Source organism: Amblyomma maculatum, chromosome 11, assembly GCF_055883805.1.
Source record: "Amblyomma maculatum isolate TAMU_Amacu chromosome 11, ASM5588380v1, whole genome shotgun sequence".
In the NCBI taxonomy this organism is placed as follows: domain Eukaryota; kingdom Metazoa; phylum Arthropoda; class Arachnida; order Ixodida; family Ixodidae; genus Amblyomma; species Amblyomma maculatum.
Genome location: NC_139354.1, coordinates 155607958 through 156116449, shown reverse-complemented (window position 1 = coordinate 156116449; position 508492 = coordinate 155607958). Strand labels below are relative to the sequence as shown.

Sequence of the window (508492 nt, the reverse complement as noted above, 5' to 3'; positions counted from 1 at the left end):
AGCTACAGAACGGGAACTGCGTCGACTAGAAAAGCAGTGGAGGGTGGAAGGCGCTAAGAAAGGCAAGTTAGCCTTATCGCAAACCGCGTTGGGTTCAGACTGAAGAAGTGAGCCTTTAGTAATTGTTTGTAGCTGGGTTTAGAGTATGGCTTATTGGAAAAAACCGCTAAAAGTGTGCACTCTAAACGTCCGAGGGCTCGCCTCGAGACGGAAGCAAGTGCAGTTGAACCGTTTGTTCAGCGAACTAGATTTAGACATCGTAGCCATACAAGAAACAAAGGTTGAGGATGAGCAGCAAACAGATAATATGGTGTTTAGTTTTCGGTCATGCTTCAATGTTTGCGTAAGCCATGCAGTCGGTTTTTCGGCAGGTTGCTGCCTTTCCTTAGGAAAAGTGTAGGCATAGCAGTGGAGCAAGTAATAACTTGTGCAAGGGGGCGTTTTGTCGTGTGCGACATCAAGTACGAAACCTGTGCGGTGAGGGTGGTGGTCCTGTATGCACCAACGACAGAAAAAGAACGGCGCGACTTTTTTTAGCAGTTGGGGCCTTTCCTTGAATGCAGTCGTGCGCTTATAATTTTAGGAGATTTCAACTGTGTTGTAGACTCTAAGGATCGTTCGAATAGAAATGTTGGAAAAGACCAAAGTGCCGAATTCCTGAAGTGTGTCCTCAATGAGTGCAGCTTAGAGGACGTATCAGTCCTGGTGAATGGTGAAAAACGTGTGCATTTCACACATTTTCAAGGTAGTAGTCACGCGCGACTTGACAGAATATATGTGTCGCCAGAGTTTTCGCCTACCTGTGAACAGTATGAAGTGAAGCAAGTGTCGTTTAGCGACCATTGCTTAGTTACGGTCACGCTGGGCGGAACGAAGCAGTGTAAATCAAAAATGAACTGGGACTTCTGGAAAATAAACTCGAGGCTTACAGAAGATGAACTATTTGTAAGAAAAGTTAAGGAAAGCATGGATATTTTTTATGAGAGCGAAACAGGCTGTATTGAATCCTGGGAACGATTTAAACAGGAGGTTAAAATGAATGCAATTGACCGCTCTTCAATTATTAAATATGAGGAAAAGAAAGAAGAAAAGCAACTGCAAAAGCTCTTAAAATATTTAAGGCATGAAGAAGAACGAACGCCGGGTATGTTCATGCATGATATAAAAGGCATCAAAGTTAGGCTAGAAGCTTTGGATGCCCAGAAGTTCAGAGGTGCTGCGATAAGAGCGCGCACGGAAAAATGGCTCGGTGGCGAGACGCCAACAAAACGCGCCCTCGCTGATGAAAAGCGATATGCGCGCACGAACGAGATAACGAGGCATGATGAGCAAGACGGAATTACGAGCGCCTTCGTGGAACATTACCGTAAGCTGTTTTCGAGCAAAGCACCAAGTGAAGAAGGGTTTAGAGATAACTTTTTGCCTCTGATGCCAATATTAGGCAAAGAAGTTACTGAAGAGTTAGAGAACGAAATAAGTGTGGAGGAAATAGAAAAGGCCATTGATGAATTGGATGTCGGAAAGTCCCCGGGTCCAGATGGTTTGAGTGCTGCCTTTTACAAGAGCCTTAAAAGTGATTTAGCTATCATGCTCCATAGGCTTTTCAAGGAGTGCTTTGATGTGGGTTATCTGCCACCGTCGTTTAGCAACGCGCATACGGTCTTGGTTCCCAAGACTGATGAGCCAGCCATGCTTTTAGAAGTTACAAGCTATAGACCGATCACGTTAACAAATGTTGGTTATAAAATTCTGATGAAGGTGTTAGCTAATAGATTGCAATACATTATAAAAGATATTATTGGACCTCATCAAACATGTGGAATAAAGAACAGAAGCATATTTAATAATATTCATGTAGCGCGTAGTGTGTTCGAGTGCTGCGATGCTCTAAACAGGAGAGTGGCCATGATTCAAGTGGATTTCGAAAAAGCATTTGATCGTGTGTCTCATGAAATATTGTACTGTTTGTTGGAACATATTGATGTTGGTGCCGTTGTATTGAAATGAGTTAAAATGGCTTATGTAAGTTGTTCAACACGCCTTATGATTAACAAAGTGTTATCTGAAAGAATTGATGTAAGAGCATCTGTGCAGCAGGGATGTCCACTGTCTCCTCTCCTCTTTGCTATATATTTGGAACCATTGTGTGGAATGGTAATTGCTAACGAATACATCCATGGTTGTAAGCTGGGAGTATGTGAAGTGAAAATATTGGCATATGCTAATGATGTGGCGCTTTTTTGTGAAGATCATGAAAGCGTTTCGGAAGCTTTGAAAGTAACACAAAGGTATTGCAGGCAGACTGGTAGTGCTGTTAATTTAAAGAAAAGTCTCGGAGTCTGGCACGGGGAATGGAAAGAGGAGCCGGAAATTTTCTGTGAAGTAAGATGGGCTACAAAGCCCGGAGTTTATTTGGGAGTCCCATTGGACAAATACGGGAAATATACGAATTACTGGAATGAAAAAGCGGAAGAAATACGGGAAAGGACGAAAGGATGGATGGGACGTAACCTCTCTATTTTCGCCCGTGCGACTGTATGCAATACCTTTTTGGTGGCAAGAATAATGTATTTACTTCAAGTATTGTATTGTGCTCGAAGCAATATACAAAGGTTCCATCATGTATTTGCGGTCTTCATTTGGTCGTCCAACTGGGAACGAATTAGCAGAGATAATCTCTTTCGGCGAGTTAAAGACGGAGGGTTGTCTCTAATGCATCTATATGTGCAGCAGATGGTTTTAAGGTTTTGTTTCCTACGTGACCAAAAAGATGCATTCCTGAGAGCCTTTATGCAAATCATGCTATCCAGTGAAATTACAGAGTTTATAGTCTCATTATGCTCTGCTCGGGGATACGCTGTGTCACGCTTCCTGCGAGAAGTGGTGTGGTCGTTCAAGTTTTTGCGCTTGAGGTACTCTGTAGAGTATTTAGCGACGGTACCACCTAAGCGACTGTACAAGGATCTTATTTCACAATTGTTCCCAGCTCCATTGTACAGGACTTTATACTGTGAAGGCCCAGGGAAAGATGTGCTCAAACGAGTTAAAAACATGACTGTTGCACCGGGCGTAAAAACATTATTTTTTAAATTGCATACAGGAACCCTCCCAGTCAAAACATGGATGGAAGAAAAGGGCCTTTTTGTACCTTGGGGCTCAAACTGTCTACTATGTAGGAAACCTGAAACAGTTGAGCACGTGTTCCTGGATTGTTGGGATGCGGTGTTTTACTGGGATGTGTTACAAAGGACACTTAAAAAAGACCTGCCATTTACGCCACATGTAATTCGGTGCTTTACAACAATTAATGATGATTTTCAGTATGACCTCATCATGCTACTGGGCCTTCACAGTATTTGAAGGAGTAGGATGGCTTATAGACACTGTGATGTCGATGCACGATCTGTATGTGATTCTTTTGTTGAACAAGTGTATAAACTCAATACATTTTGAAGCAGCAAGACGCTGCGGAAGAGGTCTTGAGTCTGATGGGCGAACTTGTGGTAATGAAAATCCATTAGACACGGTTGTCAGCCAAGGGGCATCGCAATCACGATCTTTTACTGATGTATTTGTACCAATTCATGCAATAAAGAAAAAAAAGTAGCGGTGGCCTTGTGGTAGAGCATCCGCCTCGTGTTCGATCCCTGGTGCCGCCGGCTACCCACCGGCTTTTCAATGGGCACAAGCTTTCCCCCCGTTTGGTGCTTGGCTCTTTGTGGTGAAATGTTTGGGAAAGGGGTCATAGGTCCCAAATAGTTGCTCCGATGTGGCAGTGATCAGTTCCGCCATCGGACAACAATAAGTCCGCCTTGTGCGGCAAAAGCCCATTATGTGGCCCTTTTTTTTCTTCTTGAACCAACATTCTGGTTCATGGCCCCTTTTTCCAAGCATTTCAACCCAGAAGAGCCGAGCACCATGCCGGGGGAAATCTTGTACCCATTGGAAACCGGTGGGTACCCGGCGGTACTGGGGATCGAACCCCGTACCTCCCAAATGCGATGCGGATGCTCTACCACAAGGCCACCACACAAGGCCGCTCCTGAGTAGTACTGGCACATCGCCTGCAGTCCGGAGAGGAGAAGCCAATAACCTTTGCTTCTTGGCGACTAAGAACTGCTGAGAAGAACTTTCAGTTGGATAAAGAGGCACTGGCAGTTGTTTCTGGCGTGTTAATGTTCTATCAGTTTGAGCGGGGAAGCCCATTTGAAATTTGCACGGACCACAAGCCGTTATTTGGACTGTTCGGGCATGAGAATCACATGCCACTTCAATGTTCATCGAGAGTGCTGCGTTGGGCCCTGTCGCTGAGTTGTATAATTACCGGTTCTGCTTCAGCCCAGGGGCGAGCTTGGAAAACGCTGATGCTTTTAGTTGCCTGCCACTCGATAAGGTGCCACCAGAGGAACCCAGGCTAGATGCATACCCACAGGAATTCTCAGCCTCGGCAGTGGAGGCAGCAACTGATCATGACCCTGTATTAGCCCCCCTGTGTAGTGTGTTGTGGTTGGGAGCGCACGTGCCACCCGGACAGGAGTTTCGGCCATTTGCAAACCGAATGGAGGCGTTCTGTGTGATGCAAGACTGTATATTAGATTGAAATCGGGTGGTAGTATCTGAGTCGCTACGGGCAGCTGTGCAGGATCTGCTGCACAAGTGCCATCCGGCTGCTGACAAAATACATATAGTTGCCCACAGTCACGTGTGGTAGGCCAGGGATTGATGCGGACATCACTATGGAAATGGTCTGGCGCACAGTTTGTCAGGTGTATTGTAAGGCTCTCAAGGCAATGCAACTGGCACCTTGGCCATTCCAGGAGAGGGCGTAGTCCCGGTTACGCGTAGATTTTGGGGACCTTTTTAAGGCGTGTACTTCTTATTACTTGTGGATGCATACTCGAAGTGGGTAGAGGTGGTTCGGGTACCGTCGTCATCAGTGGAGGCAACAATTACATGCCCGCGCACTATCTTTGCCAGCCATGGATAGCCCGATATTGTGGTGAGCGACAATGGTCCAGTATTTGCAAGCGCACAGTATAAAGCATTCTTGGCTCGGAATGGTGTCCAGCCTGTCCTGATTCTACCATGCTATCCTGCGTCAAATGTGGCTGCATAGTGGTTTCTGTGAGTCATAAAGGACAAGCTGAAGAAGGTGCAACGAGGGCATTTTGAGTGCCGAGTCGCGAGAGTCGTGCTGACATACCGAACGACACATCATGCCCTCACTGGTCATTCATTCCCCTGCTGAACCGCTCATAGGTCGCCGTTTGAAGACTGCAACAGACCTGCTGAAGCCAGTCTTGGGTGCCAAAGTGGGCCTGCGGCATCTGCAGAAAAGATGCATGGCGATGCTGAAGCTAGGAAAGAGCCAGGAGGGAGCCAGTGCCCGTGGCTGGGAATACACTCTGGGTCAGGAATTTTAGACCGTTGCCTCGATGGGTACCAGCAATCACCAGAGCATCGACCAGTTCGTCATCAGCGGAAGTAGTACTGGAGGATGACATGGTGTGGCACCGCACATTTTAAAGGTATACTGCGCACACAAAAACAAGGACGAGAAAGGTACACCCCCCCCCCCCCCCCCCCCCCAAACAAGCGCAGACTCGCGACTGAAATTCATATGGAATGGAACACACATCTTATATGCCTTCAAGCGTCATATCTAATCCCATGCGCAGTTCAGAAATCTGCCTTCTTTTTCATAAATGTTGAATGAACGGTCACTTACGCAATCATCCCCACGCTTACCAATGAAAAACGCTTAGGCGAGTTCTCGTGCGACCTGGTCTCTGCTTCTCTTTACACTTTTTTGTTTTCTTCAGCAAAGGTAGGCATGGCTTGTCACATGTAGCTCCCAGACAAGCGCCGCAATGCAAGGCCAAATTAGACCCGGTCTTAGTCCTCATAGAAAGCTGGTGTTCCCTTAAGCGGTCATTTAACCATCTGCCCGTCTGACCGATGTATGCCTTTCCACAGGTTAGGGGGACCTCGTAAACAACGCCCGTCCAACAACTAACATATGGGTCGGCATGACGCTTCACGCAGTCTTGCGTACTTTTTTCTTCGGACATGATAAGCGGGCAAAACGAGGCCAATGTGCATGGTGCAGAAAGCACCACCGGCACGTCGTATCTTTTCGCCACATTCTTCAAGTTGTGGGAAACCCTGTGGAGGTAGGGCAGCACCGCAGGCCTTCTTTCCTCTGACCTGCCACCTTCCTGGCACGGTCTGGCTTTCAGCTTCCGTAGGAGCTTCTCTGCCACAGTGGCAATGACAGAAATCGGGAACCCAGCTTTCAAAAACCTATTGGCCTGATTACTGAGACTCGCATCTATCATCATCATCATCATAATCATCATCAGCAGCAGCAGCCTGATCGTGCCCACTGCAGGGCGAAGGCCTCTCCCATATTTCTCCAATTAACCCTGTTCTGTGCTAGCTGCATCCACTTGACCCCTGCGAACTTCTTAATCTCATCAGCCCACCTAACTTTCTGCCGCCCCCTGCTACGCTTTCCTTCCCTTGGACTCCAGTTTGTTACCCTCAGCGACCATCGGTTATCCTCTCTTCGCACTACATGTCCTGCCCATGTCCATTTCTTCTTCTTAATTTCTACTAGAATGTCGGTAACTTGAGTTATTTCTCTGACCCACTCTGCACGTTTTCTATCTCTTAATGTTACCCCTGCCATTTTTCGTTCCATAGCCCTCTGGGTTGTCCTCAACTTAAGTAGAACTCTCTTGGTTAGCCTACACGTTTCAGCCCCATAGGTGAGTACAGGCAAGATGCAACTGTTGTACACTTTCCTCTTGAGCGATACCGGTAAGCTGCTAGTCATAATCTGCGAGTGCTTGCCAAATGCGCTCCATCCCAATCGTATTCTTCTTGTTATTTTTTTTTTCGTGGTCCTGATCTGCGGTTACTACCTGTCCTAAGTAGACATATTCGCCTACTACTTCCAGTTGTTCGCTACCTAACGTAAACTGCTGTTCCTTCCCGAGGCTGTTGAACATTACCTTAGTCTTCTGCATATTAATTTTCAAGCCTACCTTTCTACTTTTCCTGTCTAGGTCATCAATCATTATTTCCAGTTCATCCCCCGATTTGCTTAGCAAGGCAATGTCATCAGCAAATCGCTGATTACTGAGGTATTCTCCATCTACCCTTATCCTTAACTACTACCATTCCAAGTCTCTGAATACTTCCTCTAAACAAGCTGTGAATAGTGCTGGGGAGATTGTGTCTCCTTGCCTAACACCTTTCTTTATGGGAATTTTGTTACTTCCTTTATGCAGAACTATGGTTGCTGTGCAGCCGCTATATATATCTTCCAGCACTTTCACGTACGACTCGTCTACCCCCTGATTTCGCAATGCCTGCCTCACCGCCGAGGTTTCAACTGAGCCAAATGCTTTTTCGTAATCAATGAATGCTATGTATAAGTGCTGGTTATATTCCGAGCATTTTTCTATCACCTGATTGATGGTATGGATATGATCGATAGTAGAGTACTCTTTCCGAAACCCTGCTTGATCCCTTGCTTGATTGCAGTCTAAGGTTGTCCTGATTCTATTAGCGATTACCTTAGTAAATACCTTACATGTAACAGACAGTAAGCTGATTGGTCTGTAATTTTTAAGGTCCTTAGAGTCCCCTTTCTTGTGAATGAGGATAATGTTTGCATTCTTCCATGGTTCCGGTACCGTCGATGACACCAGGCACTGCGTATACAGGGTGGCCAGTTTTTCTAGTATGATATCCCCCCCGTCCTTCAGCAAATCGTTATCTGATCCTCTCCAGCTGATTTCCCCCTTTTCATAATTTCTAGTGCTTTCTTGACCTCGACCTTCGTCACTGGTGGAACGTCTGGCTGTTTTTCCCTACCGCCAATCTCATTACGGTCCTGACTACTTTGGCTACTGTAGAGATTGTATAGATCGCCTCGGCTACTTTGACTATCTTTTCCATATTAGTGATGACGTTGCCCGCCTTGTCTCTTATCGCATAATTCTGGTTTCTGCCTATGCCCAATTTCTTCTTTACCGCTTTAAGGCTTCCCCCGTTCTTTACAGCATGCTCAATTTTCTCCATGTTATACTTCCTTATATCGGCCACCTTGCGCCTATTTATTAGCTTTGATATCTCGGCCAATTCGATCTGGTCTGTTGGATTGAAAGCTTTCATACTCTGGCGTTTCTTAATCAAATCTTTCGTCTCCTTAGACAGCTTGCCGGTATCCTCTCTAAATATCCTACCGCCCACTTCTACCGCGCACTCAGTAATGATTTCTCTGAAATTATTGTTCCTTGCCTCTAGGGTAATGTCGCCATCCTCAGTTAGAGCTGAAAACCTATTCTGTAGCGAGATCCTGAACTCTTCTGCACTCCCCCTGACCGCTAATTCGTTGATGGGTTTCTTTCTTACTAATCTGTTGCGTTCCTTCTTCAGATTTAGGCTAATTCGTGACCTCATCATCCTGTGGTCACTGCATTGCACTTTCCCGATTACCTCTACATCTTGCATAATGGCGGGGGTTGAACACATTATGAAGTCGATTTCATTTTTAGTCTCTCCGTTAGGACTTTTCCATGTCCATTTCCGGTTATTCCGTTTGCTGAAGAAGGTATTCATGATTCATAAGTTATTGCGCTCTGCAAACTCAACCAGTAACTCCCCCCTGCTATTCTTAGAACCAATGCCATAGTCACCTACTGCCTTGTCTCCTGCCTGTTTTTTCCCTACCTTGGCATTTAAGTCGCCCATTAGTACAGTATACTGCGTCTTTACTTTTCGCATTGCCGATTCTACATCTTCATAGAAGCTTTCAACTGCCTGGCCATCATGACTACATGTAGGTGCATAGGCTTGTACAACCTTCAGTTTATACCTCTTATTAAGCCTAATTACGATGCCTGCAACCCTGTCATTAATACTATAGAATTCATCTATATTACCCGCTATATACTTATTGGCAAGGAAATCTACTCGTAGTTGTCGCCTCTCTGGTAAGCCTCGATAACAAAGTACACGCCCATCCTTCAGTACAGCATATGCCTCATTCGGCCTCCTAACCTCACTAAGCCCTATGACATCCCATTTCATGCCTTCTAGTTGCTCTAACAGCACTGCTAACCTAGATTCACTAGCTAGGGTTCTAGCATTAAACGTTGCCAGGGTCAGTTTCCAATGGCGGCCTGTCCACCGGAGCCAGGCTTTCTTAGCACCCCCTGCTGCGTCACAGGTCTGACCGCCGCCGTGGTAAGTTGTTCAGCAGCCGCTGATGACTGAGGGCCGGAGTTTTATGAGCTTATCACAGGAGGTTGCGGCCAATTACTGCACCAGGGTGGCCAACTCCTGTTCTGGTGAGGGAGTGCATTACCGGAGGTGTTCACCGCCATGAGGTCGCACCCCAAGCCTGTTTATGCAATTCCATCAACACGCGGATTTTTTTTTTGTTCATCCAGTGGAGAATTGCGCGGCACCGGGATTTGAACCCCGGTCCTCTTGCATGCGAGGCGAATGTTCTACCGCTACGCCACCGCTGCACATTTCTCGCATCTATCAGGTGGACGCAAGACTTATCCAAGGCGCCTTGCATACAATAAAAAGCGATGACTCGTCTCACAGTCTTCGAATGTGCCGATTCAAACGGCAACAGGTCTTTTTGGGCTCGTGGTGAGTACATCCAACATACGTGATCTGGCGTTAAAGTGAGGTTAATATCTAAAAACTGTAATTTCTCATGCTCCGGAAATTCGTGGGTAAAGGTTAAACCCTTCCCATGTCGTCTAAAATAGGATAAAATCTCTTCCACAGTCACAGTGCGGGGCACATTAGGTTGATGTTTAACAACAACCAACTAGTCATCAACATATCTAAAAACTTTCAGAATTACTCCGTCGTCAAAAAGGCGCTCTAGATCACAGTAAATGACAGATAAAAAGATGTTAGCTAGTACTGGCTAACGTCTACAGTCCCAGTACGAGCCGCTTCTTCGTCTACCTCATCTTCTCTTGCCTCCAGTTCTGGGCGTCACACTTTCCCCGATGCAGCTGAAGCCACCTGGGCGACTTGTCGCGTGATCGATAAGGCTTTAAATGAACGACGTAGGTGACCACACTTTTTGCGGAGCGACGGCCGCTTCTGGTGAGGCGAGCGATGAGATAATTGAGCTCGCTAATTTGGGAAAGAACGACAAACGGTTCATCGTAGTGGCACAGCAGCTTTTGTGACAGACCCCGCTCTCTGATAGGCCGCCACAGCAACACCAAATCTCCAGGCTGGTAAATGACGTGTCGTTGGTGGGCATCGTATCGTGCTTTCGAGCAATCCTGGGACGCTAAGATGCGAAGGCGGGCAAGCCGGCTTCTTCAGCAAAGCAGATTGTCTCGGCTACCGAGGTATCTCAATCACTGGTAACTGAAAACGGGAGGATGGTGTCTAGGGTATATCGTGGGTGGCGAGCAAAGAGCAGGAAGAAAGGATGGACTAAAGCCAGTGATCTCATGACGGGCGGTGTGTAAAGCGTAGGTAATGAACGGTAGTAAAGTGTCCCAGTTTTTATGATCTGCGTCGACGTACATGGACAGCATGCTATGATGGAAAATAGCGCGAAAGTACATGAAGGACGGAAGGAAGTAAGACACAGACAAGCGCTTCCTTCCTTTTACTTCCTTCCGTCCTTCCGTCCTTCGTGTACTTTCGCGCTATTTTCCATCATGAATGTTAACCAACTCGCTCAACTTTCGGCATTACTTGACAGCATGTTAGTTATCGTATGGTTTGTGCCATCAGTAAGACCGTTGGTTTGGGGATGATAAGGCGATGTATGGCGAAGATGACAGGCAAATAAACGGAGCATCTCCTTCACGACATCGGCGGTAAATTAGGGACTACGGTCGCTGATAACAACTCGTGGTGATCAGTGACGAAGAACTATCGCCCGCAACATAAAGCAGGAGACTTGATTCGCATTGGCCGTGGGTATGGCTGCCGTCTCACAGTATCGAATGTGGTAGTCCACGCAAACAATGCTCCAGCGGTTTCCATTATGGCATAGCGGAGAGGGACCAAGGAGATCAACGCCCACTTGCTCAAATGGTGAACGGGGTGGTGTGATGGGGTGAAGTTGCTCCGCTGCCACGCTTTTGGGGTGGGACGTTTGTAGCGCTGACACTGGGTGCAGCTGGCGACGTACCACTCAGTAGTTCGCATTTTTGGCCAATTATCGATGTATTTCGTACACATTTCCCCAGGAAGCTAAGATCTTTGATAAAGCACTTGTTCAGCTCGCTTCTTCTTCGCGTCAGAATTTCCAAAGCATTTTTTTATCTCTTACTCAAAGCGGACTAAGGTAGTGAAAGTGCCCTCGTGGTTGGCGTACCACGTTAGGGCTGTTTCATTAAACGCGAAGAGTACGCTAGCTAGCTGGGCGGAAGAGCCCCGCTTATTGTAACGGCTCGTCCGCTGGTAGTGAGTGAGCCACTCATCCACGTCTTCGCTGGATGAGCCCGTGAGCGAACGCGGCTCCCAGTGATGCTGCCATGAGCTGCTAGGCACTAACCTCGGAGCGTCGCTGGTAACAGACATCGTGGGCTCAGATGGCGGCAGGCCAGCAAGACGGCGACTTCGGCGCGGTTAAAGCTGGGAATGCGTCTTCGGGATTTCTGCTGACCGTCTACCCAGCGCCTCTTAATAAGATGTTACAAGCGAGGTTTCAATTGACGCAGGACAAGAGTCAAAGACCCGGCTGTGTCCGCTTGCGAGTCCCAGCAAAAGCCGCTTCTTCGTCGACCTCATCTTTTCTTGTCTCCATTTCTGGGCGTCAGAACATCTCTCTGCGGCCTTTGTAGCTCGTGGGTCACCATGTCTTGCAGAACAAAAGCTACTGGCCGTGGCCTGAAGAACCCTGGCTGTGCATACTAGGGTACTTTTCGCTTTCACTCCTGAAAACTGTCCGAGACCTGCGAACACGTTAGGGAACCTACCTATTCAGGCCTGTATATTTTCGACTGCGTTAATGTTGAGCAGGTTCTTAAGCGGCATACCAAAATTGTTTCCTCATTTTCTGCCTAATAGGGCCCTTGAACTACCTGTGACGATGAACAATGGCAGTTGTGCAACCTCTCCTCCAAACTTGGTAAGCACTGAAACTTTGCCCGCGACCACAGATTGGTGTCCAAAGTAGGCTCTTAACTTGAAATCAGACACCTCCAGAGCCATCCTCGGAAAACGTCTCGTGAATTCCACTTCATCCGTCACTAAGTAGACTGCTCCTGTGTCAACTTCCATGCGTATCGACTGGCCATTGACGCCATCATCATCATCATCATCATCATCATCAACCTGACTATGCCCACTGCAGGGCGAAGGCCTCTCCCATTTTTCTCCAATTACCCGGTTCTGTGCTAGCTGCATCCACTTGACCCCTGCGAACTTCTTAACCTCATCCGCCCACCTAATTTTTTGCCGCCCCCTGCTACGCTTTCCTTCCCTTGGAATCTAGTTTGTTACCCTAAGCAACCATCGACTATCCTCTCTTCGCACTACATGTCCTGCACATGCCCATTTCTTCTTGACGCCATTGAAGCCAACCATAGCGCAAATAGGCGGGGCTCTCGGCTCCTAGACGTTCACGATGTCTGGCTGTGGGCTGATGGCGGTGTTCGCTGGTGTGCTCCCCAGTAACCACGGATCACCGACGGGCGTCTGTCCGTTCTTTTCTTCGGGTGGCGCATCTAACCGGACTACGGCCATCACATCGCGGCAAGTCGATATCTGGCCGATCCTGTTCCTTGCTGCCTGTTCTGTTCCGCACTTCGAAGAATTTTCCCAGATTCCTGTCTGCCAGTCCATTTTTTTTTTTGCTTCTTGACTTTTCTGTTGGCAAGCAGAACGCCGTACAAATGAAAATGATAGAGTTGTACGATTAGTGGCTGTTTAGCTACATAATGGTTGGTCAGCAGCTGGATTCTCTCGGTGAGGGGAACGTCACATGGCCATCGGAGTGTCAGTAGGCGACAAATCAGTGAACACGTCGGCTTTCCGCACGAGCTAAGAAACGCAGCACGCTACTTATACTACGGGACGCTGTAGGAAATGAAGGGCTGTTCACGAATCTCCACGTACGCCCTCCATTCATGCCCTTCGCCGCAAAGGGCTCCAACATCGACATCACGGTCGAAATTATTCCCGTTAACCATCGTCGCCAGTTGTTACAAATGTTACAGCACGTTTATTAGCCTCAAATACATACGGTAAGCATGGCGGTCGTCCTGCCAGCTCTTAGCCCTAATGCCAAAAACAAGCAGCCAGCGTCCAGTCCAAGTTCTGCACGCCACCTGGATGTCCACCCAGTCACCTCAGAGCCGTTAGTTACCGACACAACACTTCGGCGGCGTTAGTTACCACCACAAAAGAGGGTCGATTTAAATGACGCTGTTGCTGCCTTCTCGCGGCCGTGTGTCAGATGCACACTCGTTTCCCCGTTTTTCATTCTATTATTAACTCCTCTTGCCGGACTACTTCAAATGATTACCTCATTCTCGCGATGCCATCTTATACAAGAAATCATCACAGCCTATAAACTTAAAGCCTTATTTTGCCCGCAAAGATACTTTTAAATGCAGTTCCTTCCCGCGTGTAATCGAATGCTGGAATTCCTTTGCTGGTCATACTTGTTCTCTTTCTTTAAAGTCGTTTTAGAGGCTAGAGAATCGTTTTTCCAATTTTAACTGCGTTTTCTTCGTTTTGCTCATATTCTCTCTGCTACCTGGCTTTGTTTTAGTCATTGTTGCTGTTGTTTGTTTTACCCACCCCTGCAATAGCCCAATATTGCAGCAGTATGAACAAATAAAATGTCGAACCATGCCGGATGCAAAACACGGAAACCGTTTGTGAATGATTCGCTTCTTTTTCCACTCCAGATATTGTCTTTCGCTTGCAGAAGTTCAGCTGGAGAAAGAGAGAGCAGAGAACAATCAGTTCAAACACGTCAAGGTTGTCACAGAGGAAGCAGCAGTGATCACGTACAAAACAGTGGCTGTGGCAGATAATTACATCAAATCTAACCATCAATTTAACAGAGCTAAACTGGCAGTTATAGAGAGCTCCTTGTCCATAGTTTCGTTTCATCGCCTAAGTTCAAAAGAGAATCACCAACTCTAACCCCTTTTAATAAATACGGCCCTATAAAGAAGGCGTTTACTTCTCAATCACCGAACCGTTCTTAGTTTCAGTAAAAACGTGCGCAGACAGGAACGTAAGAGGTAGAAATACGCCCCTGTGTGCCTACGTTCAACCTGTCTGCTAAAAATACTTCAAATTACAATGAAGAGCGGGTGAGAACTATCGCTTAGGGCAAACCATGCAATTAGTTCGCAAGCACTCTGTGCTAGGCAATTTACATCTCCAAAACGCGTTGAGTATTTGGTCGCTAAAATACAGCATATAAAAAACACATTAAGGGTATCTAGTGCAAATAATTTCGGTCCAGTGTACTGGACTGAACGCGTTCTTAGTGGTAGTAAACTTACTTTTATTCCCAAGTTATAAAATCCAAAGGAAGCAGCATTTCATCGGCAACGACCGAAGAGAGCTGAGCAGAACAAAACCAGCGCCCTCCGAAGGCGGACTGTGATTTTCTCCACATGCGCACAACCGAACAAACACTGCATTGTAATGACCGTGCGCAGTCATTCGGCATACAATCGCCATAAAGAAAAGTGTTGCGATGGCGCGTGAGGAAAAAAAAAAGGAGGGCTCATTGGAGGTGCACGTGAAGCCCTCGAGCAGTTTTCCAAACAACCTGTTACGAACGGTCTCCGCCACTGAGTCATCGCCAGACTTCCGGCTACAGTTCGGCGAAGAAGGGACATTCTTCGAGGGAGAAGGTTGCCGGGTGCGTCGTACGGTGGGAATGCCGCATTGTACGGTTTGTGCATGGCTTTTGCTGACCCGCCCGTATCGCGCCGCAGTACTCTTTCACCGCGGCACCTCCCTATGACAGGACGGAACTCAGTACGCGTCGTTTAGTGCGTGTAAAAAATTCAGCAAACCCAGTGACGTTCTGGAGAATCCAGCTCATGGAGCTTTGTAGTCAGCTAAAGAGTCCAATTGCATACAAACTCTATTTATTAGCCGAACACAATGGCTACTGAGAGGATACTTCACAACCTCCTAACAAGAAAAGGAAGACGGCGTCGTTACGGCAAAACGCTTCACATCCAGACCGCGTAATAAATTATTAAAAAAAGCTACACACAAAGCTACAATAAATTTATCGTAAAACCAAACACTGTTTCTCTTGAAGAAACCCGCTGCTACAATAGCCATATAAAATGTTTCTCGCGCGCGTTGCACTCATTACGGACAATCGTTTCATTCTGTGTTTACAAAAGGACATATAAACATACCAGAACAAGCACCGCACTTTGAGGACATTTGTCTACGCCGCATGTATAGCCAATTTGGTTTAATTTCAACTTTTCTCCACATTCGCAGCACGCGACGCATAGTTCGCAAGTGTGGTGGAGTACACGTTATGCATGCCATTTATCTGCGTGCCTTTACCTTGTTGAATGTTTTATCAGGAACACAATTGTGGAAAATTTACACTTACACTTATCATTTCCCGATCGCAAGATACTCCATATCCTTATTTTCTTGCACACATTCAACACCTGTTTTCCTGCGCCAGGTTGGCTCCCTTATGCTAACACTTAACGCACACCATGAAAATGCGCCAGATTAGTTTTTTTCATGGTAGGCGGCAGGCTCTCAAATGCGTCTTTTCTGAATGGAGATTAGGGCTTATGTCATTGAGCAACTTTGTTACAAAGAGAACCCAGCTTAAGTAGGGCCCCAAAGGCCCGAATGATCACGTAGCGGCATGGCGCATTACACAGCGAGCTGGGTGTCACGCTTAGTCTGCGCTAGTTACAAAGGAATAAATGACCGAATAGCCACCCTCCCTAGCGCCTTTAATGGAAATTTTAAAATTTGAAAATAGCAGAGCTTTGACCCGACATCTTTACTATACATGAACTGCCGGTGTAGCGTCATCGGCAAATGGCGCTGGAAATATTTATAAGGTTGTTCAGGCCAACGGATACGGCTTGTTGGTGTTTTAAACTTAAATAACAACGTGAATGATACTAAGGAAGAGCGAGAAAAACACAACAAACGCAAGAGATTTTCTGAATTTAATCACTCCATACAGATATATTTTGTAGACAAACAACACGTGCCGTGTTCTTTTTTTTAAGCCAACCCAGTCGAAAAAAACTACAGAACTGTGTCAAAAATACGACAAAATATCCTGTAGTTCTGTCGTAACCATCAGATATTTCTGTAGGTCTGTAGTACTTTTCTGTAGTTCTGTAGTTTTTCTGTAGTATATTTCTGTTGTCTGCAGTTCTGTAGCACTTTTCTGTTGTAACTACAGAAATTTGTAATGTTACTACAGAATGTTAGTTGTCACAACAGGTTTCCCGTTAAAAACCACACAGAAATTCTGTCGTAACATCAGAAAATGTTCTGTAGTTCTTTCCGACTGGGAAATCACATCAGCGTACAGTTTCTTGTTAGAAGGTTCTGCTTAATAACACGCGATAGATTTTTAATATGGTTGAGTATAGCTTCAAGGATCTGTCGGCAACGCGGGCACTTGTACAGTAAGTGTTTGTAAATGAACGGAAAAATGTCTTCGTCCTCGTGTGTACATCGGTTATAATATGTCGCCAAGTGTCCTGATCATATGATATTCATACGATGGTTTCGTGCTCGACAGAAGTGGCCAATATCATGAGGCTTCGACCTAACCTTACGAGGTTTCCCTCATTTCATGTCGTTCACTCCACCCAGTAGAAAAAACTTCAGAACCATGTCAGAAACCGGAATAAATATTCTTTACTTCTGTCGTAAATGTCGGATTTTTCTGCTGTTCTATAGTACTTTTCTCTAGTTCTGTTATTATTTTATGTTGTCTGTAGTTCTATTACAGGTTTTCGTTGTAGCTACAAACAATTGTGATGTTACTACAGGAAATTTTGTAGTCACAACAGGTTTCCTGTCAAAACCCGCGCAGCCATTTTGTCATAACAACAAAAAATGTCTGCAATTCTTTCCGACTGGACAGCAAAACAACAACCGAGTTCAAGTTCGTCAACTTGGTGCACAAAGCGTAGCCTTCATCATCATCATCATTATTATCATCCCCCTACAATACCCACTGCAGGGAGAAGGCCTCTCCCATATTCCTCCAATTGCCCCGGTACTGAGCTAGCTGATAACAGTTGAACCCTGCGAACATCTTGACCTCATCAGCAAACCTGACTTTCTGCCGCCCCCTGCTACGCTTCCCTTCCCTCAGATCTAAGTTTTTTTTAACCTAGCCTTCAATCGCTTATAAAAAGATATTCTTAAAGCTGCTTTAAAGATGCACAATATTAGGTGACGTTATGGAGCCATGAGCAGAAGTGAGCGATACGATGAGGTTACCCACCTCTGGTGCGCGATTAGCCGAAACTTTATACATGCGACATTTACTTTTTATTTATGCTTAATCCCACAGAACCTTTAGTCATTAAATAGAGGGAGAGGGGGGGATATATCGGATATATCCAAGCAAAATAAAATCATTCATGCAGGAAATTTCACATTTCCTCCGGACAATAGATGACAATAGCGCACATTTTTCACCTCAATATCGCGGCAAACAGGACAGCTAAGCTTTACGACACTGCATTAAAGTAAATAACAAGATAGGGGACTGAAAAGCAAAAAAAAAAACCTTAAATCATCATTACACAAAATAGAAGCCTCTGAAACTGGCAAATTATTTCACTCTCCCACCGTTGTGGGAAGGAAAGGTTGTTTAAAATAATTACTCTTGCATTCGAATGGTTGGATCTTTTTCGGGTGGTCACTTATTGGGGGCTGAATGTAATTTAATTTTCTGATACCAGTATAATCGTGATATATATTATGGAATAACTTAAGGCGGAGACATTTTCTTCTGTGACTCAACTCTTGCCACCCCAAGATTTGCTTAGCACTTGTAATGCTTAGATTCCTACTATTATTACCTAAAACAAAGCGGGCAGCTCGGTTCAGGACAAGTTGAAGTTTCGTTTTTTAACGTTGCGATGTCAGGATTCCACACCGTGCACGTACACTCGAAAATGGAGCGAGAATTCGAGAAATGAAGTCCTTCATTCAGAGAACGGGGAACGGTTTTGAAGTGGCGATAAAGAAACATAAGCATTTTTGCACATTTGGGAACTGTGTGGTCAACGTGTATGTTTCAAGATAAATCCGATGTAAGGAATACACCCAGATATTTAAATTTATACACAGTTTTCATTAACGCTCCATCAATGGAGTAAAGAAAGTCAGGCATTTGGACGCGTCTTGAAAAAGCGTGTCTACGGTTTTCTTCAAGTTAATATCCATTTTCCACATCCTTCGCTAACCGACAATTGAATCAACATCGTTTTGTAGAATCCTGGAGCCATCACTGTTTCGCACTGTTCTAGACAAGACACAATCATCCGCAAAAAGACGCACAGTGCCGACCATTTTGTCAATAATATCATTCACGTAAAGTAAATACAACAACGGACCAAGCAGGGAGCCTTTAGGGACTCCGGACGGGACATCAGCACATGCGGATTGGTAGCCGTTGAGGAAACGTACTGTTTTTTTCGAAAGGACAGGTATTCCCATATCCAGCATATAACCTTGTTATCCAGTTTGTAACCATGCAGTTTTTCTATCAACAAAGAGTGGGAGACAACATTAAACGTCTTACGAAAAACAAGAACACAATGAATGCTGTTTCGGTCATCACGAGCTGCCGCTATCTCAATAACAAACTCTGTTAATTGAGTGACGCATGAAAGACCATGATGGAATCCATGTTGAGAGTTATCCAAAATAATTAGCTATGACGTTAGTACATAATATGTGTTCAAGTGTTTTACATGCAACACTTGCCAATAAGATCGGCGTATAGCAGAAACGATATTCCCCGGACTGTTTTTATGTATTGGAACGACCCGGCCAGTTTCCACAGGCAAAGAAGAGGTACTTAATGCAATATTCAGAGTGCATAAAAATACAGGCAAATTATACTGGTATATGACTTCGGTATAAAGGCAGATATATCATTGGGACCGACTGGCGTATTAACGTTTAGTTCACATATTAATTTTAAGGTACCTTGAACTTCAAAACTTATGGGAGGCGCTACCTCGTTAACAGATGGTCTGTCGAAAGATATGACAGTGGGATGGTGGATGGAAAAGAGAAAGAGTTCAGTAATTAGGCTTTTTTTTTTTTTCCATCGTCGTGTACGACTGTGCCCCTTCATGGATCACTGCCTTGTCTCGGCGGAGGGGCTTGCGAAACTCGATGAAGTCGTGAGCTCTGCTGTGTAGGGCCACCCAAGATAGACAGGTCACGGCAGAGAGTTCTGACAAAATGTGATTCACTGGAGAAGGTAATGGCAACCCACTCAAGTATTTCCTGCAAAGAAAACCCTATGGCCACTCACAATACCATTAATGATATGGCGCCGGAAGATGAGCCCCGCCGGTTGGAAGGCGTCCCACATGTTACTGGGGATGAACAAAGGGCGATTCCTAGTAGCTCCAGGACGAATAAAACGGCAGGGCTAAAGCCAAAAGGACGCTGAGTTCTGGATGCGTCGGGAAGCGACCGGAAAGTCCGATGTTGCAAGGAGATATATCACATAGCAACATGGAATGTAAGATCTATGACGAAAGGTAAACTGGATGTCGTCAAGCGAGAAATGGACAGATTGAGCATTGATATCTCGGGTATCAGCGACCTCAAGTGGACCGGAATGGGAGAATTTAACTCCGGCGACAATTACGTATTTTATTGTGGGCACGAATCTACGATAAGGAATGGGGTCGCTCTCATAGTAAACAGAAGAATGGGCAAAGCAGTGCTAGGGTACAACCCCAAAAACGACCGAATGATTTAACTTCGGATCCAACGTCACCCTTTCAACATAACAGTTATCCAAGTCTATGCACCGACCCCTACTGCTGAAGAAGCTGACGTTGAGAGATTTTATGCGGACCTACAATGCCTTTTAGACCGCACCCCATCATCACACGTCGTTTTTTTCATAGGAGACTGGAATACTAAGGTCGGGAGTGAAGAAATATCCGGAATTATAGGCAAGTTCGGTCTTGGCGAGCCAAATGAAGCTAGGCAGAGGCTAGTAGAGTTTTGTCAAGAAAACAACCTGACAATAGCGAATACTCATTTTCAACAGCACAAGAGGCGCCTGTACACATGGACTTCGCCGGACGGTCTGTACAGGAATCAGATCGATTATATTCTTTGCCGGCAGAGGTGGAGAAGCGCTACACAAGCAGTAAAAACAAGGCCTGGGGCCGATTGTGGCACCAATCATCAGCTTCTTGTTGCCAAAACTAAGCTTTGATTGAAGAAAACGCAGAAAACTAGAAGGCCTTTCAGGTATGATCTGGATCAAATTCCATTAGAAATTCACTGTGGAAGTGAGGAATCGATTTCAAGAATTAGATCTAGAAGACAGAGAGCCCGAAGAAATGTGGACTGATGTTCGTGAAATAATAATAGAAGTTGCTACTAAGGTAGTTAAAAGCAAAAGAAATGCAAGAAAGCAAACTGGTTATCTGAAGAGGCTTTGCAAATAGCTGAGGAAAGGAGGATAGCAAAAGTTATGGGGGAAAGAGAAAGATAGAAGGTTCGCAATGCGGATTTTCAGAAAATAGCAAGGAGAGATAAGATTGCCTTCCTGAACATACAGTGCCAAGCAGTTGAGGAACACAGCCAATTAAGGAACACAAGAGCTCTGTATAAGACAATCAAAGATATCAAAGGAAACTTCTGTGCTAAGCTGGGCGTGATAAAGGACAAACGAGGCAAGGACCTCACTGAAGCCTCATAGATAAATAAGAGGTGGCAGGAATACACAGAATAACTGTACAAGAAGGACCCAATTGTGCAAACCCAACATAAGACTGTTGTGATTACTGATCTCGAGCCGAGCATCCTGAAGAGTGAAGTTAAATGGGCCTTAGCCAGCCTTGCTAAGAACAAAGCTAGCGGAATTGATGGCATTCCAGCTGAGCTGCTTCAAAACCTCAACCATGACGCTGTTAACATTCTGCATAAATTATGTGAGAAGATTTGGACAACCCTGCAGTGACCACAGGATTGGAGGAGGTCAGTTTTATCCCCATTCCAAAGAAAGGCAGTGCCAAAGATTGTTCCAACTACCGCACGATCGCGCTTATTTCGCATGCTAGCAAGGTGATGTTGAAAATCCTCCAAGGTAGGCTGCGGCAGTATGTGGATCGGGAGCTTCCGGACGTGCAAGCTGGGTTTCGCAAGGGCAGAGAAACTAGAGACCAAATTTCTAACCTTCGCTGGATCATGGAAAAAGCAAGAGAGTTCCAGAAACCCATCTACCTCTGCTTTATTGATTATGCAAAAGCGTTTGACTGCATAGATAACAGCAGATTGTGGCAAGCTCTCCAAGAGATGGAAGTTTCAATTCACCTCTTCTGTCTCCTCAGGAACCTGTATGAAGGACAAGAGGCCACAGTCAGAACTGGGCATGGTCTTACTGATTGGTTTCCGATTGAGAAAGGAGTGAGGCAAGGCTGCATACTGTCGCCCTGCCCATTTAACCTATATGCAGAGTGCTTCATGAGGAAGGCCGGTGTGGACGAGTCTTCAGCTGGAGTGAAGATTGCTGGAAAACGTATCAACAACCTTAGATATGCGGATGATACCACTTTAATGGCAGAAAGTTAAGTGGAACTCAATAGACTTCTGAGGCGCGTACAAGAAGAGACTGAGAAGTTTGGGCTTAAACTGAACATTAAAAAGACAAAGATCATGGCGTCTTGCCATAACAAGTCCTGGAGCATCGATGGACAAGAAGTGGAAGCTGTGACAGATTTTCTCTTCTTGGGCTCCAAGATTACCTCGGAAGGAGACTGCAGCCATGAAATTAGGAGACGCCTGCTTCTGGGAAAGAGAGCAATGGTTAGCCTTGACCGCCTCGTAAAGAGCAGAGACGTTAGTCTGCCTCGTGCTATGGTCTTTCCAGTTGTGATGTATGGAGGCGAGAGTTGGACTGTGAAAAAGGCTGACCGCCGAAGAATTGACGCGTTTGAATTGTGGTGCTGGCGAAGACTCTTGAGAGTTCCTTGGACTGCCAGAAGATCAAATCAGTTGATATTGTCGACCATAAACCCTGACTGCTCATTGGAGGGTCAAATTCTAAAGTTGAAGCTCAGCTACTTTGGTCATCTGATGAGAAGAGAGGAGTCGGTGGAGAAAGATTTGGTGTTGGGAAAGGTTGAGGGTCGCCTAGAAGGGGTAGGCGCGAACGCGATGGTTAGATGGCATCCTCGAGGCACTGCAGGTGAAGTTGTGTGATGTTAGGAAGATAGTGAGAGACCAGAAAGTGTGGCGTGACATGGTCCATAGGGTCACAAAGAGTCGGACACGACTGAACGACTGAACTGATCTGTACGACTCTATTATAATATTTTAAAGGGATTACTGTTAGCATATACTGCGCATATACTTCCGAAATTCCTTTGGTATGCGTTTTACCCTTTCCACAAGAGCTTCAAGAAACTGATCTTTAGCCTGTATAATTTTAGCTTTTACACACACTGCTAAGTCACACAGTCTGGCATTATGTGCTGGCAATCTTGTAGAGGGATATTTTTGGTAAGCTTGTCGCTTCTTTTGCATCCATGGCTTATCACGAGCAAGCTTGGGGGGAAAGAACACGCAAAGGAACAAATCTATTGATCGATTCGGTGATTTCCTGCTTTAAAATGCGCCAAAGGTATTAACGCTTGAATCGTCAGCTACGGTTTTAAAGGTTGGAAAATATAATTCAAAGGGGTGGTCATAGTGGAGTAATCTGCTTTGCTGTAGAAGAAACCTCCCGTGGTTTATGCCGACTTGAATTTTCAGTTGATAAGTTGACATCGGCAACGACTACGCCATGGAAGCTGATACAGGGGATGGCATGCGCATCCGCAATGATGTCGGGTGAATTCGACAGAAGTAAAGTGTGTGCTTACAACGTGTAGCTTTAATACATGCTGGTCAAATGCGGTCAAGTTGGTAAGGTTATAAAATTTGGTATATAATTGACCACCCATTGCAGACGTGAAATTCTTGCCGCTTGAACTGTTGTACCATTTTGTACATGACCATGTATTACGGTACAACACATTGGTCTTGCAGGCCTTAAATGGATTGCCATGTTTTGCTGCCAGTTTTCTGTTGGCTCAATAGTGATGCCTATAAAGACCTTTCTCAATTTTTAGAGGCAGTACGGATAATAGTGATGTTGGCTTTTTCGGCCGCCTTTTTAGGCGTTACACGCACCTGGCCCGCTGTTGAGCCATCATCTTCATCAGGAAAAGTGTAAAAACAGCCCTAGGTTTACCGGCGTGCACATCTACCGAGGATGAGAAGGTCGCAGCGGTCACGTGGATGGAGCTAGCACAGAACAGGGTTAATTGGAGAGATATGGAGAGGGCCTTCGCCCTGCAGTGGGTATAGTCAGGCTGTTGATGATGATGATGACATCAACCGAGACGATCCTCAACGTAGGAGTGTCAAACATCCTGGAGGAAATGTGCGAGGCTAACTAGAAGCAAAACAAGCAGATCTATCCTTAAAAAGCTGGGCTACAAAAACCAAGAATCGCAGCTGGTGATAACCGCTACCCCCAAAGAAATTATCAAGTTAAGAATCCCAAGAAACATGCACCCCATACAAAATAAGGTACGAAGGAGAAGCCAAGTTCAAAGACTCCAAAGCTCCCTCCTCCAAAAACAAAGGGTAGTGTACACTGATGCTGCAGAGTACACAGAAGGACACTACACTGCAGCAGTAGTCAGCGACAAAGGCGAGCTAATCTTCACCAGAGGAAGAAAAGAAGCCAACAGTCAGCGAGGCCAAGGAAAGCATTGGGGATTGTAATTTATGCTTTTTTTTTACTTCGATAATCCCATAAATTAGTAATGTAATCTGTTGAAGGGAAAGATAATTAAACGCAAAGTAGAAGAAAAAGAACGTGCCGATTGGGGAACCGAATCCGCGACCTGCGAATATCGTGTCCGGTGCTCTTCCAACTGAGCTATATCGGCCGCTGTCCCCCTGCTACTTTCTTGGTTATTAATGTTGTGTGTGCATACGAACCTTGAGAGTGTTCACCAGCGCCACCCTCAATCATAGCGGCGGACGTGGAACGTCTTGTGTTACCGCCAGTGTCACGTAGAACGTGATCAAGAGCGAAGGCGAAAGCTGTGTTAGAACCATCTTACGCTACCTATGGCCTCAAGACTTCCAGAACTGATATCCCCGTAAGCTACAAGCAGGTAAATGAAGGGGAAATGAGGGTGCTCGTTCTAATACATGAAGCAAAGAAGCGAACAGTCGGCGAGGCCAAGGAAAGCATTGGGAATTGTAATTTGTTTTTTTTTTTTTTTTTTTACTTTGATAATCTCTAAACTAGTAATGTAATCTGTTCAGAGGAAATATAATTAATTGCAAAGTAGAAGGGAAAAAACGTACCGATGGTGGGAACGGAACCCACGACCACCGAATATCGCGTCCGGTGCTCTTCCAACTGAGCTATTTCGGCCGCTGTCGCCCCTGCTACTTTCTTGTTTAGCCTAATTCGGGACATCACCATCCTGTGCTCACTACAGCGCACTTTCCCGATTACCTCTAAATCTCGCATAATGGCGGGGGTTGAACACAGTATAAAGTCAATTTCATATTTAGTCTCCCCGTTAGGACTTGTCCATGTCCATTTCCGGTTCTTCCGTTTGCTGAAGAAGGTATTCATGATTCTTAAGTTAATGCGCTCCGCAAACTCAACTAGTAACTCCCCCCTGCTACTCCTGGAACCAATGCCATAGTCACCTACTGCCTGGTCTCCTGCCTGCTTTTATCCTACCTTGGCATTAAGTCACCCATTAGTAAAGTTGGTTGGTTTGTGGGGTGTAACGTGCCAAAGCGACTAAGGCTATGAGAGACGCTGTAGTGGAGTATAGAATTGTTCTGTAATACCCGCTATATAATTATTGACAAGCAAACCTACTCCTAGTTGTCGCCTCTCCCGTAAACCTCGATAACACAGTACATGCCCATCCTTCAGTACAGTATATGCCTCATTCGACCTCCTAACCTCACTAAGCCCTATGACATCCCATTTGATAGCCTCTAGTTCCTCTAACAGCACTGCTAAACTAGCTTCACTAGCTAGGGTTCTAGAGTGAAATGTTGCTATGGTCATAAACTTGCTCTAACCAAACGGTGTTGTGAAAATAGTTTTGGCAATTTTCTTTACCGTCCGAAGACTAGCTAAACAACTAGCTAAACGCGGCTGCCGTGCAGCCGCGGCGCGGCGATACCGCGGCCCCGCAGTCCCCAAGGAAGAGCCGGCGCGACGGCGCGCTGGTCGGCAGAAAATGGCCACGACGACCGGGAGCGGCTAAAACACCTGGTCTATACAGCTCTTTCGATCGAAAAGCCGTCGCCGTACCGAAGTTTCGGCTCGGGTTTTGTTGGATATGTTTCGGACGTTGTAGGAAGAAGCGGGTGTGTATTTAGGGCTGTGTCGCTTTACTTGCGATGCGTTTCATATGTCCTACCGCGAACCGTGGCAGTTACTCTGCCTATCCTATAAACCAATTTCAAATTAAGTGTACGTGTCCACTGAAAAGTAAGATGGCTAGTGCTGTACGTTTCCCAAAATGCCTTCTTTTTTTATTTCTATATTTTTTATTCACTTAACTCTCAGGGCGGAGGGCATTAGAGAGGGGAGCGGTTACAAACAAAAAATCACAAAAACAAGAACAGTGAGTGTTACAGGGACTATTTTCCGATTTATACAATGGTAGCCAATGCGTTCCGGAAATACTGGTTATCGTTGATGTCGGCGGTTTCACCGGAAGGTAGTTTCCATTCAAGTGAAGTCCGAGGCAGGACTGAAATGTTGATACTGTGTTCAATGCTTGAATTCCAACCATGTGGCAACAATTGGAGCAGTTTGACACATAGCGGGGGAAAGAAATTAGAGCGTTTAATAGACCGTAATAGTGATATACTGTTTATGAAAGATACCGATATGAATAGCGTTTCAGACCCGCTGAGGTGGCGTAGTGGCTAGGGCTGTGCTCACGGATGCTATGCCCAAGGATGCGGAATCGAATCTCGGCCGCGGTGGGCGCTCTTCGATAGAGGAGAAAAACAAGGCGCCCATTTCCTGCTCGATGTCAGCGTACGTTAAGGAATCCCAAGATAGTCGAAATATCCTCAGCCTCACACTACGGCGCCTATCATAGGCTGAAACATTTTGGGACGTTAAACCCCATAAACCATTTTTTTTTTGGCGGCTAGCTGAGGGTTCTAAAGAGAGGTAGGTTTACATGGTGGTTACGCTTGCAGCACGTTTAAAGTTAGACAAAATAAAACGCATGGAATTATTTCGGACCAGCTCCTGTGAAGTAATTAGTTTTACGTGATTTAGAGTATGGAACCTGCGCATTCCAGTTCACAGCAAATTACTGTTTTGCAAAGATGACGCAGTTTTCTTGAAGTTTCGTCGCACATATCCAAATCCAAACATGTGGTTAGCATTGCTACTAATGCACTCGATGTGCTGGGGAGGTCTGCAAAAATTTGGATGCCGAAGATTTTTATATTGCCTTCATCGGCACTGTGTACAATTGTGCATAATAAATGTGGCGCCGCTCTGCGCTTCAGCCATTTCTCTAGATTTGCTGAGAATCAGCGCTCGTACTAAAATCTGCCTTCTGAACAGACTACTCGCGCCATATGCTGCATGCGCCTCTAAGCAGAAGCGCAAGCAAACACTAAAGATAGATTCGTCCAGGCTCCCCCTGCTATAGACCTGCACGTGAGAGCATTGCGATTTTTTTTTTTAGGTGAATCCTGTCGTGAGAGAAATTGTGTTCATATCAGCTTGACGCTTACGGTTGTGGCGTTCTGCAAGAGAAGCTTTTGTGCTTTTAGTTAACTATGGCTCTCTGTCCTGCAATGAAAAATGCACGTGTAGAATTTGCACATGGCGCTTCAAGGCTGCCTCAAATGAGCATGGTAGCTACTGCTACCACCCCGTTTCAAAGGGGACGCTGCTATATTCCATCCATCCATCCAACGGAACGTTGCTTTTTTTCATTTCATATCGAAACGGTACTGCACAACTTATACATATATTTAATGCATTGTAGGTGTTAGAGAGCCGCCAGAAGGCATCGACTTCATCGGCTACGGCGTGTTTGGCCACAACTGCTGACAGGGACATCGAAGATTAGGACTACTCAAACAGTGAATTTGAAGAACATACCAAAATTGCAGTTAGTAAGGCTCTCCATCGTACAACAGCAATGTTAAACGTTTAATTTTATTTACTTCTTTGAGGCTTTATTACAATCTTGGGTGCTTAAAATGAATATTCCTTGCAAATAGGCCCCATCGTTAGCAGAAACGATGGTGAAGAAAACATTTAGCCTCCACCAACCAAAAGAAACAGTCCCAGGTGAGGGGAATTAGGAAGAATTTCTCTCGAGAGAGGGTCTGCATGCAGCTGCACCTTTAACAGTAAACAATCTACTCTTGAGCTGCTCGACTATTTTATGATGTACTCCTCAGATAAATATTTTAGGGCCTTGCGCGTTTCAGCAAGGTTGGTTTGCTGCAAATAGATGGAAGCGTGCCTATTCCGAAGAGGCCAGCTTTCATTTTTGTTATCATGCGTATGGCAGTCTGGAATTTTCGAGCATTCCAACGTTTTGGCAAGACACAAGAATACCGTGTATTGTAGATGCCATGACAACAGTAATAATAATAATAATAATAATAATAACAACAACAATACATACCAGGGTGACACGTACCCGGCATCACATTGACACAGTCTACTCGCACCTAATTTGACAGAAGCCGTACAGAATGTCGCCAACAGAATGTCAGGGCATCAGTGAGCAGGTTCGGGGTATGCTGGAAAAGGGTGTTATTCAAGAGTCATGCAATCCCTGGGCTGCCCCTGTAATTCTGGTCAAGAAGAAAGATAGTACATAACGCTTTTGCGTTGACTATCGCCGGCTGAATGCTGCAACAAAGAAAGACGTGTATCTCCTTCCCCGGATCGATTACGCCATAGATTGTCTGTTCTCCCCATCATACATTTCATCCGTCGATCTGCGATTGGGATCGGTATATTGGCAGATGCCTATGCACCCTGACGACACGGAGAAAACGGTTTTTATCCCACCCGATGGCCTGTTGGAATTTAATGTAATGTCTTTCGAGCTCTGCAATGCTCCTGCAACTTTCGAGAGATTTATGGACGTGATCGTACGTGGCCTAAAATAGCAAATATGTATGTGCTACCTCGATGATGCAATTTTTGGCCCGACATACGATGAGCACAATGAACGCCTCGCTCTCGTGTTGGACTGCTTCAAAAACGCCGGTCTTAATTTGAAGAAGTGTCGCGTCGGTGAGCGTCAGATTTGGGCACTAGGACACCTCGTCGATCGTGAAGGCTTCAGACCTGACCCTAGAAAGACCGCGGATGTTGCATCTTTTCCAATACCTCACAAATAAAGGATGACTTCAAAGTTTCCTAGGACTGTGCTCATAATTTCGCCGCTTCATTCCCCGTTTTGCTGACATCGCTAACCCGCTCACGTGCCATCTCCACAAAGGCGCTCCCTTCGAGTAGACATCAGAGTGTGATTATTCTTTTCGCCAGCTCAAGTTTTTACTCATATCGCGTCCCATTCTCCGGCATTCCAACTCTTCTTCTCCAACGGAACTGCATACGGACGGCAGTGGTGCTGGCATTGGTGCTGTGCTGATTCAGCGTTACGACGACAAGGAACATGTTATTGCTTACGCCAGTTGTTCCTTGAGCTAACCTGAACGCAATTACACAATCACTGAGCAGGAATGTCTCGCTGTAGTTATCGCCGTTCAGCGGTTTCGCCCTTATCTCTACGGGCGACCCTTTACAGTGGTTAGTGATCATCATTCCCTGTGCCGGTTGATAAACCTCTGTGACCCATCTGGCCATCTTGCACAGTGGGCAGTCCGCTTACAAGAGGTTGATTACACAGTTTCGTACAAGAGTGGACGGTGGCACGCCGACGCTGACTGTCTCTCACGTGTACCGCTTCCCACGACGGAATGTGACGCTGACAATTTTGATCTTTACATCGCTGAGGTTTTACCTCCATTCCTCGATACCTGTACGTTCTGCACTGAGCAGAGGAAGGACGAGAATCTCCAACTATTCTTTGCCGCTGCAGGGGACACTACAGCTTACAGTCCCTATTGTATACGCGGTGGTATTTTGTACAAAAACGACAATTCAGCCACTGGTCTCCGCTACCTTCTGGTGGCTCCCGTCAGTCTGCTTTGCGCGTTATGCACGACGACCCCATTTCGGGACACCTGGGATCTTCGCGGACGCTCTATCGCATCCAAGAACGTTTCTACTGGCCACGGATGCGTGAAACCACTGAGAAGTTTGTGGATAGCTGTGCTCAGTGTGCGAGTCACAAACGCCCCACCAGCACTTTTCCTGGTCTCCTTCATCCTATAACGCCTCCAAAATCCCCTTTTGAGAAGGACGGGGTAGACGTCCTGGGACCCTTTCCCAAGTCTAATTCTTGTAACCGCTGGATCGTCATCTGCACTGATTACCACACTCGTATACTGTGAGACGGCAGCTCTTTCTTCGGCTACTGCACACCAAGTCTCCCTCTTCCTGCTGCACTCTGTTATACTGCGCCATGGGCCTCTCTGAGTGTGTATCAGCAACTGAGGTCGCCAGTTCATCGCTGATGTTGTCGAAGAACTCCTTCCTTTGGGCCAAACGTATTTCCGACATTCCACCCCTTATCATCCGCAAACAAACGGGTTGACCGAGCGAACCAGCCGGCCACTCACCAACATGCTTTCAATGTAAGTCGCCGCCGACCACAAGGACTGGGACTGAGCTACCGTTTATAAAGTACGCATACAATACCGCCCAACAGGAAACAAGTTACTGTCCATTCTTTCTCCTCTATGCCCGGTCTCCTCAACATATCCTCGACACCATCCTCCCGTTCTCCACAGACGACGATCCTGGAATTGCTGAGATCCCCTACCGGGCTGATGAAACCCGCCGGATAGCCCGCTTGAGAACTCTTGCCTCACAAAAGCGCTCGAAATCCGGCTATGACAACCACCATCAACACGTCACCTACCTCCCTGGCGAGATTGTCTGGCTTTGCCATCCACTAAGGAAGCGGGGCTTAAGTCAGAAAACTTCACGCGCACTATATCGGTCCCTGTGTTATCTTCGAGAAAATTAGTAACCTCAGCTATCGAATTGCGCGCCGCATCGAACGTGGCCGACATTCTTCACGAACTGAGCTTGCTCACGTCACGCGTCTGGAACCCTGTCATTCTCGGGCTGAAGATTGACTCGCCCGAAGGGCTTTGCCTGCGAGGGAAAGTGTTACGGACTTGGTCTCAAGCAGAGCACGGAGGAGGAAGAAGGATGAGGAAGAAGTGTGCGCGCCCGTTCGACCTTTGCCATGTGGCACTTGTGTTGCTTCCCTGTACCTGGCGTACCCTGTGTACCTGGCGTACTGAACCGGCTAGAACGTCTCGGTCGCGACGCTAAGGGCGTAACAACATTAATAATATTATATATTAATCTTATCATAATAATATTTAACCCTTAAATACCCCGTTAGGGACTTTAAACTAGGCAGGGATACAGAGCTATTAAGCAGCCATACATGAATATGAAATAGAAAGGAAGGAAGAAAAAGAAAAGTAACAAATTTATATAGTAAACTCGCGACCAAATGTGATAAGATATAAAACAAAGCAGATTGCAGAAATAGAACAGGCTGATCGATTTGTAGGTCTTGGTAGCTCAAACAGGGTATAGGAAAAATATATTTCGTTGAGATGGTCATTTAAGATCGGTCTGAATCTCGAAGGATTAGCCTCAGTGACAATGCATATTATTGCAGCTTTCTATCGCGCTTAGAAGAAAATATTTATCAAAATATTTAGTGGAACAGTGCAAACGCTGTATGCTTAAGGAGTTTAATAAACAACGAGATGATCTTACAGGAGCTCGCGGAAGGTTTTCTCGAAGTGGTAGAAATTACACAACAATTTGTGAAAAAGGCAAAGAGTTGAAATTGCTCGGGGGCGAGACGAGTTTGATTGTGACGCTGAGCCGTGGTTTATACTGCCAGGTGATGAAGCGGACTGCCCGATTGTGGATGGCTTCAAGCGAATTTACTAATTAGGGCTGGTGACGATTATAGTTAGTGGCATTCGCGGGTCATGCTGAGGATGAAGTGCGACACCAGAAGACGACGCTGAGGGTGATGAGATCTGTGATGTGGTCAAAGTTAGTTGTGCGGACAGCTATCGGACTGTGGATCTACTCGTAACATCTCTTGGTGGAGGTTAATCCTTCGATACCCTGTCATAAGCTGGATCTCCGCGACGGCCGCCACGTCGTTACCACCAGATGCCGCTGCCTTTACGGCCGCCGCACCTGCTGTCCTCATGGCCCATCCCCGTGACCCCAGAACCTTTTGTGGGAGCGACGACCTTGATGAAGATGACTGGCTGGTCCTATGCGAATGCGTAAGCAAGCCCAACAGGTGGGATCTCACACTTATGCTCGCGAATGTCATCTTTTACTTGACATGAACCTTGCTGGTGTGGTTTGAAACTTATGAAGATGACTTGACATCTTGGGATATCTGCAAGCAGAAGCTCAGGGACCTGTTTGGAAAGCCTATTGGCCGCCACCTCGCCGCCAAAAAGCACTCGGCTTGCGCGCCCAAGCGTCTATAGAGTCTTATCTCACTTATATTCAGGACTTCTTACCTCTGTCCTGCAAAGTTGATCAAGCCATGCCAGAGGAGAATAAAGTCGGCCACACAGTAAAAGGCATTGCCGACGATGCCTTCAACCTCCTGTTGTGCAGGTATTGTTTCACCGTGGTCTCTATGCTGCAGGAGTGCCGACTTTTCTAGCTAGCGAAACAGAGGCGCATATTTGGCAGCGGCGGCAGCATCTGGAGCCACGTCTAATTCTTGTACTGTACTTTTGCAGTTGCCGCACTGAAGCCGTGCTGCTTACGATCCTACAGGACCATCGTCAGAACTACCATTTCCCGGCGGCCATCCTTATCGTCCGTGTTCCTGTGACAAAGTGCGGACGCTATAGGCTGTACTTTGCTTCTGGATTCAGGACTGCAAGGATATCATCTGCGCAAGCGCCGTTCGACGCATCGCATCTTGATATTGTGGGGCGTTTCCCGGTTGGCGGTCATTTGGCAGCGGCGGCAGCATCTGGAGCCACGTCTAATTCTTGTACTCTACTGTTGCAGGTTAGTAACCCAGAGCATTCTTTTGCACTTCAATGCTTCCTTTACGCTGTCGCTGCTGCCACCACTGCCACTGCCAAAAAAATATGCAAAAGAACTAGGTAACAGTTGCCTTGGGGAACTTTCTGGCTAGTTGATATATTTCTGTCTGTTTCTTGATTCTTTCGCGCTATGTCTGATATTTGTTTATCATGCCCGCTGCCTGTATAGGATGAAGAGGCTGTGAAATGTACTGAGTGTTCATATATGTAAGACTTCGGGAAATGTGCTGGTTTGCAAGAAAAGTCCTACAAATCCAAAAATGAGGCGGCTAAGAAGGCGTGGAAATGTGTAACATGTAAGAGCGCAGGCTCGCGGGCCAGTCGTAGTGAGAACGACATTGATGTAAACATGGTTCTTGCGTCAATAAACGAGAAACTTGAGGGCCTACCGACAAAGTAGACAGCATGGAACAGGCAGTGCAGTTTCTGTCGCAGAAATTTGACGAATTTCAAGAAAAGATTGCTAATCAAGGCACTGAAATTAAAGGGTTAAGAAAAAGAGTTGCGGAACGGGTGGAAAGAGATACAGTGCATGCAGCTGTAGAATCCGAACTCCAACGCCAGGTGAATGACCTTGAGTTCCGATGTAGGAGACTGAATCTTGAAGTCCATGGAATCCCTGTTGTGGTGGGCTAAAAACTGATATGCTCTCTAAATGAAGTCGCTGATAAGATCCGGATACCTCAGCTCGAAGAGGCTGACGTTGCAGCCGTGCATCGGCTGCCCGCTAGGCAAGACAATGTGCCAGGAATTCTTGTCCGTTTCACAAAGCAGGGAACCAGAGACACGTGGCTTAAGAAAAAAGACGCCCTGAGGGATGAGACCCTTCAAATTTTCTTTCAAGAAAACTTGACTCGGCATAACAGGGAGCTTCTGCGGTCAGCAAAGTAGCTGCAAAACAAAAAGGTTATAAGTTTGCTTGGTACGTGAACGGTAAGGTGCTTGTTCGAAAGACCGATGGAGCTACTGCAATTCACATCAGGGAGAAGGGGGAGCTTGACGACCTTTAAAGGGTAGTTTCTTTTTGCAACAAAAGAGAATGCATAATGAAATGGAATTTTACTTACCTAATGATGTAGATAAAATTGTTACAGCATTTCTTGCAGCTCCCATAAAATGTATCCACCTGAATACGCGTTCGGTCAGAAATAAGGTGTCATCCCTGGAAGAGTTGTTCACTGGATTCTCTTTTCAGTTTTCGGTTATCATGCTAACCGAGACATGGAGCACTAATGAATGTGATGTTTTTAGGTTGCCTGATTACGATACCTACTATTTAAAGAGATCGCACTCTCGAGGGGGTGGAGTATCACTGCTGATTACAAATGATGTAGAATGTCAAATCATTGATTCTTATACAGTTCTTTCATCTTACTATGAAATGTTAACCCTGTGTACTGCAAGACATGTATTTTCTGTGTGTTATCGACCACCGAATGGTAATTTGTCTGCGTTTCTGCAGTTTTATGATCAGTTTGCTTATGTCTTTCAAAACCACAACTCTAAACCTCAGATAGCGGGTGGAGATTTCAACTTCGTCATGAGTGTGAACAGTCCGTCATCAGATGCTTTCAATATGGTCATATTATCGAATGGTTTGCCAATTTAATTAACACACCAACCAGAATTACCCCCGAAGGCCAGTCTACTCTAGATTTGTTTATTTCTAATTCCTTTCAGTCGAACGCTAAATGTGGAGTTTTATCTCGTTCTATCAGCGATCATTTGCCGGTGTTCTTGTGTTTGGAAACAAGTAGGTCAATAAGGAAAGAAAAATTTACACCATTAATGTACCAACTAATAACAGACACAACACTGAATTCCTTTCGTGACGCTCTGTTGTCAGCAGAATGGAACATGATCGCTGATCTTACAGATGCCAGTGAAGCGTACAATAAATTTGTGGATATACTGACACAGTTCTACCACAAAAGTTTCCCTTTAAGAACACGCAAAAAAAGTAAAACACGCAAACCATGGATTACACCTGAATTGCGAGATGAAATGAAAACGAGAGACAAGTTATATCAGCATTTTCTTCATACACGATCAGCAAATGATCTTGTCAAATTTAAAAAGCATCGTAATCAGCTTACGAAAAAATTGCGAAATGCACGCACAGCGTATTACTAATCTTTTCTTGATATGGGGTGCCGTCAAGACAGTCTGTTATGGTCGAGGTTGAACACTCTCCTTAATCGTGGTCACTCGCATAAGCCTTTATTGAAACTACAAATTGATGGCAAAGAATTATCCGGTGCTGAACTAGCAGATACTTTTAACAATGTTTTCACAAGTATCGCTACTGCTCGTTCTACGTCATCTAATGCTAGCAAATATGTTTCCACTCATCTTAACAACACAATATACCTCCAGCCCGTAACACTGGATGAAATCGTGTCATTTATTCGAGCCTTAAACAACAGTAGCAGTTGTGACATTGATGGTCTGCAAGCACGCTCAATCAAACATGTAGTCAACATTATTGCCCCAATAATCACTTCTATTTTTAACATATGCTTGAAATCGGGAATTTTTCCAGCTAAAATGCAATGTGCAAAAGTTACTGTTCTAAAGAAGATCGTAATGAGCTGGGAAAATACAGACCGGTAGCTATTTTGCCGATCTTTTCAAATCTGTTTCAAAAGGTCTGGCATTCGAGGATGGCAAATTTAATTGAAAAACATAATCAGTTAACACCACACCAGTTCGGCTTCCGTAAAAACAAATCAGCAGAGTTAGCGTTGCTAGAGCAGAAAGATATATACTGACGGCATTTTAAAACAAGACATTAGCTGTTGGCATTTTTGTGGACTTTTCTAAAGCCTTCGATTTAGTGGATTATAATATTTTGCTGGAAAAATGAAGTTATTGAGGACAGGCACTAGCTCTTATAAAATCTTACCTATCCAATAGAACTCAAGTTGTGAAAATAGGTACCTATACATCGAATGCTAAAACTGTCCATTGTGGAGTGCCGCAGGAAAGCATTTTAGGGCCTCTACTTTTTATTCTCTATCTGAATGATATCGTCAATATTAACTCCAAATCAAAATTTATCATCTATGCAGACGACACTAGTAGTTTTTTCGCCGGCAATGATATTAATCTCCTTGTTGAACAATGTAACAGTGCGTTGAAATCCTTAGATCATTGGTCGAGAGTAAATGCAATGAAGATAAATGAAAGCAAAACGAAAGCGATTATATTCAGGCCAGAAAACAAGCTCATACCTACGCATCAAGATATAATAAACTCACGATGCATCGATTTAGTCGAGAATTTCAAATGCCTTGGTGTCACCTTTTCCGCTAATCTGTCCTGGGATAATCATGTCAAGCATGTTCTTGGCAAAATAAGTCAAATATCTGGAGTAATAGGTCGTTTAAAATATATCCTTCCCACACGCATCAAACTTTTGCTTTATAATTCACTCTTTCAATCACACTTGAACTATTGTCAGTTAGTATGGGGAAACACAACATCCACTAATATAGAACACATCCACCTCTTACAGAAAAAGTATCTCCGACACACATATAATGCTTCTTATACTGCTTCAACATCCACTTTCTTTAAGAACTCCGGTGTAATTCCAGCTTGCAATTTATATAAATATCGCTTATGTCATATGTATAAAAAGGAAACCCATAGGAATGTAAACAATCTACGTAACCTATCTCAATTACAGGACAACACTCAAAGCTACGTCACGGGACATTTTGAAAACTGGTCAGTACCCACGTCACGTTCGAATTACGGGAAACAGAGTCTTAAGTACATAATACCATCACTTTTAAATTACTATAATTCAATTCGTTTTGATCTTTTCACGGCATCCTGCAAAGACGTCTGGGAGATGTTTTCGATTTCTATGTAATATTGTCTAACCCTGCTGATGTTTTTGTTTGCTTTTGTAACAATGCGTTTCTATGTTGTTTTCATTTAAATATTAACTAATGATTACTATGTTTACATAATAATAAATATGTACCTCTATACTTGTTTTAATGAAGAATATGTGTGCATATGTGATGCTGCCATGCTGCCGAAAGAAAAGAAGGGATTGTGAACTCGTCAAGCTGTCCATGGACAGCTTTTTTTCTACAATCCCGCCATCTGTATTTGATGGCGAATAAAAGATTTCATCATCATCTCCCAGCTTCGACCGGCTGCCGAACACCTCTTGCTAGCTCCTCTTGGTTGATCTTCTAACTCCTCGACCGCCTGCTAACGACAGTACTTTGATCCGAATCGTCCGCCAAGAGCTTGAGGCAATGACTCCCGAAGCCTCACTATCAGATACGCCCGACAAATCCCTGGCTACTATATCTCTCATTCACACAGCCGTTCGCCGAGAAGTTGAGGTTATGGGCTTCCTTTCTGCCAGCGCCGCCGACACGGTGGATTCCGGACCTGCCCCTCAAGTAAGTGCTGCTGTCTCATCCAACGCCGATTTCTAGCCCCGATATCGGTACCGTAATCCGAATGAGTGGCATACCCATGACAATCGCCCCCATCTGCTTTACTTGTTCACACGTTGGCCATATTTCTCGTCGATTCCGCATCCCTTTGTTCAAACCATCTCGCCAGTAAAACCATGTCCCTTGATATTCCTCACCTCACCCCGACCAGCCCGTGCTTGGTTGTGGGTTGCACAACTTTTAATTCCATCGGAAACGGCGAGTTGTGCGCCCGCGGATTACAGGCAAGTAAGTGCTGCTGTCTCATCCAACGCCAATTTCTAGCCCCGATATCGGTACCGTAATCCGAATGAGTGGCATACCCATGACAATCGCCCCCATCTGCTTTACTTGTTCACACGTTGGCCATATTTCTCGTCGATTCCGTATCTCTTTGTTCAAACCATCTCGCCAGTAAAACCATGTCCCTTGATATTCCTCACCTCACCCCGACCAGCCCGTGCTTGGTTGTGGGTTGCACAACTTTTAATTCCATCGGAAACTGCGAGTTGTGCGCCCGCGGATTACAGGCAAGTAAGTGCTGCTGTCTCATCCAACGCCAATTTCTAGCCCCGATATCGGTACCGTAATCCGAATGAGTGGCATACCCATGACAATCGCCCCCATCTGCTTTACTTGTTCACTCGTTGGCCATATTTCTCGTCGATTCCGTATTCCTTTGTTCAAACTATCTCGCCAGTAAAACCATGTCCCTTGATATTCCTCACCTCGCCCCGACCAGCCCGTGCTTGGTTGTTGGTTGCACAACTTTTAATTCCATCGGAAACCGCGAGTTGTGCGCCCGCGGACCTCAACCGCCTGCTAACGACAGTACTTTGATCCGAATTGTCCGCCAAGAGCTTGAGGCAATGACTCCCGAAGCCTCTCTATCGTATACGCCCGACAAATCCCTGGCTACTATATCTCTCATTCAGACAGCCGTTCGCCGAGAAGTTGAGGTTATGGGCTTCCCTTCTGCCAGCCTATGCTTGGCTTGTTGAGGCCTCTTCCGCCAGATGGACGGTGCGGTGCTGGATCGCAGGGTCCGCGCTTCGCAGCAGGGTATCCCAGGCTTCTCTACTTGTAATATTTTGCCCTATCCCTGGAGATAGTGGGCACTCCCAAATTATGTGGTTGAGGGTACCTCTCGCCCCACAGTGTTTGCTGAGATCGTTGTCCCTAAAGTCTGGTAGCGCGTGAAACGCCCAGACCGGGTTCATGTACGTATTACTTTGTAGCCGCCTCCACGCGACAGCTTCTCTATTGTTTAATCTAACATCTGGCGGGGGTACCAGTCTACGTCCCAATTTATAATGGTCGATGATTTCCCCGTAATTTTGCAGACGCTCGTCGTATGCCCAGTGTTCGGGGGGCTCGACGGCTACCCGGAAGTAGAGAGCTCGGGCTAGCTCGTGAGCCGCCCCGTTACCAGGGACGGCAGCGTGAGCGAGTGTCTAAATTAACTAATTTTTTCTATTTATCGTTCTTTGGGTGAGGATTTTGGCCGCCTCCGGCGATATCCTCCCCTTCACAAAATTTTGAATGGCAGTTTTGCTGTCGCTAATTATGAACTTGGCTTCTGTTCCTACGCAAGCTAGCGCTATCGCAACTTCCTCCGCAGTCGCTATGTTGCGGCCTCTGATGGCTGCCGCGGATACCGGTGCCCCTCGGCCATCGACTACCGAAGCTACCGCCGCACCTGTTCTGCCACTTGCCGCATCAACATAGACTACTTCCTTTGCTCACATGTTCTTGAACCGTCGCTCTAAGCTTCGGCTCGTTTGGCCCTTCTTTCGACTTGAAATTCTAAATGCATATTCCTAGGGAAGGGGGGGACTACCAAGGCATTCCTGATTTCACTATTGATTGTGACTTTTTTTTGAACTCCCCTGTCTGGGTTGAGGCCTACTTTTGCAAGGATTACCCTGCCCGTCTCGGTCATGCTTAGTCTCTCTAATTGGGAGACTCGCACTGCCTGCGCCAATTCTGCCACGTGTTATGCACCCCGAGTTCGAGCAGTCGTTCACTCGAGGTACCCATGGGCAGTCCTAGTGCCTTCTTAACGCATCTTCGAATCAGGCAGTCTAACTTCTCTTTTTCGCCGGCCTTGATGTCCAGGTAGGGCGTGGCGTAACTGATTCTGATCATTACGTATGCCTGGATTAGTTTTAGTAAATTTCTCGCCTTGAGGCCTCTTCCTTTAGTGGCGACCCTCCTCAAGAGCCCGAGGGTTTGCATCGCGTAACTTTCTAATTTTTTCAGGACCTCTCCGTTATGGCCTTGGGATTGAATGACCATCCCCAAAATCTTGATCTGATCTACTTTTGGCACCGGTTTGCCCTCCACCTGAATATGAAACTCCCCGCTTGAAAAACTGGTATTCCTGTGGTCCTCTTGATGCGTTCCGTCGATTCGACACAAAATTTCAAAAACGCCGAGCCAATGAATTGCCCAAAGTAACCGAAATTGGCGGAGCCCATGAAATGCACGTCCGCTCGATTCAGAGGAACAGACGCATCTCCACCAGCCCGTGCTGACCTCGGTGTCACTGTCCGTGCTGCCAACCGTTTACCATCCCCGCAAAGACGACGCTCGTGTTCTCTTCTTCCTCGCCACAGTTCGTTACCACCCTATTTCGGCCACGTACCGGAAAGCTAGCCAATTAATGCTGTCCCCGGAGGTGATACTAATTTGTGACTCGAACCGAAAACCCCAGGTCCAGATACCCCCCACCTGCCTGCCTTACAAAATAATACCTGCTCTAAGAAAATAACTGTATTGACGTCCTTGTCGATGGAGTTCCCGTTATAGCTCTCATTGATACCGGCACCCAACTATCGTTCTCAGCTCCTCATTTCGCCGTCGCCTCAAAAGAGTCCTTACGCCAGCCGTCTCGTCCACAGTTCGCGTCGCCAATGGCAGCCCTGCTGCCGTGGTTGCAATGTGTAATCACCGTCCTACACGAATGCCCCCACGACGTATCTTTGGCATTGACTTTTTAAGAGCCCACTCTGCCCTCATTGACTGCTCTACCGGCCTACCTCGCTTGGACCTTTCGCTCTGCTCTGAAGACACCTCCTGCTCACCCCGCCTTCGATCAGCACAGTTCTACCGCCTTCTTCCCGACGCTGCCATTTACACCGCTATGTCGCCATTCCCACCCGTACCAGATGGTGACTATCTCGCGTCTCCTATTACTGATATAATCCTGCAGCGGCATGTCCCCCTTCTCCATCTAATTGTGCATATCTCGTGATAACCACACCACTCTCCTGGTTCTAAATTTCAGCTTGTCAACTCAAATTCAGCCCGAGGGAATATCACTAGCTTCTCTGTCCCCGGTGACCGAATGTGCCATTTCACTCTGACTGCAGGTCATAAACTGCCGTCCCTGCAACCCCTCCTCGTTCTCAGCATCGCGCCTTGATTCTGTTCACAGCATGATTCCAGCTGATCTGCAACCTTAATTCGCCGCGAAGTTTTACAAGCTTTTGTTCACCCACACTGACCATTTTTGACTTCGGTACCCGCCCACCTGGTCAAACTACTGTTGTCAGCCAGTGCATTGACACCGGTGATGCCAGTCTTATTCACAGGCGGCCCTGTCGTGTTTCGTTTGCCGAGCGACGCGTCATTCAGAGGTTGAGATGTTGGCAAACGACATAATCGAGCCTTGCAGTAGTCTCTGGGCATCCCCTGTCGTGTTGGTCAAGAAGAAACAGCAGTTGGAGATTCTGCGTAGAATAACGACATTTTAATAAAATATGAAAAAAAGATTTCTATCCACTTCCCGGTATCGACGACGCATTTGATAGTTTGCACGGAGCCAGCTACGTTTCGTCCATTGAACTTCGTTTCGGCTACTGGCAGATCTCTTTCGACATTAGAGACCGTGAGAAAACAACGTTCATCACCCGTGATTTTGCAATGCCCCAGCAAACTTCGATCGCATGATTGACTTTTCGCTCAGAGGCTTCAAGTGGACCACTTGTTTGTGTAATCTTGACGGCGTAATTGTTTTCTTCTCTACATTGACTGCCATCGTCACGTTTTTACAATCCCTGCGCTTTTTCGCCAGACTGGACTTCAAATAAGCTCCAAGTGCAGCTTCAGACACCGAGCAATCAATGTCCTTGGGCGATGCTGCCGGCGTTCAGCCTGACCCTGGCAAGATTCGTGCCGTCAGAGATTTTCCGACTCCGCGTTCATCCAGTGATGTTCGAAGATGTATTGGCCTGTGTTCCTATTTCTGACGATTGGTCCCGAACTTTGCAGTCCTTGCTGGTCCTATTACCCACCTCCTAGAGAAGACGTTTCATTCTCTTGGGGGCCTGAGCAAGTTGCAGGTTTCTCAGAACTTAATTGCTGTTTTCACTACTCCACCCGTTTTCGGCCCATTTCAATCCATCCGCCAATACTGAACTGCGCACCGACGCAAATGGCCTTGACATTGGCGGTACACTCGCTCAGGGACAACACGGACGCACAGGGGTGATTGCGCATTGTTGCCGCCTCCTATCTAAGCCTGAAAAAAATTTTTCTATCGCAGAGCGAGAGTGCCTGGCACTTGTTAGGGCTATTACAAAATTCACCCCTCATTTGCTTGGCCGCCTTTTTGCTGTTATAACAGATTGTCATGCCTTGTGTTGGCTTTCCTCCCTCAAAGATCCTACTGGCCATTTTGGACGCTGGGTGCTATGATTGGACGACTATACCTTTACAGTCATTTACAAGTTCGGCCGACTTCACCAAGATGCAGACTGCTTGTTCCGTCATTCCGTCAACTCTCCTAGTCCTACCGGCTCTGACGATGACGCATGTGTCTTGTCTGTCTCGGTCTTTTCTAACATTGCCAACGAACAGCACTCAGATCTTTCGCTGCATTTCCTTATCCTTAATCTTACCTCCGACCGTCCCGATCCATCTCTCGCCTTATTTGTACTCCACGAAAACGCCATATACCGACATAATATGCGACGAGATGGCGCAGAGCTTTTGTTCGTCGTTCTGCGACATCTGCGTTCCATCATCCTTGAAGAGTTCTATGATTCTCCCACGGTTGGCCACCTGGATGTCTTTCGAACATACGGCAGCCTGCGCCGACGTTTCTACTGGCCGGGGATCTAACAGTACATTGCTGCATCTGAACTGTGTCAGCGTCGGAAGAAGCCAACAATTTCGCCTTCAGGTCATTTGCAGCTGATACTCATACCGACTGACCCGTTTTCCCGTATAGGCGTTTTTCTTCTTAGGCCTTTCCCAGCTTCCGCCTCGGGGAACAAAAGGATCGCCGTCTGTATCGGGCATGCGCTGTCTGCCTTATTGTGTCAGTGCATTGTCTTATCATTGCTACCACAAACTGTACGCTTGGCCCTGCTACTGCCCTGCCCCCCTCCATCGCCTATAAAAGGGCGTGCTAATAAACCCTTCTTCTTCTTCTTGTTCCTGACTCCATGTAGTTGCCTCTATCCTTAGTGCTACACACATCGCGATACATGGTGTTAGAAGTGGGATCCTGCGACAGCTATGGAACTTCTAAAAGCCCCGCCACCTTTGCAACTGACCGATACATCCTCCGAGGAGCAATGAAAACGGCAACCTCTCTGAGAATTGGAAACACTTTAAGCAGAAATTCGACCTGTTCCTGCAGGCGACCGCAACGAAGGAGCAACCTCGCAGCGATTCTGTAAAAGCGGCACTCCTGCTGAGCATAGCCGGCTATGAAGCGTTCGACGTGTTTAAAACGTTCAAGTTCGAGGCAGCCAAAAGCAAGGACGATTACGCAACGCTGGTTTTAAAATTTGAGACCTACTGTGCTGAGGTGAGCAGCAAAGTTCACGAACGTTATGTGTTTTACTCCAGGAAGCAGGCAGATGGAGAACCTTTTGAGAAGTTTGTCCGGGACCTCAAAAAGCAAGCCGCGCAATGCAATTTCGAAGATTAGCGTGATTCGCTGATCAGGGATCAGATCGTGTTTGGCACGAATAACTCAAAGCTGCGCGGGAAAATGCTTCGAGAGAAGTCTTTAATGTTGCTGAAAGCTGAAGAATTCTGCAAGGTAGCAGTGTCTCTCGCACAACGAAACGAGGTCTGGAAAGCCACGGACGACCTAGTCGATGCTGTGTCAAGGCACGCGCCACTATCGCGAAGCAAAAGTGATGATGACTGCAGGAAGCAGTACCTTTGCAAAAAGGGCAACCGACGGCACAGACCAAAACAGTGCCCAGCCTACGCGAAAAAGTGCCATGAATGTCGAAAACTTCACCACTTCGCGATTTGCTGTGAAGGAATGTCTAAAGTTGTACAAGTTAGTAAAGACAGCAGCGATGACGACTTTGACATTCTAGAAGTAGGAACTGAAAAAGGAAGCAGCAAAGACTGGGTAGTGGAAGCACAAGTTGCCGGAAGAAATATTTGCTTCAAAGTAGACACCGGGTCCCAGGCCAGTCTGTTACCATTCTCTATGTACCGCAAGACTCGGGAGTCGCAGCAGTTAACGCCCACAAGTGCGGTGCTGAGAGCTTACACCGGGGGTGTCATAACTCACTTCGGAACAACGACACAGGAAGTAACTATCGGTAACGCTTCCGCCACCGTGAAGTTCTTTGTTGTAAAGAATGGCCGTCAAGCCATTCTGGGACTAGATGCAAGCGAAGCACTGGGACTTGTCCATCGCACGGTGGCTACTGTAAATGCTTCGGAGTACCAAGCTCTCAAGGATTTCAAAAATGTCTTTCAGGGGCTAGGCTGCCTGAAGCAACCGTACAGCATGGTCATGCAACCATCTGCGATTCCAGTAGTTCAACCAGCCCGACGGGTTCCCCTGTCCATGCGACAACTACTTCGGGAGGAGCTGCGTAGAATGGAGCGTGCAGGCGTCATCGTCGAACAGGATGGCCCGACAGACTGGGTAAGCCCATTGGTTTTGGTTAAGAAAATGGATGGCAAACTTAGGGTTAGCATGGACCCAAGGAAAATAAACGAGCACGTAAAAAGGCAGCACTACCAGCTGCCAAAGCGCGAGGACATGGAAGGGGAATTGGCCGGCGCAGGCTATTTGAGCTGTTTGGACGCGAATTCTGGTTTTCGCCAGATACCACTTGACGAAAAAACGTCCAAAATATGCACGTTTTCTACACCCTTTGGAAGATACCGTTATCTCCTCCTGCCTTTCGATATCTCATCTGCTCCCGAAGTTTTTCAAAAGCGGAGGAGTGAAGTCTTCGATGGCCTTCCCGGTGTACACGTTTACATCGATGATATTTTGGTGCTGGGCAAAACCAAACAAGAGTATGACCTTAGACTAGTTGCAGTAACGAAAGCAGCTGAAAAAGCCGGCCTAAAGTTCAACGCAGAAAATTGCAAGTTTTGCGTCACCGAAGTGCAGTTCCTAGGCGATATCATCACACGCAATGGCATCTCGCCAAACCCAAAGCTAGTGCAAAGTTTGCTGCAAACGCCAGTGCCCAAGAACAAATCCGATGTTCAGCGCATGCTCGGTGGGTTGAACTATTTTGGCAAATACGTTCCGCGCCTGTCTGAGCGAACCGCGCTGTTGCGAGCACTTATCAAGTCGCACTCAGAGTTCGAGTGGACTGAAAACCACATAAGGGAGTGGAAAAGTGTCGTACAGATTTTAAGCACGACTCCCTTGTTAGCCATCTTTGATCCCCGAAAAGAATCTAAGATAACTTGCGACGCAACGAAAGACGGCGCTGGCTCAGCCTTTTTGTAGTGCCACAACGGCCAATGGCGGCCAGTGGCTTATGCATCTCGTGTGCGCACGCAAGCTGAGCAGCGTTATGATCAGATCGAAAGGGAGGCGCTTAGCATTTCTTTTGGCTGCGACAAGTTTTACCAGTTCATCTACGGATAGAAGATTTTCATTGAGACAGATCATCAACCTTGTGGGCGATTCCTCTGCCCGAGGCATGCGCACGACAAAACACACAATGGGCTGTGTAACAAACATTCTTTATCTCACGTTAAGCGCGGGCGTCGTCGAGGCCGTCCGGGGTCGTCGTCCGGGTGTCTGCGGGTCGTTCTCGTGGAGAGAGCCAGGGGAGAAGCAGGAGCGACGAGCCAGGAACCAAGAAGGCCAGACGGCGGCACGAGCCTTCCTTTATAGACTCCTCGCGCGGGACCGGTTATCCCCGAACGAGCGGGGAGAGGGAAACCGGCAGCGCGCAAGGAGCCTTGGGAAGGTGGCGCGGCCGTTGAAAGCGCGGCGCGCCACGGGCGCTAGAGATATGTGGCGTGGGCCCCCACATCTTCCCCCCCCCCCCTCAGCGTCCGACCCGGAGTCTGCCAGCAGGCGATCCAATTCGTCCGGGTCCGGGCTGACGCCCGTGGAGACCGAAGGGGGCGCTGGGGACGCTGCCCGCGCCTGGGCGATGATCGCCTCCGCCGCCGGAGACAGCAGCTCAGGCCGGCTCGATTGAAGGAGGCGCGCTGCCGGTTTCCCTCTCCCCGCTCGTTCGGGGATAACCGGTCCCGCGCGAGGGGTCTATAAAGGAAGGCTCGTGCCGCCGTCTGGCCTTCTTGGTTCCTGGCTCGTCGCTCCTGCTTCTCCACGACACCTCCTCCGGGCTGCCCCTCTGGACGGGCCGTCCGGCTGCCAAAGCGGTCGCTGCGACCACTGCCCGGTGCAGCCGCTCCGCCGACTCTGCACGGCTCCTATGCAGCGCCCCGGCCTCGTGGACGGCGCGGCACACAAGCAGGGTGCCGCGGAGACCGCACAGTCCTGCGCGCTCCTCTTCTGTATAGTGGGCCGGGGGCTCGTTGTCCCGGTCCTCTAAGGTAAGGCCCCGGAACGGCAGGGGCACCGACTGCGCGGCCTCTCCGCGGAGAGGCCGGGCCTGGTCTCGCCACCTGGACCCCGCGCAGTAGGAGACCGCCGCCCCGTCGGCGACCGTGGTCCAGGTGGCGGTGTGCCGCACAGTCCTGTCTGGTTTCTCTGTGAAACAATCCGAAAACGGGAGTAAAGTTTCTACGAGCCTTCGGCGCTGACTACCGGTTCCCGAGAAGGACGCGATAATTGCTTCTAATGGGCTACCATTCAGTGTCGCGGGGGAGCCCTCTGCCGCGAAAGCGTGAACGCTCGCTTGCTCAGCGACGCATTCCTGTTTGGGCACGCTAACAAAGGGAATGAGAGGGGTGAAGGGGCTGTAGCGATAGCCGTTCTCCCCCATGTCAAGCACAATGCCTTCGCTCGAAAGAAAATCTCTTCCCAGAATAACTGGTATGGCTAAGCCGGGCAGATAGACGAAGCGATGCCTCCGCTTCCTGCCGTCAAAACGCAGGACCAGACGCACCGCTCCTTCTGCTTTTGTTGTCCCTGCTGCTAAGCTCAAAGGGGTTTCTGCTGGCCTGACACGGATGTTACATCTACGGCAGGCCTCGAAAACATCATCACCGACCAATGACAGAGTTGAGCCCGTGTCAACGAGTGCCGAGTAGCTTTGACCAACTAACCGCACTAGCATAAAAGGGCTCGAGCGCGACAACATTCCTTGCGCTCTACAGGCAAGGGCGACAAAAGCCTCTGCGCCCCCGGGGCGGTCGCCCGGTGACGCGGCGTGGGAGTACATTTCCCATTTTCCGCCGTGGTTACCACGAAATTCTCCCGCCGACGGCGACAGGCTGGTGTCACCAATTATGGCCGCCGGCGGTCCGCGTTTCCCTGCGTACGCCTTGCTTGACACTCTCGTGCCACGTGGCCCGGCTGGTTGCAATTCCAGCAAAGCCGATCGTTCACCTGCCGCGCGGTCGAGGGATGCCGCGTTGCACGAAGCGGTTGGGGACGTATTTCCCCGCTCTCCGCGCCTATGCGGACGTCGCTGGCGAGCCCAGCTCGACGCCGCTGCTCGAACGCGTACGGGTCAAGAGCGCGAGGAATATCGGAGCCTTCCGCTGGCCTTTCCTGCCCAACCGTCATTACGTCTGCGCCCCTGGCGCGCGGCGCGTAGTCTTGGCCTCCGGCCCAGGCGCATCGCGGCTCTAGCGATTAGGCTGGCCTGGGGGGTGGCTGGTAGCGCAATTCAGCGAGTAAATCTGCCTGTACTACCTTCGCTTCCTGTGCTAGGGCCTCGAGGTTTGCAAAACCACGTCCCCGCAAATACGGCTTGAAGCACGGATGGCATTGCCTCATCACGCGCGTGACCTGTTCTAGATCGGTTGCCGTGAGATCTGCCCTCTTGTAGAGCTCCTGCATTGCGCGTACATACTCGAGGAGGCTCTCCTCTGGGTGCTGTGTGCGCAACGCTAGCTCCTCAAGCATCCGACGTTCGTAATCGGGCGGCAAGAACTCGGCGCGGAAGCGATCTGTGAAGTCTGCCATCGACTGGAAGGCCGGCTGGCAGCGTCTCCACCGCACCGCGCTCTCAAGTGCCACGGGGATTACCTGCGCTAGCACCACGTCGTCTGGGGAACCCAGTGCCGTCTGATAATCCTCGAGTTCTTGCAGGAACTCGTGGACTGACTTTACGTCCATGTAACCGGAAAAGGAGGGGACCTCTACATTTATCCGCGGACGCGAGACTGCCGCCGCAGCTGTGGCTTGGTTGGCGCTAGCCACCGAACCGAGCTGAAGGGTGAACACCGACAACACTTCGTTCATCTGCCTCATCAGTGCGGCCGCATCGGTAACCTCCGCAGACTCTACCGCGTCCTTTACCTCACTTGCGGACGCACTGGCGTCCGAAGCGGCGGCCCTATCTGGCACGTCTTTTCTCGGAGGCATTGCACTCAACAACTAAGGCCGGCCGGGAGTCTACACGCGCACGACTACCGCCTAGCCCGCATCAAGAGGCTAGTCACAAAGGCTAAACACTTCATAAAACTAACATATGCACAAAAAAAATTAAAACACAAACCGCCCGATACTAACAAACACACACATAACCCAAAACAAAATTAAAACACTGTACAAACACTACTATACTACACTCCGCGTCATCTGCACACACGATAGCCCTAAACTCAAAATGGCGTCGCGCCTAACATACAAAGGACCGGCCCGTCGTGTTGCCGTGCGCTGCCACGTTGGCAGAAAAATCGTCCACATGGGTGCTAATTCAGCCCCAGTTGGGTGCCAGTTGTGGGCGATTCCTCTGCCCGAGGCATGCGCACGACAAAACACACAGTGGGCCGTGTAACAAACATTCTTTATCTCACGTTAAGCGCGGGCGTCGTCGAGGCCGTCCGGGGTCGTCGTCCGGGTGTCTGCGGGTCGTTCTCGTGGAGAGAGCCAGGGGAGAAGCAGGAGCGACGAGCCAGGAACCAAGAAGGCCAGACGGCGGCACGAGCCTTCCTTTATAGACCCCTCGCGCGGGACCGGTTATCCCCGAACGAGCGGGGAGAGGGAAACCGGCAACGCGCAAGGAGCCTTGGGAAGGTGGCGCGGCCGTTGAAAGCGCAGCGCGCCACGGGCGCTAGAGATATGTGGCGTGGGCCCCCACAACCTCTACTATCTATAACTGCAAAGGGAATTTGGGACATGCCCCCCCCGCCTCCAAAGTTCTTTTTAAACTTCTGAAATACGAGTTTGTATTGCAGTATGTCCCAGGAAAGCACCTCATCTTGGTAGACATGCTCTCACGATCATCTCCGCCTGCTCAAGACGACACCACTGGCGCCACTGACGACGTGGAGGTACATGCAGTTGCCGTCTTAGGCTACATGGTCACGGATGCAACATGTGAACAGCTGGTAAATGAAACTGTCCGCGATGACTACCTCCAGGCAGTCATTTCTTGCCTGGCAACTGGCAAGAATGTCGACGGGGAACTTGAACCACTTTCGTCTGAGCTTTCCGTCGTAAATGGTATATTGCTAAAAGGCAAGAAAGTTGTGATACCAAAGTGGATGCGGCGGAGCATTTTAGCAAGAATTCATGCCGGGCATTTGGGACTACAGAAATGCAAAGAAAGAGCCCGTCGTCTTGTTTTTTGGCCCGGTCTCAGCAGTGACATCAGTGTATTGATCAAGGGTTGCCCGACTTGTCGCGAATTTGCTTACAAGCAACCGCAAGAACCACTGCTGATACGCCCAGTCCCTCAATGTGCGTGGTATCGCGTTGGTGTTGATATTTTTTCTTGTGGGGGAAGCTCGTACATCCTGGCGTTTGACACGTTTTCTAACTTTCCAGAAGTCGAGAAACTTGTGGACACCACTGCGAGGACAGCAATCGCTGCACTCAGTGCCATGTTCGCGAGGTGCGGCGTACCGCTTGAAGTGTGCACGGATAACGGGCCGCAATTTGCCAGTCACGAGTTCACAGCCTTTGCAAGAACATACGATTTCGCTCACGTCACATCCAGCCCTCACTGCCCGCAATCCAACGAACTTGCAGAGAAAGGTGTCCAGGTGGTGAAGCAGATCATGAAGAAATGTGAACATTCACAGGAACACTTCTGGCTAGGTCTCCTGGCCTACCGCTGTACGCCACTGGAGGACAGCCGATCACCTGGGGAACTTCTTCAAGGCAGGTCAGTTCAGTTCAGGCGTTCAGTCGTGTCCGACTCTTCGTGACCCTATGGACCATGTCACGCCACGCTTTCCGGTCTCTCACTATCTTCTTAACATCACATAGCTTCATCTGCAATGCCTCGAGAATGCCATCTAACCATCGCGTTCGCTGCCTACCCCTTCTCCGGCGACCCTCAACCTTTCCCAACATCAAATCTTTCTCCAGCGACTACTCTCTTCTCATCAGATGACCAAAGTAGCTGAGCTTTAACTTTAGAATTTGACCCTCCACTGAGCAGTCAGGGTTTATGGTCGACAATATCGACTGATTTGATCTTCTGGCAGTCCAAGGAACTCTTAAGAGTCTTCGCCAGCACCACAATTCAAACGCGTCAATTCTTCGGCGGTCAGCCTTTTTCACAGTCCAACTCTCGCATCCATACATCACGACTGGAAAGACCATAACACGGGTTATACGGATCTTGGTTGGTAGACTAATGTCTCTGCTCTTTACTAGGCGGTCAAGGCTAACCATTGCTCTCTTTCCCAGAAGCAGGCGTCTCCTAATTTCATGGCTGCAGTCTCTTTCCGAGGTTCTCTTGGCGCCCAAGAACAGAAAATCTGTCACAGCTTCCACTTCTTGTCCATTGATGCTCCAGGACTTGATAGGGCAAGACGCCATGATCTTCGTCTTTTTAATGTTCAGTTTAAGCCCAAACTTCTCACTCTCTTCTTGTACGCGCATCAGAAGTCTCTTGAGTTCCACTTCACTTTCTGCCATTAAAGTGGTATCATCCGCATATCTAAGGTTGTTGATACGTTTTTCAGCAATCTTCACTCCAGCTGAAGACTCGTCCAGACCGGCCTTCCTCATGATGCACTCTGCATATAGGTTAAATAGGCAGGGCGACAGTATGCAGCCTTGCCTCACCCCTTTCTCAATCGGAAACCAATCAGTAAGACCATGCCCACTTCTGACTGTGGCCTCTTGCCCTTCATAAAGGTTCCTGAGGAGACAGATGAGGTGAATTGGAACTCCCATCTCTTGGAGAGCTTGCCACAATCTGCTGTGATCTACGCAGTCAAACGCTTTCGCATAATCTATAAAGCCGATGTAAATGGGTTTCTGGAACTCTCTTGCTTTTTCCATGATCCAGCGAAGGTTGGCAATTTGGTCTCTAGTTCCTCTGCCCTTGCGAAACCCAGCTTGCACGTCCGGAAGCTCCCGATCCACATACTGCTGCAGCCTACCTTGCAGGATTTTTAACATCACCTTGCTAGCATGCGAAATAAGCGCGATCGTGCGGTAGTTGGAACAATCTTTGGCACTGCCTTTCTTTGGAATGGGGATGTAAACTGACCTCCTCCAATCCTGTGGCCACGGCAGGGTTGTCCAAATCTTTTGACATAATGTATGCAGTGTGTTAACAGCGTCGTGCTTGAGGTTTTGAAGCAACTCAGCTGGAATACCATCAATTCCGCTAGCTTTGTTCTTAGCAAGGCTGGCTAAGGCCCATTCAACTTCACTCTTCAGGATGCCCGGCTCGAGATCAGTAATCACAACCGTCCTATGTTGGGTTTGCACATCCGGGTCCTTCTTGTACTGTTCTTCTGTGTATTCCTGCCACCTCTTCTTTATCTCTGAGGCTTCAGTGAGGTCCTTGCCTTGTTTGTCTTTTATCACGCCCAGCTTAGCACAGAAGCTTCCTTTGATATCTTTGATTGTCTTGTACAGAGCTCTTGTGTTCCTTAATTGGCTGTTGTCCTCAACTGCTTGACACTGTATGTTCAGGAAGGCATTCTTATCTCTCCTTGCTATTTTCTGAAAATCCGCATTGAGAACCGTGTATCTTTCTCTTTCCCCCATACCTTTTGCCATCCTCCTTTCCTCAGCTATTTGCAAAGCCTCTTCAGATAACCAGTTTGCTTTTTTGCATTTCTTTTGCTTTGGAACTACCTTAGTAGCAACTTCTTGTATTATATCACGAACACCAGTCCACATCTCTTCGGGCTCTTTGTCTTCTAGATCTAATTCTTGAAATCGATTCCTCACTTCCACAGCATATTCTAATGGAATCTGATCCAGATCATACCTGACAGGCCTTCTAGTTTTCTGCGTTTTCCTCAATCGAAGCTTAATTTTGGCAACAAGAAGCTGATGATCGGTGCCACAATCGGCCCCAGGCCTTGTTTTTACTGCTTGTATAGCGCTTCTCCATCTCTGCCGGCAAATAATATAATCGATCTGATTCCTGTACAGACCGTCCGGTGAAATCCATGTGTACAGGCGCCTCTTGTGCTGTTGAAAATGAGTATTCGCTATGGTCAGGTTGTTTTCCTGACAGAACTCTACTAGCCTCTGCCCAGCTTCATTTGGCTCACCAAGACCGAACTTGCCTGTAATTCCGGATATTTCTTCGCTCCCGACCTTAGCATTCCAGTCTGCTATGAGAAAAACGACGTCTGATGATGGGTTGCGGTCTAAAAGGCATTGTAGGTCCGCATAAAATCTCTCAACGTCAGCTTCTTCAGCAGCAGTGGTCGGTGCATGAGAGCTTGAGAGCTAATCTTCCAGATTTTGGCGCTGTGCAGACAACTGTGGTCAAAAGCATCATCAGAAGAGTGGCAGAAAGCCTCTGACACCTTTAGCTGAAGGTTCTGTCGTGAGGATCCGGGACAAAACATGGTCAAAGAAAGGTACTGTCGTTGGCACTGCGGCTCCTAGGTCCTACAAAGTGCAAACAGAGAATCATCGGGTGTTTAGGCACAGCAGGCGGCATCTTTGCAAACCCGTGAGAAGTGTGCAGCAGACATTAGTGACGACGACAGCGGTTCGTCCGAGCGTAAACCCGATAACTCCGGACAATCTGCTTGAAATATCTCGCCTGGTGCTACAATACGAACATCTGCTGACTCTCCTCGGCAACAGTCCGCCACCGACAGCTCGGCGCTCGGAGGCTCTGGAAACCATATGCCACTAACTTTGCCTGGCCGACACCGGTTCCAAGAAGGTCGGAACGTACAGTGAAGCGACCGCAACGTCTTAAGTACGACGCTGCTTTTAATCAAATAGCTTGAACATTTGTCGTTTTCATTGCCCCTCGGAGGATGTATCGGGCATGCGCTGTCTGCCTTATCGTGTCAGCGCATTGTCTTATCAGTGCTACCGCAAACTGTACGCTTGGCACTGCTACTGCCCCGCCTATAAAAGGGCGTGCTAATAAACCCTTCTTGTTTCTGCCACCATGTAGTTGCCTGTATCCTAAGTGCGACACACATCGCGATACAAGTCATCACCGACTGCGCTACGCGTTACGTTATTAGCCCAGACCAGCTGCGCCACAGACGTCGCTGACTTCCTTCTAGAAAACATAATTCTTTATCCATCATGCCCCTCGTTAATTACTAACTGATCGTGGCCGCTGCTTCCTGTCGCGAGCGGTTGACGAAATTATCGGTTCGTGCTCCGTTCGCCACACATTCACCACCATCTATCACCCCCAGATCAGCGGCCTCACGAAACGTCTAAACCGTACCCTCCCAGATATGCTGGCCTGTATGTATCTGACGACCACCGGAATCGGGAAATTCGTCAAACATTTGCGACAATCGTCTACAATTCATCTGTTCATTCTACCCATGGATATTCTCCATTTTATCTGCTGTTTGGCCTGTACCCTTTACCGCCCTTCGACAGCACACTACCCACCGCAGACGCCAACTGTACTCACGCCAGGAATGCCGTCGCCCGTGCTCATGATGCCCGCCAAATAACCCGTGCCAGGGTCTCTGCATCCCAGGACTCCCAAATATTCTGGTACAATTAACGGTCGCCACCATGATGTCCACTAAACTCCTGGATTTCGCTTGCTGTGGCTCCCATGGCACCGAGTGGGCTTGTGCAAAACATTTTCGCCCCTTTACACAGGTTCTTAATGTGTTTTGCGCCCCGTGACCGACGGCACACGAAGTGGAATCTGTGTATCCGAAGTCCTCGTCAGCAGCGTCACCCTCCGAAATAGCCCATGTGTCCTGCAAGGAACCCTATTATGCACGTTCTAATTCGCTAACGTACAGCGCACCGGGTCTGTGCTCTTCCCGAGGGGGGGGAGGGGTAGTACTAGTGGTATTAGCAGGTTGTGCTGATCATGATGAAGTGCGACAGACACCCAGAAGATATGAGGCTGAGGGTGGCGAGATCTGTGCTGTCATCAACGTTAGTAGTGTGGACTGCTATTGGATTGTGGATCTTCCCCGTAACAATATATTGTTGAGGCACTGTAGCACCGCATAGAAAAGCGACTCGGGCGTGGAATCGAGCTGGTCGTTGAACCTCCGCTTGCCGAGGGCAACGAAGCCAGCGCTGTTTGTTCTCATTCTTCTCTCCCCTCTGCTCGGGTGCTAGCCGCGCCGCGGGGGGCGCACAGGAGGCTTGCTTTGTTTCGTCCCTTTGCCCCCCATGCGTCACGAGGAAGCGACAGCAGACGCACCCTTATCGGCCGGGAACAACAGCAGCATGCTTCTGCGAAACACTTTACGCAAGAAGGTTTCGGTTATGCCATATGTTCATGCCTTATCTCACAGGTTAAAGAAAGTGGGAGCTAAGGACGGAGTGTATGTATTGTTCTCAGCCCCTAACAGACTAGAAAAAGGGGGGACTGCCGTTCAAAGCAGGAGTAAAGGACGCAAAGGAAATACGTGTAACAATAAGCATGTAAGTAGGTACGTTCCGTGTCGTGTCACAAGGGTGCAGTGTACCAAATTCCGCTGTCTTGTGGCCGCGCGTACATCGATCCACGTCAGGCTAATGTAGCATTGTAATGCATTAGACAAACAAACCACAAACCTAGCCAAACTTTGCTTTTCATGTAATTGTGCTCCATGTTTTGTAGATACAGAAGTGTTGGTCGTGCATAATGACCGGCGCAAAAGAGATCTGGAGGATAAAGACACCATCCCTGTCTTTATCCGCCAGTGAAATGAGCCTACTTCGCAAAGGTTAGATGCTCCAGATGTTTGGTTTGGGCTAGTTGGTAGCAGTTTCTTGAAGACATAACGCAAAAAAGAGACGGGGACAACACAGATGTAGACAGGACAGGCGCTAAATGCTCATTGCACACACATGTGGTTTGTAATTGATTTTATTCTGATAAGTACATCAGAGCTTGACGCATGTTTTTGACGTTGCGCATGTGCGTTGGTTGAGTACAGTATAAATTGATATGTATTTTTTCTAATAAATACAACTGTAACTTCAGCGCCGTCGTTGTGCACCTCCTTCCACTGTTGCGCTCTTGCTGAAACATCAATGATAACCAGCTAGCCCACACCTCCATCCTTCTATGTGCCTCATGTGTGGCAAATTTTAGGGCACACTGCTGTGCGCTATTCATGTATTTGCATACTATCATGAAGAACTTTCGTGTTTTCAGTGCCGTTGTTTTGTATTGTTTTTATTTTCAATCTTCGAGTATACGGTTTACCTCACTAGGGATGGATTTAGGTGCGCTGTAGCCTGGCGAAATGGTCGCATGAATAATGTGGCGGCCTGTTTGTGTGTTTAAATGACCGGATTCCAAGCTCATTTACCCTTTTAGGAGAGACGTATAAGGCCGCGTTCATAAGCGAATAGCGCGTGGTGTCGAGCTGGTGGTCCAAACCCCGCGAGCCGAGGCCAAGAAGCCAGAACTGTTCCTTTTGCTCTCGATTCTCCCCTCTGCTCGGGCGCTATTCGCGCCGCGTGGGGCGCACAGGAGGCCTAGTTGGTTTCGTCCCTTCGCCCCCATACGTCGCGAAGAAGCGATGGCAGACGCACCCTTATCGGCCGGGAACGCTTCTGCGAAACACTTCACGGCCGGCTCGCCCAGCGATCCCCCACTGTAGGGCCAACCATTGGTGCAGGGAGACGCCGCTAATGAAGCCGTTTGCACTGCTACAAGGGCTCACTAAATGTCCTGCAGAAAGTGACATAGGCGTGACCTTTAGCCCCCCCCCAGGCAGCCACTCAGCCCAGTGGTCTCCCTCTGTGTCGCCAGACATCGGTGCAGAGGGAGCCCGCTAACGACGCCGTTTGTCCTGACCGAAGCGGTCACTAAATGTCCTGCAGAACGCGACAATAGGCGCGACCCTTAGCCCCCGAAGCAGCGACTCAGCCCAGTGGCCTCCTGCTGTGTCGCCAGACATCAGTGCAGAGGGAGCCCGCTAACGAAGCCTCTTGCCCCGCTCCAAGCGCTCACTAAATATCCTGCAGAAGGCGACAATAGGCGCGCCCCTTAGCCCCCAAGCAGCGACTCAGCCCAGTGGCCTCCCACTGTGTCGCCAGACATCGGTGCAGAGGGAGCCCGCTAACGAAGCCGTTTGCCCTGCCCCAAGCGTTCACTAATGTCCTGCAGAAGGCCACAATAGGCGCGATCTTTAGGCCCTTAAGCAGCGACTCAGCCCAGTGGCCTCCCGCTTTGTCGCCAGACATCGGTGCATAGGGAGCTCGCTAACGAAGCCGTTTGGCCTACCCCAAGCGTTCACTAAATGTCGTGCAGAAGGCGACCATAGGTGCGGCCCTTAGCCCCCGCCCCCCGCAGCAACTCCTCGGGTGCGAGCAGCGGCGACGGTACACTTCTCTGTTGCGGTGCCGCCACCCCCCTCCCCCATTTTCTCGAATGGGATGACTGGTTGACCTAGTCCCCGACTCCCTGTGGCGTTCCTGCCAGCTGCAAGGTCGTGTCACAAACACGCCGGGAAGGAAAAGGGAGGACAGGAGCTGCGTGAGAGGGTTTGGGGGCCGGCGAGTGGAGAGTGTGTGTGTTTTGAATGTTGTATTTTTATTTGATGTAATTAGGGACCTGGGTCTAAGATTATTCCCAATCCACCGGGGTGTGGCATGTTTTTCAATATGTTGATTGACTGCTTCATTTTCGGGGGGGATCACATAAGGTGACCGCCCTCGGGTCTTTGTTGATATTTGTCATCAAAAAGCGGTCCTCCGACCAGGTTGGGCAGTCAAGAGTGAGACGCCGCACTTAGCACGTATTTACAGGCCCTAGGCCTTTAACCGAAACGCTTGGTGGGAAAGTAAGGGCTTGTAGAGTGACTTCCCTGTGTGAGAGTCTACTTTCTTTTTAGTTCCAGTGGTCTGGGTGACCCTTGTTGCTGTAACTTGCAGTTACTTACTTTCTTTTATGTTACGGTGGTCTGAGTGACACTTGTTGCTGCAATTTGCAGTTTGCTAATGTATACTATTTTTCTTGTGTAAATATAATTCTGCTCTTGACCATGATCTGATCATCGTGTACTGCTTCTTCACTGCCGAATGATCACGTTTGGAGAAGCTTCAGCCCCTCCGAAGATTGGCAACGAACGAGTTATTCATTACTGGCACCTTCTAGTTTAGTCAGAATATACGTTTTATGTACCAATGCAAGATGTCTGGTAGCTGAGGAAGACATGGAAAGTGATATCCTGATTAATGCGAGTAATCTCTATACCACACGCATTCACCTCTACCACAATAGTAAATCGGTTGCTTTTACTGGTTAACCTCCCTGCCTTTCCTCCTGATCTTCCTCCTCCTCCTCTACCACATAGTTTAGTGAGGTCTTTAGCCCAAGTTAGGCAGTATGAATTTGTTTGAGGCACCGTTATTGAATTGAATGAGTACGTAAAATGAGTTGTGGAATGTTTGCATGAGATGTGCATGAATTTACATTTTGAAACATTGAGCTACATAAGCCACTTGGAACACCACCTCTGAATATGATTTAGGTCATCCTGTAATATCTCCTGATCTCTGATATAGTTGACACGTCGATAAAGGACGCACTCATCCGCAAAAAGACGGACAGAGGATAAATTACCAGATGATAAATTGTTGATGGAGCAAGAACCAATTTTGGGGGGACCCCGGAGATTACTCTAGTAGTTACAGGTGCCTGATGTATGCATTGGAGCCATTTCGTGCCATTAGGAAAATGTGCGAGCTGCTGTTACTGTGTGTAAGTTCTGAAATTTCTTGATGTAATGATAGGCTATCAGTTGTCGATATCATTGTAACTGCCCATTTTATGAAAAGCACCATCGCATTTATTCTTGGAGATTTACATATATTGTATATGACTCCATTAATACTTTTACATTATTGAAATTTAATTCATAATGCCAATAATGTCATTTGATGATGTTACAAATTGTTTACACAAATTAGTACTAAAGATGATTGTTTATAAGGGCACCTTGGTACCAGCAAGAGGCCGCTGTAGCCAAGCCCAATATGAGAAAGTCAGCTTTTTTGCTAGAGTCAAACCTCGTTTTCAACTTTCTTTCAAATTTCATATTTTATTGCACACCATAACATCACCCCATAATTATATTCTATTCATGAAAAACAGTCTTTTTCTCTGGATCTTTAGCGCCTGTTTTTGACGAATAGTGACTCATAATTCGATCCCCTTTCACCTAACACCACAGAGTCAACAAGCATGGTTTTTGCGCTCTTTGTCGTTAGTCGCCCAACTTCCAAATAATAAGAACCATAATAACACTAATATATTAATAATAATAATAATATTGTAACGGATGAAATGATTTTATTACTGGTGAACGACGTATGAAGGACGGACGCACACGGCTCAGAAAACCCAGATCAGACTGCGCGCGGCTTGCTTCCCCTTTTTCTTCTTCTTCTTCTCTTTCTGCTGCTTCTCATGCGCCGCTACATGGCGTAACAATTCCCTCCGGGCAAACGATTCTCGTTCTCGAGAAAATTAGGCAGATCGAAGATGGCAGCGCTTCAGGCGAGCCACGTGAACAACTTGTGTCTTGCGGGATCGGCGGCTATCCGTCGTGACTTTGGCGATGATGTAATTCACGTCATTCAGTTGGTCCAACACGACGAAGGGGCCATCGAACTTGCAGAGAAACTTCTCATATAGTCCTCGCTTGCGAATGGGAGTCCAAAGTCAGACGTAGTCTCCAGGGGAGTAAGAAACTGTACGATGATGCAGATCGTATTGTTCTTTCGAACGGCTCTGAGAAGTCAGTGTGCGTAAACGGGCTATACGACGAGCTTCTTCGGCACGGCATAATATTTGGGAAACAGACGCATCTTCGTTGGGGGAAAATGGGAAGATGGTGTCAAGGAAAACGTGGGGAGTTCTTGCATAGAGTAAATAGAAAGGAGAATAGCCGGTAACCTCATGATTTGCAGTGTTATAAGCGTACGTCACATACGGTAGCACTGCATCCCAGTTGCGATGGTCAGACGAGACGTACATGGCCAGCATGGTTGTCAAGGTGCGGTTGGTGCGCTCGGTGAGACCGTTGGTCTGCGGATTATACGGTGTCGAGTGTCGTTAGTGTGAATCACAAAGTCGGAGCATTTCTTCCACGACATCAGCAGTGAATTGCCGACCACGATCACTTATAATAACACGGGGTGCGCCATGGCGAAGAATAACGAAATGCAAAAGAAACGACGAAACATCAGCAGCCTTTGCGGTAGCGAGAGCAGCGGTCTCCGCGTATCTGGTAGGATAGTCAACGCAAACGATAACCCAGCGGCAGCCCTCTACAGTCTTTGGAAATGGACCGAGCAGGTCAATTCCAATCTTTTCCAAAGGTGAGGTAGGTGGCTTGACGCGTTGTAAAGGTCCGGCCAGCGTGGTGGTGCGTGCCTCAAGTCGCTGGCATTGTTGACATGTGGCAACGTATTGCTTGGTTGTCTTATAAATTTGTGGCCAATTAAAACGCTGACGAATTCGGTGCAGGGTACGACCGAAGCCTAGATGTTCAGAGGTAATGTCATCGTGCATGGCATGCAAAACTTGTGCACGGAGACCGTTTGGGACAACCAAAAGGAGGGCAGCACCGTCAACTGAGTAGTTCTTCTTGAACAAAACACCGTCTTCAATAGTAAACTGCGTTGACACTGCTCTTCCTTCTGCCTTTTGTATAAGAGGCTGTAGTGACCGGTCGTTGCGTTGCTCTCGCCTGAAGGTCGCCATACTAGGAAACGTCGACGCGATTGAGGCTAAACACCCGCCGAAGCCGTCTTCATCGTTAACGGAAGTCGGCAATGGCGGCCGTGACAAGCAGTCTGCATCACTGTGACGCCGTCCACTCTTGTACGCGACACCAAAGTTGTATTCTTGTAGGCGCACACACAGATTGCGAATCTTGTGCAGTAGAGAAGTAAGGGGGTGGGCAAGTTGCGCAAAATCAGCAATGAAGCGACGAAAATAAGAGAGGCCAAGAAAGCTCCGAAGACTCTTCAGGGTGCAAGGAGTTACGGAGTCGCGTACTGCAGCAAACTTCTGTGGATCCGGTCTGATACCACCCTTTTTGAGGAGGAACTCAAGATCTAAAGTTTGTCGCTCTCCAAAATGGCACTACTTCGAATTCAAAATGAGGCCCGCTTTGCCAAGCATTCAAGAACATTATGGAGCCTCTTATTGTTCTCTTGGAAGGTCTTTCCAAAATGATGACATCATCAAGGTAATACATGCACATTTCCCATTTGAGGCCACTAACGATAGTGTCCATAAATCGCTCGAACGTCTCTGGAGCGTTGCATAATCCAAAGGAAACTACATTAAATTCGTATAAACCATCTGGTGTTACAAAAGCAGTCTTCTCACGGTCGGATGGATGTAGAGGAATTTGCCAATAGCCAGATCGCAAATCAACAGAGGAGAAATATGACGCCGAATGCAGACAATCTATAGCGTCATCAATGCGAGGTAATCGGTATACGTCTTTGCTACCGCATTCAAACGACGGTAGTCTACACAAAATCGCCACGAATTGTCTTTTTTTCGCACTAGGATCACAGGTGCGGCCCATGGACTGCAAGATTCTCGGATGATTCCTTTCTGCGGCATTTCGTCCACCTGTTCTTGAATTATCTTGCGCTCTGTAAGGTTTTTGGCGAATAGGGGGTGCGTTTCCTGTGTTAATTTTGTGCTGTAGCCGAGAAGCTGGGAAATGGCTACCCGATCCGTTTGAGGCAAAGTCGAACACTTGGGCATGCGTTGTCAAAATCTCTTGCAGAATACGACGTTCACTAGATGGGAGCGATTTGTTGACCATGCCCTCAAACTCAGCAGAATATTCAGTCTTATCTTTCGCGGCTCCTGTGCAATCGGAAATAATTCCAACGGTATGAGTCACATAATTCTCAAATCTCGCGAGTGTCAAACTAGAAGGAAGACGGAAAGGCTCTTCTGACACGTTCCACAGCCCAGAGGCATGCCCGACCATCCTCCGCTTCCACGACCCCCCCCCCCCCTCCCCCCACCTTCAGAGCGTGGCACCAAAATATTTTTTTCGCTTGTCACCCGTTAATAATTAGGGGGTATTATTAACGATACGCCCTTAACGGTGCGCACACTCCCAGACACCCTTTGAGTGAGTGGGGGTTGCTGTTCCGGTCGCAAAAGAGATGCCCTCGACCTGCGTGGCAAGCTCAGCCGGAATTCAACTACCGTGTAGTGACAGAAGGGGGTGGCCGTTTGGTGCGCAACGGTCGCCTGTTCAAGCAAGAGTAAGGTTCGGAGTCAGAAGTAACAAATAAAACACAGTTTATGAACAGCAAGAGCAAGAGACGATGCAAAGGAATACACAAGAACACTTCAAATGCACAGACGAGCAGTTCACAGAAAAACAATCGTTAAGCTTACAACTAGAGAGGCATTCAATAACACAGAGGCTTTACAACACAGATCAAACACGAGAGAAACACATAAACAAGCACCAAATTGTTCCCCGGGCACTGTTGCAGTCCGACGCCTCGAGAGTCACGATGTGGCCGCCATACAAGACGAGCGCCGCTCCATCGCAGGTCCGTGGGCTTGCCAGCAGCAGCTGATCCCCGGGAGTCCAGTCGATGCACTGGCAAACACGCCGCAACCACTGACTGACTGACTGACTACACAAGCGGCGCGGTCTCTTTAAATAGGGCGCGCCGCGTCTGTCTGTTAACCCGCGCCAAAGCTAGCGCGCACACACACTTAGTTTCGCTGGTTAGAGTGCTCCCTTCTCCTCTCGTCGAGCCGCGCGTTGTCATTGGCTAGGTCCCATAGAAGGCTCTCGATTTTTCTGGCATATTCCAGCTTGATGAGTCCGCGTGATCGCCAGGTGATGGGAAAGAAGGCGGCGGCGACGCGTACAAAGCTACGCGCTCTTTCGCGCGGGGAAGGAGGCTTTTCTCGAGCTTTCCAAGCGACGACGCGCAGGCCTCGTGCCGTGCCGGCTTAATAAAAATGCGCGCCGATTTCGTGACACTGCCCCTCCCTTAAGGAATATTGTCCTACAATATTTACACCAACCACGAACATCGCGCGCACATGCATGTGCTCGCAAATATATAGGGCAAATGTCCACATCACACACATTGCACAAATTTCACAAGCTGCAATACACATTACAAAATTCATACATCAATGCCATGATGTTCACAAACAGCAACACACTGTCGTCGGATACACATAGGAATCAACAACACACAGAAACACACAGTTATTCAAATGCGGAGCGCACAGCCCTAAGGCATGCTTTCGCCTTTATTTCCAAACTCGTGTTGCACTTCCTCCTTGGAACGTATCAGTTCCTCCCCATCTTTCAGACATGCCAGTTTTCTTTCTCTCAAAGCACTGGATTTTCTTTCGTTCGCGCGTCCTGCTCCCTTTTCTACTCTCTGAGTTTCTCTTACGGGCGCGGTTCCCAATTTCTCTGCTCCTAGGTGTGATTTCCGACTGGAGGTTTGACATTAATCTCTCATAACGACTTGGGGTTGTCGATCTCGGTCAGCGCAGGTCGTTTTGCGCTTACGTTTCCAATCCTTCAGGAACTTTTTCCTTGTTTTTCTTTGGGACCCTTCCAGCTCGACTTTGCCTACATCAGCAGTGTTGAGTTTTCTTTTCTTTCCTACTTTCGCCCGCACAGCTGACAGAGGCGCATTTGTTCCTGTTTTATTGGAATAATCAGAACATTGTTGTCTTGAAGGAGCGTCTTTTTAAGAACTTTGTTCTCCCTCAATCCTTTTAATTTTCATTCTTTTCCTTACGACCTTCAGTCGTACTTTCTTAAAGCAGGATTCATTTTCAACTACAGACTCATTCTCCTCACTTTTGGTTACATCCTGTTCCTTAAAATTTTTGGTAAACTCTTTTCTTGCAGTGCAGTCATCTCTTTCTGGCGGTTTCCGTTTCTTATCTGCACCGTCATTGCCAACGGAGGGAAATATTTCGTCCTCCTCAATGAGTAGAGCCTCTTCGTCAGTCGAACCATTCCTTAAAACCGGTTCTTGCATTCGTGGAAGATTGCTGTCTTCAGTTTCAGCTCCGTCCGAGCTTTCGGGATCGCTGTTATTCGACAGCTTATCCTTTCCGTCAGTCATGCAACCAGACGGGGAGCTAGAATCCTGCCCGTTCTCTTCAGGCGAAGATTACATGAATAAGCATTCTGGCCCAACAACCTCTGCAGCATCTGTGCAGCGTGTCGTTACGGAGGGCACCATTCTCAATTTCCTGAGAAATTTTAGTTCCAGTAAAGTCTTGTTCTGAAATTTCTGTTGCAGGAACATGCTGCTCCAGAACCTCATCCTGGCTGCTGGAGCTAGTTTCTACAGCACCTGTGGCTGTCAATGAATCGGTTGTTTCACTGTAAAACCTCATATGCGGAAGGGTAACCTCCGGAGGCTCGGTAATACCTTTCAAACGCCGAACCTCAGCCAGCTTCTTCACAACAATATCTCTCTCTTTTAAGAATTCGTTTTCTTTTTCTGCCTGCTTCCTGAGCCATTCTTTGTCTCTTTCTGCAAGTTTCCTGAGCCATTCTTTTTCTTGTTCAGCTCTCTTCCCGAGCCATTCCTTTTCTCTCTCTTCTTCTTGTCTCTTTGCCTCTGCTTGTTTCCTTTGCCATTTTCTTTCTTTCTCAAGCCTACGCTTGTTCCATTCTCTCTCTCGTTCTTCTCTTTGCCTCTCTTTTTCTTTCTCGGCCTCTTCTCTTTCCTTCTTAGCCTGTTCTAGAACCTCCCTTTCTTTTCGGTCCACCCATTCCCGCAGTTCAGCTCCTTTAAGACCTTTCTCTAGGCCCAACGCAATAATCTCCTTCAGATTCATCTTTAATCTGAACTGCCTAATGCTAACATATAGCACTGCTCAATGGACCTTCACAGGCGCTTCAGCGCGGTATCTCTCGCTATCGCTCTGCTGTTACACAGTTTACGACCTCTTCGTAAACTCTTCCCACTCGTTCTCCGTCCTCTGAGCTTGAGTGCACCAAACGTCCTGTCTCGGACGCCAGAATAATTGTCACCCGTTAATAATTATAGAGTATTATTAACGATGCGCCCTTAACGGTGTGCACACTTCAAGACACCCTTAGAGTGAGTGGGGGTAGCTGTTCCGGTCGCAACGGAGATGCCCTCGACCTGCGTGGCAAGCTCAGCCGGAATTCAACTACCTTGTAGTGACAGAAGGGGGTGGTCGTTCGGTACCCAGCGGTCGCCGGTTCAAGCCAGAGTAAGGGTCGGAGCTAGAAGAAACAAACAAAACAAACTTTATACACAGCAAGAAACGATACAGAGGAATACACAAACACTAAAATTGCACAGATGAGAGGTTCACAGAACTAATCAACGCTAAGCATGCAACTACAGAGGTATTCAATAACATAGGGGCTCTACACGAGAGAGTTACATAAACGGACACCAAATTGTTCACCGGGCACTGCTGCAGTCCGACGCCTCAAGAGTCACGATGTGGCCGCCATACGAGACGAGTGCCGCTCTCTTGCAGGTCCGTGGGCTTGCCAGCAGCGGGTGATCCACGGGAGTCCAGTCGGAGCACTGGCAAACACGCCGCAACCACTGACTGACTGACTGACTGACTAACTGACTGACTGGACTCCACAAGCGATACGGTCTCCTTAAATTGGGCGCGCCGCGTCTCTCTGTTAACCCGCGCCAAAGCTAGCGCGCTCACTCAGTTTCGCTGGTTAGAGCGCTCCCTTCTCCTCTCGTCGAGCCGCGCGTCGTCATTGGCTAGATCCCATAGAAGGTTCTGGATTTTTCTGGCATATTCCAGCTTGATGAGTCCGCGGGATCGCCGGATGATGAGAAAGAGGGCGGCGGCGACGCGTACAAAGCTACGCGCTCTCTCGCGCGGGGAAGGAGGCTTTTCTCGAGCTTTCCAAGCGACGCCGCGCGGGCCTCGCGCCGTGCCGGCTTAATAAAAATGTGCGCCGATTTCGTGACATCGCTCCATTCGAGACATCTGGCTCGACGAATATTGAATGTTTACCCATGAAAGATTCAGATGATTCAGATAACTTCACGGAGAGAAACGTCGCCGTCATCTCAGGCAGCAGCACATCTTTATTCAGGGTGAGAACTCCTTGATGACTGTTAGACATGAACATGCTATCTACTAGTGCGGGGATAATGTTCGGCTGGAAATAAATTTCACCGGCACTAAAGTCTAAACATGATGGAAAAACAGCGCTACAGACGTGGACGGAGGTGAAGAACAAACAGGACGAGCGCTGAACTCGCAACTGAAGTTTATTGAAAAAACACAGTATATATAACCCAGCCAAGCCGCACCAAACCGCACATTCAACAAAAAAAAAAAAAAAAAAATCATGATGACCCCCCACACACACCACGTTCAAGAAACTCAACCTCATTATCTGTTAAAGCGATTGACGGTTCACTAACACACGTTTCACCCAATCAACTGATATGCCTGGCCTCAATGATTTCCCGGTTAATCTGTGCCGGATGGGCATCCGAAATAACTGTCTGTGTTAGAGAAGGATGGCAGCCGTCACATCCCTTACAGTGTACAACCAGATTAGATCCTCTACCATTCTCTAATGTTCTCTCGTGCTCTCGTAACCGGACTTTGATACACCTGCCTGTTTGACCAACATACACTTTATCACAAGATAACGGAATCTTATATATCACTCCTACTTTACATGGAACATAGGAAAAGTCATGCTTCACCCGACACGTGTTATTTTCCAGGACTTTTTTCACTGCTTGGTTCTTAACTATGCTACATATTTTTGACAGTTTATTTGATGCCGAGAAAACCACATTAACAATAAACCTTCTGGCTACATTTCTCAAATTGTGTGTTAGACGATGCACATACGGCAGGGCCACAAATCTTTTTGTATCCCTCTGTCCAGCCCCCTCCTGCTCCCGTGAACCTGCGCACGACTCTTTTATTTTTGTGATTAGTTTATCATAAACTCTTAATATGACGTGAACAGGAAATCCTGCATTCGCTAGCCTAGACAGTTGTTCATTAAAACTAATTCGCATATTATGAAAGCATGATTTTGACAAGACTGCCCCCAGGCTGGACAGAGTGATGCCATCTTTTACGCGCTTAGAATGTTGCGATCCATAATCTAGGAGAGGCTTTGAACTCAAAATCATGCTTTCATAATATGCGAATAAGTTTTATTGAACAACTTTCTAGGCTGGCGAATGCAGGATTTCCTGTTCACGTCATCTTAAGAGTTTGTGATAAACTAACCACAAAAGTAAAACAGTCGTGCGCAGGTTCACGGGAGCAGGAGGGGGCTAGATAGAGGGATACAAAAAGATTTGTGGCCCTGCCATATGTGCATGGTCTATCACACAATTTGAAAAATGCAGCCAGAAAGTTTATTGTTAATGTGGTTTTCTCGGCACCAAATAAACTGTCAAAAATATGCAGCATAGTTAGGAACAAAGCAGCGAAAAAAGTCCGGGAAAGAAACACGTGTCGGGTAAAGCATGACTTTTCCTATGTTCCATGTAAAGTAGGAGTGATATATAAGATTCCGTTATCTTGTGATAAATTGTATGTGGGTCAAACAGGCAGATGTATCAATGTCCGGTTACGGGAGCACGAGAGATCATTAGAGATTGGTAGAGGATCTAATCTGGTTGTACACTGTAAGGGATGTGACGGCTGCCATCCTTCTCTAACACAGACAGTTATTTAGGATGCCCATCCGGCACAGATTAACCGGGAAATCATTGAGGCCAGGCATATCAGTCGATTAGGTGAAAAATGTGTTAGTGAACCGTCAATCGCTTTAACAGATAATGAGGTTGAGTTTCTTGAACGTGGTGTGTGTGTGTGGGGTCATCATGATTTGTTTTTTTTTTTTGTTTAATGTGCGTTTTGTTGCTGTTTGGCTGAGTTATATATACTGTGTTTTTTGAATAAACTTCAGTTGCGAGTTCAGCGCCCGCCCTGTTTGTTCTTCACCTCCGTCCACGTCTGTAGCGCGGTTTTTCCATCATGTCACCATACCAACTCACTCAGATGTCTCTTCTATTAAAGTCTAAAGTCGCACCACACTCACGCAAAAAGTCAACACCCAAGATAACGTCATGCGTGGCACGTCTCAATACAACGAATTCTGTCCTATAGCACTCGTCACCAATGACCACTGAAACAGTGCACCGGCCAACCGGAACTAACTTTTCACCCTCAAATCCACAAAACGTAGTGTTTTTGTCCCACTCAAACATAACTTTCTGTCGAAGGCAGTTCTTAAAAGAAAGGCTCATAACTGACACAGCGGCACCAGTGTCAACCAAAGCATCCGTTTTAACATTGTCTACACACACTGACACTTTGTTTTTTAGCATGACGATAGGCAGAGGTATGCGTGAAATTGACGGTCCGGCGACCTTATCTCCATCGATCGCTCCACCTAGTTTCTCTGCGGTGCAGAAAGAAAGCGGCGACGTGGGGATGGCGAACGTGGTTGTCGCTGCGGCGGGGGAGTGATGCTACGATGGGACACAGGGGAGTCAATCTGTGCATGGCGTTGAGGCGAAGAGGGCCGATAGAATGTAGCGGGTGTGTACTGCTCCCACTGGGCACCATTCGTGAAGCGTGGTGCTCGTTGAGCAGGGGTCGGGTAATTTGACGACATGGGCAAAAGCGGAAGATATGTCCGCTGATCCCACAGCCGTAACATACAGGTGGCTGGCGGCTCTGGTAGTTCACTTCAGGATCTCTTGGAGGCCGAGATGGGGCGACAGAAGCGCGACGAGGAGCACCACGCGGCACTTCACCCGGATGGGCTGGACGCTGCTGGAAATAAGGGTGTGAGGATGGTTGCAGGACCTGTAAGCTGGTTCGCAGTTATTTTGTGCAGCCCATGGCGTGCGCTGTTCCCATGATACGAATCTCGATGTCGGGTGGTCAGGTACATTGAAATTTATATGTTGCCGCTGAATATCCAGCTCCTCGCACGAGACGCGAGCATCAGTCGTTCGATCCAGCGCCTACCTTACAAGCGCCTACCAACAAGCCTCGACCTAGCCCTAGCAAACGAGCTCGCCTTGCAATAAAGCTCGTTACAATCTTTGTGGAGTCTGCAAGGACTGATCCTGGAGTTACTCAGCCGTACCCTCACTACCGCGATGCCAGGTGACGCCATCCAACCAACCGCTTCACCACCCGCAACCTGTCCCGGTGCGCTTCGTCAACGGGATCCAGCCATTTTCACTGGCACGGACGACCAGGATATGGAGGACTGGCTGTCCTCCTACAAACGGGTGAGCGTTCACAACCGGTGGGACGACGGCATGAACTGACAAATGTTGTTTTATACATGACGGATGTGACGAACCTTTGATTCAAAAACCAAGAATCGGACTTCGCCACTTGGTCCGCTTTCAAGATATCTTTTATCGACATCTTCGGACGTCCAGCCACGCGCAAACTTCTCGCTGAACAGCGTCTTTCCTCTCGCACCCAACAGATCAGTGAAAGCTTCACCAGTTATATTGAAGACGTCCTCGATCTATGCAAGCGCATCAGTGCATCAATCACAGAGACTGAGCGCATCAAGCATGTTCTTAAGGGAATTGAGCTAGACGCCTTTCACAATCTTGCAGCGAAGTCATCACTATCTGCCAGAGTTATTACGAACTGCACCAAGGGCGAGTCTCCACTCGGCTGCCCTCAACAAAGGCCGCGACTCTTAATAACATCGACGCAATGAGAGAAGTCCGCAGTTCTCTCCTACTCCAGATCCAACAGTTCGTCCGTGAAGAGGTCACCCGGCAGCTGTCGCTGCTTCCCTCTGTTCCGAACCCGCCATCAAATCTTGCACCGACACTTCAACATCTGATCCGGGAGCAAGTGTCCGAGGACATGCTGTCAGTTTGTCATCCGCCTCCCGTTGCAGTCCCTGCAGTTGCAGCGTCTACAGCTGCAGCGTCTCGTGCTGCTGCGCATCTTGTTACAGTGTTGTTTACTTACGCTGAAATAACCCGACAGCCGCCGTCAGTGGTTCCTTCTTTTCGATATCCCCATCGAGTTATCCCCGCTCCTGCTGTTCGCCCGCGGCCCCAACGTTTCCAACCATGGCGAACACCAGACAACTTGTCAAATTGCTACGCCGGTGGCATCGCTGGACACGTGATGCGTTACCACCGCCGCCATGTCATGACCTCTTTTGACGAAGCCGACCACCGAGCATATGCTTACGACCCGCCTCCACGGCATTTTACCAGAAACCATACTTCCGAGCCCAACGACCCCCAACACCATCCACCTGTTCGCCGCCGATCTCCATCTCCGCGTCGCCGCTCGGTGTATCCCATGCACCGTCGTTCAACTCCACCGCAGAACTAGTGATGGCAGTTCCGGAGGCAAGAACTGCGTTTTCAACGGAAGATCTAAGCCCTCGTTTATCCCGGCCTAATTTGATAACTGTTTCGGGGGAGGGCATCGATATTCTTGCCCTTGTTGACACCGGAGCTGCTCTGTCCGTGCTAAGCGAAATATTGTGCCGCCAGATGCGCAAAGTGATGACGCCGCTTTATGGTTTTTCGCTTCGTGCCTCCGATTCTCAGCTCATATACCCTGCGGCAGCCTGTACAGCGACAGTTCTTATTCAGGGCGCTCTCTACATGAGTGAATTTATCGCTCTTTCATCATGCTCACACGACGTCATCTTGGGTTGGGACTGTCTATCCCAACATCAGGCCGTTATCGACTGCACTCATTAGCGCTGTTTCCTCCCTGCATTGCTACGACGACCGACACCGTTCGTACCTGCGCCAAACTCACTATGGCTGGCGATGTTTCAATCCCGCCATATTCTGCAGTTCTTATGCCTGTTTTATCCGACTCTCTTTCCGACGGATCTGTCATCTTCATGCCTTCCGACGCTTTAAGCGTCGCCACTGTCTACCCCTGCCGTTCGCCGTGTTTACTGTTGAAGCTGGTTCTAGCGCCACGGCGTTCATCAATCCATTCAACTGCTTGTTCTTATTTCTTCGTGGTGAGTGTCTGGGACACGTCCAATATTTTGCCTTGATGCTCGAATGTGACAACTGCGATGATACCCCTTGCTATATACCGGTTGTTGTGCTTACTGTTACTTCTGCTGATTCATCTCCAGTAGACATCTTGGCCAGCTCTATTGACAATAAGCTCTCGCCGACTCAAAATACTCAGCTTCTTGCCCCGCTTGACCAGTTGCGTGCCTCCTTTGATTTGTCACATCATCATTTTGGCAGCACATTGGTTGTTACACATCGGATCGACACCGGTGCTCATTCGCCCCCGCGCCAACGACCTTGCCGCGTTTCTGCGACCGAACGTCAAATCATCGACGAAGAAGTTGCCGACGTGCTTAAGCATAGCATCATTCAACCTTCGCACGGTCCTTGGGCCTCTCCCGTCGTTCTTATCACGAAAAAAAAAACGGCTCTATCCGTTTTTGCTTTGACTATCAGCGCTTGAAGAAAATCACCCCTAAGGACGTCTATCCTTTGCCGCATATCGATGCTCTTGACTGTTTACAAGGCGCAGAATTTTCCTCATCTTTGGACCTTCGTTCTGGATACTACCAAGTCCCGCTGACCGATGCAGACCGTGCCAAGGCAACTTTCATGACGCCAGACGAATTCAACGTCATGTCGTTTGGACTGTGTAATGCCCCTGCCACGTTCGAGCGCATGGTGGAAGCATATTGTGCGGCCGAAAGTGGAATACTTGCTTGTGCTATTTGGATGACATTGTCGTTTTCTCGCCGGCTTTTCAGACGCATCTCGCACGTTTGAAACATGTTTTGGAATTCATTACTGCAGGTGGCCTTCAACTAAATTTAAAGAAATGTCACTTTGCTGCACGCCAATTGACAATTTTGGGTCATGTAGTTTCTAAGGACGATGAGCTCCCCGATCCAACTGAACTCCGTCATTGCGTTCTCAAAACCATCCACGATGAAGGAACTCCGATGTTTCAGTGGCCTCTGCTCTTATTTCCGACGGTTCATAAGCAATTTTGATTCCATCATCATGCCTTTGACAACCCTCCTTCGTGGAAGCAACGACCTCTCCGGCTGGTGTTCTGCTCGTGACGAGGCGTTTAGCACACTGCGCCGATTGCTTACCTCGCCGCTCATATTGCGGCATTTTGACCCTGATGCTCCTACTGAAATCCACCCTTATTCAAGCGGCACAGGTATCGGTGCAATTCTAGCGGAACGCAAACCCGGGTGTGCTGACTACGTTGTGGCCTAAGCGACCCGCACCTTGACGAAACCAGAGCTAAACTACTTCGTTATGGAGAAGGAGTGCCTAGCCATAAGTCTGGGCGATAGGGAAATTCTGCCCTTATGTGTACGGCCGACCCTTCGAAGCCGTTACGGGCCACCATTATCTGTGCTGGCTGTCGTCTCATAAGAATCCAACTGGCCGACTCGCTCGCTGTGCATTACGGCTTCAAGAATATGACATTCGTGTTGTGTATCGACCTTGAAGGAAGCATAACGACGCCGTCGACGCACTGTCTCGCGCTTCTCTACCCCCGGAAAGCGTTTCCGATTCTTCCATTGACTGCAGTTCCTTGTCTGTGACCAAAATGGCAATCGAGCAGCCCAGGGATCCATGGATCGCCTCCCCTCTCGCTTTCCTTTCAGCCCCTTTGTCCACTTCGATGCCTCGTGCAATTCGCCGCCAAGCTGCTGATTTTACAATTCGCGAAGGCCTGTTATACCACCAAAATTAATGTATCTTCCGGCCGCAAATGGCTGCTCGTCATTCCTCGACACTTGCGTTCCGAAATGTGCGCTTCATTTCATACTGACCCGCAAGCCGCTCACGCTAGAGCATTCAAGACTTATACTCGGCTTCGCTTGCGTTTCTACTGGCGCAGAATGTCTACAAGTTCGTTCGCTCCTGCCTTGATTGCCAAAGCCGGAAGGTCGCCCATCGCCATTCCACCGGCCCCATGCAGCCTCTTACTTACCCATCAAGACCATTCGACCGACTAGGTATTGACCTCTACGGCCCGCTTCCCTACACTGCAACCGGAAACCGCTGGGTCATTGTGGCGGTAGATCATCTCACCCGTTATGCCGAAACTGGCGCTCTACCTGCTGCTACGGCACGCGATGTTGCCACCTTCATCTTACACCACTTCATCCTTCATCACGGAGCGCACGGGAACTGTTGAGCGACCGTGGTCATGTATACTTACCTGAAGTGGCTTCGTCCCTCCTGCAGCAATGTAATATCACCCATCCCACAACTACGGCCTAGCACCCGCAGGCAAATGGTCTGATTGAAAGATTCAACCGAACCCTAGGCAACATGTTGTCGATGTACGTAGCTGACGAGCATTCCAACTGGGACACATTGCTAGCCTTCGTCACGTATGCATATACCACCACTACGCAGATCACTACAGGATTCTCGCCTTTCTATTATACGGACGTGAGCCATCCTCGTCACTCGACGCCATACTTCCTTACCTGCCCGATTCTTCTGAAGCCACCACTGTGTCTGAAGCCTCGAGATACGCTGAGGAGTGCAGGAAGCTCGCCCGTTCGCTCACGTCTTTCGACCAGGGCTGACAGAAAAATCGTTTTGACTCAGCTCACGCCACCGATAGCTTTCTTTCGCAAGACCGTGTTTGGCTACGTGTGCCTTGTGCGTCACCTGGCCTCTCCTCCAAGCTACTACCAACATACCAAGGACCCTCCCGCGTTCTTGAGCGCCCCTCACCAGTCAATTATTTTGTTGAGCCCGTCATGCCTTCGCCAGACCTTCGACGACGTGGGCGTGAGACCGTCCATGTTTCTCGGCTCAAACCGTACTACTACTCAAACGTGTTGTCCCCGTAAGTCACCAGGAAGGCTTCCTCTTCTCCTTGGGGGGGGGGGGGGGGGGGGGGGGGCGTTATTGGAAAGAAGAAGAACTGGCGCCAGCGCACTGGCACGAGACGAGAGCACCAGTCGTTCGAGCCAGCGCCTACCTTACAATCGCCTACCTGCCAGCCTCGACCTAGCCCCAGAAAACGAGCCCGCCTTGCAATAAAGCTCGTTAGAATAATATTAATTAAACAACGAACAACGCTTTCCTCCTTGTGGCATGCTCTTAAACTCAGAAAAATCTGTCTTGCTTCGCTTAACCCGGAAAAAAAGACCCGCTTCAGTATACTTACTCTGTCCAGGGCCGCAGTTTAACCGAAGTGAAGGAATATAAATATCTCGGCGTTACACTAAATAACCGCCTCAGCTGGAACACATATATTCGTAACATCTCCTCGTCCGCCTTTAGCAAACTTTGCCTGCTCAGACACAAGCTTAAGGATGCTCCGCTCATGTTTAACTTCTCGCATACACAACACTTATAAGGCCTAGTCTTGAAATGCTGGCACAGTGTGGGATCCCCAGACGAAGTGCATTATAAATGCTCTTGAAAAAAATCCAGAGACGGGCAGTGCGTTTTATTTATTCCAAATATGGTCGCACCGATTCGCTATCTGAATTAATGGCAGAAAATGGTATTATCACTCTGCAAGCAAGAAGAAAATTCCTCCGTCTTGAAGTTTTATTTCTTTCACTTAATAACAAACTTGCACTTGATCCTAGCTCTTAGGTTTACCCTCTTACCACTAGGCAGAGACGTCACTCTCATGCCGTCTCTTTAGCACCTCACTTTGCTAGGACTAACTTATACAAATTCTTTTTCCCTAATACAATTGCAGATTGGAATAGTTTGCCTGCTTCTTCCCTCCAGTCTTTAGATATGCTTGAAATAAGTACATTGACTTATCAACTATTGCCTCCTGTCAGTTCTTGGGTGTCGGCTTTGATTGTGTCAGTTTGTTTTTTTACTGTTGTTGCGCTTATATTTTATGTGCAGTAATAACCGCTTCAACTGGTCTACTCGATGTGTTGGGGTGTTTTGTATCTTGTGCATTCATGCTTTTTTGAATTTTATGTAAATGTATGCCACTCCTACTTGGGCGCTCAGCCTGCAGTATGTTCAAAATAAAATAAATAAATAAATAAAATAATGGGAACTGACCTTGACTGATGTAGTAAAGTTCGACTGCTTGTTTGAGTTTGTGCGTAGAGGAGTGGCACTGAAGTATTGTAAACGTGAGGATACTGACGTTTTGGTAAGCACAGAGTAGATGTCCTGTATTAAATAAATTTATTTCGGTCATCTTATAGGGAATGCTATACTTCTCTGAGAAAAGTATATGGTTAATGAATTCTGATCTATTGTAGTAAAGCAGTCTTTGTATGAACATGAGTCGGCTGTTAATCCGGCTTAAAAAGAAAGTTGCTTCCACTGAGAATACAGAAAAGTTTCAAAGCGCTTCACGTGCGCGATATACTCAATTGCAACATAAATTAAGGTATTTTCTTGCGCCCCGCTGGTGTGAAAGTTTAGGCGCCAAAAAGAAGTACCAGCACTCCGAGATGTTTTTTTTTTAAGTGAGAGAACGCTTTAAAAACCGTGTTCGCAGGCATTTTTTACACAGTGAAAGTTCCCATCTCTCTTGATATGCAGTAGAAAATGACAGCTCTAATTTGGACGAACATTCTTTATCAATTTGTGTTGTTTCGATTGCTTCCGAGAGGGAGGCTATTCACTGAAAGGTCCTGTTATTTTAGGGCGTCTTTGCGTTATCAAGTCTCTTTATGCATTGCTAATAACGCGCTCAACTACATAGATAAGCTCAGGCAAAGAAGGCTGGCATCATGTGAGACATTTCATTGGCTCCCTTTGCATTACTTTATTACGGAGCAAAATATGCATTTTTGCTCAACTGGTTCAACAAAGTAATTAAGGAGTGTGTTCTGTTTACAGACTTGATTGTCTCACATATTTTGGTGGTGGTAAAAACTTTTACTGCCAAAAACATTTTGAGAGGGCAAGCCCCACTCCTTTACATGGCACGAAGCAACCCTAGGGGGGCGCCGTTACAGAGAAAAAGACAGCCCTTGGAGGGCTATTCGGTTCAGGGCTTTGTTGATAACCCAGCGCTGCTATGTAGAAGTGGAGCTGGCCAGGAGAGCCTCCGAGTATGACTCCGCTGTGGTTGGGGATGGAGGATGTGAGAAGGTAGGGCTTGTAAAGAGGGTGTGAAGAAAGTCTCCCGGTTTTCCATAGAGCTTAAGGAGGACAGGGACTGATCTGGCTATCGGGCATGAAGGAGAATTGGATAGGGAGCCGAGAATTCTGTAGGGAGCGGTCTCGTCATTTTGCTTTAAAGCGAGATAGGGGAATGCGTACGCCGTGCGGCTCGTGATGTAGGCTTGTGTGAGGTGAAGTGTGTTTCGTTCTCTCAGACCCGCGCCCCGGTTCGCCACGCACCGGATGAGACGAGTGGCTTGCTGGGTTTGGGTCTGGAGAGCTTGTATGGTGTCTCCGTACGCGCCGTGGGAGTGAATGATGAAGCCCGAGAGGCGAATTTTGTAGACTAGGGGAGTGGGATGATGGCCTAACGTGACTGAGATAGGTGATTTGGCGGGGTGGTGAGGTCTGGGGCGGTAAATGAAGAGTTCTGAGTTGGAAGGGGAGCAGGCTAAGTCGCGCGCGCAAACGTAACAGTCGATTGTTTGAATGCCGATTTTAAGTTATGTTCCATGTCTCTATCACTGCCTCGGTCAGCCAAGACAGTGATGTCTTCTGCGCATAAGCTGAAATGTATGTCGGGGACACGGGCGAGTTGGCGGGGCAGTTGCAGAAGGGCTATATTGAAGACGATGGGAGATAGAGCAGCACCTTGAGGCGTTCCCCGCGCTCCTATTGTGACACCGGAAAGCTGGTGGTCGCTCAGTGTGAGTGTGACTGCGCGTTCAGAGGAAGTCGCAGATGTAGTTGTGCATTCGCGGGTCTACGTCAAGGGCGTGGAGGCCTTCTAGGATGGCTGGTGAGTAACGTTGTCAAAATGCTTTGGTTAGGTCGACGCCGAGGGTAACCTTGGTGTCGTCCGTAGGGGAGTCAAGAATGCGATGTTTGAGTTATAGAAAGTCGTCCTGAGTGGGCAAGTCCGGACGGAAACAAAACATGCACGAAGGCATGGGGTTGCTGTTCTCCAGGTACCGGCTGAGCCTGGTCTGGTGAACATGAACTTATGGGAAATGGGACGCAGGTTAGTAAGGTGAAGAGTTTGCCGGATTTCCACTGAGGTGGGAGGGCGCCGCGCAGCCAGTATTCGTTGAAATAGTTGGTTAGGGCTGTGATGGAAGGGGAACCAAGGTTGCGGAGTGCCTTGTTATGCACGCCGTAGGGGCCGGGAGCTGAGGACGTGTTGAGGCGCTGAAGTTATGCCCTGATTTCCGCCTTGGTGATGGCTTGGTCTAGGAGGTCGTTAGGTGAGCCTGCAAAGTCGGGGTGTTATGCGGAGGGATATGCGGGAAAGTAGAGTTAACGAACCTCCTCGATGAGTTCCTGCGGGGAGGCCACAGATGTGTATAAATTTGACGAGGTTGTGTCTCTGGTGTGTCTTGGACTGAGTCGAATTATTGAGATGACCTCCGCTCGAGACCCGCGTTGGCTTCCTAGAGGGCAGAAGATAGGAATCCATCGCCTCTGCAGAACAGTCCACTGGAAGGGGGCGTGTCACGGCCCGGACGTCGCGCTGAAGTTCGTCGGACCAAGCAGCTATGTCTGAGATGAAGTCTGGAGTGCGGGCTGATCTGAAAGTGCGGAAAGAGTCGTAATGGTAGCTCCGCGAGGGGGTCTGCGTGTTGCGCCTGCTTGCAGCAGAATCTCGATAATGTAGTGATCACTAATGAGTTCTCTTTGGAGTTGCACCATGCAGCATGAGCGAGGCGATGGGTTATTGTGAGGTTGGGAGTAGTGTCTGAGCAGACACTGTTCCCTGTACGGGTAGGGGTGGTAGGGTTTGTGAGAAGGGAAAAACCGGCCAATTGTGCGACAAGCCATACCTCAGCCCCTTGGGGGTATCGGTTGTGTAGCCCCAGGCTGTGTGCAGGGCGTTGAAGTCTCCTACAATTGGGAGGGTGCAATTGCGTGCAGTGCGCTTCGCGAGCGTGAATAGTCGGTCGAAGTCCTGCCGAAAGCATTGCGGATCGCTATATATGTTGAGGATGAAGAGAGTACTATCGCGTGTGCACTGCGGCACGAGTTCAATCAGGACTTCTATGTCCGGAACGTCTAATTGGTTGTAATAGCATGGCGCACTAGAAATGAGACCTGACGGGGTGTAGTAGAAATAGGGGCGATGGGCAGGTAGTTAGGTAGGGTGAGGGAATTGGAGGGCTCTTGCTGTGCGAACACATCGGGGCCGTCCACCCTAGCTAGGAAATGATGATTCAGACCTTGTTTGGAGCAAAAGCCTCGATGGTCCCATTGCCAGATGGTTAGTGTAGTGCGTGGAATCGCCATCACTGAAGGTATCGTATGCCATGGACGGGTTAGAGGGGCTATGAAACTAAGTTCTTTCTTTTTTTACCGCACGATAGCACCGACTGTTACTTGGCGGGCTTCTTGCGCTTTAAATCGACGACCGAATTCGTCGAGACAGGTAGTGAGTTCAGAGAATTCTCGACTGAAGGCCTCAATGGCCATCTGGACCGCGGCTTGAATTCTGGCCTCTACGAGTTGTTCGAATTAAGGGGGTAGGGCTGGGGTTCCCTCGGGCGAGGTTAGTAAAGTCGAGGAGTTAGTGCGAGCTGTGGCCCGCTTCTTGGCCGGCGGTTCAGTATAGTAGTGGTAGGCGCCAGTGGGACAGTAGACGTAGTAGCGACCGGGGCAGCTGGCGCCGGGTTAGAGGTGGGGTTTTTGTCTGGTGAAAAGCATGCAGCTGTGCCTGAAGGCGGATTTTACCAGTTTGGAGGGAGGCGAAGTGTGCGCGAACACGCAAAAGTCCTTCATATTGTCACGTAGTGGTGACGAGGTGGACGACACAAATGAAGGGGTCGATAATTGCGCTAAAGAAACTCTTTATTTGGGCTGACTTGCGCCCGCAAAAGAACTAAGTACCTCGGCGGCGGCGATAGAAACAAACCTGATCGTCGATCGTCGAACAAAGAATGCCCGTCACACTCGTCAATGCTCAATTTAAAGGCTGCACAGAACAATCCAGCTAACGTCGCAAACAGCTACCAGCACGGGCTGGAACATTGTGGAGAGACACAAGACACGCGAGTGGCCGGAACCTTCGAGACAGATCTCGGTGCATCTTGCGCTACAACAAAACTGATAAAGGTGTGACTCGCGACATCGAGCATTAACAAACAAAGATTGCGGAACTGATACGCGGTCCAGAATCATAGTGATAAGCCTGTATGCCGGCGGCTGTTAAAAAAACAACAAATACTGTTTTGAAGGTTTCGCGGCATTACTCCTCTCTTAAAAAAACATCGCCTCGATGCTCCAAAACAAAGAAACTTAAACATAAACACTGCAAAGTTTAAACACCACATATTCTTTAACGCGCGTAATATGGCTTCACTCGTACAGCATGTACAATTTCTGGACGTGCGCGTCGCCGTTGTGATGCTGACGTTCCGTCGGGAATGACTTCATAGTCCAGTGGTCCGACGCGGCGAATGATTTTGTACGGCCCAAAGTATCGACGCAACAACTTTTCACTTATTCCGCGAGGGCGAATTGGTGTCCAAACCCACACTTGGTCTCCTGGATTGTACTCTGCGTGGCGTCGTCGTAAATTGTATCGTCGGCTGTCGGTGCGCTGTTGGTCTTTAATACGCAGCCGTGCGAGTCGTCGGGCTTCCTCTGCACGCTGCAGGTAGGCGGCGACGTCAAGGTTGTCTTCGCTGGTTACGTGCGGCAGCATTGCGTCGAGCGTCGTCGTGGGCTCCCTGCCGTACACAAGCTTAAACGGGGTCGCTCTGGTCGTCTCCTGGACTCCCGTGTTATAAGCGAAGATCACGTACGGCAAGATGGCGTCCCAGGTCTTGTGTTCAGCGTCGACGTACATAGCGATCATGTCCGCGATCGTCTGTCTTTCGAATCAGCGGGCCAACCCAAGCGGTTGTAACTTTCCTGAGATTGGAGGCTAACGGTCCACTGATGACTGAATAGTCAGCTGCGGTGTCTACAAGGGAAGTGAGTCTGCTACCGTCGATATCAACTTGAAGGTCACTTGTTCGCGTCCTCGAATTGCATGTGGGCCTTAGTGCCCGATCTCGGCTCCGTCGTTTCTTCAGGCCATGGCCGGAGCATTCCGTTATTATTTCGCTGGGCGGCGGTGTCGGCTTGCACTCTGGTAGTGTTATCGTCGATGTCGTCATGTGGAGCGGCAATGGAATAGCTAAGTCGTCGTTAGTGGTCGTCGGCGGCGGAGGATCTTCGTCGTTTCGCCGTTGAGCAACCTCACCTCTAAAAGTTGCCGCCTTTAGTTTCCCCTACGGGGGCTAGGAGACCGTCTTTGCACGTAACTGTGGCCTGGCGACGCAAATCGGGCATTGTACGGCGATGGGGAGCGTGACAGACGCCTTGGCGACAAGGGCTCTCCGCTGCGCAGGAAGTCACTGATTTCCTGTGGGCGCTCGCCAGGACGGGGTCGTGGGGCGTCGACAGCGAAACCACGGAGGCCCATCCGCCTGTACGGGCAGAGATGGAGGATGGGTCCTGCCTCACCACAATGGAAGCAGAGCGATCGGTTGTTTGCTGTCCTCCACGCATCGCACTTACTAGGGCTTGGGGGCCGTTGGTAGGCTTGGCGGGCGGGGACCAAGGGGCGGCTTTCGGAAGCAGGATGGTAGCGAAGAGGGCTTGGGAGGTCGCGTCGGGGTGCAGGACGACATAATGCAGCTGCATAGTCCATCGCTGCTGATTCATGCTCTGGAGCCGTCGGAGTCGTCGCTTTAGGAACGCCCAGCGCCTGCTGAACTTCTGCACGGACGACGTCCGCCAGCGTCGCCACCTGGGGTTGTTGCGATGATGGCAACAATCGGCGGAGCTCCTCTCGCACGATCTCCCGGATGAGGTCCCGAAGGTTCTCTCCGCTTGCAGATGCGCTGTAGTAGTGGCTTGAGTAGTCTGGCTGAAGTGGTCGCTCGTAGTGGCTCATCCGGGTGTCCAACGTCTTCTCGATGGTCGATGCTTCACTTTCAAATTCTTCCGCAGTTCTCGGTGGGTTCCGGAAAAGCCCCGCAAAAAGCGACTCTTTAATGCCTCGCATTAGGAATTTCACTCTCTCACCTTCGGTCATGTTAGGGTCGGCGCGGCGAAACAGGCGTTTCATCTCCTCTACGTAGACCAGGACGGGCTCGTTTGGTAGTTGAATCCTTGATTGGAGGAGGGCCTGAGCTCTTTCTTTTCGGACAGAACTTGAAAAGGCCATCGAGAACTGTGCTTTGAATATCTCCCAATCCTTGAAAGAAGTCTCGTTATTTTCAAACCAAATTCGGGCATATCGTTGAAGAACAAATTAGACTTGCCTGAGTTTCGCAGCGTCGTTCCAACCGTTGAATTCTGCCACACGGTCGAAAAGGTCCATCCAGTCTTCCGCATCTTCATCCGGTCGTCCATGGAAACAGGGGGCTCACGGGGTTGGACGAAAACAACTGATGCTGTTGGCTGGGCCATTGTTAGCGTCGATGCCTTCCGAGATCGAATGGGGTCAGGCAGCAGACCGCGTTCGGGTTGTAGGCATTGGAGTCGGCGGCTGGCTCGGTGACTTCTAGGCTGGTTTTCCAGGGCGACAGGAACAAGGCTGGGGTCAGCTTGAAGGATCAAAGGCAGCACCTCCACCGGATGTCACGTAGTTATGACGAGGTCGACTGCACAAATGAAGGGGTCGATAATTGCACTAAAGAAACTCTTTATTTGGGCTGACTTGCGCCCGCAAAAGAACTGAGTAACTCGGCGGCGGCGATAGAAACAAACGTGCTCGTCGATCGTCGAACAAAGAATGCTCGTCACACTCGTCAATGCTCAATTTAAAGGCTGCACAGAACAATCTAGATAACGTCGCAAACAGGTACCAGCACGGGCTGGAACATTGTGGAAAGACACCCGAGTGGCCGGAACCTTCGAGACAGATCTCGGTGCATCTTGCGCTACAACAAAGCTGATAAAGGTGTGACTCGCGACATCGAGCATTAAACAAAGATTACGAAACTGATACGCGGTCCAGAATCAGAGTGATAAGCCTGTATGCCGGCGGCTGTTAAAAAAAACAACGAATACTGTTTTGAAGGTTTCGCGGCAATATAGAGGGTTGGCGGGCTTGTGTCGAAATTCAGTTCTTGAAAATTGAGCCACACTTTAATAACTTTTTCCGCCAATGTTACGTTTAGCTTACCACCGGGCGTGTCCTTTTTAAGTGGGTATGCATGTGACAGCCTATATACAACATTAAAAATTCATCTGGCAATTACTACACGGCCTCTATTCAATGTATTTATAGTAGACATTAGCAAGAACGACCTTATGGTGGGCCAAACATTTTTCTTGACTTTAGGGGATGGTTGGGCGATTCATTTAAAACATGTATAAATAGTTGTTAGGAAGTTTCAAAAAGGCACAGTGAGCTAGACGAGTCCCACTAATACTGATGTACTTGGTGCAGAAGCATAGCGTATGATTTATGTACAAAGGAATTTGACATGCGAAATTGGCAGAACCAAATATTACTTTTCTAAAGTTTAACATAGCCTTTAGTATCTAGAATAAAGTATAAAAAGCATTCGTAAGTAAAAACGAACAATTCAAACAAACAAAAAAGATGATCAAGGCTGAATAAAGAGATTTTATGTCACAAGTGAGCAGATCGGGAGCAAAAACTATGATGACTTCTTTCTCACCTGATAAATAAAAACACCTTTAAACACATTCTGCACAAAAACGATCAAAAGAAAGAGCCATTGAATTAGAGAATTTGCCTTTCCATCTGGGCAATCAGCGACAGTGAACAGCCCTTTCACGTGTTTCCAAGCAGCTCAAATTGGGCGATGTAGCGCGGCAGGTATTGCCGCTCCTAAACAGGAGTGCGCTTATGCAAGCAAATATGTGAGCACGCTTATGCACTTCCCATTTTTCTTAGCGGATTATGATTGCCAAACCATTACTTCGATATGTTCACAAATTTCTGCGCGCAGAACGTGTCCGCAAAACCGTGTCCGCAGCATTTGTGAGTGATTGAGAAGTGGTGGAGGTTAATGAGTGGTTTCACGATAAAGGGTGACGTAGTGCTATGGCCGAAAGAATAAATAGGCCAATAAGTTATTTACGGTAATAATTAGAATAACTGGTTCACCGGACAGAAAAGGCGCAGCATCTGCCCCTCTTGTTCGGTGGCCACCTGAACCGCACCGTGAGGGAAGAGAGGAAGGTGGGAGTGACAGTGGAAAGAAGGAAAGAGCTGTCGTAGAAATTGTGACGTCAAGGATGTGACGTCATACAACCGGAAGTAGAGCCGAAAAAGGAAGGAATTGGCGCGCAATTCAAAATTACCAAGGACGAAAAATGGGTAAACAAGAAGTTAATTAAGTAACTACAAGCAACCAGAAGCAACCAACATCAGCATCCATGCTTTCACATTACTGCAATGTTTATTCCGCAGTGGTCTTTAATTGTTTATTTATTGCTCCAGGAAATATGAAAATTTCAGGAATTCCTCACAGAACTGCACTTGTCAGAGCCTGCTGCTTCCGTAATCAGATGGGTGGACAAGGTCTGACAGTGCGGTCGATTTATTAAAATTTGTTAGGCGTGTGCACTGAGTGTATCCGATTTGCGCTCCGTCTGAGAAAGAACACAATACAAGAAAAATTGGCTCGATCGTTTTGATGAGGGCATTATTTTTTTTATCGTCGGGATTCTCTCTTCTACACTTTTCGCGTTGCGTGTTTGCAGATTTATTTTTCGAACATTGTGAAAATGTCGAATTTCTAGGCGGGAAGGAGGCAATCCATGCGCCTAAACGGGGCATATAAAGCTGTAATTTTTCCGCAGTTCTATAACTGAGCTCTGCTAAGGTAGAACGGGGGAAACAAGATGGCTACACAGCATGAAAGAGCAGGGAGTTTTGCTATGTTGCAGCGGAAGTTCGAATAAGCGTGAGTCCACAAGTGCGGTAAATGTAAAAACAAATGTACAGATGATGGCGGTTGTGTGTACGTTTATACTTGAATACGCATGCTGTTAGCATGTCCTGCGTACAGCCTGAGCTACTGGGAAACCCGTATGGATTATTAATGCTGCTTTCCCCGTTAATTACGGCTGCGACGAGTAGCCTGGAGGTGTCCGGAACTGCGGTACGTGGATCCCTGTTGTGGTCATATTGGCCGAAAGTGAGAGACTCCTTTGGATAGCGGAACGTAAACAGCTCGGCACAGGTGACTAATAGGTTCAGTATGCGGCAAGCATTTTTAGCGGAGAAAGGTAGTGCATTTTATTTGATACTGATAGCGCGCAAAAGGTCTTGTGTGAGTAAGCCTTGACATGGGCACCTTAGTGGACGTATGTCAGTGTGATTGAACTTCGTGTAATGCGGCATGACCAATATTTGGCATTTAGAATATTCATTGAACAAACCCTCAAGCATATAGTATGCAGCCCCATCTTTGCTGCGCAATTCGCAAACCACCCATATCTCCAAAAACAGACGCAAGCCTCAACTCCATCACAACCATGTCCCAGCCCCAAGCTACAATAGGATCGCTACCGGGCCTTACGGTCTGGCAGTGGAACTGCCACAGTTACAAGAGAGCAGTGCTGCAACATCACCACGGTAACCAAGAAACCTGACATCATTCTGCTGCAAGAAACGGTGACGGCGAACCCAACGCTCGCTGGATATCGCGCTCACGTTAGCCCAGCGGAGGGACGAGGCGTCTTCACATTCGTCCGCAAAGGGGTCACGTTCATTGAACATCAGCTCAGACACGGCCGCAGCAGGGTGGAATACACCTTCACCGAAATCATTCCAAGCAAACAACGGAAAAACAGCCTGTTCATAGCTAACATATACAGTGACCCCAAGCACCAAACACAGAAATTCAAGACCCTGCTACACACAGCCAGCACCCAAGCCAAAGGCAACACTTTGCTGATTGGAGGAGACTTCAACGCCTCCCATCGAGCGTGGGGTTACGTGAAAGACACGGCAAAGGGACGGAACCTACTACAGTATACCCTTGACCACGACTGTACCCTGATCACGGATCCCAATCATCCTACCCGAATCGGCAATTCCGTAGCACGAGACACCACAACAGACGTTACATTCATCAAGAACGACCACACTGGCTGAGTAACATGGCGCAACACCGGCGTTGATCTGGGCAGTGACCACTACATCCGCGAAATTACGATTCCCAATCAATTCCGGGGCAACACCATTGCACACAAATGGACGGATTGGGACGGTTTCCGTAAGGGACGACCAACGACACCGCAATTCATCACAGACATTGAAACCTGGTCGGTAGAGCTCCGCGATGCAGTGCACTGGGCCACCAAGACCATTGAAATGGACGAGGACATCATAGCTATGGACAGTAGTATGGCCCATCTCATCGAGGCCAAACGTTCGATACAGGCGCGCTGGAAGCGGCAACGGCTGAGTCGCAAGTTGAGAAAGAAGGTGGCCGACTTAAACAGGGCCATTCAACATCACTGCAAGATCCTGTGCCGCCAGCAGTGGAACGAAGTCTGCAACCGAGCTGACGGGCAACTACATGGTGGTTGCACATGGAATCTATTTCGGCACCTCCTAAACGAAACTAAGACCAAGTCACACCAGCGCGGTCGCCTGGCCTGCCTCATATACACCGCCACACAACAACAAGGAAATGACGTCGTTATCAAGGCTCTGGAAGCCAAGTATCTGCCACACACGTCAACGGAAACCCACCCGCCATACGGGGGGCTGCCGAACGCGTCATTACCATGTCAGAGGCACGGGCAGCGCTGCACGAGCTCAACACCCGCTCAACAGCCGGCCCCGATCTTATTACTAACAAGACGCTACGCAACCTCGACTATGCATCGATCGAGGCCCTAACCCGCTACTATAACGAATGCTGGCGTTCGGGCAAGCTCTCCCGACAGTGGAAAACGGCAAGAACAATCCTAATCCCGAAACCGGGCAAGCCATCGGATATCGGCAACTTGCGTCCCATCTCGCTCACGTCCTGCGTGGGCAAGGTGCTTGAGCGCGTGCTTGCCAACCGGTGGCAGGAGTACCTGGAAAAGGAAAACCTATATCCGGATACGATGATCGGCTTCAGGCGCAGACTGAGCACAGAAGACTCCATGCTACAACTCAAACAAGAAATAATCGACAAGACACAAGACAGCAAAGTAATTCTGGGACTTGATTTACAAAGCGCATTCGACAAAGTCAAACACTCAGCCATATTAGCACAAGTATCGAGACTCAACATGGGGGTAGCGAGCTACAATTACATCCGAGACTTCTTGACCAACCGCACGGTGGAACTGCATGTCGGAGACCTTAAGTTCCCCGAACATAAGCTCGGAAGCACGGGTACCCCGCAAGGTTCAGTCATCTCGCCATTGCTCTTCAACCTTGTCATGATCGAGGTAGCGAGGGCAGTAGAGGGGACCGGCGTCCGGCATACGATCTACGCCGACAACATTACCCTGTGGGCGGCAGGCGGCACCGACGCCAGCATTGAGCAGCGGCTCCAAGAGGCTGTTACTGCCATCGAGCAACACCTTAACGGCACAGGCCTAGTGTGCTCACCCGCCAAATCCGAGCTGTTCGTCCTCACACCATTACAGCGGGGACGGAAAAGCGCTCCCCCTCGGGAGTGCGATCACATAAAGATCGTGGCTGCATCGGGGCAGCGCATGCCCGAAGTTCCCAAGATCAGGGTCCTGGGCCTGCTACTAAACAAGAACGGCCACAACGACGAGACCATCAACAAGATTACCACCAAGGCAATGGATGCTATCCGGCTCATACACCGAGTCTCGACACGATGGGCAGGCATGCGTGAAGACATTCTTCTGCGCCTCGTCCAGTCGTTCGTGATCAGTCATATCGCCTACGTTGAGGCCTACCTCAACTGGCAGGCCACTGACCGGACAAAGATAAACACGCTGATCAGACAGGTTTACAAGACGGCGCTGGGATTAATGGGGACCACGAGTACGGCTCGGCTCCTGCAGCTCGGCGTCCGTAACACCTTAGAAGAAATAGCCGAGGCGCAGCTCACGGCGCAAATGGAGCGCCTCTCTACTACCAAGACAGGCCGCAGTATATTGACGTCCCTGTGTTACAATCCCCGAGCTCCCAGTCGGCAATCGTGCGAGATCAGCGATGAGGCGTGGGCCCAAATCCACGTGGACCCCATCCCGAAAAACATGCACCCCGAGTACAACCAAGAACGGCGGCAGGCGCGGGCCAAAGCCCTCGTCGAGAAACACGCCCAGGACCCGCACGCCCGACTCGTGAACGCTGCGGAATACAACCGAGAAGGATTCGTGGCAGTGGCCGTTGCGGCGGCTACCGGCATCAAAACAACGGCAGCGAGCGTGCGGTGCTCGGACGCCACAGACGCCGAGGAGGTTGTCATCGCTCTGTCGATCTCGGAGGCCGAGTTTCGTACCGTGCTCAGCTACTCGAGGAACGCTGTGCGCAACTTTGCCAAGGGGCGAGTTTGCGCGCCGGCGGCCGCCATCATCAGTAAGCTCCAGCTTCAGGACCGCGGCAACACTATCCGCATCAAGGGGTTCCCGGCGCACGCGGGAGATTGTGCATCCTCACCGAATCACAACGAGACGGCCCATTCGGCGGCGCGAGCGCTTACCTTGCGCGCCCCCGAGAAGAACCGTTCTGAATGGTGGTTCGAAACAAAAGACCGAATGACCAGTTACGAGGAAGTGACAAAATTTTACCGTCTAGCTCGACGAACAATGGCGCCGCCTCACCCGGCACTTAGTCGGGAGGAGGCGGTCATCCTAAGGCAAATGCAAACCGGGTCACTCCTAGCCCCGGCAGTGCTACACGTCCTCCACTCAGACATCTACACGAGTGATATGTGCAGTGTATGTCAAGTTTGTCCGGCGGACCAATGGCACATCACGTGGGACTGTGCCAGGTTCCCGACCAAAGCTGCATCCAGGACATACCCGCCGGAACTTCAAAGTGCCGTGCAGAATACAGACAAGGACATGCAACTATGGGCCGTCCAGCAAGCCCGGGGTGCGCTCGAACAGCACAAGCCTCACAACCAACCACAAACGGGCCAATTGAGGTAGTGCAGAGTAGGGCTTAACCCCGGGTAGACGCTTGGCCAGCGTCACGACGCTTTAACCCGTCGTTTTCCGGCTCCCTAATAAATCATACATACATACATACATACATACATACATACATACATACATACATACATACATACATACATACATACATACATACATACACACATACATACATACATACATACATACATACATACATACATACATACATACATACATACATACATACATACATACATACATACATACATACATACATACATCCATACATACATACATACATACATACATACATACATACATACATACATACATACATACATACATACATACATGCATGCATGCATGCATACATACATACATACATACATACATACATACATACATACATACATACATACATACATACATACATACATACATACATACATACGTGTTTCTTTTGTGCGGCGAGATTACAACGAGTAATGGAACGAATGAGACTTGTATTAGAGCTAAGGCCCCTTCTCTGAAAAAGAAAGCAGCCGCGAACTAATATACTAGCCGCTAACTGCGAAGCTATGAGCAAAAAAACATATTGCTGCCAAAACGCGTCGATCAATGTTGACGAGTGCTGTATAGAGACTTGCATTTTTTAAACCCACACCTTATGCAACACCCCCCGCGGGGTATTTAATTAAAATAAAGTGATGTGTTGTGACCCAAAAATCTCCTTTTACAAAAGCGAAATTAAAGGGAAATGGTTTTGAAGTTATGCCCATCGTAACAAATTGCAAAACCTAGCGCTACTTTTCCCCACAGCTATGCCGCCAGGTTCTGTCATGAATCAAACATGCAGCAAAGAAGTGCGAAAAAAGTGTAACCAATCATTTTTATTTTGAGAGTATAGGCTGGTGTAGAAAAACGCAGCCACTATGCGGCCATTGCCCTGTCCTGAGGCAATGTTCGCTTCTCCGTAAGTGCAATAGAAGCTGTGGGCACGGTGGACCCGGCGCTGCAACGATGCTGACCAGGCAACTGTTCTTCGTTGTGCAGGCTGTGCTGGGAACCGCCGCAGTATCAACGGCTTCGAACTTCAACTGCGCAGATCACCATATCAGCATCGACAAGAGCGAACTCGTGCGAACCATCGAACACTTTGCAGTATCAGCTCCTCGTGGCCCTGATCTTCTGGCGACACCTTTTGGTCAGTGCCGCGTGACGTCATGGATAGCCATACCTATAAAAGAGACCCTCTGTTGCTTCAGCTTCAGTGGGCACGGTGGACCCGGCGCTGCAACGATGCTGACCAGGCAACTGTTCTTCGTTGTGCAGGCTGTGCTGGGAACCGCCGCAGTATCAACGGCTTCGAACTTCAACTTGCGCAGATCACCATATCAGCATCGACAAGAGCGAGCTCGTGCGAACCATCGAACACTTTGCAGTATCAGCTCCTCGTGGCCCTGATCTTCTGGCGACACCTTTTGGTCAGTGCCGCGTGACGTCATGGATAGCCATACCTATAAAAGAGACCCTCTGTTGCTTCAGCTTCAGTGGGCACGGTGGACCCGGCGCTGCAACGATGCTGACCAGGCAACTGTTCTTCGTTGTGCAGGCTGTGCTGGGAACCGCCGCAGTATCAACGGCTTCGAACTTCAACTGCGCATATCACCATATCAGCATCGACAAGAGCGAACTCGTGCGAACCATCGAACACTTTGCAGTATCAGCTCCTCGTGGCCCTGATCTTCTGGCGACACCTTTTGGTCAGTGCCGCGTGACGTCATGGATAGCCATACCTATAAAAGAGACCCTCTGTTGCTTCAGCTTCAGTGGGCATGGTGGACCCGGCGCTGCAGCGATGCTGACCAGGCAACTGTTCTTCGTTGTGCAGGCTGTGCTGGGAACCGCCGCAGTATCAACGGCTTCGAACTTCAACTTGCGCAGATCACCATATCAGCATCGACAAGAGCGAACTCGTGCGAACCATCGAACACTTTGCAGTATCAGCTCCTCGTGGCCCTGATCTTCTGGCGACACCTTTTGGTCAGTGCCGCGTGACGTCATGGATAGCCATACCTATAAAAGAGACCCTCTGTTGCTTCAGCTTCAGTGGGCACGGTGGACCCGGCGCTGCAACGATGCTGACCAGGCAACTGTTCTTCGTTGTGCAGGCTGTGCTGGGAACCGCCGCAGTATCAACGGCTTCGAACTTCAACTGCGCATATCACCATATCAGCATCGACAAGAGCGAACTCGTGCGAACCATCGAACACTTTGCAGTATCAGCTCCTCATGGCCCTGATCTTCTGGCTACACCTTTTGGTCAGCGCCGAGTGACCTCATGGGTAGCCATACCTATAAAAGAGACCCTCTGTTACTTCAGCTTCAGTGGGCACGGTGGAACCGGCGCTGCAACGATGCTGACCGGGCAACTGTTCTTCGTTGTGCAGGTTGGTCCTTCTGTGACATTTAGCAGCGTTCGTAGTGACAACCGTTGCATTGTGGTCCTGCAGTGCCCACAGCAGTGTGCTAGTCTTGCTTACGAGTGTTTTCTGGTGTGTAAATTAGTTCTATGCGGAGATGTAGAAACAAATCCAGGACGAACGCAAAAGGAATTGTGCGAACAAATATTTGAGGGCCAAAAACTATTCTTGAAGAAGTAAATGAAATTAAAACACAGCTATGCAGCCTTAACAATGTACTTGCCACCCTGCAAAGTACAGTAAAAGAAATGCATACTAAATTACATCAGTCTTCTACAACCGAGTTCCAAGCTTGTCAAGTAGAAACGACGCTGAAAGCTTTAGAACAAGTGATGTCCTTTCAGAAAAAGAAGCTAACTAATTTGGAGGACTATAGCAGGTGTTCCAATCTGATCATATATGGAATTAAGGAGTCGGATGATGAAACAGAATCTATGATAAAAGAAAAAGTAGTCAATGAGGTATTTCAGGACAAGCTGGACGTGAAGTGTGAGTCAATTGGCCGAATACACAGAGCAGGAAAAAACAAGGAAAACCGACCAATAATTATCTACCTTCAAGATTACAACGAAAAGAAGGCGATTTTTGCAAACTGCAAGAACTAAAGGGTCTAATATTTATGTCCAGAATGATTATTCTCCATCCACATTAAAAAAACGAAAACTTCTCTGGGATAGTTGTAAACGGGAAAGAGATCTTAAAATAAAAGCTTCACTAATCCATGATAAGTTTAAAGTTAGTAAAAACACTTTTTATTGGGATGAAAATTTAAACAATCGTGTACAAATATCCCTAACAACCTCTCCCGGAACGGACATGTCTAGCGATTCCTCAAACATACAGGATTAACGGGACTCTGAAGGACCTCTTAAGCAGCTCAGGCTTATAAATGTCAATGCCCGCAGTGTAAGAAATAAAACTGATGAATTAGAAATGTTATTACTGAAGCATGATCCTCATACTACAGTATTAGCGGAGACTTGGCTAAATGAAGAAATAGGTGACGATGTATTTCCTTCACGCTATACTGTTTTCCGAAAAGATTGAGGCACCAGAGGTGGCGGTGTAGCCGTCCTTATCAAAAATAGCATATCTGCCTATCAGCTGGAAGATATCCCTGACCTTGAATGGTTGCGTGTCAAGATAAAGTGTTGGGGACACATCTTTATTGTTTATGCTATCTACAGGCCACCCGATGCCCCTGTTGAATATTTGCAGAAATTGGAAGAAGGAATGGTCAGACATGCGAACAATAATATTGTATTAATGGGAGACTTTATTTGCCAAATATTTATTGGGAGTGCCTTAATGCGGGGAATGTGCAGAACAAGAACATTAGCCTTACTTTCAACATTATGCTGCGTTACAACCTAGTGCAGGTGGTACATGAACCAACACGTGTGCAGGGAACATGCAGCTCAATTCTGGATTTGGTTTTTGTAAGCCGGAATCGCCCAGAATATTTCGTTTCTACAGAACAAGGACTGTCTGATCACTGCATGGTGAGCATTACCCTTCCACTTATGCAAATAGCGGAAAACTATTCTTCAGTGCTTTCTTACAAAGATTATTCTCATGCTGATGACGTTTCTATTATAAATTACATGGAACATTGTCTTGCCGATTTTAACAGCGCCAGTGTCTGTTCCCTTTGGAACACTTTCAAAAGTACGTGTCTTCACTGCGTAGAAAAATTCATACCTACTAAGAGAAAGAAAGTTTACAAGCGTACAGCCTGGATGACACGCGACGTGATTCATGCTAAACGAAAGTTAAAAAGGTTAAAGAAAAAGCATATCAATCCGAATAAAATAAAAGAAGCTCAGGATGTGCTTGAACAGAAGGTGAACGCAGCTAAACATTATTACTATAATAATTCACTGCCTAACTTCATTAAAAATGGTCCTGATAAATTCTGGAAGCATATGAAGGAGAAAAAGAAATCAATTCCGCAATTAACAGTAGATGACATACTGATAACTGATGACATCGACATAGCGCAGCACTTTAATGAATATTTTCAAGGTGTCTTTTCAGTATCAAATGTTATTACCGGGTTTTCCAAGAAGCGTGAATTTGATGCCAGTTTTGCATCTAGTGCTGATATTGTCCATATGCTGGTAAATCTCAAGGCCAAAACTACATGGAGCCCTGACGAAATACCGAATATCTTCCTAAAGCGGTATCATGAACATGTCACGAAATGTCTTGTTAAAATTGTTTCTGTTTCATGTTCGTCGGGGGGAGCTCCCGGCTGACTAGAGGGTGGCCCGAGTTGTTCCGGTATTCAAAAAGGGAGATCGAAAAATACTCCAAAATTATCGCCCCATCTGTTTAACATCTCAATGTTGCAAGCTTTTGGAGCACATTGTGGCAAATTGCATCAATGAATTCTTGGCTGAAAACAATGTGATTACAGAGTTTCAGCATGGTTTCAGAAAGGATTATTCGACTGTAACACAACTGGTACCCGTAATTCATGATTTTGCGCTATCTCTCGAAAATAATGGGCAGATAGATGTAATATTTTTAGATTTCACCAAAGCGTTTGATAAGGTGCCGCACGACAAATTAATATTTAAACTAAGAGTGATTGGCATAACTTACATTTTTGTACACTGGATTGTTGCTTACCTCACTAAACGAACGCAGTACGTTAAAATTGGCGAATGCAGCTCGGCCATTCTTCCAGTCACGTCAGGGGTGCCCCAAGGTAGTGTTCTGGGTGCCCTGTTATTCCTGATATGTATTAATGGCATCGTGAATGTTGTGAGTCCAGGTGTTCAAATCAGACTGTTTGCTGATGATTGTATTTTGTATAAAGATGTAACAACTCCACATGATGATATTGTCCTTCAAGATGATTTAAGCAACATATTAAATTGGTGCAGTGAATGGGGGATGTTGATAAACGCTGACAAATCAGTATTCCTCCGTGTTACTCGTAAGAAAGCCCCGCTTGTTTTCTGTTACTCCCTTGGTTCTTCACCACTGCGCAGTACTAACAGCTACAAATACTTGGGTGTTACCTTAACTTCTACTCTGTCCTGGAACTTACATATTAACACTATCTGCTCCTCTGCTTTCCGCAAACTCCGCTTCTTGAGACACAAACTAAAAAATGCACCCTCTTCCGTAACGTTACTCTCTTACATCTCTTTCATTAGACCTAAGCTAGAGTATGCATGCATAGCTTAGGATCCTCACACTGTCAGATATCAAGCACCTTGAGGAAATACAAAGAAAATAAGTTCGGTTTATATTTAATAAATTCGGTAGGTTTGACTAACCCTCTCAAGTAATGACAGATAATTCTATTCCCACACTTGAATCCCGCAGAAAATAGCTGAGGCTAGAATTCCTTTCTCTCCTGATAAATAACAAGCTTGCAATAAACCAGTCCCCTTATATATCTCCCGCATCAACACGCTATAGGAGGCATCATCATCCTGACTCTCTGACACCCTATTATGCTCGAACTAACACGTTTATGTTTTCCTTTTTCCGTCGCACAATATCAGATTGAAACACTAATTTACAGATGGCTATGCATTGCGATTAATATTGTATAACTTCTTATTACTTTTTGTTGTTGTTCTTTGCTCTTTTTTGTACTCAACTATGCCCCTCTGCTTGGACCCAAAGGTCTGCAGTATGTAATAAATAAATAAATAAATAAATAAATAAATAAATAAATAAAATGGCTTCAAAAAAAGAGAACAATCTACAGAATAGTTTCTATGAAGGAACCAACGCCAACAAATGAGGTAGGTACTTAAAAGCAATAGAATATTAAAATAAAAAAAGCGAAAGTAAGAATAAAAGGCACGAAGCAAGAAATAATGAAAAGAGGGGAATCAATGACGAGATTTTCCGCCGCATTCATGTCTTCACATTTATATTTCTAACTTCACGCTTAATGTTCCTCTAAAGGCGTTTCAAATACTAAAGGATATCTGTATAGTTAACATAGGTGAAATTTGCAATTGCGATCGGACAGTAGCGTAATAATTCACATAATACAACGATGAAGAATAGTGTGCTCCCTCATTAATCTGTATAGACTTCCAAAGCACCGTCGAGCGGCGCTGTTGGATGGATGGATGGAATATAGCAGCGTCCCCTTTGAAACGGGGTGGTAGCAGTAGCTATCATGCTCATTTTTCTCCATATATCTTAATTATTGATTTAGAATGGTTAACTAAACCATCATTCTATTTATTAAATTTTTGTCCCTACATTACTAACATTATGCCACTTTCTGCGTTTAAGCCCCCAATCTTCCAGTCGCTTTTTGCTAGTTTCCACCGCCGGTTTATTCACCCGGCCACTGTTATCTCTAAACCCCGGAGCTTCAGGAACAGTGATTGCGCCTGCATCAACTTCCGGATGGATACCATTACATTCGAGTATAATATGGTCAATTGTTTCACTGGAGTTTCCACATACAGCACATGTGTCATCTCCATTGTTAAATTTCTTTTTGTAGCTGCGTGTTCTAAGGCCCCCTGATCTAGCTTCGAAAAGTAGGGCACTGCCTCTTGAGTTATCAAAGAAATCTTCCTTCCTGATCTGCATTTTCCACTTACGGTATAATTCCACACTCTGTTTCTTTTCCATCGAATTTATCCAATTTTTACCTTCTGTGTTTTTCACTTGTTGCTTAATGCTCTTTATTTCTCCGTTCTTGTTACTAGCATACTTACTAGTTAGTGTCCTACTTCTTTTCTCCATTGTGAGTCCACGCTTTTTAAGTACAGGTATTTAAATACTTTAGCTGCCCATCTGTTACTCTCCAATTTCCTTAGGCGTTCCTCATATAATATTTTACTCTGAGCTTCCCGTTCTTCGAAAGATGCCCAGCCCATATCTCCCTGTACCGCCTCATTTGTAGTTTTGCCGTGGGCACCTAGTGCTAATCGTCCAACGGATCTCTGATTTGTTTCTAATGTCGACTGTACCTCTGATTTTAGGCAGAAAACCGCATTTCCGAAAGTAAGTCCGGGCACCACAATTCCTTTTCAAATATCCCTCAAAACCTCATACCTATTGTATCCCCAGAATTCCTTATGCTTCATTATCCCGGCATTCCTTCGCCCTTTGGCCTTAAGTGATTGCTCATGCTTTCCAATGTATGCCAATCCTTCGTTTACCCATAACCCCAGAGATTTATATTCAGCTACTCTAGGTATTTCATGGCCTTGTATTTTAAGACCCTGATCAGTTGAGCCGTTGAAAATCATCAGTCCCGACTTAACTGCGCTGAAACTGAAGCCTAGAGCGTCCCCTTCGTCTCCGCAATACTTAACTATGTTTGCAATTCTTCCAGACTCTCAGCTAGCAGCACAATATCGTCTGCATACATAAAACCGAGGAGGCGCTGCTCTACCGCCTTTCCACCTAATCTATATGACAGGTTAAAACCTAGGTTACTGTCTTGTATCCTCCGTTCCAGGTTTATCATATAAAGCATGAACAGCACCGGTGATAGAGTATAGCCTTGTCTTAATCCTTTGCATACTTTGACATCCTCCGTACTTCTTATCCCTTCCCACGTAATTTGTACTTGGTTATCCCGGTATATTTCCTGTAGGAACTCTATTATCTCATAACCGATACCTTCTTCTTTTATTATGCTCCACAGGAGTTCCCTGCTTACGTTGTCGTACGCCCCGTTTATGTCCAGGAAGGCCAAATACAAAGGTCTATTTTCCACTCTAGATATTTCGATGCACTGGGTAAGCACGAACAGGCTATCATCTAAGCGCCTACCATTTCTGAAGCCGTTCTGAAGTTCTCCGAGTATCTTGTTACTTTCTACCCATGCTTGCACCTTTAATTCCAGCGCCTGCATGGCTAACCTGTACATAACAGATGCTATGGTAAGCGGCCTGTCGGATTTTATGTTCATCCTGCTCCTTTCCCTTTATAAATCAAATTCATTTTACTCTGCCGCCAGCTGTCCGGAATTTGATTATTCGTTATGACTGTTTCCAGAGCTTTTAACAACGTTTCCTTACTTTTTGGACCGAGTTCATTAATCAACTTGATCGGAATTCCATCTATTCCTGTAGATGTGTTTTTAGGAATTTTTTCTGCCTTTTTCCAGTTTAGATTGGTGAGTTCTAAGCTGCTTTGTATTCTGCTACCTTGTGTTGCTTCCTAATCTGCGGAGATTGCCCTGCAGTCGCTCTTAAATGACTCGGCTATAACTGATGTAATGTAGTTCACCGCGTTGTCTCCCTTTAAACAATTTCCCTCATTATCTTGAATTCGATCCTGCTTTCTTTGATTCTTCTTCCCTAGCCAGCTTATATGGTTCCAGAATTTTCTTGCTCCGCCTCTAGAGGCATCGTGTATGTCAGCCATCCAGCGATCGGTGGACTGCTTTATTTTACTTTGGACGAGGGCCTGTACATCAAGTTTCTTTTGCCGATATGATTCCCATTTTTGGCCGATTTTCTCCTGAGATACCCGTGCTTTCTTTGCCATTCGGTGTTCCCTTGAAGCAGCCCGTCATTGTTCAATATCGTCCCTGATTTCCTTATTCCACCAGCTCCGTGGCTTCCTCTTTCCATTCCAGCGGTTTGCTACTTTAACCTCCTGAATTTTCCTCCTTATGCGTAGTTCTACCTGTTCATAATTCCAGTCTTCCATGGGACTTTTCTCTATTGCTTCCTCTATGTCTGCTGCTATCTGCGCTATTTGATCGTCGTTTAATTTTGCGCTTACGTTTTGTCTAAGTTCCATTTCTCTTTTCATAATGGGCCCCATCTGCAGACTAATACGTTTGTGATCACTTCCCAGACTACACTCCCCTTCTTCGTCTATTTCCATTTTTGTGACCATGCTATAAATTTCCTGCGACATTAGATAATAGTCAGTGGTCGTCTGCCTGTTGCGGAATTCCCACGTGATTTGGCCTTCACATTTTGTTTCTCTATTTACTATAACCAGATCGTGTCGCTCACAGAAATCTAGCATTAGCTTCCCGTTACAATCCGTGTATCCATCCAGATCGTCGATGTGGCCGTTCATGTCCCCCAGCAGAATAATATTGGCCCCGTTTCCAAACTGGCTTATATCATTACTGAGACATTCAACAAGATCCTTGTTTTCTTGGCTGCATTGATGTCCTGATCCTAAATAAACTACCCCTAGCCATGTCCTTATGCCGGCAATTGTTCCTGAAACCCATATATGTTCTTTACAAGATGATTTAATTATTTGCCAATTTGTTCCCTGGTGTATCAACATACCTACCCCTCCACCCTTTTTTTCCGTTCTCGTTCTGTTGCACCCTTCCCAGGCGTAGCCTTCTATAAACGGCGGATCTTCTAGATCCCTGAGATGAGCCTCGCAAAGAGCGTACACACCTATTTTGTCATCCTTCAACTGCTGTTCTATCTCTAGCCATTTCGCTCTTTTTCTACCTCCTTGCATGTTTATGTAGCTGATCCTAGTGCTAAATTTCTTTTTTGTTCTTTTCTTTCTCGACCTCAGTTCAGTTCAGTTCAGGCGTTCAGTCGTGTCCGACTCTTCGTGACCCTGTGGACCATGTCACGCGACACTTTCCGGTCTCTCACTATCTTCTTAACATCACATAACTTCATCTGCAGTGCCTCGAGGATGCCATCTAACCATCGCGTTCGCTGCCTACCCCTTCTCCGGCGACCCTCAACCTTTCCCAACATCAAATCTTTCTCCAGCGACTCCTCTCTTCTCATCAGATGACCAAAGTAGCTGAGCTTTAACTTTAGAATTTGACCCTCCAATGAGCAGTCAGGGTTTATGGTCGACAATATTGACTGATTTGATCTTCTGGCAGTCCAAGGAACTCTCAAGATTCTTCGCCAGCACCACAATTCAAACGCGTCAATTCTTCGGCGGTCAGCCTTTTTCACAGTCCAACTCTCGCATCCATACATCACAACTGGAAAGACCATAGCACGAGTTATACGGATCTTGGTTGGCAGACTAATGTCTCTGCTCTTTACTAGGCGGTCAAGGCTAACCATTGCTCTCTTTCCCAGAAGCAGGCGTGTCTTAATTTCATGGCTGCAGTCTCTTTCCGAGGTAATCTTGGAGCCCAAGAACAGAAAAACTGTTACAGCTTCCACTTCTTGTCCATTGATGCTCCAGGACTTGATAGGGCAAGACGCCGTGATCTTTGTCTTTTTAATGTTCAGTTTAAGCCCGAACTTCTCACTCTGTTCTTGTACGCGCATCAGAAGTCTCTTGAGTTCCACTTCACTTTCTTTCTCTTTCTCGACCTACTCTTTGCCATTTTGGGTGGCTCAGCCTCCATTATTACACTTTCTTCTGCTTCACTTCTAACTACCTCTGTGCACGGAGTCCTCGCGGACCCCCTAAAAAAGCTACAGCCCTGCCTGCCAGGCGCCAGCCGATCTCTGCTCCCACCCTTCTGTTAAAATGAATGCCATCTCGCTGAAAAGCCCTACCAAAACCTGGTTTATGTACCTCCCTGTTTACCTCAACCACTTCGAAACGCTTCTCCAGGCTTAACTTTCTTATGTCCTGCTTAACTGTCATCACGTCCTTTTCCAGCTTTCCGTTCAATCCTAGCACATCTGGTACTGTGTATACAACTATCTGCGTTTGCTGTGATATCTCCCTGATCTCGTCAACTCCCTTAGCTAAACTTTCCACCACTCCTGCAGCGTCACCATTTTGGACATCGTTTATCCCCGCGGCTACTATTACCATACTGCGCTCTGCGGAATTCTTCAACAGCCTATTTTTACTCTCTTTCAGTACTGCCCTCATTGTTCTCCCTGGGAAGGCTCCAACCAACACTCTCTCATCACCCTTTACACGTTCCAAGATATCTCGCTTGCACCTTTTCACCTGCTGCTGCTGACAGGGAGCGCCATCTCTGACAGAAAAATAGAAACTGGGGATACACGCGGCGGCACCACCTAGGCATCCCGTGCACGTTTTCTACTTTCGCTTGCTTGCTTCCGCGCACGTGCAGACGTCTCGCGCTGCTTTGTCGCGCGGACAGAAAAGCACACACTGACACCGCCGGCTCAGCTCGCTGCCTTCACGGCATGCGCCGTGCGCTTTCTCTCGAACGAACACGCGCCTTGACGCACCTCCGCTGGCGCACTGCGACATGTCACCTGCATTCCGTCTTGATTGGGCAACCTGTCGCTTGTTTCCATGCAGGATACTTAAATATAGGCGGGAAACATTTTATTCACGTCTGCACTGTAGAGCAGACGGGGATGAGTAAATATTGATTGTGAATGCGTCCCACATTAGCAAAACAAAAACGAGGGAAGTGCATCTCAAGGTAAGTCCGCTATGTAATTATATTGTCGTATATAATATGTTTAAAAACTGCTAAAGTATCATTAGTAGTGTGAAATAAAGTGGCCCGCTCGTTTACCATCGTTTGGGCCTGTAGCATGTGATCTATATACGGATTTGTTTCTTATTATTACGGCTTTACCAAAGGAAATCTTGCAGTAGAAGAATAAGTATATATTCCGAAGGAGGTGTTTCTTCAAAGACAAGAACTCTAGCAATATCTCACAAGCACATGCATGCTCCGTGCGCTGCACGCGACATAACCGGCTCGTTGGCTCGGAAAGCAGGTGATATCCAAGCTTGTACTACACTGTGTTTTATTTCGGTTCTTATTAAATGGTTGTACTTCAGTTATGATATTTGGTTTGCACTCACGAACCCTGTGACGCGAATGAGTTGCTCCGTGCCAGTAGCGTCAGTCGAGTCATAGCCAGGATCACTTTTTTACTGCACTTCCGACATATCTTCGTTAATAATAATAATAATAATAATAATAATAATAATACACAATAATAATAATAATAATAATTGGTTCACTTATTGGCAAATTTGCGAAAATCTGTAAAAGCGTCCCAGAAGGCATGTTTTTCAACGCCGCTCCCACCCCCGAAAAAAAAAAAAGGCCTCGTTCCTAGATATTTTCTTGGTTAATCTAAAAATGAAAAGGCAGCTGTGGACACTTGGACACATTCACACATCAGTATCGATCGCGGACGTCGCAGGTGTTGATTTTGTTGCTTTCAGAGCACCCACAAAGCAGGGAGAGAGCACAAAAAATCGGCAAAACTAGACACGCGGGGAGAGAAGAGCAGGATAATCTTCTATCCTCTTCACTTTTTATGCATGGTCTTAAACCATTTTACTTTTTTGATGCCTCTCCAAGCCGTCTTTGCTAACTGTCAAGATTTCTGAGTTTACGAAGAAAGGGGAAATTGGCTCTTTTCGTTTCCACAAAGAACGCGAGACTTCTCAGAACGCTGTCATGTCGTTGGAAAACAGGTCTTGCGGACACGCTTCCAAAGGAATCTGTAAAGTTTCACACGTGAGCCTCGTCTTTTGATGCTTCGCCTACTATTGTGGGTTCCCATGACACATGCTACCTAGTACCTCCGTTTCGCACCAGCGGAAGTGTTTTGGAATCGCCAAATAACCGCCAGGCGCAACGCAATCGCCGCGCGTGCACAGGAAGCTAGCGGAGCGTCTGCTCCGGCGAAACCCCATCGTTGCACATTTCGCCACCACGCCAGGAATGCGGCGCTGCCGTCGCGCGGCGAAACTTGAGCTTGGGTTCCCTTATAGGGAACCCAATAGGGAACCCGGCGCGACAAAGCAGCGCGAGACGTCTGCACGTGCGCGGAAGCGAGCAAGCGAAAGGAGAAAACGTGCACGGAATGCCTAGGTGGTGCCGCCACGTGTATCCCCAGTTTGTATTTTTCTGTCAGAGATGGCGCTCCCTGTCAGCAGCAGCAGCGCCGCTCGACGGTGCTTTGAAAGCCTACATAGCATTTGGATGTAGAGGCAAACATGAATAATTTGGAGCGGGTTACGTTTTTTATGAATCGATAACCATGTATAATCAGCAGACATCTGCATCTCTTTGTGCCAACCTTTGGTTCACTGTAAAAGCCAGTAGAAATCAGATTGTTGTGAAGAAGATCGGCAGTGGCGCGAGAGGAGCTCACGCGCTAGGCCAGCCATTAGTTCATCCTTTACCATGTCACCATGTTGTGCCGTTCCCTTGCTTGTCGCCACGTAACATTTTGGTTGGAGGTGCGGCGTACGTCATCCCCATCCTTGCCTTGGAGCATCGACGCCATCCTTACGCCGGTACCATCGGCCGAAAGCCCTGGGATATCGCCCCAGCCCTTCCTGTCCAGACCCGACCAACTACCACCGCCCAGTCCTCAGCTTGGATCTGAAGCGAAGGCGCACACATAGAGTGAGCAGATAACATATCAGAGCAAATACCCGACGGATCCAAGAACACGCAACCACGCCCCGCACTGCCCAGCTGCCCGATGCGACCTCGAACCATCGATCCCATGGATGATTTTCTGGATTACCCAAGCATCATCATGGTCATTGTCATTGGAGCGAAGCGATGAAACCGCGGCAAATGACGACGCCTGCCAGGCATTGTAGGGTACTTGCGGTAGGGCTAGTTGGTTCATTGGAATGGCGCAAGGCATGATCGCAGCGAACGAGAGTGATAGGAAGAGCGCCTACTACCTACTCAGTTTATTGCATAACACAACACCTTTTATATGCCGGTGTGCATCAGAGACAGAACGTAGCAATAATAAGAAAAAAAAAAAGAAACAGAAACATAATGTTTTTAAAAGAAGGGCATATCACATATAACAAGACACCAAGAAAACAGTATGAGGAAATGCACATGCCCGTCAAAGCCAGAGCAAGGCATAAAAAATATGGAAAAAGGATAATAATAATAATAATAATAATAATAATAATAATAATAATAATAATAATAATAATAATAATAATAATAATAATAATAATAATAATAATAATAATAATAATAATAATAATAATAATAATAGTAATAATAACAATAATAATAATAATAATAATAGTAGTAATAATAATAATAATAATTTGTTCACAGGAAGAGAAAGTCGCAGTATCTGTCACACTTGTAGTTGTGGACACCTGAACCACACGGTAAGGGAAGGGACGACGGCGGGTGTGAAAGTGGAAAGAGAGAAAGGGGAGCTGTAGTAGAGGCCTACGAAGTAATTTCGACTACCTGGGGATCTTTAACGTGCGGTGACATCGAACAGCACATGGACGCCTCTACGTTTCGCCTCCATCGAAACGCACCGCCGCGCTTTTGAACATGTACTCCAGCACAGTAGTGAAAAAAGGATAAAGTAACATTCTCAGTATCTACGCATGACTGCCTAAACACCCCGTTCCTGGTCGCTCAGCTTTCCACGTTCTAATGCACGTGGTTTCAGTTTCTGTGTGTTGTAAGCCTCAATTAATTCCCTTTCAACTCGCTCTCTGCGTTTGCCGATAAAGTTTGCCCTTTTCCAGCACGGGTTTCCAGTCTTTCATTCGCTACAGTGATCTGGGAGGGTCCCCATTTTATTGTTCTTTATTGACCGTTCGTGCTCAATCGCCGCCTCGTTGAAACAACGGTCAGTCTGACCAATCTAGATACTCCCCGCATTTGAGCGATATCTCCTACATGAGCTCAGACTGGCACTCAGTAAAGAGAAGCTAACGCTTGACACCGCATTTCATAGGTCTTCTGGCCCTCATGCTGCAAAGTTTTGCCAGCTTACATGGCGCTGAAAACACCACGTTCCCTCCATATCGTCCGCATATCTTCTTCATAGTGCATGTAGGAAATACCTCCGCAGGCAATAATTTCAGTTGCTAGTCGGCGCTCTTTCTACCCGCCTTCTTTCCTGTGATCGTGCCGTGCGCTGGTCTGACGAATAGCTGGAATTCAGCTAGAATGTCGCCTAAGGACAGACGTGTAGCGCAGAAAAAGAGTCCAAGAGATCGAAGGAGGCGTCCATTCCTCGTGCACCTTGTGACTATGTTTTAATTGCTTGAAGAGTGACTTGTCGCTCATTACATACACTGCTACGCAGCAGACGAGTACGATAAAAGCAAACAACACTTTTAATGCAACTGCACATCAGACGTGTTTATTATCCAAGTCCTGCTGTTAATGCGAAAAGCGGACAAACGAAAATCTGCGAACGCTTTTGCGACAAACATTTGACAAATTATATTCTCCTAATTTTCATCAGAAATCGCAGAATCTGGAGCAAAAGTGGGTTTATGAAAATGAACCAGCGCTACTTTTGCAATTCGGCGAGTCCATTCTCTCAAGCTTTCCCATCTGCTCACGCAGGAGACGCCTTTTAATCTTGCCGAACCCGCTCCTTGGGATGGCATCGGTGAAGAATATGCCGGCCTCCACTTGAGAGACGCTGGGCAAGTTTTCTGCGATGTAATTTAGAAAAAGAACTGACTTACATCTTTGCCCCGATGAGAATGGAGCAATTCTTAAAAAGCAATGTACCTACATAACGCGGATTACAAAGTGCTGCTAAACTACTTTAATGTGAAAGCCTTTGCGGTAGCGTCAGCAGAGCAGGATGCTTCTGCAAAAAGTGATTGGTGCCACTTGCTACGTGCTTTGCTATCAAAATTGTCACGGAGCGTTCCGTGCAGTGGCTGCCATTTCGATTCCCATTAAGCATCTAATCAAGTTGGGCGCTAGTTTACGAGAGGGATTCGAAACGACGACCTACGTATGCCGTCAGTTTTAGGTGCATGCGTAGATTTTTACTCAAACCGAATAAATAGTAATTTTGGGGATGGCAATTTTTGCCAAACTGCCTGTCCCTTATACCAAAACGCACAGAAAAACCATGCGAAACGCTGCCAAACGATGATGCTCCCGCAAGTCTTAATCGCTTTCAGCGGAGTTAAACCATGGCTAATAGTTATTCTGGGCATAATGGCATCATATCTTGCAGCGTACATTCAACAACAAAAAAAACCCTCTGGTGTCAAGCTGACGTACAGGTACAAGTTTAATCAACTCAATAGTGCTTATACCGCAGCAAGCAGATTGCAAGTCCGTGGTCGCTGCCGAAAAATGGACCCGCGCTTCATCACGTTTGCGTCTACTCAGCTTTGAAAAGCGAGCCGACAGTGAGTGCCCGTCTATCAGCACTGCCCTGTTTAACTTTAATGTCTTTTTGAAAGCCTTCTTTAGAAATTTTCCTAGCGCACAGTCGATTTTCAACAGCAGAAACGCTGTGACCTAAAAGCCAGAGGCCAGCCTTATCGGTGCTTAAGCATGTGCTCCCTCAAGTACCGTCTTTGCCAAGAGTAACCAGGCTGCGTGTTCTGCCTCCCCAGCAGGGTCATAAAGAATTTGTACCATTTCTGAAGTTGTAAATCTGTAAAAAGTAAAGGCGACCTCCTGTTCTAACATCTTATCAAGTTGGGATGCTCTGCATAATTGTTGGCTTTAGATTGCAAGCGAGAAGCAAAAAATACAAGTGGTTATTTTTGGTAAAGACAATGCACCCCCTTGCACACTGCTTTAACTTGGTCACGGCAGCTGTCCTGATTATTTAACGACATAAAATACAAAGCTTCTATTCACACGCTTATTGCGCAGAGCCGCCGGCCTATACAGGACACTGGTGACAAGTACTCACCGTGTGAGGTCGCTGGCTGCCACTCTTATCATCATGCAGGACACATCTCCTAATCAGTATTGCATAAGCATGCTACTAGCGTTTGAGCCAGGTTCACCTATGAACGTTAGGGCCGCGGTTATCCTTCGTCACTATTCAAGTTGCCCCTGCTTTCTTCTCGTTTGTATTTCTTCTACATGCATGTTGTTTCATTAACTGTTTAGCTTATGTCAGCACCAGTCCTCCGCCATCTTGCTTTTGCCGCCGCCGCACAGTCTGTTGATCCCTCTGTCGATTTTCCTCTTGCTTTGTTACCCGCGACGAAATCACCACTTTAACAAATAAGCAGCAAAAATTTCCATGCCTGACGTTCTTTCCTGACTCGCGGATTGAAGTGTCCCGGGATTGACTCCGATCTCATCCTTCCATCTCAAAGTAACTCGGCAATATTGGCCGCGTCACGTGGTCCGAAAACGCCAAACAACCCGTGGACCAATCAGCATCCGGTCGTATCACCTGGCAACTAACACCTGCCAGAGGCATGCCCGTGATTCTCTGTTCATAAAAACGGCGATGCAGAACGATTTTCTATTGAACGAGGCCTCTAACGCTGCCAGCTAGTTAACGCCGCAGAGAAGACGAATACTTGCTTTACTAAAACGTCACAAAGTTGCCTCAACAACCATCAAAACAAACGAACATATCGCCGCTGACAATGTCGGGCTTTTGGGTACTTACTCGTCTTGTACCAGCCTGTAGGGCAGGCTGCTTATCCCCACAAAAACTGTATCCACAGGCAATAACAGTTTCTCTCTAGTACCAGATAGAGCACGCAACCACCGATGTTTGTTTACACCTTAAAGTAATAGACCATTGTACATTACCCCTTGACCTAAAAGCGAGATTAACAAGAAAACTGCAAGGAAATGTTTACAGTCTGCCCAACAACCTTATTATCACAACTCTCACGATAACATTGCAAAACTCAATTGGCCCCTACACAACTCTAGCTGCGGGAACTTTTATGTTCGTCACATAAGTAATAATTATGGTCAGCAATTGTTCTGCCAAGGGTAAACAGTTCACTAAATGATCGCGCCAGCTGTAATATTGACGTGCTGACTACTTCTGCAAGAAATCTTTATCAAGTGTTTTGTGCTCATGACTGTGTATGGTTGTACTTTATTTCCTTCTCTTTCCTTCCTTAATTCTTTTTTTCGTTTCCTGTTGTGCATTTCCGCTTTCAAATTTTAAAATGTTTGTCCGAATTCGTATTTGGTATGGTTTTTTGCTTGATTGGCAACATTTACATTTTGCACTGCTCCTGTCATTGGAAACGGAGCTTAAGTCAATTTCCTTTCCGTGCAGCATCCCCTCTTGTCCCCCCCCCCCATCAATATAAATAAAATCAGATCAGTCAATGTGAATAATAAAATTCACCGAAGGGTGAGGTCACTTTTTACAAACGGGCGCGGTTACGCAGGTCAAATTCGTGGATGAACTGGTCACACTTCGATTCTGGAGGACAGAAAAATTCTCGATTTCTTGCGTAGACGAGCAGAAACCAATACTAATGAAACAACATGCCTTGGAAGGCGAAGACACGCACTCGAAGACAACGGGAATGTGGCTGCCTGTCTACCAGCGTTTATAACCAGGTTTAAAATGCCCAGGTGGGTACATTAACACAAAATCGGAAAAATGCAGTGTTCCTATCGGTGGATCCTCCAGCTTGTGCCCACTAATAGTCGAAACAGATCTTAAACGGTGATCTATCTTTTATATCGAAACACACTCGTGGAGATGAGTAACCCACTGTAGAGGTTTTTCCTTAGTAGCTACCATAGTGACCTTCTGCTTGGTCTTGGGTCAATAAGGATACTGTATCATCATCATCATCATCAGCATCATCATCATCATCAGCCTGATTATACCCACTGCAGGGCGAAGGCCTCTCCCATATTTCTCCACTTAACCCGGTTCTGTGCTAGCTGCATCCACTTGACCCCTGCGAACTTCTTAATCCCATCCGCCCACCTAACTTTCTGCCGCCGCCTGCTACGCTTTCCTTCCCTTGGAATCCAGTTTGTTACCCTCAGCGACCATCGGTTATCCTCTCTTCGCACTACATGTCCTGCCCATGTCCATTTCTTCTTCTTAATTTCCACTAGAATGTCGGTAACTTGAGTTATTTCTCTGACCCACTCTGCACGCTTTCTATCTCTTAATGTTACCCCTACCATTTTTCGTTCCATAGCCCTCTGGGTTGTCCTCAACTTAAGTAGAACTCTCTTGGTTAGCCTCCACGTTTCAGCCCCATCGGTGAGTACAGGCAAGATGCAACTGTTGTATACTTTCCTCTTGAGCGATACCGGTAAGCTGCTAGACATAATCTGCGAGTGCTTGCCAAATGCGCTCCATCCCAATCTTATTCTTCTTGTTATTTCCTTTTCATGGTCCGGATCTGCGGTTACTACCTGTCCTAAGTAGACATATTCGCCTACTACTTCCAGTATTTGGCGACCTAATGTAAACTGCTGTTCCTTCCCGAGGCTAATGAACATTACCTTAGTCTTCTGCATATTAATTTTCAGCCTACCTTTCTACTTTTTCTGTCTAGGTCATCAATCATTATTTGCAGTTCATCCCCCGAGTTGCTTAGCAAGTCAATGTCATCAGCAAATCGCAGATTACTGAGGTATTCTCCATCTACCCTTATCCCTAACTGCTCCCATTCCAAGTCTCTGAATACTTCCTCTAAACAAGCTGTGAATAGTACTGGGGAGATTGTGTCTCCTAGCCTAACACCTTTCTTTATGGGAATTTTGTAACTTTCTTTATGCAGAACTATGGTTGCTGTGCGGCCACTATATATAAATTCCAGCACATTCACGTACGGCTCGTCTACCCCCTGATTTCGCAATGCCTGCATCACCGCCGAGGTTTCAACTGAGTCAAATGCTTTTTCGTAATCAATGAATGCTATGTATAAGGGCTGGTTATATTCCGAGCATTTTTCTATCACCTGATTGATGGTATGGATATGATCGATAGTAGAGTACCCTTTCCGAAACCCTGCTTGATCCTTTGCTTGATTGCAGTCTAAGGTTGTCCTGATTCTATTAGTGATTACCTTAGTAAATACCTTATACGTAACAGACAGTAAGCTGATTGGTCTGTAATTTTTAAGGTCCTTAGAGTCCCCTTTCTTGTGAATGAGGATAATGTTTGCGTTCTTCCATGGTTCCGGTACCGTCGATGACACCAGGCACTGCGTATACAGGGTGGCTAGTTTTTCTAGCACGATATCCCCCCCGTCCTTCAGCAAATCTGTAGTTATCTGATCCCCTCCAGCTGATTTCCCCCTTTTCACAGTTTCTAGTGCTTTCTTGACCTCGTCCTTCGTCACTGGTGGAACGTCTGACTGTTTTTCCCTACCGCCAATCTCATAACGATCCTGACTACTTTGGCTACTGTAGAGATCTGTATAGAACTCCTCGGCTACTTTGACTATCTTGTCCATATTAGTGATGACGTTGCCCGCCTTGTCCCTTATCGCATACATCTGGTTTTTGCCTATTCCCAATTTCTTCTTTGCCGCTTTAAGGCTTCCCCCGTTTTTTACAGCATGCTCAATTTTGTCCATGTTATACTTCCTTATGTCGGCCACCTTGCGCTTATTGACTAGCTTTGATATCTCGGAAATTCGATCTGGTCTGTTGGATTGGAAGCTTTCATACTCTGGCGTTTCATAATCAAATCTTTCGTCTCCTTAGACATCTTACCGGTATCCTCTCTAACTATCCTACCGCCTACTTCTACCGCGCACTCAGTAATGATATTTCTGAAATTATTGTGCCTTGCCTCTACGGTAGTGTCGCCATCCTCAGTTAGAGCTGAATACCTATTCTGTAGCGAGATCCTGAACTCCTCTGCCCTCCCCCTCACCGCTAATTCGTTGATGGGTTTCTTTTTTACTAGTCTATTGCGTTCCTTCTTCAGATTTAGGCTAATTCGGGACCTCACCATCCTGTGGTCACTGCATCGCACTTTCCCGATTACCTCTACATCCTGCACAATGGCGGGGGTTGAACACATTATGAAGTCGATTTCATTTTTAGTCTCTCCGTTAGGACTTTTCCATGTCCATTTCCGGTTCTTCCGTTTGCTGAAGAAGGTATTCATGATTCGTAAGTTATTGCGCTCTGCAAACTGAACTAGTAACTCCCCCCTGCTATTCCTAGAACAAATGCCATAGTCACCTACTGCCTTGTCTCCTGCCTGGTTTTTCCCTACCTTGGCATTGAAGTCGCCCATTAGTACAGTATACTGCGTTTTTACTTTTCGCATTGCCGATTCTACATCTTCATAGAAGCTTCCAACTACCTGGTCATCATAACTACATGTAGGTGCATAGGCCTGTACAACCTTCAGTTTATACCGCTTATTAAGCCTAATTATGATGCCTTCAACCCTCTCATTAATACTATAAAATTCATCTATATTACCCGCTATGTACTTATTGACAAGGAAACCTACTCCTAATTGTCGCCTCTCCGGTAAACCTCGATAACACAGTACATGCCCATCCTTCAGTACAGTATATGCCTCATTCGGCCTCCTAACCTCACTAAGCCCTATGACATCCCATTTCATGCCCTCCAGTTCCTCTAACAGCACTGCTAAACTAGCTTCACTAGCTAGGGTTCTATACCGTATACAAACTTTACCGTATACCGTATACAAACTTTTAATCCGCTTAAAGCATCAAGGCATGGACGCCTTCCATTTCCTTGGACACTGGACTTTGAGTGATGCTGTGGAATCATCATCATCATCATCAGCCTGATTATACCCACTGCAGGGCGAAGGCCTCTCCCATATTTCTCCACTTAACCAGTTTCTGTGCTAGCTGCATCCACTTGACCCCTGCGAACTTCTTAACCTCATCCGCCCACCTAACTTTCTGCCGCCCCCTGTTACGCTTTCCTTCCCTTGGAATACAGTTTGTTACCCTAAGCGACCATCGGTTATCCTCTCTTCGCACTACATGTTCTGCCCATGCCCATTTCTTCTTCTTAATTTCCGCTAGAATATCGGTAACCTGAGTTATTTCTCTGACCCACTCTGCACGCTTCCTATCTCTTAATGTTACCCCTACCATTTTTCGTTCCATAGCCCTCTGGGTTGTCCTCAACATAAGTAGAACTCTTTTGATTAGCCTCCACGTTTCAGCCCCATAAGTGAGTACAGGTAAGATGCAACTGTTGTATCCTTTCCTGTTCAGCGATACCGGTAAGCTGCTAGGCATAATCTGCGAGTGCTTGCCAAATGCGTTCCATCCCAATCTTATTCTTCTTGTTATTTTCTTTTCATTGTCCGGATCAGCGGTTACTACCTGTCCTAAGTAAACATATTCGCCTACTACTTCCAGTACTTCGCTACCTAATATAAGCTGCTGTTCCTTCCCGAGGCTGTTGAACATTACTTTAGTCTTCTGCATATTGATTTTTAAGCCTACCTTCCTACTTTTCCTGTCTAAGTCATCAATCATTATTTGCAGTTCATCCCCCGAGTTACTTAGCAAGGCAATGTCATTAGACAGCTTGCCGGTATCCTCTCTAACTATCCTACCGCCCACTTCTACCGCACTCTCAGTATTGATATCCCTGAAATTATTGTGCATTGCTTCTAGGGTAATATCGCCATTCTCGATTAGAGCTGAATATCTTTTCTGTAGTGAGATACTGAACTCTTCTGCCCCCTCCCCCCCACCTTCACAGCTAATTCATTGATGGGTTTCTTCCTTCCTAATCTGTTGCGTTCCTTCTTCAGATTTAGGCTAATTCGGGACCTCACCTCCTGTGGTCACTGCATCGCACTTTCCCGATTACCTCTACATCTTGCATAATGCCTGAGGTTAAACACATTATGAAGTCAATTTCATTTTTAGTCTGTCGTTAGGACTTTTCCATGTCCATTTCCGGTTCTTCCGTTTGCTGAAGAAGGTATTTATGATTCTTAATTTATTGCGCTCTGCAAACTCATCTAGTAACTCCCCCCTGCTATTGCTAGAGCGAATGCCATGGTCACCTACTGCCTGGTTTCCTGCCTGCTTTTTCCCTGCCTTGGCATTGGAGTCGCCCATTTGTACAGTATATAATATAGTATAGTATAGTATAGTATAGTATAGTATAGTATAGTATAGTATAGTATAGTATAGTATAGTATATAGTATAGTATAGTATAGTAGAGAATAGTATAGTACAGTATAGTATAGTATTTAGTATTAGTACCTCTCATGACAAGGTACATAAAACCACGGCCCTCAGTCACCATGCGGCTGCGGAACAACTGACCACGGCGGCGGTCAGACCTGTTCGCAGCGGGGGGTGCTAAGAATTTCTGGCTCCGCTGGACAGGCCGCCATTGGAAACTGACCATGGCATCGTTTAATGCTAGAACCCTAGCTAGTGAAGCTAGTTTAGCAGTGCTGTTATAGGAACTAGAGGGTATGAAATGGGACGTCATAGGGCTTAGTGAGGTTAGGAGGCCGAATGAGGCATATACTGTACTGAAGGATGGGCATGTACTGTGTTATCGAGGTTTACCAGAGAGGCGACAACTAGGAGTATGTTTCCCTGTCAATAAGTATATAGCGGGCAATATAGATGAATTTTACAGTATTAATGAGAGGGTGGCAGGCATCGTAATTAGGCTTAATAAGCGGTATAAACTAAAGGTTGTACAGGCCTATGCACCTACATTTTGTTATGATGACCAGGCAGTTGAAAGCTTCTACGAAGATGTAGAATCGGCAATGCGAAAAGTAAAGACGCAGTATACTGTACTAATGCTGTGGAAAATTAGTGTGCAAATGAAGGAATTAAGCAGTATAAATTAGGCGCTCTTCAAAAAGATGTTAATATAGTAGTATTGCTTAATGTCAGAGACATTATGGCCAGGAGAGAAAAAAAGAAAAAGGAAAGATTGTGCGTAATTTTTCTCCCTCAAAACACGCAATTATAGCCTAGATAAAAAATATGTAAGTATGGTGCATTTTTTTCCCACAGCAGACACAGTTACCATGTTTAACCGTTCTGGTAAAGGAACCCAAGTGTACCTACAATTGAAACGGATTAAAAGAGACACATGCCTTCAACGTACAGGTGCGACCTGCTAGTCCCTCAGCTTCTATAGCAAGCCAACCCTAATCTCGAACCTTCGAGCCGAGCCCCAGCCAAGGCCTTTCATAACAAACCACGTGGGCCGGGTCAGGACTAGCCTTTCGGGCTGCCCTCAGCTCTCGAGTAGTACCCTAAATGCTAAGTTACTTAAAACTTTATATATGTAACATACCCGTCCATGTTGAATATTTGAATTGTTTTAGTAAGCGACAGATCATGTGTGGACAGACTTACGTGCGAGAAAAAAGGCAGATGTTACGCAAAGTATGTTTTCTGATAAGCGGAGCAGACAAGCCCATATGCCAAGCACGTAGAGGATATCGTGGCCGTACCTTTGACGAAGCTTTTGATGTGCTCGGCAAGCTCGAGGCTGGGCTTTTGCTCTGGTCTAGGGACGACAACGGCTGCCAAGTGACCTTCACCTTGGGCCCCAACTATGGGCACCACAGCAGCCTCAGCGATGCTCGGGTGAAAGTGAAGGCATTCCTCCACTTCAGGAAGGCCGATCCTGAGCACGGCAGGTAGAGTAGCAGCCTTCACTCGCCCGGTGATGAAGAGCCTACCGTCTTCGTTGTAATGGCCCAGGTCGCCTGATGCATAAACCAAGAATAATGATTTTCACGGCTTTTTTCTTATCGAAAGCAAGCAGTTACCTCCCAAGCCTTTATTTTTTGCAGTTATGAAAATTGTTTTGAAGATCATTTTTATTGCAATCAAGATTACTAAGGAAGGTGTCGAAAAGTGTTTGAACGCCCGTTACCACAGAAAGAAACGAATTATATTTTTCGTGCGCGATTTGAACTGCGTTTGAAAGCAACGATAACAATTTTACGTAAATCGCTGACATCATAAATCACCCATTATTCTTGTCCTGCGCAATTCCTTGATTCGCTAAACACCTCAATTATTGTTCCCAACTTTTGAAATCTGTATTCGCTGTGTATTTCTTCGTTTCTGCTTTGGTTACTGCGGCTTGAACAGCATAACAAAGAAGGATGTCTGCCGCTCACCTGCATCAACGACACAATGGATCGGCTCTGCAACGCTAAGTACATATCGCCAGTGGATATGAAGATGCTTTAGTAAAACTTGTCGGGCTAGTTGGTTCATAGATCAATGCAATAAAAAGCTGCGCTAAGAAAACACGGACGAAGGAAAGGCAGGACGCACACAAACGCACACTGACAACTTTATTTCGTGAAGAAAACCAAGGCATATATACGCATCTCCGCTACTATCTAATCCCAATTAAACTTAAAAAGAAATCAGCCCGCGAAGAAGGGGCGTACACTACATCACGATGAAATAGCAAATTCTGCTGCAAAGATAATAAACTTAACTAGGGCCAGCCCACTAAGTAAACCAAAACCAAAAGGCTAACGGATGACCAGAACCAACCACCAAATGGTAATCCACGAATACAAAACAGTGAAGCAAGACCATAGCACTTCAGAACACCATGTTCAGGCTGCGACAAGGAAAAATGGTGTAAAAAACCAGGTCACACAAGCAGCTTATACAAGCCTCGTCAGAAACAATAAATACAGTGAAAAAAGGCACCAAGACAGGCTAAAACCAATAGTCCAACAATATTACCACCACAACAAGAAACAACAACAAAAAAGGAAGAAAACTCGCGAAGCTATGACATTGGACCTTATTTAAAAAAAAAAAAAAAAAACGTAACGCACAACGCAGACACATGAAAGAAGGCCAAATCAGAGCTTATACATGACCTTCGAAAAACTTAAATTGTTTATCCAACAAAGATATAGAGGGCTTGCTGACGCAAAAGCTTGTGGTGCCAATGTAGAAGGTTTCAATTACTAGGCGCTCCCATTTGTCTTTCGACCTGGCCAGAAACTTCATCCTCTCAAAGTAAGGCACGCATTCCCGTTCGTTTTCTTTCTTGCAGTCAGCAGAGTGCTCGGCCAAAAACCCTCTTTCATTTTTCTCCACATTGAACCTGTGCTCTCTTGCTCTTTCATTAAAGCATCTGCCGATTTGGCCTATGTAAACTTTTCCACAACGTAGGGCAATGCAGTACACTACTCCAGAAACACATTCTGTGAATTTCCTTTCATGTTTGATGGTTCAGTGAGGCTTCCTATTCTCTTTCATCATCGCACACACCTTCGAGAGTTTGCAAGATGCAGGGAAAACGATGTTGACGCCGCCTTTCTTTGCAATTCTCTTGACATTGAGCGAAATTTTATTAAAATATGCGATTACGTGGATCTTCACTGATCCACGTAAAAGTCCACTATGAGAAAATGTTTTTTCGTAATCAATGAATGCTATGTATAAGGGCTGATTATATTCCGAGCATTTTTCTATCACCTGGATGATGGTAAGGATATGATCGATTGTAGAGTATCGGTTCCGAAAACCTGCTTGATCCTTTGCTTGATTGCAGTCTAAGGTTGTCCTGATTCAATTAGCGATTACCATAGTAAATACCTTATAAGCAACAGACAGTAAGCTTATTGGTCTGTAATTTTTAAGGTCCTTAGAGTCTCCTTTCTTATCAATAGGGATAATGTTTGCATTCATCCATGGTTCCGGTACCGTCATATGACATCATGCACTGCGTATACAGGGTGGCCAGTTTTTCTAGCCCGATATCCTCCCCGTCCTTCAACAAATCTGTAGTTATCTGATCTTCTCTAGCTGATTTCCCCCTTTTCATAGTTTCTAATGCTTTCTTGACCTCGTCTTTTGTCACTGGTGGAAAGTATGACTGTTTTCCCCTACCGCCAATCTGATTACTGTCCTCACTACTTTGGCTGCTGTAGAGATCTCTATAGAGCTCCTCGGCTACTTTGACTATCTTGTCCATATTCGTGATGACGTTGCCCGCCTTGTCCTTTATCACATCTGGTTTTTGCCTGTGCTCGATTTCTGCTTTACCGCTTTAAGGCTTCCTCTGTTCTTTACAGCATGCTAAATTTTCTCCATATTATACATCCTTATATCGGCCACCTTGCGCTTATTGATTACATTCGATATCTCGGCCAATTCTATCTGGTCTGTTAGATTGGTAGCTTTCATACTCTGGCGTTTGTTAATCAAATCTTTCGTCTCCTTAGACAGCTTACCGGTATCCTCTCTAGCTATCCTCCCGCCTACTTCTACCGCGCACTCAGTAATGATATCTCTGAAATTATTGTTCCTTGTCTCTAGGGTAATGTCGCCATCCTCAGTTAGAGCTGAATACCTATTCTGTAGCGAGATCCTGAACTCTTCTGCCTTTCTCCTCACCGCTAATTCGTTGATGGGTTTCTTTCTTACTAATCTGTTGCGTTCCTTCATGAGATTTAGGCTCATGCGGGACCTCGCTATCCTGTGGTCACTGCATCGCACTTTTCCGATTACCTCTACATCTTGTTTATTGGCGGAGTTTGAACACAGTATGAAGACAATTTCATTTTTATACTCCCCGTTAGGAGTTTTCCATGTCCACTTCCGGTTCTCCCGTTTGCTGAAGAAGGTATTCATGATTCTTAAGTTATTGCGCTCTGCAAACTCAACTTGTAACTCCCCCCTGCTATTCCTAGAGTCAATGCCATAGTCACCTGGTACCTGGTATCCTGCCTGCTTTTTCCCTACCTTGGTACTGAAGTCGCCCATTAGTACAGTATACTGCGTCTTTACTTTTCGCATTGCCGATTCTACATCTTCGTAGAAGCTTTCAACTGCCTGGTCATCATAACTACATGTGGGTGCATAGGCCTGTAAACATAGCGCTTATTAGGCCTAATTACGATGCCTGCCACCCTCTCATTTATACTATAGAGTTCATCTATATTACCTGCTATATACTTATTGACAAGGAAACCTAGTCTTAGTTCTCGCCTCTCCGGTAAACCTCGATAACACAGTACATGCCCATCCTTTAGTACAGTATATGCCTCGTGCGGCCTCCTTTCCTCACTAAGCCCTATGACATCCCATTTCATACCCTCTAGCTCCTCTAACAGCACTGCTAAACTAGCTTCACTAGCTAGGGTTCTAGCGTTAAACGTTGCCAGGCTCAGTTTCCAATGGCGGCATGTCCAGCGAAGCCAGAAATTCCTAGCATCCCCCGCTGTGTCACAGGTATGACCTCCGCCGTGGTCAGTTGTTCCACAGCCGCTGGTGACTGAGGGCCGGGGGTTTATGGAGCTTATCATGAGAGGTTGCGGCCAATTACTACACCAGGGTGGCCAACTCCTGTTCTGGTGAGGGAGTGCGTTGGCGGAGGTGTTCACCGGCATCAGGGCGCACCCCAAACCTGCTTATGCAATTTCATCTACACGCGGATTTTTTATTTTGTTTTCCGGTGGAGAATTGCGTGGCACCGGGATTTGAGCCCCGGTCCTCTTGCATGCGAGGCGGATGTTCTACCGCTAGCCTCAATTTGCCAGCGGGTACTGGCAAATTGAGGTCGGCAGAAGAAGCCGCGAGAAGACCGCGTACGTTGCGGCTGACGGTCTGTTCGGGTTCAAAGTCATTCGGCCCCGGGGACATTCCAGCGAGTAATGGAGACCGTGTTTTCTGGCTTGAAGGGCAAGTTTTGTTTGGTGTACTTATACGACGTCGTTGTGTTCTCCTTAAGGTTTGAAGAACAGCTGAAAAGTCTCACATATCTTTTGAATGGAAAGCGCCACAAGCGCAATGCTTCACCGAACGTAAGCTCTGCCTACAGTCCCCTAATGTCCTAGGCCACTTTGATGAAAACGCCGAAACTGAAATTCACACCGACGCAAGTAATGTGGGTTGAGGTGGCGTTCTCTTTCAGAAGAGTGCTTGATATGAGAACGTTATCACGCACACCAGGAGGTGCCTCTCAAAAGCCGAAGCCAATTACTCGATGACCAAGAAGGATTGCCTCGCAATCATCTAGGCTACTTCGAGAGAGAGAGAGGGAGAGAAAACTTTATATAATGCAAAAAAAGAAAAATAATCTAGAGCTCCCGTGGTTGGGTCCTCAGTCCAGAACTCCCGCGGCCTTTGCTGCCCTGCTGGCCCGTGCAATCAGCCAAAGCTGGTCTTTCGACTCCGAACTGGACAGCGCAGCCTCCTACTGCTCCGGCGTGGCGTTGTGAATTATCGGCACTGCATCTATTTTCTGACAAGCCATGTGTTGTGATAAATTGTCGGTTTTTGTCCACACCAGGGACACGTGCCCCTGTATACGGTCGGATGTATCTTGCTGTATAAAGACAGGCATGGGTAAGAATTTGTTTGTTGCTGCCGACAAGACACTGACTGCTCCCTGTTTAACAACATGTGGGGCGGAGAATACCGTCTTCTGGTCCCCCGGTAGTGCACTAAAATGTCTGCGTAGGTACGAGTCACTTCCTCTGTTTCTTCGGCCTCTGACCTTCCTCGGTTTGCATAACCTCGAGCTATGAGATCGGCCTGGATGTTCCCGGGAATGTCACCGTGCCCCGGAGCCCAAAGTAGGAATTTTTTATGTCGCTTTTCCCGCCGGCCTTTAAGATGGCGGCCGCTTTTTTGCTGATCCTGCCGTTGGTATATCCTCCGCAAGCGGCTTGCGAATCGGTCATTACTACCAGCGAACGCCCCGACCTATTGCCCTCTGCGACCACTAGAGCAATAGCGGCCTCCTTGGCGTCAGGGCTACTTCGAAGTTCCGCTCGTACCTATACAGTAAACTGTTCAAATTCCTAAGCGATCATCACGTGCTCGGCTGGAGGCGATTTGAAAGACCCCTCCGGCCTCCTTGCATGATGGAGCCTACGTCTTCAGTCTTCAAGAATTTGGCATTTCTGTATTCTACACGCCCGGCCGCAAGCATTCCAACGCAGACTGCTTATCCTGAGTCTCGGTCGAACTCCCGAAGAAGACGACGACGAGAGCTTCTCGGGACCGGTAAGCGCCAGAATTTTCGTACAACCGCCGCAATCAGATCCTGAGCTGAAAGGCAAGAGCGCGTCCCCTCCTGCTGTGTTCAGGCGTCATTTGCTGTCGTTCACGTTAAGCAATGACGTCCTCGCGAAGAACTTCGCAACCAGCAGGACCGCACAGCTCCTTGTGGTTCTGAAAAGCCAAAGGCTGAAATGTTCGCAGGCGTTGCACGATGAACAGACAGCAGGGCATCTCGGGTTTATGCGCAGGTCAGCTAATTCAGGATAACTATTACTGGCCGCGGTTGCTTGCCGACGTTGCTCATTCGTGAAAACATGCCATGAGTTTCAGCGACGCAAGACATCCCCAATTAGACCTGCTGGGATACTGAACCCTATACCTCCCAAGAATAGGCCATTTCTGAAAATTGGGATGGATCTTCTCGGCACCTTTCCAACGTCATCTGCGGGTAACAAGTACATCATCGTGGCCACTGACTACCCTACCCGCTAAGCAGGAGCGAAAGCCCTGCTTAATGACACCGTTGCAGAAGTCGCCAAGTTCTTCGTCTAACGCATTCTCTTGAGACACGGCGCTCCCGAATTGCTCATTACGGACAGAGGCGATATGAAGGCGATGATTTTAACGAAGGAGTAACGCCGGGATTCTTTCAAATCTCATTTTTTTCTCTTTTAAAGCCTCCGGAATGCGGCCTTATCACTGTGATTGTAGCTTTCTTCATGGTCGTTGCCGCGAGACGCGGCTTTATTACCAGAAGCTGCTTCCAGATTTATCTCGAAAGATTCCAGACCCGTATTTGTGCCTCTACAATGTTCCAGGGCACGGTAGTCAGCGTTTGCCGTTTTATCTAAATAATTTTTCGCCACCTTTAAATTGACCGCTGATGAGTGAAACGAGCATTCGTAGAAGGATGACTACCGAGGCCACTTGTTGCTATTGCTGCCTCTAATTGCTTAGTTCTTTTGCGGGCTAAAACCGGCCCAATAAAGAGCTTATTCGAGTGAATTTGAAGCCTCCTCATGTCTTCCAAACCGCAATGTCCCCACTTCGTGACAATATGATTGAACATCCACATCTTACGCTAGGAGGTCCAATACCACTAGAGATTCGCTAACTTTTCAATGAAGAGGAGGAAGCGGCCTTCAGAGTAGCAACAGCTATCAAAAATAACCACGTACTACAAAAGGTTTGGGCACTGCTTGCGGTGAAAACTCAATAAAAGCAAAAGACAAATATGCCCATCACATCTCTAGACGGTAAACGTAAAGCAGACTGAAGCTTCTTTCAATAAATACCTTCCGTCAATCTAAACTCTTCACAATTGTCATGTTAGCCAGTTTGTGCCACAACACTATGACCCCGACGAACTGGTCGATACCACAGCAATTTAGAGGCCGGTGAACTTTACTAGGTACTAAATCTAATGAAGAGGAAAGTGATCATATGGTGACGCAGTGTTAACAAGCCGGCAGCCAAAAATGTAAACACTGGCATTTCACATAATTCATCTCTTTATTGGGCTGACTCGCTCCCGCAAAGGAACTACATAATTGGGCGGCGGCGATGGTAACAAACTTGCTCGTGGATCGTCGTACTAAAAATAGTCGCAGAATTCGGCAGGGTGCAATATGAAGTCGGCAAATAATCATCTAGATAACCAGTCACAGGAACCTGGAAAAGTCTAGAACGATGCGGAATTGTTGCGCTTCGCTTCGATCACACGGAAATATCTCTGCTCATCCCACGCTAGTAAGAAATTGATAAATTCGTGTATCGTGACAACGAGCATCAAGGTCGTTCCGTGGGCTATAATTACAGTGATAAGGCTGGGCAGTGGCGGCTGTTTAAATCAACAACAAATAAAGATTTCAATGGTTCGCACCATTACTCCCCGTTTGAAAAAGCATCGCCTGAATATTTCACAATAAGCAGAGAAAAGCCAACATAAACATTACGAATTAAACTTCAAGGTCCTTTAGCGCGCGTAATATGGGTTAAGGTGTACATCATGCACAATTTCTGGGTTCGCGGGGCCGCTGGGATACTGCGCGTTGTCACAAATAACCTCGTAGTCCAATTGTCCGCCTTGGCGAAGGAACTTGTACGGGCCCAAATATCCGCCTAAAAGACTTTCACTGAGTCCGCGGCGGCGAACCACCGTCCAAACCCCGAGTGAGTCTCCCGGCTTGTATTCAGCATCGCGTCACCGTATTGTTGCACGATCATCATCAGCCTGACAATACCCACTGCAGGGCGAAGGCTTCTTCCATATGCCTTCAATTAACTCGATCCTGTGCTTGCTGTACCCACTTGACCCCTACGAACTTCTTATTCTCATCCGCCCGCCTAACTTTCTGCCACCCCCTGCTACGCTTACTTTCACTTGGAATCCAGCTTGTTGCCCTAAGCCACCATCGGTTATCCTTTCTTCGCGCTACATGTCCTGCCCATGCCCATTTCGTCTTCTTGATTTCCACTAGAATATCAGTGACATAAGATATTTCTGTGACCCACTCTGCAAGAATTATATCTGTTAACGTTATCCCTACAATTTTTCTTTCCATAGCCCTCTGCGTTGTCCTCAGCTTAAGTAGAACCCTTTATGTTAGCCTCCACGTTTCTGTTCCATAGAAAAGTACAGGAAAGATGCAAGTGTTGTATACTTTCCTCTTGAGCGATAACGGTCAGCTGCTATTCATGATCTGGGAGTGCTCGAAACATGAGCTCCATCTTGTTATTTTCTTGTTATTTTCCTTTCATGGTCCGAATCTACGATTAGTACCTGTCCTAAGTAGACATATTCGCCTACTACTTCCAGTGCTTCGCTACGTAACGTAAACTCCTGTTCCTTCCCTAGGCTATTGAACATTAACTTAGTCTTTTGCATATTGATTTTCAAGCCTACCTTTCTGCTTTTCCTGTATAGGTCATCAGTTATTCTTTACAGTTCATTCCCAGAGTTAATTAGCAAGGCAGTGCCATCAGCGAACCGCAGATTACAGAGGTATTCACCAACTACACTTACCCCTAACTGCACCCATTCCAAGTCTGGGAATACTTCCTCTAAGAAAGCTGTCAATAGTACTAGGGAGATAGGGTCTCCTTGTCGAACACCTTTGTTTGTAGAAATTTGGTTACTTTCCTTATGAAGAATTATGGTTGCTGTATACTTTCTTCCAGTATATTCACATACGGCTCGCCTACACACTGATTTCGCAATACCTGAATGCCCGCCGTGGCTTCTACTGAGTCAAATTCTTTTTCCTATTCAATGAATGCTATCTATAAGGGCTTCTTATATACCGAAAAAATTTTTCAGCGCTCGGACCCTTCGATGTCCGAGGTCAAAAAGCTGCACTACCTCATGCGTGGCGTCAAAGAGCAGCTTTTTTCTGGCCTGGTCCGCACCCCTCAGAAACCTGTTGCATAATTTCTCGTGGAAACATTCACTATAAAGAAAGTGCTTCAGCAGAGAGCTTCGGCTCAGGATCGTACCGTCCACGCCGCCTCCCGTGATCCAGTATGTAACAGATTCCCGACCGCCTACACGGAAAGCAGATGAGTGGCGTACCCCCGACAAACGGCCGTTATGCTTTCACTGCGTCGAACCGGGTCATGTCTGTCGGCGCTGTCTCTACCGTCGACTGGTCCAGAAAGTTTTTCCGCCGATCCTCCGCGGCCTCGCTACGGCGAACTGCCCGAGCCGTTGAAGATTTCGTCAATGACCAGCACCGTGGCGTTCTATCTCATCTGCGGCAATCTCGATCACCGTCGCCCAGGGCTCGCCCTTCGCCATCTGCTGTAAGTTCTTCATGGACAGGGCAAGGCCGATCGCCCAGTCCCCGGCGGGAAAACTGAAACCAGCGACCGTCGGGGGTAGGCTCGCAGGATATCGCTGCGCGGGTGACCACCCCATCGACGCGGACACGGAAGGACTACGCATCGACGTTGGAAACGTCCACGGTTACCGATCATAACGCCACCTCGACGCCGCCACAACGAACCAGCAACGACAATGAATTGCCGGTGGATCCGATGACACAAAAACGCACCCGCAGCGACGACGAATTGCCGGTGGAACGAACGCCGCAACAACGCACCCGCGATGACGACGAACTGCAGATGAAGAAGACCGCGTACGTCGACGACGAGCAGCCAACGACTCAGAAGCTTGGCATTCGCGAGCAGCTGTCGTTGGTTATACCCGTAATACTGGATGGTCGCCATGTTCGAGCTTCGTTGGATACTGGCTCTGATTATTCTATTTTGAGCAGCAAGTTTGCCGCAGTTCTCACGAAGGTTTTGACTCCGTGGGCTGGCACACACGTTCGCACTGCGGGTTGTCATCTGGTTACTCCTCTAGGCATGTGCACGGCCAGAGTTCAAATTCAAGATTCAGAGTTTGTGGTAAGCTGCCTTGTTCTGAAAAGCTGTTCACATGACCTGATTATGGGTGTATAGTTTCTTCGTGAATATGAAGCAAGTATTGAGCTCCGGAATTTTAAGGTCTCGTTTCGTACTGAGAGAGCGTTGGCCCTCATCAGTGCTAAGCGACCACTCAATGTGCTTTAAGACAGTATCACGCTACCATCCCGAACCAACATCTTCGTTAATGTCAAATGCAAAGCTCTTCACGATGGTGACGCAATAGCCGAAACTAACATCTCGTTACTGTTGACACAAGCAGCATGCATGGCCCGTAGTTTGATCCATCTTTCCTGTGCTCAATCACACGTACTTGCTACCAATTTTACGCACAGGGATCAGCACCTTTTTTGTGACACTTCCGTAGCTTTAGAACGCATCTCTGATGTCTCCGAGTACTTGTCCTCAGAAGTCGTGCCAACGCCCACATCCTTTCACAATCTCAATGTCAACTCAGATATAACGGTGGGCCAGCGTGAACAGCTGTTTTCGTTGTTATTCAATTGGCAGCAGCGGGTGGCGACGGGCAGCAGCTATGCGCATTTCACTTATTACTCCAGATAAGTCCTGCAATCAACACAGCCTGACAACTCCCTGCCTTTCTACACGTGTATGTGAAACCGGCGCTGGCAGAACTACGAAGCGGGTCTGCAAGACAGCGCCCCCCGGAACCGTCTACCACCAGGATGATCTGGACGCTATAAAAGCACAGCACAGTTTCTGACTAGAACCACTTGGCAGCAGAAGGCGGCAACGGGCAGCAGCTATGCGCATTTCACTTTTTACTCCAGGTTAGAATCTTGGACTGCTAGTATTCTTTCTGCTTTCCTTTACTGCCTTGCTGCTGCCAACAGTGCATTTCCTGTGTTTATTATTGTTTTCGTTGAACTGCTACGTTATGTCTAACAAAGCGTGGGATGATTTTAGGGAAGAAATGAAAAGGGAAATGAAAGAGTTCAGTTGCAAGATTGAACGCGATTTAAGGTATGAACTGAGGGAACTCAAGGATAGCCTAGAGTTTATTAACCAAGAGTATGAGACAGCGAAAAGTAAAAACGAGCAGCTTGAGAAAGAAAACGAAGCACTAATGAAAGCAAATGAAACACTTGCAGATGAGTATGAGAAAGCAAAAAAGCAACTTGAAGAGCATGAAACTAGAATCGCAGCTAGTGAGCAATACGCAAGGAATCGAAACAATGAAATGAAAGGCTTTGAAAAGGTGGACAGTGAAGACCTGATAAAGATTGTCAGTGAAATTGTAAATTTTCTGAATGAACCTGTGGCACAAGAAGACATTGAACTATGTCACAAAGTGAGAACTCGCAATGTGTCATCTGAGAACATAATTGTACAATTTAGAAACATCTAAAAGACATGCCTTGCTTCCTGAAGCAAATACGTAGCTAAACGATTCTTCGAGAGCGAAAGTAAACGCCATAGCAAAAGCAGCATAATAAAAATGCAACTTCACACTTCATGCAACCGCACAATATGGTCCCCGTAAAATGAAAAATGCTCCCATTGTGATTACAAACGCAAATCCTGACGCAGGGAAGGTAACATAGGCGTAATGAAGCGACTTTTGGAACTGACTGTGGAAAGGAAGAAGGAATGCAAGTGGAAGTTCGCGTGGACCAGGGATGGCAAAATGTTTGCTCGAAAAGATGAATGTACAATGCGAGCGTGACGTACAGTTATTTGTCTAAACTCACACTGAACTTGCACCCAGTTTTCATTTTTGTCCAGAATGGCATTACATCCGTGGGACATCAATAACATTTTTTCTGAAAAGATATTTGCTCTTAAGTGCTTCCATATAAATATAATATCCGCAGTAAATAAAGAAGATCAGTTGCATATTCTTCTAGAAAGTTTTACTTTTACTTTTGATGTCATAATGTTGACGGAGACTTGGTATTCCAGCGATAGTGATGTCATGACGGATAAAAGATATTGTTACGGGGATTTACTGCCTACGGGGACGTACTACGGGGATAATACCTATTTTTTAAACAGAGCTAATAAGCGTGGTGGTTGTTTATTGCTTAATGTGAACAAAAATCTAAATTGCGATTTACTTGAAGAGTTCTGTTTTATCACTGAACACATTGAATGTCTTGCTGCTATCAGCTCCATGAAACCTTTTTGCTGTTGTCTATCGTCCTCCTGATGGCAATATAGAAACCTTTATTGCTAGCTTGGAAAGACTGCTATGGTACACAAATGAAAATGGCCTGACGCTATATTTAGGAGGTGATTTGAATATTGATATTTTGAGACACTCAACAGCTAAACGTAAATTTCAAACTACACTCTCCTCAAATGCGTTTAGCAATTTAATACAAACAGCAACCCGTATTACAATAAACACGAATACTTTAATAGACCTGTTCATTACAAATTTACCTACCCACGAGATTTCCGCAGGCGTATGCGCTGCAACAATAAGTGACCATCTACCCATCTACATGTTTACAAAATTGCAATTACCCCATTCTGATACAAAAGCTGAAGACCGGTGCGAAAAGCAAAACATCAATGAACGAACGTTAAATCTTTTTCGGAGGAACAAGCTGGGATAACGTTTATGAACTAAACTCTGTAAATGACGCGTATAACGAATTTCTCAATCTCTTCACATCTGCATATTCTCAACCTTTTCCTTTGACTCTAATTAAATAAGATGAAAAATCTCGCAAGCCTTGGATCACGAAAGAATGCATTAACATGATAAAAAAGAAAGAAAAAATATTTAAGCATTTCCTAACCACACGTGATCCAAATGACTGGAACAAGTTTAAGAAACATAGAAACAGAACAAATTCTTTCCTAAGAAATCAAAAGCGTAATTATTTATACAATGTTTTTGAACTCGGCTGCAACAAAAAACCACTAAATAATGTGGAACAAAATAAATACATTATTAAATCCTTTCCCTGCCAACAGGACCCTCACTGAAAGAACAGTGAACAACGAAATACTGCGTAATAAAGATTTAGCCGAAGCATTTAACAACTTCTTTTGTAATTTGGTATCAGGGTCTGACAATCCTGAAACACAAAGCCGTGTGAGTAGAAATTCAAACGCACTTTTTTTGGAACCAACGAGCGAAAGCGAAATCTACACAGTGCCTATATCGCTCAGAAACAGCCATATTACCGACATTGACAATATTCAAATAATTCCTGTTAAATATGTTCTTGACCTAATTTTACCACACCTTACGATATATACAATCTCGCCCTCTCAATTGGTATCTTTCCGGACAGAATGCAAATATCCAAAGTTATAGCAGTAGTTAAATCAGGTGACAAAAATTTATTTTTCAATTACCGCCTCATTTCGATTTTGCCGGTATTCTCAAAAGGCTCAGAAAAGATAATATACTTGAGAATAACAAATTTTGCAAATAAGTATAATCTTATCAGTGCATCTCAATTTGGATTTCGTAAAAGCAGGTCGACAGAGCTTGCTCTTTTAACGTAAAAAGAAATAATCCTGAAAGCATTTGAAGACAAGAAAATTGCAGCGGGCCTTTACACTGATTTTTCTAAAGCGTTCAACAGTCTCAGTCACCTAACACTATTAAGAAAGTTAGAATTATATGGCATGCGGGGCATTCTATTAGAATTAATGGCATCATACTTGCAAAATCGTAAGCAATGTGTAGCAATAGGTAAATAGTTATCGAACTATAAAGCAGTTACGACAGCAGTACCTCAAGGAAGCATCATGGGACCTTTACTATTTAATTTTTATATCAATGATATAACGAGCATCACATCGGTTGCAAAGTTTGTATTATATGCCGATGACGCCACCTTGTTGTTTTGTAGTCACAGTTACGATTGCCTAGAAAATGACATAAACAAAACTCTCAGCGATTTATATTTATGGAGCACATCAAATTTCCTGCAACTAAACAGCAAAAAATCTAAGGCAGTAAAGAAGGAAACGCATGTGAGCGAAAAAGTGAGCGAAGCGACAAGGCGGCGCGACGAAAGCGATCATGGTTCGCTCCGTCGCCTACTGGGGTAGACGCATGCACGCGACAGCGCGAACCGAGCGAAACGGCGACGACGCGCTTTGTAGGTTGTGTGGCTGGCATAGTGGCTTAGTACTACTGCCAAATACAGCAGCAGTCATAACGATTGCAAGTTATTTTGCGCCAACATGGCAAAGCAAAATGTATTTACAACAAACCGCATCGAATGTGCGTTAACTTGCACTGTAGTCTGTACGAGTAGTCACGTGACCCCTTGTTTCTTTTGTTTCGCTTGCGATTAGACGTTCTTTGAATCCTTCGCTATTCACCATTTTTCGTACAAAGCGAAATGATTACGCGGTAATGCACAATCACAATGCAACACAGCAAAATAAAGAAAGCATGCGAAATGAGTGGCAGTGACGTAAAGTTACTTCCGGGTGAACGAGCGAAATTTTCTATTTCGGCAGATCCGAGCGACGAGCCAAGCGACACATGCATTTCTGTTCACGCGAAGGCTTCGCGCGACGCATGCCGCCGTCGCGTTCGCGTTCGCGTGAGTTTTCGCGTGCATGCGATTCAGCCCTAATTTTCACCCCAAGACTGTCTACATCGACAAAGGGTATAAACCTATCTATTCGTCACTCAACAATAGAGGTAGTTGATACAATTAAAACACTTGGTGTAAATTTCCATAAACATATGTTCTGGGATGTCCATGTTAATAACGTGATTTCTCGAATTTAAAAAACCGTGGGTATACTAGCTAAATTCAAATATTTCTTACCGCCTACTGTTAAACTTCATTTGTTTAATTCGTTATTTATGTCCAATGTAAATTACTTTTTTTCTTGTTTGGGGTAACACTACATTCACAAATTTAAATCAAAGTCTCATTCTACAAAAGAAAGCCGTTCGACTCTTTGCAAGTGCAGAACCAAATACACACACCAGAAGCCTTATGACGGAGTTTAAAATACTTCCCATACATAATCTTTACCCTTTCACCTAGGCCAGAAGGTACAAGCAAGGTCTACATAGCAATGAGGCTCTTATCACATTCATTGCAAATTTAAGTTTAAGGGAGGGTAGGTCTACATCCAGGTCGCCAGAAATTTGGAAAGTTCCTTTTTTACGCACAACCTTTAGCCGTCAAATGTTGGAATTTTCACTTTCATTGTTACTTAATTATCTCCACACTCACAATACAATTGTAGAAAATGTTAGTATGTCAAAGTTGAAGACCTTTTTTGCATCGTAAGAGAGATGGTACCTTCGTTAAGAATTGTATAATGATGAAGATTTATTTTTCTTTTTTTTTGTCCATACTGTACATATGTATTGTGTTCATTACACTGATCGAGCAATTTTTTAACATGCAAATGAAGCTTTTTTATTTTATTATGTTTGCTGCTGTTCATGCAATGTCCTTGCACAGTTATTTTTTCTACAAAAGGTTGTCCTGCAGATTATGCACTGCTTATGTAAACATTTGCGACCGCTGTATGCTGTATTGTACGACCGCTGTATGCCTTGTACAGAGGGGCTTGAACTTCGTCAAGTGAAGTGTTTTTCAATTTTGTTCGAGCCCCTGCTGCTTTGACGGAAATAAACTGAATGGAATTCAGAGAGTGTTTTACATCGCCGTCAAAAGTGCATCAAACTACCATCGCCAAGCATCAAATTGTGACGTTCGATCATGTGCGTCCAATCTGCCAGCATCCCTACTGCTTCTCTTTGACTAAGCGTAAAGGTATTAAGTCACAAGTTAAGGAGATGCTCGAAGATGACATTATCCATCCTCCCCGGTCGTTCTAGGTAAAAAGACGGCACGTTACGTTTTTGCGTCGCTTACCGCAAGCTAAACGCCGTAACCAAGAAGAATGTTTTACCCTTGCCGCGGATAGACGACTCTCTCGACCGCCTTCGGCATGCAAGGTATTTTTCGTCCATCGATCTAAAAAGTGGCTGCTGGAAGTCTGAGGTAGATGAGCGAGATCATGAGAAGACAGCCTTTGCCACACCCGATGGCCTTTACGAGCGTAAAGTTCTACCTTTCGGACTTTGTTCCGCGCCGGCCACATTTCAGCGGATGATGGACACTGTCCTCGCCAGCCTTAAACGGCGGTGTTGCTTAGTCTCCCTAGAAGACGTGCTTGTCTTACGTTAATCGTTTGCAGAACATCTTCAGCTCCGGCTGTCAGTACTCGAAGGCATTCGATCCACTAACCTAACAATTAAGCCACAGAAGTGCCACTTTGGCTACCGAGAGCTCTAATTCCTAGGCCATGTCGTCAGAGCCGCCGGCGAGAAGCCTGACCCTGATAAGCTTGCTGCTGTTGCGGAATATCAGATTCCAGGTGGCAAGAAAGCTGTTCGCAGATTCCTCGGCTTGTACAGTTACTACCGGCGTTTTATTGATATCTTCGCTAATCTCGCTCAACCGCTGACTCGGCTCACTCGTGGAGACACCCTTTTTAAAGTAGTCACTTACCACCATTCCTCGCGTTGGCTGGCCAATCTGCTTGACCCATGCGGCCGCCTGGCGCGAAAGAGCCTTCGCCTACAGGAGGTTGACCTCAATATAGTCTATATGTCCGACCACAAGCATGAAGACGCTGACACGTTCTCTCGTGCGCCTGTCGAGCTCGTTTCGACAAACACGCATGACGCTGGCAGCTTCCTCGGAGCTGTTGATTCTTCCGATATGTCTAACCAGCAGCGTGCCGATCCATAGTTGCGAGCTCTGATCGATTATTTAGCAGGTCGGCCAGCCTCCATACCTAAATACGTTTTTCGGAGCCTCTCAACTTTCTGCCTGAGAAGTGGTGTGCTCTATAAGCACAACTCTAGACTTGAGTCGGGAACCTACCTCGTCGTGGTACCCACAGCTCTGCAAGAGGAAATGCTTTCGGCGTGCCACGATGAACGAGCTTCTAGCCACTTGGACTATTCTCGCGCACTTGCTACAATACGACAGACATTCTACTGGCCCAACCTTGCCACTATTGTGAAGCGCTATGTCCAAAGCTGTCGACAATGCCAGCGTCGGAAGGTTCCGCAATCAAATCCTGCAGGCTTCCGCATCTCCACAATACCACGCGCACCGTTTCTTCAAGTCGGCATGGACCTTCTCGGTCGTTTCCCCTCGGTCCGCCGGTAGCAACCGTTGGATGATCATCGCCACATATTATCTGACTCGCTATGCCTAGGCCTAAGCGCTACCTAGTGGTACAGCATCTGAATTTGCCCCTTTCTTTGTACACCAGATCATAGTGCGGCACGGTGCTCCTACCTGTGTTATTACCGATAGAGGGACAGCCTTTACTTCGCAAATGATGGCCGACGTTTTTTATCTCAGCGGTACAGCGCATCGAAAAGCTACTGCTTACCATCCGCAGGCAACGGGCTGACGGAAAGGCTTAATAAGACCATGGCGGACATGCTCGCGATGTATGTCGACGCCTGGCATAAGACTTGGGATGCTATCCTACCATACGCGACATTCGCGTACAATACAGCAATCCAAAATATGACACGTTTCACGCCGTTTCGCCTTGTTTACCGCAGGCAGGTTTGGACCTTGCTTGCGAAACAGACAGCGAGCTTTCTACTGACACAGAGCAGTTTGCCCAAGATGCTGAGCAAGCATGCCAACTAGCACGCGTCCACATCGCCCAGCAACAGGACAATGATTCACGCCGGTACAACCGCCGCCACAGACAAGCTTCCTACAACACCTGGGACCAGGTGTGGGTGTGGACTCCTGTTCGACATCGTGGCATATGAGAAAAGCTAATTTGCCGCTATTTCGGACCATATAAAATCTCGCGGCGCCTCAGCGACGTCAACTACGATGTGCTCCCGGATAGCCAAGAGCAAAGAGGCCTTCGGCTACCTCGTACAGAGATAGTTCATGTCTTGTGAATGAAGCCGCAGTTTCCACAGTAAATAAAAAACGGCATCTACTCATTTTATTTTCATTCGCTTTTGTTCGCTTGTATGCACGTCTGCCTGTGTGTGTCACGCTTAAGGAGGGAAGAATGCAAGGGGGTGCTCGGAGCGAAAGACGTTGAGGTGGCGCTTGGTGGTGATAAATATTTATTTGTACAAGGAGATGTTTGGACCGAGGCCCTATTGGCCCAGACCCTCGCAGATCTAGGTGGAACTCCTATTCCGGAGCCCCAATGGCGTCTAACGCCGCTCGCGCCCTGGCGACCAAGGTCCGCTGGGACTGTAGGTCATGGCAGCTGAGCAGCGCCGCCTCCCAGGCCTCCCTAGAAGGATGGGTAATGAAGGATTGGGAACGGTGGGGATAGGATGGACAGGCCCAGATCATGTGGAAAACGTCCGAGAAGATCGCTCCACACAGGCTGCAGCCCCCATCAAAGTCTGTATTGAAATGCTTCAAGACTTCCGGGCGCAGCATTGTGTTTGTAAAAATTTTGAGAAGGAGCCTTTCGTCCGCTCTCCGGAGACCTTTACAAGGTTCCGGAAAGCGGCGACGGCTGTCTTTATAATATGTGGTAATATGTATAATATGTGGTATGTGTAATATGTATAATATGTGGTAATATGTGGTAATATGTGGGCCGGGAACCCAGATGAGATTGCAATTTTGAGGGTCGCTGGACCGACAGCAATTTTGTAGGATGCGCTTGGCTAGAGGAGGTATCCAACCCAGCCCATAATTCCGACAGGCCCCTTTGGAGTCGGTAATGATGTGTTTTACTTATGGGAGGGCGAGGGCGAGCGCAAGCGCGATTTCCTCCGCGTATTTCATTTCATTTCATTTCATTTATTTTTCCCTTAAAGGCCCGAGGGCATTACATAAGGGGGGAGCAAACTCAATATACAATGCGAACAAGAACAGGAAAACATAAAAATAATAAGAAAAGAAAAGAAAACAGAAACAAGAGAAATAATGCAAGGGTTAGACGAAGTAATTTTTAAAAAACAAAAAGAACAAAATACCGTAAGTAAATGGCGCCGAATATGTTATACAAGAGAAAAACGCTTTCACGAAACTGGTGAAACTTGAGCCGGTTGGTACGTCATAGATGGCAACGTCAGCACAACTACACACACACGTAAAAAAAAAAGTCAAGACAAGGTAAGCGCTGCCTCCCCCGCGCGCCCACAATTCAGCCGACGTCATCAGCGATTTCTTTACGAAAGATGGTGGTTTAATTTTATCCTGAATGATTTGCGATCAGTGCATGATACGATGTTGTTTGGCAGGGCGTTCCACAGTACTATTGCGTCCGGAAAAAAATGAAGAATTTAATGCTAAGGTGCGACAGTTGATACGTGCAATGCTATGATTATGGTTTAGGCGGCTAGATGTCCTGTGGGGGGGCTGTAGCTTTGCATGTCTCGTACGGGGATGATAATAGAAGTGATGTAGAAGACATAGGCGAGATATGATACGGCGTGACATGAGCGATGGAATGGCGATGGATTGTTTCAGTGCTGTGATACTGCTTTTCTTTGAATAGCAAGATGTTATAAATCGGATGGCGCGATTCTGTACGGCTTCAAGGTCGGTGGCGAGATACGCTTGTGATGGATGCCAAATGGAGGACGCTTATTCTAGTTTGGGGCGAATGAAAGTTATATAGGCTAGTTGCTTTATTTCCGGGGATGCGGCCTTCAAGTTACGTCGCAGATAACCGAGTGTGCGTGAGGCTTCTGCGCAAATGTTTTGAATGTGGGTTACCCATGATAGTGATGGTGTTAGGTGGAGGCCAAGATATCTGTAGGATAATGCGGGGGTAATTAAAAGCGAGCCAATACTATATTGATGCTGATTCACAGTGTGTTTCCTCGTGAAAGTCATGGATTTACACTTGCTAATGTTTAAAGGAAGGAGGAATTTATTAGACCAAGAGGCGAGTGTATTAAGATCAGATTGAAGCAAACATGAGTCGTTGGTCGTCCTAATCTCTCTGTATATGACGCAGTCATCCGCAAAAAGACGTAATTTTGATTTTATATTACAAGGGAGATCGTTAATGTAAATTAGGAATAGTAGCGGTGACAGTCCGGCGCCTTGTGGGACTCCCGATGTTACATTGGTGAGAGGTGAGTGGCTATCATTTGCGGAAGTGAACTGCTTGCGTCCTGAAAGAAAATTTTTAATCCAGCGGATTAGGTTGGCGGGAATTCCTAGGGATGAGAGTTTCTGAAGTAAATGACTGTGGGGAACGCGATCAAATGCTTTGGAGTAATCGAGGAATATAGCATCTATTTGAAGGTTATTGTCCATGGATTCTAGTAAGTCATGTATGAACTCAGCAAGCTGTGTTTCACATGAGAGATGTTTTCTAAAACCATGCTGTTGAGGATAAAAGAAGCCGTTAGATTCGAGGTGTGCCATTAGGTTCGTGGATATAATGTGTTCGAGAAGTTTGGATGGGACACTGGTTAGAGAGATAGGACGGTAGTCGGATGCTGATTTGCGGTCACCTGTTTTGAAGACTGGAATGATTTGAGCGATTTTCCAATCGTCCGGTATTTCCTCCGATTGGAAAGACTGGGTGAAGATTAATTGTAATATCTGTGACGAGGTTTCCGATGTGTTTTTCAGTAGTTTGCTATTGATATGGTCAGAGCCTGCCGATGAAGACAATTTTAGAGAATCAATGAGGTTACTGATACCGTTTGCATTAATCTGTATCTCAGGCATTGTGACTGGTGGCGACTCTGATGGAGGCTGGGTCGAACAGTTCTGTGCAGGGGTGAAAACCGAAACGAAATAATGGTTCAAGATGGCGGCACACTGTTCTGATTCCACTGGTTCACCATCAGTTCCCATGAGGGCTATTTGGTTCGGCCGAGACCTGGGGGACAGAATACGCCAGAATTTGTTGGGGTTCGATTGCAAGATTCCAAGTAGATCGACTGAAAAGAATTTATGCTTTGCGGCAGCTACGCTTTCAATGTATGTTTTTGCAGACTGGTGATATCTGTCCCACGTAGCACGGCAGTTAGATGACTTTGCTGATCGATAAAGGCGTTTTTTCCTGTTTAGGAGACGTTTCAGACTTACGGTAAACCACTCATTGGTATGATCGGATTTTATATTTATTTTGGGGATGTATTTGTTTCTTAGGTTTATTAATGTTGTTTTATATAATTCCCAGTTGTGATTGACCGTTCTCGACAAGTAGGACTCGAGAAAGTACGCGTGAAACTGTGCAAGTTCGTTATTCATAGCTTCAAAGTTCCCCTTTTTATAGTTGAAGATTATCTTTTGAGATGCTGATCTTACTTTTAGTAGCAGTGATATGGAAATGTGTAGGAGAGCGTGGTCACTGATTCCAGGGAGAATCGTTACGTTTTTAATGTCGTCAGGACTGCTCGTCAGTAAAACATCAAGAGTATTATTCCCTCTCGTTGGAAGTGATATGGACTGATGAAGATTGAAATCAAGAGTTAGATCGAGAAATTGCTTGGGCTCACTGGATTGTGAATTGCCAGGTACGCTGAGTAGAGGCCAGTTAATCTGGGGAAAATTAAAGTCGCCAAATAGAAAAATAGGTGAGTTGGGGAAGTTGTCCCTGATATATGTTAGGCTATTGTACAGTGAGTTGCCAAAAGATGGACCATGATCGGGTGGCCTGTAACAAATGCCAAATACAGCTTTCGCAGTTGAAGTATGGACACAAATCCACGATAGTTCGAGTACGTCGTCGTGGCAAACTAAGGATGATGATAGTGTATTTCTTACAGCTATGAGTACGCCACCCCCACGACGGCCACTGCGATCTCGACGATAAATGGTGAAGTTCAGATTAGTGGGAAGCAATTCGTTATCAAGGACTTCTTCAGTTAACCACGTTTCGGTTAGGATGATAATGTGAGCTTCAATGTCGTCAACAAAGCTAAGGAGCTGGTCACGCTTTGGAATGAGGCTTCTTATGTTGGTGAATGCGATTTGGATGTCGAGGTATGATGAAGGACGTCTGTTGGGAGCATGGTTTGTTGCGCGTCATTCGCTAACATCGGCGTTGGAAACACGTACAGTGCATTCGATAACCGAGTCAGTAACATGGTTGTAAGTATAACACTTTTTTCCAACGTACAATTTATCAAGTCGCAGTTTGAAGGCGCATTTTTGAGGGCGAATAAACTTCAGAAGTTTGGAGCGAGCAAGACGTGTTTCAGGGGCAAAATCTTCTCTGATTGCGTATGGCGTGTCTTTCAGTTTAGGCCCACACGCCAGGATGTTTTCCTTGGTCTTGAAATGCGCTAGCCTAATGATGATTGGCCGCTGTTTGTCTGAGCAGAATGATCCTAGTCGATGTGCGCGTTCTATACATCCTGCGTCCAGATGAACATCGAGCTCAGTGGAGCACAGGTCTCGAACTTTTGTTTCCGACTCTTCCCAAGTTTCCTTTTCGACGTCTTTAAGGCCGAAAAAAAGTAAGTTGTTCCTACGCATGCGATTGCTTGCATCGATATTGGCGGCATGAAGAACTGCAAGCTCGCGTTTTATTATGTTGGTTTCGTCTATTTTCACATCGTTTGGGTCATTTTTGTGAGCGAATTCCAACAAAGAAATGCGGTTGTTTAGCTCCGATATTAGCTTTCCGTGGTTGTCTTGCGTAGCCTTAAGTTCTTTTAGTTCAGCAGATATGACGGATTGCGCGTCCTCGAGGCGTTTGAGTGCGTTTAGAACAGACGGATCGCCGAGTGATGTTGGCGGGCCTGGGTTGAGCTCAACGTCCCCTGATAGATACAGCAATATTTGGGAAAACAGGTGGAAGGATATACAGTCGCAGCACATTCGCACAGCGCTACGCCACTTGATCACATAGGGGCAAGACACCGCTACAAGACAACGGTTGCTAGTTTTACATTCACTGCAATTGTTCATATAACCAACCTGTAATGTCAGCAGAGGGTTGAGCATGTTGCAGCGTGCGGTGTCGAGCCCCAGATGACCGGCGGCAGATCGCGGTATATATGCTGCGTGGGTGGGTCCGGTGACCGATGACGTCGATGAAGGGCTATGTTGCCAGGAGAGCAACAGTATCCGGGCTAAGTTCGGAGTGTCATCCACAACGGCGCTGAGCACACGGTCATTGACCACGCACTCCCCGCCGCGAGCGGGTGACGGGGCTTGAGAAAAGGGGCGTTCAGCAGCAGGCATCCAGAGTAGCAGAACCTGTAATGTCAGCAGAGGGTTGAGCATGTTGCAGCGTGCGGTGTCGAGCCCCAGATGACCGGCGGCAGATCGCGGTATATATGCTGCGTGGGTGGGTCCGGTGACCGATGACGTCGATGAAGGGCTATGTTGCCAGGGGAGCAACAGTATCCGGGCTAAGTTCGGAGTGTCATCCACAACGGCGCTGAGCACACGGTCATTGACCACGCACTCCCCGCCGCGAGCGGGTGACGGGGCTTGAGAAAAGGGGCGTTCAGCAGCAGGCATCCAGAGTAGCAGAACCTGTAATGTCAGCAGAGGGTTGAGCATGTTGTGCTGTGGGCCTGGAACGTGAGTCCTGCCACAGTGTTGGTGTTGTGGACCACTGCCGCGGTGAACCACCTCTCACGGTAGGCACCGGCAATATCCACGTAGTATACATGTTGTTGTCCACCATAATGCCGCTCCAGTGCTTCCGCACGCGCCTGGCGACGGCCATTATGATCAGAGTGGAGCTTGGAGTGAAAGACGTTGAAGTGAATGAGCTCCGCCTTCGCAGTATCTATCTAAAACTGTATCCGTGGACTTTCACGTGAAGCGGCTCTCTTATTCTAGCGCAGTCACCAACGCCGTGACAATATGATTATGATTGATAGTAGTGTATCCTTTCTGAATACCTAATTGACCTTTTACACGATTACAGGTTGTCCTAATTCTCTTAGCGATGACGTTAGTGAATACTTTATACGTAACAGACAGTAGGCCGATCGTTCTGTACTTTTGCAGGTCTTTAGCGTTCCCTTTCTTATGAATTAAGATAATGTTTCTGTTCTTCCGCGGTTCCGGTACCGAATATGATACTAGGCACGGCGTATACAGGGGGGCCAGTTTTTCTAGCCTGATATCCCCCCCGTCCGTCAACAAATCTACATTCGATTCGTTGCTGTTCTTTTGAGTGGCCGGAGGAGGTGCCGCGCTTCCTCTACGTGGTGAAGGTAGGTGGCCACGTTGAAGCTGTTCTCTTCGGTCAAGTGCGGTAGCATTGAGCCATGTGGTCGTAGGCTGCCTGTCACACACACTATTCGGAACGGGGTCGACGAGGTAGCAACTTCGACGGCAGTGTTGTAGGCAAAAGTTTTCTGTCCCGTTGAAGCTGTTCTCCTTGGTCCCGTGCGGTATCATCGCGTCGTGTGGTCGTTGGCTGCCTGCCATACACAAGTAGGAATGTGGTCGACGAGATAGCCTTCTGGAAGGCTACCTCGTAGGCAATGATTTCGTTGTAGGCAATGATTTCATAGGGCAGGACGGTGTCCCAGGTTTTGAGTTCAGCATCAACCTACATGGCCATCATATCTGCTGTTGTCTTGATCGATCGTTCTGTAAGCCAGTTCGTTTGCGGTTGTACGACAGTGGCTTGTATACCGTACCTCAAGATGGCTTGCGTCAGCTCTGCCGTAATTGTCTTTACCCTGCCCGTGAAAACTAATTCCGAAGCACAATGTCACTGGAGAATTTGTTCGATGAAGTTGGCGACTTCTAGGAAAGCAATAGGCAGGACTTTCGCTATCGGAGTAGCAGGTAGTAATCAGTGCCAATGGTGGTCCACTTGCTGTTTATTGATAAATTGTAGAGTAGTGCACGCCTTGAGAAGTAGAGTAGAGTAGTCCACGCCGCAGAGTGAAGGACAGGAGCCCACGGAGAACGAAACCAGGTGCACTAACATTAACACCCTCCAGGTACTCAATGAGTGCGCCAACTCAGAGTCGGTTCGTTGAAGCTGCGCCATACTGGAGACGATAATGGCACAAAGAACAGGACAATCTTCGGTGATGTCTTGCGTAGCCGGTTCCATTGGCGCTCGTGATAAACAGTCCACGATTTGGTGCTGTCGGCCCGACTTAGAGACGACTGCTACGTCTACTCCTGTTAGACGTTATTCATGTTGCATATATACTACTGTCTCCTTGTATGGCGAGCAACCACTCAAAAGAACTCACACAAGATATATATTCTTCAAAAGAAGGCCATATGTTACATAGGTGATGCGGAGTACCTTGCACACACGGGGGAACTGTTCAAGCGATTCAATATTATGCCAATTCATAATTTATACAAATTTTCTGTAGCCACCAGATATAAAAGATCTGTTCTTACTATGACCACATCTTTCCACAAATCTCATCCCTCAAACCAAACGTAGCACCGTACCCATTTCGAAAACAGCAATATTGGTACATCCCTTTTGCCGCACAGAGCACGGTCACCAGCTGATGCGTCATGCTGTCCCAAGATTGTTAAACAAACTTCTTTCAAGAAATGTGTCCGTTGAGACGTATGGTTCACGGGCTCTAAGACGTCATTTTTCGTGAGCTTCTCTATTCATTGTCTTAAAGCTTGCACATAATGAATTTGTGTTTGCATCTTCGGCTTATTAATGAACATGTAAGAGCCATTTTTATTGATGGCTTTGTGTTCCTTATATGTCACTTTCGTTATGCAATTTGTAAGCTTGCCCTTTCCGTTTGCCTTGTAAGGGGCTCCGCCTCTTCCAAGCGAAAATTTTTCGCTCAGAGCCCAGATGACGGCAAGACACTCTTTTTCTGCCGTCCAATACTTCCTTTCCGATCGAGAAAGTGCACGGCTCACGTAGACGATGACACGTTCAGCACCATCCTGCCACTCTATGAGGATCGCTTCGAGGCCGACATTGCTGGCGTCAGTGTGGATATAAGTGTCTGCTTTCTGGTCAAAATGAACTAGTATTGGTTGACTTTGGAAGCGGCGGCGAAGTTCCTTGAAGGGTTCGTATTGGGACCCCCCCCCCCCCCAAAAAAAAAAAAAAAACAAAACAAAGGGTGTGTGTGATCTCGCGTCAAGGCTATCAATGGCTTATTTAGGCCAGAACAATATTTAACAAAGCGGCGGTAATACGGGCAGAGGCCCAAAAAGCATCGAAGGGCCTTCTTGTCGGTCGGGCGTGGGAAGCTGGAGTTGGTGGGAGCCTTGTCTGGTTCTGGGAGAACACCTTCTGCGCTGACATGTCCCAAGAAACGAAGCTCCTAAAAGGCGAAACAACATTTTCTTTGCTTAATAGTTAATTGCGCAGACTGGACAGTTTGAACGACAATGCGCAATAACTGCAAATGTTGTTCGAAGCCAGACGAAAAAATGACCACGTCGTCCAGGTACACAAGGCAAGACTGCCACTTCAGACCACGTAAAACAGTGTCCCTCACGCTTTTAAACGTGGCTGGCGCGGAGCAAAGCCCAAACGGGAGCACCGTACATTCGTACAGACCGTCCGGTGTCACGAAAGCCGTTTTCTCGCGGTCTCGCTCGTCCCCCTCGATCTACCAATACCCGCTTTTCAGATCTAAGGAAGAGAGGAACCTGTTGTCTCAGAGTCGGTCAAGCGCATCATCAATCCTGGGGAGTGGGTATACGTCTTTTTTAGTAACATTATTCAGTTTTCTGCATATCCGGACCATGAAAAGAAAATAACAAGAAGAATAAGGTTTTGATTTGGCGCATTTGGCAAGCACTCGCAGACTATGACTAGCAGCTTACCGGTATCGCTGAAGAGGAAAGTATACAACAGTTGCATCTTACCTGTACTCACCTATGGGTCTGAAACGTGGAGGCTAACCAAGAGGGTTCTACTTAAGTTGAGGACAACTCAGAGGGCTACGGAACGAAAAATGGTAGGGGTAACATTAAGAGAGAGGAAGCGTGCAGAGTGGGTCACAAAAATAACTCGAGTTACCGATATTCTAGCGCAAATTAAGAGGAAGAAATGGACATGGGCAGGACATGTAGTGCGAAGAGAAGACAACCGATGGTTGCTTAGGGTAACAAACTGGATTCCAAAGGAAGGAAAACTTAGCAGGGGGTGGCAGGAAGTTAGGTGGGCGGATGAGGTTAAGAAGTTCACAGGGGTGAAGTCAATGCAGCTAGCACAGAAACGGGTTAAGTGGAGAAATATGGGAGAGGCCTTCGCCCTGCAGTGGGTATAGTCAGGCTGCTGCTGCTGCTGCTGCTGCTGATGATGATGATGATGATGATTCAGTTTTTTGTAATCAACGCACAATCGTAATATGTTTTCTTTATTTTTCACCATGACCTCCGGCAAAGCTCCACGGACTTGTTGACGGCTGAATAACATTATCTGCAATCATTTCCTCTATTTGCGTTCTAAAAGCCTCCCGCTGTTTAGAGGAAACATGGTATGGATGCTACAAACTGGTGGCGCGGCTTAATCGGTGGCGATGCGATGCTTGGCTACTGGCGTACGTCCGACCTAGGAGCTCGGTGAGGCAATCTTTGAAATCAAGTAGCAGGGAACCCAGAAGGTTCTTCTGATGAGGTGACAGCCCCGGGTTCGTTTTAATCGTCGCGAGCATTCATGTCCGCGGGACACAGAATCAACAACCCATCGACGTCGTGGAGGAGGACGACAGCCGTTTCCTTGTCGTGGTGCTGAATTTCATTAGTGAAATTCGTCAGGAAAACTTCCGAACAGCCGTCTTCAGGTTCGACAAGAGCGCATGCGGTAGCCACTCCCTACTCGAGCAAGAGCGAAGATAACTGTCCGCCAAACCTTCGTAGTCGTGAAACCAGTCGTTCCTCACTAACACCAGTACATTGGACCGTGGTGGCAGCATAATGTCGTTTTCGACAATGCGCAGAGCTGATTGAGCAGGCACACGGGCAAAACGGATGCTGCACTGTTTGAGTCGCGGTGTTGACGTCGCAACCTGTAGCTGGCGGCCGGCAGATGACAAATGCATAGGTAGGTCTGACGTAAGTCTTGATAGGACCCTCAGAGAGTTGTTGCTGCACTGCTAGGCACATCTCTTCCCGGACAACTTCCGACAGCGATGTAATAGATGGAAGGCAGTTGGAGGGTCTGCAGTTCCTCCCTGACGATCGACTTGATTAGGACACGTAAAATGGCCACACCGCTCCCTACCGACATCGAAGAAACATCGAGTCAAGTGTGCTGCCATCTCGATTGTATTGCCGGGCTCGTTGTAGTAGCGTTGTCTTTATAGTGGTCACCTCAGTGAGGAATTCAGCAACAGTACGCGGTGGACCTCGCACAAGACCGGCAGAAAGCTTCTGCTTGACCCCAAGCTTGAGGCGGCGAAGTTTCTTCTCCTCCGCCATGGAGGGGTCGGCACGCTTGAAAAGGAGTATCATGTCCTCCAGATGCATTCAGACGCTTTCGTTAGTCCTCAAGTAGCGGGAATGAAGCGCAGCTTCCGCTTTCTCCCGGCGGTCTGCGTTGGGGTATGTAGATAAGTGTCGACGAAATGTCTCCCAGGTGGACAGATTATACTTGTTGTTCTCAAACAGTGTCCTAGTGGAGTCCTCAAGCGCAAAAAACACGTTATGGAGCTTACGGTCATCGCTCCAGCCGTTGTAGTGGGCGACCCACGCAAAGATGTCCAGCCAATCTTCTGCATCTTTGAACACGTCGCCGTGAAAAAAATGCCGGTGTTCGTGGCGTGTGGTAGATGATGGGCGCCGGGGCCTACTATCCGTGGCCATTTCCGTTGGGACCGTCGGTCGAGGCTGCGCCGTCCTCGTCGGGGGGGGGGGGGGGTGGCAAGAGATCCGAATTGGGGTGACTGGTCGTGGAGGCGGCGGCTTGGGCGCTGTTAGACCGATGTGAGCGGCGTACGCAGGTCGGGAAGCATACCCAGCACGACTTCACCAGATATGTAACAGTTGTCACACAGAAGGACTATTGTAACCGACGAACAGGGCATCGAGAGAGCTGAACCAGGGAACGAGGACAACAGGAACGGGCCTACACTTCAACGGCATCTACTTCTTTTTATTGCACCCCTTCTTCTACCTCTAATGTCCTTGTCAATATATCGGGTGGTAGCTTACGCTCTCGCGTCATACCCTAAAAGGATGAGCTTAAGTGTCTCCAATAATGTCGTATCTTATCCTGATAGGGCGTGATAAGGGAATGTAGCAGGCAAAAGAAGCTACCGCAGTTGCTTTCGCTATTCGACTAGGGTTAATCAGAGCTAAACCACAGCGAACTTTTTTGCCCTGTATCCCGATGGTGGCTCAAATGTTTGCATTGATCTGGTGAAGGCTGATGAGTTATGCGCTTGTCGCTTCCTCATCCGGTTTTGTTTGATTACAGCATGACACGGTGCCCTTTCAATCTGATGTCCCTCTTAGTGTATGACTGGTATTGAAGTGACATGTTTTGTGTATATTCGTTCAAAGGAATTCTTTTTGAAAATCTTTTTAATTTCACTTATCTGACTTACAATGGAAGACAAAATGCACCCATTAGATGCATTCCTGCATACAGAGCCTTCTTAATTTCACTTGTGGCTATGACAACGGATAATTGATATCTGGGCATCCTACCCACATGCGACCCGAACTGAGCAACACATATCCTGTACCTTGCACAAAAATGCAAATGAAAAAGCTGTTCTTCCTCAAACGTTCCCTGAGAATTTTGCCTCCTCAAATAAAGCAAGTAGCGTTCGTTGCGCTTATACAATCGATATTTGAATACGCAGACATTTGATGCTTTGATACAGCTATCGATATTGCCCCAACAGAAAGTGTGCAGCATAAAACAAAACGATATATCTGTAAGCGGTACAGACCCACAAATTCACCCACTGATCTTTTGCATTGCGCTGGACTACACTCATTACCTGTGCAGTCTAAGATGTATCGCTTGGAATTCCTGAACTTACTTCAAGGTTACTCATCTAGGACTAAAGAGGAAGGCTTCATCAATACAAGCCACTCCAGAATCACCTGTTACAACACCCTTTCGCGCTTGAAGAATTTCACAGAAGTAATGACACTTATCAATTTTTCCGTTTTTTCGCAAGCAGTGAGAAAATGGAATGCACATTATATTTCAGTTGTAATGTAGCTGACAGCCAAGCAATTTGAGCAGTTTGCCGAATTGACTATATTACCACCAACTGCTCTGTGTTAAAGCGTTGGTGATACATCCTTCCTATGTATTAATCGTATCCTCAAAATTATCATTGCCTTTGTTGATCTAGACCCACTCTGTGCATTGTCTATCTGCTCACAATGGAGTGCTTTGCATTATGTATATCTGTTTACCTTTCCAAAACTGTTATTCCGGAATCTATAGTCCGCCCTCCAACCCCCCTAAAAATCGTCGTGTGGGTTGACAGTATGTCGAAATAAATAAACAGTCTAATAACTATTAATTATTTATTCGAAAAACAGATGAGCGCTCACCTGTACGCACCCAGCCTTCACTGTTGGTAAAGCTTGCAGTCTCTGCTGGGTCCTTGTAGTAGCCGACCATAAAGTGCGGAGTGTAAAAAAACACCTCGCCGCTTTGGTTTGGTCCCAGCACAGTTCCTGTAGTAGAGTCTAAAATCTGAAAGTGAAAGAGCGTTTGTTAGTCCTCGTGTAAATGCTGTGTACCAAGGACTTCGCACATACGTCATGTAGAATCAATCGCCAAACCAAGAAAGATGGCGACTGCCTAACACAGAGGTCAGTGTCTTCTTCAAAAGAAGTGACATGACTCTCTGATAGGACTTGCAACCATTCCAGCATAGTGCTCGCAATCAAGAGTGATTATAACCATGAATGGCTTATCATCAATAATTTGATCATTAAGAAACACCATGCGCTGCAAACATAATCACAAGAAAAACTAAGAGAGCGGTCAGAAATGCAACTTCCTTCTTTTGACAACACAAAAGGCTGGTACAGGTGCACTTATATATCCGCTGACACCCACGTGAAGTCTGTATGTGTATGAGTGAACCATACCACAAAGCAAAAACAGCAGAACAGAACGTATAAACACGTGTCAGCGAACGTTGAAAAGAACGTATACGCAGCGGCTGAAAAATAATAAAAACAGCATGAAAAAAGATTTACAACAGGTGAAAATTACCTTAACAGTCTAAGGGGTGGCAAATAACATAGATACATACAACAGAGAAAAGATCGTTAATCAAAATATCAGTCACGTAACAATGATAAAGGCGTTCTTAAGTAAATGCCACTGACATCGACGTACGCTATATTTAACCACCTAAAAAGGGCAACTCTTTTTTATATAATGTGAATAAAAGGCATGCTAAAGTAGTTTCCTTTGTTTTTAGCTGTTAAAAATCCCTCCATTACCTCTCTCTCCGTTTTATTTCTACCTTTTGCCAGGACAATTTTTCTGTGAAATACGAGAAGGAAGCTTTCGCAATGGCTAAAGCGTAATGGCAGGTTACATCCTGACTTGCACTTCAGTTTCGCATCGGGCTTACGGGACATTGAAGATATACTTCTGGCTACTTGAAGCGGACGATCGGACATCTCGGTCATATCATCGTTATAAGCTCAAAATGTTCTTGAGAGCGGCGGTTTGCTTCCCTGCAATAGTGCACGAACCCATGCAGCATTCGTAAAACGCTCACCTTCATTCGTGTGCTGGACACAGGAAAGCCGACGTCGCCCACGGCGAATTCTCCACACGGTGGTGCAGAAAGGTATCCGCTAACTTCCGTCATGCCGTAGCAACTTCGGATCTCGAGAGGAGAGAAAGCTGATAGGATCTCAGATTTTATTTTCTCTGACAGAGACGTTCCCAGGGTGGTCAACTTCTTCACATGGGGAAATGATCCTCCAATCTTCTTCATTTCGAAAACAATTTGAAGAAGTTTCATAGGCGTAGCGTGCACGACATTGACCTTAAAGATGGAAAAGAATGACGATAGACATATATTCATTCATTTATTGATACTACGGCCAGGGGCAGGAAATACTCATTAGTTTCGGTTTCAACTACTTCGGTGTACATTATGCCAGGAAGAAAAGTGATGCTTTATAGAGATACGCTTTTCTTTCGATGCTAGCAGCGCCATAAAATTCCGCGCTGAGTGAGCTGCCTAAACAAGACCTGTTAGACTATACCAGCTTGAAAACTCCGCTTTAAATGTTGTCTAGTCTTTGTATGCATATTTCTGGTGTCTGTCAATTGGCACGCCATCTAGAAGCGGTCAATAAAGGCTCTATGCTATTAGATCACTGGTTTTCCTTCTTCGTTTTTACTTAAATTACCTGTACGGCTGTTTTATCTAAGAATTTTTGCTACTGCAAGTTTTGACCATATTGTACTTTCCCTGTGATTGTGCGTTTATCAGCAACTTTTGACCAATCAGAACCACTTTTTGTTTTTATACATGAGCCCTATTGGGAAATTTTGCAACTGGGAATATTAAAGAGCTCTGGTCTGAACAGCTGGCATCCAGACGTACATCGCTTATTGGCGGGGGTGGCGGAGGTTTTTTTTCTGCTTGATATCATTGCCAGGGAAACGGCACTACGCTTCAGTAGCCTGCCCTCCAGCCGCTATGGAAGGAATTGGTGCTTGCGTCTAAAATGAGGGACACCAGCTTCAATGGAAGACTCCTACCCCTGAATTGGCCTTGTTTCTAATATCTTAATAGCGTGGATATAAAATGAAATTAAAATCGAAAGGCACTATGTACAACAGAGCTTAACTTATCCTTCGCTATATATTCAGACGCAAGGCTTGGCTTAAGTTAGACACAAATAAATTAAAAGGCTACAATGAGATTATCACCTACATCCCTCGCTATATAAAGTCAAATGCAACTCAAATAAGCGAAATGAACCTTGGGCTACGATATCCTCATAGGATTATTCAGTTCTTTATTACTGCTGCGAAAAATTAAGTCTTGTAGCAAACTTTTGTCGTAAATAATATTGTTATTCTGCGTGAATGTCACGTAGAAAAAATTAGTTGTGGTTTAGCTCTGGTTAAGCTTATAGTTCGAATGATTTCACTTCGGATCCAGGGTCACCCTTTCAACATAACAGTTATCCAAGTCTATGCACCGACCACTACTGCTGAAGAAGGTGACGTTGAGAGATTTTATGCGGACCTACAATGCCTTTTAGACCGCACCCCATCATCAGACGTCGTTTTTCTCATAGGAGACTGGAATGCTAAGGTAGGGAGTGAAGAAATACCCGGAATTACAGGCAAGTTCGGTCTTGGTGAGCCAAATGAAGCTGGGCAGAGGCTAGTAGAGTTTTGTCAAGAAAACAACCTGACCATAGCGAATACTCATTTTCAACAGCACAAGAGGCGCCTGTACACATGGACTTCGCCGGACGGTCTGTACAGGAATCAGATCGATTATATTATTTGCCGACAGAGATTGAAAAGAGCTATACAAGCAGTAAAAACAAGGCCTGGGGCCGATTGTGGCACCGATCATCAGCTTCTTGTTGCCAAGATTAAGCTTCGATTGAGAAAAACGCAGAAAACTAGAAGGCCTTTCAGGTATAATCTGGATCAAGTTCCATTAGAAGATGCTCTGGAAGTGAGGAATCGATTTCAAGAATTAGAATAGAAGACAAAGAGCCCGAAGAGATGTGGACTGATGTTCGTGATATAATACAAGAAGTTGCTACTAAGGTAGTTCCAAAGCAAAAGAAATGCAAGAAAGCAAAATGGTTATCTGAAGAGGCTTTGCAAATAGCTGAGGAAAGGAGGATGGCAAAAGTTATGGGGGAAAGAGAAAGATACAAGATTCTCAATGTGGATTTTCAGAAAATAGCAAGGAGAAATAAGAATGCCTTCCTGAACATACAGTTCCAAGCAGTTGAGGACAACAGCCAATTAAGAAACACAAGAGCTCTGTATAAGACAATCAAAGATATCAAAGGAAGCTTCTGTGCTAAGATGGGCGTGATAAAGGACAAACGAGGGAAGGACCTCACTGAAGCCGCAGAGATAAAGAAGAGGTGGCAGGAATACACAGAAGAACTGTACAAGAAGGACCCGAATGTGCAAACCCAACATAAGACGGTTGTGGACACTGATCTCGACCCGGGCATCCTGAAGAGTGAAGTTGAATAGGCCTTAGCCAGCCTTGCTAAGAACAAAGCTAGCGGAATTGATACAATTCCAGCTGAGTTGCTTCAAAACGTCAACCATGACGCTGTTAACATTCTGCATACATTATGTCAGAAGATTTGGACAACCCTGCAGTGGCCACAGGATTGGAGGAGGTCAGTTTACATCCCCATTCCAAAGAAAGGCAGTGCCAAAGATTGTTCCACCTACCGCACGATCGCGCTTATTTCGCATGCTAGCAAGGTGATGTTGAAAATCCTCCAAGCTAGGCTGCAGCAGTATGTGGATCGGGAGCTTCCGGACGTGCAAGCTGGATTTCGCAAGGGCAGAGGAACTAGAGACCAAGTTGCCAACCTTCGCTGGATCATGGAAAAAGCAAGAGAGTTCCAGAAACCCATCTACTTCTGCTTTATTGACTATGCGAAAGCGTTTGACTGCGTAGATCACAGCAGATTGTGGCAAGCTCTCCAAGAGATGGGAGTTCCAATTCACCTCATCTGTCTCCTCACGAACCTGTATGAAGGGCAAGAGGCCACAGTCAGAACTGGGCATGGTCTTACTGATTGGTTTCCGATTGAGAAAGGAGTGAGGCAAGGCTGCATACTGTCGCCCTGCCTATTTAACCTATATGCAGAGTGCATCATGAGGAAGGCTGGTCTGGACGAGTCTTCAGCTGGAGTGAAGATTGCTGGAAAACGTATCAACAACCTTAGATATGCGGATGATACCACTTTAATGGCAGAAAGTGAAGCGGAACTCAAGAGACTTCTGATGCGCGTACAAGAAGAGAGTGAGAAGTTTGGGCTTAAACTGAACATTAAAAAGACAAAGATTATGGCGTCTTGCCCTATGAAGTCTTGTAGCGTCAAGGGACAAGAAGTGGAAGCTGTGACAGATTTTCTCTTCCTGGGCTCCAAGATTACCTCGGAAGGAGACTGCAGCCATGAAATTAGGAGATGCCTGCTTCTGGGAAAGAGCAATGGTTAGCCTTGACCACCTAGTAAAGAGCAGAGACATTAGTCTGCCAACCAAGATCCGTATAACTCGTGCTATGGTCTTTCCAGTTGTGATGTATGGATGCGAGAGTTGGACTGTGAAAAAGGCTGACCGCCGAAGAATTGACGCGTTTGAATTGTGGTGCTGGCGAAGACTCTTGAGAGTTCCTTGGACTGCCAGAAGATCAAATCAGTCAATATTGTCGACCATAAACCCTGACTGCTCATTGGAGGGTCAAATTCTAAAGTTAAAGCTCAGCTACTTTGGTCATCTGATGAGAAGAGAGGAGTCGCTGGAGAAAGATTTGATGTTGGGAAAGGTTTAGGGTCGCCGGAGAAGAGGTAGGCAGCGAACGCGATGGTTAGATGGCATCCTCGAGGCACTGCAGATGAAATTATGTGATGTTAGGAAGATAGTGAGAGACCGGAAAGCGTGGCGTGACATGGTCAATAGGGTCACGAAGAGTCGGACACGACTGAACGACTGAACTGAACTGAAGCCTATAGTTAAATGGTGAAAGCGACTGCGGACGCTTCTTTTGCCTGCTACAATCTTCCGCTATCACGTCCTATCAGTGTAAGGAGCTATATTATTGGGGACACTTAAGCTCATCCTTTAAAGGTGTGACGTGAGAGAATAAGCTACCAGCCCAGATATAAAGTGACGCTTCAACCATGCCTGTGTATCGTAGGGGTAACAAGAATGCAAACGGTTCCGGTAGGCCGAGTTTGATATCACACTCCTATATGAAAGGAGCGGCCCGAGTTGGCAGCTCCTGGCTGTGGCATAAGGATAACGGGAATTCAAATGATGATGCAGGCTGATTTGTATTGTGAAAGCAATACTACAACAGCCAAAACGAGATCTCGCATAGCCACTGCTACGCCGTGAAGTGGCATAGCTACGGTTTCCTGATAAAAAAAATCAGCCTGCCATGACATTTGAATTCACGTTATCCCTATACCACGGGCAGGAGCGGCCAACTCCGGTCGCGCCTTTCAAATGGGAGGGTGATATCAGAATCAGCCTGCCAGAACTGTGTGCACTGTCGTTACCCCTACGACACGCAGGCACGTCCATGTGGCTTGGTTGAAGCGTCACTTTATATGTGGGCTGGCAGCTTACGCTCTCGCGTCATAACTTTAAAGGATCACCTTAGGTGTCACCAGTCATGTAGCAGCTTACATTAATAGGGCGTGATAGGGGAATAATGTAGCAGAAGAAGCTTCCGCCGTTGCTTTAGCAATTCAACTAGGGTCAAAGAGAACTAACCCACAACTAATTCTTTTATGAGGACACCGTAGCTACGCCTCTTCACGGGCAAGCTGCGGCCAACCGAGGTCCCGCTTTGGCTGTCGTAGTGCTGCTTTCGAAACAAATTGTAGATGTGCGATGTGTCAGTGCTATAATGTCAGCGTTAGAGGTTATTGAACAAATAGGGTAAGCAGACTGTTTTGAGCGGGAACCCTAAACGTGAAGCAAAAATCAAACACAACAATAATTTAGCTCTTCGGGTAAGAAAGGGGTCATGGTACTGAAGCGGAAAGCAGTACATTCGAAGCGAGATTGGTTTATTTGAGGAAAACGTGCTGCGGTTTGACCCTGATAAACCTAGATGAATTAGCAAAGCTTCGTTAGAATTGGCTGTTTCTGGCTATTCAGCATCATCATCACTATCGGCACTATCAGCATTACAAACTTATTGCATCGTCATTGTCACCATCGCAGCTATCATTATCATTGTCACTAACTCCAGCGCCAATATTATCATCATTATCACTAACTGCGTCGTCATCGACGTCGCCACTATCATGCACAGGCTAGACAAGGAGTCTAATTACGTTTCTCACAAGCTGGGCGTGGAGTACAGGTGACAGATACAGGAGACAGATAGTTTTCTTTTGATCTTTGCTGAGCTTTGAGCTTTTTTGATCTTTGCTCGTATGATCTTTGCTGAGCTGATGTTAGCTCAAATGCACAGACTGTATATAAGAGCCGTGCGTATCGTCACGCATCGCGCCACTACATACCGGGCGACTCCGTATGGGGGGTGCTCAGTATTTTCTTATAGCCACACGTAGTCCTCTCGCTCGTTGAAAGGGACACGTGAGCTGTCGCTTAGCGTAGCCTGATGGTGTAGTGGAGTTTTCGATTCAAAAACGCGTAACGTGGAGTAGATTTCTTATCACGGAGCAATAACTCCTTAGCGCTCACATTAGTTCCAACCGCGAAGCTTCGGGTATAATTCTGCCTCCCTCCTTTCATATCCGCAGGGATGCATTCGTTTTCCACTGCGATTAGTAGAGATTGTGTCGAATAATTCATAAAAAAAACCTGGCCCTCGAGATTTCAAGAATAGATGAACGCAAGAAAACAGCTTTAATACCGGCGATGCCAGTTGCTTGTATACGGCATTAGCTGCATCCTTTAGATGGTGGAAATGTAGGTCTTCTGCGTACTGCTGCATAGCGATGCAGCTCTGGACACATTCTTGACAGTGTTTGGAACCGCTATCTTCCTTGCTCCTCTGACATCTGGTTCCATGGCAAGGCATTTGCGCATTTGCGACGGCGAGCTGATTGAAATGCAAAACAATGCCGAAGCGCGCGCAGCCACAAATGGACAAAGTCCTGAAAGCTTACTAATCCCAAATGAACCTTACTCACCTGCCCCGCCAGCGGGCACACCAAAGGAGCAACGCTTCAGTCAATAACAGATAGGGATAACAAATTGGAAATGATTCATGGTTGGGCTGATGAATGGCCCATGGGATATGAGCCTGGCATTCCCTTATCCCACTTTGAATACGGTCGTGTCCTCCTCCTCTTCCCATTTGTTGCCCTCAGGCTAGCGCATCAATTAACTTCGGCAAAGCGCGCAGTACAGTCAAAGATACCAGGGGCCTTATTCCCGACACACAGCCGCTCTTCGGTGCCATATTGCTTTGTAGCGACAGATATATTGGTAACACTCTCGCCATTTCGCCGTGCCTGTCCGGTTCGGGTTCGTGCGTGTCGGAAGAGCGAAGAAAGAAGACATTGTGGGAGGCGGTAGCTGGCAGCTGACATGGTCGAGCATTAACTGGACGTAGGACTTCCTGAAGTTACGTTTGGCAGGAGCCGCCAACTCGGGCCTCTCCATTCATATGGGAGAGTGATATCACAATTAGCCAGCCAAATCTGCATTCACGGTATTCCTAGGCGAGGCAGGCACGTTTATACGCCTCGATTAAAGCGGGGCTTTATATGTTGGCTGAAAGCTAACGAAGGTGGGAGAGAGTACAGAGAGAAACAGGTGCCGTAGTGGAGGGCTTCGGACCACCACGCGATAGACTTTGGCCTCATCGAACGTTAGTAGACAGAAGTGCCCACTATTGGCATAAATAAAGCTGAAACCATAGAGAAAACTAATATGTGACAAAGTCAAGTCCTTGGTTTCAAGCCGAATATGAGCGTAGCCATGCAAATAGCTCCCGCGTAACGGCAGGTTAACCCAATAGCTAAACCATAGCTAATTTGTTTCTGATTGGTGCTCAGAATAGTCTTAGGAATGAAATTTGTGTTAGAAAATTTTCAGCTTTCGAAATGGCGTTTTGCGGTTATGTAAAAAAAATGTGACCAAGCAGATGAATTTTGTGGCGAGAGCTAAATTGTCTACATTCTCATCATTTTGCCGTGCCTGTCCGGTACCTGTCCGTGCCTGTCCGAAAAGCGAAGAAAGAAGAAGTGGAAGGCGGTAGCTGGCAGCTGACATGGCCGAGCACTAACGACGTGGGGTTTCCTAACATTACGTTTGGCAGGAGTTACCAACTCGGGTGTCTTCTTTCATAAGGGAGGGTGATATCACAATCATGCTGCTGAAACACTTGATTTAGCGGGGCTTTATATGTTAGCTGGTAGAGTACGCTATCGCGTAATCGCGAAGGTAGGAGTGAAAACAGAAAGAGTTGCCATAGCGAAAGGCTTCAGACTACCGTGCGATAGAGGATTTCGCGTCATCGCACTTTAGTAGCCAAACGTGCCTCCTATGGCATAAATAAAGCTGAAACCATAGAGCAAACTACACTGTGCAAAATTCATGCCTTTGCTTTCAAGCCAAACCTAAGCGTAGCCATGCAGATAGCTCTCGCGTAACCTCAGATTTAACCACAAGCTAAACTACAGCTAAGGTTTTTAGCAAAGCTGTTCGTGTCGCCTGGTTTAGAATTATAAGTAATTGTATAGGAGTAAAGATGGTATATATAGTAAGGAGGAAAGTACGTGTGCTTCTATTACGAGAGGGGTGAAATGTACTGCTTTCTGTCAAGGGGTGCTACCTGAAATCTGATTGGCGGACGTTGTGTAGCGGGAAATACACATCATAGGGTATCGCCGAAGTCCTGCCGCCTAGTGTTCCCATTGCTTCTATGCATTGCTTCTGTGCAATGGACCGCGCTAGGACGCGCGGTCCGCTTCCGACTCCGTCCTACCAGACCAGCCGTACATTCTATGCTCCACCTCGTTTCATAGCGCCCCCATCTCCTTCAATTCCTCAACCGTGACGTCGCATTGCGAAGCCATGGCGAACCGCCGACATTCGACCCATTTGCTATGCTTGCGGGCTCCCGGGCTACGTTGCTCGCTTTTGCCGTCAGCGTCCGCCTCATCCTGTGAATGGTATACGTAAATACCACTACTATCCCGAGCCGCCCTTGTCCAGTGTCTCTTCTAGATTGTCTCCACCTTGTGCTCAGTACTCGACGCGACGTTTGCCTTCGCCTCGCCAACGTTCCATTTCGTCGATGCACCGGCGACAGGGCCCTACCCAAGAGGAAAACTAAATGTGCGCAATTCCGGAGACAAGAACTACGCGTTTGATGAACTCCTTAAGTCATCTGTCTTCTCCCGAAAATGTAATCGAAGTATTAGTAGAAGGCTTTCCTGTTCTCGAGCTGGTAGATACAGGTGCTACAGTTTCCGGTATCAGTGATGCCCTTCGCCGCAAAATTCGCCACGTCAAGACGCCTCTTTCTGCTTTTTCGCTTCCTACAGCCAGTTCACAGCGCATCAGCCCAGTGGGAGCTTGAACGGTAAGAGTTTGGATAAAAGACATTACGTATCTAGTCGGAGGGTGATTTTTTACGACTGCTCGCACGACATCATCCTCGGCTACGACTTTCGCTCCACACACAGTGCTGTGATTGATTGTGCCAATGCAGAAGTTGAGCTTCCACCTGTGTGTAATGTTTCCCTGTGCCTGTCCGCCCTCCTAAACCCCTTGTAGCTGCAGACACTGACATTCGCCTTTTCTGTTCTGTTCTCCTCCTCCTTATTTCGACCTCTGTCCTCCGTAGCCCTGTCCTCTTTACACCCAAACTCCTCTCCGCCCACCATAACCGCCTCCTTCTTCCTTTCGCCGTTTTAACGATTTCTGATGGCAGCTGAACCATCTATGCCTCAAACCTTTTTCCTGCCCGACCATTGTTCTTCGCGGCGAGTGCCCCGGCTATATTGAGGAGCTGGACACTACTCCCACTTACCTGTTCTCCGAACCTAATGTTTTTTCCCATGTCGCTGCCCTGATGTCCTGTGCGGCTACGAGTGATAAGCTTCCTGCCGAGACCCTTCATCGAGCCATCGCTATGACCTTTCATCAGCTCAACTTGGCCACATAGTTGCCCTCGTTACCGCTTCGGTGCATCCTTTCACATGTCCCAGCCTTCCTTGGGCTGTGCTTTGATCGTCTCTCACAAAATTGACACTGGTACGCACGCTCCCTTGCTGCAGCGACCATATCGCGTGTCACCCACAGAGCGCCGCGCATTTGTGACAATGTCGCCGATATACTGCAACGGGGCATCATACGACCATCTCACAGCTCTTCGCCCCCCCCCCCCCCACCCTGTTGTCTTGGTGATGAAAAACGATGGCACGATTTGCTGCTGTGTGAACTACTGGCATCTGAATAAAATAACCCGCAAGGATCTTTAGAGCTGGTCAGACGGTGGTGCTTTACAACTGCTCCCACGACATCATCCACGGCTACGGCTTTTTCTTTTCTTTCTTTTCTCGAAAGATTTCCCTTCCCACTTCCTGCACCTTCAGCGCGTACTTGCGTGCCTTACGGATCTACAACTCAACTTCCTCCACACAAATTAACTTGAAAAAATGTTACATTGCCGCTACCAAGCTCCCAAAACTTGGTCATGTCATTTCCAAGGGTGGCTTTCTACTAAATCCTACCGAAATTTGCACCGTAGCAGACTTCCTATGCCCACAACCTTGAAAGAACTTCACAAGTTCGTCGGTCTATGCTCATATTTCGCCGTTTTACTCGCAACTTTGCCAGTATCATCGCCCCTTTAACGCGGCTTCTCGCCGGCAGTCCGAACCTTTCCTCTTGGTCACCAGCCTGTAATGCTGCGTTCAATACATTACACCGACCACTGGTCTTTCCCCATTTACTCCGCCAAGTTGACCCTGCCTACTCCACCGAAATACACACTGATGCAAGCGGCGTGGGTCTGGGCGCTGTTCTTGCCCAACAGAAATCTGGATATACCGAGTATGCCGTCGCGTACGCAAGTCGCACCCTCACCAAAGTGGCATTGAACTATTCTGTGACCGAAACGGAGTGTGTGGCCATCGTATGCGTAAATGCATAGTTTTATCCTTATATTTACGGTCGCCCAGTCTACGTCGTTATAGACCACCACGCACTCTGCTCGCTGCCCTCCCTGAAAAAACCTTCTAGCCGCCTCGCCCGCTGGGCGTTACGCCTTTAGGAGTACGACATCTACGTCATCTATCAATCTGGACTCAAGCACATCGACGCTGATGCCCTTTCCCCTTCACCGCTTCCTGACGATTCGATGGATGGCTTCGTCTGTGCCTACGATGTGTCGCCGTTCAACAATACCAACATCCCATACTAGCAGCAGAAGGATGATATGGATATACTGACTCTTAGCCCTCCTGTTTACGCCCGCAGATACGTCTGTGGTCCGTGCACGTTGTCGTCAGGCTCACTATTTCGTCATTTGTCATGCACTTTTATTTCGCCGCAAAAACCATCCTACAAGGCGAAAGTGGCTGCTCTTTATTCCCCGACATCTCAGTGGTGCAGTCTGCGCCTTTTTCCACGCCGATCGCAAAAGCTGTCCTACAGGAGTCCTTAAAACGTATGCTCGACTGTGTATGTCATATTACTGGCGCGGTATGTACCGTTTCATTCGACAATACATCCGATCGCCTGCCAACGTCAAACCCCCCCCCCCCACCCACCCACCCAGCCAGCCGCTCCGTTGAAGCCATTGCCTTGCCACAGCCCCCTTTTGACCGTGTCGGCTTCGGTCTATATGGCCCGCCTCCGAACACTTCGGCTTACAACCACTGGGTCATCGTAGCCGTTCACCGCCTAACACTTTGCGTGGAAAGATCGGCCTTGCAATCCGCTACCGCACGGGATGTTGCTTCGTTCATCCTGTATCGCCTGGTTCTTCGTTATGGCGCACCGAAAGGATTTCTCAGTGATCGCGGACGTGGGTTTCCTTCCGACACCGTCAAAGCCCTTCGTAAGCACTTAAGCAGTGCCAGATCGTTCATCCGAGAACCACAGGTTACCAATCCAAACGAACGGCATGACTGAGCGACTTATTCACATTCTTAGTAGCATGCTAGCCGTGTACGTTGATAGCGCGCTCACTCTTATTGGGACCAGGCGCTGCTTTTCGTAACATACGCTTACAATACGGCTACGCAGACCATGACAGGGTTCTACTCGTTCTTTTATTTATACGGTCGTGAACCGACGTCCACCATAAATACCATCCTACCCTACCACCCTGACGCTTCAAAAACCACTCTAAGTCAAGTGCAGACATTTGTTGATGAATGCCGACAAGTGGCGCTCTCCTTCGTAACGGAGAGCCAGGCTCACCAAACGCATAATAAGGACCCTACAAATATAACGCCTTCATATCTCTCTGGTGCACTCGTTTGGCTCTGGGTGCCTTCATTCTCTCCCGGCCTCTCATCTGAACTCCTTCCGCGTTATCACGGACGTTACCGCATTATCGAACAATCTTCCCCCATGAGTTACACAGTTCAGATCTGGACCAATCTGCAGACCATTGCTGCCACGGCCGAGAAATTGTACACGTCGACCGCCTGAAGCCCTATCATGACCCGCCTACCCTTTCCTCACCATGATTCGCCAGAATGACGCCTTTTTCGCCTTGGGAGTATTGTAATAATTCCGACCGACAGCAGCTCTCGCAGAAACTTCAAGAGGTCGACGAAGTAGAGCCGGAGCCTTGTCGCCGCAGAACTGGTTCGAGAGATACCCAGTCGCTTGGTTCTCGGACATTTCCTACCGTCCTGGTGTTCCACTAAACAGCTTACTGCGCTAACAATTATAATTGAGTTTTCAGTGATGTTTGTTTGGGCGTGCCTCAATGCTCAGTCATTGCACTGCTTGTTTTTCTCATTTACATTAACGATCTTCTTTCCAAAGTAGCATTAACATCCTTCTGTTCGCTGATGCTTGTGTTGGTTTTCGTGAAATAAAATCCCCTGACGATTCCACCTTCTTGGTGCAACAATTGGCGCATGGACCTAAACATAGGCAAATATAAAGTTAGGAGAGTATCCCGACACGCTAACACCTCCTCCAGATACTGCCTAAATAACGTACCGCTAGAATCTGCCCCTACATACAAATACTTGGGTGTCCACATTTCTGCGGTCCTCTGGTTAAACCATATCGAGCACACTATTAACAATTCCAACCTTATGTTGTGCTACGTACGCCAAACGTCGTGAAAACTCCGTCATCTCCAAAGTGATTACTTTACAAAACACTAATTCGTTCTAAAATGGAATACGCAGCTGCTATATGGGGTCCCCAACACGATAAATTAATTACTTCGTTTGACGTGGTCCAAAAGAAGGCCTCGCAGTTTATTTCGCCTAACTTTAACCGTAGTACAAGCGTAACCAATATGAAAAGTTTCCTCTCTTTACAACCCATAGCATGCCTCCGAAAAAGTATTCGTCCATCTTTTTCATAAACAGTACCATAATTCCACTCTTCGGAACACGTCCATTCTTTTGCCCGACTACGTACCGCACCGCAATGATTATCGTCAATTCAGTTCAGTCGTTCAGTCGTGTCCGACTGTTCGTGAACCTATGAACCATATCACGCCACGCTTTCCGGTCTCTCACTATCATCCTAACATCGCATAACACCAGCTCCTCGAGGATGCCATCTAACCATCGCGTTCGCTGCCTACACCTTCTCCTGTGACCGTCAACCTTTCCCAAAATCAAATCTTTTTCCAGCGACTCCTCTCTTCTCATCAGATGACCAAAGTAGCTGAGCTTTAACTTTAGAATTTGACCCTCCAATGAGCAGTCAGGGTTTATAGTCAACAATATCGACTGATTTGATCTTCTCGCAGTCCAAGGAACTCTCAAGAGTCTCCGCCAGCACCACAATTCAAACACGTCAATTCTTCGGCGGTCAGCCTTCTTCACATCCCACTCTCGCATCCATACATCACAACTGGAAAGACCATAGCACGAGTTATACGGATTTTGGTTGACAGTCTAATGTCTGTGCTCTTTATTAGGCGGACAAGGCTAGCCATGGCTCTCTTTCCCACAAGCAGGCGTCTGCTAATTTCAAGGCTGCAGTCTCCTTCCGGGGTAACCTTGGAACCCAAGACAAGAAAATCTGTCACAGCTCCCACTTCTTGTCCATTGATGCTCCAGGACTTAATAGGGCAAGACGCCATGATCTTTGTCTTTTTATTATTCAGTTTAAGCCCCAACTTGTCACTCTCTTCTCACTCTCTTCAGAAGTCTCTTGAGTTCCACTTCACTTTCTGCCATTAAAGTGGTATCATCCTCATATCTAAGGTTGTTGACACGTTTTCCAGCAATTTTCACTCCAGCTGAAGACTCGACCAGACAGGCCTTCCTCATGATCCACTCAGTATATAGGTTAAATAGGCAGGGCGACAGTATGCAGCCATGTCTCACTCCTTTCTCAATCGGAAACCAAACAGTAAGACCATGCCCAGTTCTGACTGTGGCCTCTTGCCCTTCATATAGGTTCCTGAGGAGACAGATGAGGTGAATTGGAATTCCATCCCTTGGAAAGCTTGCCACAATCTGCTGTGATCTACGCAGTCAAATGATTTCGCATAATGAATAAAGCAGAAGTAGATGGGTTTATGGAACTCTCTTGCTTTCTTCATGATCCAACGGACGTTGGTAATCTGGTCTCTAGTTCCTCTGCCCTTGCGAAACCAACCTTGCACGTACGGAAGCTCCTGATCCACATACTGCTGCAGTCTACCTTGGAGAATTTTCTACATCACCTTGCTAGCATGCGAAATAAGCGCGATCGTGCGGTGTCTTTCCTTGGAATGGGGATGTAAACTGACCTCTTCCAGTCCTATGGCCACTGCAGAGTTAACAGCGTCATGGTGGAGGTTTTGAAGCAACTCACCTGGAATGCCATCAATTCTTCTAACTTTGTTCTTAGCAAGGCTGGCTAAGGCCCATTCAACTTCCCTATTCAGGATGCCCGGCTCGAGATCAGTAATCACAACAGTCTTATGTTGGGTTCGCACATCACATCCAGGTCCTTCTTGTACAGACCTTCTGTGTATTCCTGCCACCTCTCCTTTATCTCTGAGGCTTCAGTGCGGTCCCTGCCTCGGTTGTCCTATATCACACACTGCTTAGCAGAGAAGCTTCTTTTGATATATTTGATTGTCTTATACAGAGCTCGTGTGTTCCTCAATTGGCTGTTGTCCTCAACTGCTTGGCACTGTATGCTCGGGAAGGTATTGTTATCTCTCCTTGCTATTTTCTGAAAATCCGCATTAAGAACTTTGTATCTTTCTCTTTCCCCCATAACTTTTGCCATCCTCCTTTCCTCAGCTATTTGCGAAGCCTCTTCAGATAACCAGTTAGGTTTTTTGCATTTCTTTTGCTTTGGAACTACCTTAGTAGCAACTTCTTGTATTATATCACGAACATCGGTCCACATCTCTTCAGGCTCTGTCTTCTAGATCTAATTCTTGAAATCGATTCCTCACTTCCACAGAATGTTCTGATAGAATGTGATCCAGATCATACCTGAAAGGCATTCTAGCTTCCTGCGTTTTCCTTAATCGAAGCTTAAATTTGGCAACAAGAAGCTGATGATCGGTGCCACAATCGGCCCCAGGCCTTGTTTTTACTGCTTGTACAGCGCTTCTCCATCTCTGCCGGCAAAGAACATATTCAATCTGATTCCTGTACAGACCGTCCGGTGAAGTCGATGTGTACAGGCACCTCCTGTGCTTTTGAAAATAAGTATTGGCTATGGTCAGGTTGTTTCTTGACAAAACCCTACTAGGCTCTGCCCAGATGACCATCGTTACACGGTAGGAATTCAAACAATTAACACTGTGTCAGCATTTCAGTCTTTCGTGCCTCGTACTTGAGACGAAAGGAACCACCTTCCGACTGAAATTGTCGACATTTATGAAGAGCAACATTTCTGCAACGTATTAGCTGACATTGTATGGATAGCAGAATTATTTTTGTAGCACTCACTGTTCTTGCTACTGTATTTTTCTGCATTATTGTTTGTAACCACTACCCTCTTTAATGCTTTCGGCTCTGAAGGTTCATTAAATATTGTTACGAAGCGGTGAGCCGATGAAGACAGGAGACAGAACATGACCGATGGCGATGGTAGATGACATTTAATCAATGTTCGCGGGTCTAGCGCGAGCGCTCCTGCTCACGCCACTGCCCGCTTCTTCTTCATTGTCGTCCGTAACATGACCCGGGGCCACCGAGCGTTCGTCCCGATAGTGGGCGAGGAAGTTTAGCGATGTTAAGGATTTTATGGCATGATGATGGGCGTGTCTGGATGCTTCAAGAAGAAGAGGAAGAAGGAAGAATAGAACGGCTTGCCGGTACGATGTCTGATGCGTGGGTGATCCGCCTCCCTTGGATCTGTCAACCATCCGTCACCAGAGTCCATGGGACCTATGGCTCGAGGTCACGTCGGGCAGCTTGGGCGGGGGTTGCGTGTTCGTGTCCATCGGTTCCTTCGGGTCATTCGGGTCTTTCGGGTCCTTCGTCTCGGTTCTGCTTGGTATGTCTGTTCTCCTTGTCTTCAGCTCCGGGCTGGGGGCTGGGCGGTGGTAGTTGTTCACGTCTGGGCTTGAAGGGCTGGGGCGAAGCTGCTCGGCGATGTCCCTGGGCCCTCGGTGATGGTCCTGGCTTGAAGATGGCGTCGATGCTCCAAGGCGAGTATGGGGATGCCGTACGCCGCACCTCCAACCAAATGTTACGAAGCGGTAAGCCGATGAAGACGGGAGGCAGAACATGACCGATGGTGATAGTAGATGACGTTTAATCAATGTTCGCGGGCCTAGCGCGAGCGCTCCTGCCCGCGCCACTGCCCGCTTCTTCTTCCTTGTCGTCCGTAACAATATAAAGCTGTTATACCGTCAACCATGCGTCTGAGGTGCTTGCAGGTATTCACGGATGCCAAAAGGGAATAAATAGATGTCAAGAACACGCAAGTTGCTTTTGGTCTGGTATTAATGCTGACATGAAAGCCCTCATCAAGAGATGGCAGTTTGTGAGTATTACGCTTAACAAAAAGAAAGCGGACCGCTATTGAACCACTGAGTGCGTGGAAATTCATGGCACGGAGTCGATAGTTTTCAGCTGGCTGGAAAATGGTATCTTTGTTTTTTGATGCAGTGTCCAACTTTCTAGGTGACAGCACAACGGCTACAGTCGCGATGGATCCGTGCAGTGTTGTTATGGTATGGAATATACATGGCCCCATCCACAGTTTGCGAATCATGAGTTTGCATTGCCTTAGAAAAAGTACGAATTTCTCGCCTCGAATTGCCTCGCGGGGAAAGGCGTCCAATATCTCAGGAGAATTTTAAAGAAGACGTTTGAGGGGAGTGGTGCCTTCTGGTTAGAACCGCTCATTTACAGGAGTTCTCCGGAAGCAGGCACGTCAGTGGCATGGCGAGTTACTCCAGGCCCGACCACTTCGGACACCTCTCCCAGTCTTCGGCAAATCTCCACTGAAATTCCTGAGGAAACAAGCTGCCGGCCCCCAAGGCGCAGTCTTTCATCGCGACAAAAATGCGAGATTGTCAAAGCACATGTATAATCTTGGTCACCGAAAGCCAAGGCTCTTATTGCAGAAGCTCTACATAGGTCGTCCCAGTTGTCCACCGAAGGCGGCTGAATTCCGCGACACAACCAACGACACATCGTGGCGATGGCTTAGCCTTTCAGAATTTCGTACAGTGATGAAGACATGCCTGATGCCACCAAAGTGAACGAATCTTCCTGCCAGGTCCAACCAAACAATGACAACTTACCCATCACTAGTCCTCCCCACTTACACCGCCACCAAGAAGATAACAGTGCGTGATGGGGCAGTTACCTCGACTAGGATATGGCGACAAATTTATGCAGGTTCTGGGAGGGACCTCTGAATATTAGAAACTATGTATGCATGCTTTGGGATCGGTGATCAGTACTGTAATGCACCCAGAGGTGAATATTTCTCCGTCAGAATTGCAAAATCGTTCAGTTGCTTTTTGTTTAAGTCTAAGGAAAGGAAGGTGTATGGTGTAGTTAAGCCGAATGTGATGCGCACCTGCGTTCAGCGTCTTCGGCGCATGCGTGCCACTTGGGCGCACTTCTCAGAAAGGGTAATAAACGAGCGCCAATAAAGGCTGAGGCAACTTCGTTTGCTCGAGAGTGGTCACTGCTGCAATTAAACCCCAACAAACGCGACTATTTCACTAAATATTTGTAGTGTTAGCTACAGTCTGCGAGCGGTAATTACGTCAATGGAGCGTTGTTCGCGGAGGAATAATAACATCAACGTTTATTTCAACTACTTTATACAAATACGGGCTTGCTGAAGCCACAAAAGGCTTGAGGGGCAGATCCCGGTAGCGGCTAACACCTGGCATACAGCGTTGAAAGGACGGATACAGCAGAAACGTGGAAACATTCTCAGCTCAAGGGAAAAAGAATAGGAAAAGTCAACATGCGCCTGATCAGTTAAAATATTTAACAACCTAATTTAATTAGGAAAGATTTCATTTCATTACGAGTGTTAAGCGAAAACTGTTGTTTGATATTTGGCTAAAGACTTCTGACATAATATTTCCCAATCTGTCTGCCATGACCTGTGAACGCTTTAGGTAGCGCAAAGCGATCCCGTGCACGAAGATTTCGAACAGGAGCATAATTCATTAAAAACTCTCGCCCTGATGTAACTAGAAATAACATAGTTAATGAGCTGATGGCTGGCCAGGCATACGTGAAATATAAAAACACTGCAAGGTATTAACGTCTTTTACATCGGCTTAACATATTGTCACGAACAAATAAAACCCACCGTGGTGGTGCAGCGGTCAGAGCTCTCGATATCTTTGCCAAGGGATGAGGGATAGACTACTGGCCATTGCGGCAGCTCTTCAGTGGAGTTAAAGATCTCCACTGAGTGCGATGTCAGCGGAACTCCGGGTGGTCGAAATTTTGCACATCCGCCCACTGCGGCGTATCTCATAACCTTATCGCTTTGGGACTTGAACCTCATGAAGCTAAATCTAAATCTTAATTTTCCAAAAGGCTGAGCAAGATGAAAGCAAACATATACCCTTATCCGACACTTTGTACGATAAGGCGTACATAATTTGCTTGCAAATATAAAGAGGGCAAAGGGTCTCAACAGAATGCAGCAAAGCGACTTTCCGGAGCTGATAACACGCACATACCAACTGAGTTTTGCAGAACTTGCCTGGGTCAAAGTACACGCCTAGCATTTCACTGCTTAAACAGGCATAATCGGCAAACATTTATAATGCACACAGTTTGCTTCTTTTGGAAAATGTCTAGCATAATGTATATCTATAGTGTGAAAATATACTCCAGGCCTCAAAAGCAATACTCTGCTCCTATAGTGTGCTGAGGACGTATTACTCTATTTCTGCTCCGTCATTGAGTAACTCGTTTTTAGAGTGCAGGCCGAGAAAAACAAATCAACTTCGCTGACCGCGCCACATTAAACCACCTCGCCCCCTCGGCTGACAGTTTCTTCACGTGATAGACTGACTAGTCTCTCGTGCTGCGCTTGGGGTGTAATTGTTTTCAACTCCTCTCAAGAAGTTGCACTAAAAATAAAATGGGTGCCATTCATTTCGAGTGTGTACCTGTATTTTAACACCTGGCTTCCAGAAGGCACAACGGGAGTGCGCTACTGGTATCTCACGATAGAGTTCACTCCAGAAATCCCGGTTTTGCTACCCTACTGATTGCTGTCATGAGAAAATCAGCACCTTAGAGCCCTCCACATGTCTGCACAGGCTCTGGCTTCTTTACTGGGTAAGGCCGGAGGCGGTATTTTCACTCCTCAGGAAAGCCTTTAGACGTACAGGAAGCCTACACCAGTCGTTTCAAATCCAAAGCAGAGTGTCAACTGCAAGCGGCGACGACACTTGTACCGAGAGCGAGCTCCAATGGTAGCCAGTGACTTCGGCTTCGGTGCTAGGCTGCTGGATGACACAGGATAATATAATCAGGGCATGTTCAGTTGGACGCAAGTGCGAACACTGTTGGCAACGGCTCGACGCACAAAGCACTAAAGCTCGTTCGAAGGATTCTATAGGCCTACTGCAAAATGTTCAAGGCTAACCTGTGCTAAACTGTCGGTCAAGCGACTCAGACTATTCAAGGCGACTTAGTCAAGGGCTCCAGAAATTGCGACCTCCGGGGGTTCTTTAACGTGCTCTGACATAGCAAAGCACACGGGTGTCTTGCTTATGACTTCCATCGAAAATCGGCCGCCGCGGCCGGTATTCATCCCTCATTCTTGCTCAGGTAGCACAGAATGTAGGGCCCCAGTAGGTCCGATGTAGGCAAGTGGGACCGGGGCAACGATTATAAAACCTGCGTCGGTCCCCGATGGGGCAAAAGTGGGCAAGCCCCATTTGGGCTTGCCCCTGCTCCTCCTGCATGGGTCCCATAGCGGCGTTTCTTGGGCTAATGCAGAGCACATTCCTGCATCCAGACCACAAGGGTTCCTTGCCGAATATTTGAGGGCAATCCAACCTAAATGTCTGCTTTTTATGGGAAAGCCCTCATAGATCCGAAATGAGGCCGCCCCCATTAAATCTTTGTGGGATCAACATCGGCCGTAGTGGGGTAAGAAAACGGACATACCCACATGCTGCCCTAATCGGCCCCTTGTAGGTTACTTGAGGGCAGGTGAAATATGAATAAGGGCTCTATTTGGGCAAGCCCTCGTGAAGCCCAAATGAGGCAGCCTTAGCTAAACCGCTTTAGGTCCCACATAGGCTGTAATGGGGCTGGAAGGCGGGCGTGCCCGCATGGTACCAAAATCGGTCCTTTGTGGGGACTTTGAAGGCCCGTGCAACAGCAGGTGGGCTCTAGGTTCAAAAACAACGTCCAGCCCAATCGGGGCTGCCCACATAAACTGCTTTATATCCCACGTGGGCCATAATGGTGCTGGAAGGCGGGAGGGCCCGCATGATACCAAAATTGGTCCCTTGTGGGGAATTTGAAGGCACGTGCAACAGCAAGTGAGCTTTAGGTTCAAAACCAACACCCAGCCCCAATTGGGGCTGCCCACACCAAACCGCTGTAGTCCCACATCGGCCGTAATGGGGCTTGAAGGCGTGCGTGAAATTGCGTAATTATTGTTTCCAACCTTTATTTGCATTAGATGTTTCCCTAAAGTACTATTATATATGATTTGTATAACAGTTGTTGCCATGTTTAGTGAATTAGAAATTTACATGGCTTTAGTTCTCGCGCTCATGCAAATTGCGCTACAAATACTAAAACAAACTGATTGCTAACTGTTGCCTCTTATGTGGTTGCTTTAGACAGCCTGCAACTCCCAGCACAATATTACTGTTCAGAACACACATCTCCATAGCCTGAACAAGATGTACATGAAGTCATTTCGGCTAGATGAATGTTATGAATTATTGTAAAATTTAATATTGTGGCCGTTTAGAAAGTGCAGTCATGTATAAAATAATTACTTATGTGCATAAATATTGATTGGGAAAACTTGGACTAGGGCTTTCCATCAATTTCCTGCGTCGGACCCCTATGAGAATAATGTGGGCAAGCCCAAGTGAGGCTAGCGCTATAGAACCCGCATTGGTCCTATGTCATTATCTGAGGGGTTAACTGAAATAAAAAAAAATAATGTTCCTCCAAAGCGGCTGCCCAAATCGGTCCAAAGTAGGACCATCGGGGGGAGTTGGCGGGATGTGCCCTTTTAACAATGCCGGAAAAATGTGGGCAGCCCCGCAATGGCTGCCTGCATCGGCCCCTAGTGGAGCTCATTGGGGCTTTGTCGACAGCCCCCTTCGGGCCTACGTCGGCCCCTCTTGCAGCACCCACATTGAGCCCACCGGGGCTGTCCTGCATTGCCTACATCGGGCCCACCGGGGCCCACCCTTCATAGCCCACTTTGTGCTACCTGGGTGGGTACAGCAGCCGAGAGCCCTGATACATTTTGGGCGAGTTGGTTACATACATTCGTTATTACAGCGCAAGGACGGCACGAAACAAGAGGAGGACACAACAGCGCTGTTGTTTCGTGCCGTCCTTGCGCTGTAATAATGAACGAGAGCCCTAACCGCTATACCACCGCAGCGGGTGACTAATGACTAAGAACGACGTCGCTAGGTTGGGCTGAAAACGATTATTGAGGTAAAGAATATATGGCAAAACATTCGAAAAGTATGAGACGATAAGAAGTAAAAGACGAGTATTTAACAGTAAAGAGAAGTTCTGATTAATTTTGATCGCTACTATCGGCTGCGAACTCGACGTTCAAGGCCACACCTTTAATTCTAGGCCCTCTCTCACAAAGCTGAAAGCTGCTTCTGTGCACTTCGTTAGCAAATGTAAAGATATTCATTCTTTACATCTTGGTATTTCGCATTCTAACAATTATTTTTGTTTTATCAGTATACGCTTACCTTGTGATCTCGGAGCGCTGTGAAGACATCCGGAATTGGGTTATAGCTGTCAAGGAGTACGAGGGTTGCTCCGATTGACACGACGAAAAAAGAGTAGGTGAAGCAAACGTAGAACGATATGTTGCCGCCACCTAGGCATACGTCATCCGTAGTCGCAAGCCTAAAATATCTGTAAGAACATCAGCAGTTTCATGAGCAGGCAGCGTAATTCTGGAGATCAGGAGTGAGTTTAGCTTTTAAAGAGAAAGCTATATTTCTGCAATAATAGCGAGTAAGTTTGAGAATTTCATGACGCTTGTAGAATTTTTTCTTTCCTCTAGAACTGTTTCCTTTCGTAAGCAACTGTGTGCATAAAAGAAGGGAATATGCATTAGATTATATGTTGCTCCAGTTTTGTGCAATATTTTTCCTGCAGAGATAGATAGTGCTTTATCCGAATTTTTAAACCGTGAAAAGGTCCTTCACGTTTTTAGATATGTAGACAATTTCTTCATATCCAAAAACAGCCTGATTTGACCTGCCCAGACTCATTGGCGGAAATTTTAACTCTCTTTAAACACAGTCATTTGAATTTACACATGAAGCTCCCATTGATAACAGTGTACAGTATTTAGGTATACGATTCACTGTTACGGAAGAAAAGTATGCTCGATGCCCGCGTGCCAGGAAGGAAATTTTACTGTTCGCTTCCGCGCATTGTAAACAGTAAAACGAGCGATAGCATCTCTCTTCTTGCGCTCCAACCTCAATAAGTAATGCTGTCATAAGCAAAGAACTAGCTTTGATAAACAGATCACAAAATTTAAACCTGCTGGGTTTCCCACTACTTTACTATTGGCTGTTTCTGAAACACTAGTGCAAAGACTGAAGTCAGGAAGAGTGCAAAGGGATAATTTGGCAAAACCGAATAAACCTGTGGTGGTCCCATACACACACTGTCGCCCCTTAACTTGAAGAAGTTAGCCACAAATTACGAAGTTCACTGGTATTTTCTGCTCTGTGGAAGACTGCGCAAGATGGTCTAGCGCATCGTTGTACTCACGTCAGCTGAGCTGCCCATCACCTGTGAGGCAATGCTACCGGCGGCATGATTACATGACGCTGCTTTTTTTGGCCACATGAAGCAGAAGTCCGTTAGAAGCGTGTTCAAAGCGCTGTCGGAGGCGGCGAGCGCACGGCGCCATCTGCCCGAGCAGACGACGCGTCTCTCTCCTCCCTCAAAAAATGTATTTGATCAACAAGCCGTAAGAACGCTTCTACCTGCTCAGAAATTGACGTGTAAATTACGCAAATAGAAATGGCTTGAGGATGTGATCTTTTAGTGCGGGCTGAAGTTGAAAATTCTTAACGCATGCGCCGCTGCTCCATAGGGAGGCTAGCACGATCGGCGGGGAGAACGACCCCTAGAACATGCGCTGCCTCTGGCATTGGCCCTCTCCTTCGGTCACACTAAGCGGCCGATCTGCTGCTACAGCACCCGGCAAGAGGCTTGATCTAAGCAATTGAGGACCTATATTTCTCACGTCATAGACTGAGGATAGTTATCCTTATCAAAACCTAAGAAGGCCCACCAAAGCCACAAGAGGACTGTTTACAGAAATAAATCTAAAAAAAACATTCATTTCACCCTATAGTGCATTGCTTTCTACTCACCACTAGCACAGTGTAGTGGCCATAGCGCCAGTCGCTTAGTATGACAGCCACTTTTAGCGCGGTGGAGGCGTGGAAGGGTGGCTAAACTTCATCGAAACGTGCTTCTGGATTTAAAAGTGCTCGGCTAAGTCGTGATATTGTTAGCGGAATAACATTTGCGTTCTTTAAATGTAAAACAAGGGGGCTTCGTAGTGGTTCCTGCAGGCCTATACGAAGAGAAGGCGACATAGGTATTCGAGGAGGATATTGTGCTTGTGAAGAAAAAAGTCATCGTGGCGTGTAATTAACTACAGCTGGCCAGATTGTCCAAGGCGATCAGTGTTTTTCCGTTGAAATCTCAAGAACTGGAGTTGTAGTTTAGAGCTATTGGGAGTGAACGGGAACGTGATTTGTTGCAGCTGCAGGTGTGAGGGGTTTTTTCTAGTTTGTGTCTATGTGGCGGAAGTTGTGGCTATAATGTTTGGACGATGTGAGTGATGGACTTGGATGTGAGCGCTTATAACATTTATGGTTGGCCAAACATCTGCTTGGTACATACGAGGTGTGCGAGTGTGTTGTAGTTGGGAGTAGAGGAGGAAGTTGTGGCTGAGTGTGAAAGAGGAAGTTTGGGTTCCGTTTTGTATTACAGTTGGTAGCGTGCGCCTGTGTTGTGTTTCTATCTCTGTATTTCTTTACGTTTCGCCGCAGTTCTGGATGAGATGAAAACGTTCATCCGTATATGATTCAACCGTAGCTGTACAAAAAAGAAGACGGCGCTTATTACCGTACAGCTACCTTGTCGGCAGAACTTAAATCATGCAGCTGGGCGGGTACGTAGATGGTTCTTTTCTTTGTGCTTTGCTTTATCATGCTCCACAATGCAGTTTCGCCTGCCGCTACATGTGAACAGTAGGTTTTCTTTATTTGCGCTTAGTTTCTACGTAGTTTGAGAACACTGTGTGAAGAGCGCCTATTATAACAGTGCTGAGCTCCAGCTTCGCACTGGAGCACTAGACCGAGTGATAGTGGAGCATTGCGTGATAAATGGGAAGTTGCAGTCAAGAACAGGAAAGTGAGGGCTAAAGTTGCTTTCTATAGTGTCTATAATGCTACCATCTACATGAGAAATCGAGACCGTCAGTGACCTATCTAGTACACAATATCTGGTCGGAAGTGTCAAGAGTGTGGTAATGCGCCATTTGGCATGCGTTGAAAATGCTTTCTGCAATAAGCTATCGCAGCTCATCTAGTGACCTCATCATAATTTTAAAAGGCAGAGTAAGTAACCCGTTTTTGAAAAGAAGTTTCCCGACTAGAGAATTCGCTCCCTGTTTGCTTCGAAAAAAATAAAACGCTTTAGCAGAGCTGAAACGCTTCTGTCCGCAACCTGTTCTCTTATAAGCCTACTCGACCAGAGCTCGCCGTGCTGGAGCTCGGTTTGAACTTCAGCATGAGAGCAGCGCCGGAGGTAAGGAAAGTGATTTGCGCGGTCGAACAGGCTATAGGAAGCGTGGAAAACAATCGCCGAGAAGAGACTCGAACTCGCGCGATCAGCATTCTTGCTAAGCTTTCACGGCGGGCTTCCACTCCCCTCCTAGCTGAGGAGTGTGATGATACCAAGAGCCTGCGAAGAAATACGAATAACGTAATCCTTCCCGCAGATAAAGGAAACGCCACCGTCGTCTTGAATAGCTGTGTCTACGTTTGAAAAATAGCGGAGCTTCTCGAGGATGGCAGCACGTACGTGCGACTCAAGCGGAAGCCCACACTCAAGGTAGAAAGGCATTTGCAAAAGCCTGTTACGCACATTTTCCAATTTGTTCCCGCACAGCTCAAGTCGTTGTACTTCACGCTCTTTTGCCACAATGGATCAGCACCTGCTTCATATGGCCTCCAAACATCCACAAGCCTAACTTGCCGATGAGACCAATTGTAGATTTTACGCGCTCACCCTTCTCCCATCTTTCGGGCTACCCGCACAAAGTGTTTGTGCCACTCGTCTGTAAGGGGCCGGCGTTTCTACGGAACGCTACCGATTTTATTGAAAAGGTGTGTGAAGTCCCGGTGGACAGCGATGAAAGTATGGTGTCCTTCGATGTCAAGTCACTGTTCGCTAGTGTCTCAGTGGATTTGGCATTGGAGGTGTGCCGATCGGCGCTGAAGGATGACGACGGGTTGTGTGAAAGAACGCCGGTCCGGATCTTTTGAAGCTGCTGCAGTTTTGCCTATGGAATACCTATTTCATCTGCCGAGGAACGTTCAACAAACAGGTTCGTGGCACTGCCATGGGTGCATCACTTTCGGTCACTACTGCTAACCTGACAATAGAGGCATTGGAAAGCCACGCATTGGCATCGTTTGAGCCGCGTCCAAAGGTTTTCCTGCGGTACATTGACGATTGTTTTGTATTATTAAGAAGAGTGCTTTGACTGCTTTCCCTGATCATTTGGACAGCATGGAAGATTCCATTCATTTCACCGTTGAGGAGGTGGTTTCTGGCTGTCTTGCTTTTCAGCACGCTTTGCTTGAGCGACGTGGTGACCGGCTTTCTTTCAAGGTGTACAGAAAGGACACACGCAGGCCAGCACCTTCATTTTATTTCAGTGCATCCGGCTTGCCACAAGCGCTCTGTCGTTGCTGCCTGCGTTCGACGCGCAGAAATAATTTGCTCGAAACCTCCAGATAAGGCCTGTGACCTTCGCCAAGTGCGCCGCGAGCTCCACGAGTGCGGCTACCCCAAGCACTTCGTGGACGCCGTGACCCGGCAGTCATCGAGCCCATCTGAATTCGTTGTTCCTTCTTGCCGTGCCAGAGATGCCATCCCTTATGTTCCTGGTGTGAGTGAGTCTTTGGCGCGGATTTTTCGCACATATGATGTGCGAGTGTCTTACGTTCCCGCGTGCAAACGTCGTCGCTAGTTGGTGTCCGTCAAAGACAGAATCGATAGAGAAAAGTCATCTGTGAAATCCCCTACGCAGACTGCGATTACTCATATATAGGGGAGAGCGGGAACTTCGCACAGCGATTAAGGGACCACAAGAACGGCGTCAGAAACAAGAAGATCAGTTCTAACGCACTTGCGGAGCACGTGGAAGTAACGCAGCATAAGATCGCTTGGAACGATGCCTCAATCATCGGAAAAGAAAAGAACTGGTCATCACGCCAATATCTGGAATCCCTTGTGATTCGAACGCCGAAGCATAGACTTTTATTTATTTACCCTCAGGGTCCGGGGGCATTACAGAGGGGAGTGGAATACATAAAAGTATATGAAAGTACAGCAAAGTTACAGAAAAAATACAGTACAAGTACACAAAAAACATGCGCAAAAAGAAAAAGGAAAACAAAACTTCAGAATGCAGTGTGGATAAGCAAAACTATGTTCAGGCAGTAAAGGGCAAATATTAACATAGTAACAAGCATAGATATATTCAAAGAAAACCAATGGCTTTTCGAAATGCTTCGTTATGTGGTGTACATGCGATATCATGGGGAAGGTGATTCCAACTAACACACAAGTTCTAGGTATGAATGAATCATGGAAACATTTTGTGTGACTAGATGGAACCCCAGCTTTATGGCGGTGATCAATGCGCACTGATATGTAAGATGGTCTTGTTAGTAATCTTTCTTTCAGGTAGTTGTTGTAAATTTTATGAAAAAGGAATAATGATGCTACTGATCTGCGATGAGATAGAAGTGGAAGGGACAAACCTGATTTCATGGCAGTTACACTACTTGTTCTATGAGAGTTTGGCAGTATAAAGCAACAGGCGTGGTTCTGCACAGCTTCCAAATCGGAAACGAGTGAATCAATGCCAGGACTCCAGACAGATGCAGAATATTCTAATTTAGAGCGTACCAGAGTTTTATAAAGCTATAATTCTAAAGAACTGGATGAACAAGAGAAATCTTGCCGAAGGTACCCTAGCATGCGGTTTGCGTTATTTATGATATACTCAACGTGGTGTTTCCAAGATAGGTTAGAAGAAACGTAAGCACCTAGATACATGTAAGAATACACAGTCTCAAGAGAAACATTGTTAATGTGATAAGTAGTGGGTATGCTGGAACTAGGAAAAATGTGCACCATGCTTACACTTATTAATATTTAATTTCATATTCTATTCCTTACACCAATCAAGAACCTTGTTAATATCAGAGTGAAGGCAACAGGCATCATTATCATCATTATTTACACGGTAAATAACGCAGGCATCAGCAAAAAGGTTAATTGAAGAAGAAATGCTAGCCGGTAAGTCATTTATATAGATGAGAAAAAGGAGGGACCCGAGAACGGACCCCTGAGGCACGCAAGAACCGACAGGTATAGAATGTGAATCAACGTTATTTGCTGTAACGTATTGTGAACGGTTTAAAAATAAAACTCTTCAGCCATGCAAGCACCTTAGGGTCAATGTTCAGGTTGTTTAATTTAAGGAAGAGAAGCTCATGAGAGACCTTTTCAAATGCTTTAGAAAAGTCAATAAATATGCAATCTGCCTGAAGCCCGCGATCAATGATGCAATGAGCAAAATAACTCACTCTCTGCAGCATATCTGTGACAGAAAGTTCCGCTGAGTTATCTCGATAATTTTTGAGACACCTGTGGTTCCGGTAGAGTGGGCGACAAACAGGACGTTGTCGTCGCAGCCGAGCGCTTCTTTGTATTCAGCTGCTTGATTGCAGGGGTATGTCCCGACTGTAGTGCATCCGGGTATATCAGTAAGAGAAAAATATTTCTGAAACAAACAAGACAAGTGCGCGAAAAATATAAGCGGCTGTCAGCCAGAACTGATTTTGTTTATGTCGTGAGTGGTACTGCTGCAAACTTTAACTATTTGTAACTTTAAAAACTTTTACGTTCTTAATGGAACAATACGGTTAGTAGGGCACAGTTAATCAGATTAGCGCGTGATGTTTCGACCTACTACGAAACATCGAGTAAACGGGAGAAAGCATCAGTTTTCTGGAGGTTTTTGAGACTTGTCACAACATTAAGTGCAATATAGTGGCTACTCTCCTTAGCGGCAGTTTCTTGGCGCAAAAATGCAGTGTTTGCGGCTGATATCTTCTGCTCAGATTGCATATTTCACAACACCGCTTCCTATTTCCGTTATTCGCGACATTATTATGAATCTGAAAGGATTTCGTAAAAACGTCTGGATGAGGCACAAGATGGCATACCCTTGAGTGTAAGATTTGCATGAATGCACATATCCTAACATGTTAGCGCCGGTGCCCTAGGTAAGAATGGAACAGACACTCATTATTGGGCTGATTGTCTTGCGCCGCCAAAAAAGTGAAGTAAAACTGTGGCAAGAAAACCATCAATATATTCCCAAGTCGTTGAAGTGCAAATGAATGTCGCATACGGCAGTACGGAACTTACCATCGGCGCAAAACACTACAGATGCCAGCCAACGGATACTGTCAGGAATGGTTGGTTGGTTGGTTCACAGGAAGGGAAAGGCGCAGTAACTGTCACACTTGCTCTGTGGACACCTGAACCGCGCCGTAAAGGAAGGGAGGAAGGTGGGAGTGAAAGTGGAAAGAGAGAAAGGGGAGCCGTAGTGGAGGGCTACGGAGTAATTTCGACCACCTGGGGATCTTTAACGTTAAAGTTAAATTGGTTCACAGGAAGGGAAAGGCGCAGTAACTGTCACACTTGCTCTGTGGACACCCGAACCGCGCCGTAGGGGAAGGGAGGAAGGTGGGAATGAAAGTGGAAAGAGAGAAAGAGGAGCCGTAGTGGAGGGCTACGGAGTAATTTCGACCACCTGGGGATCTTTAACGTGCGCTGACATCGCACAGCACACGACGCCTCTTCGTTTCGCCTCCATCGAAACGCAGCCGCCGCGGTCGGGTTCGAACCCGGGAACTCCGGCACAGTAGTCGGGCGTCTTATATCGAAACGCAGCCGCCGAGGTCGGGTTCGAGTCCGGGAAGAGAACGTCTCTTGATCGTGGAGCGAGCGGACGCATCTCACATGAGCTCCGTGATTTCACAGAAAAATTTCGTATTTCTTGCCACTTGCGTTCACCAACTTTGCCCTGGATCTTTAACGTGCACCGACATCGCACAGCACACGGACGCCACTTCGTTTCGCCTCCATCGAAACGCAGCCGCCGAGGTCGGGTTCGAACCCGGGAACTCCGGCACAGTAGTCGGGCGTCTTACCACTGCGCCACCCCGGCGGGGCTGTCAGGAATAATACGGAGAAAGTTGTGGTTGTCTGCGATCATTCAAGAGTAATCTCGGCGCATCTTACGCTACGAAGACAGACATAAATGCCGTTTTGCAGCACCGAGCATGAACAAACTAATAGCAGAAGACCTGTCCGTGCTATACAGTCTAAGTGATCAGGTTATGTCGGTTATTGGTTATTGGGTGACGGTGTTATGACGGCGAATGTTGAAGACAATAAAATGAAGATTTCAAAGGATCAAGACATTACTCCTCCTATAAACGGCATCGCATCGATGCTGCCCAATACAAACAGAGGAAGGTAAACATAAAGATTATCAAAATAAACAAGTGCCTTTAACGCGCGTAATACAGCTTGAGGCGCACTACATGCAAAATTTCTGGGGCACGCCCGATGCGGTCGCGCCGTCCGGGATAACTTGCCAGTCTAGTTGCCCGATGCGTCGAAGGACTTTAAGGCCCGAGGTACTGCTCTGAGAGCTATTCATTGAGTTCCAGACGGCGAATCGCGTTCAAATTCGGACATGGTCTCTAGGCTTATATACTCCGCGGCGCGTCTTCGTAAATTTTATACCATCGGGCGCCGGTTCGTTGTTGATCAATAATGAGCTGTCGGGAGAGTCGGCTGCCTTCCTCTGCTGGCTGAAGATAGACGGCGACGTCGAGATTGTCCTCGTTTGTGACGAACGGAAGAGAATGGAAAACACAAACATTAGAAAATTTAAACATTAAGGGTTCTTCAGCGCGCATAGCATCACTTAAGTCGTACAATGCACAATTTCCGGGCGCAAGCGTCGCCCCTGCAATACTGTCACGTACTGTCGTGCCATCGGGCATGACTTCATAGTGCAGACGTGTTAACGTAGAAAGACGGGCTAGTTGGTCTTGATAAGCAGAATGCATATTTTCTCTGCTCAAAAATATATCCAGGACGAAAGAAAGAGACAGACAGAGGGGGGGGACGAATGCTGAACTTCAACTTTAGTCCAGTGTTCGTCCACTCCCCCCCCCCTCTGCCCCGCCTCCTTTTGCCTGTCTCCTTCTTTCGTACTGTCTATAATTTTGCGCTCAGAAAATGTGCATTCCATTCATAGTTCAGTTGTCCCACGCGGTGAATGACTTTGTATGGCCTAAAGTACCGGCGTATAACTTTACACTTAATTCATGATGGCGAACTGCTATCTATACCCAGACACGGCTTTCCTGGCTTGTAGTTTGCATCGCGTCCTCGTAGGTTGTAAAGATGGGCGTCGATGCGCTGCTGGTCTCTAAAGCGCAGCCTTGGGTGTTGTCGGGCTTCTGCAGGCTGCAGGTGGACGGCAACGTCGATGTTGCCTTCTGCCCAGTGCGGAAGCATCGCATCGAGCGTTGTTGTGGGTTCCCTCCCATACACAAGTGGGAGCGAGGGCCACCTGGTAGTCTCTCGGAAGGCGGTGTTATCAACGAAAATCACGTAGGGCAGGATAGGGTCCCATGTTTTTTATTCGGTGTCGGCGTACATAGCAACCATGTCCACAATTGTTTCGACGCTCCGTTAGTCTATTCGCCTGGGGCTGATGTACGTCGGTAGCTTTTATGACTGTATGTTAAGGTTACTTGTATAAGCTCCGCCGTAAAGAACGTTTCCCTGTCCGTCATAAGCACTTCGGGGGCGCAGTGTCGGAAATTAATTTGGTCGACGCGAAATATTATTTTTAGCTGTAAAAAACAAATACAGTCTTGTTGAACGATTGTGCAGGCGCGGACGAAGAAGCCCTAGAAACTTATAGGCCTGCCGCTGAACAGGGCTGTCGAGCCAAGCCAAGGCCGCAATTGTGTTCTCTGGCCATCTCATTTTTGTATTTTTGGTGTTTTTTACTGTATCTGGGAAAAAATGCAGACGTGAGGTTTTTTTTTTTTTGCAAATAATGAAACGAGGTTTATGCCAGTTCTCTTCTAAGCAGCAAACACCATTTATTTTGCAAGTCATTAATTAGTAATATAGGTAAATAATGTCAATTAAGGATTGCAAACAATTCTGTGGCGCTCAAGGTAGCATCCAGCAATTTGTATCTGGTTTCCTTCGACTGCCTCTGAAATGTCTTTTTTAGCCCTTGGATCAAATTTGCTTGGGCGTGCAGTATATGTGTAAAAATAGATGCCAGTCTGATGAAGACAAAGAAGACAAGCAGAAGACGACGAAGTTCCCTGTCGCGCTCCAACCGTACGTCCCTGGACTTCGCCAACACCGGGCTTTTTGTGTTACCGGCTCTGCGGCCTTCATATGCCTTTTTACCAACGTTACATCTGGTGAAGGTGTGGGGTAGATCTTTAGTGTACCGGGCGCCCCTTTCAAGCTGCGACTGCAGCCAAGGACGCACTCCCAGGGTAGAAACTCCTGCTCACCAGGGCAGCCTGCGACTACGTGGCCTATCTCCCGAATTCGGTCCGCTTCCTGATCTACGGTCTACAAGCACACAGACTGTCACTATGAACACTCAAGACATAACTGCTAATGTCCTGCTTCTCCAGCGAGACCCCCCCCGCTTTCATAGTCTCCCCCAAGAAGACGCCGTGGACTGGCTGGACCAGTTCGACCCGGCGTCCACCTTTATTGCCTGGGACGCGAACGAGAAGATGCGCCATGTCAACCTTGCCATGGAGGACTCGGCGAGGACCTGGTACGTCAATCATGAATCTCGCCTGCAAACGTTGGATACGTTCAAAGCAGAATTTCTGCAGGCATTTATTAGCATATTCCGTCAAGAAAAGGCCGATATGCTACTTCCGAATCGCATCCAGATCCGAGCGAAAGCGTGATGACGTACGCTGAGGGGAATAAGCTCTTGTTCCGTCGTGCAGATCCAAACATGTCGGAAGAGCGGAATGTGCGATTATCGATGAGAGGTGTGAAAAACCAGCTCTTAGCCGGTCTTTTTCGCAGTACGCCAGTAACTGTAGATGCTTTTATCACGGAAGCTACTTCCATCGAAAGAGCGTTTGACATGCGGGCGCGGCAGTATGAGCACACGACTGTCTCGATGCTGTCCACATGTACTGAGAGATCCACCGTGTCATCAGGAGACTCTGCGGGAGACTCTTCGATCCATTGGGCGCGAAGAGCTGGCGAAACTCTTGCCTACGTCGGTGCAGCCGCAAGTTGCATCAGTCACCGATGTTGTTCGCGATGAAGTGCAACAAGCTTTGGGCGCCACGCCGCTTCTTGCAAGCCCTCCACAGCCACCTTCCGTCTTCAGCACCACGCTACGGAGCGCCTGTACCGGCCGCTCCCCAATTGCCATCTTCCCAGTCCACTTTGCTCCAGCGACCCAGGCGCCGCCGAACTGACATCTGGTGAACGGCGGACTACCAGCCGTTGTGCTACCATTGTGGCGAATCCGGGCATGTCTGGCGTCGCTGTCCGTACAAAGGGATGGCTCTTCGCGGGTTCCCCTTCGGTGCTCGCTGCCCGCAGCCACGAAAGCACCCACGAGAGATTGCCGACAACCTTTATAACCCGGAATCAGTCCAGCGCCGCCGATCACCTTAGCCCCGCCGCTACGATTCCTCTGAGCCGCGGGACCAGTCTAGCAATTCCCGTAGGAGAAACTAGATGCAGCAGCCTCTAGAGGGGTGGCTGCTCGACGACGAAAACTACAAGATCCTCCAACGACGCAGACCATTTCGCCGATGCCGAACAACCCAGACATGACGAAGATTACCAAGGCGCCCAAGTTAACGACAAGCCGACAACCCGACCAACTGCGTAGCTCGACTGCTTCTCTACGAAACCGCACCTCTTCGACGCACCGAAGCCGAGACTGGACACCTCGACATTACCGCAGCGAGGCGTCACCGACAGCCGATTTAGACATTTCAGTTGACGGCATCGCCGCAACAGCTTTGCTGGATACTGGGGCAGATTATTTCATACTTAGTGGATCATTCGCCTTGGTACTCAAGAAGGTTACGACAGATTGGGACGGCCCACAGGTACGTACCGCTGGAGGATATTTGATTACACCTAGAGGAACGTGCACAGCGCGAGTCACAGTTCAAGGGCGAACCTTCCCGGCAACGTTTGTTGTGCTAGCGGATTGCTCCAGAGACGCCATACTGGGTATGAACTTCCTGACGGAAAACGGCCCCATCATCGACCTGCAATCTCAGTCGGTTCAGTTTTCGACTGAGAACGCCCTCGAAGGTAACCGCGTACTGCGGCGCCACTCCATATTATCGACGAGCATGTGGCTGCTCCTCCCCGCTCCAGTGTAATGGTGACCGTCGGTGGCCACACCCTCCGGGGATTTGAAGGTGTAGTCGAAAGTAAACCACCTTTGCTGCTCGACCGCGGCATTGCTGTTGCTCGGGCTGTCGTCATCCTCGAAGATGGCAAAGTCCACTTACTTCTCACCAATTTCACTAATGAACACCGGTATCTCAATAGGGGAACAACGGTCGCTCATACTGATGCCATCGTTGAAACTAGGTGCGTGCCGCGTTTAACTTGTGATTCTCGACCGGAACAAGAGGAAGTCGCCGACTTGAAGTACGCCATCAATCCGGCACTACCGCAGGCGGAACAAGATATCCTGAGAAACCTCCTCAATCACTACAGAACTGCGTTCGCGTCGCTGCCGCTCGTCGGTCGAACACACCTTGTAAAACATCGTAATATTACTGAAGATACATTACAACCACTCCGAAAGTCACCCTATCGTGTATCAACTAAAGAACGTGCCGCAATTTCCACTCAAGTTAAGGAAATGCTTGATCACGATGTTATTCGACTATCTCAGAGCCCCTGGGCGGCACCTGTCGTCCTTGTGAAGAAGAAAGACGGCACATTATGGTTCTGTGTTGACTACCGACGATTGAACAATGTAACTAAAAAAGATGTTTACTCCCTGCCAAGAATCAATGACGGTTTAGATCACCTATACAACACCAAGTATTTCTCTTCCATGGACCTCAAATCTGGGTACCGACATATCGAGGTAGACGAGAGGGACCGCGAGAAAACTGCATTTATCACTCCAGACGGGCTGTACGAGTTTCAGGTTATGCCGTTCGCTCTTTGCTCCGCGCCACCGACTTTTCAAAGGCTTATGAACAACGTCCTCGCGGACCTGAAATGGCAGACGTGTCTCGTATACCTGGACGATGTGATCGTCTTCGCCCCAAGTTTTGCAGAGCACATTCGTCGCCTCGAGGCGGTGCTGCAAGCTATAAAGTCCTCCGGCCTTACATTAAAGGCAGAAAAATGCCACTTTGCATATGAAGAATTAAAGTTTTTAGGCCACGTGGTCAACAAGGAAGGGGTCCTTCCTGAAATCGAGAAAGCTACTGCCATCGCGAATTTCCCGCCGCCACGAGACCAGAAGGAACTTCGGTGCTTTCTCGGGTTATGTGCGCACTACCGCCGCTTTGTGAGAAATTTCTCAAAATTCGCAGCACCCCTTACGTATCGCACCAAGGCAGATGTACAGTTCCAATGGGAAACACCGCAGAAGCAGGCATTTCAGAATCTTCAAAGCCGCCTTCAGTCACTACCCGTGCTGGCGCACTTTGATGAATATGCTGATATAGAGATACACACCGATGCGAGTAATTTTGGTTTTGGCACTATCTAGCTAGTTCAGGTCCAAAAGGGTCAACAACGTGTACTTGCTTACGCAAGTCGTTTTTAGTCGAAGACCGAGGACAATTATTCTGCAACTAAAAAAGAGTGTCTCGCCATTATGTGGGCGATTATAAACTTCAGGCCGTACCTGTAAGGGAGACCTTTCAAATTAGTAACGGGTCACCGCTCACTTTGTTAGCCAGTATCAAGGATCCATCAGGGTGTCTTGCACGATGGAGTCTGCGCCTACAAAAATATGAAATAACAGTGACCTACACATCCGGTCGTAGACATTTGCAAGCAGATTGTTATTCCCAGGCTCCCGTGGAGCCTGCCCTAACTGACGCAGGCGAAGACGACGAAGTATTCGTTAAGTTAAATTGGTTCACAGGAAGGGAAAGGCGCAGTAACTGTCACACTTGCTCTGTGGACACCCGAACCGCGCCGTAAGAGAAGGGAGGAGGGTGGGAATGAAAGTGGAAAGAGAGAAAGAGGAGCCGTAGTGGAGGGCTACGGAGTCATCTCGACCACCTGGGGATCTTTAACGTGCGCTGACATCGCACAGCACACGACGCCTCTTCGTTTCGCCTCCATCAAAACGCAGCCGCCGCGGTCGGGTTCGAACCCGGGAACTCCGGCACAGTAGTCGGGCGTCTTACCACTGCACCACCCCGGCGGGGCACGAAGTATTCGTCAATGCACTGAGGTTACAGACTTCGGCGTGCAACAACGCATCGATCCTGATCTCCAGGCAATAACTGATTATCTGCAAAGTGCTAGCGGCAGAGTTCCCGTACAGACTTCGGCGTGCAACAACGCATCGATCCTGATCTCCAGGCAATAACTGATTATCTGCAAAGTGCTAGCGGCAGAGTTCCCGTAGCTTACCGGCGCGCTTTATCCTCTCCTGCCTACGCGACGGCGTGCTTTTGAAGAATTTTTCCTCCAACAGTCGACATTAATTGCTTGTTGTACCTACGAACCTCCGCAATGATATTTTGCATGCCTTCCACGAAGAACCAGCTTCCGGCCACTTTGGAATCAGTAGAACACAAGCCAGAATCTGAGAAAAATACTACTGGCCTCGTCTGGGACATGATGTTACGAATTACGTTCGCACTTGCCTTGACTGTCAGCGCCGACAAATTCCTCCTGTCAAGCCAGCCGCCTTCCTAAAACCTATAGAGCCTCCCTCCCAGCCGTTTCAACAAATCGAGATGTATTTATTAGGACCATTTCCTACCTCAAGCTCCGGACAAAAGTGGATAATAGTCGCCACCGACTACCTGACACGTTACGCGGAGACAGCGGTTCTTCTGAGGGGAACTGCTATTGAAGTTGAAAACGTTTTTGTACTGCAAATCATCCCTGCGCCACGGTGCTCCTCGGATTGTGATCACGGACCGAGGTGCTGCCTTTTCTGCCAAGTTATGCAGCATATTTTTGAGTTGAGTTGCACAAGTCAACGCAGGACTACTTCCTACCATCCCCAGAAGAACGGATTAACCGAACGTTTAAACAGTCACAGCAGGACTACTTCCACCGCGCAACTTCAATGGGTGGCGCGGTGGCGTAGCGGCAAAACATCCACCTCGCATGCAAGAGGACCGGGGATCAAATCGCGGTGCCACGCAATTCTCCATCGGAGGAAAGAAAAAAAATCCGCGTGTCGATGGAATTCCATAAACAAGTTTGGGGTGCGACTTGATGCCGGTGAACACCTCCGGCAACGCACTCCCCCACCAGAACAGGAGTTGGCCACCCTGGTGCTTTAATTGCCCGCAACCTCTCATGATTCGTTCCATAAAACCCCTGCCCTCAGTCACCAGCGGCTGTGGAACAACTGACAAAGGCGGCGGTCAGACCTGTGACGCAGCAGGGGGTGCTAAGAATTTCTGGCTCCGCTGGACAGGCCGCCATTGGAAACTGACTCTGGCAGCGTTTAACACTAGAACCCTAGCTAGTGAAGCTAGTTTAGCAGTGCTGTTAGAGGAGCTAGAGAATATGAAATGGGATGTCAGAGGGCTTAGTGAGGAAAGGAGGCCGCACGAGGCACATACTGTACTGAAGGATGGGCATGTACTGTGTTATCCAGGTTTACCGGAGAGGCGAGAACTAGAAGTAGGTTTCCTTGTCAATACGTATAGAGCAGGCAATACAGATGAATTTTAATGCATAAATAATAGGGTGGCAGGCATCGTAATTAGGCATAATAAGCGGTATAAACCTACCGCTGTAGAAGCCTATGCACCCACATGTAGTTATGATGACCAGGCAGTTGAAAGCTTCTACGAAGGTGTAGAATCGGCAATGCGAAAAGTAAAGACGCAGTCATCATCACCATCATCAGCCTGACTATACCCACTGCAGGGCGAAGGCCTCTCCCATATTTCTCCACTTAACGCGGTGCTGTGCTAGCTGCATCCACTTGACACCTGCGAACATCTTAACCTCATCCGCCAACCTAACTTCCTGCCGCCCCCTGCTACGCTTTCCTTCCCTTGGAATCCAGTTTGTTACCCTAAGCGGGGAGGCTACCCAAGAGGGTTCTACTAAAGTTGAGGACAACTCAGAGGGCTATGGAACGAAAAATGGTAGGGATAGCATTAAGAGATAGGAAGCGTGCAGAGTGGGTCCGAGAAATAATTCAATTTACTGACATTCTAATAGAAATTAAGAAGAAGAAATGGGCATGGGCAGGACATGTAGTGCGAAGAGAAGATAACCGAAAGACGCAGTATATTGTACTAATGGGCGACTTCAACGCCAAGGTAGGGAAAAAGCAGGCAGGAGACCAGGCAGTAGGTGAATATGGCATTGGTTCTAGGAATAGTAGGGTGGAGTTCCTTGATGAGTCTGCAGAGCGCAATAACTTAAGAATCATGGATACCTTCTTCAGCAAACGGAAGAACCGGAAATGGACATGAAAAAGTCCTAACGGGGAGACTAAAAATTAAATTGACTTCATACTGTGTTCAACCCCGCCGTTATGCAAGATGTAGAAGTAATCGGGAAAGTGCGCTGCAGTAACCACATCATGGTTAGGTCCCGAATGAGCTTAAATCTGAAGAAGGAATGCAACAGATTAGTATGAAAGATGCCCATCAACGAATTAGCGGTTAGGGCGAGGGCAGAAGAGTTCAAGATCTCGGTACAGAATAGATATTCAGCTCTAACCGAGGATGGCAACATTACCCTAGCAGCAATAAACAATAATATCAGCCAAAATAGAAGCCTGGGCGAGTTGGTATGTATACATTCTAAAACAGCGCAAAAGAACAGGGACGAGAGAGCGAAACGTACAGTTGTAAGTCAGCGCTCGTGTTGTACGTTTTGTTCTCTCGTCCCTGTTCTTTTGCGCTGTTTTAGAATGAATAATTTCAGAGTTATCATTACTGAGTGCGCTGCAGAAGTAGGCGGTAGGATAGTTAGAGAAGATACCGGTAAGTTCTCTAATTAGAGGAAAGATTTAATTAAGAAACGCCACAGCTTCCAATCCAACAGACCAGATGGAATTTGCTGAGATATCAAAGCTGATCAATAAGCGCAAGGTGGCAGATATAAGAAAGTATAACATGGAGAAAATTGATAAATTAAGGGCAAATGAGGGTACTCATTATAATACATGAAGGAAAGGAGGCAAAAGTCGGCGAGGCCAAGGAAAGCATTGAGGATTGTACTTTGTCTTTATTTTTAATTTTTACTTCGGTAAACACATAAACTAGTAATGTAATCTGTTTAGGGGACAGATAAACACAAAGTAGAAGGAAACACAACGTGCCGATGGTGGGAACCGAACCCACGACCTCCAATATCGCGTCCGGTGCTCTTCCAACTGAACTACATCGGCCGCTGTCCCACCTGCTACTTTCTTGGGCAATAATGTTGTCTGTTGTCTGTTGAGGGCAGGTGAAATATGAATAAGAGCTCAATTTGGCAAGCCCTCGTGAAGACAAAATGAGGCAGCCTTAGGTCCCACACAGGCTGTAATGGGGCTGGAAGGCGGGCATGCCCTCATGGTACCAAAATTGGTACTTTGTGGGAAATCTGAAGCCACGTGCAACCGCAGGTGGACTCTAGGTTCAAAAACAACACCAGCCCAATTGGGGCTGCACGCACAAACCTGCTTTATATCCCAAATTGGCCGTAATGGGGCTGGAAGTCGGGCAGGCCTGCATGATACCAAAATCTGTCCCTTGTGGGGAATTGGAAGGCACGTGCAACAGCAAGTGGGCTTTAGGTTCAAAAACAACACCCAGCCCAACTGGGGCTGCCCATACAATACCGCTGAAGGTCCCACATGGGCCGCAATGGGGCTAGAAGACGTGCGTGCAATTGTGTAATGATGCTTTCCAACCTTTATTTGTATTAGATGCTGCCCTATGTTCTTGCTGCGCCTGGAAGAAGAGGACACTGAAGTTGACTCGCGTGCTGTGCGCCGACCTTTGCCTGCTGGTACAACTTCGTCTCGTCGTTTTAGTCAAGTCTAGCCTTGTTTTCCGTGACATATTTTGGTGTCGGCGCAGGGTATCGATCCCAGTATATGTCCTGCACTCCTCCGCATACCCAGGATTCAGGTCCTGTGCCAATCGACACTGCCGTTCACCGCGCTAGCCGGAGGAACCTAGGCCTACCACCTGAGCACGGGCCGTTGGAATTCACCACCACAGCCGCCCCTCGACCTGTTATGCAAACTCCAACGTATTACACTCTACAGAACCCACGACTGCCTAAGGCTTTCCACGGCTGTCAGACGGAAGACGTCGAAGACTGGCTCGCCCAGTTTGAACGGGTCGCCACATTTAATCAGTGGGACGACGCCGCAAAGCTCAGGAACGTCTTCTTTAGCCTTGAAGATGGCGCTCGTACTTGGTACGAGAATCGCGAAGGCGCCCTAGCATCTTGGCGCGAGTTCTGCCGCTGCATCCTGGACACCTACACCAGCCAGGATCGCCGAGAACGAGCGGAAAGGGCTTTACGCTTTCGCATACGGATGCCGAACGAGACCATAACGATGTACGTGGAGGACATGACTAGGCTGTGCCGACGATGTGACGACCCGGCTATGCACGAAGAGAAAAAGGTGCGCCATCTTATGCATGGCGTCAAGGAACAACTGTTCGCTGAGCTCGTGCGCAATCCGCCGAGCACAGTTGCCGAGTTTCTTTCGGAAGCAATCACGATGGAAAGGATGCTCCAGCAGTGGTCTACGACCTACGACAGGCCGGTACTCGCCGCTTCGCTCACGGAGCCGCATTCGGCCTTCGGGGCTAGTCCGGATCTTCTTCGCGACATCATCCGCTCCATTTTGCGCGAAGAGCTCCAGAAGCTTTTCGGTGCTCCCCAGCCGACGGTCGGCTCTGTCGCTAGTATTGTCCGAGAGGAACTCCAGCAAGCACTTCGGCCTTCGGTACCATCTGCTAACCCGCCATCCTTTTCCACCGAGTCCTGTCGGCCAACGTACGCGGACATCTTGCAACGTCCCCCAACTGATTCCACACAATTACTGCCACCCGACCAAGGCTTACTGTATTCAGCCCACCCCGAGCCGTACATCGACAACCGCCGACCACCCCAGCGAAAGGCAGACCTGTGGCGTGCCCCATATCGGCAGCGCCTGTGTTTCCACTGCGAAGAACCTGATCACCAGGTTGGACACTAGGTGGCACTATTATACGTGATATGAGATAGATGATAGCCGTGTCGATAGCCGTGTGGTGCGGACGCGTGTTCCATCGCTCCTCCGATTGCACGTGGCTACCGGAAACGGACGGACTGGCGAGAGCGGGAGCTTCCGAAGCGTCAGATAGATGAGTTCTTTCTTTTATTTATTTCGTTTTCAGCTAGTTAGTTTAGGTGCAGCCAAAAGAATAGATTTTAGCTCTTGGTCCTAGCGGCCTGGTTTTTCGTGCCGGCAGCTAGGTTTTCTTGGCGTTCATTATTTAGCTATCTTGTTTAGATAAATATTTTTTTCTAGGCTATTGGCATTCGCAGAATTGGTTTTTGACGCGTGTTTGCTAGTCGCTTCTTGTGTCTTCTTTTGGCAATTTGTATATTCTGAGAATTCGTAATAGATATAGTTCAGTCGATGAGCGCTTAAGATGTGCAATCAAAAGAAGGTAAAGTGTACTCAGTGTGAGGCGCAGGTTAATCTCAAGGAAACGCGTTTTGACTCTGTAGGTGAAGCGGAAGGCATCGGCTTTTTGTGTCGGTGTTGCGTACTGAGTGCGCGTCTAGATAGATTTGATCAAGAAAGGGGCAGTTTAGTGTCTCGTGTGGATGATTTAGAAAATGAAGTAAGTTTGTTAAGAGCGGAAAATCAGAAACTGCTTGGACAGCTTACTCAAATTGAAAAAGAAAAGGGGCCGACTTTATCCTTGGAACCAACGAGGACGAACATTCCAATGCGGGCCACGTGGCAGGAGCCAGCATTGGCATGGAAGGTTGGTTTGGTTGGTTTGTGGGGTTTAACGTCCCAAAGCGACTGAGGCTATGAGAGATGCCGTAGTGGAGGGCTACGGAGTAATTTCGACCACCTGGGGATCTTTAACATAAGCATAAGCAAAGTAGGTCAGGCGGATCCGAATGGTCAGAGTTATTTAGAAGCAGCTAAGACGCCGGAAAAAAAGGAAGAAGAAAGAAAGAATGAAAATCTCAGAGATAAGAAAACAGATAACCGAAAGCAGGAGATAACAGTTGGGAAAGGGAGAGAGAAGGCCCAGGTGCTTATCGCCGGAGATTCTAACATGAACAGGTGCAAGCGAGAGATCTTGGAATGTGTAAGGGTTGATAAGAGAGTGTTGGTTGAAACCTTCCCAGGGAGAACAATGAGGGCAGTGCTAAAAGAGAGTAAAAATAGGCTGTTGAAGAATTCTGCACAGCGCACTATGGTAATAGTAGCCGCGGGGCTAAACGAAGTCCTAAATGGTGACGCTGCAGGAGTGGTGGAAAGTTTAGCTAAGGGAGTTGACGAGATCAGGGAGATAGCACAGCTGACGCAGATAGTTGTATGCACAGTACCAGAGGTGCTAGGACTGAACGGAAAGATGGAAAAGGACGTGGTGACAGTTAAGCAGGACATAAGAAAATTAAGCCTGGAGAAGCGTTTCGAAGTGGTTGAGGTAAACAGGGAGGTGCATAAAGCATTTTTTGGTAGGGCGTTTCAGCGAGATGGCATTCATTTTAAAAGAAGGGTGGGAGCAGAGATCGGCTGGAGCCTGGCAGGCAGGGCTGTAGCTTTTTTAGGGGGTCCGCGAGGAATCCGTGCACAGAGGTAGTTAGAAGTGAAGCAGAAGAAAGTGCAATAATGGAGGCTGAGCCCCCAAAAATGGCAAAGAGTAGGTCGAGAAAGAAAAGTACAAAAAAAAAATTAACACTGGGATCCGCTACATAAACATGCAAGGAGGTAGAAAAAGAGCGAAATGGCTAGAGATAGAACAGCAGTAAAAGGATGACAAAATAGGTGTGTACGCTCTTTGCGAGACTCATCTCAGGGATCTAGAAGATCCGCCGTTTATAGAAGGCTACGTCTGGGAAGGGTGCAACAGAACGAGAACGGAAAAAAAGGGTGGAGGGGTAGGTATGTTGATACACCAGGGAACAAATTGGCAAAGGATTAAATCATCTTGTAAAGAACATATCTTGGTTTCAGGAACAATTGCCGGCATAAGGACATGGCTAGGGTAGTTTATTTAGGAACAGGACATCAATGCAGGCAAGAAAACAGGGATCTTGTTGAATGTCTCAGTGACGATATAAGCCAGTTTGGAAACGGGCCAATATTATTTTACTGGAGGACATGAACGGTCACATCGACGATCTGGATGGATACACGGATTGTAACGGCAAGCTAATGCTAGATTTCTGTGAGCGACACGATCTAGTTATAGTAAATAGAGAAACAAAATTTGAAGGCCAAATCACGTGGGAATTCCGCAACAGGCAGACGACCATTGACTATTGTCTAATGTCGCAGGAAATTTATAGCAAGGTCACAAAAATGGAAATAGACGAAGAAGGGGAGTGTAGTCTGGGAAGTGATCATAAACCTATTAGTCTGCAGATGGGGCCCTTGATGAAAAGAGAAATGGAACTTAGACAAAACGTAAACGCAAAATTAAACGACGATCAAATAGCGCAGATAGCAGCAGACATAGAGGAAGCAATAAAGAAAAGCCCCATGGAAGACTGGGATTATGAACAGGTAGAACTACTCATAAGGAGGAAAATTCAGGAGGTTAAAGTAGCAAACCGCTGGAATGGAAAGAGGAAGCCACGGAGCTGGTTCAATAAGGAAATCAGGGAAGCTATTGAACAACGACGGGCTGCTTCAAGGGAACACCGAACGGCAAAGAAAGCACTGGTATCTCAGGAGGAAATCGACCAAAAATGGGAATCATATCGACAACAGAAACTTCAAGTGCAGGCCCTCGTCCAAAGTAAAATAAGACAGTCCACCGATCGCTGGATGGCTGATATACACGATGCCTCTAGAGGCGGAGCAAGAAAATTCTGGAACCATATAAGGTGGCTAGGGAAGAAGAATCAAAGAAAGCAGGATCGGATTCAAGATAACGAGGGAGATTGTTTAAAGGGAGATAACGCAGTGAACTACATTACATCAGTTATAGCCGAGTCATTTAAGAGCGACGATAGGGTAATCTCCGCAAATCAGGAAGCAACACATGGTAGCAGAATACAAAGCAGCTTAGCACTGACCAATCTAAACTGGAAAAAGGCAGAAAAAAAAACATATTCCTAAAAACACATCTACCGGAATAGATGGAACTCCGATCAAGCTGATTAATGAACTTGGTCCAAAAAGTAAGGAAACCTTGTTAAAAGCTCTGGAAGCAATATAACGAATAAGCAAATTCCGGACAGCTGGCGGCAGAGTAAAATCAATTTGATTTATAAAGGAAAAGGAGAAAGGATGCACATAAAATCCTACAGGCCGATTACCATAACATCTGTTATGTACAGGTTAGCCATGCAGGCGGTGAAATTAAAGGTGCAAGCATGGGTTGAAAGTAACAAGATGCTCGGAGAACTTCAGAATGGATTTAGAAATGGTAGGCGCTTAGATGATAGCCTGTTCGTGCTTACCCAATGCATCGAAATATCTAGAGTGGAAAATAGACCTTTGTATTTGGCCTTTCTGGACATAAACGGGGCGTACGACAACGTAATAGGGAACTCCTGTGGAACATATTAAAAGAAGAAGGTATCGGTTATGAGACAATAGAGTTCCTACAGGAAATATACTGGGATAACAAAGTAGAAATTACGTGGGAAGGGATAAGAAGTGCGGAGGATGTCAAATTATGCAAAGGATTAAGACAAGGCTGTCCTCTATCACCGGTGCTGTTCATGCTTTATATGTTAAACCTGGAATGGAGGATACATAACAGTAACCTAGGTTTTAACCTGTCATATAGATTAAGTGGAAAGGCGGTAGAGCAGCGCCTTCCCGGTTTGATGTATGCAGACGATATTGTGCTGCTAGCTGAGAGTCTGGAAGAGTTGCAAACTCTAGTTAAGTATTGCGGAGACGAAGGGGACGCTCTAGGCTTCAGTTTCAGCGCAGTTAACTCGGGTCTGATGATTTTCAACGGCTCAACTGATCAGGGTCTTAAAATACAAGGCCTTGAAATACCTAGAGTAGCAGAATATATATATATATATCTGGGGGTATGGGTAAACGAAGGATTGGCATACATTGGAAAGCATGAGCAATCACTTAAGGCCAAAGGGCGAAGGAATGCCGGGATAATGCAGCATAAGGCATTGTGGGGATACAATAGGTATGAGGTTTTGAGGGGTATTTGGAAAGGAATTACGGTGCCCGGACTTACTTTCGGAAATGCGGTTTTGTGCCTAAAATCACAGGTACAGTCGACATTAGAAACAAATCAGTGATCCGTCGGACGATTAGCACTAGGTGCCCACGGCAAAACTACAAATGAGGCGGTACAGATAGATATGGGCTGGGCATCTTTCGAAGTACGGGAAGCTCAGAGTAAAATATTATATGAGGAACGCCTGAGGAAATTGGACAGTAACAGATGGGCAGCTAAAGTATTTAAATACCTGTACCTAAAAAGCGTTGGCTCACAATGGAGGAAAAGATAGGAAACTAACTAGTAAGTACGCTAGTAACAAGGATGGAGAAATAAAGAGCATTAAGCAATAGGTGAAAAACACAGAAGGTAAAAATTGGATAAATTCCTTGGAAAAGAAACAGACTGTGGAATTATACCGAAAGTGGAAAATGCAGATCAGGAAGGATGATTTCTTTGATAACTCAAGAGGCAGTGCCCTACTTTTTGAAGCTAGATCAGGGTGCCTTAGAACACGCAGCTACAAAATGAAATTTAACAATGGAGATGACGCATGTGCTGTATGTGGAAACTTCAGTGAAACAATTGACCATATTATACTCGAATGTAATGGTATCCATCCGGAAGTTGGTTCACGCGCGATCACTGTTCCTGAAGCTCTGGGGTTTAGAGATAACAGTGGCCGGGTGAATAAACCGGCGGTGGAAAGTAGCAAAAAACGACTGGAAGATTGGTGGCTTAAAAGCAGAGAAGTGACATAATGTTAGTAATGTGGGAAGAAAATTTAATAAATAGAATGATGGTTTAGTTAACTATTCTAAATCAATAATTAAGATATAGGGAGAAAAATGAGCATGATAGCTACTGCTACCACCCCGTTTCAAAGGGGACGCTCCTATATTCCATCCATCCATCCATCCATCCATCCATCCATCCATCCATCCATCCATCCATTCATCCATTCAACCATCCGTCCGTCCGTCCGTCCGTCCGTCCGTCCGTCCGTCCGTCCGTCCGTCCGTCCGTCCGTCCGTCCGTCCGTCCATCCATCCATCCATCCATCCATCCATCCATCCATCCATCCATCCATCCATCCATCCATCCATCCATCCATCCATCCATCCATCCATCCATCCATCCATCCATCCATCCATGTATAACAGTTGTTGCAATGTTTAGTCGGTTAGAAATATCATGGAAATTAGGCTAAGCGTACTAAAACATACTAATTGCTAACTGTTGCTCCTAATGTGGTAGCTGTGGATAGCCTGCAACTCCCAGCACAATATTACTGTTCAGAAGACACATCTCCATAGCCTGAATAAGATGTACACGAAGTCATTTAGGCTAGTATAATGTTAAAAATTATTGTAAAATTTATTATTTTGGCTGTTTAAAAAGGGCAGACATGCATAAAATATTTACATAATTATGTGCATAAATAACGATTGGGAAAACTTGGACAAGGGCTTCCCATATATTTCCTACGCCGGACCCCTATGAGAATAATGTGGGTAAGCTCAAGTGCGGCTTGCGCTATTGTACCCGCATCGGTCTTATGTCATTATCTGAGGGGCTATCCGAAATAAAGAAAAAATAAATGTTTATTCAGAGCGGCTACCGGAATCTGTCCAAAATAGGACCACCGTGAGAAGTTGGCGGGATGTGCCCTTTTGACAATGCGGGAAAAATGTGAGCAGACCCGCAAGGGCTGCCTGCATCGGTCGCTAATGGGACTTATGGATGGATGGATGGAATATAGGAGCGTCCCCTTTGAAACGGGGTGGTAGCCGTAGCTATCATGCTCATTTTTCTCCCTATACCTTAATTATTGATTTATAATGGTTAACTAAACCATCATTTTTTTTTTATAAATTTTGTTCCTACATTACGAACATTATCTCACCTCCCTGCTTTTAAGCCACCAATCTTCCAGTCGTTTTTTGCTAGTTTCCACCGCCGGTTTATTCACCCGGCCACTGTTATCTCTAAACCCCAGAGGTTCAGGAACAGTAATTGCGCCTGCACCAACTTCCGGAAGGATACCATTACATTCGAGTATAATATGGTCAATTGTTTCACTGGAGTTTGCCCATACACCACATGCGTCATCTCCATTGTTCAAATTCTTTTTGTAGCTGTGTGTTCTAAGGCACCCTGATCTAGCTTCAAAAAGTAGGGCACTGCCTCTTGAGTTATCAAAGAAATCTTCCTTCCTGATCTGCATTTTCAACTTTCGGTATAATTCCACACTCGGTTTCTTTTCCTTCGAATTTATGCAATTTTTACCTTCTGTGATTTTCACCTGTTGTTTAATGCTCTTTATTTCTCCATCTTTGTTACTAGCGTACTTACTAGTTAGTTTCCTATCTTTTCCTCCATTGTGAGAAAACGCTTTTTAGGTACAGGTATTTAAATACTTTAGCTGCCCATCTGTGACTGTCCAATTTCCTCAGGCATTCCTCATATAATATTTTACTCTGAGCTTCCCGTACTTCGAAAGATGCCCAGCCCATATCTCCCTGTACCGCCTCATTTGTAGTTTTGCCGTGGGCACCTAGTGCTAATCGTCCAACGGATATCTGATTTGTTTCTAATGTCGACTGTACCTCTGATTTTAGGCACAAAACCGCATTTCCGAAAGTAAGTCCGAGCACCATAATTCCTTTCCAAATACCCCTCAAAACCTCATACCTATTGTATCCCCACAATGTCTTATGCTTCAATATCCCGGCATTCCTTCGCCCTTTGACCTTAAGTGATTGCTCATGCTTTACATCATCATCATCATCAGCAGCAGCCTGATTATACCCACTGCAGGGCGAAGGCCTCTCCCATATTTCTCCACTTAACCCGGTTCTGTGCTAGCTGCATCCACTTGACCCCTGCGAACTTCTTAATCCCATCCGCCCACCTAACTTTCTGCCGCCGCCTGCTACGCTTTCCTTCCCTTGGAATCCAGTTTGTTACCCTCAGCGACCATCGGTTATCCTCTCTTCGCACTACATGTGCTGTCCATGTCCATTTCTTCTTCTTAATTGCTACTAGAATGTCGGTAACTTGAGTTATTTCTCTCACACACTCTGCACGCTTTCTATCTCTTAATGTTACCGTTACCATTTTTCGTTCCATAGCCCTCTGGGTTGTTCTCAACTTAAGTAGGACTCTCTTGGTTAGCCTCCACGTTTCAGCACCATAGGTGAATACAGGTAAGATGCAACTGTTGTATACTTTCCTCTTGAGCGATACCGGTAAGCTGCTTGTCATAATCTGAGAGTACTTGCCAAATGCGCTCCATCCCAATCTTATTCTTCTTGTTATTTCCTTTTCATGGTCCGGATCTGCGGTTACTACCTGTCCTAAGTAGACATATTCGCCTACTATTTCCAGTATTTCGCTACCTAATGTAAACTGCTGTTTCTTCCCGAGGCTGTTGAACATTACCTTAGTCTTCTGCATATTGATTTTCAAGCCTACCTTTCTACTTTTCCTGTCTAGGTCATCAATCATTATTTGCAGTTCATCCCCCGAATTGCTTAGCAAGGCAATGTCATCAGCAAATCGCAGATTACTGAGGTATTCTCCATCTACCCTTATCCCTAACTGCTCCCGTTCCAAGTCTCTGAATACATCTTCTAAACAAGCTGTGAATAGTACTGTTGGAGATTGTGTCTCCTTGCCTAACACCTTTCTTTATGGGAATTTCGTTACATGACTTATGTAGAACTATGGTTACTGTGCAGCCACTATATATATCTTCCAGCACTTTCACGTACGGCTCGTCTACCCCCTGATTTCGCAATGCCTGCATCACCGCCGAGGTTTCAACTGAGTCAAATGCTTTTTCGTAATCAATGAATGCTATGTATAAGGGCTGGTTATATTCCGAGCATTTTTCTATCACCTCATTGATGGTATGGATATGATCAAAAGTAGAGTACCGTTTCCGAAACCCTGCTTGATCCTTTGCTTGATTGCAGTCTAAGGTTGTCCTGATACTATTAGCGATTACCTTAGTAAATACCTTATACGTAACAGACAGTAAGCTGATTGGTCTGTAATTTTTAAGGTCCTTAGAGTCCCCTTTCTAGTGAATGAGGATAATGTTTGCATTCTTCCATGGTTCCGGTACCGTGGATAACACCAGGCACTGCGTATACAGGGTTGCCAGTTTTGCTAGCACGATATCCCCCCCCCCCCCCCCGTCCTTCAGCAAATCTGTAGTTATCTGATCCTCTCCAGCTGATTTCCCCCTTTTCATAGTTTCTAGTGCTTTCTTGACCTCGTCCTTCGTCACTGGTGGAACGTCTGACTGTTTTTCCCTACCGCCAATCTCATTACGGTCCTGACTACTTTGGCTACTGTAGAGATCTGTGTAGAACTCCTCGGCTACTTTGACTATCTTTTCCATATTAGTGATGACATTGCCCGCCCTGTCCCTTATCGCATACATCTGGTTTTTGCCTATGCCCAATTGCTTCTTTACCGCTTTAAGGCTTCCCCCGTTCTTTACAGAATGCTCAATTTTCTCCATGTTATACTTCCTTATGTCGGCCACCTTGCGCTTATTGATTAGCTTTGATATCTCGGCCAATTCGATCTGGTCTGCTGGATTGGAGGCTTTCATACTCTGGCGTTTCTTAATCAAATCTTTCGTCTCCTTAGACAGCTTACCGGTATCCTCTCTAACTATCCTACCGCCTACTTCTACCGCGCACTCAGTAATGATATCTCTGAAATTATTGTTCCTTGCATCTACGGTAATGTCGCCATCCTCAGTTAGAGCTGAATACCTATTCTGCAGCGAGATCCTGAACTCTTCTGCCCTTCCCCTAACCGCTAATTCGTTGATGGGTTCCTTTCTTTCTAATCTGTTGCGTTCCTTCTTTAGATTTAAGCTTATTCGGGACCCCACCCTCCTGTGGTCACTGCATCGCACTTTGCCGATTACCTCTACATCTTGCATAATGGCGGGGGTTGAACACATTATGTAGTCGATTTCATTTTTAGTCCCTCCGTTAGGACTTTTCCATGTCCATTTCCGGTTCTTCCGTTTGTTGAAGAAGGTATTCATGATTCGTAAGTTATTGCGCTCTGCAAACTCAACTAATAACTCTCCCCCTGCTATTCCTAGAACCAATGCCATAGTCACCTACTGCCTTGTCTCCTGCCTGTTTTTTCCCTACCTTGGCATTGAAGTCGCCCATTGGTACAGTATACTGCGTCTTTACTTTTCGCATTGCCGATTCTACGTCTTCATAGAAGCTTTCAACTGCCTGGTCATCATAGCTACATGTAGGTGCATAGGCCGGTCCAACCTTCAGTTTATACCGCTTATTAAGCTTAATTACGATGCCTGCAACCCTCTCATTAATACTATAGAATTCATCTATATTACCCGCTATATACTTATTGGCAAGGAAACCTACTCCTAGTTGTCGCCTCTCTGGTAAACCTCGATAACACAGTACATGCCCATCCTAAAGGATGGTATATGCCTCATTCGGCCTCCTAACCTCACTAAGCCCTGTGACATCCCATTTCATGCCCTCTAGTTCCTCTAACAGCACTGCTAAACTAGCTTCACTAGCTAGGGTTCTAGCATTAAACGTTGCCAGGGTCAGTTTCCAATGGCGGCCTGTCCAGCGGAGCCAGGCTTTCTTACACCCGCTGCTGTGTCACAGGTCTGACCGCCGCCGTGGTCAGTTGTTGCGCAGCCGCTGGGGACTGAGGGCCGGGGTTTTATGGAGCTTATCATAGGAGGTTGCGACCAAATACTGTACCAGGGTGGCCAACTCCTGTTTTGGTGAGGGAGTGCGTTGCCGGAGGTGTTCACCGGCATCAGGTCGCACCCCAAACCTGTGTATGCAATTCCATCGAAACGTGGATTTTTTTTTTTTTTTTCATCCGGTGGAGAATTGCGCGGCACCGGGATTTGAACCCCGGTCCTCTTCCATGCAAGGCGGATGTTCTACCGCTACGCCCCCGCTGCACCTTTGGTTTACAATGTATGCCAATCCTTCGTTTACCCATACCCCCAGATATTGATATTCTGCTACTCTAGGTATTTCAATGCCTTGTATTTTAAGACCCTGATCAGTTGAGCCGTAGAAAATCACCGGACCCGACTTAACTGCGCTGAAACTGAAGCCTAGAGCGTCCCCTTCGTCTCCGCACTACTTAACTAGAATTTCAAATTCTTTCAGACCATCAGCTAGCAGCACAATATCGTCTGCATACATCAAACCGGGGAGCACTGCTCTACCGCCTTTCCACCTAACCTATATGACAGGTTAAAACCTAGGTTACTGTCTTGTATCCTCCGTTCCAGGTTTATCATATAAAGCATGAACAGCACCGGTGATAGAGGACAGCCTTGTCTTAATCCTTTGCATCGGGGCTTTGTCGACAGCCCCCTTCAGGCCTACGTCGGCCCCTCTTGCAGCGCCCACATTGAGCCCACCGGGGCTGTCCTGCATTGCCTACATCGGACCCACCAAGGGCCCCCCTTCATAGCCCACTTTGTGCTACCTGGGTAGTAGGCGAATATGTCCACTAAGGACAGGTAGTAACCGCAGATCCGGACCATGAAAAGCAAATAATAAGAATAATAAAATTGGGATGAAGGGCCTTTGGCAATCACTCGCAGATTAGGACTAGCAGCTTACCGGTATCGCTCAAGAGGAAAGTATAAAACAGTTGCATCTTATCTACACTCACCTATGGGGTTGAAACCTGGAGGCTAGCCAAGAGGGTTCTACTTAAGTTGGGGACAACTTAGAGGGCTATGGAACGAAAAATGGTAGGGGTAACATTAAGAGATAGGAAGCGTGCAAATTGGATCAGAGAAATAACTCAAGCTACTGACATTCTAGTGGAAATTAAGAAGAAGAAATGGGCATGCGCAGGACATGTAGTGCGAAGAGAGGATAACCGATGGTGGCTTAGGGTAACAAACTGGATTCCAAGGGTTGGAAAGCGTAGCAGGGGACGGCAGAAAGTTAGGTGGGCGGATGAGTAAAGAAGTTCGCAGGGGTCAAGTGGATGCAGCTAGCACAGAACCGGGTTAATTGGAGAAATATCGCAGAGGCCTTCGGCAGTGGGTATAGTCAGGCTGATGATGACGAAACAGAACGCTTGCCGACATGCTTTCAATGTATGTCGACGTTCAGCACAAAACGTGGGATGCAGTCCTACCTTACGTAACGTTCGCGTATAACACAGTCATCCAGAAACGACCATTATGACGCCGTTTAACCTTGTTTATGGCCGCCAAGTCACCACAACACTCGATGCCATGCTACCCCATGTCGATTACCCCAATGATGACGTTGCGTACTTTTTGCAACGTGCTGAAGAAGCTCGCCAGCTCGCTAATCTACGCATCCTTGCGCAGCAGGTGCAGGATGCGCGACGCTACAACCTGCGGTACCGTAAGGTTGAATATCAGACGGGTGACCTTGTCTGGGTTTGATCGCCAGTTCGAGGACGCGGAATTAGCGAAAAGCTTTTGCGTCGCTACTTCGGTCCTTACCGAGTTCTGCGTCGCCTTGGCGCTATCAGCCATCAAGTTTTTCCTCACGATGCCCCACGATCAAGTCGTGCCGCGCGCCCAGAGTTGGTCCACGTAGTTCGACTCAAACCGTATCATGCCAGGACGTCCTCATGTGAGTCGGTGAACTGCCTCGAGCACCTGGTCGATGCTTCCTCAGTGGGGGAGCTAATGATGCCAGTCTGATGAAAACAAGGAAAACAAGCAGAAGACGACGCAGTCCCCTCTCGTGCTCGGACCGTACGTCTCTGGACTTCACCAGCACCGGGCTCTTTATGTTACCATCTCTGCGGCCTTCACACGCCTTTTTGCCAACCTTACAGTATTTCAATTGTTTTCGGATGCCATCCGCTGACTGTATCACCGAAACTCACCACTGATCCTACGGAAGCTCCTTATAAATGCTTGATTGAAAGCCTTTTATTACTTTAACTTGCTAGAAAAGTATTCATATGAATACGGAATGGAGACTGATACTTTCTTTCGTATATTTTCTAGGATGCCTGAGGAGAGACAGCGTGTACTTGAGTGATGTCCTCTCCACGAAGGCCACGTCAGCAGTCAAGCGGTGGCTCGTAACAGTGAAGTAATGGGACGCCGGGCACAACGTGCAGGGAAACGTGACATCTTCAACTCAGCCTAGAAGCTGAAAGCCAGAATAAATTTAGAACAAAACAGCGCGAAACCACGGGATTGTAGGAAAGACGCACAGACACGAGCGCTGACTTGCAAATGAGTATCAGCGCTCGTGTCTGTGCTTCTGTCTTGCCGTCCTGTGGTTTCGCGCTGTTTTGTTCTACGTCATAAGCCAACTAGCCAATTTATATGCCCTTTTGCCGAAATAAATTGCTGTGAAGCCTCTCAAACTTGGTAAGCCATAAGTGCCACTTTTTTATTAGGCTGGCTTTGAGCCTGTTTCAATTATTTAGGGAAAAATAATTAAAAGTGCTGCTTAAACCTACATTTGTCGATATGCGCAGGCTTTTTTAAGCTACCTACGCGAGGGTTGCTTTAAACCTGCCTGAAGAACACCATTGCTGATGCCAAAAATTAAGATCCCGCTTGGAGGAGAAGATGCGCATTTACAAATACTGCCGAAGTGCTAATTTCCATGCCCAATTGAACTGCAGACGTTTTCATGGGTAAACCATAGGCCATGGATGAGTAGACCACTAATTATACTTGGATAAACCACCGGGCAGCGAGTACCGTCGAAGTGGTTGGGCCATGTGTGGGTAGGCCATGGCGATGCACGACCCTAGCGCGGCAGTAGGCTGGCCAAGTTGGCCATACTCGTCGGCCTGAGGTAGATTGCCGATGATCGGCCGTTCTTAAGCCATTGTCTTTCCCGACCTCGGGCCGAGGTGGGTGGCCTAGGTCGGCCCTATGAGTTTTAGTCAGCCATATTTACAAGGGCCGAGCGCAGGCCGACCATAGACTTGCCGCTTGGGCAGATGCCTAAATGCACCTCTAGGGTAATAAGAGTCAAGGCACTATCAAAGACTATGCATCTAGAAAGCACCTGCGTCATCTACTCTTTCTTCTTTATTTTGTATAGTTCGCTCTATTTCACAAAATGAAGCAAAATGTGCCACACGCGGTCGAAAGCTTTTGATATCTCAAGAACTATAGCGTCAACCTGCTACCCACCATCGACGGCTGAAGGAAAGTCATGAACTACCGATAAAAGTAACGTGCCGGTCAGTGGCGTAGCCAGAAATGTTTTTTGAGGGGGGCAGACGTTTCTGCCCAGCCTCCTTCATATCGAGATACCTGCCACCAACCTGTCACCTCTCAACTGTGCCATAAATTCTGCATGCCGGGATGCAAAGAATACACGAAAGAATACTACCGTCCGGGGCTTTCGTTCCATCAAGTATCATGAGCATGTATTGCTTCAGAAAAAAATTATTTGTTTAATTTAGCAAATTCACAACTGAAAATTCATCATAGCCAGTTTTCCAGCTATACAATTACAATAGTTCGACTATGTAGTCTGCCTGACGGACCCGCAGATGAAATAGTTACCTGCACTCTCTCCAGAGTGCTTATAACTTTCATTATAATGCAGTATCTGCACTCTCAAAACTGAGGTGTTACGAACAGACGAGGACTCTCAGTAGGCCACATCGACAGACTTTCTACCGATGCATACATAGTGGCTAAAAACATAGATTCAGCGCGAACAAGAAGCCCGAGAGGAAGAACACGGCGTCAGAAGATCGAGTTTGGCCTGCGCAGGCTGCGCATATGTGGTGTTACGCTCCTTCCAAGTTTTATTTTATTTCTTCATGGATTCTATCTCTGCGTGCTTTGTCAGCTTGTCTGATAGTATGGCTTGTCTCCTTTGTATGGTGTGATGAACGATTCTAGAAAACTGAATGCACCTTTCGCTTTTTTGATTCCCATTGAAATCTCTTTCTGAGATTGAAAAAGACATACTGGATACGAAGTTCAGATTGATTTCCAGTTCTGGTGGTTCTTTTGATCTGCGGTATATGACAGTACGAAAACATTTCGTGGGGGGCTGAAGCCCCATAAGCCCTCCCCCTGGCTACGCCCCTGGTGCCGGTTGATATCTTTTTTTGAAAGCGGTGTTGATAGAAGAAAAAAGCTTTTAGATTCTAGTTAATAAAACATGTAATGGGTCATTACGTGTTCTAATGTCCAACAGCAAGTACATAATAAAGATATGGGTCTATAATTAGTAGCAATAAATATATTATTCATAAACCGTTACTTAGCATCAGCAAATATTAACAATATTCTGACCGTTCTGACCCCTTGGAACCCCCTTTTTTCTAATATCCATACTTTAAATTATTTCAATTGCTTACTTTTAGATTGCACACCTAATATTTTTCTAATTAGGATCATCAGGCATTGGCTTTACAAACTGGGCGTTTTGAAACTTTCAATCCCGTCTATAATTTTTTTCTTTTCTATAATTCCTCATATATTTATTCCTATTGACTCGTCATCGTCTATCACACACCAAGAACCAAATTCCAACTACCAAATTCAATGATACCACTTTTCATGTTGCCCAAGATATTTTCGCCACGCAGTACGGACTACTATTACGCCGATGGCGTTTCTGCCGAACTAGCGGTATAAGCTAGAACTTAATATTGCCGAGAAACATTAAAATCTGTATGTGTTTTTTAGCAGCCGCCGACATGCGGCTGCTAAAACACACGCGGCATGATTCAGGAACGCTTATCAATTCTGTATTCTTTGTTTCTTATTGCACGATGTCGTGAGACGCCCCTTTATTAGTTTCTTTGTCGCGCGAGCTGCGCCGAGATCTCTCGAGAAAATTCCGGCCACTCGCGTATGTTTTTGCAATGCTCCAGGTCGTGCTAGTGACAGTTTGCGACGTTATCTAGATGGTTCTGAGCCACCTTTAAATATAGCATTGACGTGTGCGACAAGCATTTTTAGTTCGACGATCGATGAGTAGGTTTGCTGCTATCGCCGCCATCGAGTTTCTTAGTTACTTTGCGGGCGCAAGTTAGCTCAATAAAGTGCTTCTTCAGTGAACTCAAGACTCTTCACTTCTGTCATCGAGCTTGCCACCGCCATGTGACATCTGGCGGAGGTGCTTAAGTCCGTCACCGTGACGTACCACTGAAGATGGCACTCGTCGAGCAGAAAGTGGCCTTAGTTTTTGTCCAACCCCGTGACTCCCCGACTTCCAAGGACGACCGGAAGAGGATGCGGAAGTCTGGCTCGACCTGTTCGAACGCGTGGCACGTTTCAACGCCTGGAACAACGCAACGGAGCTCAGGCAAGTCTATTTCTCTCTTGAAGTATCTGCCCGAATATGGTTCAAAAATCATGAGACAGCTTTGAAGGATTCGAAGATTTTCAAGAAAGAGTTTATGACTGCCTTTGTAGTGTAGTCCGAAATAGAACAGCCTAGGCCATATTCAGTCAAGACTTCAACTTCCTAACGAACCTGTCTTGGCTTACGTTGAGGGGATGAAGCACGTCTTTCGCCGCATCGACCCTGTCATGATCGAAGGTGAGCGAGTGAAATTTTTAATGCGAGGCCTTGAGTCTCTTTTTGCAGGGCTTGGTAGCAATAAGCCAACAACCGCGGCGGAATTTGAAATCGAAGCGTCTACCACCGAGAAAACGATGGACACCCGGACGCGCCACTACGAACGATCACTCCAACCGTACTACTGAAGCCACTACCTCAGCGCATCCGCGAGCGGAAAGAGCCTTCGAGATCTCATAAGGGAAATCATGTGAGAGGAGCTCTGCCGATTGCCGCCATCATCGCAACAACCCCAGGTGGCGACGCTCGCGGACGTCTCCCTTGAAGAAGTGCAGCAGACGCTGGGCATTTTCCAAGTGGCGGCTGCGACGGTTTTAGCACAAGAGGCTACAGCAATGAACTACGCTGCTGCATTACGTCACCCTGCGCCCCGACGTGATGACTTTGCAAGCCCTCGTCGCTACCATCCTGTTACTGAAAGCCGCCCCTTGGCCCCCGCACATGAAGCCGACTAACGACCGCCAAGCCTCAGGAAGGGCAACGCATGAAGGACTGAAAACAACCGGCCATTAAGCTTCCACGGCGGTGAGGCCAGCCAAATTCTGCGCCACTGCCCGTACCGACAAATCTGTCTCCGCGGATTTGCGGTCGACGCTCCACGACCACGCCCAGGTGAACGACAAGAAATCGAAAACTATCTGAGTAGCGGTTACATTGCGCCACAAAGCCGTCGGTTGAGGTCACAATCACGGTAGAGGGCCCGCTTTGCCTTTCCAGACCGTAACTACGATGACAGTGTGCGCAGAAGGTCCCTAAGCCCCGTGGGGGAAACTAAACGCAACAATCTTTGGAGGTTAGGTTTCTAGCGGCGAAAACATGAAGTACCTCCGTCGTCGACGACGACTGACAATACCGCAGCCATTAAAACGCCGCTCCACAAGACAGCGTAAACGAGATCACGACCAGACTTCAAGTTCACATCGTCGCCCAGCGAAGTGACGAGGGTATGATCCGGCCGCGACCTCAGCACGAAACGAAGCAGAGATCGAACACCGAAGCCAACGTGTGATATGATTACGCGAATAAGCGACCTTGAGGTTGCTGTCGATGGTCGCACAGTCACTGCCCTAGTAGACACCGGAGGTGACTATTCACTCATCAGTGGACCAATTACCTCCCAGCTCAGGCAAGTGACGACCGCTGGTGATGGCCCGCTAATCTGCACTGCTGGTGGTAACCTTATTACGCCGTCCGCGCAATGCATCGCAAGAGTGAAAGGAATGGACGCATTTACCCTATGAGCTTCGTGGTCTTGCAGCAGTGCTCTTGTGATGTGATTTTTTGATATGAACTTTCTGAATGAGCAAAGGGTGATCATCGACCTCCGCTCAAAGCTCAAGCTGTCCGAGGACAAAGCAATATCTTGCACAATGACGTCGACCCGACACTTCGCTTTAAACGACCTCGTCGTCAGTATCAATATACCGGCCTGGTCAAGAATCGTCGTCTCCGGGGTTACAGGCAACGTCGAAACTGCTGAAGGTGTCATCGAAAGAAACGCTCATGGTTGCTTTTGGAGCGCGGACTAGGAGTCGCAAGAGGCGTCGCCTGTCTCCGTCATTGACAAGTTCAAGTGCTCATCACAAACTTCACCAAAAATTACCGGCACCTGATCAAGGGCGCGGCGATTGCTTTCCTTGACGAGCTAATGGACCCCTGAGAAGTTGTCACCCTAACCAGCCAACTTGAAGACAATGCACCCAACCGAGCCAAGAAGCCCAATTTCGACATCAACCTAGCAATCCCCGAGACCATCAAGACCGGATTTGCACTCTTCTTGAAAGCTACAGCGAGTGATTTTTTTCTCCATTGGCAAAGTATCGCATCAACACGGACGAACATGCTCGACCACTACTTCAAAGCCAATACCGTGTATCGCCGCGAAAACGCCATGCCATGCGCGGTCAAGGTGAGGAAAGGCTTCGTGAGAACGTGATCCAGCCGTCAAAACAGCCCCTTGGAGGCATCAGGCGTTTTGGTGAAGAAGAAAGACGGCACACTTGGCTTCTACGTTGATTACCTCCGCTTGAATAGCATAACAAAGAAGAATGTCTACCTGCTTCCCCACATCGACGACACACTGGACTTGGTCTTTAACGCTAAGTACTTCTCATCAATAGACTTGAACAGCTGGTACTGGCAAATTACGGTCAACGAAAGAGACCGCGAGAAGACCGCTTGAATCACACCAGACTGCCTCTTCGTGTTCAAGGTAATGCCGTTCAGCCTCTGCTCTGCACCAGCGACATTCCGGTGAGTAATGGATACCGTACTGTCTGGCTTGAAATGGCACAATTGTCTGCTATAACCCGATAACGTTGTTGTCATCTATGCGAACTTTGAAGACCATCTGGGAAGGCTTTGAACAGCGCTTGACTCAGTCAAGTTGGTTTAACGTTGAAATCGAAGAAGTGTCACTTCGCCTCCGAAGATATGTTGCTTCTAGGTCATATAGTTAGCCAGAATGGAGTTCAACATCCCCCAACAGAAAGCAGCTACAATCGCAAGGTTTCCATAGCTCAGTCACAAGAGAGCTGTACGCCGATTCCGCGGGTTGTGCGCGCATTACCGACGATTAGTCTAGAACGTTTCGCGCCTCGCCAAACCTTTGACGCAGCTTACGAAGGCAGACGTGGCATTTCAGTGGAAAGCACCGCAAGTGGAAGCCTTCGAGGAACTTAAGCTCCACCTACAGTCTCCTCCTCTGCTAAGCCACTTTGATGAGAACGTCGAGACTGAGATACATACAGACGCGAGCAGTCTGGCCTTAGGCGTCATTCTCATTCAGAAGGATGCCGGACAGGAGAAAGTAATCACCTACGCTAGCAGGTCCCTCTCGAAAGACGAAGTCAATTACTCGAAAACTGAGAAGAGTGCCTCGCGATCATCTGGGCTACTTCAACGTTCCGCCCGTACTTATACGCCCGACCATTCAAGTGGTAGTGATCACACCAGTTCCTGCTGGCTGGGAAATTTCTAAGACCCTTCCAGACGCATTGCCCATTGGAGCAATGCGATATCACAGTCATCTACAAATCCGGCCGGAAGCACTTCAATGCAGACTGCTTGTAACGAGCCCCCGTTGATGCGCAGGAAAGAAGACGTACGCCTTTTTGGGACCGGTAAGTGATAGCAGTTTCGCAGAACAACTGTGATCAGACCCCCAGCGGACGGCGCTAGCCGATTACTTGGAAGGAATGACTGATTCCCCTCCTGCTGTGATCAGGCGTCAATTACCATTGTTCGCGTTAAGCAATGACGTGCTCGTGAAGAACAACTTTGCCCCCAACAAGACCGCGCACCTTCTTGTTGTGCCGAAAAGCCTCCGGCTTGAAATTCGGCTGGCGTTGCACAATGAGCCCTCAGCAGGCCATCTCGGGTTTGCGCGCACGTTGCATCGAATCTAGCAGATGTACTACTGGCCGCAGCTGCATGCTAAAGTTACCCACAGCGTGAATGCATGTCGTGAATGCTAACGACACAAGATACCGCCACCGCCGATAAGCCAGCAGGACTACTGAACCCGATTCTGCCTGCAACCGTGCCCTTTCAACAAATTGTGATCGCTGTCCTTGGTCCGTTTCAATCTTCATCTATAGGTAACAAGTGGATCGCCGTTGCCACTGACTACCTTACCTGTTACGCCGAACCAAAAGCACTACCCAATGGCACCGCAGCAGAAGTCGTCCAATATTTTTCGAACATATTCTCTTCCTACATGGCATCCCAGAAGTGCTCATCATGGAAAATAGAACGGCGTTTACTGCAGTGTTGACACAAGGCATCCTGGAATACAGTCATAGAAGCCATCTACGAACAATTGCGTACCATCTCCAGACCAATGAACTTACGGAGTGCCTGAACAAAAGAATCGCGGACATGATCGCCAAGTACGTCGACGCTGAACACAAGACTTGGGACATCATCTTGCCGTACGCGATCTTCGCGTATAACACGGTGGTCAAGGAGACCACCAGAGCGACCCCGTTCAAGCTTGTGCACGGCAGGAAGCCCACGACGACGCTCGCCGCAATCCTTCCGCACGTAACCAACGAGGACAACTTTGACGTCGCCGCCTACTTAAGTGTGAAGAGGAAGCCCGGCGACTCGCACGGCTGCGTATTAAAGACCAACAGCCCACCGACATCCGACGATACAACTTACGACGACCCCACGTAGACGCAGGAGACCAAGTGTTGGTTTGCACTCGCAGCCGTGGACTAAGTGAAAAGTTGCTGTGTCGATACTTTGGGCCATGCGAAATCCTTCGCCGCGTCGGACGACTGGCATATGAAGTCATTCCCGACTTTACGACAGCATCACAACGGCGAAGCGAGCGCCCAGAATTCGTACATGTTGTTCGTCTGAAGCTTTAATATGCGCGTGAGAAAATTTGTGGTCTAAACTTTTTAATGTTTATGTTTAAGTTGTTTCGTTTAATTTGGAACGTTGAGGTGATGCTTTTTTAAGAGGAGAGAAATTCCGCGAAACATTCGAAACTGTTGTTGAGCTTTTTCGCAGCCGCCGGCATGCGGCCTTATCACTGTGATTCTGGCGCGCATATCAGTTCTGTATTCTTTGTTTGTTAATGCTGGATGTCGCGAGACACACCTTTATCAGTTCCTTTCGCAAGGTGCACCGAGATCTGTCTGGAAGATTCCAGCCACTCGCATATGTTTCTACAGTGTTCCTCGTTGTGCTAGTGACAATTTTTGACGTTATCTAGATGTTTATAAGCCGCTTTTAAATTGAGCGTTGACGTGTGCTTCAGGCATTCTTAGTTCGACGATCGATGAGCACGTTTGTTGCTATCGCTGCCGCCGAATCGCTTAGTTCTTTTGCAGGCTGAAGTCAGCCCGATAAAGTGTTTCTTGACTGTACTCCAACAATCTCAATTTGTGTCACCGACCTTTTCGCCACAACGTGACAATATTAACCTTAGCCTGCAACTATATTCGCACACATTGGGCAGTGAAGAATAAATATTTACCGCCGCTAAGCCTATGTAACCAAAGCAAAAGCTTTAAAGTTAAGCCTGGCAGTAAACGTCACGGTTCTTCTTGTCTATTCAAATCTTCCGCACCTCTCCAAGGTGCTCCTCGATTCGGCAGGCGACGTGTAGTTCAAGCAAAACACACTGAGACGAAGGCCGACGAGCTTGTCGTAACAAAACGAAAATTAACTTTGTTTATCAAGAGCACGAAGCACAGGGTAGAGAAAACTTATTCTCACGAGGCAGTGAGACATCACACTTTACAAAAGAGACTGGGCGAAAGACTTAACTGCAAACTTAGCGCATTGCTGTTTTTATGACTTCTCAGTCGTGGCCTGCCTGCTACGCTGTCTTCTCCGAGCGAGAATGACACCAAACTCAGAATCAGAACCGTCGATGGCTGCGCGGCGCGCTCTTAAATAGCCAGCGCAGAAGCTTCTAGGCACGTAGGAGAAGTGGAAAAGAGCTTAGCGCTACCAAACCTATGCCTTCCCCCCTCGGCCCTCTGGAGAGGCCTCAAATTTACTCGAACATAGCACGCGCAGCCCTCCCGCGCGAAGCGAGGAGGAGGGCCGGGACCGTGCGGGGGAATGCACGCGTGACTCCGCGCATGACGACGAGGGCGAGGAAGCGCAGCGCGGTGGCCGATATTACGTAATCGATCTCGTCGCGTTCTCGGATCTTGGAGAACATTCCATTGCCGTTTTCTGCGGCGCGCGCACCGAAACATTAAATAAAGGGCCACCGCGGCCTAACACCGATGAAGCCTAAGATTTGGGGGTTCCTTGATAGTAATGTGTTAGGCAAGGAGACACAATCTCCCCAGTACTATTCGCAGCTTGTTTAGAGGAAGTATTCAGAGACTTGGAATCGAAGCAGTTAGGGATAAGGGTAGATGGCGAATACCTCAGTAATCTGCGATTTGCTGATGACATTGCCTTGCTAAGAAACTCAGGAGATGAACTGCAAATAAAGACTGATGACCTAGACAGGAAAAGAAAAAAGGGAGGCTTGAAAATCAATATGCAGAAGACTAAGGTAATGTTTAACAGCCTCGGGAAGGAACAGCAGTTCACATTAGGTAGCGAAATACTGAAAGTAGTAGGCGAATGTGTCTACTTATGATATGTAGTAACCGCAGATCCGGACCATGAAAAGGAAATAACACGAAGAATAACATTGGCATGGAGCGTATTTGGCAAGCACTCGCAGATTATGACTAGCAGCTTACCGGTATCGCGCAAGAGGAAAGTATACAATAGTTGCATCTTGCCTGTACTCACTTATGGGGCTGAAACGCGGAGGCTAATAAAGAGAGTTCTACTTAAGTTGAGGACAACCCAGAGGGCTATGAAATGAAAAATGGTAGGGGTAACATTAAGAGATAGAAAGCGTGCAGAGTGGGTCAGAGAAATAACTCAAGTTACCGACATTCTAGTGGAAATTCAGAAAGAAGAAATGGACATGGACAGGACATGTAGTGCGGAGAGGATAACCGATGGTCGCTGAGGGTAACAAACTGGATTCCAAGGGAAGGAAAGCGTAGCAGGGGGCGACAGAAAGTTAGGTGGGCGGATGAGATTAAGAAGTTCGCAGGGGTCAAGTGGATGCAGCTGGCACAGTGCCGGGTTAAGTGGTAAAATATGGGAGGCCTTCGCCCTGCAGTGGGTATAATCAGGCTGCTGATGAGGATGCTGATGATGATGGTAATGCAGCCTCTCGGATACATATATGCGCTGTATGATCGGATGCCGCTGATGATGAAGCATCTGATTCGGCTCGCATTCGGCATCGGAATCGTCATGACGGGCTTCACGTTCTTCCGCTGCTTTGGCGGTAAGTCTCGCTCGACATGCCTCTCATCTTCTCAGTACCGCAAGCCTCTCGGCGACCTACGTCCAGTGAATATTCGGATTCGGCTTCTCATCTTCGCAACCTCTGAAACGCAGGCAGTTCACGACGCAGCTCGGTCGTGAAGTTCGTGAGGAGAAGCTGAGAGTGACCATTGCTGAAAATAATTAAGCTTCGAGCTGCACAGATGCCATGAGAAAATAAAAGCGAATGGTTGCCTTCAGCAATTATCGGCCCGTCACGTAGCCCGTCGTACACAACACTCACATAGATGCTGGAGCGGGGAGGCACTGAAATACACACGGCTGAAACTCGTAGGGCGCACGTAAGTTGGCCGTCGGTGGGGCTGGCAGCCGCTTTCTCCGTTGAGAACGAGACCGTTTACTGTCGGAGATCGATGATGGTGCTATATTCCCGCACGAAATCCACACCAATCATCAAATCACGAGAATATCCCGGAGAATGACACAGCTGACAACAAAAGTCGACGTACAAATCTGAATTCTAGCCGTGCGCTGTCCAATAGGAGGAATTACATGCCCCCCAGCTCTGCGTGTCTGCGTGCTACACAATGGTGTCATAACCTTCCTAAGATGCGCTGCCAGTTTCCCACTCAAAATCGAAAAGTCTGCTCCGGTGTCCACTAAAGCGCTGAAGTAATGGCCATCGATGCGCACAGGGATGTCCAGCGATAGCCGGTTTCGTGAACCGAATGCTGTTGTTTCTGCTCCAAAATCTATATCTGTTCTAATTAGGGGACTTATTTGTGCTGACGTTTCGCGGCCCTGCCCCCGGAGGTCGCACTAGTCATTTTTCTTGCGGGGGCTTGGCGAACGACGAGGCGGTGCTCGCGGGAAGTCACTAGTTGTTGAAGGAGATGGCCGACGTGGGGATGGAGACCTGGATTGTCGGCGTGCCATCCACGAGGTCGTTGACCGAACGTGCGTCTAGGTGCGTTGGCGTAAAATTCCTCCCATCCGAGTTCCCAATAAGGGCACCACAGGAAAATGTGACCAGGTTCCCCACAGTGGTAGCAAAAGCGGCGGCTCCCAGGGGCTCGCCAGACGTCCGTTCGTCGTATGTGTGACCGCGGTGGCCGCACGTACCGCGTTGCTTGCTGTAAAGAAATGTATTGCGTTGGCTGCTGGACGGGCATACACTGTGTTGGTGGTAATGTAGGCAACGGAGCTGGGACTGGAACTGGAGGTCGGAGAATGTCAGCGTAAGTCGGACGAGGATAGTCAGGAACAGGGGTATTTTGAGCTTCAGCAACATGCAGAGATGCCTTGTGAATTGCTGAATCTCTTCGAGGATTATATGGGCGAGCGAATCACTCCTGGGTTAGAACGTGTCACAAACCTTCTCCAGTTCTTCGCGTACGATTGCACAAATAAGATCTCGGAGGTGGTCAGCATTGCTTACAGCAGCTGTAAGAGACTCAGCAGCAGTCGTAGCGAGGATTGGGCTGTCGTAGACAGCCGAACGCTGGTGTAGGATCTTTTCCATCGTGACCGCCTCTGTTAAAAATGAGGTAACTACAGTTGGTGAGCTAGGCACAAAACCAGAAAAAAGCTGTTCTTTAACCCCACACATCAGGTGGCGCAGCGTTCTGTCTTCAGACATGTTGGGATCCGCACGTCGAAGTAGTTTCGTTATGTCCTCAATATACATCATGACGGACTCGTTGGCATCTGTATCCGAGATTGTAGAGCGCGTTCTGCTAGTTCGCGCCTATCCAGGCTAATTTGCGCCCCTATGATAAGACGGCGGAACTGAGGCCATGGTGTTAATGTGCTTTCTCGGTTCGCATACCATGTCAAAGCATGGTCTTCCAGGCAGAAAATGGCTTTCCGTAGCTTTAAGTTGTCGTCCCACTAATTAAAAGATGCGACTCGCTCGCACTAAGTTAGCCAGTCCTCAACATCTTCATGCGCAGTGCCATAGAATGACTTCGGCACTCCGGGGTTTTGAAGGTAAACAGGAGTACCTTGCATGACAGACGTAGCGCTTTGCGTGGCTGGCCGGAGGCTCGTGATTGAAGTGAACTGTAAGGGCCCGTGTTCCGGAGAAAGGCCGATGTTTCTACGGCTGACTCGATGAACTGGCGTGTCCACAGGCAAAAGTTCATGTCGTTATTCGTGGAGGAGTGGGCGACATTGAGAGGACAATTACCCAGCACTGCCGCCAAAACTGTCACGAAGACAGGGATTTATGGGAAACGGCAACAGGGGCAGAGACACACAGTCAAGACAGGGGTTCACGGGAAACTGTAACACAGAGACACTGGCTCAAGAGTCCACAGTCCTAGCTAGCCGAAGCACGCGAGAGTCTACAGCTTCTTCGTCTTTCAAGCGCTACCTCAAATTGCCAGGTGGCAATATTTATCTTTTCGTAGCAGCTACGAAGGGCAGCGTTCACAGCGAGAGTCCGAGCTTGACCGCTTTGTCGTCTTCTCAATTTCATCGTCGTCGGTACACGACGTCTCTGTTTTTGTGCTGATAGCGCCTGTGCCGCGTTTGAAACGTTGTCTGTCCGTGACGTCACTGGTCACATGTGTGCTTGCTATATAAAGATGCTGTTCGCGTGAAGTAAAGGGTTGTTGTTATCGTGCCGGGATCGAGGTAAGTCGCAGTTCCTTCCTGCCCGCTGCCCGGCCGCGCTAGGCGTCCGGCCAGGGACCGAACGCGACATGGTGTCAGAAGTGGGATCCTCTGGCGTTTGAGAGGCGTTGCCTTAACTTCGTCAACGGGCGCCATGTCAGAGGACAACGCAGCCAAGCCCTCCCACGGCATGTTCGCGGTTCCAGCTCTGCCAAGGTTTGACTTCGACCGGACGTCCGAATGGCCTTCTTGGATCCAACTCTTTGATGACTACCGCTTCGCCTGGGGCCTAAATGAGCGGAATGAAGAAGCGCAGGTCCGGACGCTACTGTATACGATGGGCAGGCAAGCAAGAGAAATCTTCTCTACATTTTCATTACCCGAAGAAAAGAAGCAATACGAAATCGTCGAAAAGAAGTTCGACGAGCGCTTCGTCGCCGCAAGGAACCTTGTTTATGAAAGCGCGTGCTTTCACCATCGCACTCAAGAACCTGGAGAGTCAGTCGACCAATTCGTTTCCGCTTTGCACACGATGGCGGACCGGTGCGACTACCAGGAAAAGGAACGCATGATTCGCGACAGGTTTGTGGTCGGCCTCAGGGACGCTAAGCTCTCTGAGTCGCTTCAAATGGATGCGAATTTCACTCTCGCCAGCGCTTTGGCAATAGCCCGTTTAAAGAAGACCGTCCAACGACAGCAACTGCAACTGCGAGAAACCTGCGACGAATCCTTGGTAACGGCGACCGGCAATCTTTACGCGGTCAGCAACCAAGGGCAGCCCAGAAAGTATTTGTCAGGACAGCACTCGGACAGCTCGTCAAAGAACTGTACATCTGGAATACAAGGTCCGCGTCCCAGAGTCCAGTCCTACCGACCGGGCACCCCCGGGTCATGCCCCAACTGCGGTCAAGGAACGCACCCCAGAGCCTCGTGCCCGGCAAAAGCAGCCACCTGCAACTACTGCGGTTGTTCCGGACACTTCGCAGCTGTATGTCAAAAAAAGGCTGCACGTGATGGAAAGAAGGTACAGCTTTCTTCTCTCCAAATGGACACAGGGGCGTACTTCGTTGGCGTGGTGAACGGGGAGTACTCTAATTCTCGGTATGTACAGGTCGTCATTAACGGACTCCGGCGTTCGCTAAAGTTGATTTCGGTGCCGAAGTTTCTGTTGTGCCCTCGACGTTTCCCGATTTACCTACGAGGCTAGAAATGTGCGACCTAATGCTAACAGGCCCGTCGAATGAGCCACTGAATGTTTTGGGAAAGTTTCATGCCACTATCCAGTGGAAACAAAACACTGTACAGAAAATTGTGTACGTGGTCTCACCATTACGCTCCGTACTTTTGGGTCTCCCAGCGCTTGAGGCTCTGGAAGTTATTAAATTTGCGGACTCTGTCAGTAGCGCAACAGCCGTCGAAGCTTCCTACCCGCAGCTTTTCAGTGGTCTAGGAGCGATAAAAGGAGAATACAAAATTAGACTAAAGCCGAACTCGACACCTTTTGCAATTCATGTTGCGCGGCGCATAGCCTTACCCTTGCGTGACCGAGTTGAGCAAGAGCTCGAGCGTATGGAGCGAGATGGCGTGATTCGCAAAGTAGAAGAACCAACTGAATGGTGTGCAGGAATTGTGCCAGTACTCAAACCATCTGGAGCGGTTCGTATTTGCGTTGACTTGACTCAATTACACAAAAGTGTACTTCGCGAACGCTATGTCATGCCGACTGTGGATGATAGCCTCGGTCTTTTGGGTGGTGCCTTAGTGTTTTCGAAGTTGGACGCCAACTCTGGCTTGTTTCAGATTAAGTTGTCGCCCGAATGCCAGTTGTTAACTACGTTCATAACACCAGTTGGGCGATACTGTTCTCAAAGACTGCCTTTTGGAATAACGTCGGCACCCGAGATCTTTCAGAAGAAATTGTCGCAGATACTTGAAGGAATCCCAGGCGTGATAAACCTTATGGTGCTCATATTTGGTAACGACAAGGCTCAACATGACGAACGCCTGCGTCTAACTTTAGATAATCTCGCCAGTGCCGGTGTTACGCTAAACAAAGAAAAGTGTTCCTTTGGGGTAACTGAGATAAACTTTCTTGGCTGTGTTCTTAGTAAAAATGGCATCAAGCCGGATCCTGAAAAAGTTCGTGCTATCAAAGAACTGGCGACGCCAGCTAACGTGTCTGACGTTCGACGGCTGCTCGGTATGGCTAATCATCTGACAAGATTCATACCAAATTTGGCTTCGAAAACGGCGCCTTTACGTCACTTGCTTTTGAAGCGTTCCGAATGGACGTGGGGACCAGCCCAAGAGCAAGCGCTGTCGTACGTCAAAGACGTTATCTCTTCGAAGCGCGTCATGGCTAACTATGATGTAAAGTACCCTACGATTCTTTCCCCTGAAGCGTCATCATTCGGTTAAGGGGCCGTATTGATACAAGTTCAACCAAACAATGAAAACAGACCTGTTGCATTTGCGTCACGCTCGTTGACGCCTGCCGAAACCAGATAATCTCAGATTGAGAAGGAAGCGTTGGCAATGACTTGGGCGGCAGAACGATTCGAAGGGTACATCAAAGTTCTTGAAATTTTGTTTTAAACCGACCACAAACCACTTGTAACCTTGTTGGGAAAATCCCCTTTAGATGTTTTGCCTCCTCGTATTCAGCGCTTGCGCATGAGACTTATGCAGTTCAACTTTGCGGTTGTGCATGTGCCGGGTAAGAGCCTCGTTACTGCAGATGTATTGTCTAGAGCCCCGATTCAGGGAAACCAAATTGATGCTCATGCGCTGAGTATTGGCGAAGTCGCCAAATTTGTTTTGGACTGTTTGACAAATTCCGTCGAGGCTAGCCTTTTTCAACGAGTCAAAGCCGAACAAGCAGCCGATGAAGTCTGTCACGCTCTCGTAAAATTCAGCCTGGAAGGCTGGCCCAAGTTCTCATCGCTGTCGATGGTCTTTCGTCCATACTGGCAGGAAAGAGAACGCTGACAGTTGTTGAAGACGTGCTACTCAAAGGTGTGCGGTTGGTGATTCCACAAAAATTACGCGCGGAGGTCTTGACGCGCTTGCACGAGAGACATTAAGGAATCGAGAAATGCAGAGCTCGAGCCAAAGAGTTCGTATGGTGGCCTTGGTTGAGTTTACAGCTGAGAAATTTGGTGACTGATTGCCCAGTGTGCGCGGAACACAGGCAACAAAAGCCGGAACCAATGATTCCGACAACCACTCCACAGCGTCCTTGGCAAAAGCTAGGTGTTGATCTCTGCCATATTGAGGGAAAATGGTATTTGGTGGTAGTAGATTATTTTTCTAGATATCCAGAGGTAGCCTTGCTATCTTCGACAAAAAGTGTCACTGTCATTATGCACCTCAAAAGTTTCTTTGCCAGACATGGCATACCAGAGGTTGTCATCTCGGATAATGCAACACAATTTGTATCGCAGGAATTCTAGTCTTTTGCTCGCGACTATGGCTTCCGCACTGGGACGACGAGCCCCAGATACCCTCAGGCTAATGGGGAAGTAGAAAGGATGGTCCAAACAATTAAACGACTGATTATAAAAGCTAAGGACCCCTATCTTTCGCTGCTAGCGTAAAGAGACACCCCAGGGCGACTGGGAAAAAGCCCTGCAGAGCTTCTGATGGGCGGGCGGCTACGCACAACAGTCCCTGTCCCTCCCAAGAGCCTTGTGCCCCAGAAGGTGAGCCTGAAAAAATTCAGAGATCGCGATGTAACCATCCGACAGCGGCAGCATAGGTACTTCAATAGTCGTCATAGGGCTCTTCCGCTGCCAGTTCTCAAACCAGGATCGGAAGTATGGGTGACAGACTGCAAAGCGAAAGCGCGAGTCTTAGGTCCTGCGCAACGTCCGCGGTCGTATGTAGTTAGAACTTCTACGGGTGTAGTTCTAGAAAGAAACAGGAAATTCCTGGTTCGCTTTGTTTCCGAGCAGAATGACTGCGAGGAAGAAGGAGATAGCTATGAGGTTCCGCAGGCATATGATATTCGGGTAGAAATGGAACAGGAAACTAATCCATCTAACCGAAGGCGCCTGCCGATCCATCTAATACCCCCTTGCCACAAACTAGCCCACCTGGATATAGATCACGATTTGGCCGTCATGTCCGACCGCCAGACCGATATGGGTTCAGTAACTGACTGTTATTTTGTTTTGAGCATTGGTTGTATCCATTAAGAAGTGTTCATCCTTTGTTGGTTGCAGTGCTTAGTTTGTTACAAATGCCGGTGTATATTTTCAGAGAAAAGGGGAGATGTGCTGATAGCGCCTGTGCCGCGTCTGCAACATTGTCCGTGACGTCACTGGTCACATGTGTGCTTGCTATATAAAGATGCTGTTCGCGTGAAATAAAGGGTTGTTTTTATCGTGCCGGGATCGAGACAAGTCTCAGTTCCTTCCTGCCCCTCTGCCCGGCCGCGCTCGGCGTCCAGCAAGGGACTAAACGCTACACGGCCGCGCTCGGCGTCCGGTCAGGGACCGAACGCGACAGTTTTCCTCTTCTTTCTCCTCTTTCACAGGTCAGGCATCTCTTTTCATCATCCTCATCAACCGGACTATACCCACTGCAGGGCGAAGCCCTCTCCCATATTTCTCCACTTAACCCGGTTCTGTGCTAGCAGCATCCACTTGACAACCGCAAACTTCTTAACCTCATCCGCCCACCTAACTTTCTGCCACCCCCTGCTACGCTTTCCTTCTCTTCGAATCCAGTTTGTTACCCTAAGCGACCATCGGCTATCCTCTCTTCGCACTACATGTCCTGCCCATGCCCATTTCTTCTTAATTTTCACTAGGATGTCAGATATCTATTTTACAATATATATATTAGGGATATGAAACGTTTTGAAGGCAACTGCGCAAAAGTGGTATCTTCAGAGATGAGTCGAAATGAAAACCTAAAACAAGAATCTTTATTATTCTAAATTCTTGAGAAAGGCCGTACTAAGACCGAAACGTCAAAATTACGTATTTGAATGTGACTACTTAAACACACACATATGTATATATATATAAGAAGGTTAGCTCAGGAAACGCAACAGCTGATGACTTGTGGGAATGTTCTAGCAAGCGCTAAGCCTCTCTTAGCACCAATTACCGTCGCTACAGCTTCGTATTTCTTTTGTATCTCTGTTGTAAATCATCGGCTTCATCAACGGTCTGCGACAGAGGGAATACATCTAACATAACCCCGCCCCCCCCCCCCCCCCCGAAAACCACCGTTCCGGTGCGTACTAGGTTGGTGAACTACTACAGGTGTAGTTTGGCTTTATTCGGACGACATGAACGATCTCGGTACGTGGCATAGCGGTCTGTCGTGGCGGATGCACAGGGGTGATCTCGTATGTCAAGGAAGTGGCTGGCCGTAAAACATGGTAGGGTAGCCGAGCTCTACGAGCGGGAGTCCAGAGCAAAACGAGGGAGCCCGGAGAGTAGTGGACATCCCGATTACGAGAATCATTGTGGCGTTTTCGAGAAGTTTGGGAGGAAGCCAGTAGGCGGCGAGCAATAACACGCGCGGTGTCAGCTCGAGATATGGAATCCCGAATATAAGAACTTCCATTCGCGGTGGGAGGCAGTATGCTGTCAAACCGAAGTGCAGGTTCCCAGTCGAATAGAGAATATAACGTCGAGTAGCCCATTGTATCGCGACGGGATGAATTATATGCGAATGTTACAAACCACAATGTAACGAAAATCCTCCGATGTATACATTTACAACATGTCCCTGAGCGTGTGCTTGAGGCGTTGGGTGAGGCGTTCGTTTGTGAAAAGTAAGCGGTGCTGAAATAGTACTTAATGGAGCAGTACCGAAAACATTCGTCGACTACTCCACTAAGAAAGCAACGACCACGGTCAGTGAGCAGCTGGCACTGAGCACCACGGAGGAGCATGACATCGAGGAGAAGGAACGCAGCCACGGCAGTGTCCCAGCTGGTGGGTATCGCTCGTGTGACTGCGTAGCGCGTAGTATAATCCGTGGCCACCATAATTCGTTTATTCCCCGATGCAGAGAGTGGGAAAGGCCCGAGGAGATCAAGGTCAACTCCGAGAAACGGGTCTACTGGCATGTCCATCGGCTGCAGAGATCCAGCAGGCACAACCGAGGGCTTCTTTCATTGCTGACACCGGTCACAAGAAGCCAGGTAACGACGGAGTGGTAGAGGCCTGGCCAAAAAAGCGGCGGACGCTGTCGTACGTACGAGATACGCCAAGATGGCCGAGAGTGGGCGTGTCGTGCAGGTGCTGAATAACTTTTGCACGCAGGTGTTCGTGGGCTACGAGCAGAAGCTCGGCGCCATCTGGTCGCATATTTGGCCGGTATAATGTGCCGTTGTGGAGCACAAACAAAGTAAGGGTAGCGTCAAGGTGAACAGTACTGAGGCAATTGATAATGGTGCAAAGCTTGGGATCTAAGCGCGGCTCATGGCGAATCTCTAAAATTTCTTAGATATCCAACACACATGTGTCGTCTTCGCACTCGCTCGCAGGTGGCGGATCCACTGGGTTGCCGGGCAAGCAGTCGGCCTCAGCATGCAGGCGGCCACACTTGGGGACGACAGAAAATGTTTATTCTTGAAACCGCAGGACCCAACGCTGCATGCGACCAGTAGGGTCCTTCAGCGTAGAAAACCAACATACGGCATGGTGGTCGGTGACGACGGAGAACGGGCGGCCAAAAAAGTAAGTACGAAACTTTGTAATGGCCCACACGAGGGCTAAGCACTCACGTTCTGTGATAGAGTAATTCCGTTCAACCGCACAACAGAGGCGACTGTCATAAGCAAAGACGCGAGTGCGACCCACCTGCTGTTGGGCGAGAAAGTCACCAATACCGTGACCACTGGCGTTGGTGCGTACCTCCGTTGGTGCCGAGGGATTGAAGTGTGCCAGGACGGTTGGGTTGGTGAAGGCAGCAATGAGCGCAGGAAAGGCTTCAGATTGTTCTTGCTCCCAGCAAAAGGGAAGGTTGTTCTCCAGAAGAATGGTGAGTGGATGAGCTGCCTCCGCAAAGTTGGGGAAACACAGCCGAAAATAAGAGCAATGGCCAAGAACACTACACAGGTAACTGGCACAGCGGTGTGTAGGAAATGTACTTGCAGCACCAGTTTTGTCTGGGTCGGGTTGAACGACATCAGCGTCAACCACGTGACCGAGCACCTTGAGTTACACTTGTTTGTGTTCAGCTGAAGGCCAGCTGTTGGGAAAACTCCAAAAGGGGCGTCAAGGTGATGGAGATGGCTCTCAAAGGTCGAAGAAAATGCAATAACGTCATCGAGATGACGAAAGCACGTCGTCCATTTTAAGCCGCATAAAGGAGAGTCCTTCATGCGCTCGGATGTTGCGGGCGCCTTACACAGGACAAAAGGCATCACCTTGAATAGCTACACGCCACTGCAGTTACGAAGGCGGTCTTCTCTCTTTTCTGTTCCTCTACAGCGATCTGCCAATAACCGAAATTAAGATCATTCGAAGAAAAATAGCTGACGCTGTGCAAGGAGTCGAGGGCAACATCTATTCTGGGGAATGGGAAACGTCCTTCTTAGTAATTTGGTTAAAGTGTCGGCAATCAACGCAAAACCTCCAGTTATTGTCCTTCGTTTTTAAGCACGGCAGGGGACGCTCAGGAGCTGCTAGAAGGCTCTATATTGTTCCTTGCTAACATCTTGTCTATTTCTTCTTGTATGACGCCGCGTTCAGAAATGGCGACTCGGTAAGGTCGTCTGTGAATTGGGCTGGCGTCTTCTGTATCGATGCGATCAGTAACGAGGTACGTTTGACCAAAGGGTCGGTCACCAAAATAAAAAATGCCACAGCACGAAGTCATAAGGCTCGTAAGTGCTTTAGCACGATCAGGGCGTAAGTCTGTAGCAACCATTCCTGATGTGCAGACCTCTGGAGGTAGGGACGGTTTAGGTCGTGTCGACACTCCAGCAATAGGGCCAGGTAAAAGAGCAGCCACTATAAACTCAATGGGGTCTGTTAGGCGAGAGAAATAGCTTCAGGAAGAACGTTCGAAAAAAGCTGAAGTTTAGGACTAACATACGTGTTGATATTCGCTACGTGCACTATATTTGTGAGGGAGAGTGATTCTATGCTGAAGAGTTGCGTCGGTGACGGGGCAAAAAACGAAGTCGCCATCTGGCAAGGAGGGCAAAGGCGACATAAGCACATACACTGTGGCTTCGGGTGGCAGGCGACTAAATTTAGCGGTGCGCTGAAGTGTCAGGAGCTGGATGGATGGAAAGAATTTTATTTAATAAAAAAAAGTCTTCCAGGGTGCTCCCCTACTAGTCCAAGAGTCCACAGGCTTTTGCTTCACATAGAGCCCGATCTACCAGCCATTTCTGACCGGCGGGTTGAGCGGTCCGCACGGCAGCCTCTTGTTGTCAGGACAGAGCGGCATATCTAAATGAAGCAGTCCAGAATGACTGTCAATGAGAGCGGAGTGTGCAGTTAAAAAGTCGAGTCCTAATATAACGTCTAGAGGGCAATTGGTGAGAACTGTAAATAACACAGGGATGTGGTGGTTGGCCATGGTGATTCTTGCAGTCCACATACCAATAACAGTAGCTGTGTTGCCATCAGCAACACGAACGGTAAATCAGGTAGCGGGTGTGAGGATTTTCTTGGGACTTCGGTGGAGAAGGAACTTTGAAAAGAAATGTGGGCGCCAGAGTCAATAAGGGCAGATATTGGGACTCCGTCCACAAGAATATCAATGAGCCCTATTGCAAAAACCAGCGTTTTCCAGTGTGAAACCAGCACGATTTTCGCGCTGCTTTTACACTGGATCTGCTGCGCACGCTGGAAGGTCTGCGATATTCAATGAAGCAGTAACGGGAAGACACTGGTTGCACTTGTACAATGGGAGAAAAACGCTAGGATTAGCTTTTTGACGATGGGTGTGGCGCTGGCATCCGCGATGCACTGGGAGAAGCGCTGTATGTGCTCTGGGGCTGCGGCCTGCGGCGTCGACCGGTGTAGCATCCCTCAGGGGCCAACATAGCAACAGCGCACTCGCAATCGATCATCGGGGCGCATATGAAACATATGGTTTAAGCAAGCGCTTTTTGCAGCGAAGTCTTTGCGCACCTGTAATAAAACGAGGCCGTATCTTTTTTCTAGAGCTTCATTGTTCCGATAGGTCGTTTCAAGCCTTTCGAGAGAGACAACGAGCGCCGCGCCTCTGGTATCTCATGACACACTGACGATTAACGCACAACTAAAACTGGAATTGAATAATGTGGGTTACCATTCATATAAAAGTTCACAGCTGATATCTAACACAATGATTACTGCCAAAATGTTCAATGAAGACAACGGCCCAGTATAAACAGCAGAAAGAAAAAATAAAACGAGGAAGACAGTAGTTTACCGAGAGATGGGCCCATGAGAGAAAAACAACAACATACAGCGCTTGTAATGCATAATATGTTCCTTGTTTCTCGTGCTTTTGCGCTCCTTCATACTCTACGCGCATAAAGCAGCCGAGCCCTCGGTCATCGCAACGCTTCCCGAACTGTTTACTTACAAATAAGGTTTAATTATAAACAAAATAGTGTCGTCGCTGCTAGGTTTGCCGGTATTGAAGCTTGGTCACACTTTTTTCTTTGAAGGTTTGTACTAAAGCTCCGTGTTCAGCGAAAATACGCCCACGGTAACAGAGCACCACCGAAGAGCCGGCGTTGGTAAATTTCACAGCCATCTCAAACTCCACATGTTAAAATGATTCCAGTGCACGAAATAGTGCGCATAGGCATCCAGAACATTAGTTGCAAGTCGTTAGAACAGGCAGCAAGCTTCAATGATCAAGAAGTTGTAATTGTTCAAGCGGCAGCAATGGCCTGCAGACTGCGAAACATGAAGTCCCAACCTTATAAATGTGGTCACGAAAAAAAATCAGAAATGTTTCGAAACGTTCCAGCTGCGGAATACGACCTGGTTAAAGTGCTCGAAGTGCTTCCATGCAATAAAGAAGAAAAAAGTATCGGCGTGGCCGTGTGGTTAGCGCGGAGAGCTGTTTATTGAATAGGTGCCTAGGTACCGAGTTCGAAGCGCGCGGGGGGCCATTCTTTTTCTTTTCGTTTACTTTTTAGGGTATTTTTATTGTACCTAACTTACTTCGTTACTTCTTACCTTTTGATTTGTACCCCAGGCTTTTTTTCTCCGGGCGAACAGTGCCGCCAGTTCGGAGCGTGCCAGTATGCCGCGTCCCAGTGCGCCCAGCTTCCAGTGCCATACTGGGACCATAACCAGGTATGGCACTGGGGCGCTGGGACCCAGTGGCACTGGTTTTTGCAGTAGGGATGTCATGTCTTGGTGCGGGGGTTAATACCGACTTGACAGTCCGGGTAGGTAATGCAGCGCCACCCCCGGTCGCTACACATGCTAGTTTGCCAAGTAGGTGCTGGTTTATACGACGGGGAGGAACTCGACGAGGTATCGGTGAACGGGATCGCCGAGCCAGTTGGAACGGAGATTGGCTGGAGCGACGAGAACTGTGGACGGTTTCGTTGAGAGGCTCGTCTGATTGAGGAAGAAAGTGTCCAGGTCTATCATAGGCGGGGCGGGACTCCTCTTGTTGGGCAGTGAAGCGTCGAGGTCCATAGTGGTATTGACAATCGGCGTTGTAATAGGATCGAGCGAAGGGTGAGGAAGTTACGGAAATGGCAGAAGTGTGGCCGGCTCGGCAGCAAATGAACAAATTGGCCTGCCGTCTTAGATGCGCCACTCTGCATGATTGCAACTAAGGTAGCGACGTGGAGAAGCCTGGCTGGCGGCAGCACCAGCCACTAGAGGAACAGGGTGCGATGGTGGCGTGGCTGCACGGAGCTTGAGTAGAGGCCGATGTTGGCAGGTTCCTGGCGAACAGCCTGCATCATGGCCACAGTGTCGAGCAGTGTAGACATGATTGGTGTAGGCGCTAAGGCCTCGAGTTTTCTCCAGACGATCCGAGTCATATTAGTGGGATGCGAAGGCTGTTGCAAATGGTCCAGATCATCGCAGGATGATGTAGCTGCCGTGTTCGAAAGGCGCTCAAAGCGATGTACGAGGCGTTGTTGTTTAGCCTGCTCGAAGTTTCGGCAGCCTTGAAGCACCGAGTCGACGGTAGAGCAATCTGTGCAGAACAGGATGCTGAACGCATCATCCGCGATAACCTTGAGGACATGCCCTACGTTGTCACTGTCCGTCATGGAGCTCTACCCCTTCCGGCACAACGCAAGCACGTCTTGAATGAAGGCAAGGTAGAACTCCGCGGGGGTTCGGGCGCGAGAGGAAAGTTCTGTTTGGCTGCGAAAGCCCGACCAATGGGATTTCACAACAAGTACTGAAGCTTTTGCTTACAAGTTAGCATGTCACCAGGTTTTGTTCGTGATTCTGTAACCACGTGCGAGCGGTTCCCGCCATAAAAAAAGCGATGTTGGCCAGCATAATGGTCGCGTCTCTGTGAGTGTTCCTGCTGAAGCGCTCGCACTCATCCAGCCAATAGTGGTCTGTCTTGTCTTCGCCATTAAAAATGGGAAGGTTGCGAATTTTCGTGAATACGACTGGCTTAGCCGAAGTTGCCGCGGTGGAAGGGGCCACCTCGGAGGTCATAGCGGCCATAGTTGTCAGCCCAGGTAGGTGGCGGCCGCTGCGCAAATCCAGCTTTTGGCTGTGCAAGCAGTAATCTGTACGCGCGGAGATCTTTTGTCACCTATACCAAGATGATAGGCGGCAAGAAGGTTAGCTCAGAAACACAATTACTGGCAAGCACCAACCTACACTTAGCACCAACCACCGTTGCTATAGCTTCGCCTATCTTCTTTATCTCTTTTGTAGATCGTCTTCTTCAAATTTTAGCGACGCAGGGCGTATATGGTCCACAAAATTATATATATATATATATATATATATATATATATATATATATATATATATATATATATATATATATATATATATATATATATATATATATATATATATATATATATATATATGTCGCCACCAATAATAAAGAAGTAGTAATCAAAGGGTAAGAAATAAAACAAAGTATAATGTTAATGTCGCAATCTCGTAACATTGATGCGGTACGCCAGAGTTATCGCTTTCTAAATATTGCAATGATGATGAATCAACATTTATTAAGCCCGAAATAAATCGGTGGTGCACGCAGGCACCAGACGGGATGGTTCCCTAGTGGCGGGACCCATATGTTCCCAGCAGCTCCTGGCCCCTGTACGTCAGTGCGAGCTGAATCGACAGAGCGGGGCTGGATAAAAAGACCTCCCATCGCTCAAAGGTTTGGGGATTGGGAGAATTGGCGGGAAGGGGAGGAGGGAGGTATTGAGTTCTGTGCATTATGCAACAACGTGCGAAAGGGTGTTCTTTTCTCTTTTACAAAGAGGACAGTGCATATCGCATTCCGCAGGGTAAACGCTGTTTATGAGTACGGGATGCGCAAGAGATCCCGCCTGCGCTCGATGCAGGATCGTCTGTTGTTTCCTGGTTGTGGTGCAATGAAGAAGCAATAAACCAGAACAGCAAAAACGTGCTGCATAGCGACAATGAAGTAAGTTAAAATGAAAATCAGAAACTGAAAATCCATGGATTTCTATTCTAACAGCAATCACCTACACTGAAGTAGGATTAGAAAATCAACATTTTTTCCAGTGGTAGCTATATATCGCTTTGTTTATTTGCTCAAAGATCGCAAGCAGCCTACCTACCGACTGGCTACCTACCTTGAATTTCAGTCGCGGGGCTATGCGTTTGAAGAGCTCGAAGTATGTCTCATCTGTGACAACCAGAGTAGCGTCCGTCTTCATCGCATGGTCGAGAAGCTCGTCTGTAAGATTGCATAAATGACATAAAAAGTAATTTCCATGCTCTTAAAATCCACTCAGTTTCAAATAAAAACATTTTGATCAAAACTGGCACTTGGTAAAAATTTATCAATGTAATGGGGAACGGTGATTTTAGTCGTTTTTTTTTTTTTGCCAGCTGGGAAGCATAACGGCTTTCCTTATTTCTCCGCCAAAACGTGCATGTGCTGAGCAGAAACGCCTTCCTATGCTTTCATTACATTGAATAATGGGGTCCTCTATTTTCTGTCTTCTTTTGCTTAGTAGCTAATGAGGGCGTTGGTTTTGCAGTTTTTATAAGAGTGCTCGATCGCTTCCCGCTTGACATGCGTCGTATAGAGAACAATGTACTTTTTTTATTTTTACTTCGGTGAACACAATTTAATCTGCTTAGGGGAAAGATAAACACATAGTAGAAGGAAAAACAACGTGCCGACTCGTAAACAACGGTACTCGTTATAATACATGAAGGAAAGAAGCCAACAGTCGGCGAGGCCAAGGAAAGCATTGGGAATTTTACTTTGGTAATCACATAAATTAGTAATGTAATCTGTTTAGGGGAAAGATAAACAAACACAAAGTAGAAAGAAAAACAGCGTGCTGATGGTGGGAACCGAACCCACGACCTCCGAATATGTTATACTTCTGCCGCTCTAATTGGGGTGGTGCTGGTGAACATCTCAAGCACTGCCCCTTCATCCTAAAATTAACAACACTCTTCTACTAACGCCGGACAGCGTGGCGCAGACGAGCGGCATTTTTACTGCCTGCCGGCAAATTGTCCTGCGCAGACGACAAAAGCTAGCGACCTGCTTCCGATCCTGTAGATAAGCACCAGAAATGCTAGTCAGATTAGGGGTAGACGGGAGAGGATTAACAGCGACGATAGGCAGCAAATCTGGCAGAATACCTCTACTATCCAGATCAAGGGGAATTAAAAGATTTGGTTGCACGCAATTCAACCAGCACGAGTGCAGAAGAATGAGCACAAGTTCCCGTATGTAGGGCACTGGACACAAATTTAGGAGGTCATTAATTCAGAAGCCATAGTCGCTGTTCTGCTTTTTAATAAGTTGCTTCGAGATAACAAAAAATGCGCAAATACTTTTCCACTGATCAAAAACTTTATAAAAACATAAATATTCTTTCATAAATAGTTGCTTGTTATGCTAGTTCATTTGTGGTGTCTTTTATAGCAGGAAGAACAACGCAGGGAAGGCAATAAGACACAGAAAAGATCGCTCTTTTTTGCGGGTCTTCGTCCTTCCACTGCACTGTTCGCGCTGCAATATAAGATTTCTTTATGCTTTACTTGGTTTTGCCGACTGCAGCACCTTTCACACGCACGGCACAAAGAGTCAATTATTTTCTCACCTGTTCTCCTCGCATTAGCCGCGTAATTCTTTTGTATAATAATTGTAGATTCAACCAATGCTTAACATTATGAACCATTATTGCAGTGAATAAACCCGACCACCTAAAGAATTCCGCGATATTCAAGGATTCAAATTTATATAGGCTGTAGGTAATGCATGCTGCATGGTAATGCTGTAGTTAATGCAAAGGGTTTTCTCGCTAGCATTCAAATTGACAACGTAGTCGAAGATTAAAACTCGAGCTTCTCCTCGCAGCACTCAAGGTCTGCAGAGAAGCTCTGTGTTGATGTTTAATATTTCGGTGAGGGTGGATGGTAAATTTTTTTCATTTTACTTGCCTTCAGCGAATTTCTGCGCGGCCTTTTGTGAGGCCGCCAAACAACATTTCTAAGGTTTTACTTCCGTTAGCGTTGTTTTTAATCCTTCAAATTAAGCGTTTCTATACGGGAAATGTACTGGTACCGTCAATGACATCATCGTGCACCCCCCCCCCCCCACCCCCCCGGTCGCTCTGCAGTGCAGAAAAGCCTGATAACAGTCGCGGTGTTACTTGCTAATAGGAACCTCACACAGGCTTAACAACTGCCGGGGAGAATGGCCAATTAAATATTTCCGCGTGATGAGGGTGAATAATATAATAATATACTGTAAAATAGGAAGGAACAAAAATTTCAAAGCAATACGGGAGTTCATAGAATAATGCCTCCTCTTCCCTTTTCCTATGTAGATCTAATTTATGTAACTGAACTGTTCAGCGAAAAGTCAGGACCAGTGTTTGTGACCGATGCCGTTCTGTGTTCACATACCAGAAACACAATAACGATGGAGGGTTTAGCAATGTACGTTGATGGCCGAAGGGTTAGAGCATAACGGAAAACATCGCTAGCAGACGAAAAAAAGAAAACGCAGGCAACTGCGCTGACTCAACAGCCGAACCGCGCCTTATGTACAGCCAGACGAATGAGGGATTGATGCGTATGCGCCCATCTTAAAAAAAAAGAGAAAAAAAAAAACATCGCAGTTGTGTGTCCTCCTTTTTCTTGCCATTCGCCGGCTAGAGCTGGTTTTCGTTATGGCGGTTTTAAAATCTCGCTAGTTTTAATAAAAGAGAGCTGTAGTAACCTACACGCAACGTGAGGAAGTCTTTGGGCCAGCTAATGAAATAGTGAAGTAGAGACGAACAAGTGCGTTCGATTCTCTGCAGCATGCAGCTCTGATTAAAGGTGCTGTGACGACCTCGCGTATAATGTAGCTACATTTTGGGACAAGGAAGGTTTCCTGAATAAAACAAAGGCGCACCAAGTCAAGTCATTTTTATTTTTCAACATCGCAGAGATGTTAGGGGCGTAGCCAAAAAGCCTAACAAAGGCTTGACGAGGGGCTACGCCCTGTGGGGGTTAGAGGGGGAACGGTCTTCCGCCCCGCGCCTACTCCGCAGGTGCTGCGTCCTCGCTAGCGACCCGCGGAGGGGAACAAAGGGGACAAAGGACGGGGAAGACACAGAGTTAATACTCGAATGCTATTTATTGCACTTGCAAATAATACAGATCATGCCGGCTAGCTATACATCAACAAGGTTTTCCTTGGAAGGGCAAGGCTACGTAAGAAGGACTTTTGACTCACCGCCTGGCGAATGGGGGTGCGATTTCGGCGGCAGACATTTGAACGCGCCGTGAATATGGCGGCCGGGATCTCCCGTGCGCGCCGCATTCTTCGTACTACTTCGGACGAAGCCATACCACGGCGTTTGCCGCGGGAGGCGGCGAGAGCGTGCGGTATTTACCGGTCGCTTCGCCGTTGGGAATCAGAAGATGGGCGGTCGTGCACGACGGGTCCTCCCGTGTGCGCAGCGTACTCCGTGCCCGCTATCCCCCGGCATTTGCCGGGAGAGGCGGCGGGAGATGACCGCTCTCGTTGCCGGCTGGATCCAGAAGCTCCCTCTCGTCTTCTCGCGGGAACCCGCGTAGACGTCTTGGTGGCGCACCCATTGCTGGTCTCCTTCCCCCAAGGGGAGGTATTTACCTCCTCTCCCAGACGGCGCTGCCATGAAGCTCGTTGGGGTGGTGGTGGTCGGTCGCGGCTAAGGGGGAGGAAACTGGTTTTCCACATCCCTCATAAAAACCCTTGGCAACTTTGGTGCGACAGATAGCAATATAGATATACATTTCTTTGTCTTATTTTCTTTTTTTACAGAAACAGCAACACGGCAAAATGACACTTCCAAATTTTGCTGAAACAAGGACATACACGCAAAAGAGAAGGCATTTTTAAAGAAAAACAGTTGCAGTCAGTTTAAAAGGAGTATGAAATCTGCATAGTGTAATCAATCTATTGTGTTTAACAGGAGTGGCAAATATAAATTAGTGCTTTGTCGTCCGCAATTTGTTCGGGTTTCCGGAAGGATGAAATTATTTTTAGTGCGCGTTTGATAGTTATGAGTTTTGTGCTCCTTTTATTCACATTTCTGTGAATAAAAGGACTGGATTTGTTGCTGCAGTCCTATAGCGACCTAAGGTTTGCTTGTATTACTGCGGCAGAGGAATTATATTCAGTTTGTAAAACATCGGTGCCGTAGGTGTGTCTCCGCAAACGTCCACGATTATTCTAAGGGCACGTTATTGCAGTTTGAAAAGCTTGGTCATGTTAGAAAATGTGGTGGTTCCCCAAGCCAAAAAGCAGTAACCTATAACGTAGGAGAATAGGGACTGAAATATGATTTTTTAAAACACTGTGGTAAAAATATTGGATCCTTGAAAGATTACCTACTGCCTTAGCTGTTTTGTTTATCGTGGCATCAGTATGTGTCATCATCAGCCTGACTATGCCCACTGCAGGGCGAAGGCCTCTCCGATATTTCTCCAATTACCCAGTTCTGTGCTAGCTGCATCCACGTGACCCCTGCGAACTTCTTTACCTCATCCGCCCACCTAACTTTCTGCTGCCCCCTGCTACGCTTTCCTTCCCCTAACCAGTTTGTTACCCTAAGCGACCAACGGTTATCCTCTCTTTGCACTATATGTCCTGCCCATGCCCATTTCTTCTTCTTAAGTTCCACTAAAATGTCAGTAACTTGAGTTATTTCTCTGTAACACTCTGCACGCTTCCTATCTCTTAATGTTACCCTTATCATTTTTCGTTCCATAGCCCTTTGAGTTGTCCTCAACTTAAGTAGAACCCTCTTGGTTAGCCTCCACGTTTTAGCCCTATAGGTGAGTACAGGTAAGATGCAACTGTTGTATACTTTCCTCTTGAGCGATACGGGTAAGCTGCTAGTCATAATCTGCATGTGCTTACCAAATGCGCTCCATCCCAATCTTATTCATCTTGTTATTTCATTTTCATGGTCCGGATCAGCGGTTACAACCTGTCCTAAGTAGACATATTCGCCTACTACGCTTCGCTACCTAACGTAAACTGCTGTTCCTTCCAGAGACTGTTGAACATTACATTAGTATTCTGCATATTGATTTTCAAGCCTACCTTTCTACGTTTCCTGTCTAGGTCATCAATCATTATTTGCAGTTCATGCCCCGAGTTGCTTAGCAAGGCAATGTCATCAGCAAATCGCAGATTACTGAGGTGTTCTCCATCTACCCTTATCCCTAACTCCTCCCACTCCAAGTCTCTGAATACTTCCTCTAAGCAAGCTGCGATTAGTAGTGGTGAGATCGTGCCTCCCTGCCTAACACCTTTCTTTATGGGAATTTTGTTACTTTCTTTATGTAGAACTATGGTTGCTGTGCAGCCACTATATACCGGGTGTCCCAGCTAACTTGAACCAAGGGTTACAAAATAATGTATTTGAGGTAGGTCAGTGAAACCAATTGCATTCAACTGCCAGCCTCCTTGGGCACTACAGGCAATTTTTTGTTTTGCAATTACTTAATTACCTAATTATGTCAATTTATCTAATTTATTAAATATTGACTTTAGACCAAACATGTAAATTGGAAAGTTGTAGAGCACCTTCAGAAACCCCCATTTCATTAATTGCGATAAAGAAAGTCTCACTTGTATCGTTTTTTCCGGGCTCAGAAGAAAGCCCGCGAAATACAAATAATACCACGTGACTAGTGCATTTGTGCGCCGCGATTGTGGTGCTCTCAGTCGTGGTTTGAGCGAACGAAATCAGCTGCGGCCGTGTCTTCTTGGCCCCGTTAAAGTGGCAGGCCGATATGCCTGCGATGGCTTCTTCGCCCGCGTCAGACAGCTGGCCCACGTGACGGTGCAGTAGCAGCGAGAACGGCGAGCCGACACCACCGACATTCTAACAAGGCCTCCTTCTCTCCCATCAGCGAACGTCGCGACAAACGAATGAGCGATAAGGTATCAGCCACTGAATCTGCGCATACAGGCTTGGGTAAAGGGGCGAGATGACATGTGATTCGACTAAAATTTGCGATGCACATTCATTTGCCGGTTTTTTATCGCCATCCGCCTGTCGTGATGTAGGCTGCTGCGGTGCGCAGGCGTGGCCAAAATCGCGGTGGCGACGGGCGAGCTCGAGCTCGCTCGAACCATCGCCAACATTTCTGCCTGCCGCTGCAACGGGACCATCGGGTCACAGACGCAGCTTATGTCGTTCGCTCAAACCACGACTGAGAGCACCACAATCGCGGCGCACAAATGCGCTAGTCACGTGGTATTATTTGTATTTCGCGCGCTTTCTTCTGAGCCCGGAAAAAAAGATACACGTGAGACTTTCTTTATCGAAGTTAATGGAATGGGGGTTTCTGAAGGTGCTCTACAACTTTCCAATTTACATGTTTGGTCTAAAGTCGATATTTAAAAAAATAGAGAAATTAACATAATTAGCTAATTAGGTAAATGCAAAACAAAAAAATTGCCTGTAGTGCGCGAACAGGCTGGCAGTTGTATGCATTTGGTTTCACTGACCTACCTCAAATACATTATTTTGTAACCCTTGGTTCAAGTTAGCTGGGACACCCGGTATATCTTCCAGCACTTTCACGTACGTGTCGTCTACCCCCTGATTTCGCAATGCCTGCATCACCGCCGAGGTTTCAACTAAGTCAAGTGCTTTTTCGTAATCAATGAATGCTATGTATAAGGGCTGGTTGTATTCCGAGCATTTTTCTATCACCTGGTTGATGGTATGGATATGATCGATAGTAGAGTACTATTTCCGAAAACCTGCTTGATCCTTTGCTTGATTGCCGTCTGAGGTTGTCCTGCTGCTATTAGCGATTACCTTAGTAAATACCTTATACGTAACAGACAGTAAGCTGATTGGTCTGTAATTTTTAAGGTCCCTAGTGTTTAAGGATAATGTTTGCATTCTTCCATGGTTCCGGCACCGTCGATGACACCAGGCACTGCGTATACAGGGTGGCCAGTTTTTCTAGCACGATATCCCCCCGTCCTTCAGCAAATCTGTAGTTATCTGATCCTCTCCAGCTGATTTCCACCTTTTCATAGTTTCTAATGCTTTCTTGACCTCGTCCTTCGTCACTGGTGGAACATCTGACTGTTTTTCCATACCGCCAATCTCATTACGGTGCTGACTGCTTTCGCTACAGTAGAGATCTCTATAGAACTCCTCGGCTACTTCCACTGTTTTGTCCATATTCGTGATGAAGTTGCCCGCCTTGTCCCTAATCGCACACATCTAGTTTTTGCCTATGCCCAATTTCTTTTTTACCACTTTAAGGCTTCCCCCGTTCTTTAAGCATGCTCAATTTTATCCATGTTATACTTACCTATATCGCCCATCTTGCGCTTATTGATTAGCTTTGAGATCTCGGTCATTTCTATTTGACCTGTTGGATTGGAAGCTTTCATACTCTGGCGTTTCTTAATCAAATATATTGTCTCCTTAGACAGTTTACCGGTATCCTCTCAAACTACCCTACCGCCTACGTCTCAGAGCACTCAGTAATGATACCTCTGAAATTATTGTTCATTGCTTCTAGGGTAATGTCGCCATCCTCTGTTAGTGCAGAATATCTATTCTGTAGCGAGATCCTAAACTCTTCTGCCCTCCCCCTCACCGCTAATTCGTTGATGGGTTTCTTTGTTACTAATCTGTTGCGTTCCTTCTTCAGATGTAGGCTAATTCGGGGCCTCACCATTCTGTGGTCACTGCATCGCACTTTCCCGATTACCTCTACATTTTGCATAATGGGCGGGGGGGGGGGGGGGGGTTGACCACAGTATGAAGTTAATTTCATTTTTAGTCTCCCCGTTAGAACGTTTCCATGTCCATTTCCGGTTCTTCCGTTTGCTAAAGAAGGTATTCATGATTCTTAACTTATTGCGCTCTGCAAACTGAACTAGTAGCTCCCTCCTGCTATTCTTAGAGCCAATGCCATAGTCACCTACTGTCTGGTCTCCTGCCTGCTTTTTCCCTACCTTGGCATTGAAGTCGCCCATTAGTACATATACTGCGTCTTTACTTTTCGCATTGCCGATTCTACATCTTCGTGAAAGCTTTCAACTGCCTGGTCATCATAACTACATGTGGGTGTATAGGCCTGTACAACCTTCAGTTTATAGCGCTTATTAAACCTAATTACGATGCCTGCCACCCTCTCATTAATAATTTAAAATTCATCTATATCACGCGCTATAAACTTATTGACAACGAAACCTACTCCTAGTTCTCGCCTCTCCGGTAAACCTCGATTACACAGTACATGGGCCTCCTAACCTCACTAAGCCCTGTGCCATCCCATTTCATACCCTCTAGTTCCTCTAGCACCACTGCTAAGTTAGCTTCACTGACTAGGGTTCTAGCGTTAAACGTTGCCATGGTCAGTTTCCAATGGCGGCCTGTCCAGCGGAGCCAGATATTGTTGGCACCCCCTGCTGCGTCGCAGGTCCGACCGCCGCCGTGGTCAGTTGTTCCGCAGCCGCTGGTGACTGAGGGCCGGGGTTTTATGGAGCTAATCATGAGAGGTTGCGGCCAATTACTGTACCAGGGTGGTCAACTCCTGCTCTGGTGAGGGAGTGCGTTGCCGCAGGTGTTCACCGGCATCAGGTCGCACCCCAAACCTGTTTATGCAATTCCATCGACATGCGGAATATTTTTTTTTATCCTGTGGAGAATTGCGCGGAACCGGAATTTGAACCCCGGTCCTATTGCATGCGAGGCGGATGTTCTACCACTAGTATGTGTATTCCCTGATGACCTTTGATTGAAATATACTCCAAGGCGTATGAAATCCGAGATGAGTTCGATTTCAGCTGACACTGGCCACAGTGAGAAGCCCGAGAAGTCAACGATCCTGTTTCTCGGCCGGAAAATGACAGCTTTTGTTTTTTTAGTATTTATGTCTAAGAAAATAATGTTTGTCTATTCATGAAGTGAACTCAAACACCTATTTGCTTGCCCAAACAGGTCATATACATCTGTTGATTTAAAGAAAAGGCTTGTATCATCAGCGTACATTATAAATGTGCATTTGCTATCTATGTCCTTTATGTATAAGTTAAATAAGAGTGGACCCAATATACAGTCTTGAGGGACGCCATTTCGCACGGTCTTTATGTCAGAAAAGTGATTGTCTATTTTAACTTGCTTGCAACGGAAAGTTATGTAAGATCGGATCAATTAGAGCAAAACTCCCCGAAAACCGTATTTGTCTAGCTTGCCTAATAAAGTCTAATAATTGATCTGATCAAAAGCTTTTGAAAAATCTACAAATATGGCCAGGATAAGCTGTATGTTTTTAAATTATTCTAGAAGGGCGCTCTCTGTTGACCGACCCTTTCGAAAACCATGCTGGCATGTACTTATCAAATTATGTTTTCCATTAAACCCAGCAATGCGCTGAAACGTAACCTTTTCCACACATTTTGAGAAGACTGGAAGAATCGATATCGGACGCTATTTGAGAGGTCATTTCTATAGCCATTTGCATTCGCTTTGGGAATACTCCTTTTTCTAGACAGGTATTCAATATGGGCTCCATAACGTTGCTGATAATATCAGTGGCGTATTTAAAGGGTTGTACCTGGAAACCATCTACATCACGGGACCGGCTGTTGCGAAGGGTTGTAAAGTGACTTTCAATTTCATGTTTATCTGTCGGTGACAGAAATGTAGTATGAGGGTTGCAAAAGTTTAAGAGTTTAAGAACTCTGCAGAGCGGCGATCATAAGCGCTTCTCACAACTGTAACAAAGTAATCGTTAAAGCGATCAGCCAACTGTTTTCCAGATTGTGTGGGGTTTTCAATCGTTATCCAAGTACAAGTCTGTAGCTGCCTTTGAGGGTTTAAGATGTTATTAATTTCCTTCCACATAAGGTCACTTCGTTTTACTGTATTGCAGTTGAACAGTTTATTCATATAGTCCTTCTCTGCTTGGCGAATTAACAACGTTTCCTAATTTTTAAACGCATTAAAAGCTACGAGGTCATTGGAAGCTCTAGAAGAAAGAAATTGGTTGTATGGCTTATGTTTCCTTTCTGTCAGTTTAAGACTGTCTCTGTTTATCCAACGTTTGCGAACTTTTCTTAGTTTTTTGGATGTTGTTTTGGGAAGGCACTCTATATACATATTTTTATTATTTTATTAAAGATATCGTACGCATCATCTGGGCCCCTGATTTTGTACACGCACTCCCAGGACACGTCACTGAGTTTGGCTCTGAAAGCTTTTAAGGTATTTGTATTTATTGTTTGGCACGTTTGAACTACTGGCTTCTTCCGGTGACGCTGTTTCACACAATCAGCAAACAGAAAAATCGGTAGGTGGTCACTCAGTTGGGCACAGATTACACCAGATTGTGTATCCTGAATATTGCTGATAAAAATATCAATTGATGAGCCTGTATGCATTCGTGTTGCTTCCAAGATCACATTTTGGAAACCATTACAGTTCGAAATCATGCTTAATTCATGCTGTTCCAGCGGAGCCAGACATTGTTGGCACCCCCTCCTGCGTCACAGGTCTGACCGCCGCCGTGGTCAGTTGTATTTGATGAAGTTAGGGAATCTATATTGATGTCTTCTCCTAATATTAGGTTCAGCTTATTTTCAGTTGTCCACGATAAAAAATAATCCAGGAACAACAGAAACAAAGACACATTTCCACCAGAAGGACGAAATATAACTGCAAACACATTTGAACCACAACTGTAGGACAGTATTTCGTAGTCATCGACCACTACTGAGAACCGAGGAATGACAGAGCCATTAAAAGATTTGTTTAACATTAGCATCACACCACCTCCTCTTTTATTGATTCGATGCTGACTGAGCGTATTGTGATCTTCGAAAGTAAATACGTCCTCATCGGACCTATACCAAGTTTCAGTTATCATAATTACATCATATGAGAGCTCTAGAGACTTGAGAAAAGCAAACGCCTTGTCTTCTTTATTACGTCAGGACAGAGCGTTCAAATGAAAAAAAAAATAAGTGGCTTTTTTGTTACCCAAATATATATTTGAAACATCAGTGGGCAAGAAAAACTGCTGGGCCATGGTGAAGTTGTAAAAGCACTACGAAAACGTGCTTTCATTATGCTATTTTATCTAGGTCGCTTACACAGGCAACGCGGATTGCATTGGACAATTCATGCTTTCTTGCGAAAATGCGTCTTTTTCTCGTCCAGACGAATTTTAATTTTTTTTCTTTCTTTCGAGTGATGGCGCATCCCAGCAGCTTTTCAACTTGGGGCGAAGGTTCTCGATAAGATAAATTGCTGCTGAAGTCCGGCGCATGATGTCATTTAGATCAGCTTTACAGTTTGAATTTGCTGTGGGGACGCTAGTTTGTTCACTTGTTCTGAGTTCAAGGCTGTCAGTGATAACATTTACATATCGAATTTATCAAGTACAGCATCACGTTTTGACCGATACCGCAATTGCACAATTATGCTTGGACATGGGTTATTCTTTGCCGGGACACGGTGACCGACATCTATGTCATCCATTGTTATTGACTCTTGGATAGCTTCGCCAAGTTTCGAAAGGATCTCAGGCAAACGTTCGTTCTGTTCGAAAGGAAGACCCTTGATTTCGACATTTTTTTTGCCTTGAATACTGCTCAAGCTCAGTCAGGCGCGGTTCGTAGGTTTGCAGTAGCTTTTTCAGAGAATTCTGTTCAGTTGCCAGTGCTGTTCATTTGCCAGTGCTGCAGAACTGAGATTTCAGCCTTATTAAACTTGTAGCTGCGATACTCAACGCTAGTGGTCAGTTCTCGGTGGTCTTTATGAAAGTTTCTATGGCGCTTGCAATGCAGCAATGCCCTTCTGAAATTCCGCTCCTAAATATTAATAACAAGTGAAGGTAAAGCCCGCGAAGTATTGTCTGGTAGCATCAGCGGATACATGACAAGATATAGACGAAGGCAGCGTAGATCTAAGGTCTCAGGAATAACAACATTAGTGTCTAGTCTCTCTACGAATTTACAACTAAGTGAGAAGTATAAAGATGATTGCGACTTGAATCGGTGATTATATCAGCATTTCAAAAATATTAATAACATTGCATCTCGCGTTACTACTGTCAGTGTCTGTGTTCCACAGGGTAGTATCTTAGGCCCTCTTCTATTCAACATATTGTAAAACAGGTATTCGGCTCTGATATGTTCAGCGCCTGATGCTCTCAAGAGAACGACAACCATGTTCACCGCGCATGACGGTCAGGAAAGAAAACGACGACGAAGCTCTCTCTCCGACGCTCGGGTGTGCGCTTACAGAAGTGCAAAGACTGATCTCAGAACGTTCCATTCACTGTTGATGGTGTAGCGCCCTGTTCAAGGACTCCTATAACAAGTGGTGGAAGTGACAGCAAACCCCTCAACCTGGAGCTTCGCAGCCGAGCATTGCCTACCACTTCCGCGATGCCTGAGACCGCCAACCAACCGCCAACCCCATCGCCTGTCATCTGTCCCGGTGCAGCGCGTCAGCGCGACCCAGCCATCTTCAGCGGCACCGATGACACGGGTGTAGAAGACTGGTTGGCGTCGTATGAAAGCGTAAGTGCGTACAAGTGGGACGACAACGTGAAGCTCACAAACATCGTGTTTTATTTGAGCGACGTGGCCAATCTATGGTTTCGCAACCATGCGAGTGACATCCCTACCTGGGCGGCTCTCAAGACCAGCCTGACTGAAGTTTTTGGCCGTCAAGCTATACGTAAGCTTCGCGCCGAGCAACGCTTGCAAAGTCGAGCACAACAAACCGGCGAGAACTTCACCAGTTTCATAGATGTCGTCGACCTCTGCAAGCGCGTCAACCCTACCATGAGCGACGCCGAGAAGATCGGGAACAATATGCAAGGCATTGAAGATGACGCTTTCCAGATGCTCGTCGCCAAAAATCCCCAAACTGTGTCCGATGTTATCAGCTTCTGCCAAAGCTTCGATGAACTGCGAAAAAGGCGGCTTTCCACACGACGTGCTGGCCTTCCGCAGGCCACCCTTTTCAGCTTGCCTCTCTCCGGGGACGGTGCCCTGGACGAGCAGTCGCTCATTCAGCAGATTCAACAGTTTGTTCGTGAGGAAGTCGCACGCCAGCTTTATTTGTCTACCTGCCCCCCCCCCCCCCCCCCGCACCTGCGCCTGCGCCGCCGCTCAATCCCACCCTTCAGCGTGTTATACAAGAGCAAGTCGCTGAGGTTCTGCCTTCACCTCCTCAGCAGCCCCTGGTGGCGGCTCCTCTCACGTACGCTGATGTTTTGGTGCGGCCACCACCCCCTGTCGCCCCTGTGTACAGCCGGCCTCCCCTCCTATACGAGCCTCAGGGACGTCAGCAAACTCAGCAACCTACAATCCCCCCTTATCGTCCGGTTCTCCGTCGTCGATCACAGCCACAGCCTTCCAACCCCTGGCGCACACAAGACAACCGACCCATTTGCTACGCCTGTGGAGTCGCCGGCCATGTGTCTCGTTTGTGCCGCAATCGTGGCCCTCATCCCTATGACTATACACATGAGCCGATGTAAAATCTCCCCCCGTCCCCCTCACCCGTGTTCCCTGAGCCTCCTCCGCAGTCCTCTTCAAGTTACGATCGCCGATCCCACCGCTCGCCCTCTCTTGGCCGTCGCTCCCGTTCTCCGATGCCCCGCCGCCAATCAGCCGTTCACACGGAAAACTAACGGCCGCAGTTCCGGAGGCAAGAACTGCGCCATCAGCGACTAACACGGGACCTGTTTCCGTACCAGCCAGCATTATTACCGTATTTATTGAGGGAGTTCCTGTCGAAGCACTTGTAGAAACTGGCGCAGCCGTATCAGTTCTTAATTACACCCTCTGCCGCAAACTCAAAAAGGTAATGACACCGCTTCCTGCCGTTTCTCTTCGCACCGCCAGCGCTCAGGACATTCGACCATTAGCCGCCTGCACCGCCCGCCTTGGCATCTACGACGTTCAATACACAACAGAATTCCTCGTCCTAGCCCGCGCATCACACGACGTCATCCTTGGTTGGGACTTTCTCTCTAATCATAACGCCATAATACACTGCGCCCGTGCTCAACTTGAGTTATCACCCCTCAGTGACACTTTTTTCGACACACCTGCTGCTGCTGCCGTTACCGTGCACGTTGTAGAGGACACCGACGTTCCGCCTTTCTCCTCAGTGCTAGTGCCTCTTTATTGTGCTGCTCTTTCCGACGCCACTGTTACCTACACACCCTCGTTACGATGCGCTGACCAAAAATCCGTGTTGCTGCTCCATGTTGTGCTAACAATTTTTCGCAGCTCAAGTGCTAGTTTTGTTTGTCACCCGTGCCCTGCCCAACCACTTTGATCCGTGGCCAGTCACTGGGTAGCGTTGCTTTGCTCGATTCCACTCCGACCTATCCCTTAGTCGATAACACCGCCATCCTTCACATCAGCGCCCTAACGCCTCTTCCTGTCGCCATTCCATCTGTCGCCACGCCACGGTCAGGAAAGAAAACGACGATGAAGCTCTCTCTCCGACGCTCGGGCGTGCGCTTACAGAAGTGCAACGACTGATCGCAGAACGTTCCATTGACTGTTGACGGCGTAGCGTCCTGTTCAAGGACTCCTATTACAATATTTATAAAGGACATTGTTAACCTTGTAGACGATTTACAAGTTATAACATGCTAGCGTTTTCATCTTTTCTACCAATCCGGACGAGTTGGCTATGACCGCCGCCAATAACTTTGAAAGATACGTATGTAGTCTGTTGATAGTATATTACTAATTTACTCTGCAAAAAAAAAAAAAAAGCATACAGCTGTTTTATTTCAGCCCATGAATAAGTATGTTCTACAAAACGCTATTTTACTCGGATGTTCTGAAATCGAAGTAGTGGGTTCGATGAAAGCACCAGGAGTATTCTGTGAGCAGGATATGTCCTGGAATCATTATATAAACTATTTGAAAGGAAAGCTTTCGCAGGTTGTCGGCCTTTTGTTCACAGAGAAATACTACTTCGAAAAGTCAAACTGCTGATTTACACTTCCTTGTCCCTTAGCAACCTAAATTATAATTCTGCCTCGTCAGGGGTGCAACTTCAGCCACTAATACTGTCTGCAATACACCTTTTTGTTCCTATATCGGTACACTGTTTAGTGTTCTGCAATTCATTCAAACTGGCCGGGCCGAATATGACGTCCTTCGCGGTATGCCAGGCCTGCGCCGGCGGTGTTGCTACGTGCGCATTAGTTCAGGTGACGACACGTCGATAGCTAAAATCCTATTGATTATTCCAAAAAGATAAAACACCTGGATATTTACCGTACGCGTTCGAGCAACCAACAGTTACAAAAAAAAAAAAGAAAAGAAAGACACTACGAAAGATGGAGTCAAAAAATTGGAGGACGCTTAAGCTTCGCCTTTAAGAATGGAACGCGATAGCATTATGAGCAACTTGCTATACTCATTTTTAATTATTAATCCTTCCGGGACGTAGAAGCGCTGCCAGCCACCTTGCCGAAACGCGCGGTCCTCAAGTTGCAGTCGTAGTTCGTCGGCAACATCGTTGCCGATCCGAGCCGGCGCGATGAAGATCGCGCCCTGCCCTGCCATGCCCTGACAGGCCATGCACTGTCTATCTTATTCCGTGCGCCACACGCATGATGGCGCTTGGTGCTCGCCAAACGAAGAGGAAGTACAGCGGAAAAGTAATTTGCCACTCGCTTGACTGCGTGTTCTGTAATTTACAGGCTCATAATTACTATTATACGCCAGAATACACTTCTCTAAGGAACATTTCTGAGACAACACCGCAATCAATAGACGCGCCTTTGTCCATTTCAAACCGTCTAGCTGGCGTGGTGGACTGGCTTTGGGGCATTTATTTCTACGACAGATTGTCAGCAGATTTCTTTTTGTTCGCGATGTAAAAGATCCATGTTTGCGTACTGTGGGCCAATTAAGGCTCGGAAATGCACAGCCGGACTTTGTTGTCTCGACCGAAAGTGTATCGGGACGCATTTTTGGTTATTTTAGAGAAGTTGTCGCTAGTGTGCGATTCCTGTCTGTTAGAATTTCTTATGAATATTTATCTTGTGTTAGAAGGAAGAAACTGTACAAGGATTTGTGTGACGTAGTTCTTCCCATACCAATGTACAGGGCCTTATACAGTGGAGGACCAGGACGCGACGTACTTAAGCGGGTGAAGGCGATGCAGGTGCCGTGAAATGCAAAAACTTTTTTCTTTAAGTTACACACGGAAACACTGCCAGTAAAGTAGTTCTTGTAAGGGAAGAATTTATTTTTACCTTGGGGTTCGCATTGCTTAATTTGTAAACAGCCAGAAACTATAGACCACGTTTTCCTACATTGTTGGAAAGGGGTATACTTTTGTGATATTTTACAAAGGACTTTAAAAAAGAAATTGCCATTAGACTCGCATGGTATTAGGTACTTTTGGTATTAGGTACTTTTGACCTTATTATGCTAATGGCCCTCCACTGTATTTGGCGCTAGAGAATGGCAGGATGCCATTGCGATCCTGACGCACGGCCAGCACGGATCCATTTTCGGGAAGACATGAATAGATATTGTCACGCTACTGACCACGATGAAGGATGTTGATGGTGTGACAGAAGAGGAAGAAGAAGCGTTGGTTTCTGGGCGCTAGTAGGCTTCACCCTACCTACCTGAGACGTTATTAGAGCTAGTAAATTATTCCATCAAACATGCTTGAATACACCCAGAATGGAAACTTGCCAAAATAATTCCTTTACTTAAGAATAAACGCGGTGCCTTGTCCATTGATAATATTAGACCAATTGCATTAACATCAAACATTGTAAAATTAATTGAAAGAGTCATACTTATGCGTGTTTCGGAATTCATGAATAAAGAAAATATCCTCAGCCCATGCCAAATTGGTTTCCGTCAAAAGTGTTCCATCTGGAATGCGCATGCTGATCTCGAGAGTCGAGTTCTTTTAGCGCGGCGCCAAAAAATGCACGCTGCCTTGATAATGCTTGATATAGGCAAGGCCTATGATAGCGTTGAGCATAGCATTCTATTGCAAAAAATAAAATCTCTTCAGTTTCCACATTATTTAGTAGCCTGGATATCTGAATTCCCCCAAAACCGAGAGTTTTACTGTGCATTAAATGGCTTTCATTCTGGCAGATATAAGCAAGCCAGGGGAGTGCCGCAAGGAGCAGTCCTTTCACCAGTCCTTTTCAACATACTACTCAGCTCAATACCAGTTAATTATGACGTTCGCACTTACGTATATGCGGATGATATTGCGTTTTTTGCAACTGCATCGGATATTCAATCCCTTTATCTCCACTTGCAAACGTACCTAAACTCTATTGAGAATTGGTTGTGTGGCTTGCGTCTCACATTAAATGTGAACAAAAGCGCGGTCCTCGTATTCAATATAAAAGATTGTGTAAGTCTGTCTGCAATGTATCAGCAGCAAATTATAGCACAGGTTAAATCATTAAAGTATTTAGGGGTCACTTATGATGATAATCTTCCATGGCAGCCCCACATTAACCATATTACAACGAAAGGGGCTCGGGCCGTGGGCATGTTGCGCCGAATTAGTCGTCCCAGGTCTGGCATGCGGAGAGATGTCCTTTTAATGATTTATGTTATGTATGTGCGTCCAATTTTAGAGTTCGGCTTTTCTGGATCAGCAGCTTATAAAATTCGACCGCTTGTTCTCTTGGAGCGAGAAGCGCTTCGGTTGTGTCTTGGACTTCCAAAATTTGTTGCCAACAATGTGCTCTACCTTGAAGCCCGTATTCCACCCTTGATATATAGATTACGAATTCTAACCGTTCAGACGTACTTAAGGATATATGAATCAGAGTTTCACCGATCTATGTCTATTTTTTTTATTGTCAACCGACCTCCTTTTTCGGTGTCCATTGGTCTAAATTTCACACCCCGCAGGTTGTTATGGTAAAAAATTTGCTGGACCCTTTAAATGTTTCCCTTCCTAGTATTCTACCCATACAAACCATCGGTTCATCTATTGAAATTGTCTTTGACGACATATTCCCGAATAATGCTAAAAACTTATCATCCGTTATTCTAAACGGATTATTAGAAGATCATTTAAGAAGCCTTTCTGCTAGTTTAGTTGTAGCTACTGACGCATCTCAAAGTAATGAAAAGGCGGGTGTGGGTATATATTGTCCACATTTAGACTTGTCTTTTTCTGTCCGGCTTCCGCACTTCACCCCAATTTTTGAGGCGGAGTTTCTGGCGGTGGCACTCGCTTTAAGGAAATTAGACTCCTCTTTTTCTAAAGTGGCTGTAATTTCCGACTCTCTATCCTTGTGTTCATCTCTCTCTTCATCGGTGGATTCTGCAATAGTAAAAACCTTTGTCTCCCTGATCCCTAGACATTTTAAAATTGTACACATGGTATGGGTACCAGGCCACAGCAATGTGACTTTAAATGAATATGCTGACAATTTGGCAAAAGAGTCCCTTAATGGCCCCGTATTATCTATCCTTCCGGCGACCGCGTACATCACCGCAGCGAGGTTTCAAAGAAACGTTCTATTAAATATGAAAAATGCACATCTTTTAAGATCTGATGACTACCTGCATCTAAATTATTCTTAGAGTAGAAAATTATGTCATTCACGGCAACTTGAGATTTCACTAACAAGGCTGCGATGCCGTATCCCACCTTTAAATTTCTATCTTTACAGGTCTGGTTTGGCACTGTGTCCCGTCTGCACATTTTGCGGTGAACAAGAAACATTAGATCACTTTTTATTGTTTTGCCGCCGCTTTACTACGTTGAGAAAACAGTTGATGGAAAGGCCATTGCAACAGCTTGGCCTTAGTTTAAGCAGCCCGAAATTGTTATCATTTGGCGCCACCATCCTTGGGTACAGTCACAGGTCTGTTTTTACCGCCATGCAAAATTTTTTACTGGACTCAAATCGTTTGCCTTGCTAAATATTTAAACATCACTTGTTTTACAATTATAGTGTCAATCTCCCGTGAGTGTTACCACTTTTCATTTTATATTTCACTTATTTCCCGTTTTGTTTCCTTTCCTCTACCCCTCAAATCATTTTTTTTGCAAGTATATCTAAAAAAAAAATTTCTTTGCTACCCAATTCTTGGCCGATCCCCCTCTGTGGGTATGTGCCATAAGTTATTTGGACAACAACAACAACAATAACAAAATCTTGTTCCGCTACATCAGCACTGTAAATAAACACCCCTTCTTATTTCATCGTAACAACTTGGTGGAAGGTGCTCCGTACGATCCCTCGATCCCTACCTACAGCGCTGCAAGACCAACTGGAGCTTCGACGTAGTCGCCGCATCGCTGGACTGCCACCGCTCACGACCATTATGGACCACACCGACTCAAACCATGCAAGCCGCGACGCTGCAAGCCAGGCTGGCGGCATGCCTGCCCACTCCAGCCCAATTCCGTCCCAGCCTTACCGGGAACCACGACCTTTTGCCGGAGAAGGTGAGGACGTTGAGAAGTGGTTACTTGATTATCAACGAGTTAGTTGGTACAACCGGTGGGACCCTCTTACCATCCTAACAAACGTCGTTTTCTTTCTCACTCACACGGCTATGACCTGGTTTGAGAATAACAAATTTAACTTAACGACTTGGGAATGGTTCGCCACCGAGTTAAAACTGCGTTTTGGCGACTCTGTTCCCAGCAAGAAGCGGGCTGAGCAGATCCTTGCTCAAAGAGCTCAATTTCTCGAAGAAACTTGTACAACTTACACAGAAGAGATCCTCAAGTTATGCAAATGTGTCAATTCCAACATGCCCGAGGAAGATAGAGTCGGTCACATTTTGAAGGGTATCGCGGCGGACGTGTACAACTTCTTAATCGCCGAAGACAGCCTTGACACTGTCTCCGATGTCATTAGACACATCCGCGCGTTTCAAGCTTTTAAAACACGTCGTATTGCGCCGAAATTTGGGCGACTGGCCAACGTGCCTACCGTGGCCAGTCTTGATGACCATGCCCAACTAGATCTTCCGTCAACTATCCGGCAAATCGTGCGCGAAGAACTTCTACGGATCAACACGCTTCCCCTGCATGAATCTGCTGAGGTTTCTGTCCAGAGGGCCTCTAGACGGCCGGCTTCACCACCACAAGCGATTCAAGTGCAGCCTTTCTGACAAGCTCCTGAAATTGCAGCTTCTATTGACTACCCGCCAATGCATCTTGCCAACCCGACTGCGTCGATGCTTGAAGCCCCAAGGTATGACGTCACCTCAAGTGCACCTAGATCTTCTATTCGATCTACAAGGATTCCTGTGCAGTGTGAGCATGCAGCCAGACCTACGATGCGCCCTGCTGTGCCTGGCTCCTATCCACAACAGCATTTTATCCTTTCTCCACCGATATGCTACCGCTGCGGCGTCGAAGGTCACATCGCCAGGTACTGCCGCAGTAGGTTCCCGCCACGCTATAACCGTCCGGTGCCTCCAGCAGTACCCAACAATCGGCAATACAGCCCCGTTTTCCAGCAATCCAATACTCCCCGTGGGTACTTCAACAACATCCAAAACGGGAATCTCCGCGACCATTCGCCAGCATCTGAGCGAAGTGTTACTCCTCCACCCGCCTTCCGTGCACGTCGTTCTCCATCCCCGCGGCGGCGCTCCATGACGCCCCAGCAGGAAAACTAACCAGCGCGACCGATGGGGGTGAGGCCGCTGGAAATGTGCTGTGTGCCAACATCCCTCCAACTGCAATGCTCAAAAAGCAAAATTCGTGTTCATTGATAGTGTGTGTACATTAGCTTTGGTAGATACGGGTGCGACTGTGTCTGTGATGAGTAATCAGTTTAGGCGCTTGTTGGGACGCAAAGTGATGTTTGAATATGACCGTGCTTCAACGTTTTGTGGTGTGAGTGGAGAGGCGTAGCGACCACTGGGTGTATGTAGCGCGAAAGTGTCTGTGGGTGGTGCAATTTTTCAAGCCGAATTCGTAGTCTTACCCCACTCTACGCATGACATCATTTTAGGAATGGATTTCTTGAAGTTTTGTGGCGCTACCGTGAACTGCCGAAGTCAAGAGGTTCATTTTGATGGCTTGCATCTGCCGACACTTTTTGAAAGTGGCCGTGATGAAGAAACAGTTTTTAGTATTACCGAAGACACAGCAGTTCCACCCTTGTCTGCCATGTTCGTCCCCGTGTCCGTTCCACTTCTTGAGAAGGTTTCATTTCATGCCATGGTGCACCCAGTTCACTCAGCATGCCTGAGGAAAAGTGTAATTATCCCTCACTGTATGATATCCGTGCATCACGGTAGTGCCTCGTTATGGACCATCAATATATCGTCCGAGCCCGCAGTTTTACCAACGGGATTGAAGCTTGCCTCCTGTGGACCCGATGCGCCCCACGTCGTTGCTTTGGTCACGGAGGCTACGAGTGCCACCATGAAATTGATGAAACTTCGATCTTCCGCATGATCAGCGCCGACCTCAGCTCACCTCAACGCCGTACTCTTGCGGATATTCTTCTACCTCTTTCGCCTATGTTTGACTTTTCTCAAACAGATAGACCAACCTCTCGCCCTGCACATCGGACCCATCATAGCATCGACACTGGTTCGGCTCGTCCCATTCGTCAAAAGCCATATCGCGTCTCCCCATCTGAGCGCAAAGTCATTCATGAGCAAGTGGAGGACATGCTACGGAAGAAGGTGATACAGGAGTTATCTAGCCCCTGGGGTGCCCCTGGTATTCTTGTACGCAAGAAAGACGGTTCGTGGTGATTCTGCGTCGATTATCGGCGTCTAAATTCTGCTACAAAAAAGTACGTCTATCCTCTTCCTCGCATAGACGGTGCCCTCGACTGCCTCTCTGGTGCGTTCAATTTTTCTTGTCTTGATCTCAGATCTGGCTACTGGCAAATTCCATGGACCCTGTGAATAAAAAAAAAACAACCTTCGTAACGCCAGATGGCCTTTATGAGTTTAATGTTATGCCATTCGGGCTGTGTAATGCGCCAGCCACATTTGAACGCTTTATGGACACAGTTTTGCGCGGCTTAAAATGGGACATTTGTCTTTGCTATCTGGACGATGTCGTCAAATTTGGGAAATCCTTCCAAGAACACAATGACCGTCTAGTACGTGTCTTGAATTGTCTGCACAACTCCGCCCTAATTCTGAACTCCAAAAAGTGCCGCTTTGGAGAGCGCCAAGCGCTGGTGCTAGGACACCTTGTCAATGGTGATGGTGTAATGCCGGATCCCCAGAAAACTGCCGCTGTTGAGTCTTTTAAACCCCCGCAGACAGTGAAGGAGTTGCGCAGTTTTCTAGGGTTGTGTTCGTATTTTAGACGCTTTATACATCGCTTTGCTGACGTTGCTTACCCATTGACGTGCCTTCTCCACAAAAACTCTACTTTTGAATGGACACCAGACTGCGACATGTCATTCCGTCAACTGAAGTTTCTTTTAATATCGAAACCCATCCTACGTCACTTCGATCCTACTGCAATGACAGAAGTACACACGGACGCTAGTGGAATCGGTCTTGGTGCAGTCCTTGTCCAACGGGACGATGAACGAGAGCATGTTATCGCGTACGCAAGTCGTACCCTGAGCAAGCCGGAGCGAAACTACACAGTCACCGAAGAAGAATGCCTAGCTGTAGTTTTCGCTGTGCAGCGTTTCCGTTCATATTTGTACGGACGTTCGTTTACTACCGTAACTGACCATCATTCACTCTGTTGGTTGCGGAACCTTCGAGACCCATGTGGTCGCCTCGCACGCTGGGCCCTCCGGTTACAGGAATATGACTTTGCCGTGGTGTACGAAAGCGGGAGGCGTCATGCAGACGCAGATTGTCTTTCTAGGATGCCAATGGCCCCGACTGGACCTGAAAGCGACGATTTCGACAATTATATATCGACCCTCGAGCCAGCGTTTCCCGACACGAATGTTTTCAAAACGGAGCAGCTAAATGATACCAGTCTGCAGCCTCTCTTTACCCATGCCAACGTACCTACAAGCCGTTTTTGTGTGCACGATGGCCTCCTATGGAAAAATAGTTATTCGCCTGTCAGCCAGCGATACCTACTCGTAGTTCCCAAGATGTTGTGCACGGACGTATTGCTTGTTATGCATGATAATCCAACTTCTGGGCATTTGGGATCGGTTCGAACACTCCACCGTGCTCAAGAAAGATTTTACTGGCCCAGAATGCGCTCGAAGATTGAACAATACGTTGCCAGTTGCAAACAATGTCAACGCCACAAACGTCCAACTGCAACTCCGTATGGCTTGCTGCACCCTGTGAAGACCCCGACAGCACCGTTTGATCAAGTAGGCATTGACCTCGCAGGTCCGTTTCCGAAGTCCGTGGATGGAAATCGCTGGATTGTAATCTGCGTGGACTATCTCACACGTTACTGTGAAACCGCCGCTCTTCCATCTGCTACGGCGCATCAGGTGTCCCTTTTCTTGCTGCACTCAGTCATCTTACGAAACGGGCCGCAACGAATTGTCATCACTGACCGGGGCCGACAATTCACTGCTGATGTTGTTGAAGAGCTCATGTGTTTATGCGCTGAAACTTTCCGACACTCGACGCCATACCATCCCCAGACAAATGGCTTGACTAAGCGCGTCAACAGAACGCTTATCAACATGCTAGCCAAGTATGTGGACGCAGGGCATAAGAACTGGGACACCATACTGTCCTTCATCACGTATGCGTTTAATACCGCCACGCATGAGACGACTGGGTACAGTCCATTTTTTCTGCTCTATGCCAGACCGCCACGCTACTCTCTGGATACTATCCTGCCCTTCACAAGCCGCGAAGACCCCTGCCTGGCTGAGACCCTCTGTCTCGCCGAAGAAGATCGGGGAATCGCCCGATTACGGTCTGGTGCTTCACAGGAACGTTCTAAAGTGCGATACGATACCAGTCACCGGCGGGTCACGTACTCTGTAGGTGATTTAGTCTGGCTATGGCGTCCAGTTCGGCGCCGTGGCCTACATCAAAAACTCTTGGCCCATTATGACGGCCCATATGTGGTTATCAAACGCATTAGTGATTTAACTTATGGAATAGCCCGCCTGACAGCATCGGGTCGCCGGTCTGCCAAAACCGAACTATGTCATGTTGCCCGCTTGAAGCCGTGTTAGCCTCGCACGACTCACGAACACGCCCAGAGGGCTTCGTCACGCTAATGACGACGATGAAGGATGGTGATGGTGTCACAGAAGAGGAAGAAGAAGCGTTGGTTTCTGGGCGCTAGTAGGCTTCATCTTGTTCCTCTACATCAGCACTGTAAATAAACACCCCTTCTTATTTCATCGTAACAATATATTGAAATTCAGACACTTGCTCCTGAAGCTCCCGAGTGGCTCGGAAGATTGGAGCCATTAGTTACCCTAAGAGAATTTTAGCATGACGACGCCACAACCCACCTGGATGATTGTTGTATTATTGAATGCTCATTGTGTCCTGTAAGTGGTTTTGTATATTGTGCCGAAGTCAGGCAATAAAAAAAAAAGCTGGCGTGGTGGAGTGGTTAGCGGGCTCGTCTCGCGCCCCGGAGGCCCACGTTCGAGTCCTCAAGTCGGCGGTTTTTCCTACTCGTTTTTTTAATAATGTTTCTGGGATTTTTCGCTCACGGCCAACGCCGGACGATGCGGGACGGCGGATGCCGACGACGACACCGACTTTTCTGCGACACGGAGCCCTTAACGCTGCCGCGTTAAAAGCTCAAGAGCTGGCCTGCTTTAACAACCACCATTTACACACTTAGCTCGTTTCAGTAGCAACAAAAGGAATAGGCATTGAATATGATGCAATCCCAGTCCACAGCGCGTTTACACAACTTTCGAGTGTCGCCCAACGGCGCAACGACAAACGCACACGTACCGCAGCTGCAGCCTATTATCCCGTCTGTGGCGCTGACTTGGCGTGGTGCGCTGTTCAACGCAACGCCTAAAATTGTCCGGCTTCAGCCACATTATGAAATCAGACAGGTTCGCAGCACCTGCAGCGCCAGATCCGGAACGGTGCCGGCAGTGGACGGGCGCTGTAACTGAGCGCACTCCCTAGTCGTCGCTATAGAACTATATTATTACGCATCAACGCAACAGTAGACGACGCATGGGGATTGAGAAAGGGTGTAGTAAACGGTGTACTCATAGACCTGCATACTGTATATCACCTTTTTCCACAATGAAATTAAGATATTGCCAGGGGGTGTGGGTTTGTGTGCGTAGTTGAATTTGTTGCCGTCAAATGCCAGTTTCCCTGCTGACATCAAGGTTTCTTTTAATATTAAACCGATGGTGTTGCTTCCGAAATGGAGAAGCTGTACGATAGATTCACTGATGACGTCGACAACGCTGTGGTGAAGACAGTTGATCTTGACAAGCGATTACGAAAAATTTTGAAAAAAGCTAAACGAAAGCAAGAGGAGGCTCGCCATTCGGCGCAAGATTGTTTGCAAGTGGGCCATGCAGAAGTCGTGCATGAAAGTATCCTGTGTGATGACAAGAAAAGAAAAATTGGCGACAGAGAATGCGCGCTCGACCAAGATAGCGATGTGGCGCCGGTTGGAAAGAAAGCTATATCGGTATCGAAGGATCAGGGCACTGTTTCGCCGCATGCACTTCCAGCGCCTTCATCTAATGTTGCCACGGTGGAAGCTCCTGCAGCGAAGAAGAAAACACGAAGAAAGAGAAGCCAACAGATTCGCGTGCGGCGAGATAGACGCAAGAACATCACGGCGGAGCTACAAGTTGCGAACGGTGATCTGCCGCCAGATGCAGAGCGCGCCGAAGACCAAGAGCATAAGCCAATCGCACTGAGCGACTATGTAGGTACTCTGCAGCTATCGGACACAGAAAACGGTGTTCCTGACAACCTGCGCGAGCCCGCCGAGGTTATTTCTAGAGAGTATTATCCTGTGTTGGGCGATGTACAGGTTAAAAAAACAGAGACAGTTCACGGGGATTCACGCCGGTACCACCTCCACCACAGACAAGCTTCTTACAACACCGGGTACCAGGTGTGGATGTGGACTCCTGTTCAACGCCGCGGCCTTTCAGACAAGTTAATTTGCCGCTAATTCGGACCGTATAAAATCGTGGGACGCATCAGTAACGTCAATTACGAGGTGCTCCCGGATGGATCAGAGCACACAGGCCGTCGGCTACCTCGTCCAGAGACAGTTCATATCTTGCGATTGAAGCCGTACTTTGCACGGTGACTGACAAACTGCATCGACAAACTTTTTTTTTGAGGGGTGAGAGGTTGCTTTTGTACGCTTGTGTGCACGTGTAACTGTGTGCGTTACGCTTAAGGAGGGAGGAATGCCAGGGGTGGCGTAGCAGTAGAACATCCGCCTCGCATGCAAGAGGACCGGGGTTCAAATCCCGTGCAGCGGTGGCGTAGCGGTAGAACATCCGCCTCGCATGCAAGAGGACCGGGGTTCAAATCTCGGTGCCGCGCAATTCTCCACCGGATGAAAGAAAAAAAAAAGAAAAAATCCGCGTGTTGATGGAATTGCACAAACAGGTTTGGGGTGCGACCTGATGCCGGTGAACACCTCCGGCAACGCACTCCCTCACCAGAACAGGAGTTGGCCACCCTGGTGCAGTAATTGGCCGCTACCTCCTATGATAAGCTCCATAAAACCTCGGCCCTGAGTCACCAGCGGCTGCGGAACAACTGACCACGGCGGCGGTCAGACCTGTGACGCAGCAGGGGGTGCTAAGAAAGCCTGGCTCCGCTGGACAGGCCGCCATTGGAAACTGACCCTGGCAACGTTTAATGCTAGAACCCTAGCTAGTGAAGCTAGCTTAGCAGTGGTGTTAGAGGAACTAGAGGGCATGAAATGGGATGTCATAGGGCTTTGTGAGGTTAGGAGGCCGAATGAGGCATATACTGTACTGAAGGATGGATATGTACTGTGTTATCGAGGCTTACCAGAACGGCGACAACTAGGGGTATGTTTCCTTGTCAATAAGTATATGGCGGGTAATATAGATGAATTCTATAGTATTAATGAGAGGGTTGCAGGCATCGTAATTAGGCTTAATAAGCGGTATAAACTGAAGGTTGTACAGGCCTACTATGCACCTACATTAAGTATGATGACCAGGCAGTTGAAAGCTTTTATGAAGATTTAAAATCGGCAATGCGAAAAGTAAGGACGCAGTATACTGTACTAATGGGCGATTTCAATGCCAAGGTAGGGAAAAAACAGGCAGGAGACAAGGCAGTAGGTGACTATGGCATTCGTTCTAGGAATAGCAGGGGGGAGTTACTAGTTGAGTTTGCAGAGCGCAATAACTTACGAATCATGAATACCTTCTTTAGCAAACGGAAGAACCGGAAATGGACATAAAAAAGTCCTAACGGAGAGACTAAAAATGAAATCGACTTCATAATGTGTTCAACCCTCGCCATTATGCAAGATGTAGAGGTAATCGGGAAAGTGCGATGCAGTGACCACAGGATGGTGAGGTCCCGAATTAGCCTAAATCTGAAGAAGGAACGCAACAGATTAGTAAGAAAGAAACCCATCAACGAATTAGCGGTAATAGCTAGAATAGCAGCTTAGGCATGTTGGTTATGCATCTTGAGGATAACAGCGCGGAACACAGGACGGGAGCACAAGACTAGAGGATGACACAACGAGCGCTGTTGTGTCATCCTCTAGTCTTGTGCTCCCGTCCTGTGTTCCGCGCTGTTATCCTCAAGAATTAGCGGTGAGGGGGAGGGCAGAAGAGTTCAGGATCTCGCTATAGAATAGGTTTTCAGCTCTAACTGAGGATGGCGACATTACCCTAGAGGCAAGGAACAATAATTTCAGAGATATCATTACTGAGTGCGCGGTAGAGGTAAGCGGTAGGATAGTTAGAGAGGATACCGGTAAGCTGTCTAAGGAGACTAAAGATTTGATTAAGAAACGCCAGAGTATGAAAGCTTCCAATCCAACAGACTAGATCGAATTGGCCGAGATATCAAAGCTAATCAATAAGCGCAAGGTGGCCGATATAAGGAAGTATAACATGGAGAAAATTGAGCATGCTGTAAAGAACGGGGGAAGCCTTAAAGCGGTAAAGAAGAAATTGGGCATAGGCAAAAACCAGATGTATGCGATAAGGGACAAGGCGGGCAACGTCATCACTAATATGGAAAGGATAGTCAAAGTAGCCGAGGAGTTCTATACAGATCTCTACAGTAGCCAATGTAGTCAGGACCGTAATGAGATTGGCGGTAGGGAAAAACAGCCAGACGTTCCACCAGGGACGAAGGACGAGGTCAAGAAAGCACTAGAAACTATGAAAATGGGGAAATCAGCTGGAGAGGATCAGATAACTACAGATTTGCTGAAGGACGGGGGGGATATCGTGCTAGAAAACCTGGCCACCCTGTATACGCAGTGCCTGGTGTCATCCACGGTACCGGAACCATGGAAGAATGCAAACATTATCCTCATTCACAAGAAAGGGGACTCTAAGGACCTTAAAAATTACAGACCAATCAGCTTACTGTCTGTTACGTATAAGGTATTTACTAAGGTAATCGCTAATAGAATCAGGACAACCTTAGACTGCAATCAAGCAAAGGATGAAGCAGGGTTTCGGAAACGGTACTCTACGATCGATCATATCCATACCATCAATAAGGTGTTAGAAAAATGCTCGGAATATAACCAGCCCTTATACATAGCATTCATTGATTACGAAAAAGCATTTGACTCAGTTGAAACCTCGGCGGTGATGCAGGCATTGCGAAATCAGGGGGTAGACGAGCCGTACGTGACAGTGCTGGAAGATATAAATAGTGGCTGCACAGCAACCATAGTTCTGCATAAAGAAAGTAACAAAATTCCCATAAAGAAAGGTGTTAGGCAAGCAGACACAATATCCCCAATACTATTCACAGCTTGTTTAGAGGAAGTATTCAGAGACTTGGAGTGGGAGCAGTTAGGGATAAGGGTAGATGGCGAATACCTCAGTAATCTGCGATTTGCTGATGACATTGTCTTGCTAAGCAACTCGGGGGATGAACTGCAAATAACGATTGATGACCTAGACAGGAAAAGTAGAAAGGTAGGCTTGAAAATCAATATGCAGAAGACTAAGGTAATGTTCAACAGCCTCAGGAAGGAACAGCAGTTTACATTAGGTACCGAAATACTGGAAGTAGTATGCGAATATGTCTACTTAGGACAGGTAGTAACTGCAGACCCGGACCACGAAAAGGAAATAACAAGAAGAATACGATTGGGATGGAGCTCATTTGGCAAGCACTCGCAGATTATGACTAGCAGCTTACCGGTATCGCTCAAGAGGAAAGTATACAACAGTTGCATCTTGCCTGTACTCACCTATGGGGCTGAAACGTGTAGGCTAACCAAGAGAGGTCTACTTAAGTTGAGGACAACCCAGAGGGCTATGGAACGAAAAATGGTAGGGGTAACATTAAGAAATAGGAAGCGTGCAGAGTGGGTCAGAGAAATAACTCAAGTTACCGACATTCTAGTGGAAATTAAGAAGAAGAAATGGACATGGGCAGGACATGTAGTGCGAAGAGAGGATAACCGATGGTCGCTGAGGGTAACAAATAGGATTCTAAGGGAAGTAATGCGTAGCAGAGGGCGCCAGAAATTTAGGTGGGCGGATGAGATTAAGAAGTTCGCAGGGGTCAAGTGGATGCAGCTAGCACAGAACCGGGTTAAGTGGAGAAATATGGGAGAGGCCTTCGCCCTGATGTGGCCATAATCAGGCTGATGATGATGATGATGATGATGAATGCTAGGGGGCGCTCGGAGTGAAAAACGACGTTGAAGTGAAGTCACGGCCTCAGCTCCACAGCAACGTTCGATGCGAAGAGGCTTAGTATTAGGGCACCGCTACGAGCAGAAGGCGTGAATCGGCTAAGTATTGGGCGGCTAGTCCTCTTTTTTCTGTTTTCCCCTGCGCATTTGCGCTTTTCACCGTGTTGATAACGCTCGCAGAGAGATTGTAACTGTAAAGTGATGTCTACGCAGTCTCCCGGCCAGGGGCGCTCCCCCTGGTCGGCTTTCATTACTCGTCACGATCGACCTCTGGAAACGTTCCAACGATCTGGCGTTCCAAACATTCCTGTGGCGCTGGTGCCCAAGGATGGCGGATTTATTAAAATGAACAACCCTGGGACTGTTCGAGCTGCTCTCCAGGCAGCCTCTACCCTGTATGACTCGATCACAGAAGTGAGGCAGTTTGGGCGTGGCGGGATACTGTGCCGATCTCCAGACCTCAATTGCGTGAAGGATCTGCTTAAATGCAATTCATTTCGATCACTTCAGGTGAGCAGCTTTATCCCTACTCATCTTGCATGCACAAAGGGATTAGTCCGAGGAGTAGACTCTTCTTTAACTCCAGCTGAGACCCTCGACCTTCTTTCGGCGGCTGGTGTGGTAGCGGTGTACCGTTGCAGCCGGGAGGTTAATAATACGCGGGTACCAACAGAGTCGGTGATTGCCACATTTGCGGGAACTTCATGCCCGTCAGAGATAAAAGCATGGCCATTGATCTTCCGTGCGGATCCTCTTGATTCTAAGCCACTGCAGTGCACTAATTGCTGGCGATATGGTCACAGTGCTCGTGGTTGTAAGTCCTCCGTGCGGTGTTCCAAATGTGGCGATGGTCATCATTCGTCATCATGTTCACAACAACACGACAAATGCTGCCTTTGCGGTGGAGCCCACGCTGCAAACTTTTTGGAGTGTCCATCTCGAAAACAGGAGCTGCAAATTCTAGAGGTAATAGAAAACGCTGTTCGCGTCGTAACGCTGTAATAGAAGTTAAGGACCGATTACACGGTTATGCAGGTGTGTCAGCCCGATCAGGTGTGCCTCTGGATGCATCAATCTCAAAGGCGAAAATGACTGCAGTGGAAGCATCAATGAATAAAATGGTCGACCGAATAGTTGCTACTGTCACAGAGTGTTTTTCTAACGTTCTGGCAGTTCAGCTAACGCAAGCCCTGCAATCAGGAACAGCCCCTTTCATAGCAAATATGCCCTCTGAAAGCTCTCATCTGCTTGAAAGCACTACTGTTGCTTCGCCTAACAGGGCTGCTCTCCCAGATGACGATGAAAACATTGATGACGCAGAGATGGTAGAATCAGATGTAAGAATTCTAAAACGGTGTGGGTCTCCCATGTCCAATCATTCTTCTCCGCGGTCCCAACCAAAATCAAAGAAACATCAGCATACATTAAAGCCAAAGGATAATATTTTGGGGCAGGCAGTTGCGGCTGCCAAGATTTCACAATCATAGGGGCACTAAGAGTTATCCAGTGGAACTGTCGTTCAATTCTAACAGCTTCAACAGATTTAGTTTACATTTCTTCTCAATATAATCCACACATAATTATTTTGCAAGAAACTTGGCTAACAGCCGAAAAGCATTTCTATTTACAAAATTATCATTCATTCCGACAAGATCGCGAATCAAAAGGAGGAGGTTTAATTATATTTGTCTGTACAAAATTCTGTCACAGGGCTAAGATTTCTTTCCAGTTATCTTCTATAGATTGTGAGTTATTGGCCCTAGACTTTGAAATTCCAGGGCACTGTCCGTTCTCCTTAGTGAATGCTTATTTCCCTAGCGGTGTACAAGATACAAAACCTCTAGATCTGCTATTAGTTAATTGTCGAAACTCAGTTCTTCTGGCTGGTGATTTTTAATTCGCATCATGTGTCATGGGGCTACAAGACAGATAGTTGTGGCAAGCGTCTTTGGGATTGGATAACAAATAATAACTTTTCCTGTAGAAATTCGGGTTCGGCCACATTTATAAGAAAACACAGTCAATCTGTGCGAGATTTAACTTTTACCTCTCCCAGTCTCTTCGTTAATAATTGGTCGACACTTGATTGTGGCACCTCTAGTGACCACATACCGATTGCGTTTGAGGTTAATCACCATGTAACTCCAGCGACTTCTCAGTTGAAGTCATTTATCAACTATAATAACTTTCAGTCAACGTTACGCTCTAATCTTGAGTCATTGACTAACACGGATGAAGAAGAAAAATCAAAACGCTTATGCTCGGTGATTGAGGATTGCCGTAAGAAGTCTGAGATCTTGGTACGGAGCTCCAAGGGGAATACTTCAGCTGTTTGGTGGAATGCTGATTGTTCCCGAGATTACAGACGTAGAAAGGCGGAATGGAAAAAGCTTCTCCACAACCAGTGCCCGAAAAACTGGCAGGATTACAAGTTCATTGCAGCTACTTTTAAACGTACAGTTGCAAAAGCGAAGGACGAGTATGATGCTAAGCATTTTGATTTCCTCTCTAAATCTGGCAATCGAACTGCTCTTTTTGGTTTTTTACGCTCGCGGAAAAAGATTCCGCAAGCACAAAATCTACATTCCTTTATTTTGACTCCACATGAAGCAACAGACACAATTGAAACAATTGCCAAAGGACTGGAGAAGCGTTTCTCGTCTGCACTTCCTTCGGGCTCGATACCTGTAATGCCAATGGAACCAGTTAATCATGATCCCAAAATTTCCGTTTCTGAGCTTTCTCCTATAGTTATGAGATTACCAGCCGCTGCTCCCGGTCCTGATAAAGTAACTTCAAAAATGCTAAAAATTCTTTTTGACGAGTCACCTCAGACGTTATTAGAGCTAGTAAATTATTCCATCAAACATGCTTGGATACACCCAGATTGGAAACTTGCCAAAATAATTCCTTTACTTAAGGAAAAAGGCGGTGCCTTGTCCATTGATAATATTAGACCAATTGCATTAACATCAAACATTGTAAAATTAATTGAAAGAGTCATACTTATACGTGTTTCGGAATTCATGAATAAAGAAAATATCCTCAGCCCTTGCCAAATTGGTTTCCGCCAAAAGTGTTCCATCTGGAATGCGCATGCTGATCTCGAAAGTCGAGTTCTTTTAGCACGGCGCCAAAAAATGTACGCTGCCTTGATAACGCTAGATATAGCCAAGGCCTATGATAGCGTTGAGCATAGCTATCTATTGCAAAAATTGAAATCTCTTCAGTTTCCACATTATTTAGTAGCCTGGATATCTGAATTCCTCCAAAACCGAGAGTTTTACTGTGCACTAAATGGCGTCCATTCTGGCAGATATAAGCAAGCCAGGGGAGTGCCGCAAGGAGCAGTCCTTTCACCAGTCCTTTTCAACATACTACTCAGCTCAATACCAGTTAATTATGACGTTCGCACTTACGTATATGCGGATGATATTGCGTTTTTTGCAACTGCATCGGATATTCAATCCCTTTATCTCCACTTGCAAACGTACCTAAACTCTATTGAGAATTGGTTGTGTGGCTTGCGTCTCACATTAAATGTCAACAAAAGCGCAGTCCTCGTATTTAACATAAAAGATTCTGTAAGTCTGTCTGTAATGTATCAGCAGCAAATAACACCACAGGTTAAATCATTAAAGTATTTAGGGGTCACTTATGATGATAATCTTTCATGGCAGCCCCACATTAACCATATTGCTACGAAAGGGGCTCGGGCCGTGGGAATGTTGCGCCGAATTAGTCGTCCCAGGTCTGGAATGCGGAGAGATGTCCTTTTAATGATTTATATTATGTATGTGCGTCCAATTTTAGAGTTTGGTTCAGTCTTGTTTTCTGGATCAGCAACTTATAAAATTCGACCGCTGGTTCTGTTGGAGCGAGAAGCACTTCGGTTGTGTCTGGGACTTCCAAAATTTGTCGCCAACAATGTGCTCTACCTTGAAGCCCGGATTCCACCCTTGATATATAGATTACAAATTCTACCCGTTCAGACGTACTTAAGGATATATGAATCAGAGTTTCACCGATCTATGTCTATTTTTTGCTGTCAACCGACCTCCTTTTTCGGTGTCCATTGGTCTAAGTTTCACACCCCGCAGGTTGTTATGGTCAAAAATTTGCTGGACCCTTTAAATGTTTCCCTTCCTAGTATTCTACCCATACAAACCATCGGTTCATCTATTAAAATTGTCTTTGACGACATATTCCCCAATAATGCTAAAAACTTATCATCCGTTATTCTAAACGGATTATTAGAAGACCATTTAAGAAGTCTTTCTGCTAGTTTAGTTGTAGCTACTGACGCATCTCAATGTAATGAAAAGGCGGGTGTGGGTATATATTGTCCACATTTAGACTGGTCTTTTTCTGTCCGGCTTCCGGACTTCACCCCAATTTTTGAGGCAGAGTTTCTGGCGGTGGTACTCGCTTTAAGAAAATTAGACTCCTCTTTTTCTAAAGTGGCAGTAATTTCCGACTCTCTATCCTTGTGTTCATCTCTCTCTTCGTCGGTGGATTCTGCAATAGTAAAAACCTTTGTCTCCCTAATCCCTAGACATTTGATAATTGTACATATGGTATGGGTTCCCGGCCACAGCAATGTGACTTTAAAGGAATATGCTGACAATTTGGCAAAAGAGTCCCTTAATGGCCCCGTATTATCTATCCTTCCGGCGACCGCGTACATCACCGCAGCGAGGTTTCGAAGAAACCTCCTATTAAATATGAAAAATGGACATCTTTTAAGATCTGATGACTACCTGCATCTAAATTATTCTTGGAATAGAAAATTATGTCATTCACGGCAACTTGAGATTTCACTAACAAGGCTGCGATGCCGTATCCCACCTTAAAATTTTTATCTTTACAGGTCTGGTTTGGCACTGTCTCCCGTCTGCGCATTTTGCGGTGAACAAGAAACATTAGATCACTTTTTATTGTTTTGCCGCCGCTTTACTACGCTGAGAAAGCAGTTGATGGAAAGGCCATTGCAACAGCTTGGCCTTAGTTTAAGCAGCCCGACATTGTCATCATTTGGCGCCACAATCCTTGGGCACAGTCACAGGTCTGTGTTTACCGCCATGCAAAATTTTTTACTGGACTCAAATTGTTTGCCTTGCTAAATATTTAAACATCACTTGTTCTAAAATTGTAGTGTCAATCTCCCGTGAGTGTTACCACTTTTCATTTTATATTTCACTTATTTCCCGTTTTGTTTCCTTTGCTCTACCCCTCAAATCTATTTTTTTTTATGCAAGTATATTAAAAAAAAATCTTTGCTACCCAATTCTTGGCCGATCCCCCTCTGTGGGTATGTGCCATAAGTTATTTGGACAACAACAACAACAACAACATACCTAAACCTTGGACCGCGTAATTCTACCTGTACCGGCTCTGTTAACCTAGCCCCAGTCGCCAACACCGTGACAATATTGTTACCAAGCGGCAAGCCGATGAAGGCAGGAGACAGAACATGACCGATGACGATGGTAGATGACGTTTAATGAATATTCGCGGGCCTAGCGTGAGCGCTCCTGCCCGCGTCACTGCCCGCTTCTTCTTCCTTGTCGTCCGTAACATGACCCGGGGCCACCGAGCGATCGTCCCGATCGTAGACGAGGAAGTTTAGCGATGTTAATGATTTTATGGCATGATGATTGGCGTGTGTGGATGCTTGAAGAAGAAGAGGAAGAAGGAAGAATAGAACGGCTTGCCGGTACGATGTCTGATGCGTGGGTGATCCGCCTCCCTTGGAGCTGTCAACCATCCGTCACCAGAGTTCATGGGACCTATGGCTCGAGGTCACGTCGGGCAGCTTGGGCGGGGGTTGCGTGTTCGTGTCCATCGGTTCCTTCGGGTCATTCTGGTCTTTCGGGCCCTTCATCTCGGTTCTGATCGGTATGTCTGTTCTCCTTGTCTTCAGGTCCGGGCTGGGGGCTGGGCGGTGGTAGTTGTTCAGGTCTGGGCTTGAAGGGCTGGGGCGAAGCTGCTCGGCGATGTCCCTGGGCCCTCGGTGATGGTCCCGGCTTGAAGATGGCGTCGATGCTCCAAGGCGAGGATGGGGATGCCGTACGCAGCACCTCCACCAAATGTTACGAAGCGGCAAGCCGATGAAGACAGGAGACAGAACATGATCAATGACGATGTTAGATGACGTTTAATGAATGTTCGCGGGCCTAGCGTGAGCGCTCCTGCCCGCGTCACTGCCCGCTTCTTCTTCCTTGTCGTCCGTAACAATATAATTAATTACGGCGCCGCCTTCGCAGAGGAGCTAATGATTACAGGAAGATCGCACGAACCGCGACGCACCGCGGCGTCTGCCCCTACACAGCTGTGAAGAGAAACTTGCTTGTAATAATCACAGTTATCACTCCTACCAGCCTCTCGGTACGGGTCAGCGACCCTCAATGAGGGTTATTTTTAACATTCCGTTATCTCCGTGCTCATTATCTAAAACAAAAATAAATTTGAGCACGCTTTAGAGACGCAAAAGATCTACTGACAGCTTGCGGAAGGCGCGGCCGGCATGGCACATGAAGCCAGTGCTGTCTTCGGACAATTCTTGGGCGCGCTGTTGCCACACGAGCAGCCCGAAATTCCACACACTGAATTATAAATGACTATTGCAAATGTAACTTCGTTCTACCGATCATGCATTTCATTTGCTTTACCTAATTGGTAGTTGTTGACGTAGTCGAGAACGGCGGCGAGCTGTGTAACAAGTGAGCCACGAATTTAGTTTTAAGTTCGGTAACCTCGTTAAGCGTAACGACGGTGAAGATAGCCGTGCAACAATGGCGTAAACCTAATTAGGTGCTGGAACAATGAGAGAACGGCACCTGGCTTCAGTTTCGCGGATTTAATTGGGATCCAAAGTGGCCGCAATTGCTGCCATGATTCGATGATCGCCGTAGGCACGAAAATTATCAGGACAACACACAGCTGATTGTGAACGCAAGAAATGTTTCCTTTTCATGACAGAGACCCACTGCGCTGAAAGTTTCTTATCCTCTGGGAAACTATAAAGCCCCACGTCGCCTGGAATGTTCACACAGCGGAAAACCGTGCTAATAGCCACTGGTCAGTTCGCGCACTCACAAGAAGTTTTGTTTTTAATGACACGAGGAAAATACTTTTCGAACGTTTATTTTACAAATGTACAAAGGAAGCTTACAGTCGGAGGGCACCGCAGGGCGCGATGCGCCACTCCGCAACAGCTGCGTATCTGCTGTTGACCTCGTGTAATCGTTTAACACGTGGAACGTTCAGCACAGACCTATAGAACTGGAGAAAACAAACGACAGCAACAGCAGATTGTGCTAATCCTTCGATCATTAAAGCGCGGGATAGAGTGAAATAAGTGTACATAGCGCGCAGCCCGCCTGCATTCTACGATAGACGTCCCATCCGCCTGTTCTGCAGTTTCCTCTCTCCGCCGCTTGCGGCGAAGAGGACTTGCCATCGGAGCGTTTTTAACAAGCGATTTCATCTTTTTATATATACAGAATTAGGAAACAAATTCACACACATGAATAATGCAGCCCCTACTTTTCAGCCAGCGAATTTTATAAAATTCGGAAACCGTTTCAGCTTCCCTTTAGCCCTGAGGTATGGCAAAGAATGCAAAAATAACCTAAAAAACATAAGTTCCATTGCCACCCTGAACGGAAATCTGATTTATTACAACACGAGATTTCCTTAATATCTGTTCGTTCCACACCCGCGTACAAACTATGGAATGCAAATGTCTCGTTACACACTACTTAAACTAATAAATAGCCTAATCCTCGATAATTCTAATATCAATTTCCGTTCTAAATACAGTTGATTACAGTTTTGCAAGTATTTTTAAACATAGGCTTTCTTCCATCGGTTTTCTTAATTAAAACATTGTATAAGCATGCTTTATTTTTCTTTCAATTGTATTCTTTGTTTCAGAACATGCAAATTACATGTTTTGTTTGCTTCTTTCCTCTTCTATCATAGCGTTATGCCTTTTGCGATAAGATATATTTGTATTGGCGCCTCTGCCACAGAATAAATTGAGGGCTTGTCATGTTGCTGCGTGCAACTTTATTCCTTAATTCTACAATAAGACTATATATTTTAGGGAAATAAATCTTCATCATCATCATTTTGTTCTTCCTTATCAATTTTGACGCTAAGCAAAACTACCTGACATCTCAGCTTTACCTGGAAGAATCTTATATCCAGATGATTTTATCGAGGCAGATTGCCAAAAAAGCGAGTTAGGAATATCTTCCAGAATAAAAGTTGTGAGGATACGTCAGGATAACCATAATCAGCCCAACGTAAGTACTGGTAATTGTTATATCCAGAAGCCAGGCCAGGGAACAAGAAGCTTTATTACGAGATGCATGCTCGCGCCCTCAAACCAACAACCCCGGCCTGTACATGGAGAATGCACGCGGTATTATACCTTCGTGAGCTGGTGGCGCATGCACAGAGAGACATGATGAACGTGATCAGCCGTGACAATACATAGCAAAAATCCGTCTCGCAATACAACATGACGCTATAACGCTTCCTTTCTTTTAAAGTTCTAAACGATCCCGCGGCCGTTGCTGTCTTGTGCTCCTTCGCAGTGACGCCGGTTGGTCGCCGCTTATTTGCTGTGCTGGAAATGGTGACGCGGTTGATTCAGCGGATTTTTCTATGGCCGGTGAATGAAGCCCTACGTCTGACGCATGAGGCAGTTCCACCTCAGGAACTGATCTTGCACTCGACGTGATGCAGGATCATCGCAGGTGCTCAGCGTGCACAAACCGCACTTTGTTTCTCACACACACAAAATATGTTCCCGGCAATCTCACTCGCGTAATTTGTCCAGGCCACCAAACGGCTATAGGCAAAATGGCCTACGTCACGCTCCGGAGCTTCCTGCTGCCACATGGGCCGGCGAAGTCTTCATTCAAGGAAGTAGTAAGTGCGCTTAAGAAGCCCTACACTCCCAGACACTCTCTTGACATCGAACGATATCGGTTCAACCAGCGCAATCAGGAAACCTATGAGAACATCGCGGATTTTATAGACGAATTAAAGAGGCTAGCGGCAAACTGCGAAATCGGCACGTTTCTGAGGGAGGTTCGGCGGGACGGGCTCGTCGCGGGATTGCGTTTCGAAGCAATACGATGCCTACTGCTCGCTATTCTTGAAATTGAAATAGCATGGGACCGAGCGTGCGGTGTGGCCATAGCCATGGAAGCCGCGAGCCAGGACACTAACGAAATGTTGCAATCGTCGAGCAACCAAGCAGCAGTGTCGGACAGCACCGATGTCTTTTGGGAGCAGGCGACAATGAAACAACAGAAAGCGCATACTGGAGAAATGGCTATCAAGAAAGGAGCCCTAAGCATTGTGCTTGCTGTAAAAACAAAAATTCACAAGTGCTTGTACGGACGAGTGTTTAACATCAGGACTGGCAATCAGCCACTCACTATTCTGTTTGATCCTAAAAGGCAGGGCAGCGCTGTAGCCACTGCAAGAGTGCATCGGTGGCTCCCATGTTTGGCTAACTATCGCTACCAGATAAAGCATAACCTGGGATCTGCTATCAGTCATGCAGATGCATTGTCTCGCTTGCCACTACCCGACTCGGGGAAGCAGTGCGAGGAAATCTCATTTTTCGTCTCTGAATGAGTTGCCTGTACCTGCAAAGAATGAGGAACGCGAAACGAGATAAACTGCTGAGCCCGGTTCGGGACATGGCATGATATGGCATGGCTGGCCGTGAGCAGTGTCCGATCAGTTAAAAACATTTTTTATTCGGCGATTTGAGCTCAGTATGGACAGAGTGGTCATTCCCGAATCTCTCCAGAATCAGGAAAACACTGTTCCGCCTTGCAAGGTTGCAAAAATATATTCAGGCAGCGGCAAGAGATAATGTTGAGCCTCAATTACCGGGTTTAAGGTGACACGGTTTAAGGTGAGCAGCTCTTTGCTGTTCTTTTTAGGAACTATGACCATGGGCGTTGCCCAACTCCTATGCTTGATCCGACAGACGACATCAACTTTCTCTAAATTCGCCAATTCATGCTCGACTTGCTCGCGTAAAGCGTACGGAATTGGTCTTGCTTTAACAAACACAGGGCGCGCATTTTTTTTAAGACAATGCTGGCTTTGAAACCTTTCATAACACCAAAATCCGAGTCAAACATGGCGATATTTTGTGTGAGGGACGTGTCACTCTCCACTGTTTGCGCAGTTATTATCTCGTGTCATTTCAGCTTAATTTTTGAAAGCCAGTCTCGACCTAACAACGTGGGCATTCTCGCACCTTTCGTTAGTCTTGTTATATCAAGCGGGAGATCAAAAAATTTATCTTGATACTGAACTTTGACGTCCATGACTCCAGCAATGGGCACAGGCGTTCAGCTGTAGGTCACCAATTTCACATTAGCTTGTCTTGGACAGGCATGAGGAAAGTGTTTCGTCTACCATGTATCGTAACTACAATAACAATGGCAGACGCGCCAGCCTTCTGGTTAGTGTGACACAGAATCAGCAGCTCATTACTGTTATCACCCGACTCTACAGAGTGCACTACTTTAGATCTGCACACTTTTGCAACATGACCTCTTTTTTTACGTTGGTAGCAGCGTCTCTTTACAAAAGGGGAACTCACAGGTGGGGTTTCGCCTCCGCATCGGTGACAGGGCGCGTTCGTCCCTTGCGACGGATTCGGATTCTTACGAGAGCATGCTTTGGCTCCCTGCTTAATAGCCGGTATGCGCTATCATTTGTTTCACTGTTGCCTGCTTCCAGTAGACTTCAGTGCTGTCCGACGCTGCTGCTTGGTTGCGCGACAATTGCAGGATGTCCTTAGTGTCCTGGCAAGCAGCTTCCATGACTATGGCCACACTACACGCTCGATATCATGTTATTTCATTGTCAGGAAGAGCGAGCAGTAGGCATCGTATTCCTTCGGAACGCAATCCCGCGACGAGCCGGACCCGCAGAGCCTCGGTCAGAAACGTGGCATCGGTAGTTCTACCCCTGTTTCTGACTGCGGTGCACCATCACGATTGTGGCGCAGGAGATATGGTGTGCAACCCTATCTAGTGGTCATGTCTCTATGTGCCCTGTCCTTTTCGTGCCCTAGCTCTGCTCAGCAGCATACGGCAAGGATCAACAAAATATCAGATAAGTTAGGTCCAGCAAGAGAAGTTGGTGACGGTGCGGGGTAAGATGAGGGAAGGGGTGCGGGGGGGGGGGGGTAGAGTTCTACCGCCACAGTCGTCTAATTGTCTGACATATAATTGGAATGAACTTATTAATGGAGATGTTGCTCACTGAAAAGAACAGCGGCGAAAGACTCAAAACCATCATCTTGAAGCGATTGCAAAAGCTTCGTCTTGAGCGCACACCAGCTTGCTGTAGCTTGCTTCTGGGTATATAACGTTGTAATAGATGCGTTGTTGAGCTTGAGATAAAACACGCCGCTACATTTTTCCAGTTTTCAATGACATTTATTCTACAACACCCTATCGATCTATCCTCCTTTAATGTCTTTGAAAAGTCCAGGAAGTACAAAGAGATTCGATAATTGCGACTAGGACACACCAACAATCTCCCAGCTTTCCTCTACATAAGATAGGAATGTCTCGATGTACATCCCGGCCAAGACACAGCCAACGGCTGGTAGCTGGTAAACGCATAACTAAGCGGAGAAAAATGCCTCTCATGTGCTACTATGTACCGTCTTGGCCAAAAGTAACCTGGCTGGACGGTTTCTTTCTCAGTGTGATAGCGCGTGTGCATGACGCGCCACTTGCGAACTGATAGCAGCAGCGGATAAGTAACCGCGCTGGCTATATAAGCGCGTCGAGGAACGAATAAACGTCATTCCTTATCCTGCACCTGGTCTGGGCTGTTTCTTCGAGTACGGCCAGCTTGGCTGCCGCCGCTACTACATTTACTGGCGATGAGGATGGGATCTGCGCGGCTGTCTACTTGTTTCGGCAATTGCTACTGAAGACTGCGATTTCCTGGCCGGTGCTGCAATGTCGAAGGTGGGAAAAATTGATTTCTTTGACGAAGGAAGCGAAAGTTTCGAGTCCTACCTGGAACGATTTGAGCTTTACGTGCCGGCAAACGATGTGGCTGAAGGCAAGAAACTAGCTGTGTTTCTGACGGTCGTGGGCCCTCGAGTGTATGAAGTTTTGAAGAACCTTTTGATACCCCACTCTCCAGCCAGCAAAACGTATGGCGAGGTCACTACCCTGCTAAAGAGCCACTACAGTCCCCGAAAGGCCGTGATCGCGGAAACGTGCAGATTTAACCGTAGAGTACAACTCGAGCAGGAGACGGTAGCTGGATTTTTGATTCAGCTCAGAAACCTGGCCACAAGCTGTGAGTTCGGCGAATTCCTAGACGAAGCGCTTCGAGATAGGCTAGTCGCCGGGCTACGCTGCGGGGACACTCAGCGTGAGTTGTTTGCAGCTGAAAAACTGACATTCGAAGAGGCGTGTAAAATCGCTCTAAATCGTGAGCTGGCCTCCACCCAGACTTAACAAATAAAGTTGGAACAGCACCAAAGTATATGGCAAACGCAGCCGAGACTAGAAGTTGATCAGCTGGACCAAGGGCGCCGGGTAAAGAAACACGGTAGAAACAAGGCGGAACCCTTAGAATGCTTCCGTTGTTGGAAAAGGCATGCAGCCGAAAGGTGCCGGTATCGCAAGTACAAGTGCCATATCTGCGACGAGCAAGGTCACTTGAAAATAATGTGCAGACAGCAGGCGGCCAAAACGAAGGCACTGGACGCAATCGATAGTCCCGCAGATGAGTCTGAGGACGAGCAACAAATCTACAGTATGACAACGAGTACTTCTGCATACTACGTCACTCTTAAGATGGAAGGACGGGCCGTAAGAATGCAAATTGACACAGGGGCGTCAGTCACCGTCATGCCAAAATCTGTTTTTCGGCGCGAGTTTCCGCATTTGGCAGTGGAGGAAGCTACCGTTCCTTTAAGGACGTACACAGGGGAACTGGTGGCAGTAGTAGGATCGGCAAACGTGCAAGTCGAGTACGGTAATCAAACTGAGCTTATGCCGGTGCTGGTAGTAGATGATGGTGGAAAAGAGTTGCCGTGTCTTCTGGGTAATTGGCTGAGTAAGCTTAAATTGAACTGGCAAGTATGACCGTACGCCCAGCAAGGTATACCGATATACACTGGAAGGATGGCCAGCACAAGTGCAAGATGGCGAACTTGTGCCGTACTATAGCAAACGCTCGGAGTTCTCTCGAAGTAGGTTTCATCACGTGGGGGAACAGAGTTATTGTGCCCACAAAGTTGCAGGACTCTGTGTTAGGACTGTTGCACGAGGAACACCCTGGGGCGTCGCGCATGAAGATGCTCGCACGCAGCCTGCTATGGTGGCCAGGGTTAGACTCATACATCGAAAAAACTGTAAAACGCTGCAGCATTCGCCACGCAATGCAAAATACTGCTGCCCGTGCTCCACTCGAGCCATGGCCGTTTACCACCCGCTGCTGGCAGCGAGTACATGTAGGTTTTTTTTAGTTTGCAAAAACGACATTTCTCCTGTGTGTCGACTCGTTTTCAAAGTGGCTCAAGTGTTCCCTATGTCCTCAACTACTGCCGCAAAGACCATCGAGTGCTTGCGAAGTCTGCTGCTTACGGATTCCCTGAAAAACTGGTTTCTGATAATGGCCCACAGTTTTCATCGCAGGAATTCCAGGACTTCCTCGATACATGTGGCATCCGACGCACGTACAGCCCACCATACCATCCGGAGTCCAACGGGGCAGCCGAAAGTGCAGTTCAAACGGTCAAGAAGAGCCTTCGCAAGCAGCTCCTCCACGACAGCAAGGGAGTTAACAGCAGATCGCTGCGGGAGAGACTGGATCACTTCTTGCTGGCGTATCGGACAACACCTAACACGGTCACAGGCAAGTCTCCCGCAGAACTATTCCTGAAGCGAACGCCGCGCACAAAGCTTTCATTACTAAAGCCGTCGTTTCGAGATGACACGGAGAAAAAGCAAGAAGTAGTAAAAAGGCAGCTTGATCAAAGAAAATCTACTTTCCGTTCATTTAGGGAGGGCGACTTCGTATACGTGAAAACCGTCAGGAAAGAGGTGTCATGGACGGAAGGGCGTATAGTACGGCAAATAAGCCCTGTGACCTACCTTGTAGAAACGCAGAACGTCGTCCGCCATGTTCATATTGATCATTTGCGTTCTCGAAGTTGTTTCCGACATGCAGGGTTGGAGACCGAGGCGATGGGTCCTAGATTACCCAGGACCAAGGACTCCGCACGCCATCAGGAGGCCTTCGCTGAACCCCAACAGGCGCATCATGAGGTGGACATGCCTGCCCTGGGGATACCCAGCACGAATGAAGATGGCTTCACCGCACGCCAGCAGGTGCATCCTGAGGTGGGCACGCCTGCACCTCCCCTTCTCGAAGATGCTACAAATCGGAACCCACCACCACTGGAAGAGCAGGAAGCGCTACCTCCATCTGCCGACATCGGGGATCCTCGGGCGCAAGCCTACACTCATTCAGACTCTCAAACACCTCTGCGCAGAATTCAGCGCACCCGAAAACCACCTGACCGGTACACTTCTCATGATTTGCGTCATTGAAACCAAGGAGTAAAGACAATGATCTTGGGGGGAAGGAAGAATGTGATAGCGCGTGTGCATGACGCGCCACTTGCGAACTGATAGCAGCAGCGGATAAGTAACCGCGCTGGCTATATAAGCGCGTCGAAGAACGAATAAACGTCATTCCTTATCCTGCACCTGGTCTGGGCTGTTTCTTCGAGTACGGCCAGCTTGGCTGCCGCCGCTACTACACTCAGCACTGTAAAAGCGCAATCTTAGCACCTATCATACTTTAACCACTTCATTAGTAATAAATAACAGGCGTTGAATTTGCTTTTAAGACCTTTAGGGTGCCTTAAACTCTCCATTACTCGACTGAAAAGCAGACTGCGAAGCCTGACAACGTTTGGCAACGACGCTACCAAGTGCGTCTTAAAGAGTCCAATATGAACAGTTTTATGTCGCCGATAATGCATTTAGCGTCACGCCGTCAGGCAATGTAAAAAGTTTTACCCAGCGTCACTAGAAGTTGCACTAGGTTGCAGCCCATTAGCCTCGCACAGCAAAGGAGGGAGTATTCTCTGAGTAAGTCGGGTATACACCATCGGCCTCAACAGTGGCACCCACGGACGGGGTCCAGGTGTGGATAGAAGTAAACAGAGCGCCCAGCCCAAGAACAAACTGAGGATAAGCGCCGCTTAGACAAGCCAGCCGAAAGCAAAATATCGTCACTGCACGCCCTCTGCCGGGGCGACTTTTCGCTCTTTGGTCTCTTGTGTTCTGCCCTCGTCAGTTTCCTACTTATTTCGCGCTAAACGTATCCCTTTTCAAAGACCCTCTCTTTGCTCCGCATGCCTTGTCACTGTCCCGACGTCACTGCCGTGGTAATGATGCTCATGATCCCGATTCACCCGATTCAAAGCGAGCGGGCATTTTAGATGCACGGACCGCTGCCTTTATATATCATAGTCCCCTGGGGCGGCGCTAAATCAACTGCTTCGTTTAGACAATGGTAGATGCATTTTCACTGCAAATGACCCGCGTCTTTTGTACATTTCTTGACGTCGCCACTCATTTGTATCTCGCTGTCGACCTGCTTGAAATACTTGAGGTGCCGCCACAAATTGAGTTCGTTCAATTTGGAGAACCATTGGTCCATATTTGCTGACAGCGCCCTTAAACCTCGAGGGCACCACTGATCTGGGCATTGTCAAATAAGGTTGGATACCAAATTTGAAGTTCGGATGATGTGAAACTTTTAGGCCCCAGTTGTCAAATTTTTGAGGTGGCGACATCAATTTGGTAGTGATCACTGAGTTTACTATAGCTAAGAATTATTATACCAATAAGTAGTGGTCGGTTAACTCCCTATCGATATTATTTTTATGGGGACACTTCCGGCGGAAATATTCTGTATACAGTTACTTTCCGCCTCTGGTTGTATTAATATCGAAGCATTAACAGTAATTGTAGTAAACTAACCCGAATCTTCCCCGACAGGTCGAGTTTGAGCACATTTCGTCGACAGCGAGATAAAATGAATTCCGGCAGCAACACAAGTTCAGAACAATAAACATGCTGCCACTGCGGCGTAAATTCCTTCACTGCTGTCTAAATGAAGAAGCCTAAATGTAGCGCAGCCGACGCGGGCTCTGTTGTCAAGGCAGCGGGCATTTAGGGTGTGCAAAATACCCACTGGCTTTGAAGAGGGTGACCATCCGATCGCGATTTTCATTATTGCGACAGTGACGCCATGACAGTTACAAGACATGCGGAGCAAAGGAAGGGTCACACCGGCGGGAATTTGCAGATGCGCGCCGAGATTTTCTGCATTCGCCCGGCTCGGCTAAGCGGCGCTGACCCTCCGTTTTTCCTCAGTGGGAAGGGATAACAAGTACGGAACCTGTCAAGGTATGCAAAGGATCAAGACAAGGCTGTCCTCTATCACCGCTGCTGTTCATGCTTTAAATAATAAACCTGGAACGGAGGATACAAGAAAGTAACGTAGAATTTAACCTGTCATATAGAATAGGTGGAAAGACGGTAGAGCAGTGCCTCCCCGGTTTAATGTATGCAGACGATATTGTGATGCTAGCTGAGAGTCAGGAAGAATTGCAAACTCTAGTTAAGTATCGCGGAACGAAGGTCCCGGGATGCTCTAGGCTTCAGGTTTAGCGCAGTTAAGTCGAGTCTGGTGATTTTCAACAGCTTAACTAATCAGCGCCTTAAATACAAGGCCATAAAATACCCAGAGTAGCAGAATATAAATATCTCGTGGTATGGGCAAACAAAGGATTGGCATACATTGAAAAGCCTAATCACTTAAGGCAAAAGGACGCATAAATTCCGGGATAATGAAGTATAGAACATGAGGATAGACAGGTATGACGTTTTGAATGGCTTTTGGAAAAGAAGTATGGTGACCGGGCTTACTTTCGGAAATTTGGTTTTGTGCCTAAAATCAGAGGTACAGTGGACATTAGAAATAAATCAGAGAGCCGTCGGACGCTTAGCACTAGGGGCTTTAGTAAGACACTTAGCGGGGCAGATTGGTGCATAGCTGTCAAAAAATTTAAGCGCCACAGAGACAACGCACAGACAAGATAGGACAGGACTTGCGCTACTTGAAACACTTTATTGGCGTGAACAAACAGCAGTATATATAGCACTGGGAGGGGAGAGGGTATGAACAATATACGACTGCTCATACGCGAGATCTCAGAAGTAGCATAAAGAGGTACACAGGTGATTCGGCTGAAACTAAAACATATCTAAAAACTTGCATTCTTTTTGGAACATCACGATCGAAGGGATGCTAACACATGCACTCCCATTCTTAATTTTATGGTGGGCTTCTATCTGTTCACGAGCGATAGCGTCGTTACTTTCACAGGCTATTCTGGAGTCCTGAAGCCTTCCCTTACAAGCCTTCTTTTCTGTCCCGCAATCCTTGCAGTGGAACGGCAGATTCGAACCTGCACCATTCTTCATTGACAATTTGTGTTCTCATAAACGATTGTTAATGCACCCTCCCGTTCGTCCGATATAAACTTTTCCACATGTCAGGGGGACGCTATACACGACCCTAACCGCGCAATTCACAAACGGGTTAACATGTTTCGTTTGACACCCTTTTTTTACACCATTTTCAGGATCAGTCATTCGGCACAAGGAAGCGAGTTTCTTAGGGGCAGAAAAAGCAACGGGAACTTTGTACTTGGCAGCAACATGATTTAGATTATGTGCAACTTTATGGGAATACGGAATTACCACTGGTCTGATTCTCTTTTCTGGAGTTACATCTTCGTCTCTTGTTAAGTTTTGTTCTTTTTTCACCTCCTTTACTAGTACTTTGCTCACAGAGCTCAAAACCGACGAAGGAAAGCCTGCCTGTGTCAGCTTGCGGATCTGATCGTCAAACCACAAAGCGCAAGAAAGATGAAAAGAGGGATCAGAAGCGCATTACGGAAAGCGATAGCTTTGCCAATTATGCGACACAGCACAAGACTGCTCGCCCCAGTGGAGATTGATATTATGCAACCCCGACGAATGCTATAAGGCCGCCAGGGAGCCAATAACCATGTTTTTTTTGTTTTTTATTTATTTGTGCATAATCCCACAGCGCCGTTAGGTGGGGGGGGGGGGGGGGGTAAGGGGAGGAGATATATCCAAGCGAAATGAAATCGTACATGCAGAAAAGTTCACAATTCCTCTTGACAATACATGACAATAGTGCACACATTTCACCCCAATATCGCGGTACACAAGAAACCTAAGCTTTAAGACACTGACTTAAACAAATAACAAGAAAGGTGACTGCAAAGCAAATAACACCTTAAGCGTTCAGAGCTAAAATGAAATCGTCAAAAATAAACAGAAGCCACAGAAACTGGCAAATTATTCCACTCCTCCACCGTTCTGGTAAAGAAAGAATGTTTAAAATAATTAGTTTGCATTCAAATGATGGAATCTTTTTCGGGTGGTCTCTTCTTTACGATACATATTTTGGGGGCTGAACGTATTATAATTTTCTGATACAAGTGCAATCGTTAAATATATTGTGACATATATGCCCTGTATCACTGGGCGTTAAAAAAGACAACGATCAGCAACAGTGACACAGAAGAAGAAAAAGTGGTAGTAACGTTTGGTGTTTGAACACTGAACCCTGGCGAATCCCCCTTCGTGGGTATGTGCCAAATATCAAGGAAGAAGAAGAAGAAGAAGAAGGTTGACGCTGCTGTGCTTCTGTGCTTTGTGTGCTGCGTCATCCTGGACTAACCTTCGTAGACTAACCTTGCCACGTATTATCTTGTTGGAGGGGACTAAAGAACCCCGTGCCCACACATAAATACATTTAGGCAGCCGAAATCTGGATTTGCGCAGTGGCCGCCACCTACCTGGGATCACAACGTCAACAACGGCCACAATGACCTCTGAGGCAGCTCCTACCACCGCAACAACATAGGCGCAGCCACTCGTCCTCACAAACATCCGCCACCCTCCTATCTTCAATGGCGCAAGACAAAACAGATGTTGACGACTGGCTGGACGAATACGAGCGGTGCAGCAGGAACAATCACTGGGACGCGACCATCACGCTGGCCAATCGGATTTTCTATTTGGCGGGAACCGCTCGCACGTGGTTCCAAGATCACGAGCACGAGCTGGTGAAATGGAAAATTTGCAAGGAAAAGCTTCACGACTTGTTCGGGAAGCACATTGGACGGGCCCTCGCAGCCAAGACCGAACTTTTCTTTCGCGCCCAATCCACCACGGAGTCCTACCTTGCCTACATACAAGACGTGCTCGTGTTGTGTCGCAAGGCGAACAGCTCCATGCTGAAAAGTGAGGAGGTAGGGCACATTCTAAAGGGCATCGCAGATGACGCGTTCAACATTCTCTTCTGCATGGATTGCTCTACCGTCGAGTCGGTGCTTCAAGTTTGCCGAAGATTCGAGCAGGCTAAACAACGACGCCTGGTACATTGCTTTTAGCGCCTTCCGAACACGGCAGCTACATCATCCTGCGATGATCAGGCTACTCTGCAACAGCCTGCTCAGTCCACTACCATGACTCGGATCGTCAGGCGAGAACTCCAGGCCTAAGCTCCTGCACCACTCCCATCTTCACTGCCCGACACCGTGGCTATGATACAGGCTGTTGTCCGCCAGGAACTTGCCAACGTCGGTCTTTCCTCCAACCCCGTACCGCCCTCTTCACCATCGCATCCTGTTTTTGTAGTGGCTGCTGCAACCACTAGCCAAGCTCCCCCAAGTCACTACGTTAGTCGAAATCCTGCAGAGTGGCACACCTCAGATGACAGTCCAATTTGTTTTATTTGCTGTCGAGCCGGCCACACTTCACGTTATTGCCGCACTCGTACCTTCCCCACACGTCGTTCTTATTACAACGATGACCGTCGGTACTACTACGGACCTCGACGCTTCCCTGCCCAACCTGAACAACTCCGCCCCGCATATGATGGGCCTGGACACTTTCCTTCTCATCCCGATGAACCTCACACCGAAGCCGTGTCAATGGTCCATCACTCCAGCCTATCTCCATCTCCACGGTCTCGTCGATCCCGTTCACCGGTGCCTCCTCGCACTCCTCCCCATCATACGCCGGCACCTAGTCGCGAAAATAGCGAGTGCAGCGCCCGGGAGTGACGCTGCATTACCGACCCGGACTGTCACCTCGGAACAGACCCTCGCACCCAGACGTAACCTCGTTGACATTTTTGTGGACGGAGTGTCAGTTTCTGCCCTTATTGACACTGGCACCCACATTTCCCTCCTCAGTGCCTCGCTCTGTCAACGCCTCAACAAATTCCTCACACCCGCTCCCACATCTAGCGTTCGTGTTGCTGATGGCAGCACAGTTACTGTGGTTGGTATGTGTACTGCCAGAATTACCATTGCCGACCGCCATATCCCTGTGCTATTTACAGACCTCACCAGTTGCCTTCACGACGTTATATTAGGACTCGACTTTTTAACTGCGCATTCCGCGCTCATTGACTGTTTTTCTGGACTGCTCCATCTAGACCTCCTACTCTGTCCTGACAAACAGGCCTCTGATACTTCAACGCGCCGTCTCCGCTTCTCTAGATTTACTCGTCTGCCAGCAGAAGCTGCAGTGTACGTACTCAGGTCGCCTTTCCCCTCCGTTCCTGATGGCGACTACGTTGTTTGCCCCATAACCGACATGACACTTCAGCGTAGGATCGCTCTCCCTCATAACATCGTGCTCGTAGAAAATAACAAGGCTTAAATTCCAGTCCTGAACTTCGACCTTTTTGTGCACGTTCTTCCTGAGGGCATTACTCTCACCGAACTGAACCCACTGTCTGACGTCACAGTTGCCGCTCTTTTACCTGACCCTACTGCTAAAGTCCCCATCATAGATCACTGCCTTGTCGTGGCGAAGGGGCTTTCGAAACTCAATGAAGTCGTGAGCTCTGCTGTGTAGGGCCACCCAAGATAGACAGGTCACGGCAGAGAGTTCTGACAAAATGTGATTCATTGGAGAAGGTAATGGCAACCCACCCCAGTATTTCCTGCCAAGAAAACCCTCTGACCAGTCACAATAGCATTAATAATATGGCGCCGGAAGATTAGCCCCCCAGGTTGGAAGGCGTCCCACATGTTAGTGGGGATGAACAAAGGGCGATTCCTAGTAGCTCCACGACGAATGAAACGGCTGGGCTAAAGCCAAAAGGACGCTCAGTTGTGGATGTGTCAGGAAGCGACCGAAAAGTGCGATGTTGCAAAGAGATATATCACATAGCAACATGGAATGTAAGATCTATGACGCAAGGTAAACTGGATGTCGTCAAGCGAGAAATGGACAGATTGAACATTAATATCTTGGGTATCAGCGAGCTCAAGTGGACCGGAATGGGAGAATTTAATTACGGCGACCATTATGTCTTTTATTGTGGGCACGAATCCAGGAGAAGGAATGGGGTCGCTCTCATAGTAAACATGAATGGGCGAAGCAGTGCGAGGGTACAACCCCAAAAACGACCGAATGATTTCACTTCGGATCCAAGGTCAGCCTTTCAACAAAACAGTTATCCAAGTCTATGCACCAACCACTACTGCTGAAGAAGCTGACGTTGAGAGATTTTATGCTGACCTGCAATGCCTTTTAGACCGCACTCTCTCATCAGACGTCCTTTTTCTCATTGGAGACTGGAATGCAAAGGTGGGGAGCGAAGAAATATTCGGAATTACAGGCAAGCTTGGTCTCGGTGAGGCAAATGAAGCAGGGCAGAGGCTAGTAGAGTTTTGTGAAGAAAATAACCTGACCATAGCGAATACTCATTTTCAACAGCACAAGAGGCGCCTGTACACATGGACTTGACCGGACGGTCTGTACAGGAATCAGATTGATTACAATATTTGCCGGCAGAGATGAAGAAACGCTATACAAGCAGTAAAAACAAGGCCTGGGGCCGATTGTGGCACTGATCATCAGCTTCTTGTTGCCAAATTTAGGCTCCGATTGAGGAAAACGCAGAAACCTAGAAGGCCTTTCAGGCATGATCTGGATCAAATTCCATCAGAATATGCTGTTGAAGTGAGGAATCGATTTCAAGATTTACATCTAGAAGACAGAGAGCCTGAAGAGATGTGGACTGATGTGCATGGTATAATAGAAGAAGTTGCTCCTAAGATAATTCCAAAGCAAACGAAATGCAAGAAAGCAAACTGGTTATCTGTAGAGGCTGTGCAAATAGCTGAGTAAAGGAGGATGGCAAAAGTTATGAGGGAAAATGAAAGATACAAGGCTCTCAATGCGGATTTTAAAAAAATCACAAGAAGATATAAAAATGCCTTCCTGAACATACAGTGCAAAGCAGTTGAGGACAAAAGCCAATTGAGGAACACAAGAGCTCTGCATAAGACAATCAAAGATATCAAAGGAAGCTTCTGTGCTAAGCTGGGCGTGATAAAGGACAAACGAGGCAGTGACCTCACGGAAGCCTCAGAGATAAAGAAGAGGTGGCACGAATACACAGAAGAACTGTACAAGACGGACCCGGATGTGCAAACCCAACATAAGACGGCGGTGATTACTGATCTCGAGCCGGGCATCCTGAAGAGAGAAGTTGAGTGGGCCTTAGCCAGCCTTGCTAAGAACAAAGCTAGAGGAATTGATGGCATTCCAGCTTAGTCGCTTCAAAACCTCAACCATGACGCTGTTAACATTCTGCATACATTATGTCAGCACATTTGGACAACCCTGCAGTGGCCACAGGATTGGAGGAGGTCAGTTTACATCCCTATTCCAAAGAAAGGCAGTTCCAAATATTGTTCCAAATACCGCAAGATCGCGCTTATTTCGCATGCTAGCAAGGTGATGTTGAAAATCCTCCTAGGTAGGCTGCAGCAGTATGTGGATCGGGAGCTTACGGACATGCAAGCTGGGTTTTGCAAGGGCAGAGGAACTAGAGACCAGATTACCAACCTTCGCTGGATCATGGAAAAAGTAAGAGTTCCAAAAACCCATCTACTTCTGCTTTATTGATTATGCGAAAGCGTTTGACTGCATAGATCACAGCAGATTGTGGCAAGCTCTCCAAGAGATGGGAGTTCCAAATCACCTCATCTATCTCCTCACTAACCTGTATGAAGGGCAAGAGGCCACAGTCAGAACTGGGCATGGTCTTACTGATTGGTTTCCAATTGAGAAAGGAGTGCGACAAGGCTGCATACTGTCGTCTTGCCTATTTAACCTATATGCTGAGTGCATCATGAGGATGGCCGGTCTGGACGAGTCTTCAGCTGGAGTGAAGATTGCTGGGAAACGTATCAACAACCTTAGATATGCGGATGATACCACTTTAATGGCAGGAAGTGAAGCGGAACTCAAGACTTCTGATACGCGTACAAGAAGAGAGTGAGAAGTTTGGACTTAAACTGAACATTAAAAAGACAAAGATCATTGCGTCTTGCCCCATCAAGTCCTGGAGCATCAAGGGACAAGAATTGGAAGCTGTGACAGATTTTCTCTTCTCGGGCTCCGAGATAACCCCGGAAGGAGACTGCAGCCATGAAATTAGGAGACACCTACTTCTGGGAAAGAGAGCCATGGCTAGCCTTGACCACCTAGTAAAGAGCAGTGACTTTAGTCTGCCAACCAAGATCCGTATAACTCGTGCTATGGTATTTCCAGTTGTGATATATGGATGCGAGAGTTGGACTGTGAAGAAGGCTGACCGCCGAAGAATTGACGCGTCTGAATTGTGGTGCTGGCGGAGACTCTTGAGTCGATATTGTCGACCATAAACCCTGACTGCTCATTGGAGGGTCAAATTCTAAAGTTAAAGCTCAATTACTGTGGTCATCTGATGAGAAGAGAGGAGTCGCTGGAGAAAGATTTGATGTTGGGAAAGGTTGAGCGTCACCGAAGAAGGGGTAGGCAGCGAACGCGATGGTTAGATGGCATCCTCGAGGCGCTGCAGATGAAGTTATGTAATGTTAGGAAGTTAGTGAGGGACCGGAGAGCGTGGCGTGATATGGTTCATAGGGTCACGAAGAGTCGGACACGAGTGAACGACTGAACTTAGCTGTACTGCTGTTGTGTCTACACGACCTGCACCATCCCCGCCTCCGGAGGCACGCATATCAGGAATGGTTGCATCTAACTTGCGCCCTGACCGAGCTACAGCACTTACGAGTCTTCTGACTTCGTACAGCGATATTTTCGATTTTAGTGACCGCCCCTTAGGACATGAGTCCCTCGTTACACATCTTATCGATATCAGAGACGCCCGCCCGATTCACAGAACACCTTATCGATTCGCCGTTTCTGAACGACGCGTCATACAAGGTGATGTGGACAAAATGTTAAAAAAAAACATTATAGAGCCTTCGAGCAGTTCCTGCGCGTCGTCTGTCGTGCTTGTTAAAAAGAAGGACAATACCTGGGGATTTTGCATTGATTACCGACACCTCAAAAAAAAAAATAACAAAGAAAGACGTTTACCCGCTTTTGTGTCTGTGTTCATCACCTCGTAATGCATTGGATTTCTTGCAATCGATCGGGACGATCGCTCGGTGGCCCCGGGTAATGCTACGAAGATGACGAAGCGGGCAGTGGCGCGGGGTGGAGCGCTCGCGCCAGCCCGCTGGCCATTAAAAGAGCATATTTCGTCGTCATGTTATCGCGTCGTTCTGTTTCTGTTGGGTCGCCGTGTTCCATCGCTTGTCATTCCACCACGCAGCAATATTATGTGATAACTTAAGGCGGAGAAAGTTTCTTCTATGACTCAACTCTTGCTTAGCACTTATAATGCTCAGATTCCTTTTATAATTACCTAAAAAAATTCAAGCAGCTCGGTTCAGGACAAGTTCAAGTTTTATTCTTAATGTAGCGGTGTAAGAATCCCACACTGTGCACGCATACTCTAAAATGGAGCAAACATTCGCGAAATAGTCTTTCACGGTTTTGAAGTTGCTAACACCCATAGGCTTCCAAAGCACCGTCGAGCGGCGCTGCTGCTCCTGACAGGGAGCGCCATCTCTGACAGAAAAATAGAAACTGGGGATAAACGTGGCGGCACCACCTAGGCATCCCGTGCAAGTTTTCTCCTTTCGCTCGCTCGCTTCTGCGCAAGTGCCGACGTCTTGCGCTGCTTTGTCGCGCGGGCACTCACTGGACCAACACCTACTGGACGCCGCCGGCTCGCTCGCTGCCTTCACGGCGTGCGCCGTGCGCTTTCTCTCGCACGAGCACGCGCATTGACGTGCCCCCGCAGGCGCACCGCGACATGCAAACCGCATTCCGTCTTGATTGGGCAACCTGACGCGTACTTCTATGAAGGATACTTTAATATAAGCGGGAAACTTTTTATTCACGTCTGCACTGTAGAGCAGACGACAGACGGGGATGAGTCAATATTGATTGTGAATGCGTCCCACGTTAGCAAAAGGGTAGGAATGCATCTCGAGGTAAGTCCGCTATGTAATTATATTGTCGTACATAATATCTTTAAAAACTGCTAAAGTATCATCAGTACTGTGGAATAAAGTGGCCCGCTCGTTGACCATCGTTTTGGCCTGTAGCATGCGATCTATATACGGATTTGTTTTTTTATTATTACGACGTTAGCAAAGAAAATTTCGCAGTAGAAGAATAACTATATAGTTCGAAGGAGGTGTTTCATCAAAGACAAGAACGCTAGCATTCTCATAAGCACATGCGTGCTCCGTGCGCTACACGCGATATAACCGGCTTGCTGGCTCGGAAGGCAGGTGAAATCCAAGCTTGTACTACACAGTGTTTTATTTCGGTTCTTATTAAATGGTTGCGCTTCGTTTATGATAATATTTGGTTTCCACTCACGAACTTTGTGACGCGAATGGGATGCTCCGTGCGAGTAGTGTTAGTCGAGCCATAGCTAGGATCACTTTTGTACTGCACTTCCGACATATCTTCGTTAATAATAATAATAATAATAATAATATTAATAATAATAATAATAATAATAATAATAATAATAATAATAATAATAATAATAATAATAATAATAATAATAATAACTGGTTCACTTACTGGCCAATTTGCAAAAATCTGTAAAAGCGTCTCAGCAAGGCATGTTTTCCAACGCCGCTCCCACCCCCGAAAAAAAAAAGGCCTCGTTCCTAGATATTTTCTTGGTCAATCTAAAAATGAAAAGGCAGCTGTGGACACTTAGGGCACATTCACACATCAGTCTCGGTTGTGGACGTCACATCTGTTGATTTGGTTGCTCTCAGAGCACTCACAAAGCAGGGAGAGAGCACAAAAAATCGGCAAAACTAGACACGCGGGGAGCGACGAGCAGGATAATCTTCCATCCTCTTCACTTTTTATGCGTGGTGTTTAACCACTGTACTTTTTTGATGGCTCTCCAAGCCGTCTTTGTCAACTGTCAACATTTTTGAGGTTACGAAGGGGAAATTGGCTCTTTTCATTTCCACAAAGAACGCGAGACTTCTCAGAGCGCTGTCATGGTGTTGGAAAACAGGCCTTGCGGACACGCTACCGCAGGAATCTGCAAAGTTTCACACGTGAGCCCCGAATTTTGGTGCTTCGCCTACTATTGTGGCTTCCCATGACACAATGCTAGCTAGTACATCCGTTCCGCATCAGCGGAAGCGTTTTTGTATCGCCAAATAACCGCCAGACGCAACGCGATCGCCGCGCGTGCACAGGAATCTAGCGGAGTGTCTGCTCCGGCGAAGCCCCATCGTTTCACATTTCGCCACCATGCCGGGAATGCGGCGCTGCCGTCGCGCGGCGAAACTTGAGCTTGGGCTCCCTATACGCGATTATAGGGAAAAGCGGTGATATTGTCACGTTGTGGTAACAAGGACGATGACGACATGGAGAGTCTGGGACTGCACTGAAGAAACTCTTTATTGGGCTGACTTGCGCCGCAAAAGAACTAATCAAAAGGTATCGCGCACGTACCAGTCTTGTCTTGTGTTGGTGAATTGTCTACAGAGAAAGTTCAGCGCGCCTACATGATGAAAGAAAAAGGTAGCGGCGAGATCAAGAATAGTGCTCTAACTGGTCAGCGCTCAATATAAATGCATCGAAGAAAGATGTAGATATAACCGCGAACAGTGACTAGCATACCCTGGAACATTGTAGAAGCACACGTGCGTAGCTGGAGTCTTTCGAGATACTTCTCGAATCATCTGCCGCCACAAAGGAACTGATAAAACCGCGTCTTGCGACAACGAACATGAACAATCAAAGAATACAGAATTGATTTGTGCGAATGATAAGGCCCCACGCCGGAGGCTGCCGAAAAAGAACAGAACGACATTTGATAGTTTGAAGCAACACTTTTTAGGTTACTACAAAGCATAAATAGTGCCATTTTGCGTCCATATAAAGATAATTTAAGAAATTCGTTTCCACGCAACACAGCAAGTCATGCCGATATCTTTACTTTTTGTTTGGTTTCTTCATTTCTTCTTTTCACTGCCTTTTTCCTTCTCGTTCTTTCTTTTTCTAGTTGTTCTTTTCTGACCTCTTTTCATTTTCTGTTTTGCTTCACCTAATTCCAGTCTTCCTTGCTTACTATTATCCTCTTCCTACAGCCTCTCGTTTTGGTCTCATTTTCTTCATTTACCCTTTACTTTACAACCCTTTTTTAGTCGTTTTTCTACGGTACTTCGTTCCTTTCTTCCCTCCTATGATGTCCGCCACATCTTTTCTCTGCGTTGTAGAACCCAGTGACCATTTCTCTAAGTTTCAGCCAGGCCCAGCCTTCAGATCAGCCCTTTCATTTATCGGTGAAATTACCTACTACATATTATAGTATAGTATAGTATAGTATAGTATAGTATAGTATAGTATAGTATAGTACATGGACAGATGTCGCTCGACCGAATCCTTACACCGGTCTGCTCACCTTGTGGGCTGCTCGCCGACAAGTTAAGCTGGCAGCTTCACGAGACCCTACATCAGCTCAGGCACGTACAAGGGTGAACCATATTACAGCTAAGGCTCGCAAGTATGAACTGGATCTAGCACGATGGCAGTGGTATACTTGGCGTGAGCAGTTTAATACCGATTCATCAAATGCATCTCTCTGGCGAACTTTCCGGGCAATGCAACAAGGCCGCCGTCGTCCCGATGCAGCGAATACCGCATGCTTCACAGCTAACTTGTCTCCGGAGCATTTTGCCAGAGAAGCGACACGGAAGTTTTTTTCCAAAATATGATGTGTTGCCTCTCTCAACTACAATTTCTAACGTTGTAGGGATTCCAGCACACATAGCCAGACTGCCAACAGCAGACGACACCGATAGTATTGCCAGTCCTTTCTTCATTCCTGAGTTGCTTGCGACAATAGATGAGGCCAAACGGAAGACATCACCCGGTCCGGATGCCATTCCATATGAAGGGTACAAGAACCTGAGTAACGCTGCACTACCTCTGCTTCTGGACACTATTAACAAGGTATGACTAGACGGCTCTGTACCCGAGAACTGGAAATCAGCTATTGTGATCGCAATTCCAAAACAATGGATGCCACTGACGGATCTTCAACGTTTGGCCGATTTCTCTAACATCAACACTGTGCAAGCTGAGAGAAAAAATGTTAGCCACACGACTGTCCTGGTGGCTGGAGCAGCACGGTTTCTACCACCCCGCACAAATTGGCTTCCGTTCATCACTGAAGATTGGCAGGCTGTTTTGGCCTCACAAGTTCTGTCGTCAACCCGCAGCCGCAATGTGCGCACCATTCTCGCGATGTATGTCGAAAAGGCGTATGATAACATCAGCCGCGACGCCATTTTGAATTGTATTGACACGCTGCATTTTCCTCTTAGGATACGCAGTTTCGTAAAATGCTTCCTTGAAAACCGAATATTTGCAATACAACTTAATGGCGATTCCATTGGATCATTTGTCCCTGTTCGCGGCATACCCCGGGGCTCGGTACTGTCACCAATGCTGTTTAATATTGCCTTCATTACCCTTACTTGGCGCTTACAGAATGTGCCTGAGGTAAACTTTTTGATCTATGCTGATGATATTACGGTGTGGAGTACACACCATGACATGTTTACTCAAGCGGCAGCTTTGTTAAATCTGTCGGCCTTGAGCTTTCCACGAGCAAAACTATGTTCACGTCGGTCGCCAACCGCGGGGGTCGCCATAAACTAGCGGCGACGCCGATCCTTCTCCAACTGTCTGGAATCCCCCTTCATGAAAGTGAGACTTTAAAAATTTTTGGATTATCGATTCAGCAGTCGGGAAAAGGAACCGCCTGGCTTTCTCAGGTTAAAAAGCAGGCGATGCAGACCTTGGGCCTAATAAGACGTAATCCGGTGGCGCTCGCTCCCATGTCGCACGGCATTTGGTGACAGCGGTTCTGCAGCCACGCCTCATTTATTAAGTACAGTTTGAGCACCTGACAGGAGCTCAATGGGGTCGTCTAGAAGCAGTAAATAGAGAGGCTATGAGAACCATTACTTGTCTCCCCGCATCACACCGGTCATAGGACTAAAGAGAATGCTCAGCTCAACATATTAGATGAACTAGTGCAGCAACGCCGTGATGCTCGTAGCCTTAAGCCGACCCTTTTGTACTCACCGCGAGCACTCCGGGTCTATGCTACATCACACACCATATTTCCGCCGGCATCGCCAGTTCTTCCCCCTTGGAATTTTGTACAGCTGAGCGAAAACAAACCTACTGACCTTCAGAGACCAACGACATCTTATGCGGCAGCATCCCTTCGTGAAAGGATCGCAGATCAAGACACCAAGCTGCCCAAAGGCTCAATAATTGCATACATACATGCCATCATTGACGGATGTGAAACGACAGCTGCAATTCATTGTCCTTGCAAGCCGGCGCTTAATAGCACATCCAGATATCAATTTTCAGAACCTTCCCCTGGTAGTACATGCGACCGGCCCGATATTGAAAATTGATTGGTGACGTCTGGTCCACTGGTGGCCCAGCACTACCAATGCGCTACCAATAATGGTACAACCATGCGATAGAATCGACCACACTTGGGCCATTGATTTACATGTTCCCCCCATTATTGGCATTCATTGGCTATCAACGGGCAATAATGACCTCGTGGATAGAATTGCTTGCTAGCGTTGTATACACAATGATATATGATGGCCAATATTACCCAGCCATCAGCAATTGCTTGCCCATAATCCGCGAATCATGGCATACATTGCTAAATATTTTCCTGCCAGCATATATGGCTTGTCGACATTGAATATAGCCTGGCATTCATTGGTCAATATCATCCCGCCAGTCTTAGTGGCTTACCAATATTGTATGCATCTTCAGTTCCAGTGGCCGATATTGCACAATCAGTGGTGGCCACTGGCCTACATTGAACTTATCATGGCATACATTGGTAAATATTGTCCAGCCAGTATTAGCGGCTTGTTAACATTGAATATATCTTGGCATGCATTGGTCAATATCCCCCTGCCAATCGTGACGCCTTCCCAACATTGTGTATATCTGCAGATAAATTGGTCGATGATGGCATACAATGGTAAATATTGTCCTGCCAGTATAGCTGGCTTGTTGACATTGAATATGTATTAAATTGGTTAATGTTATCCCACTGGTCTTAGTGGCTTCCCAACAATGTATACTTGTTGGTTCTAGTGGTCAATATTGCTCAATGAGCTGTGGCGACTGGCCAGCATTGCACCTATCATGGCATACATTGGTGAATATTGCAATGCCAGTATTGATTGCTTGTCAGCATCGAATGTATCTTGGCATACATTGGTCAATGTCCTCTCGCCAGTCGTCTTGGCTTCTCAGCATTGTATATCTGCAATTACAGAGGTCGATGCAGTTGCCTGACGAAGTGTAATGGCTTGTCAAAATACCCTACATCTTTACATAGGTTAATCAATATTCTCTTGCCACCATTGATGGCCTGTCAGCTCGAAATATTTACTGTCATAAGATGGTCAATATTTTATTACTAGTTGCGATGGTTTCCCAATATTGTATCCATCATGGGGTATATGGTTGATATTTTATGGGCAGCTGCGATGGCTCGCCAACATTGCACGCATCACTGTATGCATTGATTGACATGATCCTGTTAGTATAGCTGGCTTATCTACATTGAATACATTTTGGCATACAGTGAACGATGTGGCAAGAATGAATACAACTGGGTTATAGTGGTCGATATTGTCCACTGAGTTTTGATGGCTGGAAAAACATTGCACATAACATGACATGAGTTAGCCGGAATAGGCTTGCACATATTAACGATCAATTCTCAGCCTGTATATCCTGATATATTTTTAATGTCCCGAACAATACTGTCGTGTCCTTCGCGATGGCTTTCAAGAATGTTTGATACATCGTCAACCATATAATAACAGTAGTCGAAAACATTCAAGAAAAATGGCTTAGGCGGTAAGGGCACAGTTGGTATAGGGTCCTCCCCCATTGCTGCAGTGGCGTAAGCCCTGCCGGCGTCAGGCATTATTTTCTAGACCAACCCATTCCTTGAGAGCCAAAACATTTAGAAAGCCTCGCAATGAATTATTGGGTGTAACTACGCTTGCATGCAGCGCATGCTTCGTGCAATATTGCCGTTGAGTCGGACGCGTGGCTGATGCCGTCTTCGAAGAGCTTAGAAATGCCCGACTGTTGCACTGTTCTCTACTGTGAAGAAGTTTAGTACAGAGGTGGAACTCGCAGCAGTTACAGACCCTACCATTCCTTCTATACGTCTTCTGCGTGATGCGTGAGGCCCCTCATGCGTCAAAATTTTAAAAATACTTCCTTGCCGTCCTCGATAAAATCGGAACAAAACAGAAGCACAATTTTTTTCAAGCTGACAACGGTCGCGGCCCATGTATAGAATCACAGAACGGTGCAGTATACAAGCGTATCATCATCATCCGCCTGACTGTACCCACTGCAGGGCGAAGGCCTCTCTCATATTTCTCCACTAACCCGGTTCTGTGCTAGCTGCATCCACTTGACCCCTGCGAACGTCTTAATCTTATCCGCCCACCGAACTTTCTGCCGCCCCTTGCTACGCTTTGTATATAGTTGAAGTGAAGTGATTATACAAGCATATACACTTCTTCAATCTGCAGTAGGCCAGTAAGACATAGCACCTTCTAAACCATATATACTATATACTCTGCCAGGCCGGCTTAATTCGTAGCGATGAGGTTTTACATACACACCCTGAAACCTTTTATCCATGATTGAAAATATACACATAAATGCTTTATTTATGCAATATTTCATTTCTGTGGTGAAAGAAAAGATCAAATGCTGGAAACAGAGGTCAGAGAGATTGTGCTAGTGAAGTAAAATGCTGCACCGTTTCGTCAAGTACGCTAGCTGACTCCTCAAGGAGGCGCCAGCACCGACTGTATTCCGCCGTAGGTGGTCTTGTAAGCCCAGAAGCCTGATCCCTGAGCACGGGCCATTCAAGTTCAGCACCGCAACTGCCCCTCGACATGCCATGCAAGCTCCAGTTTACTATACTTTGCACAACTCACGACAGCCTTAGCCCTTCCATGGCAGTCAAACCGAAGACGTTGAAGACTGGCTCGTCCTCATTCAATCAGTGGGACGACGCCGCCAAGCTTAGAAACGTCTTCTTCAGCCTGGAAGATGGCGCTCGTACCTTGTACGATTACCGAGAAGCTGCCCTAACATCATGGCGCGAGTTCTGCCGACGCATCCTAGAGACCTCTACCAGCGCGGATCAGCGAGACCGCGCAGAGAGGGCGTTACAGTCTCGTATGCAGACGCCAAATGAGACTGTAAGCTCATATGTGAAGGACATGACCTGGCTCCTCCGACGATCAGACCTGGCCATGCCCGAAGACAAAAAGGTGCGCCAACTCATCCACGGCGTTAAAGAACAACTATTTGCTGGCCTCGTGCGTAATCCGCCGAGCACGGTTGCCGGCTTTCTTGCGGAATCTGTCACAATGGAGCGGATTCTCCAGCAGCGGTCTGCCACCTACGGCAGACCGGTACTATCGGAGCCGCTTTTGGCCTTTGGGGCCACCCAGAGTCATCGGAACATCATCCGCGCTGTTTTATGCGAAGACCTGCAGATGCTTTTCGGAGCTCCCCAGCTGATGGTATGCTTTATAGCTGGCATTGTCCGCGATGAGCTTCAAGAATTGAGGCCTTCGGTACCATCTGCTGATGCGTCACCTTTTCCAGCGAAGTACCATCATCCAACGTATGCAGATATGTTGCTACGCCCTGTGCCTACTACGACGCCATGCTCACTTTATTCTGCACAAAATGAGTCGTACATCGACAACCGACGAGCACACCAGTGGCGCACCCCAAATCGCCAGCGTCTGTGCTTCCACAGCGGGGAACCAGATCATCTGTATCGCCAGTGCCCCTATCGATACCTGCCTGGGACTGCACGGATTTCCCATCAACATGCTTCGCCCTCCACTCGGCCAAGGCCCTCGTGAGATTGAGGACTACCTATCCAGCAACGCATGGCGCCAGCTTCCCAGCGACAGTCACTCTCCGTCTCCACGTCGACCATCGTGGCCGCCGAGCTCCTCCTGGATGACGCAGCGATGGTCACCTAGTCTGCGTCGGGAAAACTAAAGACAGTGACCTCCGGTGGCGAAGCCGCTTGCAATCGACGCGAAGAAGGACCCCCGACAACCCGACCTGTGAGCGAACACGGCTTGACGGCCCCGACGACAGTTCGTACACATAAAGATAGATTCTCGCTCGATATACCTGTGGTCCTCGACGGCTATAAGGTTAGCGCACTGGTAGACAGTAGCGCTAATGTTTCAACTTTAAATGATAAGCTAGCGACGCATCTTAAAAACGTAATGACGCCATGGTCTGGCAAGCAGATTCGCACCACTGGCGGACAAGTCGTTACTCCGAGCGGTCAGTGCACGGTGAGAGTCCAAATTCGCAACTCCAGGTTTGTTGTCAGCTGCCTCGTGATACTTCACGGCTCTCGCGACTGCATCCTTGGTGTAGATTTTCTCTCGGAGTATGGAGGCATTATCGATCTCCGGAAGCATACCGTGAGATTTTCGACCGAGAAAGCTGCTGATACTGACACCGAGAATCGGCAGCACTGCCGCGCCGCCCTTCGAATTGCCACCGAGAGCGTTTCTATTCCGCCACAAACTACGTGAAGGGACGGCGGTCGCTGAGGGCAATCAGTCCCTTTTGCTCACCCACGGTATCACCTCGGCGCGGAGTCTTAACCACCTCCGTTTCTGGCCGATCTGAGCTCCTGGTGACTAACCTTACAAATGAACCCTGTCACCTTTTCCGCGCTACTACAATCGCATTCGCCGACTCCTTAGCGGACGTTTTTGGATGTTTTGCGTTCGGTGCAGTTCAAAATGTGCGCCCATCCTTTGACCGTCTTGATATTAGTACAGACCGCTTAGCAACTCGGCAGCGCGAACTCCATTCTCTGCTCCTAGAATACAGCGCTTGTTTCGCGACCTCATCGAAAATTCGGCAAACGCCTCTTGTGAAGCACCGCGTAATTACGTCCGACGATGCCCGCCCTATACGTCAGCAGCCGTACCGCATCTCAATGACGGAACGTGAAGAGATTCAGACAGAGGTTCAGGAGATGCTTTGCGATGGTGTCATCCAACCCTCCAACAGGCCATGGTCGTCCCCTGTCGTGCTGGTAAAGAAAAAGGATGGACCCTTCGCTTCTGCGTTGATTATAGAAAATTGAACGACATCACTAAAAAACACGTTTACCCGCTACCTCGTATTGACGACTCGCTCGACAGACTACGTTGCGCCCAGTACTTCTCCTCAAACGACCTGAAGACCGGGTACTGGTAGACTGAGGTCGATGAGCGAGACCGCGAAAAAACGTATTTTGTCACCCTAGATTGTCTGTATGAGTTTAATGTGCCGCCTTTCGGCCTATGTCTAGCGCCGCCAACTTTTCAGCGCACGATGGGCACGGTCCGCAATGGCCTCAAATGGCAAATTTGTTTAGTTTACCTCGATGATGTCGTGATGTTCTCTGAAACCTTTGCCGAACACCTTCAACGCCTGCGCACTGTGTTAGATGCCCTTCGGTCAGCTGACTGGACACTCAAGCCAGAGAAATGTCACTTTGGCTATAAAGAGTTGAAGTTTCTCGGTAATCTCGTGAGCGCCGCCGGCGTGAGGCCAGACTCATACAAGACTTCTGCTGTCGCCAAGCTTACCGTTCCTGCAAGCAAGAGAAGTTCCTGGGTCTGTGCGCCTACTACCGCCGCTTTATCGCCGATTTGTCCAAGGTTGACCCCCCCCCCCCCTGATTCGCCTCACGCGCGAGGATATAGTTTGTGTGGGGCGCCGAACAAGAGGCTTTTGCGGAGCTGCGCCGACGACTGCAAACGAGCCCTGTTCTTGCTCACTTTCATGAAGACGCTGACACCGAAGTCCACACCAACGCCAGCAATATCGGCCTCGGCGCTGTATTCGTTCAATACCAAGCAGGCGTCGAAAAGGTCATCGCGTATGCCAGCCGCACGCTCTCCCTCGCCGAGACAAACTATTCCACTATGGAAAAGGAATGACTTGCGGTTGTGCGGGCAACCATGAAATTTAGGCCTTACCTGTATGGCCGCCCTTTTAAAGTGGTCACCGACCATCATTCTTTGTGCCGGCTGGCCAGCCTCCACGACCCATCGGGGCGCCTAGCACGATGGAGCCTTCGCCTCCAAGAATTTGAGTACACCTATGTGTATAAATCTGGCCAGAAGCACAAAGATGCTGACGCGCTGTAGCGCGCACCCGTCGGTTTAGTCAATGAGAACACGGGGGCCGAGAGCTGTTTTCTTGGACTGGTGAGTGCACCAGACGCAATGACCCGAGAGCGAGCTGACCCGGAAATTCGAACTGTCATTGATCACTTGGAGGGTCGAGCTCCTGATATCCCTCGCCAATTTGCTCAGAACTTGTCTGATGTCTGTCTCCGGAATGGCGTTCTATTTAAGCAAACCTCCAGCACTGTTAACCGACCCTACCTACTCGTAGTGCCAATCGTCCTCCGTGCCGATATCCTTTTTGCTTGTCATGATGAGCCCACCTCTGGCCACATGGGTTTTGCACGCACTCTCGCAGAGTTCGTCGGCCTAAACTTGCTGACGCAGTTCAATAATACGTCAGAGGCTTTCCCCTAGTGCCAACGTCGAAAAGCGTCGCCTCTCAAGCCAGCGGGTTTGCTCCAACCTATTGCGCCTCCCCGGACGCCGTTTGATCAAATCGGCATCGACCTTCTTTGACCTTTTCCGCTGACATCAGTCGGTAACAATTGGATTATAGTCGCGATCGACTATCTCACACGGTATGAGGAAACCAAGCCGGTGAAGCTTAGCACGTCATCTGAGATCGCCCATTTTTTTGTGCAGCAAATCGTGTTGCGTTGTGGCGCACCGTCCCAACTCCTCACCGATCGAGGCACGGCGTTTACGGCACAACTTATACACGACGTATCTGAGCTCAGTCACACGAGCCATCGCAATACCACTGCCTATCATCCACAGACGAATGGCCTCACGGAGAGGCTCAATAAAACGATCGCAGACATGATTGCAATGTACATAGACTCCCAGCACAAGACCTGGGACGAGATTCTGCCGTACGTCACATATGCCTATAGCACTGCCATCTAGGAGATGACGCGTTTTACGCATTTCGCCTGCTCTACGGACGTGACGTTCCGACGATGTTAGATGTCATGCTTCCATGCTGCACTGATGATCATCTTCGCACGCCAGACACCGAACAGTTTGCTCAGCGCGCCGAGGAAGCACGTCAACTTGCCCGCATTCACATTCAGCAACAGCAGTGCAAGGATACGCGTCGCTACAACCTCCGTCATCGACAAGTAACATACGAACCTGGAGATCAAGTTTGGATGTGGACACCGGTGCGCCGGCCCGGCTTGTCTGGAAAACTAATGTCGCATTACTTTGGACCTTACGAAGTTATGCGCCGTGTCACGCAAGTGACATAAGATGTTCTGCCAACGGGTACTGTGCAGCCCTCGCGTCGGCAACCACGCTCCGAAGTGGTGCACGTTGTCCGCATGAAGCCGTATTTCACGCGGTAATGCGCAGTGTACTATGCTCTTGTTTCGTTGTCGTGTAAGGCACCTTACCCCGCTTCCGAATTCTATTTGGTTTCTGTGCTGATACTTTGTTTTCTCTGGCCTCGCCCATCGCTCGCACTGAGCCTCTGCTTTCGTTTTTTCTTTTTTTTTTTTTTTTTAGAGGAGAGGGAGTAATGCCACCTAGTGTTCCCGAGATTTGTAGGTGGCGCCTGGGAGAAAAAGACGCTGAAGTATGCTCGCGCTCTGTGCGGAAGGCTGGCTGCTGGTACAGCTTCTTCCTGTCGTTTTAGGCACATCTAGCCCTATTGTCCATGGCAATATGGTCAATTGTTTCACTGGAGTTACCACAAACAGCACTTGCGCCAACTTTATTATTAAATTCATTTTTTTTGGCGGCGTGTTCTGAGGCACCCTGATCTAGCTTCAAAATGTAGGGCACTGCCTCTTGTGGTATTAAAGAAAGCTTCCTTACTGATCTGCCTTTTCCACTTTCGGTATAATTCCACACTCTGTCTCTTTTCCATCAAAGTTATCCACCTGTTGTTTAACGCGCTTTATTTCTTCGTCCTTGTGACCAGCATACTTATGGTTTAGTTTCCTAGTTCTTTTCCTTCATTGTGAGTAAACGGTTTTTAGGTATAGGTATATAAATACTTTAGCTGCCCATCTGTTACTGTCCAATTTCCTCAGGCATTCCTCATTTAGTATTTTATTCTGAGCTTCCCGTGTTTCGAAAGATGCCCAGCGCATATCTACCTGTACCGCATCATTTGTGGTTCTGCCGTGGGCACCTAGTCCTTATCGTACGACGGCTCTCTGATTTATTTAATTCCAATGTCGACTTACCTCTGATTTTACGCACAAAAGAACATTTCTGAAAGTAAGCCCGGGCATCATAATTCGAAGGGAACAAAATGTAGCGCACCAAGACAAGGACAGAGAAAGAAGACACACAAAGCGCTTTCAAAATTCCTTTCCAATTACCCCTCAAAACCTCATACCTCTTGTATCTCCACAATAGCCTATGCTCCATTATCCCGGCATTTTTCCTTACGTGATAGCTCATGCTTTCCAATGTGTTCCAATCCTTCGTTTACCCATACCCTGAGATATTTATATTCTGCTACTCTGGATATTTCATGGCCTTGTATTTTAAGACCCTGATCAGTTGAGCTGTCGAAAATCATCAGACCCGACTTAACTGCGCTGCAACAGAAGCCTTCGTCTCTGCAATATTTAACTAGAGTTTGCAATTCTTCCTGACTCTCAGCTAGCAGCACAATATCGTCTGCATGCATCAAATCAGGGAGGCGCTGCTCAATCGCCTTTTCACCTAATCGATATTACAGGTTACAACCTAGGTTACTTTCTTGTATCCACCGTTCCGGGTTTATCATATAAAGCATGAACAGCAGCGGTGATAGAGGACAACCTTGTCGTGATCATTTGCATACCTTGACAGCTTTCGCACTTGTTATTTTTTCCCTTGTAATTTCTACTTTCTAATCCCGATATACTTCCTGTATGAACTCGGTTATCTCATAACCGATACGTTCTTCTTTTAATATGTTGCACAGGAGTTCCCTCTTTACGTTGTCGTACGCTCCGTTTATGTCCAGGAAGGCCAAATACAAAGGTCTATTTTCCACTCTAGATATTTCGATGCATTGGGTAAGCACGAGCAGTCTAAGACCCTACCATTTCTAAAGCCGTTCTGAAGTTCTCCGAGTATCGTGTTAATATCTAACCATGCTTGCACCTGTAACTTCACCGCCTGCATGGGCAACCTGCACATCAAAGATGTTATGGTAATCAGCCTGTAGCATTTTATAAATCCTTTATAAATGCAATTCATTTTACGCTGCCGCCAGCTGTCCGGAATTTGCTTATTCGTTATGACTGTTTCCAGAGATTTTAACACCGTTTCCTTACTGTTTGGACCATGTTCATTATTCAGCTTGATCGGTATTTTATCTATTCCTGTAGATGTGCTTTTATTAATATTTTTTCTGCCTTTTTCTAGTTTAGATTGGTCAGTTCTAAGCGGTTTTTATTATGCTACCTTGTGTTGCTGCTTGATTTGCGGAGATTACCCTATCGTCGCTCTTAAATGACTCGGCTGTAACTTATGTAATGTAGTTCGCTGCGTTGTCTCCCTTTACACAATTTCCGTCGTTATCTGGAATCTTTGATTATTTTTACCTAGCCAGCTTATATGGTTCCAGAATTTTCTCGGTCCACCTCTAGAGGCATCGTGTATGTCAGCCATCCAGCGATCGGTGGATTGCTTTATTTTACTTTGGACGAGGGCCTGTACCTCAAGTTTCTTTTGTCGATATGATTCACATTTTTGGTCGATTTCCTCCTGAGATACCTGTGCTTTGTTTGCCTCTTGGTGTTCCCTTGAAGCAGCCCGTTGTTGTTCAATAGCTTCCCTGATTTCCTTATTCCACCAGCTCCGTGGCTTCTTCTTTCCATTCCAGCGGTTTGCTTCTTTACCCACTTTAATTTTCCTCCTTATGACTAATTCTACCCTTTCATAATCCCAGTATTCCATGGGATAATAAGAGCGAGTTGGCGGGCTAGTTGGTTTTCAATATTTAAGGAGCAGAGCAAAGGACGGAACACAGAGACACAAGAAAGCACAAACACAAGGCGCTGACTATCAACTGAGCTTTATTGCAAAAAGGCAGAGATTATGTAGCGAAGAGAACTGGGGTGGAACATCGATAAAGATAGTGCTCATCACCGGCCGTCAGACGGTAGTCTCGTCACTAAGGTAAATGGGGCTTCCATAGGGCCTTTCTCTATTGCTTCCTCTATGTCTGCTGCTATCGGTGCTATTTGATTGTCGTTTAATTTTGCGTTCATTTTTTTGTCTAAGTTCCATTTCTCTTTTCATCAAGTGCCCCATCTGCAGACTAATACGTTTATGATCACTTCCAAGACTACACTCTCCTTCTTCGTCTATTTTCATTTTTGTGACCTTGCTATAAATTTCCTGCCACATTAGACAGTAGTTATTGGTCATCTGCCTGTTGCGGAATTCCCACGTGATTTGTCCTTCGCATTTTGTTTCTCTATCTACTATAACTAAGTCGTGTCGCTCACAGAAATCTAACATTAGCTTGCCGTTACAATCCGTGTATCCATCCAGATCGACGATGTGGCCGTTCTTGTCCCACAGTAGAATAATATTGGCCCCGTTTCCAAACTGGCTTATATCGTCACTGAGACATTCAACAAGGTCCTTGTTTTCTTGCTGCATTGGTGTCCTGTTCCTAAATAAACTACGCTAGCCATCTCCTTATTCCGGCAATTGTTCGTGATACCCAGATATGGTCTTTACAAGATGACTTTACTCATTGCCAATTTGTTCCTGGTGTATCAACATAACTACCCCTCCACCCTTTTTTTCCGTTCTCGTTCTGTTGCACTACTCCCAGACGTAGCCTTCTATAAACGGCGGATCTTCTAGATCCCTGAGATGAGCCTCGCATAGAGCGTACACACTTATTTTGTCATCCTTCAACTGCTGTTCTATCTCTAGCCATTTCGCTCTTTTTCTACCTCCTTGCATGTTTATATAGCTGATACTAGTGTTAAAAATTTTTTTTTGTACTTTTCTTTCTCGACCTGCTCCGTGCCATTTTTGGGGCTCAGGCTCCGTTATTACACTTTCTTCTACTTCACTTCTAACTACCTCTGTGTACGGAGTCCTAGCGGACCCCCTAAAAAAGCTACAGCCCTGCCTGCCAGGCGCCAGCTGATCTCTGCTTCCACCCTTCTGTTAAAATGAATGCCATCTAGGTGAAAAGCCCTGCGAAAACCTGGTTTATGCACCTCCCTGCTTACCTCAACCACTTTGAAACGCTTCTCCAGGCTTAACTTTCTTATGCCCTGGTTAACTGTCACCACGTCCTTTTCCAGCTTTCCGTTCGATCCTAGCACCTCCGGTACAGTGCATACAACCATCTGCGCTTGATGTGTTGTCTCCCTGATATCGTCTTAGCTAAACTTTCCACTACTCCAGCAGCGCCACCATTTAGGGCATCATTTGGTCCTGAGACTGCTATCACCATATTGCGCTGTGCAGAATTGTTCAACAGCCTATTTTTACTTTCTTACAGCACTGCCCTCATTGTCATGCTTGGGAAAGCTCCAACTAACCCTCGCTTATCACCCTTTACACGTTCCATGATATTTCGCTTGCACCTGCTCATGTTAGAATCTCTGGCGATAAGCACCTGGGCCTTCTCTCTCCCTCTCCCAACCGTTGGCTCCTGCTTTCGGTTATCTGTGTCCTTGTCTCTGGGAGTTTCATTCTTCCTTACTTCCTTTTTTCCGACTTCTTAGTAGCTGCTTCTAAATAACTGTCGGTTCGGATCCGCTTGACCTACTTTGCTTATGTCTTCCATGCCAGTGCTGGTCCCAGCCACGTGACCCTCACTGGAATGTCCATTCCCGTTGTTTCCAATGACAAAGTCGGCCAGTTTTCTTTTCATTTGAAGGAACTGTCAGCAGTTTCTGATTTCCTGCCCATTATAAGCCTACTTCATTTTTTAAATCATCCACACGAAACGCTAAATCACCCTTTTCTCGTTCAAATCAATCTAGGCGCGCACTAAGCATGCAACACCGACACAAAAAGTCACTGCCTTCCGCTTCACCTACAGAATCAAAACGCGTTTCCTTGAGATTACCCTGCGCCTCACACATAGTACACTTGGGCTTATTTTGATTGCCCATAGTAAGCATGTAGAAACTGAACTATTTCTATTACGAATTCTAAAAATATACAAACTGCAAAAGGAAGACACAAAAAGGACTAGCGAACACGCGTTAAAATGAATTCTGCGAAAGCCAATAGCCTAGTAAAAAAGTATTTATCTAAACAAAATAGTTAAAGAATGAACGACGAGAAAACCTGGCTGCTGGCACGAAAAACCAGGCCGCTATGACAAAGAGCTAGAATCTATTTTTTATGCCGCACATAACCTAACTAGCTAAAAACAAGCTGAATTTAATAAAAAAAGGAACTCTTCGATTTGACGCTTTCGGAAGCTCCCACTGTCTCCAGTCCATCCGTTTCCGGTAGCCACGTGCAGTCGGAGGAGCGATGGAACACGCGTCCGCACCACACGACAGCCAACTGTCAACAGCGCTGGATTGATGGATGGGATGGAATATAGGAGCGTCCCCTTTGAAACGGGGTGGTAGCAGTAGCTATCATGCTCATTTTTCTCCCTGTACCCTTATTAGCGTTTTAGATTGGTTAACGAAACCATCATTCTATTTATAAAATTTTTGTTTCTACCATTACTAACATTAGGTCACTTCTCTACTTTTAAGCCACCAATCTTCCAGTCGTTTTTTGCTAGTTTCCACCGCCGGTTTATTAACCCGGCCACGGGTATCTCTAAACCCCAGAGCTTCGGGAACAGTGATTGCGCCTGCATCAACTTCCGGATGGATATCATTACATTCGAGTATGATATGGTCAATTGTTTCACTGGAGTTACCACATACAGCACATGCGTCATCTTCATTGTTAAATTTCTTTTTGTAGCTGCGTGTTGTAAGGCACCCTGATCTTTGGAATAATTGCAGCGCCACCTAGGCACTGCAGGTTCCCTATTTTTGTTTGTTCATGTTGTCGCGAGACGATAGTTTATCATTTTCTTTGTCGTGAAAAATGCGTCGCGATGTATCTCGAAGATTCCAGCCGCTCGCGTGTTTCTGCAATGTGTCAGGTTATGCTAGTCCCCATTTGTGGCTTCATCAAGAAGTTTCTTCCAAACTGAGCGTTAACGTGCGCGACTGGTATTCGTAGATCGACTACCGCCTAGCACTACTGTTGCAATCACCGCCACCGATTGCTTAGTTCTTTTGCAGGCTTAAGTCAGCCCAATAAAGAATTTATTCAAATGAAGTTCGAGCCTCCTCATTTGTTGCCAACGGCATTGTCACTACTATGTGAAAATATGAAGTTCTTATAAGAAACAATGAAATTTGGTTTTCCCAAAGCTGGGGTGGGCTTTAAGCACGATGTCTTACTACAGTGTATCCAGTGTCCGAAAATAGAGAATCGAGTATTATATTTGATCTGTTATCCTGCACGATGTGATTGCGATTGAAGGAAAAGAATAACTATTTCTTTTTACGGACTCGTGAATTTAGTTGCAATCTCCCGTAGGATGAGTAAAGTTGTGTGGTTGATGGGTAATTAAAATTCCTTGCTCAAGAGCACTACTCTACGTGCTCTGATTTTTCTCCAGCAAGCGGACAGGTAGACACATATGCATTCTGGACGGTTTACGAGTTTGTTGTTTTAAGGCGTCATTTGTCGTAATATTTTGTTTTGCTGGCACAGTGTATTGTCTAAGGTTTCCATAACTTCTTGTCATTCGCGAACCTATCCGCCTTTTCCAGAGAGCTGAGTTTGGTTAATTTGTGTTACATGCTCATTAAAAGACTTGCAGATGCACAGTTGATTAGTTCCCTGCAAATTAAATAGCGCTCCACGTGGAAGAAGTAAAAAAGCAGGGGACAAGGCGTCAACCCATTTATTCTAGTCAGCGCATGGCTCCTTGCCGCCGTGTCAAAGCGGTGCAGGAGTTTCAGTGACGATAGTGCCGCTACGGGGGTGTCTGCGGGATCTGATTTTCAGTGCACTCTAGCCACACGCAGTGGTTAGTTAACACGCCAACGAAAAAACATTTCGTCATGTTCAATGCGCTGCTGTGCAATGTTCGTGCTCTATGCGCTTAAAGTATGTCCCCTTGGCGACAACGCATAAAAAATTGTATCGATACCTGTTCTGAAGGACAACTCACATGGAGCGAACTTTCTCTGCGAACATCATGCGGCGCGACGCAGGGCCGGCACACCGTCGCGCGGGCTGTACCGCATGCAGCAAAAAGCTGGCGGTAGCCGGCGTCGGCGCTCAAGTGAGAAAGCGCCCGAGCTAGTCCGCCTCAACGATGTATTTTTCCTAAAAAATCACATTTCAAGAGCCAAGACCAAATAGGCAGTGTCTAAAATGGCCCTCGACCGCACTTGTATTAAGCTTTGGATTACGTCCGACACCGCCGCAACAGCGTAGTGCATGCATGTCTCCTCTTTTCAGCAGGGATTTCAGCAAGTGTTGTTGGGCGGAATGTCGAAAAAGGTCCCGTTTCAGCTTATCGTCAAACTAGGAAAAATCGCAACGTATACGCAGTGCGTAAGCATGTGTATGACGCGTATCGCATTGCGTATAACGCCACCTAACATTTTCTTGAACGCGCCTATTCCCAACGATAGCGGGCTATCGATAGTTTCACGACTCGAATTTTCGCGTTTTCGAAGCATTTTTTGACACGTAGCATCATGCAATAGGAAATGGAGAAGCTCTTCTTTCAGTTTTGATTTTCGTTTTATTCTTTCCGCCGTGCCGCGCCCGTCCAGATGGTCTCCGGAGTCAAGTGATCGGCTCTCTTGTTTATGTCATGGCATCGGTGTCGCGCGCTCCTGCTGTGAGGAAACGGCCGTTTCCGCGGAAATTGACGCATCGTAAAGCTCGTTTTTGGACGCGAACAGCAGCAGTGATGACTCAGAAAATGAATTCAGCTTTTTAGGCTTTAGCACTGACAGCGAAATTTCGTTAAAACCGACCCGGAACGTCGACAGCCATGCCTCCATAAGCTTCGCGTTCGCTCCCCAAAAATGTCCAGTTTTCCTGCGCGCTGATCTGCAGGTATCACTTCTGAAGGTCACAACTGTTATCTGCAGGGTGATAACGTCTTTTGAATAGTATTACTTGCCGCAAGCTGCGCAGGGAGTAGTAACTTTCGCTAGAGGACAGCCAGGGGTCCACCTGAGCATAGTCGACCTGGACTACTGTTTTCTTTCCTAAATCAGTGAACACTATACACAGAAAGCTGGAATGTGCTGCAATGTTGCAGTGGTCCCTGTTGTAAAAAACTTATATTTTGAAAGTTCTGTTTTTTGTATCAAAATACTGATGGTTTTGTGTGTTTGTTTTAACTACAATTTGTTGCAGATAGATCTTTTTTCATCATTTATTCAATAAGCATGTTAATTGTCACTAATAGCATCGTGAAAAGCAATTCCACCTCTACAATTTGCTACTATACAAAGCAAGTTTTGTTAACGAATAAAAAATATTGACACCACCCAAGAAGCACCCCTTTTCTCGCGTACAGGGAAGTGCTAAAGCGGTGCGCCCGCTAGCGCGGATGACGACAGCGCTCAAGCCATGTGCTGCTTTTGCTCTACGCTTATTTCGTTTCATCATTATCATCATTATTTATTATCCTCTTAAAGCTCCCTATTAAGGACATTACCTAAGGGGGGGGGGGGGGGGGGGAGACAACGGTGAGAAAGGGCCATACATTATCATATCTCGTCAATGAGACCATGAAACGGCGCTTCGAAATTCATCAGTGCTACAGCAAATGGTCAACGGATTGAATTTTCTAACTTTCTATCTCATTCTGTAATAATGAAAGCAAAATATGATTAATTTCAGCTCCACTTTTTAGCGGACTGGAGGAGCCGCGCCGCAACGGCGGCAGCTGGCTGTGAGCTAGCTTTGCATGAATCGCAGCTGTCGCTTCTACCAGCAACCCAGTACGGCTCAGCGATCCTGAAGATGGATCGCCCTTATTAATGTTCGCTGACTAGTTGCATTGGCCGGCTCTGGGGAGCGGCCGATGGCCCGGCCGCCGGCGAAAATATTTGGCCTGATTGATCGGCGGCGAACGGCCGCCGGTGGCCGGCGACACGCCACCTAGCGGCTGCTCGCAAGGTTTGCCACGTAAAAATCGCTCCATGTGGATCTGAGCCTTATGAGTTCAAGTTCCTAAACCAACGGTAACCAGTCATTTCTCAAGTGAAAAGAAATCAATTGCCTCGCCAACCCAGCCTTCATGCGTTATTAATAATGAAAGCCCGAATGGTATTTTATGTTGCTTGGCCATGTATTTACACAGTTCTTGTAACTGCAAATGCCGGACGTCGTAACGGGAAAAGCTGTGGACAAGATGGGCGCTCCTCTCGACCCATTTCCCGTTTTCGGTTTCCTCACTCGACCTCTGTCATATTTACCGTGCGACGAAGGGCTGTTTTTCTTCAGTGATAATTTACCAAACAAATAGTCGAGGAGGGGGCGAAACCAACCTTCGCTGAACGTGACGTCCGAGGTGACAAGTGTGGCTCCTGTGAGCGGAATGCTGCAGGCTGCAACGAAGCCATCGATGCCGTTCTTCACGTGCACGAGAACTCTGTCGCCCTTGCATACGCCATGCGAGTGGAAACAGGCAGCCGTGGCTCGTAGTCTTTCCAGCAGTTGCGAGTAGCTGATGCTGTCTTTTCCGTGTATCTGCGTGGTTCGTATATTGATAAAGATTGGCGCTGCTTGTCACATATGGCTGGATTACTCTAAATGAAATGACAGCATTGAACATGTGAGAATAAAAATTATCATTACTAAACGAGTGCTGTAAAGAGGATAGTTTGTATAACTATTGAAGATGCAAAACAAAGACTGCCATGCAAATGCAGCATGGACAAAAAAAAAAGCGCGGAAATGCTATAAAACGATTAATATCTAATTCGTCCGGTTACAGTTGACCGAGAAACTGATCTAGCTTTTTTGGTGGTTCGAATGATTGCCGCCATCTTCAAAGGGGCCACGACAATGGCAATGCTCAATATATTGCGGTATTGTATTCTGGTATATATGACCGGAATTTTATTTCTTTATTTCTGAAGTCCGAGCTCCCTCGAACGCATTCTTGGTTTCGAAATAAGGGGCTGAAGTTGAGAGCGCGAAGCTTCTTCCATAGACAGTGGCAGCCATGTAGAAATGCTTGGTGACGTCACAAAACCGGCATCGGTTGCCGCGTCTTCTACTGCTGTGCCGGCTACGATAAGCTGGCGATTAACTGCACTAGCTGTGTTTGCACTAAATTACAGACCAGCATGACGCATCAATACTTCATTGAACATATTTATGAATTAAGCACGGAGTATAATCAAGAGGGATCTGGTTCTTGCCCACACATTTACCTTCAGCGAGACAGCCTCGATCGTTCGATGGGCTCACTGCCCTAAACACCACCGCGTGGACACCGATGCCTTCCTTCCGCATGTCGTCTGTGTCCCGTAGTACGGGGATTACCATGCGCCAGGATTAGCAAACCATGCTAAAAATTATTCTCCTAATAATGACAGGCGCTGGGAAAAGCAATTTCCAAAATAGATGACCCATACAGTGGGAGTTTCTTCCCACCGCACAGCAGCTGCTTCAGCACATGTTAATCGGGTTTTCTTGTATGCTGGCTTGAGTCGGCGAAAATAATCATGTTTTTGTTTTACTACGAGAAAGTGGGCATGTGAGAGTAAGAAAGTTTCATGAGCAGTCCATTCGATTACATAACGCCTCGATATCGTTGGACCTTTTAAGAGTAGCGGACTCAACTTGCGGCTACCAGGCAAAGTATGTTTAAGGCGACGGGTTACCGAGGCTCCTCCGCATTATTTACACTGGGACGGGCTTGTTTTTCAAGCTGTAGCCGAGGGCAGGGCTGATATCACCTCAACTCTCCAAAGACGCGTGAGTCATCTGTGACAAACCTTCCCCGTACATTTGCTCTGCTCAACCCATTACAACAAGATGCCAACGAACCCGAGTTCGGAGGAGAAGGTAAAGGTGTCTAAAAAGAGCTAAAAAGATGCCAGTATGGTTGTAAGCAAAAAGGTTCTTCCTCCTTTCATACAGTGGTACATCATCTGCTTAACCGTGGTTGGAGGGAAAAGGCTTCTCTGCCTCTTGGTCGATGAAGTGCCTGATTTCCCTGCCCACTCGGAATGCGGACCAAGTGGGCAGAATCGATTCTTGGTTACGTTACCTCTGGAGGGAAACATTGTCTAGGTAAACGACGGTAGAAAGTTTCACGTTATCTTCTGGTTTTATGTAACGGCTCCCGTGGTCATACATCGAAGTGCAGCCGTCGACGTCTTGTTCAGAGTTACCTCGGACGATACGGGGTCATGCTGCCGAGTGTAGCCAAAACAGACGACAGTAGCGGGCACTGAAGAACTAATTGCAATCGTTTAATCAGTCGTAATGAACGCTGAAGGTGAGGTTCTGCTCCGGAATTTCAGGTTGAGAATCAGGAAGCACCTCCTCCAAATGTAACAAATCTGGACAGTTCTGGTTTCACACGAGAAGGCAGCGGGGAGGTGACGTTAGATGTAGCGACCACAGGAAGGTTAAATAGATTCGGCAGCGGTTTAACCGAGAATTATTGTTCATCATCCAAAAAGGGCTCTGATGTATTAGGACGAAATGGCTTTTTCCTCTTCTTCGGATGCCTGCACAGGGTCCGCGCGCTAGCCTGCACTACTACATACCAAATTTACTTTGGGTGTTGGCATTTTTCTATCTGGAGGAGTCGGGTATTCGCATCGTCTGTGGTAACAGCGAAGCAAAATGAGCCGCTATGCCATAATGGCGCCGATTGCGTCAGCTCGATACCTTCCTGGATATAAAATATTTGTTGCGTTAGAAAGAGAAAACTTTTGAAATATTTGTAGTTTTAGACAAATAAGAGTCGGTCATTATTACTGATAAAACAGTTGATTGAGCTCTTCGAATCTTCTACTAAAAGGACGCAGCCATATACCCTAATTTGCGCAATTTCTGTGACAGTGCTGTTTTAAACAAAATGATTGGCGCCACCGGCGTCATTGCTGGAACGCAGGCTTGCTTTGCGTCGCCTTCGCCTCCGACCATCTGGATATCAGACTTCTGATCGAATCAAGGAAGCACCCCAAATAACTTTATAATTTTAAAATATTGCCGACAAGACGCCATTTGTTTGCAAAATTTCAGCTCTAAGGACTCAACGGATAAGCAAGGAAAGTCACTTTACGTAACGAGTACGCTTTTGCAAGGCGCAATATGAATAGGACAAAGCGATTATGAGATGTCCCCTTACTTGCTTACACCGTTTTTGCAAGCGTATGTATCAAGAACTGTGTCGTTAAAAATTCTATTTTACATTTCGTAACATTTCGTACATTTCGCACTATATTTATTCGGTAAGTATGCCGGAGACTGCAATACAGATCGTTAAAAAATCGCCTAAAATATTCAATTATATTGGAAAGTATTAAAGCGTAGGCTCTACGACGCAGGGTGTACTTTAAGATTTCGCTTCAGTTTGTCGAAATCAACTTGGTCTTTTACATTATACCTCCAACCTGTCTGACAGATATTGCCCCTGTGATAGGCCCCGTGGCATTCCTTTCCTATAAGATTATCTACATACAAAGGGTATTTGTCAAAAAACAAAAATGCGTCCTCTCTTCCCCAAAACCTACCTAAACAAAATTTAAAAAAAATCGCGGAATGAAAAGACGGGGCCTCCAAATCTACTCCTAAGGCGGGTTTTAGCGCCCCTTTATTTCAAGCCGTCAAACCGTGTACAGCCTTCATAAACGCACAAATTCACGCTTAACAAAGATTTCGCTCGTATAACCATGCTCAAGCATAATACCTCCCTCACTTTTTAATAGGGATTTCGGCCTTAGACTTAACAGTTGCTTCAGATTTAGCCTTTCGTGTCATATCCCGACAGATAAAATTTGCTTAAAAGGCTGCAAGATTCAAATAGCAGTGATAAATAATTACGCCTATTAGCGTCGTCAGGTTATATGTGAGATAGGTGCACTAGAGCATCGCTTTTCACACCGCTCGGGGGTTCATGCTCCGCATCAGAACAGGCAGTCGAATCGATCGAATATTTTGCGGAATCCCGCATGGTTGAATATATTTCTAAAAAGTCAGTAATTACTCATTGGCATCAATGAAAGCGCAGCCGTACGACTACATAGTTAAGAAATATTGCGCTTTTGGAGATGTCAGTAATTATTCCGTTTCTACCACAGTATGTGAAAGACTTCCCTACAAGGATATGAATCCTTGGTTTCACCAAGGCGTGCATCACGACAAAGTATTGACATGGAATCCGAGAATCCTAGTGCTTGATTCGCATTCGAAAAACTTTGGTCGAAATTGGCAGCTCCTGTCCATTTCGATGACTTGTCACACACTGTGACGTGTCACAGACTGTCGCCCATTCAGTGGCAGGGCGCGTCAACTGCCAGAGCATGTCGAATAGGAGGCCCGGACAAAAACAGCGAGCAAACATATATTGAAAAATCATGTTGACATTCAGTGTCAGTACGCAGACATAAGTCCTAATGGCGTGTACAACCGTTTCACTTCTCTGTCCTCGTTAATTTGAAAGGCTACAGAATCACGCCTCCAAAATCTATCTGCAAGGATCCATCGACATGTAATGCTTTGAAAGAGCGTTACAACAGATTTTCTTGAAAAATATATTTACAGATAAAAAGCTGTTTTTCGACCGGATTCAGCACATAATAATGAAACAAAACAAAACAAAAGCCAGTATTGCAGACCACATAGCAGCTAGCATGTCTTTTATGGAAGCTGCAGTGAGAAAGGCATCCCGAGGTGAGTGCACGCCTACATTTCCCTTCACGGGCAGATCTATCAAGTGTAGCGTCACCTGGGTCAATCACGATGACTCTCACAACATAACTGTGCTGCTGCCGAATTCACCGCGGTTGACAGGGGGCAAAGCAATTCTTTAGTGTCATAAGATAGGCCCAGGTCACTTGTAGCTTTCGTAATGCTAGAAATAACTTGCGAAATCGGCTTCTAAGTGCTCAACCAATAAAATCAATCGAAATCTTCAAGTATTTCCTATATTTAGAGGACGGGGCTTTTGTCTTTCCGGCGGCACCCGATGACCTATATGTGCGCGAATATCGGCATCTACCTTAACTATCATGTTCTTTTCTTGTGTATAGCATGGGAGTCCAGACCAGTGTGTTCAGCTTTATATTGTGCGGTGAACAGTCAGGAGCTGTAGCCTGTTCAACAATAAAATGTTTACTCAACTCTTATGTTTCCGCAATGCTGCTTCGGAATGTAAAATAATAAAGCACTCGCTGTCTGGTCGTGCTCTAACAGCCTGATTTCATGAGGAGGTAAGCACTTAGATGCAATAGTCGAAAACAAAACCCGCCAGTTGCTTGTAAAAAGAAACATCAAGTGCCTTTTGTAGATTGCAAAGAAGGAGTCGTTTATCAGATTCCACTCTCGTGCGAACAACAGTATGCAGGCCAAACGGGTCACTGCTTGAATGATCGCCTTCGTGAACATAATCGCAATGGTAAAAATAAAGATGATAGGGATGAACAACTAGTGGCACATTGTAACACCTGAGAAGATTGTATGCCGCTCCTTGACAAATGTTTTGTTCTCGGGAAAAGTAAGGATAGGTTCACCCGAGAAATAATCGAAGCGGAAAAGATAGCCAGATTAGGAAGTGCATGCGCGAGTACCCCCTCTGTTAATCTTTCAAAAAAAATGATTGCCTTCCTTCCTGCTGATTTCGCGCGTGACTTGTGCGACCACGACGATGTACTGTGCAACTTTTTATTGAAACACTCGTAATTGCCAACTTCCAATATGGTTTCACAAAACAAAGATCAGCTGAGCACGCATTACTGGATCAAAAAGAATACATACTAAATAACTTCGAAGATCAGCTTCTCACCTTGGGTATCTTCGTTGACTTTCGCAAAGCATTTGACACGCTTAACCACGAAACTATGTTTAAGAAACTCGACGATTATGGCATACGTGGGCACGCCCTTTGTTTCATTAAATAATATTTCAGCGCTCGCTATCAATATGTGCTTATAAATCAGTTCCCTTCTGATATGGTTCCAATTAGAAATGGAGTACCCCAGGGCAGCCTTCTGGGACCTCTTTTATTCAACATATATATCAATGACATATCCAACATAAGCAGTTTAGTTAAATACATCATATATGTAGATGACACAAGCTTGTTCTTCTCTTCGCGGGACATTAAAGAACTAACCTACAACGCAAATACAACTTTGACGCAATTATCAGACTGGTCGTCGCTAAACTCATTAAAGATAAACAAGGAAAAAACTAAGGCTTTATTATTCCATCCAAAGGGGCAACACATAATCAATGTGCCAATCCTCTATTTAGTCAACGCTCCCATTGAGTATGTACAAACATATACCTCACTTGGTGTCGTGTTTTCAGAAACTATGTCCTGGGATGCCCATGTGAGCAAAGTCTGCACAGCTCTCTCTAAATATGTCGGGATTATTGCACTGAATAAGTATATTCTTCCTGTCAAGACAAAGCTGCACCTTTACTACGCGTTCTTTAATTGGTATGCATCGTATTGCTTCCTTGTTTGGGGAAAAATTACAGCTTCTGACATCCAGAGGATCCTAATTCTGCAGAAAAGAGTACTTCATGTAATTGCCAACGTGCAATATGCCGCACATACAAGTCCGATCTACCTGCAATACAAAATAATACCGATCAACAACACATTCTTTTCTAACATGGTGGCACACGACACCAAACGCCGTATACGACACGAAAAAGCCCTACCTACTCTTTACCGCGATGCCGAACAAATTACGGTTTTCCTACACTAAAATATATACTCCCCAAGTATTTAAACACACCGTTTTATGACCAGTTGCAGAGTATGTCCTCCGCAGCTATTCGGAACACATTCCTTGAATAAATTGATTGTACTGTGCTTCTGCAAACATGTATTGAATTGTAACGTTATGTAACCACTATGTTTCTTTTCCCTTTCTTTTTCTTTTTCTGTCTTTTTATTCCTGAACGTCCGATGTACCCTGATAATTTTGTGTATATGCGTCAGATGTACCCAGATAATTTTGAGTGAACGCGTCTTTTACCTTCTATTTCTTCCGTGTGTAACAAGTGTATATCAATCTCTCCCTTTCAGTCGCTACAAAACTGCCTCTTTGTAGGGGTGGCGAGGCTTGTCAAGCGGTCGTAATGACTGATTTTATCTTGCCGCCCTCAGGTTTTTCTAAAGAAAACTGGAAATAAAATGATTGATTGATTGATTGATATATAGAGGTATCGTTTTTTCAAAATAAAGTTGTTGGAAGTTACCGCTGTGTGTGTCCACTCGTTCTCAGTCCCTCGTCTTGTGTGCGCTACAGAGTGGAAGAGCAAAGCTCTGTCTTTGTCCCTTTTTGTCTCTCTGTGTCGGTTAATTCTTCTCGAGAGTCAGACCCCAATTGAACCAACATCTCTGGCTTGAATGTATAGCAGAATTAACTTTATTGCACATTTAGGGAAAAAATAATGGCGTATTTGTCGGTTGGCGCAAGATGGATGAACTTTCTGCTTGGCCGAAAATATATATGTACACAATTGAGATGTCTTGAGCGGAAATATTTTTATCATAGCTGGAAACGACTTAGGTCTGCAGCTGCTCATTGGATGCATTAGGGGCTGCCAGACAGCTGCCTCCGCAAGAGAGATATGGCCAGTTTTGAGGATTATCTTTCGTAAGAACAGCATTTGAGAAGGCACAACCAGAGCTTGAATGCTTGCAGACTAAGGCGTCTCCCATACCTTTGTTTGCTTTTCTTCGAATTGCAGAGCGGAATAATAGCAGCCCTGGGCAATCTCTATCAATCGCTTTCAAGCTGTGCTATACTCTATGAATGCTTAGGACTTACGAGCGCTGTTTTGTCGCCATGTTTTCTAAGCCTTCTCTCCAGGAAAGCGAAGATAGAAGAATCGGTCAGCTCTTCCAGGTCCGGGTATGGAGAATACACAATACCATCTTGAATTCTTGCTCGCATCTGAAACAAATTAACAGGGGTGCAGGTTGTGACAGTGGAAACATGACGACGGCTGTGGTGCTGCACTCACACTGTTCAACAGCCGACCCCATACTCATGATCGCTTTCTATGGGTTAATGGAATGAAGGTTGGCTTTCAGTCAAACTTAGTCCAAATTGAAGAAAGCTGTAAATAATTTAAGTTTTTTTTTTCTTAGACATTCAAGTCATCCGCAAAGCAACAACAGTTAGCGCCATCTTCTTAAGGAAGGGGACTTCCATGAGAAAAAACAAGGCATTTGGTTTCATATTAAAACGGCACTGCACCTTGTAGTAAGGTGCAGCGGGAACACGCGAACAGCAATTACCATACCTTAAATGGCTTAAATCCGGCAAGTCAAATGATTCCTTCACCGGCGATCGCTGCTACAGTCTTGACATATAACTATGTTCTACTGAACATTTAAAATTTCAGCACTGAGCATGAAACTCCAAGAGCATGTGTCACACTGGGGAAGAAAGGCAAATCCACTGCACAAACATTGCCGCATGGCATTATCTCTTCGGCGCTAAGAGTGCTTTGAGAAGGGCTATATTTTCTCTATATAAATTTATCCCCCTGTACACGGCTCCAGAAAGGTAAGCATGCGCTATGCTTTGTGAAGGAATTTAATAAAAGCAGCGGTGTGCTCTTTGCCACTTCATTATAAAGCTAACGACGACGCGAGCGACTCTGGAACGATGGTCGTAGAGCTTACGTTGATGGCAAATTTACTTTCTTAGGTCCACAGGTTTCAGCAATACACTCTGTATACAGCCAAATCAATTCCAAAGTCATTTAAGCTACGGCAAATTACACACAGCCTGCGAGGTACAGTGGGTACATAGGCAGAAGGATATCGCGTAGCATATCACCCCCCCCCCCCCCCCCCCCCCCCACACACACACATTCGGTTAGAAAACTGCAAGGAAACATTACGATTGATTTTGCTTGCATGAAAATCAATTTATGAGCTGTAAATAAAGTATAGGATGACCAAAATAAAAAGAATCTTCAAAGTTGACGCTCATACAGTGAATATTTTTGTAAACATTTTTTCTATAGACACAGTTAAACCTATGAACAGCGCAACTTCCTCTTACTGTAGCCGGAGGAATTTGCAACTACAGGATGTTTCGCATTAATTGAAACAGACATCATGTTTGAAGCGGAATTAGGACACAGGGTAGGATGCGAGGCTGATGTGTGTGAAGGAAGCAGGCAGTGATCCTATGTTTCCGGCTCATTGCTCACAAAAAAGTGGCGAAAGAGGTACCACCGGAAATGTTTGTTGTGAGTCATGGACTGAAAAATCGTCGGCCGCCTGGCATTGATGAGAATATCACTGGCTCACATTCGACGTGCGTTTCAAAGCTTGCGCTCATAGCACAAAGTAATAAAGACCTCGCGTGGTTCCACAAAAGGAAATGCCGGAGGCAGGCGGCAGCGATAAAGAAAAAAGAAGGAAATATATGCGTAAAAGGCCACTTAGCCAGACCAACGCGAGCGAACCCGCTGTCTCATTCATAGGTATTTGGTGGAGAAGCTACACCTTTCCGAAGAGAATGAAATGGAATCGCGCAAGACCCCCCCCCCCCACCCCCCCCCCCCCCAAGACACAGAAACTGAAATCCAACGTCAACCGTTAGGTATCCGAGAAGCTTGCGCTGTCCAAAAAGAAATGGTATCAGTCACACGTTTGCTACTCCTGCCCTGATGACAACTTTCAGCCGACAAGAACCACCACCGTCTATTCTGCGAAGAGATACAGCCATAAAGGTCTATTGAGACCGTCCAGTAAAGTTGAGAGCAATACATGCCTTAGAAAGGTCCTTTTACCTTCCTTAACAGCTACCTTTATGCTTTGATGTAATAAACAGTTGCATAAAAAACAAAGGGTTCAGAGGTATAATTACCCTGGTTGCAGCTAAACCAGTTAGATAATTATCGCTGTATAGCTGCGCGCCCTAGTTTCAAACCAGGCATTTTCTGGTGTCCGATATAGTGATTTGCCTATGTATATACATCAGGCATTTGTGAAGACGCAAATAAGCGCAATTAAAATCCAGCGTTTATGCTTTTCATGTGGCAATATCAATCAGAATGGGATATTTTGAACGCGTTAGACAGTGGTTCGAATCCGCCTTTCCGTGATATGTTTGCAACGCAGCTCTTATGCGCATCTTCGCGTCTTCGGTGGGTGGGTCGCGTCGCAGTTGTCAGCGCAAGGAAGAGTCACGAGCCAAACAGACTTTCCCAGAAGAGAAAGAAGAGCTGCGAGCTCTGAGCCGCTGCCTCGAAATTCTTTTTTTTTTCTGCTGGGAAGTTCTGTTTGGCTCGTGAGAGAAATTAAATGCCATTTGGCCCCGCTATTGTCGGTGTGAGTTAAAAGAGAAAAGAGACTATCTCAAAATGGAAACAACAAGCTCAGCGGCGTTGACTCTTCTTCAAAGCAATTCTCTTTTGCTCGTGAAGAAAATAAAAGATGCTTGCAACTGTACATACAAGCATGTCACAAATTCCTTTCCTCAGTATATCGCAAAAACGATTAAACCACTGCACTCTAATTTCGCATTCGGGCATTTGGGAACCATCCTTACGTCTTCTTTATCAGGAGAAAGGAAATAAATAAAGCATATATTCATTATTTGCCTCGGCGGGAGAGATATTGCTTTGCTTGGATTCTGAGAAGCTTTTGAGACAAGACCGCCGGTTAAATTGTTTGGTTAGCAAAAAAACAGACAACTGAGCTATTTGGTACATCTTCGAAAACTTTACCACTGCTGCGACAGGGGACAAAGCAGAGTGCGAAGGACAAGCGCTACAACGATGGCTGAAGCTTTTGAAAAATACGCAGGCAATATACTCACAAAAGAAAAACAGAAGCACATGTCTACCCCCCTCCCCCCTCCCCTACAAAAACAAAGAAACGCAATAATACAGTTAGGAATATAATCACAAATGTTCATGGATTTCAGTCATGGATGTTCCCTGAAAGCGTGCTTACGCACGTGGTGCTGTTTTTGTGAATGTAATAGGCTTTTGTGCAGTGGTGGCGTAGCGGTAGAACATCCGCCTCGCATGCAAGAGGACCGGGGTTCAAATCCCGGTGCCGCGCAATTCTCCACCGGATGAAAAAAAGAAAGAAAAAAAAATCGCGTGTCGATGGAATTGCATAAACAGGTTTGGGGTGCGACCTGATGCCGGTGCACACCTCCGGCAACGCACTCCCTCACAAGAACAGGAGTTGGCCACCCTGGTGCAGTAATTGGCGGCAACCTCTCATGATAAGCTCCATACAGCCCGGCCCTCAGTCACCAGCGGCTGCGGAACAATTGACCACGGCGGCGGTCAGACCTGAGCCTGGCTCCGCTGAACAGGCCGCCATTGGAAACTGACCCTGGCAACGTTTAATGCTAGAACACTAGCTAGTGAAGCTAGTTTAGCAGTGCTGTTAGAGGAACTAGAGGGCATGAAATGGGATGTCATAGGGCTTAGTGAGGTTAGGAGGCCGAATGAGGCATATACTGTACTGAAGGATGGGCATGTACTGTGTTATCGAGGCTTACCAGGGAGGCGACAACTAGGAGTAGGTTTCCTCGTCAATAATATATAGCGGGTAATATAGATGAATTCTACAGTATTAATGAGAGGGATCGTAATTAGGCTTAATAAGCGGTATAAACTGAAGGTTATACAGGCCTATGCACCTACATGTAGTTATGATGACCAGGCAGTTGAAAGCTTCTATGAAGATGTAGAATCGGCAATGCGAAAAGTAAAGACGCAGTATACTGTACTAATGGGCGACTTCAATGCCAAGGTAGGGAAATAACAGGCAGGAGACAAGGCAGTAGGTGACTATGGCATTGGTTCTAGGAATAGCAGGGGGGAGTTACTACTTGAGTTTGCAGAGCGCAATAACTTACGAATCATGAATACCTTCTTCAGCAAACGGAAGAACCGGAAATGGACATGGAAAAGTCCTAACGGAGAGACTAAAAATGAAATCAACTTCATAATGTGTTCAACCCCCGCCATTGTGCAGGATGTAGAGGTAATCGGGAAAGTGCGATGCAGTGAACACAGGATGGTGAGGTCCCGAATTAGCCTAAATCTGAAGAAGGAACTCAACAGATTAGTAAGAAAGAAACCCATCAACGAATTAGCGGTGAGGGGGAGGGCAGAAGAGTTCAGGATCTCGCTACAGAATAAGTATTCAGCTCTAACTGAGGATGATGACATTACCGTAGAGGCAAGGAAAAACAATTTCAGAGATATCATTACTGAGTGCGCGGTAGAAGTAGGCCGCAGGATAGTTAGAGAGGATACCGGTAAGCTGTCTAAGGAGACGAAAGCTTTGATTAAGAAACGCCAGAGTATGAAAGCTTCCAATCCAACAGACCAGATCGAATTGGCCGAGATATCGAAGCTAATCAATAAGCGCAAGGTGGCCGATATAAGGAAGTATAACATGGAGAAAATTGAGCGTGCTGTAAAGAACGGGGGAAGCCTTATAGCGGTAAAGAAGAAATTGGGCATAGGGAAAAACCAGATGTATGCGATAAGGGACAAGGCGGGCAACGTCATCACTAATATGGACAAGATAGCCAAAGTAGCGGAGAAGTTCTATACAGATCTCTACAGTAGCCAAAGTAATCAGGACCGTAATGAGATTGGCGGTAGGGAAAAACAGTGAGACGTTCCATCAGTGACGAAGCACGAGGTCAAGAAAGCACTAGAAACTATGAAAAGGGGGAAATCAGCTGGAGAGGATCAGATAACTACAGATTTGCAAAAGGACGGGGGGGATATCGCGCTAGAAAAGCTGGCCACCCTGTATACGCAATGCCTGGTGTTATCGACGGTACCGGAACCATGGAAGAATGCAAATATTACCCTCATTCACAAGAAAGGGGACTCTAAGGACCTTAAAAATTACAGACCAATCAGCTTACTGTCTGTTACGTATAAGGAATTTACTAAGGTAATCGCTAATAGAATCAGGACAGCCTTAGACTGCAATCAAGAAAAGGATCAAGCAGGGTTTTGGAAACGGTACTCTACTATCGATCACATCCATACCATCAATCAGGTGATAGAAAAATGCTCGGAATATAACCAGCCCTTATACATAGCATTCATTGATTACAAAAAAGCATTTGACTCAGTTGAAACCTCGGCGGTGATGCAGGCATTGCGAAATCAGGGGGTAGACGAGCCGTACGGGAAAGTGCTGGAAGTTATATATAGTGGCAGCACAGCAACCATAGTTCTCCATAAAGAAAGCAACAAAATTCCCATTAAGAAAGGTGTTAGGCAAGGAAACACAATCTCCCCAGTACTATCCACAGCTTGCTTAGAGAAAGTATTCAGAGATTTGGAATGGGAGCAGTTAGGGATAAGGGTAGATGGAGAATACCTCAGTAATCTGCGATTTGCTGATGACATTGCCTTGCTAAGCAACTCGGAGGATGAAGTGCAAATAATGATTGATGACCTAGACAGAAAAAGTAGAAAGGTAGGCTTGAAAATCAATATGCAGATGACTAAGGTAATGTTCAACAGCCTCGGGAAGGAACAGCAGTTTACATTAGGTAGCGAAATACTGGAAGTAGTAGGCGAGTATGTCTACTTAGGACAGGTAGTAACCGCTGATCCGGACCATGAAAAGGAAATAACAAGAATTTGGGATGGAGCGCATTTGGCAAGCACTCGCAGATTATGACTAGCAGGTTACCGGCATCGCTCAAGAGGAAAGTATACAACAGTTGCATCTTGCCTGTACTTGCCTATGGGGCTGAAACGTGGAGGCTAACCAAGAGAGTTCTACTTAAGTTGAGGACCACCCAGAGGGCTATGGAACGAAAAATGGTAGGGGTAACATTAAGAGATAGGAAGCGTGCAGAGTGGGTCAGAGGAATTACTCATGTTACCGACGTTCTAGTGGAAATTAAGAAGAATAAATGGGCATGGGCAGGACATGTAGTGCGAAGTGAGAATAACAGATGTTCGCCTATGGTAACAAACTGGATTCCAAGGTAAGGAAAGCGTAGCAGGGGGCGGCAGAAAGTTAGGTGGGCGGATGAGATTAAGAAGTTCGCAGGGGTCAAGTGGATGCAGCTAGCACAGAACCGGGTTAAGTGGAGAGATATGGGAGAGGCCTTCGCCCTGCAGTGGGTATAATCAGGCTGATGATGATGATGATGATGATGATGAATAGGCTTCACTCAATTCCTTGTTCAATTGATCTTTATGTCGGAACAAAGCCTTTCCATTTTCCGGTTTGGCCTACATAGTTCACCAGGCACTGACATTTCGGATCAGGATTCCTAATATTTAACGCATGCGCTCCTGGTTGTTTTTCTGTTATTATATTACCTGTGAATTTTTCAGGTAAACTTTAGTTGATAGTAGAACTTCTACTTCCTTCTCTTCTTTGTCCCCTGCCGCAGCGCTGATAAAGTTTTCGAACATTGGTTTAAATAGGGCTTTCATTTTTTGCTTTCAGATTGAACTCGAAGTAGCAATTCCCCTACGGTTGTGCGGTACTTTCTTTTTGCATTCTGATGCGTTTGAGAACCAGGGCTTTATCGCAAAATTTTGTCGGGTGAGGCGCAAGGCGAAACTGGAAGTTGGGACGCATGACTGTTGCGCATACGTGGTGTGGTTTGGTTTGTGGCTTTCAACGTTCAAAAACAGCTGAGGCTATGTAGTGGAGGACACCTGAAATTTCTACCACCCGGGGTTCGTTAAGGTGCACCAATATACATCGCACAGCACACGTGCGCTTGGCTTTTCGCCCCCATCAAAAGTGGCCGTCGAGGCCAGGTGCACCCTTGGAAACAGTAGCCGAGCGCCCACTGCGCCACCTCGGAGGGGTTGCTGCGCACACATGTCGCAACGAGAACGTCATGTTAGTTTTGCACGTTTTTCCTTAGGACTATTTTTGCCCCTTGCTTTTTTTTTCTGCAGGTTATAAGTTGGTAAAATCGTCTCTAACTTTCTTCGAGATTTTTTCTTTAGTTGCCGGTGCACTGGATTACGAATTGTGGCACTCGATGCCGAATCGTAGCTTCACCTCAAGTGAGATGGTTGCTTTTTTCCTGTCAGCGGGCATTTGTCAGTGTTCTCAGAAAAATATACAGTTTGATTGAGAATTCTGAGAGCCTACCAAAGCATATAAATACAGCAATATTAAGTACTCGGACAGAAAACGTGGGCCTGAAATTTTCGAATGTTTATAAGAGGAAATAACACCGTACAGTACGGCCAACTACATAAATATGTTTTGTCCGACGCGAAATTTTGCAGCTAAGGCCTTTCTGTCTTGTATTTGGCATCCCCAAAAAACTACAGTAAATTAAACGCTGGACAGTTCTCTTTTAAGGCAAAATGTTTCTAAAGCCGTTCTGATTGAAACTTTACGCATTGAATACGCAGGTGTGGCGGTGCCAGTTAAGTAGGTTGTGTAATAATGCGGAACGTGGGAGTTTTTACAGGCCTGATTTGTGTAAACAGTTATGACGGGGAGTGCTGCAGGTCTGCTCATTATCGCTTATTGGGTTATGCTCATTATCAGTTATTATTAGGACGGGCCCATCGATTAACTGTAATTTTCAGTCCAGCTTTCATGAACGAAAACTGGGGCAGAAAAGACAAACAGAAGTACTCGCGTCGCTATAAAGTAGTACGTGCAATCTTATTCGGAAACTCTGGACTGGAAGGCTGTGTTTCTTGATTCATCATACACGAAAACGATGTTTCTGCCAAAACAATAAACGTTGACAGTTACAGAAAGAAACATTGTATTTATTGTTGCGAGGAAACCTCGCTGAGCAATTGTCAGTCTTCGCAAGGAGTGCACAAAAGGGTTATATTGCATAGCTGCAGTGTATCTTTGCAAATTCTTTCATCCGATGATATGCGCAGTTTCGTGAGTTTCTGTTCGTGTTTCCCTGATTCGGCTCAAAATAAGCGGAAGCAACAGCTCACATGCAATTCTACTGGGGCATAAATAGTCTGAAGCTTTCGCGAGTCTTTCTGCTATGCGGACGCCAATCCGCTCTCCTGGTAGGATGGAAGATATAATATACCTAGAATCAACTGGAATTTTGTATATCGAATGTAATTCGGTTAAAGCTCTACAGAATTACGTTCGCAAATGAAAGCAATTAGTATCAGGGAAGAAAATAATGCGACATCAGCGCACAGAAGAGGTGTTGAGTGAGCACAATGTGCGCCAAAACAAGAGCTACGCGACGGCGGTAGAGATGGGTCGCTAAAGAGCGAGCCGGACCTTTTGAGCGGCAAATTTAGCGGCAGTTCTTTTCATGGGTCGGCTCTCTCGTTCAGTGATCCCATCCGTGCCCAACAGTTCCTTGGGAGTCGGATATTCTTGGTGCGACTTCGGCGTCATCTATTAGCGATGCGAGAAAGCATAAGCCTTCGAGATCGCCCTCCTCCCCTGCGCGTGAAAGAAACGCGCGGGCGACGGCAATCTCGGATACCATCCCTCCCGCCCTTCCTCACAAGAATCGCAAACATCTCCTCGCATCCCCTCGCCTTCAGCTGTCTTTTGAGCCGCTCTTTCAAAGGAAAGAGAATTAGCGGCGGCTCATTAATTTGCGGGATTATGTGGGAGTACTGGCGGCTCACTGAGCGGCGGGTGTTGATTTAGCCAGCGGCGCATTGAGCGACTGGTTGTTTGGGAGAGCCAGCGGCTCACTGAGCGGCAGCTCTTGGATAGCCATTGGCTCATTGAGCGGTAGTTATTTTGGAAAGCCGGCGGCTCACCGAGAGGCGGCTCTTTTGGAGGGCCGTCTTTCAGTGAGCCTTAAAGGAACCGTGAGCGGCGCTTCTTTTGGAGAGACGCCCGTTCAGTGAGCCATCAGGAACTGTTCCGCCAGAGTCGGGTCTTCTGCTCGCTGCGACATAGGCGCATCTATTAGCATTGCACGAAAGAAACTACACCCATCAGGCAGGGGTGGATCGAGCCGGCATACAAAGAAAAGAAAAACGTCTGTCGTCTGCACGATCTTCCCCATGCCGTGGTAGGTGCGCAGTCGGCTGCTTCGCCGCCGTGTCGAAGCTCTGCGCCGGCGACCTGGCAGCCGCAGTGTGCGTGCATGCTTAGGGTGGCCACCGGCAGTTTCTGCGTCTTTTGTTTTGCTTTCTATGCTTCCTAAGCGTAGATTTCTCAAGCTTCATTACAACAAGGCGAACATCAAATGTGTAGCCCCTTGCGCAGCCAGCCCAGGAAAAAAAAAAAAAAAAAAAACTAGGGTCACGTAAAAACTGCACCGACTGCAGCGCCTAGTGCTCTCTAAACGGTGAAGAGATGCCTTGAAACTTAAAACCACTACTCACAGCATGAATGGCGAGCAATGCGGCTTGAAGTAGACTTCAAAATAAATAAATCAATGAACAATTTACGGTCGGCGGGTTTATGTGGCGGCGAAAACAGGAAAGTGGAACATGTTTGAGTTAGGGGACCGGAGAAGAAAGCTAGCTGTCGCTAGGTAGAAAATATACAACGGGAGAAGCCGCAGGGCTGAGAGTTGTGGGCCTTGAGAAAAACAGCCGCAGCGTTGGACAAAAATGTTATAAGAATATTAAAAAAAAAACAAATCATAGAAAGCAAAAAAAAAGGGGAGGGGTGGGCAGGGCCAAAAAAGTGCAATTAAGAAAAGAGAAAAAGGACTTATGCAGACTTGAGCTACAAAGTGCAGACTGGATTTAAAAAATGATGCTTTACATTATACTTTAGGCCTCCCTAAATTGACTGTTTCCGGAAATATAGGAAGGATATCGAGTCAGTAAATATTTTTTCTCTATATATTAACTATCTATATCTGTATATACCATCACTATTGTGAAGAGGAAGAAGTACACGGGGAACGTTCCAGTAAGTGGCATCATGATCGCTGCGCGTGTTGGACCTGACTGTGTTCGCTGTCTCTGATCTACCCAGCCTGAGTACCGCAATAAACCCTCATCTTACATTTGGTGGAGGTGACGGTTAAGATCTATCCTCTCGCCCTGGAACTCCGAAGCCGCACGTTACCATCTCCTGCCATGACTGAATACAGCAACCACCAAGCCGAACAAGTTGGCTCGCCCATAATCTGTACCGGCTCCCGCCACCAGCGAGACCCCGCCATCTTCGGCGGCACTGACGACCATGACGCCGAGGACTGACTGACATCCTATGAGCGGATGACCAAACTAAGCTAAGCAACGTGATTTTCTATCTCACCGGCGTAGCAAATCTATGGTTTCGGAACCATGAAGCGGACATTCCATCATAGTCCGTGTTCAAAGCCAGCTTCTCTGAAGTTTTCGGCCTCCGGCTGTGAGGAAACTCCGCGCTGAACAGCGCTTGCGTGCGTGGTCTCAGCAGGTTGGCGAGAACTTTACGAGTTACATCGAACACGTCGTCGATTTGCGCAAGCGCGTGAACGCACATGTGTCATAGGCCGACAAGATCAAGCACATTCTGCAAGGCATCGATGACGATGCCTTTCAGACGCTGACAGCTAGAGATATCCGCACCGTCGCGGCAGTTATCACACTTAGTCAAAGTTTTTATGACCTGGGCAACCAAAGGGCCATAACTCACGTGAACGCCATGCACATTGAGTCGCTTGCTGGCCTGACAGATGCAGGGGAACATTCTTCCACAAATCAAGAGCTTCATTCGGGAAGACGTTGCTCAACAGCTCTCCCTTATGTACTGCCATGAAGAGCCTTCATCACGCTTAGCTCCAAGTTTGCGCCAGATTAATCAAGAAGAGGTAGCTTCCTCCAGCCCCTAATTCATGCCTGTCACAGCCCCGTTGACATTTGCAGCTGTTGTTGCCCGATCACCACCTACATATATGCTCCACCACAACCTGCCTACGTTCAGCCGCCTCCTGGTCCTGCTCGAGAACCTGCGCAGTTTATTCGACCGGCTCCAAGACCACGCAGTTTCTGGCGCGACGACAGATAACAGGCCCATTTGTTACACTTGCGAGCAGGCTGGACATATTTCCCGTTATTGCGGAAATCATCTCCAAGTGTACGCATGACTCTAGGTACTGGTCTTCGCCTCCTCAATATTCCGCACCTATTGAGCCTGCAGCCAGCCGTCATTTCTCCCCAGCCCGCTCAGCCATGTCTGACCGTCGTTCACGGTCGTCGCGACGCCGCTCTATCTCTCCGATGCGACGTCGACAGCACGCTCTAATTGACACTGATGCTGCGATTTCGGTAATGGACGCAAAACTATGTAGTTCTTTAAAGAAAGTCAAGACGCCAATTGCGGGACTTTCATTGCGAACGGCAAGCGCTCAGCATATCAAGCCATTAGGTGCGTGCACCGCTCGAGTAATAATCCAGAATTGCCCTTATACAATTGAGTTTATCGTGCTGCCAAGTTGCTGACCTTGTAATTTTAGTCTGGGAGTTCCGGTCGCGTCACGTTGGTATTATCGATAGTGCTCGCGCTGAGGGTTCTTGATTTTGCCGATCTATCGAATTCCTGTGCTAAAGCTCTCTTTGCCGAAGATATCGGCCATCCTCTTTGCTCCTCTGCGCTTGTTCGCGTCGCTTGTGCCTCTGTTAGCGATGACACCATTCTCTTCACACCAGCCCATACTTTCCTGCGCCGCAAATACCTTCGATTGCCCTACGCTGTGCTCGCTATTTCAGTTGGCTTCTCCATGTTATGGTTCTCTAACTCATTGAACTCCCCTAGTGCTTTGCGCCATGGCGCATGCCTCTGCAGTGTCCAGCCAATCGCATATCTCTTCTGATCTCTGATGAACCTGACGACGCGACGCACTCTGCCGTGACTGTGCTCAGCCTCCCTTCACCTGCGCCCGCTCCCTCCTCTACAGAGTTGTTCCTCCGTTCCATCGACGCCGGTGTTCCTCCAGCGCAGCGCACTCTGTTTTCGAACCTACTAAATCACTTTCGCTCCTAATTCGACTCTCATCAAAGTTATTTGGTCAAACTTCTACAGTCACTCATCGCATCAACACCGGCACTCACGCACCACTGCAACAGCGCCCTATCGTGTGTCTGCCACCGAACGCCAGGCTATTGAAGAGCAAGTCGACCTAATGCTCCAGAACGGCATGAATCAGCCTTCAAGCAGCGCTTAGGCGTCACCTGTTGTCCTCCTAAAAAAGAAGGATGGTTCTATCCGCTTCTGTGTCGAATATCGCCTTAAGATTACGCGCAAGGACGTCTCCCCTCTCCCGCGCATCGACGACGCTCTCGATTGTCTTCAAGGCGCCAAGCTCTTTTCTTCTCTAGATTTACACTCCGGGTACTGGCAAGTTCCCCGGGAAGCGACTGATCGCCCCAAAACCGCCTTTGTAACTCCCGACGGCTTTTACGAATTTGCAGTTATGCCATTTGGCCTTTGTAATGATCCGGCAGCATTTGAGCGGATGATGGACACTATTTTGTGTGGCCTAGAGTGGAAGACATGTCAGTGCTACCTCAACGACATTGTCGTCTTGTCTCCTGATTTTGACACACACCTCTACCGTCTGACGTACGTATTGACCTGCCAATCTGATGCCGGACTGCAGCTGCATTTGAAAAAATGCTGCTTTGCCGCCCGCCAACTCACAATTCTCGACCACGCCATCTCCAAAGAAGGTGTATCTCTCCGACCCTGCCAAACCTCGTGCCGAGCAGCCTCTCCCAAACCGACGTCAATCTAAGCTCCACGTATCTTCCTCGGGCTGTGCTCTTACTTTCGCCGCTTTATTAGAAATTTTGCTTCCAATGCTGCTCCCTTGACAGAAACTCTGTCCGGCAGTTCCGACTTTTCGCAGTGGTCGCCAACGTGCGAAGATGCCTTCAATGCTTTATGCCACATTTTCACGGCACCGCCTGTCCTGCGTCGCTACGACCCCATAGCGCCTATCGAGGTCTACAAGGACGCCAGTGGTGTTGGCCTCGGCGCTGTGCTTATTCAGCGCAAATCAGGTTGTAGTGAATAAGTGGTCGCCTATGCTAGCCATACACTCACGAAAGCTGAATCCAATTACTCTGTTACTGAAAAAATGTGCTTAGCGATTATTCGGGCTCTTACTAAATCCACCCTTACCTCTATGGCCGCCCTTTTAGATAGTGACGGACCACCATGCGCTTTGCTGGCTTTTCTCACTGAAAGACCCGTCCAGCAGACTGGCAAGATGGGCTCTTCGCCTTCAGGAATATGATGTCCGCGCTGTTTACCGCTCCGGCAGCAAGCATCACGACGCCGATGCACTTTCCCGCTGCCCCCTTACAGCTGAGGTCGCCAGCCTTTCTGCTTCCGACGATTCTCCGCCATCGCTTCACATGAATGACATGCCGTCAGCACAGCGGCAAGATTTTTGGATAAATTCTTTCCCCGAGTTTATCTCCAATACTACGGCTGCTTCTCCATCGCGTGCTCTCCGCCGCATATGCTTCCCAGTTTGCCATTCGAGATAACCATCTCTACCACCGCAACTACTGCACAGATGGCCGCAAGTGATTGCTAGTTATTCCCCGGCAGCTACGTTCACAAATATGTGACAGTTTCCACGCTGACCCAAAATCCGGTCACGCGGGCGTCTTCAAGACATACACTCGTCTCCGGCTGCATTGCTACTGGCGGGGCATGTCCACATTCATCCCCAAGTACGTTCTCTCATGCCTCACCTGTCAATGTAGCAAGCCATCTCCTCAACATTCTGCTGGAGAGTTGCTGCCGTTATCTTGCCCAACACGCCCTTTCGACTGCGTCGGCATTGATTTGTACGGGTTGCTTCCCTACACTGCAGCCGGCAACCGCTGGGCTATCGTAGCTGTTGATCATCTGACAAGGTATGCAGAAACCGCCGCCCTTCTATCTGTTACAGCGTCAAAACAATCTTCTGTAGGGAAGAAGATGATACAGCGCCGACAGTAACGACGATGAAGACGCCGATCAGCTGGCGCGCGCACTGATAGCCCGGACTGTCTTGTTCGGTTGAGATTGTGCTTCGCTCTACGATCGTCTTGCGTCAGCGGTCGCCGTCTCCAGTCCTTCAAATAACCCCCAGTAAACTCCTCTTCCTTTGGTGGAACGTACCGGGGTAGGACTCTTACACGATCACCGTGGAGCTCCGCAGCCGTACGATACCTATGGCGACAAACGAGGTAGGCCAACAGCCGGTCGCAGCCCCTTCGCAGTCCATCTCATGCTACGGTGCTATGCGGGAGCGAGACCCCGCAGTTTTCTGCGGGCTGGGCGACCAGGACGTTGAATATTGGTTGGCCTCCTCGTACGAGCGGGCGAGCCGTCATAACTGGGATGACCGCATGACGATCAATAACGTTATCTTCTACCTGAGTGACGTTGCTAACCTCTAGTATCGACATTATGAGGCCGACGTGCCAACTTGGGCCAACTTCAAGGCAAACTTCATGGACGTTTTCGGTCGTCCCGCCGTTCTGAAACTACGCGCTGAAGAAGCCGGAGCGTACGAGTTCAGCATGAAGGGGAAGCCTTCACAAGCTACATTAAAGACGTAAATTTATGCAAACGTGTCGACCCATGAGGCTGCCAAGACAAAGCACATAATGAATGGCATTGATGTCGATGCATTTCACATGCTGTGGGCAAAGAGCCCGACCACGGTGGCCTCAGTATACAACCTTTGCCAAAGTTTCAGCGAAATGCTCAAGCAACCCATCTGCAGTCGTCGCTCCCCCGCACCTACTGCGTTCATCTCTGGCCTGGCTGTGAGCAGCAACCTTTTGGCTGACATCAACAATTTTAATCTAGGTGAGGTCTCCCGATAGCTCGGCCTTTTGTCTGGTCCACGCCCGCCGTCTACAGCCCAGCTACTTACCCGTGCGATCCGACACACCATCACGTAGGAGGTTGCCGATGCACTTCTCAGTTTCGGCCAGCCAGCCCCTGTCACACATTATGTCGACCTTGTCCCATTGCAGCCCACACTTCTTTCGGCACCATTGAGTTACCATCTAGTTCGTAGTCGTCTCCCATGGTACTTGTGGAAAAGAAGGATGGCTCCATAAGATTTTGCGTTGATTACCGCTGTCTTAACAAAATTACACGTAAAGACGTATACCCACTACCCCGTATTGACGACGCCATCGATTGTTTACACGGAGCAGAGTTCTTTTTGTCCCTGTTGTAATGCCACCTCTACCTGTACCTGTAGAAATGCCTCCTACATATGCACAAGTTACCGTCCGCCCTCCGCCGCCACACTCCTTTGCGTACATACTGACTATCGCGCCACCGACTGTTGCTCCACGGTTCCGATCAACGACGTCTCCCTACAATCCTTGGCGCGCGAATGACAACCGGCCTATCTGCTATGCCGCCTGTGCCGTCGTACTCTGCGTTCTGCCCCTGCACGCACTATGGCTGACTGCAATTATCAGTACGACATCTTGCGCCCACCTTCGGCGACATCTCCAGGGCAGCCGCACGGCTCATCGGGCCGCCAGCACATTCCATTGCACCGTTCGCCGTCCCCACGCCGTCGGTCCTTGTCGCCAATGCGGCGTCGCAGCGTGACACAAGACTCGGAAAACTAGCAGCCGCAGCTCTTGGGGCACGAACTGCGCCCATATCGCCTACCACAAGTCCTCGTCTGTCTCCGCCGAACGTTCTCGAATTTTTTGTTGACGTTGTTCTTGCACTTGCACTCGTCGATACAGAGGCCACTCTCTCCGTTATTAGCTAAAGTTTTTGCCGCTCGCTTCATAAAGTTACCATCCCGCCTTTCGGACTCTCTTCGCACAGCCACCGCCGATTCCGTTCGTCCGTCTGCTGCTTGTACAGCGCGTGTAGTTATCGCGGACGTCTTATACATCGTCGAGTTTTTAGTGCTTGCATCATGCTCGCATGATTTGATACTTGGCTGCGATTTCCCTTCCCACCACAATGCTGTTATTGACTGCGCCCGCGCCCACGTCGCCTTCTCTGCGCTCTGTGATGCGGTTCTTGACCATGCGCCGTCTTTTTCTTGCGCCAAACGTGTTGTCGCCGACGACACCGACATTCCGCCCAACTTTTATGTGATTGTTTCCGTGTGTGTACCCTTTCCTTTCGACGCGACTGTTCTTTTTTCGCCTTCTCTCATGCTCGCCTTTCGCCGTCACCTCCTTCTTCCCTTTGCTATCGTCGATATTAACTGCGGTGCCGCTGACATTGTTGTTGCGAATGCCTCAACCGCTGTGGTCCCGCTACTTCGTGGCAAATGCCTTGGTCATATTGAAGTTGCTGACCTCAACTTCCCGTTTGAGGTTTATGGGTATATACCACAGAGTGCCCACGTAGCCTCCATAACGCCGTTTAATGCGTCTTCCGATATACCGAGTTGGGACCTCTTTAAATCATCTGTGGCCAGTGACCTCGACCCAACTCACCGTGAGAAACTGTTTGCTCTCCTCAACCAGTTCCGTTCTTCGTTTGACGCTCAGACGACTTCCTTTGGCCGTGCGACCGAAGTTGTTCACCACATCGACACCGGCAGTCATGCCCCTCTTTGCCAGCGCCCTTACCGTGTTTCGCCTACAGAGCGCCGCGTTATTGCTGAGCAGGTCGACGACATACTACAACGTGGTGTAATTCAGCTTTCATCTAGTCCGTGGTCGTCTCCCGTGGTACTTGTGAAAAAGAAGGATGGCTCCATAAGAGTTTGCGTTGACTACCGCCGTCTTAACAAAATTACACGTAAAGACGTATACCCACTACCCCGTATTGACAACGCCATGGATTGTTTACAAGGAGCAGAGTTTTTTTTGTCCCTAGACCTGCGCTCTAGCTATTGGCAAGTCCCTATGGCTGAGTGTGACCGACCCAAAACAGCCTTTCCTATGGCTGAGTGTGACCCCTAATGGACTATATGTGTTCACTGCGATGCGGTTTGGCCTTTGCAACGCTCCTGCTACGTTTGAGCGAATGATGGACAATACCTTACGCTGCCTCAAGTAGAACACTTGTCTTTGTTATTTGGATGATATCGTCGTTTTCTCTCCCGATTTTCCGAAGCACCTCCTGCGCTTGCGCCAAACCCTGAGTTCTCTCACTGGCGCCGGTGAGACAACTCAGCCTCAACTTAACCGGAAGAAGTGTCGTATTGGCGCGCGCAAGCTGACAATACTGCGCTATGTCATGTCCAAAGATGGTGTACTGCCCGATCCAGATAAACTACGTGCGGTCACTGAATTTCCGAAACCGACTTCTGTTAAAGAGCTGCGCAGCTTCGTCGGCCTTTGCTCACATTTTCGCCGTTTTGTCCGAAATCTTGCTACCATCCTTGAACTGTTTGCAAAATTTCTGAATGGTCCAAGAGAGTTCTACTTAAGTTGAGGACACCCCAGAGGGCTATGGAACGAAAAATGGTAAAGGTAACATTAAGAGATAGGAAGCGTGCTGAGTGGGTCTGGAAAATAACTCAGGTTACCGACATTCTAGTGGAAATTAAGAAGAAGAAATGGACATGGGCAGGACATGTAGTGCGAAGAGAGGATAATTGATGGTCGCTTAGGGTAACAAACTGGATTCCAAGGGAAGGAAAGCGTAGGAGGAAGAGGCAGAAAGTTAGGTGGGCGGATGAGGTTAAGAAGTTCGCAGGGGTCAAGTGGATGCAGCTAGCACAGAACCGGGCTAAGTGGAGAAATATTGGAGAGGCCTTCGCCCTGCAGTGGGTATAGTCAGGCTGATGATGATGATGATGAATGGTCCCGCCGACGTGTCTACATGGACCCCACTCTGCGACGATGCTTTCACTACGCTCCGACGTCTACTAACTTCACCGCCCATTCTTTGCCACACTAACACCAGCGGCATCGGACTCGGTGCTGTCCTCGCTCAACGCAAACCCGGCTTTTCCGAATATGTGGTTGCTTACGCTAGCCGAGCACTAAAGAAAGCTGAATCTAACTACACCGTCACGGAAAAAGAGTGCCTTGCAATCTTGTGGGCCTTAGCAAAGTTTCGCCCCTACTTATATGGCCGCCGCTTCAACGTCATCACCGACCACCATGCCCTCTGCTGGTTGGCTTCCCTGAAAGACCCTTTTGGACGCCTCGGCCGCTGGGCTCTTCGCCTTTAAGACTGACTTTGACGTGATATATCGATAGGACGCGAACACTTCGACGCTGACGCCTTGTCGCGCTCGCCGCTGTCTTCTGCACCCTCGGACTCGATATCCGAACCTCCGCTGCAGCCCTAACTTCCGACGACCTGCCTTTTGAACAACGCCGGGATTCCTGGATCACTGCGCTCCTAGATGTCCTCACCGCATCCTCAACGTCTTCATTTCCGCGAGCTCTTCGTCGCCAAGCTTCCCATTTTACAATCCGGGGTGGTCTGCTATATCGCAAAAGCTATCGCCCGGATGGTCGAAATTGCTCTTGGTCATTCCTCGCCATCTTCGCGCAGACATTTGTGCGCATCACCATGCCGACCCGCAAAGCGCACATGCTGGCTTGTTGAAGACATACGAGCGTCTCCACCAGCGGTACTACTGGAGAGGAATGTACAACTTTGTCCGCCGCTATATTCGCTCCTGTACTGCTTGTCAGCAGCGGAAGTCGTCTCCGCGCCCCTCCGCCGGCCCATTACAGCCATTGCCTTGTCGAGCGCGATTCTTTGATCGTGTCGGCATGGACCTCTATGACCCCCTTACATCTTCGGCATCAGGCAACCACTGGATAATAGTCGCCGTGGATCACCTCACTCGCTACGCGGAGACTGCAGCCCTGCCTACGGCTAGTGCTCGTGACGTCGCCCCCTTCATCCGACGTCACTTCGTTCTACATTATGGGGCTCGTCGTGAACTTCTCCCTGACCTGGCCGCGTCTTCTTATCTCAAGTGATCAGCGAGCTAAGAGTGCAAAACAACACATCGAACCACCACAGCTCATCATCCTCAAACCAAAGGCCTCACAGAAAGGTGTAACCGAACTCTTGGTGACATGCTCGCCATACACGTCTCTTCTGACGCGTCTAATTGGGATCAGGTGCTTCCGTACGTCACCTATGCTTATAACACAGCGTCTCAGGCAACGACTGGAGTTTCCCCATTCTTTCTCCGATAAGGTCGTGAGCCTTCTAGTATACTGGACACGATACTTCCTTGCCACCCCTAAAGTTCAGAGTACACTTCTCTTTCTGCTGTTGCCCGTAATGCTGAGCAGTGCTGTCAGCTTGCTCGCTCATTCACGTCGGACATTCAAGATCTTCGCCGACATGAGAGCAATCACGGCAAGCCCGCTTCTGACTTTCCTAGCAACACCCTCGTTTGGCTCTGTGTTCCGGCTGATTCCAAATTATCTGCAAAGTATATTGGCCCTTATCGTGTATTAGAATGTACATCACCAGTTAACTACGTCGTGGAGCCGGCAACGCCTACATCGGACCACCATCGCCGCGGCCGAGAAGTTGCTCACGTCAGTCGACTTAAGCCATACTACGATCCCCTTGTCATGCCCTCTGCTTAAGTCGTCAAGATGGCTCCCTCTTTACCGCCGGGGCAATTGTAAGGAAGAAGGTGATACAGCGCCGACACTAGCGACGATGAAGACGCCGATCACCTGGCGCGCGCTCTTAGAGCTCGGGCTGTCTTCTTTGGACGAGATTGTGCTTCGCTCTACGATCGTCTTGTGTCATCAGTCGCCGTCTCCAGTCGTTCGAATAACCCCAATAAACCCCTCTTCACTTCTCCCATTTTGTAGCGATTTGTTCTTCGCCACGGCGCACCTCGATAGCTGCTAAGCGACAGAAGACGCGTTTTATTGAGTGACGTTGTGAAAGCCTTGCTCACCAAGTGCAACACTATTCACAGAATCACCTCCGCCAATCATCCCCAGACTAATGTCCTCACTAAGCGTTGCGATTGTACCCTTGGCGACATGTTGTCTATGTACGTCGCCTCCAACCACTCAAATTGGGACCTCGTCCTTCCGTATGTCACTTACGCTTACAATACCGCAACGCAGTCTACTACTGGCCTCTTCTATTTTTCTCCTCTACGGCCGTCACCTCTCTGCTACAATCGACACCATACTCCCGTACCAGCCAGACATATACGAGTATACTCCTGCGTCTCAAGCCGCCCAGCATGCGGAAGACAAATTGCTTTCAGGGCTAACATCTAGTACAGCCATGAATCCAACCACGACAACACTCGACACCGGGCCTCTCGTCTGGTGCTCTTGTGGATACCAACACTCCTGACATTTCTTGCTAAATACTATGGCTCATACCGTGTTCTAGAGCGCACCTCTCCGGTTAAATATGGGGTGGAACCTCTTACGCCATCTCATGATCTACGCCGGCGTGGACGCGAGATTGTTCACATCCAGCGCCTTAAACCCTATTACGATCCTGCTGTCCTGACCACGCCTAAGTCGCCAGGATGCCTCCTCTTCGTCCCGTGGGTAATTGTGAAGAGGAATATCTGCACGGGGAGCGTTCCAATCAATGGCGTTGTGATCGCTGCGCGTGTTGGACCTGACTGTGTTCGCTGTCGCTGATCTGCCCAGTCTGAGTACCTGAATAAACCCCCATCTTACACTATCTATATTTATTAATATTCAGCCCTTAAGAGATTTAGGTCTATTTTTAGAGATTGAGAGCACCAAGTATTTATTGGGGATAATCATTAGTGTGGTACATAATGCTCATTGTTATTGAAATAATTTGGAAACGATAAGATGAGAAATGAACGAAATACTTTCATGGAGAATGATCTAAAAAAACGGATCTTGCTGTTTACTGCTATTTTCTAGTCATCCCGAAGGAAAATAAAATGGCGACTCAATTAGTTCTATACTTTCGTTGAGTACGAGGCTTCTTTTCAGCTTGAATTGAGTAGTTACGTACATTGGAGAACACGCGGCATGCACATGATAAGCCCGAACACGCGCACGTGTAATGACCTGTTAATAGAATACTCCCGTAAAGCAAGGTGCCGACTGTGGTGAGGCTGGAACACTCAAGGCCTCCCACCAAATATTTCATCCAGCCCCCCCCCCCCCCCCCTTATATTACTCATGCATAACACAGTTTGAAGGAACATGAATAAATTACGCATTACCCATGTTATATGTATTTTCAGCGATACCTTTAAACGGTTACACCAGCACATGATGCGCGATCAGTGAGAGTCATGATGCATCGTTCGAACAGCTGCGGTCAACGTAAGGTGTCATGCTTAGCAAGATTTGGCTCAGAAGAAAGGTTCGGCACGGCTTACGGAACGAGAGGGCGAATCGGCTCTCCAAAGTCCAAAAGAGCCACCGCTCACATTTACTAAACTACGGCTCACTCGTTCTTTAATAAGAGCGGTTGATAAGACAGCCGAAGACGAGGAGGGTACATTGCTCTAGCGAAAGAATGGTAGTGACTATTACGGGGAAGGGCAGGCCAGCAGTTGCTTTGTTGCACCGCTTACAGAAGCGCGGAAGTCGCGCCCGGCCCCCCGTCTTCAACCGAATGGTTCGGGATGTCGAACGGGCGCGAATCAGTGAACGAGAGAGAAAGAGAGAAAGAGCTGGCTTTATCTCTCTCCAGTAGAACCACTGCTCGCTCCTAAGCGACCCAAACGTTAGTAACAGTTAGCCGGTGAACAGTTCAAATGAGCCGGCTCACTTCAGTAAGCTGAGCCGTTCTGAGACGCTCACAACAGCCGGTTTGCCCATCTCTAGACGGAAGCGACCGTCATTCGCTTCTTCGCATATGGGCAACCTCACGCAAGCGAAAAGCGACATGCATAGCTGTTCCGATGTCTGCGCCATGCCGTCGGTTCCTAGATACTCTCTGACCTGCGCTTTTTGAAAACTTTACGAGCTTGACCGTTAACCGGGGCAAAAGAAATACACTCCATTCGGCAGCGGATAGCCAAATGACCAAGACAGATCGCGGAGGAGGCACTCTATCATGCTATGCCAGCGCATTCGGATTAGTAAATGCACTCGTAAACTATTATTTGACCTTGCTGTGAGAGAGAGAGCAAACTATGCACCTTAGCATATGCACGGTGAGTGAAACTGCGGCAGAGCAGCGGAACTTGGAATTGACCCCCAGCTTCGTCTCGCATTTTGCCGTTCAAGAGGAGACGAGATGTATCTTGAAGATTCCCGGGTCTCACGTGTGTTTCTACAATATGCTTAGTCGCCGTTTGCGCCTTTATATAAATGTTTCTTTGCCGCCTATAAATTGAGCGTTTAAGGGCGTGACAAGTATTCCTTCTTCGACGACCGCCGAGAAGGATTGTTGCTTCGCAGCCGCAGATTGCTTAATTCTTTTGCGGGCGGAAGTCCGCCCAATAAAGAGTTTATTCAAGTGAAGTTCAAGCTTCCTCATTTCTTGACAACGGTATTGTCACCTCTACGTTACATCTGGTGGAGGTGCTGCCCTTCGTCTCCAGGTTTACCCCTTCAAGCCAAGGCCACCCCCTGTTCCTGTCACCCTGGGGGACCAGTCCACCAAACCAGCCGCCGACTTCAGGGGCCAGATCCAGCGACGGTTAAGTTCGGGAACTGGTTCCGGCGTGACCATCAAAACTTCCGGAGGCAGCTCCGCATTTTTCACCTACGTCCCAAGACGGGACCACCGCTCCGAAAGGAACCGTTTTGCCGGCCAGCTCAGGAACCGCAACGAGTTGGTCCGCTCGCTGTGGCTCCTCATGGTCGTAGTCGAGCGACGGCGCGCACCGCAGTTGCTTGAGTACGGCCGTGGTATTTTTTTATTGCGAAGCAATACTACTTTAGTTACCACCTCAGCCCGTCAAAAGGCGCGGCGGTGGCAGCCACGCTTGACCTTTAGCGTGACCTGGCTGTGTGACGTCATACCATCTGTGTAAGAGTGGGGGCTCTCTTCGCGCCGTCGCCTTGCGCAGTGGCAGTTACGGCCTGACTCCATTCCTCTCACTAGTGGCGCTGCGTGACGTCATACCATCTATGTAAGAGCGGGGCTCAACTCGCGCCGTCGCCTTGCGCGGTGGCAGTTACCGCCTGACTTCTGCTCCTCTCACCGGTGGCGCTGCGCGCTGCGTGACGTCATACCATCTGTGTAACAGCGGGGGCTCACCGTCGCCTTGCGCGGTGGCAGTTACCGCCTGACTCTGCTCCTCTCGTCAAGCCATGAATGCCGCCTACAGTCAAATCGCTTAGGCAGGCTGCAAAGAGGAAGCAAAGCGAGCCACAGAGACAGAAGAAGAGCGAGAAGAACGCCTTTCCAAGCGACGAGCGCAAGAAGCAGCTAGGTGGAAAAGGCGGTCAATGTCTTCGGTAGCAGAATCGACGACAGAAGTAGGAGAGGAAGGTACGAATTTATCCGATAGTTTGGAACGTGCATCCACTAGCAGCACTACCAGTTCGGAGCGATGGAACGCTAGCAGACGACAACGACTTGCCCAAGAAACACCAGAAGAGCGACAACAGCGACTAGAGAAGGAACGTGTGTATCAGATGAAATGAGAAACATGTGTGTATTGTCATTCTGTCTGTGTGTGTTTAGCTATGTAAAACCATAGCCTAACATAGTACAGTCAAGCGTCACCATAGCCATAACAGCAACATAAACGGAGCATCACCATGGTAAATATTGCACAGCGAAGCATCACCACAAGCGGTACAATAGTAGTACCATGTATTGCTTCGCAATCACCAGGCTTAATCAAGCTAAGCCACAGCCAATTTTTTTTTTTTTTTTTTTTGGGGGGGGGGGCAGCGGTTATGCTGTTTTAATAAACTGACGCAGTAAAAAAAACAAACTAGACTACACTTTCTACATGTCTGAGGAGGTTTTGCGGCAACACTGACAGACTGTGTGCCGATCGCGCGCGAAGGGAAGTGAGGACGAAGGGGTATGCCGAGCTGCCGTCAGAAGCGAAGGTGCTGTACGAGCTTCGATCGGCACTTTGCGATCAGGAGCTCTCGGTTAACAGCAGTGCGGCCATTTGAATCCGGCAGTCGTAGAAACAAATAATTCGCGTCGGTAAGTGTGCGAGCTGAGTTTTTGCCCCCTTCTACATCAGCGGAAGGGGAGCAGACGGTGGCTGACCGGATCGAGTACGGTTGGATTCCCTTTCTCATCTGCTGCGTCCTATATTGACACCTATATTCTTGGAAAGTTCGCGCACGCTCACGACGCTTGAGCGGCCGATAAGGCTACGGACGCTTCCCCGCTACATAGGCAGGTACGGACGCGATGGCGCGGGGCCGGCACCAAGGCAGCTCGTTCGTACTCGCAACCGCGGCAGCAAATCCACCGTCATACAGCTAGCGGGATTCGGACTACTTACTACGGGCGTTGTAGACCTCGTTCTTAGGATTATTGCCATTCTGTGCGAAAAACAGAACTTACAAAAACTTCACAGCGAGCAAGGAAGCAGACGATGCCGCCGCGCGTGCGACACCATCTAGCGGTGTAAAAGGTACTCATGAGCCAAGAAAATTGCTCGGCGGTTGTTAACGGGAAGTTTTCAAGAATATTTCAGTCTGGTATTTACTAGTTTGCATTACTATGTATTTTTAGATGTCTTTCGTGCTTAACATCACTTCAGTACAAGTATTTGGTACCAGAAAAAGCCGCATGCTTTATGGTGGACACGCCTACGATCTGGCGCCATCCTTGATTAGCCGCTGTCTTTCCCGTCCTCCCCGCGAGGTGGCGCCCGCTGTCTTGATGACGTCGGAAATGCGGTTTTGTGCCTAAAATCAGAGGTACAGTCGACATTAGAAATAAATCAGAGACCCGTTGGACGATTAGCACTAGGTGCTCTCGGCAAAACTACAAATGAGGCAGTACAGGGAGATAAGGGCTGGGCATCTTTCGAAGTACGGGCTCAGTGTAAAATATTATATGAGGAACGCCTGAGGAAATTGGACAGTAACAGATGGGCAACTAAAGTATTTAAATACCCGTATTTAAATAACGTTGACTCACAATGGAGGAAAAGAACTAGGAAACTAACTAGTAAGTATGCTAGTCACAAGGACGGAGAAATAAAGAGCATTAAGCAACAGGTGAAAAACACAGAAGGTAAAAATTGGATAAATTCGATGGAAAAGAATCAGTGTGGAATTATACCGAAAGTGGAAAATGCAGATCAGGAAGGAAGATTTCTTTGATAACTCAAGAGGCAGTGCCCTACTTTTTGAAGCTAGATCAGGGGGCCTTAGAACACGCAGCTACAAAAAGAAATTTAACAATGGAGATGACGTATGTGCTGTATGTGGAAACTCCAGTGAAACAATTGACCATATTATACCTGAATGTAATGGTATCCATCCGGAAGTTGATGCAGGCGCAATCACTGTTCCTGAAGCTCTGGGGTTTAGAGATAACAGTAGCCGGGTGAATAAACCGGCGGTGGAAACTAGCAAAAAACGACTGGAAGATTGGTGGCTTAAAAGCAGAGAAGTGACATAATGTTAGTAGTGCAGGAACAAAAATTTAATAAATAGAATGATGGTTTAGTTAACCATTCTAAATCAATAATTAAGATATAGGGAAAAGAATGAGCATGATAGCTACTGCTACCACCCCGTTTCAAAGGGGACGCTCCTATATTCCATCCCATCCATCCATCCACGTCAAATTCACGTCATCTTGAAAGAGAACGGTTCCCGTAAGAAACCTCTGCTGGATGCGGCCCCAGGTGCTCCAAATCGAGCACAGTCTTCTGCCGGTCCTCGTTCGACCCCGGAAGGCGTCAACATTGCCAATAGTCCAGTCTACAGCACCGGTTGTCTTCGTGCAGCACTTGGAGCCCCAAATCTACCAACGACTGAAGACTGGATGGATATTTTTTCAAACCTGTGGCAGAATTCAATGGCTGGAACGAGGCTGCGAGTGTAGGGCAAGTCAACTTTGCTCTTGAAAGACCGGTTCGAGTCTGGTGGAAAATCATGAAATTTGTTTGAAAGTTAGGAAGCGTTCAAAGGGGAGTTTTTGATGCCGTTTTCAAGCTTCATCGAAAACAAAGAAATCAGTTCCTCCTAAAATCCAGAATTCAGCTCCCAAATGAGCCTGTCTAGGCTTATGCTGAGGAGATTAAGTGTCTCTTCCGCCTCGCCGATTTGGCGTTACACAGGAGACCAAGGTGAACCTGTTGATGCGCGGTTTGAAAGGTCACCTATTTGCAGCTCTTCTTCGCCAGCCACCAAAGGCTGTTTCGGAGGTTTGCCAGGAAGCAGCAAATATCGAAAAAGCCTAGAAACAAGGACGCGACTCAAAAACCGACCTTTTGGAACCCCGTCGGCAAGCCACTACGACATCACACCTACACGCGAAGATAACCTCCGTGAGATGACCTGTGAAGTTGTTCGTGAAGAACTGCACGAACTCCAGCCGTTGCAAGCTCAGCCTCTGGTTGTGGCGCTCATGGGCGTCCTCCGTAGAGAAAGTCCAGCAAACACTGAGCGTTCCTTATGGGATAGCTCCGACAGCTAAAAACAAGAAGCAAAACTAGTACCGCATCATCACGGATAAACATGGTCGACCGCTTCGTCAAAGCCCTTATGGTTTATCGCTGAGAGAACGCCAGGCCATATTCGGGCCATTTGAGGAAATGATTCGTGATGACGTGCCCGGCCATCGAAGAGTCAATGGGCGGCAGCAGTTGTTTTCGTCAAGCAGAAAGACGGCACACTTCGCTTTCTCGGTTGATTTCCTCCGCTTGAACAGCATAACGAAGAAGGAAGGATATCTATTACTTCCCCGCGTCGACGACACTCTGGATCAGCTCAGTAACGCAAGTACTTCTATTCGATGGACTTGAAGAGCGGGTACTAGAAAATTTGAGGTCACCAAAAGAGACCGCGAGAAGACCGCGTTCATCACCGCAGACGGACTTTTCCAGTTAACGGTAATGACATTCGTCTCTGCTCCACGCCAGTGACATTCCAGTCAGTAATGGATACCGTACTGGCTGGCTTGAAATGGCAAATTTGTCTGCTTTAACCAAATAAGGCTGTTTTCCTCGCTTAGAACTTTGAAGAACATCTGGGAAGGCCTTGAACAGTGCTTGACGAAATCAAGTTGACAGGTTTAACGTTGAAAGCAGAGGTGTCACTTCGCCTCCGAAGAGATGTTGCTTCTAGGTCATATCGTCAGCAAGGAGGGAGTTCAAAATCCCCCAACAGAAAACAGCTACGATAGTGACAAAAAAGCTGCACGCTGATTCCTGAAACGTTCCGTGTAGTACCGACGATTTGTAAAGGTTTTGTCGCGCTTCGCCAAACCTTTGACGTTGCTTACAAAGGTAGACGTGGCATGTCAACGGGAAGCAACGCAAGCGGAAACCTTTGAGGAACTTAGGCACCCCCTACAGTCCTCTCCTATCCTAGGCCACTTTGATGTGCCCCGTGATCATCTGGGCCACTTAAAAGTTCAATCCGTACCTATACGGTCGACCATCCAAGGACAGTATGCGATCAACATGCGCTTCGCTGGCTGGCAAATTTCAAAGATCCATCCGGCCGCCTTGCTTGATGGAGCTTACGTCTCCAAATATTTGACATCACAGTGGCCTAGAAGTCGGGTCACATTACATCACATCACTTTTTTGCCTTAAAGGCCCCTTTCGGGGTGTTACATATGGTGGGGGGTTTACAAAATACAGTAATCAACAGTGCTTGAAAATGATGATGGATATGTTATGGCAGCAATATTGTGGGGAAGGCCGTTCCAGTCTGCTTCTGTACGAGAAAAAAAAAAATAAGTTGGCATTCCAGCATTCCGACCAGACTGCTTGTCCCGGGGAGCTGTCAGCGCACCCCCACACGAGACGACGACGCCTTCTTGGAACCAGTAAGCGCTAGTAGTTTCGCTCAACAGCAGCGCTTGGACCCTGAGTTCGAGGACCTGGCAGACTACTTGGAAGGAAAGCTCGCTTCCCTTCCTACTGTGTTCAGACGTCCATTCTCATTCTTCGCGCTGCGAAACGACGTCCTCGTGAAGAACGTCGCGTCCAGCAAGACCACATGTCTAATGCAACAAGCAAACATGTGGGAAAGAGGAATGAAGAGGAAGAGGAATGCGGCGGTATTTATAGCGGCAGCTCTTGGTTTCAAACGTGTACACTGGCCGTCGCGTGCGCACATCTTACTGATGGTGCACTCTGCCACACCTTCCCTTCACTGAACAAAAAGACGATAAGATCGGTGCTCCGGAAAAGGAAACCGTAGTGGCTCCCTACGCTGCAAGTGCTTCTACGAAACCATACTTGAGACGTTCCCTGCTGAGTCGAAGTATAGCCTGGTGGTCCTTTGGGAAAGAGGATTCTCATACTTTTGCTCGAAAATCTTGATGTCATGCTTATCGTCGTAGGACCAAAACCTGAAAGTGGAGAAGCGCCTGGCTTCACCGATTGCCATAAGGAAAGTGGTGGCTTATACCTTCTTTGTTTGCTCTCTCAGCTTCCTTGCCGTTGCATACAGCTCGTTCTCTTTTTTCTAGATCGTCCAGTTGTGAAAGGCTTCTCCTGTTGTGCCCAGCGGATTCGGCGGTGGAAGCATTGGGGACTCCATTTTTTGCCTACCTCGCGGGCGCTGCTCGGATGGTTTCAAACTGCAATACGGACGACGGGACTAGACCATCCTCCACTTCTGAGACCATGTTGCCGCAAGCATGTGGGAAAGAAGAATGAATAATTTTTGCACAGTCTCAGAAATGCGCACTGACCTTCGCGTGCGCACGTGTTGCTGACGGGGCACTCTGCTACACCTATGGAAATATGAAAGGAAATTTTGCAGGCCTTCCACGATGAGTCGACAGCAGGGCACCTCTGGATGGCGCGCATGTTGCATCAAATCCAAGACAGTATAACTGGCAGCGGTTACCTGCCGACGTTGATCATTACATGAAAACGTGCCGTGAGTGCCAGCGACGCAAGACTCTTCCGATCAGACCAGCTGGGCTGATGGACCCCATACCGCCCCTGCCAAACCCTTTCAACAAATTGTGATGGTTCTTCTCGGCCGCTTTTCAACTTTCCCTGCGGGTAACAAATGGACCATCATGGCCTCTGAATACCTCACCCGCTACTCCGAAGCAAAAGCACTACCTAATGGTACCACGGCAGAAGTTGCGAAGTTTTTATCCAACAAATTCTCATGCGTCACGGCGCGTCAAAAGTACTCATCATGGACAGGGCAACAACATTTACGGTGGAACTGACGCAAGCCATCTTGACCTATAGTAACACAAGAAACCGACGTACAACAGCGTACCATCCTCAGACCAACAAATGTACGGAGCGCCTCAATACAACGATCGCAGACATGATCGCCATGTAAGTCGACTCTGAGCACAACCCCTGGGACACCATCCCGCCCTACGTGATCTTTGTGTATAAAACGGCCGTCCAGGAGACAACCAGAGTGACCCCGTCAAAGCTCGTGTATAGTAGGGACGCGATGCTGTCTCACGTTACAGGATACATCATCGAAGTCTTTTTTTTTCTTTCTTTATTTCTATTTCAAAAAATGAAAGAAGGAACTGCGAGAACAGGCGGTTAGGCCTGCCGGGGTAACAGTTACCCATACAGTTCACAGCGGCGCGCAACACGGAAAACAAACGATAACAGAGCATTACAGCAAACGTGGTAATTAAACATACTGGAGTAAAACCTAAAAAAAGAAACAGTATACACTATACACTCAGAAAGAAACAACAGCATATGGCACACAAAACACGGGAAAAAAATTTTTACAGTAACATAACATGATAAAAATTTGCATTTGCCAAATACAAAACCAGACTAGAACAATTATTCCTACTAGTGTGGTATTGGCATTAACAACGTTTGGAAATTTTTCGCTGTACTAGGCGACGGTAGAGTACCCGAAAAACCCTACTGGTAGCGTTGGGAAATAATAGAAGCGACTTTAAAGCTCCGCCTTTAGAGCTGGCAACGTCGATGGATCGCATCTGCCTGTTTGCTACCCGCTTAGTAACAGCTCACTTATTTTGTGCCTCCGCTATGTCTCAAATACTCATAAGCACTCAGTCAACAACACCGCGTGGAAGAGATTCGAGCACAGATATAACGCCTCGCTTTGTTCACTGATGACTCTGTGGCTGAAGGGTAGATTTTATTTCTAGCGATCAGCTAGGTGGTTTTCTCGGTTCGCGATTTTTGGTTTTTACCTCCCATCTATCGTCCATGTACAGCCCTCGTCAGTCTCGGTTCTCCCATCTATTTCAGTCTGCGTTTGAGATGGCTAGCATTTGTTGTTTCCGAAGAAACTTGACCACTCATCAATTTGCGCCAGCTACCCTTTCGGTTCACTTCCCTTCCCCCTTATCTTCATACGCATTCTCTGAGCACCATGTAATGGAAGGGTAGCTTTTTATGGCGCAACAAATTGCATTTAGATTGAAATCAAATTAGAGGCAGCATCTTTCTTGCGGATGGTTTCATCGTTTTTAATGCTTGCAGATTGAACGTACACACGTGTGTGTGCGCGCGTGCACCCAGCAAGAGCGGCCTAACCAGGAGTAAACATTGTGTATTGCAGAAAGGGCTAGCAGATCCGAGCTTCCTTGCTCGGAGCTCGATAGCCCGTAACTATAGCAGCAGGTTTAGGGGTATATGGGGATTACTCTGGTAGGCGGTTGTTGGCACGGACCATGCAAGCCGAGCCAACGTACGTTTCTACAAGGGGTCTTGTCTTCACCTGGGACAGATGTTCAAGAGCTCTTTGCCAAGACGATGAGAAGTCTTATTGTAGAAATGCTCCCCCTCGAGCCTTGTTCAGTGTTCTTTGGTACTGCGTAGCAATCGTCTATCTCCCGTTCTACCTTGGTTAAAAGGCCACTTTTATCTGTATGCGGTGTTCTGCGGATTGCACGTAGTGAAAGCTTGTAAGTTAGTATATTATGGTTGAAACAGTCAAATGCCTTACTGAAATCGATAAACAAGCCTCTAGTAAAAAGATTGTCTTCAGTTTTTATAAAATGATTTCCTTAAGGGTTAGTAAGGACGTTTCTGTTCCTTTACGGAATCCAAATTGTTCGTCACATATAATATTCTTAGCTTTAAAGAATTTGGGTATCCGAGAGAAAATAACCTTTTCTAGTCCTTTGGAAAAAACAGGAATGACAGAGACCGGCCTATAATTGCTTGTGTCATTTCTGTTAATGCCCTTAAAAATGACAGTCACCCGTGGTCTCTTCATTTCGTTAGGATACACGCCTGCTTACAGAATCAAATTGAAAATATGAGCAATAACACGTGCTATGACTGCTATGACATACTTCACTGGCTTTATTTGAATGTTATCTATGTCTAAGGCCTTGCTGTTGTTTAAGTTCATGAATGTTGTGTAAACCTCTAATTTATCTGTAGGCTCAAGGAAAAGGCTATCTGCGAATGAGTTTCCTGGCGTATGGGAGTTCGGTAACTGGTTCATAGTTATGCCAATATTCGTGAAGTGACTATTAAAATGATCTGCAAGTACTTTCTCTGACAGCTCGCTACCTTTACGTTTGTATGCGTGTTTGAATGCGTGTTTGCATCCCCGGCCCATGACGCCATTAATCAGTTTCCAAACAATGTTGGGATTTTCACTCGCAATTCCGGAAAATATATAGTTCTTGATAATATATTTTCCTTTGGACGTCGAAGCTCAGCGTTCAGTTTATTTCGTGCGCTTTTGAACGTAATCAATGTTTCTAGTGATCGAGTACGTAGAAAAGCATGGTAGAGCTTATTCTTCTTCTTTATTATTCTCACATGATTGGGTGTCGCCAAGGCTTTCTAATCTGTTTCGAGTGCTTCATCTGCTTGAAAGGAAAATGTAAAGCATAGATTGCTATAAATTCGGAAATAAATTTTGAGTATGCAATATCAGCATCTTTTATGCTGTATAAGTAGGACCAGTTGTTAATTGCAAATGCTAATCTCATACTTGAACGATTCCAAAGCACTGTCAGATATACACTGAGCACAAATTGGCTTCTCCGGACAGCTGCGGCCTTTCCGGTTAGTGTAGAACAGAAACACGCGACAGTGATCACTGAAATATGAGGTAACGGTACCAGTGTGTTTTACAATAGTTATAATATTTGTAATGAGTAGATCAATACAAGATGCAGCAGTTTGTGTAACACGTGTTGAAGTGTTGAATAAGTTTAGGAAAATTGTGGACTGAAGGGTAGTCAGAAACTTTTGACTTAAGGTGCAGTCTTCTAAACTGTCTACATTAAAATCACCTCCGCAAATTAGGCGAAAATTGTTTGCGCTAACATAGCCTAAAACGTTTTCAACGAAGTCTAGGAAGCAAGAAACACTGCCACTAGGAGGCCGCTATACTACCGCTATCACTTCTAAATGATATTTCAAGGTCAACATCTCATTATCGCTAGTTGAAAGGCAGAACTCCGGAATAAAATCGCACTGACGTTTCATTTCAATATATGCCGAAACACCGCCACCTCATCTGTTTGGCCGGTTAATACAATAATTGTTGTACCCACAGAGGTGTAGTTCGCTGCTGTCACTGTTAAACCATGCTTCGGTGAGCATGATAATACTAAAATGAAAACATAACTGGCCGAGCAGTTCAGTTATTTGACCTTCTTTACTACCAGCGGAAAGAGCGTTTAGGTGTAAAATTGAACTACAATGCTGATGCGGAAGCTGGACGCGAGAGGGTGAAATGAAATCGTGATACTCCATCTTGACCGTTTTGTTCATGGCCTGTTTCAGTCAGATTTCCTTCAGGAGATAAAGCAGCACACGCAGCTTCAGCGACTACAGGGCCTATCTTTTCAAGGTCAGCTTCACAGGATATACTTGCGATTTCCGAGTATCAGTCTGTCGTGCAAACATCTTTCCATTGTTGGTTCAGACTGACTTCCATTTAAAGTCGTACTTCCTTTTCACTGCCATTTCTAGCACTGTAGCTTTTTCTGTACAGAAATAAGGGGCACGTTCACGTAGATCGGTGTTTTATTCTCAAACCCTATGTCTTTGTTTGTGAACCGTGTTTTTTTCGCTTTCCTGAGAGCAGCATCACGGTTTATGAGTGAATGAAATCAAAGAAGCCAATGTGTGTAAGGCCAAGGAAAGCGAAATCCGGAAGTAATGGGTTCGGATGCCATCAGCGGCAGTGCACTTGTTGTAAATTTTGGTGTTTAGCTATCTTTCATTCGTATAAGTATTACATTATCAATTCGAAGAAATAGCACAAATGAAAAAAAAAAAACAATTAAATATGATTTCTTTTTGGCATTAGCCACTGTAGGTTTCTTTTTTAATGCATCATAACAAACCAGTACTTTCCATATATTTGTCCATCCTGTTATTGTTTAACACAGGACATTGAGTCAGGATCGAACCAAAGAGACGTTGACTGCGGTGTCTTTGTGATAAGCATTGCTTACTGCAGGTCCGCCGCAGTCCTGGGTCAAAGAGCTGCTTCACAGGACTGCTCGAGTCGGTCGAGCGCCGAGCAGGGAGCAGACACCATATATCATGAATATGCTCGTTGAGAGAAGTACTTGATGTAGGACTAACTGGTTCGTGGTATTCATTGAAACGGTGCAAGGACACTATCCCAGGAAAGATGGGGATAAAAATCACAGTTATGTGCAGTCTCTCATATGGACGGTCATGTGCAGTTCCTCATAAATGAGCAATTTCATCATCTTTCTATTTTCTTGCTGTCGTGTTTTGGTTGTGATTTGCAGTTCCTTTGAAAAGGTATGCTTTTTGCAACTTTTTATCTTCTCTGACGTACTGCACCGGCGTATAAAAATATTCCGCAATAAACTGAGTAGGCGCTTTTTCTATCCCTCTTCTTTTCTGCGTCGTTCCAATGAAAGACACACCAGCACTCCTTCCCGCCTTTGCGACATTTTCTTTCCATTTTTCTGCACACCTTATCCAAATTATCACTGTGGCACGGGCAAGAGTTACGCGAGTTGCTCCAAGTCCAGGACGGAAACGGCGCGTTCAATTACTGCACAGATGGCGCTTTACAGATTTAGACAGCGTGGATAACTAGCGTCTACAGCTGGGGAGAACTGGTTATAGAGAAACACATGTGGCCCAACGTCCCCATGTGCGCCATCGGGGCTCGGCCAGTGGAGTCTCGCCTAGCAACAGATGCCGCGAAACTGTGACGCCAGCCGGGTTATTGATGCAGCTAGTATGGTGACTGCGTGCAATGCAGATACCTGTATAAGAAGTACAGTTCCACTCCTGCTTCTTATGTGCCATTTGCGACCCTAAAATAGTGTCCTTAGCTTGAATTGAAGAATGTTTCAAACTTAAAAAAAAGGGAAACTGTTGTACTCGATTTTTCTTGCGCTACCTATGTGGATATGCGTGTTGCAAGGGACAATTCATTCTCTTCTTTTGTTCCCCACATTAATGCAATGGCCTATCTGTTGAAGCGTTATGGTATTCATCAAAAATGTAGTTATGGACTGCATAAAGTAGTTCATTCTACAGAAAAAGATCATAAAATGTACTGCCGAACCTTGAATAACTAATGAAACAGGCCGTGTAGGGCGTACGATTAAAAAAAATTGGCTCGGTTAAGTCCGGATATCAGAAGCGAAAAGCTTCGGTGATGCCTTGGCTTAGCTTATAGTCTCTTTCACTCTGCTCGCTGTTAAAACTGGTGGTAGTTGAAAGCCGTCTTTGAGCCTCTTGTCGTCGTCGTTTCGCCAGGCGCTCCTCTCTTTGCTTAGGGGTCTCCACTGCTCGTTTGTCTCGACGCCTCTCATTATATCGTTCTTTTCTGCGTTCGGAACCTTCGTTAGTTGTCGTGCTCGCCGCACTCAAACGACGCTCAGCGTCTCTTTGTCGCCGTGTAACAAGGCGCGCATCCCGCTCTTCCGGCGTTTCATCAGCTTGCTGAACCCTACGTCTGGCATCTCTCCGCTCCATCTCGGCCAATTTTCACGCCACCACTTCAGCATCGTCTTCTTCAATGGCCGCTTGCGCTGCCCTTAGAGAGCTTCTTCATATATACCGACCTCTCCGACCACAGACGCGTATCTGCAGCAGCGCGCGGCAGCAGCTAAAGATCAACCGGCAGAGCCAGCAAGCGCCTCTCATCCGACGTCACGCGGATCTCGCAGAGCTGCGGCAGTGGCAGCGGCGGCTCGACCACCTGCGCCTCTCCTTTGACGTCACGCAGTTTCGCGCATGCGCAGCTGTGGCTTTTTCTGACGACGATGCCAGGCTCAGCCCTGTGTTGACTAGCCTAATGAAGCTTTTCGCTTCAAAAATAAAAAAAAAATGATATCTACCGCGCCCTTCTCCTGCGGGCGTACACAAGTTATCGGAATTTTGTCTGTTTTTGAAGAATGCCAAAAATAACATGACTATTATCAAAAGTGTAAGTTTAAAACAATTTTTTACCGAGTCCTGCCAAAATTTTGGCGTCATTTGTCACCACAGAGAAGCAATCATTAATCTCCTGATAAATGGCAATACCGGAACGGATCGAAAGAAAGTAGCTGATGCCTTAAACCTTTCTTTCTGTTCCAATTTCACCATGGACGATGGCGTCATTCCGCAGTATGAGTTTGAGTTTATTGGGATTTACGCAATATTGTCTTGGTGAAGAGGGCTAAAGATTACACGCGTGGTCACCTGACTATAGGCCCTAGACACCCTGCATTCATACAAAGTTTGGACATAATGGAAATAAAGTGTGACAAACAAAACATCCAACATTATGAGAACACAGCAAGGGATTTCATGTAGCAATGAATATAGACAGAAAACACATTTGTCACAAAAATGCAATTCGAAGTAAAAAAATTCTTTTGGCGAAATTCCACCGACAAATATTCGATCTCTCAGTGAAGAAGGTGCAATAATACTTCTGTTCAATCTAGATGCTAAAAGGTTATCAGAAATTGACCGTATTCCTACTTCCTTTCTTTCCCGTTATGTTGAATGATGCGCTAAATACTTATGTCTAATATTTGAAAAATCATTATTGTCACGTGCAGAACTTCCAAGTGACTAGAAACACGAAAAAATTATCCTGATACCGAAAACAGAGGACCAGCTTCTTGTTTCTTCCTACAGGCCCATTTCCTTGCTATCTACTTTGAACATATTATATTTGACACATTTGTGCTTTTGCTGAAAAGAACAGCATTATTGATAGCCAAGAGCAAGGTTTCCTTGGAAAACATTCCACGGTAACACAAGAAAGTGGCCAGATCTCGCAGCAGCATTAGATAGAGGTAGTCAAGTAGACATGATACTTCTAGACATTGAGAAAGCTTTTAATCATGTGTGTCATCAAAAACTCCTTCTAAAAATCCTATCATTAATTGCGCTCCTGACTAGCCGCATATCATTTATTCCGACGTCAATCTGTATTCAATGACGGAATCAGTTCGGATTCCGCGCCTGTTGACTCCGGCATTCCTCAGGGTTGCGTCCTGGGACCATTACTTTCTTGCTTTTTATAAAGTATGTAATAATAATCAATCAATCAATCAATCTTTATTTAATGTGCGCAGGAACAACCATGTGGTCTTCGTGCTGCAGCACAAATTAAAAAAAAGAAACAAAAATGAAAATGCACAAACATGTTTACACACACAGAGAGAACACAAAGGAAGAAATAAATAATAGATGAAATGAAACTGAGACTAAAAGTATCACGGAAAGTTAGCAATAAATGAGTAGCATCACTTATATACACAGTGAGAGAATTTTAGAGCATATCAGGAACGAGAAAAAAAAAGAGAGAACGGTAGATAGAAGAGAGAAAAAAAAACAACAACAAATAACTGACATTGATTATAGTAATATAGAAATATTCATAAAATAAACAACCATTCCAGGCGCAACAAGTGCATGGTACTTAAAACAGGCTAGAAATACAGAATAATACAATAAAGAAGTAAAATTGAACAAGGGACAGTAAAATTCGAATATAAAGTTTAAAGTTGAAATATAAGTGAGAAACGGATAAGAAGTAGTTCAAGATACAGGCAGCATTGAACAGGAGAAAAAGCAAAAAGTGAAGTAAATACAATATTAAGGCTAGAAAGTGGGAGTTATATGTGATAAAGTACTATTTCGAATACAACGCTACGAACATGCAATGTAAATGAACAGAGCGAGTTTTGGAAGATGTCAAGGTGAGGACAAATAGAGTTAAATAACCACTGCATCCTGCCCAGAGAGGAGTGGGAATGAAGAGGAGAAACCTGAAATGGTCTGAATTCCCTCATGCTCTTTCGCGGAACGCGCAGAAGGATGTACTCTAAGAGCTGAGGGCACATAATGTGGCCATGAAGGAGTTTCTACAGAAATATGATATCAAGTCTGATACGACGGCAGTGAAGAGAAGGAAGATTCAGTTGGGCGCTCCTGGTGGAGCGAGAGGGGGAAGTTGCGCAAGGAAAGCGATAATGAAATATCCGTAAAAATGTTTTTTGTACTCTGTCAACCTTGTCCAAGTTCGATTTGCAAGTGCCATTCCAAACAACCGACGCATACTCCAAGACCGGCAAGCATATGGACAGGTACAGTTTTAGGAACGGAAGTGGAGTATGGAACTCTCTCGAAAGTCTGCAAACGAATCCGAGTGTGCGCATAGCCCGCTGAGCAATGCGTTTAGTGTGAGAGGCGAAGCTGAGGGTGCGGTCAAAAAGTACACCAAGGTCATTAATTTCATCAACCCTGTCCAACAGCACAGAATTCACAGATAAATGGTAGAGAAAGCTATGTGTTTTACGAGTGAAGGACACAACCCTAGTTTTGGAAGAATTGAGGGTAAGTCGATTCTTCACACACCAATCAGAAAAAGCAGATATGTCCGATTGCAACAACAAGCAATCTTGAAAAGAATGTATTACCTTGAATATTTTTATATCATCAGCGTCAAAAAGAAACGAGGAGTACTGTATCGCCGAGGAAACATCATTAATAAAAACGGAGAAGAGAAGCGGGCCTAGTACATAACCTTGAGGAACTCCACTCGTTGCAGGGTAAACGAAAGAAGCCTGTCCATTGACACTGACAAAGCAGAAGCGATCAAGGAGATAGTTGCGTAGGAGGGCTATGAGTGAGACTTCAACGCCAGAGGAAGAAGTAGTGAGTAAGTAACAACGTCGAAAGCTTTGCTCATATCACAGTACACAGTGTCAACCTGACCCCTCTGAAGGACTGCTGCAGAGGCATACGTCATAAACGTGACTAGGTTGGTAGAAGTAGAGCGACCCGACATGAAGCCATGTTGATTCGGTACTATGATATGTTTGAGATGGAAGGAAAGTACGCTGTGCAAAGCTAATTCGAAAAGCTTAGAGGTTGCACATAGAAGAGAAATCGGACGATAATTGGAAACATCAGATTTGTTTCCAGACTTGAAGACAGGAAACACGCGTGCAATTTTCCACACGCGAGGAAAGGCAGCATTTTTTAAACAGTTATTAAATATGGCAGTCAGTACTGGTACAAAGATATAACTGAAAGCTTTTATTATGGCAGCTGGAATGCCATCAGGTCTAGGAGACAAAGATGATCTCAGACGCTTAAGACTTTCGGTTATCAACTCCTCGTCAAAGAGAGTGGAATTAGATAGTGCACCAGATGGGAGGCAAACGGAATCACAATGTGGATGTTTGTAAACGGAGGAAAAATGTTGGGCAAAACTGTCGGCAGCATCCCGAATTTCCGAACCATGAGAGTCAACTAAGCTGATACTTAAATCTGATTTAATGGAACGCTTGCGAACGTAACGCCAGAACTGACTAGGACGATTTGAGGCACTCCTCTCTAAAGACTCAAGATAGGAGTCGTAGTCCCGCTTGTATAAGCGTTTGCAAAGAGAACGCACACGGCGAAACTCATCTGCCCAATTGTGAAACCCAGGGCGTTTCGCTTTACGATGGGCCCGTTCCTTGAGTTTTAACGCCGTTATTAGTTCCCTTGAAAACCAGGAAGGGAACTTCCTACGCGTAGGAGTATGCAAAGGTATGTACCGATGCATAGCATCAAGAACTATTTCTGTAAAGCGACTGACTTGTCCATCTGAATCATTAATGTCATTTAAAAGGGACCAGTCGACGGAAGAGAAGAAATTGAAAAGACCGACATAATCACCACATGCATACGCGAAACGGGGCGAATTGCTCACCCGATCTGAATTAGTAGAAGGTGAGGCAGAGACAGCAGTAGTAACTAGAAGCGGAGGGTGAAATTTGTCACAGCGAGTCAGCGGTATGTCTGAACTCGAGACTCGAACACTTTCAAAATTCGATAGACAGATGCCAAGAATATTACCACAGCAGTTTTCAATGAAATTATGCTGCTGCAAAGAAAAGAATTAAAGGCTATAAAATCAAGTAGAGCGTTACACTTACTTAATATGTAATGATTGTTGTGAGAAGAAATAAATGAGTTCCAGTTGATACCAGGAGTATTAAAATCGCCTAAAATAAGAAGTTTGTGTTTGCTATGACGGGTTATAACATGTTCGATTGAGAGCAGTACATAATCATAGGCTGAAGGAGGAAGATTCGGAGGAATGTGGAAAGCTGCAAGTAAAATTTTTCATGTCGATTTAAAGCGAGCTCGAGCCACACACATTCTTCAACAGTTTCCAGATCGGAACGTCGAACACACTTCACAAAACTGTCAATAGCAATGAGCACCCCACCTCCTCTTGATTTGGGACCTGTTTCAGGGCGGTCGCTACGAAAAACAGAGTAATTATTTGGAAAGAAATCATTGGAAGGAATATCACTTGACAGCCAGGTTTCGGTAACCACAACAGCGGTATAACAAGAGGACAAGAGGCTAGAAAAAAATTCAGATCCCTTAGTCCGAAGATTTCGGGCGTTTTGATAATAGATATCCAAATTAGGGGCCACTGCAATTTTGCGTCAGTTCAGAGGGATGAAGCATATCGTCGTAAAGCTTCCCACGAAAGTCCTTGTATATGCAACCCATCGGCCACATCGAAGGCTCAACAAGCTTAATGTAGGATTCTTCATCAACTTCAATATGGAAGGACGAGTAGGGGTCGTACCTTGTTTTCAGCTGCCGTTAGGAAATGGGGGTAATATTCACTGATTTTAGATGGTTGGTAAGGTCTACCGATGTAGTATCGGGACTGAGTTTAGAGACGAAAATAGTCTTCGGACGCTTCTTTTGGTAAATGGCAACGTTCAGGACAGATGAGCTCGATACGCCAGTAATGGCTCGACTTCGGTGCTTCTTCATCGCACTGGGTGAGTTAACCGCACGGGGAGGAGCAGAGGCAGGAGATGAACAGGTAATATCGCCAGGAGTCATCCCTCGATGAAGAGCGGCGGAGTAGTCCACAGATGGCTGCTCCTCACGGGTAGGATTGCCCACGGACACAACGAGAGGACGCTAGACGAGAGGACGCTCACACTGCGAAGCAGCGCTCCGCACAAGCTCCTGGCGTAGGCTGCGAACAGCGGCACGTAGAGAGGCAATGACCTCGGCTTGTTGTACGAAAGCCCGCGAGTTCTCTCCGCGAAGGCGCTCGTTCTCTTCCCGTAGCTGGGCAACCTCATCGCTCAGAAAAGAGATTCCCTCAAGCACGTCGAGGAGGAGAGCCCGTAGCGAGGCAAACTCACCGCCATGTTCGCCGGTCGCGGTTGAAGGGGGAAAACCGGTCGGGTGGCTGGCCAGGAGCGGGGCGTCGGGAGAAAGGAACGTAGCCGCCGGCGCACCACCGTCGCTAAGCCTAACACCGTCAGACGACGACGACGCACACAAATTACACACGAGAGCCGGACTTCAGGAGTTGCAGCTCGTCATCCGCCCAAGTGACGCACTTCGTGTGAAATGTTTCGCACAGTCGGCACATCGTAAAAACTGCTGCTTGCCAAAAAACGGGCGCGAGCACAGCGCACATGTGTCCTTACTGGGCGCCATCTTGGGAAAAATAATAATAATAATAATAATAATAATAATAATAATAATAATAATAATAATAATAATAATAATAATAATATTATTATTATTATTATTATTATTATTATTATTATTATTATTATTATTATTATTATTATTATTATTATTATTATTATTTTCCCAGTAAGGACGCATGTGCGCTGTGCTCCCGCCCGTTTTTTGGCAAGCAGCAGTTTTTACGATGTGCCGACTGTGCGAAACGTGTTCACACGAAGTGTGTCACCTGGGCGGATGACGAGCTGCAACTTCTGAAGTCCGGCTCTCGGCCATTCTTGTGTAATTTGTGTGCGTCGTCGTCGTCTGACGGTGTTAGTCTTAGCGACGGTGGTGCTAGAGTCCCTGGTGCCCCGCTCCTGCCCAGCCACCCGACCGGTTTTCCCCCTTCAGCCGCGACCGGCGAACATGGCGGTGAGTTTGCCTCGCTACGGGCTCTCCTCCTCGACGCGCTTGAGGGAATCTCTTTTCTGAGCGATGAGGTTGCCCAGCTACGGGAAGAGAACGAGCGCCTTCGTGTAGAGAACTCGCGGGCTTTCGTACAACAAGCCGAGGTTATCGCCTCTTTACGTGCCGATGTTCGCGGCCTACGCCAGGAGCTTGTGCGGTGCGCTGCTTCGCAGTGTGAGCGTCCTCTCGTCGAGCGTCCTCTCGTTGTCTCCGTGGGCAATCCTACCCGTGAGGAGCAGCCATCTGTGGACTACTCCGCCGCTCTTCATCGAGGGATGACTCCTGGAGATATTCCCTGTTCATCTTCTGCCTCTGCTCCTCGCCGTGCGGTTGACTTACCCAGTGAGATGAAGAAGCACCGAAGTCGAGCCATTACTGGCGCATCGAGCTCATCTGTCCTGAACGTTGCCATTTACCAAAAGAAGCGTCCGAAGACTATTTTCGTCTCTAAACTCAGTCCCGATACTACATCGGTAGACCTTACCAACCATCTAAAATCAGTGAATATTACTCCCATTTCCTGCCGGCAGCTGAAAACAAGGTACGACTCCTACTCGTCCTTCCATATTGAAGTTGATGAAGAATCCTACAGTAAGCTTGTTGAGCCTTCGATGTGGCCGATGGGTTGCATATACAAGGACTTTCGTGGGAAGCTTTACGACGATATGCTTCATCCCTCTGAACTGACGCAAAATTGCAGTGGCCCCTAATTTGGATATCTATTATCAAAACGCCCGAGGTCTTCGGACTAAGGGATCAGAATTTTTTTCTAGCGTCTTGTCCTCTTGTTATACCGCTGTTGTGGTTACCGAAACCTGGCTGTCAAGTGATATTCCTTCCAATGATTTCTTTCCAAATAATTACTCTGTTTTTCGTAGCGACCGCCCTGAAACAGGTCCCAAATCAAGAGGAGGTGGGGTGCTCATTGCTATTGACAGTTTTGTGAAGTGTGTTCGACGTTCCGATCTGGAAACTGTTGAAGAATGTGTGTGGCTCGAGCTCACTTTAAATCGACATGAAAAACTTTTACTTGCAGCTTTCTACATTCCTCCGAATCTACCTCCTTCAGCCTATGATGATGTTCTGCTCTCAATCGAACATGTTATAACCCGTCATAGCAAACACAAACTTCTTATTTTAGGTGATTTTAATACTCCTGGTATCAACTGGAACTCACTTATTTCTTCTCACAACAATCATTACATATTAAGTAAGTGTAACGCTCTACTTGATTTCATAGCCTTTAACTCTTTGCAGCAACACAATTTCATTGAAAACTGTTGCGGTAATATTCTTGACATCTGTCTATCGAATTTTGAAAGTGTTCGAGTCTCGAGTTCGGACATACCGCTGACTCGCTGTGACAAATTTCACCCTCCGCTTCTAGTTACTACTGCTGTCTCTGCCTCACCTTCTACTAACTCAGATCGGGTGGGGAATTCGCCCCGTTTCGCGTATGCACGTGGTGATTATGTCGGTCTTTTCAATTTCTTCTCTTCCGTCGACTGGTCCCTTTTAAATGACATTAATGATTTAGATGGACAAGTCAGTCGCTTTACAGAAATAGTTCTTGATGGTATGCGTCGGTACATACCTTTGCATACTCCTACGCGTAGGAAGTTCCCTTCCTGGTTTTCAAGGGAACTAATAACGGCGTTAAAGCTCAAGGAACGGGCCCATCGTAAAGCGAAACGCCCTGGGTTTCACAATTGGGCAGATGAGTTTCGCCGTGTGCGTTCTCTTTGCAAACGTTTATACAAGCGGGACTACGACTCCTATCTTGAGTCTTTAGAGAGGTATGCCTCAAATCGTCCTAGTCAGTTCTGGCGTTACGTTCGCAAGCGTTCCATTAAATCAGATTTAAGTATCAGCTTAGTTGACTCTCAGGGTTCGGAAATTCGGGATGTTGCCGACAGTTTTGCACAACATTTTTCCTCCGTTTACAAACATCCACATTGTGATTCCGTTTGCCTCCCATCTGGTGCACTATCTAATTCCATTCTCTTTGACGAGGAGTTGATAACTGAGAGTCTTAAGCGTCTGAGACCATCTTTGTCTCCCGGACCTGATGGCATTCCAGCTGCCATAATAAAAGCCTTCAGTTATATCTTCGTACCAGTACTGACTGCCATATTTAATAACTGTTTAAAAAATGCTGCCTTTCCTCGCGTGTGGAAAATGGCACGCGTGTTTCCTGTCTTCAAGTCTGGAAACAAAACTGATGTTTCCAATTATCGTCCGATTTCTCTTCTATGTGCAACCTCTAAGCTTTTCGAATTAGCTTTGCACAGCGTACTTTCCTTCCATCTCAAACATATCATAGTACCGAATCAACATGGCTTCATGTCGGGTCGCTCTACTTCCACCAACCTAGTCACGTTTATGACGTATGCCTCTGCAGCAGTCCTTCAGAGGGGTCAGGTTGACACTGTGTACTGTGATATGAGCAAAGCTTTCGACGTTGTTACTCACTCACTACTTCTTGAAAAACTTCTACTCTCTGGCGTTGAAGTCTCACTCATAGCCCTCCTACGCAACTATCTCCTTGATCGCTTCTGCTTTGTCAGTGTCAATGGACAGACTTCTTTCGTTTACCCTGCAACGAGTGGAGTTCCCCAAGGTTCAGTACTAGGCCCGCTTCTCCGTTTTTATTAATGATGTTTCCTCGGCGATAAAGAACTCCTCGTTTCTTCTTTATGCTGATGATATAAAAATATTCAAGGTAATACATTCTTTTCAAGATTGCGTGTTGTTGCAATCGGACATATCTGCTTTTTCTGATTGGTGTGCGATGAATCGACTTACCCTCAATTCTTCCAAAACTATGGTTGTGTCCTTTACTCGTAAAACACATAGCTTTCTCTACCATTATTCTGTCAATTCTGTGCTGTTGGATAGGGTTGATGAAATTAATGACCTTGGTGTACTTTTTGACCGCACCCTCAGCTTCTCCTCTCACACTAAACGCATTGCTCAGCGGGCTATGCGCACACTCGGTTTCGTTTGCAGACTTTCGAGAGAGTTCCATACTCCACTTCCGTTCCTAAAACTGTACCTGTCCATATGCCTCCCGGTCTTGGAGTATGCGTCGGTTGTTTGGAATGGCACTTGCAAATCGAACTTGGACAAGGTTGACAGAGTACAAAAAAAATTTTTACGGATATTTCATTATCGCTTTCCTTTCGCAACTTCCCCCTCTCGCTCCACCAGGAGCGCCCAACTGAATCTTCCTTCCCTTCACTGCCGTCGTATCAGACTTGATATCATATTTCTGTACAAACTCCTTCATGGCCACATTATGTGCCCTCAGCTCTTAGAGTACATCCTACTGCGCGTTCCGCGAAAGAGCATGAGGGAATTCAGACCATTTCAGGTTTCTCCTCTTCATTCCCACTCCCCTCTGGACAGGATGCAGTGGTTATTTAACTCTTTTTGTCCTCACCTTGACATCTTCCAAAACTCGCTCTGTTCATTTACATTGGATGTTCGTAGCGTTGTATTCTAAATAGTACTTTATCACATATAACTCCCACTTTCTAGCCTTAAATTGTATTTACTTCACTTTTTGCTTTTTCTCCTGTTCAATGCTGTCTGTATCTTGAACTACTTTTTATCCGCTTCTTGCTTATATTTCAACTTTAAACTTTATATTCGAATCTTACTGTCCCTTGTTCAATTTTACTTCTTTATTGTATTATTCTGTATTTCTAGCCTGTGTTTTAAGTACCATGCACTTGTTGCGCCTGGAATGGTTGTTTATTTTATGTATATTTCTATATTACTATAATCAATGTCAGTCATCTGTTTTTTTTTTTCTCTTCTACCTACCGTTCTTTTTTTTTTCTTTATTTCCTGGTGTGCTAAAAAATTCTCTCACTGTGTATATAAGTGATGATACTCATTGTTTGCTTAATTTCCGTGATACTTTTCGTCTCAGTTTCATTTCATGTATTATTTATTTCTTTTTTTTTTGTGTTCTCTCTGTGTGTGTAAACATGTTTGTGCTTTTTCATTTTTTTTTTTTGTGCTGCAGCACGAAGACCACATGGTTGTTCCTGCGCACATTAAATAAAGATTGATTGATTGATTGATTGATTATTATTATTATTATTATTATTATTATTATTATTATTATTATTATTATTAATATTATTATTATTATTATTATTATTATTATTATTATTATTATTATTATTATTATTATTATTATTATTATTATTATTATTATTATTATTATTATTATTTAACCATCACGTTGTTTGTACATAATGATGCAGGGTGCTGCAGTAAAAGCTTTCTTTCAACAGCTAGGCAAGGCAATGGGCCCCTTTTTTCCAGCAGCAGTAACAAAATGACGCAAATAAAGACAATTTTCAAGGAAAATCAAATATTTCACACTTCCATCTGACAGTATTGCAGAGCATTATATAAACAAACGTATACATGCGTGTGGGACAAATGCAAAATTAGTAAAACAGATAATCAACACACAACAATGTAATTATTCTAATCATTTACGCATTACGCGGAAATAGTGTAAGAACACTTTTCTAGTAAAATACATAACAGAGTAGTACATACTATTTTTGAATAAAATATTAAACTGCGTCCGAAAGCAAGGATAACAACCTAACCAAGAAAGTATTAAGGGCTAAATTAGCCTACAAGATTCTGAAATGTAATGGACGGCGGTGTTAAATCCTGTAGCAATAAATTGTTAAGAAGTCGCGGAAGCAGGGTTTCTAAAATTCGGGGACAATATATTGTAAAAAATGTTTTTATATCACAGACTTCTTCATTTCTTGTCTTGTAATTTTCTTCGTGTTTTTAAAGGCCTCAAAGATATTTAATGAAAGGTAGATTATTTAAAAATTCCTGTTTACGTGTTTGGCTGGGACCAGTCTTGTAGTTTTGTTAGGGGAATAATTTTACACTCCAGGAATATATCTCGTGTGAGATGCAACCTAGAAAATTTTCTAATGATCCCTAGGGCTTTTTTCAATATGTGTAATTTATTCAGAATAATTGTTCTCTACTTCCCCAGATAAGGCTACCGTAACTAATATTAGATTGAAATAAATATGACAAATTAGCAACAAGACCGAAGATGGTAACATATAACGGTTGCGATACAGAAAACCACTAATTTGTGACAACTTAGAAATAACATGGGAAACGTAGCCATCCGGGAAATATACTGCTTAAACGCAGCGCCAAAGTTTCGAATTCTGTCACTATTTCGAGTTGATTAGACCTTAGATTAGATTAGATCATCATGCATTGCCGTGGGTGGAAATGAAAGCCGGCGGAATCATTCCTTCGATTATTATCAGCAACATACTGCTACGAAACGAGACTATATACAGGGACCGTCATCAAATCAACTTCAACCAACGAAAGCCACGTGACACGGACCAACCGTACTTAAACGAGCGACGCACTGGCTACGTGCGATTTGGAGCCGGCACGCTGGCTGACATGCAGCTTACATCGCTTCTGTTGCTGCAGGTTAGTCGTAATTATCCAACTCTGCTTTGTAGAATATTGATTTATCTGTCGGCTCCACGTCCCACATGTGCTGTGTCTGTTTGTCGAAAACGAACATCGATAAGGCTTTGTAGCAAACGTTTCCGTCTTTTTGCGCATAGGGCTTTGTACCTTGCACGGTTATTACTGCTTTCATGCGATGTTGAGTTAAATCTCGGTCCACCTGATGGCAGGGAGCTAGAACTACTTAAAGGTTTACAAGAAGGTCAAACTGCAATATTGAGAAAACTAAAGAGCATTTACACTAGGCTAGCAATGCATGAAGCAATGATGGCAGAAATTAACAACAAACTGCGAGTGACAGAAGGCCAGATTGCAACGCTACACGACACAGTAAGCAAACAAGGGAGCCCCATCACTAACATAACAAAATAAGGTAAAAGACTGCATGAAAAACTCGTCGATTCAGAAAACAGAAGCCGTCGAAATAACCTAGTCTTTTACGGCATCGACGAGGACGAATCTAAGACGGGAACAGTACGAAGATTTGCTCAAAAGTGTTTGTAAAGAAAATTTAGGTTTAGAATTGCACTCAGTAGAAAGAGCGCACCAAATATGTCGCTATCACGAACCGAAGAAAAGGCCGATTATTGTCAATTTCGCTTCCTACAAAGAAAAATCCAACGTTCTTCCAGTGCTAATAAGTTCAAAGGAACTTCATACAGCGTCGACCAAGACTACTCATCTGAAACAAGAGCTATTCGGGAGCAGCTTTGGGAATATGCAAAGGCCAATAAAGCGGGAGAAAATAGTCGCGTCAAATTAAGCGTCAATAAATTAGTTGTAGATGGCAAGATGCTTAGATGGGAGAAAGAGAAGTTTTCATATTCATGAAAAATAAATCACCCAGACATAGGAAAAGAGGACGTGACAAATTTGATTTGACAGCGATAACAGTCAATTATAGAAGCGTCGTAAACAAAGTTGACGAACTTCCTGCTGTTATCAGTTCTGCACAAGCCGATTTACTCATTGGGACCGAATCGTGACTGGGTTCTTCTATCAAAGACATTGAAGTGTTTTCGCATGACGTCGTTGTTTATCGGAAAGATAGGTCTCGGATGGGTGGTGGCGTCTTTCTCTTAGCCGCTCATTAAACTCGCCGGAACTAGATATAGGCCACGACGATATAGAATCCGTGTGGTGTAAAGTAACAATGCCGGACTATTCATCATTTGCCGCTGGAGTGTTCTATCGGCCCCAAACTCGTCTCTCACTGCGCTGCAGACTTTACAAGAAATGATTTCCGAAGCCTCTCGTCATACTTTTGCTGCTAGCCGGTGACTTCCTGACTTGCAATGGCATGACGGAACTTGTGAGTGCAGCTGGTGGAACCTTAAACTTGGAAAGGAAAAGTACTGTAGATTCATTCGGATTAACGCAGTATGTGACTGAACCTACTCGTGGAACTAATATATTGAACCTATATTTATGTAACTCTCCAAATATGTTAAAACTTGTGAATGTCATTCCGGGAATAAGTGACCACCTAGCTGTAGTCGCAAGTATTAAAACTAAAAGTAGAGAACAAACAAAACGCGTGACCGTTGGAAAGTGTACCTATATGATAAGGGGGATTATTTCAGCATGTCAGGGAAGCTTTTTGATTATTTGCCGGTCTATGAATGCCTCTCTGATGATTGTGACTTTCGTGAATTATGGATTAATTTAGAGAAAAACTAAAGGAACTTAGCGAAGCCTGCATTCCCAGTGTCGAACATACCGGACTTAAACTGCATATGAAACCATGGATGACTACGCGTATCTTAAAAATAGTTAGGAAACGAAGGCGCATATTTAAAAATTATCAGAAAACTAAAAGCATTGGTCACTTTGAAATTTGCGTGCTGCAACCTCTGACTGCAAACGGAATAAAAAGGATGCAAAGGGACGCTGTTTTGAAAAACTTCGCAGCGAAATAAAATTGAATGCCAAGGCTTTCTGGAAGTTGCACCCTCCCACGTTTTTAACCTGAACGCACGAGCGTCGACCGTCGAGTCGATAAGCGCCGTATGACGGAGCACAGCGGCAAAATGAGCGAGAATACGCGCGTGCGCGCAAATAGCACTCCGGTGCAGCTGTCCCTTCCAGGCTGTTCTGGGGACGGGACCTCACCCCTGCTTCTTTTGAGCACAGTTATCGTCATCATCATGCTTCTCCTATGAATGCTTCCATCAATTTATAAATAAGAGATCAGGTGGTAGCGCTAGATGGAATGGGATATACGCCCGGTGCATATCAGCGTTTTGTTTCTTTCTGCTGTGGGATTACTTCGCCTATCAATTCACACCTTCTTCCCATACAAGAAAGCAGGCGGTACCATGTGGCCTTTTCTAATCTTTTCCCAGCGACATGCAGAAAACAGACGGAAATGCGATAATGCACAAAAAAACAGGTGGCGTTGGATCCGGTTCTCGTAACAGCCTGGCAAAGGACAGCTGCACCTTAGTGCTCACTGCGCGCACGCGCATATTCTCACGCATTTCGCCGCTGTGTTCCGTCGTATGGCGCTTATCGACTAGGCGGTCGACGCTAGTGCGTTCAGCTTAAAAAAGTGGGAGGGTGTACATGAAAGGATACGGAGCAGGTCTTACGGGAATTAGCGAAATAGATTTTAATAATGAGGTATTAATAGATGGTACTGAAAAGGCTACTTGCTTGAATAACTACTGCCGGTCGGTATACTTACCAAAACACAGCTGCAGTCCCTTACACCAAATACATGGTGTCCGGACAATGAAACCAGTAGATATTTATAATTATTTAAGGAACAGCGCAAAGGGCGGGACACAGAGACACAAGAAAGCACAAACACAAAAGCACAAAGACAAACATAAAAGCACAAAGACAAAAGCGCTGTTCCTTAAATATGCAAAACCAACTAGCCCGCCAACTCGCTATTATTAACCAGTAGAGCTATCTGTGAATGGAATCAGCGCACTAATAAATAAAATTAACGATAATAAGGCAAGTGGACCAGATGGTATTTCTCCTCTAATTCTAAAACTTTGTGCTGAACCTATTTCTCTTTATCTCTGTGTAATCTACAACAAGTCGCTATTTTGCGGTGCCCATCCAGACAACTGGAAAATTGCACACATTATTCCCCTTCGTAAGGGGAGGGGGGGTGCAAAAAAAGGAGTCGCTAACTATAGGCCTATTTCACTTACATTCATACCGTGCAAAGTAATAGAACACATTTTATATAAAGAGATAACACACTTGTTCGGCCACCTGGGGATCTTTAACGAGCGCTGACATCGCACAGCACACGGACGAAGTGGCGTCCGTGTGCTGTGCGATGTTAGCGCACGTTAAAGATCACCAGGTGGTCGAAATTACTCCGTAACCCTCCACTACTGCTCCTCTTTCTCTCTTTCCTCTTTCACTCCCACCACAGCGCGGTTCAGGCGTCCACAGAGTAAGTGTAACAAATACTGCGCCTTTCCCTTCCTGTGAACCAATTATTATTATTATTATTATTATTATTATTATTATTATTAATATTATTATTATTATTATTATTATTATTATTATTATTATTATTATTATTATTATTATTATTATTATTATTATTATTATTATTATCGGCAAACAACTTACTTGCTTCAGAACAACATGGGTTCCGCAAGGGCGTATCTTGCACGACACAACTTACTGAATTTTAGCATGACCTTGTATTTAATCTTGACAAGGGTGGTTAAATCGATTGCATTTTCCTGGTTTTTCACAAGGCGTTTGACACTGTTCCGCACCAATTGCTTTTAAGAAAACTTGCTGCACTAAATATTAATCCTACAATACTTGCGTGGATCGAAAGTTATTTATCTTCCCGCCGAGAGTGCGTGATATTGTATTATAACGAGCACCCTCATTTCCCCTTGATTGATCTGCTTGTAGCTTACGGGGGTCTCGGTTCTGGCAGTCTTGAAGCCATAGGTAGCGTAAGAGGGTTCTAGCACAGCTTTTGCCCTCGCTCTTGATCATGTTCTACGTGACGCTGGCGGTAACAAATGGACGTCCCACGTCCGCCGCTATGGCTGAGGGTGGCGCTGGTGAACACTCTCAAGATTCGTATGCAGGCAACATAAATACCCAAGAAAGTAGCAGGGGGGGACAGCGGCCGATGTAGCTCAGTTGGAAGAGCACCGGACGCGTTATTCGGAGGTCGTGGGTTCGGATCCCACCATCGGCACATTGTTTTTTCTTCTACTTTGTGTCTAATTATCTTTTGCCTAAACAGATTGCATTACTAATTTCTGTGATTATCCAAGTAAACATTAAAAAAAAAGACATAAGTTACCATCCCCAACGCTTTCCTCGGCCTCGCCGACTATTGGCTTCTTTCCTTCATGGAATAAAAGATAATTTTGTAGATATAACATCTATAGTGTCCCACAGGCTTCAGTTTTAGGACCACTTTTGTTCTTAATATATATAAATAAGATTTCTTCCGGAATCAATTCTAGTATACGGTTGTTTGCCGATGATTGTGTTTTATATAGACAAATTAGAAATCAAGACGACGTTGCCCACTTACAAAGCGACTTATCATGTGTTCTTGAACGGTGTTCTAAATGAAAAATGAAATTAAGCACTAAAAATGTGTTCATGTTACGTTTGCACGTAAAAAATTTAAGTTAGCCTCAGAGTATAGCATCAACGGTATTGTAGTGACACAAAAAGTGGCGCATAAATAGTTAGGTGTGACGCTCATGGAATACACATGTGGATACCGTAGTTGCAAAAGCAGCCAGGAAATCAAGCTTTATAAAGAGAAGAGAAATCTGAAACACGTGCCGCCTTGTTTGAAATCAATAGCCTGCTTAACATACGTTCGACTACTGCTCGAATACGCTTGTGCCATATGCGACCCTTGGCAAACAACACTGAGCAATAGAATTGAAAACATCCAAAATAGAGCAGCAAGGTTTGTCCTGTGTCGGTACTTGAAAACTGATAGCTGCACTGTCATAAAAAATGAATTAGAATGGGAAACCCTTTCATCTAGAAGAAGGAAATTACTCTTGTACCAAATATACCACAACAAAACAGGCATTCGAAAGGAAATATAGTTGTCACATTATGTCTCTGCTCGCACAGATCATTGCTTTAAAATTTTGGAATGCCGGGCCAGAACTAATATATATGCCAGTTCCTTTTTTATCCGATCCATCAGTGAATGGACTCGGCTTTCAGGTCATCAAGTATGCTCCATAATTGAAGATGTGCTTTTTCCACTCTTTTTACCACCCCTACTGTAGCGGCGTGGGTCTAAGCGGGGTAATCATTCAATAAAGAGGAAAGAAAAATATACAGATTTTGTTGAAGTAATCTCTTTATTCTTAGCTCGAAAGATGACTACCTTTGTTTGCATTTTACATTAATCTGCGATGCATTTTTTTGTGTCCATTTGTCGAGATGTTTAATTATGCAGTTTGCAGTATCTCTAAATCACTGACATTTTCAAGCTAAAAACATGCTCGTATAATCTATATATATATGTATATATATATATATATATATATATAGATGTTGTCTTTATTATAAAAATTGCAAATAACTGGCCCAAGTATACATTTCTAGTACCTTTGAAAATATCGGATGTATTGATATCGGGCCGCAATTGGCTACGTCATTCCTATCCCCCTTTTTATAAAGCACAGAAACAGCGAGCAACTCCCATTGCGCGTGTAAAAATAGCATTAGCAATACAGAGGTTGGTAATGTGTTTGATGCAGGAAAAAATAACGTCCACAAAGTACTTCTGATAGGCCGTACTTGTTATCCTCCATCGATAACACCGACACCGAGCGCCACCGCTACCACACCGCCTGAGCTATTTAAAGCCGAGACGCCCCCCGGAAAGCCTTCACTAGGCAGCAGTGGACGCGGCAGAGAGGCAACGCTCTAACTGCATCCTGTCATTCCACACAGGTTTGTTACAATTGCATTTTCAAACCACGTTCCTCTTTTTGTTGCCGTGCCATTTGCTGCCTATTGTACATACTTCTGTGATTGAAAATGCCCACAAATGCGGAACTTGCCAAAGACGTAGATGAACTACGCAAGGAAGTTGAGGCATTGCGTAGCAGTCTCACCCTTTTCAATGACGAGTACAAAACTATGAAGCAACAACAAGAGGCTCTCATAAATGAAAACAAAGACTTGGCTGACAGAAACGAGCAGCTCACGCAACGAGTTTCTGAGCTCGAGCAGTACTCTCGGCAGAACAACGTCGAAATCAAAGGAGTACCGGTCACTCAGGGTGAGAGCTGCACCGCGATTCTTCAGCGCATAGGTGATGAGGTTGGCTGCCCTGTTGCAGAGACTGACATTGATGTTGTACGCCGTGTCCCAACAAGAAATAATGGTGAGCCTAACATAATTGCTAGGTTTCGTTCACGAGAAGCAAAGGTTGCATTTACCTCGAAAGCGAAGAAGGCACGCTTATCCACACAATCGCTCGGGTTCAGCGCTGAACTGAGCAATCCTATCTTCATTAACGACCACCTGACCACTCACAACAAACGATTGCTGGCAAAAGCACGTGAACTAAAGAAAGAGAAAGACTGGAAGTTTGTCTGGGTGGACAACTGCCGGATCAAGGCCCGAAAGACAGCAGATAGTCACGTTTTTCGTATATCCAACCACAGTGATCTTTCTATCTTCACCTAATCTATCTAGCTTTTCTTCCCTAACTACGGCATCTTATTCTCTCGAAGAATTCAAATCACTTCTTCGTGACGCCGCTCCTTCTTCGGAATCTATTATCCATCTGAACATACGCAGCCTTTCCTGTCATTACGATGATTTAATAAATTTCTTAACGCTTACTGATCATGCATTTTCTCTTATATGTCTTTCTGAAACCTGGCTCTCGCCCGCTACTGATAAACTCTTTCATATTCAAAATTACCAAGAAGAATACGCCCATCGCCACGATAGCCGTTATGGCGGGTCTGCCATTTTCATTTCTAGTTATCTAACATATCATCGCCGGCATGACGTTGTATTTTCCACTGACAGTTGTGAATCGGTTTGGATAGAAGTTTACAAACCATTCCTTTCCAACAGGAACACAATAATCGGAACAGTATATTGCTCTCCTTCCTCATCCTATTCTGATTTCTGCTCTGAGCGTGACCGAATACTTACCATGCTAAATCACGAAAACAAAAACATTATCATTATGGGAGACATCAACATAAACATTATTGACGAAAATGACGTCTACAGCGTGAATTATAACAACTGTTTACTTGGTAACGGTCTACAATCACTTAGTTCACCTACGCGCATTATTCCAGGCGGCTCAACCACACTTATCGACCACATTCTAACGAACATAATTTCATCTCAAATTGCTGGAGTGGTTGATACTCATTTAACTGATCATTTTCCTATTTTTCTTATACTGGATGGTGTTCGGAACATTAAAGAAACATTCCTTACGAGACAGTCACTTGATAACATCAAATTTGCTCAGAATATAACTCTCGCAGACTGGAGCCACGTCCTGAATGAAAGTTGTCCTAATGCAGCGTTTGACAAGTTCATCAGTTTAATAACAGAATGCCTTAGCTCTTTACAACGACTTTTAATCAGGAGAAGAAATTCTCCGTGCCTCGAAATCCATGGATTACGGGTGGGTTATTGCGTTCCATTCGCAAAAAGATAATCTTAGGAAAAAACTTAAAAAGCAGCCATTTAACCTCGCACTTCGTAACCGCTTCAAAAAGTATTGTCACACTCTAACAGCTGTGCTTAAGACTGCCAAGCGTACTTATTACCAAAACAAAATTAAAGCTAATGGAAACAACACGCGTAAAACCTGGGAACTAATTAAAGAGTGCTTAAATCTGGCTGCCCGTGAACCTACCATGACTAACCTTAGCGATGGAATCGACACTTTCTCAAATGCTATAGATATCGCCAATGCTTTTAATCGTATCTTCAGTTCTGACACAGCTCTCGTTAACTCACAGTCACCAGTGTGTACTAGCACCCCCCATTCTTTCTTTTTATACCCAACTTCTGCTAACGAAGTACATTTAACCATTAGGCAATTAAAAAATACAGGCCCCGGGATAGATGGGATCGTCCCAGCTAAAATGAAGCTTATTGCCGAGGACAAGCAAGGCGCCCGTGTGCTGTGCGATGTCAGTGCACGTTAAAGAACCCCAGGTGGTCGAAATTTCCGGAGTCCTCCACTACGGCGTCTCTCATAGCCTGAGTCGCTTTGGGACGTTAGACCCCACAAACCAAACCAAACCATTTACCCTTTTTGGCTCAATTAATTACCTCAATGTTTATAACTGGTAGTTTTCCTAATCAGCTGAAACGAGGAAAAGTGGTACCAGTTTTCAAAAAAGGCGACCGCAGTATAATAACCAACTACCGTCCCATTACTATACTACCGTTTTTCAGTAAACTGATTGAAAAACTAATTGTCATTCGGCTAACAAATTATCTTCTTAAATTCGATCTCTTAACTCCATACCAATTTGGATTTCGTCCGAACTACTCCACCGAACTTGCATTAATAGAATTCACTGACGAAATTAAACATTCCCTTGATCGTGGTAACTTTGTTGGCGCCCTTTTTATAGATTTCACAAAAGCATTCGACACAATTACCCATAACATTCTCTTTCAAAAATTAGAATGCCTTGGCGTTTCTGGTCCTGCGCTTAAACTAATACGTAGCTATCTCACTGACAGACCAAGTTGTGGAATTCAGTGGCACATTTTCTGACCCTAAGCTAATTAACCGCGGTGTTCCACCGGGATCCATTTTAGGCCCTCTTCTCTTCCTTATCTATATTAATGACCTGCCAAAATGCCTCAACCACTCTAGTTCAATTCTTTACGCTGACGATACTACCATTTTTTCTCACGCTAGCGATGTTTCTGTTGTAACCGCCAATTTGAACGCTGACCTTATGAGTATTCACCTTTGGTGCCAAAATAACCATCTCCTAATTAATCCAAAAAAGACCACCTTTATGATTTTTCACTCACGCAATAAAGAGGCAGTTGCCTCTCTTCAGGTACATTTAGGCACGGACACAATTTACCCGTCAGAATCTACTACATTTCTTGGTGTCGTCCTAGATAATCAACTAAAGTTTCATAAGCATACCAAATTCATTAAATCTAAAGCAGCCTTCGGAATTCACGCAATAATTAAAGCCCGACATTACTTTGACCTACCTACACTTCGCATGTTGTATTTCTCCTTCATACATAGCCACCTTTCGTATTGCATATCATCATGGGGTAACACATACAACACTCACCTTTCATGTGTTCGCCACCTTCAAAATCAAGCACTCCGCATACTCACCTTCAGCCCTTACCGTGCATCCGTTTTCAATTATTATCGCACACTTAACATACTGCCATTGTCGCTACAGCTTAATTTTAGGTTGGCATCAATCATCTTCAAAACGCGTAATAAACATGTCGTCCTTAGTGGTTTTGAGTCATCCAAGCTTTTTAACAAAAATAACACCAGATTTGCTGAACAGCATAATCTACTACTACCGAAAATGAGGACCAATTATGGGAAACAAACTGCATACTTCTCAGGCATATCTGTTTGGAATTCACTGCCACCTGAAATTAAAGCACAGCGTACTATTCATTCATTTCATCGTTCATTAAAGACCTATTTATTTTCTACCTTGTTTTGTTCCACCTACTAAAGATGTTTTGTCTGGATCATAGTTTCCGTGTTTACATTTTATTTATTCTTGTACCAATAATGCACTAATTTCTGTAATTTGTGCATTTTTTGTTTGAAGTTCCTGTTTATTTAGAATTTATTTTCACTGTTTCTCGTTAGTATTCTATTATAGTTTTTCTCTGCACGCCTGTATATTCTTTTTGTCACTGCCTAGTATGTTACCTGCTAATCTTATCCATTCTGTCATAGGAGGTCCCCCGGACAGTTTATACTTCGGGACCTCCTTCTGTAATACTAATAAACCATGTACATGTACCTCACAGTGAAAAATAAAGATGATGATGATGATGTCCAACGAAGAGCTATTGTTGAGCTCTACAAAAATTGTCTTTAGCTTAGCTTCGTGCGTAATATACACTGTTTTTTTTTTTTTTTTTTTGCACTAGAGGGACATATTCCAAGTCATTAACTACATACGGGCTGCAGCTAAGAGCCGAAAAGTGCTTATTAAACTCTTCAGCCAAAATCCGGTCTGAAGTCTTCCCCCGCCTGATTCTATCCAAGTAAGTCTGGTATTTTCATCACGGCTTCTCAGGTTTCTTACCTTTTTCCAAATGAGGTCGTTGCGATCTTCCGTTGAGGCGGAATCATTTCTGTAATATAATTCCTAACTGTTCTAAGTTTCTTGGTCAGCCGGGTTTGATGACTTTGGGAGGGGTAGTAAGTTTTCCATCTTTATTATCTCAGTAAACTTGTTCTAAAGTTTTGTTCTTTTTTATCTTACATGGAAGGTTTGTGGGCCGTGGTTTACAAATTTCGTAATTCAGCTTAAATGTCCTTACGGGAAAACAAGCAATGTATATAGCCTTTAGAATAGCAACAAAGTCTTCTTAGGCCTGATTCCGTCGCTTTCAGAAAGAATAGCATCCAAGCTAGCTTCTTGGGCATACTGCCTGAAATCGAAAAGTATTGTGATTTTTTTTATTTTTGAGCCTTGCCTTAAAACAAAAAGAGTGGCAGATGACCACTGATTTTAGAGATCATTACTCTGCATTTAGTTGATTTGCAAGTAACTTTCGATATGAACACATCTATAATTGATGCTGATCTAGATGTTATGCGCGTAGATAGCACAACCATATTTGAAAGCCGATTTATATTTAATAATGAGTCAGAACTTCTCTTGGTACTATCATCAGCTGCCATATTTATGTTCATATCTCCACCAGAAATAAAGGTGTTTTGTGCGAAACAAAATAAAACAAGGATTCAAGAAAACCGAAGAACACATAATTGCAAACTTGAGGTAGACGATAGAACAACAAAGAGACAGTCTTCGAGAAGTACTTATAGAACTTCATAATGTGCTGTTGTCCGAGTATACTGCGGTAATATTTCAGGTTCACATTCAGTTTTTATTAACACGCAAACACCACCAACACGACGTGTACAACGGTTCAGGTAGAATGTTTGATTGGGAAACGAGGTACCTTTGAATCAGCTTTGATAGGGAAACGAGGTGCCAGACTTAAACTGAACACTTTATTGGCAGTCGATTAGGCGTTTAGATGGATGCATTTGAAAAACTAGAAAAGATGCGCCAAGGTGTTTTGCACTTTCACATTGCCTACCATATATCAAATGAAATACGGCAATTCGCCGATGATTGTATACTTTAGCATGAGATTTCCTGCCAGGACGATCAGGAGCTGTAAATAAGTCCTTGCGCAAAATTCAGGTCTGATGTAAAACTTGGTAAATGTGAATAAATTATAAACAAAGTTAGCTGTGGTTTAGCTTGTGATTAAACCTGAAGTTACACAAAAGCAATCGGCATGGTTACCCTTAGCTTCAGCTTTAAAGTACAGGCCTGACTTTTGCCCATAGTAGTTGACTCTATGGTTTCAGATTTATTTATGCCATATGGGGCACCTTTGAGCACTAAAGTGCGATGAGGCGAAATCTTTTATCTCTTCCTCTCTGCTTTCACCTTCGCGATGACGCGATAGCGTAAGCTACCAGCCAACATATCAAGCCCCGTTTTAGCCGACCCGTATGAACGTGAAGGCGTGGCCTAGTTTTGACGTGAAAGCAAGGGTTTTGGCGGGCTGATTGTGATATCAGCCACCCAGATGAAAGGAGAAACCTGAGTTGGCAACTGCTGCCAAACGTAATGTCAGTAATCCAGGGCTTTCTGCTCGTGCTCGGTAATGTCATCTGCCAGCTACCACTTCACACGACTACTTCTTAGCTTTCGTCTTCCATGGAGCCACGGTAACGCGCCGACGGCTCGAAAACCTACCGCAGTGTAGCTTTCACTACAAAACAGCAGCTATGACTGTGACGCAAAAAGTCAATCCGCCAAAGTTATGCTATACCATCGAACACAACGCTTCAGTTAACGTAACTAAATACAATAACTTGAAGTCATAATCACATCTAATTTAAAATAGAATGACCAATTACCGTACAGTGTAAATAAAGCTATGAGACAACTTATATATTTGAGAAGAACCCTTTGTAAATCCCCGACAGAAATCAGACTACTTGCCTACTTATATTTCATAAGACGAGTTCTATAATATACTGTTACGATGAAATAGCAAAGGGGTGTTTATTTACAGAGATATGGCAGTGGGATAAGGTGAAGCCTACTAGCCCCAGGCACCAACGCTTCGTCTTCTTCTTCTGCCTCACCATCACCATCCCTCATCGTCGTCATTAGCGTGACATTTCCCCCCTACTCAGACGAAGCCCTCTGGGCGTGTTCGTGAGTCGTGCGAGGCTGACACGGCTTCAAGCGGGCAACATGACACAGTTCGGTTTTGGCAGACCGGCGACCCGATGCTGTCAGGCGGGCTATCCCATAAGTTAAATCACTAAGGCGTTTGATAACCACATATGGGCCGTCATAATGGGCCAAGAGTTTTTGATGTAGGCCACGGCGCCGAATTGGACGCCATAGCCAGACTAAATCACCTACAGAGTACGTGACCCGCCGGTGACTGGAATCGTATCGCACTTTGGAACGTTCTTGTGAAGCACCAGACCGTAATCGGGCGATTCTCCGAGCTTCTTCGGCGAGACAGAGGGTCTCAGCCAGGCAGGGGTCTTCACGGCTTGTGAAGGGCAGGATAGTATCCAGAGAGTAGCGTGGCGGTCTGGCGTAAAGCAGAAAAAATGGACTGTATCCAGTCGTCTCATGCGTGGCGGTATTAAACGCATACGTGATGAAGGGCAGTATGGTGTCCCAGTTCTTATGCCCTGCGTCCACATACATGGCTAGCATGTTGATAAGCGTTCTGTTGACGCGCTCAGTCAAGCCATTTGTCTGGGGATGGTATGGCGTCGAGTGTCGGAAAGTTACGGCGCATAAACGCATGAGCTCTTCAACAACATCAGCAGTGAATTGTCGGCCCCGGTCAGTGATGACAATTCGTGGCGGCCCGTGTCGTAAGATGACTGAGTGCAGCAAGAAAAGCGACACCTGATGCGCCGTAGCAGATGGAAGAGCGGCGGTTTCACAGTAACGTGTGAGATAGTCCACGCAGATTACAATCCAGCGATTTCCATCCACGGACTTCGGAAACGGACCTACGAGGTCAATGCCTACTTGATCAAACGGTGCTGTCGGGGTCTTCACAGGGTGCAGCAAGCCAGACGGAGTTGCAGTTGGGCGTTTGTGGCGTTGACATTGCTTGCAACTGGCAACGTATTGTTCAACCGTCGAGCGCATTCTGGGCCAGTAAAATCTTTCTTGAGCACGGTGGAGTGTTCTAACCGATCCCAAATGCCCAGAAGTTGGATTATCATGCATAACACGCAATACGTCCGTGCACAACGTCTTGGGAACTACGAGTAGGTATCGCTGGCCGACAGGCGAATAACTCTTTTTCCATAGGAGGCCATCATGCACACAAAAACGGCTTGTAGGTACGTTGGCTTGGGCAAAGAGAGGCTGCAGACTGGTATCATTTTGCTGTTCCGTTTTGAAAACATTCGTGTCGGGGAACGCTGGCTCGAGGGTCGATATATAATTGTCGAAATCGTCGCTTTCAGGTCCAGTCGTGGCCATTGCCATCCTAGAAAGACAATCTGCGTCTGCATGACGCCTCCCGCTTTTGTAAACCACGGCAAAGTCATATTCCTGTAACCGGAGGGCCCAGCGTGCGAGGCGACCACATGGGTCTCGAAGGTTCCGCAACCAACAGAGTGAATGATGGTCAGTTACGATAGTAAACGAACGTCCGTACAAATATGAACGGAAACGCTGCACAGCGAAAACTACAGCTAGGCATTCCTGTTCGGTGACTGTGTAGTTTCGCTCCGGCTTGCTCAGGGTACGACTTGCGTACGCGATAACATGCTCTCGTTCATTGTGCCGTTGGACAAGGACTGCACCAAGACCGATTCCACTAGCGTCCGTGTGTACTTCTGTCATTGCAGTAGGATCGAAGTGACGTAGGATGGGTTTCGATATTAAAAGAAACTTCAGTTGACGGAATGACATGTCGCAGTCTGGTGTCCAGTCAAAAGTAGAGTTTTTGTGGAGAAGGCACGTCAATGGGTAAGCAACGTCAGCAAAGCGATGTATAAAGCGTCTAAAATACGAGCACAACCCTAGAAAACTGCGCAACTCCTTCACTGTCTGCGGGGGTTTAAAAGACTCAACAGCGGCAGTTTTCTGGGGATCCGGCATTACACCATCACCATTGACAAGGTGTCCTAGCACCAGCGCTTGGCGCTCTCCAAAGCGGCACTTTTTGGAGTTCAGAATTAGGGCGGCGTTGTGCAGGCAATTCAAGACACGTACTAGACGGTCATTGTGTTCTTGGAAGGATTTCCCAAATATCACGACATCGTCCAGATAGCAAAGACAAATGTCCCATTTTAAGCCGCGCAAAACTGTGTCCATAAAGCGTTCGAATGTAGCTGGCGCATTACACAGCCCGAATGGCATAACATTAAACTCATAAAGGCCATCTGGCGTTACGAAGGCTGTTTTTTTCTTATCTGCAGGGTCCATTGGAATTTGCCAGTAGCCAGATCTGAGATCAAGACAAGAAAAATAGGACGCACCAGAGAGGCAGTCGAGGGCATCGTCTATGCGAGGAAGAGGATAGACGTCCTTTTTCGTAACAGAATTTAAACGCCGATAATCGACGCAGAATCGCCACGAACCGTCTTTCTTGCGTACAAGAATAACAGGGGCAGCCCAGGGGCTAGATGACTCCTGTATCACCTTTTTCTGTAGCATGTCCTCCACTTGCTCATGAATGACTTTGCGCTCAGATGGGGACACGCGATATGGCTTTTGACGAATGGGACGAGCCGAACCAGTGTCGATGCTATGATGGGTCCGATGTGCAGGGCGAGAGGTTGGTCCATCTGTTTCAGAAAAGTCAAACATAGGCGAAAAAGGTAGAAGAATATCTACAAGAGTACGGCGTTGAGGTGAGCTGAAATCGGCGCTGATCATGCGGGAGATTGAAGTTTCATCAGCAGGCAAAGGTACGATGGCACTCGTAGCATCTGTGACCAAAGCAACGACGTGGGGCGCATCGGGTCCACAAGAGGCAAGCTTCAATCCCGTTGGTAAAACTGCGGGCTCGGACGATGGGTTGATGGTCCATAACGAGGCACTACCATGATGCACGGATATCATACAGTGAGGGATAATTACATTTTTCTTCAGGCATGCTGAGTGAACTGGGTGCACCATGGCCTGGAATGAAACCTTCTCAAGAAGTGGAACGGACACGGGGACGAACATGGCAGACAAGGGTGGAACTACTGTGTCTTCGGTAATACTAAAAACTGTTTCTTCATCACGGCCACTTTCAAAAAGTGTCGGCAGATGCGAGCCATCAAAATGAACCTCTTGACTTCGGCAGTCCACGGTAGCGCCACAAAACTTCAAGAAGTCCATTCCTAAAATGATGTCATGCGTAGAGTGGGGTAAGACTACGAATTCGGCTTGAAAAATTGCACCACCCACAGACACTTGCGCACTACACACACCCAGTGGCCGCAACGCCTCTCCACTCACACCACAAAACGTTGAAGCACGGTCATATTCAAACATCACTTTGCGTCCCAACAAGCGCCTAAACTGATTACTCATCACAGACACAGTCGCACCCGTATCCACCAAAGCTAATGTATACACACCATCAATAAACACACGAATTTTGTTTTTGAGCATTATAGTTGGAGGGATGTTGGCACACAGCACATTTCCAGCGGCCTCACCCCCATTGGTCGCGCTGGTTAGTTTTCCTGCTGATGATGCTGAGGCGACATGGGGCGCCGTCGTGGTGATGGAGAACGACGCGCACGGAAGGCGGGTGGTGGAGTAACACTTCTATCAGATGCAGGGGTGTGGTCGCGGATATTCTGGTTATGGATGTTGCGGTAATACCCACGCTGAGTATTTGATTGTTGAAAAACGGGATTGTATTGCCGATTGTTGGGTACTGTTGGAAGCGCCGGACGGTTATAGCGAGGTGGGAACCTACTGCGGCAGTATCTGGCGATGTGACCTTCGACGCCGCAGCGGTAGCATATCGGCGGAGAAGGTAGAAAATGCTGTTGCGAATAAGAGCAGGGAACAGCTGGGTGCGTCGTAGGTCTGTCTGAATGCTCATACTGCTCAGGAATCCTGGTAGATCGAATGGAAGATCTATGGGCACTTGAGGCGACGTCATACCTTGGGGCGTCAGGCACCGACGCATTCCGGTTGGCGAAATGCATAGGAGGATAGTCAATGGAAGCTGCAACTTCAGGAGCTTGTGGGAAAGGCTGAACGGTAATCGCTTGTGGTGGTGAAGCCGGCCGTCTAGATACCCTCTGGACAGAGACCTCAGCAGATTCGTGCAGGGGAAGTGGGTTGAGCCGCAGGAGTTCTTCCCGCACGATTTGCCGGATCGTCGACGGAAGATCTAGTTGGGCGTGGTCATCAAGGCTGGCCACGGTAGGCACGTTGGCCAGCCGCCCAAATTTTGGCACAATACGACGCGTTCTCAGAGCTTGAAAAGCGCGGATGTGTTTAATGACATCGGAGACGGTTTCAAGGCTGTCTTTGGCGATTAAAAAGTTGTATACGTCAGCCGCGATACCCTTCAAAATGTGGCCGACTCTATCTTCTTCGGGCATGTTGGAATTGACACATCTGCACAATCGGAGGATCTCTTCTGTATAAGTGGTACAAGTTTCATCCGGCAACTGAGCTCTTTGGGCAAGGGTCTGCTCAGCCCGTTTTTTGCTCGGTACAGAGTCACCAAAACGCTGTTTGATCTCGGTGGCAAACCGTTCCCAAGTTGTCAAATTGTCCTCGTTATTCTCGAACCATGTCATCGCCGTGTGAGTTAGAAAGAAGACGACATTTGTGAGCATGGTGATAGGGTCCCACCGGTTGTACCGACTAACTCGTTCATAATGAAGTAGCCACTTCTCAACGTCCTCACCTTCCTCTCCTGCAAAAGGTCGTGGTTCCCGGTAAGGCTGGCAGGGAATAGAGCTGGAGGGGGCAGGCCTGTCACCAGCCTGGCTTGCAGCGTCGCGGCCGGCGCGGTTAGAATCGCTGTGGTCCATGATGTTTGGAAGCGGTGGCAGTCCAGCAAGGCGGCGACTACGTCGAAACTCCAGTGGTTCTTGCTGCGCCGTACTTGGGGATCGAACGGAGCACCTTCCACCAAGTTGTTACGATGAAATAGCAAAGGGGTGTTTATTTACAGTGATATGGCAGTGGGATAAGGTGAAGCCTACTAGCCCCAGGCACCAACGCTTCGTCTTCTTCTTCTGCCTCACCATCACCATCCCTCATCGTCGTCATTAGCGTGACAATACGACAGTTGTTTGGGATCCGCACACAAAGATCGATGTCACCAATTATGAGAATGTCGAGCGTTAATGCGTCAGCTCCATAAACAATTGTTATAGCTAAAAATCGTCCCCAACAGTCCTTTTGCAAAAAAGCTAATTTATAAATCCGGCAGGCAAGACGATGAGAAGAAAAAATAAATATTTTATATTGGATCTACCACGATCAATTTGGCATAAATAGAAATGGTATTTTCATCCAATTACACAGCGAAAAACCCGTTATTTTGATTCAAAGAAGGTGAGCGATTTTTTGTGCAGAGCGAATCTATTCAAAGCCTCGATTTTTGTAAACTCTCCATTCTTGGACCGAACTTCCTGTACACCAATTATCAATCAAGCAATCGGCCTTTTATTTTCTCTAAAGTAGAGAAGGAGACAGGACTAAAAGCTCGCAAGCTTGAAAGAGGTCCTGCCCCCTTTTTCACATTGGCATTGCATCAGTCAAGCGCACGGTGTAAGAGTATTTAGGTGGGGACACAGCATGGGCGAAGTACTGAACGCAAGTTTCCAGATAAAGTACCAGCCGCGCTCCTCCGAACAAAGCCGCTGATCACAGCGTCAGCGCCGATGTAGCGGTGAATCTTCGCCAGAAGAAAAAAACACATACGTCAACGGCGTCGTTGCGATAGCAACCAGCTGACATTGCAATGCGCGTTTCTCCTGCGCGAGCCGTTCGTGTGGCCGAAACTGCTTCTCCGTCGTCGCCAGGAGCATACCAGTAGCACTTTATTCTTAAGCCATGCACATTGCATCACTGCAGAAGCGAAGCCCGGAATATTTTATTGGCTTGTCAATACTATTGACGTAATTTAAATCCTAACAACGAAGTGAAGAAAAGGGTGAAGTTGCACTTTATGTTGAAATATTGTGGAGTGAGCAGCATATCAGTCAGCCATAAGTCATGGTTATTCATTCCAAGGCGCTCTGGAAGCACACTTTGGATAGCGTAAATAGGGCATGAAAAGTGAATCCCTCGTGTGAATGGATGAAAAATGTAAATTTTATAGGGCATTCTTAACAACTTAACGAAGGAAATCCAACACCACCTCGTACTGCTTATATATCAAACAAATCGCTAACGTACAAACGACTGAATGGACGAATGGGATATGCAAGCGAGCAAAAGTACGGACGATGCATGTGTACGAAAACAATATTTGCACGAACCTAACCCGCACGAACCACTGCACGATCTCCAAAACGCGGAAGCATTTGCCCCCACCCAGCCCCTTTTGCATATCTTGTACGGGTTGTAGACATGCAGGCAATTACGAAGCATTTTGGCCAAGTTCACCGGGCGGGCTGCCGGTGCTTCCGTTAACATAAGCCGTCGACGCACAGCATCTTGGCCTACGCCGACGGCGATCAAGCGAGGGACTAGTTAGGTAATTAAATACTTACGCTCTAAAATAGTTTTCAATGAAACAGTCCCTGTGCATGGTCCGTACGCGCGCACCACCTTCCATTTCTTATCGTCGTAACCACGAAAAATCTCAGTGCGCCATTACAATACGGTGACATGTGTACAACCATATTTTCTAACAACCTAGTAATTAATGGAATTTCTTGCCCGCATTTTTAATGAGCATCAATTATCCAATCCAGCTCAAAAAGTTCCTTAACACGCTGGGTAACCTGTTCGTGTTCATCAACTGACTCATATGCTGCTTTGGCGCACCACATCACATTATTGGTCGTCAATCTCTAATGTAGATTCAAGAAAAAGTAACCTTAATTATACCTATATTGTATATGTTATGTTTGGTGTTCTTTCTTCATTGTTGTGAAATTTTCTTCCCCTTTTAACCGTACCCTGTACCCTTAGGATAAAAGAAAGGAAAAAGTAGCAATGAAAGAGAACTAATGGTATAGAGAAAGTGAGTGGGGAGGGGGTGTTCACTGGGAGCTAAAAGAACGCAGTTAAAGACTTCTAATTTAAGGAAGGAATAAAGTAAGGAGCAACCTAAGGGTCGAGCGAGTGGTTTTAGAGAGGGTGAATAGATGAGCGGGCACACTGATGCGCGAACCAAAGAAGCAAAAGCAAAGAACAAACGAAAATACCTTTTTATTGCTTTGTTGTAAAAGTGCCGCCGCTTATTCGCGTAGCAGGTTCAAATTCTGCGCGAAAATTTCTTCACTTTCTGCGCTTTAATTTAAGCATGCAAGAAGCTGCAGATTCACAAAACGGAGCCTAATAATGGACCCAGCTCAAAACAGTGCGGCAAAAATATTTTTCTCTCATCATCGGCTACAGTTTACGACAAAATGGCCTTCAAAAAGCGTGTATTCTCCATAGCAAAGCATTGCCTCTCACTAGGTCACATGGACGGGATAGATGGATGGAATATAGGAGCGTCCCCTTTGAAACGGGGTGGTAGCAGTAGCTATCATGCTCATTTTTCTCCATATATCTTAATTATTGATTTAGAATGGTTAACTAAACCGTCATTCTATTTATTAAATGTTTGTTCCTACATTACCAACATTATGTCACTTCTCTGCTCTTAAGCCACCAATCTTCCAGTCGTTTTTTGCTAGTTTCCACCGCCGGTTTATTCACCCGGCCACTGGTATCTCTAAACCCCAAAGCTTCAGGAAGAGTGATTGCGTCTGCATCAACTTCCGGACGGATACCATTACATTCGAGTATAATATGGTCAATTGTTTCACTGGAGTTTCCACATATAGCACATGCGTCATCTCCATTGTTAAATTTCTTTTTGTAGCTGCGTGTTCTAAAGCACCCTGATCTAGCTTCAAAAAGTAGAGCACTGCCTCTTGAGTTATCAAAGAAAGCTTCCTTCCTGATCTGCATTTTCCCCTTACGGTATAATTCCACACTCTGTTTCTTTTCCATAGAATTTATCCAATTTTCACCTTCTCTGGTTTTCACCTGTTGCTTAATGCTCTTTAGTTCTCCGTCCTTGTGACTAGCATACTTACTAGTTAGTTTCCTAGTTCTTTTTCTCCATTGTGAGTCCGCGCTTTTTAAGTACAGGTATTTAAATACTTTAGCTGCCCATCTGTTACTGTCCAATTTCCTCAGGCGTTCCTCATATAATATTTTACTCTGAGCTTCCCGTACTTCGAAAGATGCCCAGCCCATATCTCCCTGTACCGCCTCATTTGTAGTTTTGCCGTGGACCCCTAGTGCTAATCGTCCAACGGATCTGCGATTTATTTCTAATGTCGACTGCACCTCTGATTTTAGGCATAAAACCGCATTTCCGAAAGTAAGTCCGGGCACCATAATTCCTCGCCAGATACCCCTCAAAACCTCTTACCTATTGTATCCCCACAATGCCTTATGCTTCATTATCCAGGCCACTGAGCGAGCTTCCATCTCGTATTGCTTAGACGAACTAGGGGACTTTATCTGGAACCGGCGCGGCCCGTTGTGTCCCCCCTATATATCTTGCACTGTGGTCAAGCGGCCTCTTTAATCATAAGCATTTGAGGCAATATATAGTGTGCTATACATTATAGCACGAAAGAACATAATAACACGCTGTGAAAAAAGAAACAAAAAGTACCGATACAAAATAAATGCATTGTGATCACAAAACGTGTTCAGAAAAAAATCTTAATAACAATATTTGAATGCTGGAAAGTGTCAAACATTTATGTGTTGAACTTATTGAATAGCACTGACAGCGTATAAGATATTGAGTGTTCTCAGTAATATGCTCTAGGCTTCGGAACTAACCAAATTCCTTTATTTCTGGTTTGTGGAGTATGGGTGTTTTTCGCGATTATCATTATGGGCGCAGCACACACAACGAAGACGAGAGCAGACACAGGGTTCCGTCCCGTCCTCGTCGTATGCGCGTCACCGATAATATCTAACCAACATGCCCAAGTGTCTACCTTGCTTTTTGAAAGTTCTGCCAAATTACTAACATAATTTTCATTGCTCCGCGAAGTACTTTTGAAGCTCATTAAATGACTGTAATCATGTAAAGCGAGGACTGGTATAATTTCGTATGTTAAAAAGAGGTATCTTAAGAACAATAAGGGCCACCAGCAATAAATCTCACAGCACTTTTGTGAAGAAGAGGCAACATGGTCAAGTTCGTGATATCGGTGGTACCCCAAACGATATAAGAGAGATAGAACTAACGAGTTATACACCAACAGCCTAATTTTAACAGGAAGAATTCCGCGCATGCAAAATATAACTCCGACAATGGCGGAATGTTCCGAATTGTGGTTGAGTGTTCGACTCTATCGTCTGTTTTGAGTGCATTCTGTCAAAAATAGCGGATGAGCATAAACATAACAGAGCACTAGGTTGTTGAGATAGCTGAGCCTGTGGTTATAGCGCTCGGAGTGGATCTAGTAGTCGGACATGTTCCTAAATGCTCAGTTGCAATGACCTTGTCCACTCACCTTGTTGCTGAGTTTCATGACCGCTTGCAGTTAATACTCAATATCTAGCAAGGTATGCCATACAGCACAATTATTGCAATCGTAACCAGTTAAATTGCAATTCTAAGGAACCCATGCGGCGCTGATGCATGAATACACTAAACAAGAAGAGCGAAGAACACAGTGGTATGTTCATCTCACTTTGTGTCTAGCGTGTTTGCACTGTTTCCTACGCAATGGTCGGTCGCATTTCTTTTGAAGAATCACAAATGTATCACACATGTCATTCTTATTGGCTAGTGGCTGTTCTTCCCAAGGTGCTTAACAAGTTAGCCTGTCAATACGTTTTGATGTGTAGACACTATACCATCCCGTACGTTACATACGGCACGGCACCATATCACACCTAAACCACTCGGTACCTTACTGTGCCATGATACTACACAATTCCATGGAATGTTATACAACACCATACCATCACATGCTTTAGACATTTTACAGCACGAGAGCATGGGCGCTGCCATATTTGGCCATGTGGCCCTTCTGCTATCGCCGGCTTTCAGGGTGCTTCGACCCTTCCGGTTTCGATGGTCGCCGGCGCGCTTTAGCCCTGCTGCTTATCTGTAGTACGGGGACAACGAGCTGATAGACAACACTGAAACTTCATGTCAATGCGCATGATGTATGTAGGAGCTACAATATGCCTAATTTAACCACTGCATTCGCAAGAACAATATCGACAAACGATTCAGTCATCTGCGCGTTATATTTTAAAACTCAATTCCCTTTCTTACGATGTTTGTGGATTATAGGTTACCGTCTGAATCGTCAATCTGAATCGATTACAAGGCGAATATTGCCTAAAACTGTTCTTTTTTAATATTTTACCTAAAGGGGAAACCTTGCTGAGACCTTCCTGGCTAACAGACGTGTTAAGAATGTTCACCGTTCAAAATTGTGCAAAATATTTGATACTAAATATGGACGCGCATGTAGTCCCCGACAACTGGCTAGATATTAGTTACCTCCCGTAAACGTCCTGGCTCCAGAAGACTATTACGCTGCTCAGACCACGTCAGATGCTCAGCATTATTCGCCAGCACTCGGGTCGCAGATCAAGAAGCCTTCGATCTTTGTGTCTCGGACAAAAATAAAGCTTTAATGTTTACCACAGTTCAGCACCCCCAGATCTCATTAATTCGTGCATTAACTTGGCAAAAGAAACAATCATTACATCTATTGAATCAGAGCTTGTCTAAAATAAGCAGGTTCACTGACAGGCACACACCGACCTACCGTCCCTGTCCAATAAAATCCTTATTTATGCGTACACGACATTATTACCAACACCAAGATATTTTTGACCCATGAACATAAAGCGGCAGCATTAAAAAGACGCAATATATAACTCCCCTCATAGACATAAGGATCGTTATCATATTTTCTGAGCTGCTAATCCTAATCACCACCATCATCATAATCATCCGGACTTCGCCCACTTGCAAGGCAAGGGCCTCTCTCCCATTTCTCCTATTATCACGGCTATGTGCTAGCTTTATCCACTTGAACAATGTGAACTTCAAAACCTCATCCGCCCACCCAACGTTCTGTCGCACTTCGCTACGCTTTCCTTCCCCTGAAATCCAGTTTGTTGCCCGTTACCCTAAGCGACCATTGGTTATCCTCTCTTCCCACTACACGCCCTGTCCAAGCCCTTTTCTTCTTGATTTCGTCTACATTGTCATTACTCGAGTTATTGCCTCTAGATGCCTATCGCTTGACGTTACACCTACCATTTTTCGTCCCATAACCCTTTCTGTTGTCTGTCCTCAACTTGTGTAGAACCCATTTCGTTAGCCTCCCCGTTTAAGACTCATAGGTGAGTGCAGATAAAATGCAAATGTCGTATACTTTCCTCTTGAGCGATACCGGTAAACTCATAATCGGGAAGTGCTTGTCAAAGGCGCTCCATCACAATTTTATTCTCCTACTTATTTCTCTTTCATAATCCGGATATGTGCTTATACACCTGCTTTAAGTAGACATATTCGCCTACCACTTCCAGTTCTTCGCTACCTATTGGAAACTGCTGTTCCTTCCCGAGGCTGTTGAACATTACCTGAGTCTTCTGCATATTGATTTTCAAGCCCACCTTTCTGCTTTTCCTGTCTAGGTCATCAATCATTCTTTGCAATTCATCTCCTGAATTACTTAGCAAGGCAATTTCAGATTACTGAGGTATTCTCCATCTACCCTTATCCCTAACGGCTCCCATTCGAAGTCTCTTAATACTTCCTTTAAGCAAACTGGCAATAGTACTGGGGAGATTATTTCTCTTTGCCTAACTCCTTTCTTTATGAGAATTTGTTACTTTCTTTATGCAGAACTATGGTTGCTGTGTAGCCACTATAATTATCCACACGGCTAGTCTCCACGCTGCATACGCAATGCCTACATGGTTGCTGAGTCCTCTACTGATTTGCCGCAGGTACTGCCATCACTGAAATTGTCGTGAGATTTATGACAGTTGTTTCACTACAGCTCAAAGGCGTTCACTTCTCCCATCACGGAAGACTCGAGATAAACCTCCGAGAATATTGGCGGGTTATGATGCACCATGTATAGAAATAATTGTTTTCTGCTTTATTCTTGAGCCAGTAAGTCATAGGGCCACTAGCGCTACTTTCACACATTTGGTTCGACAAGACAGATGACGCTCGCTAGAAAGCAGCGCTGTTTAATAGTCGATCCGCACTGTTAGACCAACTGCGCTCAAACACACCGCACTGCGCAGCACTGCGTTCCGAAGGCCGCCATTGATAACCGTCCTAGTGGCACCATCTGTTGAGGCGAGTAGAACAACTCTGTGTAAACAGTGCATAACATATCATGTCGAACCTTATCGTTTCATCATATTACGAGGTATTATGCTTTCTGTGATACTTCATGAATGACTTATTACCCAGGATTATCCAATATACCAATGCAGAAACCCAACACCTCTACGATTTACTGTTTTCTTGCTACGAGTGTGAAAGCGACCCTAAACACTAAATAAATCTATCAGTGAAAGAACTCGGCGTGCAGCTATCCTACTTGTCTTTCCCCCCTCCCCCTCTTATCTTCTGTTACTAAGGGCTGTATATTCCCGCAATATATATATCATGGAATCTAAACAGGTGCGATGAGCGAGGCAGCAGAAGTCATTTGTTAGCCCTGATAGGAGTAATACGTACTTAACGAACGAAACAAAGTATGCATACTGCGAAAAATAGAAACGTAAATAGCGACCGCCCGTGCACGGGCTTTCAGTAGAGGTAAATAGATTCATCTGACAAAAGTATTTCCATAAAACAGTTAAGAAGCGGGAGAGAAAACAAATTTCAAGCGTGTATCATCGGAATGATGCTGATGAGGAATACGCGCCTGGAGTACTCACGGCTCTCAAGTGACCGCTGGTGGAAATGCGACTTTAGGATATGGAGGGCGCACTGCTGCCGGAGTAGATGTTGCGCCCTCCGCTCGCAGACAAGTGGCGAATGCGAGATCGGTGAGGAATGAGGCACCATGTGGCGGCAAAAAGCTGTTTCCATGACGAAGCTGCGGCGGCAATGCTGCGGATGTCCTCGACAGAAAACAGCTGCCTGGAACAGGCGCGCATTGCCGCAGGATCAGTAACCTTTCTCTCAGGCCAGGATTTCATTAGATTGCCGTAATAGGAGCGCAGAACGCTGCACATAGCACGCGTCGCTAAATGAAGCGTCGAAATGAATTCGAGGCAGAAAAGCTACCTGGCATGTTGTACTAAATGTAAAAATCCGGTTATAGAATCAAAGACAAGCACTACCGACCATATAGCGACAAATATATTTTTAATATTAGCTGCATGTTTCGTGTTTAATTTGGTCGCCTTGCTATTTTGTACTTTCGATGCTGCGGATTAGTTTTCAGTGAAATGATGGTTAGGATGGAGAGGATAGGTAATTTTATGATACTTCTGCTGGGCGTAGGTGGCTCGAGTAGATCAAGAGACAATAAATGGAGATCCTCAAAAGTTTTGAGCGTAAGCGGATGGAGGGAGGAGGCTTGTGAGCTTATTAATAGAAGATTCATTTAAGCCCTTGAGTGGAAAATAGAGGCAGCACACACACACGCACACACACACACACACACACACACACACACACACACACACACACACACACACACACACACACACACACACACACACACACACACACACACACACACACACACACACACACACACACACACACACACACACACACACACACACACACACACACGCACGCACACACACACACACACACTGACCCCGACATTTTCGATAAATTAAATAAGGTGCAGCGGTGGCGCAGCGGTAGAACATCCGCCTCGCATGCAAGAGGACCGGAGGTCAAATCCCGGTGCCGCGCAATTCTCCACCGGATGAAAAAAATAAAAAATCCGCATGTCAATCATCATCATCATCAGTCTGATTATACCCACTGCAGGGCGAAGGCCTCTCCTATATTTCTCCACTTAACCCGGTTCTGTGCTAGCTGCATCCACTTGACCCCTGCGAACTTCTTAATCTCATCCGCCCACCTAACTTTCTGCCGCCCCCTGCTGCGCTTTCTGACGAACACGCCGGGTCTCTTCGTCAAAGCCCCTATCGACTATCGCCGCGAGAACACCAAGCCATTCTGAAGCAAGTCGATGAAATGGATCGTGAAGACGTCATCCAGCCATATCAAAGCCCCTGGGCGGCACCCGTCGTCCTGGTGAAGAACGACATAATGTTTTGTTTCTACTTGATTACCACCGCTTGAATAGCACAGCGAAGAAAGATGTGTGCCCGCTTCCCCTCCTCGACGACAGACTGGACCGGCTCTATACCGCTAAACACTTCTCGTCAATGGATCTGAAGAGCAGATATTGGCAAATTGAGGTCGACGAAACAGACCGCGAGAAGACTGCGTTCGACACACCAAACTGCCTTTTCCAGTTTAAGGTAATGATACTCTGCCTTGGCTCCGCACCAGAAAATTTCCAGCGAGTAATTGATACCTTACTGGCTGGATTGAAATGGCAGATTTGTCAGGTATATTTAGACGATGTTGTTCACTGTTCTAACTTTGACGACCAGCTGAGTAGGCATTGAACAGTGCTTGACGCAATCAAGTTGTCAAGTTTGACGTTGCAGACAGAAGTGTCACTTCGTAGGCGAAGTGACAACGCCGAGACTGAGATACACACCGACGCAAGCAGTGTGAGCCTAGACGTCGTTCTCGTTCAGAACAATGCCGGACAGGAGAAAGTAATCGCCTACACTAGCAGGTTCCTCTCAAAAGCTGCAGCCGATCCCTCCATGACCGAAAGGAGGACTCGCGATCATCTCGGCCACTTCAAAGTTCTGTCCGTACTTACACGGTCAATCATTAAAGGTATTCAGCGATCATCAGGCGCTCTGTTGACATCAGAGCGGTCTAAAAGTCTGGCCACAAGTATTCCGACCCCAACTGCTAGTCCTAAGTCCCTGTAGAGCCCCCCCCCCCCCCCCCCCCACCGATGGATGGATGGAATATAGGAGCGTCCCCTTTGCAATCTCTATTATGCTCCTTTTCGTGCCATATCTTAATTATTGTATTACATTGGTTAACTATACCATCATTCTATTTATTGAATTTTTGTTTCTTCATTACTAACATTATGTCACTTTTCTGCTTTTAAGCCACCAATCTTCCAGTCATTTTTTGCTAGCTTCCAACGCCGGTTTGTTCATCGGCCACTGGTATCTCTAAACCCCAGAGCTTCAGTAAGAGTGACTGCGCCTGCATCGAATTCCAGGTGGATACCATTACATTCGAGTATAATATGGTCAAATGTTATGAGGTCCCAAGACGACGACGCCGCCTTCTTGGAACCGGTAAGCGCCAACAGTGCCGCTCAACAGCGGTGGTAGGACCCTGACTTCAAGTGCCTGGCGGACTATATAGAAAAAAGATCGCTTCCCCTTCTGCTGTGTCCAGGCGTCAGTTGCCGTCCTTTTCGTTGCGCAACAACGTCCTCGTGAATACGAAGTTCGTTACCAACAAGACCACATACCTCATGTCGTCCCAAAGGAACCCCAAAAAGGAACGTTTGCAGGAGTTCCACGATGAGCCGACAGTTGGGAACCTCGGGATGGCGCACTGTTTATCGGATCCGAGAGAGGTATTACTGGCCGCAGTCACGTGCCGTCGTTGCCCATTACTTGAAATTGTGCCGTGAATGCCAGCGATGGAAGACGCCCCCGATCACGCCAGCTGGATACCTGAACCTCATACTACACCCGAGCAAACCCTTTTCACAAATTCGGGTGGATCTGTTCGGCCCCTTTCGAACTTTATCGGCGGGTAACAAGTGGATCATCATAGCCACTGACTACCTTACCCGCTACGCCGAAGCGAAAGCCCTACCTAATGGTACGGAGGCAAATTCACCAACTTCTTCGTTGAACGCATTCTACTGCGACACGGTGCCCCTGAAGTACTCATCACAGACAGAGGACATCATTTACGGCAGAGCTCACACAGGCCATCTTGTCCTACAATCATGCAAATCGCCGACGTACAACAGCGTACCATCCCCAGACCTATGGTCTAACGGACTTGCCAACATGACTGCTATATATGTCGATGCCGAATACAGAACCATCCTATAGAACACAAAACAGATACTTTTTTGACAACGTTTATTGCCTCAGGGCATAAAAGGAGTGTTATGATGGATGAAGGTGGTGGTCAAATAAATGAAAAAAAGGTTGGCTGATTCAATGAAATCGAGGAGCGAACGATAATGCGGTATCAGCGTCTAAACGGCATATGACTGCGGGGTATGGGGGAGAGGCCAGCTGCCATCAGGTGCCGGATCCACATCGGCTTCAACGCTGGACATTGCCTCAGCAGGGGATGGATGTCAGCTTCTATATTTCTAGACTTGCCTACAGGGCACCCAGGGTGAGGATATAGATACTGAAATTGGGGCCACGTTAGGATCACTGCTGGTGTTAAGGCCACCTGTAAGGTCATCAACAGTGCATGTTTGCTCGGGTTTTCTTTTAACGTGTGTGTGTGTATATTTCCTGCCGTTTCAGGGAGCCGGCCCGCGAGGCGCGCTGACGGAGCGGCGCCCGTACCCAGGGAAAAGACGGACGTTCTCCTGTACGCTCGCTTGGGACGACGGACTGTCCTAAGACGGAGGGCAACCCAACTAAGTGTCTTATTTGTTCTTTATTTTGACTGTGCTGTGCTTGTTCATCCATCCGACCTATTATTTTAATTAAATCAGTTCGTTAATTTAATTCGGCCTATTGCAATTATTTCGGCGAAGCAAGGAGACGGGACCATAACCAACAAGAAAAAAAAAGGAACTTCAAGAAACCATCAAAAAGAAGTTTACTGGCGCAGCCGAAGACAGGATCATCGTCTCCCGTCAGCCTTCGGCGATTGCAAAACAACCTGTTCAGCAAGGCTTCCAGGCCGATGGACAGCGCCTGAGAAAGAAGTCTCCGTCGAAAGAGGACAGCCCGAGAACACAGCAACATTCTGGCCGATGGACCGAGCCATCACTTCAGATCAATGGACTGACACTGAAGCTAAGGAGCTAGTGGCGCAGCATCGAAAGATGCTCCGCTGGTGGCCAACGGATTAAGCCTTCACTGCGCGAAAGGTGCGAGCCGCGCACCAGCGAACGACGCCACGCATCACGGCCAACGGACCGAGCCAGCGGTGCTCAGCGCATCAAGGAATTGATTTCAAGCGTACCAAACAAGTGATCAGGCAGCGAAAGTGACATCAGCCGCTAATGAACTAGCGGTGGACTTCCGTGTGTTTTCCAAGTGTTACATCGCGAATTGGCAGCGGAGAGGAGCAAAGCCCGGGCGCAGGAACGGCAGACGACGTTGTGGTCGGGGAAGGCAGGGTGGCTACGCCAGCGGCAAGGTGATTGGCCCTTATTGTGGTCCTCGGAACCCACTGGTGCCGTGCGCTTTGCAGCGAATAACAGGAATTGTGCATTATACTGCGTAGCGGAGCAAGTATTGCGATAATGAGTGCGGAGCAGAGCGGAAGCCATAGCGGAGATTCAAGAGCAGAGGAGGCGACGGGGGCAGGCGAAATGATGGGAACAAAAGGATTTGCAGGAGCAGATAAAAGCGGTGGCGAAACCCCCGATTCAGCTAGGCGAAGCCTGGAAATGGAGCTGGAGCTTAGGAAGACCACGCTGCTCATTGAGCGGGAAAAAATACGTCAGTTAGAGCTGCGAAGTGGCGGACCACAGGGCTCGCTAACAGATGGTAAGCTGACGCGCGAGGAATTACTAGCGCATTTCGTAAAACGGCTTTAGAGTTTACTGACCACAATTCCAACAGACCCAGAGGTTCGAGTGTGGCTCGAGGGAATTGGGGGCATTTTTTGTTCCTATAAGGTGCCTGAAGAGGTTAGAAGCCATTTAGTTTTGCCTCTGGCGACCGGTAGAATCCCACACCTCTTTTCTAAACTTTCAACCGAGGAGCTCGACAGTTACGATCTGGTAAAAAGACGATTCTGTTCGAGTTGCGTCTGTCGCCAGGTGACTACCTAAGATAGTTCCAAAATGCGCTGCCGGCTGAAAACGAGACCTGGCAACACTTCGCGTTGAGAATCAAAAGCTACCATGCCTTTGGCTCCCATGCCTTTGGGAGCCAAGGCCCGGTTTTGGGAGCCAAGGCCCGGTCAGGCTTGTCACATTTGCCTTGGCTTCCCTTGTCTTGTAAAAGAAAGAAATACTACAACTCCAACCCCAACTCCTTTTACACGGCGGCGCGGGGAATCAAGACGCTCAAGGACCTGACTGCTCTGAATGTGGCAGATCAGATGAAGCAGGCGCTGAGCAATGAGGTTCACAAGTATGTCGGACGAGAGGAAAGGGACAGCTAGGTGAAGCCACACAATATAGCAAAATTGGTGGAGGCTTTTGATGATTTCGAAGGAAAGGGGTCAGGAAGGAAGCAAGTAATTGCAGGCCGAAACCCTTCTGGCAAATAACAACAACCAACTTAGCAAAAATCCACCCTAACTCCACCGGCGCACCCAAGGTTTTCAAAATTCCTGCGTGCTTCATTTGTAATAGCCCACATTTTGCAAGGTCTTGCCCGGAAAACCCCACCAACAGGGGAGCCAGCAACATGCGGGGGAATGGAGCAAACATTGTAAGGCAGGAGAGTTGTGGAGATGCTGTCAGCGGCGGCAGTGGAGCCATGGTTGAGGCCGGACGGGGAGATACCGTTGATGTCTAGTCTTGCAAAGTATCATTACTAAGGAAGGAAGCCTCACGGTACTACGTCAGCCTGAGATGTGGTGACGCGGTTCTGCGAGCGCTAGTTGACAGTGGCACCAAAATAACTGTCGTAAAAGAGGGCGCGCTACCTAACAATGGGACGGAGAAAGGTGGGCGACGTCACACTTGTTGGCGCCTTTGGTAATAGAGTTCTAGCAAAACTAGCTCGAGTTCCCCTGAGCTTAGAGGCAGACCAGGGTCAGCATGTCGGGGGAAGCGCGGCACTGCTCTGCACCGTAACACGGAAACTGGCTTCCAAGGAAGCAGACTGCCTGCTTTCTGCAGACGCTTGGCACACGCTTGAACAACAGGCATGCAACAGCGGTTGCGAGGTGCCCGATATGAGAGGACAGGCGGCCGCCACCTTGGAGGCAGGTAGCGGCGAGGGAGGTAGAACCTCGCTAGTTGGAAAACGCCGAGAGGGACCGGAGACCGGAGGAGGTTAATGGAAGCGCGGAGGAAAGATTTGGCGAAAAACTGAGAGCGCCATAGGAAGTAGGGTTAGGCTGCGGCAAAATGAAACATGCGCATGCCAATTATCGGCACCTCTATCATGGCGCAGCAGGCCACCAGAGCTGTCGCCACCCACTGTGGTTTCCGAGGGCAGACATAAGGACCACTAAGGACCACTCTGAAAAATGTTTTTGTGTAGGATGCGTTCGCATGGTGCCATGCTAGATGCCTCGCATGCGGCGGTTGCCTTGTGTCTCAGTACCTAATTGTTGAAAGTGGTGTTAAATATTTTTTTTGTGCGTTGTAATGAAATTGTGACGACCTTTGCGTTATTTATAGTGTGTAACAACCAGGGAGGTTGTTGCAACGATCTTAGGAGGGGCGTGTAAGGTCGTCAACAGTGCATGTTTGCTCGGGTATTCTTTTGTGTGTGTGTGTGTGTGTGTGTGTGTGTGTGTGTGTGTGTGTGTGTGTGTGTGTGTGTGTGTGTGTGTGTGTGTGTGTGTGTGTGTGTGTGTGTGTGTGTGTGTGTGTGTGTGTGTGTGTGTGTGTGTGTGTGTGTGTGTGTGTGTGTGTGTGTGTGTGTGTGTGCGTGCGTGCGTGCGTGTGTGTGTGTGTGTGTGTGTGTGTGTGTGTGTGTGTGTGTGTGTGTGTGTGTGTGTGTGTGTGTGTGTGTGTGTTTATGTTTCCTGCCGTTTCGGGGAGCCGGCCCTCGAGGCGCGCGGGCGGAGCGGCGCCCGTACCCAGGGAGAAGACAGACGTTCTCCTGTACGCTCGCTTGGGACCGGAGGGCAACCCAACTCAGTGTCTTATTTGTTCTTTATTTCGACTGTGCTGTGCTTGTTCATCCATCTGACCAATTGTTTTAATTAAATCAGTTTGTTAATTTAATTCGGTCCATTGCAATTATTTCGGCGACGCAAGGAGACGGGACCATAACCAACAAGAAAAAAAAAGGAAGTTCAAGAAACCATCACAAAGAAGTTTACTTCACCCCAACTCTAATTCTCCAAAGCGCCACCTCCTCTGCATGGGTTAGACCGCCAGGGAGGCTTACCGTACACGGAGGTATAAGAGCTCGTGCATGGCGCCGGAGCTGCTCCTTTCTTGTTAAAAGCAGGGTAGTATTGTCCAATGTTATGAGGTTTGGCGATGTCGAGGTTGTGTTTGAAAGGCGGGTTGCTGAATCCGCATGGCTTTGAGCACTTAAAAGAACATGCGGAGTCAATTCAATACAAATTGGGTTTGATATGCGAGCCGCTAGACTGTGTATGTTTTGGCAGATTTCCGATCTACTACTGACGAGTCTAAAGTAGCTTTATCGCTTAGGGGGCATCAGTACGTAAACAATACGGGCCGTGGGAAGCATGGGAATGGCGGTCACAGAGCGAAGCGCCTCTTGCATTGCAAGCAGTTACTCACAAAAAGAAGATGGAGGTTCCGGTAATTGAAATGGTGATGTCTTGTTCACTGAACACTTGCTAGGACAGTAAGCTGCTGTTATCACTTCGCAGGCTTGGATGCTTGCGTAGACGTAAATTATAATGGAACCATGTGGCGAGCGTGCGTCTTGTTCCATAATTTGGTCGCGTAGTGACGACGCCGCTTCCTCTCTTCTCGGTCGTCGCAAATCAGTTGGCTTGTTATCGCTCAGCTTCTTCAAAACGCCATTGAGGAAGAACTGGCAGTGATGGTGTTAGTATTGAATGTGGCGTAGCATAAGCCCTCAGAGCGCACGTTGCGTGAGAGAGTCGTTGCTGCACCAGTTCATCTATTGTGTTTAGTTGTGCGTTTTCTCGGAGCGGCACGATTGGTGTAATGGGAGGAAGGCAGGTGATTACCCTCATTGCCTCTCGAATTATAGTCTCAAGGCGATCCCATTGTGCCCTTGTCAAATGCTGAAATTGGGTTTGATAAACAAGGTGTGGTTACACAACTGCCCGCACCAACTGTCTTGCAACAACTGAGCGAGCGCCGCCAGTTTTTGGAGCAGTGCATCTAATCAGACCCAGAGTCTGTGACGCCTGTTTTTTACCGCCAGATAGCCATGAAGTTCTAGTTCCAAACACATGAATAGTTAAGCCCAATATTTTTGCTGTTGAATTTTCCTGAAGTGATGTTCCGTATAGATGTAGAGGTGTTGCTGATATTTTACGGTGGCCTCAGCGGTTGGCGACCGATATGAATGTTTTTTTACTGGCGGAAAGTTCAAGCCCAATGGAAGATTCATATGTACACGTAGTCCTCAAAGCTGATTACAGGGCAGAGGATTGAGTCGGTAGGTCTTTGTGTGTGCCCCACACCGTAATTTCATCAGAGTATAATAAGAATTTACCATCAGAAATTTCATGTAACCGCCATGCAAGGTTGATAAATGCAATATTAAATAAGGTTGGTGACAACACAGATCCCTGGGGTACGCCGCGAAGGGGGACAAATGATCCTATGGCCTCGACACTGAGGCGTATTGCAAATCTTCTACTTTCAAGAAAAGATTTTACGAAATTGCGTACTCTAGGTGGTTTACGGAGCATGTCAACCTAATCCAGAATGGCAGCATGACTGTTGTTATCATAAGCCTTTTCTACATCCATGGCGCGGACGGTGCGTACATTGCGGCTGTGTTGTCGTTCCCTTCCTGTGTCTGTGTTTTGAAGTGCGCTATTTTGCTTTCCAAGATGATTTACCAACTAGCCCGTTCTTCCACCCTTGCAAGGTACATTGTGGCTGCGGGTGGGTTATAATACAGAGGACGCCAAGACAGCCAATCCATCTTCTGTGCCTATAGATGGTCGAAAGCCAGTTTGGGTCGGGTGGTAGAAACCGTGATGTTCAAGCCACCACGAGATTTGTGTGGCGAGTATTTTCTCAGCAAACTTTCAAATTGTTCCTGTTAAAGAAATAGATCGAAAGTTGCCTAGGTCTGTTGGTGTTTTCCCCGGCTTTAGAATAGAGATCACCATAGCCGATTTCCCGCTGTCTGGTACGTCGCCGTCTAGCCATACCTTGTTAATGGTGTCAAGGAGTTGAGGAAATGTCCCACCACTGAGGTTCTTGTAAACCTCGTATGTAATGGAATCCGGACCGGGCACTGTCTTTCGGTTGGCTTCATCTACAGCTGCAATCAATTCGGGCACAGAGAATGGACTCGCGATTCCCTCGGCGTCGGCAGCAGATGGCAGCTTATCGACATCGTCTGGCATGCCCCACAAGTAAATTCTTGTAAGTGGTACAGGCCACACGTCGGACTTGGGGAAGAACTTGCGCACTGCTTGTCTTACGAAATCATTCGGAGACCAGTTTGCTGCAAAGCATGCTGTGGCTGCTGCATCAGGACGACGACAACCGCGCTTCATGGCATGGAAAGTTCGATGAATGTGTGGAGAACTGCTCGCACCACTAATGTCATTGTCGTCGTGAGAGATCACAATCATACCTTCGAGCCTTAGCAGTAATGTATTTAAGTTTTGTACGTGCTTGCGCAGAAGTTGGTTCTCTAGTTGCTCTCAATTCCGCATGTCGACGGGCAGCCCACAAGTTGAGCAGAGGCTTATCCGGCGTTGGTCGACCAACCTCCACCCAGGTAATGGTTGTAGCCTCATTTAGTGCGCTTTTTATGCAGTCTAGAAACGATGGTGTCGACTCCACAGAGCGAATTTGATGAATGGCGCGGAAATTGTCCTAGTGACAACTGAACACTTGCAGCGTAATCGTCGGGCCTGTGATGGATAGAGGCCAATGACGATGGAATGATGGTCACTCCCCCAGGACTCCGGCTTTAAGTGCCACGAGGGAGTGTCGGGTCCTGACCATCACGTAAGATCTGGAGCATATGTTCCACTTCGAGTATGAACCACAGTCCTCGTTGGAGTATCTGGATGGTTCAGGAGAATAAACAACGCATCCGTAAAGGCGTCCCGCGCTTGCCTGGTGCGAGGACTTAAGGTGGGGTATCCCCCGTCCGGTTGAGGTGCATTGATGTCACCAACAACTAAAACTGGGCAACCCGGGTATTGTTGCCTAAAGTTCAGCAACCATCACATGTTTATGCGGAAGAAATAGCCACCGCCTTGTCTGACATAGACGTACAGAACAACAACAGTTGCCTTACTAAATTTGACTGCCACTGCAACTACCTCCTGATATTGAGTACACCAGTTTTGCAGAGCAAAGTGGACCTGAGGAAGCCGTGTGTCAACATACACAGCCACCTTTCCCAGAGGAGTATTCGTGTGCACACGTCGGTGGCTCATGGAAGGAGACACGTATTCACTGAAACCAGGAGTGTGTGGAAACGCGTTGGTCTCCTGGAGTAGCATGGCCCATACATCAAGCTTGTTCACGCGAAGACGGGGCCTTTGTGGAGAGCCCTCTACAGTTCCATTGAAGCACACCGCGATATCTTGCAGTCGCCATCTTGGTTATGACTCCAGATGTCGCAGAAGCACGGATGTCAGGTTAGATAACGAAGCGACCATAAACCTCAGTAATGATGTAGAAGACTTATCAGACAGGGCAGCAGAATACATGGGAATCAGTGAACGGCACAGGAGTATGGGACTAATCGTTGGCAAGGAGGCATTGATATTCGCGGTCTTATATTTTGTTGCTCGCTTACGACGAGCAAGCAGTTCACGATGTTTGCGGAGCTTGTAGACTCCGCTACAAGCCTTTCTATTTGATCGTCAACTGCCGTCACGTCATTATGAGGAGGTTCCGGAATGTCCTTCACGTTCGTGCTCGGTTTCTGACGACGGTGTGCATTCACATTAGCGCTGTATTCATGTGGCGGCGTAGAGATTGCTGGCGTCTCTGTCTGATAGCTGTGGCCATTCATCGTCGTTTACCTCATCATCATCATCAGCCTGACTATACCCACTGCAGGGCGAAGATCTCTCCCATATTTCTCCAATTAACCCGGTTCTGTGCTAGTGAAGCTTGTTTAGCACTACTGTTAGAGGAACTAGAGGGTATGAAACGGGATGTCATAGGGCTTAGTGAGGTTAGGAGGCCGAATGAGGCATATACTGTACTGAAGGATGTTCATATGTACTGTGTTACCGAGGTTTTATTGAGAGGCGAGAAATAGTGTAATGTGTAATGTCTGTGCTCTTTACTAGGCGGTTAAGGCTAGCAATGACTCTCTTTCCCAGAAGCAGGCGTCTCCTAATTTCATGGCTGCAGTCTCCTTCCGGGGTAATCTTGGAGCCCAAGAAGAGAAAATCTGTCACAGCTTCGACTTCTTGTCCCTTGATGCTCCAGGACTTGATAGGGCAAGACGCCATGATCTTTGTCTTTTTATTGTTCGGTTTAAGCCCAAACTTCTCACTCTCTTCTTTTACGCGCATCAGAAGTCTCTTGAGTTCTACTTCACTTTCTGCCACTAAAGTGGTATCGTCCGCATATCTGAGGTTGTTGATACGTTTTCCAGCAATCTTCACTCCAGCTGAAAACTCGTAGAGACCGGCCTTCCTCATGATGTACTCAGCATATAGGTTAAATATGCAGGGCGACAGTATGCAGCCTTGTCTCACTCCTTTCTCAATCGGAAACCAATCAGTAAGACCATGTCCAGTTGTGACTGTGGCCTCTTGCCCTTCATGCAGGTTCCTGAGGAGACAGATGAGGTGAATTGGAACTCCCATCTCTTGGCGAGCTTGCCACAATCTGCTGTGATCTACGCAGTCAAACGCTTTCGCATAATCAATAGAGCCGAAGCAGATGGGTTTCTGGAAATATCTTGATTTTTCCATTATTCAGCGAAGATTGGCAATCTGGTCTCTAGTTCCTCTGCCCTTGCGACACCCAGCTTGCACGTGCAGGAGCTCCCGATCCACATACTGCTGCAGCCTACCTTGGAGGATTTTCAACATTACCTTGCTAGCATGCGAAATAAGCGCGATTGTGCGGTAGTTGGAACAATCTTTGGCACTGCCTTTTCTTGGGATGGGGATGTCAACTTACCTCCTCCAATCCTGTGGCCACTGCAGGGTTGTCCAAATTTGCTGACATAATGAATACATAACTTCGAAGCAACTCAGCTGGAATGCTATCAATTCCGCTAGCTTTGTTCTTAGCAAGGCTGGCTAAGGCCCATTCTACTTCACTATTCAGGATGCCCGGCTCGACTGTGCGGACTGTGGCTTACGCTGTGATGCCGACGTTTAGCCATTTATCGGAATCCGGTAGTATATATAGATGGTATACCATCGACCTGAAGAGGCTGAGGCCTAGTTGAACTTGGGTCCAGTCTTTCAAGGCTTGGATTGACTGAGAATGCTGTTGCCGCTTGCATTCACAGATTTCCAGCTTCGCGCCTAAGTTCAACTGCATTCTTTTGCGTTTAACTCCCACCATGCCAAAAGTCAGACTAAAGTTGAGAGTTACAGGCTTGTGCTTCTTTGCACTCCTTTTTCCTTGTTAAACTCTCTGACTCCGTTCTTCTGTTTCTCTTTCTTGTCTGGTACTGTTTTTGTAAGGAAGCGAGGGAGTCAAGTAGGCAGGCTACTATACAGAGGGCTATCAAACAGCCCTTTCCTGTGCCGTTTGTATGTGTTCATATGAAACAAACACTGTAAGCTGAGGTACAGTTTAGAACGACGGCTGGCCGACTACGAAGAGCTCAGACCTTGTCAAGGCCGCATCGTTGACTCAAGGCGAAGACGACATGCGGATCGGTGTGGTGCAAAAAGTGGTAGTTCGGCAGCTCAACAGTGACGAAAACCAGGAGCATGAGAAGGAAGGGCGTCCAGGACGGGACGCCCGATCCTGTTTGCGTGGTCGTCGCGTTTCTTTTGTCGCTCTACTTCGTTAGTGTGTCTTTACCCTGACCGAAAGGGCTTCATAGAACACACTTTGTGTTCTGGGATAGAAAAACTTCAGTTCCCACCCCCAATTTTTGCGCTCGTCTTTCTGCTTATTGTTTCTTTCTTACGCTTTTACCGGCCTCTCTTCTGTTCACGTTCAGCAGAATTTATTGCGACCACACGTTGCTGTTTTCCCGACTGCGGCCTCTAGCTGCGGCGCTGCCGCTGCATTCAGAAATCTCCCGGTTCCCTCCTTTTGGGGTCTTTCTCAGTTAGCTGACCTTCGGTTTGCTGTGTACGATCCCTGTCAACCACCCACCTTTCTCCTCCTCTTCCCTTCCTTTCCGTTCTTGCCCCCCCTCCCCCATCCCTCCTAAAACGACGACACGCCCGCTTTGGTTCTTTCCAACTCCCCAGGACTCGTTCAGGCATCCGACCGTATCGGCTGTCGCATAGGTTCCCGGCCTGCGCACCCTTCTTTAGCGTTCGGACTCCCCTGCTTTTTTCAAAAAATGTATATATTAACGAGACAAAAATACATGGGCCGAATAGGCTGTGTACATTCATCCCATCTCCATTGTTCAGAGAGCGAGTTTCTGTATTAACGTGACATAAATACATTGAAAAACCTTCGGCCCTAGAAAAACTGTCCATAATCCGGTCCTCCATATTAACGGGGCACAAGTTTTCCATAACAGCCACTCATGAAACGACTTGTGAAGACTAAATCCCCAACAAAACAAAGAGGAAAAGACAGCAAAACACCAATTAATCATAAAACTCGGCCAACGCCGAATAAACCTTCAGAAAATTTCGAAGAGGAATGCTGTTTATATTATGAGGTCCCAACCGGCCACTCCTGGGCGTTAGTTTATAATTCTGTGATCCCGTGGCGTATTTCAAGAATTGGCGAAATTGCTTCTTCGAACACCACGCTTACATTAAAAAATTACAAGGGTCGGAACTGCTAGGAAAAAGGGCTAAACGTGAACCGGTTTGCTGTCGTGAACATCTGCTCGCCCGTCAAATTTCGCCGGAGCAAAATGTTCAAACTCCCACCCGCCTAAAAGCACACACACACACACACACACACACACACACACACACACACACACACACACACACACACACACACACACACACACACACACACACACACACACACACACACACACACACACACACACACACACACACACACACACACACACACACACACACACACACACACACACACACACACACACACACACACGATATAAATACTTGTACGTCCGAACCAAATACTGGATGCCATTTCGCCAACAATTCTGAGACGAGCTTCTTTCTGGTATTCACTTGTTTTCCTTTGAAGACTGAACTAATAAATTGCACGGTGGTATCTCCGAAGCTGCTTCCCCGCATGCACCGTAGGTGAATCTAGAGAAACCGTTTCTCCGTTAGTGTCGTATAGGTACAGCACACAAACGTAAAATAAAGACAAGAACAACAGAAAGGAGACTAGCAAGCAGCCCGGAGGGACCGCGCCCCCCGCTGTGCACGCGCTCCTCCCTTCGCCGTCCGTCTGTAGGCATCTGGTTTTGCTCATGCGGTTAATGCCGAACTGTCACCAAAACACACTAAAAGGCAGTGGCGTATGTTTTCCAGCTCCGCTTTCAAAGACTAGACGCGCTTTCCAATACTTGCAAAAGAAAAAGAAAAAACTAAATGACCGCACGGGTAAGTGGAAAGGAGGGTTGTGCTATGCGCCTCTGAAAAGATGCCAAAGAAAGAGCCTAATGTGAGGGAAGAAGCCTGTCAGTGTACGAACTTAATTGATATACAAGAAAATATATATAAATAAATACCATGTTGCCGAAAGTAATAACAAATATCGCACACTAAAAACAGAAGAGAACTGCGTTTCCCAGAGCGTATCGAAGGTTTGAGACATCGACTTAATACTGCATTCCTCAGTGCTAGCATGTAATTGGCTTCATATCACGTACATCTAAATTGATTAAAAAAGTTTTTCCGACATCTGGCCACAACAATTTTCATTCTATTGACTTATCCGTCTCGAGCAGACGGGAGCACAAAACAGACACGTTCACTTCACCGCGCCAATTCGTCCGCCTAGACACCAAAATGTCGACCCGGAAACCATCTCAATACTTTCTAGCTCATAAAAACATGTAGGAGAACGCTTTTCTCTTTTCGTTTTCTGCGCTTGAATAAGACCATTTCAAGAGGAACCTGATATTATGAAGTTAAGAATCCCTTACTCTCCTCCTCCTCCTGCATTGCTTGACTTCACTAGAATTTGAGAGAGAAATAAAGGACCCCAGCGGAGCGAAATTATTTTTTTTTTCATTGCGCTTTACTGCATACAAGCCCCATATATTTTTTGTCTCTTCTATCTCGGCAAATGGTTAACATGCGCAGGCTTTTTCCTCTTTACCAGTTGCGTCTCATAAGCGTCCATTTCATTCTGTTGCATGTTTTACCGCTACACTAGCACTTTCATGACCTGTGAATCTGTTAGAAGAAACAAGCAGCACAAGACCAAGGAGATGTTGTTCTGGAGAATACAAGAATATAAATTTAAAGTACCGGAATATAGAACGATAACGTACAATTCGAAAGGGAGGACTTCGATAAAATGCCCAGATGGTATTGTGCCAGTTTTTCTGGTTTGTTCATGTTTTTTTTATCTGTCAGTATCACGTCCCCTAACAATTTCGCTGCACCATTTTCTGTTAAGTTTCCGTGTAGTGTACAACAGCGGGGTCCTTTATCGATTGTAAGGCAGCAGCCGTGACGTTAGCGCCTGGAAACGGGCATGCACAAGACACGGTTCTGCTCCGCGCCGTCTGCGCGAAGACAATTTGCTTCGCTTTTTAGTTTGCTGGTTTCTTTGCGGCATCCGACAAAAGCACCGCAGGTCAACGTGAGTTATGTGCTTTGCGCGCTCCTGGGTGTTTGAACCTGCGGCAAGCATTGGCACAAACAAGTCAGAGGAAACGGGGGTGGCAGGCGGGGGGCATGAGGAGTTCGTGAAGTAAAAAAAAATCTCCTTCCAAGTAGACCAGAGGGAAGCGTCCTCGGGCTGCGGACATTACGGTGGAATGCCGAAAGCTGGGCAAGGGCTGCGGCATCCGGTCGTCCGATTGGGGGGTAACCAAACACCGAGAGTCGCGGGCACACCGCGGCAGTTCGCTCGAGCTCCGCGTCAAAAGGGGCGCTCTTCGAAGACAGCCGCGGCAAAAGCAAAAGCCTGGACCTCACTATTTCGACGTCACACAATGACGACCTCACTCAACCTCAAACTCACGCGTGAGGTTGAGGTCCAATTTCGTGAGCTCACTCAAAAAAGGTCGAGCTGTCACCGACCTCACCTCAACCTCACCTCACTCCGTGAGGTTGAAGTCATTTTGAGGTTGAGGTTGACCTCATGAGGTCGAAACCTCATGAGGTTGCCCATCTCTGCTTAGGAGACACCCTCAAAGATCCGGAATACGGCGGTGCTCATGTGTCGCCTTTGTTGCCGCTGCGCAGAAACTTTGCTCTCCAGTAGAATGCGACAGCGTAGTAGGTACATTCAGCTCAGGACTAGGATTTTTTTTTTCATAGTTTCAGCGACCCTATTATTCTACGACGCGCATCAGCAAATGTGGCGGTAGAGACAGAAAAGAAGGGTGTACGACTAAAAACCGGCCGAGAAACTGGGTAATGAACTTCAAAACAACTCCCTTCTCTTTCCTTCGTAGCATTTTCCGTCCTCGAGCAAAGAGGTTGCAGTCGGAGTGGTTGCCCGCGCCGACCATTAACGCGCGTCATAGGTGTTCACTCGGCGAAGGAATGAACAGGAGAGAGGACGGTTGTTGGTCACGTTGCTTACTGGCGGCAAACGATTTCATTTCGGCTTCTGCGGTAGCTTATCCGCCCTTGCGGACTGCATGATTTCAATGGCCTTTTCTATATTTAGCTGTATGCTGCATGTGCCCGCCCCCCTTTCTCTCCTCAAATATGTGTGCACAACACTAACCTTGGTTTAAGATACGTTGTTCCTATGCTATGCTCAGAAGGTTAAATAAAGATCAGGCTTCCGAGATAGCACAGCTTTTGCCACTTTGGTCGTGAAGGAGAGCTTTGGCTCTAAACGAAAACCATCCACGGCCCTGCTCCTCCTAAGCAGCAATATTTACTTAGCAAAACCCGGCACGTCAATTAAGAAACAAAAAGAAAAACGAAAAAAGCAGATGATTCAAATGCCTCGAACAGTGACCAAATAATCCGGATCTTGGTAAATAGAAGCAGATCTACGGAAAGTGGCGCACGCTGTATTTTTACGGCAGATATATCGACCTAGCATTACGTATTTAGGGTTTGTTGGCGTTTTTCAGGAAGTGCAATTTCCCAAGTGGGAGCGAGATTTTACAAGTACCAATAATACCAATCACTTCAGTGTGAGTTCATTCCAAGGAGACCGTAAAAACACAGGGAGCATTATTGTTGTAGCATTTTTATAACTTTGAATAAGTTCTAAGCAGGTGCTTTACGTTTTCATGCTTAAAACAAAGAAGCAAGTTTCTCCTGCTATTTTGACCTGACTTCAGTTCCGTTTATTACCTTAATTATTACATAGAGGCATTACATAAGGCGTAGGTTCTTATACAAACACTAGTGATCATGGTAATTAGTTACTGTGAAAAATGTTCAGATAAAAGTTGCGAAAACAAGGAGGGTCATTTTCGTGGATTTCGTGGAGTAATTTCGTGGAGGAGGCCGTTCCAGTCTATGGTGGTTCGAATGAAAAACGAAGCAGTAAAGGCGGTAGTCCGGCGTGTGGGTTCGCAATGTGAAGTAGATGACTGGTTCGTTAAGATATGCGTGCTACTGCTGTGAATAATGGGGCTTGATTAAATGATGAAAAAAAAAAACGTTGCACCATAAAATGCTGGAAATGCGATGTTGACATAAAAGTGTTGATACACCGGATTCGGTTTTTAGGGATCAAAACCTGATGTTCTACGAGTATGATGCATGAATCAATGTAAATGCGCAATCTTTAACCGATTCTCTTTGACGAGATATGCCTGATTGGGCTCCAGATGGGTCGCATGCATTTCAAAGTTTCGGCCTAACAAATGAATTATACGCCAGTAGTTTTGAATACGCCGGTGCATTCCACAAATTCTGTTTCAGTTTTTGTTAGATGTGGATATAATGTTACTGACGTATGTCGGGGACAAAAACGTAGAAAGGCCAGATCCGAAGGGTGTGTCAGGAGACGGCGGTTTCGTCCCCCTGATCACCGGCCGAGCGGTCACTCGCGGGTGCGTGCGTTTGTGCGCGCTTGTGCTTGTGTGTGTGTGTATGTGTAAGTGCCGCGGTGCTTTTTCGGAAATGGCACGGCTGCTCCTTGCCTCTGCCAGCGGCTCGTCGCCCCTCAAAGCGTCCCTCCCGCTCCTCTGGCGCCGTCGAAGACACAACCGGGGTCATAATTCTCACCAAACTCGGCGGGCCTACACCACGTGTCGGCAGAAGAGGTTCCTGGAAGTCCAGAGGGCACAGCGATGGGCTGAACCGCGTCCATGCCACGGATAGAAGGTTTCAGGCCTGGGTATGTGTACGCGCTGGCGGCCTAACCAGACGCGGACGCCCGCCTGCCCTGAATTTCAAGCCTTCGAGGCAGCTTCAATCCTTCGAGACGCAAGGAGGATTCCTCTGTTACCGACACCGCTGAACGAGCGCCGCCACTGCCATGTTCTAAGAGTCCACGCAAGCGGGGGGCCCACCTAAAGAAACAGGAAAGAAAGGAAGGCCTCGAGAGAGGAACACAGCCAACCGTCATGAAAGGAGTAGCTTAAAAGACGCCGAACGAAACGGTCGTCAGTTGGAATTTCTGTAACGTTTCTTCCATGTAGCCATTAAATCAGTTTGTTAAGTTTCATCGGAGTTTTATTCATTGACCAAATTATCCCAGCGCAGACACGACGACTACAACTATTACGACAACATGTGCGTCCCAAGACAAATCATGAATAGGGTTACACGTAAGTATTTACAAGAATATACCTGTTCAAGCGGGGTGTTAACAGTTTCGTAAAGAAAGAAATAGGGAGCGCGATGGTGCGAGAAGGACAGGCATGTGAATTTGCTGGTGATTAGGGTCAAGTGAAATATTGTACCGTTCTGAAACGTTCTTAAGCAAGTTCTAGAGAGCAGATTGGTTCGATGCGTTATAGATAGTGCGGTGACACAGTCGTCCGCAAACATGCGTATATTAGAAGAGACACATTGAAGTAAATCATTAATATATATGAAAATAACAGGAAGCCAAGGGCAGATACTTGCAGCATACCGGAAGTTACTGGGAGGGGGCTAGACAAATTATTGTTGACCGAAACCATTTGCGTACGAATATACAAAAATTCTCGTATCCACATTAGAAAATTAGGGTCCAGGTTTAGCAGTTGAACTTTTAGTTGTAAGCGCTAGTTAGGCACTTTATCAAATGCTTTCGCTAAATCCAAAACAGATTGCGTCGATTCGCACATCGATGTCCAGGTTAAGATGCAAGTCATGAAGAAAATAGCTAATTGGGCTTCACAGGAGAAAGCTTTGCGAAACTTATGCTGTGACGGGTGAAAATATTTGTTACCATCTAAGAAAGAAATATTTTGACAGTAGACGACGTCTATTATGATTCTGCATGGCACGCTTGTTAGTGAGATAGTTCGATAATTTAATGAAGAGCTTCTGTTGTCTTTCTTGTAGATTGGAAAGACCTATGCCACTTACCAATCATACGGCAACGTAATGAAGAAAGTGACTTAGGACCGTAATGACAGGCAATGAGCAGCCGGGTGTCTTGTGTTTCTTGGAAGTTTATAGTTCATACCTTCATGCCACACGATGATGATAGTGCAGTCTTCAGGGTTATGGATGAAATTCCGTCTTCATAAACTGCGATGCTTTGTATGACACCTTTCATATTGCAAAAAGAAAAAGAAAGAGCCTTTTGATTTCATTCGAGAATACTGTGGAAAATGCGGAATTAAATGTGCCAGCACATTCAGCACATGTGTCATTGGTGAGGGTAATTGCGCATTTTGGGTTAGAGTGTATTACTTGCCAAAACAGTTTTGGGTTAGTACGCAACAAATATGGAAGTGCAGTATTATAAAAAGGACGCTTTATGCTGCGAATGACAGTCAAATATTCATCTTGAGCTACCTAATATATAGCTTTGCTATCAAATTGGGTTGCTGCTATCTTCCCAATAGAGGCGTTTATTTTTAAAATTTTTTTTAAAGATGCAGTAAAGCATGATGTTTGGTTACTTGTACGAATGTTGACAGTTGGTATATGTTTATCAGGTAAATCCTATAATTTATTTTTAAAGATTGCACAGTTATCATGTGTCGATTGAATGTGATATGTAGCTTCTTACGCAGGAAAGTAGGTCTTAAGTTCTTGATTTATCGCCCCTTAATGACTATTTTCGTAAAGTGTTACAGTCTTCTTCAAGGTCATATTTGGTATTACAAGAAAAAAGAAGGCGGCTGGAATGACATTTTGGTCTATAATTCCCTGAAGGTAAGTAATGAATGAGACGGCATCGGGGTTACTAGCTAAAATAAAGTCAAGATTGATTTTAGATTGCGATATTACGCGCGTTGGCTCTGAAAGCAATTGTGTTAAATTAACGTTGAAAAGTATTTCAATAAAGTTTCCTTTTGCGGAACTTACTATTGATGCAGGTGGAAGATTACGCCATTCTATGTTTGGGAAGTTAAAATCCCCGAACAGGAGGATAGAGGCATTTGGGGTAGCTTGGTGTGGGTTAGATTAGGTTGTTATTGAGCTCGTTACAAAAGTCTGGGGTGGAATGGGGACGCCTGTAGGAGACTCCCAGTAACAGTGCTATTGGTTATGAATGACACAGTAACTAAATTATTCCGATCTTAGATTAGACGTTGTGGGGCTCCGCAGCCGCTTTAGGTGTTTTAAACCGCGCTCGCGTTTTCCTATTTGTGTTGTGTTTGCGCGAGCAGCGCGAGTGTGCATGAGTGAGCAGATAATATTGCGGGCGGGATGTTAGCGGCTAAAGACGAGGGCAGATACGCGCGTCGAAGCAAGGCGCGAGGCCTTTTTTCGCTCCGGCGGGGCAAGCAGCGAGCGTCATGGCCCAGTAGGGTGTGCACGGACTAATGAAAGAAGACCGGCGACACGAAGATGGTAGCAGCGCCTGCAGAAACAACCTAGGCGTATTCGCGTGAGTTGCTGTAACGCGAGGAGCAATGTTTCTTGTTTCGCCGTGAGCGCTTCGTCCTTATTGCTCGCCCTATTCGCTCCGCAGTGTGTTTTGTCTCGCCGTAAAGCCCTGATTTGTTTCCCGCTTTTCTTCGCTGTTCTGTTGTCGCGCACATGAACAGCATGTTCTCAGCGCAGTAGCGCCTGATTTTATTTCTTTTTATTTATTGCTTTTTCGTTTATCCAGAATAAACCGGGGTTATTAAGAGACTGGATTTTTCACTCGTCCGGCGAGACCTTGGCTCGCGGACCAGTTTTTTGACGGCGAGGCCTTCACCTGGCGCCTAATGTGGGGCCTGAACCCATGACCCTGAGATTAAGTCTCATGCTCTACCAACAGAGCTAGCCGGGCCCTCTGTCGCTCACTGTTAAGTCAAAGTCTCTTCACGTCTAAATGACGAGTGACGCCATAAAAACTTATTATTTGAGCTGTGAGAATGGGAGTGGTGGCCATGACAAAAGATTTCTAGGGAAAGTCTGCTCTGAACAGCTGCCAGCTAGCATATCCGTTATGCTGTCAGAGTGTAGCTCGCCCTGACAGAAGCGTCCATTCAGTTCGTGGTGAGATCCTCGACCTTTTTGATAAAGCCGTACAACTGATTGAATGGATAAAGGAGGCCTTTCCGGTCACAGTATTTTGTTAGCCTCTCCTCTTTGTTATCCTCATTACTTCGTTTTTTTTTTCTTGCACGATGTGCATCTGAACATCGAGCACATAAGGCGGGCGGACCGAAATGAAGCTAGCATACTGGGCTCGTGTCGTCCAGGCACTCGTCAGCTGTGTGATCTGTGGTCCGTTGAGATTCTCCTACTCCGCCTGTTTTTATCCTTGGAAAGGCCAAAGACAGTGATGCTGGCGATTACGACGCAGCTTCTGATTTCGTGGTGCCGGTTTTATGTAAACCACGATTTACAGGGAGGCTTAGAGCGAGACAGACAAGGATAAGAGAGGGGCACAGGACGATCGCTCGTCTGCTCGCGCTAAACCTCCCTGTAAATCATGGCCTGCCAACTGTACCAAAACTCAGCTTTGCTTAAGCTATGTGAACCGTACTTGCGCTGGCAGAGGAGACTTATCGGGAGATATAGGACAGTGGTCGTACAACCATAAAGTTCGGTCAAATATCAGGAGTCTCCCGGGGACGTCAGGAGAGTTGGCAGGCATGCAGAAGAGCCTTGCAACTCGGCCAAGTTGATGCCTGCGGTGGGCTTGTGATCCACCAGCTCATGGCTTCCCTCTGCATTGGCGATTCTGCAGAACGTGGCAATGCTCTGCACCAGGCACTCTGCGGCCTCCGCAGAACATGCTGGCGAGGCCGTAGGCAGTTAGTAGCATAACGTGACTCAATCATACTTCTCTGGTCCAGCACCTGTCCGCCCTCGCTCAACATTTTTAACGCACGACGCGCCAACGCCAGGTCGTTGCGAAGAATAGCCCTATATTCATTGAATTCTGCCATTACAGGAGTTCAATGCAAATGCTAACACTTGAATTGGTTATGAGCGACACAGTAACTAAATTATTCCGATCTTAAATTAGACGTTTACAGCAAAACATAACATTTGCTGACGATCTGCTAAGAGAACACCACCGATCCACGGTCACTTGGGTAAACTTTGATGTCAGACAAGTTGCGCCAGAACTTTGATATCACTAACGTCATTTGCCAGTTTTCTGTTAGAATAAGCAAGTTGCCTTCTGTTGATGCGATGATGTTAGAAACAAGCTTAATCTCCTCTGAAGATAACTGCGTACGTTAGTGTAGATTGCGGGAAACCAAAGATCCCTTCTGGAAGTTAGTGTACTCTGTTTCTATTTATGGGATGTGGTGACTGCTACTCGATTTTTGTTACAGTTATACACATCGTCGAAAGCTTACCATTTAGGGCCAATGCGATCTGAATTTGAGTCCGGACTTAATCAAGACTCATGTCATGATCTGAGCGGGAATGAGCCCGAGAGAGTCGATACATGTGTGATTCCGCCGACCTGTGGGTTATTATAAAATGATCTGAGCCTTGCGCCTCGAACCGAAACGCAGTGCGTCTGGTGAAACTAATACAAGGGGGCGCCACTCGCGAATAAAAAAGATAATGCCGAATTAAAAAAAAAAAAAAGGACACGAACAGGGTGGCAGCAACGCGAGCACGAAAACGCAGAATTATTCCCGCATGAACAAAAATCCAGACGGGTTGTTTGTTACTTAGAAATATTTTATCGCGCATTCCAAGTAAAAAAACTCAACTGCTCTATATCTCAGTTTTCACCACTTATGATCTAGTCATCCGCAAAGGCTGTCGTGCTGTGCGCAGTTCATTTTGGTCATGTTGCATTTGACGCTGACGCTAGTCACTGTAAGCGAAAACGCGATCAATTTATAGCTCTTGCTCAAGATGACAATCGAAATGCCTGCAAATTTTACTCAACCCCATCACGTCTTTGTGCATATGCGTGTTGAATTGTATCGTTGATCGCAGCGTCAGTAAAGCTCCTTAGTTGGCGGCCATTTTGAGTAGATTCCTTGAGCAGTCAGAGTACTTTTCGTGTTCCTGCATACTATATCGTGCGCTAAACAATGACACAATCTATCTAAGTATCTGTAAGATGCTTGGATATCGCGTCTTCACTTTCGTAGCTTAAATTTCAGTACACAGGGAAGCGTGCGACCCCCGAGTACGGATCGTTTGTTCGTGCTGCCCAGAAGCTTGTCACCTGTTTCGGGATCTTTTCAGCGCACTGGTCTGAAAGTGGCGTAAGTAAACAGCTTTGTGCTGGAGCAGCTAACGCTTGATACAAATGCTTCTGCAAACGCTTTCATCTGATTTCGCGCGCAGTGAGCTGGGCCCTCGGAAAAAGTTCGTGAGTAGCTACAGCAAGAAAATCCTACCAAACTGAGTTCTGTAAAACTCTTCACATCAAAGCATGTCACGCTTCGTTCGCAAAAACACCGAATAATTCGCGCCTCTTTGCGTGCGGCGTCACTGCACAAAAACTGAGACGTGGTGATGGTTGGCATCGTCTGCTAAGAGCGGCCAAGTGCAAACGATGGAGGGGAGTTTGCAAGTTCTTGCGACCATCAGGCTGCTTCCTGTCAGAGCGGGAATTGATACCTGTCAGCAAGTTGTCCGGGGGCCCTATTATTGGCACGCATGGCCGCTGTTCGGCGCCGTATTGTTTGTTTGGTTCTCAGAATGGTCATGTGTTTCAATCTTGTGGCGCAAAATTTTGAGCTGTCGAAATGGCTTCTTGCAGTGCCGTCAAAAAGACGTTACGTTGCAAACGCATCTTTAGCAGAGCTATTCACGCCACCTGAATAGTAAATATCAGTAACTGTGGAGGGAAAAAAAGAAAACTGGTATAGATGATTGGGAGCAAAACACTTATGCTTGTATTACGGATGAGATAAAAGGTACTCTTCCTGTAATCTGACTGGTTCACGTTGTGCAGCGAAAAATACGTCATGCATACACATCAGTCTGTTATGCCAAAATGAAGTTTCATGGCATAAACAATGTGCTGTCATTGACGAAAATGGCAGAATTTGGGCGCCACGTTATGCACTTCATTGAGGCGAGTGCATAAAATGGCAAAGTTGACGTGGAATACAGGCGGCTGTTAACTCACCGCAGTTTGGTACAACATTACTCTGGGTGGTGATGTAAGCTGAGACATCTTGCTGTAATTACAGAAAGTACTGAAACGACGTCATAAGAGTACTTTTCAGCCGCGCAACCTTTTGAAGGATTAAAATGGAAGCGCAAATTTGCAGCCGCACGAGGATCTGTCCTCCAGTCGCAAACGCTTTGCTCTCCCAGAGAAACCATTTATCCGTGAGGTTGTTGCCAAGCGAAGCAATGGCGGTCTGCTAACTCAAGCGGCTTATCTGCGCGAGATGAGGCATTTCAGAGAGCACTGCGACGTGTTCGAATTATCTGTCTGGACAGTTCGTAAGTGCGACCACCCGAGGGGTCATATGGTGCTGTGACAGGCTCGGCGGCACCGTTAGACGCACGATGCTGAACTTCGTACTTTTCTTTACACAGACGCTACTGGAATGCAGTGGATTGGTCTGTGGCGACTTCCATGTGTCCCCGGGCCATCTTTCTTCTATGACGTCGGTGACGCGACATCGGCAACCAAGTTTGCATACGGGTGTGTTTGTGTCGCTTATATCGGTGTCATCAGATGGAAACCACGTGGAAGGACTGTCGCCGTTACCTCGTTTGGACACATCGTTCGGCGCAGCGGCAACATCCGAGACTTCGTGGGAACGGCCTAAAAAGACTGGACGGACAGTAGATCTCTTCAGTGGGCTCGGCGGCACCGTTAGATGCACGATGCTAAACTTCGTACTTTTCTTTGCACAGGTTACTGACAAACGGTCATTCACAAGTTGCCGTAGATGCGATTGTGCCTGCCTTGTTGTGCTGCTAAGCCCGCAGTGTATTCTTTGTTGCTGCCATGAGTAATCGCGAGTGCTTTGCATGCTGTTGAAGCTAATTGGCGATGTGGAGGAGAACCCTGTGCCTGATGAACGGAAACTGGATCAAATTCTGAGCACTGTCATGGAAATTAAGGCTACCCAAACTGCCTTGCAAGGTGGACTTGATGGTGTTCAGTTCAGGCTCTCTGAAATAGAAGCCAAATTAGCGTCGCTAAAGCTATGTAATGAAAAAGTGCAGGAATGTGAGGAAGCTATAGTGGTGATGCATAAGGAATTGTTCCAAATCACTAAAAAATTGGATGACCTGGAAAATAGAAGCCGTAGAAATAATATTGTGATCTATGGACTGAAAGAAGAAAATAACGAAAGTGCCTCTGAGCTTCAAAAAAAAGTAGAAAACGAACTCTTGGGAAGCAAATTGGAAGTCCAGGTCAGATCCATAGAACGCATCCATCGTGTTGGCAGGAAAGATGCTGGCAAAGAACGCCCTGTCATCTTGCGCTTTTATGATTTCACTGAAAAGGTTAAGGTTTTTCAAAGTTGCATAAGCTAAAGAACAGTGGAATATCAATATCTGAGGATTTCTCGGTTCCTGTGCGCGAAATACGCAAAAAAATATGGCAGTCCTCTAAATTGAATTGTGACATTGGGGATAAAGCAAGTTTAGTTTTTGACAAGCTCAAGATAAACAATCATATGCACGCATGGGATCCCGCAGAGAATAAAAGGGTACCAGTGAACCACAGGTACCAGTGAAAAACACATTTTCGAAATCTCAAATTGGTCCCGCTGAATGACGTTTTCACAATAATCCATTAATCATTCTGAGTTTCAATGCTAGGAGCATTGTTAATAAGGATGATAAATTGATAGAATTTATCCTGCTTTACAGTCCAGACGTAATAATAATTACAGAAACGTGGTTTCACTCTTCCATACATGACTCGGAAATCGTCCCTGCGTCTTACACACTTCTTAGATCTGATAGGGACAGCCTTGGTGGTTGTGTTGCTATTGCCATTAAGCTGAACCTCTACTTCAAGGAAGAGGAAGGCATGGACGGCCATGAAAGTGTTTGGTGCACGATAACAACGGGTAATGCTAAAGTACTAATCGGTGGTATTTATAGGTGCCCGAACGCCACAGATGACTATCTTTTGAAATTGCATGACTATTTGAATTCTAAAATGAAAGAACGGACTAAAATCATATTATCTGGAGATTTCAATTTACCCGAAATTGATTGGACCGCCTTAACTCCTGGATGAAAGGAAGTGACCAATTGCGAACATCTTTTAAACATAATGTTCAGTTTTTGTTTACAGCAGCTGGTTACAATGCCGACACGCATTCAAGGCGAGACTAGCTCAGTGCTCGATCTTGTTTTTGTATCTAGCATGTTAACCCCGGAACTTGTCATTGCGGAAGGTATATCAGACCATAAGTTACTCGCATTAACATTTCCACAGATGGGACAGCAGCACACCGCAGTCCACCGTGAGCAGACACGTATTGTAACGAAAGGTTATACTTGGGCTGATGACGTGAGCATCATCGACTTTATAGATTTAAAGTTGGATATTTATATTTTGTTAAACCGGTCAACTGTTAAGGACTTATGGCTAAAGTTCAAGGAAATGATAAAATACTGTGAAGAAAACTTCATTCCATCCAAGACGAAAAGATTACAACTTAAGACGCCATATATTACCCGCAATATTATTCACCTAAAGCGAAAACTCCTGAGAATGCGTAGAAGTAAAAAATTACTTGCGGAAATATGTGAATTCCCCCCCCCCCCTGTTCTTAAAAAGGAAATTAAAGATGCGAGAGTAAGGTTTTTTTCAAGCACATTGTCAAACTTTGTCTACACAACCACAGAAATGCTGGCGCTATTTATCAAAATCTGCTGATGCGATCTCAAAAAATAGAAGTTTACGGATGTATCGTTGAAGATCAGCGAGCGATTGCAAACTATTTAAATTCATACTTGCAATCTGTTTTCACACGTGCAACAGCGGTGAATGCAAATCCTGCGCAGCACACTAGCCACATGCCCGAAGTGGTGATAACACAAACAGGCGTCCTTAACTTGCTCTTGGAAATAGATGCGAAAAAGTGTCCTGGTCCTGATAGCATCTCAAACGTATTCATTAGACGCTATGCTGAGCAGATTGCTTTTTTTCTGTGCGCAATATTTACCGAGTCACTTAAACAGGTACTGTTCCACAAGATTGGCTCCATTCGAAGGTGAAACCTATTCACAAGGGCGGCAGCAAATTGCTGGTGAACACACACCGACCTATATTATTAATCAGTTCTTGTTGCAAGGTAATGGAGCATATAATTCATAATGCTATCATAATATACTTAGTAGAAAACAATCTTCTATTCCCCAGACTACATGGCTTTCGAAAAAAATTGTGAATAGTTACTCGACTGGTTGAAATCACGCATGACCAGGCATCAATAATTAATTCTCGACTACAGGCTGATACATTCCTCATAGATTTCGCTAAAGCTTTCGATCATGTTCAACATAAAAAATTGATTTTAAAACTAAAAACGATAGGTATCTGAAAATAGTACCATGGATAGAAGCCTATCTTTCCAACCGTAAACAATTCGTGTCAATAAATGGTTTCGACTCAGATTACCTTGAAGTCCTCTCGGGGGTCCCGCAGGGCTCCGTTCTTGGGCCCCTGCTGTTTCTCATATATGTAAATGATACCTATTTGTGTGCCGAACATGGAGTGACAATGAGACTTTTTTCAGATGACTGTGTGATTTATACAGCCGTGAACAGCTCTGGTGACCAAATGAAACTTCATTTTTCTTTAAAAACATTTCTGACTGGTGTGCAGCATGGGACATGCAAATTAACATCTCGAAAACGGCGTATTTAAACATAACAAGACAAGAAATTCCTTTGTCTTACAACTACACATTATCTGGCTCCCCGATACCACACGTAGCGAAAGCAAAATACCTGGCGATCACACTAACCCAAGAGCTTAAATGGAATGCACACATCGAGAACATATGCAGCAGCGCATTCAGACAGCTTGGCTTTTCTTTGCCGCAGACTAGAAATGGCTCCACCACACGTGAAGTTAACAGCCTATAAAGCATTAGTACGACCTATCCTTGACCTCAGAAGTCTTTAGGGGTGACGCCGAGTGCGGCATGTGCGTCGCCACTTTAAAGCCGCAACACGCAGTGCGGCCAGAATTCAGTGCTACTCTCAAGCAAGAGGAGTCCGTGATTGCGTACCGAGAACCAAAAATGTTCTCAGGGAAGCCACCAGGTTACCAGTGACCTACTCCTCCCGACACGCCTGCTTTCGCGACGCCTCCATCACCACTACGTCCTCCATACTGACAAGCTGCCGCGCCACCTGTAGAAGCTGTTAGAAGCAAACTGCCAGCAAATTGCGGCATTCTTGACGCAAAGGGAGATCTTAGTTTTATAGTAAACGTGCTGGCGGTTGTAATCGAAATTGAACTAGTTTTCGTGCACAACAAATAGCGCACTTGCGAATTCCCGGGCAAAGAGCGATTTTGAATTCAGCGGATAATGTTCCTCTGATATCGGCTTTCTATTCTTGTACAGAACTAAAAATGAAAAAATGCTCCGATATCTCTCATGATAGGCGTACTTCGTCAAAGGTTTTAAGTTCTATGATAAGTCCATTATCGCAGCTTTCCAAGCAGTCAAGCGGGTCATATCTGTCACTATGTCATATTTTCAGGATGTATCTTTCGCTGGTTTTCTTAACTTTCATGCCCTTCATCTCTATCGCTTACTTGTCCCTAAAGTATCGCTTGTTAGGAACCTACGAAACGCAGCTGTAAAACTAAACCATATTTTTATACTCCTGTATGCTGCCTGCTTTTCTTAAGCTCACCACGAACGCACAATATTCAACTTTGGATCATTAAACAATGGCTAATCGATCTGCGATTGCACATTATCCTCTGTAAATTAATACGAGGGTAGAACGTCCTTTGTGCAAGTTCGACAAGTTATCTGCGCAAGGTCAAGTTAACCTTCGATAAAGAGTCGTTTACCATATTTTGCTGTACCATGCATCGCATTGGCTTTCCTAAAAAAATAACTTACGCAGGCTGTTTGCTGCATAGACTGGTTCAATGACGTCCCTGCCTAAACCCCACACAAGGCGTACAAATGTGGTTTCGGAATTCTAGGCGTCAAAGCATGCCTACGGTAAAGCCAATTCAAGCGTAGCCATTACTTCCTTTCTCGTGCCATCATTTTATGCTGCTCAAATAAGGTAATTATATATAGCCAGACAAAAAGAGGAAAGGGAACGTGCGGAGCCAGATCGTAGAAAAGTTCGAGGCGTCTTGAGTGTAGCACTGAATAAATGTGGCACCGAAAGCTTCACACCTTTCAGAAAAAACCTGCAATGCACATGCACTGGCCTTCCTACAGGTTGGCCGGTCCTAAGAGACATTTTATATTGTGAACCATCTGATGCGGTTCACTCGCGATGCACAAAGCTGCACAGGGGGATGAATTCAGTTATTATGGCTACCTAGTCCGATCAGGAAGATGTGGTTGTCCGCTATAATTCGACACTGAAACCTAGAAGTCGAAGCACTTCACCAAGTGAAAGTGCCACCAAGAAGCTGTATCGGACGGCCATATTTGTTTTGTGCAGTATTGACAGACATGGTGTATTTTTCCGCAGTTGAGAAAGAAAGGAAAAGAAAACAGAAGCTGAACGAGCTTCTCGCGGTAGATGTTTGCAATGGTCGTCGGCCTTGATTTCCATTCTTTACTTGCGCGCTTCCAAACGCATGGTGGCAGGGACGCCGAGACGCCGAACATGCAGTGCGGCTGGAAAAGGAACGGGTGATGGCAGCGGCTACTTAAGAGTACAGTCGCGAAGGAAGTGAGGAAGACTATGATGCAGGCCAGATGCAGGCCAGGTTAAAGAATTGACGCGGGCGAAGGCGGTGGCACATGTAGGAGCAGAAGGACCTTACCGATACAAGATTGCGGATTCTAGCATCTATAGCCGTTCATAAATATCCTGGGTTTTTTCTACAATCATCTCTAAAATCCTTCGATACCTAGAAAATCCAGGGTCATCGTTGTGAGCTAAAAATGACGGGTATGGCTCTGGCAGGTGGGAGCTTGCAGCTGACTAGGCCGAGCGTGGCATGACATGGTCAATAGGGTCACGAAGAATCGGACACGACTGAACTGAACTGAACTGAGGCCGAGCACTTATTCTTCGATGGTATTTGTATACTTAACGAGACCACATGACGTCGGAAAGTTTGAAGAAGTTGTCAAGTCGTTTTTCACTGGAGCTGGAAAAGTGAAATAAGAGTTAACCTTATAGGGCTCTTTGAGGTTGAGTCAGGTAAGCAACACCCGGGCCACGCAGGCAAGTTCATACGGCTTGGTTAAAGCGGGGCTTTGTATGCCGGACGGTAACCTACGACCAGTAGCTGGAGGACGTGATTACTTTGTACTGTATACTAATCAATATGTATGATATATTAGAGGCAGGAATTTGGGGATTGATAAATGGTAAATAAGTGAGCAAAGACTACATGCACGCAGCCCTTGAAGGTGGAGCTTAAGTGTACTCACAGCTGTTGTTTACAAAATAGACTAGTCATTGTCATAGGTACATCATTACAAAGTTAAATTAATTTTGAAATTCTTTCAAAATCTAGTAGAGTGCAAGCAGTTAACGAATCAAAAAGGAGGGCCCCATGAAGTATCGCCTTGTACTAAGCTTGTACGGAAGCTTACACTAACTGGACTCTGGCATTTCAAACTCTACATATGTCTACATTCCTCTCATGACTAACTTGGGCAACAATATGAGATAGGCTCTAAACCATGTGGGGCTATCTTGATATGGAATGTGCGCTGTTGTATGTTCTGAAGCTGCACATGGAATATGCGCAATCTCCCTCGTGGAGGGATCCGGTTTAATTTAAACCACCGACATTGCACAGAACCACGGTATATTTACATTTTGTTCCCATAAAAATGCCCTAGCACTGCAAGAATTTGACCGATGATCTTAGGGTCAGCTGGCAGCCAAACGCCAAAGCTACAGAGCCACCGCTGCGGCTACATGCGCTTCCCCTAGTGAAAAATCCCATATCGCGACAAACGGTTTTGAACCGGTCCTGTATTATCCCGTATAAATTTCATTCCGGTGTCACCAGTCCTGTGTGAAGCTTAAACGGGTTTATATCTGACAGGTCATGTCCGGTATGAATCTCAGTCCGGACGATCCAATCCGGTATAGAGTTAATACAGGGCAGACCATTTCCATTATGCATCTCATACATGACATCCCAGTCCGGTATGGATATGAAAAGGGCGGACCAGTCATGTATTGACCTCATACACAGAACAGGTCATGTCAGGTTTAACAGAAACCGGACAAACCCGATGTGAATGAAACTGATACGGGACAGAGTATTTCCGCTTCTCAATACAATTCGGGCGGATCGTGAAGCTCAACCAGGATGACCACGTCGAAACATGTCTTCGTGAAACATGAAACATGAAACCATACATACTATACGTTACAGCTTTTCTTTATATGTGGAGTACGCGTTGTTTCGCAAATACCTAGAAGATAAGAAGACGTGGATAGGTGCGCTAGCAAGTATATCAACTTATCGCGTTTTGCTTTTGCGTGTGCAACAGTCGCTACAGCTTGCACGATCTTGCGGTGCATCTTCATATCTGCGACTGAATATCTGCCACCTTCAACGCGAAAGTGCAAGCAAGAACGTAGCGTTTCGTTAGCGAGGATGAAATACGCTCGGGAATAAATGAAACACATCGCTGACCATCGAAATATGCACAGGTCAGCCGGACATTGGGAGTCGCTTCCTCGAGTGTTTACGTACGCAAAACACTTGGTAAGAAGTAAATTCATTGGTGTAGCGGCTCCGCTGGCAGCAGGTGAAGCTAAAACAAGTAGTATTACAAGAGTTGGTGCACCGCATATATATATATATATATATATATATATATATATATATATATATATATATATATATATATATAAGATGAGGTAGGGGCGCACAAACGAAAACAAAGGTTTATTTCCGACGTTTCGGCCGGGGCCCGGCCTTCGTCATATATATATATGTAGCAAAATTGCATACGTTCGAAGACGATAACAAAACACATCAGCACTAGTAAATTGTGTCATTCTGAGGTTTGTCTGCAAGAAAGCGATACATTGGAAAGATGCGGGACACGAATAACCCTGCGTGATAGCCAGGAAAAAGATTCAGCTTGTTTAAATGGCATTAGTTCAATTACGACTACAAATTCTACACGCTACTAAAATACACAAACTACGAAAGAGCAGTGTAGACTACATAAGCAGAAATATAACCGCTGCCTCCGTATGCTTCCGTGGTGTAGGGGTAAAGTGCGTGCGTGCTGGCCGCGAAAACCGAAGTTTAAATCACGCGTAAATTTTTTTCTTTTCTATTTTTCTGTCTTTTTTTTCTTTTTTTCGTTTCCAAATATTATTGTGTTATTTTATAGCTCTGCATGATTTTTCCAGCCTGGCGTCCACTTTTTTTGTGAAACAAGGGCCACGGACCATACAGGAATTTCCGAAATGAGAGCTCCGCGCGGTTTAACTTCGGTTCAGCGTGTATCAATTACCCAGAAACCGGACGAACGTGTCATTTCTGGAACTGATACCGGGCAGTTTTTCCGCTTCTGAATGACCATGCCAGACACGCCAGCGCACTAAATAAGCATGATACTAAACATATTATATAACTATTCTCTATACAAATAGCACGCTTCGTTTCACAAATACCTCGAAAATACGAAGCCGTTGAAGTGTGCATTAGGAATCATGTACGCGCGTCGCGTCGCTTTTGGGCGTACAACAGTAACTGCAGATCGTACGATCTTGCGGTGCGTCTTCATATCTGCGACTGAAGATCTGCCGCCTACAACACGAAAGTAGAAGCACGAACGTATCGTTTCGCTAGCGATGGCAAAAAGCTGCTCGAGAAAAAATAAACATCGCTGACCATCGAAAAATGCGCAGATAGCCGCACACCGGGCTACGCGTTCTCGAATGTTTACGTATTGAGACCGCTCAGTTGGAAGTGTATTCATTAAAATCGCGGCTCCACTGGTAGCACGTGAAGCTGAAACGCCCTGTATTAAAAGTATTTAGTGCACCGGATATCTCTGTACGTAGGAAACCTTACAAGCGTTCGTAGACGATGAAAAACACACCAGCACTAGTAAATTATGATATATTGAGGTTTGCCTGCAATAAAGCGACGCATTATAAAAATAAGAGACATTTGTAAACCCTCGTGATAGCCCGGAAAAAGGTTCAGCGTATTTAAAGCGCGATCAGTGAATTACGGCCACGAAGTCTACAGCCAAGAAAAAGATACGAAGTACGAAAAAGGAATATTAGCTACATATACTGAATAATTACCATTGTAACTATAAGCCACTGTAGAGTAGTGGAGAAGACGAAGACGCTGTTCCAAGCGGTTTCGTTTCTCGATGTTTTCAACTCAAAGGCTTCAATCGGCCTCTGGACGAGGTACTGCTCAGGCTAATGCCAGCTGTAATGAATACCTTATTGTTTTGCCCCGTCTCCTTACTGGTAAGCTGGTCGCTGACTCCGTTTTCTTGCATGCGGACCTTGCCCGACGTCCGTACCGGGCACAAGACTTCAGAGACTCCCTTCGGAATGTTGTGGACCTCAAGAAAATTAGTTCAATTGGCCAATTTCAAATGTCTCATGTATGGATGGTAACCTGCAAATCGGCACAATTCAAAGAGAAATTGGTGGCTTGCGGTGATCTTGTCGTTAAGGGCCGCCTTTATGTCGTTGTGGACCCAGAACCAAAACGTGGTGAAATTGAAGCTTCTGTGGCTTTCTGAACGGTTAAAAGACGCCTTCATACGTGAAGCACTACAGGCCTACGGGAAGGTGACTTCGATTTCGACGGAACATTGGAAAGTGGCGGAAATGAAAGGTTTGAGAACGCTGAACCGGTATGTTGTTGTGTCTCTCGCTGAAGGAGTCGGCGTTGGCGACGTCCCACATGCACTGACTATTTGTGGTATACATAGCCTTGTTTTAATACCAGGGAGGCCACCGCTCTGCCTCCGATGCAACCGTGTTGGCCACATCCGTAGGCACTGCTGTACGCCGCATTGTGACGACTGCCGACAGTTCAGTCACACCGTAGAAGAGTGCGTCGTTACCTATGCGGACAAGCTGCGGCATTGTGTGCGGCCACCGGACGACGCTCTACAAGAGCATATTATGGACGCCACAGAAGTGCTTCACGCGGCTGGTGTCCTCTCAGTTGCTACTGTGGACACAGCTACCACAGCGAATACAACGGTTGTTCCTCAAGGTGACTCCAAGGAATGTAAGACGCCGCTTCGATATGAGACGCCGAATCCGGCACATTATAAGGAGCCTGCCACCTGTTCTAATGCTGCCAAAAATACCGCCCCGGTTACTCCAGCCACGCAGGTCAACGCCGAGGAAGAGCTTGCAGGTCGGGCCACTCTACCTGCAGCTGAGGACGTCCCTCCTGTTGAAGAGCATCTTCATTAGCGCCGGGGAAAATGCGCATCTGACGCGAGTGAAAATGATGATCTGGTAAGCGTGAAGCATCGCCGCCGCCGGCGCACGTCGAATGACAAGGGGAAGTGCCAACGTTCGCGTTCCCGCAGTCATGGTGGAGGTCCGGAGGCGACGTCTCCGTCTCCGGAGAGACAAATGCAAGCCTAGTTAGCACTTGTGTGGTCACCATGGTGACCCCTGAGGAGCTAGTGTTTGCAACGCTGAATGTAAGAGGCCTTAAGTCTCATCAGAAGCAGGTGCAACTTCGTCCACTTTTCAGCAGCAGGCGGCTTAATTTTGTCGCCGTCCAGGAAACTCAGATTGAGAGTGAGCAGAATACAGAGAGGGCAGTAGGACCCTTTTTGTCTGATTACAATGTTATTGTGACGCATGCTATTGGTTTTTCGGCGGGTTGCTTCTTGTTTCTGCGAAAGGCTCTCCATATTCTGCGTTATCTTACTATACTGACTCTGATGGGCGGCTAATAAGTTGTGATGTTTTGCTCAACGGGAAGCCATGAAGACTTATCAATATTTATGCGTTTAATAGTGCAGCTGAGCGTGTTGATACGTTTGAAGCCATGGCTAACCTCCTAGATTGTGATAAGAATGTTGTGCTAATGGGAGACTTTAATTGTGTATGTTACATGAGTTATCGTGCTGGGCCTAGTATACACAGAGACAGAAGTGGCGAAGTGTTGTCGCGTGTTATAGAGGATTCACGACTCATTGATACAGGGGCCTTATGTCATGCAACTACACTATTCACGCATATCCCCCGCAGGGGGCATCTGTTAAAGCAGATGTTTGCGTGTACTGAGCGACACCACGGACCCCGAGCACCCACGCTTAGCCGTGCGTGGCATCGCCGTGTCTGGGGAAAAGGGGATCCTGGTGGTTGAGCCGATGGCGAGTGTTTGGACCTTTAAGGCCCCTCGGCGGAGGCAACACACCACTTTGGCCCACGCTTCCCACAGACGGCACCTCCGGGCTGACCCACCCGGGGGAAATTGGCAGTCGCCTTTTCCGGTCCTCCCCTCCATCTTTCACTTTCCTATCCCCTCTCTTACAACTGTCCTGTCTTCTCTTACCTTCTTCGTTTCTTCCTACTTCCAGGCGGCGAGGGTTAACCTTGTGTGGGTAACCACCCTGCGTTATGCCATATTTGGTTATAGTCGGGGTGTACGGCTGGCGTGGGCAGGACTGCTTTGCGAGTTCCTGTCCCGTCCCTTCGTTGGGCTCCATGGTGGGTGGCCGCCACTCCGGCTGAACAAAAACTTACTGTATGGCTTCTTCTTTGCTCTCCAATACCGCGGTGGGCTCGGTAGCTGTGCCATGATGCAGCCTCCTCATCCACTGATTTTCGCTAACTTACTTACTCATATATGTTACCAATTCTGTTTTTCATTTCTGTGCGCCCCACCCCTTATGTAATACCCTCTAATGAGGGTCTTTAAGGTATTAAAGTGATGTGATGCGATGTTCCCGAAAAAGGGGACGGATCGATGAAACTGCAAACTTCTTTCTGAAGAATGCAAACAGATTCCCACGCTTCCACGTGGTGCACAGTGAAGACCCTCAAAAAACAGCTAGGCAAATATCTCCTTTTGTCGTGACCAAGACATTGACTGAAGCAATAGGCCAAGGATACAATGTCAAAAAACTTCCAAATGGCGACCTTCTCTTGGAAATTATGTACCATCATCAGAATGAAAAACTCCCAACAGTAACCAGCTTTGGGGAATGCCCAGTTAATGTCGCCAAACACCGCTCTCTAAACATGGTGAGGGGAGTCATTTCAGATGACGACCTAAAGTACCTAAGTGAAGAAGAACTCCTTGAAGGACTAAGAGAACAAAATGTCATCAATGTGTTCAGAACTAAAATCAGACGGGATAACAAATAGATACCGACCAGGCACTTAGTCCTTACCTTCGAATCGAGCACACTGCCCGAGGCTGTGGAGGTAGGGTACACGAAGATAAAACTGAAACCATACATACCTAACCCGCGCCGCTGTCTCAAATGCCAAAGGTATGGCCATGGCTCACAGACTTGCAGAGGCCAACTTACATGTGCGAAGTGTGCCTCCCACGAGCATCCCGCTGAGAACTGTGAATCCGAAACTCATCTTTGCATCAACTGTGAGGGCAGCCACGCTGCTTACTCACGAACCTGTCCAACATGGAAACAAGAGAAAGATATCACACTAAAAGTCAAAGAAAACCTCACTTACAGGGAAGCACGTAAGAAACTCACGTCCACTCGCACCCCAACTTATTCTGTTGTGACGCAAAAGGGGGCTGCGTCACAGCAGTCCTTGGAACCTGCCCAGGTGACACACGGTGCACCCAAGGCAGGGACCTCTACGTCCCCGGTGGAAGTAGCTGGGCCTGCTCCACCACCCCAAAGCAGGCTGCGCGGGCCTCTAGGTCAGCTGGCCCCAAGGTCTCTCCAGTAACGGCGAGATCTACCACAAATGTCTCTGTGCAGTCTGCACAATCGTCCAGCACGTCCGAGGACGCAATGGACACAACAAACGACGACCGTCCGGGACCGTCAACATCTGACAGGCGACTGAGCTCCTTGGAGCGAACTAGAAAAGGCCCGAATCACCGGGCCAGAAAAAACTTAGTCTCTCTACCTTCCTCATATAAAATGGCGTTCTTAGTCCATTGGAACTCTAGAGGACTTTTAAGAAACTACAATGACGTAACAGACCTTTTAAATTCACTGTCCCCTGTGGTCCTATGCCTACAAGAGACCAATCTGGGACCTCAACAAAAAAAAATAAAAAAAAGCACAAAGTGTTTCGATGTGACAGAGAACAAGCAGGTCGCCTCTCCGGAGGCGTTGCTATTGTTGTGCAGAGCAGTATTGCAACACGAGAAGTCCATCTCAAAACTAATTTCGAAGCTGTTGCAGTTACTGTTGTTCATTATAAAACAATCACAATATGTTCTGTCTACCTTCAACCTCATGTCCTTGTTACCCTTCACGATTTAGAGGAACTTTTACAACAGTTACCTGAACCATATATTTTAGTTGGAGATTTTAATGCACACTCCTCCTTTTGGGGGAGTGAGCAAACAGACAGTAGAGGACGCATTTTAGAAGATTTTTTGCTGTGCAACAACGTCTGCCTCCTGAATACAGGTAAACAAACATATTGCTCCCCAAGCTCAGGAAAAATGAGCTGCTTAGATCTATCATTTTGTTCACCATCAATTTTCACCGATTTTAAATGGGACGTTCTCGACAACCCATATGGAAGTGATCATTTACCTGTCATAAGTCTAACATCCTCACCATCCATCACTCTAACCAAACCACGGCGATGGAAACTTCACTTGGCAGATTGGACACTTTTCCAGTCCAAAGCTGACCTCATAAAAGTATTTTCAGAAAATCTCAGCATAGATGAGCTGAATGAAGAGATTACAGCTTGTATTATTGCTGCAGCACACCTAGCTATTCCACAGTCCTCGGGAACTGTACAGCAAAACCATAAAGTGTGGTATACAGAAGAGTGCAAAGAGGCAAAAAGAAAACAAAATAAAGCTTGGGGAATATTCCGGAGATATCCCACACATGAGCACCTTATAACTTTTAAAAAGGCCAGGACTAAAGCACGGTACATTCGCCGCGAAGCTGAAAAAGCCTCATGGCAAAATTATGTGTCATCAATAAATAGCTCAACCACATCTAAAAAAATGTGGGAGCAGGTTAATAAACTAGATGGCAAATACTATCCTTTCACGATTCCACTTTTAACAACTCCTGGTACACAAACGAGTGTAGGAGAACAAGCAAACATATTGGGGGAACATTTCGCTACAATCTCTAGTTCGGCACACTATACACATTCCTTTATAAAGTATAAAACAGCAGCTGAAAAACAGACTCCCAATAGCTGGAGGCACAAATGAACCGTTTGACTGTTTAATTACACTTGAAATAACTAGAGTATTAAATGCCGGCAAACAAACTGCACCAGCACCAGATGAAATACATTTTGAAATGCTTGCTCATTTGACTCCATTGTCAGTAAATGCATTATTGACATTTTTTAATAAAATATGGATATCTGGAAGAATACCAGAAGCTTGGAAGACAGCCGTTATAGTACCTCTCTTAAAGCCTGGGAAGCCCCCGGACTCCCCAGGCAGTTATAGGCCAATAGCCCTGACGAGCTGCCTTGCAAAAGCTTTTGAAAGCATTGTAAATACAAGGCTCATGTTTGTTCTTGAATCCCGGAAACTTCTTGATACCCATCAGTGCGGCTACAAAAAAACATGTTCAACTATTGATCACCTTGTCCGACTGGAAAATGCTATCCGAGAAGCCTTTATCCATAAACAGCATTGCCTTGCCGTATTTTTTGACCTCGAAAAAGCCTATGACACCACGTGGAGGTTTGGGATGCTGCGTGATTTGGGAGAGCTTGGCATTCGCGGCAGGATGCTAAAATGTATAAGCGACTTTCTCTCTCAACGCTCATTTAAAGTACGTCTCGGTTTTACCCTTTCTAAAACCTTCATACATGAAAATGGTGTGCCTCAAGGATGTATTTTAAGTACTACTCTGTTTATAGCAAAAATTAACAGTATAGCAAAAAATAATCCCAAAATCCGTTATGTACTCTGTCTACGTAGACGACCTTCAGATTGCATGTACATCCTCCAATGTGTCAACATGTGAGAGGCAAATACAGTTCACAGTAAATAGACTGGCAACGTGGGCAGATAGGAATGGCTTCAGGTTTTCTACTCAAAAGTCGGTAGTTGTTTTGTTCTCTCTCAGAAGAGGACTGCACATTGATCCCACCATCCACCTTAATGATGTAAAGCTACCTGTAAAGCACGAACATAAATTTCTAGGGCTAACTTTTGACAGAAAGCTTTCATTCCTTCCCCACATAAACAACCTAAAAAAGAAAGCTTCGAAATCTCTCAATATATTGAAAGTCCTTTCACATAAACACTGGGGATCTGACAGAACATGTCTTTTAAAAATTTACCGCTCTGTGGTTCTCTCATGTTTCGATTATGGCTGCATAATATATGGATCTGCAAGGCCGTCATATTTAAAACGACTGGACTCCGTACACAATTCAGGCTTGCGTATTTCAACTGGTGCATACAGGACGTCCCCCATAAACAGCTTATATGTAGAAACCAATGAACCATCTCTTACAAGCCGAAGAAACATGCTCACATGCTCATACATTTTAAAGATCCGTTCACTGCCAAACCATATCTGTTACCCAATAGTTACAAAGTGCCAGTCTCGAACACTGTTCATAAACAAACCTCAAAAAATAAAACCACTTCTGCTCCGCTTTGAAGAGAAATGTCAAGTTTTAGACTTAATAGACTCATTATCTAATATTACCCGAAAACCTGATCCACTTCCACCATGGCACTGCCTGCCGTCTGTATGTGACTTCACATTAAACCAATTCCAGAAAAACCAAACACCACATGAACACATATTGCAGGAATTTTTAGCCCTAAGTGAAAAGTACAGAGAATATGTGGCATTCTATACAGATGGTTCAAAATCTGCACAATACGTCGGAAGCGCAGTGGTCCAAAACAATTGGAATAGAACAGTACGGCTACCACAGTGTGCATCCATTTTCACTGCCGAGTGTTATGCAGTCCTCATGACCCTAGAAAGAATTAAAATTGAAAACATAGAGAATAGTGTCATTTACACTGATTCTTTGAGCATACTAACAGCATACAACCATAAAAATGCAGGCAAATCGCATATTGGTGACATCATACGCAGCATAAAAACAGCCACAATCCAGGGACATACTGTAAAGCTTTGTTGGGTTCCGAGTCACATAGGAATTGATGGAAATGAAAGCGCTGATATATGCGCTGCACAAGCTCGACATATAGAAATGAAGAAAGTGCACGTTCCCTACAAATAAGCAGTCAAGTTAACGCAGTCTAAGATAAGAGATAGATGGCAGTCTAAATGGAATAATGAAGAAAATAATAAGCTACACCTAGTAAAACCTATCATATCTGAATGGAAGTCATGCACACACCAAGAACGATTCACTGAAGTCATTTTATGTCGCCTCCGTATTGGACATACACACCTTACACATGGTTATATTCTTAGAAAAGAGGGAATACCAACATGCGACCTTTGCGGAGAAACTATCACAATTAATCACATTTTATATTCCTGTACAAAGCTAGAAGAACTAAGAAAGAAGCATTTTCCAATATTTTATTCAGAATATATTCCTCTTCGCCCTAGCTTACTCATAGGAGAAAATGCTCTTGTTAATATATCATGCGTTTTTGTGTTCTTAAAAGATGCCAACATTCCTAACAAATTATGAGTTTTAATTACCATATTACCATCTGCTGCATGGACAGCAGATCTCATCATGTGTTTGGCGCATGATAGCCTTAGATGCTTACGCGCCATAAAACACCACACAACACACAACACACAACAATATTCCCGCATATCCAGGGGAGGTCCCACGCGCGCCTAGACAGGATTCATGTTTCTTCCACGCTGATTTCCCGTGATTTGTTGTGTGAAACTGTACCGGTTTCGTTTTCAGATCATTATATGGTGGTTGCTCGGCTCGGGAGAACTTACTGTTCAAAATTTAGGCCGCAATGGGAGCTTTAGAAGCTAAATTCTTCACTTGTAAATTATCAGGAGTTTGCCTTTCGGATACGCTCCCAGCTACAAGTGTGTTTGACAGGGGCCATGCCAATATTTGCTGCATGGGAGCTGTTTAAACAGGAGGTGCGGGCGATAGCTATTGAAATTGCGTCTGTTAGGTCATTTTAAAGGAAATTACAAGAGACGACATTGCATAATAGTTTGTATAACCTCTATGAATTAGAATGTGAGGCACCTGGAGTATATTTAGACGAAACTGCTAGGGTAAGGTGTGACAGAAAAACAGGACGCCGAAAGATACATGGGGCGCCCAAGTTTCATCTCGTACAAACCGTGCATTGCACTCTGAAACCCCTACGCGACAAGCTCTACTTGATGAGCACCGTAATGCTACAGCCAAATTGACACCGGGAATGATGTCCAATGGCACCCTAGTAACGAAAACGTGTGACAAATCTCTGTGTTTGTCAGCTATTACACGACACTGTTCAGTGACGCTTCTGCTACTTCTAATTCGGATCTACTAGCAAACTTTAAAGCTCTTATAATGCCTTTATCAGATGAAGACTGTGCTCTTATCAATGGTCCTTTCACGTTGGGAGAAATAGAAAACGCACTTGACCAATTACCCCTCTCTAAAACACTTGGCCCTGATGGCATACCGTGCGAGTTTTACAAAACTTTTAAACTTTTGCTGAGCCCTGTCTTGCTGCAGATCTTCGCTTTAAGTTTCGATGTGGGGTTCCTTCCTCAGTCCTTTACTAGGAATCACACAGTCTTAATTCCAAAGAGTACGGATAAAGAAAAATTGCGCTCAGTCGATGGTTACAGGCCAATCACGTTGGCAAATGTGGACTACAAAATTTTTGCTAAAGCTCTATCAAATCGTTTACAGTATGCCATGACGGTTCTCATTGGCCCTTATCAAACGTGTGGCTTGAGGGGACGCTCCATACAAAATAACATGCATATTGTACGTACAATTCTCAAATCTTGCTCTGGCTTTTATGAGCAGCTTGCTCTACTCCAGATTGACCTTTCGAAGGAATTTGATCGCGTCTGGCATTCGTTTCTATTTTCTCTTCTCGAGCGTGCAAATGATGAATCTACTGTACTGAAAGGGGTGCAACATTGTTACGACAACTGTTCCACTAGCTTGATTGTTAACGGTCGTCTCTCACAGCCTGTGCCAATTCGATCATCCGTGAAGCAGGGCTGTTCTATATCACCGCTACTCTTTGCCCTCTACCTGGAGCTACTTTGTTTGAGCGTAATGCAAAACCACAGTATCCATTGTTATGTTGCCTTCAGTAACGAAGTCCAAGTCCTTGCGTACGCCGACGATTTGACGTTTTTCTGCACAGATTTGGCGTTTTTCTGCACAAACCCAGCATTGACAAAATTAAACCACCATTGAGCAGTTTGGGATTGTATCTGGCGCTTAAATGAATAAGTCTAAGAGTTCGGGTCTATGGTTCGGTTCATGGGGAGCAATGCCGACTTATGCTGGAATTGATTGGTCTCGTGTTCCCCCTAAATACCTTGGAGTTCCCCTTCATGCATTCAAGTTTAGTGGGCGTTACCGGAAAGAGCGGGTCACGGCACTCAAAAGCTATGCTCAGACTTTTGTTCCGCACCGCCTATCAATTTTTGGCCGAGCACAAGCATGTAACATGTTTCTGGCTACAAAACTTTTCAATGTTTTACAGCTACTCCATTGCGCGAGGAATTACATCCACAAGTTTCACAGAACGTTTGCGACGTTCATAGGGTCGACCAGGTTTGAGCCTGTGAAGCGCGATAACTTATTCAGGCCTGCTTGTGCTAGCGGACTAGGTTTGACACATCTCTATATCAGACAGTTAGTTGCTCGTTGCTTCTTTTTCCGTAATAGCTCCCATCCAATTACCAGAGCATCCCTGCAAACTAATCTAGTGAACCTTCTTCCAAACTTAGTGGTCTCTTGGTTTGGTTTTATTTGGTTTCATGAATAAAGTTTACGATTCAGTGCGTTTTGTGGCAGTCCGCTTTTCTTATGAGCACTTATTCTCTGTTTCACGGAAAAATTTATACCAAGATTTGATATCTATGTTGTTCCCGTCTCCCTTATATCGTTCACTCTATTCCAATAATATGGGGCATGATGTGCTAAAAAGGGTGCGGAAAATGCTGATCTCGCCTTCTACTAAAACGTTTTCCTTTAAACTTCATACCGAGGTTTTGCCTTTTAAAGTGTGGCTTCAAAAAAAATATTTTCGTTTCTTCTGTTAATTGCCGGCTATGTGATACACCTAAAATCATCGAACACTGGTTTATTGCCTGCAAAGATGCAATATTATTTTAGGACTTTCTGTAAAGAACATTGAAGAAAGACTTTATTTTGAATTCCCACCGTGTGCGTTACTTGATAACCACCGAACATGACCACGAACCCTTTGACATGATCTTCCTCCATGGACTGCACAGCCTATGGAAAACTCGTATGTTGGACCGGAAGGCTGGACCTCTAGTCTCCCCCGCTACTCATTTTGGCCAGATGGTACACCAGCTTAGAGACGCTTACGAAGATAGTGACCATCAACCTGACTGGCTGCCATTATTGATGTGTTTTTACTTGCCACCGTTTTAGTGAAGTTGTGCTAAGTCGTATTTTGGTTGAGTGGTGTTGTGTTGTATGTTCAACAGGCTGATTACTCTGTAAATATTGCTTATAACTCTACGCTGAATTTAAGAGCATGTAATAAACACCGTGCTGAAAATAAAGAGTACTTGTTATAAGGTGCCCGTGTAAAGACCATGAGGGCCAAGGTTCGATTCCATACTTGGTCGTGAAGGTTTTTATTTTATTTATTACTTTTTATGTAGTCGTATTATTTTGTATTGTTGCATGCTTTTTCCACCCTGGCGACGCGTTTCTTTCCGGAAACGAGGGCCATCAACCATACAGGCTATTTCGCGCTGTTTCATTCCGGACTTTTCGGGGCAGTACAGGAATTTTCTGAAATAGCCCACAATAATGTATCCCAGATCCTGTACAGTAAACCTGTATGCGATTGCCCGTACGAATTTTATAAGGATTTTTCAGTAGAGTCCTGTTTAGAGGGTTGGGATTACTTTGCACGAGTTCTCGTATTATGTCACACCAGCCGGCCCATCATTAGTTTGTGCGTGTGACCACGTTCAAATGCCCCCTGATCTTCCCAAAGACAAGGCGTACCCTTTTCCTTTTTACAGGGTGGCACGAGCCATCACTTCCCGCAAAATTACTGCCCCAGTCAAGGAGAGCAAAAGGCTATGATGGAAGCTTGTTATCTTGTTTGCATATCATATTATGTTTGTAAATCATTATAGTTAGTAGTTAGTAAACTGGGGCCGAAATATGTGGGAGCTCGAGCATATAAACTGGGTTAAACCAACACCACCTAGACTTGTTCCAGGCCTGCGCGTCACGTGCCTCGACGTCAGCTACGTCACCACTGCCCGTTCCAGGCGACGCGTTGCTTCCAACTCTCCCCTGCTTGCTGCGTAGCCGCGCTCAGGCTTTCTAAGAAGCTACGCGTGCTTGGTGCGCAAGAAGTGACGTGTAGATGTAGCACATTATGGTTGAAATGTAGGCAGAGTTAAAATGAAAAATAGAAAAGAATGAGAACGTTTGACAAATAGCATGTCGTGACGTTCGCTCTAGGTTAACACAAGGGCTTTATAAATACAAAATGCGTAAAACTTTGCAAATGGGGACAAAATTTATTTTCGGCGTTCATGATGAACGCACAACGCAATCAACAGACAACAGTTGCTTTCATTATCACTTTTTGGTGACTCTTTAATTTGCGTGCTTTTGCATCAGCGTTTGCAGCAGCAGTGGCAGTATCGTTATTGTCTTTACAATAATTGTTCAGGATTATATTTGTAGCACATTTTGCTGCCATGCTAATCAAAAGTTCAGGCTCATGGCCGTTTTCACATGTACACAGTTCGAACTCTGGCAGGCTTTTAATCACAAAGTGCTTCACAATGTCTCTGTGATTAGACATCTGTAAAAAGTTCGTGGCATTGTCGGGCTGCAGCATTTTGTTTTACAACTTTGGCGTGCATTACGATGGTAACAACACACGCACTGCGAAATTTTAAGCCCCCTCGACTGAGGTTCGCTGTTAGTGAGTACATATTCGTGTCTCTCTCGTCATCTCTCTGAACAACAAGCTTTTCCTTGCAGGTGTCGCACTTCAAAACTTTTAAAACAGAGTGCGCGCAAAAGCCTGCAACATAGCCAAACACAGCAACACGTGAGCTCAACTTGTCTAAGTCTTCAGACTCTACGGTAATGTCGAAAGACGCTTTATGTGGGGCACTTTGTGAAGAAGCAGTGTCTAACAGATCATCATCATTTAATGCCGGAAGGGTGCTCTGCAGTCGCAGCCTGCCTTCACATAAATAAAGTTGTCGGATGATAATGTGATAGTGTCCTCCTGTCATTTGCCTGTGCTGACCGAACCTGTGTTCGAGACCATCTGTCTGCACCTTTCCAAGAAGTACGTACTTGTAATTAAGTTCAACAGTACAGTACTTTGCGAACTCCAGCAAAACGTAGGCTGAATGCCTCCCAGCAGTAAGAGTTTCTCTTGTGAGTGTACCATTGTCATGCTTATAAAACTCCCACACGTCCAACCAAATCACTAAGACACCCAAAATGTCAGCTTAGGGTCATCTGTCCTTGATGAAGCTGGCTGCTCGTAAACATCCCGATGGTGATACCCTTTGTGCGGTGTTCAAACATTTACAATTTTCCACCATCTAACGATTACTCTAACAAAATTTGCAGTCTGCTTAGCATGCTGAAATGCTGGCAAGTCACTGTGGGCATCCAATGCTTCAGCCAAAAATTCATTAAATATCTGTAGAACGAGCTTGACTTTCTGTCTCTCTAAGTTGCTGAGGTTCAGTGCTTTTGAGGAGAGGTGGTAGCTGCATTTTAGGAGCTGCGAAGCTTCAAGCTTATGAAGCTCACGTAGTCGGCAATCGTCGCGCAGTCACTACACTTTCTGCTTGTTCCCGAGTTGAAGAGTCGGAGCAGCTTGTCCGGCAAGTCAAACGCGTCCTCGTGCTTCATTCTTCGCTGTGGATCGCCGATACAATGCCTCAAAGCGGCGCATCGCAATTTACGCGGCCGCCATTTTCACTCTCAAACGTTTGAGACTGCTTCTTTCGCTCTCAAAAAAAAAAAAAACGCTCTCAATTGGCGGCCATATTTAGGCGCTCAACGTCATCGCTTCTTTTGTGTTCATGACGTCTCATGACGTCCACTGGTGACGCATAACTGACCGGTCAGAACTGACCCATAAGACATAGGCCTTTGAGAGCGATTTTGAGAGCGATCCGTTTGAGAGCGGTGCGTAATACGGCCCCAGTTGCCGCCAGTTAACTGCACGCCGCCATCTTCCCACGATCTACGTTCTTCATGTGCCCTATTTAGCAAGTAAAAATCATCTGGCAACCATTAAACAGTGTGATGATGGCTGCAGTCACGCGGTCACCACTCGAATGCATTGGCTGAACGGGCAGGTTTCCCTCTAGAGTCTTTGTATTAACTCTATGAGTAGCAGTAGTCAAGGTAGCAGCGTAGCAACACAACGCAACCACAGCGACATTAGCAGCATGGCGAATTGTGGCGCAGCACCGTGCGCAGCATGAAAAAAAACTTGTACATGGTGGTTTTGAATTCGGACATCATCAAAGTGGAGCCGTGGAGCTTCCATCATCAGGAACGTCGTAAACTTCGGCAGTGGATCATGGTTCGGACCAGCGGACGGAGACCCGAGGACGACGAGCAGCGTAGGCGCGATGTGTTCCATGCAGTGAGAACTAAAAGATGACCCATCGTTTAGGACTCCATACGGATGTTGTAGCTAGAACGAACAACCTAATATTTGAGACGGGGCCTGCTGTCCTAAAAAGACTAGGGTACTGCAGCTTTTTCCAGATGCCTGCGGCTGTTTCGTTGGTGATATTCTGACGATGCGCGAGTGCTGCCATGGCTTTGTGCAAACTTTCAAAAGCTGCATTTCAAAATGCGCAAAATAAGAGAGCTAGATAGTGCAACCATGGTACATGCTCTCTAGGGAAGTATGAACTTCATGCTGCAAACTGAATTATAGCTCAATTATTCAGCAATCTTGATTCAAAGGTAATTGCGGGAAATGTAGGGACGAGGAAGAAATAATTAGGCCACCATCTTCCACAGCTGCACAGATGCAACGAGCGCTCATATTTTGCACAGTTTTGCATAAAGTTCTCACAAGCAAGCTTCTTTCACCTCCCAGTTATGAGCATGCATTGTGTGCCCGTTATTGCTTCCAAAGCATTTTATAACACCAGTACAATTAGTCATACCCTTGCTAACAGGTACATATTTATTCTAGACTCAACTGCCTCATAAAAAGTTTCCTGTTATAACAAATCTTGATGAAAAAAAGATCAAATGCAGTGTCAAGCCAAGTTTGTAGCAGTCAATTGTTCAGTTCTTTCATGTGCAGTATCGTGGTTGACATTTTATGCAAACAATTTAACACCTTGACGTGCCTAGTGAGTTATGACAGAACATGGTATAGGCTACATTCTTATATCTTTACAGTGGAACTGTGTTTGTTACATAAGTGTCTCGTCTCACACATAATTGCTTTGGAATTGTTACTGAAAGGGCCCATGAAAAGCTATTTAATAAATCTAGAAAATGCGTGCAAGTAATAAGTACCTCTGCAACGCAAACATTTTCAAGCTACCTGCATTAGCACTGATCGTATCGGGGCAAAAAATGACTCTTGTCCCCATCAACTCAGCGCATGCCACCATGCCCTGTCCCGCCTGCCTGCCTGCCTGCATCACCTGGGAGTGTCCAGTTATTGTGTGCACCCAGCAGACCCCAATAACATCATTGAAGAGTGAGCGCACGAGAGGCGTCACCTTAATTGATTGCGAGCAGTTGCCAGGAGCACTTTTTAAACATTTTCTGCAAAGCTTTGAAATTTGACTTGAATGCTCACAAAGACCACCTCCGTGGACTTCTTGCATTAGAATATTGCCGTAGGTACCATTTCAGATATCATTGAAGCACTCATCAGCTCAGCATGTTTATCAGCTTCAAGCAGATAGGACAACTTTATAGACTGTGAGTGTACTAGCTTAATCAAGCAATTCTTGAAGCTTTGTGAGGGGTGCAACGATACCTCTGAGCATGTCCATCTGCTTCATTCTTTTGCTTGCCTGTGCCCACAATGAACATGAATTCTTCCCTGTTTAATGATAGTCATAAAGGACCTATGAAAATGCCTTTCTGGGCTGTGTTAAATGCTTCACAAATTTTCCTGATCGACGTTGCGTTTGCCACATGTCAAAACCTACTTTCTCAAGCACTGACGCACATTTAACCCCATTTTTCAATGATATGCTAGGTCTCCTAGGGCACCGCTCACATCACACTTGTGTTCAACAGCACCACTTCCACACAGTATTTACATTACAGCGGGCCTGACATAACGGAAAAAATGTTTAGTTCGGGGTCATTTCCTTCTTGAATTAACTGGAATAGTCCTTTCCGCTTGCAAAGGTAACAATTTTTTTTCCAACGGATACCAAGCGTTGCCCTTAAGTAGACTGATAAAGCTAAGACATTTGCAGGGGTCAAGTGGATTCAACTAGCGCAATTCGAGAAATATGGGAGAGACCTTTGTCCTACCTGGGCCTAGAAGCAGTGTGTCCTACTACAAAGCCACAAGACATGGCCGACTTGGAACTTCTGACTCCAGCAGCTCCTTTGAGATGGAGGGGGAAATGAGAATCGGACCCACCGGAAGCCTTCTATACTGTAACAAGCAGCTCCCATTGATGGCGCAAGCTACAACGGCGATGCATTGTATCCTCATCGATCGGAGCAGCCAGCTGGGAGCCTCAACCGAGTGCCGTGCGCCGAGTGGAGTGGTTGGCAGCCATTGTCTCCCTCCTCACACAGAGCAGACAACTGACGTTACATGGCATCTCTTCTCTAGCTGCAACACAGCAGGCCCACACCAGTGTAGCCTAGACTAATTGAACCTTCGTGTTGTACGTTTTGTTCTCTCGTCCCTGTTCTTTTGCGCTGTTTTAGAATGTATAAATACCAACTCGCCCAGGCTTCTATTTTGGCTAATTGAACCTGTTATGCCCATTTAACCACAACTCGAGTAATTCATCCGTACTAAACAGGCATGAAACAGATGAGTCAAGCACATTACTCCTATGCCATGCAGGCACGTTCTTGGTTGAAGCAGGTCTTTTTAGCTATGGCTGTTGGTGTTTCACGTAATGTGGCAGCTCACGAGTATAAGCCAATGAGTAGGTGTGGGATAATAACGTCACAAATTCAGGAATTGGTGATTCAGCGAGTTGTAAAGTAATAATCTGCAGGGGAAGCCATTAAAGCTATCGCATTAGGGCTGATGTCTTCCAGGTTTTTTTCTCATTTCTTGCGTTTTTTTTAAGGTTTTATTCTTATTTTATTTTTGAGGAAATATGCTAAAAGAAACCTATAAAGGTAATTATTGTCATATTGTATTGCAGTACATTTCTAGGATTTTCTTTGTTGGTATTCAAGTCAAATTTTAAATGTCTCTGCATACCCCCTTTAATTTACAAATTTCTCAAAATTGCTTTTCGCAGTCTATCTGGACATACTCTCACGGCCTACTCTTAGCTGCCCCCTACTGACATAAACTTGGCCATCTGGGACCAAATGATGCAGGCGAAATGGGCCACAGTGGGGAATGGTTGTGACATTTTCTTTACTTTTCTCATCAGCGTGTGTCGAGTTGAAGGGAAAGGAGGGGCAGTATTTTTTACCTCCATCTTTGTTAGTAAAACCAGCTTAAAAATGTGTGTCGGGGAAATGAGTGATGAAATACTAATCGTTAGTGCACCTGTTCTAGCCACAGCAAATACCTTTTCATTGTTCCTTTAATCTAGCTGAACTAGTTCGTTCATTATCACAAAAATGTATGCAGCTTTGTCCTCATCTATTTGTTCCTTCTTTGTTGTGGTTTCCATGCAGCAGTTTTATAACTTCATTCCATTCGTGCACAGACAAGGGTAGGAAAATGAATGGCTCGTGACGACATGCATATGAAAAAAAGCCAAAAGTTATTGAAATCACGTAAAGCATATGGAAATTTTTATTATTGTTGTTGTTTCACAGGATATTCAATGGAAAATTATTACTTTTCTCGTTTTTTACCTGAAAGATTACGGTGGAAGTAAGAGAGACGGCAACTATATATTAATAGAGAGATCCAAAGCTACAGCAGTGGCTGTTAAACCTTGTTCTTCCGAGTATACTAATTCGGTTGTGCATAGCCGAATATTGAGATTGCTCACAAGGGTCACCCCCAACCAAAGCGGCAATAGGTCTAATACCACAAGTGCCACTTGGAATGCGATTGAGTGGTGAGAGCAGCAGCTGTACCAGAACTCTTTAGTCCTCCTCTAGGAGCACCAAAGGGTTCTAGCCAGAGCCAGTCTTAAGAGTATACTGCAGGGAATTTGCAACTTTATCTGAAATCGCATTCGGGAGATGCAGTTATCAAAAGCTGCTTTTTTGCACTGCTTTGAGATTATTGTACTGGAAAGTTATATTTTGTAGAAGATGGCTGTAAAAGTGTGAATTTTCCTTAGAACTAGTGCCAGGTAGTTTATAATGATGAATTATATACAACTCTGAAAAGTTTTGTTAAGCAAAAGCTGTAAAGAACTGTATTAACACGATAAGTACAAACCATCTTCTCTTGGTCACGTGTCAGTATATGTTGTGCCTCCGAGGCTCCTGTATTGTGTTCTTTCTGTGATGGGTTCCTTGCGACATAGGCAAGTGGCTTTGACTTATGAGTGACCTTAAAGCAACTCGCACTTTCTTTAGTTTTGCACTTGCACAATCAAGCACAAGAGACGAATTATAGGGTCATTCAGCACTACACATCTTGAATCTACTGCACACCTAATATGGAAAGCTTGGGAGTGCTGCCAGCAATCTCTCTGTTGTGCTTTTCTCACTCCGAATTTTTTTTTATACCGTCCTCAACAATTAAACACGCAGCTGAGTTGATGCAGAGAATTTTCGGACAATGATTGGGTTTGTCCGCACATTCACGAAGCATGCTTGGGTAGAAATACAGGAAAATACTGAGTTTTCACTGTACACCAACTATCTTAAACGCAGTTGCGAACTGATTGTAATCTTCATTTATCGGAATTTGTTTTTGGCAGAATCACAAAGTGGCTGAAATATGTGTAGATGGTTTCTTCACATTCATATTCAAGAGACTCACAGACTAAAATGTGTCATAAATTATGATGGAAATGGCAAGCTCTTGCCTTGTAATTGAGGACAGCAGTATAGGAAGCAAAAGGATTTATTTATCACAGAAAATCTTATCAAATGAGCTAGAGTGTTACATTGCTGTAAAACCGTGCCGTTACCGGTGCATCCCACCATATGGCCACACCTCGGCGAAATATTAGAGTGCACATGATTTTTTCTTTTCCTTTCACGAGTGTTCATGTTCTATTTCAGTTTATGCACTCTCTGGCCAGCACTCTGCTGATTATAAATGCTCCCTTCACTTCGCCAGAGAAGTGCGTCCAGCTTCAGTCACTCAGTGGAACCACAATGTTTTGTATTTCTTGTCTGCAATGGCGACCACGGTCATTTATTGCTTGCATAGACTTAGGCGTTTGTCAAAGTGCCATAATGGCTGGGTGCGGGAACTCATGTATATATTATTCTCTTCTGTAAAAAAAAATGAATGTCTGACAGCAGAGCTTTCTTTTTATATTAGCTTTCAATACATCCTCTTTGCCGGCCTGTGATTGACATTGTGCTCATTTATCATGGTTTCCAGCTTCTTCATACAAACAAAAGAACAACAGTAACATCTACTGATGAAAATATTCTTGGTAATAACTTTTCTACAGCATTTCTAACAAAAATTTCATGGAATGATTACCTTAGAAGTATGTTTTTCGTTGTGCCGAAAAGATTAGGTGTTTAAACTTTTGTAAGGTGTGAGAAATGTACTCATTTTCTAAAGCCATTGTTTTTGCACGTTGCAGCCATAAAAAGTTTGCAATCTGCAGTTCTCGTAGGACGTAAATTCACTAAGGGGTAAACAAAAAAAAATTAGAGATATAATTAGCTGAGGAGGAAAAACTCGAAAGCCCTGCATATTCTCCACTGTAGCTATAGAAAAAAGTCTAGCTCTTCCGCACGATGACACAGCTAGGCAGCTCCCAATGACTTTATTAACCACTGGCTGTTTGTGTCAAAGGAACACTTTTGTTCCCAATACAGTGTGCATTAAAGACGTTTTGCTTTTTGTCCTGTAACTCATTACATGATGCAACTGAAAGAATTTACATTTAAAATAACGCTTAGAAACGAGCTCAGTCCTACTTCACACATTTTGATTCAGTTTTCACTGGTGGCAGCACGCTAACTGTGACTGGTGCATCTGTTGACTAAACTATCAGTGAACAGCAGTTGATGATTTAATTTATTCTAGGAAGCAGCTAGAGGTTCAGTGGCACAAGGTTGGTACTGTGGGGGGCACGAGGTAAACCAGCAACTTTTGATGTACAAACTGATGTACAGACGTCAGCAAGTCTGCCCGGAGTGCTCGAACACCAACCTCTCGCACAAAGAAAATGAAATTTTTGAGCAGGGGCCCAATTCTAGGAACGATGATGCCGCTGTACTGAAGGTGCATAGGCATACTACTTGCACTGACAACTACACTTTACCACTAATAGAGCAGCCCAGACAAAATTTCACTTTGTTCGCTCCGCAGCACACCTCTCCAGCATTGTAGACGTGCCGACGACTGCACTAGCGGTGAAAGTGTGCTGCTATTGCTAGGGGGAAGGACTATACAACCAAGGCACAGCAGAAGCCAAATATTATAGTGATTGTGTTCAGCCATTTCGCTGCTATTATGTTATTATTATGCTATTATGAATCAAATCATACATGAATACCCAGGTACAGATGCAGATATCTCAATACCGGTAGCAACCCCAATGCCACCTACGAGTACAAAGGGGTTCCTAATGAAGACTTAGACAGAGAGATCGCCGAAGCGGAAATTTGGGCCGCGATTGACCATTTACATACTACCTCGGCACCAGGGCCAGATGGCGTAACCAATAAAATGTTAAGAAGCTTACACCTAAAGTCACTCTCAGAAATTACCGACTAATTGTATGAATATTGGAACAAAGGTGAACTTCCGCAGATGTGGAAACATGTGAAGGTTGTCTTTATTCCTAAACCCAAAAAGAAACTAAGCATAGAGAACTTAAGGCCCATCTCTCTTACGTCGTGCTTAGGTAAACTTATGGAACATGGTATTCTAAATAGGCTTTAGAACTACGCAGAAGAGAATGACCTTCTGCCCAGCTCAATGATTGGCTTCAAAACTCAACTCTCTACTCAGTACGTAATGCTTCAGTTGCATGCAGAAGTGATAGATTATCCTAACAAAACCGGAACCAAAGCGATTCTTGCCTTGGATCTGGAAAAGCCTTCGACAATGTCTCTCACGGAGCCATACTCCAAACCCTTACCCACATAAACGCGGGGAACAAAACCTTTTAATTACATTCGTTCCTTTCTCTCGAGAAGGACTGCGGAGCTAAGTATCGCAGGACTTGGACCGGACAAAATAGCAATGGAAGACGAGGAACCCCGCAAGGATCAGTCCTCTCTCCTTCTTGTTCAACCTAGCAATGATAGGTCTGCCTCCCAAACATGAAGAAATCCAAGATCTTCAACACTCCCTATATGCTGACGGTGTCACCTTGTGGGTAGCAAAAGGTTCGGACGCTCACATAGAGGAAACGCTTCAAGAAGCAGTAAATGTTGTCCAGTCATACGCTAACCAGATTGGGCTGAAATGCTCACAACATAAGTCTGAACTACTAGCGGTCAGAAGGAAAACGTAAAACAAAGTAGAGATAAAAGTCTGCCTGCGCGGACTACCCATACCCATAGTCGATACTATTAGAGTACTCAATAGGAAGAGCAATGTTACTATCAAGAGGCTGGACATGACTGTGCGATAAATCACTACACTGATACACAGAGTAACAGAAAGAAAGAGGCTGACATTTTTCGTCTTATCCATGCCTTTGTACTAAGTGATTCACATACTCTGTCCCTTATCTCCGCCTCATTCAATCTTACAAGGAGAAATTAGACACTCATTAGAAGCACCTACACCTACAAGGCTGGGCTAGGTCTACCCAGAAATACTTAAACCGAAAAACTTCTCTCACTTGGGATACACAACAATGTAGAGGAGCTACAAACTCTAAAGCAGGCAGACAAATTCTCAACCGCATGGGAATTAATGCCGAACCACTAGCCAACCACCAGGACCACTACCAAGAGGAGCTGGCGACAAAATTATCTTCAAACCTTTGCCCAAAAACATGCATCCCTCCTTCCATCAAGGCAGGAGGAAAGCTAGAGCTAGGGCCCTAAACAGAAAATACCGAAATCACGATGGGGTGGTGTATACGACGCCTTGCACTACTATATGGCTGAAGGTGCCGTTGCTATCTTTGTAATTAAGCAGTACAGTAAGTAAATGCGTATCAGCCGCTTCGTTCAAAGTCCGCTACTCGGACCAGGTGGAAGAAGCCGCAATCGCTTTAGCCATCGCTACAACAGATGCGGACGTAATTGTCACTGATCCAAAGACTGCCATCGTAACTTCTCGCGTAGCAGAATATCAAATACTGCCAGAAACAACCTCGCGGATATCAGACTCGACAGAGAGATAGAACTCGTGTGGACACCTGCCCACTCAGGGAACCGAGGCAATGAGGCTGCTCATCAACACGCTCGAGGTTTTCTCGGCCGAGCGGTGAGACCTAATGCCGAGGAACTTGAAATGGAAGAACTGCTCACATACAGCGACCTACAGCGACATGCCCCTGCCAGCATTCTAGTTCATCAGGACAGTTTGCCCATATGATAACAGTAGCAACTAGTGCAGCTCCCTCATGGCTGCATGGGCAGCAAGAGCGCAAGTATGCTGCAAGGGAATACACTATCAAGGTTAAAACATGCCAAAGTTAATACCTCTCTTGCTTCGTGCGCACTGGCTACAAATGAATTACTTATCCGCTGTGTGAAAACAGTAATAGACTTTGTTTCATGCATTTTGCCTCGCTTAACTGATCAGTATTAGACATACCTTCACTAGACATTGCACTTCGGGCTGGTGGCAGAAATAAGTGGATTAATATATTGTACCAATAAATTATTATTAAACTTTTACCACTTTGTTTGCAGGAAAACAAAAACATTTTTGCAAATGTAACATCCAAGGCTGATTTTGTTAATGCCCACATCACATTGACACAGATAAAGTAACATAGTGTGTACCAGTGAAAAAAGTGATTCCTAGTCTGTGTTTGTGCTACGCTTTGTTTCTGCTGCTGTCTGCAATTAACAAACTACATTTCTAAGGATTGCATTTGCAAAAGAAAATAGCACTCATATTAAGACATGCTATGCCGAGGACCTGGGTTCAGTTTCAGCCATAGTGGTCCTTGAATATCAATGAAGGTGAAATGCAAGACACACTTGCAATGTCAGTGCACACGAAGAACTTCAAATCAATGGCATTAATGCAGAGCTGTCCGCTATGACGTCTCTTATAGGCAGTTTTTCTATATCACTTATGGAAGTTAAACACCATATACCATACCGAAGGAGGAACAACACTTTCTTTACTGACCAAATAAATTAAAAAGAAACGAAACTCGCGATTGCCCTGGCCTTTAACCCTGATGTTGAAGGAAAGGAAGTGTATTCAGAGGCAGCAGCTGGTGATGGCAATTTCCACCTGGGCATGGATATTCAATGAATGCTTGTTTTAATCTGAAAGTAAATCTCTAGAAGGAAAATAGTTGATGAAGGGCGACATTTGCAGGTTTTGTTGATGCTATATTGCCATTTATGACATTGTGAGCACCCTTTCACTCTTATCTCATCCATCCCTCATCCGTCCACTGTTAGAATATGCCGTAATTATATGGGACCCTTTCACCTTAACTAACATTCATAAACTTGAGCGCATACAGCATAAGGTCGTTAGGTTTGTATTTAATTCATATGGCCGTGCGTCTGTCAGCGAGCTTGTAAAGCGTAGTGGACTACCTTCTGTGACTGAGCGCAATCGTATCTGCCGATTAAAGTTGCTTTTCCAGCTCATAAAAGGTCATTATAATATTAACACTTCCAATTATATTACTTACTCTTCAGGTTATAATACGAGACAAAGGCATGCACTAACAATAACCCCTGTGAACGCGCGAAATAACTGTTTTAAATATTCTTTCTTTCCGAGGACAATTACGGAATGGAATAAACTTAATAGCGAGACTGTAACTCAAAGTTCTTTACTAATGTTTGAAAAGTGCCTGCAAATTTTATGAATTTGAGTGCGTTTATATGCTTGTATTTCTTTTTGTTTTTTCCCACCCTGCTATGATCTGTACCAGATCGCAGTACCTATAAATAAATAAATAAATAAATATAAATAAATCTACTACCCTGCAAAACTAAGAAGCAAACAATATAGCTTTGAAAAGTACCACATTGCTGCAATACCTAAACAACAGCTGCAAGAGCTGTTTAAAGCCACTTTCAAAATACACAAACCATTTTCGCTACATGCACGGCGGAAGGTGTCTGCACGCAGTAGAGGCACTCAGAAAAGTAATGTATCAGCGTTTGGGTTTGAAGCACGACTACGGACGTTCGATATTTTTTTTTTTTTTGATGCAGTCCTTTGCACGGACGGTTTAGGTGGCGTTCTCACCGAAATACAAGACGCGCGATAGCATTTCGGAGCCGATTTGCATGTTAACGATGTGTAACACAAACCTGCGTCTGAGAGCCACGACGGGTTTGATGACGCGGCCGTGCGCCAGCGATCGAAATCATGAACAAATAAACCGCATTTAATTGATTCGTGGCAAGACTAGCCACTTGAGCACTAGCCTCTTGCAGTCTTTAGGGTAGTCTCGCGGCACATCACGCACGCACATCCAACGGCTAGCAGCAACGTTACTAGAAGAAACTCTAGCAGTCAGCACAAGGGATCTTGCCAAAATACAAGGCTTGCGTTCCCTCATAAAATAGATCGCATTTCGGGGCCGATTTGCATCTAAGCGGTATGTAGCAAACCTGCGTCTGAGCCACGAAGGGCTGAGACGCAGGTTTGTTACATACCGCTCTCTGCGGTCTTCTCCAAAGACCGCAAAGCCTCATGCGGTCTTTGGAGAAGACTCGCGGCACAAGTATAGCACAAGAGCGCGCACACACATCCACGCAACAACGCGCATCGCACACTGCCATCACAACACGGGCGCCGAGGCCCGCGGGTCGCTATAGCTTAAAATGGGGATGCCGGCTGCAGCTCGTAACAGCCAGCCGACGGCCCTTCTCCCTCTCTATCTTCGTTTTCTCCCTCGCGTCGCATCCGTTTGTTGGATCATCCCGGGAAGAAAGCAGGCACTGATCCTTTCCGAAGCCGGGGTACTTTCAATGAAACCACTCGCCCGGTCCTGGGATCCGTGTACGAAGTCTTCCCTTCAAGACATGACTCCTCGAAGTGCAGTGCGCATACCTGCATGTAAACAAAAGCGAAGGCATACTGATAATATGCGACTGCTAGAGCGAAATACATGCTGTATACGGTTTTCGTTCGATAAAAAGGAATAATCGAATTGCGCTTCAAACGTAGGCCAGAAGCGCAGTGTACCAAACAAATCTCTTACCTTGTTATTCTCTGCAGGACTAAAATCCTTCCTCGGTATCGCCAGCAGCCACATCGTGTGTTGCACTTCGTCCTTCGGGAAGGGAAAACACTTCGGCTTTTTCTCCTGTTAGGTAATTTCTTGAACATGCCGGTACACAACACTTGTTCGGCATGTCAAAACCACCATACGCCTCAAAACATGGGCGCACAGCAACCAAATAGGGCAAAAAAACACGCGCAGAACAGCAGCACACTCTTTAACAAAACTTGAAGTTGGGCTAGATGGTGCATTGTAATTTGACTGAAGATGAAGCGCACGGGAAGACGCACACAAGAGAAGAAGACACAGGACACGCACTAACTCACATCTGGTTTATTGCAGCACACGGCACAAAGCAAATATGGCGCGCGGCTGACTGGTGCGCCGGGACGCCGGGAGTAGGCCGGCAGGAAGTGACGTCACGTCGGAGCGCGCAAGCCTTGAAAGCTATCTGGGTGTTGGTTAAACCCTTTTACTGGATTGCTCGTGTCCCTCCCACCTAGTCATGTCCCTGTTTGCAAGGTACAGAGTTTTTCTAACAAAAGGAAGACGATTGCTTGAAACGTAGTGCTTGAGGGCTAAAATTGTTATAAAAGAGAGCAAAATATATAGTGTCATATTCGTAGCAACAAGAGCTGGTGCGTCAAAATTGTTACAAACAGAAAGCGCCTACTCAGTGGTAAAAAAGGGGGATTTTATGTAAAACTGCGAAACTAGGCAGTACAGCGTGCAATGCCTACTATATGCACACATTGAAGAAAACACTGAGTCTTAACACTGGCACAATGGGGCCACAAAGCGGTGAAAACATAACTCGGTGATGCCTATTATTTTACACGGGTGATAAGAGGATGTTTCCGGTAACAAAAACTAAATTCATGGCCCCTAAGGTTTCCACATATGAATGTACGTAATAGTTTCTTGAACTCTGAAGAAGGGTAAAAAGGCATGACGTCTATGAAGTCTCTTTTAAGTGATGCATGTGAGAAATGGCACAACAATTAAGGCGAAAGCCTTTAATGACTCATCACTGTCGTCAGCAAAAGTGTCACGCTTTAGCGGCGGCTGTGGTACCTAAAAATAACTAATAAACTTTGTCTCCCACCGGGGAATCGAATCTCCATCCCTTGGATCGCCATCCCAGCGCGTTACAACAACGCTCTTCACAATTGCCCAATTGCCCTTGTCTACAGTGAGAATGATAGCGAGATTCCGCGAGGGACAGATACTGCGCCTTTCCTTTCCTGTATGCGAATTATAGAACGCCGGTGAACTGTAATTCGTTCAATGAAATGCTGGTTGTGTTCGACAAGGGGCGCGGGATGTACCGTCACGACAGGTCATGACGTCACAAGGCGATTCATTCATTCTGGAGAGCGGACGTGCAATCGATGGCCTTCATCGACCACGAACGCTTGCGCTCTATTTCGGCCACTGGATTTCTGAAATTTTCTGGGAGTCGACTCTATTCAGGAAGCGCTCACCGCGAATTATCAAGACTCCAAGGTTGGCCGATTCTTTCGCACATTTTTGAGACTTTGAAGAACTTCGCAAGCCACGGGGGACACTAGGCCTAGGCAAACAAAGGCACCCCCGGCCGTTTAGAAGCTCGACGAAAATGATGGAAACCGTGGAGGAAACGAGCATAGACCCTGCAGAGCTGAAAGAACCTGGCCAGTGGTTTATTGCCAAGAAAAGAGGAAAGGTGGTGCCACTTGAGAACGAGGAACGCAGCGTCACCGATGATCAAGGGAGAGAGCGAGCCGCGTCCAAGCTCGCCGGAAAGAGATTGGCAGCAAAGTCGGTTGAAAGCCAATCGATCAAGATACCCGACGGAACTGACAAAATAATTCTCCGCCCACGGGGAGGAGTCAGCCGCCTACTTAAGTATGGCAGCATTGAACTTGCGGAGTTGATCGCTCGCACTGCGCATATAAACATCAAAGAGGCCGCGGAAGACACCTTCTCGGTCAACACAAAACAGCAGTCTATCCTCATCGCAACAGACAGCGAAGAACGGAAAAGAAAATACGTCGCACTACACGTCCTCGAATTCGAGGGCCAGAAAATTGAAATCACGGCGTACGTCGCTATGCCCGAAGACTGTGGTAAGGGGGCGGTACACGACATTCCCCTTGGCATCACCGAGGAATAAATAGTGCAGCGGCTACGCACGATCAAAGGCAATCACCCCGTGCTAGGAGCCAGGCGCCTCAGCAGGAGCTCAACCACCGTGCTCATACTGTTTGAAAAAACAGAGGTTCCGAGGTGGGTGAAACTCTTACTTACATGGCAAAGATATAGAAAGAAATGCGAGGTTTGCAACTCATGCGGGCGCCTAGGGCACCGCGAAGATGTCTGCCCAGATCCGAATAACGCTAAGTGCAGAGGATGCGGAGAAGAGCGCTCAGATCAGGGAACATCTGCGAAATAAAATGTCAGCTGTGCGGTAAAGACCATCCGCTTAGTGACAAGAAGTGCAGAGAACACTACGGGACTCCATACCAGACCAAAAAACGTCAATGGGAGCAACAAATTGCCGAACAGCAGCAACAGCAGCAGCAATATCCCAACACCACACCTGAGAGCGGCCGCAGAGGACGCTCTAAATTCAGAAGAAACCACCGTGACCAACGCGGATATTCTCAAGACAGGGACGGAGGCTTCCGGATGCAGAGCGGGGACTTCCCGCAGTTGGAGGACGCCAACCGACGTCACCGTTCAAGCTCCCGCAGCAGCAGGGAGCGGTCCGGATCCAAGTCCAGGTTGGGGTCCAAATCCAGAGTCACGGCTAACTCCAGGGACCCAAGGAACCCGTCGGCAACCCAAAAGCGAAGCCCGAGCGGGGACAGTAAAACCGTGAGTTTCAGCAGTGGGGTTCCCCAGGCTAAAGATGAGGAAAACAGAGAAAAAGGTATATAAATAAAAAAGCTAAGAAAGGAAGTTGAGGAACTGAGGGAGATAATTATGAAACTCAACCTGGACCTCCACCAATCCAAATCACAGCCAAATTCCGGGGCTCCCCCGCCTCCACAGGCTCCTCCCGCAAAACAAGTAGCCAAACTGACACCTCCACCTGCGACGCCAAAGGTGCTAACACCACCCGCAGCGTCAGACACGGAGGAGGACGCAATGATCACTGAACAGTGCAGGCCACCTCCCCCGCAGAAACGAAGAGGCGGGGAAACGGATCCGCTGGCGGCAATAGAGCGTAAACTAGGCGCCTTAAACCGAATTCAGGAACAATCTAAACAAACAAACGCGCCGGCTCTTGCTGCTATGGCAGAAAGGCAAACAGTGAGAGAAGGGATCCTTGACCAATTCCAACATGGGCAAAACACAACCAAAGATTAATTCGGCGCTATGGCAGTGGAACTGCCGAGGATTCCCGCGCAAGCGAGCGTTAGTGCAACATCTCAAGCAAATAGTTGAAAAACCTCTAGCCGTAGCCCTACACGAAACGGGCAAAGGAGTAATTAAATTATCAGGATATCTAGCGTTTGCTAGTGGCAGGGGAGAAAAATCCCGGGTCACTACATTCGTCAAAAGGAACGTAGCGGTGATCGAACATGAAATTAGTTCTTGCGACATTGAGACAGTTTTCGTTGAAATCATCACGGGCAGGAAAAAGGAACCCAGTATTTTCGTCCTAAATAAATATAGCTCTCCTCAGCAGCGCAAAGTTAGGCTCAAGACATTATTTCGCAAAGCATTGAAGGCAGCTGCTAATTGTAGGAGACTTCTACGCCTGCCACCAAGAGTGGGGATATAATAGGCAAGATCCGAAGGGCAGGCAGTTATGGGAAGATTTTCACGAATTAAACCTCACCCTGCAGACAGACTCTGGCTGCCCGACCAGGGTGGGAAACAGTGTGAGCAAAGACACAACCCCAGACTTAACATTTACCAAAAACATAGAGGAGCTTAGGTGGAAGAACACAGAGCTCAACTTTGGAAGCGATCATTACGTCTTCGAAATAACGCTTAAACGGGGAGTCAAAGTAAGACGAGAAAAGATCACCAGTGCAATCGAATGGGAGAAATTCAGACAAATTAGGGAATCTACAAACATGGACGAAAATATTGAAAATATCGACGATTGGAACCCTCATGCACCACGTTAAATCCGCTGCCATTACCCTAGAGGGGGACGATGCACCGAAAACAGTCGACAGGAAACTCCTACACATGTAGGAAGCAAAAAAAAAGGTATGGAAAGACGCCTCCGGTGTCAGAGATGGAACCGAAACCAAAGGCGAAAAATAGCCAGGCACAATAAGGAAATTGAGGATTATACAATTAAACTCTGCGAGCAAAACTGGTGTAACAGGTGCGATGAAATGGAGGGCAACATGAGCCTTTAAAGACGTGGAGCCTGCTGCAATATCTTCTTGATCCCGGCAGTTCGAAAACACAGTCAAACACAACAATAGCAAAGGCAAGACACGAGTTCGAAGGGACTGACGCGGAACTAATAACTAAACTCGTAGACACATATGTCGGCGATACAACATCCCTCCCTCTTAGGCAATACGCGGGCCCACCGAACGAGGCCCTCGACGAGCCCATCTCAGAAGCGGAAGTTAGAGCCGAAATGCTGAGCTTAAAGACGCGATCAGCTCCCGGCCTCGATGGAATAACAAATAAAATGCTACAAAACCTAGACGATGCTTCCATAACGGCACTCACCAACTACATGAAAGAAGTATGGTGTAGCGGTCGTCTTCCCCAGCAGTGGAAAACTGTAAACGTTGTGCTAATTACAAAACCTGGCAAGCCCCCGAAATTGGAAAACCTCAGACCTATTTCTCTAACCTCATGCATTGGAAAGCTTGTGGAACGCGTAATCCAAACAAGGCTAACTAATTTCATGGAGAAAAACGACCTGTGGCCGCACGAGATGGTCTGGTTCCGACCGGGCCTGTGCACACAGGATGACGGAACGATATAATAACTTACTACCTACGGGACGCAAGTAACAAGGATGACGGAAAATAAACGACACCGACCAAAAGAAGAAAGATGGAATGACGTTTCGGCTCCCACACGGGAGCCTTGTTCACAATGAGGCGAAGCAGGAAACCGTTGCCTTATATACGGCGCATCACAGAACCCAGACATCTTGCGTACACAGGGGGCAGATTACCATGATTACGGTTTATCGTATTTGCTGTAGTCTGAATGATCAGCGACTCAAGATAGAGCCGTGATGCTCTGTTCCTTTCTTTCGCTATCACACGTGCCTGTGCCCAGTCAATGTGGTGTTTGGCAGATACCGAATGTTCGGCCAGCGCGTTCGAAGCCACCCGCTGTTTCCTCACGTCGTTTTGATGATCGCGCAATCTTCTTTCAAAATCCCCTGACTCGCCAATGTAGACAGCTGCGCAGTCGGCACATGGGATTGCGTATACGACGCCTGGGAACTTTTCCTTTCTGAGTGGGTCCTTCACTTGCACCAATTCTCCCCTGAGCTTGTGGGCTGGCACATGCGCAGTCTGCACGTCGTAGCGACGCAGTATACGGGCCAGCGTTTCACTAACGCCTGGGACATACGGAATCGATGCCCGCTTTCGGGTGCCTGGGGTCCGATACAGCGCAGGGCGTGCAAGCTGTCGTTCCACACAGTCAATAAAATGTCCAGGGTAGCCGCAAGCAGACAAATCATGGCGTATGCGCAAGGTGTCAGCACACCTATCTTCTCTTTTTGTGCATATTCTTTCGTTTCGACGGAGGAGCGAGGCAACCACGGAACGCTTTTGGGAAACAGGGTGAACAGAAGTGAAATGAAGGTAGTGGCCGGTGTGCGTTGGTTTTCGGTATACGTTGAAGGTTAACCCTGACGGTTCACGGGAGACCAGTACATCCAGGAATGGGAGGCGGCCATTGACTTCTTCTTCAATGGTAAACTGTATTGCTGGTTCCATACTGTTAAGGTGTAGGCTAAAAGCGTCCAGCGTTTCTTTCTTCAAGACACAAAAGCAATCGTCCACGTATCTCAGAAAAACTTTGGGGGGACGCGTGAACGATGCTAGTGCCCGAGTCTCGAGGTTTTCCATTGTCAAATTGGCCACCGTGACCGAAATCGATGCCCCCATTGCGGCTCCGTGAATCTGCTTGTACGGTACTTGCTCAAAAGTGAAGTAAGTGTTTGAGAGGCAGAAGCGAAGAAGTCTAGCCAAATCTTGTACTTCGAAGGGAGACCTTTCTGGTAGCGTGCGGTCAGTTTCGAGGGCGGAGGTGCAGACATCCACAGCAAGGTCTATCGGCACGCTTGTAAACAGGGACCTTACATCAAACGAGACCATGATCTCCCCCGTGTCGATTTCAAGGTCTCGGACCTTCTCTATGAAGTCGTAGGTGTTTCGTATGTGCGTGGGGCTCCCGCCGACGAGTGGTGAGATAACTCTGTGCAAAAACTTCGACAGGTTTTGAAGGGGGGAACGCGTGAAGTCCATCTTCTTCTTTTGGTCGGTGTCGTTTATTTTCCGTCATGTCCCATCCCGACCAGACGGGCTTCCGTCAAACTCTTGACTTCAAGTAACAAGGATATTTAGGAGGATTGCTTTCAAAGCAGAGGCCTTAAAGAGAGAAGCCTCTTGAGACTGATGCAGGCGTACATAATAAGTCGAATATGCTATGCCACACCGTTCCTCAACATCGGGACCAATGAAAAGGATAAGATAGACGCACTCATCAGGCGTTGCGTCAAGAGGGCGCTGGGTCTAATTATCTCCTTTTCTACGGAACGCCTGAGAGAAATGGGAGTGCATAATAGCTGGACGGAACTTGCTGAAGCGGTGAGAAGCACCCAACATGAAAGATTGTCGAGCACGGGTCGAATCATCTTAGAATGGCTGGGTCGAAAAATAGAGGCACAGCCGACAAGCTTGCCCTACCACCACAATGACGCGAGAACATCATTGTCCGTCCTCTCCCCCGCAACATGCACCCAGTATACCACAAGGAGAGACGGGAGAAGAGAGCAGAAGCACTGGTTAAAAGTGCAAAAGAATCCAGAGTAAAAGAAGTTGCCTACGTAGACGCTGCAATCGGCCGATCAGGGCGACACCACATAGAAGACTTAGGGCCCCCACACGGCGGCGTGACGTCAGGCAAGTCAGATAATCCTGGAAGTGGACTTCACTACACTCGCTCTCTCCCCATAAGCTGCATGTTAGCGTGAAATAAATTAGATTCGCTCGCTCGTGTTACCAGTAGGAACTAATATGCGGCGTCTATAGTTATTTACGAACCTTGGCCGGTACTTCTCACCACAGTTTGTAGCCTCGCGCCTTAAGGAGGCGGTTTGCATGCTCACAGATATAAGAACCGTTTTCTGACTGATTGGAAGCGAATGATGTAAAAGTTTATCATCACTGTGGTGCATAAACTCTATTTGATCTAGTAATAAGCTATTCACATTTCAAGCTACCGCCATGATTATATTACATATATTTACCACTTCGGGACGTTTTTTTTTACTTTCAAAAGCCCTACCAGGCAAGTTACAAACATGGCAAAAAATTGACATTACATGAAAGTAAAATGTCAATAGTTCAAAGTGGAATAAATCAACACTCATAAAATGCACAAACTCATTTTTGCTCAGCAGCAATACAGGATCATTTATTATACAATTCGTCGAAAATAAATAAAAAAACAATGCTTGACAGTCTCTTCTTTGTACAAGAACAAGTGCACATAAATGCGATGCATGTCAGTGTCAGGAAAAAATATTGGTAGAGTAAATTTTCTGCGAATACACTTTACTGCTTTGACACACAGTATTGCTACAAGTAAAGAAATCCAGGCATGCAGGGGTTTCCGTGACACAGAACAGACAGAGATTACAACATCAGAAGCCCTCTTGAGAATGAAGGTAGGATGAAGGACATTTTATTTGACATTGATGAGAGAAAAAGTTATTTTTTTTTATACAAACGATACTGTAGAAGCAAAACTGCACAAATGACACCTCAACTTTTAATAGTTGCAAATTTTCGCTTTGCCTTTGTGGCAGACAACTTGTCGCTTGCTAACTTGTTATTTGCTGCTTTGCACAAGTTGTTCAAAAGGGTGTTTGCTGCTGCACTCAAAATGTAATGCTTGACTTGTTGAGGAGTATGGCCATTCACACAAACATCCAGGTCATCATTATCATTGATGATGCCATGCACAAGGGCCACTAGCACTTCTTTCCTCTTAGGAAGTGCAAAGAACTGCTTTGCGAAGCGTACGTGGACTCCTAAGCTTGTCCAGCACTATTTCTGTGGTAAGGACAGCATTCACAACAAGTTCTCGTGGGAACTTCAGCCCACTTCTTGTCATGCTGGTAATAAGGACATTTCTAGCAACGTCTATCTCTGTATCAGCCATTATCAGATTTTCTTTACATGACTGGCACAACAGTTTCTTTAAAGCTGCATGAGCACAGTAACCGGCAACATATGTCACAGCTGGTAGCCTTGCCACTTTCTTCTCAATATCGCTGTTCCAAACTGCGACATCAAACTGGCTCAGCAATGAGTTGGAGTTAATGACAGGAACATCACACACCATATCAATGTCTGGTCATTCGAGCACTTTCTGTAGCCGCAGCTTTGTCTCGGACTCGTAAATCTGCCTAATTGACACAAGATAGTTGGCACCAGACAACTGACGGTACCGACCAAAGCGATCCTCAAGGGAATCTGTTTGAAATTTGCCTAGCAAAACATAGTGCATACCAAGTTCTAGAAGGCAGTAGATAGCGACCTCATGGAGCGCATGAGTTGTGTGACATAAAGCTGAGTGAGTTTCTTTTGTTAAATGTCCTGAATAGTGCCTCAAACTTTCCCAGTAGTCGAGCCACTGCATCATTTTCCCCAAAAACTCTAACTGGGGCCAAGATGTCGATGTTATGGTTTTTTGCAAGTCGTCTGAAAGCCTCTGGCCCTTTCGGGGAGTTTTAACGTTGACAACATTCCACCATGTTAGCACCATGCTGTTATACTGAGCCGTACCATCAGCATGCTGAATGTTGCTATTATGAAGTGCTGCCATAGTTGATGAATTGAATATTCTCAGTGCTAACTTTACATTTTGCCTCTCCATGTTTGAAGGATTCAATGCCTTCAATGACAAAGTCGGAGCAATCTTCAAAAGCTCATTTTGTTCAGATTCATGCTGCTCACATAGTGTTAAATGATGCTGCCAAGATTTTGGGTTTGGGGTCTGTACTTTCTGGATCTGGGAAGTACATGCACCTTCCTGCATTGCGTTGATTTAATCAGTTATTTCTGACACATTTCAACACGTGGACAGGGTCTATGACAAAGAACTAAGGTCGTGATTTCTCAGCTGGATGCTGATAAACTATCTTTAGTCTCGGAGGGTCTGAAAACAATGACATTTTGTTTCTGTTGATGGAATTATTGTCAGAGATGATGGCAATTACTTTAAATCCTGTATCCTCAAGCTTCATGACTAGCATTCGCAGAAAATCATGCAAACATTTTGCATCAATTCTAGCCACTGGCAAAACATGCACAACATCTTTGTTATTTGAAAGCAGACTCTGAGTCATAAAGACAAACGCTGTTTTTGCCGGGCTTCCAGTGTTGACTGCTGCACCGGCAACTGACCCAGCTTTAAAATCAAAGTATGACTGAATGTGGATTTCATTCATCATTAAAGTTACTGTCTTTTCATGCTCTTTCAATGTGGTAGCAACTTTCTTAGCATATGACAGGAAACAGGAGCCTTGCTGTTTTATGGCCGCGCTTACTTCTGAGCAGAGCAGAGACGTCTTATTGTCTCTGGATGAGGCAACTTTACCTTCAGTGAACCTCTGAAGAATTTGTATGCATGCGGTGAAATGGTGTAAAGGAGGCTTGCAAATACGAGAAGGTCCGGCGAGTAGCGTGCAGCGTTGTTGAGAATTAGGTCTACTTGGGATTTTATAAACTTCACGACTTCGAGGTGCCATTCGTGTAACTGGGGCATATTAACTCTGCATATTAACTCTTCCAACAGCTCCTCCACAGTTGCAAGCAGGTGGCGAGCCCACTGGTCATTGTTGGGAGAATGAGCACTACGCAGTGTCTCAGCATGTTGAAGGATGTCACTTAGTTGTCTTAAGTCCTGCAACACTGCAGGCACACTGACACCATGAAGGTCCACTATGCGTGTTTCCCCGTAATACACTTCTACACACATGTTGTCACAAACTACCACTGATGAACGTACAGAGGCGCCCTCATCAACAGTCAAATCCAGGAATAGAACTTTGGACTTCATTGTGATCACAGACCAAAACGGCGAGGTGTTGAAGCTTGGCAGAGCATGAAGAAATTCAGAAAAGCTTGTTACTTTGTTATGCTTGTCTTCTTGTTGTTTTTCTTCCAGAGATTTTTCCATGCCAATGCGGAGTGATTCGTCCTCAACACGTTTTCTTTTATCCTCCGGAGCCTTCCGAGTGCACGTATGTTGCCGTGAAAGGTACTGGGGACAATTCGGGAACACACTTGGTACCGCATCCGGCTTCAACCTGGACTTTCAGCGGCACTTCAATAACGTTTCCCGTCTTCACATCTGTGTACTTAGATGTTTTGACGTAATCGCTTGCCACAAAATGCTTCTCGCAAAGCTGAAATGTAAAAAAAAAATATTCTGCACAAATACGTTTCATACCACCAGAAAGATAAACGGCTCGGTTCGGCTTTCGATACTACAAAAAGAATGAGCACGTTTCAGGCTCCGACAACGGAAGCAACCCGATTCGGCTGTTGCTGAATACATTCAGCCGGCAAAACGCACATTGCTTTAATAAAAAAGCCGCGAATCGACTCATAAGCCATAGCTTACTACTGTGTTTTTCGTAGGAGTAAAATCCTTCCGGGGAACCACTCATGTCCATGACGCTCGCAGCACAAGGTCACAAGGAAACACGTGCACGCGCACACGCGACTCTCCAGCATAGTTGGGCTTGCAATTGGGAGCGCAACAGCAGCCCGGTTGGTTGGTTGGTTCATAGGAAGGGAAAGGCGCAGTATCTGTCACACTTGCTCTGTGGACACCTGAACCGCGCCGTAAGGGAAGGGATGAAGGTGGGAGTGAAAGTGGATAGAGAGAAAGGGGAGCCGTAGTGGAGGGCTACGGAGTAATTTCGACCACCTGGGGATCTTTAACGTGCGCTGACATCGCACAGCACACGGACGCCACTTCGTTTCGCCTCCAAGAAATTTGTTCACGAGCACAACCACAGCACAAAATCGAAAAAATGCATCTTGCAGACGTAAAAACGACGCACACTCCTGCCTGCTATCCGAACTGGCGGCATCCGATGCAAACGACTGCAAGCATCTATGATCACTGTGGCCAGCACAAGTGAAACAAAATCCGCTAGAAGCGCATGAAAATGTGGCTGCCTAACTGCGCCAAACGATACTGTGTGCCATTCTTTAAGAATATAGCTGTCGAATGAAAACCGAATAGCTCAATACTGCGGCCTTTGGTATTATTTGGGCTCTAGTTATACCAAAAACTAAAAAAATGACTTGTTTTGGTTGTAGCGAAAATCACCGCTGAAGCCAATGCGAGCCATTCATAGCTGTTCTTGTCCGGCTTGTCCATGTTGCCCCCTCGCTCCCTACCCTCGCCACGCGGACTTTCGGAGAGGATGTCGCCGTCCGTCCGAGCGGCGATCTGAGTTTGGTGACGTAGGCGCTTGGGCGAGGAGGCGGCGCGGGGGCCTTAAGTCTTCTAGGTGGTGTTGATCAGGGGCGGCAGTCGCCGCGGTAGTCGATGGTAGCGGCGCACCAGTCGTCTCCGCCACCATCCGAAGCAGAAACATAGACACGGCTGAAGAGGTCGCAATAGCGTTCGCTTGCGTCGGAGCGAAGGCTAGATTGATCTTTAGCGACAGTAAAACTGCTCTCTGGAATATCGGGAAAGGCAGGGTCTCGCAAGAAGCCGCCCGAATTCTAAAAGCTGCAACTAAAATCGATCGCAAAATCACCCTAATTTGGGTCCCAGCACACACGTCTGCCCCCGACAACGAGGTGGCCCATGATTTAGCCCGAGATCTCTACTTTCGGGCAAACGCCGAGCCGCCCGAATGCCAGGCGATGGACGAAAGTTTGCAAACCTATAAAGAAATAATCGAAAATAATAGATTATGAAGACGTCTGATGCCGCCACCGGATCCTAGCTTAAATAATAAAGAGCCCATAGCCAGGCGGCGATTACAAGCCGGAAATTTCCCGAACCCTGTCTGGTTGTTTCACACCCAGATAGATGAGAGAAAAAACGATAAATGTAAAGCCTGCGAAGCGAGGGGGACCCTCGACCATATAGTATTTGGGAATGCCCTAAGTCTCCGGGCGTTAGGGACAACATTAAAAGTAGAGAAGCCTGGGTAACCCTGCTGCGAAGCGACGTCCCCGATGACCAGCAGAAAGCCGTCCGCCTGCCGGCTGAGGCCGCGAATAACCAATGTATATTCGCCAGTCCTTAGTCACGGAGGTTCCAGCCCCCGTTCTTCAGGCCTGCGTGCCAGGAGCGGGGAGTAGGGGGCCTCCTAAATCGGTGGGAATTAAAGTTTTAATCAATCAATCAATCATTCATTACGAAGCTGACCTCAGCGGGCGACAAATTCAGGCGTCCGTGCGCCCTTTCCTTTGCCGCTACCTTGAACGCCGCACCGCACAGCAAACAGAAGCAGAAGCAGATGTCTAGGAGGCATTAGTATAGCAGGCATCAGTGGTGTTTGAAATTGATTTACAGTATAGAAAAGGCGCAGTATCTGTCACAATTCTCCGCGTACACAAGTTCCATGCCGTAAAGGAGGGGAGGAATGTGAAACAGTAGCCACCCTCTTTACTCATTCACCGCCACATTCCCAACAAATCCGTAGCAGAACGCAGCACTCAGGCTTTCGCCTTTCACCACTTTAGTCGCCAAAGTGTCTCGTAACTTAAAGGGGGCATTTTATGTAAAACTGCGGAAAAAGACAGTACAGCGTGCAATGTCTACTGTATGCAGCCATTGCAGAAAACACCGAGTTTTAACACTGGCACAACGGGGCCACAAGCGGTCAAAACGTAACTCGGTGGTACTTATTACTTTACACGGGCGATAAGAGGTAAGTCGATGGTCGCTAAGGTTTGAACATATCAATGCACGTAATAGCTTCCTGAACACTGAGAAGGGTAAAAAGTCATGACGGCCACGAAGTCTCCTTTAAGTGCTGAAAGTGAGAAATGTCACAACAATGTTTTTGCTACAACTGTGGCGACTTGCAGAATGCCAGGCTTATTGTTTGTTTCCATCAAATGTGCAGCCCCCGTTAAAATTGTACAGCCCACGTGGTTTACTTCTGTGTACTGCAGCGCTTATCTGTCTGCATCCTTAGTGGCCATCAGCCCTCGAGGACGAAAGGGCCTCGTGGCCTCGATCAGCCAGATGTGCTAGGGAGCTTCGTCAAGCAGCGCAGAAAGAAGCTGTTTTAGCTGTAATTGTTTTTACGGAGGCAGTACCATGCATTGAAAAGCGCATTCCGTGCCGGGCTTAAGTTGTTCCTGCCATATACGTTTTTCTGCCTGCGAATATAGATAGTACACTCCTTTTGGTGCCGTATTGTTCTATGCCTCACTTGGATAGTCCCAGGAAACGGAAAACGTGGAATGCTGAGAGTCGCTATATAATGTGAGATTTCTGAGAACAAACATCGTTTAAGGCTTGTTGTGGAAGCGAAGTACGAAATTCTATTCAGTTAGCGCCGTTGTTTGTCGCTTCATGACTGTGCTGTACGGCAAATCATCTCTCCAGGAACAAAAAAAACCTTTTCACTCTCTTACAGAAGCGCAGGACGCGGACGAGGCAGTGCACAGGAGACAGCGCAGCTGACACATAGATTTTGCGTCTCATAGAAATGGGCCATCAGCGGTACGGACTTTCAGATCGGTGTGCGTAATGACTGGAGGACAAATGTCTGTGCATATGCAATGTCAGATAGGAGTGCCGGGACAAATGTCTGTGCATATGCAATATCAGGTAGGAGTGCCGTCGCGACGGCTTTCATAAATGTGCCATTTTCACACGCTTAGGAGGAAGGGTGGGCATTTGACCTCAAAACCCTCGGCCTCACCTCAAACTCAAAAAATATTTGGTGACCTCACTCAACCTCAACCTCATCAAATGAGGCGACCTCACTTCACTTTTCAGGTGAACATTGGCGACATCACTCAACCTCCCCTCAAACACAAAATGTGAGGTTGAGGTCGGGCGCTCGGCCTCAAAAAAAAGAAAAGAATAATTAAATTAAACCTTAACTTTGAAGGCTCCGCCTTCTGGAATACGGGTCCGCGAGCGATGGTCTCGCCCGACGAGTGAAAACCGAGTCTTTCTTAAAAACACCGGTTTATTCCGGATCAACAAAAAAGTATAAAAATAGAAAAGAAACAGCATTGGTCAAAACTGCGCTGGAAACATGCCGTCGAAGTGCGCGACAATTAACTATGCAGAATAAAGCGGAACATGGGAAGGGCTTCACCGCGACAACACAAAACACACTGCGGCGCGGATAGGGCTAGTACAAAGCGTTGATTACGGTACAAAAGCATTGCTACTCGCGTGGCAGCACTCCCACTAACCCTCCTAAGGCTTTCTTGTAGGCGCCGCTTCAGTCTTTGCCTCGCAGGACTCCGCTCCGTCGTCCGTGTACATCCCGCCGGCTTGGGCCGCTGCCACGCCGCCCTTCTGTGGCCGGCCTCCCGGCGACGAAGCCACGAGCCCTGCTTCCGACGCGCCTATCTACCCTCTGTCTCATGCCGATAACATGCCGCCCCCGCTCCGCGCAGCTCGCTCATGCGTACTCGCGCTGCCCGGGCGGACACCAACACAAACAGAAAAAAGTGCGCGCGGTTCGAAACGCTAAAAGGGGCTGTGGGGCCCCACACTCCCCCCTCTCAAGACGGGACAACTCCCGAGGCGTAAAACAAAAATAATGCGGGATAAGGACGGAACAGGTACTGCCGCTGGTGGGGCGCATGCTTGGAGGTATCCGCCGAGCGTGGGTACCCGTAGTGCCTGGTAGGTCAAGTGGTTCTATGTGGCTAGTGGACGGTCGTGGTAAGCTCGGAGATCGGCCACGTTGACTGGTCCGGCTTCTCGACCACCCTGTACATGGCGAATAAAGACGCGCGATTTGTTATCGTCTAAGGGCAAGTCCTTCGTGGAGCGAGAAAAGCGGCAAACACTTTTGCTGCATCACTTAATGGGTGCGTGCGGCGAAGGACTTTGTCGCCGACTGTGAATTCCAAAGGTCGCCTTCCCTTGTACTGGTTACAGTGTTCCAGGCGGGCAAGATTCAAGTTTTCCCTTGCCTCCTTCAGAGTCTCGGCCAAGCGGCTGGAAAGATCATGCGCAAATTTAAAATGGCTAAGGCCCGGTAAATCAGAGCCATTCAGAGCATGCTCAATAGGGAACCTGAGCTCACGACCAAGGAGAATGGCCGCTGGCGTAAAACCTGTTGACCGGTTTACCGGGGTTCTTGTGGCGAAGGCCATCTCCTGGATACGAGCGTCCCAGTCCTTGTGCCGCTCCGTGAATGCCACCATCATAGTCATGAGATTTCGATTCACTCGATCTGTAATGTTTGCTTGAGGATGGTAGGGCGTATTCTTTTTGTGCTACACGCCAAGAACTTTGCAAGTGGCAGTGAATATCCTACCGGTGAAATACGTGGCATTATCAGTGATAAGCTGAGCTGGGAAACCAAAGCGAGTGAATGTTTCTAGTAGCTTATCCCAAATTATTTTCGAGTCTAGCCTACTGAGGAGATACAACTCTAGCCATTTCGAGAAATGCTCAGTAATTACTAACAAGTAGCGATTCCCTTTCACTGATGTGGGATAGGGACCCATTATGTCGCAAGCTACAATTTCCCATGGGTATCGGCTCTCTGCAGGTTGCTTGAGGCCCGGTGGTTTTCCTCCCCTCGGCTTCGCGGTCTGGCAGGTATGACAAGTGCGGACGAATGTCAGGACATCCCTTCTCATGCGGGGCCATGTTGCAACGCGACACAATTTTTCATATGTTTTCTTGCCATCGCTGCGACCTGCGAGGCGTGTATCGTGGAAGTACTCTAGAAAATGCTTACGTATGCCCTTAGGAACGACCACACGAAATGCGGACTCACCACTGTCGGTGTCCGCATCAGGTATATACCGCAGGATCAAAGCATCTTCTGCTTCCACGTAGCTGTCATAGCTTCCGTTAAGCGCCCGGCTCCCTGCAGGGTTGGCGCTGTTCAGGCTTTGGCGTATCTGGTTGCACTGGTCGTCTGAAAGCTGAGCGTCAAGGAGCTGTTGACGGGACACCAGTGTGCCCCAGGTGTCGGCAGGAGCTGTCACAGCATGGACCGTGGGTGCTCGCTCTCCCTCACCAGGAAGTGGAGCTCGTGACAGGGCATCGGCCACTTTGTTGAAAGTGCCTCTTCTGTATTCTACCCTGTAATTATACTTTTGGAGAGCGAGTGACCAGCGGGCTAGACAGCCAGCTGGATTTTGCAACCTTGAAAACCACGATAGGGCCTGGTGGTCAGACTGAATAGTGAATTCTGCGCCATCCAAATACATGTCAGATTTCTTGAGGGCAAACAAAATCGCGAGACACTCTTTCTCTGTCACAGTATAGCTCTATTCCGGTGCCGTCAGTGTATGACTAGCAAACGCCAATGGGCAAAGCTTTCCTTGATGTTCTTGAAGCAATACCGCCCCAATTCCGTACTCACTTGCATCCGTTTGTACCGTGAATGGCCGGTTAAGGTCTGGAAGCCACAGGCGGGCAGTATCCGTGATGGCTGCAGACAGTGAACGAAATGATCCGTGCTCGGCTTCTGTCCATGACCAGTGGGCCCCCTTCCGGAGGAGCTGATGGAGGGGTCGCACCAGGTCAGCGCAGTTCGGGATGAAGTGGCGGTAGAATCCCACCATGCCCAAGAAACGCTGGAGGCTCTTTATGTTGGTTGGTGGGGGGAGCTGCGGAATGGCTTTAAGCTTCTCTTCATCCGGGCGAACTGTGCCCTTTTCCACAATGAACCCAAGATTGATTGTGCTTGTCACCAACTGAACCTTGCTGGGGTTGATGGTGATGCCCGCCTTCTGCATTCGTTGAAGGACATTCGTCAGATGAAGGAGGTGCTCTTCTAAGCTTTCTGAGAACACTACTACGTCATCCATGTAGACAACTGCGTAGTTAAATTTAGCATCTCCGAGCACAATATCCATTACCCGTTGAAAAGTAGCAGGTGAATTGCACAACCCGAAAGCCAATCGCACAAATTCGAACAGTCCCCGGTGGCAAGTGAAAGCAGTTTTCTCAATGTCGCAGTGGTCAATCGGGATTTGCAGAAATACCCTACTGCAGTCAAGAGTTGTAAAAAAGTTTGCTGACCCAAGTGAGTACATGACAGAGTCAATAGACGGGAAAGAGTAAGAGCCTCGCACTGTCACAGCATTCAGACGTCGATAATCGACACACAACCGTGCTCTTCCATCCTTCTTAGGCGCGAGAACAACAGGAAACGCCCAGGGGCTTTTTGATGGTCTCACCGCACCGGTAGCCACCATTTCGTCGAGGGCACCATCCAGCAGCGCTCGCTTGTGGACACTCAAGGGCCTTGGATTGAATCTGATAGGACGAGCATCACCGGTGTCAATCCTGTCGGTTAGTACGTTGGCCTTCCCCGGAGCCTCCGTGAACATTGCTGCAAAGGGCCTGAGCATTGTCTCGATTCTGCTTTTTTCCGCTGGTGACCCCGTGAAGCAATTCAAAACGGTTAGAATACCACAGCCTGTGATATTGGCCGAATGGCCGTTCGTGGCAAGCAACTGTGACTGTGGCTCAGCAGCCTTAGTCTTGAACTGAAATGCTTCTGTACCGGTGCCATACCGGTAGGTTCCCTTACTGAGATCCATCACAATTCCTGCCTTCACTATGAAGTTACGGCCTAGTATGACTGGCCAGGATAGTCCGGGGAGGTGTAAGAAACGCTGTCTAATCTTTCGACCATTTATAGTAACTGTTAGGCGGGCTGCTGAGGTTGCGGGTACTATGTGAGTCGACGCCATACGAAGGTTAGTGTTTACACTCCGCAACCGGACACGTTTTGTCTCACAGGAATTCTTCACCTGATCGCCGAAGACTGACACCGTAGACCCTGTGTCTAAAAGGGCTGGGAGCTCCAGTCCGGCCATTTTGACCAAGGCCAGCGGGGTCTTGTCTGGTTGGCTTTCCTCGAAAGAAGTTGACGGGACTGCACTCACCGAGTGTTTGTATGGTTTCTCGGGGTCTGCCTCATGCATAGCAGGTGATGATGATGGCACCTGCATCAATGGCACCTGGGTGGAAGGCCCCTGGGTCCGTTCAGGCCCACTTCTCACCTGATGGCGACACCGTTGCACCCGGTGGTGACACCCATGCTGCACCCGGTGGTGACACCCACGCTGCACCCGTAGGTGACAACGTTGTACCCGGTGGTGACACCCATGCTGCACCCGGTGGTGACACCCACGCTGCACCCGTAGGTGACGTCCACGCTGAGCCCGGTGGCGACACCCACGCTGCACCCGTAGGTGAATGGTAGCCGGCAGCCGTTGCAGGAGCTCTCCGGGATTTGCGCGCTCTGACGTGGGGTGTCCCAACTGCTGCCACACAAGGGGTACCAGCGCCTGCGTATGGCAAGAAGACACGGGGCCCCGTCTGACCTGTCACCCCATGAAATCGGCTCGTCACCTGAGTAGACGCATCAGGGCTTGTGACTCCGTGCAAGTCGCCAGCCCCCGTACAGCAGCCTGGCGTCTCCAGGCTGCGTGCTGCCGATGATCCAGGCCACGCACAGGACGGCTCAAGGCAAGTCTCTGCTGGGGGAGGTGGTTTCTACTGGAGCTCCGCCAGGAAAGATGCCTCGATGCGGGATGCTTCTCTAGCCATGTCATCAAAGTCCGCGAACTGGTGACGCCGGAGATATGGCTGGTACCTTGGATGGCACCGATGTATAGCATGAGCCACCTTCTCTGGTTCCGGAACTGCAGGATCTGGCCGCTTATGCAGCTCTTGAAAACTGCGCAAAAACTCTAGCAAACCCTCGTTTTCGCCTTGCGTCCTGGTGCAAAGCTCGTCTTTCATACGGATGTCATAGTCAGGCGGCAAAAACTCTTCTCGAAAACGGTCTATAAAATCCTGCTTTGTTGTGAACGGCCGCTGTCTACGCCTCCAGGTTGCTGCGGAACCTACCAAAGCTACGGGAAGCACACGCGTGACCAGAGCGCTGTCCGAATTTGCCATTGCCATCTGATAATCGTCGATTTCATAAAGAAAATCGCAAACAGATTTCTTGTCGGCGTATCCTTCAAACCTTGGCACGGCCAAATTCAGCCGCAGCTGATTATCGCGATACATGGGAGTGGGCGTTAAAGAAACTGCCTCGCTTCCTACCATTTCTCTGAAATGTGCCTTTGCTTCAAGTAGCTCGAGCAGGAGGCCAAGAATTCCGCTACATATGTCCGACGGTTCGCTTTTCCTGTCTTCTGATCGCTCATGCCCGGAACCCGCCTGTGTGGGAGGCCGAACTGTCTCCGTTAAGTGGGCGCTTGCACCTGGTAAGTCCGACATCGCTACGCACGAAACTGCATGAACCTCAAGTTGCTACACTCGCGGGGCAAGCCAAAGCTCGAGCAGAAATCACGTTGGGCGCCAAATTAAGGCTCCGCCTTCTAGAATACGGGTCCGCGAGCGATGGTCTCGCCCGACGAGCGAAAACCGAGTGTTTCTTAAAAACACCGGTTTATTCCGGAACAACAGAAAAGTATAAAATTAGAAAAGAAACAGCATTGGTCAAAACTGCGCTGGAAACATGCCGTCGAAGTGTGCGACAATGGACTATGCAGAATAAACCGGAACATTGGTCAGGGCTTCACCGCGACAACACAAAACACTCTGCGGCGCGGATAGGGCGAGTACAAAGCGTTGATTACGGTACAAAAGCATTGCTACTCGCGTGGCAGCACTCCCGCTAACACTCCTAAGGCTTTCTTGTAGGCGCCGCTTCAGTCTTTGCCTCGCAGGACTCCGCTCCGTCGTCCGTGTACATCCCGCCGGCTTGGGCCGCTGCCACGCCGCCCTTCTGTGGCCGGCCTCCCGGCAAAAAAGCCACGAGCCCTGCTTCCGACGCGCTTCTCTACCCTCTGTCTCATACCGATAACATGCCGCCCCCGCTCCGCGCAGCTCGCTCATGCGTACTTGCGCTGCCCGGGCGGACACCAACACAAACAGAAAAAAGCGCGCGCTGTTCGAAGCGCTAAAAGGGGCTGTGGGGCCCCACAACTTAATGCAAATATACATTTCTCGGTAATCCTGGGGTATATATAGGCTAGCCAGAATTTTGTCGTATGAAGGCTGTGTTTTACTCCTAATTTTATACTACAATTATTATCCTGGATAAAAGCAGAGAAACTCTGGACACTACACGTCCAACTCTGCACTGAAGTGGCAATCCTCTCCCCCTCCTGGCCTACCCTTTTGTGGTCGGTTTCAATCTAAGGCCTACATGAGTACCATGTTACTACGCATAGGCCCATAATGCAATACAAAGAGTTTATCCCATTTGACTTACGTGAATAAGATTCGTATTAGAAATAAAACAAGCCAGTTCTTACTATACTGAACAGACAACTGAAAAGACAAATGCTGTTGACGCTAGTGACGACGACAACAATGACGATATGCTATTTTTCTTTTCTTGCCACAAAGCGCTAAACAGGCAGGGACACAGCGAGACACACGTGGCGGGCGCTTTTTCTTATCGCCGGTCCCGTATGTTTGATTGTGCCCCTGTCTGTTTAGCGCTATCAGGCAAGAGAACCGACACCAATGCGCCCAAGCTTTCATCCTTGCTCTTTTTCTTAATTCGAAAAAAAGTTGATGATTGCCGAGCTTTTTTTAATACACTGTACATTGTTTTGCGACAGAATACATTAAATTAAAAAAAAAATTGGGATACAGTGCGGCGTGCCTCGTTAGTATGGAAGCTTTGGTTTCCGACCAAAACTGTCCATAAAGCGAGTCATCCATAATAACGAGTCATGAATAAAAACGAAAAGTATATCAGAGAAAAATTTTAAAATTATTGCGTTCTGTTTTAATTAGTTTGGGTATATAAGCACAGCCGAGATGTCGATGCTACCCTCTTCGCCATAAATCCATCGACCCGAAACGTCGTGTCTGCTCTTAACCCTTGTCAACCATCCTCTTGAGTAGCAGAAGTCAGTAACACCTAGACAGAGCGTAGAATAATATTTCTCAGTAAACATCTCCCTGTTTTACTGAACAAAACTTCCATAAGTCATCACAGGTAAAACCTATCAAGATGGAGGAGAGGAAGCACCGATAATGTTGCCGAGGCAGCGAGCCTTCTCTTGAAGCATTTCGTCGCTGACGACAGCACCATTCGCGTGCACATTCCTGAATCACATTAACATGGCTGACTCCCTTTCTTCGAACAGTGCTGGGCGCTGTCGGACTGTGGCTTACGCTGTGATGCCGACGTTGAGCCATTTATCGGAGTCCGGTAGTATATATAGATGGTATACCATCGAACTGAAGAGACTGAGGCCTAGTTGAATTTGGGTGCAGTCTTTCACGGCTTGGATTGACTGAGATTGCTTTTGCCGCTTGTATTCGCAGATTTCCCGCTTCGCGCCTAAGTTCAGCTCCATTCTTTTGCGTTGAGAGTTACAGGCTCCTGCGTCCTTGCACTCTTTTTCTCCAGGTAAACTCCCTGACTTCCCGTTCTTCTGATTCTCTTTCTTGCCTTGTACTGTTGTTGTAAGGAAGCGAGGGAGGAAGCAATGCCTTTCTTTGGAATTGGGATGTAAACTGACCTCCTCCAATGCTGTGGCCACTGCAGGGTTGCACAAATCTTCTGACATAATGTATGCAGAATGTTAACAGCGTCATGGTTGAGGTCTTGAAGCAACTCAGCTGGAATGCCATCAATTCCGCTAGCTTTGTTCTTAGCAAGGCTGGCTAAGGCCCATTCAACTTCACTCTTCAGGATGCCCGGCTCGAGATCAGTAATCACAACCATCTTATGTTGGGTTTGCACATTCGGGTCATTCTTGTACAGTTCTTCTGTGTATTCCTGCCACCTCTTCTTTATCTTTGAGGCTTCAGTGAGGTCCTTGCCTTGTTTGTCCTTTATCACGCCCAGCTTAGCACAGAAGCTTCCTTTGATATCTTTAATTGTCTTATACAGAGCTCTTGTGTTCCTTAATTGGCTGTTGTCCTCAGCTGCTTGGCACTGTATGTTCAGGAAGGCATTCTTATCTCTCCTAGCTATTTTCTGAAAATCCGCACTGAGAACCTTGTATCTTTCTCTTTCCCCCATAACTTTTGCCATCCTCCTTTCTTCAGCTATATGCAAAGCCTCTTCAGATAACCAGTTTGCTTTCTTGCATTTCTTGTGCTTCGAAACTACCTTAGTAGCAACTTCTTGTATTATATCACGAGCATCAGTCCACATGTCTTCGGGCTCTTTGTCTTCTAGATCTAATTCTTGAAATCGATTCCTCACTTCCACAGCATATTCTAATGGAATTGGAGGCACATAGTATATAAAGAGGGCTATGATATAACCTATTCTGCTTTGCACCGTCATCCTGTAAGAAGTGTAGTGTAGTGCTTGGCATAAGTAGCAGCATTCGTGTGAAAATATGACGTGTTAGTCACGCGTAGCCTATGCTAACTTTACTTGCTCAGTGATACATGGGCATAATGTTTCCAAGAGGCACTGCTTCGTACCAAAAGCGCAGTTCACACTGTGCAGCAGTGCCACAATACTTCTAACTCGCTTTTGAGGATATCTGCCGCCAAATATCTTGTATAAACAATCCGGGGTTTTAGCTTGGGCATTATAACTGGTGATAAAGTGGCTTACATGGATGTGGACATCGTGTATAGACCCTATTCACTATCAGGTTTAGCAGGCGGTTGTTGTGGCAACCTTGTATTGAGGATACGCCATAGCGTTGGGCGGTTCGAAGCTCCACCTCCTCCTCCCTGCTCCCTCCCTGCGTCCTCCCTGCTGCGCGCCGCTCATTTGTAGGACACATGAGACCCCGTTTGGAACACCGTCCAACCAGAGCTCGGATTTCACCACCGCTGTACCCTGATTCGCCGTGGGCCCTCTCTCTCTTTCTTTCTCCCTCTCTCACGTTACGTTGTGCGTGACATGGTTGCCAGTATAGCAGAAATCATCATCATCATCATAAGCCTGATTATACCTACTGCAGGGCGAAGGCATCTCCCATATTTCTCCACTTAACCCGGTTCTGTGCTAGCTGCATCCACTTGACCCCTGCGAACTTCTTAATCGCATCATCATCATCATCAGCCTGATTATACCCACTGCAGGGCGAAGGCCTCTCCCATATTTCTCCACTTAACCCGGTTCTATGCTAGCTGCATCCACTTGACCCCTGCGAACTTCTTAATCTCATCCGCCCACCTAACTTTCTGCCGCCCCCTGCTACGCTTTCCTTCCCTTGGAACCCAGTTTGTTACCCTCAGCGACCATCGGTTATCCTCTCTTCGCACTACATGTCCTGCCCATGTCCATTTCTTCTTAATTTCCACTAGAATGTCGGTAACTTGAGTTATTTCTCTGACCCACTCTGCACGCTTTCTATCTCTTAATAGCAGAAATGACGTCACGTGAATAAGCCCTATAGGCAAGTGGCTACTTATGTCTGTAGAAAGGTTGCATCGAATATTGAGTAGGCGAGTTACACTTGTCACCAATCAAAACATGCTATCCTGAAACGTTATCCGGAATTTCACTCATACTTCGCATTTTGCTTTGGTTCTTAGCGGTTTTAATTGTGAGCTCCTACATAAACAATCTTCCTAATAATAAGTGCTTGCTAGCTATTGTATTTTCTACCCTATCATACATATGTATTTTCATATGCGTGTACATAAATACATTGCTTAAAAACACATTGCATGCTAGACTGTCTATATTTCTTTCTTGTGCAACAGTTCCTATGAAACTGACTCTACAAAGCATTGGTAAATCTTAAACACCCTCTTAATTTTAGGAAACTGCTTAGACAGTTTTCCAGCAATCTCGAATCAGTGTGCAATCTGGCCACTCTGTTGAATTACACATACTGTTGAATTACACGTACTGTGCAAGCGTATCTACAAGAAATCATCTCGAGCGGCCTCATCTTGCTTTGCCTTGCATTATGTTTCCACTTGACAATATATAACATAAACTACCACTCTCTTTCCGGAATGACCAGTTGTATTTTTTATTGTCGTATTTTTAGTTAGCCAGAGTGCTGTCATCCTGCTGTAGTAAACGTTTGAAAATTGGGGTGTCATATTTTCACCCCTGTATTTACAGGATTGTCTTTCATTGCCTGTTTAGAACTATGGAAATTAAAACCTTGTTTCAGACTATATTGCTGTACTTTCTGACTACTAAACTCACACAAGTTTATGCAATTTAATCTGTCTCCCTGCCCCTTTCAGTTATGTCACCGGGTGTTGACGTAGTTGATATTGTAGTAGTTGCGCGCCTACTTGTCTTGTGCGCAACGCCCCTCAGTGATAACGGCTATATATGCCGCAGCGCCGCGTGCTGCCGCGCACTTCGCCCTGGCTTATCACGGACAGCGCCCAGCTCTGCTGGCGCTCGCCAGTAACTTGTTTCCGGGAATAAATTCCCACCGCGTGCTTCACAGCTGCTGTCTTCGTTTCCTGCCTGCACGGAAAAACACCACATAATGGCGACGAGAATCAACGCATCGACTGCGGGACCCTGGAGCTAAGCCCTGGTGCCGATACTGCAAGATGGCCTCCCAGCTCGGACTAATGGAACCTTTTGACGACTCGACGAGTGACTAGACGTCATACGACGAACGCCTCGCATAATACTTGAAGGCGAACAAGGTTCCGGACGACCTTCAAGTCGACGTATTCTTGAGTCTCATCGGTCCCAAAACTTACCAACTCTTAAAGTCTTTGACTGCTCCTGACAAGCCTACTTCGAAGTCACTAACCGAGTTGAGGGAAATTTTGAGTAAGCATCTGTCACCGAAGCCATCCTTTATTGCTGAGAGAGCGAAGTTTTATCGCGCCGTGCAGCGTGAAACGCAAACGATAGCCCAGTTTGTGGAAGATATACGCAGGCTGGTTCAAACTTGCGAATTTGGCTCTTTTCTGGACGATGCGCTTCGCGACAAATTTGTCTGTGGCTTGCGGCGAATAGACATTAAGAGGCAGCTGTTTGCTGAAGACAAGCACCTAACATTTCAGAAGGCAATTGACTGTGCTTTGGCCGCCGAGGCAGCAATGAGCAATGCAGCGACAGCGCATGACTTATCGGATAGCGCTGAAAACGTTCACCGAATGCAGGGCGGGAAACAGAGGCCCAAGTACGCTAGTAAAAGTGGCACATCCCAGTCGTGTTATCGTTGTGGTTCTTTCAAGCATGATGCACAAGCATGCCCGCACGTACGAGCTACTAGCTTCGAATGCAATTGACAAGGGCACATACGAAGAATGTGCAAAGCTAGAACAGAACTGAAAAAAACAGAAGCAGTGCATGCGCACGCTTGAGTGCAAGGCTCAGCTCGACCTAACTAAGCTAAATAGTGTCGACGTGTCCAGAACTTCACCTATAATGGTTGGAGTGAATGTAGAAGGAACTACCATACGAATGGAGCTTGACACAGGAGCAGCAGTGTCGGTTATGTCGCACCATCAGGCTAAAGAGTGCTTTCCCGGTATCCGTTTGCAACGTACAACAATGCAATTGAAAACATACACAGGGGAAACTGTAAAACCTGTTGGCGTAATGGATGTGCTCGTCCGCCACAACAACCAAGAGGCACGTCTGCCGCTGTACATTCTTCCGCAAAACGGGACGCCGCTCTTAGGTCGCAACTGGCTACAGCATATCAGACTAGACTGGAGTGGAATTCAAGGTCTTTGTAAGGAGTCCGCCGGCAGCATTGGAAGCGCTGCTACGGAGAAACGCAGACTTGTTCAGTGACAAGCTAGGAACCCTACAGGGAGAAAAGGCAAGTCTCCAGTTCAAAGATGACCAAATACCACGTTTTTTGAAAGCACGAAGTGTACCTTTCGCTCTTGTGGAACGGGTAGAGGCAGAGCTAGAAAAGCTCGAAAGGTTGAGAATCATTTCTCGCGTCGCCAGTAGCAGGTACGCTACACCAATTGTTCCTGTGATAAAGCGTGACGGATCAATTAAAATTTGTGGCGATTACAAGCTCACTTTGAATCCGGTTCTAGACGTCGAGACATACCCGCTTCCTAAGTTGGATGAGCTTTTGGCAGCATTAGCCGGAGGTCAGAAATTCGCGAAAATTGATCTTAATCGGGCTTATCAACAAGTCGAGATGGACGAGGAGTCAAAAGCCTACCTAACCTTGAACACGCACAAGGGCCTGTATGTCGTTACCCGTTGCCTTTTGGCATCGCCTCAGCACCGGCGATCTTTCAGAAAATCATGGACAATATATTGAAAGGACTTGAAGGCGTTGCTTGCTACATCGACGACATAATGGTCACCGGAAAGACTGAAGAGGAGCATCTAAGAAATTTAGAGGCAATATTGAAAAGATTGCCTGAGAGAGGCATCAAAATAAAGAAGGAAAAATGCGAATTTTTCAAAGACAAGCTGCAGTACTTGGGACATGTCATCAGCGCGCACGGAATTGAGCCGGCTACTGACAAGCTAGAAGCTATAGCGCAGGCTCCGCGTCCTACAGACAAGCAGCAATTGCGTTCGCTGCTGGGCTTGATCAACTACTACGGGAAGTTTGTTCCTAACCTGTCAAGAGTTGTTTTGCCCCTCAACAGGTTGCTACACCTCAATGTGCCCTGGTCCTGGAATGAAGAGTACGAAGAAGCCTTCTCGAACATCAAGAAGCTGCTGCCCCTGCCACCAGTTCTCGCTCACTACGACCCCGATGCGCCCCTGCAGCTGTCGTGTGATGCATCGGCATACGGTATAGGAGCTGTCATCTCTCATGTGCAGCCAAATGGTCAGTGTCATCCTGTGGCGTACGCATCTCGCACCCTATCTGCAGTAGAAGTCAATTATAGTCAGCTAGAAAAAGAGGCAATAGCTTTAGTTTTTGGCGTGAAACGCTTCCACTACTACCTCTTTGGCCGTTCTTTTGTTTTAGTTACGGACACAAGCCCTTGCAGACAATTTTTGGTCCCAAGACGGGCATACCAACTATCGCCGCAGCACGACTGCAACGCTGGGCTTTAGTCTTGTCAGCTTACAACTTCACTCTGAAGTATAAGCCGTCGTGTCAAAACGCCGACGCAGACTGCTTATCTCGACTGCCTCTGCAAAGTGAAAGCGAAGAATGCTCGAATGATCAATTTTATCTCCTACGCTTGCAGTCCTTGCCAATCAACTATCGTGACGTTGCACGCGAAACGTCCAGAGATCCGATCCTTAGACACGTCATGCAGCACGTAATGAACGGGTGGCCTGAGCGCGCTGACAGTGAAGAAATGAAACAGTTTTTTCACAGACGCTGTGAACTTTCGTCACAGCTAGGATGTCTCGTTCTTGGTATGCGTGTCGTTATTCCTGCTAAACACCAGCCTCAGATGCTCGATGAATTGCATCAGGGACACCCTGGAATCGTGAAAATGAAAGAGCTAGCTCGCAGTTACGTCTGGTGGCCAGGAATTGATCGCGACATTGAGACTAAAGTCCGCTCGTGCAATGCTTGTTTAACGCAAAGCGCAATGCCTTGTCCTGCCCCTTTGCACCCATGGGAATGGCCAACCGAACCATGGCAGCGCCTGCACATCGATTGCGCAGGACCTTTCAAGGGAACAATGTTCTTGGTGGTTGTTGACGCTCACTCCAAGTGGCCGGAGGTGTGCCAGATGCACGACACGTCTGCGGGAAGCACAGTCAGTCGACTCCACGAACTCTTCTGCAGGTTTGGGTACCCTGAAGTCTTGGTATCTGATAATTGGCCGCAATTTACCTCAGCGGTGTTTTCAGAGTACGTTAAGAGCATTGGCACGCGGCATGTACGAACATCAGCCTACCATCCTAGTAGTAATAGACAAGCTGAACGATTTGTCCAAACTTTGAAAGCGGCACTACGGAAAAGTACTGCTGCAAGTTTAACCACAACATTGGGAGAGTTTTTGTTGTCTTACAGAAACACCCCACACCGGACGACGGGCGAGGCGCCGGCTACTCTTCTGCTCAACAGGCGGCTGCGCACCCGGCTGGACGCAGTCAAGCCCTCGCTGCAGCAGACTGTTTCGACAAGGCAGTCCGTGCAGACAGTGCGTCGCAAGCAGCGCACACGTGAATTGTCTGGTGCTGACAGTGTCCTAGTGCGCAATTTTAGGCGTGGTGAAAAGTGGTTGCCTGCTGTCGTGTTAGAGCGAACGGGACCTGTTTCGTACCGACTTCAAGTGGAAACCGGTCAAGGAGTGTTCATCTGGAAGCGCCACCAGAACCACATCGTTCAGGCCGTGGGCTTGGACTCTCGGTACACTCCTGAAGAGCAGGGTAACTCGGAGCAGCCACGTCCACCGACAACGCCGGTTCAGCCAACGTCGTCCCGTCCTCCATCCACGACACAACGGCGGTATCCGGAAAGGCAGTGCCGCCCTCCAGACCGCTATGTGCCTTGAACTAGTCTGTGTTGATTTTTCTGTATTGACTGTATGCACCCTATTCAAATAACACTGGGGGAGTGTAGTAGTTGCGCGCCTACTTGTCTTGTGCGCCACGCCTCTCAGTGATAACAGCTATATATGCCGCAGCGCCGCGTGCTGCCGCGCACTTCGCCCTGGCTTATCACGGACAGCACCCAGCTCTGCTGGCGCTCGCCAGTAACTTGTTTCCGGGAATAAAGAAATTCCCACCGCGTGCTTCACGGCTGCTGTCTTCGTTTCCTGCCTGCACGGAAAAACACCTCAGATATAAATACAGAAAAACGCTTAGCATAAGCTCTCTCATTTGGGTTCTGTTTCAACGGCTGCATTTTGATAGAGTAAGGAGGCAGAATGCGAAAAATGTGTGACTCAGGTGTTTTAACATGCTGAAAAAATAAAAAAATCCATGTGGCTGAAATAAGTGAGAGGCTTTTCTTTGCATAGGTCATATTGTAGTGAATGAAGAGCGGATATCACGAAGACAAGGAAGACAACGACGAAGTGCTGCTGCGCTGCTCGAGGTCGCTGGTTTGTGCCTAGACGGAGTGTGTTTTTGTGCTGTGTTCTTGGCTGCGATTTCAGTTTGATTTCAAATAACTCCGCTTCTAAATTTCGGTTAAAAAAAACAATTGCTTGAACATAATCGTAAAGCAGCATTTTTCCACATAGTGCGCATGCCGAAGCTGTATTGGCTAGCTCTTTAGAGCCCATTTAAGGTGTCCGCCTCCGCTAGGGGCGAGACGACCCCACGACTCGCTCCCCGCCTGCTTCCTGCAACTATTGTTTTTTACCTCCATATCGGCAGTGTAGTCCGCAAGTGAAAGCAGTCTTCATAATATGAGTTGGACATTAGAACCATGAAAAAGACCAATCATTGTCGCTCGGCAAAAGTACGATAAGTATATGACAGCTGTTGTGGTCTAAACCCAAGAGGTGGTTTATTGATCTATTCAAGCAAATGCCTCATGGTCCGTATTGGAGGGATGAGTGCTAGAGGTAAGCTGGCTTATTGCGATATTCATGGCTGCGTGGTTTATGGTGTTTAATGCCTACTAGCGACTCAGCATATGAGGTACGGCGTAGTGGAGGGCGCCTGATATTCCGCTCATTTGGATCCTTACCGTGAACTGGCAGCGCACCGTAGTACCTTGCGTTTCATTCCATGGAAACGCAGCCGGTGCACACGGGATCGAAGACGAAGGAAATGAAAACAAGTTTTTATAATTGTAGTAATAATGCAGCAGCAACGTTTAGGTAATTGACGTCACCGCGTGCGTAAAAACGTCTACCAGATCTTATTCGCAGTTCAGTTCAGTCGTGTCCGCCTCTTCGTGACCCTATGGACCACATCACGCCATGCTTGCCGGTCTGTCACTATCTTCCTAACATCACATAACTTCATCTGCAGCGCCTCGAGGATGCCATCTGAGCATTGCGTTCACTGTGCTGCACCTTTTCCGGTGACCCTCGACCTTTCCAACATCAAATCTTTCTCCAGCGACTCTTCTCTTCTCATCAGATGACCAAAGTAGCTAAGCTTTAACTTTAGAATTTGAGCCTCCAATGACCAGTCAGGTTTTATGGTCGACAATATCGACTGATTTGATCTTCTCGCAGTCCAAGGAACTCTCAAGAGTCTCCGCCAGTACCACAATTCAAACGCGTCAATTTTTCGGCGGTCAGCCTTCTTCACAGTCCAACTCTCGCATCCATACATCACAACTGGAAAGACCATAGCACGAGTTATACGGATCTTGGTTGGCAGTGTAATGTCTCTGCTCTTTGCTAGGCGGTTAAAGCTAGCCATGGCTCTCTTTCCCAGAAGCAGGCGTCTCCTAATTTCATGGCTGCAGTCTCCTTCCGGGGTAATCTTGGAGCCAAAGAAGAAAAAATTTGTCACAGCTTCCACTTCTTGTCCCTTGATGCTCCAGGACTTGATAGGGCAAGACGCCATGATCTTTGTCTTTTTATTGTTCGGTTTAAGCCCAAACTTCTCACTCTCTTCTTTTACGCGCATCAGAAGTCTCTTGAGTTCCACTTCACTTTCTGCCATTAAAGTGGCATCGACCGCATATCTGAGCTTGTTGATACGTTTGCCAGCAATCTTCACTCCAGCTGTAGACTCGTACAGGCCGGCCTTCCTCATGATGCACTCAGCATATAGGTTAAATAGGCAGGGCGACGGTATGCAACCTTGTCTCACTCCTTAATCGGAAACCAATCAGTAAGACCATGCCCAGTTCTGACTGTGGCCTCTTGCCCTTCATACAGGTTCCTGAGGAGACAGATGAGGTGAATTGGTACTCCCATCTCTTGGAGAGCTTGCCACAATCTGCTGTGATCTACGCAGTCAAACGCTTTCGCATAATCATAAAGAAGTAGATGAGTTTCTGGAAATCTCTTGCTTTTTACATTATTCAGCAAAGGTTGGCAATCTGGTCTCTAGTTCCTCTGCCCTTGCGACACCCAGCTTGCACGTCCGGGAGCTCCCGATACACATACTGCTGCAGCCTACCTTGGAGGAGTTTCAACATCACCTTGCTCGCATGCGAAATAAGCGCGATCGGGCGGTAGTTGGGACAATCTTTGGCACTGCCTTTTCTTTGGATGGGGATGTAAACTGACCTCCTCCAATCCTGTGGCCACTGCAGGGTTGTCCAAATTTGCTGACATAATGAAAACATAACTTTAACAGCGTCACCATGGTTAAGGTTTTGAAGCAACTCAGCTGGAATGCCATCAATTCCGCTAGCTTTGTTCTTAGAAAGGCTTGCTAAGGCCCATTCTACTTTACTATTCAGGATGCCCGGCTCGACTGTGCGGACTGTGGCTTACGCTGTGATGCCGACGTTGAGCCATGTATCGGAGTCCGGTAGTATATATAGATGGTATACCGTCGAACTGACGAGGCTGAGGCCCAGTTGAACTTGGGTCCAGTTTTTCACGGCTTGGATTGACTGAGATTGCTTTTCCCGCTTGTATTCACAGGTGCTTGTATTCATCAGATGATGGTCATCTGATGAGAAGATAGGAGTCGCTGGAGAAAGATTTGATGTTGGGAAAGGTTGAGGGTCGCCGGAGAAGGGGTAGGCAGCGAACGCGATGGTTAGATGGCATCCTCGAGGCACTGCAGATGAAGTTATGTGATGTTAGGAAGATAGTGAGAGACCGGAAAGCGTGGCGTGACATGGTCAATAGGGTCACGAAGAGTCGGACACGACTGAACGACTGAACTGAACTGATTCACAGATTTCCCGCTTCGCGCCTAAGTTCAGCTTCATTCTTTTGCGTTTAAATCCATAATGTTTAGAGCCAGAGACAGATAGGCAGTGTGGCGTAAATAGGTTTCCAAAATTTGTAATCCAGTCTTTGAGTCCGTGAATATACACCATTTTTGAGGTGGTTCCCCACATACGTAGCGAATAGATTCCAGCATGGCTTCAAGTTTAGCAGCGGCTGATATAGAGGTATGTCCTAAAAGGAAATGCAGAGTCGTTTTCTTTGTTGGTATGACCACAGCTGCAGCGGATGCCTGGGCTGACAGAGATCCATCGGTGTATACGTGAATATAGTGAGGATATTCTGACCAGATGTGCGCCAGAGTAAGTTGTTTGAGTCCACTAATTGGCACCACTGATTTCTTTAGTATTCCGGAAACACGAAGGTTCACCAAAGGTTTATCCATCGTGCATGGTGTTTGGGCGGTACGATATGTCAGAATCGGTGGTGAAGTAACATGTTGAGACCATTGTCTCTGTATCCCATGACGAACCTTTTGAGTTGCTTTCTGTTTTGTTGGCCACGTGGGAGAGGTAATTTCATGGTCAAAAGCTTTGCAGAGTCCGAATTGGTAGGATACTGTTTCTTCTGGCATAGCTTCATCTGTTGTGAAAGGACAGGACTTGTTCATATCTCCAGACCGAAAACAGCTATAAAAGTTGACGACGCTCGGTTTATACGGGCGGGGACGTAGAATGCAGCCATAATAGTATAGGCGAGTTGGGGGAGTCATAGGGCCTTGCAAGATAACGATGCAAGAACGCCCCTTTTCCATGCAATGAGCTTGATTCACGTGATGAGTAGGGCAGTAGAGGTCACGCTGAAGTGCAGCCTGGTATTCATCAAAGTCTACGTTGTAGACAATACAGCGTTGTAGATCGGAGCCATCAACAAGATAACCCGGACTGGAACCGAGACTTCGCTTGTTACTGAAATACACTCAAGTGTTTGAATACACTCAACAGCAGCTCAACTCGTGAGCCACAGAGTAATGGTATTCGACTCCTTCCTGGCCGTGAAACCATGGAAACCCTTGGTTGCAGGACATGCGTCCAGGTTTGCCTGAATAACTCTATTCGATATCTCACTAAGGCTCTTGGTTGTGAGAGCCTTAATGGTCACTTTATAGGATGATGATCCGGTTGCGGATAATACCGGGTGATCAGTCGTTGTACAGGAACGCTTGCCTTGTGATCAGTTGTTTGCAGAAGATGACCCCGGAGCCAAGTTGTCTGAAGGATGCTTCTGAGCACCACGCTGTGCAGCCCATCCAGATGGTAGCGCTGAAGACATGTCCATTGGCGTGCTCGGCTGTTCACACAAATTGGTGGGAACTCCATAACCAAGTGGAAGCTGGTTAGCCATTCCCTGCCTCCGCCCTGAAGACAGATCACTAATGGGCTGATGTGCATTTTGAGACGGCAGGATATGAGCTGCAGCCGATGGACCGGGAGCAGGAAACAGCAATAATTTTGCGGTCGGTAATGCCGTCGAGACAGGCGGCGCCGACAAAGGTACCTCCGCCAGCGTGCCACCGAAGGCATTAGGAGTGCAGTTCAGCTGCAGGAATTATGTGATGAATTCCACATTGCCAAAGAATACATAAGTGGTCGGAACTTCTTCAGCCTATGAGAAGTCAATTCTCTTGATGCAGGGATCGTATATACGCGAAAGGTAAGGTTTTCACTCAGGCAATCAGCAGCCACCTCAGCAAAGATGCTTCTGCCTTCTATACAAACTTAGAGTAGGAGGCTATCTGTTCTGTATAAAAAGGTTGGGAACAGACAAGATACCATCCTACTCTACGTAATTTTCGCTTATATTACGGCCATCCAGGAGACAACTATAGCGACCCTGTTCATGCTTGCGTGCGGCAGGGAGCCCGCGAAAACGCTCGACGAGATGCTGCCGCACATGACAGCAGATAACTTCAACGTCACCGCCTACAAACACCGTGTAGAGGAAGCCCGACCACTCGCTCGGATGCACATCAAAGACCAACAAAGCACCGACGCTACAACTTGCGACGACACAACGCAGAGTACAAACCATGAGATCAAGTTTGGGTTTGGACGCCGATACGCCATAGTGGACGCAGTGAAAAACTCTTGCGGAGGTGCGTCGGCCGTTTCAAAGTACTTCGGCACATCAGACAGCTAATTATGAAGTCATCGCCGACTGAATGACCACATTCCAACGGCGCCAGGAGTGGCCAAAAATAGTCCATGTTGTACTCCTTAAGCCATATTAAGCTCGCAAAAAAGGCTATTCCAGTTTACTTCAAGCTGTTTAGGTTAATTCATGTCTGTGTATTTGAAACATTTACGCTATGTTTTTTGAGGGGAGAGCAATGCCGCAAACTATTTAAATCATTATTTGCTCTTTTTCGGCAGCCACTGGCCATGCGGCCTGGTCAATATGATTCTAAATGCGGATGGATTCTGTATTCCTGTTTGTTCGTGCTCGTTATCGCGAGACGGTGCTTTATCATTTTGAGTTGTCGCGCAAGATTCGTTGTTACGTATCGGAAGGTTCAAGCCACTCGCGTGTATTTCTACAATGTTTCCAGTTATGCTAGTAACTGCTCGCGGGTTTATCGACATCTTTCTATGCCGCTTTTAAAAGGAGCGCTGACGAGTAAAACGGGCATTCGTAGATCAACGACCGCTGAGCACGATTATTGCTATCGCCACCGCCAACTGCATAGTTCACTTGCAGGCACAAGTCGGCCCAATAAAGAGTTGATTCCTGCGGAAATCATCTCTGCATTTCCTGCCAACGGTATTATCAACACCACGTTAAAATATCCATACCATCAATGTGGGGAAGAAAAATACTCGGAACATAACCAGCCCTTATTCATAGCGTTCATTGATTTCGAAAAAGCATTCGACTCAGTAGAAACCTCGACAGTCATGTAGGCATTGCGATATCAGGGCGTAGATCAGCCGCACGTGAAATCGCTGGTAGATATAAATAGCGGCTGCACATCAACCATTCTTCTCCATAAATAAAGTAACAAAATTACTATAAACAAAGATGTTAGACAAGCAGACGGGATCTACCCAGTCCTATTCAAAGCTTGCTTTGAAGAAGTATGCAGAGAGTTCGAATGGGGGCAGTTAGACATAAGGGTAGATGTAGAATACCTCAATATTCTGCGATTTGCTGATGACATGGCCTTGCTAAGTAACGTAGGGGATGAACTGCAAAGAATGATTGCTAGCCTATACAGATAAAGAAGAATGATTGCTGGCCTCAACAGGAAAAGAAGAAAGGTATGCTTTAAAGTCAATATGCAGAAGACTAAAGTAATGTTCAAGAGCCCCGAAAAGGAACAGCAGTTTCCATTACGTAGCGAAACATAGGAAGTAGTAGGCGAATATGTCCACTAGGGTAGGTAGTAACCGCGAATCTGGACCACGAACAGTAAATTTGGCAATTACTCGCAAATTGTGATTAGAAGTTTTCCGGTATCACTCAGGAGGAAAGTATATAACAGATTCATCTCACTTGTGCTAACCTATGGGGATCAAACGTGGAAGCTATCAAAGGTGGTTCTACTTAAGTTGAGAACATCGCAGAGGGCTATGGAACGAAAAATGGTAGGGGTAACATTAAGAGATAGGAAGCGTGCAGAGTGGGTCAGAGACATAACTCAAGTTACTGACATTCAAGCGGAAATGAAGAGGAAGGAATGGGCATGGGCGGAACATGTAGTGCGATGAGAGAATAACCGATCGTCGCTTAGAGTAACAATGGAAGGAAAGCGTAGCAGGAGGCTGCAGAAAATTAGGTGGGCTGATGAGGTTCAGTTCGAAGACGTCAAGCAGGTGCAGCTAGCACAGGAACGGGTTAATTGAAAGAATATAGAAGAGTCCTTCGCCCTGCTGTGGGTATATACCAGCTGATGATGATGATGGCACGAAAACAATGAAACATTTACAATATTGTGAGACAGCACTTGCCCAAAACGTCTGTTCTATTCCAGAACCAGCTGGCACACAGCGCGCGACGCTCCGAGCAGCAGTCAGCGATGATGATGATAATGATGATGGATCTATACAGATGAAAGAGGTGAAAGTTCACGCGTTGCGCTCACACAAATCCCCCCGGCAAAAGAGCGGCCACCCTGGTCGCTGATTACAGGGATGAGGGACGACGGGCATAGGGCTTCATGCGCAAGACGTGGACGATCTTTTCGGAGTGACGACGTCGATCTGCGACGGTGTGCGAGGGAATAACGCGATACTTCACCGGAGACGTTTGTTGGTGTACTGTATAAGGGCCAATGTAACGATGGAGAAACTTCTCACACAGGCCACGGATGCGGATTGGTGTCCACAGGAGAACTTCATCACCGGGGTAAAAGGAGGGAGTTCGATGGCGTTGATCATACAGGGCTTTGCGTTCTTGTTGAGCATCTTCAGTGTTCAAACGGGCAAGTTGGCGACACTGGGCCATACGAGTGGCAAACTCTTCGCCCAGACATTCAGACGTAGAGGGAGCAGAGAAGAAAGTCGTGTCCAGTACTGTCGATGGTTGACGGCCATAAACTAAAAAGAAAGGGCTCTAACCAGTAGAGCGCTGAACAGCGGAATTGTAGGCGTAGGTGACGAAAGGTAAAACGTTGTCCCAGTTCCGGTGATCAGGAGCGATATACATGGATATCATGTCGGACAAAGTGCGGTGAAACCGCTCGATGAGTCCGTTGGTCTGAGGGTGGTAGCTAGAAGTCTTATGGACGGTATTGGCTGCGCGCAGTACTTCCTCAAGGACTTGGGAAAGAAATGTCTTTCCACGGTCGCTAATGAGAATACGAGGAGCCCCATGACGCAAAACTATCGCACGCAGGAAAAAATTGGCGACTTCAGAGGCGGCACCGGAGCGAAGAGGCGCGGTTTCAGCGTACCGCGTTAGATGGTCGATGGCAGTGACAACAAAAAGTTTGCCCTCTGACGTCAAAGGGAGAGGACCAAACAAGTCAATGGCGACCGTGTCAAAAGGCACAGATGGGCAAGGTAAAGGTTGCAGTAGGCCAGCAGGAGGGGATGTTGAACGCTTGCGATGCTGGCAAGACGGACATGATGAAATGTATTTAGCGACGCTGGCAGAAAGCCCAGGCCAGAAATAGCGGCTCTTGATACGGTCGTAAGTTTTAAAGTGGCCTAAATGTCCAGCAGTGGGGTCGTCGTGGTAAGCTCCATAATTTTAAAACGAAGGGAACGAGGGGCAACGGGTACCCAGCGTTGACCCGTAGGGTGATAAACGTCGCGGTAAAGTGTTCCATGGTGAAATCGGAACCGACGAAGCTGACGGCGCAAGCGACTGTTTGGGACAACTGATTTTCCACGGAGGCGAGCGATGATTGTGCGGCAGTAAGGGTCAGTCAGCTGCAGGGACGAGAAATCAGCATTGTTCTCGAGTGGAGCTATAGCAATGGGTGCAACATTCAGGTGGCCAGCAGAAGGCTGACTCGGATGGCAGCAGGGAGAGGAGACCGTATGTGGGGCCGCGTAAGTAGGTACAATGGGCAGCGGGAGAGGGCGTCAGCGTCGAGGTGTTTTCGCCCAGATTTATAAATGATGGTGAAGGTGTATTCTTGAAGACGTAGTACCCAGCGACCCAGTCGACCCGATAAGTTCTTTAGCGATGACAGCCAACAGAGTGCGTGATGGTCTGTGACAATGGTGAAGTGGCGGCCATACAAATAAGGTCGAAATTTTCGAACTGACCAAACAACGGCGAGGAACTCTTGCTCGGTAATAGTATAGTTACGCTCAGCTGCAGTAAGCGTACGACTGGCGTATGCGACGACTTGCTCTTCAGACACTGCGTTGCGTTGCAAGAGAACCGCGCCAATACCGTGGCCACTGGCGTCTGTGTGAAGTATGGTGGGCGCGTCAGCGTCAAAATGGCGAAGCACAGGGGTGGAAGTGAGTGCCTGCTTTAGAGCTTTGAAGGCGTCTTCACATTCAGTGGACCAGGTGTAAAACACTTGGGAAGACACGAGCTTGTGTAGCGGGGCGGGAATTGTTGCAATGTTCTGAATAAAACGGCGGAAGTAGGAGGCTAAGCCAAGGAAGCTGCGAAGATCTTTCTGACGTTGGTGCCGAGGAAAATTAACGACAGCCGTAATTTTTTCGGGATCAGGCTGGATTCCTGCCTTACTGACGACATGGCAGAGTACTTTGATGGTCTTACTGGCAAAGTGGCACTTCTTGGTATTCAGCTGAAGCCCCGCCTGGGCACGGGACGTGAGGACATCAGTGAGACGCTGCAAGTGCTGAGTGAAGTTTGACGAGAAGACAATGATGTCGTCGGGATAACATAGGCATGTTTTCCATTTCATGCCGCGAAGCACGGTATCAATCATGCGCTCAAAGGTGGCCGGCGCATTGCAGAGTCCGAAAGGCATCACGTTAAATTCGTAGAGACCGTCGGGGGTAGAAAAGGCAGTCTTGTCCTTGTCTGCATCGTGCATAGGAATTTGCCAGTATCCCGAGCGGAGATCGAGACTGGAGAAATACTCAGCGCCTTGGAGACAGTCTAATGCGTCATCAATACGAGGCAAAGTGCCCGGTAATCCACGCAGAAGCGGGCTGAACCACCTTTTTTGCGAACGAGGACCACAGGTGAGGACCAAGAGCTCGTGGATGACATTTCGAGCAAGCATGTCAGCAACTTGCTCCTCAATGATTTTGCGTTCTGCTGCTGAAACGCGATACGGCCTTCGTCGAACAATAGCAGAGCCGTCCGTCTCTATGCGATGAGAGGTGACGGAGGTCTTCCCCAACGCTGAGGCGCACACATCAAAAGACTCTCGGTGCCGCAGGAGGACGTCTAGCAGAGCTGTGGACTGCTCGGATGTAAGGCCAGGGCTGATGGCGGGAGGATGTCGGAAATTGAGGCTTGGCAGGAGGCAGTGGTGCGCTGGAAAGTGTGTTGAGGGGAACGGGATCGCAGTCAAAAATAACCGCAACTGTGGCTCCTCTGGGCTGTAAGAACGACTGGAGAGTTGTATTAAGGGCCGCAACGACCGCGCAACCGCGGGTGAAGGAGGTGAGGCACGAGGCAAGAGCTAGGCCGTCGGAGGTCCACCGAGGAGCGGGCATAACGAAGGCTTCGCCATCGAGAGGGTAGTCCAATGCCACGATGATCAGCTGCTCGCGTCCTGGGGGCAAAACGAAATCAACTGCTGCGAACACGTGTGGTGGTGAACAATCAGAACCGTTGCCCTCATCCATAGCACAGGACCGTGGACGCAAGCGAAGGCCTTAACGGAGCTCCAGGGAGAACGGTAGGCGGGTCTAAAGCGAGAGGTGGGGAATACGAATCGCACCTCCACCACTTGTGAGACAGCCCTTGCACAAAACGTCTGTTCTATTCCAGAACCAGCTGGCACACAGCGCGCGACGCTCCGAGCAGCAGTCAGCGATGATGATGATAATGATGATGGATCTATACAGATGAAATAGGTGAAAGTTCACGCGTTGCGCTCACAATATGAATAATACGCGAGAGTACAGTAATAAATACTAAATTTTGAGTAAAACACATTTCTTTTTTCAAGGCATAGTTTCAGAGGAATCCTACTAAAACTATTCTTAAAGAAAGTCACAGCTTTAATTATTTCTTTCTGAGACAAAATATATCACAAGCTATGCTTCCTGGTTACAAATGTGCGAAATATAAATATTACGACTGCAAGCGCACACCTCGAGCGCCTGGCAGAGTGCGGCGGTGCATTACACTCACAGTGGACAACCGGTAACTGCGGGATCGAGGGCAACGACGCGCCGACGAGCTCGCGACCGCAGCACACGAGCTTCCTCTGAACGACGGAACCCATGAAATGGATCCAGGATGTGCGTGCTGCCATCGACGACCACCTCCGGACGCAGCATACCGACCCACGCATCGCACGAAGTGAGCGCATCCATACGTTGAGCTAGCGATATGGCTGCCGCGCGCAATGATCCTCCGTGCGAGCATTGAATGTGCGGCCTTGGGAACAACGATAGTGGCGGCTGCGGCGGGGTGGAAACTCCCCAGCACCTGCACCTTTGTTGTGCCGTGCTAGCCCAGCAATCTTGGACAGCATCAGGACGATCCTGTGGCCGCCTTAGGGCGCGTGTCTGAGAGCGAACACACGTAAGCCTATCAGGTTACTTCGAGCAGGAGGGCTTCTCGCCTCGTCTATTTAATCGTGCTTCCATCTTGCTAGAGAGTGCTCGAAGTACCAAATCTCCTTGTAGCGCTATCTCGGACGATAACAGCCGGCCGCCTCATGGAGGCTGTCAATCTCTCCTGTAACGGGCCGCGAGTGCGAGCTGTTGTCTACTCAGCGACATGGACGCAGTGCATGTGTGAAATATGCCTCCATTTTGATTTTTTTATTGCGAATGCATTCTTTCACAGGGTGGTGGTGGTGAAAGCATTTGTAGCGCGAGCTAGATTGGCCGTACTCTCGCTGGCTTCGCGTGGTTATGTTGGTTCTCCGGCGACCGTACTGCGCATACGCGAGGAGCGAATGACGTCACTGCTCGCAGTTGGCAAGCCGCCGCTGCTGCTCGCTGCAGCTGCGAGGAGCCGTTTGACGTCAGTAGTCGGGTGGCGCCGCCACTTGTGGATCACAACCTGGGCCCGATCTTGTTTTTAATCCGATAATCTCAGCTCGGACTTCAGTCCTACTGATGCGGGCGGCGAAGTCTAGATTACGTTTCCCCTCATGTGCTGGTAGCGTTTTGTTTTCCATTTGTCTGATATAAATTTCGATTATTTACCCATCAGTTGTTCGTCCGAGACTTCTTATTAATTAATTTACTTATTTATTTATTTGTACCCTCAGGGCTTACAAGAAGCGTTATAGAGGGGAGGGGCTTTTGCACATCATTATATAAATGAAATACAAACAAGATGAAGAACATAATTGCATCGGCAAAATAGAGACAAATGAGTGATATGGCAACTGAACAAAATTGATAAACAAAAACGGATAGCTTACAGTATGCGAAAGAAGAGGAAGTAAGGAACAAAACCTAACAAAAAAAAAAGTTTTCATATAGGAATAAACTCACTTTCTGAAATATTTGTTAGTGCTTTGCGAAAATGATCGGTGTCTGTGAAAGCACCTAAAGACGCCGGCAGGTGGTTCCAGTCGTGACAGGTCCTTGGCAGGAGTGAATATGAGTAGGTGACTGTGCGCTGCGAAGGTACATGAACTTTGAAACGATGATCCACACGTGGGGAGATATAGGACGCTGGTGTAATGAAACGTGACTTAAGTATCTGGTTATGATAGTAGATTTTGTGAAAAAGGGAAAGACGTGATAGTTTTCTACGGGAAGAAAGAAGGGGAGGTTAAGCGCAATCTTCATATCAGTAACGCTAGCCGTACGATTATAATTGTTAAGTATAAAACGGACAGAACGATTTTGTACGCTTCAAGGATTTTTATTAGAGTGGTATATCCTGGGTCCCATATTGAACATGCATATTCGAGGATAGGCCTGACATTTGTGATGTAGAGTTGTTTTTTAGAGGCGCTGGGGCTAGAGAAAAGTTACGTTTGAGATAGGCAAGAACGCGGTTAGCTTTCGATGTAATGTATTCAATGTGTTGATTCCATGTGAGATTGTTAGTAATATGCACGCCAAGATATTTGTATGGATTAACCTGGTCAAGTGGAGCATTATTAAGTACGTAAGTGGAGCAAGTTGACTCATTTCGAGAGGTTCTCATTGTTTTACATTTTGAAGTGTTTAGTTCCATTAGCCAGATCGCGCACCAGTTTACAATGTTATTCAGATCATGCTGGAGTGTTATTGTATCGTTACTGCTTTCGATCTTGTGGTATATGACACAATCGTCAGCAAATAAACAGATGGAACTTGAGATTTGATTAGGAAGGTCATTGATGTAAATTAATTAAAGCAACGGTGCTAAAACGAATCCTTGAGGTACCCCTGAACCAACTGGTACCTCAGAAGAGTCACTGTCATTAGTGGTAACATACTGCGTGCGGTTAGAAAGAACCTCTCGAATCCAGTTTAAAACCAAAGGATCAATGTTTAGTCTGCCGAGTTTTAATAAGAGTAGGTGGTGGTTAATTCTGTCAAATTCTTTCGAAAAATCCAGAAATATACAGTCGGTAATAAAGCCAGTGTCCAGAAATGTATTAAGATCATTGCAGAATGTTAACAATTGAGTTTCGCAAGAAAAGGACTTTCGGAACCCATGCTGACTGCTATGAAAAAAATTATTTGATTCCAAGAAGTTAGCGAAATGTGAGAAAATGACGCATTCAAAGATTTTACATGGAACTGATGCCAATGAAATAGGTCTATAGTTGGAGGGGTTATGTTTGTTACCGGACTTGTGAAGAGGAACCACCTTGCCTGTTTTCCAGTCCTTCGGTAAAGAGCTATTGTTAAGGGAGTTCGTGAAAATTATGCTTAGGATAGTGGAACTATATTCTGCAGTGCCCTGCAAGAATTTGGACGTATTGCCATCGATGCCGCACCAAGAAGATCTTTTTAGATTGTTAATAATCGAGTGTATACCAGATGAATAAATATGAACGGGTCCATTGGAAATAAATTAGGGGAATTGAATAGGGGAAAGCTGCTAGAGGATGCGGAGCTAAATGAAGGGGTGAAAGCAAGGTTAAGTACAGAAGCACAATGACTGCTTGGTATTACATCACCTGATTCGTTAGTGAGGGTTATAGTTTGATTATCGTGGCTTTTCACGACATTCCAAAAGTGCTTTGGGTTTGTTTTAAGTAACGATGGGAGGGTGGTGTTAAAGAAATTAAATTTTGCTTCCTTCAAAGCTCTGGTGTATTCTTTTGCTGCAATGACGTAAGCGGACCATTTGTCAGCAGTCGGCGATTTTTTCGCTGCTCGGAAACGCCTACCTTTGGTGTTTGATAAACGGTTAAGGTGTCTTGTGTACCATGGCGCGTTAGATGATTGATAGACTTTCCTTAGGGGAATGTATGCTTTTATTAGGTGTAACGCTTTACTTTTAAAAGTAAAGGCATTCTTAACTAGGTCTAAGGCATTCTTAACTATAGTTTGATTTAGTCTGGCTTGTAGTTTAGCTATGTCCGGACCGAGCATGGATCACGAATACGATTATCAGAAATCTAGATGACGAGCCAATCACAGGCCTGAGAGAATACATGAATAAGGTATGGGAGATTGGACAACTACCGCAGGCATGGAAAAATGCCACTGAAGTCCTCATACCCAAACCGAGGAAGCCGCCAAAACTAGAAAACCCACGGCCCATATCGCTGACCTCGTGCGTAGGGAAGCTAATGGGACACGTTATTCAGGCGAAACTTACCAAATACATGAATCAAGACAACCTCTGACCACACGAAATGATGGGCTTCAGGCCGGTATTGATACGATATCATAACACGTGAATCTTCGGATACAAAGACGATTCTCGGACTAGGCATAACCAAAGCCTTCGACAATGTCAAGCATAAGGCAGTGCTCGAAGTTTTCCTAGAAATTGGGGTTGAAATCGGAACCTATAACTATATCTCAAACTCCCTGACGCAGAGAAATCACCATGAACTTTCAAAGTGCCAAATCACCCACAGTCACCTAGGGTACCAAGGAAAAACGACAAGGCTCTGTCTGGTCATCATGATTATCATCACCAGCCTGACTATATCCACTGCAGGGCAAAGACCTCTCCCATATTTCTCCAATTAATCCGGTTCTGCGCTAGCTGCATCCACTTGACCCCTACAAACAACCTCATCCGCCCACCTAACTTTCTGCCGCCCTGCTATGCTTTCCTTGCCTTGTAATCCAGTTTGTTACCTTAAGCGACCATCGGTTATTATCTCTTCGCGCTACATGTCCTGCCCATGCCCATTTCGTCTTCTTAATTTCCACTAGAATGTCGGTAACTTTAGTTATTTCTCTGACCCACTCTGCACGCTTTCTATCTCTTAATGTTAAACCTACCATTTTTCATTCCATAGCCCTCTGGGTTGTCCTCAACTTAAGTAGAACCCTCTTGGTTAGCCTCCACGTTTCAGCCCCATAGGTGAGTACAGGCAAGAGTCAACTGTTGTATACTTTCCTCTTGAGCGATACCGGTAAGCTGCTAGTCATAACCTGCGAGTGCTTGCCAAATGCGCTCCATCCCAATCTTATTCTTCTTGTTATTTCCTTTTCATGGTCCGGATCTGCGGTTACTACCGCTCCTGATTAGACATATTCGCCTACTACTTCCAGTGCTTCGCTACCTAACGTGAACTGCTGTTCATTCGCGAGGCTATTGAACATTACCTTAGTTTTCTGCATATTGATTTTCAAGCCTACCTTTCTGCTTTTCCTATCTAGATCATCAATTATTATTTGCAGTTCATCCCCAGAGTTACTTAGCAAGGCAATGTCTTCAGCAAATCGCAGATTACTGCAGTATTATCCATCTACCCTTATCAATCCTAACTGCTCCCATTCCAAGTCTCTGAATACTTCCTCTAAGCAAGCTGTGAATTGTAATTGGGAGAACGTGTCTCCTGGCCTAACACCTTTATTTACGGGAATTTCGTTACTTTCTTCAGCAGAACTTTGGTTGCTGTGGAGCCACTATGTATATCTTCCAGCACTTTCACGTATGGGTCGTCTACCCCCTTGTATTGCCTGCATCACCACCGAGGTTTCTAATGAGTCAAATGCTTTTTCGTAATCAACGAACGCTACGCATAAGTTCTGGTTATATTCCGAGCATTTTTCTACCATCTGGTTGATAGTATAGATATGATCGATAGTAGAGTACCGTTTCCGAAAACCTGCTTGATCATTTGCTTGATCGAAGTCTATGGTGTCCCTGATTCTATTAGCGATTACCTTAGTAAATTCCTTATACGTAACAGACAGTAAGCTGATTGGTCTGTAATTTTTAAGATCCTTAGCGTCCCCTTTCTTATGAATGAGGACAATGTTTGCATTGTTTCATGGTTCCGGTACCGTCGATGACACCAGGCACTGCGTGTACATTGTGGCCTGCTTTTCTAGCATGATATCCTCTCCCCCCCCTCCCCCGTCCTTCAACAAATCTGAAGTTATCTGATCCTCTCCAGCTGATTTCCGCCTTTAAATAGTTTCTAATGCGTTCTTGACCTCATCCTTCGTCACTGGTGAAACGTCTGACTGTTTTTCCCTACCGCCAATCTCATTACGGTCCTGATTACTTTGGCTTCTGTAGAGATCTGTATAAAACTCTTCAGCTACTTTGAGTATATTGTCCATATTCGTGATGAGTTTGCACGCCTTGTCCCTTATCACATACTGCTGGAATCCCTTTCTGTTTTCTTATAGTGGTGCAGCGCAACGGCACGAAGCCTATACAAGAGAATGGGACCGACACAGCGCTGTGTCTGTCCCATTCTCTTTTCTAGGCTTCGTGCTGTTGCGCTGCACCGCTTGAAGATGTCAGACCAACTAGCCCTCCAGTTCATGTTGTGTACCCTTTCTATTTAACATTTCTATGAAGGGGCTCCCACCACCAAATAAAGCAAATACCGGACTTAAAATTTAACATGCACGCAGATGAAATAAATCTCTTGATAAAAAAAGGTAGCGATGCCGAGATAGAGAAAAAACTCCAGGCTGCCGCTAATAAGGTGGCTCATTAGGCTGCGGAACGCGGCCTATTCTACTCACCGCAAAATCAGAACTATACATCCACAACCCCAAAAATAAGAAAAGTAAAGCAGACATAAAGTTAAATGTCGTAAACTACCCGCTCCAACAAATAGAGGAAATTAGAATCCTAATACTTATCCCCCAAGCAAGAGGGCAGAACACAAACACAATCAAAAATTTAGAGAACTACGCACACGAAATAACCGGAATATGCAGAAGAGTAGCGCTTAGAGGGCACGAACTCAAAGACCGCAGTCTACTCAGAGTGACACAGGCCTACATCACCAGTCGCATATGTTATGCCACACCTTTTCTCAATCTCAAAAAGACAAAACGAGAAAGACTCGACATCATAATTCGAAACTGCACCAAACGCGGACTAGGCCTCCCAATCTCCACGTCAGCAGAGAAGGTGGAGAAAATGGGAATTCATAATACATTGCAAAAGCTCAGTGAATCAGTCAGAATCGCTTAACTGGAAAGACTAAGTCAGACGGAGACAAGCAGAACCATCTTAAAATGGGTCGGATACCAGACTGAGGCCCACCGACCAAAACATCTATTCCACCCAACATAAGAGAGTACATACTGGTACCACCCTTGCCTCGAAACATGCACCCAGACTACAACAAAGAACGCAGGGAACATAAAGCCAAACCTATCGCTAAAAGAATGAAACACAAGTCGAGGAACTTGCTTATGTAGACGCATCACGTGGACGACACGGAGCAGCCGTCTCGGCAGTAGTAAATGGAGAAGGTGCACCTGAAATTGCGGCCTCAACACGATCTAGTGACATATTCACAGCTGAAGAGGTCGCAGCAGCGCTCGCATGCACTAGTACACAGACAAAAACTATTGTAAAGAGACGACGAGGATAAGGTGCTGTGCTCGCGTGTAGAAGGTGAAAAACAGCATCTCGGCTTGTGCTAGTGATCCTGTGCTAGCTACACCCAGAAGAAGGCTTACTCAAATTTGGTCCTGGGAATCCTCAAGGTGTTCGGTTCCTGGCGCTTCTTCGTGGTGAGGCCTTTCCATGTTCAGGGGGGGTTTTTTCAGGGTTCAGACTAGCTTTATAGGATTTGGTAATGTAAAGGTGTCATTGCCTTGCACACAGGCATGTCTTTCACCTCCCCGGGAGGGGGCTCGGCAGATTGGTTCGCCAGCCTGCCGATTGAAAGCTTGCCTCTGGAATCATTTGCTAAAAATGGCGTCGATGCGTTTCCTGTCGTACTTATACCGATAGGCGATGGAATGCTGAAAATAAAAAATGCGAATACTATTCAGCATCAACTCAAACGTCTGACGGTTCATTACCTTGATATCTCTGAGGTGCGACCTTTCGGGAGACGAGGTAGAGTTTGCAAATCTGCAAACATTAATTGTGTGCTACATCTGCTACGCTGCAGTTCTTTTACTTCGATTCCCGCCAAAGCCTCTATTCCTGAACAGCTGGCTTACACTAAGGGTATTGTGCGTGGAGTGGATCCCGCATCTACTGCTCAAGAAATTTTGGAGGAATTTCAGGACGCAGGAGCTGGAGTTCTTTCAGTGTATCGCTGCTCTCGCATGGTGGCAGGGGAGCGTGTTGCTACTGAGTCAGTTATAACAACTTTTGCCGGTCTCATGTGTCCATCTGAGGTAAAAATTTGGCCAATTATTTATAGCATTGGCCCGCTACGTCCTTCATTGTACCAACTGTTGGCAATTTGGACACAGTGGAAGAGCTTGTAAGTCTGAGACAAGATGCAGGGTGTGTGGGGAAGGACACTCTTCTAATAGCTGTACCGCTGCAAAACCTAGCTGTTGTCTATGTAGTAACGAGCACTCGGCTGATGATGCCAGTTGTGAGAAACGTTCTCAGGAGCAGGCGTTACTAGCATTAATTCAAGAAAATCGTTGCTCTCGAGCAGATGCTTATGCCCTTCTTGATCGGAAAACACACATTTATGCCAACAGTGTGCGCTCTTCTGCCCCGGACTTTGAGGCCACGTTGTCTACCGCAATTGTGAAAACGGTTGAAAAAGCCCTTTCTGTCGTGGTTGACCGTATGCTTACCAGCTTTACTGAAGCCTTGTCTGGTATTGTTGGTAGCCAGTCATCCTGCCCACCTCAACCTGTTCTGATTCCAGCATCTATTTCATCTCAAACCTGTGCTGAAAGTTTAATTGCAGATTCTTCTCTAGTGCTGGCTCAAGTGCACCCTATCGACAGTGTTCCTGTAAGCATTTCTCGCAAAGGTATTTGCTCTAATGATGTTAAATTGGCATGCCCTACTCAGAAGCTCCGTGCTTCAACCTCACCATCTAAGTCCTCCATTTCCCAGACCAAAACTAAAAAAGGTCCTTCCAAAGTTTTACAGCAAACCGACGTGTTAAAAGAAAATGTTGCGGCCTCAATTTTAGGTAAGTAATCATGACACGTGTACAAGTTCTGCATTGGAATTGTCGCTGTATTGTATCTTCACTTCTAGATTTATATCTTCTTATTTCAACACATAAGCCAGACATAGCGCTTTTACAAGAAACTTGGCTCTCCCCCGCAAAGTCATTTACTTCAAAGAAATTTCATGTTTTCCGCGCCAATCGTGTAAACGGTAGAGGTGGTGGCTTATTAACTTTGATATCGTCAAAATTATGTCACCGGTCAAAAATGAGCAAAACCATAATGAATTCTGAGTGGGAGATTTTGGCTTTAGATATCACATTGCCGCATTGTGGCCCTGTCACAGTCGCTAACGTCTACTGCCCCATAGGTGTACGTAGCACAGACTATTTTGACAGATTACTTACAAATTCTAATAGGGTCGTTATGGCAGGTGATTTTAACTCGCACCATACTCTTTGGGATAACTACTCCGACGCATGTGGACAGCTGTTATAGACGTGGATGTTGGGAAATGCTGTACGCTGCTGCAATTCTCGGGATATAACCTTCATGCGCGGAAATTCGCGATCTGTCATCAATTTATCCCTGGTAGCAGGTGGGATAGGTATAGGAGGATGGTCAACAGTAGACAGTGGTATATCGAGTGACCACTTTCCAATAACATTTACCATCATAATGAGCACAACACGAGATAGCACTTTTGACCGTAAACTTGTAAACAACGCCAAATATGCAGCTTCGCTACGCTCCTCTCTCAAATCAAACCTTTGTTCATGTAGGACCGACAAAGCACAAAAAGTATTTTTCTCAATTACGAATGCTACTGTAGATTCCCAGTTCACTGTGCGGTCTGCAGTAAACAATAAGTCACCATCCCCATGGTCGAATGACGCGTGTGAGAAAGCCTTCCGCCGTTGGAAAGCAGAATATGACAAAATCCTTTCTTATAACCAAAGCCCAGTAATCTGGATAAACAACAAATTTTGTTCGGCGTCATCCAAAAGAGCCATAGCACAGGCAAAGGACAAGTACAACGAAAATTTAAATACTTGTTTGTCAAACCCTAAGCACAGGAAGGCTTTGTATCGTTTCATGCAACAAAATAGAAACTCGCACCTTTCTCAGTCATTAAGTTCAGTAGTGTTGTCCCCACAGAAGGCAAAGGATGAGTTGGAACAAATTGCACAAGGGCTAGCATTAAGTTTCCAGGAGCAGTGCAGAGTTCCCTTGCACGCTCCCATTTCCTGCTCAGACTATATTGAGAATGATAGGTCAGAACTCCTATCTGTGATTTCTTCTATTAAAACTCGACTCTAGGTTGGGACGGGGTTACGGTAGGTATGCTCAAAATTTTAGCAAATGAATTCACTCAGGATCTCCTGGATCTGGTAATGAATCATTAGAATCTGCATGGCGGCCGCACGTCTGAAAAGCGGCGAAAATTATATTGCTCTTGAAATACCCTGGAAAAGGATTTCATGTTGAAAACATTTGGCCGATAGCTTTGACTTCGAATTTAGTAAAATTAATAGAAAGAATTGGGCATGGCCGCCTCTCAAAGCATATCTCAGAGGTCAATGCTTTGAGTCCTTCCCAGATTGGTTTCCGCAATGGATGCTTAATATGGTCTGCACACGTAGATTTAGAAAGCAGATTCGCCTCGCAATGTGCAACAAGGAGGTATCAGGGTTAGTGACGCTCGATATTGCTAAGGCCTATGACAGCATTGAACATTCAGTTATACTTAACAAGTTGTCATTATTACGTCCCCCGTACTACATTTATGCATAGATCAGGGAATTTTTGAAACGACGAGAATTCTTTTGCACTGATGGCTCATTAATATGAGACACCTATGCACAGACAAGAGGGGTGCCTCAAGGCTCTGTGCTCTCGTCACTCCTTTTTAATATATTAATGTGCGATATTCCGGTTCATTCTGATGTCACTGTATATGTATACTATGCAGATGACATAGCATTCGTCACCTCTGAAAAAGATATTCCTGACATATATCGTTCACTCCCGGCTTGCTTAAATGCACTTGAGGTCTGGTTGGACAAAATTAAATTGTTTTTAAATGTGTCCAAAAGTAGTGTGCTAGTTTTTAAAACCATAACACCCTTAATGTTTCGTTAAACTACCGCTCAGATGTCTTATCGCAAGTGGAATCTGTACGGTATTTAGGCATCACGTATGATGCTAGTATGGATGGGAGGCTTCACATTTATTTATTTATTACAAGTTCCTGCAGCGCCCGAAGGCATTATTGCAGGGGGAGAGATGAGAAGTAATCTTGCTGGGAGCGCCAGTGATAAAATACATAAAAATGAAGAAAATAACAGGACACAAGTGATAATGCGGAATGAAAAACATGCATCTAAAGGGGGCAACTGCGCGACGAACAAAGTGATGAAAACACTCAAAAACAAAGTAATGAAGGAAACACACGCAAGAGAACTGGGCGCCACGTCACACATCCGATAAAAAAGCCCGAAATAAATTTTCAGTGCAACACTCAGTGACGCCAGCTGGCAGCCGGTTCCACTCATTGATCGTCAGTGGAAAAAACGAGGTTTTATACACATCTGTCCGGCATTTTATTTCGCGGATCTTCCACTGATGATCAAGTCGTCTAGACAAAAAGTGAGGTTGAAGCAGGTACCGGTCTTTGTCAATGCTGAACTTTCCAAAATAAATTCGATACATGATTTGCAGTCTGAAATGTTTTCTGCGGTGAGCTAAAGATTCCCAACCAAGATGATGTTTAATAGACGTGACACTAGATGAAAAATTATAATTATTAGACACAAATCTGGCAGCATTATTTTGGACGCGTTCGAGCATGTCTGATAAGTAAATAAACTGGGGATCCCATACAGGGCATGCATATTCAAGAATTGGCCTTATGTAAGTGAAATACAGGAGCTGCTTGACATTTGACTGCGCTTTGCTGAAATTACGCTTTAAAAAATTAAACATTCTGCGGGCTTTCGGTGTAATATGCTCAACTTGTCTCGTCCACGTAAGGTTAGAGGTGAAATATACGCCGAGATACTTATATTCAGAAACTTTTTGCAGGGGAACATTATTTATTGAGTAGCAGGTCGGTAGAGGGGAACGCTTACGAGTGAACGAGACAAGCTTGTATTTTGAAATGTTCAAAGACATTTGCCATTTTGAGCACCAGTGCTGGATAAAATTTAAGTCTCGCTGAAGTTTTAATGCGTCAGAAGAACTTTCCACGACATGATAAAGCACGCAGTCGTCAGCATATAGCCGAACTTGGCAGGTGAGGTCAAGAACAATATCATTAATAAAAATGAGAAAAAGAAGGGGTCCAAGGACAGACCCCTGGGGGACACCTGAGAAGACGTTTACGGAATCGGAGTTACAACCGTTAATTACAACACGCTGCATGCGGTCCTGGAGATATGAATGAAGCCAGTCGAGGATATTAGGATGCAGACCAAGGCAACGTAACTTATGTAATAATAGCACATGAGGTACAGAATCAAAGGCTTTTTTAAAATCCAGAAATACACAATCAATTTGATATCCGTGGTCAAAAGAGGAAAACAGATCATTACTGAACTCAAGTAACTGGGTGGTACAGGAAAAACCCATTCTAAAGCCATGCTGAACTGGCGTAAAGAAGTCATGAGAGTCAAGGTGTTTCATGACTGCACTGTAAATTATATGTTCCAATGATTTACAACACACGCTAGTCACAGAAATGGGCCGGTAATTACCAACAGACATTTTCGAACCGCTTTTATGCACTGGGACAACATTAGCATTTTTCCAGTCATTTGGCAAACATGCCGAGTTAAGCGATGTTTGGAACAAGGTGACTAAATAATGAGCAATTTCGTTCGCACATGATTTTAAAACAAAGGTAGGTACACCATCAGGGCCGCTGGCGGAGGTGGCCCTGATGCTATTAAGCAGTTTTAAAACACCCTGATAAGTAAAAACAATTTCAGGCATGGTTTCTGTAATAGATTCACGAGTGTTCGAAAGTTCACCGATGTACGCTGGCGCAAAGGCAGACTGAAAATATGCATTAAAACGGCAGGCTTTATCACCTTTAGTACTAACAAGGTCACTATCAACGTCTAAGTTTGGGATTCCGACTGGTTCGCGTCCGTTGTGTTTCAGAAACGTCCACAATTCCTTGGGATTACTACGCAGTTTAGAACCCAGATTATTAAAGAAGTTATCCTTATGAGCTTTAATTTCGGTTTTTAGTGTACTGCCAAGGGCCCGAATTGACTGCAATACAGCAGGGCAACGATTCTTTTTATACGATTGCAAGTCTAATGCTCGGAAAGATGAGCGTGCCTTTGGTAGGCTCATACGGATAAGTAGCAGGAAATTTGGTATGCGTCGAGATACTCTTCTACATTTGTACAAAGCCTATGTAAGACCGATTCTGGAATTTGGCTGCATTCTTTTTTCTGGGTGTTCAAAATATAAGCTGCATCCTTTGCTGCTTTTAGAAAGACGGGCGCTGCGCCTCTGCCTAGAGCTTCCACAGTCAGTCTCTACCGCTGTTCTGTACTTGGAGGCCCGCATTCCGGACCTTAACTCCCGTTTCCGACTTCTAACAGTCAGATCATTCTTGCAATCCTTTGAGGCTACTCCCGGTGTGGCTATATCTATTTTTGTGTCAAACCCCGCCCTCTTTCTCACTCACCAGTGGCCAAGGGTCTGCAAGCCCCAGGTTGTTTTCACGCAGACCATTTTTGCAAACATTGGTGTGGACCTTGCCACTATATGTCGTATTGGTTGCTCAACGTCCTCTGTGGATATAAATTATGATTCTATATTTCCATCTAATGTGAAGCACTTACCCTCAAGTCTAATATCCAGTCTCCTATGTGAACACCTTGAAAAGTTCCCTGATCACACTATAATTGCCACATGATGCGTCTGTGATGGCGCACAAAGCAGCGATTGGAATTTTTTCAGTCCTTCCTGGAGTTTTTCGGTGCGTGTCCTGGATTACACACCGATATTTCTAGCAGAGTTTATGACAATTGGTCTAGCACTACTAAATGTTCCCTGCAGTCAATCAAAAATAATTTCTCTATGAGACTTTCTTTCTGTTTTATTGTCACTGGAGTCAGCGCGGGATGCTCTGTTGAGCCGCTCACTAAAGTATTTCATACCGGGGTGGGTGAAAGAAATACGCTGCATCTGGGTCCCCGGTCACAGCGGTATATTCCAGAACGAAGCGGCAGATTTCCTGGCTAAATCAGCTCTTGATGCATCTGTTTCATGTACCATCCTTAATATCACCATTTTTGCAATGTCCCGTTTCCAGCGATATCAATACGTAGCCACTTCATGCAATGATCATTTGCTATCTACCACCGAATACCAGCATCTCATATACTCATGGAAAGTACGTTCATGTAAATCACGGCAGTGTGAGGTAACGATGACTCTCCTGAGATGCAGGATTCCTCGCCTAAATATTTATTTATGTAGATGCGGGATCAGCCCCACAAACCTTGTGAGGCATGTGGTGAAATTGAAAATATTGATCACTTCCTTCTCGCTTGCCAAAGGTTTTCGCATCAGAGGAGGGTGCATTTGAAACTCCAATACTCTAATTGCACGCTTAGGATTTACGTTCTCGGTCCCGCTTCTACTCTCATTCGGTGCGAGTGCGAAAGGATTTGCGTTGCCTCAAATTTGTCAGTACTTGCATAACTACATCACAGCTACGGAGAGATTCCCTTGCTAATTGTATTCCAAATTTACAAAATTCCAAATTTTTGCGTCATATCTTTTCTTTCAATAACTTTTGCGATCTGAAATCTTATGTTTTTGTTTAGTTGTCAATGACTTTAATACACTAATTCAGTTTGTGTAAAACATTTGGCAGTCCACACTGAACCCTGGCATATTCCCCTTCGTGGGTATGTGCCAAATATCAAGGAAGAAGAAGAATGACGAAGTGTATGGGATTCGTGCTGGGCGCCGCTGGCATGAAGTTGTTCATCTGGTCAGCTACCTCTTTGTGCTCTCTCTGTGCTCTGTGCTCTCCCCACTCCTTTTTAATATATTAATGCTTCCGCGTATCTACATTACATTATTGGTTGGAGGTGCTGGGTAGCTTACAGCAAGCACAGAACTATGCAACGATCTTTGACTTCCCGGATCTTTAGCCATGCCCAGCGACGAGACCGCACCATCGGTGTCCCTAATCCCTGCTTTCATCATTGCCCATCCGTGTGATCCCTGTACCTGCAGTGTAGTAGGCGGTGCTGATGTGGAGGACTGGCTCGCTATGTACGAGCGCGTGAGCGTACACAACAGGTGGGACCCGACTATGAAATTGACTAACGTGATTTTCTACCTGACGGGCACTGCATGGGTCTGGTTTGAGATCAACGAGGAGGAACTAACCAGTTGGGAACTCTGGACGTGAAAACGTTCTGACTTACTTGGTAAGCCAATCGGGCATCCCCTAGCCGCGCAGAAGGAGCTCGCGTGCCGAGAACAATCGTCCACAGAATCGTATGTATCATACATTCAGGACATTTTGGCTCTCTGAATAAAAGTTGGCCCTGCAATGTCAGAGGGTGCTAATGTTGGCCATGTAGTAAAAGGGACAGCAGATGACGCCTTTAACTTGCTCTTGTAGAAGGACTGCGAAACGGCTGATGCAACCCTAAAAGAATGCCGCCGGTTTGAACAAGCGATAAAACCCTGTATTTCCTTTCAATTCACGCTGGTGCCGAACCCGTTGGCGACGACGTCCTGCTTGGATTCGACCTCACCTTGCCCTCTGCCGACATTCGACAACCTGACACAACTTGTGCACCGGGAGCTACAAGTAACATCTGCGTAGTTTCTCAACTATCGGTACCGGGCAGTGCCCCTACGGTATCCCTTATACAGGCCGTGTCCGGCGAGAATTTGCCAATCTCGGGATCCAACCTGTATGCTCCATTACCTCCCCAGATGCTCGCCGTGTGTCCCCGGTTCTTGGTTCTGGACTTTCGTACTACCCTCGCCGCAGCGGCAACCCAGATGAGTGGCGAACAACCGACAACAGGCCTATCTGCTTTAAATGCTCGCGAGTTGGTCACCTCTCTCGACCCTGCTGAACTCGTCCACCATCAACCTGCCGCCGCTACCCGGATTATGTCTATACCCGCCGCTCTTCATCGCCCTCTGAACAGCAATTCTCAAGCTCCGACACTTAGACTCTGCCCCACCAACCGTTCGTCGCCGGCCTACCACCGTCGTTGTCCGTCGCCCATCACTCTCGCCGACCATCATCTCCTGACCCGTATGCTCAATGGCGTTCGGAAAACTGATAGCCGCAGCATCTGGAAGTGATGCTGCTCTGGTGACCCCATCTGAAAACCCTCCAATTATCCAAGCCCGAAGGAACATGCTTAGCGTCGACGTAGAGGGGATCACTGTTAGAGCTCTCATCAACACGGGAGGGAGCATCTCCGCTATGAATTCACGTCTTCGCCATTGCCTAAGGAAAGTGATCACTCATGTGTTCTCAGGTCTTGTCCGTGTAGCTGAAGGTGGCTTTTCTGCTGTCGTTGGAATGTGTACAGCTCGTGTGTCAATCGCCGTTCGTCATATTTCTGTTCTCTTCACTGTCCTTGAACACAGCCCTCATGACCTAATCCTGGGCCTTGACTTTCTGTCTGAGCATTCTGCCCTCATTGATTGTGCCACAAGAGTTGTTAAGCTCGACCTATTTTTTACGTAGCAGCCGCCGGATCCAGTTGTGCACCGCCTTAGTACTGCCAATTTTTACCGTCTGGACCCCGAAGCCGTCACCTATGTATCATTCTTGTCTGTCCACCAGTCCCCGATGGCCTGTATATTACCCCAGCCCTTCATGTACTCCCGCACGGAACGTTGCTCTTGCTCATACCGTGGTCACTATGTCTGCCAATCAAGTGTCCCTTCGGGTCCTCAGCTTTGCATCGCACTTTCAGACTCTTCCCCAAGGCATGCCGTCCACCATGCTGTGCCCTGCTTCTGAATGCGTTGCCTCAGCTGTTACCGGGTGTGAACCACTCTCGGCGAACCGCCATGTGTCAGACGTCACACCATCTGACGAATACACAAATATGATTGCTCCTGACCTTTTACGAGCACAAATTCCCGATCTGAGATGTCTTATTTCCTCTTTTCACGACATCTTTGACTTTGATATCCGCCCTTTGGCTCGGACCTCTTTGATTACGCATCGCATAAACACCGATGACGCCGCTTCCATTCACAGATATCCGTATAGACTGTCCAGTACAGAACGCAACATCATTCAGCTGGAGGTGGACAAGATGCTTACTTAAGACTTACTTAAGAACCCTCGGCGAGCCCATGGACCTCACCAGTTGTCCTTGTTAAAAAGAAGGACGGAAGTTGGCGCTTTTGCGTTTATTAGCAGCACCTCAACAGTATCACAAAAGAGACATGTATCCTCTCCCAAGAATCGATGACGCTTTGGATTGCCTTCACGAAGCCAAATTTTTCTCTTTCATCGACTGTCAATCCGGGTATTCGCAAATTGCTGTCGGTGACAAAGACCGTGCAAAGACCGCATTCGTCACACCGGACGGATTATACGAGTTTAAACTCATGCTGTTCGGTCTCTGCAGTGCTCTAACTACCTTCGAGCGAATGGCGGACTCCTTGCTTCTAGGCTTTAAATGGACTACATGCCCGTATTACCTCGACGACGTTGCAGTTTTTTCCTCCCTATTTTACACGAACCTCGAAAAACTGACGAGAATTCTTTTCGCCTTCCGTAGAACCGGCTTGCAGCTCAACAAGTCGAAATGCCCATTTGGTTTCCGCCAACTCCTAATCTTTGGGCATCTTGTCGATGCTTCCGGTGTCCGCTCAGATCCTGCTTAACTTCAAGCTGTCAAGGACTTCACTCTGCCTCGCTCTTCTACGGATGTGCGAAGCTTTGTCGGATTTATGCTCCTATTTTCGACATTTCATCAAAACGTTTGCTGCCATTGCCCATCCCTTCATCAACCTCCTTTGAAAAACACTCCTTTTACCTGCGGCCTTGTTCAAGAAAACTCATTTTCTTCACTGATTCACTTGCTCAACTAACCACCTGTATTGGCCCATTTTGACTCGTCGGCGCCAACGGAAGTTCGCACAGATGACAGCAAATATGGTATCGGTGCCGTGGCGCAAAACATCACCACGGTCAAGGCCGAATTGCATATGCCAGCCGCCTTCTTTCTACTGCAGAGAGTAATTATTCCATTTTAGAGCGCGAGTATCTAGCCTTTCTTTGGGCCGTGTCTATATTTCGCCGCTACCTGCTTGGCCGTCCTTTCTCGGTTGTGACTGACCACCACGTTCTTTGTTGGCTTTCTGCACTGAAGAACCCTGCAGGCCGGCTTGGTAGTTGGGCATTGCGCCTTCAAGAGTATTCTTAAGCCGTTGTCTAAACGTCGGCGCGTCTACATTAAGAAGCTTACTGCCTGTCTCGTCTCCCTGTGGAACCGCTAGATCCTGCAGACAGTGACATCGGCCCTTGCTTCTTCGCTATCTCAGATCTTCTTAACATCATAGACGAGCAGCGGAAATACTACTCCTTGCGACCTTGATCGCCTCAGTCGTGCCACCTCAGACCCTACACTTCAACTCTGTGTTCTTCGCGATGACATCCTGTACCACCGCAACCTTCGATCTGATAGACCTCCGCTCATGCTCGTCGTTCCCCAGCTTCTGCGCTCTTCTGTACTCAGGGAACTACATGACCTGCCCACCGCGGGTCACCTAGGTGTCTCACGAACGTACGTTCGTTCGGGTCCGACGCCGCTTCTTTTGGCCCGGCTTACGCCGTAGTTTTCGCCATTACCTTGTCGGCTGCGACCTCTGTCAACACAGAAAGCGCCCATCCATATTGCCTGCCGGTCTTCTGCAGCCGATCGACGCACCCTTCGAGCCCTTCCATTGTGTCAGACGACCTCCCTAGGCCTTTTCCGACTTCCAGTTCCGGTAACCGCTGGATCGCTGGTGTGACTGACTACGTCACCCGATACGCTATCACGCGTGCATTACCAACCTGTTGCGCCACCGATGTCGCTGAGTTCCTGCCTCAAAATATCATCCTTTACTAAGGTGCTCCACGCCAATTACTGACGGACCGCCGCCGCTACTTTTTGTCCCGGGTAGTTGACGACATACTCCGGTCCTGTTCCACGCAATATAAACTCACTACAGCGTACCGTCCTCAATCGAACGGGCTTACCGATCGGCTGAACAGGACCCTCACTGACATTCTATGTACGTCGCCCCCGACCATCGTGATTGGGACATTGCCTTTCCCTATGTAACATTTGCTTACAATTCGTCGCGGAATGACACCACAGGCCATTCTATCTTCTATTTGGTCGACATCCTGCATTGCCATTGAATACATTACTGCCGCCATGTTTGGCGTCGATCACGAAGTACACACGTGGCGCCATCACCCAAGCAACTATGGCCCGCGAAATTGCCCGCGACCGTCTCACCGTCTTCCAGACCTACCAGAAGTCTGTTTACGACCGCCGGCATCGCCCAGTATACTATGCCCTAGGATCACGCGTTCTGGTTTGATCTCCTCGGCGTGTCGGTTTTTATGAAAAGCTCATTCGCCAGTACAATAACCCTTATCGTGTGCTCCGTCAGGTGACCGACGTGACATATGACGCTGCCCCTCTTGATTCTCCGAAATTATCCACCCGCCCTGCCACCGACGTTGTTCACGTAGTTCGCCTCAAGAAGTACCATGCACCTGGTCCGTCTTCAACTTAGCACCGAGACGGGGCTTTCGCCGTCTGGAGTTATGTAAAGGGACGACGACGAAAAAGTGCTCTGCTCGCGTGTGGAAGGTGGAGGACGACGAAGTGCGTGTGATTCATGCTGGGCGCCGCTGGCATGAAGTTGTTCGTCTCGTCAGCTACGCCTTTGTAAATATCTGTAAATGCATCCGTGTATCTACGGTACATTCAGCGACAGCAAAACGGCTGTCTGGAATTTTGCAAAAGGGCGGATCTCAGAGGAGCCAAAAAAGATATTCTTCTCACAAATCCCATTACTAGGACCATATCCATCATATGAATACCAGCACATGATTCTGTCCCTGGCAACGAAGCTTCGCACCTGCTGGGCCGAGATCTCTACTACCGGGCAGCGGTAGTACCGCCCGAATGCAAGGGAATAAATGATTGCGCTATCACATACAATGAGATCACTGAATCTAACAAACTAGATCGAAAAGTTTACCCCAAACCAGACCGGTCTCTCACTAACAATGAAGCCCGCATCTGGAGGCGAGAACAAGCCGGTAACCACACCTGCCCGGTCTGGGTTTTCTTAACACAGATCGGGGAGAAAGAAGATTCAAAATTTAAAAATCGTGCCCAAAAAGACAGGCTAGATCATATATTATACGAATGCGCCGACATCGTACGCCCTCTTCCCGCCAAAATGGCACGCGAAGACGATGATGGCAGATGCCTGGCGCGGGCGGAAGCCCTGGCACGCCATTATGGTTCTAAACCCGGCGTTTTTTATGTGGATGCTTCTGGCCCGCACCATGGGGGGTGGTACACGGCCGCAGTCGTCCACGAGGCGAAAACAGTCAACGGTCTTAGCTTCAGGGCCCGCAACATAACTCATGCGGAGGAGGTCGCCATAGCATTGGCTGCTTCCCACTCTGACTCGAATTATATAATTTCCGACTCGCGAGGGGCCTGTCGGAACGTCGAACAGGGCTGGACTCCTTATCCATCCTACCGAATACTTCAACATAGCTCCTACAATGGGGACCCCGCTGCCCGATATATTATTTAGGCTCCTGCTCATCAGGGGCTGGCTGGAAACGAGGCTGCCGACGCCGCCACCCGCGCGCTTTCTCTCCGGAAAGTTTCCTCCTTCTCCCCCTCCGACCAGGACGCTGATCCTAATCCGGCTTATACAGTCAAAGATATTGTAAATTACTACCAATCTAGCCACAGCCTTTACCCCCGCCCATGTAAAGGCCTTTCAAAGGCGGATGAGCGGCTTACTCCGCCTCTATACCAACACACTGCTGTGCCCGGCGGCTCTAAAACACTTCGACCTTGCTTTCTCTGGCAGCTGCCCGCACTGTGGGGTGGTGTCTTCGGACATCTACCACATGGTGTGAGCCTGCCCCTCAAATCCGGCTATCCCCCCTCACCCCAACCCAACCCGGGAGGACTGGGAAGCGACCCTGCTCGGCTGCTCCGAACTGAAGGCCCAACGGACCTTAGTCGGGTGAGCCCGAGCGGCGGCAGACGCCACTGGGGTCCCGAACTAGGGACCTCCACCTAGTGTTTGTGAGGGATGGCCCCTTCAGGGTCAGCTCATGCATAACCTCCTGTACTTGTATCCTATATAAATGTTTTCCACCACCACCACCACTTCCAAGGAGCTGGCAATAATATTGACAGTAGAGAAGCCTGGCAGGTTTGTCTGCGGAGCGGAGATTCCACCGTTCAGCGGAACACGACCCGCTGGGCGGCTGAGGCCATGAAGAGTTCTTGTAACCTCACCTGGACCTCAGCCTGCGGGGCCCTCCTGATCCGCCCCAGCCTGTGTTGCGGGAGTGGGAGATGAAGGGCACCTTTTTGGTATAAATAAAGTTTTCACTCATCCATTGTGGATCAGAAGCGGCGCATGCTACTGCGCATGTGCGAGGAGATAGCGTCACGCGTAAAAATGTGCAGGGGTGAACGCCGCCTTACCAGAGCCCGTATTCCGAGTTTGCGTCGTTATCGAAGTTTCGCTATCTCACGTGACCTCGAGGCATCTGATTGGTCGAAACGCTGGACCAGGTGTTGCCACTGCGGAACCGGAAGAGGTGGCAACACCATGTTCCGGCGTTTCGACCAATCAGATGACTCGAGGTCGGGGAGATAGCGACACTTTCGATAACGACGCAAATTAGGAATACGGGCCCTGGAGTTCTCCATGGAGAACGATATTAAATAAAATCAGGCATTGGAGATTGGAAAATCTGAACTCCTCCGACTCCGAGGAATTGTCGGCTGGCAATTGGGCGTTGATTGATTGAATGTCCTTTATTGAATGGGAAGGCTCATGGCCATGGATGGGGATAAAGGTGAGTAGACATAATCTTCATTGTTTATTTAGGTCGTCACTCGAATCACATTGCTCTAACCAGGCCACTAAGCGAGCCATACTTGGCAAATATCATCTGTGTGTTTGCATCAGTTTCTAGAAGGGAACGGTAGTTCAGGCGGTAGGGTTCGATCTCGGGGCGTCCAGTAGAAAAAGCAGGACATTCCCAAAGTAAATGAGATATGCCGCCGCAGGTTAGAGTCGTACAGTGGGGGCACGTAATCATTTTCTCTTTATACTGACGCCAGCGGGCCATAATACGTGGCGTGTAAGCCGCATGGGCGATGGGCTTATTCAAAAAGACTTCTCGACTTCGGGTGAGGTGGGTTCTTCTCGTAAAAGGTGGGTCTGGTGTGGCCACCTGCATGCGATGCTGACTGAGGCTACGAAGACTGGTCCGAGTATAGTGCATAAGGGCAAGAGAAGGGGTGAGTTGCCCGCCCAAGGTCGAATAAGGATGAAGCAAGGGGGGTGGGGAAGTAAATGTGGACATCCCACCTGCCAAGGCAGCCGCGGCGTGTGCCGCCGCATTGCCCCCTGATTCGTCCGAGTGACCTGGGGTCCAGTGAATAGCGACAGTTCTGGTCGCGAGTTGGTGGCAGGAAAAACGAACAGAAGGCTAAGCTTCCGGCGGAGACACCATACCAAGGAGAGGAACGTCTAGCCAAGAGACGCAGTAATTAAGTGGAGAGGCGTGCCCTGGCCTCGCAGCTTTTCGAAGATGATACGAGCCAGGAATACGTGAGCCAGGAACGCCTTGCCAAGCGGCAACGCCAATATGCAGAACTCAAGAACAATAATAATAATAATAATAAATTGGTTCACAGGAAAAGAAAGGCGCAATATCGGTCACACGCTCTGTGTACGCCTTATTGATTTATTTATAGGAAGTGAAAGGCGCGGTAACTGTCTAACTTGTCTTCTGTGGACACCGCTACTGCGCCTTAAGGGAAGGGAGGAAGAAGGGCGTGAAAGTGGAAAGAGAGAAAGAGGAGTCGTAGTGGAGGGCTACGGAGTAATTTCGACCACCTGGTGATCTTTAACGTGCGCTGATCACCAGGTGGTCGAAATTACTCCGTAGCCCTCGCTGTAATGGAAGGAAGGAAGGTGGGAGCGAAAGCAGAAAGAGAGAAAGAGGAGCCGTTGTGGCGGTCTACGGAGCAATTTAAACCACCTTTGGATCTTGAAATATACGCTGGCATCGCATAAGACGCATACGTCTCTCCGTTCCGCCCGCATCGAAACGCAACCGCTGGCAGAACGTACAAAGCAGCGAATATCAGCAGCAAAGCGAGAATGAGAGTAAGAAGGCGAAGAGAGCTGCGGAGACGCCAGAATTCACGGCCGAACAGAGAGAGGAACGGCTTGCCAAACGGTGATGCCAGACTGCCGAGCGTAGTAGACGTAGCATAACCGCCGAGAAGGGGCTTATGCAAGAGTTCAGTCAACGGGATTACACAGAAGAGGATCTGACTCACATTGCAAATTTATTTTTCTTGAGGTAACAGCGCGGAAAGTGGACGTGAACACAAGATTAGAAGCCGACACAAAGAGCGCTGAAGAGGCTGTTGAAAGTCAGCGCTCTTTGTGTCGGCTTCTAATCTTGTGCTCCCGTCCACGTTCCGCGCTGTCACCTCGAGATGTATAACCAACATGCCCAAGCTGCTATTCTAGCTCACATTGCAAAACATAGAGGACCACAACAAGCTCAGCCAGAGAACCGTGCCTCTCACTACTTATATCATGACATAGCTGAGCTAAGCCAATGCCAATTTTGTATTTTGAAGGCCAGAAAAGCGAAAAACAAAATTAGTACTGTTGCGGGTGGCCTCCGGGCTGCTGGTTGTGGTGTTCAGGGCGTGCATAGTCGCGACTTCTTCTTCCACGTCACCAGCCGACGTCGGACATCCGATTTCGTCCTGGACAAAGCAGCCTCTCACTGCTGCGGACAGGTAAAGTGCCAAGATGCAGGGGCAAGTGTACCGGGCAGGATATAAAAATGAGAGTAATCAGCGCGGAAGCTGCCACATAAACGGCAGGTCGACGACGAAGGAGCTATCTTTTTATCCTACACAAGCCTACACTTTGTGCAGAGTGGTGTAGATTGGTGGAGGGTGGGGCTAACAGCTGTGACGTATGAGCTGCACTCCTGGGTGCAAGTATTGACCTATGGCGAGATTCCAAGCGTCGGTTTCTGCTCAAGCAGATGACATCACCGAAACATTTCCTTTGCCGTGCGATAATATGCGAAATAGAGATATATTACAGCTTTATATCGTGTTTTTATGCGGCGACGAAGTGAAAGGAACAATTCTGGGTCGTGTTTGTTCTCAGGCGAACTCCACGGCACAACCGCATCGTCTCCATACTGCAAACATGAAACCTCAGGAACTTTACGCGATCGCAGAGTATTTTGCCGAGTCTTCTCCGTCAGAAGATAAAAGTGAGGACGAATTTGACGTCTTGATGCATCCTTGCTTCTGTTAACGGTAGATAGAAATCGTGTCCCACTCTACGCTGAGACCATCGTTCGTGATACACGGAGCGCGAGTTTCAACGGATTTCACGGCTTACTCGCGAGACAACTCGCGATGTGACGAAACCTTTTCGAGACATCACCATGCCACCCGAGAGGCTGGCATAGAAGGCCTCAGATAACAGCCAAGAAGACTGTTCTGATCGGGTTGTATCTGGCGACGCAGACTATGATCCATATCGCCGACAAGTTTGACGTCGCTGGATCTTCTGTGAAAGTCTGCCTTAACCGTTTACTAAACTTCTCATTCAGCATCTGTGCGGAGATAATTTGGTTGACCACTACAGCCGAGCATGAACATAGTCATCAAGAATTCCAGGCCTTGGCAACCTCGGAGAGAATAAGGCAATGCCTGCCCAAGGTCATCAAGTGCACCAGGTGCCACATTAAAATACTCAAACCTGAAAACTCGGCGCCGTCGTATTTCAACCGCAAGAAGCACTACTCTGTAGTATTGCAAGGAATCTACAATGAAAAGAAAAAGTTCATAGACGTTTACGCCGGCTTTCCGCTATCTACGCATTGCACGCGAGTGCTTCAGAACAGCTTCTTTTATAAGGGGGCATCTGAAAAATGCGATAGTAATACGCACACGCATATGTTTCTTCATGTATGAAACGTTTTAGCGGCATGCATGCATGGTCAGGAAGAGCTAGAGAGCCAGCATATATATTGGAGTTGAAATGCACTTTTAATCCTAGAGTAATTGATAGGTCGCGCAAAACTATATTTGCCACCGTATATATGACAAAGCTAGGAGAGCCAAACATTCTGTCATGCAACCAACAATACTTTAACAACAACGTATGCAGGCGGATATCTCCTTGGCGACTCCGCCTGCCCTTGCAGCCATGGCTTCTCGCCGCCTATAAGTGTCCAAACATGAGCTATGAAGAGAAGTTCAACCATGTCCACAGTCAGCAGCAAGTCGCCATTGAAGGGACATTTGGCCTTCTAAAAAACTGTTTCAGGAGGCTCTTTATAATAATTCACCATCATTTAAGCAAATTGTTCTTGTTCTTATTGGGTCCTGTGTCCTATTCAATGTGTGCATTGAGGCAAGCACGCACTGATGACGAAAACGATGAGTGGCCTAGCCAGAGCCTGGACGTTGGCAATGCCGAAGAATAAAATGAGATTCCATCTTGCTCAAGCAACATTCGGGATGATGTAGCACAGTGCATGTAAAATACGTTTACGATACGGCAAGCCGATGAAGAAAGACGACAGAACGTGACCGATGGCGATGGTACATGATGTTTAATGAATATGTTAGCAGGCCTAGCGCGAGCGCTCCTGCCCGCGTCACTGCCAGCTTCTTCTTTGCTCGTCCGTAACATGACATCTGGCCCCCGAGCGATCTTCCCGATTGTGAACGATGAAGTTTACCGATATTGATGACTCCATGGCATGATGATTCGCGTGTCTGAATGCTTGAAGAAGAGGAAGAAGGAAGAATAGAACGGCTTGCCGGCACGATGATTCTCGATTAACCTTGGCCCAGGACACTCTCGGGACACACGTTGCCACGACTCGATGGCGAAGGCCAAGGCACGCACCCCACGGAATAGGCAGGGGAGGATGTCTTAAAGTGTAGCCGTGTCTTGGGTCGTGGGGTCTTTGGTCGGCACATCTGGTCAATGGGGTCACATATGGTCGTTCTGGTCTCTTCTTGTGTCTTGTGGTCATGTGTAGCCATCTCGGGTCAGTCTCTCCTTCGTCGTGTCTTGTAGTCGGGGCGGCGGTGGAGGGGGGAGGCGAGGGACGGCAAGTGGTTGATGTATCCGGCAGGCTGGGGAAAAGCCATACGATGCCACATAACATTTAGCCAACGGCGCAAGAAGTCGCTGGGCGCGAAGCTCCGGACTAGGATAAGGGGAGGGGGTAGGATGAAGCACCCCGCACCTCCACCAAATGTTACGGTACGGCAAGCCGATGAATAAAGACGACATAACATGACTGATGGTGAGGGTACATGACGTTTAATGAATATGTTAGCTGGCCCAGCGCGAGCGCTCCTGCCCGCGCCACTGCCCGCTTCTTCATCGTTGCTCGTCCGTAACAATAGATGTATGTTTTCGAGATTTTCATCACACATGCTACGCTCACAAAGTGTATTTTGTGCCTAATCTACAGAACCAATGCTGAATGAAAATACACGTTCTCAGCTATGTGTGTAAATAGGAAACAGTCCCAAGTTTCAGCATTACAAAATTTTGCACTGCTTTACATTTGCTTCCAAGGTTTAAGCATACGTACTATAAAGCGGTAAAGAAGAAATTGGCCGTAGGCAAAAATCAGATGTATGCGCTAAGAGACAAGGCGGGCAATGTCACCACGAATATGGACAAGATAGTCAAGGAAGCCGATGAGTTCCATACAGATTTCTACAGTAGCCAAAGTAGTCAGGACAGTACCGGCATTGGCATTAAAGAGAAACAGTCAGACGTTCCACCGGTGATGAAGGACGAGGTCGAGAAAGCATTAGAAGCTACGAAAAAGGGGGAAAGCAGCTGGAGAGGATCAGATAACCATAGACTTTTTTGAAGGACGGGGTGATATAGTGCTAGAAAAACTGGACACCCTGTATTCGCAGTGCCTGGCGTCATCGACGGTACCGGTACCATAGAAGAATGCAAACATTATCCTCGTTCATAAGAAAGGGGACGCTGAGGACCTTAAAAAGTACAGACCAATCAGCTTACTGTCTGTTCTGTATGAGGTATTTACTAAGGTAATCGCCAATAATATCACGACAACCTTAGACTGCAACAGAGCAAAGGATCTAGCAGGGTTTCGGAACGGTGCTCTACTATCAACCATATGCATACCATCAACCAGGTGATAGAAAAATGCTCGAAATATAACGAGCCCTTATATATAGCTTTCATTGATTACGAAAAAGCATTTGACTCAGCAGAAACCTCGGCGGTGATACAGGCCTTGCGAAATCAGAGTGTAGACGAGCCTCACGTGAAGGTGCTGGAAGATACATATAGCGGCTGCACAGCAACCATAGTTCTGCATAAATAAAGTAACGAAATTCCCATAAAAAAAGTTGTTAGGCAAGGAGATATGATCTCCCCAGTACAATTCACAGCTTGTTTAGAGGAAGTATTCTGACTTGGAATGGGAGCAGTTAGGGATAAGGGTAGATGGAGAATACCTCAGTAATCTGCGATGTGCTGATGACATTGCCTTTATAAGTAACCCGGGGGATGAACTGCAAATAATGATTGATGACCTAGACAGGAAAAGTAGAAAGGTAGGCTTGACAATCAATATGCAGAAGACTAAGGTGATGTTCAACAGCTTCGGGATGGATTAGCAGTTCACGTTAGGTAGCGAAGCACTGAGATTGAGGTGGAGCGCATTTGGCAAGCACTCGCCGATTATGACTAGCAGCTTTCCGGTATCGCTCAAGAGCAAAGTATACAGCAGTTGCATCTTATCTGTACTCACCTATGGGGCTGAAACGTGGAGGCTAACTAAAAAGGTTCTACTTAAGTTGATGACAACGCAGAGGGCTATCGGACTAAAAATGGTAGAAGTAACACTAAGAGATAGGAAGCGTGTAGACTGGGCCAGAGAAATAACTCAAATTACCGACATTCTAGTGGAAGTCAAGAAGAAGAAATTGGCATGGGCAGGGCATGTAGTGCGAAGAGAGGATAACTGATGATTGCTTAAGGTAACAAGCTGGATTCCAATGGAAGTAAAGCGTAGCAGGGGGTGGCAGAAAGTTAGGTCGGCGGATGAGGTTAAGGAGTTCGCAGGGGTCAGTGGATGCAGCTAGCACAGAACCGGGTTAATTGGAGAAATATGGACGATGCCTTCACCCTACAGTGGGTGTAGTCAGGCCACCATGTAAGAGTATTTAGGTGGAGACACAGCAGGGGCGAGGTACTGAACGCAAGTTTCCAGGTAAAGTACCAGCCGCGCTCCTCCGAACAGGGCCGCTGATCACAGCGTCAGCGCCGATGTAGCGGTGAATCTTCGCCAGAAGAAAAAAACACATACATCAACGGCGTCGTTGCGATAGCAACCAGCTGACATTGCAATGCGCATTTCTCCTGCGCGAGCCGTTCGCGTGGCCAAAACTGCTTCTCCGTCGTCGCCAGAAGCATCACAGTAGCACTTAATTCTTAAGCCATGCACATTGAATCACTGCAGAAGCGAAGCCCAGAATAATTTATTCGCTTGTCAATACTATTGACGTAATTTAAATCCTAACAACGAAGCGAAGAAAAGGTTGAAGTTGCACTTTATGTTGAAATATTGTGGAGTGAGCAGCACATCAGTCAGCCATTAAGTCATGGTCATTAATTTGAAGGCGCTCTGGAAGCACACTTTGGATAGCGTAAATAGGGCAGGAAAAGTGAATCCCTCGTGTGAATGGGAGAAAAATTTAAATTTTGTATGGTATTCGTAACCACTTAACGAAGGAAATCCAACAGCATCTCGTACTGCTTATATATCAAACAAATCGCTAAAGTACAAACGACTGAATGGATGAATGGGTAAGCAAGCGAACAAAAGTACGGACGATTCACATGTACAAAAACAATATTTGCACGAACCTCGCCTGCACGAACCACTGCACGATCTCCAAAACGCCGAAGCATTTGCGCCCACCCTGCCCCTTTTGCATATCTTGTGCGGGTTGTAGACATGCAGGCAATTACGAAGCAAGTCGGCACGCTGCCAAGTTCACCGGGCGGGCTGCCGGTGCTTCCGTTAAAATAAGCCGTCGACGCACAGCATCTTGGCCTACGCCGACGGCGATCATGAGACGGACTAGTGAGGCAATAAAATATTTACACTCTTAAATAGGTTTCAATGAAACAGTCTCTGTGCACGGTCCGTACGCGCGCACCACCTTTCATTTCTTATCTTCGTAACCACGAAAAATCTCAGTGCGCCATTGTAATACGGTGATGTGTGTACAACCATATTTTCTAACAACCTAGTAATTATTTAAACTTCTTGCCCGCATTTTTAACGAGCATCAATAATCCCATAGAGCTCAAAACGTTCCTTACCGCACTGATTGGTTGGTTGGTTGGTTTGTGGGGTTTAACGTCCCAAAGCAACTCAGGCTATGAGAGACGCCGTAGTGGAGGACTCCGGTAATTTCGACCACCTGGGGTTCTTTAACGTGCACTGACATCGCACAGCACACGGGCGCCTTGCCTTTCGCCTCCATCGAAAAGCTGCCGCCGAGGCCGGGATTTTACCGCACTGATTGATCTGTTTGTGTTCATCAACTGACTTATATGCTGCTTTGGCGCACCACATCACATTATTGTTCGTCAAACTCTAATGTAGATTCAGAAAAAGGAACCATAATTCTACCTCTAATATTTTGTATTGTATAACTTATGCTTGGTGTTCTTTCTCCATCGTTGTGAAATTTTCTTCTCTCTCTACTGTACCCTGTACCATTAGGATAAACGAAATAGGGAAAGGAAAAAAGTAGCAGCGAAAGAGAAGCAAGGGTATAGAGAAAGTGAGGAGGGAGGGGGTGTTCAGTGGGACCTAGCAGAACGCATTTCAGTTCAGTCGTATCCGACTCTTCGTGACCCTATGGACCATGTCACGCCACGCTTTCCGGTCTCTAACTATCTTCCTAACATCACATAACTTCATCTGCAGTGCCTCGAGGATGCCATCCAACCATCGCGCTCGCTGCCTACCCCTTCTCTGGCGACCCTCAACCTTTCCCACCATCAAATCTTTCTTCAGCGACTCCTCTCTTCTCATCAGATGACCAAAGTAGCTGAGCTTTAACTTTAGAATTTGACCCTCCAATGAGCAGTCAGGGTTTATGGTCGACAAAAAGTCTTCGCCAGCACCACAATTCAAACGCGTCAATTCTTCGGCGGTCAGCCTTTTTCACGCAGTTCGAACCTCTAATTTAAAGAAGGAATAAAGTAAGGAGCAAACTAAGGGTCGAACGAGTGTGTGTGGAGAGGGTGAAAAGACGAGCGGGCACACTGATGCGCGAACCAAAGAAGCAAAAGCAAAGAACAAACGAAACGACCTTTTTAATGCTTTGTTGTAAACGTGCCGCCGGTTATTCGCGCAGCAGGTTCTAATTCCGCGCGACATATTCTTCACTTTCCGCGCTTTTATTTAAGCATGCACGTAGCCGCAGATTCACAAAACGGCGTTCAATAATGGACCTAGCCCAAAACAGTGCGGCAAAAATATTTTTCTCTCATCATCGGCTACAGTTTACGACAAAATTGCCTTCAGAAAGCGTGTATTCTCCATAGGAAAGCATTGCCTCCCACTAGGTCACAGGCTGCTGAGCGAGCTGCCATTTTGTAGGCTTAGACGAACTAGGCGACATTCTCTGGAACCGGCGCGGCTCGCTAGGTCCCCGCCTATATATCTTTCACCGTGAGTTAGGCTGACGATGATTATGATGATGATGATGACATATATTGTGTGGACACATGAGTGGGATATGGTAACTTGTTCTTGCTGAAAAGACCCCTTATGCACTTCAACATGTCGTTCACACATTGGACAGGTAATTATTTCTTTGAAAATGTCTTATATTGTTATGTATTGACAAATCGTTTATATAATGCACGCTTGTTTGCTATTTCTAACAGTGCTTGCATTTATCCGTCAATTTATTGCTAGCCTACAAGTCTGTGTTGCTCGGGGGTTGAGAAATAAACGAACTGAACTGCTTTTAACGAACTTAAAGCCGAATACCGCCATTTACCGCTAGGTACAGCTATTGCTCATTTAGACGAAGTCAGTGCGCCATCCGCCCATTGCGCCCTTTCGCTGGCCAAGGAGAACCCTCCCGAGAGCACTGGATATACCGTTCAAACTGACGTGAATCCTGCTTTGTCTCTTACCCAGAAACGCCGCCTTCAAGCAATTCTGGACGCTTACCGTGACCACTTTGCCTTCACTTCTAAAGTGAAACAGACGTCAGTAGCCAAACATCGAATTATATTTGATCCCATCGAGCGCCCTATCCGTCAACACCCCAACCGAAAGAACGAGAAGCTATTCGGGCGCAGGTTGATGAAATGCTCCGCGATGATATAATCCAGCCGTCTACAAGCCCATGGGCCTCACCAGTCGTGCTGGTCGCTAAAAAGGACGGAACACTCAGATTTTGCGTCGACTATAGGAGACTTAACAAAATTACGAAAAAGGACGTCTACCCATTGCCTGGAATCGATGACTCGTTCGACCAACTGCGCAACGCCCGATACTTTTCATCGCTCGATCTACGCAGTGGGTACTGGCAGATCGAAGTCGACGAACATGATCGAGAGAAGACCGCATTCATTACTCCTGACGGACTGTACGAATTTAAGGTGCTTCCCTTCGGTTTGTGTTCCGCTCCCGCAACCTTTCAAACAATGGTAGACACTGTGTTAGCCGGCCTGAAATGGCAGATGTGCCTCGTTTACCTTGACGACGGTGTCATTTTCTTCGCGACCTACGAGGAGCACCTCAAACGATTGACGGTCGTGCTAAATGCCATCCGCGAGGCCGGACTCTCACTAAAACCGGAAAAATGACGCTTTGTATTCCAACAACTCAAGTTCCTGGGTCACGTCGTGAGTGCTGAGGGGATTAGCCCCGATCCAGAGAAGGCGGTTGCCGTAGCTGCTTTCCCGACCCCCACTGATAAAAGTTCCGTGCGTCGGTTTTTGGGCCTCTGTGCATATTACAGGAAATTTGTGCACGACTTCTCCCGAATAGCGGAACCATTGACTCGTCTAACAAAGGACGACCAGCCTTTCATCTGGGCCGACGAGCAGCAAAGGGCCTTCGAGGAGCTTCGCAA

General features: G+C 46.8%; 3 protein-coding genes and 2 pseudogenes across 4 annotated transcripts; 3 read left to right on the top strand and 2 right to left on the bottom strand.

The window, feature by feature from the left end:
- Positions 1-102423: 102423 nt before the first annotated feature.
- Positions 102424-377853, bottom strand: LOC146175227 (uncharacterized). Of its 2 annotated transcripts, XM_084584667.1 has the most exons (10): positions 377713-377853; positions 305246-305371; positions 297761-297962; positions 221666-221769; positions 170753-170949; positions 164576-164744; positions 143051-143323; positions 141861-142005; positions 111495-111752; positions 102424-102764 (listed from the first exon to the last, which is right to left on the bottom strand). In XM_084584667.1, the coding sequence occupies exons 2-10, from the start codon at positions 305369-305371 to the stop codon at positions 102598-102600; spliced, it is 1641 nt and encodes a 546-aa protein (XP_084440793.1). In that variant the 5' UTR covers positions 377713-377853; the 3' UTR covers positions 102424-102597. The 2 variants fall into 2 exon arrangements, with proteins under 2 accessions (XP_084440793.1, XP_084440794.1); XM_084584668.1 differs by lacking the exon at positions 111495-111752.
- Positions 208931-210238, top strand: LOC146175230 (uncharacterized). Its single transcript, XM_084584669.1, has one exon. It carries the CDS (start codon positions 209072-209074, stop codon positions 210122-210124), a length of 1053 nt encoding a protein of 350 aa, XP_084440795.1. The 5' UTR covers positions 208931-209071; the 3' UTR covers positions 210125-210238.
- On the top strand, positions 211657-213283 carry LOC146175229 (uncharacterized; annotated as a pseudogene).
- On the top strand, positions 263227-266438 carry LOC146175228 (uncharacterized). Its single transcript, XM_084584666.1, has one exon. The coding sequence runs from the start codon at positions 263377-263379 to the stop codon at positions 263884-263886; it is 510 nt and encodes a 169-aa protein (XP_084440792.1). The 5' UTR covers positions 263227-263376; the 3' UTR covers positions 263887-266438.
- A 66611-nt stretch (positions 377854-444464) lies between the features above and the next one.
- Positions 444465-448889, bottom strand: LOC146175226 (uncharacterized; annotated as a pseudogene).
- Between the last annotated feature and the right edge of the window lie 59603 nt (positions 448890-508492).

Excerpts from the sequence above, each read along its gene's own strand:
- LOC146175228 (XM_084584666.1), top strand. The coding sequence starts at position 263,377 with ATGTCGAAGGTGGGAAAAATTGATTTCTTTGACGAAGGAAGCGAAAGT.
- LOC146175230 (XM_084584669.1), top strand. The coding sequence starts at position 209,072 with ATGTCAGAGGACAACGCAGCCAAGCCCTCCCACGGCATGTTCGCGGTT.
- LOC146175227 (XM_084584667.1), bottom strand. The coding sequence starts at position 305,371 with ATGCGAGCAAGAATTCAAGATGGTATTGTGTATTCTCCATACCCGGAC. Across the intron at positions 170,950-221,665 it reads CCCCGCGACTGAAATTCAAG|AAATATTTTTCTCTTACTGA; the intron begins GTAGGTAGCCAG and ends TGTTTGTTTCAG. Across the intron at positions 111,753-141,860 it reads TGAAGGCTGGGTGCGTACAG|GCGACCTGGGCCATTACAAC; the intron begins GTGAGCGCTCAT and ends TTTATGCATCAG.